Raw genomic sequence first — 545,848 nt, 5'->3', positions numbered from 1 at the left:
CTGTATCCTGCCGGGAGACGCAGACGGGGAGGTCAACAAGGATCTCAAGCCGAATGCCTGGAGTGTGGCCAGTTACCTCTGACTGCGGCCTGAGAATCCGACATAATGTACCAAATTCTGGCAGTGCTTAAGAGCATATAGAGAGACTGCTGAATAGCTAATCTGGTCCAGCACCCTGTTCTTACAACCAGATGCCTGTGGGAAGTCTGGAAGCAGGACATGACCAGAACATCACTCTGCCTGCCTGCAATTCCTAGCAACTTGTATTCAGAAGCATACGCTTCTTTGGATGCCCTGCCAGTGAAAGGTCATGGCAACATTTCTAGATTTTCTCTTCTATCTCTCACTTTTTATACAATTGTGAGTCACACGAAAGCCAAAAGAATGTAAGGAGGTGAGTTTGGGTTAACAGCATAGGGATGGCAGTGACTAACCTTTAGTCCTCCTTTTTATATCCCTGAGGACAAAAACAAAAAGAAGCCATTCAGGCAAACCAAAATTGATTGTCCACCCAAGTTAAAATGTCATGTGTTATCAGGTTTTCCATTACAGTGGTACCTAGGTTCTCAATTTTTTTAAAAAAAAATTATTCATTTTTCTTTTTCATTCATTACATACATCTCAATTTCTTAACACTCACTATATATTCCTCCCTCCCTCCCCTCCAGGGCTTCCCCCAACTTCCGCTTCTGGTCTGTTTCTCTTTTCACCCACTTTGCTATCTCCTAACAGAAAAAGTTATTAATAACATAACCAAACTTAATCCTGTTCCAAAACCAATGCGTTCTAAAACCAAGGCATGCTTTCCCATAGAAAGTAATGCAAAATAGATTAATCTGTTCCAGGCTTTTAAAAACAATCCCTAAAACAGCAATTTAACATGAATTTTACTATCTAATGAGACCATTGATCCATAAAATGAAAGCAACAGTCAATGTACTGTACTGTAAAATAAATAAGACAGTATTGTAGATGATTAAAAAAATTAAAAAATTCTTATATGCACTGACAATAGTCATTGTTTGGATGGGGGGCTTTTATCCATCAGTTAGTAGCTGAACTGGGTTCCACACAGTCACACAAACAAAGTCATAAGCCACAGTCACAAGTCAGTCCCATAAAACAAAGAACAAGTCACAGTAAAAAACAACAACCCAAAAAGCCACACAAACCAAAATGAAGAAAAAAAAATAGCAAAAACGAAAACTCCAAATATCACCTCTGTGTTGCATGGGTGCTCAGGACTCAACAGCCGACAGACTCAACAGGAAGCCTCTGATTAGCAGTGGGGGACTCAATTTACAAATGGAACACACTCAACAGGAAGTGGAACATGTTCTGCTTCCAAGGCAAAGTTCACAAACCAGAACACCTACTTCTGGGTTTGCAGCGTTCTATTTCCAAGTTGTTCATAAACTAAGCTGTTCTAAAACCAAGGTACCACTGTAGAAGCATTAATGCATCATCCTATATTGGGCAATATGTACTTGTTATATATTTATACAGAAGAAAGGATCAGCATGACTTACTTCCTGGTAATTATGCCTATGATTGCAATCTTAGTTTTATTTATAGCCCATCCTGCCCCAAGGGTTTAGAGCAGTCGGCAACTATTTCATATAAAATCAGAAGGATACAGTGATTCTGTATTCTCTTCGTCTAGCGGTTTTTTCGTCTTGCAAAGCAAGACCATTGACGGATTAGCGCTATTAGTGGCTTTTAGCGGCTTATCGGCTTATCGGATCAGCTGATAAGAGGCTTAGCGGCTTAGAAAAAGGGGGGAAAGGAAAAAAACCCCGCAGGAACTCGCAAGACATTTTCGTCTTGCAAAGCAAGCCCATAGGAGATTCGTTTTGCGAAGCACCTCCAAAATGGAAAACTCTTTCGTCTAGCGAGTTTTCCGTCTTGTGAGGCATTTGTCTTGTGGGGCACCACTGTACTAGACATAAAATCAAACACACAGAAGTTCTGACAAGTTTAATGTGGGGTGGAGGGAGGGAAATACTAGGTTTATGCATTATATGTCCTCTTCCAGAACTATCTGGCTCTCCTTCGATATTTAAACCACTCCACCAATTTCTTTCATTTATCCACAGAATGCAGTCAATATTTAGCTTAGCTTTACATAAGGTTTGTTCATGTTAATCTATTGCTCCATTTCCATTAAGCAATCAGTGGTGTGGTTCAAAGCTCGAAAGGCCATCTGTGGCATCAGTTGAGCATGTGCATGATGGCTAATTCTAGGGTGTTTGCTGTCTCTTATTCCATTCATAGCTCCATTCAATTTCAGCAGAAGCAAAAAATGACCCTGTAAATGTGTCCAACACTGTGTTAAGCTACATACTGGACTGCAGTGAGGGCAGGGATCGGGTGAGAGCTCTGTTCCCCAAAAACTCTGTAGCTCAATGTCAGAAAGCAACTCAACTTCTCCCGCATGTTAAGGTGAAACAAAGCAGCACAAAGCCATTGGGTTAATTTGTTGCACTGATGCAGGTCCTCAAATTGGGGGCTACAAAAATCTTCTTTTAAAGGCCCAGTTTCTCCTAAATTTGAATACAGCAGTTGCATTAGCTTTGCACTGAGCGACACACAAATTCTGTAGGGTAGCACAATGTCAGGATTTATTTATTTTTTACTTTGCACAAGGCAGCCAGGAGGTAGCTGGATCAGCCTAGCCACTTATTAATCTGTTACTTTGCCAGGCACAGGACACCAAAGAAAGGCAGCCCAGAAAGTTTACTAAAATGACATAATTCAACCCAAGATAAGCACATTTAAGTGTAATTGATTTTAGCAGGAGAAGATTAAGCATGGAGCTTCACTTTGGCAAAAAGTGATGTTGCATGCATGCAACACACAAAAGCCCCCCACCCCCAGTATTGCAACAAATATCAAGGGGGCCTGAAGACATCTCGGCCCCCTAGGGTTGGCACACCTGATACACATCTTTTTCTTCTTGGCTTCTTTGGGGAAGACTGTAAAGGTAGTGCTACCAGTATTGTAGATCATTAGAAAACCACCATCAAATTCCAGAAAGGCTAGCAATAAAATTCACAGCTTGCATCTGAAACACACACACACACAAAGAGACCCATTCTATCAATATTTCATTATTCGGGATTTTATAGTTCAAATATGGAAGAAATTCATATTGGCAAGCACAAGAGGTACTCCTGGGTTAGAAACCAGCCAAATTGCAGTCAAATAGGTCCAGGCGCTTTTGTGCTAGGCACTGTTAAAGTTGTTTTGGCGGAGGGAGGGGGAGAGAGCTGAAAGGAATTTGTTTTCCAGGTAACATCATTCCCTCGTATTAGAAGCTTGGCCCATGGAGCTCTCTGTGTCCCCACTCTGGTGGTTTTTCTCCATTCCACCATCACCCCACCCTGGTATTATGGTAAGTTTAGAGCAATGGTAAGAAGAAGTTAGATGAGTATCTCTGAGTGGGTGATCTGCCATAGATCAGCAAGGGCTTCTGACACCCAAGTATCTAACAACAGCAATAATAATAATAATAATAATAATAATAATAATAATAATAATAATAATAACAACAACAACAACAACAACAACAACAACAACAACATATTTATACCCCACCCATCTGGCTAGGTTTCCCCAGCCACTCTGGGCGGCTCCCAACAGAATATTAAAACCACAATAAAGCATCATACATTAAAAAACTTCCCTAAACAGAGCTGCACCCGCTGGAGTTTCTGGCTCAGTCTCAAGGGCAGCCCCACGTAGAGTGAGTTACAATAATCAAGCCTGGAGGTGACCGTCGCTTGCAGTGGCGTAGTGTGGGGGGTGCAGGGGGGGCCGGCCGCACCGGGCGCAACATCTGGGTGTTAGGGTTAGGGGGCGCAAATCCACGGGTTAGGGGGCGCAAATTACTTGCCTTGCCCCGGGTGCTGACAACCCACGCTACGCCACTGGTCGCTTGGATCACAGTGGCTAGGTCTACAGGGAGATGCCGCCAACTCTGGCTCTTGGATGTGCCAATTGTACACCTTTCCAAATCTGTTTATCTGACTTATGCAGAGAACTAAAATATATAAAAGGCAAGGTGGGCTTTGGCTCAAAACAATGATGTTTTGCACTTACAGCTAAGAGCCACATATGTCCCAAATCCAAAGCAGTTGAGGTCAAAACTTTTAAAAATAGCAGGAGACATCATCAACAGTTTATGTAAGATAGAAGCAAATAGAAATTTCAAATCTGTGGTATGACCTTCATCACCATGGGATGAGAAGTATAAAATACTACTCCATGCAAAACACAATTGGACTCAGAATTTATTTCTCCTGTGTTCTATATTTGCCAACCCTCCTGCATGCAGGTACGACCATCCAGGTTCATTTAAAGACCATAAATGAATATATATGTGGCAATTTACAAATCGAGCTCCTGAAAACATGCATTATTCATGCATCAGACGGTACTGAGTCATGCCCGGTATAAACTGGAAAACCGAAATGAGAAATAGGGCACGGAAGGAGATTTCAGACACCCAGAGTTATTTTTAAATTTAATCCTGGCCTCAGGGGTTTGCAGTCTTATTTTATGTTTTACGTCAGAGCAGAAGCATTTCACGCAGGAGTAATGGCTTCTTGCTGACTTGCTTTGAGAATTGTCCTCAGCCTGGCTTGCAGCGCTGGCATTGTAGCAAATGAACGGCAAGGGGAATGGATTCTGCTTTTTTAATGATGCTGTGCCTGCATATTATCAGGTCAGGATGGCAAATGAATTTTTATTTTGGGTGGGAGGGAGAATGGCATATGGCTCTCGGGAGTGCAGTGCAATAAGAAGAAAAATGCATTTTAGATGTATGCAACTGAACAAGAAGTTTGCAAAGCCCCTTTAGCTTGTGCAACCAAAGAAGGAGCAAGGTGGCAGGGGGACCTTTTTTAAATTTCCATTGTATTGATTTTTAATTATTAAATATTTTATTGTGCTATTACCGTATATTCCTCCAAGCGCCATTTGTAGAAGACTACAAATGTAAGAAATTAATAAATCTGATAGATATATGTATGAACCTTTGTGCAACTTTCTTTTGAAATGTCTTTACATTTTCAACTACAGTCTTGTTTTGCAAGCTAATGTGAGACCGAGTTTGAAATAACAGTATATAAAGCAATAAACAAACATCAGGAGAAGGTAGATCAATAAGGCATAAGAACAAACAGCACAAAAATACCTGTTTGAGTACACATGGTATTTTTAAAACCCCAGTAACAAATACACCTCTTGAAATCAATAACATCTGCGTGGCATTTTGCATCATCAATAAGCCATTTAGAAACCAGCAACATTTTATATATAGATATATATAAATCATCATTGAATATTGAATTGGCTGTCGGTTGATTTAAAAAAGCCTCATCCATGGATAATGTTTCCCAGAGCTTATTGTATCATTATTTGACAGTAAGTTGTCTATTTTTCTATTTAGCTACCTTTTTGAATTTAACCACTATTACAAGAAGAGAAAATCAACTCTCTCCTAAATTGTAATAATTAAAAGGCACTCAGGATTCTGTGATTTTCTTAATGTGAGCAAATATTCTTTCTTAATATCTCTGAATTTTAGGTCACCCCCAGTAATATCCATTTATTACTTTATATCTAAAGAGCTCTAGGTAGCATACATGATCCCAACACCAGCATTTTATCCTGACAACAGCCCAGTGAAGTTCGTTAGGCTTGAGAAACAGCGATTTGGCTCTAAAGCTGCAAATCTATACACAATGTACACTTGTTGAGCTTATTTCAGAGCAGGCGTGATTAGAATTGCGCTACCAGAGGGCTTTGTGGCCAAGTGGGATTTGAATCAGAGCCTTCCCACGCCTTAAATGAATTTATTGTGCCATAAGCTTTTGAGGACTCAAGCACGTTTGTCAGATGCACCACTCTGTAGGATGTTGTAGTTGCATCCTGGACTGAGCTGAGACTCTTCCAAAAGTTTTCTTCAACCTTGGGGGTTGGACTGCAACTCCCATCATCCCCAGCAAGCATGGCCAATGGTGGGATGATGGGAGTTGTAGACCAACACAATCTGGGGACCCTAGCTTGAAAAACGCTAGAGGGCCGCCAAGCCAGCATCCCTTCATACTTTTATTATTTTATACCAGGAAGTAGAACATGTTTTAAGATAAGTCGTGCCCCTTACATCTCTTTCTACATATAGCTTTCAAGAGAGGATTATAAATCAATATAATCCTTAGCCCCAATCTTGTTATCTGAATGGAAACAGAAGGCCCCTTTCCACATTTTTTAAGACCTGGCTATATTCCTACAAATTTCTTGAGTGTCTAAAAATGTATTATGGGAAGATAGGAGCATACAAAGCTGATCAATTGGGGGGTGGGGTTTGTTTCATAGTTTATGAGTGTAGGACAGTTCCTGTTATTCTACTACTGCATCCCATCCCACACAAAAAAAGATGTGCTCTGATGCAGCTGGCTCCAGCCAGAAGGACCATAAACAATCAGCAGCATTAAATGGATCTTGACTAATGTTTGAATTGCTGAGAGACTCATTTGGAGTAGCTCCATATCGTGAATATGCCAGCCGTGTGGCTAAGAAAACAGCTGACTGCCTCTGAGATTACAAAAATCTGTTTGACCCATTCTATTTTTAAAAAATCAATGTAATCCCAACCAGAGCAAAAATAAAAATCAAATTTATTTTTGTGACTTTGGCACTTCTGCAAACCCTGTACATAAAATAGTTCTTTTAAATCAGTCAGCACATATATAATACATATATAATACCTTCTCACATGACTTGGGGCAGGGGACCACCCATGAGCTACATGGGAGGGGGTCTTTAAGCCACCAAGATTGATAGTAGTGGGGAACATGCAACACTTTCCCACAAAACTTCATGTCTGTTTCAGTTATAGAAACTAGCAGGAGTCATAGAAGCTTCATTGTATGAGTCATAGAATCATAGAGTTGAAAGGGACCCTGAGGATCATCTAGTCCAACCCAGGAATATGCAGCTGGGATCGAACCTGCAACCTTGGAGTTATCAGCACCACACTCTAATGGTTAACCAACTGAGCTATCTCAGCTTTGATACTGGCTCATTCTATGTTATTAGGTCAGACTTCCTGGAAGAATTATGAAATGTCAGGCTAAGAGATTCTGATGCTCCCAGGACTGGATGAGACCCAGGTATGTCCAAAGTCCGTATTGGGGGCCTAATCCTGCCTTTGGGTCAGTTTAGCCCGGCCATCGCGGCAGTTTATTTCCTGGGGTAAAATCCTAAAAAAACCCTCAACAACTTTGGTCAGCCCTCACGGCCCTTCACGTCATCAAATCTGGCCCTCTTTGAAAAAAGTTTGGACACCACTGGTACTATGCAAATTACCGTCACCTGATGAACAAACATGCAACTATTCTTCATTTCTCTATCAAGCTTTTTTGTCTCCAGATATTATACATTTTGACAAGATAGGGGCCTGTATCCAAGCGGAAGTCTTCCAGATGGAGGAAGAACTTGTGTAAAGCCTAAATTCGTTGCATTTGAAAGTACGGGGCACAATCCTATCAGCACAGCACTTTTTAAATCCACATCGTTCTCAATTGTAGATTTAAGAATGTTTTTAAATCCCTCCTGCTGAGAATCAGTTGGACTTGAAAAAATATTTTGGCTGGACATCTTCCAAAGGTGGTGAGAAATTCAAGTCTTACTTTATAATTTGAGAAAGTGGAATATATACCAATGGCAGGGTGGGGAAACTGAATGGATTTCTAATTACACTGAGATAGAATCATAGAATTGTAGAGTTGGAAGGGACCACAAGCGCCATCTAGTCCAAGCCCTTGCAATGCACAAATCTTGCCCAACATGGGTCTCAAACTATCCCAGAAGGCATTTTTCAACCTTACAAAGAATTGGGGTCAGTGTTTGAAGCCAACAGCCACAATGCCATTCACACGTATCCCTTGTATTCCCAAAGATCTTTATAGGACTAGGAAGAACCATATTGGTCCTTTCCATCACACTGAGCTGGTAGCTTCTTTCAGTTATGGTTCCCTGTTTGAGACCCCTGATTCTTTACATCAGCATATATGGCGTACCCATTGCTTACAGAAACCATTCTCAGCAAGAATTCCTTCTCGCACTGCATCCAACCACCAAAGGAGAAGCTCCCTGATTCATCTACCCTGAGTCAACTTATAAGGATCATAAGCATTCTGAACCGTTAAGTGGTTTTTAACTAACACTTTAATAACAGCACCAGATCATGCATATGCCAACAGCATGACTCATAAAATGCCTGGGGGATGTTTAATATTTGACACGGCCCATTTAAATTCACAGCCCAGCCCAAAGCAGAGCAGAACAGAACAGACAAAATTGGTTTTGTACAGCTAATTTTGTATATCCTTTACTTATCACACCCATGAGAACGTATAGGTAGCTTTGGACGGTCACAGATCAGCTGCCTGAATAGTTTGGATCTCCTTTTCTGGAAGAATCATTTGTATAGTCTTTGTTCCAGTAATTCAGCTCTTGAGGAGAGCATAACTCATCATCCACATGCTGTACTGTAGTTCACATGGACTGTATAATAAACAAGCTATAGCTTTCCAGAAATTGCCTAACATTTCCGCTTACTAAAACATTTGATTAACCACACATGTCAGATGTCCTTCAAGGATGAAATTCCCTGGGGCAGCGATGGACAAGCAGCCCCTCATTTCAGATCAGGTGGTGTTTTTTCCAATGTTTCTGGTCAATTCACTGGTTCTACACAATGAGTAACTATTGCTATGAACCATTACATTGTTCAATCAATGCACATGCTTGAGATGCACAACTCCCTTTGGTTAAAAAACAAACCACACACCCCAAATGTTTACCTTGAACTGATACGATTGCTATTGTTTTTATATAAGTGTGGTGATTTATGCAGCATAGAAAGCAGAAAATGCATCATTCAGGAAGGTGGAGCACAAAAGATGACAGATTTGCATAGAATCATAGCATTGGAAGGGACCCTGAAGGTGATGTGCTAATTTATATGTATGGAAACATAGTGAGGACGACTGAGCTGTAAGCCTGCAAAGTCTGCTATCCAGGCACAGCTGATGAGCAACTTCAAGCCCCCTGCTCCTTCTTGTGTTTCTTTAAACTGGACTTGGACTCGCCATCCCTTCAAATAAAGAATGCCTATTGTTATGTACTGAGTTGAATAGGATTCAGAATGCAGCAGTCTGATTGGTCCTAGAACAATAGGATTCAGAATGCAGCAGTCTGATTGGCCCACAGGAGCCACCCAATCCAGCTCCAGGTGGAAGGGAATCCGCAACCTGACTGGCCTACAGGAGAATTAGCCAATCACGTGGGGCCCATTGTGTAAATAAGGTATACAAGGCAGACATTCTGGGGGAACTTCCATTCCACCTCACCACTATGAGCTGAATAAAGAGCATGAAATCCATTCTTGATTCCGAGTATATTTCACCTATAAACAGAGCAGGGGTGGCAGACTTGCCTGGTCTACTTTGTTTTTTTACTAGAACCCCAGCAGATCAGATTCCGTTCCAAGATGGCGGCGCGTTCATACGCTGCGGCTCTGTGCTCCCAATGTGCAATCTCACTGTATACACATTGTACAAGTGACAATAAAGTATTTCAATCTACCAACCAGACCATGTGCAAAGGGCATGCAGTTAGAATTTAAAACAACAGGGTGCCTCTTGTACACTGAGCGTAGGAATTTGTCTCCAGTGTCGGAACCAAACTGAGCTTACAGTTCCTTCATGCAAAAGTCCACTCCTTCTTAGCTTTCAGCAGCCTAATTTGGATCATTTTGGCTGTGTACACACAGAAATTTAGTGGGTTCAGTGCATCCCACATGTGCCTGTTTTGCATGTTGACCACGCAACATTGTCCTCATCCAAGTGGGAGTCCACACTCCACCCCCATTTATTTAGGATTTTTCCAATCCATAGATAAAGCAGAAAGTGGGGAAATCCAACATACAATCACATGCTACTGTGTACTTTGAAGTGCATTGTATAGGTGGGTTTTTCCCCATGTGTGGTGATGTTTTGCTGAGTGAGATCCACCACCACGTCCCCTACTTCTGTTGCCAACGTGCTCCTTGGTGGGCTGATGGTGAGGGCAGGAGGGACACACGCTGTTTGTTTTTTAACCAGCTGTGTCATGCATATGTGGTACATTGGGAAACGTGCACCTCCAAAATAAAATAACCTGACCACAGGCATAGGTAATCAGACACCGGTGTATACAGAGGTACGCATACCCCTAAACATTTTGTGAATCTTTGTACTTTTGTCCATTTACTGTATTTATTTTTCCCCGATTTGAACTATAAAATGGTGATTTTTTTGAGTCAAAATGAGAGTACCCCTAAACATTTTTTTAGAAAAAAAGCACTGCATGTGTACATGCCCACATGCACTGGCGGAAGAAGAGGAGGGGGAGCGCACCGCCCCGGCAGCGCGATCCTGGCAGGGTGCTGTCGTGGCTGCCCCCCTGCCCACGCTAGGCGCCACGCCCCCAGGATGCGCGCCAGACCCGGCCCTGCCTGCTCTCCGCCCCCCCCCCGGTGCCGGAGCATGAAGCTTCGCCACTGCCCGCATGGACGATGTGGAAGTACCACACGGAGGATGGCAGGGTGGTGAGGCCCCCTAGATTTAGAGGCCCGAGTTGCCCTGCCCTCGCATGAAGTCTTGGGTTTGCAATTTTGGGAGAGGGGAGACTGCCTGCTGGGGAGCGGGAGGGCTGGCGAGGCCCCCTAGATTTAGAGGCCCTAGGCTTCAGCCTACTTAGCCTATACCAGGGATCAGCAAACTTTTTCAGCAGGGGGCTGGTCCACTGTCCCTCAGACCTTGTGGGGGGCCAGACTATATTTTGGGGGGGGAAATGAACGAATTCCTATGCCCCACAAATAACCCAGAGATGCATTTTAAATAAAAGGACACATTCTACTCATGTAAAATCACGCTGATTCCCGGACCGTTGGCAGTCTGGATTTAGAAGGCGATTGGGCCGGATCTGGCCCCCGGGCCTTAGTTTGCCTACCCATGGCCTATACATAAATCCACCACTGGGTAGCAGCTACCAAACCTGGCCTATACATAAATCCAGCACTGGGTAGCAGCTACCAAACCTGTGCTTTTTAAAAAGAAAAGAACATTTCCCCAATAGAACTGAAGCACCACTAGGTGTCAGCACTTACACAAAGATATGCAAAATAAAAAAATTCCTTCCAGTAGCACCTTAAAGACCAACTAAGTTAGTTCTTGGTATGAGCTTTCGTGTGCATGCACACTTCTTCAGATACACTGCATGCACACGAAAGCTCATACCAAGAACTAACTTAGTTGGTCTTTAAGGTGCTACTGGAAGGAATTTTTTTATTTTGACTATGGCAGACCAACACGGCTACCTATCTACTACAAAGATATGCAGTAACTCAGAGCTAGGGCAGAAAAAGAAGAAACAGGAGCAGCTTAAACACTGACTGCATTCAGAAAGATCAATACTGAGGAGGTTTTGAGGAGGTATTGATAAGATTATGAATAATATGATGGCAAATAGATTAAATCAATTCATTTCTGGGGAAATACGTCAAAGATGATTAACCTGGATTTGTGAAAAGGAGAGTCTTAAGAGTAAAAATATAATTTATGAAAACCATTTTTTAAAAAATCAACCAGCCATTTTGGCATTGTTAAAAGTGGAGAAGGCAAATGACAGAAGTGGTCTCAAAGCAGTAATGAATTAAATTAAGAGATTTGTACATATAAACATCCTGCAAACAATAATTCTGCTATTATAGCACATCTGCACCGCATATTTAAAGCACTGTTACACGACTTTCACGCCCATAGCTTCTCCCAAAGAATCCTGGGGACTGTAGTTTGTTAAGGGTGCTGAGAGTTCTTAGGAAACTCTTATTTTCCTCAGCAAGCAAGAGTGGATTAACAATGAATCTCTCTTCCCAGGGAATTCTAGAAGTTGTAGCTTTTGTTGTTGTTGTTTCATTACCTACTCAGACTGTGGTGATCAGTTAAAGGGTAAAAGGGACCCCTGGCCATTAGGTCCAGTTGTGACCGACTCTGGGTTGTGGTGCTCATCTCGCTTTATTGGCCAAGGGTGCCGGCGTACAGCTTCCGGGTCATGTGGCCAGCATGACTAAGCTGCTTCTGGTGAACCAGAGCAGCGCACGGAAACGCCGTTTACCTTCCCGCCAGAGCGGTACCTATTTATCTACTTGCACTTTGACGTGCTCTCGAACTGCTAGGTTGGCAGGAACTGGGACCGAGCAACAGGAGCTTCGAACCACCAACCTTCTGATCGGCAAGTCCTAGACTCTGTGGTTTAACCCACAGCACCACCCGCGCCCCTTCGTGGTGATCAGTTAGGAGCTTTTAATTGTGGTGGAACCAAACCTTCCAATTCTGGGTAACTCAAGTTGGGCAATATATTAGGATAATTTTCGATCTGTAGTTACTGTGTTCCAGAGATTCTTCAGAAAGATTAGACAGAGGAGATGGATTTACTCATGGTTTACACAAGCCAAATTGACAACAGAGCCCAAACTGCTCCCTCACGTGTTCCTAAGGCATTGTATCAGATGCTAACTTTTCAGAAACTTTGGCTGCAATCCTAAACACCTTTGCCTCCGCTGAACACAATATGAAATATTTCTGAACAAACATGTAAAGAAGTGCATTGCACAAGGTGGTATTTTAGAGCTATTATTTCATGCGGCAGAAATAGCTCTGATTAAAATGGCTTCCCAATCTTCGCCTGCTATCTGATCAAGGCAATTTATCATTATCATCATTTTGTAATCCACCTCTCCAAAAGTCAAGGCAATTTACAATATAAAATAAAATAAAATTGCACAATTCGCTCTAAATAAACCTAACGTTTAAATAGACCTAAACAATAAGCTGGTGAAAACATCTCAGCAAAAATGTACAAGAAAATCAAGGTACCCACATAATTCAGAACAGTTTCTAGCAAAAAAATAATAATCTTGGAAATTTAATCTTGATCCCAACAAAAATTCTTAAACACCCCAATCTGATAGTGTCTAGACATCTTGAGCAGCAGGTTTTTCTGGATTAAAAGCAAGATGGTCAGCAGTAGTAGACTCATTTGTCACCCTCGCAGGCGGAAATAGGTGGAAATAGGCCAGTAGAGTCATAGGTAACAGAGACGGTTTTAGGGTAGTGTGACCAGTTTGGCTGCACTGAGCGCCACCCTGCAGGGCACGCCACAACAATGCTGTAGAACTGAGCATGAGAAGCAGGGGGTGACGAATTTTAGCGTGACACAGGGCACTGCTGAAATTTGAGAGCCCAAAGTCCACCACTGCAGGTGAGATGGTTTCTAATCACTCAGTTGGCTTTTATAGAACATGGGCGGCAGGTGGGAATGGCTGCAGTTAGGAATTAACAAAAAGGCCGTTTGTCTAGAACTGGGTGTCCCAAACTTGGTTCTCCAGCTGTTGTTGGACTACAACTCCCATCATCCCTTGCTAGCATGACCAGTGGTCAGGGATGATGGGAACTGTAGTCCAAAAGCAGCTGAAGACTAGGGCTGGGCGATAACTGGTTTTCAATATCGTGATATATCACCAGCTAAACATCACAATATATTGCTATATCACAATATCTGAAATAAAGAAGGAACTACTCCGAGGCGAACAGGACAGTGTCCTGGCAATTGCTACTACTTAAGGGTCTAAAACTGCTAAATGATGACATTATCAATCACCTCACGGTCACTTTCAGCAGCAGGCAAGCCAAAATGCATCCGGATTAAGACTTTTGGTTTGGAGCTTGGCTACCATATGGTGGTATTCTGGCTAATCCAAAGTACGGTGATAAGTCATAGTGAATACAAATAATCTGTGACTGCCAGACTGTCAGCAGGCCTACTAGGTGGCAGAAGCGGCGGCAGCTCGGTGGCGGCAGAATCAACAGGGGGTGGGGCAAAAGCAGTAGGATGAACTCGTGAGCAGGATTCGAGCTATGAGCAACAGAAGTAATTAGATTATAATATTGTGGTTATGATTTGATAGGAGATAGGGTGCAGCAGAAGGGAAAAAAGAACAACTCCATGGGAAAGGGGGTGAGAAGTCAAAAAAATAAGAGAAAAGATTAAATTGTGTTTTGACTGTACAGTGGTACCTTGGGTTACATATGCTTCAGGTTACATACGCTTCAGGTTACAGACCCCGCTAACCCAGAAATATTACCTTGGGTTAAGAACTTTGCTTCAGGATGAGAACAGAAATCATGCTCCGGCGGCGCGGTGGCAGCAGGAGGCCCCATTAGCTAAAGTGGTGCTTCAGGTTAAGAACAGTTTCAGGTTAAGAACGGACCTCCGGAACGAATTAAGTACTTAACCTGAGGTACTACTGTATATGTCAAAACTGTTGAAACTTAATAAAATATAATTTTAAAAAACAAAATAAGTAAATGTTGTTAGTTGTTTCTGTACCATGGTCCAATCAGTGTCCTCTTCAATTTACAGCAGGAACCTCCTTGTCCCCCTCAAAAGCCTATCCCAATATCTCTGGAGCCACACCCCAGGACAGATGAGTGATGCCCAAATAAAATATGCCCCTCAAAACAAAAATGTGCTGTGTGTAAGCTGGCCTGATTTCACCCAGTAATGCACTTTATGACCGAAAACTTGAGATGAATACTTCTTCTGTTTTTATTATTCTTCCCCGAACCATATAAATATCTGGTTTATTCTAGTGGTTGCTATGAAAAGAGCAAAACAGCACAATAAAATGGGGGTGGGGGTGGTTTTCCACAGGATTGCGAAGTAAACCTTGCTGCAAAAAAACATTGTGCAAAGATAAATACGTCACTGCCAACATGTGGCGACAGAACTGGCATTCTGCAGAATTGGGACACAAGGTCTGTGCTTCATATTTTAAAAGTTTGGCAGGAACACAGCAAAGAGTTGGATAAGGACTCCGGCAAGAGCCTCACAAACATAACAAGTTTAAACAGGATTCAAGCAGGCTGGTGGTTTGCATTGCATAAGCATATTTTATAACCACGAGCAGAAATTGTTTAGACTCGAGGACGACAAATAACACAGGCCTTCTGTGAAGCTGAAGATACAAACGGCGATTCATTTATACCTTGGCAAAACAATAACGTCTTAATGGTGGGCTAAAGGTAAAGGTAAAGGGACTCCTGACCGTTAGGTCCAGTCACAGACGACTCTGGGGTTGTGGCACTCATCTTGCTTTATTGGCCGAGGGAGCCGGCGTACAGCTTCCGGGTCATGTGGCCAGCATGACTAAGCCACTTCTGGTGAACCAGAGCAGCGCACGGAAACGCCGTTTACCTTCCCACCAGAGCAGTTCCTAGTTATCTACTTGCACTTTGACGTGCTTTCAAACTGCTAGGTTGGCAGGAGCAGGGACCGAGCAACGGGAGCTCACCCTGTCGCGGGGATTCGAACCACCAACCTTCTGATCAGCAAGCCCTAGGCTCTGTGGTTTAGACCACAGCGCCACCCACGTCCCGTTAACAGTGGGCTACTTATCATTAAATATGAATATAACTGGATGAGGCTTCAGAAATAGTTACATAATCACAGTGCTTAACAGGGAAGTAGCCTTTTCAGATTAATGATTTGGGAAATAAAGCCAGTGTAGCTCATTTGAAGAGAGGAAGTGGAGGTTTTCTTCAGCAAGGTCCTGTCTTCTTTAGCCGTGTTACTGAACCAGGTACACTGATAGCACAAGTCAATGATTAAAAACCTACCAGTTTAAGACTATCTTGCAATGGCTCAAGCCCCACAAAGCAAGGGAATTGGAAGATAGGCTAATGGCTTAAGAGACATGCCCCATGATCAACAAGGATGTTGTGTGATGTAATGTGCTTACAGTTTACTGTGGTCTAAACCACTGAGCCTCTTGGGCTTGCCAATCAGAAGATCAGCAGTTCGTATCCGCACGATGGGGTGAGCTCCCGTTGCTCTGTCCCAGCTCCTGCCAACCTAGCAGTTCGAAAGCACAACAGTGCAAGTAGATAAATAGGTACCACTGTGGCAGGAAGGTAAAAGGCATTTCCATGCATTCTGGCTTCCTAATAATAATAATAATTTATTATTTATACCCCACCCATCTGGATGGGTCTCCCCAGCCACCCTGGGTGGCTTCCAACAAAGTATTAAAATACAGTGGTCTGTTAAACATTAAAAGCTTCCCTAAACAGGGCTGCTTTCAGATGTCTTCTAAAAGTCTGGTATTTATTGTTCTCTTTGACATCTGGTGGGAGGGCATTCTACAGGGTGGGTGCCACTACCGAGAAGACCCTCTGCCTGGTTCCCTGTAACTTGGCTTCTTGCAGTGAGGGAACCACCAAAAGGCCCTCGGCGCTGGACCTCAGTGTCCGGGCAGAACAATGGGGGTGGAGACACTCCTTCGGGTATACTGGACCAAGGCCGTTTAGGGCTTTAAAGGTCAGCACCAACACTTTGAATTGTGCTCAGAAATGTACTGGGAGCCAATGTAGATCTTTCAAGACCAATGTTATGTGGTCTCGGTGGCTGCTCCCAGTCACCAGTCTAGCTGCCGCATTCTGGATTAGTTGTAGTTTCTGGGTCACCTTCAAAGGTAGCCCCACGTAGAGCGCACTGCAGTAGTCCAAGCGAAATTGTTGGGTGTTTGGTTGCGCCAGAAGCAGTTTAGTCATCCTGGTCACGTGAACCGGAAATCTGTCTGTGGACAAACGCTGGCTCCCTCAGCCAGAAAGTGAGATGAGCACCACAACCCCATAGTCTCCTTTGACTGGACTTAACCATCCAGGGGTCCTTTACCCATTTTTTACCTTTTATGCACCCCCAGTTTTCCTTGGTCTTTCAGGCCCAAATCCAGGTGGGGAGGATGGGAGTGCATGAGACCAGCCTTGTTGTCTTTCTCCTGTATTGCCTTAGGAAGCACCTGAGCCCTACTGTACTGCACGAGAAATCTGCCCGTGAGCTGACCCATGTCTGTAGGCTCCTTATGTAAGTTAAATGTGTTATTTCTGAGTTGTGGTTTGTGTGCGTCTGGGTATATAGGGTTAGGGGTGTGGGAGTTGTCAGAGCGTGTGAAGTTAGTGTGTGTTGGGGTGTGAGGTTGCAGGGGAGTATTGGGGTTGTGGGTGTACATGTGTCAGGGTATGGGGGCAGAGGAACGGTGTGTCAGAATGTGTGGGTCTGTTTCCTGGAGAGTGTAGAGTTGCAGGAGGTTCTGTATCAGGGGATGGGGTGGCTGGGAGTGTATGTTGGGGTGTGGGGTTGTAAGGTGGAGCAGGGGGTGTGGGGTTACACTGGGGGGAGTTGCAGAGACAGTAAGGTGTTAGAATTCCTGCTCCGTGATTGCAGTCATGGGATTTTTGTCTATCACATGATGGTGTATATTTTGACTCCACAAAGTGGGAAGTGACGGAGACGGGATGTTTGTGTTACTGTGTTCCGTGAAGTGGGACTATTGTCCTTTGTTCTTTTTCTCTTTGCTGTCTGATGCTAGAGAGAGAGGGAGCCATGTTGCAGTACTCAGTGTGTGTTTATATGTAAATAAAGTAGATTAGCCAAAATGCTGAGTTGCTGAGGTCTGTTACGCAAGCTTTGAAGACTCTGCGGATCCCTAAGTGTGCCAGTGTCTGTTGGCATCGGTCGCTGTGATGTTTGGGCTGAAGAAAGCATTTGAAGCTCCTGAACGATTGACCAGGAGGGAGGGAACATGCTAGTCGGGCATGTGTCTCTGCCAGGGTCCTACCCGAGAGTAGGACGAGCTCCTGACATAAGGGGCATGTGGGGCTGTGGCAGGCTCCCCCTCCCACAAGTTTTCTCAGATTTCCACATATGCCCATGGGCCCAAAAGGTTGGCACCTCTTCATCTAACCACTGTACCACATAGTTATAGTATTTCATAACTAAAGAAATAGGCAATGCCTCTGCAACCATTGAAATACTGGCAAAAATCATACACCAATGCTGGGTATGGACCATATTATTTGTCCTTGCTGCCATAACTTTAATGGATAATAAATTGGCAGTTTTGCCGTCCCTGCCAAGTGGATGGCACTACCTTTCAGCTTTTCTTTCTTCATCTCAGTGTCGGCCTTGTAGCATTCAACGAGGAGGAAGATGGGGACAAAATTAGAATTAACTGGCTCCATCTCTCATTGGGTTATGCCTGTCTTTGGCTCCATCTTCACCACTGCTGCAGGTTTTGCATTCGAAGAAAGAATTATAGTTTCTCTGCCCAAAACTATTTCAGTTCTAGGGACTGGGAAATGTGATGCTCATCAGTGCAAAGCAATTGCTTGTAGGAAAGAATCTGGATGTGACACAGCCAACGAGTAACAACTGCAACATGATTCTGTTGCATGTAAAATTGCTCAAGTGGTTAAAGGCTAGCTTCTCCACTTATCAAAATAACAGCTCCCTCCATGGCTCTGTTTCCGTTTCTGTAGCCTCTGACTTTATCAGCCAGTCCACTTTTTGCATGCTTAGCGTGTGGAAAGGATTATACCAATAAACCAATTAAAGGATTGGAAGTGAAGGAGCAATGCAGAATGAGCTAAATTGGTAGTTAACGGAGTAGCAGGCTTTTTATACACTGCAGGAAACATCTAGGAATAAGATTCTCTAATCTAGTACATCGGCATTATGCAAGAGAAGTGAACTAGTTTTCTCCCTTTGGTGGTGGTGGCAAATCAAACTCAGATGCACTGCAGCTTTCAGGTTCTCCATTCACACAGAGTGAGACCATCTGCAAGATGTGACCTTGTTGTAGCAGGCATGCCAAAATAAAATAATTTACTAAAGCATCCTCCTAAATGTTACAGTGTTCAGAATTCCAGACACTCTGTTCCATTCCTCCCTCGCAACAATCAACAGCATGCTCTGAACTCACTGAACTGCTTTGCAAGCCTCGCAGCTGAGGCGCTCTCTCTCTCTCTCTCTCTCTCTCTCTCTCTCTCTCTCTCACACACACACACACACACACACACATATCTTGGGGTCGTCGTCCCCCATGCCTGCTGCTGGTAATGCTGTTTTGGCTTAATCATGAACAGCATGCAGAGAACTGAAAACACTATTAGTGTACAGAATGATGCCGTAAAACAGCAGCATTGATATTTTTCTAATCAGTCTGAAAGCCTTTGGTCTGCTGTCTGGAAACTTATCAGACTAAGGGCGAATCTACACTCATGGTTTTTAACGTTAAGGAATGGTTTTGATAACGCAGATGGACACACGACGTTCTGCTTTTTATGTTCATAATGCGTTATTACCTTGTCTGTTTTATCGCTTGATTTTTAATCGATTTATGCTGCTATATCGGTGAAACACTGCTCATGTGTCCCTATGTAGTGTTTTACCTTTGTTTAGTTTTTTTACTGCATTCAAACGCCAACTCCCCTCCAATGCTATTTGAAGGGTGATGTTCCTTCTTCAGGAAGGAAGAATTAAAATGTGACACCAAGAGGGTGGAACGGAGCAACGATCAGCTGCAAGGAAAGAAATAGCATTTTGAAAAATGGTGTGGCCAGGTATTACTTTACATTTGATGGGAAGGGAAAACCAAAGTAAAAAAACATTTTGATTAACAAGTATGCCCTGTGATGTTTTAGAACGATATATCTAATATCATTCTAATACAGTGGTACCTTGGGTTACATACACTTCAGGTTACATACGCTTCAGGTTACATACTCCACTAAGCCAGAAATAGTGCTTCAGGGTAAGAACTTTGCTTCAGGATAAGAACAGAAATTGGGCTCCGGCGGCGCGGCGGGAGCAGGAGGCCCCATTAGCTAAAGTGGTGCTTCAGGTTAAGAACAGTTTCAGGTTAAGCATGGACCTCCGGAACGAATTAAGTATTTAACCTGAGGTACCAGTGTGGGGGGAAATAATGTTAAACAGTTGGTGTAGAACCAGCCTAAGTTACAAATGAGCAACCCTGACGAGAGCATTCAGTAGTCATGATGCCATTACTTTAAAACCCCTTTTCTCTGGTTGCTATCCATAGAATCTTTGACAGTGCAGACTATAAATTATTTCATAATTCAGAATGTCTTTAATGTGGCCTTTATTGGATTGCTAAATAGGAATACTTAATAATAATAAAAATTTAAAGACAGTGCAGACTCGCAGAGAAAGGACTCTGGTTATTATCTTAATGTAGTTTCAAATGGGAGGTCATATAACTTCTAACAAATGTATTTGTTTATTTTCTTGCTTGCTCATCATTAAAAATAATCACAGAGTTGGTTAGCAAAGATTAGAAATAGCCAGCATTTACTGACCATTGCCACCTGATTAAACAAGCCGATTTTATAAGACTGAGCCTGAGCAAAAGGACCAGGCTCCTGTTGTCCAATTGGATAGACTTACATGTTTCAGAGAGGGATCGGTGGTGCAGTCCTCTGTGTGTCTACATCCCCAACCTGCGGCCCTCCGGATGTTTTGGCCTATAACTCCCATGATCCCTAGCTAACAGGACCAATAGTCAGGGATGATGGGAATTGTAGTCCAAAACATCTGGAGGATCAAAGGCTGGGGGTGCCTGGTCTACATGGACGTAAACCCCACTGAATTCCGTGGGAAAGAAAGTGCATATATGAATGCAGCCACAATCCACTGAGATGTTCTCCTGTGCAAACCTCAGTAAAGGTAAAGGGACCCCTGACCATTAAGTCCAGTAATGGCCAACTCTGGGGTTGCGGCACTCATCTGGCTTTATTGGTCGAGGGAGCCGGCGTACAGCTTCCGGGTCATGTGGCCAGCATGACTAAGCCGCTTCTGGCGACCCAGAGCAGTGCACGGAAACGCTGTTTACCTTCCCACCAGAGCAGTACCTATTTATCTACTTGCACTTTGATGTGCTTTTGAACTGCTAGGTTGGCAGGAGCAGGGACCGAGCAATGGGAGCTCACCCCGTTGTGGGGATTTGAACCACCGACCTTCTGATCGGCAAGTCCTAGGCTCAGTGGTTTAACCCACAGCGCCACCCGCGTCCCTCAGTAAATGAGAGCAAACCAAGAGCATGGTTGTGTTGATGTGTGGAGAAATTTTGAGCAGTGTTATGGAGCCCAAAGGAAGGCGGTGCTTCGAACCACTGAAAGAGTATACAAAATCAGTTTAGAAGCATGGCCAAGGAAGTGAAACGCATTCTGAGAATGGAATCTGTCCGCATCTGTCGGAGATTGCTCGGGGCATTTCGGTGCTTGGAGAAAATCCACGGCAATGAAAATATGATAATAAGGTGAATTAAAGGATGGCCAAAGGCAGGGTGGGGCCCTGGTTTCAGGTGTCTCATGAGTCCTCAGATGACTTTACCACCCAAAGAAGAAATCGACATTGATCGGCACGTTTTAATCCTTTGTTGTTATTTTACATTTAAAGTTCTCAAACGTTCACAACATTAGTGCCATTCAGATGTTCTAATGCACACACACTGAATAGCCATGGAGAGGGATGTGATCATGACTGCAAGTGGTACCTCTGCTGTGCAATAAAAGCAGGACTCCCCCCCCCATCACGTGTACGAGCCTGTACAGTGCAGTGTGAAAGCACACGAGCAGGCTGCAGGTGTGCAAATTAATACCTTAGGATGGTGATCTTGCCAAAGCAATTCCGCTCCTCCCTACACTGTGCATTGTCTATTGTAATCTTCATCCGGGACAGTTATAAAAGCACTTCTACTGAGGTGTTGCAATACGTAAATTTGATTGGTGCACTTGGTGGCCTTCAGAGAAATCTGGGCGGGGAAGGGGGACCACTGGAAGCTTAGCGACAAAATCAGAAGTGGCAGATAAGCTTCCCTGAAAGACAAGGTTGCCTACTGAAGTGTAGGTGGGTTCCCACGAGGCAAGACACAGCAAGAACTTTAATTGAACAAACAGAACTAGACAACAGGGGCAAAGCAACTGCTTATATACATTTCTGAAGGCCTGGGCCACTCCCACTCCCAACGTGATTGGCTATCTAAACTTCCAAGCTGCGAATCATAACTCAGAGTTTAAGGGCCAATGGCAGAGGCTCAAATCCTGGACTGGATATCATGTATCAAATCAGAACACAGGGGCTCAGAATCCTTAGTCCAGACTCAAGCTCCGGCAAACACAGACTACAGTCATACCTCGAGTTGAATGTGCTTCGGGTTGAGCGCATTCGAGTTGCGCTCCACGGCAACCCGGAAGTAACAGAGTGCATTATTTGCGGGTTTCGCCACTCGCGCATGCGCAAACGCTCAAAATGACGTCATGTGCATGGGCGGAAACGGCGAAACTCGACCCGCACACATGCAGATGCGCCATCGCGTCTTGCGTTCCGTTTGGGATACGAACGGGGCTCCAGAACGGATCCCATTTGCATCCCGAGGTACCACTGTACTGAATACATGCCTACCACCACCAAGGGTCTCCTAAAATGCAAGGAGTTACGGGGAAGTGTTAGGTGGGCTTTAGGGTGAACTTCATGTGGAGCAATAGTTAACCCCAGAAGGCCAGGCTATGTGTAAACTCAAAACACATCCTAAACAGGTAACACTCCTTCTTAAAAGACTGATCTGATGAGTGTGTCTGGAAAAAGAGGTACCTGACCTCACCATGAACGCCTCCCTTGGTCTCTTAGAATGGCAATGGCACCCACCTGAGAGGAACCAGAAGTGAGTTCCAGGGACTTCCAGCTGTAAAAAAGCTCTGGGAAGGAGTGATTTCAGTAGAATAGTACTGACGGCTAGGACTACAGCACCCATCGCCCCTAACCATTGGCTATGCTGGCAGGGAATAACAAGAGTTATAATCTGAAACAAGAGGCATGAGGCAAGGGAAGGCTGATATACACACTTACTTGAGAGTAAGTACAATTAAACTTAGTGGGATTTACTTCTGGGTAGACGCCCAAAGGATTGTTCTGTAAGGCTGAAATTGTAAACATGCTTATTAGGGAGCCAGGCTAGTAAGACAGAGTGGAATTTACTTCCAAGTAAAAATACATTTGATTACACTGTAAGGCTGCAATACTATGCATTTCTGCTTTGGACAGTCGGACTTACTTCCAAGTAAATATGTATAGGATTGGACAGAATATAATATTAGTAGTCTATGGCAAGAGTGCCCTTACTAGCTTCTAATATATTTTCCTTCCCGTGTCTTATAAAACATATTGCATAAAGAGTTTTGCAACTGTGTGTGTTATTCAATGAACTGGAACAATCAGAGTACAGAAAATTACACCACACTTATGGCCTAAAATGTTGTTAAAAACAGGATTTTTTTATTGATGGCAGTGACAGTAAGTAAAGGAGGTCTGGGAAATCACCTAAAGAAGGTAATGATCCCAAGAATGTTTTTTAAAAAAGCAGAAAAGTTTAGTCAATTGTTGAGAGGGCAGGACTCACTCAGTTAGCAGAGAAATCTGCAAAACAAATCCTTTACAAGTGAACAACAAGAACATTACGTCCAGTAATGTGCTTCAAGGCTACACCTCCTGAGCAATGTTGCAAACGTCGTAACAATGAAATTTATTGTTTACTTTTTAGTAGGGATCTGAGAGAAAAGATGCCTTCCAGTAGAGCGTAAGTAGAGTTTATCAAACAGATTTGTCACAAGGACAAGAGGTAGAAAGAAAACATAGTGCCTAGAACTTAAGGGAAAGTAAAGTGTTGTTCAGCTATTCAAGACAGTACACGCAATCGTTTATTTTTAACTTGGTCAAATAGTACATGCTATCGTTCATTTTTTACTTGGCCCTTATGATAAAATCTCTCTTCTTGGTTATGTAACCTGTTCATATGTACGATTCTTTTTTCCTCTTTTTATTATTATTTTAAACAAAAGTGTAACCACAGAACAATACTGATGGCCCAGTGATTCACCAACCCTCCTTCTCACCTGAAATGGGAAGGTCTGGAGCAATATGAGGCCATCACTTTTCTGAAGCAAAGCAGGCCTGTGCCTAGGCTGTGCCTGGGTAAGCAACTGCCTGGGTACCACATCTCTGTCACCCAGGGTTCCCTCCAATCGTTGCTAGACTCCAACTCCCATATTCCCCAATTATTGGCCATGTTGGCTAGGGCTGATGGTAGTTGGAGTCCAGCAACATCCAGAGGGAAACACATTGGCTGCCTCTAAAATAAATTAAAGGCCAGGGAAGGAAGGAAGGAAGGAAGGAAGGAAGGAAGGAAGGAAGGAAGGAAGGAAGGAAGGAAGGAAGGAAGGAAGGAAGGAAGGAACTGCAACAGCAAAGTAATCCAAGTAACAATGGAGTCACCGCTCAAAGAGACAGCTAAAATCATGACATATATAACCAGGAAGATGGCATTGATTATAAGCAACCATGTCCTTAGAGTTTTTTTGACATCTGTCTGCCTCAAGAGACAACAGAGTGTGCCTCCGTGGGTGAGGTGACCTCCTCAGGGCACAAGCCTCAGCAGTGTGTATGAAAGTCCTGGGCTGCCCAGATGACAAGACATTCACTCACTGATGGGGTCCAAAGGAAAGCAGATATTTTTTATAACTTTGATATTATATGTTTCTGTTTTTTCTTTTCTTAGAGAGGGGGAACTCATGGAAGGATTGAGAGCTGATCTTGGGGCAAAATTTTGTTCTATTATAAGATGAGAGTGATGTTAAGATGGTGTAAATTTAAATTGGTCTGTGAGTTAAATATATTAGGTTTAAATTGGGAATGAGAACTTGTGGAACCAACTTAGGGAAAGGGGAATACAGTCGGGAGGGCAAGGAGGAAGTCCCAGAAAGAAGGTTATGAAAAGAAGGGTTTAAACTAGCCTCTCTTTTTCTTTCTTTTCTTTATCTTTCTTATTTTCTTATTCTGTTATTATTGGAAATTTTAATAAACATGATTTAAAAAAAAAACAAAGGAAAGCAGAGCAATATGTTTGGCATCAGTTCAGGAGTTGTCAGAAGGAGACATACAAGGTACCGTCTAACCATCTTAGGGATTCCACTCCAGGCTTGTGTAGGGTTTACTCCTTAGCCTCTTCTTCTCCTGAAGATATCTTGCAAGGCAGTGGATGCCCAGATGGGCAACCTTTGCAGGTTGATGTCTGTCCTCACTTCCTCTTCTGTCCTCACTTCCCTCTAAAGCATGTGCAGAAACTGCCTTCTTGACCATTGGACCCACTATTGGTCTCGTCAGCTCAATCCTCTGGAGCCTTTCTTCACTTGCAGGGGAAGTCCCTAATCAGCTACCCTTACCTGGTTTAGCTGGCTAGTAGAAGCCATTCCCAGGGTGTGGCCACTGCCGTATGCTTCTAGGAGTCACTGGTGAGAACTGAGTGCTCCCAGAAGGAGCACAACATGTTCCTCACCAAAGTTACTACCCATCCACTAACATGTGCAAGTGCTGAAACCCGGAATTAACCCATTCCAGTACTTCCAGGTTCGGCGTGGTGCACAACCCAAAATCACGCAACCCGAAGCGTCTGTAACCCGAGGTATGACTGTACTGTGAAGACAATCCTTTTTGGCCACCAAAGCAGATGATGTTATGGGTGTGGCCAAATAACAGGTATCGTATCACAGGATTAAAGTATTAACTTGGCGGTTTAGTGAAGAAAATGATTATTTTTATCATTGACATCCTCAGGATTCAGACTTTGTGCAAGTGAGCCTCCCTAGATCAAAACAGGAAAAGGTCAAAATGAGGAGTGAAGGTAGGCAGAAATATCCGTTGATGTTGTTTGTTTTATATTTCCTGTCTGGGAACAGAAAAGGAAGAAAGATCCATCATGCAGATGGAAAGAAAAATACTTGGAGCAATGAAGCTGAGGGAAGCATTAGGTCACGTGAGGAAATATCATTCCCACTCAGCCATGTGCACCTTTTGATAGGTTTCCTATGTTAATCAGGTTGGAAAAATGTGGCTTCCCACATAATGCTTAATTTGGCCCTCCATTTTTTCCCCATTTTAGAAGTAAAAGCAGCCAGTAGTAGAAATGCTCACCTACATTTTCTGTGGTGTTGTGAAAGGCTGCGGAGTAGTCACCTGACACCTGTCTAACCTTTAGCAGAACTTGCCCTGCTTGTCAAAACTGCACAGAAGCCGAAAGTGTATAAGGAGCTCTGCTTTCATCCAGAAGCAAACCTTTCTGCAGAGAAGCTGGGGTCTGCAGAGCAAGTTCCACGTTTAATTGGGTTTGTTTGCTTTTTGGCGAAACTTTTTTTTTTCATAGCTTAACTTGCAGAAGTCTGTAAATGGGCTTTGTTTGGAACTTAGCAAGCCTGCAATTTGCAGTGTTTATTTGCACTGCCCTATGTTTATTGATTTTATTGATTGTATTGATGGAGCGCCTTACCAAGATGTGATATAAAGCAAAAAAACAACAACTAGGAATACAAAAACCAGGGAGGTTCAAAAACTATGTCTTGCCATAGACTTATGGATGGCTTAGAAAGATGATCTTGCCTTCTCTCTACATTCAGATCTGTCTGGCAGCCTTTTCTCTCTTCTCCTCCTTAGGGCAAGATGGTTCTTGATTTGCCACTGGGAGGGGAGGGGCTGCCCCACCTAGAAATAATAGTGAACCTCAATAAAGAAATAATAATAATAATAATAATAATAAATTTTATTTATATCCCGCCCTCCCCAGCTGAGCCGGGCTCAGGGCGGCTAACAACAATCAAATAAACAATCAAATAATCATACATTCTAAAAATATTTCATTATAAAATTAGTTAAACAGGGGCTTTTGATTCAACTGTTGGAGAGGGGACCCAATGCAGAGCTGGAACAGATCAAATCAAAGTAGCAAGATAGTAAGTCTTAAACACACACACACAAGTGTACATATTGCATAGCGGTTGAGTGTTACGCAAAAACAATACAGTGGTACCTCGGGTTAAGTACTTAATTCGTTCCAGAGGTCCGTTCTTAACCTGAAACTGTTCTTAACCTGAAGCACCACTTTAGCTAATGGGGCCTCCTGCTGCTGCCGTGCCGCTGGAGCACGATTTCTGTTCTCATCCTGAAGCAAAGTTCTTAACCTGGAGCACTATTTCTGGGTTAGCGGGGTCTGTAAACTGAAGCGTATGTAACCCGAGGTACCACTGTACTAGATCATGTGGAACACACTGTCCTCTCTGCATCCTGGACATACAAGTCATAAGATAGAGATGAGGTCACACCTAGTCTACCATCTACCCATACAACCTTATATAGGCTCATAAAAAGTATGTGGTACTGATGCTGATGGTGTTTAATACTCACCGTTAATCAAAGGAGCCCAGGGCACATAATTCTCTGTCCCCATTTTATCCTCACAACTGCCCTATGAGACATCCCAAAAGAGATAGTGGCAGACACCATTAAACATAATAGCTGAGCAGAAATCCGAACCTGGGGTTCCCTGCTCCTAGTCTGAGCTTGGGGGAATCATACAGCTGAAAATTCCCACGTTTAGAAACAACAACAACAAACCACTTCACACACACAAAAACCCTAGCATGCCATGGGTTAAACTAAGGAAGAAGCTTCCACCTGACATTCTAGTTTTCCACACTGATGTTGGAAAACATTGAATCATGTGATCCCTCACATGCATTGTGAAGCAGCCATAATCCCCAGAGGGCTGTACCATGCGGCTGTTTTGTTTTTTTCCAAATTGTCAGATCAGCTGTAGTAACAATGCTTTTAAAACCATGGCTCTTAATGGTATGCTTAACAGCCTTGTTCCTAAACCAATGAATCCAAAATATTCAGATTTCCTGGAATATACTTGCCGTTTTTCAGAGGTTGCTTAAGAGGCTAGCCAATCTGCCAGTCGGTGATAAATGAATGGATTTACAACATAGGATTACATTTTTAAATACTTTGGGAATCAGGGTGGCTATTCAAGAACATTTCTTAAAACGTCGAGGCAGGAAGCAAAAACAAGCATGTTTTCTGCATGGGGGCGGGGGGAAATGCTTCTGTGTAGCCTTCAATCATTGATACAAAGGTTATCAAAGGTTGTTTTGAGTTTAATCCGGGCAGCCAGAAGATCACAGCAAAAACAAAAGTCTCATTTTTTATTATTATTACTTCCTTATGTAAGTGAATGGCAGAGATCCAGCTCTTCCTTTCTAATACATTCCTGAGTCAACAGTGCATCAGATGCTTTGGAGAAATTATAAGAAAAGAAATGTGCAGTCATCTTCAAAAAAAAATTATGGGAGGGAGATACTTTGCTTCTTATAGTGGGGGGGGGGGTGCAAGGAGGAGGGAACGGGACATTTTCCATAGCAGGCCAATTTATACGTTCTCTCTCTCTCTCTCTCTCTCACACACACACACACACACACACACTTTCAAAACAGGATGTTTCCCCCAGATGATCCATTCAGATACTGATTATAATGCCAAATGGCAGCAAATATATATATATATATATATATATACTGGGGTGGGGGAAGAGATGGAATCTGAGAATGATGGGAAGAATTTGGATAAAAAGGATAGAAAAGAAGAAGCAAGAACTGCTAGCGGGGAAAATCTTTGGCAGTGAATTCAGTCTCTGGAATAACAAACTTGCGAGAGTTCTACATCAACAAGATAAAAACATACTGGTTTTATTATTGTAGAGTAGAAACAGCTTAGGCACGCATCTCATCTAAGTAATTTTATTACTGAGACACTGATAACATCAGATTGTGTACCATACAGTGTGGCAGAGAGGACACGGTTTATCTCCAAAAATAAATAGAATTGTCTAGAACAAAATATGGAGCACATATGCAACAGCTTCATTTAGAAACACTCAGCAAATCTCTTGACCACATCCCTATAGTGAGGTTTCCAAATTTGAGAAACTATCATGGGTACACACTACTTCCTGCCCAAAAAAACACCCAAACCCACCCCCAGATCCTAAAAAGGGTCCCTATTTTCCAGAGACGTCCCTGATTTGGAGAAGCCATCCCGGTTTCTGATTTGATCCTGGAATGCCCCACTTTTCCTTAGGATCCCTATTTCCCTTGGAGAAACATTGGAGGGTATGGCGTTACTGTCTTAAGGTAATCCTGTATAGGGAAGGTTTTTAATGTTTAATATTTTATTATGTTTTTATATATGTTGGAGGCTGCCCAGAGTGGCTGGGGCAACCCAGTAAGATATGTGGGGTATAAATAGTAAAATTATCATTATGGAATGGGATGGCCCTATTTTCACCAGAGAAATGTTGGGAGGGTATGCACTCCCACAAACATAACCAGGCAATTTCCCCCCACCCAAACATGACCAAGCAATATGCATCCCAAAGGACAATACCCACACAAATACACTCGGACAATTCTATAGATCCAAAAGCCACACTACTAAACAGGCAACACTCTTCAGTGCTTCCCAGGTTTCCACCAGCCCAGGCACCAGAGGGATCCTTTTTTATTTCCCCTTCCCCTTCATGCTCTTAAAAGCCATCCCTAGGAATTGATCTGGGCTGCTATACAGTGGTACCTCGGGTTACAGACGCTTCAGGTTACAGAGTCCGCTAACCCAGAAATAGTACCTCGGGTTAAGAACTTTGCTTCAGGATGAGAACAGAAATCGTGTGGCTGCGGCTCGGCAGCAGCAGGAGGCCCCATTAGCTAAAGTGGTACCTCAGGTTAAGAACAGTTTCAGGTTAAGAACGGACCTCCAGAACAAATTAAGTTCTTAACTAGAGGTACCACTGTACTACGGTTACCAGACATCCCCGTTTCCGGGGACAGTCCCCAGATTTACAAATCTGTCCCCAGACAAAATTCGTACCCAGAATGTCCCCGGATTTCATTTAATGTCCCGGGATTTATATTTTAAGTGTTCTAGATACATTAGTAGGGAATGAATGTTGTGTGATTGGTTCAACGGCACAAGACACATCATATGGGGAGTTTCGGCGCAGCAAAATGGCGGGCGCCATGGCAGTGAGCAGCTCTTGAAGCCAACCAGAGCCAACTGCGCTACCAGGCTGGCTCCGGGCTGTTGAGACTGCCGCTGCCGAAGGGGAACCAGAGACGCCTGGCGTGTCAACTGGGAGAAGCGCTGACCGCCCAAATCGAGCCAGGAGCGAGAGCGCCTGGCCACGCAGCCAACTGCCCAACGGTGCTCTGGGGCCAGTAAAAACTGGAGCTGATGCAGTGAGAAGGAGAGAAGGAGAAGGGAGAGAAAGAAAGAGGAAGGAGAAAAAAGCGGGGAGCCCTGACCTTGCCGTGCCCCAGCCGCCACTGCCGCTGAGGAGGAGAGGTAGGAGAGCACCTGGACGGCAAGGAGAGGTGGCCGAGCCCAAGCCCGACCCGAGCATACTCCACGGCAGCTAGCACTCCCAGAGAGCAGGCCGGGGCCCAGAGGAAGGTAGCGCGACAGAGGAGGCCACAGAAGAGAAGATATTACTTCTTTATTTATTTAAATAATTAAAAAAAAATATTTTTCCCCTCTTTTAAAAAAAAAAGGGTCCCCGGATTCCTTGAAAAAAAATCTGGTAACCTTATGCTATACCACCTTCCTTGCTTTCCTATTGTCAAGAGTGCCTCTGAGCCTCTGTATTCTGGGGAGAAAGAGGGGAAAGCTCATTGAGTGGTTGAAACCCAGAGTTCCCCCTCCCCACCCGCACAAAAGTAAAAACAAGCAAACCAATAACAAAGCTTTAAAAACAAACACTAAAATAAATAAAAATGATCAGGATGGGCAGCAGGCCTATGAGGGAAGGGGACACAACCAAAGGAGATCTCTTGGGGTGCATGTTTGGCAATCCTGTGTCTTAAAGATAAAGAACCGTAAGAAGGGAGAAGAGGGACCTCAAAGTTTCCCAGTCAGTAGTTAGTACTGATTACCTGATTATTAATGTCACACGTTCACAAGGGTTGGGCGGACAGACGAGCCCCTCGCATATGCCAATTCCAGCCGTGTTGAGCAACTGTTTCTGTGCCACTTTGCCTGGGCCAATGCCTGGGAGGGCATTAGGTTCCAGCATCACAATATCAGTGCTGGGATTCTCATATCTGGTCCCAGGAGGTCCCGCAGCTCACAAGATCAATTTGCAAGAGTTTCTTTGGACATTAAGATGTTGCTAGCCACCCGCACAATTGCTTTGTGTTTCCAGAGGTTACATTTACGGAGGTAACATTTGAAAGGGAATTTGTTCAGATAAGAATCACCGCTTTGAGGGTTGTTTCTGTAGGTGTCCCCCCCCCCCAAAAAAAGTAAATAAATAAATAAAAGTGGGGTATATACATCTGAAACTTGCAATTTTCCCCTGTGCAACTCCTCCTCTGTAGTTGAGACTCCAGTTGCAACAGGGAATTGAGTGGCTGAAGGTGCTCTAAGGTCACACCATAAATCTAAGCACTATGATACCACTTAAACAGTCATGGCTTCCCCTGAAGAAATCTGGAAGTTGTAGTTTAAGGGTTTGGGGAGTTGTTATGAAGCCCCTATTTCTTTTCCAGAATTACAGTTCCCAGAATTCCCTGCGAAGAGAGATTGACCGTTAAACTACTCTGAGAATTTCAGCTCTGTGAGGTGAATAGAGGTCTCCTAACAACTCTCAGCACCCTTGACAAAACTACAGCTCCCAGAATTCTTTATGGGAAGCCATGACTGTTTAAAGTGGTGTTATAATGATTTAAATGTACAGTGGTACCTTGGGTTACATACACTTCAGATTACATATGCTTAGGTTACGGACTCCATTAACCAAGAAATAGTTCCTCGGGTTAAGAACTTTGCTTCAGGATGAGAACAGAAATTGTGCTCTGGCGGCGTGGCAGAGTGGTGCTTCAGGTTAACAGTTTCAGGTTAAGAACAGACCTCCGGAACGAATTAAGTACTTAACCCAAGGTACCACTGTACAGTGTGACTGTGACTTAAAACAACTATGCAGTCTACACTGTGCCAACTTGTTCTCTAATGGAATCATTTTCTCAAATATGGTCCAACAGCTGGTTTTTATGCAGAGAATAGGAACTCTTTTACAGTTTTGTAAGAGTTAATATTATATCACACATTTTTTTAAAAAAAGCTTATGTAAAAGGAAATTAGAATGCTTAAATATGCGCTCCTTGCCTGTTTTACCTGATAAAAAGCCTTGAGTGCATTTAGGTTATGCTTGAGTGCCCTGTACATTATGCAACCCTGCTTCAAAGGAAATAAACCATTTGTATGCTTTATATAACAGAGCAAAAAGCTGCAGTCTCAGTTGACAGATCTCCATAAATGAATTGTATTCTGATTGTAAAGCAAAATGGTTAGAAGTTGGAAACTGCTGTCTTTATGACATATACATACAATCTTAATTCTTCATGTAGGGCTTGGAAGAGGGGATGTTGGGGGAGTTCTCCACGGGATCCAAAGCTTCCCCATTCACTTGAGCTGACCCGGGAGAAAAACTACACCATCCAAAAGAGGGGGGGGGGGAGAAATTGCCATCCACCTCCCACTCTAGTCAGCATGAGCCTGGCAGGGGTTAGGAAGTGGTGATTCATTTACCACTGACACACACACACACCCGGCCTCCATGGGATTGCTCTGTAAATGGCATTCTGAGCTCTGTAAATGGAATTCTGGCAGCACTAACAGACTGAAGTTCGTTTTTAAAAAAGCATGAATAATACTTAATAGGACTGGGCACAGGTACGGTCCTAACGTAGTTGGAATGACCAACCAACCAGTAAACACATCTATATGCACACACTCCCCACTAGTCCAGATTTAGTTATGAACATGGATTAATTTAGGACAAGTGTGGCAACTGACATAATTCTGCAAATCTTCCTCATGATATTTCCATGTGCTAGATTTTGTTAAACATTAAAGCTGCCTCTAAGGATTGTTCTCTGTGTGCATTATCATTAGTAACGTCACAGACACTATCCAATAGGTGTTCATGATAGTCATGCAAGTACCTGTTGCAGAAGTATTTGACACACAGTGGGGGCTGATTTTGGCTCCCCCCCCCCAAGAGGACTGCTTGAACAGCAATTTACAGATAATTGTAAAATAAAACTATGATAGAGCAGGAAAGGGTGTTTTTCAACTTTCTTCTGGTTGTTTAATACTAACTGCAAAATGAGGGCCTATCAGTTAAGACAGAAAAAAATATACGATGGAGAGCAACCTATGAATCCAGGATGAATTTTGCCTGCCTTTTCCTCACTTTCTCATGGAGAGAAGTTGGTCATACATGACCATTATGGTGCAGGAGAGGACACTGGGCTTGGCTGGGTGTGTCAATCCTTGGTTCACACTATTTTTGTTCTATGGCAAGCCTAAACAGTTAAGTGTAAAAAAAAGTTTGTTTTTTGTTTTTAAGGGTTTGAAGGTATAGCTGGGGTTACCGGCAAACACAAATAACAGACAAAAATGTTTTTGATACTTGCTAAAAACAAACTTTCTGGTTGTTTAGCCATTTTTTTTTTTTCAGAAGTTTTAGAACATAAGAAAAGCCACGCTGGACGAGGTCAAGGGCCCATCAAGTCAGGGCACCATGTTCCCACAGTGGCCAATCAGATGCTCACAGGAAGCCAACTAGACAGATCTTAGTACAAAAATCATCAGTGGCTAGTATTGCTTCAAGAAGAAGAAGAGGAGGAGTTTGGATTTGATATCCCGCCTTTCACTCCCTTTAAGGAGTCTCAAAGCGGCTAACATTCTCCATTCCCTTCCTCCCCCACAACAAGCACTCTGTGAGGTGAGTGAGGCTGAGAGACTTCAGAGAAGTATGACTAGCCCAAGGTCACTCAGCAGCTGCATGTGGAGGAGCAGAGACACGAATCCGGTTCACCAGATTACAAGACTACTGCTCTTAATCACACCACCAAACTGGCTCTCCAGGCAGTGGCAATGGAACATTTTCATTGCCAGCCTCTTCCTCCACGAATCTAATGCAAATTCTGTGGCTTAGCTAAACGTTGTGCAAAAGGTACTTTCTTCTGCCAATTTCGAATCTGTCCAAATTCAGCTTCGCTGGTTGTCCCCTATTTATTTGTCCCCTAATATTGAGAGACAGAAAGAAATGTGGATGTCATCCCTTCCCGAGGACAACTCGAGCTGCCATCTCTTTTCTGGCAGAGCTCTTGTGTGTGGCAAGAGGAATCTTACAGGTTGAGCTTTTCCTGCTGCAAAACCTCTGTAAAGGAAAATACAGTAATAATAAAAAGGGGGCATCGGGTATTTCCCCCCTGCCTTTGCATAGTGTACAGCCCAGTTCCCAACCCCTGCGTCAGCGGATCATTGCGCGTGGGAATGCAAACTAGTCTTCAGGAAGTCAGCAGAAGAGGAGGAGGAGGAGGAGCGCTAAATTCCTACGACCCACCCCTTCCCTATTAGGGCCGACCATCCCGCCAGCCAGCCACGCCCCTCACCGCTGCCATCCGGCGAAGGAAAGTTATGGAACAAGCGCGAGCACGTGGCCTTGTTTTATAATTTCCTCGCCCCGCCCCTTTCCTTTGTCGCGCTCCTCGCGGCGGCCCGCCGGCCAATCGCAAGTCAGCCTTGCGCGGAAAGCCGGATGACGCTCCGTTTTATGTAAGGCCCTGGCGTCGCCCGCGACGCTTCTCGCGCTTACAGAGAAAGAGAGAGAGAAGGTTGGTGGGGTGGGGGGCGCGGAGGCGGGGCACGTTGGAGAGATGGAATCCGGACCTTAAGGTTGAGGCGGGGGGGGGGGGGGAAAGAGTGCGAGGTGAGGTTGAGGGGACTTGAAAAGAGGGCGGAGCCTCCCGCGAGCGCGCTCAACCGCCAACAACGTCCGAAAAAGCCTGTCAGAGGAAGGAGGGAGTTGAGGGCTGCGCGCGCGCGCCCGGCCTCGTCAACCGCCAGCCGGCTCCGTCGTCGGTGCTTTACCTCAGAGAAGCGGCGGCGCTCGGGGGTCGCGCGCCACACCCCCTCCGTTGAGCCGGACGTGGAGTGGAAATGGCGTCTTCGCCGGTTCCTGAGTCGGCCCCAGAGCCGGGGGGCAGCGGCACCCATTCGGAGCGGGAGCTCCTGCTCCGTCGCGGGGAGCTCCTGGCGCTGGGCAACCACCTGAAAGAGGCTCTGGAGACTTACTCTGCGGCGCTGCGCTTGGGCTCGCCCAGCTCCCGCCGCCGCCTGGGCGCGCTGGTGGACTGCCTGGTGCTGCACTACCGCCTCCGGCAGAGCGGCGAGAGAGCGGGCGACGCGCCGAGGGAAGGCGGCGGAGGCAGAGCGGCGGCGGCGGAACAGCCGCCGCAGGGGACCGCCGGCCGGGAAGACGGCTCCTCCGCGGCGGCGGCGGCGGGGCTCTTCCGCTGCCCCGGCTGCGAGGGCTTCCTCGGCGAGCCGGTGGTGGCGCCGTGCGGGCACGCCTACTGCCGCCGCTGCGTCCAAGAGCACCTCCGCGCCCGCTGCCGCCGCTGCGGGGACCCGCTGGCTGCGTCGCCCGTCGCCGTCGCCCTGGGACACCTGGCGGAGAAGTGGTTCCCGGAGGAGTGCAAGAGGGCTCGCACCTGGCGGCGCCTCGGAGAGATGCTCGTGCAAGGGCAGCTGCGGGAAGCCAGCGAAGCCGCCAGCCAGGCCCTCGAAGAGGGTAAGAGCCACGACCTCTGAAGCGGGGTGGGTGGGAAAGGGTGTGGGGTAAAAAGGGGCCTTTGACTACAATCGTGCGCTTTGGGGAGCCTGATCGAACTCGAATGTGCCCAGCGCTGGGCTCCCGACGATCGGAATCGGCCCCGTGAAGGAATCTGTGGGGATCATGCATGTAGGCATGCACAGGTGTGCACGCTTGCTTCAACCCCGAAGCTTGCCGGTTACTTGATGGCTTGCAAGCATAGAGGACATTTTTCGTAAAGAGGCCAGATGCTCCATATCGCCCTAACGCAATACTTCTGGGCGAGCTGAAGTCACGCATTCAGCCGGGAAGTGAGTGTTGCATAACCTAAGCGTGATCCAGATTCCTGTATGTGAAACAGGCCCCGGCGCACTTCAGCTGGAAACTGTAGCTAGTTTTCCAGTAAAATTGTGCACATCAGATTGCGAATTTAACATGGCCCTCAGAGGTGGCAACCTGTATGCAGGACTTTTGGAAGTTCCTAGAAAGTTGGCTTTTTGCAAGACTTTCACAAGTGAAACTCATACTGCAGATTGTCTTCCACATTTTCAGTGAGTACTTAAGGTGAACCCTGATGGTTTCTAGGGGGCATTATGTGTTTGAGGTATCATGTTGGTTATTTTGCATAATGTGGATAAAGGCTTTGTTGTGAGTGACCTGAAGAGAGCGGAGCTGTGAGTTTCCTGTTACCCTTTGTTTTGTAGGGAGGTAAAAATGCTTGTATTGTTTTTCTGATGCTCTTTCTGTAAACTTTTCCAGACTTTCCAAAAGCTGGCATTTAGAGTACAGTGGTACCTCAGGTTACATACGCTTCAGGTTACATATGCTTCAGGTTACAGACTCTGCTAAACTAGAAATAGTGCTTCAGGTTAAGAACTGTTTCAGGATAAGAACAGAAATCGTGCTCTGGCGGCGTGACGGCAGCAGGAGGCCCCATTAGCTAAAGTGGTGCTTCAGGTTAAGAACAGTTTCGGGTTAAGAAGGGACCTCCGGAATGAATTAAGTACTTAACCCGAGGTACCACTGTATAAGCAAAGAGGAATCTTTGAAGATGCATTCTATGGGATTAGCTTTGTTAGTTGATGAAGTGCTAGGGGACTGTCATTTTCTGAAAGGTAGTGAAAAAGTTTCAGCTTCTAAATTTTGGAACCCATTTTCAGAGTATATTACATAAAAATAGGAACCTTGAATAAAAACCTGTTTTTCTAAAAGAAGGGATGCAGATATGGGTGAAGAAGCACTCATTCACTTGGGCTTAGCAACTGTGTTTGGGAGGTGGTGGTCAGAAGAGGCTTGGCTGTGAAACCTGTAACACTGAGGACCAGTAATTACTCATGATGAATTCACTTTTACCAGAGGCCTATTTTCAGTCTCCTAAAGTGTTACTGAGACAATTCGCAGGAGGCAGGCTAGTTGCATAAGCAGATGGGGGCGTGGAAGGGGAAAAGGTTGTATAATGCTGGTGACATCACAGATGGGAGTGTTGAGTCTTTCACAACACTGTTTAGAAAATACTTGTATGGGGAGGTGTAGAGATATGACTAGGTTAATATTCTGGGAGCACTTCACAGGATGTTCAATATTGAGTACTACTTGTAACACTGTATGAAATAAACTAAGGAAAATTTAATTGTGTGTATGCTTTTATATCTCTGAAAGATGTTGAGTCTGGGCTTGGTGACTGTGACCTTTTGTAACTATTCTGGTTTTCTGCCTGTTCAAATCATAATAGGCGTCTAAATTCTCATTCTTTGAGAACATTATATTCCATCTTGCACTTGTGCTTCTGTGGTCCTGGTATCTTACTTTTGAGATGCAGAGCAATGACCAGCTAAAATCATTGGGCTTCCTAGTTTCTAACTTGAAAGTCTAATCCAAATATGTTAGTACTACTTTCTGATGGAAGTTTTATCATTGTTTAAAAATTGTCTAATTTGTTCAAGAGACTGTAATATTCTTCTTTTACTACACATCAGACCAAGGACATTTGCCTGAAATAAAAATGGGTATGTTGGAAGGATAGTTACAGGGAATGAAATGTTTATTTTGCTTTGAGACAGAAACTTTGCAGAGTTAGAGGTTTGCATAGTGCACCACATGTCCTTAATTTCGAGTCAGAATATGGGAGTGAACCTCAAGGCCTAGTGCAGAAGTCTTACTCTTGATGCTTTCATCCAGTAGGCTAGGCTAAATTTGGGAAGTGGCCTATTGTGCCGTATTTATATGACCTTAGATTCAGTTCCTAATCTCCAGCATGTGACTTGATCAGCAGAAGTGTCTGAGTAGTATGTGGGGCATCTGATATAATGGAGCTATAAACAGCCATAAAGAATTAGAAAGGACTTCAGCTGGACTTGTTTGAGTTGTTTTTGGTCTTGTTGTGTACTACAAGAGTGTCTCACTGTCCATTCAGATGCATATGAATACACAGGATGGGAAATGCTAGATACCAGCGTTAATTACTGTATTGCTATAGGCAAAACTAGCAACTTTTATGCTCTAGTTCAGCACGGAGTTGAATTTCTGATGTTTAGGTTCTTGGCCTGTCTAGTGCCTGAAGTTCATCGTGCTAATGTTGTAAACTTGTCTGCTTCCAGCCAGTACCTCATGAAAATGCTACTGTATGACTCAGGGGCTTCTTTTCTTTTTCCTTGTAGTCTCTTTCCCACCCTAAAACCCACCCCACCCAATATTTTCTAGAGGGTTATGGGACCCTTTGGAGCAGATTTGCGGAGCTGTTAAGGGGCAGAGAGGAAGCTGAAATCTAATCACATGAGAGGACACTTGCACAACTTTGAATATACATATAGGGCAGTATCTACAGTATGCTGCGGGTCTTAGCAATGAGCTGATCTTTTAGACTGTGTGTACCCCTCAGTTGTGCAACCTCAAAGTGGGGTTAGTTTCCTTGTTATATGATCTGTGTTGGCCCCTTTCAGTATGTGCAAACTAGCTATTAAACACTGGTGTGGCATATTAATTTTAGTAAGAATTTTTTGGAATTGAATTTGTAAGTCATAGAAAGGAAGGCATCCCAGAATTGGGGCTTAATCCTTTATGAAAATTGGATAATTCTTTTTGGAGAGTTAGGTTAGGAGTTATTTACACACATACAGGGAGCCGGGGTATAGCAATTAAATATTTTTTAATATGCCACCTTGGTGGTACGTTTGCCTCCTAGATTTAAAAATGTTATTATAACTCATTCCACAGTAATTAGAAAAAAGCATACATTAATGTAAAATAATAATCATAAAGTGTGTTTACTCAGCACCTTGCCCACATAATCAAAGAAAAGAGAAACTTGAAAGCAGTTGATCTACTTTCATAATTACATGATGTGCCTAGATGCACTTTGGGGCATGATTAAAATGTGTCATAAGATGTTTGGAAAACAGAGACCATATCCAGTCAGCGTCTAAAACTCTTGAGGTATTTCAGACTGTTGGAATTTAAGGGTTAGAAACCAAAAAGTTGACATCTTGCACAAAAGTAGTGTTGTCGTCTTGAACTGTCAAGCTCTAAGGGAGTTAAACAGGCAACTAGATGTGACAAGGTGATATCCACAATCTGTGTGGTTTCAAGTAGTTCATTTTGTTTTCACAGTGGAAGATGTGATTACAAATTCACCGATGTTGCATCTACTCTGGCCGTGCCAATATTATCATTTTAAGCTTGTAATCAGTCAATATCTTTGCTTTCACGCCTAAGTAAACTTTACTGCTGCAAGCATAGAGGCTTGAAATACAGTGCCAAAACACTAGTAGACAGAAAACACTGAATTCTGTCCTTTTTTGAGGGCTTTCTTTAATTTATTTGTCCTATATTTCCTTGCTTATCCTATAGACTAGGGTGGTTCAAGGATTTGCAGACTACCCAACTTGGGAGAAGAGTGAAGGAAGACTGGTCTTGTCTTACAAACTATGTCTATACAGATTTTAAGACCACATTGGGTCCACAAAACCAACCTAAACTTCAGTTTGGGCTTTGGACTAGCATTCAAATATTTTTATTGGTCTCTAAGCATATAAATAGTTCTTGTAGTTAGGTTAATTGCATTAGGGTATTTACTATCACCTTATTTGCAAGGGTATTTTAACATTTAGTAAGTCACAAATCTTTACTAACAAGCTTGTCCACATCAACAGCATGAAATAATGAACTACTTCTCTTCAAACTTAGAAAGCTTTTTTTTTGTGTGTGTGTGTCTGGCTTCTTGGAAAATGTTATTTTCCGTAGGTGCATATCTATTTCTAAGTCTGCACTGCATGTGTATTTTGGATTATAAAAACATAAGCAGTTTCTATTCAGCTACATGACAAAGTCATTGGTTTTTATTTTAGATCCTAGTGATTTGATACTACGGGTTTATAGAGCTGAATCCTATGCTGGCCTCCAAGAATTTAAATATGCCCTGGATGACCTGAATGCTGTTACTGCTAAAATGCCAAATTGGTCTGAGGTAAGTCTATAAAGTGTAAATGCTTAAGATAATATCCTATTAAGTAATCCACGGAGTTGACTTATTAAAGTTGATGAACTAAAGTCCATTGATTTCACTGGTCTTACTTTTAAGTATGACTGATATTGAATATCACATACAGTGTACTTGTATTATGAAAAAATACAAAAACATGATGCTAGAAATTGCAGCAGCATTTTCAAACCCAAACCCACCTTTATCCCAGGCATGCATTTGGGAACCATTTCTTATTTTTTCCCATGCATTTGCATGGTGCTAGTACTACTGTTTTGACCCACTTTGGATCAGGTTCACTACGTGGATTGAGTCTTTCAGCAGGCATAGTACTGCACACTTCTAGCAGAAGCCCTGTTCTGTTTGTAATTATGTTTTCAAGCACAATTGTGCAGAAGTTGAAAAGCTTTGTCAAGATAAAAAGGCGGGAGTGTTTAAGCTTCATTATAAGCACTTCAAGTCAAGAGTTAAATGATCCCTCCACCCCCAGTTCTGCAACTGGTTCTGCAGTTGGTTGGCTTTCTCTATGTGCACATGCACGTACATATAATTTTGCATGAAACAAGAATATAAACTGCATTCACACTGTGGATGAATAAATCAATTTTGCATGGTGCAAACAGATGCTTTTCAACAGTAGCTGTACGTATATGGTGCAGACTAAGGGCTTGTTCACTCTTACGTTTGACCCGTTGCTTTCCCTTGGGGAAACCTGCAGTTTAGTGCTGAATTGGAGCAAATGGCAATCTGGTTTTCCGTGGATTGCCATTTGTTCTGATTTATCACTAAAGAGTGGGTTTTCCAGGGGAAAGCAGCAGGGCAAATGCAAAACAGCTTGGACCTGTCCCTAGAAAGCATGGGATAAGCATTTGCTTTCTAGGTACAGGATAAACAGAAGTGTGGATGAGTGCTAAGTATGAAAGGGTGAAACAAGGTCTGAAAGAAGTGAATGGAGTGTGTTATGCCTGTATACTGTTTATTCCAATTGGTTCTATGGACTGGAGGAAGTAGTGATGGTAGAATGCATAGGATGTGCCATCCTTTTGTTTGAGTTCTCTGCTGTTATTGTGTCTCATTGCATAACATCAGGTATTACACTAACTCTTAAAACCATTAGTGCCATTGTAGGTTCTATCAGTTTCACTGAGGCTTTCTTCTATAGCAACTTGTAAGATCCCAATCAAATAATTCAGTGGCATATATAGCTACAGGAAGCAAAAGCTCTATTGTACCCAGTGGGGCTAACTTCAAAAGAAATATGCTTAGACTCAGGCTTCTAAATCTTTCTGTGATGCAAACCAAAAGATTAACATTTAAATACCTTTGAATCACTGTTTTCTTAGGTCTACTTTCGGAAAGCAAGAATACTTAATAATGCTGGGTCTAAAGATGATGCCTTACAGCTCCTTCTTCACTGCCTAGCCCTTGATGAAGAATTTATTCCAGCAAAACTAGAAGTTGAGAAGGTATTTATATATTTTAAAGCAATGCTTAATTTTTGCTTTCAGTTCTAATACTTTTCAAATGTAGTTACTTCCTGTGAAGAGGAAGTTACCAATGTTCACGTAGAAAACAAAACTTGCATTACAGTTAATTTTTCCAGAGATCTGAAGCCTGGTGAACTACTTAAAAAGCTCAGCTGGTTCACTGTAGTATGTTAAAAAGTTAGAAGACTGGGATGATTAGATTTACAAAATTCTAGTAATAGCTGGCTTATTCCTTAATATTGTCCATTACACAGATGCTGTGTGATTTGTTATCACCAGAAAGTGTGAGAAAGAGTCTGAAGGAATCTGCTATGAATTCTTCGCATGTTCGAAGTAAACCATTTATACATGGTTCTGAAATGGAAGAGTCTTGTGAAAATTTACAGCACAGTTCAGAGCCAGTAAGTAATGATTATTTTTTTCCACACATGATATTTCAAACGTTTCTATGCACAATATGTAGGTTGTGCTGTTGACTTGTTTTTTGTTTCATATTATTCTAGTTTGATGCCATATAATTTTGAAATTTCAGGGTTGATAGGGAATGTGGAAAGAAGCTAGAAAAATGTTCAACATTGTAGAGAGAATGTTATTGATATGCTAATGAAAATTATGGGAATGGTTTTTAAAATAACAATTGTGAAGCAATACTTTTTTAAAATAAAGCTTTTCCTGTATGTGCTTCTTCTCCCACAGTCAGAGTTGTTTAGCGGTGCAAGTTAAGCAAACAATGAAGCAGTTTAGAGCCAGAATTTTAAGTTTGCTTGAGTTCTGGATTCCAAACAGTTCTTTGTGTCTAGGGACTCCTGAGGTTCTATTTCAGCACAGTAGAATGTTGTGCAAGTCTGTATTTTTAGGATATTGCTTTTTATACTCCTAGGTCTGCATTCACACACGGAAGTTGTGACATGGTAAGGTTCCATCTAATGATGTGCCTAGTTTCATAAGTGAGAGTGGAAGTAGAATTTTAGAAATACAGAATGGCAGCTAATATTCAGCTAGGACCAGATATTATTAGTTCCCTGCAAATCATACTAATAATGTGAAACATTCTGAAGTAGTCCACAGAAATTTCAAGGTGGCCCTTTGCACTGGGAAATATGCCTGTTCTGGATAACAAAGGAGGGTTTATCTAAAAAATTGTGATTCTGCTGGCGGATATTGTTGCCAATTTATCTGAAATTTGATAAAGATTCCATTCCCCCCACCCATTGTTTTTTGGTAGGATTTAGAAATGCAAGAGCCTGTTGGAGGAAGCCTGCATCGTGCACAGTCTGCTCATTCTCTCCACTCAACAGAAACTAATGCCAAAGACGATGGATTAAAAAGGGTTTCTTCTGAACCTCTGCTTTCCAGCCAAGATAAAGGTGCTTTATTAAAAAGAAAGTGGTCCCTTTCAGAACAAGATGTTAAAGTTATTGAAGATGGAAGGAATAAACATAAAAAACAAGGAGGTAACTATTTAGTCGTGCATATTGATGTCTCATAAATTCAGTATTTCATGCTTTGATAATATCCTTTATTGTTTATTTAGAAACTACAAAAAGGGATGCCACCTTTCCATTCAATCATGGACCAGTTCCAGAGGATTTGATTGATGTTTCAGACTTTGAGTGTTCACTGTGTATGAGGTAATACAGTGGTTTCTTTAATCAACCTTTTTATTACCCATTTGATCATCTTTGTCTTTGATCTCTTCTCCATCTTAGGGCAGCTTTTATGTTAAGATTCTTGCTCTAAAGCTGCTGAAAATTGCTTCTGTGTGCAAATTGCTCCATGCTGTGCAAAGAGAGAAGCACAATGTTTGTGTTTTGCTACATGTGCCAGCCTTTTAGCTCCCAAACTGTGGTCCTTAGACAACCAGTGATCCATGAACTTAATTCAAGTGGTCTGTAGCATGTCTTTGGAAAACCAATAACAAAAGCAATTAAAATAATACTGCATGTAACACAGTACATTACAATTCCTACAACAAGCATTAAAATTAGTAAGTGGTCTGACAAGATAGCAATGTTCCATCAGTCCCATCAGTTAAAATGTTTGGGAACAATTGGTAAACGTATTACCAATGATAGTATTAATGTCAGTTGTGCATTTTTGGCTAGTGCCAATGAGTGAACTCTTCACTCATTCAGGTTGGTACACATGGGGAAGGCTCACAAATATTTCTCTTTGGCAGTAATGTGTTGTTTCATAGACATAAGGGAATGTCTGCAAGAGAGTTAGGGTTTAACCAAATGGCCCCTAATATTGACAGAAGTACAGTTTTGGCAACTTCTTGTCAAGCCTACAGGTTCTGTGCAATTGGTTTGCATCTGACTGCCCAAGACATGACGCCATGACATTTGCTATATTTATTTGGCACTTTTTTGCATCTTGGGGGATGCATGCATGGAACATATTGAAAGCTGCTCTTCAACACTTCTACCACACAGACATTTCATAGAGGACTGTCTTCTTGGAAGTCTAATGAACATGCATTGTCACTAATGCCAAATGTCTGCCAGGAGGAATGACAGATCTATCTTATTTCTTAATTATGCTAAGCCTACAACAGCCAAGGTGGTTACAAGATAAAAGCATCCAAATGATTGTTTTGTTCTGACTTGGCTTAATTTACTTGTTTTAATGTTTGTCACTAAAGTGACTGTAGCATGATTAACTTCTTGAAATTTTTTTCAGGCTTTTCTTTCATCCTGTGACAACACCCTGTGGCCATACTTTCTGTAAGAATTGTTTAGAACGATGTTTGGACCATTCTCCTCAGTGTCCTCTCTGTAAAGAAAGCTTAAAAGAGGTAACAATATTTACCATACACAACATTGCTGACTTCTAAAACAAGTATTTGTAATACAGAATTTATACCATTAAATAAAAACTTGGTGGAAGCTAAGTCTTTGTTCGGATGTTTTTCTGCAATGGAAATGGTTTCCAGTATTCCAGTTTCAGAAGCTTATTTTGTTCAAAGTATCATCAGTAGGAATTAGGGCTGCTAAGTTTTGCTCAAGAATAATACATTTTATTAGCCATAGAAAATGAGTGCATGTGGTAGTATATGTGATTTATATTTTTATTTGTAAACTGCCTTAACTATGATTTTATCATAGAAAGGCAACATCTAACTTGCAACACAAAAAACCCTGTACACTGATGTCAGCTGCCAGGGAGAGAAAGGCAAACAACAACAATTTTATTATTTATACCCCGCCCATCTGGCTGGGTTTCCCTAGTCACTCTGAATAGTAAAAGCACCCAGCAGAATAGTAAAAGCACAATAAAACATTAAACATTATAACTTCTCTAAACTTCCCTTTTCCTATGTCCATCAGAAGCCAGGTAGCTGATTTGAGTGTGATTTAAAAATGTATACTTCACTTTTCTTTATAAAGTTCGCCTGTCCACAATAATGAACACAAGAACAGTCTTGCTTGATCACAGCATGGTTGCCTAACCCAAATGAGTGGCAGCATATGTTCCCAGCAACAGCCAACAATTACATACAGAATGAACTGATGCTGCCTCTCTTCTTAGCCTTCCTGGAGAAATGGCATTGCCTACCTTGCAAAAGAAAAAATGGTCTCTTTTAACTGTCACTTTTGGTTGAGCTAGCTGAAGGGCAGAGCCAGAAAGTGAAACCTTAAGTGTGCATTGTGAGGTTTATGCTACAAACAGGTTGTTGCACAGGATGGCCGTATATTGGGCCAAAATTTTGATTGAGGCATAACTTTTTAATTGATTGAATTGACTAATTATCATGTTAATTAACTCTAGTAAAAGCTCTGTTGAAAGAAAATTTGAGGAGTTCTAACGTAAAAACTGTTCAAGGGAAACAAAGTAGTCAATGCAGGATTGTTGTATCACCCTGTTTTCTGCTTGATATATAGAAATTGAAGGCTAGTATAAAATAATTTGGATTAGCATCTTTGCAGTAATTAAGCTATAATGACTTAAGATTTTATTTTTACTTCTAGTATTTGGCAAGTAGACAATATAGAATTACACAGCTGCTGGAAGAACTAATAGTAAAGTATTTACCTGCTGAGCTATCAGAGAGAAGAAGAATTAATGATGAAGAAACAGCTGAATACTCCAGGTAAGTTTATAAACTGAGTTATTAACAAGTTTAGGAACAAGTAGTAAACCTTTTCAGTTGCACCTGCTTTTGAAAAGCTTTCTTCCCTCAACTATGTTTTTATTTACCTCATTTTTTGAAGTGTAGTCTCAGTCTACTTCTACTAGATCAGGGGTCTGCAACCTTTAAGACAGAAAGAGCTACTTGGACCTGTTTCCGAAGAAAAAAAAACACTGGGAGCCGCAAACATGTGCGCTGCTGCCCTCCGATCTGACAGTGGCCGGGAAGGTGACGTTGGGACGGTGCGTGACTAACACACGCACCGCCCCCATGCGACGTCACAGCCAGTACAGCGCCCGCCACAGTGGGGAGTCTCGGGGCGCACAATGCACCTCCTCCCCTCACTAGTATCTGCCCTGGAGCCACGGCAAAGGTGTAAAAGAGCCACATGCGGCTCCGGAGCCGCGGGTTGCTGACCCCTGTACTAGATGGATTTGTTACTGAATCACCTCACTGAAGAGAGCAAACAGAATAACATGAATTTGGTACAAGCAGGTACACTGACCTGTTTGACGCTTTCAAGTGCAGGTGGTTCGTCCTGCTTTTTCTTGCAACAGTTCCTCTAAAGGAGCTCAACATCATGTGTTAACCTCACAGCAATGATTCAAAAGAATCAGTGAACTTTATAGCCAGGTCGCAGTATCTCAGGCCCAAGCACTACATAATAATGGCATATTTTTTATTTTTAAATACAGATCTGTTCTAATTATGTATAGAGCAAGGACTGGGGGCTTGATTTTAAGAGCAAAAGGTATGCATAGAGCAGGGGATGTGGAGTCTCTCCCTGTCCATGGCTTACCTCTTTGTTGTCTGTCCTCTGGTGTCACAGACAGATTTGCTTCTAGTATTGGATTCTGGCTCAAGGGATGGAGAGAACATCTGGTGGGAAGGGTCCAGCACATTCTGCCCATACACTTCCCTTTCTAAATCATATTCTACCTCCTTTTTATACATGGTTGGCATATCATCACATAGATGTTATTAAAAATCTTTCTTTCCTGTTGCTTTTTGCTGTTGTTTAGAAACTTGAGGTCATTCTAAAGTAGGGTTGTGTTTTTTTTCTTCATTACTGAATTATCTTTTGTAAGCCACCTTGAGGTTTTTCACAATCAGTGGTGTCTAAATTTTATGAAATACTACTACTACTACTACTACTACTACTACTACTAATATAGTACTTCGGTTTAGAATCGCAACAGAAACAGATGAGAGAATTTTTTTATGCTAATTGAATATCCACATTCCATTTGGATGACTTAAAAGAACTTGAATTAAATTATTTACATAAGTCTTAACAGTGCTTTTTTCGGGGGGGGGGGGGGACACATATCCCCAAGCATTTTGTGAATCTTTGTACTTTCGTCCATTTACTGTATTTATTTTCCCTGACTTGAACTATGAAATGATGATTTTCTTGAGTCAAAATGATAGTACCTTTAAACATTTTTTTAGAAAAAAGCACTGAGTCTTAAGCTTTATTTCTCTTCATATTGTATACATCTTCATTCCTACTGATTTAAGGCCTTTTGCTATAGCTTAGCTTTTGTAAGAGGTTAAGGGAGTATATGTATTTCCCTGTATCAAAAGAGAACTGTTCGGGCAATGTAGGTTTTAAAAATACTATTATATATTTTTCGTATTTTGTCTTCAGCTTGACTAAGAATGTTCCAATCTTCGTTTGCACTATGGCCTATCCAACTGTGCCTTGCCCCCTCCATGTGTTTGAGCCAAGGTATCGACTGATGATTCGAAGGAGTGTGGAAACAGGGACAAAACAATTTGGGATGTGTATCAGTGACCCTAAAAATGGGTATGTATGTGTTCCACAGTTTTTAAATATATGTGTGTGTGTGTGTGTGTGTGTGTGTGTGTTTCCGAAGTGGATACTGACACAGTGCCTCTTTTTCTAGCTTTGCAGATTATGGCTGCATGCTGTACATTAGAAACCTTGACTATCTCCCAGATGGACGGTCTGTTGTTGATACAGTTGGATTAAGAAGATTCAGAGTTCTGCAAAGAGGGATGAAGGATGGCTACTACACTGCAGACATTGAGTATCTAGAAGATATAAAGGTATTGGATTTCACATTCGCTTACTGCTTAAAACAGGATTTTAATAATGCATTTTCTAAACATATACAGATATACAGATTATAGCCTACTTGTTCAAATGTAAAGCTACTTTGTATATAAAGCATGTGCATTTAGCATCCCCTTGTTAATTAGAATGGAAACTTGCAATTTACAACGCATGGTAAGAGGTTTTAATTCCACATTTTAGGTGAAGACGTGTTTTAGATTAGCGTTGCAAAAATAAAAATTAGGGAGCAGATGTCCACTTCTGCTCAAAAAACTTGCTTTTCTGCTCTACTTCCGTGTGGTTGATTCTGGCTATGGAGGAATTTTTCTCCTCGCAGCCCAACCAACTTGTAACTTTAATGTTGAAAGGAACACACATCAAATGAGACAGGTGGTCTTGCCATTTGAGTACTTTTGGATACGTGAAGAAAGGGTTATTGTCAAGCTGCCACTTTAAGCATATGTGTTGAAGGTTATAGTTTTAGGTTAGATTAAATGTGTCTTAAAACACTATTGATCTCATTCAAATATAAGAGCTTTCATCTTGAAAGTGCTGTTTAGGTGCAAGCATCCCTTGTACGCATGGAGAGTTGCTTTTGACATTGGAGCTCATGAACTTTCATGAGAACTCTGTGTTTTACCCTACACATGGAACTCTGAATATGAAAGACCTGGCTTATTTGGACAATCCTCCAGGCTATAGCTTTGAAAAATCACAGGTTCAAAAGTTCTCCATTCTTTTCTATGCACAGCTTAATATGTTGTTTTCTGGTCTGTTTTCCTGTTTGCCATTTTACCCAAACAAACATGCTATGGTTTCATCTTACTCTCCCAAATAGGGTTGCAGACCACTGTTTGATCGTAGTTTGAGAGGCATCCAGGAACCATAACTTGTTTAGATGTAATGGCTCTCATTTGGATTGATTGATTGATTGATTGATTGATTATTTAAGGCAGTAATTTCTTAAGCCCATGCATGAAGGCAGTGGGGGGGGGAGGCTTGGGCCTAGGAGCTGATACCCCAAAACATGGCTTGAATTATTGACCCAATCTAGTTTTTTGTGTGAGATGCTTTGCTGTTGATGGCAATATTTTGATGACCTACTTCAGCACTGAATTTTTCCCATTCTCTTTAAATATAGACTGAACTCAGACTTGCGATTTTTTGCTTTTTTATGCAAATTAGCTATGAAAGTCTTCACATATACAGCTTCATTGTTTTGTTTTGTGACTATACTGCACTTTCTTCATTCATAGGTTGAAGATGAAGGTGAGATGAAGAAACTTGGAGTGCTCCATAATTTTGTATATAGCCAAGCTTGCAGTTGGTTCCAAAGCTTAAGAAACAAATTTCGTAGCCAAATACTTCAGCACTTTGGTCCAATGCCAGAGAGGGAAGGAAACATACAGGTATTCAGACACCATACAGTATCTCTCTAGCAATTATTGGCATGATATGGGTTGCTTTGTTAGTAAAGGAAGCAGTAGAAAGATTGGTAGAGTAACTGATGTGGTGGTGGTAATCAGGCAAAAAAATGGACAGCAGCTAAAAGAGAGAGAAGCCAAAATGGTGCCAATTAATAAAAGCCGAGTGTGTATTTTAAATATGTGGTTGTGTCGGACAATGAAACCAGGCTTTTAAAAAGCCAGTTCTTGAATTCCTTCCTCTAGAATATTATTCTATTACACTTAAGGAACAAATCTTTCTCAACACTATTTTGAGGCTGTTCACTTTCTGTGGCAATAGGCAACACAGCTGACAAAGCTGCATGTCCCTAGTGGGATGGACAAGTGCGGTTGTCGCAGTGGCTGTCAGCACAGGCAGACTGAAGCTTTGCATTGCCGAGCGGCTTTGAGATGTCCAAGACATTTCTACTAAAACATCTGATGGATAGTGTCAACCTGTTTATACTGTAATGGTAGTGAAATTTACAGCAGGGATACACTTGCCATCTTGATCTTGTGCTGTAAGACACAGCTGCCTTAGGGCAAACACTTTCAATCACAGACAGAGAAGACAATATTTAAAACTTCAGATCGAGATTACTGCTGAAAGTTGGTTTTGTGTAAGCTAGCTAATAAAACCACCTCATTTTACGTTATCAGGAAATCTTGAATTCCTAGGACCTGGGGGTTGATAATGGAAAATGAAACAATGTATTTTGATTGATCTCTAGAACCTGCTCATTTCACACCTGTGTTGTAAGCCATTTGTTACCATTAGTACATTCTAATTTTTTGTTCCTTGTTTTTAGGAAATGGCTAATGGACCCGCATGGTGTTGGTGGCTTCTAGCTGTCCTGCCTGTGGACCCTAGATACCAGCTTTCTGTGCTGTCTATGAGATCTTTGAGAGAACGACTAATAAAAATTCAAGATATATTGATGTATTTCTCTAGAAACCAGTCCAAATGACTATCCAGATCTAACTGAAACAATACCCTATTCTAGCTGTAACTACAGCTGGAGTTCTTGCAGCATTTGCACTTTTAGTACTGGTCTGAGAACTGTATCAGAACTGCTTTCTTCCTTCCTTTATTAATCAGTTCTTCACATGGGTCCCCTCAACTTGAAGGGCACCACTAAAATTGCACACAGAAAAATTAAATCCGGAAAAAACTATGGGAAAATTCTACTGTATTTGCACTATAAACAAGTGAGAATGTATCATCCTGTGGTGTATTTCCACTGATTAGTTATGAAGCATTGGAAAGTGCAAGATTTAAAAATGTCCAAGTTTACAATATTAAGGATGCATTCAAAATCTTGCAAATCAGAACTTGCCTCTGATACAGCGCCCTGTTGCTATTTGCACAAAGTATTTAAAATGTAGTATTGAATGTTGCTATAAAAAACTTGTTTTGTGAGTGTCTTAACTATAAATATGGCACAAGTTAACTTTCTTGCATACTTTCAAAATAAAAATGATTGTATGAATTTGGAGCCATGTTAAAGAACAATTGAAAAATAGGTTGGTCAAGAAGTTATTGAAACTGTGAAGACATTACCTATAACTGTGCATTGTGAAAGACTGGATTAGATACAGATGACTACTAGATGACTCTTTGGAGTGGTTGCTTTGAGCACTAGTCTTTCCAATACATAACAAAAATATGATTCAATGCACTAAGCATACAACAGTGATTCCTAAACTTCTCTGACAAATGAGCAGATTTGAAAATACTATCAGTGACTGCTTCTCTTTGCTCCATGAGTCAGCTGCAGCTCACTCACCATACCCTTCTAGGCAACTCATGAAAGTTTGGGAACTACTGAAGCATTGCTACAAAAATTAAGGGTCTAACTAGTTTTTGAAAGTTCAAAAACATTTGGTGCAAATAGGACTTCCATGCCTTATTCATATCGCTATTACACAGCAATGCAAAGGTTAGCATTCTGCTTGCCAATAGGTACTTTTGTAGTTTTCAGTTTGTGACTGTCTGACTTGTATGTGAAATCATTTTGTAAAACTCTTGCTTTTGCTAATATTTAATTTTCAATAAACCTAAAACTTATATTTTTTTTAACTTACAACTATTATTTTTTTCTGTCTCTGTTGGGCTTTTTATATAGCACCTCTGCCCTAAAGGATAGTTATCACAAACCTGAATTGTTATATATGGATCACAGTAGTGTCTGATCCCTACAGCTTGGCTATGTTCTTATTGGCTCAACATACAAAAAAATATTTGGGGTGGGAATGAAGCAGTCTTTGGATTCTGTTGTTAGTACTTCATAATCATTAAGGACCTCTTCCTTTATGAGCCCATATCACTGTTTTGAGGCATATTTTTGATAAATACACTATCCTGAAATATTAAGGCCACATCCATACATAGCTTTCCTGCAATCTGGGAGTCTTGGAACTATTTGAGTGGCATTCAGAAGACACACTTGATGTTGATGGAATGATCTCTTGGGAGTACAGTAATCTCAGGAAATGCATGTCTCTGAAGGGGAATGGAATAGATTGGCGTCAACTTTTCTGGATAATCTGCAGTGAGCAGGTTCCAAGAACAATTGCAGTTCTTGATACAACCCCATTTGGCATCATACCTACTGTTGCAGGCAGAGATCAAAAGATAAATATGGGCTTATTCCAGCAAGCTGAGTCATGATGATGTTATGCCTCTGCTTATTGTTGGAAGAACTCGGAGACGGGTACCTGGATCAGATTTTTTCTTGTTCATATCTCGTGCAGTTATATTGTATCCTAGAATGAGATTATTTTATCCTTTTGTATTTTGTATCCTAGAATGAGATTATTTCATCCTTTCACCAATCCTAATGGGTAAAGTCCTTTATGATGGAGCAGGAGTGTATGCTCCATTTTAGAGTGCATTGAACTTCTCATCCTATAATGTTGCTCTTTATTGAGTCCTTTGCTACTGAATGAGTTACCATCAAATATTTCTAGGTGCCAACATGCTATTTAGTAGTAGGTGACATGGAACATGCCGTCAGCTGTGCTGTTTTTCGCTCCCTGTCTTGAGAGAGCAACATGGTGGCTTATACTTTAATTCAAAGCTAACGATGGAAAAAAGGTTAAATGGAACTAGGTAAGTAACACTGCCCTTCTCATGCTACCTTGCCAGCTGCTACAATGCATGCACCGTGGCTTACTCTTCTGTTGCTCTTGCTCCTGCCCCGTGCATGTGAGTGGAGAGATCATGGTAGCTGCCTCTTAGTAGCCAACAAGGCCCAATCAGACATGTGGCCTTACCTTGTTGGGTCTATTGCTCTGTAGTCTTGACTTCCTGCCCATATCCCCCAGGTGCAGCCACCCAAGCCTTTAAAAGCATGATTTAAACTTTAAGGGCCCTGGATATATGATTCTTCTGTTGAGGCTGAGCAGATTAAAAACAAGGCAGCCCTGACGTTTGAGCGGACCAAACCAGAGTCAACAGTGAACCCTGCCTCCAGGTGGGCCTATTATGTCTGCACTGTTCCCACGGACTCCAGTGACTTCAAAGTCCCTCTATCACCCTACTGGGGACAGGAAATGTCTTAGGTTTTGTTACAGGAAGAGGTTGCTACCATGAGACCTGAGATAATGCATCATTTTGACTCTCTTCAGACTTCCGGTGAATTTAGTAGCTTCTCTGCTGTTCCTGCTCCTTTGCCCAAGCAAATTCCTCCTCCTGCTCCTGCAGCTTGCTCCCATTGTTCAGTTTCAAATCAAGGGAGGCCCTACTGGGTTCTATTTCCCCTGAGCTGTTGCAGGCTGCATCACAGCCACCTCGGGTGTTGTCAGCTCAGTCTTCCCTACCTATGGCCTCCCCATCTCCAGAGTACCTCTCAGCTTGTGCACAGGGACAAGGATGGTTCAGGGGTGTGGAACATAAGGGGGTTCACAGTATAAGCTGCAAGCAATCTTCCTCGCCCTTCAGGCTTTCAGTTGGCTTCTGGGTTTTGTTAGCTTGTTTGCCAAGTCTTGGTCCCTACAGTCAATAGGACAGCAAAGGCACATCTGAACATCTCCTTGTTTGACCAAAGGCCCATCTCTTTCGCTCAGAAGCCCAACATACATAAGCGCATATTTTCTAAGCTAAGCATAGCCAAACTGGTGCATTCCAGATGTTGTGAACTGCAACTGCCATCCCTGATAAGTTGCCAGGGTGGCAGAAGCTCATGGGAGCCCTTATTGAAAACATCTGCAGGGTTCAACATTGGCTACCCTTGTTCTTCTAAGCACTCTTTTCCAAGGAAGTCATTGCTAGGTGGACAGTGTATTCATAACTCTCTAGTAGCAGGCAGATTCAAGAGAGATTTGAGAGGTGTGATACTAAACAGCTGACAACTGCTTTCCTACTTGATTTACACTACAGTGGTACCTCTGGATGCGAATGGGATCCGTTCCGGAGCCCCATTCGCAACCTGAGCAGAACGCAACCCGCGTCTGCGCATGCCACAATTTGCTGCTTCTGTGCATGCGTGTGATGTCATTTTGAGCGTCTGTGCATGCGCAAGTGGCGAAACCCGGGAGTAACCCATTCTGTTACTTCCGGATCGCTGCGGAACACAACCTGAAAAGATTTAACCCCAAGTTCTTTAACCCGAGCTATGACTGTACTGTAAGAAAAAAATACCACACTAGTGAAAGCTGCTTTTATTCCTATTTGGTAAACACTTTCCCTCCGAATACAGATTTCACAATACTATCTTGAAATAATGGCTAGCCTTTCTTTCCTCTGCAACACTGTTGCATGTTGAACAGGTTCTTAATTAGAATCTGGGTTAAGACAGTTGCTGTTATTGCTAGCTGTTCAATAGAAACTTTGAGAATTAACATTCTGTTCAGGATTACAAATCAATACAGGTAACTAGCTCTGTTTAATAAGCTATTGAGATGGATCAGTAAAAACTACTCCATAATACTGGTAGCGTTTGTGAAGTTCTACAGCTTTCAGAAAGCCAAAGATTAACCGTATGTGCTAGGAACCTGCAGGCTCATCTGTTTATGATAGAACTGGTGACTGTGTTCTTGAGTTAGAAATGGTATGCCATATTCTGACAGCTGGCAGAACGAAGAAGCGGTTTATAAATTGCATTCTCTCATCTTTTTGTCAGCCTGCTTGAGCGAGATCCATGTATTCAACATACTTGAGCGCAACTTGGCCCACACAAAGTGGTTATTCAACCCAAATATCTGAGCAGCAAACTGGGCAGCACCTTCGGGTGAAAGAATTGTGGAACAGCCAAGACCTGTTTAAAAATAAAAAGGAAAATTATAGCCTTTGTTTTGATTTTACAGCTGTCCATCTGTATATGACTGCAGGCAAATGCAGTTACCATAATTTAGCTAAACCCTGAATTTTTCAGTTATAACCAAACCCCAGAAAAGTGGGTTTGGGAGGAAGAGATTTCCAACCACCAGAGGGCACTACAACACTACTCAAACTTGTCCTGGTCCAATTCTAAAACTGCTCTGAAGAGCCATTATGTATAATTTTAACTTAAGTCAAGTTTTGAGTTGTACAGTGCATCTAGTCTAATGCAGATCTGAAGACTCTGAAAGTCCTGCTTTTCTGTTTGTCAAGGATATTTGGAGCCCTGATAGCTCTAGATATTTTAAAAATGTGCCAGAAATAATGCTTAACTGCTCAGACTAGGTATGGTTTTCAGGAAATGCACTGGGACTCTCTCTTAAAAAAGCTCTCTCTCTTGCTGTCGTCCTTTTTTCTCCTTTCCACTCCAACCACTATTCAACACAAGTCGTAAACTACACAGAATTAAGCAGATATGCCTTATCAACATGATTGGAAAAGTCTGAGCAGAGTATACACAACGATGACTAAAACTCTAAAATCTACAGTTGGGCAATATCTTTTATTAGGCCCATTTTTATATTATAAAATTCTAACTGTGGACTTTATGAAAACACAAAAATACATAGCATAGTAACAAACAAAAACAATACAGCTCTAGTTTAAAAGGCCATAGATTGCTTAATTAGCTACAGGCCTGGGAGAAGGAGGTAGTTTTTGCCTGGTGCCTAAAGATATGTAAAGAAGGCGTCAGGCGAGCCTCCCTGGAGAGAGCATTCCAAAAATAGGGAGCCACCCTAGAAAATGCACATTAACTTTGAACTAAGCCCCGATTAAGTGACAAATGTGTCTGGAGTGAACAGTTTTGATCAAAGCAACGGCATAGCTATGCTTTGACTTTGAAATATGTACTGCCTCTTTGCAAACAGCAATTTGTTTCAAGGGCAGGTAACTTACCACTGGGCAACCTCAGAGATGACCATATATCCTGAGCACCCCAGTCGGCCGAGAGTGGAGGACAGTTTACAACAGGATATGCTGTGTTTCCAGACATCACAGGTCCCAGACCATTGCTTCTTCCAGCTACTGCTACAAACACTGTAGGAATTCCATCACCTAATAATTGACACAAAAATACCTAGCATCAAATACTATGCATGCCTTCCTTTTTCCTGGAAAACTGTTTTGTTACAGGAATAGAAATAATCCCCCATGTTAGTTATAGTCAAGAGATTTGACTTAAATCAGTGCATTTAAGTCCATTGATTTCAATGGGTCTAAGCTAAGTAACAATGACTATCACTAGGTTTAAATAAAATCAGTTTTACCTTCATATTCAGCTTTGATCCTAAGTGTCTCATCTGGTCCTTTGTGAGCAGAGGTCACTCGTAATTCACAAGGAATGCCAAAGTTTCCGCAAGCCTTTTTTATTTTTTCGCAGTGGGCAAGATCTGAAGTGGATCCCATTAGCACAACCACTCTGCCTTGGCTCTGTGGTTTCAACAAAAGCTAGCAGAAAGGAAAGTCAAAGGACAATTTTAAGTACTTGCATGAGAGGCAAAGAGAATTATCTGTCTCATGAAGGCTAGCGCCAGTACCTCCACTCTTTCAGCTACCCATTCAAAGTTTCTCTTCACCATCTGCAGTGCTTCGGGAGTCACTTCTTTGAGATCGCGGTAAGACTAAAAGAAACAGGAAACAAAATACATCCCACTGGTTACAGCATCTGACTATGAAGGCAAGCCCAGTTGAGTCTTAATTCAAATGAGGTGCTAATAAACAAACCAGTTTCACATAATCACACTAATGTGTTTTATTTATCATTGGTAAATTTGAATTTAAGAAAACCATTCAAATGAATTCCATACATTTAAAAATTATTTTCATATTTATTTCACTATTAAAAAAATAAATTACTCACATGGGATTGATAATAGCATTATTTTATTAGTTACATGAGGGTTATTTGGATTTTTAAAATAACACATTATGAAAATTACATTTGAATGTGCGGAATTCATGGCATTATGATTATTTTAAGCTATACTCCCACAATCAGCAGCCAATCCTGCACACCCCCCACAGGTTGGGTCACTTTGTGCGAAGGTAAGAAGAGTTGAAATTCAAAACCTCAGTGGATTTAAAAGCTGGGGCTGGGGTTGGCATCCTATTCAGCTTGTAACAGGTGCCCGAGATAATAAGGACGTTTCTCGACAGAGCAAGAATAACGGTGCCAAACACAAAAAGCCAGCTTGCTGTTACAACACCAAGCAGAAGTTTTTCAGTCATTGCGAGAATAGAGCTTCATGGTGCCTTCACTCTCCTTTCTCCCTTTAAATACTTTTGGAAGAGAGGTGTCTAGTGCACAGTTTCAGTGGCACAGCTCTGCCCCCATGGAGGAGGCTATGTACATTCTGGCCCCATGGTGAGAACATAGCACTCTCTTTATAATGTGCCATACAGGTCAAAGCATAAGAAAGTCCCTTCACTAGACAGTGGTACCTTGGTTCTCAAACGCCTTGGTACTCAAACAATGTGGAATCCAAACACTGCAAACCCAGAAGTAAGTGTTCCTTTGAGAACTCATTTTGGAAGCTGAACATGCTCCGTAACAGTGTTATGCTTCCAATTTGAGTGCCACGCTTCCGTTTCGAGTGTTATGCTGAGGTCTGTCTGTTTTTGCTATTTATTTTGAGTTTTTGCGGCTCTTTTGTTTTTGTGACTGCGTGGAACCCAGTTCAGCTACTGATTGATTGATTGTGTGACTGCAGTACATTGTTTACTGCTTTCATTTTATGGATCAACGGTCTCGTTAGATAGTAAAATCCATGTTAAATTGCTGTTTTAAGCGTTGTTTTTAAAAGTCTAGCACGGATTAATCCATTTTGCATTACTTTCTATGGGAAAGTGTGCCTTGGTTTTGGAACGCTTTGGTTTTAGAACAGACTTCAGGAACGGATTAAGTTTGAGAACCAAGGTCTCTTAGGGCAATCCAGGCTATGAAGCTGCAAGCACAGAGTTTCTGCAGCAGTAGGGAAAGAGCAAAAGATAGCTCAGAATACTGGCTTAATAGTAAAAGTAACAAAAAACAAACAAGCCATAAGCATAGAATTACCTGCTTGTCTTTCTGCTGTTTTCTGTCTCCAGATGGCCACAATCGCCAAGAATCATTATCAATGACATCAGCAAGAACAATCTCTTTTGTAGCTACATTCACACCAAACTCAACCTAATAATATCCCAAAGGAAGGTGGGGAAAAGTTGAAGTTAGCTAATTTATTGTTGCTTTCAAATTGACACATGCTTTTAAAAGACCACTTCATTATACCTTCATGTCCACTAAAGTACAGTTCAGGGGCTGCCATGCTTTTTCAAGTATTTCAAAAATGGCTCGAGTAGACTGGGCCATAATGTCAACTTCAGTCTGTCCAATTTCAAGGCCTGCAAACTTGAACTTAACTTCAATGAGTTGCTCTTCAGACCACTGTGGATCATTGGCTGCATCATCCTGGTAAACAAACAGTGCATTTTATTTAGAACAGCTTCACATTTCCACCAGGCACCCAGTTCAAAAAGCACACCATCATTTTGTGGGGGGGGGGGGGGAGAACTGGAAATTTCTGTAACGTGTTATTGACTCAAGTACATCGTTTTTACTTGATGCATCAACAAATTAATTTTGAACAAATCCTTAATCTGTCAATACCTAACAATGAAAAGCCACCATCAAAATAATCATTCTGACTCTGACAGCAGTACAGACACATCCATCATTCATATTTATTCATTATCTTGCTCTTCCTCTCGAAAGTAGTATGTTTCTGTGGCAGACTTATAATGGGAAGTTTAGTTTTACCACAGTGGTTCCCAGTTAGCTAAGTACTGTAGCCACCCTGTTTTTCAAAAGCCAAGCCATGGACCCACTACTTTTGAAAAAGTTGATATCTCTGTGTTTTTGTTATGTGAATGGTGCCACCATGCAAAACCGGACCATGCATATTCAATGAGAGTCACATGAGCACCCCTCCTCCCCCCGAAAATCCAGGTATGTGCCACGGACCCCCTGGGTGGGCTACGGGGATCCCTGAGGTCCACACAGTGCCAGATTTACATATAAGCTAAACAAGCTATAGCTTAGGGCCCCACTCTCTTGGGGGCCCCAAAAAAATCAAAGAAAAAAAACACCTGGATGTACATTTACAAAATATAAGATAAAAAACAAATAAAATAAAACCTACATACAGCAAGTGTTTTGAATTGTGTAGGGTCCTGTGATGTGAGTAATGGGCCCTGCCTGCTAGATGGCCCCCTAAAATATCACTGGTTTGCTCATTTCTATACATAGGGTGCCTACATTCTGCATGGACTGGTTGCATGGCAACATGCACAAATGGCTTTAAATACCTATTAGGTCCATAAATTACCACATAGCATATATTCAACACAAAAAACAGTGACAATTTGTTGTTGACAAAGGGCAGCTGGACATATAAAGGGCCCCATTACCTTCAGTAGCTTAGGGCCTCATCAAACCTAAATCTGGCCCTGCACGGACCACCAATTTTACCATAAAACGGTTTTAACATATTACTGAAGTGGAATGACTTCAGTCATTCCCAAAAGTCTATCAGAATCAGTTGATGTCTGATATCCCATGACCACCATTACAGCCAAGCCATAGCTACATTACCCACCTTATAAAACATCTCAATCTTAGGTGGGTTAAAGCGGTAGCCTTCCTCGACACCAGGGTTTCTCTTCAGGAAAGAACCTGTAGCAATTCTTCTGCAAACCCATTCAATTGGGATCATTTCACAGTGAGCAGCGATGAATGCTGTGTCACTATGTTTCCTCACAAAAGCAGTTTTAATTCCTGGAAAAGGAATTAAACAACACATTAGTCCTATGACTGAAACACGCTTCTAAATCCAAGAGTGGTGGCCGGGGGGGGACGGACGACATAATCTATATGACTATAACGCAGAAAAGACATTTCAAGAGTTTGGCACAGCAATCTCGACCTCCACAAAATTGACGGGCGAAGCATACAGTAATAAGCAATGTTAGGAGACAAATACAGATATAAGAAGCAAATAGCAGCTGGGGGAGACACAACTTGGAGCAGGAAAATAAAACTTACTTTCCCCCTTTAATCTTTGTACAGTGGTACCTAGGGTTAAGTACTTAATTTGTTCCGGAGGTCTGTACTTAACCTGAAACTGTTCTAAACCTGAAGCACCACTTTAGCTAATGGGGCCTCCTGCTGCCGCCGCACCGCCAGAGCACGATTTCTGTTCTCATCCTGAAGCAAAGTTCTTAACCTGAAGCACTATTTCTGGGTTAGCGGAGTCTGCAACCTGAAGTGTATGTAACCTGAGGTACAACTGTAATGTCTGGAGTACAGTTATGGATGGTTCGAAGCCAAGGAGGTTTTATAGAGCAACAAGCCCAAGCATATTAGCTTAGAAGCCCATCCTATTGTGTGCATGAGCTTTACTTCCACATGCATAGGATTTCAGCCTCAGCATTCCATGCAAGTTAATACAAGATGTTTGGCAACCACTATGGCTCTCTGAACTCAAACCTGTTAGTTGCTGTCAAGGACCAGGTAGCAGGAGAATATTATGAATCTTTGAGAAGGAGCAGATAGTAAAGTAAATAAAGCTTTAAAGCCAGTATAGATATCAGTTGGTGGAAACTGCAGGAGGGGAGGGAACTCATGTCCTCCTTGCGAATTTCCCACAGGCATCTGGTTGGCCGTTGTGAGAACAGAATGCAAGACTAGATGGACCATTGGCCTGGTTCACCCCACTCTTATTAGGTTTTTATATTCTTTGAGGAAGAGTGGGGGGGGAAGGTTAAATGACGCAGTTTACACAGCACTCTCTTCCCAAAAGGGACACCATCACATATTCTGGGAGCACAGCATTAAGTTCAGCTTGGGAATCAGCAGCACTAATCTGGAAGAGATACAGACATTCTTGCCTCCAAAAAGGTAGGCAATGTTTAAACCAGCAAAGTTTTGATGGTTCAGGGGGGTTCACTTTGAAGCAGGAGAAAGGGCTCTAATCGAGTTAATTTTTAAACCAAAGTGCTTGCTCAATACCACCATTTCCTCACAGCACACTGGCCTGAAGCAAGTTCAAAAAGCTCATTCTAATATAATGATGCAAGTTTTATTAGAACATTTGAATAACCTATAGTTTGCAAGGGCTATTCTTTGTCCTACAGACTTTAATGTACAAAGGTTGTAATACAAGGCTACTGGCCACGACTGTAATCATGGCCCAAATTCTTCAGAATAACACACACACACAGAGAGAGAGAGAGAGAGAGAAATAAGGCATGAGGAGACTCATAACACTCACATATGCTACAGAAATTTGCCTGTGCAATGGGATCTTCGGTTTCTTTTCTCGCTCCTAAAATCTGCCCCAGAGCCTCCTTCAACCCTTCAGATATGGGGGGATACACCAGGTGGTAGGAGAAGCCTCACTGTGCTAGTGGATATTCAACTGCACTGGCATTTGGTCTCACCTGAAGTGTAGCAGCTGGGGAGTCCCTGCTTCAACTCTCACCTCAAGCCACAAACTTACTAGGTAGCTTTAAAATACTTCCCCCTCAGCCTCTGCTATCTCCCCATTAGAAATATTTGGATAATACCAGGATACCTTCTATGGCGTTTGTAAGACTTAATGTATGTGAAGTAGTTTGAACACTCAAAACGTAGTATGAATACATTTAGGGGTGTATCCGTTTTGAACAGAGAATGCGGAATGCTTTAAACTGCTTAAAATTCATTTGGTCACAAACAAAGAGCAAATACATGCTAAAGCCTACTGCCTGAACAAGCAGTGGTACTGGAGGCTATAGGCATTCCATGTAACCTACGTGTAAGGAATGAGTAGCTTTATCATTTTTACATGGGCGATTTCCCCCAGAAATGTTGGTGTTGCAATCTTGAGAATGCATCCCATGTGGTCAAAATAGTACTTAACACATACTAGATTCCATATTACCAGGTGGACAGTGTATTCATAAGTTGCAGAGCGATGTAACCTCATAGTGACTGATTATGGTTTTATTGCTTTAAATTGTTTTGCCAGTAAGTGGTTTTTCCCCAATGCAGCTCCGTAATGCCCACCACCTACCAGCCTCCTGGAGCAACTGAAACACACAGCTTGTTGTTGTATTTGAGATTGCGGCCTTCCCTTCCATGAGATCCCTTCTAGCTGCATTTCCGGCCGTTATCTGGTCTTTCGATTGAAGCAGAACACATCCTGGGAGATTTGGCAATTCATAGACTTCTTTTGTTTTCCCCTCATTTATTTTTTTGCCAAGTTTAAGTTCTGGAGGGGGATGGAAAAATACAGTTTAAATTGTTATGTTCTGAAAGCAGCTTTGCAACGCAACTAGGAAACTTAGCAACTTACAACCCTTCATCTTGGAACCCTATTGCATGTTGTTTCCCCCCCCCCCCCCGAAGTAATTTGCACTTTATTCAGTGGAACTTACTGTGAGGTAGACCTCAGTCCCTCCACAAAAGCAGATGCAAATCGGATGGCAAGGATCCCAGTTCAACTAATATGCATGCAACTTTCACTGTAAGGCTAGCTGAATTCACATTTTCGGATACACAGTATTCAAAATGATAAAAGAGACAAATATTAGAGACTATGAAAACTTCCCTGGAGCAAGATCTTGACAGAACTTGCTTATAACCGTACAACCGAACATCAGATGTAATTCGGAAGATGGCCCAGAAACTGCAAGTAGTTCAAGATATGGCTGCAAGGGTCTTAGCTGCTACTGGGTGTTACAGCCACATTGCAAGTGTGGTTTGCAAACTACACTGGTTCCCAGTTTATTTCCAGACTCGCTTCTGGAAATAAAGTTAGATATTGAGTAGGCCCTTTTGATTTCCCTGCCGTCTGACATACAGAGGATGGCTGCAGAGGAAAGGGCCTACTTGCTGATAAAACCCTCATTATAAACTGCTTTCCCTGGGGGGGGGGCTACTCTGATGTCATTTCAGCACCAGGGGCCTTTAATATTGCCAGGTTTTTAATACTTTTTAAAATCATTTGTACATTCCTTTTATTCTTACTGTTTGTTTCTATTCCTGATGCCTTCTTTTTTACTACTACTTTAACATTAGCTTTATTCCGATTTTAACTTTTAGTCCACACTGGGAACCGTCAGAAGGATGCGGTATAAATCCCTTAAACCAGGCTTCCTCAACCTCGGACCTCCAGATGTTTTTGGCCTACAACTCCCATGATCCCTAGCTAGCAGGACCAGTGGTCAGGGATGATGGGAATTGTAGTCTCAAAACATCTGGAGGGCCAAGGTTGAGGAAGCCTGCCTTAAACCAAATTATATTGTACAACAGAAACTTCATTCTTCACGTGTGGATCCTTACGTAGTCCATTAAAACTTGGCTGGCTGGAACTCAGGGCATGAGTGCCCCACACTGCAACGTTTTGTTGCAGGTCCCACGAGACACACTCTCAAATTCCAGTAATATCTATGAAAACGCCCAAGGGCATTTTAACCTGCACCTCCTGCACAGAAAGCATGCACAGGATCGCATGCATCAAAATAACTTGCATGCACTCCTTGTTTTATAGCAAATTTCAACTGCTTGCCCAGCACACACAGACTGTGAAAACAATCAGAGGCATGTGAAATCAACACAATTGCAAGTGTTGCTTCTTATGCAAAGGAACTGGGGTGGGGGTGGGGGGAGCACTGGATTATTCACCTTAGTCGTCAGTAGAGCTTTTGACAAAAAGACAAGCACAACTGAAGTGAAAACTGACTAAGCAACAAAAAACTTTTGAAACTCCCCTTTCTCAAGTAGCAGATCTGTACAGTGCCCGCAGAAGAATCTCAGGAGAAAATGTCCTCAATGGAAAAAGGAATCTGCCTATAGGTATAACGCACATTAAGGCTGTGTACCAGTTTCCTCCCGCAAGAAACTTTTGAAACAAAGCCCGGGGAGTACCGAAGACACGATTCCCCTACAATCCACATGGGGAGGTGGGATATTATTATACTACGCGGGCAGGTCGCTGGCGAGGGGCAACTGCTGGATGCAGGCGCCAGCTCTTTCCCTCCGGCGGCGCGAGCGAAGCGACTCACCTGAGCGTATGGGAGGCATCGCAGAGACCGCCTGGGACGCCTAGGAGAGAACAAAACCAAGTTAGCAACGCGCGAGGACGAGCGCAGCGCGAGGGGGAAGCGACCCGAAAAAGAAGCGCGTTCGGAGTCCCGAGGCACTTTTGGGGCTGCGTACGAGGGGGGGGGCACGGACGGCGGAAGGGGGCGGCCAAGGGGGGCGGGGCGCGGTTGCAGAAACCCGCCAATGCTTCCACCTCATTGGGAAAGGGAAGGGGTTGGGCCACCTAAAACTCTCCGCCGGGGCCACATCCTGCCTCCCAGCCCCCTTTCCTCCACCCACGGAGGGAGGGATGTTTTTAACACACACACACCCCGCTCACAACCCTTTGGTAGCGTTTCTCCAATCTGAGGCGAGCGCCCGCCGACGCCCCCTTCCCCCGCGCGAAAACCGAAGTCTCCTCCCCACCCCTTTATTCCCTCAAACCCCGTTTCCATAAGGGGGAAAAAATAACCCCTTCCGTCGCGCGCAAAGCCCAGCTCCCTCCGCCCTTCGCGGTCTCCTCAGCGCTTCAGCCAGCAGTTTACACTCTCGGAGCCACTGGGCAAAACTCGCTCTCAGAAGCGCAAGCGCACGCAGAGAGAAAGAGAGAGGGAAACAAAGTTAACTTGTGGGGAGAGAGAAAGAGCGAGCGGGAGCGAACTTGTGTCCAAAGGCAGATACAAAGTAGCCCCCCCCCGCCCCGAAGGGGTGGGGAAACCAACTCCACCACGCGGGCGCGCGGAGCAGCCCCGAGGCGGGGAATTTCGCCCCTTCGTAATGTATGCATGTAAATGAGGCGGGCGCAAGGGGTGGGCGCGGAGAGGAACTCGCGCCTCTGAGGCCGCCGCCTCCTTCTCCTCCTCCTCCGCCCCCCCCCCTCTAACCCAGGCGGCGGCGGCAGGAGGCAGCAGCGGCAATAACAGAAGCAGCTGCGCTGACAACAACACGTGTTCGGGCACCATGGAATTCGAGGAGCTGGGGATTCGGGAGGAGTGCGGCGTGTTCGGGTGCATCGCCTCCGGCCTGTGGCCCACGGAGCTGGACGTGCCCCATGTGATCACGCTGGGGCTAGTGGGGCTGCAGCACAGGTAGGGGACACGGCGGTGGGGGGGGGCAGGCGGTCTGGGGAATCGGGGGGAGGGGGGGTTGCTTGGAAGGCCTGGGCGCAGGTTGTGGGGGCTCGATGCACCCCGTTAGGGCAAGCTCCCTACAAAGGCAACTGTTGCATGCAACTGCACGGGAGAAAGTGCATTTAAACCGGTGGGATTGGGGTTTTTGGATTCCTAGGATCAGGCTGCGCCGAGAGGCAGTAAAGAAGCGCACAGCCGTGTCCCACCTCCATGCACGCGTGTGCTGAGTGGAATTGATTTCCTGGGTTTTGCCTTTGTAAATGTATGCAGGATTGCATCCTACGGCCCTCGCTTTTTGCTGCAGTTTCCTACATTTAAGTCCGGTAGTTGCAGGTAAGTGTAAAACTGCAACATTTTGCAAAACCAGGGCTGGCATCATCCAGATCCTAATTATTGTCATACTCAGAACCGTGTGAACTCCCATTATACAGTATTCTGCCACAAACTCTATTGTTTCGCCTAAGCACTTGGAACAGCTTAATTTCCTTCTTGGCTAATGCATGCTAGAGCACAAGCAGTCTTGTTTATCTCATGATGTTTTTACATATATAGATGCAGGGCAGGAACTATGCAGAATGCATCATTGTGGCTGTGAACACACCATGCATTTAAAGCCCATTGCCTCCCCCGAACATGCCTGGAAACTCAGATTTACCCCCTCACACCCTTAACAAACCACAGTCCCTAAGATTCTCAGAGCTACAAATCCTGGAGTAATTTAACAATCAACCCCTCTTTTGAGGGAACTCTGGAAATTGTAGCTCTGTGAGGGGATTGGGGGGGTCCCCACAACTCTTAGCTTCCTAGAATTCTTGGGGAAGGGAGAACCATGACTGTTTATAAAGTGGTATAGAATTTTAAATGCAGGTTGTGACTGTAGCCCAATTGCTGCTCATGGGAAATTAGAGGGCTGCGAAGAGAGATACATAAAACTGTAGCAACAGCAGCTCCAACTCTTCCATCAAGAAGTACCCATTTAATTAGGCACTGCACTTCCAATGCGCTGACCATATCTGACAATGGCTAGTAAGGTTCTGAGCACCTGAACACTGCAATCTTGTGCACATTTGCTGGGAAGCAGATCCTAGGAAAGTCAGCGGGACTTGATGTGCATAGGACTGCGCTGCACATCTCTGCTTGGGGCTTGCTTTGTCATCAAAATACTCGCTAAACATTGGCTTGTCTCATCTAGCCAAATATGACCAAACACCCTGAAAATAATAATGGCACACACCACAGTGGTAAAAATAGAACAATAGTTCATTTTGTGTATACGCTAATTTTACCCTAAAACTGGAGGTGAGCTGCATCCCTCTATTGATACGCCCTACCCCTACATATGAGGGACGTGGGTGGCGCTGTGGTCTAAACCACAGAGCCTAGGGCTTGCCGATCAGAAGGTCGGCAGTTCGAATCCCTGTGACGGGGTGAGCTCCCATTGCTTGGTCCCAGCTCCTGCCCACCTAGGAGTTCGAAAGCACATCAAGTGCAAGTAGATAAATACACACAGTGTTTCTGTGTGCTGCTCTGGTTTGCCAGAAGCGGCTTAGTCATGCTGGCCACATGACCCGGAAGCTGTCTGTGGACAAACGCCGGCTCCCTCGGCCTATAGAGCGAGATGAGCACGCAACCCTAGAGTCGTCCGTGACTGAACGGTCAGGGGTACCTTTACGCCTACATATAGCTCACACTTCCATAGCTGCCTGACCTTTCCCCCTCTCTACTGACTTGTCAGTCCTTAATATCTCTTCATACTTGTGCGTGGACCATTTAATGTGCCGTGGCACCCTGGGGTGCCTTGAATGTTGCCGTGGGCAACATTGGCCTCTGTCCCTCTTTCCTTCCCTTCCTCCTCTAATTCCCTCTTGCATCTCTGCCTCCCCAAGACTTGCACAGCTGTTTATTGCAGCTGAACTGGCTATAAGCTCTGCAGGCAAATAGTGCCTCTGGGAGGCACCTCTCTTTGGGGCAAGGGGGGGCAGCTCAGAGACCAGGGGCAGCAGCAGTAGCTGCCCAGAAGACTCCCAATGAGAGGGGAGAGGAGGCTGAGGGAACACACTATAAGGAAGGGTGTTTGAAAATGGGTGAGAGGCTGCCAGCTCTACAGGCAAGGCGTGACATAACAGGAGTGCTGCAGAAAGAATGTAATTGGTTAAGGGAGCCCTGGACTCAAAAAGGTCGAAAACCTCTGTAGTAGAGTATATGTCACCTTGACAGAGTAATGTATCCTTGGGTGCATTCACACATTACGCCAAATCATAGATTAGTACCACTTGCACAAGAAACAACACTAGCTTTGTGTGACATAGTAAGCCAGGCTTTAATTTAGCAAGAGCATGTGGACTCCTAGAGAGGAGCTCACAGACACTTTGCTCAACAGTCCTCTTTGCTGCTGTCTTGCACTAGGCCAAGGCTTAGTTTAGCATGCACACCATCCAAACAGGGACTCGTGATTATGCTCTGTTCCCCAACCACAAACTGGTTAGCGTTAGCCATGGTTCAGGAAAACAAAATAGTTTCAAACAGTGGTTAATGATCCTGGCTTGTTTCAGTTTCCTAAACCATAAATTACCTTGGCTGTAGTTCTTAGCTTGAACATTATGGTCTGGTTTAAATGATCGTTCCATGATTTTTAAAGCCAAGAACAAGTGTTGAAGCAGGCAGCCCATCCCCTTACTTTAGCACTTCATCTATGGTTTGCATTAAGCCAGAATTCCCTGTTAGCCCAACCTGGGGAATTCTGACTTAGTATCAGGAAACAGACCAGGAATACAAGCCAGGATGGTGATGCAAGTCCGAAGCAAAGCACCAAAGAGGTGCAAAAGGGCCTTATCGTTTTAGTGGGGCTTGCCCTTGGCCCCCGATGCTCATTCCAGGCTTCACAAGCAAGAAGAGGCATCTGGGGAGTGCATGAGCCCAAGGCTTGTGCTTGCAACACTAAACTGTGACTTAGTATTACGTATGAATAACCAGGCCAATACATTTACATAGTTTTAGACATGAAGACATTTCGTTTTTGGCAACAGTGATGTATTCACATGAATCAGCATTAACAATCTGAGCTGTAAAAAGAGTGTACAGGAGGTGGGCACCCCCCACTCCTGTTTTTCACCTCCCTGCTGTTAGTTGGTTCTCACTTTGACAGTGAGACAAGAACAGAGAAAAGAGCCTAGAGTGGTGGGTTGAGTTACAGTGAAACAGGATGGAACGACTCTTGCATATTACTTTTACTGTCCAAGACCCATCACTACCTGCTTGCTTCATATGTGACTTGAGCAGAGAAATGAAAGGTGATGGCCCCATTGCATCTAATTTGGCCCTTTTGAATTAAGTCAGTTGCAATTTGGAGAAAGACCTCTTAAAATCATGCTGCAAATTACCTGTTGTGTATGTTGCTGTTTCACACAAAATGGCATTGGTTCTGCCATGAATCATATGATTAAGCTGAAGATAGTGAAATGGGGAAGGGGACTTTGAAGACATCTGATTTGAGAAAGGCACATTAAAAATAATGCTTTCTTAAGTGTCCAGAAACTTTTCCATACGAGATGGCATAGGTTTCAGTCTCATGAAGTGAGTGAATAGGCCTTTCAGCCAACAACAGTGTCTGATTAGGAAACCCTTCCTAAAAACAATACAATACTTGAGGTTTGGTATGTTAGGAACCTTAGGACACCCCCACAACAATTAGTGTTTGGCTTCACCATGTACCTTATAACGGGAACAGAAGCTTTTCAGTGGGGGCACATCTTAACAGTGTTTTCTTTGGGGTAAGTCCTTCTAAAGTTTTGTGTTGAGGCCAATTTATACAAAAAATGTCACAGGTCTCAACCATGTACAGGTAATAACCGATTTATGTGCATCCAATTTATGCATGACTGTGTATGCGCTCATCATGGTTGACCTGGAAGTGGCCAGAAAAAGAGGTGGGATGGGCTTATGCACAGTCCACCATTGTGCATGGTGACCCAGAATGCAACTCCCATGCAAACAGGGAGTTGCCTGTACATTAGGATGCAACTCAACATAGTTGAGGAGTTCTTGGGGGTAGCCTAAAGCCTAAATACTAATAACATCCTTTATAGGATTCATGCTTCATGTGTTCATATACAAAAGCTGTCTGTTGCAATTCCTGAAACATACATACTTCATCTGCTATGCAAAACCACCGCAAGCTGTTGATCTATCAAATCTAGCCTTTTTGTTACTTGCAAACACGAGATAGTGTTGGTTAGTTATAAAACCTGTTACAAAACTACGCTGTCCAACAAAGAAAGAAGGCTGAGCAATATTATGAATATCTTGATCCAGTCACTTAATCCATGTTAATTAATAAAAGTTTGGGGCGGGAGGGAGACGTCATGTGAGTCCTTGACCCAGGCTGTTCTGCAACATGCCTTTTGGAACAAGCTTTGGGTTTGTTAATTTTTTTCCAACAGACGCTCCATTTTGAGAAATACTTTGGCAAGAATGGGATGTCCACAGACTATGGGAGTTTCTGAACACATTCCACTTACTCCCAATCAGAACATTTGCAAGGCTGCCTCCCAATCTGAACATCTGGCAGCCAGCATGCATGGTAACATTTTAATGGAACAGCCATGAGACTCGTTACAAGGAAAAAGGAGGGAAGTGGTGCCCTCACAGTTTGCATTAACCACTGTTGCAAAATATAAATAATTCTCAGAGGTTGGGGGTTTTTTTTGTTCTTTATGTTTTGGCCTTGTTTGCTCTCTGTCACTGTAGAGTATATAAAGAGTTACTTCATTTCAAAAGATAAGATTTCTCATGCTTTCAGAAAATGTGCTTTATCAGTTCATTTCTGGAGAATAAAAATCCTCCCCTGACCTCGCCTACATAACTTTTCAGGTCCTTAGGGAAACAGCTACAATTTTTTCCTCTGGCCTGATTTTTAGAGGGTCGTTTTTGACATTAAGGTCCAGGATTTAAGTCCCAAGCACTGCAACATTTCCTTGTGGGGGAGTTGCTCCACCCCTTTGATCCTTTTCTGAACCTTTTCCAACTCTACAATATCTGTTTTGAAGTGAGGAAACCAGAACTGTACAGAGTATTCCAAAAGCAGTCACACCATAGATTTGTATAATGGCATATGATATCAGCAGTTTTCAATTACTTTCCTAATTATCCCTAACATGGAATTTGCCTTTTTCAAAGCTGCAGCACATTTGGGTTGACATCTTCATAGAGCTGTCCCCTATGACCCCAAGGTCTCATTCCTGGTCAGTTCAGACCCCCATGAGCATATATGTGAAATAAAAGATTGCCCCAATGTGCATCACTTTAAACTTGCTTCCCTTGAATTGCGTTTTCGGTTTTACCACCTACAGAAGACTGTAGTCTGAGACCTTTGAATTACTGTAGAATGGGAAGTTTTACTAAAGGATGAAGTCTCATACCATATAATGGAAAGTGGGGTGTTGGAAGCAAATTTAGACGTGCATGGGCTTCTGACAAACTAAAGTATTTGAAATTTTAGGAATGCAAAGCACAGAGCAGTTTTGTTGTGATAGCCTGTGTAATTAACAGCAAAACCAACAGTTCACTGGCAGCTTAAAGACTACAAAACTACTGTGGCACGAGTGACTGTGTGAAGTTGAACTGGCTTTGTCAAATGTGCTTTTTTGTGTGTGTTTTCTGATCCATGAAAGGTTCTGCCAGGATTCTGTGTTAATTCCTTATTTAAACAACAGACTAGCACAATTTACTACTCTGGGGAAAAACTACAGGAGAAAGCAGGGATTTCTTCATTTTTATGATTTTTCTATGCAATTAAGTTTGTCTGGCCAATAATTTCACTGTTTATCTGGCAGCAGGTGTGTGTGTGTGTGTGTGTTTGATTTTGGATCATTGGCTACTAGCTTTTCATTGCTGTCAACCAAGAGTCGCTTTACTTCTGAGCATCTTTTACCAGCTGTGCCAAAGCTGGGACTGTTCCTGGATCAAGAGAACTTGACCACAGCAGTTCAAGCATTGGTGACCTAAAGATTTGATGAATGCAATGCAGCCTATGGGGGGCTCCCCTTGCTTCAGAGATCTGCACTCATTGCAAATCTGTTCCTGGGCCAAGTTCAGCTATTGGTATATAATTCCCCTAACAGCTTGGGACCAATTGACTGGCAGGATCGCCTTACATCATAGTTGCCCACTTAATGGTTTTGATGTGTGGACCCAGTACTGTTACAAATGCCACATAATACTTGTTCCGCACTTAATAATAAATTATTATTATTATTAGAAATCATTCTTTTAGTGTAGTAGCACCTACGTATATTCGCTGCTCCCTGGCTATTGACACCAGGGAGATAGCTTCACTGCATTCTTTTTGGCATGTTCTTTAAATGTTTTTCTTGTTTTCAACTGTTTGCTATTTGCAACGCTAATATTTCTAGTAAACTGCTTAGAGAGGTTTGCAACTTTTTTTTAAACAAACATGTTTATCTTTGGGGGGGGGGATTAAACCAACCTGTTTCACTGCAGGGACGCTGCTGTTCATCTGTGTTCTGCTGGTATCTTGCATTTCTTCCTGCTTGTAAAATCTCTCTAGAAGCATCCTTCGGCTCTTGATTACAGTATGCATGCTGTCAGACACACCTTGCGACTGGATTGTTAAGTTATCAGAAACACTTTTCTTAAACTGAATGGGTGAGGGGTCTATAAAAGGGGGGAAAGCAATTTAAGAGATTAGTGACAATTTGAATTGAAGAGATTAACTCATTTGAATCTAGCATGCATCAATAGTCAAGTCATGAGGACCAATGGAATGATGTATTTGTTAAACTTGCTAGAGGGTGAACAGTAACATTTATTTATCACAATTGTATCCTGCCATTCCTCAAAGGAGCTCGTACATGGGATACTTTTGTGAGTGAGATCTTCAAAGTGCCTGCCAGCCAGCCATAGCCCTTCAATTCCCTTCTCCTTAGTTATGTTTCTTCCCCCCACTGGCCAGAAATCTGTGGCCATGAACATGCTCAGTTCTGTTGGGGTTATGTTTGTTTGTTTTTTTAATAAAAATATATTTTCTACTTCTGCAAATTTTGGGATTTTATGTTGGTATGCCGTTGTCTTTTTGAGTTTGCTTGTTAATGAGTTAGTTGCATCATTGATGTAAATCACTGCTGCTTATGTAGCTTCATGGCTGTGTTTGCATGTAACACTAAATCATGGTTTTTCGAGCTATGTGCATAAGTGCCAATGAGTGCTATGTGCATGAGTGACAATGCAGGAATGATGTGGGCTGATTTGGATAGGGTTGCATGTGATTACAATTCAGCCTCATGAATCCATAGCTATGTTTGTCAGGTAGCTTACCTGCACGCACAATAGCATCCCTTGCAACCTGTACACACAAAAGGCAGATTTCTTTATCCATTCTTTTTTTCTATCCAGATGTTTGTTCTCTTCAGGTTTAGTGTGCACAAAGCACTTGACACAGATGAAAATGAATGCATTAGAGATGTATTCTCTTGTGAATTTGTGTCATCAATCTACCCTTCAAAATAGTGTAACAATGCAAATAAATTCTTACCATCTTGAGAGGCTTTTCTTTTGCCGCTCAGTGGGGCTGTGTCTGTGGTAACTTCTGCAGCTGTCTCTTTAAAAAGACAAGAAGTGTTCTGTGACAAAATGTTAAGAAAGATGGATCCTAATAATAAATACATAGCTAAAGTGTTAGCTCGAAGAAGACAACATGAAGCCCTAAGGAAGAAGCAGGCTGGGACATCAGTTTTTATTAGTATAATGACAAAATGAATACCATTCTTATTTATATGTAATACTGTTGGTCCAAGTTCAAAAAGTAACCAGACAGATTCTCAGTGTAAAGTGAGGTGGGTCTCTCTTCCCACAAGTTTTTTCTTAATATGCCAGTGAACTTGAGGGTCTGAATCTTTTCCATCTATGCAGAAAACCTGGAGTAGGGAAGGTGGATCTCTCACTTTGTGCTCCAGTCTGCTAATGCTGAACCACAACCATGTGCCTAAACTCCAGCTTCACTTCTTTGTAACTTTATTCTTACAAAGAATGGGCTGGTTCAGACAGACACAATACCCCTGGATAATGTAATCACAGTGAACCCAGGCACTGGAGTTAGTGCTAATCAGACTTCCAGCTTAACCCAAGATCTGAGTAAAGTGGTGAGCAAGATTAATTCAGCCTTGTATTTACCAGCTTATCTGGTAGCTACAGGCAATAAGTAATTCCATTCCATGAGTGGGTTGATTGAGAAAGAACAGATATCTGCATTTCTCTTTCCCAATTCCATTTGGTTTCCATGCTGGGTGTGGAGAAAGGGAAGCCTGTCCCTCTGATCTACTCTTCCTCTGCCAGCTGCTTAGTAAAATGATTAATGGTCTGTTTGTAGGCTATATAACCATGCTCTCATTCTTCTGTATTGGTCATTGAACTACAACTTACTGTCACCTTCCTGTAATATTAACTTGTATGAGGCATATAATATTCAAACGAACTTTTACACATTGCTGCTTTAGTTAGTTATGTCCTCGGTGTCTTCACCTAAAATTAGTTTTATCAGTTCTGCAGATATGCTTACCTGAGGGCTGGCTTCTCAAAATGCAGTCGATTTCATCATAAAACCTCATCCTCTTTCTTGCATTGCCAACCTGGTCGTTTTCTTTCTGCAACGCACGATACTCATATTTTAAGTTTTTGTACTTTGTGCGGCACTGCTTCCAGTCTCTGTCTATTCCAACCTTCATTAGCCTTCTGGCAATCTCCTCAAATATTTCTTTATTCCTTGTTGCTCCTTCAAGCATTTGCTGTATCTCCTCATCGGACCAAATATTTATCAGCGCTTTGACTTCATTGTCACACCAGTGCTTTCCTGCTCCTGTGTCATTAATCGTAATAACTCTAAAGTGATTCTGTGCTTCGTTTAAGGACATTTGATGGTCTGAAACTTCAAAATAAAACAAATAACCGATAATAGATTAATATTCAGAAACTAAAACAACCACAACTTTATTTTTCCTTTTTAAAGCAGAGGTAAAGTACCTGTGGTCCTTCAGATATTGGACTACAGCTCCCATTATCCCTAACCATTGGGGCTGATGGGAGTTGGAGTCCAACTACATTTAGAGAGCCACAGGTTCTCTACCTATTGTAACTTTCCAGTTATTCAGCAGCAATTAAGCTTTGTTAAGTTGAGCGAGACTTAAGTCTCAGGGAAGTGTGTCTAGAACTGTGGTCTTTGTGTCTCAGAAACCTCCTTCAGACGTGTAATATAATGTAACGGGGGGACGGAATCAAATGTGACTTTATAGATATATCATGATAATGACTAGAGTTGAGTGTGCTTCAGGGCAGCAACAGAATTATAAACTGCCCAGGAATCTAGAATCCTATTTGAAAAAAATTCAGGTTCTGCACTGGGAAACATGCATGTTAACACTGAATGTTGCAACAATTTTGTTTGTTACGAATGTACAATCCTGAGAACTAGGAATGTGCAGAGGCATAAGACTAGGGACCAGAATCCATGAAGGAGGGTCTTGACAGCCTGCTCCTCCCGCTGCCCCTCAACCCAGAGCAAAAGACCAGTCACTTACCTGTCCCTGTTATCTGTTTACACATTGAAAACCCAGGTGCGTCCTCTGAGGTTGTACTGATAGAATCATCATCTATTTTTAAAAAGACATTTTTTTAAAAAAAAATGAAGCATAGTTTCTGTTATTGGGCCTTTCTCATCAATCTGCATCTAGAATTGCAGTTAAAACAGCAATAATCAAAATAAAATTTGAAGCTGTGCTTCCCACACTTCTACATTAATATTCTTGAGCAGGATGAGCAGTTTCAGAAAAAAGACAGGAATGGTAAGCCTGCCTCCTTTCAATTCTCTCCATAACTTTCCCCACCTTCTTTTCAAAATGTTGACCTGAACATGCAAAGTTTGTAGGTACTATCGTATGTAGGCACAATCTGTTATTTCAAAAATAATTTATCCACCTTGCAGCCTTTGGCGAATAGCATCATAAGCTAGACAGAGGGCTGCCAAGTGGCCCAGCTGTAGGCCTGGCATCCTACAAAAGGCTGCATTGCAAAAAGCCAGTGAGGTTCCTATAACTGGGCAGAGCCACAAATAATGTCCACAACAGTTGTGTTTGAGTGGAGCTATAGCCAGGCTTAATTTGTAGCTCCATGGCAGCCTTCACTCTTCCTTTGCATCCCTTTCACTTGTAATATTAAATAATAATAATAATAATAATAATAATAATACCCTGCCCATGTGGCTTTGTTGTCTTGTAACAAAATTTCATATTTCATTTGGTAAACAGCTGCTTTCTTAAAAATCACAAAGTATTACCATTACTAATCTGGTCTGAATCTAACCTAAGAGTTTTGTGCAGCTCAATCCAATCTATGCATGCTTACTGGGAAACAACTCCTACTGGATTCAACTGGATCTCCTCTCCGTTCAGTGGACAGAGATCTGCAGCCTTAAACAGATACCTTGTCTTACCCTTTTAGAGGGTCATTATTTTCCAAATTCGCCTACATTTCTGATCTGACTATAACAAGCTCTGTTATTATGCTCTTGGTATGATACAGTGTCTGCTTGATTTCAGTATAGATGTCCAAAAGGGTTTCTGGCACATGATGTATGTTTTGTCCCTTAGGAGGAGAAATCTGTCTTTCAAGTTGAGCTACTCAAGTGTAGGATACTTCAAAGCACCAGAGTCCAATTAGTTGCCTTGGCTAAAACATTCAAAAAGCCTCTGAATGGTGTCTTGATGACTTTTTGTTTGAAGCTTCTACTGCTCAGAGTAGCTGAATATAAAAAAACAACAACACACCAGTATTTAGGGGAAGGCGAGAAAACCCACTTTTCATTCAACTCACATCTGAGTTCACATTAATCTGTCTGAATAGAAACATCTTATTTTCGTCTACTCCCAAGTACACAGGAACTGTGGAAACAACTGGGGGGTTCCTTTCATGAGCAGAGTGACACTGTTAATGTATAAAGTAGATGAAAATATTGTTTCCCTGTTAAAACTATCCCAAACAAAACGATATTGGCTGTGAGTCCTGAAAGACCTGCTCCCTGCCTTGCAGGCCTTATCCCCACCTGGCCTGGGAGGGCAGGGCAGGGCCCCGACTGACTCCAGTCACAAAAGCTGAGGCTGCTCAATGGAGTTGGGTTGGGGTTGGGAGGCTTGTTTAGAGTGTGTGTGTGTGTTGCTGTTTTTAATATTAATATGTTTCCCCTTCCGCTACTTGCCAGAATTTCAAATGCAAACGTTGCAATTTGGGACAAAACATGTAAATTGTGTAACATTTACATAAGCCTTTTAGATTGCATAACCAAATTCAGATGCTTTTGGCATATGATATATGCAGCTTCAGTTACACTGCTTCACAACTTCTGAAATCAGGACAGAGGAAGGCATGCACAGAAATAGTCACAAGTTAGACGTTACAGGGAGAAGCCAAGTTACAGGGAACCAGGCAGAAGGCCTTCTCTGTAGTGGCGCCCGCTCTGTGGAATGCCCTCCCAACAGATGTCAAAGAAATAAACAACTACAGTGGTACCTCGGGTTAAGTACTTAATTCGTTCCAGAGGTCCGTTCTTAACCTGAAACTGTTCTTAACCTGAAGCACCACTTTAGCCAATGGGGCCTCCTCCTGCTGCCGTGCCGCCAGAGCACAATTTCTGTTCTCATCCTGAAGCATGACATCTGAAGGCAGCCCTGTTTAGGAAAGTTTTTAATGACTGATGTTTTAATGTATTTTTAATCCCCTGTTGGAAGCCGCCCAGAGTGGCTGGGGAAACCCAGCCAGATGGGTGGGGTAGAAATAATAATAATAATAACAATAATAAAAATAAAAATAAAAAAATTATTATTATTATTATTATTATTATGGATTTGTTCATATAATCACCCAGGCATGGACAGTACTTTCAATTTTGTTCTAGATTGCACCATGTGTATGTAAGGTGGACATGAATGCAACTTTACAGTCCTCCATAATCCTTCCTAAAGTGGCTTGGGAAGTGTTTAAAACAGCAGTTTGTACTTGTGACGGACAGCTTGTTCGCTACGCGTTGGGTGTAATCTGGACCTGTATAAATTAAGTCTCGTGGCCACTCAGCACAGAAGCATTCAAGAACCAGGGATCCATCTATTTGGGAGCCTCAGATCTCTGCTACCTCATTTCCCACTTCATTTTGGTGCAAGGGGAGAAGAGGCCTCTGTTGTAATGTGGGAAGGGGCTTGGGGCTCTTGCCTGTGTGGAGAGATATGTGAGTTCCAAATATCTCAGTCCTCTCACAGATTTTGCTCCACGCTCTCTTCATATGGCACAGTAGAAGTGGCACTTATTTTCCCGCACTTGCACTTCCCAGGCCTTGCTGCATAATGCGCCTTCATACCACGCTCTCCAAGTCAAGACCATTAGAGATCATGTTGGCAAATATATGGTCCTGACCACCCCTTTTCTGAAAATAACTGTAGATGCAATTGTGGGCCACTTATAGGGGAGGACTGCAAAGAGGAAGAGCTTAAAATATTTCCCACCTTAGGGAAGGCTTTCTCCATGAAATGCTTTTGGTTTCAGGACCAAGCTGGTGGGAGGTATGACAGACTGCACCAGGGGAAGGCATTTGCAGAAAAGAATTGGTGAAGCCTGCTGACTCTCCTTTGCAAATCCTTCGGCCCAGCCTACATGTTTGCACTATGAATGAAGTACAGGTCTGGTAAGATTTTGTTTAGCCTTCAGTTTTAGAGCCCAGAACCGGGGGGGGGGGATGCTTGGCTTGTTCTGAAGTACTCAGTAGTTACCCTTTTTTTGAACTACTACTTATGCTTTCTTTGGGCAAAGGAATTTGTGTGCTGCTGATTTCATGCAGCTAATTTCCTCAAATGGAGTGTACATGTCCAAAACAGAGCAGGCATTTTGCAGAAAGGGAATCAGTTCACATGATACTTTATCATTTGCATTACTACTGTGTGGAATATTTCATTGCACTCATGTGATGTGATTCTGTCTTTCAACTTGCACAGATGTTGTGTTCCCTCTATGGAAGCAAGGCTGCACTGAGTCCAATGTTTCCTTCGCTGAGCTATTTTAATGTGGTATTTCACCATAGCATTTATGTGATCTGTACACATTGCTTATTGGTTGTCCCTAAAAACACCAAATTTGTCTTTACGGTCCTTTCACCCTACATCAGTTCCTGGATTTAAGGGGTCGAGAGACAATAAGTATAAATAGCAGAATGCCGTATTGTAGATCCCTAATCCAGCATGCATTTCTGTGCATGTTTGTGTGGAAGTAAAGTTGATGGCATGTACAGGCGTCCTCCCATTCATGTGCAATTGACTCGTTTGTGACTGCATATACCTGCGGTGCCAATAAATAAATAAATACCGTATTTTTTGCACCATAACACTCACTTTTTTCCTCCTAGAAAGTAAGGGGAAATGTCTGTGCGTGTTATGGAGGAAATGCCTACAGGTGGCATGCCTACGGATTTTCCTCCTCTAAAAACTACGTTCGTGTTATGGTCGGGTGCGTGTTATAGAGCGAAAAATACGGTAAGTACCAGGAAATGGGAGAGAGCTGGAGAATCCTTGTGGCTCACTAAGAGACCCTCCCCAGAGCCCAAAGAGGATTTCAGTGAAGGCAAAGGAATCTCCAAAGAGCCCTGAGAGCTACTCAGCCTCTCTATCTAGCAGTTGAAGCTCGGGATAGCACAACCACCACTGCTCATGTGACCTCCAGCTGGTCCCAGAGCTTCAACTTTGGTTCTCCACTTAAGCGGTTTTTGCCTATGTGCGTGGAGGCCCAGCACATAACTGTACAGTGGTACCTCGGGTTACGAACTTAATTTGTTCCGGAGGTCCATTCTTAACCCAAATCCGTTCTTAACCTGAGGCGCGCTTTCACTAATTGGGCCGTCCGCCGCGCCGTGAATTCCGTTCTCACCCTGGGGAAAAGTTTGCAACCTGAGGTACCACTTCTGGGTTACCAAAGTTTGTAACCCAAAGAGTTTGTAACCTGGGGTACCTCTCACTCCTTTAGTAAGTGTGCTTGGGGTTGAAGATTAAGGTGTCTTGCATGACCATATTTAAGGTCTCTCGGTCTTTATTTCCCATGGAAGTTCACTTCAGGAATTCCCTGAGGTCATGAACAAAATTGTCACAGAGAGCTAAGACTTGGAAATAGTCTTGATCATAGGTCTGAAGTCTGTGAACGCCCATTCTTTGTTCCTTTAGCCCAGGAGTGGCTCACCATTTTTGTCCCAAGGGCTGCATTTGCTCTTGATCAGTGCTCTCAGAGTCACATGGCTGAAGTGGGTATGGCCCACTGTAAACCAAGATTACTGGTTCTCACATCATGCTAAGCCAAGATTTTTTGAAACTGAAAGAAAACTCAGCAGAAATCCTCCTCCTGACGATTTGGAACGAGATTTGCTGAGGTTCATCCACATACCGCTGAACCACAGTTTAGTGTTGCATGAGAAGCACACTGAGTTATACATATAAAAAAGCTAAATGGTTAAAGCTAACTGTCTTTTAAAAGTAAAACCTCTGTACTGGAATGAGGATGGAAGAGTTTACAAATTCATGTGGCAAATGGTTGACTTACCTACGTCAATCGGCTCTTGCTTTATGTGTGTGAGCTCTGTACCTTCGGGAGTACTGTGGATGGAATCGTCATCTTCCGGGATTTCTGTGCAAATTCAAAGTAAACAATGTATTTACTAATAATTATTGGGTCCAAGATAGCATATGAGATTTCTAGGTACTTTTGTATAGCTCATTAGACATAACCTTTCCACGTGGGACTAATGCCTGCATGTGATGGGGTCCCAATATGGCCTAAGTGCGCATTTACCCTTTCAGCATCAGCATGCAGTCAGTGTGTCAGACTGGAGACCGGAAGACCTAGGGTTGTCTCCGATGTAGCCTGTCCAGTTCTCACTCATGGCTCACCTGCAGGTAGTGGACAGCACACAGGTATGGGATATATACACAGAGTTTCTAGTTTCCTTAATAGTTTGGTGTCAAGGTGGGAGGGGAGGGGGGAACTTGGCTTTGTGATGATGACATATCTGGATCCAGCAAAGAAGTGTTGGAAACTAAGATACATAAGCTAATTGCCAAATCGCACCTTAAACCCGGGTTACGGTTGTCACAACAAAATGTCTAGGTGCCATTCCCCCCCCATTATGTTTATTGTTGTTATTGTTGCTGTCATTATTTGTTTATTTTCTATGCTACTTTTAAAAACAACAACCTCAAAGCCGTTTACAACACATTAAAACATCAAATAAACAATCCAGAATAAAAAAAATTCAAGCTTCAAGGAGAATACTTCAGATCCTTCTCTAAGTGACAAATTGCTTTCCCTATATTTATGTACCTGCTTAATTTATATAGCTGCCCCATAGCAGAAGTACTCTAGGAAGCCAGGGTGGTGTAGTGGATAGAGTGTTGGACTAGGACCTGGGAGAGCAGGGTTCAAATCCCCACTCAGTCATGAAACTCACTGAGTGACCTTGGGCCAGTCGCAACATCTTAACATCATAGGGTCGTTGTAGGGATTAACTGAGGAGGGGGGTGAACCATATACTCCTTGGAGAAAAAGGTGGGATCTAAATGCCATAAATAAGCTCTTCTGCTTCCCTGATTAAGGAAGTTGGAGGAGCCAGCCCGGTGGAGATGTCTGTCACCAACTTGGTATCCAGAGATCTCCACTTGTTAGCTATTGAACCCACGTCAGTCGTGAAATGCACCTGGCTAATTTCTAACACTGTCACACAAAGGTGTTGTGCCTAAAAAGGCCTGGTTTGCATGTCATGCTGAGCCAAACCATGATTTCACTCATGGCCATGTAGCAGCAGGAGGACCAGGTGAGGAATGCAGTAGCCTCATTCTCACAGCTTTGTGCTAAGCAAAACTGATCGTCGAAATGGTTGTGTCCCCAGAATTACATTAATTTAGTAAATGGACCAGTGTGTTATTATACCTTCTCTTTCATTTCTGGGGGGAAACTGTCCACCAAATGAATTGTGAAAATCATTTTATTGACTGCCAGGGGTGTCAACTTGAATAAAATATTGGGCACCTGACATAGGACATACACATCATTTGATCACCTGACATAGGACATACACATCATTTGATCACCTGACATAGGACATACACATCATTTGAATGGCAGTGCCCATAAACCTCGGGGTGTAGTCCTCTCAATTATTTTATTGAGGGGAACCGAAGACCCCTTGGCCCCTTGGAGTTGGCTCCTATGTTGACTGCGACAGGTTGGAGTCACCATCAGAAAAAACACAGTATTCTTCCAATATTGTAGAGCTATACTCCTGCATCTTTTGATAGCACTGATGACACTGAGAATTCTCTAATAAGATAATTAATTGAAGGAAGACATTTTGGCAGCGCAATCGCAGTTATTCCAAATTGTTTGCCTCTTTCTCTATGCTGTGGGCATTTCATCACAGCGAAGTGGGTGGAATGCTGACCTTTAATGTAATTGGTTTCTGCCTGTTTGATGATGCTCCCCTTGTGATAGATAGGCTGCGATGGATCATTTTGTCAGTTACGTCAGCAGAGGCTGACCCAGCAAAGAGGTAAATGTCCAAGGCTGTGCAGAGGGGTCAGTGACTGCGTTATCTAACTCCAAGCCATGGTCTCGGGCTGTTAGATAATGCTGTCAAACATTGAGCAAGAAAAGATCACTGGCAGCCATAGCGTTTCACTAAAGGAAATGACTCAAATCCTTTTCTAAATAAGACCTTTGATAAGTAATTGCTGAATTTGGTATCTGTTTAAAAGGCATTGCTTAAATTGGTTTCTTACCTACTCACTGACAGCATGGGATTTCTGAAATTGTAGCCAAGTTTTGCTGTCATCAGTTAAAGTTCCTTCATGCAGAGCAAACAGGCAAGCCCATAGTTTTTTTTCTCTTGCATTAGAAGAGTGGGACAATTATACAGATTTATAGGTTGTTATGGTAAAGTAATTTGGCACCCTCTGCTGGTGCCAGCATGCGGCTGTTTAAGTAAACTATGTGTAGTAACTATGCTTTTTTTTTGTTTTGGAGAAGTATCTCAGAAATCTGCTGTGTGTGTAGGAAAATTTGAAATGCAACCAGGTTTTGAGGGACAGGAGACATATTGTACTCTCCAACATAAACACTCAAGGGCCTTCTGTAGCCTCTTAACTCATCTTTGGTGTTGGTCAGGCACTGACTGGCAATTATTGGTCAAATACGAACTAAAGAGATAGACTTCATAACCATAATAAACAGTAGCATTCTATTGAGTGCTCATTGCCAGCTAGGATTCATGATCTTAAGAGTAGTAAATAAAATTTAGGGTTGATATGCCTATTGCATGCATTCTGATTGTGTGCACACACATCGTCTGGTTTCTCTCTCCTCACCCCTCCCCAGGTGGCTTCAAAGTTTTACATCTCTACCGTGTGGGGAAGGGGGAGTGAGAGTGGGGATGCAAACTCAAATTGGACATGATACATAAGGCAACCTGTGACTGTCTAAAAGGTACTGTTTAGAAACATAGGAGAACATCTAATGATTTCGGCCACATTCAAAGGTAATGAAAAGCCTGTCTTACCATGATTTACTGTGACTGAGCAGTGAGAGATGCAGCCAGCCTAGTTGCTCTCATTTTGCCCTTGCCCTGACATGAGTGGGAGATACAAGGAAGCCACATTTAAAGCATGTCTTGTTTTGGCATCTGAGCCGGTGATCCTGGTGTTGCAAACAAGCCCGGATCGTAAGCCATCCGGAAACCTTGATTTAAGCCTAGTGAGCCAAACCAGGGATCCAGGTTCAGAGAGCCTAACAAGCCATGTGTAATTTCAGCCTCATGGTTTGTTCACACAGGGGATGAGCAAAGTGTTAAGCGATCAGGCTGCATGCATGAGCATGATGCTCATTAACAATAAACCAAGATAAGCCAACAAACCTGGCTTTTTGTTACAGGCAACCTTTACATGCAAAATATTGCCCTTTAGGTTATTCCTCACTTGACCTCCATGAAGTCTTTGTTTCTGCTATGGACAAAGTATCCCTATCAGGATAGCTAAGAATGAGACTCAATTTATTCTCAAGGTTGTGGGTTCGAGACCCATGTTGGGCAAAAAGATTCTTGCATTGCAGAGGGGTTGGTCTAGATGCCTCTAGTGGTCCTTTCCAGCTCTATAATTCTATGATTCTATTGGTTGGGATTTGTACAAGTCTCCTCCTTGCCCACCTTTATTGTTGGCCATTGAATAAGCTTGGGCTTGGCTCACAGTTTTAAATTGTCACCTAACATACATCCTCACATTTAACCTTCTGTTGTTGTTTAGTAGATTGCAATTGAATGCTGCTCACCTAAGTCAGTAACTTCTTCTTTTATGTCTTCCTTCACATGTGTGGTAATGGGCTCTTCCAAATCTCCATTTAGATAATTAGTTCTGTCTACTGCACTGTGGAGCACTAGACACACAAAAAGAGATAGTTATGCAAAAGCTGACATCCTACTGCAGTTATATTTTACTTGTATTTTAATCGAGGGATTCACAAACAGTATCTCTGTGTTTACCTGGGTCTTTCACTTTCCTTGTGTCTGTGAGCTGCAGATCTCCTGACATACTACTAACAGAATCTTCCGCACCTGTGTCTCCATGTAATTCTGAGTGAAACGTTACAGGTTATGACATTAGGTTGTGAAATTATTATAAGGAGTCTTACTGCAGTTATTCTAAGGAAACAGTTTTTTTTAATAAATAAAAAACAGTAAGATGCTTAGGCATTTTCTAGATGGTCCCTGCCAGCTTAATACTATGTAAAGTATAACTATTTATCTCTACTTTGGCCTCCAAGCCATTCTGATAAATAAGGTTTTGTCTCTCAGTTGAATCATATGCTCTTGCAAATGTATTACGTGGAGGTCAGGAAGCACAGAACTGTAGCTAACTATACTATAAATACTTGTGTTTTTCATTGCCTTATCAGTACATTGTAAATGTGTTTCCAGCAAATGACCTCTGGCATCTCCATTTTTAAAAAGGGAATTAAAGGTATTTAAATATTCCCAGGTGCTTCACACACTCAAACATCCTCCAGGCATAGAGTTTTTGTCAGAAAAACCAGTTGGCTGGCTGCATTCATGTCAGTGAGCCACAAGTTACTCAGGACTGGGTGGCGAGGAAATGGGGGCACAATATAGTTTGGTAGCAGTGGCCCAAGGCTCCACCCCCACGCCAATGATACCTGTGTTTCCATACAATCCACTAGAGACCATTTTAAGAGTACAAATTCTACCTTATCACCATATCATTGCACTTTCTGACATTTGGAGTTATCATAAACAGTAGTTTTGTATTTCTATTCAGATTTTGTAATGGAATATCCTCTTTATGGCACAAGGCAAACCTCATCACAGTTCACATTCCTTCTTAGATTTTGCACTTATGGTTTTGTTTGGTTGTCTTCTTTGAGCTTTTAATTATTATTTTTGATTTATTTGTACTTTGAATTAAACAGACATTTGTAAACAGACTTTTATATATAAACTTTCATATGTATATATATTTACTAGTGCAAAACTGATAAAACTAATTTTGATGGCTTAGAACTCTTACCTCTGAAATTCTTTTCTGTTTTAGTTTCTACCCATTCTACAGGCTTCTCGCTGTCATCATTGTCCGACCTGCTTGTTTTATCTGCATTGCTGTGGCCCAGAATAGCATCCAGCTCTCTGAAAAACTTCATACTTTTGCTCGTGTTGCCTGAATATTGGGCATTTTTTACACTCTTATATTCATGCTTTAGATTTTTATATTTTGTCCTGCACTGCTTCCAGTCCCTGTCGATTCCAAATTTTTGGAGTCTAGCAGCAACATGTTCAAATATTCTTTTGTTTCTCACCGTTCCCTCAAGTTGTTGCTGGATGCTTTTATCTGACCAGACACGTATTAGAGCTCTAACTTCATTAATAGTCCAATGTTTTCCTCCTTCATTTGCTACAGATGGAATGTATGGCAGGCTTCTGGTCGCATCTAGTATTGGGGTTGGGTTACCTGCATCAGGCAGAATAGGGGAGAGACTCAGATATGTGTTACCTGCATTGAGTGGGATGGGGTCAGGATAAGGTAAAATAAAGGGTGGGAGGAGAGAGAGAGAAAAAAAAAATGGTTTTGGTGACCTTTTTAATTCCTGTGCACATTTAGGCTACAGTCTTTATACCCACTTACCTGGGAGTAAGGCTCAGTGAGTTTTATTTCTGGGCACTGTTATAAAAATAAATTCAAGGTAGAAAACAAATTGATTCAGCATATAACAGGGTTTCCCAAACTTGGCTGTCCAGCTGCTGTTGGACTACAGCTCCCATCATCCCTAGCTAGCAGGACCAGTCGTTAGGTATGATGGGAACTGTAGTCCAAAAACAGCAGGACAGCAAAGTTTGGGAAACTGTCACATATAAGTTCTCTGATTTAACAAAAGCCAACATTACATACATTAACAGAGCAAAGCCGTACTGACTGCAGAAACAGAATCTGAGATAATGGCACAGACCCTCCAAGCGTCCCTATTTTCCAGGGATGTCCCTGATTTAGAGAAGCTGCCCCGGTTTCTGATTTGATCCCGGAATGTCCCGCATTTCCTTAGGATGTCCCTACTTTCACTGGAAAAATGTTGGCGGGTATGGAGTTATCCAACCTCCGAGCCATCTGAAGGTAATCCTGTATAGGGAAGTTTTATTATGTTTTTATATATGTTGGAAGCTGCCCGGAGTGCTGGGGCAACCCAATAAGATGTGTGGGATATAAATAGTAAAATTATCAATATGGGATGGGACGTCTCTATTTTCAACAGGGAAATGTTGGAGGGTATGATGGCACCAGATTATCAGTGGTGCTCTCATTCTTCTGTGGGGCTCATGGTTTTAGAACTGTGTATAATATAAAGTGTGAAAGATCAGTGCAGCTTTGAAATCAGAGGTAAAAATCAGTACCATTTTGAAAGATTCAGTGCACTACCCTAATTCAAAATGATGTCCAGTTGTATCCAAACATAGGTGAAGACCTGCTCCTTCACTTCAGGAACATAATTCAAAATTTGGTTAAGATATCTTATGAGATGTCCAAATGCATAGTGAGCAAACATCTTTCCAAAACATTTTAAGTAGAACTTAGTGCAATGCTAAGGCAATCATTCTGGCAGCAGAAGGGTATGCTGTGGAAAGTTCTCCCCTGAAATCCATTCTAGGGGTTCCTCCAACCCTATGGAACAGATTTGAGGAGTGCGTGTGTGGCATATGTGGGGAGGGAGGGGAGAAGTCTCACTGCACAAGCAGAAATTATTGTTCTAACAAGGACTTGTTAGTGGAATACCACCCACAGTACATAAGAAATAAATTTACTCCTATCGTTTGATATGCACCTGAAAGCACCATTCATAGTCTGATTCCTATCTCAGAGTTTGTTCCAAAAACGCGCTAGACTGACTTCTTCTGCTTCAGCAGAAGCCTTCTACCAGATGGCTCTTGAAAAGCCTTGGAAAAGTCAGAAATCCTTTGCAGCAGCACTCTTAAGAGGTTTTTCCCCTGAAACAATGAAAAATAGACACACACACCCCTTATGCTTGCGCACACAGAAGCACTTTCACACTCACACATAGTCCTTTCTGGTTCTCAGCTGATGAAACAGAAGAGTTTGACAATTTTATTTCATAGCCTTATATCAGTGCCCATGAACTGCATGTTGAATTGAGTTTCTACTTCTTCTGCCTTTGATGCACACAACCATGTTCTTGTTTCCAATCAAGAACCGAATTGCTGCATAAAATAAATAATTTTGTTTTCTTGTATTTTATGTAGACGTTAAAGCAAACACCACTGAAACTGTACAATAAGAAACCATCCCTGAATGCTCTAGCCTTTCCAACATATTTGTTCTGTCCCTCTGACACAATAATACTCCATTCTGAACGAGTATGAGAAACAGAGAGTTTGCTGTCTCTCGTTTGCCATCCTTTGTTACCTAGTTGAATGGGCCTGCAGTGGGACATAAAAAGTAGTGGGTTTGCAGGAGAATCTTCCTCCTCTTCCAGTGTAACTGCAACTTCACCTGGGATGGGGGGGGGGAGAGAAAAAGGAATTGTCAGACATAGGAAAGGCATCAAATACCGTATATTGTTGTATGAATTATGAGTTGCTATAGATATTTCTAATGCGAACTTCCTATTGAAGCCACAACATAGTACCTTGAATATATTAATTTCAAATGATATTTACAGCAAATCTTACCCTAACATATCACAGCATTTTAAAATGTAAAAATGAAAGAAGAAGAGGCAGAAATAAAGGGTCATTAGATAATGATAGATAGATGATAGATAGATAGATAGATAGATAGATAGATAGATGATAGATAGATAGATGATAGATAGATAGATAGATGATAGATAGATGATAGATAGATAGATAGATAGATAGATAGATAGATAGATAGATACAGTGGTGCCTCGCAAGACGAAATTAATCCGTTCCGCGAGTCTCTTCGTCTTGCGGTTTTTCCGTCTTGTGAAGCACGGCTATTAACAGCTTAGCGGCTTTAAGAAAAAGGAAACGAACTCGCAAGATGTTTCGTCTTGCGAAGCAAGCCCATAGGGAAATTCGTCTTGCGGAACGACTCAAAAAACGGAAAACTCTTTCGTCTTGCGAGGCATTCGTCTTGCGAGGTACCACTGTAGATAGATAGATATAGATAGTGTGGTTATAATCCAAAGAATCTTGAGCAGAACTTTACTCCTGAGATGGGGCCTTTCCACCTTCTTCTGTCTCCCCAGGGAATAAGGAGACCCCCTCGTATTTGTGGAAGATGTGACCGATCCACTTATCCAAGTGTTAGATCCAAGCCAGTATTTTCTACATATCAATTTGATGATGTAGGCCAAGAAAGGACAGGATCATACAATCTTCATCTAATGAAAGGCTATTTAGAATCTGTGCATTTTTATGTTGGGAAGTGATTGTAGGACTGAATCTGGAGTGGTGGTGCTATTAGTAGTAGTAGTAGTAGCAGCAGCAGCAGCAGCAGCAGCAGCAGCAGCAGCAGTGGTTGTTGTTGCTATTGTATAGTTATTTATACTCTGCCTTTTTCCCTGACCCGGACTCAAGACGGCTTACAGATAAAATAAGAACAGCTAAAACATTTTTTTAACTTTTAAAAAATATTTGTTTTTTAATATGCATGCAGTTACGGGACATTGATTTCTGTGGTACGAGAAACGCATGCAAGCAAAGCAAGTTGTATCACGTTTTAAAAGGAAATAAAAACTACAGCACAATTCATTGTTAGCCAAGACTGATACTCTTACTTCCCATGTACTGGTACTTCAGTAATTAAAAAGCTAGAAGAAAGATCTAGTCTTCTATTTTCCCCACAATATTTATGCATTACAATAAATTTATTAAATATGAAAGTAATAATTTAAATGTTCCAATATGTTCTAATCCACGTAGCATTAAACTATGGCTCAGTTTTGTGTATGAATGCAGCCCCGTGCTTATTTGGCTGCTCACTTCCTACATGCAACATGTAGGAAATTACAATGTATGAAGAGACTAAAATAGAAAGCAACCTGATGGCTGGTTTTCAAAGATAACTGGCCGTGTTCAACTAAATTGTGGTAGCAGAAGCCAAGATGACAGGAATTTCCCCTCGTTTCCCCTCCCCACTTGCACCCTGTGCTGTATGAGAAATCTTTGTGTTGACAGAATCTTAGCCTTAGCGCTATGTGGAGTACAACAACCCACTGCATTTTGATTAGACTGTGGGACTTAAAATGGGGGAGGCAACAAGCTGATTAATTGATTTAGAACAGTCACCATATCTCAGAGTAACCTAGCCCTAACAAGACTGTTGTGCCAATAAAATGGAAAGGGGTCATCCATGCAAGTTGTCCATAGCTTCTTAGAGGGTCAGTGGGAAAATATTATTTATTGTTATTATTATATATTATTGGATAAAAAGGATATATCAATAAGTTGGTGAGCATTTAATTCCTATTTATTTTCCATTAAATCTCTGTGAATATGATCTATAGTCGTAATCCTTTTAGAGAGCGGGGAGGCCAGTGTTTTCGTCATTATCATCACAAAATAATGTTTCGTACAGTGATTAAAATGTGCCTGTGAAAGCAGAACAGGAAGATGTTGGTGCTGTATTTCATGCTAGAACACACACACACACACAAAAAGAAGATAAGAGTTAGCTAGGACAGATGCTTATTGTCCATATTTATTATCGTTGTTTATGTATTTTCAGTGGACGTTGGCTTTCTTTGGGGTGGGCAATTCTTGCGTTACACATGCCCCCCTTGCAAAATGTAAGATTATTTAAAATTTGTTTTTTAAAGTCATTGTAGTGAGTTTCTCCTTTTTGCATTTAATTTAAATATGCGTTGCAGAGCATTTGGGGGGCGTTTCTGGCCCTTACTGCTATCAGTGATTGGACTTAAAAAGATAAGATAGTGCTTTAAAATACGCCCTAGCTAAAGTCTGCTGCTCAGACATCAGAATTCCAGGAGACTGAAAACACCCCGATATGCCTAAAACTGGCTATCTGTCTCTTTCTCAGTCTAAACTGCAGTCTTCTCACACAGACACCTGAATTATCTGATTATTAGTTGGGAGGGAGGTCTGCCCCCCCTAATCTTTTCCTATTCCAAACATTCAAGAGCAATTGTCTAACTATTTAGTTTCCACGGCAACGTATCTCTTGTTATTTACATAACAAAGGATGTGCCTGGCCAGACCTGGCCAGCAGGTTTGACCAACTTTAAGCATTAAACAGGAGAGGCCCATTAACCCTCTCCTGTAGAACCTCCAGTCTCTCAACTACATACAAATTTCCTTTTATATATATAATAAACATACTTTCATATTGCAGATTGTATTTGCAACGTTTGGCCTTTCCAATTTTAATTCTCTGATTTTAAGGGACAAGCAAAATATCATCATACAGGCCTCTGGAAAACATATAATATTAAGCTGCCTTGCAATGCATATTACTTACTGCTATTATTTAAAGCGTTTTAAGCCACTTTTTAGAGCTACAAGCTCCGAAATGGACATATAGAGGAGCGAGAGACATGGAACAAATATTCACAGATGAACAAGTTAATAGGAGGAGCTGTTCCGAAGACTACAGCTATTTTTATTATCACTGTGAAAAGGAAAGAGACTCTCTCTCTCTCTCTCTCTCTATATATATATATATATTATCCAAAGGAATATTCATTAACCGCTACTTCAAAAAGGGACATCATCCTTCCATCACTACAAATATGTGTCTTTCGACCTTGGCCCTTTTGTTTTCATTCCACCTGAGCATAAATGCATCTCTGCAGCATTTTAAATTCTATTACAATAGCACAGCTCGTCCCACAATTATTATTTCCCTTTGGTATGAGCTAGATAGCTGCAAAAAATGTATATGCTATTATATGAACAGTGACAGATAAATCCCAATTAAAAAGCAATAGAAGTTTGGAAGCCCTTGCTCTGAGGTTTTTGCTTTCCTTTACAGCAAAGGCCTCATGAGTCTAGCTAGCTCCAGCAGCTGGTTTAACTACCATCAGGCTTATGTATTTATAGAAAAGCTGGTGAGCAGAACCGCCCTCCCCGCCCCCCTTTCACACATACATACACACAGATAAGGAGAGAGTGCATTAAGTCAGTTTGTTCTTCCAACTGTGCCATCTGTGGTGCAAAGTGGGGATTGAACCCTAGCAGCCTCTTAATTTATTTCAGGTAAAGATAATACAGAAACGATTTTCATATTAATTTTTTTACCTTCATTGTTCTCCCTGGTGGCATTTATGATGTCATTTGCTGAACACCTGCCGTTCTCTTCCTCTGTTAACTGTGTGACAGGTTCATGTTGCAATATGGCATCCAATTCGTGGAAAAACTTCATGGTCTTTGTAGCATCTCCTGAGTTGTGGGCATATTTAACTGTCCTATATTCATATTTCAGGTTTTTATACTTTGCACGACATTGTTTCCAGTCTCTGCAGATCCCCAGCTCCTGTAGCCTTTTAGCAATGTAAATAAATATTCCTTTATTCCTTAGTGTTCCATGGAGTTGCTTTCTGATGTTTTTTTCTGACCAGACGCTTAACAAGGCTTTAACCTCCTCCTCAGTCCAGTGCCTTCCTGCTCCACTCTCCATGTTGAAAGTGACCTGGAAATGATTCACTATTTCTAGCCAAGATTTTGTTTCCTAGGAAACCAGACGGCTGGTTGTCAGTAAGCTCCACAGAGATGAAAGGATCTAGTTTTACTGGCTCAAGCTGCCTGAGGGGAGTAACTTGAGAAACTGCCAAATAAGCAGGTTCCGTATTAGAGGCAGGAAAATAAAGCAGCTCAGGCACAAATGATTACAAAGTATGTTAATAATTGGCACTCAGAATAAGCTGTTTTCTGCTTGACAAAATGCATTCTTTAACCCTTGTTGTGCGCAGTGCTTTAAAATGAAAATTGAGACTCTAAATATATGCCTCAGACTGAATTGCAATAGCTTTGGACCCTCGTGCTGTAATACTTACTAGCAAGTAAGTGCCTTTGATTTCAAAGTATGTTCAAGTCTATTAGGATCGCTGCCATAAACCTGTGATTCACAATTTGGCATGTTTATATGTACAGTGGATTGATCTAGTCTAACTGCAAATTTAGCAGTTTAAGTAAATTCTGTATCCACATGTTTAGGCATTTTGTAATTTGTAGCAAACAGAATGGTTGTAGTTTATATTTTGAAGATTTAAAGGTATGGTGGTATCTCGGGTTACATATGCTTCAGGTTACATACGCTTCAGGTTACAGACTCTGCTCACCCAGAAATAGTACCTTGGGTTAAGAACTTTGCTTCAGGATGAGAACAGAAATCGTGCTCCAGCAGCGCAGCAGCAGCAGGAGGCCCCATTAACTAAAGCGTTGCTTCAGGTTAAGAACAGTTTCAGGTTAAGAACGGACCTCCGGAACAAATTAAGTACTTAATCCGAGGTACCACTGTATTGGTAATAATTTCATGTGGGTGACATTTATTTGAGTTTACCAACAATGCACAAAAATGAGCAACCGAAAAAATAAGAACAAATTAGTCTCGGAAAAACTATATTAGACTTTTTTATTGTCCAGAAAAGTAGATTTCTCTTTTCCAAATAAAAGCTTTGGTTTTTCTCAAAAATAATAAAATAAAAATACATATTGTATTGAATTCAGACTTAGTCACACTTAGAGTTGACCCATTAAAATCAGTGGAACTTAAGCTGATCTTGACTAACCTGAGTTTCATGAATTTCCACAGACCTGCTCTAGCTATGGTTATGCCTATATCCAGCCCATAAATGTTGGTTGTATATAATTAAAACTACTCTAAACAGCTCTTCATTTTATTTTTATACATTCCTGTCACCATTGCTCCATGTAGATACAGTATTTTGCAGTTTGTTTTCTCCCACTTAATCGTCAACATGCACACGCGAGCAATTTAAAAGATGCTTCAATACCTGTAGAACCAGTTGCATGTTGCAGATACTGATTATAGGTGATATTGCAATGGTATGGTTTGTTGTTTCCAAATCTTCTCATCTGTTCCTGAGAAGGGCACGTGTATATTTTATGTCCTTGCAAATGCACAAAGGTTTCTAGGGACACACTTTGGTAATCTGGCACCCTGAGCAAGGCCAAAATTTGACGCCCCAAAATGGATCTTCTCGATTATGAATTGTCTCGATTTTGCTCCCCCTTCGCTTGGTGCCCTGTGTAGGGGAGCCGCTCACTGCCTTAGGATTCCATGCCCCCTTAAGATTCTTTGTGCTTTTGCAAACCTGGCACTGTGGGTTTGTGATGGGTGAAAGCATTTCCTGTTGGGTTGTACATAATTCTAGCAAGAGAGTGACCTGCTTCAGGCTATACCTTGAAGAGTGGAGTGATAGATGAGGACAGGAATTGTTGCCTAAATGGCCTTCTTGCAATATTTAACATGGTGTCCCTACCTGGGATGGGGGATTTGGACCGTGTTCCAGGGAACAAAACATCTTGAGTCAGCACTGGTAAAGAAGGGGATGCCTTGTTGTCAGACAGTGAAAATGTCAATGAATGTAGGCTATTATTATTATTATTATTATTATTATTTATTTATTACTTATAACCTGCCCATCTGGCTATGCCTCCCCAGCCACTCTGGGTGGCTTCCAACATGATATTAAAAACACAATAAAACACCTAACATTAAAAACTTTCCTAAACAGGGCTGCCTTCAGATGTCTTCCAAAAGTAAGATACAGGTAGTTTCCTTGACATCTGGTGGGAGGGCGTTCCACAGGGCGGGTGCCACTACCGAGAAGGCCCTCTGTTTGGTTCCCACAATTCTTTTATGGAAGCCAGGTGCTTTCAATGTTTGGTGGATTTGGCAGCCTTTATGGCCTTGGTAAATGACCAACTGACTGAGCTACAACAGGGGTGGGGAAACTTGAGTCCCGATACTGGGTGGGCTCCAGTTCCGACCGGCTGCAGCCAGTGTGACCAGTGGCCAGGGATGATAGGAGCTATAGTCTAGGGTTGCCATATTCCAAGCAGTGAAAATCTGGACAGAAATTTTATGGATAATTGGCAAAAAACAACAACATTGCCAACATGGGCTGCCATGTGTACAGATTTTACTGGACATTTTGCAGATTTTCTGCCCAGACGCCACTGCCGACTGCAGTGTTCAGGATATGTCTGGGAAATTTTCAGGCGTATGGCAACCCTACTATAGTCGTGTAACATCTGGAGGGCCACAGGTTCCCCATCACTGAGCTACAGTTTGAAGAGAGAAGATTTTTACTTTACTTTTTTTGAGAGTCCAAGGGCTGTCTAAAATGAGGGACCACTGCCTATGGTATGTTCCGCTCTCACATCTGGCAAACAGGTTTGGCAAGGTGTTCTTGTTGTCTCAAAAGCCTGCAGAACCTTCCCAGAAGGGAAGACTAGGACTACAAATGTGGGTACACCTTGGGAAGTAAAACCTTCACAGCCATGGGCATAGCCAGGAGGGGCAGCTGTACCTCCCATCAATAAAAATCAACAAAAATACATATCTAACTGAGGTTCTGCGCCCCCGCCCCAACAAAAGGCCTACCCTGCCTAACAAAACTCCTGGCTCCGCCTATGTTCACAGCCCTGCAATTCCTTTTTAGAAATGCCACCACACTTCTTCATCCTTAGAAAAGCACAATACAGTGCAGTGCAATATAGACAGGAAAGTGTATTAGTGTCAGCAGAAACAAATACAAATTAAAAACAAAACAAAAGCATATTATGTATCCGCTATCACACTGAACTTGTTTGTAAGATTTTGTGTTTCTTTCTGTCTCCACCCCAATACAGTGGTGCCCCGCAAGACGAATGCCTCGCAAGACGGAAAACTCGCTAGACGAAAGAGTTTTCCATTTTGGAGGTGCTTCGCAAAACGAATTTCCTATGGGCTTGCTTCGCAAGACGACAATGTCTTGCGAGTTCCTGCGGGGTTTTTTTCCTTCCCCCCCTTTTCTAAGCCGCTAAGCCGCTTATCAGCTGATCCGATCAGCAGATAAGCCACTAAAAGCCGCTAATAGCGCTAATCCGCTAATCCGTCAATGGGCTTGCTTCGCAAGACGAGAAAACCGCTAGACGAAGAGAATCACAGAACGGATTCTTTTCGTCTTGCGAGGCACCACTGTACTGTACTTCCTTTCTGGAACCAGAGCCTTGTACCTGGATTTGGTGGTTGATGAGGGAAGGTGAAATTCAGGAGGATGGGGTTTCTCTTGCCGTAGGATTTTTCCCCCTTTAAGGTTATCTGTTTGCATACAGATTGTGTATGGATGGTGCTGCTTTTGCTACATACGAATCCACAAATGGATAATGTGAATATATAAATGCCATTTTGGCGCCATCATCTGCTTTTGCTTTCCTCCTAGAGGCCAAGAGAGTGCTGGGATTGTGACAAGCGATGGCGAGTCAGCCCATTCATTCAAACTACACAAGGTAAACTGGGAAGCTTGTTTACTGTTTATATAGTTAAGAGAAGGTGTGGCTTTTGCATGGAGAAACTTTCCATTTAAGACTCTGAGATGTTAAAAATAATACTGAGAAGCTGAAAAACCATTCACTGCATATATACCTGAGGTAAACCTTGCAGAAGCTGCATAGCTGAACAAGGTTTTGATGTAAGTTTCTAGTATCTAAGTTATAAATTGTGTATAGCAGCACTACATGCTACTTCAGACACAACAGTTTTCCTGAAAGAGGAGCAGGGAAAGTGAGCAAAAGGTATACATCATCACATGTACCCCCCCTTTTTTTGGCAAGAGTACCATGTGTATGGAGTCACTAAACCTTTAAAAGAAATGCAGTCTAGCCAAATTATATTATACAGTATCTGTGCTCAGTGATAATGCAGGGAAGATGTGATGGATAAAGTAGGGTTGCCAACTTTCTCAGTTCTATTTTGTCCCTGCCTTAAAAATCTTCAGCTGTTTATTTTCTGCAGATCAAGCTGCTGTTAAGGACACAGCGATTGAATATGAGGTCAATGCCCCTGCCCCAGCCCCTTATGCTGGAGATCCTAGCGTGAAGCCAAGTGGTTTGAAAGTCAGTTCAGATAGACAGTGATTTGCCCTAGGCCAGGCAGTGGTTTACAAACCAAAACTATTGCTACTACACCACAATAGCATAACTTTATTTACTTATTCCAAGTGCAAAATGATCATTACATGAAAATTTGTTGTTGTTGTTACTACTACTACTACTACTACTACTACTACAGTTTATTACTTGCCTTTCATACACTTAAAACACAACATTGATATTAATATAAAACATTACACAGCATTTAAAACTGTTTACAACAACTTGAAATTACAAAAATAAGGCAGGTCCTAAAATACATATACCTCTCAAGGGTAAAAGAGGTGCCTCTTCAGTATTTGCTGGAAGCTGTGTATAGTGAAGGTGCTAGATGCAGGTAAAGGTAAAGATAAAGGTAAATGACCCCTGGACTGTTAAGTCCGGTCAAAGGCAACTATGGGGTGCAGTGCTCACCTTGCTTTTCAGGCCAAGGGAGCGGGCGTTTGTCCACAGACAGCTTTCTGGGTCATGTGGCCAGCATGATTAAACTGCTTCTGGTGCAACAGAACTGTGATGGAAACCAGAGCGCATGAAAATGCCGTTTACCTTCCTGCTGCAGCGGTACCTATTTATCTACTTGCACTGATATGCTTTCGAACTTCTAGGTTGGCAGAAGCTGGGACAGAGCAACAGGAGCTCACACCGTCACACAGATTCAAACTATCGACCTTCCGATCAGCAAGCCCAAGAGGCTCAGTGGCACAGCGCCACCTGCGTCCCAGTATTGTGCTAGATGCACCTCTGTGGAAAGGGAGTTCCACAACTTAGGGGCTACCACGGAAAATGTGTTTTTCTAGACTGCCACACCCTAAGCTTCTGAGGGTGGTGGAACAACTAAGAGGGTAACCTCCTACGATCTTAGCATCCCAGAGGGTCTGTAGGAAAGGAGGTGGTCTTGAAGACATTTGGGGCCTGAATCTTTTTAGGGCTTTAAACGTTAACATGAGCATCTCGAATTGGGCCAGGGAAAGAACTGGCAATCCATGCAGCTGTTTTCAAACAGGGCTTATACGAAATGTGAAGGGAAACTTTTTTCACGAAATGTGAAGGGAAAGTTTTTGAGTTGTCTTCAATCTGGAAGTTTGGCAACAGGAACTTGTTTGTGTTTGCACGCACATGTAGATTAATTTTAGCTTGCTAAAGTATTCTGGGCAGTATTGGAAACTGCTCTTAAGAGCATGTAATCATTTCCCATTCTTGTTTTGCAGGGGATGGGTCTGGTTAATCATGTGTTCAGCGAAGACAGTCTGAAGAAGCTGTACATTTCAAATCTTGGAATTGGCCACACAAGATACTCTACCTCCGGAGTCTCTGTCTTGGATAACTGCCAACCCTTTGTTGTGGAAACTCTGCATGGGAAGATTGCTGTAGCCCACAATGGGGAGCTGACAAATGCTGCACGACTGAGAAGAAAGGTACAAATTTCCCAACCTGTAGTTCTTTTGGTCTACAGCTCTCAAGGCCATTGGTTTAGAAGGATGGGCAGGGCCAGCTGACTCATGAGGCAGGGTGAGGTGACTGCCTCAGTGGGCAGGATCCACAGGGCAGCAGATTCTGATGTAGATCTTTATTCCCCCCCCCCCTGTTCCTGATGTAGAGCTTAACTCACCCCTTCTTCCCTAGTTGGGATGGGGGGCACCAAAAGGTCTTGGGCAGCCCTGAAGTTGGGACATGTAGTCCCACAACATCTGGAGGCCACCAGCTTGGGGGAGGCTGGCCCAGGATTCAGGATTCTAAGCACGAAGAAGCAGAACATAATAGTAAATTTGCATTTATAAGTGGCACATAACCAGGTCTTTGTTATATTTGACGGTAGGAAAATAGTCAAAACAACAGATCATTAGGATGATAAGCATAAAGGTGAACAACTGTTTTCATGATATTGAGATCATCCACAGATCCCAGGCAAGTGCCGCATTGCTAATTGTGAACACCTATCCTTCCCCTTCTGCAATGTACCAGATCCTTAGTTGTCTTTTATTTGCCCTTCAGTTGATTTCTTATCGTCTTGTAGTTCATCCTCTACCATATGCACAATTGTGATATATAAGCATAACAGTTTACAGGGATCAGCAAACTTTTTCAGCAGGGGGTCGGTCCACTGTCCCTCAGACCTTGGGGGGCGGAATGAACGAATTCCTATGCCCCACAAATAACCCAGAGATGTATTTTAAATAAAAGGACACATTCTACTCATGTAAAAACATGCTGATTCCCGGACCGTCCACGGGCTGGATTGGGAAGGCAGTTGGGCTAGATCAGGCCCCTACCCATGGTTTACAGCAATGTTTTAGAGGTACTTTTTTCCCCTTCCATGACTTGCTCATGATTACGAAGGAATGACCCAAGGATTGGCTTATTTTTCACAACTGAATACGGAATGAAACGGGGTTATGATTTTATACCATTTTATATTCCAAGGATTCTTCACAGCACTCACAGTTTAAATCCTGAAAATACGAAGAGGAAGCTGGAATACCAAAGTGACACGCAAAAATAAATGTACACCTACCTCCCATCACCTCTTTCTCTTATCTATATTATATCCCAAATTTAGTTAAAGTACCCATCTCACTGAAGAGCTGATCTCTACACTTAATGTAGTAGCTCAGTCTTCCTTCCCTTGCCAAAGGTGCAAACAGCTCCTTCCACCATGATTCCTCCTCTGAATGTATAGGATTGCTCTATTAGGCTCGAACTTTTAAGTAATGACAACTTCCTGCAAAAAAATCGCAGTGCTCAGAAGAATCCTGTTGTCAGATGTGGGGTTCTCCCTCTCTGGCATTTTCTTTCCCAGAACTACTATTCCTCAGAAGAAGGAATAACAGTTTAACCCGTTCGAATGTGTGGTGTAGATGTCCTCTTTGTGCCCTTCCCCTTTGGATACCACTTCTTTTGATTTTAGAGATCAGAAATTGGCTGATGTCACTTCTGTTTTCTAGACCATTGGTGTAGTTATGCATGTACTCATGTGTGTTTCTTCTACAGATAATACGAGAGTTGCATATACTTGATTAATGCTGCATTTTGGTCCTTTGTTTAATAGCTAATGCGCCATGGAGTGGGACTGTCTACCAGTTCTGACAGTGAATTGATCACTCAGCTGCTGGCATTCACACCCCCTTTGGAGAATGACGACACCCCAGATTGGGTAGCAAGGTAAAGCAATTGGTTTGAAGGGAAATAAGCGAAATAAGCAGCACTAAGCCAAAGGAGTACAGTGGTTATCTCTGGTTGCGAACTTAATTCGTTCCGGAAGTCCATTCTTAACCTGAAATGGTTCTTAACCTGAGGTACCACTTTAGTTAATGGGGCCTCCCGCTGCCGCCACACCGCCAGCGTGCGATTTCTGTTTTCATCCTGGGGCAAAGTTCTTAACCAGAGGTACTACTTCCGGGTTAGCGGAGTCTGTAACCCGAAGTGTTTGTAACCCGAGGTACCACTGTATATTAAAAGAGCTCTCATGTTCCAGGATAAAAAATCTGATGAATGAAACACCCACTTCATACTCGCTTCTGATGATGCATAAAGATATTATCTATGCTGTTCGTGATCCCTATGGGAACCGTCCACTCTGTATTGGCCGTCTTGTTCCAGTAGGTGATATTAGTGGAAAAGGTAAGACTTCATATTATGTTTTAATTTGTTGGGAGCCGCCCAGAGTGGCTGGGGTAATTGTTGTGGTGGTTGTTGTTTAAATCTCTAAGCTGCACCGAGTTCCTGTTAGGGAAAAAGGTGGGGTATAAATAAATATATCACTATCATCATATTTGATATGTTTATATGTGAGCTATGCTTTGAGTTAACTTCATCAATGTTCATTTTGAAACACCACTTGTACTCTTTATGCTTTTAATGTTCAACTACATAGATAAACATTGGATTTATTGGAAGAACAGTAATCCTACATGAAAAGAGGAAACATAAAGTGGAAAAAATACATAACTCAGGAGAAAATAGGGTTCTAGTTACAATGAATGCAGTCTTAAGTAACAGTGATAAAAGCCTAATACAAGTTGCTATTATATCAAATTACTAGGGTTGCCATATTTCAAAAAGTAAATGGTAGAATAGAGGAAATCATTTTGTTTCTTCTGCTTAAGTTTCTGGCTCAGTTTGCTTGTGATTGCATCATGAAATTTTATATAATATACACCTGAAATAAAATGCTAAATTCTGGGTAATAATGTTATTATTTATCCATAACACCTGAGATTTTGGGAACATATAGGCAACCAATAAATACAACAAGAATGTGTGTCTAGTTCCATAGGTACATCTTCAGAAACACTATAAAGATTAATTCTAAGCAGCTCAGTCTAGACTGAATTTTTGGGACATCTTTTGGTAGTTAGATCAGCCACTAACTTGTGTTATTATTTTGGAGCAATGTCATACTTTACATAGCAGTTGTGTTTGCTGCGGTTACATCCTGTGTTGCATCTTGCAGTAACCATGAAAAATGTGAAGGAAATATTAATTCCTAAACAGACAGTTGACATATGCTGATTAGCTATGGTTGTGTCATGCTTTCACAGACAGGCCTATTTAGGGATGCTTTTCTGCCCTTCACAATATATATATGTGCTGTAGCAAACACCAGTATAGTTTACAACAAACAGAATTACTGTTGAATGCATGACTTGAGTTTCACGGTCATATCACTCGTGGTTGGCCACCAGTCAGATAAGATGTTTTACAAGCAATGTCACCACTGGAGTAATACTTTCAGATGCTTGTATTCTATTTGACTGTTGTCGTTTGAGAAAGGTAATGAGCATTTGCAACAGATTTTTAAAGACCTAGTAACAGAGTTAAGTTGGTACACTGTTCTACTGTTGTTACTTTATTCTGCAACTCTGTATGACTTTTCCTTTGACAAAAATAAAATAAAAAAGAAGGTTTTTTTTAATGCAGTTATTACTGTTTTAAACTTTATTACAGGGAAAACCAATGCTGAAACTGAAGGATGGGTAGTTTCTTCAGAATCATGTAGCTTTTTATCTATCGGAGCAGAGTAAGTTCGTTTGTTATGTATAGCTGAGTTGGTAGAGCATGAGTCGGGGGTTGGACTAGATGACCCTCATGGTCTCTTCCCAACTCTACAGTTCTGTGATTCTGTGTTTCCTTACACATGAAGTCAAATCAGATTATTTCTGCTATTTTGTACTACAACAACTTGAAGAAAAGGTATTGTTGATCTGAAAATTAAACTTCCATTGAAGTCAACGACCCATTGCTTTGAAGGGAGCTGAATTGTACACCATCTATATTTAGAAGACAAAACACTGAAAAGTGATCTTTGACAACCAACTAACTATTAGCCAGTTAATTACTTTTCGTTTTCACGCTTTTGTATAAGTAAGTTACATTTTTTAAAAAGCACTCATCATATTTTTGTGTTCAGAGAGCCATGGAATCTCTCTCTCTTGCTCCCCAGACTTCTAAGGATAGCAACAAAATGTGTCTCTAGAATTTGGGGAGAGAAAATGACAAAAAATCTTTTGTTAATGATGTGCAGAATAATGACCAGCAGTTTGTGAGAAAAGGCAAAGGCCATTTAGATTTCACTCGGTATCTTTTCCATTTGAGGAGAAACTGCACATTACAGGAAACATGGGATTGCTGGTAAACACTGCATTCCTGACTTGAATTCTTCCCTTGATCCTTTATAATAAGTAACAACGCTTCCAAAATGACTTCCTCCACTAGTCTACAGGTGGAATGGATGCAGAAAAATGCATGACACCATGACATAACACACAATAAGTGACACATTACAACAGTGGGAAGAAAACTTGATATGGGACTCCTATCTTCTGTGTCACCCTCATATAGTAGGTAACTTCTGCCCACAAAGAGGAAAAAGGGGGAAACCAATATTTCACAAAAAGAAGCCTGTGGGTACCTGGAATTTCCCTGTTAAGGCACCTGTTTGTTGCCAGATTTTAGAAAATGGCAGACATGTGTAATTCCATTATGAACTATTAGTCTAATAAGAACTGACAATATATTTGACAAGTCTGCCATCAGGCAAGCATGAAGGTGGCAGCTATAAATAGATTATCAAAGAAGATAAAAACTGATTTAATAATGCCACTATTTTCCAAAGACATTTTGACACCTTCAGTCAGTTCACATATGACACTAAACATAAGTAGTGTTCCATAACTGAGCCTTGCTGTTGCCAGCTCCTTCCTTCTCTCTCATGTCAGCTGAATTAGTTATTTCCTGGTTTTTAACAAGCTTTACATCCAGACACCCAACTGTGGGTTGCATTTATCTTCCAAATCAGTTTCACATTGTGATCTGCAAACCTGGTTGGACGGCAGCAAGAAAACCCTCATAGGATAGTGGTTGGCTGCAACACAAAGTAAGGAAGAGGAGGGATCAAACTTGTGTGCATCCAACAACATGAAACAATGGTTTGGCACTGCATGTGAGCCAAACCAATGTCTTTCAGTTTGCACGTGTATTAGTGAACTTTTAATATTCGACTTTTGCTTGGTTAACAAAACTATTTTGTGAAACTCAGAGATTTTTTTTTTGCTCTGTGAGATCAACATTTGGAGCATTGTGATTGTTTATTTCTCTAAATCACAGTAAATGTTAGTTATAGTTACATATCTGTACAATCTGGGCTAATTAAAATTAAAATTCTTCACCAACAAAGCTGACTTTGGTGTTCTGTATACATTTTCCAGATTGATCACATTTTTTTATAGTTTTCCTAGTCAATTTCTCCTAGATAATTAGATACTGAAGGATACTATAGGCCTGCCTCTAACCTCTAGAAATCTCATTAAGTGTAATCTTATGCACATATACTCCAGAGTAAGCCCAATTAAGCTCAAATGGACAGTGTCAGTCATTTTTTTTGCAACTGGGATTTCAGGTAGTACTACTTGAAAACATTATCTTCACAGCTACAAAAGGACTGAATTTTTCAAATGAGATTTTCCAAAATCTTAGTATTAGATCACATTCTGAACTTATTTAATATGTCTGAGAAATTGTTGCACGCACAATATTATTGTGATTTTGTCAGCCACCAAGGAATGCACATGCCCCCAGGTTTTTCCAACCCAAAGGCACAGTGTCTATAATAACTAATGCTCTTACAATTGCAATGTTTCCAAGGATCAGTTTTATGAAGATTTATAATATCTAACTTTATTTTCCAGATATTACCGTGAGGTCATGCCTGGAGAGATTGTGAAGATATCCAGATATGATGTCCAGACATTGGATGTTGTGCCAAGACCTGCGGGAGATCCATCAGCATTCTGCATTTTTGAATATGTGTATTTTGCGAGGCCTGACAGCATCTTTGAAGGCAAGCTGTGAAATTTGGTTAATCAGTCGTTCTTTTAGATTGATGAAAATTATACCCACGTATTTGAATCAAGATCCACAAAAGCATTGGACATTTTTTTCCCAGCAATTGAGGGTACATTAGGAAAGTCTCACAAGATTGATTTTATGGCTATGTTTAATGTATTGTGAAATCCAGTTAGGTCTTCAGCATCTATAGGGAGCAGAGTAGGGTTACTTGGAGAGCTGTGAGCTTTCCTTACAGATTCTGTACAGGGACAGCAAAATAATCTTCATGATTTTCTGCTAGTTTAAATCGTAGTAGTAAATAAATAACGTGTTGTTTTTTTCAGTGTAGTACCAGAAGCTGTATTGTGGTACTTTGTGGGTGGGTAGCTGGGTTGAAAAGGATTTTTGGACCAATGGCCTGGTTGCCTATTTGCACGATACATTTTAAAAAAAAGATAAAATAGAGGAGACTATTTGGTTAGCTTGTGGAGCATCATAATGAGTGCAGTGTATTTCCCTTTACAATATCTATGGTCACACGCATCTCCCCCATGCTTCCTACTTTTTCTTTGAATGTTGCTTTATTTCATGGGTAGGCAAACTAAGGCCCGGGGGCCGGATCCAGCCTAATCTAATTCTAAATCCAGCCCGTGAACGGTCCGGGAATCAGCATATTTTTACATGAGTAGAATGTGCCCTTTTATTTAAAATGCATCTCTGGGTTATTTGTGGGGCCTGCCTGGTATTTTTACATGAATAGAATGTGTGCTTTTATTTAAAATGCATCTCTGGGTTATTTGTGGGGCCTGCCTGGTATTTTTACATGAGTAGAATGTGTGCTTTTATTTAAAATGCATCTCTGGGTTATTTGTGGGGCATAGGAATTCGTTCTTCTTCTTTTCCTTCAAAATACAGTCCAGCCCCCCACAAGGTCTGAGGGACAGTGGACCGGCCCCCTGCTGAAAAAGTTTGCTGACTCTTGCTTTATTTGTATTGTTTTAAAAAAATCATTTCAGTAAAAGGAAAGAAATAGTCCGTGTTCACAGAGCAAATGCTGAAGAGATTGGGTAACAGGAGTGAGCCAGCAGTAAATCACACCGAGCAAGTCAGAGTTAACTATTAGCGAAAACAGGATCTGCACAGGAGTGTCAGGCCTATTGAGCACAGCAACGGGTCTTGCCTCCATGAAGCAGTTGTTGAGACAGAAAGTCCCTGCCTCCCCACAGCTGCCAAAGTCTTAAAGTTTTTCCCAAGCAATCTGAGACTGCGCCTGCCTTAAGCTAGCTTCTCCTCTGCCCTCTTTGTGCCTCTCCTGGTTCTGGGAGACCAGGGAGGAGGGGAGCCTGTCACAGCAGGAGGGGGAGACACCCATGCCTCTTCACTAGCCAGACTCATCTCTGCCTTTTGGCCTCCCTCAGCTTCTGCCTCTGATTCTGGGTTTCTCTCTGCCACAGACTCCCCCTCCGCCAAGCCCTGTTACTTCTCCAGCTTCTGATACTTCCTCCCAGTCTTCTCCCTCTGACCACTCATTATCACCCCACTGCCACTTCCTGGGCTCTGAGCCTTCTTCCCTGCTGGCTCCTCCTATCATTCCTCTCCATCCAACCAGTCCGTGACACTGGGTTTAAACCTTTACTCTTGCCTTGGATTATAAAAGGCAGTAGGGGAAAAAATCAGTTGAAGATGCTGGAATCAAAACTGTACAGAACTAATTCAATTTTTTCCTCATTTTCCACAGGTCAAATGGTCTATTCTGTACGGAGGAGATGCGGCCAACAGCTTGCAATTGAAGCCCCAGTGGAAGCTGATTTGGTTAGCACAGTCCCAGAATCTGCAACACCAGCAGCCCTTGGTTATGCTCAAAAGGTAATGTGCCCGATTCTTCCCTTTAATCTGAAATCTCATATTTTTGTTGTAGGAATACGTTTTTTTATTAAAAAAATTAATTGACATAATACGAACTTGTACACCAAACATTTTAATGCAGATGTTTATCTTGTAGCACTAAAAGTTTCCATCTTGCCTTCCTGAGAACAGTTCAAGCCAGTTTACAAGAAAAAGATAAATACATCAAACTAATGAATTACTTTTAAAAACAACAACACAGCATTAACATAGACTATAAATACACATGCAAATAAATTTCAACAGTCAGAGAAAAATATTACCACACCCCCTCACTGCCAACCCTGTGTGAATTACTAGCTTTTTACCATTTTCCAAAGGAATTCCCCAGACACCAATGAAGTTCACGTTTTCTCCAAGAGATTGCATAAGTTTCTTTGGCTGTTGTAGTTGAACTGTTCCCACTTAGTCAACTCTTTTGTGTATAGAAAAGAAAAGGAATGTTGATGGAGAATTGATCTTAGCCACTTCACTTAATATGGTACTTTGACTTTTACACTCTCTCTTTTTTTCTAGTGTGGACTACCATACATTGAAGTACTGTGCAAAAACAGATATGTAGGAAGAACTTTTATTCAGCCAAACATGAGGCTAAGGCAGCTCGGAGTGGCCAAAAAATTTGGAGTCCTGTCAGACAACTTCAGAGGGAAGCGTGTTGTCCTTATTGACGATTCTATTGTACGAGGCAACACCATTTCACCCATAATTAAACTACTGAGGGAATCTGGAGCTAAAGAGGTAAGAAAGTATTGCTGTCGGTTTTTGAGGAAGGCCTGACTGAGGGACAAGACTGGTGCAGTTTCAGCTTTATAATAGTCTCTCAAGAGTCTTGATTGAGGTGAAGGTAGTACTCTGCTCCTCTCCTAAGAGCAAAGCCAAATTTATTGGCTCTGTTGCCAACCAATCAGACCTCACTCATCCCTTGTAGTGACTTTGAATTTTGCTGGTGCTGCCTGTTGGAATTGTGGGTGGTGAAGTGGGTATTGTTTTTGTTGGTTATTAAGATATGCATTTTGTGTTTTTATATTGTAAATCACCATGTAATCTTCGGATGAAGGGCAGTATAGAAATTACATAAATAAAGGTAATAATACAAATGGATGGCATAATTGAAACAGTGTCAATATCATAATAGCATTCCCCCCCCTTCCTCCCTAGGTGCACGTTCGTGTAGCTTCACCTCCAATAAGATTTCCTTGTTACATGGGAATAAACATTCCAACGAAAGAAGAACTCATCGCCAATAAGCCCGAATTTCATGACCTAGCCAACTACATAGGTAAAACGTTATATTTTCAATCATTGTCAATAAAGGTATACATAGAAACATGGACACTCTTTGTGTTAAACAGCTTGGGTGGTGATTACCCTCTGGCAGAAGCGAATCTACCAGTGAAACAGGGAGAGAGACAATTGTCAGCTATGCCTCACCCTTTTTAAAGCTGCAGTAGAGATTGGAAGATCCTCTGGAGCAGATTTGGGGAGGGTATAGGGTGCTTCAGAAAGATCACTGAAAACTGCCACCTTTCCTATTCTGCTGACAGATTTCCATCCGCTAGAGGACCTCACCATTGGGTACCACCTTCTTCATCTTTAGGGTGTGTACAATGGTGCAGCATTAAATAATAATATTTTTTTTTTGTGTCTTCTTTCTCCTCCTAGGAGCTGACAGTGTTGTTTATCTTTCGGTAGAAGGATTGGTATCATCTGTGCAAGAAAGCATCAAGGCGAAACAAGATAATGAAAACAACCTTAAGTCAAACAAGTTTCGGGCGGGGAAAATTGGCCATTGCATAGCATGCCTTGTTGGAAAATACCCTGTAGAGCTAGAATGGTGAATTTCCAGAGTACAGTTACCACTGAATTAAAGTTGGAACTGACAAGATGTATCACACCCAAAGGTGTGCCGTAAATTGCTACCAAGGAAGTTATCAAACCACTCATTTTAGTTAAATCTTTATTTGGGATAGTGAGGACTGTTCAAGAACTTGAAATAAAATGCAAAAATTATGCAGTATGATAAACATTAGTGCTGTAACTTGGGGTGGCAAAGTTTCTTGATTCCTTAGCTGGCCTAATCCTGCCAAGAAACTTGATCACTTCTCAGGCTTTTATTCACAGCCTTGGTTTATTACAAATGATATTCTGAAAGAAACTGTGAGCCATTAAGTCATTTCAATTTTTTTAACAGGGTTCAACCAGGGCGGGCAGGGGGGGAATGTGAAATTTGGTTTTATACACAGTGGTACCTCTGGTTGTGAATGGGATCCGCTCCGGAGGCCCGTTCACAGCATGAGCCCGTCTGCACATGCGCGAGCAGCAAAACCCGGAAGTAACCCTTTCTGGGTTGCTGCGGGACGCAACCTGAAAACATGCAACCTAAAGCAAACGTAACATGAGGTATGACTGTACATGACAAATTCTGAATTCATAGAATTCTGAATTCCATGCTTCCCTAGAAATTTTTATCTAGCTGTTTGAGTTCTGTTTAAGAATGAAGTAAGTGCCTGTATTTTTGCTTATGTAACTAAATTCATGTGTAATAACTTGCTTCCAAAGAGACTGAATATTATTTTTATACAATATGTTGCTGAGACTGGGAGACTCAGGGAAGTACTAAACCAAAATTCTCTAATACCTTGAGCCTTAACGAATTCAAACCTGAATATATATATACTGTCTTATTGTGCTTTCATTGTGCGTCAAAGGGATTTGACAGGGAAAATTAGGCTGATAACCATCCTGAGTATTATGATTTATTTTGCTAATTTTCCTCACTATGTTTTCGTTGTGAATACTTAACTGTAATCTGAGTGAATGTTTTTACTGAATGTAAGCCTTCAAAGAAGACTCAAAGCATTGAAAAATTATCATGTGGACTTATTTTGGTAGAGTATTTTAATGTATGGTAGTGTTATATATATATATAACTCTTTAATGTATATATATTAATGCTTTGTTCAGTGGGGTTTTTTTTAATGAATGAAATCTAAATAATTCTTTGGTGGTTGTAAAATGGTGACCTAAATATCTGAGTTGAATTAGAATTGGAGCTAATTCTAACCGAATTCAAAAATCACTGTTCATGCATTGAATTGACACATGAGCAGAGCCTTCTCCTGGTGTCACCTAGCCCATGGCTCCTCAGAGTGAACATGCATGTCTGTTTGGAAATCTTCGTATAGCATGAAGCCTTTGTACATTCGCACAGAAGTCTGTGCATGCAGCCTTGCCTTAACACATGAAGCCTTGACTTTTCAAGACGCTTAAGAATTTCCATGAATGCAGAGCTTTGAGCTTAGCATACTGTTGCAATGTGGCCTGTGCTATGCCAAAAAGTGACCTCCCCCCCTTTTTTTTGAGAGCAATCTCAACGTCCTGCAGGGACTTGGTTTATTCAAATACAACAGCCTTCCTAACCAGTTGTTCAGCAGAACGGATAGTTCGAAAAGGCTGCCAGGAGGCACATTAGAAGAAAGTTTATATACACAGCACACAAAGACTCATAAAATGCCACAACACTCTTCCACTTGAATCAAGAAAGGTCACAGGTCATGGGACTCCTGGCTTAATGCGGATATCGACTCCTCTGAAATTACCTTGGGGTGTCCCAGAGTGCCCAGGTCATTTGGGTCTCATATGTCTCACTTTGACACCATGCCCGTGGCAACCAGGACTTCCATGGGACTGCTGAAAGTGACCTCTTTTTACCAGTCTCCCATCGAGTAATTAGGAAAGAAACGGCATTCAAAAACTGGCAAAGAGGGGAGCTTTTTCACATCGGGAAGAGCCGGCGACCCAGTAACCTTTCTTCAGCACTTTGCTTTTCCTGGTTGCCTGCCCTTCCTGATGTGAAAAAGCCCCGAGGCTTACCTTATGGCAAAAACCCTGCACCTCACCTTTCAGAATTTTACAAAAATTAGCTCCCCTCCTTGCCAGTTTTTGAATGCAGTTTCTTTACTCATTACTCAATGGGAGAACGGTAAAAAGAGGTCACTTTTTGGCACTGCACCACCAGATGTGACCCTCTTTCCCTGTCAACTTCCTTTTTTTAATCAATGCCTGCATTTCTGAGAAGTTTCCTCTTTTGGAGTCAAATGTGGCTGTACCAGACCTGCTTGGCAAATGTCCACTTATATATATATGTTGAATTTGACAGCCACTGCCACTGACTCCTGTAACAACACATCTCACACCAGGTCCAGGCCTCCACTTACGATGCAACCAAGGGTTGCTTCCCCTCTGGTCAGTTTCAAGACAACTTGGTTCTAGGGCTAAGTTACTTAGGGTGTTTAGTATTATTTTGTCATGAAAGCAATCTCTGTTTATTTCTCTAGAACAAACACACAAACATGTTAATAGAGAACCAATGGGCAACAGCATATTTTGCAAATATTGTTTCAAACAAAGGGAGCGAAAATATAAAGGATTGAGGTACCTATGTTAGGAAGATGACTTATACCAGGTGGCTTTATTTGTCTATCTTGCAGAATCCAAGCATATCAGCCAAGAGATTTTTCACACTACCTCCTACTGAACTCTTTTTAAAAGGGATAATGCCAGGGATTGAGTCAAGCACCTTCTGCCTGCAGAAACACGTGTTCTGTCACAGAAGTATGCCCCCTTCTTTGTAAAGTTATATCTCTACTGTATTAAAGGCCTATTCTTAAAGGTTAAGGGTCTTGCTTGCTCACTTACTGCCCTTGAGAAAATAAAGGTCAGTTGTTCCCATTTTACAGATGAGAAGTTGAGGTTTACTCAAGGCTGCCATGATTTTCCCTAATAAACCTACGGCTGGGCTGTGATTTAAATGTTAACAGTACTCCTGAAGTTATGACATATTAGCTTTAAATCTAAATAATCCCTGAGAGTTTCAGGGATCATTTCTTCCTCTTCCCTGCCTCTGCCAAGATTTCTTCTGTTTGGTTGAAAAGTATTTCAAATTGTGTTGTAACAAAGAAAAATAGTAACTTGTGGAACATTAACACATACTTCCCTCACCATTGTTTAATTATGTCCAGAAAATTATACACCTCCAAATTTTATGTCTGGCAAATACTCCTTTCGGACGTAGCAATATACTTTGCAATACACTTACTTAATTTCAGTGAGGCTTAACTGAGCAAACATGTATGGGATTGCACTTCACAAGAAACGTAACTACACTCCTAAATATGCCTACTGAGAAATAAGCTCCACTGAATTCCATGGGGTTTACTCCCTGACCCTCTTAAGTTTATAGGATTGCAGTCTATACTGGTTAATCTTAAATGTACTATTGAAAACTGTTAACAAGAGACCTATTAAGCTTCTAGCCACGTGGAAAACAGCACCACCACTTCACTTTCTATATCTTTTCAAGAATGTGGAGTAAGGTGGAAATATATTAAGCGGACTAGGAAATGGGGAAACAAGGATTCAAATCCCCTCTCAAGTCATAAAGCTCCCTGCGTGATTTTGAGGATTGTTGTGAGGCTCAAATGCGGAAGTGGACAACCATGAATGCCACCTTCTGGTCCTTGGAGGAAAGGTGGAATATGAATGACAAGCATCCAACCTCTGCTTAAAAAAGGATGAAGCACAAGATCAGTGATAGGGGGTGCGGATGGAGACAGCAAAAAAGCAAAGGACTGGGGTCCCAGCAGAAGTCAGAATCCGTTCTTGATTTGTGGGTGGGGAGACAGGAGAAGAGGGCTGTCCAAGATGCATAATCCCACAGCAGAAGCGAAAGGGTGTGTTTGCTTTGACCCAAGCAGGAGAGCTAAAATTCGTAAATTTCTTCAACGAGACTGACCATCGGGGCGCTCCCTCTCTCGGTAAAAGGCAGGCTGCAAAATTTATGCTCCTTGCTGCTTCTGATGCAACGGGGAAACAGCAGGACAAACAGTTGCATAGGAAAGGCAGCAACGCCAACTCTTCCGCCCAGAGCGGTTCGCACGCTCGCAAAGAATTACTCCAGACACCACTTATTTAATCGTTTATTTATTACACCCCTTGATTAAAAAAAAACACACCAGAAGAACCCGAACTGGTGTACAAAAATATAAAGCAATAAAATATGAGAAAAATTCACAGTCGTACTTTAGAACAATGTACGAAATTAAAATGCAACAGATCAAAATTTCCTTTGCTATTTGGGTAGGCTTGTCTAAACAAAGATTTATTCCTTTTTTGCGGGCGCCGAAAAAACTGCAGCGCAGGCGCCCGCTTGATCGTAATCACACTCGAAGACACGCGCGAACCCCGCATTCCGAGCATCGCCCGGCGCACAAGGCATCCGGGTATCCTAGGGCGGGGAGGGGGCGGGGAAACGGGCGATGAGTGACGGCGTCTCGGTAAGATCGGTAGCAGCATCCGCCGCTACAACCCACGCTCTTCCTCAGAACGGTATGGCGTCACGCCCTCCCAGCCGCCAGGAAGGGGCGCGCCTTCACCCAATCAAACTGTGGCCTTCCCCCTCAACTAATCGCGAGACGCTGCCGCTGCGGAAGAATTCCAGTTCCGGCCTCGAGGACAGAAACTACCCCATCAGGGGGGAAAACCGACCAATCACGGCAGGGCCTGTTAAGTACGGGGCGGGGCAGAGTTCTTGTAGTTCGGCGACGGAGCGATTGCAATGGCTTGCGGGGGCGGGGCGGGAAAGAGGAAGGAGCAGGTGGGTGCGCGCGCAGTTGCCATAGGAACGAAAGAGCAAATCGAGGCCCGGCCGAGCCGTGTTACAGGCCGCGTAATAAACGGTTCCGCGACGGCTCCGCGTCCACTCTGCGGCTGCCATCTTGTTTATTAAGCCGGTGGTGGTGAAGGCGGCTCTTTCGTTTTCTGAGCGCTGCCGTTTCGCCGTGAGTAATAGGGAGAGGGAGCCTCCTGGAGGTCGAAGTTGTGCAGCTCCCCTCGCTCCCTTCTTGACGAGAGAGTGGGTGTGCTTTATAATCATACAATTGCGGAGTTGGAAAGGGACCACGGTGGTCATCTAAACCAACCCTCTGCAACGCGGGACTCGAACCCATAACCCTTAGGAGTAAGCGTCTCATGCTACTATTGAGCTATCTCCCATGTTTATATTCTTTTTTTTTTAAACGACCGAACAAACTTGTGACTATTATTTGATGTACGGCTGCTAAAACGTCTGGTGGTTACATGTTTTCCTGTTCTTTTCGACAGCTGCAGTTTCTTAGGAAGACACTACAGTGCAGTATTGTAAAACCTGTGAGATGGCAATGCCCACTGCTGCCGTGTACACACCCCCCTTTGAAGAATTTACCAGGAGGAAATGCATCGTTGGCCTGGAAAACTTTCCCTACCACTGACATAATAGGACTGGACCAGCTGTCTCCAAACAAGTATCCAGGTGAAAGCATTTTGCAGCAGGTGAAACTTCTGGCAGCCACACATGGAGTTTTGGGCCTTTTACCCACAGCACCTCCTTGACTGAATTAATTGTTAATTAAACCCTTCCTTGGATTAAAAATGTGTCCCAGGTTGGAATAGGTTGAGGACTATTAGTTTAGGTTTTCATTTAAAATACCCTAGATATGTAGAGAGAAATGTTTGTATATGCATTTGTGAAAATGCTTATTTCTCTCTTTTAAAATTACACTATACCTTTCATGTTTTCTCCTTACTTGGAAGACTAGATCATATTTAAAACATCTCAACTGTTCATTCAGAACGGCAAAAATGTTGGAAGTGGAATTGGGATAATCATCAGAATTGATAAACGGGTATTATGTGTATTTTGTGAAACAGACATGCCTCCACATTCTTTCAAGTTTATGAGAGTATGCTGTGTTTTACAAGTGTTTTTTTTTAAATAAAAAATATTTAATTATTATTTCCTCTTTTACAGGTATGCAGTATAAATATTGGCAATGACTCTTCACGAGATTGTTCAGACTGCAGCCAGTTTATATCCTGAGAGAAGAGCAGTATGCTTTGATGAATGCGTCAATAAGGTTCCAGTTATCTATACTTACAAAACAGTTATTAACCTAGCCACAGAACTTACCGATTTCCTGAAGAAACATTGTAATTTCACCGAACGATTTGAAATAGGCCTCTACTGCTACCCAGGAATAAATCTGCCTTCTTGGATTATAGGGTATTATTTCTATACTTTGTTAATATATAAGTATAGCATGAGTACAAAATGTTATATATGCTATACTGTATATAGAATATGTTACAGTCACCGCATTAAGCCAGCTTAGTTTTAAAAACAATTGTCTGTTTGCATTAAAGTGGGCCGGTGCACAGGATAAACTATGGTTTAAAGGTGAACGTGTAGTGGGCTGGTGCCCAGGATAAAATCTTGTACGTTTCACTTCTAATTTGTTAGTCTTTAAGGTGCGATATGACACTTCCTTGTTCTTTCATCAAGAGATTAACACAGTTGCCCCTCTAGAAATCCTATAAATGCTTACTCAGAAGAATGTCCCATTGAATTCAGTGGGACTTACTCTTAGAAAAGTGCTTACAGGATTTCACTTGAACCAAATCTCCACACCTGTTTAAGATTTGTTTTGTTCAGTAACTTAAGCCACTAGATGGAGTGATGAGCACACTGATGAACCAAACCCATTTGTCTTTAAAAATACTGGGCTTTTGTTACTTTAGGTAACTTTGCTCACCTAAAACTGCTATTAATTTGGTGGGACAGGATCCAAAAGGATGCACCCAAGGCCTTGGACATACAGTAGAATTCTGTACCCCACCCCACCCCGTTATGAACGGTTACCTCCCCTACTGCATTTGAAATTTCTCAGTTTCGATATTAGCTTGCTGGATCATATGGGTGAAGCTGCCCACAAAACACAAGATTAGAGCTTAAGTATTATTGGTATCCATGTGCAATCATTTATAAAAGTGTGAAATTGAAGCAATTGTAGATAATGAGTTGTATTGGATTAAGTGATGCTCAGAGTAGATCCATTTAGATCAATGGATTTAAGTCATGACTAACTTAAATAGGTTGGTTTCAGTGGGTTAGCTCAGAGTATGACTTAGTTGGGTGCAACCAACTTTTTATGTAAATCAGGACAGTAGTACCTTTAGGTATGGATTCCTTTGGAGAATTGTCTTTAAGTAACATGTTCTCAATTTTTTTTAGTGAAAGAAAAAGTTGCAGTTTGCTCCAATGCATGTAGGGTGGGGTGGCTGCGTGTGTAAGCACATCCCTTGTCGTGTTGGTGTGTGTGCTACACAGTTTATTGCACATACACTGGTTTTGCATGTACAGTTCCAGGCTGAATCCAGCTTTTGGGGTTGAATGCGCAGTTCCCCTCACTGTCTTTGGAACCAAAAGTACAGCTCATAAGACTTGCTTAGAGATGGAGGGAAAATAAATTGAATCCAGCCCACACTCTCCTCTTCCCTCCAGATAGCAGGCTGACATTGATATCAATATTGATTGGCAGGTAGTAATGTTCACTTTTGGATTTGAAGCATGGAATGTTAAACCAAGATGCTAGGATGATGTAACATAACTGGAGTAGTCTAGCTAGTTCGTTTTTCACTTGTCAGCAGTTGACGCTAGCTTTAAAAAAATTAATCATTGAGTAGGGTTTTTGGGAAATTCTATTTTGAAACACTGGTATATAAGAGATGGCTGAAATAATGATAGGTTATATTTATATACCTAGTTGATGTCTTGTTACTAGGTAAGCAATTCATGCAGCTCGCACGCTAATCTCACAACAAATGAAAATAGAATTATAATGTGTTTGGCATTTATGAGTCTTCTCCACATTTCCTCCTCCAAATGCTTGCACCCATTGAGTTATTTATTGATAACGGCTTTCTTTCTGCCTTTAGGTCAATTGCAAAAATCTTAGAAAATCTGACATTTGACATTTATGATGTATGCCATTCATTTTCACTTTGCCTGACAGAAAAGATCTGTGGAAATTTCCAAGCAGATTTCCTTACTCCTTTGGGGCAGGGGTTCTGTTCTGGGCCCCACACACGTCGGCAGAACCCACACAAAGCATTCTACCTCACTCCTGTTCCACCCTTTTAGTGATATTTTAGGGTAACTTCTGTGTTCAGTGCTGTGCAATCGTGTGCCAATTGGGCACATGTCAGTCGGTCGTTGCCTGTACAATAAACTAAAGCCTGTGTCATATTACGTACTTCCTATGCAAAGATGTGCACACCCTATTCACAAAGGTTATTTGTGTTCAGGGCGAAATCTAACACATGGAGCAGTTCCTGAAGGTCAAACTAGACATGAATAAATGCATGGAGGAGCTGCTAATTATGTCAGAGTTTCTTGGTTATTTAATAGTGCAGGAGGGGATTTTTATTTGGCCCATGATACATGGTGAGGGGAAGGCTTGGTGTCATTGGGAGATTCCCCCCCCCCCTTTGCTAATTGCAGCATGGGGCAGAGATCAGTTATGGAAATAAGGGCAAAACTTTGGCTCGCCATACTGTCCAGATAAAAATGATGTGTTTGTGCAATTTTTTAAACAAATACATCTGATGTATTTTTAAACATATACATCTGATGTAGCAGTAATGCATTTGGCATCACATGTAGTTGGCCCTAAAAATAATTGTTTCATTATGTTAGTAAACTCTGAATGCCATAACATCTAGCAAAAAGACTACTTTTAATGTAAACCTGTGAATATGTAGATTTTTCCGTTTGGGTTGCTGAGAATTTTTGCTAGAGTGTTTGCTAGAATTTAGAATGCTTGCTAAATTAAGTATTTTGTTTTGCTAGAATTCTCCAAGTGCCAGCTGCCTATTCCCCTATTGATCCAGATGCCCCTCCAAACTTGTCGGCATATTTTATGAAAAAGTGTAACTTCCAATATGTCCTTGTGGAGAAACACAGAGTTGATGTAAGTGCAAAAGCTTTCAACATGTTTTAATTGGGATATTAAAATGAGATTTTGAATTACACCTCACCTTTCATTTATCAAACATACAGCTTAATATTGCATGTTTTATTAGAAATAATTCTGCTGAGTTCAGTGGTATGTACTCCTAAGTAAAAATCTTTGGGATAGTGATGGCATCAACTTGGATGACTTGCAAAGAGAATAATACTATCAGTGACTACTAGTCTTAGTATACCTTGTGTTGTCAGTTGCATGCGTCTTTACACCAGTTTCTGGGAGAACTCTTTGTACAAGTAGGAAGACTTCAGTTATGCTCAGTTCCTTCTCATGGGCTTCCCATAGGCACCTGGTTGGGCACTGTGAGAACAGAATTCTGGCCTAATTGGGTCTTTGGTCTGATCCCACAAGGCGTTTAGGTTCTTATTGCAGTTGAATGCTTATTTGCTTAGTTTTAAAACCCAGTCACCATTTTTATATGTAAACTTTGCATAATACATACACATTAATTTGTACATCTGTTTAGAAAATGAAAATTTGCCTGTTCAGGATGGAAAGAGTCAACAAAATTCAAAACCTTATTAAAGTAGTATACCTGGAAGTAAATGCTATTGAACTCACTGGGCTGTAGCAAACTCCTGGTTTGTCTACTTGTTGTGGAGTAGTTCTTAGGGTGCACCCTTAGGGTTAAAATGTCTCATGCCTTTCAAGTCAGATTAGGTATCCCAAATTTCTTACTACTTTAGAAAGGTTTTTATTTGTCATAGGAGTACACTATAGAGAAAAGAACAACAGTATTTGCGCACGAGTATTATTCAATTAAAACCATTCTTTCTCTTTTTCAGAAATTCACAGTAGCACATGGGCATTTGTACTGCCATAATTCCTTTGAAATACCAAAAGTTGATTTAATTCTTTTCCAGAGGAAGGACAGTAATATTGAACATTTAAACAATAGCAATGAAAATTATGCCGTGCCAAGTGGCTTAGAGGCACGAGCCTTGGACCAGCTTGAGACAAAACCATTCAAAGACCTGCTGGATGTCAGACAGCAATGCTCCATAGCATATATTTTACATACATCTGGAACAACAGGGATCCCTAAAATTGTCAGGGTACCTCATAAATGTATACTGCCAAATATTCTTCATCTTCGGTAAGTGCTTTTTCCCAAAAAACCTTTCATAGATTTTTAAAAATAAAGGTGAGCAGCTAGACCCAGTTTATTTATTTATTTGCTTTCATTTATAGCCTGTCTTTTTCACGGGATCAAAGTCAGCGTACCTGATGACTTTCTGCCATAGCTGTCACCAAATTTTGCTTGTAGTAAATATTCAGAATTTGTATCAGAATAACACCATGTTTTTTGCCTGACTTCATTTAATTCTAGGTTTGTTTTTTAAACGAGTTTGGTGGTAGTTTGTGTGTGCTCTGATAGCATGCTTGTAATTAATATTTAACATTGTCAGGGTGGTGAAAGTTTGGCATATTTTGGACATAAAGTATACCTATACACTGAATAGAAAGTGCCACTGAGTTCAGTGGGTCTTACTGTCAGGGAATTGGCTGTGGGATTGCAGTACAAGTGACAGATGTCAAAATGTACATCTGTACAAACATAATGGCCCAGTTCACACTTAGACTAAACCACAGTTTATGTGGAAGACCCTCCATGAATTCTAATGACCTGTTGGTCTCACTCCACCACCCCCATCTCTCATAGCAAGAAGGAGAGAACTTAATTTTGCTATCAAAGAATCTCTGCTTAGCAAGTATTAACCAGGGATTTGGTTTAAAACAAGCAGTAGTTAATTGTTAAGCAAGTAAACTTCAAACCATGGATAATGAAATGGGCTTTTTTTCAGTAACCATTATAGTTTTAAGTAAAAACCCTTGGTTCATATGTAATGTTACGTCAAGATTCTTTAAAAGTGAAACAAAATACTGTAGACCTCCTCCTCCTCCTCATTGCACGGGGGTGGTGGGAGTGAATGAAGCTGATGATTTGATCAGGCTCGTGGAAACTCATCTACATGGAAACTCATCTACGCACCAAACCATAGTTAAGTGTTATGTGCAAACCTCAGCCGTTGATTTATTTGTGATGGTATGGTATACTAGAACATTGCAAGAGTAAAACTATTGCAACTTCATACGCCTTGCAACAAATGTTGAGTTTCAGATCTGATGTCTCATTTGAGTACAGATTTTCCCAGAAGAACCCTGTGTCTGCTGTTGGTTGATTTCCCAGTCCCCATCAACTTGACAAGGCTGTTAGAGAAATTTAAAATATGAGCTCCCACAGGAATATGGACCTCTTTTTTAAAAAATGAATTGTGCAGAAATTATTAGGAAGATTCCTTGTTCTTCTCTTTGTGGGCTTGTGTTTTTTACTTCCTTGATCAGCAGATGTGTTGGGGGGAAGAGACAACTGAAGATCCCAAATAATACAGGTGTATCACCCAAGCAATGCAGATACATCCTAGACTGATGTCTCTTGGGGCTGGTTCACACAATATTCATCACTTTATCCCACCAAGATTTAATACTACAAGCAGAATTCCATCACCTCTAATGCTGTGTTTTTGAAAGACGTTAGTTGGCAGTAATCAAGTGTAAAAAGCCAAAACCAAACCAAGTGATGGATGGGTGAAACATCCCCTGGAAAACGGGGAATTTTTTTGGTACAGTATTTCAGCTAGTTATTTAACTGCATCTGCAATTTGCAGAGTAAGAAGGAAATATCTATTGTTTTTGAAGATAGATAATCTTGGCATGTTGCTTTCATATTAATCACAACCTATCTTTTAAAGATGTTTCTAATTGTCTTTAAAACTTTTATCTTTCCCCTCACCAACATAATTTTTGTTTTTCAAGAGCTTTGTTGTAATTCCAGTTGATTGTTTGGATGCACTGCTTTCATAACAGAAATAATAAACCATATGTTACTTATGGGTGAATTAAGCCATTAAGCCATTTTGAGTTCTAAAAAAAAAAGCAAAAAGCACAGGCAGCCTTGAAGAAACACTTTAGTTTTTGTATTCTTTTCTTCATTTCAGTTTATTTCCTAACATGATACTCATTATTTTTCTTCCTTATCTGCTTGACCTGGTTTTTATTTTGGACCATTAAGAACATTATGGATGTAATCCAGCAATGTTAGGTGCTTTTAGGTTTCATTTATTTTTCTCCCATTGAAATCCATGGAATTTGAAATCGCTCGGCTTTGGCTGAATTGTACCCTACTGCCTTTTGTGACAGCAGCATTTTAGGATCTGCCACAATCACATAGAAAGTGGGCTGAGCTGAGGGTTTGCTGGGTGAGGAGTACAGAACACTCCCTATGGCCACAGATTTGCTTTACCTGCCCACAGTCCCTTTCCCCAGACACTTTTCCCCAAATGAGTGCTCTGATACCAGGTGTGACTATGACAAAGGGAAAAAAGCTTTGGGGTTGGGGAGTAACTACAAGGAGACAAGCTATTGGTGGGACAGGAAGAATTTGACTACAGTCACCCACCATGTCCCTTTTAAATTAACCTCATTCTGTGCTGGGTTTGTTTAATTTTACAACATTTTATTGTGCTTTGGGATTTTCCAGCAATTAAAGTAAAATCAATTGCAAACCTTCCAGTTTCATGTTGAGGTTTTTTTTAAAAAGAAGCCTAGGAAACATTCTAGGTTATAGAAAATAATTATTCAAGCTTGACAGATTTTAAACAAAGATATATCCTGTTAGAGCTCGAGAACAAGAAGACTTAAGGGAGTGAGAAAACTGGACCCACAGAATAATTGAATATTCCAGGTGAAGGAAATGAAAGTGGCTAGGGGGCAGTCGAGCATTTTCAACTTGTCATGCCCTCTTATACTGGTGGGGGGGGTTCATTGGCCTGTTTGATGCCTGCATGATTCTGTACATCTCCATTGTTAGATATGTGGGGTCTATCTGTGAAATTGCTAGTTTTGGATTCCAAAATGCATGCGATGGTTGAAGAGGTATTTGTGTGTCTTTTTTCTTTAGAGACGTATTTAAGGTCACACCAGATGATACAGTGTTTATGGCCTCTCCCCTGACATTTGATCCATCTGTAATTGAGCTGTTCATTGCTCTGGCAAGTGGGGCTTCCCTGCTTATAGTTCCTAACCTGGTTAAAATGATGCCACAGGAGTTGTCTGAGGCTCTTTTCCAGCACCACAAAGTGTCTGTATTACAGGTAAGATATGAGAAGTGCTGACCGTTTGCTCTGAATGCTGCTTCTGCACAACACTGGAATACAATGATGATCAATCAGTACAGTCATTTGGCTTCTGTGCATTTTTAAATCTCTCAATGAAAATGTGCCGTAACTGTGAAAAATGAGACCAACACGTTAACGATCATTAGGAAAAGGATGGGGGTGGGGGGAATGTGCTGTGTTTGTTTTTCCAAGTGTAGCTTCTGTCAGTGTTCCACATGAGCTTTAGACTCAGTTGACCTGCTTTTATTAAATGAGTAAAAAAAATTAAAAATAATAAAAATAATCAGCATGTTGCTTCCAAGTAAATATTTTGGATTTGAGCTATATGTGTACTTAGGATATGTGCAACCTTTGTTTACAGCTTCTTAAAATTTGGACATTGACTCATAGAATAGTCACTGAGTAATTGCAGTTTGCAGAGTTTCTGCTTAGGGTTGTCTCAGAGAGAAAAGAGACCACTTAGCCATGGCTTGTCTTCCAGCAGTGAATTAAAGCCCTATCACTCATTGTGAGCATCATGAGACAGTGTCCAGGTGTCCAAATCTTGAGAACCTAGTTTGTATGACCATAGTCTTTAACTAGCAGAACCAGTAATGGGTTCTCAGTAGCCACGCAACTGAGCCTGCTGATTTCTCTTTTCATCCAACATTAATAGTTTCCAAGCAGCACAAAGTACATAAGAAAGTTACAGTGCTGACATTCTCACTTAGAGGGGCCCTATGTCTGTTGCAGTCTAAATTCTGTCCACAGGGTTTCTAGTTGCCCGTTTCTGCTGTATATGGTAGTATAAGTAACAGAAATAGATTTTGGTGGATGGCAGATACTTATCTGGAAACTTATTTTCTATAATGCATAGGCTACACCCACACTTCTGCGCAGATTTGGAGTTCAGCGCATTAAATCAACAGTGTTGTCTGCTGATACGTCATTGCGAATCTTAGCTCTCGGTGGAGAAGCATTTCCTGGACTGAATGTGCTAAGAAGCTGGAGAGGACAGGGAAACAAAACACACGTGTTTAATATCTATGGTATTACAGAAGTTTCCTGCTGGGCCACATGCTACAAGGTTCCCGAGGAGGTTTTTAGTGCTGATCACCGGTAGGAAATGTCATTCTGTTTTGCTGCCTGCATGCACACTTTGGTTGATGAATAAATGATAAAAAGCTTAGTAGTACAAATCCTCTGTAGATGGAATGATCTTAGTGGATTTCTGTGGGTGTTTGATATGAGAGAGAGTTTCAAAGGCAGGCCTTTAACATTTGGATAAAATGACCTTAAAGAAGTAGTCACGTTTTGAATAGTACTTGTGTTGCATTTTTAATCTTAAGAAATAATTCACATGAGCTCAAGCATCTATCAGAAATGGTTGTTGGCATATTTCTTTTTCCAGAGATGCTTTCTAACATCTACATGATGTTTGGGCTGAGATGTCATCAACATGCAGATGAGACACAGTTTTGCAACACTTTCCCACCTAATCCCAGGGAGGCAGTGGAAAATCTGAACAGATGTCTGGGGGCTAGTTTGGGGTACATGACAATGAATAATTTGAAAATTGAACCAGACAAGTGTCGCGGGTTGGGGAATACGCAACTCTGACTGGGTGGTCCGGGACAGAGTTGCATTCCTCCAAGAGGGCCAAGTATTTAGTTTGGGAGTACTCCTGGATTCTTCACTTTCGATGTTATATTTTAGAACTTCTCTCCCTGTCTCCTACTCCTACATTACTTTTCCCTTTTTTCTCCTTGGTTTTAGATTTGATTCCCTTGTACCACTGGGAACCCCACTGTCTGGAACAATAGTTGAAGTCAAAGATGCTAATGGTTCTGCCGTTCTAGAAGGTGAAGGTCAAGTGTTCATAGGTGATTTTCTATCTAATATTTTTAATTACAGAGTTTACTACCTGAAGATGTGGTGAAAGCCATGAGCTTAAATGGTCCTTTAAAAGCATTAGACAAATCTATCAACAGTTGCTGGTCATGATAGCTACTTTGAACCCCCATATTCAAAGACAGTATTCTGGAGAAGAGTGGGCAGGCTGTTCCCATCATGCACTGTGCGCTGGGGATCAAACCAGAGGTACATCTAGACCAGCATTCTATTCTCACCATGGCAAATAAAACCAGTTGCCTATGGGAAGCCATAAACAGCACTCTTCCTGTAAAAAAGTTTCTGGCTTCCTGAAGGCATTCGGTTGACCAGCACTATAAACAAGATGCTGGACTAGGTGGGCTTTTCCTCTGATCCAGCAGGGCTTTTATTTTATTATTAACTGCGTTTAGAACTTCTGGGAACAACCCTGTGATTTTATTTACTGGTGACTTGAAGCTTTTGATTAACATAGATAGTGGTGCCTGGAAGCAGATCGGCATTTGTTTTAAAAATAGTCTTTTGTCTGAACTAGCATGTTATCTCCTGTTCTTGTTAGCTGGGCATAACATACTGGCACATCCAAATTAAAATGTGGTATTTTTGGTTGTCATTATCCTAAGACAACTTTTTAAAGACAGCATCAGCCAAATTTTAAATAATCAGGCAGGATGTTGCTTTTTGTATCCATTCTAGTCACCCAGTGTAAATGTTTCAGATTTTCAGTATTTTTTGAAAAACTCTACCTTCCCCCAGCTGGATGGCATATCTGTTGCTTTCTTTTTCTTTTTCTTTTTTTATCTGCTCTTTAGGCATCTTTCTGGCTCTTGATGTCTGCTTGTGGACCACTTTGGTCTGCATGATCTTTTTTTGAACAGGAGGTGAGGAACGTGTCTGCTTTCTTAATGATGAAGTAACACTACCTAAGGCCACAATGAGAGCAACTGGAGACTTTGTAAGAGTAAAGGATACCGAAATGTTATTCTTGGGGCGGAAGGACAATCAAATTAAACGTCATGGCAAGCGCCTCAGTATTGAATATGTACAGCAGGTAATGTAATAAATAACTATCAAAGTTCTTAGGTAGACTGAGAGAGTCTGGTCATGATCTTTGTCCTATCCATCTCAAGTCTGGAGTGCTGCAATGAACTCTACATAGGGCTACCCTTGAAGACTGTCCGAAATAGGCAACTGGAGCAGCAAGATTGTTGTACAAGATGGAATCGTGACATATTTCCTGGGGATCAGTTCCTTTTGATGGTCTTTCCCCAGTTCGTAATTCATGTGGACAGCAAAAGGGGGCAAGAGACTTGATTGAAAGGGTTCCCTCTAGACAATAGGGTTCCCCAGGATATGCAAGAAAATCCTGCCTTTAAAAATCTAGACCCCATTCCCATACCAACTCTGGCGGGGAATGAGGGCTGCACATGCATACTACCTTTATTCTGCCTTTGAATGTTGGTAACAGAGAGTAACATACAAACACAAACCCTCTGATAGCGATGGCATTGAAGAGGAGCAAGCAGTCTGCTTTCAGAAGGTGGTACATGGCCTTGTAGCTGGCTTCATAGATACCCCACTGAAGACTTTCTGCTTGAGCCCTGTGCTTCTTGTGTTACTAGTGGGAAGGCTGTTGTTGTCTTCTCTACTCATCCCTCTCTATTTTTTTGTACATCCGTATTTGTACTTTTCTGAAATAGTAAGGAGTATTCAGTAACTCTTATTTGATTGCTATTGATTCAATACCTTCTTTTCACGGTGTAGAATATTGTTCTACAGAAAATGCCCAATAGAAGATGCATTTGGAAGCTCTAAAATTATTCTCTCTGGTTAATAGTGGCCTAGCCTCCCCCCCCCCTCCCGGAAGATAGTTATTTCAGTCATACTGGAAAAATCAAACAATACTCACAGCCAACAGTATTTATTTACTTTCCATTCACATCATGTGATATGACTATCTCATGATTAAAATATTTGTATTCATTGCCAGCGTTGTTCTCTCCCCACCTCCCTTCCTTTCTCTGTAGCTGACAAATAGCTACCTTTCAAGCATTCTGTGTAAGTGGAATATTTATAGACTCCTACACGAATAGAAGTTCAATAAAAAGTGCTTATGCATCTCTCATTGTCTAGGTCCAGCAGTGCAATAACATCCACCAAGCTTTTCAAATTACATATTCTGCTCGTTCTTCAGCGCAGTAATTTTTATGGTCACTAAATTAGATTTGAATTATAAAATGAAGAAAGAGTTGAGGAAAATAGAAGCATCTGATTTACTTCCATTATATGTTGCTTGTAGTTGTAGTTTTCTGTAATTGTTGCTAGATTAATTAATTTATTTTTCAGATTGCGGAAGGCTACTGTCAAGCGGAAACATGTGCTGTGATATGGTATCAACTGGAAAAATTAATTCTGTTTGTTGTGCCCAAAGGCAATTTTAAAAAAGGAGACATTGTAAAGAAACTCCAGGAACGTCTTCCTAGCTATGCAGTCCCAGATGAGGTTTTGCTGATTGACACTTTACCATTCACATCACATGGTAAGATAAATTATATTTAAATAAATGTCCTTAATAATTTATATTAAGCACTCTTCCATTTTAAAAATCAGCTCAAATTGAAAGTATATTATTTAAAAACGCATGCAGGACCGATGCAGTGCAAACATAAATGCATACCAAGTTTTGAAAGTCTGAAAAAAGCACACACACAAAAAGGTCTAAACATGACAGCAACAATTACATAGAAATCTCACTTGTCAGGTCTCCTTGGGGAGTCTGTCCTATAATTGCAGTGTAACTTTGCAAGCAGTATACGTATATGTTGTATTTAAGTGTTGTGTAGAAGCCAAATGTATCAAATTCTTTAGTGAATCTCATCAAAAGCAGAACCATTCTCAGAGCTTTTATTTTCCTTTTTCTTGGAGCAACAGACATACAAGAAACAGTTTTGACACTCTCAGAACTGGTTTGCCACATAGATTGAAGGACAAGCTATATGTAAAGCTTCACTAAACACATAGAGCTAGCCTGAATTGTGATGGGTGGTTGTCTATGCATACATACACATCTCCTGCAGCCCTCCCCATCACCACCACCACCCCACTCCTCCTCCATCAAGCATGGATTGCATTAGGAAAGAAACTCCCATGGGCATTAATGTGAGGTTTTTTCCTAATGCTTATTGTCATGCTGGGAGGTGAGAGTTGAGGATTTGTTTACCAAGATCATAACTGAGGTTAGAAGACTTAAACCTCCAGCAATGCTGTGCTTCCAGTGACTTTCATTCCCCTTCCATTGCTTCTGAAATTTTATTTTAAAAATACACACAGCATGATTGCTAATGTAGGTAACATAATGTGTACTTCATCCTTGAGGTCTGTGTTGTAGTAAAATAGATGTGCATGCCTATTTGTACCTAATGAAACTTTGAGCCTTACCAAATATGTTGAAATCCTTACCTTTCATATAATTTTTTTTTTAAAAAACCCTTTTCTTTTGTACAAAGGCAAAATGGATGTGTCTGAGCTGAACAGGATTTACGGCAGCCATTTGAACTCTAGAAGATGTGACAGTAAGCTGAAGGAGAATGAATTGTGGGAGAGATTGCAGCATTTATGGAAGGTAGTGTTTTAAGCTGCATCTGTATCATAGCAATTGAGTTTCCATACATGTTAGGAATGCGGGAGAGGAATATAGTCTAAATATTTTTTGGCATGTGCAGCATATACTACAAATCCCTACATTAATTTGGTGTTTTACTACAGCTTTGCAATAATTACGGTATATGGAAACAATTATCCCTCTCCCCTACTCACCCTCCTGGAAGGCTTAAATGTTGGTAAACAACTGTAGCAAACAGATTGGCTTGCTGCCATCTAATCTATCAAAACTTTCAGAAAACCATTTCCTAAACTAAAAGAACTATATCAGTACTTGCCAACTGGATGTGTACACACAGTTTGATTATATTGTTCTGTTTCAGCAGATGCCCCTGGCTAAGTTCAGACCCCAGGCCCAGGTTGTTGGCATAAAGTGAGCACAGAGAAAGGGTCTCCTTATTTCAGTGTAAGAGAAAAGGGGCAATAATAATTGCTTCCTTTTCCTTTCGTCCCAACAAGTTTTGCCCTGTTTTATAGAAAAAAATCTGGAGTGAGCCAAGATTTCGGGTTGTATCCAATGTTATTCATACTGAAATTAATGGGCAGAACTTAATTGGATAATCAATTTTAGTTTGACTGGCCAGCTACTTTGATCATTGTTTTGTATTCTTTTTATATTGTTTTATGCTTTATTGTAGACCACCTTAATATTGCAGTATATAAAAGGCAATGTAAACACTTTTATTAAAATAAAATAAAAAGGACTTCATTCCTACATGGGCAACCTTTCAGGGGCAACGTGCCAGTACTGAACAAAACAAAACAGAAGTAGAAGTGGGCAGAACCATTGGTACAAAATGCTGCCTTCCAGCTGTGCAAAAGCCAAAGGTTTTTATGCACGCACCCACACCGCTCCATCAAGGCAAGCAAAGAGGCATTATCAAAGTCAAAAGTGTGTGTGTTACATGTTTTGCTTCTTCCTTTCACCCCCTAGGCTGTTCTGAATTTCCCAGATGAATCCGCAAGCATTTTAAAAGAGTCACGGTTTTTGCACAGTGGCGGGGATTCCTTAAGATCATTACAGTTCCTTGATGAAATTGAACATATGGTAGGCAAGCCTGTCCCTGGCCTCCTGGAAATTATTCTCAGTAGATCCATCGAAGAGGTCTACAGACATATCTTAAAAACAGTTTTCCCAAGTGAAAACCTGAAATTAAGCTGTAACAATGCTGTAAAAAGAAAGCCGAGTGAAAGCAGCAGAGAGGAGCCCAGTAAAAAGTATGTGCAGCTAAAACCTGAAAGATCCCCAGTAGTTGAATCAAATATTGCTGGATTTACTGCTGTGACCCGAGGAAACCGGTTGTTGTCTATGGGCGACCCCTTGAAGAACCACAGTAATACAGAGCAAGCAGGGGAGAGCGAAGTTTTGCCAAGTGTGCGGGATAAAACAATTGTTAGCAGCGCAAATATGGCAGAAGATGATTCTATACTAAACACTCCTGTACATGAGAATCTTGGGCAAACGGCTGAAAAGTTAATGTTGCATCTCAGATGGAAGTCAGACCTGAACAAATGTGTAGATGCATCTCCACTAGTTGTCACCGAAAAATTATCTGCCTTTGTGTATATTGGATCACATTCTCACATGATTCAAGCAATTGACCTATATTCAGGAAAAGTCAAGTGGGAGAGAAACCTTGCAGATCGCATTGAGTCGTCCGCCTGCGTATCTAGGTGCGGAAACTTTCTTGTTGTTGGTACGTATTTATTGCTTTTCTCTTTCCTTTGGCATTCTAAGCGAGGGGTGGCTAACCCTCAGCCTGCAGGTCTTACCTGCTCCCCCAAGCAATTTTGTTCCTTTTCTCCCTCAAGGCCTTAGCCAATTTGGCAGTGGCAGAAACAAAACAAGGAAAGGCATGGTGCTGGTTGATCATTTGATCAGCGGGGAGGGGGCAGTTACAAACAGATCAGGTCAGATGTCCTGTATATTTATGTACAAGGCCGTGGTGTGGCTATACCTACTTTTAGCTACACCCATCATTGGCCAAGAGTGAATAAGGTCCATGGGCCAAAAGAGTTTAGCCACTGCTCTTCTAATCAAAACTTACAGCAACTGAACAACTAGTGATTTTTTAAGACCGCTTCATAGTTCAGTAGCTGATTTAGTTCTTTTTTTATTCTAATAAATAAATGTGGGATGTTCCATGGGCTAGTAGTTTTCTCAGCGTATGAAAAGCAGTGCCCATCAATGGAGACCAGTTTATAAAGAATCCCACGGAAGTTTTGAATGGACTTCCTGTATTTGAATGAATGATAAGCATATAAGGACTTCAAAAATTCAGTATTTTTGTGGACAGTTAAATAATTCAGTGCCTATCCAAATATATCTGCTTTCTGTGGCTGTGATTATTTGCAGGATGTTATAATGGGTTGGTATATGTCCTCAGAAGGAGTGATGGAGAAACACACTGGACACTTGCGACTGAGGATGCTGTGAAAAGTTCTCCAGCTGTGGATCCTTCCACAGGAGTAGTCTTCATTGGATCTCATGACCGTCATGTATACGCTTTAGATATTTATGTAAGTAGTCATGAATGTTTGGCCAATAAGAAATAATGAAAATGCCTCCTATATCGATATAGCGCAAAGCAAGTCCCTTTGATTTTAGCGGAGCTTCTAGGTAATTTAGAATTGCAGTCTTAACGCAAGTTAGTAAAATGTAGCTCAAGCTCTGTAAGAAACTGAAAGCTACAAACCGTCAGCTGTTACGGGCTTTTAAAAATCCCAGTTCGTTAGACTTGCTTTAAATGTGGTCGGCTTATTTGCTGCTTACAACCCTAACACTGTAGCCATTTAAAGTTCTTACCACACCACTATTTCCATAATTGTTACCACTCAACAGAATCGGTATAGCATGCAACACCACCCCTTTTTAGCTGAACAGTTAGCAGTTATCTGCCTACTGCTGCTGAATGTGTCTAATGCTGTTTATGAGGTAGAACTGTGAACCCCATATTTTTGTTCTGAATAGTAATAATGAACTGGTTGCAACTTTGGGTATAATTATCATCCCAATTAAGCACAAAGATTCTGCCACAGTGGAACACATGATAACACTGTACCAGTTTGCAGAATTTTGAAACCGTGTATTGCACTTTAACATTTAGTTGAGCAATGGAATCATTAACTTGCATTTGTCTTTCTGTTATGCTGACAGAGGAAAGAGTGTGTCTGGAAATTACACTGTGAAGCTGGAGCTGTATTTTCCTCTCCTCACCTAAATCTGTTACCACATCACCTGTATATTGCTACACTTGGAGGGCTGCTGCTAGCTGTAAATCCAGTATGTAACTTTATTGCTGTTTATGGTCCAGATATAATGCAAATGGAGAATTAATAACTCAGGGTGGGGAGAGGTAATAGTAGATGCAACAGTAGCTTGGGAGACAGCGAGATGAGAGAAATAACCCAGAGGAGCCTCCATACTGTTTTGATAACGCATGTTGTGTTAGCATACACTCACCACAAGAAACACCATCACAAACAGAACTTCTTTGGGAATCAAAAAGCTACTTTTTTGTTTAATTCCATTGGCTCAGTTCAGAACCATTTCCCTTCTTGTATAGTTATGTGATTTATAAGGTGGTGACAAGTTTAACTGTGGCCAGTTTCTTCAGCAGCATATATTTCTAGTACAGGAGAACCATCCCTAATTGCTTAACTTGATTGATTGCATTGCCTTGTTTCAGTTGTATGTTCTTCCCATTTTATGGCAGAATATGTACCTTGGGGCCTGTGAAGTCGGGAAACACGTAGAGCTGTGCTAGTTCACTTGTTACTGCATTTGTCACTTATACCTCATACTGTTAGTGACATTACTTCTAATTCCAATCCATTTGGAATTTAAGTAATGAAGTCTCTTCGTTATAGGAGCAGTTACTCAGATGCTAAAGGAAAAACGTTCTCTCATTTTCCTAGTATCAGATACTTCTATGTCTTTGGCCAGCTGCGTCATTTTCCCATTAGCTGAAGCTCTAAAACAATGCATTTCACGCATGCATTTTCAGATTACGGGGAATGCAATCTGGAAGAGCTTTTGCGGAAAACCTATCTTCTCATCACCACATTGCAACAAGGACTTTGTATGTGTAGGATGTGTGGATGGAAATTTATATTGCTTTAGCCACTTTGGAGAAAAGGTAAGCATCTGTCTTTATTAACTCAATTCACTCCTTATAGCATCCATAACTGGCCCAAAGGAGCTTGTGCTATGTAAATCTGTTTTTCACAAGTTAAGAAGGAAGAAGAGTCACAATGGAGCAGAGAAAAGGTCTGTCTAGTCCAGCATCCTGTTTAACACAGGGGCCAGGCATGTCTGCTATTGCCTTCATGTCATTTTTGCTCCAAAATGCGTCACATTACTAAGGATTGGGAAGTTTTGGCCCACAAGCCAAATGTGGTCCACCAGTTACTTCCATAGAGCCCACAGCTGGTGCAGGTTATCACCACCGTTGGAGCAGGTTCAGACAAATTCCTCCTTCTGGCAGTGGAGCCCAGTAGCATTTCTAGCAGGAAGAACTTGATACAGTGGGGATCATTGGAATGCCCTTGAAAGCACAATGCAGGCTAGCTTATAGCCTGCCTGATATGCATCTCCAAAGGTCTTCTCAAGTGGGCTCCTGACTGAGGATGGAAGCCTTGGAAAGATGAGATCAGCTGGGGGACCTTGCTGGAAGCTGCTCCATACGTTTTCTTGAAATTTGATGTATGCAGTATCTTCCAGACTAGAGCTGGAAAATTCCAGGAGGTTAGTGAGACAGGACTTATCTTTGCAGAAGCCACGTGATTATTCAAAACCCACAGTGCAGTCATATACATGTCTACCCAGAGGCAAGTCCCATTGAGTTCAGTGGGGCCTTTTCCAGGTAAATCTGTATAGGATTGCACACCTGATAATGCTTTCTAGCAGTTTACTAGAGCTGATAGTGGTAACCTAACTGGATTATCATTTCAGTATCTTTCTAGTCCATAAGACTGTTCTGCTTTAATCTTTGATTTTAATACCTAAATATGTATTTATAAGCATAATTTATCTCAACATGTGCATTTTGATACTTCTTTGAGCCAAGGACTGTTATAACTTTGAGAAGTCTCTTTACATACATGTTGAGTTTGTAAGCGCCGTCTTCGCTGTTTCTAGTCAGTTCAACACTTCCATCTCACCCAAAGTCCTTGGGTCCACCTAGGATTTACTATAAGGTCAAGTCCCTAGTTCTTGGTTCCAAGACCAACTTGTTCTAGGACATCTAGAAATTTTGCCTTAGTCATATCTGGAACATGCATCTACCCAGTTTGTGTGAGTTATCCATAGCTACAGCATTTCTTCCTTGATTTTGCCGTCAAGATCACTCTGGGCATTGTGCTTAGTGGGGTGAGAGGATGACTCTACTACGATTTTATTTTATTTTTGTAGGGGGGGGGACTGGTTTTGCTATCAGCTGCAGTTCTTGGGAGTGATAGCACTTTTGAGTTTTTTAGTTGGACTCTTGTGACTTCATCTTCAAGCCCTAATTCACACATGCATGTACTTGGAGGTGCTTCACTTTAGGTTTCAGTTGAGGACTTGGCAGCTGAATATATGGAATATATGCAAATATGTATGAGGTGGTATGAAAGCTCTGTACTGCTTGAGCTGTGAATATCTTAATGAATGCATGTGGGTGAAATGAAAAAGGTGAGTCTGCTGGAATAGGCCTCAAATTGTATAATTTGTAAAGTTATTTGTGAGGAGGTACAAAGGTAGGCACTTATTTGTGGCAGCAGTTAAACATGTGGCTGACAGTAATAGAAATTTCAATAACTTATTTAATTTCTCGATATTGTCACGCAGGTATGGAAGTTTTCCAGCAATGGACCAATTTTTTCATCGCCATGTATTTCAGATTTTTCCAGCGATATATTTTTTGGATCCCATGACAACTTTACTTACTGCTGTAGTACAGAAGGTAATTTATTGTGGAAATTTGAAACAACATCAACTGTATATGCAATTCCATTTGTTTTCCATCATCATGCCTTACAAGGTGAAACACTTCTGGCAGTGGCATCCACAGATGGCAGAATATGGATCTTGAATGCCAAGACTGGCTTGGTAGAAGGTGAAGAGAAGCTTCCAGGAGAAGTGTTCTCATCTCCTGTTGTATGGGGAACAACGCTCATTGTAGGCTGTAGAAATAATTATATTTATTGCTTTGATTTATGTGGTTCTAAAACCAAATAAGGTGCCTAAAATTTCCCTTTTTGGATATTTTTAATTTTGCTTGTACAAAATAGGGCTGGGTGGTGTTAGGTTTTCAGCATCACGGTGTACCACCAGCCAAGCACTGTGATCTGACGATACACCATGATGTTGAAACAAGCCGCATTGGCCCCAGCCTGTGAGGTGTGGGGTAAAACTGCTGCAGCTCTCACCGGAGGAGCTGAGGAGCTTTCACCCCAGTGCCTCACGGGCAGGGACAATGCAACTTGTTTGCACTGCTCAGCGAGCCCAATGCCTGTGCCCTTCAACAGAGAAGTTTAAGGGAGGCACCCCACCTCTGGCTTAGGTGGGGGCTCTGTTACACTTGAGGAAGTCCAGCGAGCTACCTCTTTCTCCCAGGAGGTTGAGGCAACCCGTTCACCCCCCCAAGTGTAATGAAGCCCCAACCCCACCACTGGCTTGCTACACTTCCCCGCTGAGGGGTGGGCAGCCACACACCCCACAAGTTCAAAGGAACCATCTGCCTTTGCAGGCAGCAAGGGGGGAACAAATGTAGCTTGCTCCTCTGTCAGCAGTATGAGGGCCAGAGTGCAATGGCTGATTCACCCAGTGGTGAAACCTCTGCTGCAGCTCATTTCTCCCTCACCCGCTGGTGGCAGAGGGACCCAGCAGCGGCAGTTTCACCCGCAATATACTGCCAGGTGAAGCGGCCATTGTGGTCTGGCCCTGGGCAATGTTATCAATCAATACATTGCCCAGGCCTAGTACAAAATAGAAAACCTTGCCTTCAGTGCAAAATCATCTTAATTTAAACCCCAGCTTTACATTTACTTGTGTACTTTACATAAATCTATTTTAATAGCCATGGTCATCACTGGCTAATATATTAAAATGTACTGACCATGGCTGTGTTAGATGCCATACTATATTTTACCAGGGCACTTTAGAATGTGGAATAATTTTGATCCCCCCAAAAGGCAGCATATGATATTTAAGAAAAAGTCATTTGAAATTATGGATTTGCTATTACAAAGCATTTCGAAAACATGGCTTGAGCTTTTTATTTGAGAGCAGCATCAACCCCCAACAGTGATAGAAAAGTACTGAAAATTGCAGGAATGGATGAGCTGATAGGGTTCACTGTTTAACTTTTTATCATATATTGCAATACCGATATATGTGCGGGGATAAGTGTCCCACCAGCACAAGGATTGCTGCTTGCACAACAGGACTTCTTGCCTCTTCTTCCCCCGCACAGACACCTGCACCCTCTGTAAATCTGCTTGAGGGTTGAGGGAAGCACCAGAGGAGATTTAGGGGGAAGAGAGGGAAGCCCTGTTGCCAAACAGGAATCCTTGTGCTGGCAGGACACTTAGTGCTGCTTTGGCTCATTTCTGTAATGTGCAAATGACAAAATAGAAGTTTACATTTGTTCCAGAAAACAGGTACTGTATTTTTCGCTCTATAGGGCGCACCCGACCATAGGACGCACCTTGTCTTAGAGGGGGGAGAACAAGGAAAAAAAAATCTCCCCCTCTCTGCCCAGCGCCCCTTCAGCGAAGCGGCAGGAGGCGCTGCGCAGAGAGGGGGAGAATTTCCCCCCTCTAAAACAAGGTGTCGTTCAAGGTGCGTTCAGCTGCCTTCAGGAGGCTACCTTGGAAGCCTGGAGAGTGCGCACCGACCCCTCTCGCTCTCCAGGCTTCAGGTTCCTTTTGACCTGCTCTTTGGGGCTGGCGGGGGGAAGCCCACTGCCAGCCCCAAAGAGCAGGTCGGAGAGTAGCGGAAAGGCGCACAGCCTTCCCGTTGCTCCGCAAGCTTCTCGGGGCTGCCGGGGACCAGGGCTATGGCTTCTTTAGCCCCGCGCACGCTCTCCTGGCTGGTGAGGTGGCGCGCGGCTATGGCAATACCCCCACCTTGTGCAAAAGCCCACAGGAGCTGCGCGGCTCCTGTGGGCTTTTCTACAAGGAGGGAGAAGGGACTGACTGGCCGCGTCAGTCCCTTGTCCCTCCTGAGGAAAAGCACGCAAGAGCCGTGCAGAGCTTTTGGGGGCTTTTCCTGGCTGCCTCCCCCCCTGCATTCACTCCATAGGACGCATACACATTTCCCCTTCATTTTTGGAGGGGGAAAAGTGCGTCCTATAGAGCGAAAAATACAGTAGATGTTGAAAATCAAAGTGCTAATGTTGTGAAACAAAGCGCTCTTTCTATTACATGCTATAAGGATCATGCATAGCATACAGGACATTTTTAAAAAGGTGATATCTACCTCCATATAGGTGCTCTTAACAGTTATGGATGATTTTTTGAGTGAAGATCACAGGGAGGTATCTAATGTCATGGGAGCAGACAAGGCATGACTTTCCTTTCCTGTCTTCCTCATTGTAACTCTCCATGCCATCCTAATCTGCTTCTAAATTCTCCAAGCCCATAAAGCAGATTTTAGGGACACACCGGGGTGGGGGGATGGGGTGGGTGGATGGGGTGGGTAGGGAAAGTTCCATTTATGGCAGTACAACTCACTGTTTTCCCCCTGAATTATCACCAACAGGAACGAACTTCTTGTTAAACCTTTTCATGTATCCTTAAAAAAACAAGCAGCAATGAATAACCCATAAATGAGAACATAAATAAAAAGTACTTTCAAAGCTACATAAACACTTGTCTTTTTTTATTGAAATAGAACAAATTTTCCGTGATTAACCATTTACATTAAAATTTGACGATCAAAAACCAAAAAGAGAAATTGCACTAATATATCCCGTAGTCATAGATCATTTTACTTAGGTTTTATTGTTGGTAAAAACACATAATTAGATACCTATAGCAATTCAGGCTTTTCTTAGAAGATAAACCTGACATTTGTAACAAAAAGACAATGAATACGTACATCTTCTGATAACTTTCAGCAGATTATAATTTAATAGGAATTAAAATGACATTAGTATAAGAAACAATTGCACTTTAAAACATTTGAAAAATTAAAAAAGTACACAAAACAAAACCCCACAATTGTACATTTGTTCATAATTTTATACACCACTATATGAACAACAGAGGTTAAGCATCTGTAACCTCAGAAATAATATTTTGTTCCCAAACGTTAGTGATGCCCAACTCCTGTTGAAATCAATACAACAAAGTTTTCATAACTGGCTTAAGCCCTATTAATTTCAACAGAACTTGGATATGATTAACTTCCTGTAGCTTAAGTCTTTTGTATATAAGTTACTCCACCGCCACCAAAAGTTGAGACCATATTCTACATAGTGGTCAGAAATCAGTTTTTTAAGTGTTTTGAATAAATGTCATGTTGGTTCAGTAGAAAGGCTGTGACAGAGCTTAAGCAAAGTAACACTTCATTGGTATTTAGTGCAAAATTTTCAAGTTGACTTTTACATGAAATGAAAAGGTTGAAAATATAGGCTTCTAAAAAAGGTTTCCAAACCAATATTGTACATACCCCCAACTCTGATCCAGATACTGATTCATGAATGGAAATGGGTTTCCCCTTCCTATAAATGCAACAGAGTGCTGCTTTGGACACCCCCCTCCCCCATCAAATGACTGGGGAAATATCTGCAGGGGCAGCACACCTTGCAGTGTAACCAATACGCCGTCTGATAACCTGATCATGTGTAACGTAGTCTGAAGGGAAAGTGGGTTCCTCCCAGGTGTCCCTTACTGCCTACAGTATGCTCTGGGCTATCAATGCTGATGGTATTCCTGTTGAACACTTTAACAGCAGCAGGGGATACACAGCCTTCTGGTTTCCTTGGTTCTCTGGATCAGAGCCTCTGAATACTATTTTCGTACACTAGACCCCCTCATGCTTGAAAACACTTTGCTTCTGAAGCTTTTGAACTATTTACTTACTATACGCTCTATGCTAACAGTGTGTCTAGAATTATTTGGTAGGTCTTTCCCCCCCTTTTATCATGCAAGTAGCACCTTTCCCCCTAAAATTATTTTTCATCCCACCCAACTCTCCAGTTTTCAACCCCCACATTCACCTTTCCTGCTCTCCTATTCCCAAACATTCTTGGAAATGGATTTGAGGAAACAAAGTTGTAATTGCAGTTTATGCAATTCCAGGTTTAAGCACTATTAGATTAAGCGTGCTTTAAAAAAACATTTTCTGCCACCAGCAAGAGGCTTCTGCACCAATCAAGGCAGGCCTGTACTTTCTTTATATACAGGCTGTACTATGTGCTACTTATTCCCCATTCAGCAGGACCTCTTCCTGTTGTCAGCAGGTTACCTCTCTCTAAAATAAAGGAGGGTCACCAGTAAGTTTTGCATGAGATGGACATCCACAAACAGACTTTCCCCATCATGTCCCTGCTGGCCAGAAGGAGCCCCATCTGTGCTTGTATTACGTAGGTATTTGTGCCATGGGTTAAACAAAAAGCCTCAACATACCTGTTATATTGGTTGAAATCTTTGCTGCTTAAGTGGAAGCATATGAGCTGTTTTCAGTTCTTCTAGTAACTGGCTCTTTTATGAACTTGATTCCCACGAAATCCTAAAGGCTGCTTTTGCCTTAAACATTTGTAATAATCCTGAAATTGATGGGTTATTTAGAAACGCTTATGGTTTGAATTTAAATATGAAACCAAAAACAACACTGATAGCCCAATAACCACATGGACATCGCTTCGTATAGCAGCTACATAACTGCCAAAACCCCTTTGTGCTTGCAATTTTACAGAAACACAACTGACCTTTTGTTTCCTCTGTAGGATGCCTATTCATTAACAGCATCTGCTGCCTTTAAAAAATGTACTCTGGAGCAGAACTGCAGTTCTCAAAATGTTCCTTGGATTAATTATTGAGTTCTTCCATTATTCTGGCAAAACAAATGTGGTACTATGAGGGATCCTGTTGAATTAGCCATTAGTTAATCAAAATGCACCTTTGCCTCTTATAAACAAAAAAGGCTTAAAAAATATAACTAGTTTTAGGTGGAATAGTTAGAAGACCCCATTTGATGTAGAATCCACAAACCAGGCAAACTGAAGTTCTGTTTAAACCAGTTCATATCTACTGGAACAATCTGAATTCCATACCTTGTAGACCTATTTGGTGATCCTTGAATTTGAAGCAATTTTAAAAGTAACCATAAAAACACATCACTGTTTCCTCCACATTTTAGAGATAAAAAGATTTAAAGGGGAATAAGACTTACATGCAAATAAATTACACTTATCCCTGCAATGTTCTTTAGCCAGATTTACAATCTGAAGTCTGTTCTACGACTTCCTGTACCGAGTATCTAACAGCAACTACATATTTTTAAAACATGCCATTAACAAAAGTGCTGAAGTCATGTTCTGCCAGCGTAACATGCAGATATGCCGGCACAGATGTTGAAAATCAAAGTGCTAATTAAGTACAGAAAACAATTATTTTCCTGAGAATATGCAATCTAAGGTCCATAAGAATGAAGTCCAAACAGTCTAGTTCCTGCAGTTCAAAAATCCCCCATTTTCACAAAGCTGGAATCATGTCTCCTTTTGTTAATATTTTGGGTTCCTAATATGCAATCATTTAGGCATAGGGATAGTTACAGTACATGGCTAAGTGGGTTTTTGTATAATATTTAAATTATGTATAATTTGAAAGATTAGTGTTTGTGGTCGTCCTGCCTTCACATGTGCTTTTAATCCTATTTTTATCTGTGCCGTGCGACCAATCACTGAAAGATGGAGGTGTATAGCTTACTTCTGCACACAATGGCAGTGAAAATATTGTAATGGATTTTGCATGAGAGCTTCTGCATGGTTTGGAGAATCATTGCAGGAAAATGCATATTTGATGCCACCCTGTTTCAGCATGTTAATTATTTATATCTATTTCCAGTTAGAAGCAGCTGATAAAGGCATTTTTTGTCACAATTAAGCGTTTTAAAACAAAATACTGAATTTGTGAAAATATCTTGATGGGTTCTCATTACAGAAGAGCTAACTCCATTAATAGCTCCAAACTGAGAGACGCTACTATATTGCAAACTCTATGGTAGGACTGGGCGTATCGGTGCTTTCATCAGTCACAAGCTGAACTTAATTATTTTAAATTCATCCATAAATCATTTGCAACATTTAGAAAAGGTAATCATAGTATACTCTCTTTACTACTACTAAGGCAGGTCTTCCAGAATCCTGTAGAGATTTATAAATTTATCAGTAAATGGTATTACTTTCTCCATTCAAAAGTGGAAACAACATGAGCATTACATTCATTTTAGCAGCTTAAGTGGCTGGAATATCTGCTTTGCAGCAACATATAAAAGAAAACACAAATGGAAATCCATACCATCAGAGCCAAAATTCAGGAACATTTCGGCACTGATCCATAAAGTGATATGAACCCCTAACACATAACATCCATATGCTTTCAAGAGAGATGAAACTTGAGCTTTGTGCCTAAACCTCTATTCCATAGTCCCTAGATTTTCGATGCAAAAGATTCTAAAATGTAGGTGAAATCTGCAGTGAGCCAGGAAAAATGGGTAAAACTGTTAAAAATGTTCTTCATCCTTCAGGATATGCACTTATGTTTGTCCCAGTTGGTTCTGTCATGTGAAAATATAAATAAAGAGGAGAGAGCAATTAATAAACAACAGAAAAAGAGCAAAACCATTATCGTTTACTTAATGATTTGGGGACAGTCACTCCAGGCTTTTGCTTTCCGCTTGGCTAAGGCCAGCCAGGCAGGTTCTGTCGACACCGGATTCGCTTCTGGCGTGGAGAATCTCTTAGTGACTTCTTTAGTCAAGGGTGACGGTGGAAGAGAATCTGAGATCTCCACTGTTAATGAAGAAAAAGAAAAAGATCCATCACTGCAAAGTAAAATGGCAGAAACCTACCAGAAACACTGTCATGTGCATGTTCAGTGTGGCAGGAGAGCCATTTTAATAGGCAGGCAAGAAAGTTGGAGAGAGCAAAGATTTCACAGCAAAATTCAAATGCCTGCCCAAGATTGAACTGGAAAAAGGGAGATATACTTGAAGTGCATTCTTATTCCTTTTTAAAATAATTCATAACAGCCAGAGTTATAGGTGTTTCTGAGGAATAACCACTCCCTCCTCCATGGTGCCCTAGCTATGTGGGTTTCTTCCATTTTATAAAGTGTTCAGTGTTATCACTGGGGAAGGTAAACTGAGCCTGCCTCAATCTAGACTTTGTCTTTACTGTTGGTTAGTAAATTCTGACTCTTTAAGTGAAAACCAAGTCCTGAAAGAGGTGGATTTGCCCTGCCAGACTTTAAACTTTACTATGAATCAGCCGCATTTTGTTGGCTGAGAGAATGGCTGCTTCTTGAAAACACAGACATTTTGGACTTAGAAGGTTTTAACAATGTATTTGGGTGGCATGCATATTTGTGGTATGATAAGGTCAAAGCACATAAAGCATTAAAAAACCATATTGTCAGGAAAGCATTGTTTAATGTCTGGACAAGATATAAGTATCTACTTGAAAATAAAACTCCAAGGTGGCTGTCACCGATGGAAGCGAAGGCTCAGAAAAAGCTCAATATGGAGGCCAAATGGCCGAAATATTGGGAAATCCTAGAACAAGAGGGAGATAAATTGAAATTGCAGAGCTTTGAAAAACTAAAAAATAAAGTGTGAGATTGGCTTCATTATTATGAAATAATGGAGGCATACAATTCGGACAAGAAAATTGGTTTCCAGGTGGAAAAATCAAAACTGGAAACAGAACTGTTAGATCCTAAAGTTAGGAATTTGTCAAGAATGTATAACTTGCTGTTGAAATGGAATACTCCAGATGAAACAGTGAAATCTGTTATGATTAAATGGGCACAAGATGTTGGACATAACATTATGATGGCTGACTGGGAACAGTTATGGACCACAGATATGAAGTTTACAGCATGCAATGCCTTAAGAGAGAATATTATGAAAATGATATACAGGTGGTACATGACCCCAGTCAAGCTTGCAAAAATTTATCATTTGCCCGATAATAAATGTTGGAAATGCAAAGAAACTGAGGGTACATTCTTTCACCTTTGGTGGATGTGCCCAAGGATTAAGGCTTTCTGGGAGATGATCTATAATGAAATGAAAAAGGTATTTAAATATACCTTCCTGAAGAAACCAGAGGCCTTTCTCCTGGGCATAGTCGGCCAATTGGTGCCAAGGAAGGATAGAACTTTCTTTATGTATGCCACAACAGCAGGAATAATTCTTATTGCAAAGTACTGGAAGACACAAGATCTACCCACCCTGGAAGAATGGCAGATGAAGGTGATGGACTATATGGAACTGGCGGAAATGACTGGCAGAATCCGAGACCAGGGAGAAGAGTTGGTGGAGGAAGATTGGAAGAAATTTAAAGATTATCTACAGAAATACTGTAAAATTAATGAATGTTAGAACGATGTTGGAATGAAGCTAAGGGGTTTTTAGTAGTAATGCTACAAGGAGTATGTAAAAATGGACTGCTAACAGATGAGAATATACAGTTATTACATATTAAGACAAAGGTCTAAGATAAAAACAAAGAGGGAAAGGATTTGCTGAATTAACTTACTGAACTGGAATACAAAAAAGGGGAGGTGTGAGGAGGTCAGGGAAACAAGTGAATGAAAGACAAGACATGGAAAGATTGATTTGTTTTTAATTGTTTTTACTTTTTTGTATTTTGTATTTTCTTTCTTTTTTCTTCTTCTTTTTTTGTTCTTATTATTACTATTGTGACTTCTTTTTTTATTTTTGAAACTTTAATAAATATCTTATAAAAAAAGAAAAGAAAACCAAGTCCTTACTCGAAAAGGAAGGACTTTTGTGGCAGTTGAGAAGAAGTTCCATGTCTGTTGAGTCCTGTTTCAGGCTTCTCTTAAACTTTAGGAGGATTTGTGTAAGAAAATAAAAGATAACTGTTCAGATCTTCCTCGACTCAAGGGTAACATTAAGTCAAAGCAGAATCCAAGAATTTCAGCTTTTGGAACAATACCCGATGATCAAGCAGCCCTGCATTCAGAGCACATGCACCACCACACATATATACACTAACTAAAAAAATTGGTGCGTACCAGGGGATCAAGAGTTCCTTAAAGCAGTAGATTGCCACAAAAGCCTAAAATCGGGGAAAATAATTTTGAAACATTTCTCCATCACCTGTCCTTTGCATGGCCACAGCAATGCATAAAATTTAATTAATCTGAAGCTGCAGAAGCGGTCATCATTGGAAGCTGAATTTATAGCTGTGGACAGCATAAAGGGATTCGAACCATTCACCCTACTTTCTCATCTAAGTTTGTTGGGCACGAATTCTTTCAAAAAACATTATACTCCTAAGGAGAGGACTGCCTACCTTGCTGACATGCTATACTAATGAAAAGTTTCCTACTTATATTTGTTAATGGTTATTTTAGGGCTGGTATACTAAGTCAGTGTTGGAAACAAAATTCGTTAATTGGAGTTGGACTTATTCTCAAGGTACAGACATGACAAATCACAGGAGGACTTTTTTTGAATTGGGCAGGGACTGTGCAGGAAGGGGGAGTCGTGTATCTACCCAGGATGGAGAGAGACATTCATGATTAAATCATGCTTAAGACAAACTGTGGCAAATGTGACTTATGTTTTGATTTTGGCTAATGTTCCCCCCGAAGGTGGGAGAGAGAACCACGGGAAATGGAGACTTCATGTTACATGCCGTATATGATCAACTGTATCATTAGGAAGCAAGAACTGGGGTGGGGGGTGGATATTGTAAAAATATTTTTAAATGCTTTGGAAAATTGTTCACTGTACACTGGGACATCTCTTGAGATTGTGGAACCAAATCTTGCTCCTCAGGGAGCAGGTTTTCACCTATATTTGGATATTGTTGGCTGCCATTTTGAATTAAGATGGCAGACTGAACCTTTCAAAATTGCACTGAAATTTTTTGGTGCCTTAGAATTCCCATGCACTGCCAGATATACGGCAGTTAGTAAACAGTAAATAACACAAAACAGAATTTCCTTTTCTGAGGAACTTTACTTCCTGCACAGATTATCTCTCCGTTTCATCATCATCTCTTCAAAGACATCTGTAACCTTGAAAAACAAAACCTTTGGAAAGATACAGCATGCTTTTGGGAGAAACCATAATTAGTCTTGCATTTCTCTGACCTATTTTTTTACCAGTAGGAATTCTAAGCCCGCAGAATCTGACTCCTTTTGACTCTTTAACGTTTGAGAGATTGGTAGATTTCAAAAGCTTTTATAGCAGGGCTGAAATACCCTGTTTCCTCGCTGCACCCACTGAATGAGCTTTACATCCAAATACTCCAACATACGTTAGTTTTCAAACAATATTCTGAGCTTCGGGGGGTAATAAGTATATAATTCTAAGGATGCAAGTAGGGTGAGGCAGGTGGCTGGAAGAGAGGGGAGCGGAGAGAGGCACTGGTACTGGGTGACATCAGACGCCCTGCCTTCTCCCCATGTAAAAACAGCGCTGCCTCCAAGAGGCTGTTGTTTCTGAGAGGCATTTTCATCAGGACTAGGTCCCAAGGAGCCTGCTGGCCATCAGTCCGCATGGCTGTAACTCTTCAGTGCACTCCCCAAACCAGCCCCCATTGCATTGGTGCTGGAAAAGTGGCAATCTAAGACCAGCCTGCCAGGGATATGTGTGTGTGTGTGTGTGTGTGTGCGCGCGCTGTCAGCAAGGAAACACTAAAAGGGATTGGCTATTTGGGTTGTGTCTTTGGGACGTGGGTGGCGCTGTGGGTTAAACCACAGAGCCTAGGACTTGCCGATCAGAAGGTCGGCAGTTCGAATCCCCGCGACGGGGTGAGCTCCCGTTGCTCAGTCCCTGCTCCTGCCAACCTAGCAGTTTGAAAGCACATCAAAGTGCAAATAGATAAATAGGTACCGCTCCGGTGGGAAGGTAAACGGCGTGGGTGGGTGTGGGTGTGTGCTGTCAGCGAGGAAACAGCAAAAGGGATTGGCTATTTGGGTTGTGTCTTTGGGGTGTGATGAGGGCTCACCCCCTTTTATTGTTTTCTCAGGCACGTTTGCCCTTCTTGTCTTGGTTTTTTTTGTGTGTGTAGCATTTTATTTATAGCATGTACACCGAACAGACTCAAAACCTGACAAGTCATCAATGCAGCAAAAATGCAGAAATATTCACATTAACAATTCATCCACCCATCTTTACTCTGCATAAGCTGTGGCAACAAAAGGAGATACCAGGTTTCAGTTAAGCAGTCCCAACTTTCTGCATGTGGAAGCAATTTCTGCTCTTCCTCACAGAGGAAACTGAAGACGCACACACAAATTAATGATACAAGGAGCAATCTGCATGAGAAATCAGGTTTCCATGTCTGGATTGCTCCTACCTCAGGTGCAAGGAGTCGATGTGGAATGAGGGTGTGTGTGAGAACGCCATACATTCAGCTTGTGGAGTAGTCCGTTCTCTCCTTGATTTAGAGTTCCCTGGAAAAAACCGCAACCCTCCCAGATCTATCTCCCTTTTGGAAAGAACACAGAATCCCTCCTTCCTAACTTTTGCCACCCATCTTGAAACAGGAGCTAATTGGTTTCCCACAACGTTATTATCCTGAGAAAAGTTCTAAGCATTATAAGTTGTTGATATCAAAACCAACAGCCATGGTATCAGTTTTTAATGCCAGAGCTCAACCCTAGAATAGATGAGGGAAAGGCAGAAGAAAAGTGCTTCTTTTATCTCCTCCACAAAAATAAATGGTTTCCAAAGCTATGGCTCTATCATGTGAACAAGGCTTGCAATAGTAAATAATATGGTGTACATAAAATTTTACTCCCCCTTGCCACCCTTGTGTGTTACCCTACCATGAAATAAAATTCATTGCCCCTCTTGTTTCTAGCAGCTAATCAGCCTGCAGGTTTTAAAGGCACAGTTTAAGAGTCACACAAAAGAAGCAGTAATTAGGCAGTATAATCTAGGAATTTAATGGTTTCGGTGCGCTAGAGGGAACAACGTATTTATTATACTAGTGCATTATTCATTAGTATAACAGCTTTCTCAGCCATCTGCCAGCATTATATCCAGCCACGTACCTATCAAAGGCCATATTTTCAAGAGGAATTTGCTAATTCCAAAAGGAGAAAGGCAGAATTTCCCTTTTTTTCCAAACCACGAGCAGTATGCAGCCTATTCAAACCAAGCTGTAAAATCTGAATTCATCCAGTTTGTCGATAAATGGGTATTCAGCTCCACGGGCGTTGAGTAGAAATGGCAAGAAAACTAAGCACAATATTCATCCAACCTCCAGCTAGTCAAACACCGAGGCCAAAACTCCCACTAAGGCATATATTAGTAATTGGAGGTTAAGCTGAGTATGGTAAGATTTGCCTCCAGGTGACAAGATGAGAAAATGTGTGTGAATCAGAACAGGAGTTCTTCCAGGCTGTTGGTAACGTGCAACGTATGAGTAATCTAGGCATGCTAGTAATGAATAAATGGGTTTTTTTTGTGAGCTAGTTAGCTACGAGCACCCTCAGTGCTCAGGTCAGGTCAGCAAAGTTATGGAACTTGCTCCATTTGAAAGTGTTTGTTTTCTGAAGCACCAAGCCTCAAAAGCCCATGACACCATGCTGAAAAACAAGCCAGAAAATAAAATTTTCTCTTCAAATATAGTATGGGGGAGTGAAGGACATAGCATGAGTCAACAGGGGAGCCATTCAGAGACCACAAAAACGTCAAGGTTGTCAATAACGTCAATAGCTGTGACAAAAAAACAACATACCTGTCACAGATGTAGGAAGAGTGTTGGATTTTTTAAGCTGTTCTCTGCGTTCAAACCTTGAGAGGGGAGTCTCAGCTTTCTTCTCTGCCTGGGCTGTGGGTCTAGGCAATGTACTAGTTCTGCTGCTGCTGCTGCTTTTAGTATCTGTCTGATTGCTGATACTGGCCTAGCGCAAAGAACAACAACAAAAACCACATTACAATGGTACCTCGGGTTACATACGCTTCAGGTTACGTACGCTTCAGGTTACAGACTCCGCTAACCCAGAAATAGTACCTCGGGTTAAGAACTTTGCTTCACGATGAGAAGCAATGATGATGGCGCGGCAGCAGCAGGAGGCCCCATTAGCTAAAGTGGTGCCTCAGGTTAAGAACAGTTTCAGGTTAAGAACGGACCTCCGGAACGAATTAAGTACTTAACCTGAGGTACCACTGTACAATTTTAATATTTCATTATAACATATTTACAGTGCAATCTTATACACTTGTAGCCCCACTGAGTTCAGACTACCACATAAGTGGGTTATAAGACTGCAGCTTTGGTAGTTTGGATTTGATATCCCGCTTTATCACTACCCAAAGGAGTCTCAAAGCGGCTAACATTCTGCTTTCCCTTCCTCCCCCACAACAAACACTCTGTGAGGTGAGTGAGGCTGAGAGACTTCAGAGAAGTGTGACTAGCCCAAGGTCACCCAGCAGCTGCAGGTGGAAGAGCGGGGAATCGGACCTGGTTCACCAGATTACGGGTCCACCGCTCTTAACCACTATACCACACTGGCTCTCATAGATTACCACTGGTAATCATAGAATTGCAGCCTAGATGAATTAGCACTCACCTAGGAATAAGCCCCAGACCAGGGGTACACAACCTAAGGCCCAGGGGCAGGATGCGGCCCAATCACCTCAATCCGGCCCGCCAACGGTCCGGGAATCAGCATGCTTTTACATGAGTAGAATGTGTCCTTTTATTTAAAATGCATCTCTGGGTTATTTGTGGGGCATAGGAATTCATTCAATTTTCCCCAAAAATATCGTCCGGCCCACTACATGGTCTAAGGGACGGTGGACCGGCCCACAGCTGAAAATGGTTGCTGACCCCTGCCCCAGACTGACAAGCAAATGAACCCATAATGCGACAATCTCATTTCCTCCAATTTTCTCATTTGTCCAATTGTATGTTTTGTTCTCCATGTTTCCACATTAGTTTGTGTGTTTTTTTCTTTCTTTTTTTAAAAAAAAACCTCATGAAAATTCATCAGCCTTCTAGTGTGAATTTCTCCTAAAATACATACTTTTGCAAGGCAGTTTCATGTTATATAGAAATGTATGCTATATGCACCCCCCAAAATGTATATAATTTCACTAATATGCATTCCCCAAGCATACTTAATCCCCAATAGGATGCATTTCTGTCCACATCACATGGCATTGCCAAATTCATAGAAGTGGCAAATTTCAAAAAGTGAAAACAAAGTCGGCTTGCCTTGCCAGGTGTACCAAATTGAATTGTTCCCTCATATCTCTGCTTCTGAGTAAACAGCATAGATTGCATTGCTATTTACATGCTTCATTGCGGCATTCACATGGTTAGTGTCAGACTATGACCTGGGAGACCAGGGTTCAAACTCAGCCATGAAGCTCACTGAGCGACCTTGAGCCAATCGCTGCCTCTCAGTCCAACCTATTTCACAGGGCTGTTGTGGAAATTAAATGAGGAAGGGGAGAACTATGTATGACACCTTGAGGTGGTAAGGCAGCAGACAAGATAAAAGAATGCAAGCCACCAGAATGACCACAAAAAGCTGAAAACTGCAGCAGAGCAAACCAAGCACAGACACAAACTTCCTCTGTCCTCACATGCTTGGCTTTCAGGGTTGCAAGAGACAGTTGCATGTTCCCTAAGGTATGGGAGGGACGCGGGTGGTGCTGTGGGTTAAACCACAGAGCGTAGGACTTGCTGATCAGAAGGTTGGTGGTTCGAATCCCCGCGACAGGGTGAGCTCCTGTTGCTCGGTCCCTGCTCCTGCCAACCTAGCAGTTCAAAAGCACGTCAAAGTGCAAGTAGATAAATAGGTACCGCTCCGGCGGGAAGGTAAATGGCGTTTCCGTACACTGCTCTGGTTCGCCAGAAGCGGCTTAGTCATGCTTGCCACAAGACCCGGAAGCTGTATGCCGGCTCCATCGGCCAATAAAGCGAGATGAGCGCTGCAACCCCAGAGTCAGTCACGACTGGACCTAATGATCAGGGGTCCCTTTACCTTTACCTTTAAGGTATGGGAAGTGCTGCGGCTCCACTTCCCTCCTAACTGTCCAGAGTTCCTTTCGGTTTGGCTGCACTCTACATTTGTACTGACCCCAGATTACCATATTTTTCCATGTGTAAGACGACCCCTATTTTGGGGAACTCCAAATAAAGAAAATGCCTGACCAACGCTGCCAATCGCACGCATCGCCAGCAACAGCTGTCAATCATCCGCCCAATTGCAGCAGCAGCCCTTGACGCAGCCAACAATCACCCGCCCAATCACCGCTGACACTTTCCTGCTCGTGGCTGGAACCTATCGCACTTCCCCCCTCTGCACTACCTGTGTATAAGACAAACTCCCATTCTTAAAATTCTTACAGAATAAAAAATACATTGTCTTTGTACACGGGAAATTACAGAATTTACCAGCGGGCTGTGTCACATGTGGAATGGATGGAGGGAGGGAGGGAGGGATGAGAGGCGTGAGAACTGCAGCGGGAAAAGGGAAAGGTTTGAGGTTTCCAGGATGTGATAACACAAAAGGTTCTCTGGAGATAATTTCACTTATGGACAGAAGGAGCTGTGTGCTGTTGTTGGGGAGGCCTGCAGTGAGGTGTGAACAGCAGACTTCAGCATGAACCCTTGGCTTCTTTGGGAACAGTTGGCCAGCAAAGTTGGAAGGGGGGGGGCAAGCAGCCAAGTTCTGCTTGAGAGAAGGTGCTAATAACACAAATCCACATGCTGTCCGTGGGAGAGGGTGCACGTACATAAGATGGAAAAAATCGGGGGAAGGAAGGCTTGCAATTTTTTGCCGGCTCCCATTTAGCGTTGAAGTCACAAATGGTTGCTTACCAACAGGAAACGGCTATCTGCTCTCTATATGTGGACATACTGCTCTTATTCTTTTACCATCTCCTCAATGAGTATCGTGCAATATGGAAAAGGTTGCATTTCTCTCTCCAAACCACAAAACAGGCTTAGAAATGAGGACTCCAAGATTCTTCTGGTCTCTCAACAGTCCAGTTCTACTACGAATGAAGAATGGTCATGACCACGACAAAACCACGTATTTCCTCACTGTCTTTACTAGCCAAAGCTTAAATAATTTCTAAAATCTGAAGGCAGCTAGGGAGAGAAAAAAATCAAAATACTTCACCTGCAGATTTATGTACTTACATTTTCTTTAGCAAGTTTCTCAGCTTGCTTTGCCTCCCTGGCTTGTCTCCTTTCCTCTCTGGTCGCCTGCTGCTCTCGAAAGCCCTTCTGCTTTTGCAGAGCCAACGTGATCCAGAGCGGCTGTGCGGTTTCAACTTTTTCAATCAGCTTGGAGCCGTCTATGGAATGTCTGCTCTGAAGAACTGGCCTTTCTAGAAGAACACAATGCACAAGGGTTTCAATTTGTATGACAGAGACAGAGATGCATACAAGATATCCAAGAGGAATATGTCGCCCAGTATTCACTAAGTATGGCTTAGTGTGGCACAGCGGTCACAGCATTGGACTAGCACTGGGCAGACCAAGGTTCAAATTCCCACTGCTGTAACATTTCTTTTTAGGGGAGTCAATAACTTCCTAATGATCCCTAGCGTGGAATTCACCTTTCCCCCTGCCGAACACAGGGTCAATATTTTCGTTGTGCTATTTGCCATGACCCCAAAATCCCTTTCCTAGCAAGTCACTGTGCCAGCTCAGACCCCATCAGCGTATCCACCACTAAGTAGCTGATACAGCTCAGTCAGTAAAGCATGAGACACTTAAATATCAAGGTCCTGGGTTCAAGCCCAACACTGGGCAAAATATTCCTGTACTGCAGGGGGGTGGACCGGATGACCCTCAGGGTCCCTTCCATCTCTACAATTTTATGATCCCACAATTCTATGATCTATTATCTTTTTTTAAAAGTAGTAAACAGATGATCTCACAGATTAGCTCTCCTCTCTCACCTTCAACATTTGCTGTTAGCCAAATCAGGTTTGGCTCCAACTGAGCCTTTCATCCCTTTCTCCTTCATTGTGAGCTTAGCTCCACACTTCTAGAAAACATTTAGGTGAGACTTCAGCAGCGCCAACTTTTTCAACAATTTTGTTAACAAGATCTTTGCATCCTTAGATCTCGGTGCAAGCTGTCCTAGAAATGTCAAAACTTGTTTTATCTGTAACCATCTATTGAGCACTAACACCTCTGTCTATTTCTAGAAAGCGTGGGGGTTCAATTTTGGAGTTATTTGACATGCTATTTTGGGATATTTGGGCAAACTTTCAAGCTTGCAAATAGCCATGCTGCAGAAAAGGAAGTTTAGAAGTCCCGCACAAGACGGATGCCCAAAAGGGCTACATCCTCATGGAGCAATCTCTGGAATCAGACAGAACTCCACCACTGCCATTCATTTCAATGGAACACAAGCCAAAGGATTAATGCACAGATCTACCCCTCCTGTTGAAGTGAATGGGGAAGGCTTGCATGCACAGGAGCTCTGTATGGGGACACTACATTTGGATGCAGGGATTTACTGCAATAACATGACTTGCCAAAAATGTAGATGTAGGAAAATGTGGAGGAGTCCTTATTGGGATATACCGTATTTTTTGCTCTATAAGACTCACTTTTCCTCTCATAAAACATAAGGGGAATTGTGTGTGCATCTTATGGAGTGAATGCAGGCTGCGCAGCTATCGCTGAAGCCAGAACAGCAAGAGGGATCGTTGCACAGCGATCCCTCTTGCTGTTCTGGCTTCTGGGATCCATAATATTTTTTTTCTTGTTTTCCTCCTCCAAAAACTAGGTGCGTCTTATGGTCAGGTGCATCTTATAGAGCGAAAAATGCAGTAAGTTTACTGGGATGCATTTACACACACATGAACATCTCTAGATTACTCAGATTAATTAGTTGCTTCTATTGTCAAGCACTGTGTTTCCTGCAATGTGACATGATACAAAAAACTTTCCCCACTATGTGTAATCTAATTTTATGCAATGAAAATAATCACTTTATGCGTCAGTCTTTAAAGAGACGTGTGAAATCACCCCTGGTGTGCGCATAATAAAACTTTGATGGAATCCAGTAATGAACCTATAAAAACCACCACCGAGGAAATTATACAATACTATTTAAGGCTGACATTTTGGATATTGATCTCCCTTGCTCATCACAGAGCTGTATTTAGGGGCTGCATTTCTTTGCCTACCTTTTTTCAACGGCTCTGGCTTCTTCTCTGTTCTCTCTCTCCATGGCATGGTGATGGATGGGAAAAAGGACCTCTTCTCCCTAGACTCCTCCTCTTCCCCCTTGCTTGCCTCGTGGGCTTGTGAAAGCAGAGAGCTCCCTTTAGCTTCCGTTTTCCTCCAGGTGGTGTCAGGCTCCATTTTAGCCACCCTTTGCCCTGTGGATTCGGTTAAGTGAGACCTGCGCATTTTTGAGAGAGGGGATGATGGCGGAGTTTGGCTGGTGGGCTTGGGAGCCAACGCAGGTTTTTGCAGGAGTGGTGATTTGCAGATGGGTTTCTCTTGACTAGGTGCAGACATGTGACTGCTAGCTGGGAGAGATACCGGTGCGGCTGTCGTATAATTCTGATTAATATTAGCTGAGGAGTTCTTCACAGAATTCACCATGGCATCCTTTCTCTCTTGGCTTGGGGATTTGTTCTCTTTTAAAAACATATTATTTGCATCTTTCTCATTGTCAGGCGTAACCAGCGGGGTGGGCACCCCGTCAAAACTGTCTCCTGCGCTGTACCTTTTCTTCTTCTTCTGCTCAGCTTGCTGATCATAGTGAAAGCGCAAGGAGTAGTTGGTCCTCCTTAATTTCACCCCAAATGGGGACACATTTTCTTCTCCATTTGGGGAAGCACTGTCCAGTTTCCTTGTACCAACCTTCTGCTGTGTTTCCATAGCAGCTGCTGCACTTTCCGACTGGGCAACTTCCTTACTTAGGGAATGCGAGACGCCTGGAACAAGGAAAGATGGGAGATCTTTGGCAAATTTACAACCCTCGGTGTTGCCTGCCACTTCGCGATGTATTTCAGTATTTCCTGTAGGTGTTCCAAGATTATTCCCTGCAGCTGACAGTGCCTCGGTATGAACTGTCTCTTGGGTTGAATGGACCGTGGCTGGACCCAACTGCTTGGCTGGGGTTTCTGCTTCAAGGCCAACTTTACTCTCGGCGCTTGCATTAGCCGAAAACTTCTGCCAGGCAGGAGTTATAGAAAACTTTGCACTTGCAGATAAGGTCTTGCGCAAATTACCATGTGAAGCGTTTTGTCCTTTGGGTGTCCAATCATCGCTATGCCTACTGAGGCTTCCTTTGTCTCTCTCATTGCGCTGGCCATTTTCTGCACTTTTTAAGATTTTTGACCTAATAGAAGCCCACTCAGCTGGGATGGTTTGGTTGCCCAATGGCTCTTGGGCATATTTCATTTTACTATTCCTACGCTTCGCATCTGGTGACGTATTCCGTGCGTCCATCGTTTTTCTCTCTTCTGTTAAGCCAAGGAGAGATTTGCAAGCCGTATCTTTTATCTGATTGAGGTTGACCGCAGTTCCACAGAGCTGCGCTCCGGTGACCAAAATTGCTGTGTGGGGGACGCACAAAGAAGTCGGGGGACCGTGAGAACCTTTGCTGGATTTAGGAGTTGTCAATTCTTTTGCAGCTGAAGGAGTTGGTGCCTCTTTGACAGGCGTAACTGGGCTCAGATTTACTTTCGGAAATATAATTTGCTTTTCTCCAGAGGATACTTGGAAGGTAAATCCCCTGGGCATAGTTTGCCTCGCATCAACTTCCTGCCATCGGAGCTCCTCGCCTAAGATTCTTTCCTGCTCTTGAGCTTCAATGTCCCTTTTCTGGTGGTGCCTTAGAGTTTCTTCTTCCTTCTGCTCTTTGTCTGGCTGCTTTAATGTTTGCTGGCTAGCTTCTTTAAGTGGAAGATCTTTCTCAGGGCTTTCCAAATGTTGCTCTCCCAAATGAATATTTTTGTCCAGTTGCAACGGGAAGGATTTGTCTTGTTCTTTTGGCTTTTCCAGTAGACTTTGTCCTTCTAAACTAGGGGATTTCTGTTCTTCCAGCTTTTGCCCTCCTTCCCTCTCTATCAACTCTTCCCGTTGCATCTTCTTCTCAGGCCATGGCTGTGGTTCACATCGTCTGTCTTCTGCTGCTGATCTAACTGGTTTATCCAGTTCTTGCTGATCTTGTTTGTCCTTATTCATTTTCTCCTTTAGATTCTGTGGTAGTTCTTCTGGTCTCTTTTGCTTTTCCAGCTTTATGGCACTCCCCTTCCTTTCCAACCTTTCTTCACCTTCTAGATTCCTTTTTTCCTCTAGATTTTTTTGTCTCAGGTCTATTTGCCTTTTTTGCACTTGAAGTACTTCCTGTTTCAGTTCATCCTGCTTTTCAGCCTCATTCATTTGCTCTTTCAGTCCTTGTGCTCTCTGTCCTAAATTCTGATGCCCTTGTTTTTCTTCCTGCCATTTTTGCGTCCCCTGTTCTTGCCTGTCTTTCCACCCTTGCTGAAAGAGCTTTTTATGTTGTTGCTTTGCCTCTAATTCTCTGTGTCCCTTTTCTTCTACTTCTTCTTGATCCTTCTGTTCCTGCCATTTTTGCTCTTCCAGTTCTTGATGTCTTTGCTCTTCCTCTTGCCTTTGCCTTTCAATCGCCAGTTCTTGCCACTTTTGCTCTTCCAGCTGCCTTTGCACCTCCATTTCTCGGTGTCTTTGCTCTTCCAGCTGCCTTTGTGCCTTCAGTTCCTGATGCCTTTGCTCTTCCAGTTGCCTTTGTGCCTTCAGTTCCTGATGCCTTTGCTCTTCCAGTTGCCTTTGTGCCTTCAGTTCCTGATGCCTTTGCTCTTCCAGTTGCCTTTGAGCCTCCAGTTCCTGATGCCTTTGTTCTTCTAGTTGCCTTTGCGCCTCCAGTTCCTGATGCCTTTGCTCTTCCAGTTGCCTTTGTACCTTCAGTTCCTGATGCCTTTGCTCTTCCAGTTGCCTTTGCGCCTCCAGTTCCTGATGCCTTTGCTCTTCCAGTTGCCTTTGCTCTTCCAGTTGCCTTTGCGCCTCCAGTTCCTGATGCCTTTGCTCTTCCAGTTGCCTTTGCGCCTCCAGTTCCTGATGCCTTTGCTCTTCCAGTTGCCTTTGCGCCTCCAGTTCCTGATGCCTTTGCTCTTCCAGTTGCCTTTGCGCCTCCAGTTCCTGATGCCTTTGCTCTTCCAGTTGCCTTTGCGCCTCCAGTTCCTGATGTCTTTGCTCTTCCAGTTGCCTTTGCTTTTGTTCCTTTAGTTCATGCTGCTTTCCTTTTTCCTGTTGCATTTGTTCCCCTGGTTCCTGAAGGCCCTCTTCATTCCTTCTCTGCTCCTCCAGTCCTTTGTGCCTCTGCATCTGAAATTCTTGATGCCTCCGTTTTTCAAGACTTTTCTTCCCCTCTCGATCCTTTCTCTCCTCCATCTTCAAAAGCTGCTCTTCTTCCTGAAGCTTCTGTTTCTTCCCTTCCTTTTCCCTTTGGCATTCTTGAAGTCTTTTGTGTTCCGTGTGGCTTTTTGACTCTGCTTCAGCCATTTCTACTTTCTTCTCAGTCTCCAAGTTTCTCCAGCAATGTTCTAGCTTTCTTTTGCCCTCTTTCTGTTCTTGGCTTTCCCTATGTTGGATAGGCTTATCTGCAACATGGTAGCCATCATGTTTGGAGAGCTTATCTTCATACAATTGTGGTTCTAGGATTTCTTGTTCAACCTCTGCCACTGCCACACTTTGCATCTCCTAGTGTCAGGAAACAGAAACAGTTTAATTTAACATTTTTTTTTTATGCATCCTATGCTGTGTGGAGCAACAGGGTAATAATTAATTAGTGTTTTAAGTCAATAACCCTGGAGTTCATAATGAACCGCCTTACATTTTAGTTCTTTTTGCTATAAATAAATGCATACACATACGTTTGGTCACAACACTGCGCCATAAATTATGGCTAAGTTAACCAGTCTGTGCACACAGTTCAAGTTACTCACTTTGCTCCTCCTCTCCTCCAGCAAGAAAACAAACCATGAAGCATCTGGTTTAGCATTATTTTTCAACCAGTGCTTGTGGTTCTTTTCTCTCAAACATACAATCTGAAGCCAAGCTTTGTTCTTAGCTTCCCAATCGTAGTTTGTTGGAGAGAAACAAATAATGCCAAGCCAGATGTTTCATGGTCATTTTCCCCCACCGGAAGAAGGGAAGAGAAAATGGAAGAACTTAAGCTGTATTCACTAGCACACAACTTGTGGACAAATGTCTTGCCCATAGTTTATGGCTAAGCATGAAAACGCAGCCACTGGATCATCAAAATACTTTGCCATTCACTAGGAATCACATTCTGGAACAGAAAGGCAAGATCATAGCAGCCTCAGGACATGGATCTACAAAATCCCTTCACCCTGGTGCAACTCTCCTATTTTAATCCCGTACACCAGGTATGTTCAACAGGTCAATCGCGAAGGTGTTCTAGGTCGTCTGTTGAATGTTCTAGGTCGACCCCCCCCAAAAGCTCAAGAACTCTTGATCTCCCCAATCCCAAAAAAGCTCAAAACTGTAGGTCCTCCTTTCAAAAAATAATAATAAAAAAGCTCAGTTTTTTTATACTGGGAGTAGATGGCAGTCTCTGGGGAGTTGGACATGCCTGCCCTACACCAATGGAGGAACTGACTCTAAAGTCACCAAAAACAAAACAAAACACATTACCACCATTTTCAATAAACGTTGAAAGAAAAGTGCATGCTGTAAGAATAAATCTCCGCCTTTCATCATTACAGCCAACGAAGGCATAGACATTAACAAAACATATGCTGGAAAACAGGAAATTTCGTCCTTCACAGAGCTTACCCTACTTTCTCAACGATTTCCTTTGCTTTCAAGCCTCTTATTTTCTTTACATACCATTATTTTCTAAGTAAATAAAACAAATACTTGGCAAACAGAGTAGGAAAAACAATACAGCAGTCAATTTATGGTCATTTACAGTATTTGAAGAATGACTGATCTTGCAGCCATTCCCAACTGATTTGAATCTTGCATTTTTTATACGTCTCAGTGCAGTAAACTTTTGTGAAAAAGGCACAAATAAGTAGACATAGCTCATGTGAGCAGCAATGTAACTGAGGGGCAAAGTGCATGGCAAGAAGGTATGATTGCTTGCTATACTTAAAAGCCGGAGGCCAGGACAATCAACACAACCATTTTTATGTTGTTTTTGTTTAACTAAATGACTGTTCTTGGGACTCTTCTGATTCTGGTTCAATTTACATTTCAATGGTTGTCCACCATGCAAGAGAATTCCCAAGAGCATCCCACAATTCCCACAAAGCATATTTATTGGGGGGGGGGGTTGCCCCTACAACCACTCCTCAAACATGACTGTGGGGGTTGATTTGCCAGAGGGACTTGTTTGAAAGATACCCATTCTTGAAAATATGTATTTGTGATTCAGGATCACAAGTATTCCACCATTCAGTTTCCACTCATCTGAGAAATTTTCACATTACAGCTGATGGCAAGATCTTGTGTCTAAAGACTGGAATGAACAATGTACTTCTCTTAAATAGAAGCATGAGAATAAAACAGCAGCCTTGCTAGAATGCACAAAAACATTAGGCAGGCAGATGCTCCTGGGAAACTCACAAGCAAAATATGGGGATCATCTCAGTGGTTTGCCTCCAGCATTTAGTAATTAAGAGCATGCTGCCTCTGAACAAGGTGACATGATTCTAACTTTATAGATAACAGCTGGCGAAATTGTCCTTTATAATTATCCACCTTTTAAAAAGCAAAGAAAATGTGTCGAGTTCTTTTTTAAGGAACATAATCAGTTAATGCCGGTGTATAAATAGCTGTTCACCTGGTCACCTGTAAGAAACAGGTTACCATGTAAAGATGGTTTACTAAAATTAACACTCCACCCCTCGCTGGTTTTAGATATCCACTGGCGCACATACATACAGGTATGTGGGCATACAGGCTATTAAGATAATTATTAGGCTACTAATGTTTATGGACTTATTTCCATGATTCAATCAGTACTCGTCATAGTGTCTGGTGGCAATGAACGCCCTAAGCCGATTACATGTTGTCTGATGGTTAAGCAAGAACATAAATACTGGACAAAGAGTGAGCAGATAAGATTCAAACATTATACACAGCTCTTAGTAGATCTGTTTGTCTCACAATCAATGACTAAAACGTTCATCTAAGTTATGTCTGTATCTGTGACTATACAGAAAGCAGATAAATTTCAATACCTGTGATAACCTTCTGTGCTTTTTGGAAACCCTCTGATTCTTTGGCTTAACAGAGAGTTTGTGCTTTGCTGCACTGTTGTCCAGGCGGGCAATTGCCAGGGGAATTGCATCGAGGTTGACCGTTTCAATTGTGCCAGAAGGTGAGTGATGCCTTTTCGGCCGCGATGATGATTTGACCGGTGTAACCTGTTAAATCGTCGCAAGTGGAAATGAACTTGATTTAAACAGTTGAATCGACAGGTTTAAAAGGATTAGCAGATTTAAAACAAAACAAACCCTGAATTGAACAGTGGCTCCGTTAATGAACTCAGAGCAAAATCCAGAAGTTTCCTTTTGTGGAAACACAGCTTCTCATAGGGGCACCCTCATTTTTCCAGTCAAATGGAAGAACCGCCTCCTCTTCTATTATGTAGCCAAGACACTCAAGCACCATGCAATCCCTATGCAAACCACCAGGTCCTGATGTTTCTAGACGCAGGGCAAGAGATCTGGTCTGCCCCCAATGGGTATCAATGCTCACTGCCACACAGCTTAGTCCAACCTCTCCCTTTGATCACTCAAGTACTCTGTTAGCAGCAGCTAATATGGACTGGGAATTAGCACTGGGACAGAATCCACTTCATCAGTACAGCCTCACAAGAGAAAGGTTGACTGGATATATCCCAGTCCCCTTGCCAGCAAGGGTTCACCATTTTGTGTCACTTCCTCAGTGGTCATACAAGAACCAAGGGAGCATTGGGGAAGGTGAATTAGGGGCAAGACTAGGCTTGGTAAGTCCTTCAATTATCTGCAAGCCCAGGAGAGCTGCCCTACACGGCTCCTCTGTTTGCCAACACAGCAAATGTAAGGTATTTCAAGTTGTAGACAAGTTTCACAGTTCACACAAGGCTGTGTATAAATAATGCTTTTAAAAGTTGTAGGTCATCCTAGGAATTGGTGTTATGTACTGAAGTTCTCAAAAGGACGCGGGTGGCGCTGTGGGCTAAAGCCTCAACGCCTAGGGCTTGCCGATCGAAAGGTCGGCGGTTCGAATCCCCGCGGCGGGGTGCGCTCCCGCTGTTCGGTCCCAGCGCCTGCCCACCTAGCAGTTCGAAAGCACCCCCGGGTGCAAGTAGATAAATAGGTACCGCTTACCAGCGGGAAGGTAAACGGCATTCCGTGTGCGGCTCTGGCTCGCCAGAGCAGCGATGTCACGCTGGCCACGTGACCCGGAAGTGTCCCCGGACAGCGCTGGCCCCCGGCCAATAAATGTGAGATGGGCGCACAAACCCCACAGTCTGTCAAGACTGGCCCGTTCGGGCAGGGGTACCTTTACCTTTACCTTACTGAAGTTCTCACCCTGGGCCAGCAGGGGGATACTGTAGATAGTTTTCACTCAGGTCCACATATGCAAATAAGGGATTGAAAGTGATGTTCAGTGATTGGCTAGTTACAGAAAATGGTTACTGTTGTGTTCTAGTGGAGCTCTATATAAGCAGGCTGGCTGAACCCTTCAGTTCAGTTCTGTTCTGGCCTGTGAATAAACAAGAGCTGTTTGAAGAATCGCTGTGTCGTCTGATATGTTCACCCACAACTTAACATTACCCATGCTTCTGTTTATTGAGCCAGGACTATAGTAAGCCTCCATTCAGAGTTGTGGCTCAGTAATATATTCTAAAAAGGGACGCGGGTGGCGCTGTGGGCTAAAGCCTCAGCGCCTAGGGCTTGCCGATCGAAAGGTCGGCGGTTCGAATCCCCGCGGCGGGGTGCGCTCCCGCTGCTCGGTCCCAGCGCCTGCCCACCTAGCAGTTCGAAAGCACCCCCGGGGGCAAGTAAATAGGTACCGCTTACCAGTGGGAAGGTAAACGGCGTTCCGTGTGCGGCTCTGGCTCGCCAGAGCAGCGTTGTCACGCTGGCCACGTGACCCGGAAGTGTCTGCGGACAGCGCTGGCCCCCGGCCAATAGATGTGAGATGGGCGCACAAACCCCAGAGTCTGTCAAGACTGGCCCGTTCGGGCAGGGGTACCTTTACCTTTACCTTTACCTTAATATATTCTAAGCTTTGGATGTATGAGACCCAGTTCGAACCTCTAGCACCTCTCCTTAAAAGAAGTCACCCACTCTACCGCTCCATAGGACCTTATCAAGCAATGCTATACTCACATTATACCAAGATCAAATCCTGCTACACCACAGTATGCGAGCATCACTGAGATTTCCTACCAGCTTATACTTCATGACATTTTGCCAGTATGGTGAAGGTTCTGTCAAATCCCATAGCTCCTCAACCAGCGGATCTACAGTAGAAGATTGCACCCTTAAAAGACCCACTCGCAGAACACACAAGATCCCTTGGTCTGGGTCAATATGCAGTAGTTTCCCATTTCCTTACAAACCTGTGGCTTCCATTCTGATTCAGTAACAAGTTCCCTGGCACAGAGGTCTGAAATTTAAAAATTCAGGAAGGGACGCTCCTTGACTTATCACTAATTACTCTACCGAGACTAAGCAAATATTAAGTGGCAGCCCTACACAAAATTTAAGAGGCTTTTTAATCTAATATTTATTTGCCCTTGTTTAATAAGCTCGTTAGATGCCTTGTAGAAATCAGCCAAAATGTCATAAATGTTAATAGGCTCATAATCAGCAATGGCAGCATTAAGTACAGAAATATGAAGAGTGTAGCCCTTTCCATATTCTAGGTATTCTGGGCTTTGTAAAGCTCTACTGAATCATGTGACATGTTTATTTTGTCACCCACAGCCAAATATGTGTTTGTTTCTTTGGTTAGCTTCATATACCACCTGCTGATGCTTGGATCTCACTTTCCTTCTTAAGAGTTGCCAGATTCAGCCCCTGCAAAAACCTGAGCCTTTAAGTGTTGTATGGAAGGTAGAATTTCATCAGGTACAGATTTCCCCATCACAGTGATGTAGTGAGAGGAGAATCCACACCTGGCAGAATCATTTTACTCCTATGTCCTCTTAAGACACCCTGGTCACATCTGCACCATACATTTAAAGCACGTGGCTTTCCTCAAGAATAATTGGAACTGTAGTTCGTTAAGGGTGCTGGGAATTGTAACTCTCTGAAGAGCGAACCACAGTTCCCAGGATTCTTGGGTGGGGTGGGGGGTAGGGCAGGACTGTGCGCTTTAAATGTATGGTGTGGATGTGACTCCTGTCTCTGGATTCCCTGCTCTTTATATCCTCTACATTCTGGGACTTCTTTCCAATCAGCAGGTTCCCTTCCTGCCCATGTAGTTCCTCCTGCCCATACTATTCTGCTGCCTTTGGTAGAGTATACATACAAAGGATGTGATCACATAGCCAGTGGCAGTGGCAGTGGCGTAGCGTGGGTTGCCAGTGCTCGGGACAGCACAGGGCTGGCAGAAAATGGCATGCACATTCAACTGCCTAATGGCATCCGTGTCACCCAGGAGATCACAGCCACGGGGAGTTGTTATGTTGTAAGGAGAGATCACCTCCTGGTCCATGTGGAGAAGCTGCTTTCAATGAAGCCCATTGACAGAAATGCACAGTTATATGGGTACTGAAATTTTGCACCCCTAACAGTTTTGCACACATGGCAACTGCTATGCTACTGGCTACTAGTATGGCCAAAATATCTTGGGGAGGCCAGGAGCCTCTTCCATAGTAACCACCTTCCTAAGGAAGCATAACCGGCTTGAACACTACAGTAGTACCTTGGTTTGCATATATTTTGGATTACAAACACGTCAAACCCAGAAGTGTGTGTCCCAGTTTGCAACCTTTTTTTAGATTATAACCCATTTTGGGGGGATTATGAACAAATTTTTTTTGGAGGCCCCAAACTGCTTTTTTTGGAGGCCTCAAACTGCTAGGTTGGCAGGAGCAGGGACTGAGCAACGGGAGCTCACCCCGTTGCGGGGATTCGAACTGCCTACCTTCTGATTGGCAAGTCCTAGGCTCTGTGGTTTAACCCACAGCGCCACCCGCGTCCCTCAAATAACAATTGAGGCATGCAAGTGGAACTGTCCCACAACCCGTTTCCAGCCGCATCGGATTCCAGCAGATGGGAAACGATGTTGGAAAAGAGATTGAGGGAAGCTTAAAATATAAGCAGGGGAAAGGCTGAGCATCATCTTCAAACTGAGCCTCCTACTGCCTGCTTACTGCTATGACTAGCACAGATTCGGCTTCATGACACGGATCTACCATCGTCACATGTTTGAGTCCCATATTCACATTTTATGGCTTGGGGGTACATGCTTAGAAATTTCCAGTTGTACTTTTAAAATTGTAACATAGAAATGTAAGAGCGCCTCCAGACTATTGGTATTTTGAAGGGGTGATTCATGCATAAACTGGAATGCTGGGTTTGTGCAATTAAACCGGCTTAAAGGGCTCTATTGCCCTAGTGCAGGGGTCTGCAACCTTTAAGACAAAAAGAGCCACTTGGACCCGTTTCCGAAGGAGAAAAAAAAACCGGGAGCCGCAAAACTCGTCATTATAAAAATAACTTTTTTGTCACTTTTATTATTTCTTCGTTTGACCCCTCAGAATTACTCCTCCTCATAGAAATAAACGTTATATTAACAAGTTCCCTTTTTGTGTGTGTGTGTGTTCTTCACTCCCCTTCAAAACAGTGACCAGCGTACATGCCCCTTACAATGTAGCGGGCGGGAAGGTGAGTGGGGAGTGTCGGGGCGCACAATGCACCTCCTCCCCTTGCTAGTATCCGCCCCGGAGCCGCAGCAAAGGTGTAAAAGAGCCACATGCGGCTCCGGAGCCGCGGGTTGCAGACCCCTGCCCTAGTGCAACAAATCCACTTTTAAAAAGAAAGGGACTGTTTGCAGTTTGGAAAAGGACAGGAAAAAGGATGTGCAAATGACTAACAGGAAGACTTATAAACACAATGCAAGCAAATCTGAACGAATGCTCAATGAAGACCAGGTATAATATAACAGCCATGTAAGCAGACCAGAACAAATGCTCAATATATAGGTCCTATTGTGGAACCTTAAATGTAATAGCTATAGAGGTCCTTGAAACAAATGCATGACTATTACCTTATCTTCCACTTCCTGCCTTGTTCCTCGCAAACTTGCTGGGCTTAATGAATCGGGTGTGCCACCGGACTGGAAAAATAAGATTATGTTTGCCAAATATCACAACTATGGATTACCATTACAGAACTGGTCGAAATATCTTAATGATCCCCCTCCATCTCCTCAGACTCCTCTGTTCAACAGAGGGACCCTCTAGTTAGCTTCACTGCTCTCAGAATTTTGGTCTGGGAGAGGATGTTAGAAAAAAATATTTTAAATAGTGTTGCATTCTGCCCTGGGGACATATGGTGCCATGGGAACTGAGGGCAGATCCACAATTTATACAGCACACATTGTTGCCTGCTTACAAGTGCCATGCCAGTGCGTTCAGTGGAAAACACATGCAAGATTTCATACTCATGCCTTTAAAAACCTGTGTACGCTTATCTGATAGAAAAATAGTTCACACACATGTACAGGAGTTGGTTAAGACTGTTATTCTAGATTCCTTTGGGAGGTGGGGTGTGACAGAAATGAAATTAATAGTAATAGTAATAGCAGCAGCAATAATAATAATAATAATAATAATAATAATAATAATAATAATAATAGCTGTGCTTGCAATATAAAATATGGAGCTGCCTTGGAGCATTCAATTCTAGTTTACATTGACCTTCAAAGCAATAAAGCCTCAGTGAATGTACTTATTTTTTAGAGTTTCTTTTTCTTACAGACAGCAGCACAACAAAGATCCACCTAGAAGAAATTTTATTTATGTACTTGACAATTTCAAAGTCTGTTCCTCTGAGCTAAAGATGATGCACACTTTCACGTCCCCTTAAGAGAGACTTGTGCAATGCACAACACCCAGTGTCGAGACAAGCCTTCGGAATATGCTCTATATATCCTTGAATAAAGGTCTCCATTTCCCAGCTGCCCTAAGAGACAGGGTTCTATCGCTTACAATTCATGTGTGTCCCTGAAAGCCTGCAAAGCAAACAATTTATCTCTTAAGTTCAAGGTTGTTGACACTTGTGGTTTTATAAATAAGTCTCCACATTGCATGCTTTTAACTCCCTGAATGCTGAAATTGGTGGGGACTGTATTTTCTTTGTTTTTTCCACGAATTAAAATGTGTATATTGGGAACAATTTGCACTAAAATGCTGGTGAATTTTCAGGATTAGGGTTGTTGTTTTTTAAAAAAAGTAAATGTGCAAAGTGATGTGGAAATGTAGAGAACTGAAAATTGGAAACACAAGAGAAACTGAAATTGACAGATTTCCCCACGCCTAGGATGAGCTCGCATTGTGGTCTGAGGAATATTGCTTGGATACGTTCTGCTTCCTCTGGCACCCAGGGAGTGGCATCCATCATTTTTTCCTGATACTTGGTAAGGAGACGAGCACAGAAGGACATTTGAGCCCTCCTCAAATTGATTCCTACACTAACTGCCAGAGAAAGGTGTCCTGTTCCCAGGGGCTGGTGCTGTCAGGCTCCAAAATGACTGGGTCTGTGCTGGGTGAGAGAGAATCACACATGACTCCTAGTGCTGAGATACCAAGGAGTGCAATTTGCAAGGACCGAAGCACAAGACTGCAGCTTGCTCACCTCACCCGAAATGCTGTGAATAGGTGAGAGGTGCCCGCTCATGCGGGCTATAGTGGAAGCAATGCCAACATTATCACCAGCACTTAGCTGAAACGTATAATAGGGTTGGAAGGTCATGGACAAGTCTTGACCTTAACATGCACACAGTATGGGATAACGCACAGTTATGAAGCAAATATAAATGCCGATTCACAAAACTAATCATGGGTAATGAAATGTGAAAACATATGTACCGTATTTTTCGCTATATAAGACGTACTTCGCCCCCTCCAAAAATTAAGGGGAAATGTGTGTGCGTCTTATGGAGTGAATGCAGGCTCCATGGCTTCAGCAATAGCAACGCGAAGCCTCTGAAGCACAGCGGGAGCGCTCCTGCCACGCTCCGGAAGCTTCGCGTTGATTTCGCTGAAGCCTGGAGAGCGAGAGGGGTAGGTGCGCACCGACCCCTCTCACTCTCCAGGCTTCGGGTTGCTTTTGCTGAAGCCTGGAGAGCAAGAGGGATCAGTGCGCACTGATCCCTCTTGCTCTCCTGGCTTCGCTTCGCTGGAGAGGCGCTGTGCAGCTTTCCCTCTCTGCGCAAGCCCCCTTCAGCGAAGCGGGAGGAGAAATGGAAGGGGCTCCGTTTCTCCTGCCACTTCGCTGAAGGGGCGCTGTGCAGAGAGGGAGAGAATTTTTTTTCTTGTTCTCCCTCTCTAAAACTAGGTGCGTCCTATGGTCGGATGCGTCCTATAGAGTGAAAAATACGGTACATTTCTCTATATAGATACTGTCTTCCATTGTCTGTTGTGTTGTTGTTTTTTACATCAGGAAAGTGACTCTAGACTGGACCAACATGTAAGGTTCTCAGATCAAGCATCATGACTTGCATGAGCATTGAACTTGTGAACATACCTGTATGTCATGTGTGCAGCATTCAACAGCCACATTGCATCATGTTTGATGATTCTGCAGCTTCTTGAAAGTAGTCCCTCCAAACTCCATCCCCAACACGCACCCAGTGTGAGAAAGTACAAACTCACCACCGCCAGCAGAAGGCAACTGCTTTTGACATTTCCCCAAAGCAAGGTATCAAGGACTTACTTTGTTATTGCTCTCTGGAAGGACCATGTCCTGCTGTGCAGCCGTCTCCATGGGGCTACTGAGTAACACATCTGCTTCCAAACTAGCGTTTGCTTCCCCAACTGTCTTCACTGAAACAGTCACTTGTGAAGGTTGGCCAAATTTAATATTCTTGGCCAACTGTTGCTGGGGGGAAAAACAACAACACCCTGCATATTAGAAAGGAAAAACATAGCTGTTCATACCCTCTCCTACACAGTTCATTCCTCTCCAACAGTGATGGGGCCCATAATATTCAGCATTATCAGATGAAAGAGAAGGCAGTTAATTTTAGTAAGTGTATTAGAACAACAGATCACAGGCTACACTTAACACATCTTGATTTGTGTCAATACTCCCATCTTTTATGTTTTTTTTTTGTTTTTTTTTTATAATAATTTTTATTACATTTTTCCAAATTACAGATGAGAAAAAACAGAATAAAAGAAAAGAAAAGAAAAAAGAACAAAAAATCACACCCATTTCAATAACTTATTTCAAATTTCCATTGGACTTCCCCACATCTCCCGCATAATGCATTCTTGATAATAAAGTCATCAGCAAATTATACCCTTATTTCGTGTGTTTCTTTATATTTTCAATTGCAATTTAAGTTTAAATCTCTTATTCTCCATTTACTCTAAAGATATAACATAATGTCCTTTTTACCCATTTAAACTTTGATTCTTTCATGAGTGTTATCAATTTCATAGATAATTAAATTTCATTGCTGGGGCTAACGTTCCAAATCATACGGCGTCTTATGTTTCATACAACTTGTAATACTTTTGCAAATAGTCTTTGAATTTTTTCCAATCCTCCTCCATTGCCTCTTCTCCCAGGTCCCGGATTCTTGCAGTCATCTCAGCCAGTTCCATGTAGTTCATCAGTTGCGTCTGCCACTCCTCCAGTGTGGGCAAATCTTGGGTCTTCCAATACTTGGCGATATGAATTCTTGCTGCAGTTGTAGCATACATAAAAAAAGTTCTATCCTTTTTTAACACCTTCTGGCCGACAATGCCCAGAAGGAAGGCCTCTGGTTTCTTGGGAAAGGTGTACTTAAACACCTTCTTTAACTCATTATAGATCATTTCCCAAAAGGCCTTCAATCTTGGGCACGTCCACCAGAGGTGAAAGAATGTCCCTTCAGCCTCCTTACATTTCCAACATTTATTATCAGACAAATGGTATATCTTAGCGAGTTTGACTGGGGTCATGTACCACCTGTATACCATTTTCATAATGTTTTCTTTCAAGGCATTACATGCCGTAAACTTCATACCGGTGGTCCATAACTTTTCCCAGTCTTCTAACATGATATTGTAACCAATGTCTTGAGCCCATTTTATCATGGCTGATTTAACTGTTTCATCCTGAGTGTTCCATTTAAGCAGCAAGTTGTACATTCTCGATATTACCTTGGTCTTTGGTTCTAGCAACTCTGTCTCAAGTTTCGATTTTTCCACCTGGAATCCTATTTTTTTGTCTTGCTTAAAAACCTCATTAATTTGGGCATAATGTAGCCAATTTTGCACCTTATCCTTTAATTTTTCAAAGCTCTGCAGCCTCCAATTACCTCCAATGTTTTCTATTATTTCCCAATATTTCGGCCAATATGCCTCCATATTGGATGTTTTCCGAGCTTTGGCCTCTATTGGTGAAATCCACCTCGGAGTTTTGCTTTCCAATAAGTCTTTGTATTTTTTCCAGACCATAAATATTGCTTTTCTGACAATATGGTTTTTAAACATTCCATGTATTTTCCCCTTGTCATACCACAAATACGCATGCCAACCTAACGAATTGTTAAAGCCTTCCAGATCTAGGACATCAGTGTTTTCCAATAAAATCCAATCTTTCATCCAGCAGAAGGCCGCAGCTTCATAGTATAACCTTAAGTCCGGCAGGGCAAACCCCCCTCTCTCCTTTGCATCAGTTAATATTTTAAACTTTATTCGGGGCTTTTTGCCCTGCCAGACAAATTTAGAAATATCCTTCTGCCACTTTCCAAAACAATCCACTCTGTCCACGATCTGCAAAGCCTGAAACAAAAACAACATTTTTGGCAAAACGTTCATTTTTATAGCTGCAATTCGGCCTAACAAGGATAGTTTCAATCTTGACCAGATTTCTAGATCTTTTTTAACTTCTGACCAACATTTTTCATAATTGTCTTTAAATAAATTCAAGTTCTTGGAGGACAGATTGACCCCCAGGTATTTCACTTTTTTAACAATGTTTAGTTCTGTTTCCCTCTGAAACCCCTCTGTTTCAGTGACCGTCAAGTTTTTCCCTAACACCTTAGTTTTTTGTTTATTCAGCTTAAAACCCGCCACCCGACCAAATTTCTGAATCAATTCCAAAACTCTTTTTGTGCTAGATTCTGGCTCCTGTAATGTTAAAACTAAGTCATCTGCAAATGCTTTCAGTTTATATTGTTTCGCTCCGACCCGTATTCCTTGTACCTGCCGATCCTCCCTTATCATATTCAGCAAAACCTCCAGGACTGAAATAAACAACAGAGGGGATAGGGGGCACCCCTGGCGTGTTCCTTTTTCAATATGAAGTTCTTCTGTCACCACATTGTTCACTATCAACTTAGCTTTTTGTTCAGAATAGATTGCCTCTATTCCATTCTCAAACCCCCTTCCCACTCCCATCCCTTCCAAGTTTTTCTTCATAAATTTCCAAGAAATGTTGTCAAAGGCCTTCTCCGCGTCAATAAAGATTAACACCGCTTTGGTGTTAATATTTGTTTGTAAAAGTTCCAAAATATCGATAATGTTCCTGGTATTATCATACAAATGTCTACCTGGGAGAAAGCCTGCTTGGTCCTTATGGATTACTTCATTTAATACTTTTTTAAATCTGTTAGCCAAAACATCCGCAAATATTTTGTAATCCACATTTAGGAGTGAGATGGGGCGATAGTTCTTGAGTTGAGTCTTTTCAGTTTCCACTTTAGGTATCAATGTGATGAATGCTTCTTTCCACGTATCTGGTGCCCTCCCTTCCCCCATAATCTGGTTACAAACCTCCATTAATGGTTGTATCAAATAGTCCTTTAAAGTCCTGTAGTATTTGGAGGTAAGTCCATCGGGGCCCGGAGATTTGCCTAGTTGCATATTCTGAATGGCATCCTCAATTTCCTGTTGTGTTATTTTACAATTCAAGATTGATCTCTTCTCTTGAGATAATTTTGGTAGGCCATTATCTTTCAAGAATTGTTCTATCTCAGTTGTCTCCTCGGGTTCTTGTGTGTACAATTTTTTAAAATATTTCTGGAAACACTTTCTAATTTCTCCCGGTTTCTGAAAGTTTTTCCCTTCAACTTCTAAGTTGGTGACATAGTTTAATTTTTGTCTCTTTTTCAACTGCCAAGCGAGCAGTTTCCCACATTTGTTCGCAGATTCAAAAGATCTTTGTTTCATTTGTTTGATTTTCCATTCCACTTCTTGGTTAATCAATTTCGCATATTGTGACTGGTGAAATTTGATTTCTCTTAAAGTCTCTTTTGATTTTGGATTCACTCTTAATTTTTTCTCTCCGTCACTTATCTTCTCCAATATCTTATCTTTTTTACTATTCCAAAGTTTTTTCTTGATTGTATTCTGTTGTATCAGAAACCCTCTCATAACAGCTTTACTTGCGTCCCAGATAATCCTTTTTTCCACCGAGGTATTCAAGTTAATTTCAAAATAGTCCTTTAAAGTTTTTTGGGCCTTCTTTACGATCTCTTGATCTCTTAACAGGTTGTCATTCATTTTCCATCTGAAGGAATCGGCAGTAGTAAATCTCATTTCCATTTTCAAAGCGTTATGGTCGGAGCAAGTCTTTGGGCAGATTTCTATTTTTGTAGTCTTAGGTGCCAGCCCTCTAGTTGCCCAAATTTGGTCGATTCTTGTCCATGACAGGTGGGCCTCAGAAAAAAAGGTTCCTTCTTTACCTAGGGGGTTTCTCGTCCTCCATAAATCAATTAGGTCCATATTGTCAGTTAGTTCAAAGAAAGTTTTTGGTAGTCTTCCGTCTTTAGTCAAATTCTGATTCTGTGACTTATCCATCAAAGTAGAGACGACCCCATTCATATCTCCCATCATAATGATGTTGGAGTAGTCCAGATAGTCCAGTAATGTCTCATGCAGCTTCTTATAAAATTCTGATTTCCCCTCGTTTGGTGCATAGATTCCTAATATCAAAACTTTTTCTCCTTGAGTCAGAATTTCAATAGCCAGGATTCTTCCTTGTTCATCTTTAAACAAAAATTTTGGTGATAAATTCTCTTTGGCGTAAATCACCACGCCTCTCTTCTTAACTCTATCTGATGAAATAAATTCTTGGCCTAATCTTTTATTTGTTAACACCTTCCTGTGTAACCTGGTCACATGAGTTTCTTGCAAGCAAATTATGTCCAAATTCTCTTTCTTTAATATATGGAAAATCCTTTTGCGTTTTTCTGGGGAATTCGCGCCATTAATGTTCCAACTATATAGCTGCAGAGACATCCTGTATCAATCTGTTGTTACTCTTGTTGGGTGTCTTCTTTTTTGTCCAAATCCGAGGGTGGTGGCTCTTTTCCTAGCTCTGGTGGTGGCCAAATAGCTACCGCTCCTTTCTGCAAGTCTTCTCCGTAGTCGTGTAGGAACTTCTGGCTATCCTCTTTCGTTTTGATTTTTATCTTCTTTCCTTTGTATTTGAACGAAAGGCCTTGTGGAAACTCCCACCTGTAAGGTATTCCGTTGCCTCTCAAAAGTCCAGTTAAGTCAGTGTAGTTAGATCTTAGATCCAGTAATTGTTTAGGTATGTCCTTGTAGATTTGTGCTCTTCTGTCCTGGATCTCAAGTGCTTTATTGAAATGTAGGTCGAGTAGCTTGTCTCTCTCCTGCTTAGTCCTTAAGATAATCAAACAGTCTCTAGGTCTGTCCTTCCCAGCAGCCCTTCCCAATCTAAATGCAGTTGTTATTTTAAAGTCTGTATCTTCGTTTATACCCCAGAATTTAGAGAATTCTTCTGTCAAAAAGCCAATCAAGTCCTCTTTCTCGATCTCTGGGATAGAGCGTAATCTCAAATTATTTTCCCTGTTTCGCAGTTCCACCAAAGACAGATAGGCCTGCTGGTCAGTAATATGTTTATGGAGTGGCCTTACCTCTCCTTTCAGTTCCTCCACTTCTTTAGTTACTGCTTCTACTTTCTCATTCGCAGCCTCGGCCAATTTTCGATTTTCAGATACAACGTCCTTTAGGTTTCCAATATCTTGTGAATGCTTAGCCACCTGTTCAGAAAGTTTGTTAATTGAAGATGTGGCTAAGTCAATTTTTGCAGTTTGATCATCCACTTTTTTGTTCAAAATTGCAAATTGTTGTAGCATTTCCTCTAGAAGAATGTTGGATCCCCCAGCTGCCATATCTTCACTTGTTAATTGTTCTGATTCTTCAGCTGGGGTTGTTGGTAATGGTACAGCCTGTAATACCGCAGGGACTGAAGATCTACGGCCCTGGGAAACCAAAGTTGTTTGTACCAATTTGCCTTTCCCTGCTTTCGACGCAGCTCTTGTTTTTGGTTTACCACTCATTCCACACTCATTCCACACCTGTCTTTGGATTCAAGGTCAAGCTGTCAAAAGTTCCATGGGAAAGACAGGCCTCAGAGTGAGTCACCAGACCACAGAGAGACAAAACAAAGTCAGTTCTCAGGAAATTGTAAATCCCGAACTCCACTAGAGGGAGTATTGTTCAATTCATGAAAGAAGAAACAAAGTTTCAGTCGCCATTAAAGTTCCTACAGTTAGTTAAATTAATAAATGTCTTTAGAGAAGAACTTTTCCTTCTTGCAGAGCCCTCTCAATTTTGCCACAATAGTTTCTTAAAAGGTGCAAAATACAGTTGCTTAATTGTATCCACCGGTAGTGCCTCTAAGTATCTGTTTAAACTTTGTAAGTGTATCCGCAACACAACTTTTTGCCCGCTGCAAGTCCGGGACTAGGGATTTTCAAGTCTTTAAAGTTTTGAAAGTTTTAGCGGAGAAGAAACCCCAAGTAAAATAGACACAGTCACAGAAAAATAAAGATAACTTGCCTTTCCCTTCAATTTCCGAACTTCTCCAGACGTATGCTATCTCTCATTAAAAACCCTTTTGTACTGCTTCCAGCTTGTCAGTTTCTTTGCCTTTGATCATTAAGCACCTCCGGGAGACGGACTTCCTTTTTCTCGTCTCCCGCTTTCAGCCGAATTCACGAATTTGTAATCCAAATCTCATATAAATCCTACTCACGAGTAGTTACTTTGTAATCCAATGTAAAGGAAGAAAGGTCGGCGCTCATCGGTAACAGCCGCGCGGCTTCACTCCCGCAGAAAGAGCGATGAATCCACAGCACCGCTTCCCCTCCGCGCTTCCGGAGCCCCTTACGGGGTCCCTTCTTCGTTTTGGGGGTCGCTCTCGGTGCCCGCCGGATCCCACGGCCACGAGCTCGCTCTGCCCGTGGTTTAACTTAATGGGTCGTCGCTTCGCCGTAGCGAACAACCCTTTTCTGCGGAGCCCCTCTTTGCTGCGCAAAGAGGACCGCCATTACACGTTTCGTGCCGCCTCCCATCTTTTATGTTGACCAATTCCCAATGGCTGGAACCAGTTGTCTGTTTTTAACCATAGAGCATCATATTTCTCCACAGAAGTGGCCCCTGTTCTTCGGAGTCTAGGTTTCCACAAAATCCAAATGCCTCCAGGTTTCAGATTTAAAACCAGACAATCTTCATGAGGGTGCAGTACTGAAGAAACTCTACTCAATGGACAAAGGAGTCATGGCGTCCTCTCTCTCCAGCTCCGAGAGAGGAAACAGGAACAAGTAAGAGCAAAAGTACAGTACAACAGTACATACAGCGGAAGAAATAAGACTGTCTTCCGTTCCTACACTCTTCCTAGACAGGCATGTGATTTACACCAATTTCATCTGCAGCATCGGAGGTGTGAAATACTAACACTTAGCACATCTTGATTTGTGCCAATACTTCCATCTTTTATGCCAACCAATTCCCAATGGCTGGAACCAGTTGTTTGTTTTTAAACATAGAGCATCCTATTTCTTCACAAAAGTAGCTCCTGTTCTTCTGAATCTAGGTTTCCACAAAATCCAAATGCCTCCAGGTTTCAGATTTAAAACTAGACAATCTTCACGAGGGTGCTGTACTGAAGAAACCCTACTCAATGGCCCTAAAACTGTTAATAATCAAGCTCCCAACAATAGTGGTAAGGGAGAAACAAGGCCCTACCCCACAAATAATTTATTGGTAAAAATTGGTTCTGACTGCATCTATGCTTCTAAGATTCCATTCCACAACAAAAAAGTGATAAATAGGCAGCCCTAAACACAAAGTATTGTAAGTCAAGAACCTTAGGTGACAGTTTACAGGCAGCAGAATGGGAGACACACTAATGTTGCCATCAAAAACTCACCTAAATGTGAAATTCAAAGTGGATTTGAGGGAATCTGGGGAGTTTAGAATCTTAAGATGATATCTGCTGGTTCAAACCAAAGGTCCATCTACTTCAGTATTCTGCTTTCACCATGTCCAACAAGATACTTACTGGAAACCTGCACCCATGTCAAATGAATGCTTGGGGACTTGCTTAGAGGGGGTTCTGGAGTTTGCTAAAAACAAACGTCCGAGCAAATTTGGTGGCCCCTGCTTCAGCGGAAAATCTGGATGTGTTTCAGAAAGATTCATAAAATTTCTCAGGAGATTTTGCACAGGTCACAGAAAGACAGATCTGACCTATGGAGTCGAATTCATGGCTAGTGCTCTTTCGCAGGTCCCATTAATTTTAGTGGAATTTGTGCAGGTGAACTTTCAAGCAGAATAATCAGCTAAAGAAAAAGAAGATGCATTCCGATTTTCTACCCCAGGAACCATTTTATCTTTGTATCTCTCACTCATCCTAAAGCAGCAAAATATGGATGTCATAAGAAAGCTACATGCTGGAAATGTATTTCCTTGTTCCTTCATAATTACTTTTTATTATTGGGTTGGTGTTTTTAAAATGTATCCCTGTTTTCCTTTAGGGAGTGGGTGGGGGTGAGGAGAGGTGATAATTTGTATCTTAAGAGCACTATCATTTAAGAAATAGAAAACGATGAGAAAACCTTCCCCCTTCTTATAATAGCGGCAGTCATTTTATAGCACAATTGCCGCTAGACCAAATATGTGGCAGACAAAGGAGTGAAGCTCCTGAAGGGGGAAATATACTCTCAAGCTCTGGAAATGCTCCATCATCAATAAAAATCATTACGGCTTGGGAAACAACTACTAAAAAAACCAAATTTATTAAATTAATTAATATATTATTTACATTCAGCTGCTTTTAATAAATTGAAGTCAGCCCTATTACCTTCTTACTCCCTGGTAAGTTTGTATACTTCTGGGAGTCACAAAATCATAGAACTGTAGAGGTGGAAGGTACCCCGACGGTCATCTAGTCCAACCCCCTGCAATGCAGAAATCTTGTCCACAGCCAGTCCTGGGTGGGCTTGAAACACCAACCTTCTGATTAACAGCCAGACACACTGACCTATCATGGAGAGTAAAGGGCCAGTGTGTGTGTCCCCGCCCCCATGAATCATAATGGCCAGATCCCCAAATTTATTTCTTATAAAAATAAAGCTACTATCTTTTGTAGAACCTGAGATATGAGGCAAAATGTGCAGGCAATTCTCTCTCTCTCCCACTTTTGTAAGAAAATAGCCTGCTCTCCCACTTCACTTCGCTCCTACCCTGGAATTTTTTTCTGTGGTTGCACTTGCTGAGGGTAAACTCCATTGAACATTAGGAGACTTTTTCCTCAGTAAACATAGGATTGCACTGAAAATATTTTCCCCGATGAAAAGCAAGATAAAGTTGTGGAGCTCCCTTTCACAGGCATGGCAAAACCAGCTATGAAGGTTGTCTCAAACTCAAGAAGTGTATCCGTGGTTATTGGGTTATGCACCCATCAGTTCAGGGTTGAAAGAAGCATAATGAAAAGCTGGAATAAAAATAATCAGATTCAACCAATACAGGGTGCTCACTATACTTCGGGTATTATACAAGTAGGGCCCTTGCTTAGCAATCTTTAGTTATATCCTAAAGTTATACTCCTTGTTATCAACCTTTAGTTATATCCTGCCCCCACCCCAACACCAGCTCTCCTTTCCTTTTTTCCTTATTGGCTATACTGTTCAGAAGTGTTCTATTTAATTCTTCCCTTGCTGCTTTAAAAGCCCTAAAAGGCCTCAGCCCAGTATACCTGAAGGAGCATCTCCACCCCTATTGTTCAGCCCGGACACTGAGGTCCTCCTCCGAGGGTCTTCTGCTCGTTCCCTCACTGCAAGAAGCGAAGTTACAGGGAACGAGGCAGAGGGCCTTCCTGGTAGTGGCACCCACCCTATAGAATGGCCTCCCTTCAGATGTCAAGGAGCTTAAGAACTATATAACTTTTAGAAGACATCTGAAGGCTGGGGAAACCGGCTAGATGGGGCAAGGTATAAATAATAAAATTATTATTAGACCTAGTAAAGTCTTTAGAACTGAATAATACTTTACACAGAAACGAAGAAAGATAGCGTGTGAGTGGCCTGCAAAGTCTTATTTCCTTACTTCTGCTATAAATAATGTGTGGATTAGTGGATTCCAGAGTAGGAATGACTGCTGGAAGGAGCGAAGAAAGACGAAATGCCACAGTACACCTGCATCAGCACAAGCAAACGCCTGCATCTGCCACGACTGCAACAAAACTTGTCTCTCCCATATCAGTCTCTACAGCCACAGCAAGCACTGTAACTTAATGATGGAGTGCTTCCAAGTGCTTGAGAATATATTTTCCCCTCAGGAGCTTCACTCCTTTTTCTGCCACATATTTGGCCTAGCAGCAATTGTGCTATAAAATGACTTAAGGCCAGTGCTTTTTTTCCTTTAAAAATGTTTAGGGGTACTCTCATTTTGACTCAAGACTCAAGAAAACCACCAATTTATAGTTCAAATCTGGAAAAATAAACACAGTAAATAGACAAAAGTACGAAGATTCACAAAATGTTTAGGGGGTATGCGTCACCCCCCCCCGAAAAAAGCACTACCCAAGACATGCCAACCAGTGAATTATACCTACAGACAGATCTGTAAGCATCAACTGACACTTGCAACTCACTGCCTCACTGTCACTGACCAAAATGTTCAGCTACCCTCCCTTGCCCGCCCCACCCCTCTTTGAAGAAAGGTAGCACTTAATTGGCACCAAAGAGCTGAATAATTGGACATACATTTCATGTGAAAAGTAAACTCTTTAAAAGGTATTTGGAACAGGCAAATGGAAAATTTAGCATTTCTTTCTTGAAATAGCTGGATGAATCATACTCAGCTAGCAGAGAGGAGACTGTTAATTATTTTTATTTTTTAAATTACAGGGAAATTTACCACAAGATTTTGTCTCTCTGCCTGTCATCTAATGTGTGAAAAATCTACAGGAAACGCACGTTCAAAGAAAAGGATACATGCTGATTTTATATATATAAATAAATATGAGATTGTCAAATCCAGACAGACGTTTTCAAAATAGAGGTATTTTTTCCAACAGGGGAGAGATAAAATATATTAAAGAAGATAGATATGTACTGTATATGAAACAGAACTATGACTCATTTGCTGTGTGGCTTTGGTCAAGGTTTCATATTGTATCTCAGAAGAAACAAATAAACCATTGAAATTAAGCTCAGAAAAATCAGAAGACTCAATTAAAAAAAAACTTTTTAGATAAAGCAGTAGAATGCTGCAAAAGCAATGCACAAAAATCAACACTACCATGAGCAAGAAATTTATTTGAATAGCATTTTAGATTTTATCTTACTCATGGGCTCTAGATTCTGTATTTAATCACCATTCAGCCCCACTATTTAACCCCGCCAGAGAAGTATTTTTTGTGAAAGTGTGTGGGGTGAGGGGGGCAAGCGCCATCTTCAAATATCTCAAGGGCTGTCACATGGAAGAGGGAACAAGCTTGTTTTCTCCTGCTCTGGAGGGAAAGACTCAAACCAATGGATTCACATTACAAGAACAGAGATTCCAACTAAACCTCAGGAAGAACTTTCTGACAGTATGAGCTGTTTGACAGTGGACTCCTTCGGAAGGTGGTGGACTTTCCTTCCTTGGAGGTTTTTAAGCAGAGGTTGGATGGCCACCTGTCATGGATGCTTTAGTTGAGATTCCTGCATTACAGGGGTTTGGTCTACAATTCTGTGTCATCTGCTGGCTGGAACATCCACAACACAGTGATCCTGACCGCTTCAACATGCATGCACCCAATCTGTACTCCAGATTACTGAGTTCAATCCATGTGCTGGCTTTCAAATTCACCACACAAATGTCTGTGCATGTGTGCAGCGTAACGTGGGAACAGCTCCAACTTTCCCAAAGGATGGGGAAATCCGCAAGGGAACTAGCTGTTGTTGACGGCACCTGAGAGAATGCAGCCCAGTTTCCATACCAAAGGAAACATTTAGGCACCCAAGGGCACAGACTCTGCTAGAGATTTCACATAATTCTTCTGTCGTATTTCACATAATGCAGCCCGGGCATCAAGGCACTGATGTTCAAATGGACATCAAATTGCTTGTGCTTATGAATAACTATTATCTTGCTGCCTCATTATTACACTCTGAGGCTCATATGTATCCATTAACCATGCCTTTGTTCTCTTCCACCGATTCCTTAAATTCCGGCTCATAAAAGAGGCTCATTTAACCCCCTGTCTCTTACTCTTCCTTCATCCTTCTAACCTTTGGAGCATCAAGCCTGCAACATTTCTACCTGCAGTTTCCTTCTTGCTGTTCCTTCATAACTTTCAGACTATGAGCCTTTGGGAGATCCATTTGTCATCTTTTATATCTACAACACTATTTTACCCATCCTATGACTGTTCCGACAGGCTGACCTGCACCTCTAAATAAAGATGCCTTCTTATAGCATGGCTATTGTGCTGTTTCCCCATCCACAAGCTGCTGCAAATATTGATAAAGGCTTATGAATGAAGCTACAGTGGTGCCCCGCAAGACGAATGCCTCGCAAGACGGAAAACTCGCTAGACGAAAGAGTTTTCCGTTTTGGAGGTGCTTCGCAAAACGAATTTCCTATGGGCTTGCTTCGCAAGACGACAATGTCTTGCGAGTTCCTGCGGGTTTTTTTTCCTTCCCCCCCCTTTTTCTAAGCCGCTAAGCCGCTTATCAGCTGATCCGATCAGCAGATAAGCCGCTAAAAGCCGCTAATCCTTCAATGGGCTTGCTTCGCAAGACGAAAAAACTGCTAGACGAAGAGAATCACAGAACGGATTCTTTTCATCTTGCGAGGCACCACTGTACTCATAGAAATGTTATGTGTCAAAGGAAGCTGTGTGTGTTCATCTACAATGCACTGGTGGGGGGGACTTTTCATAATCAGCAAGTGTTTGAAGTGAAATAACAAAATGCCTCTATGCATGGTATTTTTATTTGATTTTATCATGTATTTTGTTCTGACTGACATATATTAGCAATAAGGACCTTGCTGGTGGGACCTACAGTTGTCTTAATATTTGCATTAAGCCAAGCTCTTGGGGGAACTTTCTTCTATGAGGTCCTATTAAATGTTCTCATTGATAAATTCCTGTCAGTTCTCTTTCAATATCACATGAGAACCAGAAACGAAGCATTAAACCTGCATGTTCTCAATCAGTGTTTCCCAACCTCGTTCCAACCGTGGCTCCCTTCTGACCTGGTTTCCTTCCTGTGGCCCTATCCACCAGCAGAACAGACTTTTGCGGGCGTATCTCCTTCTCACTGCAAACCCTGCAGAGCATATCAGGGAGGAGTTTTCTACTTTCAGGGAGATTTTCACATTCAGATACAGACACAAACCTACAGCCCAGGGACAGCTTTTCCATTTGCTTGTGCTGATTTTTATCAAGTTTTTCTTAGTTAACTGACAGATTGTGACTGGATGGAACTCATCACCACCCATGCATTGGGACTTGACAGATGCGTGACAAGCCTTTTTACTGCTTGCCTTGGGCTGCCAACAGGTGGTTTCAAAGACATATACCTTAAATCAGGAAGGTTAATCAATCTTCTTCTAAAAAAGTAAAATAAAAAGTTTTCCTGTCTTCCTATCTCCCCAACTGATCCTTTGTCCTCTGGAGATGGGAGTGCATTTTAAAGCTCTCATGGGCGTTGGGTTTATATTTTGTCATTACATCAGATAACTGTTAATTATTCAGTCCTGATTTGATCGAGATTTAACTTCCAATTCAGTTTAGTGGGTTCTAAGTTGTGAAGACCTCACATAGCACAAACAGTATTTGAACATGTGGTCAGTGCTTCACCTAATTTTATGTGTGGCCTTCATGCTGCCGTAGGGTTATGGAGAACGCTGCCAGAAACTGTAAACTGCAAATACACACACTTAGAATGAACCTACTTTCCTAACAGCGTGACATTTTGCATAGCAATAGGGTCAGCAGAAGGAAGGAAAGATGATGAAACAAGAAAAATTAAAAGAGTTTGAACTGCAACACCTGTAGTCATGTCGCTTTCTAATTCTTACCTGAAGGGTTTTGACTTTGCCTAGGATGTTTTCTTGTGACATTGCTTGAAGAGACTCTTCACTCTCTGTTCGCCCATCAGGTATAAAAATACTCTCATGGGAAAAGGCCCGTGTTCCCATACTATGATTGGAAGACCTGAAGCACAACACATAGAGGATTTTATTTTGTAAAAGCATCTCTGCCATTTTTCATTTCACTGCTTCCCCAAATTAATGTATGTATGTATTTAAAACCATGTCCTAACTGGTTTTGAAGGTTCATGGGGGGAGGTAAAATATTTAATTTGCATTCTATTCACAACTTTTCTTCCACAGCTTACATTTTCCACAAGTACCATTTGGTGAATATGAAAAAGGCCAATGAGCATGATATATGTCTGTAGTATACAAATCATGGCACAAAAAATATGAGGAATTACCGGTACTACATACTAGTTTTTAGGCACATGTGATGGTACCTTACTAGGTCATACTCAGAGCAGACCCACTGAAATTGATGAATATCAGTTAGTTATGACTTTAGTTTCAAATACAGAGACTAATAAATAAACTCAGGTCAATTCTGAATTTGTTTTGTCCAAGTCTATCAGTGAGGCATTTTCTTGAATTAAAAAGTTTTAATTTGGACTTTGATCACTCAAAAATCATTCCATATGCCATTGTATACTCATTCTAATATCAGTTTATGGACAGTTAATATGGTCCAATGCATCTACACTCACAATGTCTGTGCTGGCAGTGGAATTGTTCAATCCACTGACATTGAAGAAGAGTTTGGATTTGATATCCCGCTTTATCACTACCTGAAGGAGTCTCAAAGCAGCTAACATTCTCCTTTCCCTTCCTCCCCCACAACAAACACTCTGTGAGGTGAGTGGGGCTGAGAGACTTCAAAGAAGTGTGACTAGCCCAAGGTCACCCAGCAGCTGCATGTGGAGGAGCGGGGAAGCGAACCCGGTTCACCAGATTACGAGTCCACTGCTCTTAACCACTACACCACACTCATGGCAGCTGAGCAGACACATGGTTGCTCAAAGCAAGCAGAGCCCTGCCCATCAGCTGACAGTGGCTCCGCTTATTCCCAAAGAGACTGTATATAGGATGTATGAATCAGCCATATGTTATCCTGCACGACTAGTCACACATTAATCCACATGAGTGGTAAAATATATATAATCAAGGGCAATTTACCATTTGTATTTTGAATGCTTGATTTCCTTGAAATGAAATTATGAAGCAAAACAGAGCAAAAGTCAATGGGAATGAAGATTTCAAAGGCTTTCCAATTCCCAGTTATAGGAGAGATGAAAATTTCTTCTTGCTGTTATATAATTACGATATGAAAAGCTTTTGTCTTTGAAAACTTAGTAAACCATTAATAAGAGCCTTTGGAACAAATGCAAATTGACTGAATCATTTCCCCCAAAAAAATATAAATCAAAGCAGAAGCAAGGCATTATATATAATATAAAATGCATTTAGTTGTACCAGACAGAGGCCACGTCCGCAGAGTTAAGAACTCTCTTGAGCTGGACTTGGCTAGTAAGCTTTAAAATAGTTCAGTACATCATGCTATCACAATTTTTGAGAGCTACAAGAAGCACTGGACACCTTCATAAGGCTTGGCAGTTTCTGCTTGAGACACTAAATAAATGTTTACTGCTGAAGTCTACCAGTCATTGAGCATAATCAAGCAAATGCAAAACATGTTGATGTCTTACTTATTTCAGCAGGGGAGGTTTAAGCTCTTGCCTGGTTTTGCCACTAGAATCAACAAGCCTTAAAAGTGCTCAAAACTTCACTAGGATCATACCCAGTGTTGAGAATAACTCAGAGTTGCAGAGAATTCAAGACACAAGGGAATAAAATGCTATGTGTCAATAAAGACAACACAATGTACCGTATTTTTCGCTTTATAAGATGCACCAGACCACAAGACGCACCTAGTTTTTGGAGGAGGAAAACAAGAAAAAAAATATTCTGAATCCCAGAAGCCAGAACAGCAAGAGGGATTGCTGTGCAGCGAAAGCAGCGATCCCTCTTGCTGTTCTGGCTTCTGGGATAGCTGCGCAGCCTGCATTCGCTCCATAAGATGCATGGACATTTCCCCTTACTTTTTAGGAAGGAAAAAGTGAGCTTTATGGAGGAAAAATACGGTATTTTAGTACATATTGCACTATACATGCATGTAGAAGAGGACTTCATTTTAGAAACCTTATCTTCATCTAAAGAATCTCAGTTTGAAAACAGATGGGATAATAATTTAGACATAATTTATTAATATCGTATCAGATTCCAGAGGGGATAGCCATGACAGTCTGTTGCAGCAAGAACAACAAAGAATATTGCGGCACCTTAAAGAGTAACTAGTTTTTTAAGGCATAAACTTTCATCCTACCTCCCCCCCACCCCCCACCCCAAAAAGCTGTGTGTGGAGAATTGCCTGACAGTGCCAGAACTTTCTTTGAAGTTTTCTCCAGTTCTTCAAACAGCTAAACAGTCAATCCGTTCTTTGGCTTAAAAGCGGCTTGCCTTTTCGGCTGCCTTTCTTGCAGCGGTGGAGATGTCAAAGAAAATCCTGGTTGTGTGTGCAGTTCCACAAGTGACTTATCTGGATCACAAATTCCAATTATAGACTTCATAGTGGCGCTTCCTGATCTATTTGTAAAGAAAACACATCAACATCTGACCTACTGCCTGCAACCCTAGTACACTGATCTAGTGTGCAAGTATTACATAAAAGTAAGGAGCACTATTAGAAGCCAGAAGTACAGTTATAACATAGGAAAATTCACTTTATCGGTTTAATTAGAGATCTGTGGCGCCATTCCAGCAGGTAACTCTGGTGGCAGCAGTGCCTAATGAGTTTTTAAACTACATGGGGTAATGTCTGGAGAGTATTATGTCTCTGAACAACCAATGATACTATACACAGGTGGCCAATGTTATAAATATTTGTTTTAAAATGTGTAACCCACCGGTTTTTATAAAATAACACTCAAAACTATTAATAAAATACAGAAAACAAAACAAAAACTGCTCAAATAAAAAACCAAAAAAACTCAACATGAAACGGGGAAAGAACTTTTTGAGCCCAGTGGTTTGTTTGTGTCCAGTTAAGAGAAGATGACAATTCAAAAAATAAATAAATCATTTGCTCTTCTACACATTTAATTCTCCAGTACATTCTAGATACATTCCATCTTTAATCTTTCAACAATTCTATGAATGTGTCCTTTCCTCTTATGATACTTTATGGCTATATCCGCTACATATCCTGGCGGGTATTTCTATATGTGGGTATGTTTATGGTTCACCCACAGTGACAGGAATATATTTCCAAGAATAGCGATTTATCTATATTGCGTCCTTGCTGTGCTCCTGCACAATTCTAAGACCATTATCATCTTTTGGAAACCTCAAGCTGCCACATATTTTTAGGAGTGTAGAAACCTGCCTCCCACTCCCTTATTGAGGCATTCGCAAATAGCAACAAGAAAATGAAAAAGAATGAGAGTAACATTCTGCAGTGTGCTCGCACCCATATGCCTTCTTGTTTTTACCCCCTCCAGACAAAATAACTCCAAAATAATATCACTTTTCGGGTGCCAAATTATTGGGGTTTGGGGTTTTTTTTAAAAGAAAAATCCTAGCAATGAATAAAGCATTGCTTGGAGCAAGGTCCTACTGTGCACCGAACAATCCTTTTACTAAAATGGCATGATGATACTATGACAACAGTTGCCATGATACATGTGAGTGACTCTTCAGATACTTGCGATCACTGCATCCAAGGCTGAGCTCACATTGGTGTTTTTATCAGAAATTTGACTGTGAATTACAGTGGTGGAATGGCCGCTTGCCTCTGTCTGTGGGCTGAAGACAGTTGCAGTTCAGCCTGTGTCGTGACAACAAACGTCCACCCAAGATCAGAGCAACCAGGGGAGAAGAAGAAGAGTTTGGATTTGATATCCCGCTTTATCACTACCCTAAGGAGTCTCAAAGCGGCTAACATTCTCCTTTCCCTTCCTCCCCCACAACAAACACTCTGTGAGGTGAGTGGGGCTGAGAGACTTCACAGAAGTGTGACTAGCCCAAGGTCACCCAACAGATGCATGTGGAGGAGCAGAGATGCGAACCCAGTTCACCCGATTACGAGTCTACCGCTCTTAACCACTACACCACACTGGGAGGACGTCATTTCCTCCTCCTATGAACCCCAATGATTTCTGAGAGCTCACCCACAATTCTAGCCAATCGCGGGTGAGCTTGGGGGTGTGGCTTGGTGAGTGGACTGAGTGCAACCCTTGCTCTCTGGCTTCACTCTTGTCTGCTCTCTGGACATAAAAGTAAGCTGCGTCCTGGCATTTCTCTCAGTTAGAGCTTGGAGGGTCCAATTCGAGTGGTGGATAGGGCTTAGGGTTGGATCCTTGAGTCTGGCTAGATGGCACAGTTGGAATCCTGACAGTCCAGTGAATCAAGGTATCCCATTGAAAGCATCCACAGTAGAGGCGCTTCTGTTCACATGCCCAGAAGGGGCCTGACAGGCCATAGCTCCACCTAGGTGATCTCAGGCAGGGTCACCCTGATTTGGTGTGTTCCATAGGGTGATCCGTTATGCCTTAGTTAACCATGACAAGATAATCAACCAGCAGTTGGGTTGGTTGATTCACGATACACACCCAATGCTTGCACCAAAACTTGTGAAACTGTTACAGTTTTGGCTTGTTTAAATCCTGTGTTTATTGCAGTCTGGGGCTCACCAGCTATGGCTCCGCTGTGCCTTGGGCCTGCAATGCACATCAGAACTGAAACATGCACTATCTGCAAGAGGCTTAACTACCATGAGAACGATGCAATGCAAGATGCTAAAGGGAAGAAGTAAGCACTCCAAGAAATAAACACCAAAATGTATTCTCAATCATGTTAAGCGGCACCTGTAATTTCACCATTTTCTATGCTTGTAGTATTTGAGTTACGCGTTTGCTGGTTCCTTCATTGACTACCTTGGCCTAACTGGTGAATCACTTCCCAGCATCAGTGATCAAGAGAGCAGCTGGAGATTGTTTATTGCAGCTTCAACCTTTACAAACATACTGTGGGATGAGGAATAGTTTATGCAACCCAATTTCACAGTTGGAAATATCCTTCCTTATGCAAAATCTTATGTTATAATAAAAAAGGCTGTAACTTTTTAATGATATCATACATTCTGCATCAGCGCCTTCCAGAAATGCTAGCTTTGAGAAAATAAGATACTTGCCTGCAGAAAAAAATGTGTTTATAATCTCTTTTGTATTTTCAGAGGCAAGATTGGAGTCAGCTCATATCTGGATTATTGCAGATATGTCCAACCCCTCTGAGATATAACTGATTAGTGCCAGGGTGGAGAACATCTTCCAGATGTTGTTGGACTCCAGTTTCTATCGTCCTTGATCATTATGGCTGGGGCTGATGGAAGTAGAGTCCGATAACATCAGGGAGGGCCACAGACTCCTCCCCATTGGATTAGAGTGTTAGACTTGGACTGCATAGATCTGAATGTGAATCCCCTCTCAGCCATGAGCCTCATTTGGTGGTCAAGTGTCAAGTTCTTCTCCCTAACCTATCTCACAAGATGGCTGGGAGCATAAAGAGAGATATGTTTCAGACATGCTGCACTCAGAAAAGCAGAATACAATGGTGACAAATAATTAAAAGCACCTGAGTGCTTTTGAGAAGAAAGGCAAGAAAGGGGAAATGTGCAGCTCCAGATAAATAGCATGTACAGTATTAGGCTTAATATTATACTTAGATGTAAGGACAAAAGCAATTTGTTAAATATTTCTTTAACAAATTTAAAGAATTTAAATTTAAATTTAGATTATTAGTTTTGAATTCACAGACGCAACGGGCTTTGTATGGCTCCCAGTCAACATGGTGGATGTATTAAGCTGAGAGTTCCCACAAGCAGATTTGGCCGCCAGTCACTTCAAAGTTAAGCATCAAGTACCCTTGCTTTTAATAATAATAAAAAATGAATGTCTAAATTTACATGCCTAAATCCTCTGTAACTAAGAGATCTGAAACAAACATTCCTCAGTATGGAAACCACTGAATTAATTCCAATTCAGACCCCAGATCCTCCAAAGTTTGGGCCTGCTCAGTTAAGCCACTTTCTCTGCCTTCTCAACCTACTTCTTTACACCATCTGAATTTATTTGATATTGGTGGTATCAGGAACCAGAAGGGCTCTGTTAGACCCAATGTTGCAGGAACCCTTGGAAGCCCACTTCCCATTACTTTTGACACCACACTAGGAATGACCTGGAAAGTTCAGGTTCCTAGTACTTAAACATTGCTAAACTGGTGCTCTGTCCACCACCGCTGACCCTGTGGACAAATAAGAAAGTGAAGTGGGCTGTGGCAGAGAATAGGGGGGAGAAAATCGATTCAGTTTGCTTTGAAACCCAAATCAAATTGACACTTTCCTAAACAATATGAGAACAGAAACTCAGGCATCCTTTGAAATTCACACTTATCCGGATTTTGCAATGCAGTTATCCAACTAAATGCTGACAAGAATGCATATATTGGGGGGAAATGTGCATTTAAATGAATGTATCAGTGAAAATGTCATTAAAAAATGCATTGTATTAGGCTTACATTGCTTGCAATAATGTCTACATTAGCCCAAACGACATACTAAAATGTGTTTATGGGGGGTGGGGGTTCACGCTAAAATGTTGAATAATTTTCATGAGGACTTTTCAAATAAAATAAATCACAAATTGCTGCAGAAATGTTGAGAATTGCATTTAAGATTGGAAAAAAATGGAACCCAAGAGAATAAAAATGTACAGATCCATCCATCTCTAATGGAGGAAGGTGGCAACAGAAGAAGCCTATTTTGCTGCACATCTGAGGTGCAAAGGAGCTGAGATTCAGAATGAGTTTGAAAACAGAATGATTTTCTTCCCATTTCAGGGATGGGATTAAATTGTTCTACCTGAGCTCATTTCAAATTGAGCAAGAGTAAGGGGAGAAACTCACCCATCATTACTTACAATTTCTTTCCTCATGCAAGTTCTGAACATTTATGTATTTATTTAAGACAGTGTATAAATGTCTAAATGGTTTCATGCCTGCTGTGAGTGTAGGGGGAGAGGAGCTGTCTCCAAGTTTATCTTTTGTAAAACACCTATATAGCTATAGGGCTGCCAGTTAATTTTGTAGTAATATTTTAACAAACACCTTATAATATTCAGTGTTTAGCATACAGGGATGCAAAAACTGCAATCCCTTGGGAGTCATCAAATTACAGAAGCACTTACTCCAAAAGAACTGCACTGAAGTTATAGCTGACAAAATGCAAAACGGCCGTGCTTGATTCAAATAAGAATTCTCAGTATAGCTACCATTTTTCTTCCAGGCAGGCTCAGGACAAAAGGTGCAGCAGCAGTGGCAAAATGCATAAGTTTCATTACCTCAGACCACTGTTTGTCTCTTCATCAGAAGACAGTCCATTGCAGACATTTCCAAAGGAACTGCTTGGCTTCAGCTTGGTGTCCTCTTGGTCTGGAGTCGCCTCCCGTTTTTTCCTCCTACCAAAAAACTTCTTAAAAGGCTGGAATTTGCTTGCTTTTTTCTTGTCTGCAGAGAACAAGACAAATGCACACAGGAGCTTATCAACACTGCACCTCTGAGCACCCTTGGGTGAGCGGAAAGGCAGTTATAGTTAAGCACTTGCCAAGGAAGAATGAGGCCAAAGAGCAGTCAAAAGTCTAAGCAAACGTTGTGCTTGGAATTTAAATGTGTGCCTTCCACTTAACGCCGAGAAAGGTGCTGTATATCAAAAACAAGACTGGAGGCATTAAAAACTGAAGGCCCTGCACTGCAAAAGCAAAATGGAAAGCATTAAAATATCTGGCTTCAAGTTTTAAAGATTCACACTTGGGTGTCAGGACCAGACTAATATTTAGAAGGCGGAAAAGCAGGATTATATGCACCAACCAGTATGCTGCAACACTGTGGGGTTTGACAGTAGAATTATTATTTTTGTTGCTGAAGGAATATTACCTGCAACAGATACTAAGCATCAGAGTATGGAAGGGGGAGTTGCAACTAATTTATTATTTAAATTTCCAGAGGGGTAGCCATATTAGTCTCTTGCAGCAAAAGCAAGAAAAGTATTGTGGCATCTTAGTAGGCTAGTGCGTTAGGTTTTGTCAACTAAAGGCCATTTCATCCTGAGTTGCAGGTGCATATATACATTGGGGGAAGGGGTAAACAGCAAGGTCAGAAGGAAATTAAATTCAGAAAAGTACAGGCTGTGACCGTAACCTTATTAACAATGGCCTATCACAGAAAAACAGTAATTAGAACACAGACATCCTGGCATTGGTAAGACAATTTACACCTGTGGTTTGATAAAAATCCATTGTGTGGATTCACAGACAGCATTGCGTCTGCCGAAATGGAATGCAGTCCGTGAAAGCTTAGGCCATGATAAATTTGTCAGTCTGGAAGCTGCCACAAGGCTCATTGTTCTTAATATTTAAATAGTGATATCAGTCAGTATCACACAGTTGGCTTGGCTAATGACAAGGTGGGGCAAAGATGGAAGGACTGGGCAAATATGTTGATTCAAGTATTGCTTGTTTGAGTCAAAGCTATTCCTCAGGTTTGCTTATGGGCACCTGGGAGGTAGCTTCCTCTTATCCCAAGGCAACTGCTGCCTCTCTGTGTTTATGAGCCATGATACCATTTACGCTGTAATGGCATTTTGGTAAATAAAGAACCACTCCCTAGTTAGAGAGTTGTACATTTAACTCAATTTAGACACCGGTGAGCCTAAGTTAGGGCTTGACAACTGTAGCAGCCCAGGATCTCAATTATGTCTCGGAGCACATATAAGACTGAGTCATTGGTTAAGTGCAGATGCTCAAACAAATCACATTGTTAACGTGGGAAAGTTTCCCTGCTTAAATGTGTGCAAAAGTGCAGGGATACTATGGCGAGCCTTGTAGTACACGACAGTATTCTGTAGCTGGCGTTGTTGCTTCAACCCTAATGGTTGATTAGCTCTGCACTGCTGCAGCTTTTGGTTGTTGCTTCCTGCTTTGTCTTGATGGAAGCCAATGGTTTAATCAATACCTTATCACGGTAATAAAGGTAATTCATACTGATAAAGGCATTGTTTCCAAAAGGTTAATAAAGCATCCCCCACTTCCTCTTTTTGGGAGTTCTTTTAGGAAAGAGGGAAAGGGTTAGAAAGAAGATTGTGTTGCTATTAAACAGAGAAACTATTATATGTAATTACACACACAAACAAACACAAACACACCAATCACCCAACACACAGAGATGGCAATTTCAGAGTTTCTTACTCTGCGGTTTCATACATAAGTAACAACGAACTTTCTATTACAGTGCAGCAATCTGATCATCATGCAGTTAAACTGTGGACCCCTTTTGGGCTGGAGGAAGATTCCAGCCTCAAGCTTCCTCACCCCATTTCCCCGTTTCTGTCCAGTATTTCCTAGAAATGAACAGTCATTTTCTTAATATTAAAAAAGTGAGTCTAAATTTTATTTACAAATTAAAATGCATACTTAACAGCACACATCATACTTTTCAATACTTTGAAAACTCAGGAAAACTGTGAAGGAATAAATACTACAAAACACGTAAACAACACCTGAAATAGAAACTATACATTTAAAATCTGAATATGAAGAAAAAGCAGGAAGGACAAACATTTCTTTAAGATCTAGCAATGAGACTCCATAATAGCTTGGAAGAATCCCATTCTTACTCTGTAACACCTGCTGTAGATGGCCATACAGAAGACCAATTTAGTAACCAGGTGGTTAATGTAGGGAAGCCTTATCATTGGATTAGACCCTTGACTTTTACCACATACAGTGGTGCCTCAGTTTTTGAATGTCTCCATTGACGTATGTTTCAGTTTTCAAATGCCATAAAACTCAGAAAGAAATGCTTCCGTTTTCGAACACGCTTCGGAAGTCAAACGGCTTCCGCTGAGTGCATATGTTTTTTTTCAATTTTCAATATATTTTTCTCAGTTTTCTCTATTAAATTTGCAGACCGCCCTTTGTGCCTCAGTTTTGAAAAGTTTTGGAACTTGAACGGTCTTCCAGAATGGATTACGTTCGAAAACCAAGGTACCACTTTATTAGAATACATGGCTACATAACTATCACACTATGGTTTCACTAATACTGACAAATGAGCAAATGTGTGGGTCTATGTTTCAGTGACGTCTTTATCACGTTTCCAGGTCATTTCCAGGTTCGGTGTGATGCGGTCACACACATATTGAAAAAGCGTTGGCTTGGGGGGGGGGTTGCCTGTATATTCTTTTAAAAAACTTGCTATTTTAGTTCTGTAATTCAAAAAAAGAAAAAAAAAAGAATAGCCCTACCAAAGAGAGAGGGAGAGAACGCTTTATCCATAGCTGTCAACTTTTCCCTTTTCTTGCAAGGAATCCTATTCGGAATAAGGGAATTTCCCTTAAAAAAAGGGGGAAGTTGACAGCTATGCTTTATCCCATACCAATAAATTTATGCAATCTTTGTCTTGCTGGAGATAACTATTAAAGAAGCTGTCAATTTTGCATGGTGTGCTTGAAACCACTTTGTTAAGCCGGTTGTCGCTAATGGCCTGCCAAACAGGAGCTGAAGAGAATAACTCCACGGCTTTGCCAAATTTCTAATCAGATGCAGATGTGCAGTAACATTTACATCACTTGCTAGAGCATTGAAGACCGTACCACACCTTGCTATATTACTACTTGATAAAGGGTTATTTGAATTTGCCTATAAAATTCCCTCCCAAAAAAGCACTAGCAATGATAGCAGCTACAAGTGATAGACTGAGGAGAAGAATCTGGAAAACACTGCTGCCCAGGATGATGATAATGATTGTTGTTGTTGTTGTTGTTGTTGTTGTTGTTGTTGTTGTTATTATTATTATTATTATTATTATTATTATTATTATTATTATTTGCCCACCAGGATCACAACTTTGCAAGAAAACAGAGCCATGAGCTATGCAGTACCACAGCACAACAGCAGCAGATGGTATTCCGGATCTGTTCTTGCGTGGGCAACATAATCTGCCTATAAATCTCATCTTATTATTGTGAGCTGCTTCGAGAAACACTATGTTATACAAATATTGTAAACAAACACGGCAACAGCCTATATTTCAATTTCTTAAGCCAGTCATTTTCATTTTGCAAAGATCAAATAAATGCGATGGCAAGCACACCTGGGAAGTATTGGGGTGCCAGAGTTTTGTGGGTGCAAAATTCAGGGTACTTCTGTGTTCAGCCCAGTTTAATCAAACCTTGATTTATTCTAACTTTTACTAAATCCAAGAATTATGGGTGCCCTTGCACCTTCAAAACTCTGCCACCCCAAAACGTAACTGGTGCACTTGTGTTAAACCATATTAACTGTCAGACATAAAAATCTTTGTTTAATTAAATTCAAGAAGGAAATGGAAATAGCATGAAACTAGATATAGTATTTTTCCATTTTTCTGTCTGACCCATAATCCCATTACTAAGCAATATCACAAAATAAAGCATCTGATCTCGCAACAGATTGCAATTCCTGTGCCTCTAATACTGCATTACTCAAACACCAGGGACAAATTAATGAGAACATTACAGCTAAAATCACATTACCCTTCAAAATGACTGGCAATATTTTTTAAACCCCCCCCCCCATATAAATACATTTTTAAATACGAAATGAATTTAGAAGATTCTAAGAAGGTTCACATGTAACTTAAACCATGGATTAGGAACCCAATCACTGCATTTTTCCATCTATAAGGCGCCCCACATATTTGCGGCAATAACCAATAGCCAGCCAACTCTCAGCACCATCCGTGTATAAGACGCCCCCTAATTTTTGACATTCTTTTTTAGGGAAAAAAACCTAGTCTTATACATGGAAAAATACGGTATTAACTGGCTTTTTGTTCTCCCTCTTCCCTCTCCTCTGGCGTAACCAAAAGGAGAAGCTTCTGCTTATATTTTAGATTAGGGGCCTTTGGCGTCTTTCAGAGAGTCTGTTACTCACATTTGCTTTGGGAAATGTGCAGGCTTTTGGCTCGTTTGTGGGGCGTTCCGAGGGTCGCCAGTTTTTCAAATGGGTATGTTGTGGCGATGATAACAGTTCCTTACATTTCCAATGTGTCCCTGGGCCCCAAAAAGGTTGGGGGACCCCTGTTCTACCACCCTATAAGCCTCAGCTGTGTGCCACACCCATGCCTTCAGAGAGAGATACTGTCCCCAGGAATACATCGCTTCTAAAAAATATATTTCCTGTAGAGATAACTTACCCAATGTCACCTCACAAGACCTAAAGACCAGAGAGCTGCAAAAAATTTCAGTGGTTCCCTCTCTAAGAATGAGGGGATGTCAGAAGAGGCTCAAAGTTGTCTAGGTGATATGTGGCTGAAATTCTATAAGCGCACTCAAGTATTGACCAGAAAACAGGAAAAGTACCCTAGCTGTTTAATCTTCCCTATTTTGTGGATGTTACTATTGCTTCTGAAAATTATACAGATCCCTAGTGCAATTTGTTCTAGTAAACCTAATACCAACCAACACATACAATAGGAAAATAAATGGCTCACCAAGATTAAAACTGACTAACCTGAAACAATATTTGATTTATATAATTTTTACTATGTGCTTTCCACTCTCAAGCTAAGTGAATAAAAGCTCGGGGTCAAGGCCGACTTTCTATAGCCACTGAAGAACACAGGATAAAAATAATTCAATGCAAATCAAAGAGGCCTTTAGAAGCAAATTCCATGACCTAAGGCTCCTGTCCTTCACATTTGACAAGCACGTTCCAGTATTTTATGCAGTGTTCAATAAGCAACATGTTTTATCAGTGCTTGCCATAAGAACTATAATATCTCCCCAATATATTCCTGCATTTTCAATAACAAGTTCTGCCGCACTGCCTTTTCCTCTGTCCCCATTACCTTTCACTGCCATATTTCACACCCACTCTTAGCCCTACTGTTGTCAAAAGGGAAAGGAAGAGCAAGAAATGGGTATGTGTGGGTGGTTGGGGATACAGAATTAACTCCTCTCTCTCATTCCTATATTCGCACATTTCTTTTAAATTGTCAGTCTTTCATATTTTTGCCTCATGACAACATTTGAGGAAATAATATAGCATCCTTAAAAACAACCAGTTGATTAAGCTCAGTTTTAATAATTTCATAATTTAATGATGAAAAACCATTTAATAAATGAATAAATGTATCAACCCATTACTTGAAGTAAACACTTCTCTGCACATATTGCTGGGTCATGGTTTATCAAACTATGGCTTATTTGATCGTCTGAACCCAGCAAGCTAACTTTGGCTTGTTTGTTGCCAACAAAAAACAATTTGAAGCTATTGTTTGTTATTGACCTACGAACCTTGATTTGTTTTATCTACAGCTTGGTGTTATGTGTGAATCCCAGATGCTTACCACTGAATCCCAGATGCTTATCAAGCAACAAATGCATAAGCAGCTGCAAAACAAGCTATCGTTAGTCTGACCATCAATGGGACCACTTGTGGTTAACCCATAGTTTTTTTAATAGATATGGCTTGGCTATATGTACAAGGCCTTTTCTCCTTCTGGAGGGGAGGTGTTGTGAGCGGGAGACGATTCCTGCACCACGCAGGGGGCATTCTGCCCCCTGCCCCACTCACATGTCTGGCGCGCCACACCCCCGACTGAGCACCCAACCGGGGGGGGGCTTGGTGGGGGCGTGGTTTGCTGCTCAAATGCAGCTGCGCCAGCCATCCTGCCCATTCATTCACCTTTTGCCTCGAGTCACCCACCCGCCACTCCCTGTTAGGCTTAGCTCTTCTCATGACCTTGCTATGGACCTATGGTTGGTCTCCCAGGTTGCCCAGGGGGCCTGGTAGGAATTTTTTCCAACTGGCAAATTGGCACCGGCCTTTTGGTTTTTTCCCCCTACCTCGTAGCAATTGTCACAACTTTCTTGGTATTTGGCGGTTAGGCATTGGAATGTGTTGTTGGTGTGTGGAAGGGCAAAGTGTGGCCATCGCCTACCCTTTCAATTTTGGGTATTCCGTTAAAGGAATCCGGCGGCCGTGGATCCTGTCCGATGCCTGTGTGGCGGGGGGCCATGGCACGACCCTCGGTGACATCAGGGGAGAGCTTATAGTTGTATTAGCATCAACAGGCTCCCCCTGCTGGTGGTTAACCCCTCTGCAGACTCACCCCTCTCCGAGTGGGTGGACTCAAATTTTTCGTGGTCCAATGCCTAAGCCAATACCTTCTCACATGCTGTAATCAATAAAGTTGTGGCCTTTTCTTGCCCATTAACCTTATACACTGTGTCCACGTGTCTTTATTCCCCCAAGCGGGGATCGGGTCCTCGAATCACAATCAGACTGCCTGTGTGTTTTATAAATGCAAAAAAAATGTTTAGTGTTGGGTAATCAAAAGTCACAGCAAATGTTTGGCTAAGTTTGATGGGAGTGGCATACCCAGAGCTGATCTAGGATAAGACGAAAACATGGTGCTGACATTAGAAAATCACTTCCCTACAGGCAGTGTAGGCTTGCGTGTTGCTTTTATGGACAGTAAATTAACTGTAGATTGTCTCCTTATGCATGATCCAACCTCCTAGTTTACTCTACCCACCCTCTGCACCCTCATCCCTTGGCTCAGACAAGGTGCAGCAGCCTTCAGCAGCACAGTCTAGCCAGAGAGCCGTGTAAAACATTAATAAAACAGCTGAATTTTCTCTGCTTATGTGTGGGAGTGTTCCAGCAGACAATATAACTGGGAGCCGGCATAGATTTTTCCTGCAGCAGTCACATGCCAGGCTGGTTCGCAATAAGTGAAAAATCCAGTTTTCAATGGCATCCATTTGCAACCATTTGTTTATGCAAACATTTCTGATATGCCAGCACTGAATACCAAAGATTTGTAGAGGCAGATGTAATTCTACAGCTATGAACATCTATCTTAATTGTAAATCTCTGGAAAGAGAGAGTGAATGTTAACATTTATCGCAAGCAAAAATTCCATATACAATAAAATTATAATTTTAACTGCCCTTGTTTTTCTAGCTATCAAACAACATCAGATTACTGTCAAAGAGGTTGCCAGATTTCCCACGGCATGCTGGGAAAATCCCTTTATGTTCTGAATGGCTGCATTTTCCCTCATCTCTCTTTGTACACGCAAAGCTTTTTTTTTAAAAAAAAAAAAAAACCAAGAAGCTATGTAAGCAAAAGCATTCAATAGGAAAACCTACTGAATTTAGAAATAGATTCGCACAGTCATTTATTCAAAGGCAACGTTACTACAGTACTTACAGCTTAACTATGAAATATTAACTTAAGAATGGTAAAGTTGGAACTGTAATCATTTTGGTATAGATACTCTGAAACAACTTTGGTTAATATTTGGTTAATAAACGTTTATTGTTGCTTTATTTTTTATGTAATAGTTGCATGTCATAGGCTTTTATTTAAACAAAGATATAGCTCAATGACACAAATAAAACAGCTTAGAGATGAAAATGAATAAAAATAAAAACTATGTTAAAAAATTAATAATGGTAAAGCAGGGCTCTTATTTTTCACGATAGTCCTACTTATTGAAAAATTGGTAAAATATCTACAGTGACATCTCGGTTTTCGAATGCCTCAGTTTTCGAACGTTTCAGAACTCAAATGCTGAAAACTCGGAAGTGTCTCAGTTTGTGAATGTTTCAGAACTCGAATGGACTTCCAGAACACATTATGTTCAAAAACTGAGGTACCGCTGCATTGTGAGCAATGTTTATATGTGAAGGGAGAACTAGCACACTGCATAATTCCATGGAGTCCCCTATTAACGGAGCTGGGCAATCATAGGTCGTGGGCAAGTTTTGCTCACTGCAACGATGTTCATGGTGCACTGTTAAATTTCCCCCCATAGGAACAGGTTACAGTCATGAGTATGTAAAGGGGTGTGCTTGGAACTATTGCTATTATAGGAGCTCACTTTGTTTCCTACCTGTGGTAACCTAATATTCTAGGAAGAAGTCTCACATGCCCCCCAGCCATGCCTCCAAATGCTCTCCCATTTACTTCGGCTCCTCATAGAACTCAATATAGGCCTTTGAAATCAATCAGTCACTATATCAGTGGTGGCAGCTGCCTACTGCGGCTGGTGGGGTGAAAGGCAGGAGCAGGTAGGACCAGGGGTCACAACAGCCATTTTTGTCTGTTTCTTGTCATAGTTCTTTGCCTTTGCTTTAAACCAAAGCAAACGCAACATGCCCAGTCTTTCTGCTGCTTCCTGAGCAGTCTCAAAAAAGGTATTTTGGCTCAGCTCCCTTGTCTCAGAATTGCAGAATTCTGGTTGACAAGAGCCCTGAATAAATTGTGGTTGGCCCAGGGGCACCAAGAAATATTTTGAAGTGCTTGCAGGAGATTGGCTGAGGGCATAGGTTTAGATTCTAAAATAAACCACTTGATGCATTCACTGTGTCCCTGTCGGCTAGGTATTGGCCAATCTGAAGGAAAGAAGGCCACTTGGTGGGTCTGAATATTCTCCCTGAATATTTTAAGATCTCTTCCTCTGAAGAGTTATGGAGGCAGGGTTAGGTCATGGCGACTGAATTTCATGCTCTTTATTCAGCTCATAGTGGTGAGGAGGAATGGAAGTTCCCCCAGAATGTGTCTGCTTTATATACATTATTTACACAATGGGCCACATGTGATTGGCTAATTCCGGGATTCTCCTGTAGGCCAATCGTATTGCGGATTCACTTCCATCTGGAGTGGATTGGGTGGCTCCTGAGGACCAATCAGACTGCTGCATTCTGAATCCTATTGTTCTAGGACCAATCAGACTCTGCATTTTGGATCCTATTCAACTCAGTACATAACAGCAATGCAGGCTCCAAGAAGGAAGACAGGCAGAGAATGCATAATTACAATGTGGGAGAGGGTGAAAGGAAGAGTTGGTCTCAAGTTCTGAGCTTAAAGGGCGGGGCAGATCTTGATAATATGCTGCTCTGTGCGAGGTCATTTGATGCCCTCCCTCCAGCCCAAATGGCACTGGCTTAAGCCAGGGTTTGGGAAGGAGGAATGAGGCTGTGGCAGCATCTTAGAGCCCTCTTCTAGGACCCTGTCTGAGCCCCCATGTCTCCTTCTCAAAGTTGGGTAAGTGGACTTTGGGAAGGTGCCCTCCTTGAATGAGTGCCCAGTGCAGCCACGCTGCTTGTACTGCCCTAAATCCACCTCTATAAAGGGGAACTGTGGGGTTGGGGGAGGCTGCTGTTGCTGTTCCTTTTGCTTTTATGAGCCAACCACCCATTTGCCCACCCAGTGGCATAGCGTGGGGGGTGCAGGGGGGGCCGGCCGCACCGGGCGCAACTTCTGGGGGTTAGGGTTAGGGGGCGCAAATTACTTGCCTTGCCCCGGGTGCTGACAACCCACGCTACGCCACTGTGCCCACCTTGTGTATGAAAGGAGAATATAGGGGGCTTTTGTGTGTGTTTTTAAAGCAAACAATGTCTTGCCTATTTAAAAAAAAACAAGCGACCAGGAGTGTTGCACAAAAACTACACAGAATGCAAAAAGAAAAGAAGCTTGTTCTTAAAAGATTCATTACAGTTTAATGTGTTTCGTCTTGTTCAGGAAATATCCTACAAAGAATTTTTAAAAAATGGAAAGTCAGTCACAGACCACAGACATAAGACAGTTGTATACAGTATTATTTAAAATGCTCAAAACACTGGAAAGATAAGTGTTTTGAAAAGGAAAGAAATTCTAGCCAGCATTTAAAAACTGTATGTTAATAGGAAAGCATTTCAAAACTCTCAATTACAGCGCAAAAGTCAGTACTTCTCATGGTGCGGGATAGAAAACAGCTATTTCATGGACGCTGAAAGTTTGAGATATTTGTTGCACTAAGTTTTGAAATGGTAACTTATTAAAGTTTACTTAATGTTTTTTTAGATGTGGACACACCTAGCTTTGCTCCAGCCTCTCCTCTAACCCATTATGAGCTGCCCAAGGGCAGAGGCGATGGGGAGGCGATGGAGAGGCAGAGGGATGCTCCCTTGCAGCTGGGGCAGCTGTCGTTCAGGATAAGCACCGACTCAGCCTCCTCCCTGAGCTCTGGAGCTGGCCAGGAAAATAGGGACATTCCGGGATCAAATCAGAAGCAAGGATGGCTTTCATCATTCTGGGACTGTCCCTGGAAAAATCAAGACACTTCCAGGGCGTGAAATGCGTACTCCATCTATATCAGTGGCTATCGAAAGCAGTCAGACATAAATCAAAACCTGCAATCACACCATCTCCACTTACGTTTGGAGAATTTGGGATACTTCACAGCAGCTAGTACTGTAATGAGTCATTCATATACCTTAAAAGCGGAAAGGAAGCCGGCGTCGCTGCCTATAGTGCCTCAAAAGAACTTTCTTTAGCTACCGTACAAAGAAGAGAGCTTTAAGGACGTTCACCCGCTTGACAAATGTGAATCTTTTCCTTTGTATTCCGCTAACACCCAGTACTCCCACACACACTGACAAAGCAAACGCTTCTTTATTATTCAGGTCTGCGGTGCAAGAAGCCAAATGATCATTTAATTTACAGTTCTGAAGAAGAGAATAGTTAAGTACTCCAACGCGTTCAGATGTCTTTGAGAAAAAAAGGAAAGAAAAAAATATCTCTCTCCCTGGGCAGCATTCCTGAAGATTGTGGGCACAAGTTGCCTGCTATTAATGGGCAGTTGATATCAGAGGCCCTATTGTATTGCTCGCTTGTATCAAGTGTGCCATGGAAACAAGTAGGCCTCAAAACACATTAACCTGGGAGGATGTGAAGTGAAGACAGACTTTGACTCGGTGCTAACATAGCATGGAATGAACTAGCAGGCAGATCAGATTTGCTTCGCTTGCCAGGCGAATGGGAGTGGCTTTGGACGTTACTGAACGGGAAGTTGAGTGGGTGTGTGTGTTATGTATTGAATTGAATAGGATCCAAAATGCAGCAGTCTGATTGGTCCTAGAACAATAGGATCCAGAATGCAGCAGTCTGATTGGTCCACAGGAGCCACCCAATCCAGCTCCAGGTGGAAGTGAATCCGCAACCTGATTGGCCTACAGGAGAATCCCGGAATTAGCCAATCACGTGGGGCCCATTGTGTAAATAATGTCTATAAAGCAGACATTCCGGGGGAAATTCCATTCCTCCTCACCACTATGAGCTGAATAAAGAGCATGAAATCCACTCTCGACTCCGAGTATATTTCAGGGCATAAGGGGGCTGGCACCATACATGCAGAAGTTGCACAGTTCAGTCCCCAACATCTGCAGGCAAAATATACTCAGGTCTGGGTTGGCAACCAACAAATATTTTGCCTGGCTACTGGCATTTTTGCTTCTTTGTATCAGGCATTGTGGCGTGGGGATGTCTCCTGATTCATCTAAATCTGCCAGGCTCCAATCTCCAAATCACCAAAAGCCAACAGGCGCCAGTCTCTGACCTGCAAAAACTCGCCTCCAGTTCCAACTACTGAATATATATAAATGATAATGACAACAGTAACAATACGTTCATCTAGAACAGGCATGGGGAACTGGATTCCCAGGTGGTGGGCTGAATCCAGACCTCTCCTAGCCCCTGCAGCCCACTGTATTTTAGGGAGGAGGGTGCACCCACCTGTCAGCCACATATAAGAGTGCAGCACCCAAAATGGCCGTTGCAATCTTGCTCAAAAAAGTGGGATGTCCCATTTTCTCCCAGGACACTTGGCGGGTATGAAAACATGGGGAAAATGACGCACACCACCTTGAGCTTCTTAGAGGGAAAAGGTGAGGCAGGAATATAAATAAAGAAAAATAAGATGCACACAGTCACGAAATTAAAAGACGCCTGCTTCCTGGGAGAAAAGCAATGACAAACCTAGACAGCATCCTAAAAAGCAGAGACATCACCTTGCCGACAAAGGCCCGTATAGTTAAAGCTATGGTTTTCCCAGTAGTGATGTATGGAAGTGAGAGCTGGACCACAAAGAAGGCTGACCGCCGAAGAATTGATGCTTTTGAATTATGGTGCTGGAGGAGACTCTTGAGAGTCCCATGAGCTGCAAGAAGGTCAGACCTCTCCATTCTTAAGGAAATCAGCCCTGAGTGCTCACTGGAAGGACAGATCCTGAAGCTGAGGCTCCAATACTTTGGCCACCTCATGAGAAGAGAAGACTCCCTGGAAAAGACCCTGATGTTGGGAAAGATGGAGGGCACAAGGAGAAGGGGACGACAGAGGACGAGATGGTTGGACAGTGTTCTCGAAGCTACCAGCATGAGTTTGACCAAACTGCGGGAGGCAGTGGAAGACAGGAGTGCCTGGAATGCTCTGGTCCATGGGGTCACAAACAGTCAGACATGAACAAATGACTAAACAACAACAACAAGATGCACACTTGCTACTGCCATCAGCAGGCACAGCCAAACACTTCTGTCTCCCTGGCTGGGGAAGCAAGCTGTGTTGGAGGCAGGCAGACAGGGCAAAGCACTGCCCCAGCTACCTCCTCAGAGGCTCTAGCTGTGCAACATTTTAATTTTTAAAATTTCTAACCCCAGGGCGAGCATAGTAGTGAGCTATGTCAAACAGACCACAGTTGGGAGGGGGGTTCACAAAGCCAATGAGAGCACCGGTGTAGCAAGGATTGCAAGCCAAGCACCCTCACAGCCTGGCCCCTTACTGTTCTCACTGGCCCTGCAAGCCCAAAATGCCTAATAAATACTGTATAAGCAAACAAGAAAGCAAACCAAGAAGGCTGCACCAAGGGCTCATCCGGATTTGGCCAGCAGCATTTCTTGTCACATGCAGGAAGGAGAATTTGTCCTTCTCCCCTCCCAAGCAGACGAAACTTGTCCCCTTTGACCATCGAGGGAAATGAACATTATTCAAAAATGAAATAAAAAACAGACCCATCCAAATGCAGACATCACTTCTGGGAGTACTTCAGGCTACATTGAAAGCTGCCCTGCCTCTGAGCAGTTTTTCTGTCATAAAAGAAAAAAGCGCAGAGGCCGGGGAGAGTCAAGAAAAGCCCTAGGTATTTGTGTGCTAGGCTTGTCCATTGTTACATTCTGTGTGCTTTCTCGAGAACACCAAAACCTACAAAACACATTGGTTGGGCTAGTGGGAAGACTGCTTAGGGTTTTTGTATCTGTTTTATTTATATCATTTGCTTAAAAAAAATTATACCGCTTAATAAAAAAATCTATAAGCTGCTTCCATAAAAGCAACAAGAACGCAACAACATTAAATAAAGGTTTCCTAAAAACTAGAATAGAACGAAACAATATATATCACAATTAAAAGCGGTCAGCGTACAGAACAAGATTCCTTGGTTTGATGCTCCTGGCAAAAACAAAACAAAAAAGCAACATTTTTATCATCCTCGGAATGTGGCAAAAAAGTCATTTAATTCCATGAGTGCTCAATATTTCAGTTTAACACACACACCCAGAGCATTGTGTCCAGTCTGGACATAGAAGAATCATGCTGAAAAAAACAGAGCCTGTCTAGAAGAGGGTGACCAGAATGGTGAGGATCTGGAAACCTATGAGGAAAGGTTGAAGGAGACATGTTTGCTCGGCAGGGAGAAGAGAATCATAGAATTGTTGAGTTGGGAGGGATGCTAAGGGTCATCTAATTCAACCCTCTGCAATGCAGGACTCTCAATGTGTGGCCCCCCACCCAATTTGAAACCACGCTTAGCATTGCAAATGTGCTAGACCAAGGGTTGTCACACCGAAAATAGAGCAGATTTATCTTCTCTTGCTCCAGAGGACACAACTTGAACCAATGGATGGAAATTGTAGGGAAACAGATTTCATCTAAACAGTAAGACACACTTCCTAACAGCAGGAGACAGCTTTGCAAAAAGGGTTGGCTCTCCTTCACATGAAGTATTTAATCAGAGACTGACAGCCATCTGCCAGGGATTCTGAAATCGTATCCTGCACTGTAGAAGCTGCACTTAGTACCTAGGGTGGATTAAATGGGGCTCCAAGATACCTTCCAACTCTATGATTCTGTGAAAACTCATTGTGGAATATATTGCATGGTTTCATTCGATAGGATCTGAATTAAATCAATTACCTCCTCTGCTGGTGATTTTTCAGGTATGTAAAAAATAATAATATTGCAATCAATGCTTTGCCAAGAGATGCTACCGCATTAGGTTTGTGTATCAGCATGTTCATCTGTTAAGAAATGCTGCCTTCCTTTGCTATGTCTCTTAGGCGATAATCACTTACCCGGGAGTAAACCTCATTGAACTCAGTGGGATTTGTAGTGTTCAAGATTATTGGTTAGTAAATTTTACTGTTAAAAAATGATAGTACCCAACAATTATAAAGGAGTCTACTAACACATGATTACTTGCAGAAGTCAAAGGCATATCAAGACTTCTCAGTTTGTTGCAGTATAATGGGTATGAAAGAACTGCCACCAATTTGGTAATCTAGTATCAGCACAGACAAAAAAATTTGTAGCCAACTGCGCAGTCCCAAATCCATCGGGTATACCATTAAATTCCTTTCCCAATCCTGCAGCATTCAGGATCGAAAACATGGAAATGGAAATTAAACTATTTGTTATCTACCAGTTGCAAATCTGAATGCCAGTCAAAACAGGTTCCTAAATTCTACAACCACAGTTGATAATAACAGAAGTTACCAGCAAAAAAACAAACAGCAGCATAATGGGAAACAAATTGATCCTATTACTGCTGCAGCTGAATCAGAGTCTAATTTGCACACATGCTTATGAAAAAGCGTTGTGAGCGTGGCATGAAAAGCAACAGCATCCTCAGGTTAGCAGATATGAAACACAGCAAGTTATACATTCATCAATCATCTTGCAAGAGAAATCAAACCTAAGCTACAAATCACCAGCATTATAGCAACATGCTATTTTTTAAAAAGCAGCACGCTTCTGAATCAGAGATCACTGTGTGCTTCATAATTCACAAGAAAGGCATTTTACTTACAAGGTTTCTTAAGCAAATTGATCATTTTGAACGGCAGGTGAGAGGCAGAAGCAGAGAGCCTTTCCTGCTTTGATCCCCTTCAAAGGAAAAACTGAAACTATGAGATCACGGATGGAAAAAATTATCCCAAAATTGGTTAAAGAATATTTAAAAGCAAATGAAGTTTGTGTGGGCACAGCCTGGTGGTTCAAGTTGAAAATACATGGGCTATATTTGGATTTCAGAAAAAAAGAAACGCCCACAGATGTCTTTGGAAAGTAAAGAAGCCTCTAGCAGGAATTGTTCCTACTCAGTAAAAGTCAGCAAGGCAGGGCTCAAATTATATAACAGAAGGAAATGGGGGGGGGGAAACCTTAACAAAATGCACAAGCCCCAACTTCAAACCTCCTCCCCAGTTTAATCAAGTCATGACAACTCTTGTTGTTGTTGTTTAGTCGTTTAGTCGTGTCCGACTCTTCGTGACCCCATGGACCAGAGCACGCCAGGCACTTCTGTCCTCCACTGACAACTCCACTGACAACTCTATGGACTTCTAAAAAAACAGTAGCTTAAGGGACCACCAGAAAAAGATTGGGTTGGAGATCTTTTGCCTCCTCACTAATTCAAGCACTACAGAAAGATTTAGCATAGGAATAATGAGCTTGGGCCCCACAGCTACCTCAAATATTGTAAAATATATCCCATTGACTTGCGTGATGACTTAGCCTCACCACATCAGAGTGAAAACTTATGTGCCTTAGATGGGCTGATTGCATAGGCTGGAACTAAACTGTTAAGGAACAGAAAGAAGGTGGCTGCTGAAAATAGAAGCCCAGTTTTGTGGTACCTTTTCCTCAAGAATGTATAGTACTATTTACCTCATATCTTGACATCAGCCAGTGGCATGGAGCAGGAACAGAGGGAGATTCAGCAAAATGATATCAAGACATGAGGTAAATTGGAGAAAGGTGGACTTAACATGCCAGCACTTGGAGCTGAGCTTGAGAATGAACTGGTGACTAATATAGTAGATTCAAAACTGACTTAATAGCTGCCATCCAGCTGGTCCAAGCCAATGATCATGAAGCAGTATATATTCTGCTAATGACAGTTTTTGATCATTCCTCTGAGGCAGTCCCTACATACAGCACTGAGGACCGTGGTGAGGCCATTTCTGTCCCGGTGGGATTGCAGTTAGCACATTAGCCTCAGCTAGTAAGAAGTACCTGGGAGCCTCAGAGGCCATTTGTCTCTTCAAAGAAAACGGCAGATCTAAGTTACGACGTCTGATATTTCAGGGAGAGCATCGCCCAGCCCACAGCAAGCTCAACATCACCTCCAAGTCCAGATGAGTCACTCCTCACCACACCCCCGTCTTATCTTGATTGGGTTAGTTACTGACCACAGCCCTATTCAAGTATTAGGGCTGATTAGGGAATGTCAACATGAGCAGGAGCTGGGGATACACATCGACTCCATCCCTCAAAGCCCTCATGTGAACGAGCCTCTACTCCTGACTTCCCCATATTGAGTGGGAAGCTCTGAAGAGGCGCCAAAGGCTTTTCAACTGCACACCCTGAGAAGCCTCCACACACAATCATGAACTCTGCCTTATCAGGGCTCCTGAGAACCACACAGATCTTTAGCCTCCTTCTGACCCCACCGGAAGTGGAGTATACAGGGTCCAGTATACAGCGATATTGGGGTGGCGGCATCATCAGAATGCATGCCTCCCATGGCCTCTCTTCCTGTTTACTTCCCCTACTCAGGCTGGGCTAGAATTTCAGGACTGCTACAGCTTCAGCCAAGTTTGATGAAATGGTTAAATAGAGCAGGGTTCCATCGGCTTAACACTTTGCCCCTAAATCCCTGGAAAACATTACTTGACATACTAATATAGATAGACTTATTAAAATAGCAGGAGCATCTACTGCCCATCAACGCCCATTAAAAAGCTTACATAATTAGCTGCCAAGCTATACAAAAGCCTAGAGAAAAAGATGGCCAAGTCTTCACAATAGAGCATGTCTGCGCTCTCTGACAATGTGTAATTAAGGGCAGTTTCCTTGTCCATTCTCTAGCTGTGTCTTTTATATAGGAATAGGGGGAAAGTAACAACTCTTAGCATGACCTTTGGGGAAATGCATTAGCAGCACTGACACCAATTTCACATTTTATTTCAATTGCCTGCTTCAAGGCGAGCAATAGCCTCTGGGCCTGCTAAGAGCTTCTTTAACTAAAATCTAGATATAAATCTTTCATGGTCACTTTATCAGGGCTTATGAAGCTGTTTTCTTCTCTTCTTTCAAATATGCATTATGCTCAACCTTAGACAATGGGGTAAGAGAGTTTGAATTGATGCCAGAGTTAGACCTTGAACTCAAGACAACGTGCCGGTTCAGCAAATACACACCCTGGTGAGGGGGGGGGAGAGAAGTGAGCTCCAGATGCCTGTCAGCGCAGATGAATGTTAACAAAATGTAAATCAACCAAAATTAGCAAAGGGTTGCAAAAATTGCCCTATTAGAAACAATGCATCACGACACCCAACAGTTACACGAAGGGCTGAATGTGTTGTCTGTGAAAAGAACAGTGGTACCTCGGGTTACAAACACCTCAGGTTACAAATGCTTTGGGTTACAAACTCCACTAACCCGGAAGTAGTACCTTGGGTTGAGAACTTTGCCTCAGGATGAGAATGGAAATCGTGCGCCGGTGGCATGGTGGCCCCATTAGCGAAAGCGCGCCTCAGGTTAAGAACAGTTTCGGGTTAAGAACAGACCTCCGGAACGAATTAAGTCTGTAACCCAAGGTACCACTGTAGTAGGACTGGTTCCAGTGAGAGCACACCGCCCATGTTCTCCTAAAATCTTTAATCCACCTCTCCTATTGCTTTCTCAAGTACCACAAGAGCAGTAGGGAAGATCGACTGGGGATTGCAAGTTCTAGAGCCGTGGTTCGCAACGTGGCACACACCCCACGGGAGGCAATTCAAGAATGAATTATTAACACTGTTGAGTTATGAGAATGAGTTATTAAGCCTTTTAGGCTTCCTCCACGTGAATAGGAGTTCACTTTTTGAGTAATAAGAATTATATGTCACGAGGGCAGGGCATCAGGATTTTAGAGATGCTTAGGTGGGGCATGGCCAAAAAAAGGTTGGGAACCACTGTTCTAGAACTTCATTTGGTGGGCCACACATTTATGGACTTCAGCCCGTCCCACACATTTGTGCTAGCGATGGGAAATAGCAAAGGATTATTATGTTTAATCATAAGATAGTTATTTATTCATTTAGGTATCAAATTGAAATTTTATCAATAGGTTATTATTACAGCTGGGCGACTTTTCAATTTATTGTCTGAAACTGGTATGACGTACAGATCGCAATACAGGTTGCAGACTTTTTGAGCTGGCAATATACATCGCTGCTCCCCAACCACTGCCAGCACAGCACATTTTACTCCCAATCTCTTTCCTCCAGAGTGATCCAGCTCCCAGGGCCTTCTGGCGGTTCACTCACTGTGAGAAGTGAGGTTACAGGGAACCAGGCAGAGGGCCTTCTCAGTAGTTGTGGAACGCCCTCCCGTCAGATGTCACAGAAAAAACAACTATCTGACTTTTAGAAAACATCTGATGGTAGCCCTGCTCAGGGACGTTTTTAATGTTTGATGTCGTATTGTGTTTTAATTTGTTGGAAGCCACCCAGAGTGGCTGGGGAAACCCAGTCAGATGGGCGGCATATAAATAAATTATTATTATTATTATTATTATTATTATTATTAGGTGGCTCATTCATAAGTCAGGAGGAACCTGCGCAATCATTTAAACAGTATTCCAGCAGTTCCCATGCAATTATGGTAACTTCATAAGGACTCCACACTGATAATTGAAGGTGTTTGTCTGAGCTTGCTAGTGGAGAGAGCAGTCTCTGCTGCTAATGCACATCCTTGCATTTCAGCAATGACATAACTCTTAAGTATTCATATTTTACTCAAAAGGAGACCTGCTGGCACCTTGCCTTTCTTGTCTAATTAAAGTTGGAGATCCTTTAAGCTCCTTCCAGTATTGTTTTTTCCTCATACGTATCTGCTGACAGGTAAATTCCACTGCCACTTTTCATGGATTGGGTGGTTAAAAAAACATTCATGCACAGCCAGAGAGATAAAAACTGCAAACTGAAAGAAGTGTAAAACACCGTTGTAAGGGGTGGGAGAAAGGCAATGAATTTAGTGAGGTCACACAGCACGCTTCAACACACAATGAAATTATTCTCTTCAGCTGAATAATTTCATGTCAGTACACTGCACCAATAGTCACAGCAAAAACAAACAAAACCCACGCTATTTGCAATTATAAAGAGACAGAACCATCACAATGCTATCTGCAACCATTAGTTCTCTTTATGCTTCCACTTTCTCCAGTTCCAACCCAACTATTGGGCCCATGGAACATCTGCCCCAAGCACAGCTTGTGACCCAGTGACCAACGGACAAGTACTGATTGCCCCTGTACTACCCTATGACCTCTTAGAAGTGTAGATATGAGGGAACTTATAATAAAGACCAGTGAAAAAATAACCAGGTTCAGTCTTTTATTCTGTCTCCAGTTATGGAGTCAGCTTTGGGGAAAGTTATGAGGACAAAATCTCATATAACATTTTCCTGTGCGAAAAGGCTAAAGTGATTGGGCCTTGTCAGTTGGGTGAGGGGATTGTCTCAGGGGAGACTTGACAAAATGTTTATAAATTAATGCATGGGGAAAACAGAGAGGAAGCTTTTCTCCCCCTCTCAAAAAAACTAGAATTTGGAGCAGCCTTACCCCTCACAGAGCTACAATTCTCAGCATCCGGGACACAGCTAAAGCAGTTTGCAAAATTCTTCAGGTGGGGAATGTGCTTTGAATGTGCTTTAAATATATGATGTGTACGCAGCCACAATCAAATGTATGGCTTTCTCCACTATGAGATGAAGTGATGCCTTCAAAGGAGAATTAGACCCATTCACGTTGAATAGACCCATCAGTGAGGAACAGTTGAGAGAATTGGGTATGTTTAGCCTGGAAAAGTGGAGACTGAGAGGAGATAGCCACCTTTGAATATCAAAAGGGCTGTCGAATGGAGGATGGAGCTCTGCTCTGGAGGCTAGGACCTGAACGAATGGCTTCAAGGTACAAGGAAGAAGATTCTGACTACATGTCAGGAAGAACTTTGACAGTAAGAGCTGCCTGACAGTGGAATGGACTCCCTTGAGAGGCTGTGGACTCTCCTCCTTTGGAAGTTTTTGAGCAGAGGTAGGGTGGCCATGTCATGTTGGATGGTCACCTGTCATGTATGATTTAGTCGAGATTCCTGCATTGCAGGGGGTGGAGTAGATAGGCCCTTGGGGTCCCTTCCAACTATACAATTCTACGAAAGCCACTGAACATCAGTTGCTAGGGAACAACAATGGAAGAGGGCAACTGCCTTTAGGCTTGCTTGTGAGTTTCCTGGAAGCATCTGTCACTGTGGAAGCAGAATGGTGGGTTAGAATTACTAGACAAACTTTCAGCCTCTCAGCAGGAGTCTTACATCCCTTCTTATATTCTTATCCATTTAAAAAAAGCTAATCTCGTGCAAGCATTTCATGTTTTCAGATTGGGACTGCTTCTGGAATACTGGAATATTTAGCTGTCTGTCAATTCGGGTCCCCTCCTGCATCAGTATGATTTCCATCCTATGACCTTGGGCTATAGTACCATTGGCTGTTGACCTGGCACAAATCCTTTAAGAGGCTGCTTCTCTTCTCCAACTCCTTGTATGAAGCGAGTGTAAGCAGGGCATCAATAATTCACAACTAGTGCCTTATTTCCACATCAGCAACAATAATATGTCTCTGTCTTAAGTGTGCGTTTCTTGTCTCCCCTCTTTCTTAGGTAGTGAGGCTGATTTCTTTGGAGAGGTTGTGTTCCCCTTCAGGGCAGAGGAAGAAAGCCTAAAGAAAAAGGAACGACTCCTTACACATACCCCACCCTAAGTTGCTTTCTGGCCTCAGTGCAAGCTGAACCACGTACCAAGTTCTGAAATAGCTGCTGTAGCTGTTGCAAACTCTTAAGTGTAGGCTGCCGAAATCCAACAAATTATGAGCTTATATTGCAAGTATATCTGTTCAGGATTTCAATGGGAACACTTCCATGTTTAGCGCTATGGGAGAGAGAGCAAAACTCAGACTAAAATAGCAGCAATGGGGTACTTTTTAGCAAGAGTATGTCTCTTGATGCATGAGGGCGCAAAGTTTTGAGTGACGTGGAATGCTTCATTCAGTATGTGTTAGCCTCAAAGCTTTTTAAAACACTTGCATTGCTTGACTTTTTTATAGCTTATTCTCTGGGGTAAACGTGGAAATAGCTGCCTTTGCTCTGCATTCCTGGTTGGGGTCATCCTATCCCATTAACAGGAAGTGTTGTTCGACTCTGGCTGCCCAAATGACTGGTAGTATTAATGTCACATTGAAAAGCCCATGGCTTGTAAGTAATACCCTAAATGGGTTTATGCAACAAAAATAGTCCATTGCCCTCATAATTTCAGTTCTAAATATCTACTGTGTGACCCTTAGCACTCGACTACCTGATTTAAGAGTTTCAAGGCCTTACGTGACATCAGGGTACATAAACCAGTTGCAGCCTTCAGCTTTTGTCTTCTTGGGGTGTTAGAAAATAGGAAGGTATCTTATTTAGCTCAATACAGTCATACCTCGGTTTTTGAACAGCTTAGTTCTCGAACGTTTTGGCTCCCGAAAGCCGCAAACCTGGAAGTGAGTGTTCTGGTTTGCAAACTATTTTTGGAAGCCGGATGTCCGATGGGGCTTCCGGGGCTTCCAATAGGCTGCAGGAGTTTCCTGCAGCCAATCAGAAGCTGTGCTTTGGTTTCCAAACATTTTGGAAGTCGAACGGACTTCTGGAACAGATTCCGTTACACTTCTGAGGTACAACTCAGTAGGGTATGCACCAGATTGTGCTGAATCTCCATGCAAATTGGGATTGAACGCTCCTGCTCACATTGTGATTGGGGGAGGGAAGTATCATTTCCTCCTCCTCACCCCTTCCCCTCCCAATTATGTGTGTTGAATTAGGGTTTTAAAAAATCCCAATTAAACACTAGCCCCACCCACAGATTGATCTGGGACAGAATCTGGGTTGGATTTACCTGGGTTGGCCCAGGTCAAGTAAGGGCTGCTCAAGGCCCCCAGACTGGGCTGCCAGATTGGGTTGGGAAGGGCTGTAAAGGGGTAAAGGGGACCCCTGACCATTAGGTCCAGTCGTGACTGACTCTGGGGTTCCAGCGCTGATCTCGCTTTATTGGCTGAGGGAGCCAGCATTTGTCCACAGACAGCTTCCAGGTCATGAGGCTAGCATGACTAAGCCGCTTCTGGAGAACCAGAGCAGCGCACGGAAACACTGTTTACCTTCCCGCCGGAGCGCTACCTATTTATCTACTTGCACTTTGATGTGCTTTCAAACTGCTAGGTTAGCAGGAACAGGGACCGAGCAACGGGAGCTCACCCTGTCACGGGGATTCAAACTGCTGACCTTCTGATTGGCAAGTCCTAGGCTCTGTGGTTTAACCCACAGCGCCACCCGCGTCGCTTTGGGGACACAGCCCTATTATCTACGCCGACTGGTAGCAGCACTAGCTAATTTCAGGCAGGATTCCTTCTCAGGCTTACTTGGAGTTGCGACAGATTGTGAGTGGGACCTTTGGCATGTAAAACAAAAGCTCTTCTGTGTCTATGGTGACATTAGACTAGGTTCAGCCACTGGTTACAGGCAACATTTGCAGCTGTAGGAACCTGGGGTCTCTCTCTGCTGTGCAGATTTTGCCCCCCCCCCCTTAATGTTTCGGTTGGTTGACATCTGTCTATCTCAGGAGACAATGGAGGAGTGCGCCTTTGGGGGGTGAAGTCAAAAGGCTGGAAGGTTACATAGTGCTGGTGTTTTCCCAAGCAATTTCCAAAAGAAAATATGCACCACAAAATCAATTAAAATAACACGGATGTGAACCTCCAAAAGGGCTAACCAATTCTCAAATTCTGTCTCTTTAATTTGCATCCCAAAGCAAAAGTTTAGGGTTTTGTTTTTCTCCAATACCTGCAGCATTGCTATCCAGTCCCCCAGACTGAACATTGTGTTCTGTATCTCTTTCATCTGTAGCCATGGTTTTGCTAAATGCTACTGAAACAAAATTACAGCATGACAAAGTTTACATTGATTAATCGTGGAATTCAGGTTTAACACCATTAGAGTGCAGGCTCGTTTCAGCATTGTCTGATTAACAATGAAATGAACCATACCTTAGCTGGGTTCCCCCCACCCCAGAAAGGCAATGTGTAAGAAACAATGGCTCCAACTTATTTTAATTACTTTTCCTTTTTCACACAACACGGGAATGGAGATTACCTTTCATAAACAATGATGAGAGTTGTAGTTTTTCTCGTTTATACCGTCATCAGGCAAAACAAATGAGCTTGGGCATGATAAGGTTTGAACTGCATAATTGTTTTTTTCATTACAACTAGTTTATGCCAGCTGCTCACCTCCCCAGGAGCCACGGGGAAGGGAGGGAAACAAAAAAACACCATGCTCTGAAATCTTGACGTTAAAAAAAAATGCCACATCAAAAGCCAGCATTAGGAAACCCTGCCTTGGAGGAAACAAGGGAGGAGGAAGGCACTCCTGTGAACTGTGTAAAATCTAGGACAGGCATCCCCAAACTTGGCCCTCCAGATGTTTTGAGACTACAACTCCTATCACCCCCAGCTAACAGGACCAGTGGTCAGGGATGATGGGAATTGTAGTCCCAAAAACATTTGGAGGGCCGAGTTTGGGGATGCCTGGTCTAGGAGGTGGGGAGTATGGGCAGGTGGGGGAGAAAAGGTAGAAGAGAGAAGGATGAAGGAAAAGGGATGAGAAAGTGATTTGAAAGACAATGTGGTAGGGACAAGGGGGAAATATGGGAGACGGGCAGAAGAAGGAAGGAACTGAGAATTAAAGAGGACACAAGGAAGGAAATGATGATTGCAAAGAGAAACGAAGGGTGTGGGATGGGGGCAAACAGTGGGAAAGAGAAAATGCTGAAAGAACTACTGAGAAAAGGAATGAGTAAGAATGGGAAAGCAAGAAGGAAGAGGAAGGAAAGTGAAAGGAGGAGTGAAAGTGAAAGACAGGGTTGTTGTTTTTCTTCTCTAGCTCAAACTCTCCAAAGTTAAGGGTCTAGAGCTGGGGGCACTTAAAACTACAAGCTGGAACCTGAAGCATAGCAGTTACCTGCTCTGGGGACAAGTCAAAAGGGCAAGGCTCCCATTTATGCCAAGTCTGGCCAATCCAGAGAATTATTGCAGAGATAACTGTTGCAGACCCCATTCCCTTTTACCCCTGCAGAGAGTGGTAGGGAGTGAACAAAACAGATCACAAAGGGTGTGCTGGATAAAATAGGACTTTAAATTTATTCCCCGCCACCCAACTAGTCTGGAGGAAAAATGGTGACAAGGACATTCATGGATCAAAAAGGAAAAGATGACTGTGAAGGAAACATAGAAAATAGATAGCTTTAATAAAGCAGAACTAAATGTAGGCTTTTCGTATTTTGCACCAGACAAAGGAATTAAGACAGAGCAGAAAGTATGCCAGTGTGTGTCTCTGTGTGTGTCTGAAACTATTACCAAAGAGGAAATGGAATAGCAGACTTTAGAGGCTTGAACAGACTAAAGAGGGTGTGTGTGTGTGTGTGTGTGTGAGAGAGAGAGAGAGAGAGAGAGAGAGAGAGAGAGAGAGAAGAAAGAGAGCAACAGTAGATAGGTCATCAAAAAGTGAATCCTTAGCCTGAAACAACATACCAAATAATTAATGGCAACAATGGGTTTCAGCACTATAGCAACATGCAATAATTCAACAGACAACTGAAAAATAAAAATTATTCAGTGTGCTGTTTCATATCGTGCTGCAGCCAATGAAGGATTCTTAAAAAACCCAGAATTATCTGCATGATGACATGAAATAAGTATGGTGGTAAAGTAGATTTATAACTCTGGCAATCCGGAGTAAACAGGATATGTTTATCCACTTGGCTCCAAATATTAAGAACTGTAGGTGATTGGGAATCAGCATATATTTGAAGGAATGCAGTAACGCCAACACAACTTGCATACTGATTCAACATGCTCGCAAAGAATTTCCTTCCACCTACAGCAGGCATCTTCTAGTATGCATGGCTTCCAGTCAGAGAAAAGCACAAGTTATTTCAGCTGCAAACATAAGTTAATGAAGGAATGGTTTTCCTTGGCGCACTGGGAGGCAGTAGCGCTGTCAGGGTAGCACTTTGGGGTAGAAGCCCAGGACTCTACTCAACACAATGAGTAGGAGAGCTGGCTTACCACACTTTACCAACTGAGTAAAATGATAAACATTACCATCTAAACAACTAAGTTGAGAGTCTAAAAGCTGCCTAACTGTACCACTGGTATGTCTGTGTGTGAGAGAAAGGGAGAATAAATGTCACTTAGGGAAAACTAAAGGGATCAATATCAGTTACTTTATAATATACAAAGGGCCAAAATTAGTCTTCTGCAAAATGTTTTGCTTATATTTCTAAAACTTTACTTGCATTGCAAAACCCACAGAGTTCAATAGCGCGCACACACACACACACACACACACACACACACACACTCTACCAACAGAGTTTAGGAGTGCACCTTTGTACTATTTGTAGGGAACATGCATCTGCCAATGTCACAGGCCATAATATTTTTTTTTTTTTATAAAATTTTTATTAGTTTTACAAAAGTTTTTATAACAAACAAACATAAAAGAAAAACAAACAAACAAACAAATATAATTTCAAAATATCCTTTCATAGACTTCTTTCCTCGGACTTCCCCATACCTCCCCTTTCTGCATCCTCATGTCCAAATTTTATAGCAACTTATAAATGTTCTTTCCCATCCTAATTCATCATAGTCCTTTCTTAATCTGATCTTATTTACTCTGGTTTCTCTTCAGATCGTATAAATCTTTCGCCTGTCACAGGCCATAATAGTGCCTTCAAGTTAGGAATTCAGTTCGTGAGAGAAAGAGCAGTATAGACCAAATGTATCACTTCTCACAGTCCCTGCATGATTCCCCAGCCCCTTTCCAGTTCTCCAACCACAGTAATAGTTGGGAGCTTACTCTCTCGAAATCACGTTTAACTAGCCACAAAATTAGCTGAAGTAAGCTCCCTTTCCACTGCCATATATATGCTGGCTCTTTGATCATCCCTGAAAGTTTATCTGCTTTAGTATAGAGTACCTAAAAAAGGTAAAGGTAAAGGACCCCTGACAGTTAAGTCCAGTCGCAGACGACTCTGGGGTTGCGGCGCTCATCTCACTGGTGAGCTCCCGTTGCTCGGTCCCTGCTCCTGCCAACCTAGCAGTTCAAAAGCACGTCAAAGTGCAAGTAGATAAATACCTCCAGCGGAAAGGTAAAGGGTGTTTCCGTGCACTGCTTTGGTTCGCCAGAAGCGGCTTAGTCATGCTGGCCACATGACCCGGAAGCTGTATGCCAGCTCTCTCGGCCAATAAAGCGAGATGAGCGCCGCAACCCCAGAGTCGGTCACGACTGGACCTAATGGTCAGGGGTCCCTTTACCTTTACCTAAAAAAGGTAAAGGCAAAGGACCCCTGACAGTTAAATCCAGTCACAGACGACTCTGGGGTTGCAGCGCTCATCTCGCTTTACAGGCCAAGGGAGCCGGCATTTGTCCACAGACAGTTTTTCCGGGTCATGTGGCCAGTATGACTAAGCCGCTTCTGTCGCAATGGAACACTGAAACCAGAGCAGTGCATGGAAATGCCATTTACCTTCCCGCTGGAGCAGTACCTATTTATCTACTTGCACTACTTGGGTGTGCTTTCGAACTGCTAGGTTCTCAGAAGCTGGGACCGAGCAATGGGAGCTCACCCCATCGCGGGGATACTCCCATAGAGTACCTACCTGGAGTTAAACAAGTAGCATTGCCTTTTTGTTTACCATTGCCCAGTGATTTCAGCCTGCAGCCAGCTTTGTAGTGTCTGTAGCTACAGCTTTCACTGCTCTCCACAGCAAAGTTTGAGCACTTTTTGGTAAATATACACAAAGTGCATGATTGCTGGATTCTTCATACAGCACTGTCAGGAGGTACCCAAACCTACATTCATAGAATAATAATAATAGCTTAGCTATCAAAATATCTTTATTTACAATGTATTCCTTACCTTCCCAAAGTTTAATCTTCTTATATACGGGTCTACTCAGGCTTTTCCAAAGTATCAAAACTTTTCATGCACTTCTTCGGTATGCCAATTAATGCTCTTCTTTCCAGCTGTTTAGGAGAAAAAAGTGATAGTGTTTTAGTTTAGGAAGACAGTTCTCTCAGCTGTGTACCTACTATTATATATATATTTACATTGCTAATGTTAAAACACAATCCATAAGTCATCTCATCATCTAACATGATCAAACAAGCCATGACTTGTTTCTCCAAAGCGTGTCTTGTCTGCCATAATGACAAACCACAGTGACAAACCAACCAGAAAACAAACTCAGGTTAATTTGCTGGACTAGGTTCAGGTGTTCAAAAAAAACACACCCCTAATCAAACCATAGTTCAGCATAGTATGTGAACCAGGTCAATGGAGATTTAATTCAACAAAATACAGTGGTACCTCGGGTTACATACGCTTCAGGTTACATACGCTTCAGGTTACAGACTCCACTAACCCAGAAATAGTGCTTCAGGTTAAGAACTTTGCTTCAGGATAAGAACAGAAATCGTGCTCTGGCGGCGCAGCAGCAGCAGGAGGCCCCATTAGCTAAAGTGGTGCTTCAGGTTAAGAACAATTTCAGGTTAAGAACGGACCTCCGGAATGAATTAAGTATTTAACCTGAGGTACCACTGTACAATCTTGCTAAACGGATCATGGCCTCCCAAAAGAATTCTGAGAATTATAGTTTGGTGAGAGTATTTAATACAAATTCCTGGACTTCTCATAGGAACACAGAAAGCTGCCTCATACTGAGTCAAGACGACGTTCTTGACATTGATCAGAGGCAGCTCTCTTGAGGTTTCATACAGGGGACATTTCCAGTCCTACCTAGAGAAGCCAGAGATTGGACCTTCTGCATGCAAAGAAGTGCTTTACCTCTGAGCTACAACCCTCCTGCAAACTTCAATGAACTAAGCTGCCAGGGTTCCTTAAAGCAAGGGGACTATTGTTTTAATTACTGGAGTACATTGCATAAATATGCCTGAAGTGTTGGCTTCTATATGATGCACAGATAGCAATTATTTTTTAGTACAAATTAAACAGCCACTAAATGTGAAGGCTGAAAACTCAAACCTCAGCCTACTATGTTGGGACAATGTCCCTGTTTCCCAGTGTCTCTTTCCCTGACACCGATCGCAAAAGCGCTATTCTAACTTTTCTGGCGGAGGTGTCAAGAGTACAGCACTCTGGCAACAAAAAACCTGTTGTAACTGAGAGACGATGATTCAATTATTTCTCATGCTTCCCTCCAGAGGTAGTGACCCTTTTTGGAGCCTGTCATCACAGGCTATCACGTTTCTTTCTATTCTTTTAACCCTGAAGCTTAAACGACTTCTAGTTAGCCAGTTGCCAACCAAAGACAATGCAAGACACCGGAGCCTCATCCAATTCTGGGTGGTTGGGAGTTTCTCTAAATCATTAGGCTATTTCCACATGACTTGGGGCCAAGTACAAGATACATAAGTTACATGTCTACATAGTATTTAGGACTATTTAAGCCATGCCTGTTTCTTCACGAAAACCAGTCACCAAGTTCCCCCAATCTGCATCAGGACTGCAGTACCGGGGGGGTGGGGTGGGAAAGCTTTCAACCCTTCCCTCTGTGCTCTTTTTCCACCTAAAATGGTCCCTGTTATGTACTGAGCTGAATCCTAAAACAATAGGGTCCAGAATGCAGCAGGAGCAACCCAATCCAGCTCTAGGTGGAAGTGAATCAGTGGCCTGATTGGCGTGCAGGAGCAGCCAATCAGGCTCCTGGATGAAGTGAATCAGTAACCTGATTGGCCTGCAGGAGCAGCCAATCAGGCTTCTGGAGGAGGTTAATCTGCAACCTGATTGTAGCAGCCCGGAATTAGCCAATCACGCGGGGCCCATTGTGTAAATAATGTATATATAGCGAGACGTTTTGGGGGAAGTTTCATTCATTGCTACTATGAGCTGAATAAAGAGCATGACAATCACACTCGACTCTGAGTATATTTCAGTCCCTGCGGCAAACAGCAACTTGTGAGAGATGTTCAACAGCAAAACAACACATCAGAAAACTTAACCCACCATGCTGTGCTTCCCTTTCAGATTGTATCCCTCACCAACTGCTTTGTCTTTGGAACATGACCTGCCCAGTCCCCATGCGGACTATTTAAATTCCCCACCAATGTAAAATGCAGTTTGGCCCTTAGAAAGCTGGCATCTCTACTCGCGTGGTCCGAGACACCTTGCAAATATCTGAAAATGAAGCTGGTTGGTCACTGAAGCAGCAGGTCTCTTCCTATCTTCTAAGGAGGCCACAAAGTGCACCTCAGCACAGTAAAAGCCCTTCCGCATCAGTCAAAAAAAGCTGGGGAACTTGTCCAGAATATCCCAATTACTAGAAGAGCCCGAAAGGGAAACATTTCCCTTAGCTATACAGTCAGGACTCGGGACATTAGTTTTACCTCATAAATAGGAGAAGCAAGCAAAAAAAAAAAAAAAAGTGTACAGGGGATGGAAATGTTGGGCCATGGAAGTTCTGTTGCCACTTCACACACTTGAATTAACGTGGTGTGGGGAGGGAATTCCCTATAGCATGCCAGGAAAGTGCTTCATCTGGAGAACGCAAGCTTTATTTATTAAAGTGTGTGTGTGTGTGTTATATATACTAGCTAAAAGGATCCCTTGATGTTTCATAAACCTGAACTGCCTCTGCAGTTAGAGAGAGTGGGGACCTTGTAAATTAATCACTCCTGACTTGCGCCAGTAAGGCTTCTTTCCTTAACAGGTAAGAAACAAAAGCTCTTCACACATTTAACTGTTTCTACTTCCTCCTGTGGTGAAAAGTGGTCCACCGACATGCGGTTATCGCATCAGCAAAAAGGACTCAAAGGCAACACTGCAATATACCCTCCCAGGAGGGTAAAAACTAAGTGGGCCAATATATAGGGTATAGAGAGGTCTCGCTAATTGCTATTACTAGTTCAGGAGCCAAAGCAGCATGCAACTAGGGGCCCTTGCAAGCCCCCACCCCCCGACACTATGCTTTAATGTTAAATAAATAAATAAATAAATAAATCTAGTCCTGCTAGTGTTATGTACTGAAGTTCTCACCCTGGGCCAGCAGGGGGATACTGTAGATAGTTCAGGTCCACATATGCAAATAAGGGATTCAAAAGTGACGTTCAGTGATTGGATAGTTACAGAAAGTTGTTACAGTTACGTTGTACTGAAGCTCTATATAAGCAGGCTGGCTGAACCCTTCAGTTCAGTTCTGTTCTGACCTGTGAATAAACAAGAGCTGTTTGGAGAATCGCTGTGTTGTCTGATATGTTCAACCCAAAACTTAACACTGGCGACGAAGGTGGGATCGATGGACATCAGAGCACAGCCAGACGCAGCCACCCTCTGAGATGAGCTGAATCACGGAGCTGAAACACTGAGCGAAATCATGGAGCAGAACCAATTCAGAGCTGACCATTCTGGCTAGAGCACGGTGTTCCATTCAACGAAAGTTATGCAGCTAAATGTGCAGGTATCCTTCTGTACTATTTCTGTGAGATTAGCCAGTCTGGCTGCTCTCACCTTCAAGTGCTTTTAGCCAATGAGTGGGGTTGTTTGGACATGAGGTGCAAGGAATCCCTGGGATCTGAAAGAGCTGCTATTTTCCTCTCCCCTTTAGTGCACTTTTCTTGCTTCTGCCTTATTTTCTAGTCCTTGGAATCTCAAGGACCTACTAGATTGCCCTTTCTTTCCACAAAGCAACCAGGATGCATTGTTCCTATGGTTGGTTTGTCTGAGGTCAAGTTCAACTCCCTAGAAGTTGTTTTCTGTAAATATTACTACTACACAGTAAGTGTGAGTGGAGGTTAAAAAAAATCCCCCCTCCAAATAAAAATGCAAAGTACAAAATGTGAAAACTTTGCAAAGAGGCTTAGGCATGTCTCCTCAAATTAAGAATTCACTATATAGCTAACTTGCAGTACAGTATGATGGTATAAATCATATACCCAGAGGTATTCTTTTCTTCTTTTTAGTTTAATAGGCCTTGCACCCAGGTAGGTACAAGACTGCAAACTTGGCTTTAGTTTTATGGTACCTTATATATTGTGATCCTTTCTGGGGGAAGGGAGGCACCATTTAGGAACTTCACCGGCAGCACCTTTAAGTGGCCTTGACTGATGTTTAGAAATATTTACATGCAGATTACTTCAAGCACCGACTCCAATACAGTGGTACCTTGGGTTACATACGCTTCAGGTTACATATGCTTCAGGTTACAGACTCCACTAACCCAGAAATAGTGCTTCAGGTTAAGAACTTTGCTTCAGGTTGAGAACAGAAATCGTGCTCTGGCGGCACAGCGGCAGCAGGAGGCCCCATTAGCTAAAGTGGTGCTTCAGGTTAAGAACAGTTTCAGGTTAAGAATGGACCTCCGGAACGAATTAAGTACTTAACTCGAGGTACCGCTGTACTAAGGTTTAGCAGTTCAACAGAACGTTTCACAAAGGCAGTTCATCTTGTGGTAAGCTGATATTTAGCTTTGTATTCGGAGTCTCAAAAGAGAGTGGTTGCAGTTCCAGAATAGCCTACAAGACTCTCACTCAGGCATGCGAAATAACCCCATGAGGAAAGTGAATAGGATAAAGGAGCAAAGCTTAACAAAATCCAATACAGCCCAGACCTAAATACGTAGTGTGAATGCAACTTCATTGAAATGAATAAGGCTTGCTTCCTTTAGCATTTAGGAAAGAGGTATGTGACCTTCCTTTGCCAAAATTGTGTTGCTGTGAGGTTGCTTATGTACACCAAGCCTAAACTTGATCAAAAATTAGCTAATTGGAGTGGTGAATCAAGGGAACTTTAATCAATATGGAAAAGAGGTATATGCAGAATATCCACTAGTTTTGTTTTATAAGTTTTCGTTTTATAAGAGAGTGGGAGGGAATAGGGTAGAGGCAATGTTACAAATGGCACACACAGGCTTTTTTTTAACAAAAACAAAACATAAAAATTAAAAGATGTATACTTAATCACTATTCATATTATCTCACTTTCTTCTTTCTCATTACGGCCCAAGTACTCCAAATGACTGGAAACATAGGTAAAATAGAGATATGACAGTATGTACCACAAAAAATTTATTGATCTATCTTATAACCTTCAACTCATTTAAAAAACACAAACTGTTTCCAGTCATAGGTGACAACACCTGACTCTGAGTCCCTTTAGCCCACCTGCCTGGTAAATCAAACACAGCTTCTCATGTTGACATTCCGGCATTCCATATTGGCAGCAAATAATTTGTAACATTTCTATAGTGCCTGTTGTAAATCAGTTTTACAAAGGAGTTCTGTGGGCCTTATGAAGTAGTAATTCAACATAAATCATTAAAGAGAGCCAGGCAAATGGCCTATTCTTTCCTTTTATAACCAGAGGAGCATGACAGAAATACTCTCCGCACTGAGTAATTGGAAGAAAAAACCTTTTGGTAGGTAGTGCTCTAGACCACTGGTCCGTGGCAGGCACACATTCATCCTTGTGTTATAGCAGATGGAAGATGCTTTGCAGCATATTCCTAATTTCAGTCTTGTCAGCCCATGATCCATTACAGCACAGAGTTGCTAAAGTCTACTGTGTTGTGGAGTCTCTCTCTCTCTCTCTCTCTTTCTCTCCAGAGAACAAACTGTGATCCGTAGCACAGTAATTAAACATGCCGTTTGCCTGGTCTGACCTTCACAAAGTATTGCAATAAAGTCATTCACCCAGGGACAATAATTTGATTAAGCTGATGGAGTAACGGATTCATCACTACCATTGGCAGAAAGGTGAATGAGTATATGATCACATAGTCGGGCTTACAGGACAGTTCTGCAAAGTTTTCTGATCAATTGTTGATGGAGGTTGCTCTGCAGTAATGCTACATACTTATCCTAAAATAGTTATTGTATTTTATTTACACACAGAAAAAGCTCTATCCTACAGATTAAAGAATCTGTTTTGTTTCAGTTTATATAGATAAATCAGAAGTGTGGATCAAAGACTAAACAGGGTCAGGGGAAAATCCAAAGAGTTGCTTGGACTCATAGAAGAAGCTTCCACTTGACCAGAGTAATTTTTGCTATTCTTTCTTTGAACAATGCGGGCAAATATAAGATAAAACACTGCTTTTTAACCTTCCCTTAATTTCCAAAGAAGTTTGCCATGTAATAAAGATGACAGCTATTCAAGAAAACCAACTCTAACCCCACCCCAAGCTTCATTAGTTCTTTGGCCAGTGAATGGGGATAGTAACACGGGGAGAAAAAGATTGTAATACGGAGACTTCTAGAGAAGGAATTCTCCAACCCTCATTTTTCTACATGGATACCACTACTATGGAGAAAAAGGCCTAATTGACACATCTATGTAGTACTCTGGTAGGAAAACAGTCGTGAGTTGAAACAACGGTAAAACTTATTATGAAGTATGATCCAACCACTGTTAAGCATCTTTGCATTTCCAAGAAGAGAGATTTCAAGTGCGCACTTACTGCTTAACTTGGTTAGATCATTTCTCTTGCGTGTTTTGTCATCCACAGTCTATGTGTGTTGAATCAACAGGCACTGAGGTCAGTGGTAACTATGAAAGCTTGTATCGTACGTAAACAGAAGTTGGGCAGGACTTCAAAATGACTGATGGATTGCAACTGGCAAGCTGGTTACAGCACCTTGATAGATGTTCCTGCTTGCCTGGCAACAACACACATACTTTTTTTTTTTAACACCAAAGATGTTTGTATTTTCCCAGACTTTTAAATATATGAATGAATGTTTCGTATGCTATTTATATGTTGTATTTTTATTTTATCTTGTTTTTGTAAACTACCCTTGAAGGTATACTTTAAGGCACTATAGATAATAATAAAAAATCCACACCACTTTGAAAACCTTTGGAAGTATCCTAGGTACCTTACCCTATAATTCAACTGGGGGGGGGGCAAAAGAAAATCAACATTCATCCTTTTTGCTATTCAGGGCTGTGTCTTTCTTGACCCAATAGATCTGGATGCAGACAGAGCCAAGCAGATGATAAACATCTCTGCCATCCGTAGCTTTTCAATTTGCATATCCGTTTTCCTCATGAACCATCAGTTATTCCAAAGAGAGGGAAGGAGGCAGAAGTAAAAGGCCATTGAATATTTTTTACAGCCTTGTAAAGCAAGCCATTTTTCATTTTAATTATATGAGGAACTCATTAACGCTGTCTACGGCTCAGATGATTTAGTGGGTATGAACTGGACGTGTTTCCGCATGGTCTGAAATCTAAATGTTAACTGGAGAAACGCATGTATTTATTTCTAGACAATTGCTATTTGACAACTCCTGGCCTGCAAAAATCAATATGTCTGGTATTAAAAACAACGCTTACTGGGGTGTTTTCAGGCACAAGCATTAAAAGTTGTTATATGAAACTGATGCATCCCCCCAAAAAAAACAGTTCAAGCAACAGACTGGGAGAGATTGGCGAGTTTAGGAGCTGTTTCGGCATAATGTAAGTTGAACAGCAGTTGCAGTATGGTTTTTGCACGTCAAGGCCCTGCACCCCCTCCTCTGATGAATAAAACACGTGGAAGCAAGTATTTTAGGTTAATGGGCTAATAAAGGCCACAGCTTTATTGGTTACAGAATGTGAGTGGTATTGGCTTTAGGCACTGGACCCGAACCAACTATATCGGAATCCCGCCTGTCATGCAGGAAGTCTAACAAGGGTTAACCACCAGTAGGGGGAGCCCTGTTGATGTACATCAACTCGGAGCTCCCCCCCCACCCAGGGTCACCTGACAGGTCGTCCCAGGGCCCTAGCCTCCACCCGGGCTTCCAAAAGGAACCACGACCCCCGGATCCCTCTAACACAGCAGTTCACAACCTGTGGGTCCCCAGATGTTGTTGGACCACAACTCCCATCATCCCTGAGCTCTGACCTTGCTAGCTAGGGGTGATGGGAGTTGTCGTCCAACAACATCTGGGGACCCTCAGGTTGAGAAAGGCTGCTTTAACGGAATACCCTTAAAGAGGATGGGTAGGTGATGGCCACAACCTCCCCTCCCATAAACCAAGATTTCCCAGTGCCTAACTGCCAAACCTTACAAAGTTGTGACAATTTGCTATGAGGTAGGCGAAAATCAAGTGGCTGGTGTCAATCTGCCAAGTGGGAAAATTCCTACCAGGCCCCTTCAACAGGCGACCAACCAAAGTCCATAGCAAGGTCAAGGTGACGAATGCAAGAAGGGTAGGAGGGTGGGAGATCCATGGAAGCCGGGAGCAGGCAGAAGAGCTCCCGGCAAACCACGCCCCCCCCCCCAGCCAGCCGGATTGGCTGGTGGTTGTGAAGCAGACTAGGAGTCCCCTGTGACGTGGGGGACACGCTGAGGGTGGGAAAGTGTGAGGCCTGCATGCAAACCCTGCCCCTTTCTGAAGAGGAGCAGCTTTGTCATTCAATTTGTAAAAAAAATGACAGTAGCTCTGCTTAGCAGGTGGGAGTCAACCTGCACTCTGGTGGATCATTGGTAGAGTTTGTTAACTGGCTTTAAACAGCTATGATCGTGTATACAAATAGGATGAGAAAACAGATTATTCCACACAGAAAGAATATTAACTGAAGAAAACAAGGCTCATTTTAATGTTTCAATATTGTATTTTAATCTTGTTTTTAAGTTGTATTCATTCAACTTGTTTTTATTATTGCTTGTTAGCCACCCTGGCCTTGGCTGGGGAGGGCGGGGTATAAATAAAATTAATTATTATTATTTATTATTATTGTTATTTCTTGGAAATAATTGTGGCTTTTATGCCCTGCCGTTTTCAACACCCTGCAGGAGGATTCCATCCAGTGTGGTTATGCACTTTCTGCCTACCAATGTGTATTTTTATATAGGTAGATGCATTCTTTTGACAGGAAAAAAACGAGCCAACCAAGAAATGCCTGAAGCACGAAGAACAGCCCTATGCAGATGATTAACATCTGGGTACAACACATAGGAGGAGTGAGAGCATAACTTGCTTACTAGGAAGCAAGACCTGTTTTGCTCAGGTGTTTTTATTTCTGGGTAACGTTTAGTATTGGGAACTGCAAAAATACTTTTTATGACCAGAGAAAACCTAACCTGAAAAATAAACAATAAATGAATATACACTGAGACGGAAAAGCTAACTGAAATTAAATAGGAAGCTCATCAGATGAAGAAATTTTCCATTGTAATCTAACTCTAGCCCACACAGCGTAACCTAGATTTCAACTGACTATTCCCACCCCAATAAGTGCAGTATTCAGAATATGATTAAAAGAATAACTGAGTAAGAGAAAGTAAACATGACATTTTGGTGCCTGGCATCTACCAGGGAGAAGTGAAGTTTTAATATTAAAGTGAATTCACCTGAGCAGATGAAAAAAATTATTGCATTCCGCGTACATTTCTTTATCTATCACTGCTACTGTTTGCATTAAGAACCGACGGTGTGCTGTGCATCACTGGTTTTTATGGATCAAAATTAAGTGCTTGCAGCATCTCATACAGTTGTAGAAAGAATAAAGATACCTTTAGTGCACTCTGGTTATGACACATAATTTCGTTTTGGACAGCACGCTATTGATTTCCATTTTTACGCAATGCAATGAACCTCTATTTGAAGGCTGCCAAATTTATCAACAACTGATCTGCAACACAACAAAAATAGAATCATCACTGCCTTGGAGAGTGGCAGCCTGGGTCATCATCCTGTACACCGTTTGTCTGATAAAACCCATTTGTTGCCGTTTAAGACACAGGTGGATAACCTGTGGCTTGTACATAGTCCTTAGCCATTCTAGGTGTGGCCTACCCAGCCCTGAGATGTCCTACTCACCTTTGCCCACTGCCCAGTGGAGCAGCACAGAGACAGCCATTTTGAATGCAACAACAACAACTTTACTATTTGTACCCTGCCGGTCTCACTGGGTTGCCCCAGGCACTCTGGGTGGCTTCCAATAGAATATAAAAACACTTTCCATCTGTGTTCCAGATCACAAGCAATTATTTCTCAGGAGCAGCTATGTAACTGACTATTTCAAAGTATTAAAAGTATCAACAAGATTTTTTAAAATGTGTTGGTTCATGCAATTTTATCTCAAATGCATCCAATATTCGGTACTTGCAACGAATTTTCCACTATTCATGAAATCACTTTGGTCCACCCATGAAATCCTGAAATGGTGCTTGTCAATTCCAAATGTCACAGTGCAAGGCAGTCAAGGAAGACAGTTTAATAACATACAACGAAACATAAAATCTACCCTTTTGGATGAGCAGATCCTCAACATTTATATTTTCCAGACCATGACAACAGGGAAGTGGTGAGGGAAGCAACTGCTGAAATGTTTAGGTGTGTTCCTATTTTCCTGAAAAACTATCTTCATTTTTGTTACTGCAGTCATCTTATTCTGTTGAATAATAATAGTCATTAAAAAAATATACATTCTGGCAACATCAAATTCTGTCCCTTCTCAGTGGGGCATTAATTTATGCAGCCAGTTGATTTTGTCCCAGATGGGAATTCCACTGTCAGTTGCACATGCCTACAGCAAAAATTGTTGTTACGTTCTGATCTCCAATGAACTCCAGTGAAAACGTTGCTGAATGTTTTGTTTATTGCTTACTACCCTAAAGGGAGGACCAACAGTCTAGGGCAGAGCTACCCATTAGATGTAGCTCTGATGTGTGTGTGTGTGTGTGTGTGTGTGTGTGTGTGTGTGTGTAGAATTGATATTCTGGCAGGAAAACATTCTCAAGTGGCATTTAAAAACCCAGTATTGTTTGTGTGTGTGTACGTACATGCATGGTACAAAATGGCCATTGCTATCTTGATCCACAAGCTCAGAAAAACTGGCAGAGCTAAAGGTTATGAGAGGAAAAATGGAGTGCCTAACCTCAAGTTTCCCTTGTAACTACAGTGGTACCTCAGGTTAAGTACTTACAGTGGTGCCCCGCAAGACGAATGCCTCGCAAGACGAAAAACTCGCTAGACGAAAGGGTTTTCCGTTTTTGCGTTGCTTCGCTAGACGAATTTCCTTATGGGCTTGCTTCGCAAGACGAAAATGTCTTGCGCTTTTTTTTTAAAGCCGCTTGAAGAGGCGCAGTTGCGACGGACCGTGCTTCGCAAGACGAAAAACATCGCAAGACGAAAAGACTCGCGGAACAAATTCTTTTCGTCTTGCGAGGCACCACTGTAATTCGTTCCGGAGGTCCGTTCTTAACCTGAAACTGTTCTTAACCTGAAGCACCACTTTAGCTAATGGGGCCTCCTGCTGCCGCCACACCGCCAAAGCACGATTTCTGTTCTCATCCTGAAGCAAAGTACTTAACCCGAGGTACTATTTCTGGGTTAGCGGAGTCTGTAACCTGAAGCGGATGTAACCCGAGGTACCACTGTATAATGCAAAGCCAGATGTAACCTTCTCTGCTTACTGATGAGTAGGAAACAATAAACAGTGTTACTAAGGAACTAATGAGGAGTACCCAGTGCTGCCCGGGAATTTGTAGAAACCAAAAAATACTGTGATCTTTAAGTGGATAGCGCAATTTGCGAGTCTGGACCTGTCACCCCCCCAAACTGGGCAAAGCCATGCCAAAGTAACATTTTGGTCCACCATGTTGATTCAAAATTACACCTGCCACACAAACTTTGACAGAGACCTGCATCCCACCTTGGGAAGCATCATGCAGAGTTTGACAACAATCTCTCGAGATGCAGCACAGAACTTATGCCAGAAAACAAAGTAATACCAAAGTGATGTTTGGGTGCACCATCTGGATTCAAAAAAGCAACCAACATCCAAACAGTGTCAGAGTCTGCCACCCTTGCCTTGGGAGCTCTCATGTCAACTTCTACAATGCAGGAACCTTTTGTCCAATGTGGGGCTCAAACACACAACCCTAGATTAAGAGTCTCATGCTCTAGAGGCAGCCAAACCTATAGAGAACGGACAGACAGGTGTATGGACAAAATCCTTTCTAACATACATGACTAAGTACAACAGGTTTTCTCTCCTTTCGCTTCCTTCTTGATCTGCTTTCTAGCTTAAGGTGTGCTTAAAGATATAGCCAGATCCCGACAGCAGGTGTGTTGCTTAATTGCTTCCTCCTCTGCTGATTCTCCATCACAAAGTTCCCTCTATAGTTTTCAAGGTTTTTATTCCTCTCCATGCTGCAAAACCCAAAGCGATGGTCTGTGGCAGAATCAGCAGAGTTGGCAGGGGTTAAACACTCCTTTCTCCTGCCAACCAGACCACCTGTGTGTTTCCTACTTCATGTTAACTTTCTTCTTTTCTTTTAGTAGATTTGGGAACACATGGTTGGTAAGATAACATTTCAACCTGTCACACAAAGATTTAAACTAATTTAGGGCTATTGACTTCAATACAATGACGTACTTCAGTCTGTGGATTGCAGATTAGGTTGTAAGAGAGAGATATCTCTTCTTGCAGTCTAAAGGTTGCTGCTTTAAAAAAAATAATATTCATGAGTATTCTGTGCTCTTGTTAAGACCACACACCTATTTTATATGCTTCACCCATGCTTGGGAGTAAGGTATTCTGCATGAGTTTCCCATGAGAACTTGGTGTTAAAATGGGATCCACTATGAACATTACTACAGGTGTGAATAAAGATTGGTACATTATTTATTAAATTCAAACCAGGTGAATTATAAACAAAATCCATTTTCCTAGAACACCCAGTGACTACAGCTGAATCACTATTTGCAAGTTATCAGATTGTACCTGTCAGCACTTGTCAAATACCTTTCCTGACAGCAGAAATCAAGACTGTGTCATAAGAAAAAAATTCATTACAAGGTGAGGTGCCAATCCTCTGGATTCATTGCGGGGGTGGTAGTTTAAATAAAGGCTCTGTTCTTGGTTGGTCCAAACATTGAGAAAATGGTGGTGAAGGGAGAGAAGACTGGGGCAGCAAATCCATTTTTGGGGCGGGAAATTTCTACTGGCCCTTAGACAGGCTTTGCATGTGCTCTGCTGCCATGCCTTTGCTGCTGTGGGTATGGAACCACTGTAAATCAGTTTTAATGTATTGTAAACATTGGGTTTTAATGTAATTGTGTTTTGATATTCTTGTTGCACACTGCCCTGGCGTATATTTCTTAAATGGAGGGCAGTATATAAATGAGTTAAATAAATAATAGCAATTAATGTTAAGCACATAAAAATAACATGGTTCTGCTTCCCAGGAATCTCAGCTTTCACTTTTTAAAGGACAAGTTAACTCAGGGTTCCTACATGCCATAGCTATTGTTTTCCCTCCATTACCCCAACATACGAGATCTGAATCAGGAATTTAGAATTGGTTTGATCCAGCTACATATTCTGACCAATGCATTTTTGTTCTGTGAAGCTTGTGTCATTTCAATGTGTGTGTGTGTATATATTTTCTCCCACATAATTCTGAATTTAGAAAATTATAATGGTGGTTTCTTACAGATTAAAAATAGCCTTTTCGCTAATAATAGTACAGATCTAACTTACAGTTGTACCTTGCAAGACGAATGCCTCGCAAGACGAAAAACGCGCAAGACGAAAGAGTTTTCTGTTTTTTGAGTCGTTCCGTAAGACAAATTTCCCTATGGGCTTGCTTCGCAAGACAAAACGTCTTGTGAGTTCTTGCGAGTTTGTTTCTTTTCTTAAAGCCGCTAATAGCCGCTAAGCCGCTAATAGCCGTGCTTCGCAAGACAAAAAAACTGCAAGACGAAGAGACTCGCGGAACGGATTAATTTCGTCTTGCGAGGCACCACTGTAGTTGTAAGATGAGCCATATGAAAGAGCGCCAGCCAAAAATTGCATCTTTCCTTAGGTCTTTTTAAAGTTCATTTCGGATGACAGAATTGCAGTATGTTATTGAAGTATATGTCCTTCCTTAAATGAACAATTTTTTAAAACAAAAAAAACAAAACCCTGCAGTGAAGACTTCAGTGAATGTTTGCAACTAGCAAGAGACAAGAAGGCAGCATTAGTTTCCCTATCTCCCATGAGACTGGGTGAAAATCCTAACAAAGGAGTGGTACCCATGTGCTGAGTCAGGCAGTTAGCTCCTGCTTTGTATCACATACCGACCAACAGCATCTCTTTCATCCCCTGTGGAATGATGCAAAGGGCTAAACCAACCAGTGCAGCTTCACTGTCACATCTGAGTGCCTATGGAAAGGACTACCAATGAGGGAATGTACACAAATACCTGAGGGTAGCACATGAAAATGAGCACTCACCCCTTCCTTTGTGGGCACCCTTTGCGGGACCGCACACAGCACCTCTGGCCACGTGGGGCCCACCAGCTGGTTGGGCTGGCCCGCCTCCCTGTGCTAGTCATTGGGGGTTCCCACCAAACCCCAGTTAACCTATCAGCCCCTCTGGGAGGCGTGGCCAGTTGCATAAATAGGAGGCGGAGCCAGCAGCAAATCAGGGTAACACATGAAAATGCTGATGGAGATTGGTTAAAGGAAAATGACTAGGGATATCTTGTAGCAAGTTCTCCCCCCCCCATGAAGGACTAAATGGGTTTTCTTGCGCCCCAACAAAACAAAACAAGGCTGCAGTCACATGCTTTCCTGGGAGGAAACCCAAATGAACTCAGTGACACATACTTCTGAGTAGACCTGCACAGGAACATGGAAATCTAAAAGTTTGGAATAGACTTGGAGAAGCATTGTGGCCAGGCTTGAGTCTTCTCAAAATGCAGGCAACTCCAGAAAATACATAAATGATAAATGCTGTACCTAAAAACAAAAAAGGCTAGGTACACATGAGCAGCTTGAATTGCAGTGAGGTAATTTCCCACCACCACCAAATCTCCCACCTGCCTTCACTGAAGTTGCAGTGGGTAATTGAATTAAATTGCCAGTCCACTGTGGAGTGGTGAAAAACTCAACAGATATCGAGGTGGAAAAAGCTGCAGCAAAGGGCAGTCAAAGTAACACTTTCCCTAGGAGAAAAAGGCTAAAACGCATTTGACTTTTTTAGTTGGGTATGACATGAGTAAGTTAAGGACATGAACAAGGTTTGCATTTTAACCTGTATTTTAAATTGCCCCCCCCCCCCCATTATGTTTTTACTGTAATTTTACTGGTGTTAGCCGCCCTGAGCCCACCTTTGGCCAGGGCAGGTGGGGTATAAATAAAATGTATTATTATTATAAAATTATGCACCTTGCACAGAAACAAAGAACTTGTTTCACATAATAACAACCACTCCGGACACCCAGTGAGGTTAATGGCCTGTAGATTTAAGACAGAAAACACTTCTTAACACAACACATAACTAATTTACAAAATTTATAGATTACTTCTGAAGAGAATTAGGACAAATTAATGGAGATAGCCAAAACCAGCACACATTTTCTGAGGCAATATGCTATTCAATGCCAGTTTCTGGGGCCAATCGTGGATATTCTGTGTTCTCCTGCCTTGCACTAGCTGTCTGCCAGTTTGAACTGATGAGGCTAAAATGGAATTACACCCCCCCCCAATGTATGCGACACTGAAGGGCAGGATACAAATGGGGGGCAGATAAAGAGCTCTAGGCAGGAACCGGGCTTTATAGTTTTGCATAGTGTCAGGGAACTGACATCGGAGCCAGAGGCGGAGGGAAGGCTCTCAAGTGATGCTGGAGAGGGACCCAGCAGGGAGAGAGGCAGCTCAGCTGGGGAAGGAAATCAGCGCAACACCAGGGAGAAAGGGGGGCAGATGGGGGAATCGGCGAGAGGGCTCCAGGACTCTTCACCGGACACCAGCGGGGAGAGCACGGGTCCTCCGCTACCCACACCCTCCCTGCGCAGAAGACTTCCGCGCAGGGAGAGTAGGAGGAGACTTGGAGTCAAACAACTTTTATGCTGGAAAAGGTTTAAGAAACGCTCACTGACGGATTCTGCTAGCGACTGAGGCAGCCACGAAGTGAGGGGCTGTCCAGACAGGAAAGGTTTAACAAGCCAACTTAGCCAGGAGTGGCGGTAACTTATGCACGAGCAGCCCATATTCACTACACATAGCAAATGAAAAACAGGAAACGTTCCCACCTCATGGCACTTGGAGCACTGTGAAATTACAACCAGCCCCTGCCCTTTATGCTCCAAAACTTCAGCTTGCAAAAACAATGTTAGGACGAGACTGCATGGCAGAGCTTTGTAATATTACAGAAAAGAAAGGTCAAATAAATGCCAGTGCGCAGAATGACTGGGGGTGGAGAGAGGATTTTGAAACAGGCTAGAAAAGCAAAATGGGAAGCTGAGACCGTTGTGTACACACATTCAAAACACATTCTGTCTCTCAAAGAAATTCGGGCACTATAGTTTGCCCCATACAGAGTTACAGTTAACAGTGACCTTTAACAAACTACAGGGACCAGAATTCTTCGAATGAAAGTATGTGTTTTGAATGTGCTTTAAAGGTATCACTGTGTACACAACCTATGACAACAAATGAAGTGTTGCCCACAGATAAGATTTTGAGGTAAAATGTGTCTCTGGCTAAATACAAATGACCATATACCAAGCAGACATTTAATACAGTATACATGCTGCCACTTGGTTACCTAGAGCTCATCCTGTGATTTCTTCCCTTTGTCTCATGATTTATAGGCACGTGTCCAAGAGGTTTTGCTTATGTCCCGTCGCTTTCCCTGACAGAAAAGTGGGGTTTTTTATTTTATTTTAGTTATTATTAAAAATCTATGCCGCCCTTCATTCAAGAATCACATGGAGGTTTACAATATGAAAACATAAAAATACACAACATAGTACCAAACATAAACAATACCACCACCGCAGTCAGGTGTGGTGAATTTTTCAACTTTCAATTTCCAAGTTCCAAAAAAATTAGGGGTGTGCTGGGAATTCAAAATATATTTTGGTTATGCAGTAACCACCCCGAGACCTGTGGGTATAGAGTGGTATACAAATTTAATAAATAATAATAATCCTGGGAACTGTAGTGTGTGAAGGGTGCTGGAAATTGTAGCTCCGTTCCCCCAATATTCTTTGGAGCAAATAATGTCCCTTTAATGTATATGTATGGTGTCTACAGAGTCCTAGACAACCGCTCCTTTCAGGTGGGAATCATGCACGTACTAAAATAGTCAGCTTCTGCAATAATAGCAGACTGAAAGGTCTTGCACAACAACTTCCCCCAAAGACTGGACTTTTGGCAATAAAGTGATGGCAAAATGTGCTGGGAGCGTGAGGGGGATAACACCTGAAAACCCGCTGTTTGCTGCTGAATCGGAACAAATGTCAGTCCTCAGAAAACTCAACTGACATTTCCTCCAATTCAGCAGTAAATAGGTTCTGCTGGGGAAAGCGAAGATACAAAAGAAAAAAGCCTCTCAAACCTGTGCCTGGAAATCACAGGACAAACAGGTGTGTGGATGTCTGTTTTGTCCTGGCAAGTATTGTTTGTGCTACTTGGTTATTTAGGATATCCTCCCCAACACAAAAACCTGATTCCAGGGCACTTCACAACAATACAGCAAACACAGGGCTATGCAGGGTTCTGCAAGCCTAGAAGGAAAAGCAGAATGGGTTAAACTGCTGCTCTTTTGTTAAAGCGATTATTAATTTAAGCCTCATACTCGCTTGTTACTGCAGCAAACCTCAACACCTTGTGGTTGGAATCTACCATTTTGGAAGAGGAACTTACTTTGAAGAAACTTCCCCCGCAACAACTTGGGACCTAGAAACCTCTCTCCTTGTATTAGCCTGCTTAGTTCCTTAGACTGGGGGACAGACGGACCCTTTCTCATTGTTGCACCACAAGGGAGTGGTATATGAGACGGGGTACAAGCACACCCCTCAAGAAGGCCCTGACTATAGAATCACCCTCCCTCTGGAAGTATGACTGACATTTCAGCACCAGGTTAAATCCTGTTATGTTTGCCCAGGCATTAGTCTGCTGCTGCAATTTGCATGCTGCAATTTTTTAATTTTATTTTTTTACATTTAATTCATATTATGACTTGCTCTTTTTGTTTGTGTTGCTGTTTTAAACCACAGTGCAACCTGGGATGAGCTGATGAAGGCTGGCTTAAAAACTGCCCTTAATAAATAAAAAGCGAAGGACTTGCTATGACATGGATAGGAAAGCCCATCCCGCCCCCGCCCCCAGGACATGAAAGTCCACTTCCACATTTGGCACCTGTATGGCTCTAATTAATCTGTTCAGTTCTGTCAAATTACCTGGGCAGTCAGCCAGGTGTGGCCTAGCTAAAGAGGTCTCCTTGCAATACCAATCTGTGAAGAGAGAGAAGGACATTCCAGTAGGAGATGAAGAACAGCATTAGAATTTATTCCATTTGTAGGAACATTGGGGGAGGGTCACATTGATCAAAATGAGTGTTTTTAAAAATGCAATTTTCGATACATCATTGAGTCACTCTTCATGTCATCAGTAAAGGAAGGACTTCCACATTTTCATTGCCAGTTGAGCTTACATTTCCGAGGTGTCGCTCAGCACCATTCTAGAAGCCGTGTGTATGTAAAATACAGCTTCCAGTTTCCTCTATGAGCCAAGAATACACCTCAGATTTCTTTTTGATAAAATAACTCGAATTTGCGGAGGCACACTCAGCGATGTCCTTGTCTTCTCCCACTTAGGACTCCCTTGAGGTGGCAATAGTGGTCAAAAAGCAGGGATGAAGTTTTAAAATAAACAGTGTGACTGAATGGCCACCAGTTGAAACTGACCATATTATTATGAACTTCCTGCCCAGATGTTTTTCAGCCCCCGAACTGCATAATGTATAGCCGCAAAATATGACTGACAAAACTAGTCCTCCTGCTCTTCAGAGAGCAAAATTTCTGGCCTGCTCCTGGGGCCTTTTCTCAAAGTAGTCAACAACCATGCTAAAGTGAGCTTGTTTTCTCCCATAGAATGATGGTGGTGGTAGGAGCCTCCAAGCGCTCAGGGAAACAGCTCTTCAATCTGCTCAGTTGTCACATATGAAACAAGTGGTTTTCTTTGATTTGTCTGAAGGCTGGGGACTTGAGCTGCTTTGGAATGATAATAGACTACTATTTCAGTTCTACAAAGAATGGGAAGTGCCATTCACGACAGATAATTAATCGTATCACATATTTGCAGGCACACACTCATGGATTTGGAAAAGGGAAAGCAAAATAACTAGTAAATCTGCCTCATGTTAAGTCAGACAATCATTGGTCCAGCTAGCCTGTCTGTTCCGACAGGCAGTAGCTATCCAAGGTTGGAGGCTGGAGCAATTTCCAGCAACCGTATAAGATCTTTTAAACTGGAGATTAGAACTATGCCATGCAAAACTCCAGCTCAGGTTAATAATATTACTGACTGGACAACTATGTAGATATAGCTAGTAGGCCTGCTTTGGTGACAAAAATCTGACTACCGACACCAGATGATCATGACAGAAGTGTGGCCTGATTCTGTTTGTTAAACCTTGGGAGCCAGACCCATTACAATACAGGCTTCTCTTTATAATAGGTCCTTATCCTGCAGCAGAATGAAAGTCAATTCATTGCGGCTACTTCACTTTTCTGTGAACTCTTTCTTGTGGAAACATCATGTTAAGTGGCATGCAGGTCACTTGCCTCAAGCAGAAATGTCAATTTTGCCCACCATAACTAGTCCTTTATGCTTTTGGTCCAGAGGTAGCTAAGCAACTAACGCTCTCAGCCCCGCCATGAAATAAGAACCAACAAGACATTCTCAATGGTAGTTCTGTAATCGTGAAACTCACTTATTGGGAAGATTCGCCAACTCCCTTTTCTCATGGCTTTTTGAGGTTTCCTTGAGAGACCTTCATGTTTTGGAAGGCTTTTTAACCATTTAAATTTATTGGATTCCTATTTTTTTAATTTTATTGCTTGTTATATTTAGTTTAATTGCATTTCCGTAAGTTTAATACTATAAGCCATGTTTTGATTTGAAAAGCAGAGTACAAGTACCCAAATTTCCTTGCTTTATTACAAGGAAAGTAATCGAGGCCATCATCCTTGATATCACAGAAAACAATTTTGCGACATGCGTTTTTTTAGGTGTCACAAATGTGTTTTAAATGCTTGTAACAAATATAAGAACATAATTTGCCTACCACCCACAGTTTTTGAGATACAAGCATACTATATTACCACATGGGTGGCAGCCCTTGTTGCATTGCTCCGTAAGCCATGTTTTAATGTGTGTTTGTAACTAGCTGGAACATGTCTATACTTGCTATATTAAAGTTGTGAGACACATATGTATGCTGAAATATTCAGATGTTGCATGATTAGTTATCCATTAGGTTTCATCCAGTGCTCTAGTACTTAGCAGGTGTGTTGTGTTGCTGTTATCAAGAACCAAACTATTTCATTTGCACCACAGTTCCTCCATATAGGACTTGGATGGTTCTTGAACAGTGGTACCTTGGGTTACAGATGCTTCAAGTTACGTGTTTTCGGGTTGCGCACTGTGCCGAACCTGGAAGTACTGGAACGGGTTACTTCTGGGTTTGGGCGCATGTGCAGAAGTCCTAAATCACACTTTGCGCATGCACAGACATGGCACTGAGGGTTGTGAGCGCTGCAGGTTGTGAACGTTCGCAACCCGAGGTTCCACTGTACTTCTAGAATGCCACAGTTATTCACTCAGTTAGTTTCTGCTATGTGCTCGGAGAATTAACATTAAATCTCAGAAATCAAGTTTCACTTCACTTGTGCGTAAGGAATACAAATTTTACTTCGGTATTCAGATCAAGACCATGGGCCTCACATATTTCTTGTAAAACATACATAACCCTGCTGACAGCCTGGCTAAAAGATGAATCTCGCAGTTTGCTGTACTCATGGTCTGGAGAGACCACATCACAGACTGTTATTTCTGCTTGACTCAACTTGAAAGCAGTGATGCTTCACATAGGCAACAAATACCCTTCTGCTCCACTAACTTACGCCATCCATATGAAGGAATTGCATGACAGCATGTGATGTCTTCTAGAATGCATTCAGTATAATAGCTATAATAACAATGCTTGGCACATCTGCAATGATCTGAAAGTAATTGCACTCCTCCTCAGTTTACAACTGGGATACGTGAAATGCACAAGATACTATTGTTTTAGTTGTGAGTGGGACAGTCAAGCCTGAACTAGTATCAGAATACTTTCAAATTGCTGCGGGACATAAGTAAAATATAAAAGTGAAATACAGATGCAAAACAACATCAGCAAAAATTTAGGTGTGTTCATAATTTAATAAAAACTCCTACTCCCAGATATTTTTTGCCTCACTTACTTAATAATAAATTCTTCAGCATAACCGTGGTGGGCAGAAGACAAAATCTGAAGCCATTTCCAAGTTCAGCACCCTATTTTGTGTAAGACAAACAATACCTCTTGCACGTCACAAAGATTTTGTGAGGGTTTTTTTTTTTTGTCACACCGTGTTTGATTCTACTTCTTAACACACAAGGCCTCAGAACCAGTGATTTCATTTACCTATTATGGCCAATATCCTTTGATAGATCTATGGATTTGACTGACACTAAGCCATAGATGTGGTAGAGTATTCCATACATTAAGAATATATTTCTTGGGTTCTCTCCCAAGCTTACAGTAAATCATCTTTAGTGGATAAACCCAATTGCTGCTATTATGAGAAAAATCCCTCGCTCTATCCATTGTCTTGACACAGTCATGTTTTTCTTTTTTTAAAAAAAATAAACGTCTATTATGTCCTCTCTGTCATTGTGGCAGCGTCTCTTCTCCCTGTTCAACCTTCAAAAGGTTTTGCTTCCACTCAAAAGAGGGAAGGAAATGTCCTTGTAAAAGAATCAGCCGCTACTGTCTGGAGAAGCTGAGCGAAAAGAATGCCCTCGCTCCACCCACAGGAGCAGAGCAGCTGTAGCTGCAAAGGATGACAAAGGATAAGTGAGAGTCGGACCTTGAAATCTACCTGAGCACTGGGATGACATCAAATAAGTCTCTTCTTCCCTTTCAGTGCTGAAATTCACACATGGCTCTGCTTTCTCAGAAATGACTTTAGAGTTCAACTGTGGCTACCAGGAGTTTCACATGCATACCTTGTTAAGTGATCTACCCTAGTTACTTCTGATCATTTCTTAGTCTGTGTACACATCACACATTTAAAGTATGCGCTCTCCCCTCCCCAACTATCCTAAGAACTATAGTCCACAGCTCACAGAGCTACAATTCCCAGCACTGTTAATAAACTACAATTGCCAGGATTCTTTGGGATACGGGGGAGGAAGTGAAGGACCGAGCATCAAGGACGCTGCAAGAGTCAAACGACAGCAGGAAAAGGATTTTTTTATTTTGTGAAGCAATTACTTGGACACAAAGGCACAGACCAGCTCATGCTCGGAGTCTGGCCCCGAATTCTAAGCGAGCCAGCTTTTTATACATTTGCAGAATACAATACCACCTGATTTCTTGTAAACCACCTGATTTCTGGGAAATCGAAAGTTATAATAAGTTCCTATTACCATGTAAGGTCTTGCCTCCCTCTTTCCTGCCATGGCCCACTACGCCATGGCCATGTGCATTCCTGAGTTTGCTTATCTCTTCACAACCTTGAATAATAAACATTTGAGCCTGTTCCATCAATGCCAGCCTTGTTCTCCTGAGGATCTCTCCTCTCTAAGAAAGGCCTTTGGGGGGTTTGCTATGGCCCTACAGAATGTGCTTTAAGGTTGGGTACCCACCATACATTTAAACACCTTTCTAAGTTCATTATCAAACTGTTTCAGCTGTTTCTAGAAAACAAGCTTTATCATGATGTAAGGAGAACTGAATTGACTGTTGCCCCTAACCAAATAAGATAGATAGCACTGTTTAGAAGACATCTGAAGGCAGCCCTGTTTAGGGAAGTTTTTAATGTTTGATGTTTTATCGTGTTTTCAATATTCTGTTGGGAGCCCCCAGAGTGGCTGGGGAAACCCAGCCAGACGGGCGGGGTATAAATAATTAAATTATTATTATTATTATTATTATTATTATTATTATTATTATTATTATTATTAAAGGCCTCTGCAGTTATCCAGAATATCGTACAAAACAATTACATATCTTGAACTTCACTTGCAGCACACACCCCAGAAAGGATGGCAAGCAGTGACTTAGATTAGCCGTTTGCAAACTTTCTACCACCATCAAGCACTTTCTTATGTTTAGTCAAAATCACATATTTCCTTGTGATTTGAACCTTTTGCCGGAGCAACAGAAAATAAATTAGCTCCGTTATCTTTTGAGCCCTTCAAATGTTTCTGGATGGCTGTCATACAGTTTCTTAATCATCTCTTTGCTAGGCTAAACATACCTGGATGGTTGAGTCTAAAGGGTAGCACTTGGGAACAGGGCCAAGGACGTTCTGTTCTTTGTAGCTATTTAGGGGCTTCCCAAGTATTTGGCCTTTTGAGGTTTGAGGATATCCAGTGCAAATGTCATATTTGTTATATTACATTTGCTTTATCCTTACGTTGACTTTTTAATGCTATATTTGTATTTTGTTTATCTGTTTGACATCTGATGTCAAAATGCGATCAAACAACTACACTACTTTCCAAAGACATCTGAAGGCAGCCCAGAATTGGGAAGTTTTTAATATTGGACGTTTGCTGTGTTTTTATGATGTTGAAAGCCACCACCTAGTCAGATGGGTGAGGTAAGAACAATAATAATTCAATAATAATAAATTACACCAAGAGAACCTCAGTTATGGGGCACAAAAAGTACCATTAATACTCAAATGATCCTCAAAACAAAATACTCTTCAATGACAACTGCTGGAGTAAATGGCTTGCTACAACCTGCTGGGCATCAACCCCACAGTGTGCATTTGATAACATAGTTTTAGATCCCCTACAGTAAGGATGGAGCAGCTTTGTGGTTTGGTTGGGCAGATTTTTATCTCCCTCCACCCCACACACCAACTTTGACAGGTGGGCAGGACTACCTAACTGTCAATCATCTGGCAGTATCATTATGCCAGATGATTTGGCCACCTGTCCAAAGTTGGACCACGGAGGTGATAGCGAACAAGCAAGACTGACCTTTTTTTCCTGCAGGGTTCAGGTGTGTGAGAGCTCTCTATGGGAACTCATGACCTCAGGTATAGGGCATGTGGGTGTGGCTTTTGAATAACAACCTCAGTGTACTACAGTTCCCCTGCTCTTGCTCAGCTGGTTAGATATTTTAAGTTTTAGGAATTTCTGTTGTTGCCAAAGCTTATTATTTGACGTTACCATGTCTTCTTGCTGAATCTTACCATATGAGACTTTTAAAAATAGTCTAAATAAATATATCAAACTTGAGAAGCATCAAGAACTACAGTAAACAAGAATACTGCTAATTTGCATTACTCGGTTGCATGTTGACAGGATTTGATCACCATCTGCATTGCAATCGCACACTGTTCTCTTCTCTCATCTCTTATATTCATTTCCCCTTTGTCCTTTGGCTCACCCCACTCACTGCACCATTAAAATGTGCTACATAAAATCAACACAACCTTTAAAAATCCACCCTAGCTGTGAAATGCCATAATCAACCCACGGCCCAGACCTATGTGTGGGAGACCTGCTACTCTGGAAGCTGATTTTCAAACACATATGATATTCCCTTGTAGTTTCAAATTTTCCAAAAGAGATACTGGTACTGAGGAAAGTATTTTTTTTCTTTTCAAAAGAGATACAGAACAGTTATTTATACAATCAAAGAATGTTTACATCTCCTCTAAGCAATGGTGAAGAAATGTTGATTACAACCATTAATGTGGGGGCATAGTAAATCTGACCTTGCCACAAAACAAGAAACTTCATTTCTTGGGGAGAATTGACATAACTCAGCAGAAACATTGTGAAGTATTGTCAAGAGTTACTATAGTACTTTCTAATCTGAATGATCCCCAACTGCCTGTGTGTGTGGTTTATAGTCAGAGCATCTTTTCATCCATTTTTATTTCACCCCCCCCCCCCATGGTAAACCTTGCAGAAATCTGATCAGCACTCTTCAATTGCTCTATTCTTTTTCATGCATTTACTACTACAGTGGTACCTCTGGATGCGAATGGGATCTGTTCCAGAGCCCCGTTCGTATCCTGAGTAGAATGCAACCCATGACTGCGTGGGTCGCAATTCGCCGCTTCCGCGCATGACATCATTTTGAGCGTCTGTGCATGCCTGAGCGGCGAAACCCAGAAGTAACGCGTTCTGTTACTTCCAGGTCGCCGCAGAGAGTAACCTGAAAACGTTCAACCTGAAGCATATTTATCCCGAGGTATGACTGTATATGAGGTTTCTGGGTGCCAGACTTCTGTAATCCCTAGATTCACCAAGTGTTACAATTTAATCTAGATTTGGTCTGTTAAACTATTCCCTAATCCCTGGATCCAGATTAAGCCAAAATAGCTTTCTGTGTTGAGGTGAGCACCTGAGTGATAGGCCATTAAGAGAACAAAGGCACAAAAGGCTCCTGTGAAATAGAAAATGGGTGCCCCCCCCAACAGATAAAGTCAGAGTTTAGGAGTACAGTGGTCCCTCGGGTTACAAACACCTCGGGTTACAGACTCCACTAACTCGGAAGTAGTTCCTTGGGTTAAGAACTTTACCTCAGGATGAGAACGGAAATTGCGTGGCAGTGGGAGGCCCCATTAGCTAAAGTGGTACCTCAGGTTAAGAACAGTTTCAGGTTAAGAACGGAACGCCAGAACGAATTAAGTTCATAACCAGAGGTACCACTGTAATGTGAGCTGGATGCAAAATGCTACGGGCTGGAAAGGCAGAGTCAGAGCAGAATGTTTGCTTTCCGCTTGAATCCAAGGCTGTGGTTATGGGAGAAGCAAGCCCTTTTGGGATGTTAATGCTTTGAACCTCTCAATCATAGGCTCAGGTTGTATTTATGTGTAACTAAACCATACAACTGGTTTATGTGTAACTAAACCATACAACTAGTGCTGGAGGAGACTCTTGAGAGTCCCATGGGCTGCAAGAAGATCAAACCTCTCCATTCTGAAGGAAGTCAGCCCTGAGTGCTCACTGGAAGGACAGATTGTGAAGCTGAGGCTCCAATACTTTGGCCATCTCATGAGAAGAGAAGACTCCCTGGAAAAGACCCTGATGTTGGGAAAGATGGAGGGCACAAGGAGAGGGGGACGACAGAGGACCAGATGGTTGGACAGTGTTCTCGAAGCTACCAGCATGAGTTTGACCAAACTGGGGGAGGCAGTGGAAGACAGGAGTGCCTGGCGTGCTCTGGTCCATGGGGTCACGAAGAGTCGGACACGACTAAACGACTAAACAACAACAACAAATCATACAACATAAAGGCACCACAGTCTCTGCTATGCCTCATTCCAAAAGGAAACACGAAGCCTGGGTAAACGCCTAGAAACCTTGGCATCTTGCACCGTTCAGAGACTGGGGTGGCAGGCAACAATATATATTTAATCAGCACGCGAAGGAAAAACAAATTGCTACAGTGAAATGAAGCAGTCCTTTTACTTGGTGAAAAAGCTGAGTGTGCCTTTTGCTAGGTTATTATTTATATCATTTGCAAACATAACCCCAAAAAAGACAGTTTCCTGCTCTGAGGAGCTTACAGTGTACTTTGATGAAGGAAATGGAAGAAAGGGGGAGGGAAGGTTGACATTTGGAGTGAAAGTGAGCAAAATGGGCAGACACAAGATCTTCTCATTTGGGAGATAAATATCTACTTCTATTCTAGTAGAAGTATTAACTAAACTGCATTAATCCACTGCCAGAATATAGGGCAACAGTTCCTGTTTGCTGAGGCGGTGATTGTACAGGAAACATTAAATGGGCTGCTATTTTGCACTATGGGAATACAAAAATTGCCAGGCATGCTACTGACTAGGCAGCCTTTTGACAAGTTGATGGGGGGGGGGGGAGGGTCATTGGAAAGACATAGTTGCAGAACTGTATCTAAATTTGCCCCCAACGGAGTCGAATTGCCAAATGGTAGCTCCATTTGCAAAGACAGAACGCGCTTTCTATATAGGATGTGTTGGCCTCTATATTGCGACATCTCAAATCAAGCAATTCTACAGCAATTACCCCCTTGTTTGGCAACAATTTCAACTGCTTCAATTTGAGCCCTCTTTGTGATTATGTTATTAATCATAAATATCTTGATGCTGCATCTTAAGAGAAATTTAATAGAATTTGTTATCACAGATAAAAGAATTGGTACACTCTCTCGTACAGTCGTACCTCAGAAATCTAACAGAATCCGTTCCAGAAATCCATTCAACTTCCGAAATATTCCGAAACAAAGCGCAGCTTCTGATAGGCTGCGGGACAGTTGAAACACTCACTTCTGGTTTTTGATCGTTCGGGAGCCAGAACATTCGACTCCCAAGACGTTCAGGAGCCGAGGTATGACTGTACTCTTTAGTCCTAGTGCTCTTCTTAGCTAACACCCGCTCTTACAAAACAAAACAAAAATTGCAAAGGAAATAATAATGCTGCCAAAAGTGGAGTGATCTCCCTGAAATCCTCTGGCTATTCAATCCCTGGAAGTGGTGGAAGTGCTGCTCTGTGGGCAGATAGGGGAGTGTGGCAGTGGAACAAGATGCCCAGCACCAGACACTTGGAATACTTAAGGATTCAGTGGATGGAAGTCTTTGCTGGCCAAATTTGAGTTTGCTGCAAATGGGACAGGATAGTAAAGTTAAAGGTAAAGGACCCTTTGACGGTTAAGTCCAATCAAAGGGGACTATGGGGTTGCAGTGCTCACCTCGCTTTTCAGGCCAAGGGAGCTGGCATTTGTCCCGGGTCATATGGCCAGCATGACTAAACTGCTTCTGGCACAACGGAACACTGTGATGGAAACCAGAGCACACGGAAATGCCATTTACCTTCCCGCTGCAGCAGTACCTATTCATCTACTTGCACTGGTGTGCTTTTGAACTGCTAGGCTGGCAGGAGCTGGGACAAAGCAACAGGAGCTCACCCTGTCGCGGGGATTTGAACCACCAACCTTCTGATCAGCAAGCCCAAGAGGCTCAGTCGTTTAGACCACAGCGCTACCTGCGTCCAAAGGACAGGATCGTACATCTACACATACTCCTCACCCCTATTACTGACTCCAGTGGGAGGGAGCAAGGTAAATAATCACTCTTCCTGCCAACCTGTTTCTGCATTCCCATCCCCTACCCCCTCTAAGATGGGGGTGGATTGGATGGTGCAAATTTACTCCCAGCAATCTGGGGATGGAGCTTGCAGCCAAAGGATTCCCAGTCATAGGACGGTAGAGATGGTTTTCCATTATATGCTATGAACAACAGCTATTAAATAGAACACATGTCCAAAAAAAAAGAGAGAGAGAGCACCAGTCCTTTACATTACCTTTGCAAACTTTGCAATGTACAGACTGAGCTCAAAAATATATTTTGTTAATTGATTGTTAGGCTTCAAAATCTGCTAGGGCAACTAGAGATGTAAATTTAATATATTGCTTACAGGCATCTGTATATAAATGGCTTCTTCTCTAGCAAAAACATTTCCTATCTATTTGCTTAAGACTCGAATTATGAACATCAAAAACACAGATTGCTTGGAGCTTTCGAACTATTCTTGTTGCAATGTAATAACAGCTGCCACAATCCATGTAGCATTTATAGCGTGGTTGACCAACTGCAGTTCTTGTAATTATGGTCAAGCACCAAGATTTAAAGAAAATTAATCCTGAGGAACACAAACACTGCAATCAGTTAACACTATCACCATTGTTTTCCATTTTTAAATATAGAGACAGAAGAACCACTACATACAATTTATAGGAGACAAACAAAATTCCTCCTTATGATGGACCATGGGCGTAGCCAAGGGGGGGCAGAGGGGCAGCTCCCACCCCAAATCAATAAAAATCAATACAAACTTGAGGTTCTAACCCCCCCCCAACAAAAACCTAGCCTACGCCCATGTGCTGGACCATTTCATTTGTTCATTTCCAGTGTGGCACTATGTCACCATACATTACTTTTTATTACTATTTGCAAAGTGGGAGGTGTTCAAACTGCCCAAGTCACCATGTCAGCAAGGTGGCCAACTGATCAGGTATTTTGCTTTTATGTAGGTAAAAGGAAACACAATGCGGGTGGCGCTGTGGTCTAAACCACCAAGCCTCTTGGGCTTGCCGATCAGAAAGTTGGTGGTTTGAATCTGCACGATGGGGTGCAGCTCCTGTTGCTTTGTCCCAGCTCTTGCCAATCTAGCAGTTTAAAAGTGCCCATGTTGTTGTTGTTTAGTCGTTTAGTCGTGTCCGACTCCTCGTGACCCCATGGACCAGGGCACGCCAGGCACTCCTGTCTTCCACTGCCTCCCGCAGTTTGGTCAGACTCATGTTTGTAGCTTCGAGAATACTGTCCAACCATCTCGTCCTCTGTCGTCCCCTTCTCCTTGTGCCCTCCATCTTTCCCAACATCAGGGTCTTTTCCAGGGAGTCTTCTCTTCTCATGAGGTGACCAAAGTATTGGAGCCTCAGCTTCAGGATCTGTCCTTCCAGTGAGCACTCAGGGCTGATTTCCTTAAGAATGGAGAGGTTTGATCTTCTTGCAGTCCATGGGACTCTCAAGAGTCTCCTCCAGCACCATAATTCAAAAGCATCAATTCTTCGGTGATCAGCCTTCTTGATGGTCCAGCTCTCACTTCCATACATCACTACTGGGAAAACCATAGTTTTAACTGTACGGACCTTTGTTGGCAAGGTGATGTCTCTGCTTTTTAAGATGCTGTCTAGGTTTGCTATCACCTTTCTCCCAAGAAAGTGCCCATGTAAGTAGATAAATAGGTACCACTGTGGCGGTAACATAAACACTGTTTCTGTGTGCTCTGGCACCCATCACGTGTTCTGTGTGCCAGAAGCGGTTTAGTCATGCTGGCCACATGACCTGGAGAGCTGCCTCCCTCAGTCTGAAATCAGAGATAAGCACCACACTCCATAGTTGAAGTTGAATGGACATAACCATCCAGGGGTCCTTTACCTTTATACCTTAGAACAGGTACAGGGAACCTTAAGTCATCCAGATTTTCCAGAGATACAGTGATGGCATCTTTATCATCTAGATTCATAGGGAGGAGGCGTATAAGGAACTCCACTAAAACTTTCATTTCACCACCAGTCTCAATTTCCAGATATTATTCTGTCACTACACAACGCATATATAAGCACTACCTTATACTGAACACTGCTACACATACATACATAAATACTAATCACTTCCTCCCAGAACACACTATGAAATCCTTTGTTTTCAGCCAAACCCTATGATATAACAGCATCTGTTCCAACTCGTTGGAGATTCCGTTTCAGGATTTACACATTTTACTCCCAGCTAGAATCATTCCAGCACATTATCAGTGATCTACAGTCCATCCTGCATGGTAAAATCTTCCCCTAACTGGCCTTGGGTGGTTGACTTGAAGGCCCAGTGAAGCAGCCAGGCTTGATCAAACTTTTGCTCTGAGCCAAGCAGAAAACAGGGATGGGTCATGCATTGCTTGGATGCTGACAAGGAAGACTTCCACATCCACCTACATCAGCCTTTCTCCACCTTGGGTCCCCAGGTATTGTTGAACCACAATTCCCATCATCCCTAGCCAGCAAGGCCAGAGTTCAGGGATGATGGGAGTTGTAGTCCAACAATATCTGGGGACCCAAGATTGAGAAACACTGACCTAGATGCTTACAAAGGCATTTTACGTATGTATCACACTGTTTATGTAGCAGTTATGACATGTGAACAAACTATAATGAGGTCATTAATCAATTTGTGCAAAATTCATTGCATGTGAAGAATGGGAGAGAGAAAGTGGGAGACATGAAAGAGAACAATCTGACACAATGGTCTTCAATAAACACAACTGGTGCTAAGGCGCTGCGGCAAAACCCTCTAAACAACAGACTACAGACTGGTCTGCTTTTTCCCTCGAAGCCTCACCTCTGACTGACCAGAAAAGGTTCAAGAGTTGCTCCTGCCTGAAGATCAGAGATTAACCATCACCCTTTGCTGGAAGAATCAAGTTAGACTGCAATAATCCAACACTGGTGGACAATTATATGCTTTTGTGGTTGGCAACCTTGGGAACATTTGCTTTGCATTGTATGGTAGCCTTGTAGGCATTTCCTGTAAGCCTGAAAATTGACTTTCACTTTTTTCTGTTTTGTTGTCTAGAGTTCTAAGTACACACCATTGCCCTGACACGTCTTCATGTTTACAGGCCTGCCCTTGCTTACGAACAGCCCCCTTACTTATGACTCGCCAGCAACAACAGGCCTCCTAACAGACACATAAGCACAGGGATCAGACCTGCAAGAAAGCCCGTCCCGTATTCACCATGGCGACACGATCACAGGTCAAAGCAACACCAGCCACAACAGTGGAGGCTCAATCACCAGGCTATCTTCCAATATGGCATCTGATATCATCTGCCAGAAATGCCCTTCTGCATTCTACACAGGGCAAGCAGGTTCCATCTCTACAGAAAATAATAAATTGACATTGATCTAGGAGCGGATGAATCAGCCTGTTTCTGGCCCATATGATTCTTGCAGGAGTTTATTTGTAAGTTTGTTCTGTCTAATTTCTTCTCTAAATATGCAGATTTTTTTAAATTTTAAAAAATGGATATAAAATCTTAAAATAGCTATTTTTGAATGCATTCATTCATAAAACATTCACATGCATTTTCTCTCTCACCCACCCACCCACCAAAAACTGCATCATAAAATTTGAAAATTGGTGAAATGAAATCTGAAGGAAGCTGTTCCAATCTACACATTATTCTGGAATGTGTTGATCAGGTCAGTTTGCATCAGTATTTGGGGGGAAAGGGGGGGGTATTCTAGCAAACCTGTCAAAATCTGTCATTAGGAAAGGCAATATTCAGAAATGCCACTGAATATTTACGGACCTGCAAGTGCCTGTTCTTGAACAAAGGAACTTCAAGGGAAACTCTACTGAGTTACAAGATCAAGAAATTCAGTTCTTTCACCTGAATCAAGCTAATGGTGTGTGTGTGTGTTTAAATTTCACTATAAGTGTTAAATTAGTTTACCAATGGCAGATTGTCTATGTTGTCATCAACACTGAACAGTCATTGCAATGATCTTACATACATTTAAACTAGAATGTAATTGTCAGTCAGCATTTTTTTGCATATCACTTCCCTCTGATCTTGCTGCTTAGAATTTTTCCACCTCTGCAATCATGTGTATATTTATATCTTCCACAATAGTGTCTTGTCTGTATCTCTTTCCCCACCCCTCGTGTGTGTGTGTGTGTGTGTGTGTGTGTACACACCGTGGAAAAGACCCATTCTTGTATTGCTACTCTCCAAACCCCTCACATAAGAGGCACATGAAGAAGGGCCTCAGGTGATTATTGCAGGGTCTGAGTCAATTCATATGGGAAGAGGTATTGTGATCCTGAGCTGTTGAAGACTTTACAGTCAAAACCAGCAATTTCAATTGGGTCCAGAACTAATCAGCAAAATGGTGCCACCCACCCCTGACTCAGGACAGCTGCTCCAGAAGGATATCATGGATGATGGTATCAAAAGCCGCCGATAGGTTGAGGAGAATTAACAAGGACACATCTCCCCTGTCTCTCAACAGAGGTCATCATACAAGCCAAAACAATTTCTATGCCAAAACCCTGATTGAAATGGATCTAGAAAAATGAGTTTCCTCCAAGAGCACCTGGATCTGGTCCAAGACTGCCCCTCAAAAACCTCCCCCCAAAAAGAGACACTGGCAACTGGCCACTAATTACATAGATTTTCCGAATCCAGGGAGGATTTATTGAGGAGGGGGTTTTACTACTGCCTCCTTCAAGCAGGCAGGGGCCTCACCCTCTCACAAGAAGACATTCATCTCCACCCTGGCCCAGCCAGCTGTCCCCTCCCTGCTCGTTTATCAGCCAAGAGGGGCAAGGGTCCAGAGCGCAAGTAGCTGCCCTGACTGATCCAAGCACCTTGTCCATGTACTTGAGTCTTATTAGCTGAAACTTATCCAACATAGCATTGGTTGGCCTCTGTCTTGGGAGACAATGGAGGACTGTGCCTTTGGGGGTGAAGTCAAACTGTTGGAAGGTTACAACGCTTGCTCTACATAACAGAACTAAACAGTGTTCTGGACCCATATAAATATAGTGTTCTGGACCCATATAAATAGTGTTCTGGACCCATATATATTTAGATAGAGAGCATGCACACACACACAACTTAGAATAAGACTTCATGCATCTGACTTAGTGGATTCCAATCCAGGGAACTTTATGCCATGTGCAAATCTTTAAGCTACCACAGAACTCTGTTTTTGAAAAGGGCTGACAAACCAGAGAGAAATTTTGAAAGGAACTGGATAATTCCAAGCAGATATTTACCTGGATTATCAAAGACAACTGGAGAGTGTTTATAAAAGAATTCGTGGAATATTAACATTTTCTGTTTTAGCACAGTGTCAAAACCACTGTACAAAAACTGCATGTATACCTTTTTAGATTCTTGGACTCCAGGGCAAATGCCATCTAGGCAGGAAACATGGAAGAGCCTGCTATTTAAAGGGGGAAAAAACCTCAAGAATGCCCTTAGACATGTTTTGAGACAAAAATGTACAAACCCAGAGACTGAGGCTGCCATGTTGGTCGAACAAACAAATGTCTCAAACTACTCATTTAAATGTAATAGCCAAAAGTGATATCCATGCATTGTTTACTTATTTGTTCTAAAGATTTGATGCCGATATCTATGAGGCTACTTGTACAATAAGAGTCAGTGGGCATATACAACGAAAGAACTCGAAACACAACTAACAGAAGAAACGCTACGCCCTTGAGCACCTGGGAAAAATGTATGAACAGCTACATATAATTAACTTAAGGGAAACATTAGGGGTCCATAAGTTCAAAATTTCCATTTTTATTTCCCCCCAAAGTGCTGACTGAGGGACTATCTCAACAACTAGCATTCAGAAACTATTCCCCTCAGGGTTGTCATCCTGAGTCAGCCCTGCCTACGCTGGGAACTCTTCCACAGTAGTTGCTGTGGATTATCATCATCACCCATTGTCTGGAATTGCTCCTCAACCCTGCCCTGTTTTGGAATGCAGACTGGCCTGACATCTCTTGAATTCCCCTGCTCAGATTGGCTCAGCCTTTTAAAAATAAGCAGGAAGAGGCTATTGCATGGGTAGGCAAACTAAGGCCCGGGGGCCGGATCTGGTCCAACTGCCTTCTAAATCTGGCCCATGGATGGTCAGTGTGTTTTTACATTAGTAGAATGTGTCCTTTTATTTAAAATGCATCTACGGGTTATTTGTGGGGCATAGGAATCCGTTCATATTTTTTTTCAAAACAAGGTCTGAGGGACAGTGGACCAGCCCCTTGCTGAAAAAATTTGCTGACCCCTGGGCTATTGGGAGGCTGGTCAACAGCTTGCATTGTGAGCTCCTTGGCTGTGACTCTTCTTGTGACTGCATCCTTAAACTGGCCTGCTTTGAGCCTGTCTGTTGAAAGTTGCTCTGTAACCAAACTGTTAGCAGCCAAGTTAATTTGCTGCACCATTACCAACGGGGCAAGAAAGTGCAATCCCATACAGGTCTACTCAGCAGCAAGCCCCACCGAGGTCAATGGGACTTGCCTCCAGCTAATCCATTGCAGAAATATGAAAATTAACATGTCTGTCATCAAGGAACACCACACTTCCATCAGAGTAAGAGGTTATGTGTACTTCTCAAGCGGAGAAACAGGGGGCGGAGGGAGAGAGAGATGGGAATTATATTAATATCCCTGGGTTATGAAGATCGAACTAGAACGAGAAAATATGTTAACAGTATGACACTCTTCAAAATTACCTTCTGAAAAGACTAATCAGAAATTTCAGTACTGTTTTGGTCACACTTCTTAACTATTTCCCATGGAATACCTTGAATATCAAAAAAATGATATGCCACTCTTCAGTAAAAACTCTTAGGGCAGCTTATAGCAAAATAATTAAACACCATAATGCATAGTACATTACAAAAATAAAACCACAGAAGCAGCAATTAAGACAAACTTGGGAAAAATCAACAGAATGAATAAAAACATACAGTGGTACCTCAGGTTAAGAACTTGATTTATTCCGGAGGTCTGTTCTTAACATGAAACTGTTCTTAACCTGAGGTACCACTTTAGCTAATAGGGCCTCCCACCGCTGCTGCACCACCACCGTGTGATTTCTGTTCTCATCCTGAAGCAAAGTTCTTAACCCGAGGTACTATTTCTGGGTTGGTCTGTAACCTGAAGCGTCTAATCTGAAGCATCTGTAACCCGAGGTACCACTGTACTAAAAGCTAACTGTGTTGGCCTGGTTTGCACAGCAAGGCTACACTAAACTGCGGCTTACTGAGAACATGCAAACATGTTATTGGAGAGACACTTGCAGGCATTTTCTCTCCACCCCCCCCGCCCCAGTCTTTTTCATTCTAATAACACACTGAGCTAAGCCAAGGTTCAGCTTCGTGTGTCATCCAAACTTGGGCTTCCTTGCTGGCTACAGCTTGTGGTCAATGATGAGAGCGCTTAACCATGAGCCCAGATTCAGATGACATACTAAACCAAACTTTGACTTAGTTCAGCACGGTGCAAGAGTAAAAAAGACCAGAGAAGAGAAATGCTCCCTTTCAAGCCACTTCTCTCTCAGCCTCCGTTTCTTTTCCCAAATGAGAGAATAAGAGAGCTTTCATAAGGCGCAATAACTAAAGAAATCAAAATCAATTACACGGTAAACACTAGAAATCACCCTTCTTTCATAAACTAATGCCCATACTGCTGTAGCCTTTGCTGTCTCCACTGAGGTGACCTTATAGAGCTGTAATGACACGTTTGAATAATAGCCCTATTTTGTAAATCAGCAGAATCAGGGACATCAGACCTGCATTGAGAAACCTGAACTCTCGGGCTGTCTTTTCTTCCCTTTTAAAATGCCAAGTTGAATGTACACAATCAAGACTGCTCTGACTGCTGGGTAAAGAAAAGGGAGCGGAAAGTTTAGAGCAAATAGCCAGTTCTCACAGTGAAGGGAAATCAACGGTGTGATTCCCTGAAGGATCTGCTTTAGGAAGTCTGGGGAGGGCAGTGGTGTAGCCAAGCAAAGTGTGAGGTAGCCAAGTGAACAGTGAGGTAGCTCTTCACCATCACGGATGGAGAAAATGCAATCAAACTGTGAAGAACTCTCCTCCTCCAGCCACCAAAAAAATTCTTACATCTTGGTGAATCAACATCTAAACAGAACAAGAGATTCGCACAGCTGTCCATGGAGGCGCAGGTCAATTCTGTGTCCAGGGTGGCTATCTACCAGCTCCTTCTGGTACGCAGGCTGAGACCCTACCTGCCCGCAGACTGTCTCACCAGAGTGGTGCATGCTCTAGTTATCTCCCACTTGGACTACTGCAATGCGCTCTATGTGGGGCTACCTTTGAAGGTGACCTGGAAACTACAACTAATCCAGAATGCGGCAGCTAGACTGGTGACTGGGGGCAGCTGCCGAGAACATATAACACTGGTCCAGGAAAGACCTACATTTGCTCCCAGTACATTTTCAAGCACAATTCAAAGTGTTGGTGCTGACCTTTAAAGCCCTAAAAAGCCTCGGCCCAGTATACCTGAAAGAGCGTCTCCATCCACATCGTTCAGCCTTGACGCTGAGGTCCAGCACCGAGGGCCTTCTGGCAGTTCCCTCGCTGCGAGAAGTGAGGTTACAGGGAACCAGGCAGAGGGCCTTCTCAGTAATGGCGTCCACTCTGACCTCCTATCAGATGTCAAGGAAATAAACAACTACCTGACTTTTAGAAAACGTCTGAAGGCAGTCCTGTTTAGGGAAGTTTATTTATGTTCGATGTTTTATCGTGTTTTTAATATTCTGCTGGGAGCCGCTCAGAGTGGCTGGGGAGACCCGGTCAGATGGATCGGGTATAAGTAATAAATATGTTGTTGTTGTTGTTGTTGTTGTTGTTGTTGGAGGTATGTTCAGCCTGCAACCTTAAGCCAACTTACTTGGGAGAAAGTCTCACTGAACTCAGTGAGAATGACTTCCATGTATCCAAGTATGAGATTTGCACTGTGAAGTGTAAAGTGATTCAGATAAACCCCTAACCTCACATGCATTGACTGTATCTAACCTGGCAGTGACTAACTAGGAAAAATATATTGGGGTTATGGTGGATCCTGCAGTGAAAAAGCCAATCCGATGTATGGGTGTGGTGTTTGCAAAAAACGCAAATTTTAGGATTAACATAAAGGAATTGAAAACTACAAGTAGTTTAATGCACAAGATAGCCAGTAATTTAATGCAGATCTATCAATATATGCCAGTCTGCATTTGGAATACTGGGTACAGTTTTAGCCATTCCATATCGAAAAAGGGTATATTGTAGAGCTAGATGATGCAACACCAATAGGAGGGACCTTATGGGCAAAATAAATGGCAGCCATCACCTGGCAACCCAGGAGTGCCAATCCCCTGCTCACCTCAATTCCTCTAAAAACAATGCTACATAATTGCTTACCATTGCTCAGAGGCCTGGTGGTGCAGCGGTGGCTCATCACAGTAATACTGGAGGGGAGGTTTGGCAAGATGGGTGTGTTCCATTATGGCTCAACACCAGCAATACCAGTTCTTCCTAAGTAAATGCTGGAGGAGGCCACCATCGCCACAGGTGGAAGTATGATGGCAGATTAAAGGGATCTTGAGTCTGCTCTTGCATTCCCTGAGCTACAAGTATTCATTTCTTAATGATTTTCTGCAGTCTGTTTATTCCCCCCCTACCAAAAAGCTGAGTAACACCTAGTGAAATATACAGCCCTTTTCGCTTTTTTTGCAGCAATGTGAATGCTATTCTTACAGCGCAACAATACTTTTTATTAGGACAAGCAAAAATGTCACATTTAAGTGAACATTTTTGATAGCTCTAATAAACTTTCCTGTGACATTTAGGTGTGTGTGTGTTTTTTAGGATTTACACTCTACTTAGCTTGTCTACTGTGTTCCTGAATAATTATTGCAAATTGGATTTATTGTATAAAGATTCTGCTTCTGTTCTGGTATCAACCCCCTAAAACACACAGACATTACCGATATCATCACACAGCTACTTCTTTTGAGAAGGGAGACAAATGAAAAATGGGCTTTAGAGTACTCCTTGTACTCTGGGCATGCTTCCCTTCTGTCTACTACTAACCTCTTCCCCTCCCCCAGCATCTCAATTTCAGCCACACTATTGTTAACCATATTAAAATTTCAACATGTACGGTTGTGGCTTCTAGTTTTCCTTTAACCCTCTTGGGCAGATGAGCGCAAAAAAATGGAATATTTCTTAAATCCCGAAGACCGCTTGCACAGTTCTTAAGAAAACCATGAATTTGCAAAGGATTCCAACCTTGATCACCTGCTTCTTTGAAACAGCAGCATTTGTGCAATTCAGACTTTCCAGTTGTCTGGAGAAAAGAAGTAGTGAGAGTAAGGGCAATCCTAAAACCAATTTACCAGGGAGTAAATTTACTCACTGAGCTCAGTGGGATGTGCTCCTGGTGTAAACATGTTTAGGATTGTCCCCTTATGGTCTGTCAGGGTTTTTCTGCAAAAAAATTATTATTATTATGAATGAAAAGCCTTGACGGAAAACAGACGTCTCATTCCGGATAGTGTCACCTTTAGGGCACTTGATCGAGTTATTGGGTGGGTGGTGGGTTCGCAGGAAACGAAACCTTCCGTCTTTCAACCATAATAACTAGCAGATTTCACAGCTCATTAAAATATGGTGACGGGAGTTCCATGATAAATGGCCTTAGAGAAGGTTAGACAAAGCAATGCAGCTCTGGAGCTTTGTGGGAGATGTAGCAAGCAAACAAAAGTCATCTCTTTCTCTCTTGCCTCCGGGAAAATTAATGCAAGAATCAGAGAAAACACTAACCCAAGGGATTAAAATAAAAAATGGGAAGAAATTCAAAAGTCAGTGCACACTGAAATCTATAGGGTATGAAAGTACTGCCAAAGCAACCCTTGCCAACATGCATAGCTCTGCTTTTATTTAATCCTTTTAGGAGAGCTGCCAATGTGTACGTTCATCACAGATGCCTTTCATTGATGCTCAAGAAATACCGTTTTCAGAAAGCAGACACATCCTTTAGGTTGACTGGCAGCCTGCACAGCCAGCCTTCCACGCAAACACAGACCCACACAAGGAAATAGCAGCCTGCAGTCTAACAATAGACAGGCGCGGAGTCCCCCCGCAAAAAACCAAGAATGGATTTGGGGGGTTAACGGAACAAGAGGTGCGAACGCCTGATAGCGACAAGGTCAGGGAAGCGCAAAGCAGACGGCGGGATTCAAACCCACGCCTCGGCGGCTTCTGAACAATGCTTTTATGCGTAAATACGCGCAAGAGATGAGAAAGAAGGCAAAAGGGGGGAGGGATGCGAATGCCCTACCTGGATTTGGCGACGAGAAATTGGGTCGGGCTTTCCCATCTGCGGTCTGGCCAGCCAGCAGCAGCAGCAGCCGCCCAGCCTCGTCCCTTAAGCCGCCTCCATTGCTGCCCGCGCTGCTGCCACACCATGGCAAGGCGAGCCAATGCGATCACATGCTCGCTCTCTCCCTGCAACCTCCAGTTGAGAAGGGAGGGAACAGGCTCCGCGGAGGTCGAGGCGCGATCGCTCGCTCGCTTCCCCCCCTTTCTAAACCAGGCTTCTCTCTCTCCGGCCCCACCCTTAAGCCTCGCCTAATAACAGATCAAGGGGGCTGCTTGAGCGTTGGTCGATTCCCGCGTGTGATCCACCTTCGTGGAACCGCAATGCTTGTTCCAGGGAGTCCCCAAAAATGGAGGTAGGGCTTTCTGAAATAAGGGGCATCGTTAAATTGCTGTGGATCAGGTGCTTCCTCAAATACCCCTTAAAATAAGCTGGCATTTAATCTCATTAGGCTACCTGCATATTGCTATATGGACATACCGTACCCATGTCGACTGGTGTGTGCTCTCTAGCCCCATTGTCTGCATGGAGAGTTTAAAGTCTAGTTGGGAAAGTGGGCTTAAAACACCTGAATGACACAAAACTGGCTCACCTGTGGACCTCCAGGTGTTGTTAGATTACAGCTCCCATCCCTGGCCCTTGAATACACTGGCTGCAGCTGATGAGAGTTAACTAGATAGAACTGGCTACAGACTCATTAGGTTGGCATTGCCTTTTTATTTTAACAATTTTATGACTGACATTAGAAGTACACCATGGAGAAACTGATTTGTAAAAATGTTGCATGGAAAAAATACAAGAGAGAGACATTACACATACTTCTGTAAATCAAGAAAATCTTTAATAAAAATACAAAAAAAAAATGGTGAAAGAAACCTGGTGTATTGATCACTAGACTTAATCATAGATTTTGAGCTATTTCTAGTCAGCTGAACTACAGGTTGAGTTGCAAAGTCAAAACAGTGCCTCTCAGTTTTGCCTATACTGATTCAGACTTCCTACCCACAGAGAATACCTTCCAGATCAGTTCATCTGCCACAGAACTGGTACACACTGCAGAAAAACTGGAGGAGCATCATAGAATCATAGAATCATAGAGTTGGAAGAGACCACAAGGGCCATCGAGTCCAACCCCCTGCCAAGCAGGAAACACCATCAGAGCACTCCTGACATATGGTTGTCAAGCCTCTGCTTAAAGACCTCCAAAGTAGGAGACTCCACCACACTCCACATAGATAGGGGTTTTGTAATGACACAACAGTACAGTATGCACAGTGCATTTGTTGTGTAGTTTCCACACCGAGGTATGAAAGTGCACACTGAAGGCAGTTTCGATGTTTTTCTGCACGTCCTCAACATGTGCATGCAGAAGGTCCCATGTACAATGTCCAGGTATGTCTGGGAAGGACCACTGCCAGTCAGTGAGCTAGAGGAACCTATAGGGCAGCTTCCATGCTCCTATCACATTAAGCCAAACTGCAGTTTATACTGGGATAACACAGAGTTTCTTTGCTCCACCCCAGTCCGTAAACAAACATGTATTTTTACTCCTGCACAGTGGTGAGTTAAGCCAAGATTTGCCTTAGCATGTCTCCTGAAGCTGGGCTTGTGGTTAAGCTCTCTTAGTGTGCTAATCATACACTGCATACCTTGGCTACAACGTTTGGTTAGTGTGGAGAGGAGACTGCTTAACCAGGAGCCCATGTTCTGATGACATCTTAAGCCAAACCTTGGCTAAGCTTTAATACTGCACAGGAGTTTTAAAAAACCAGGGGAAAACAAAATTCTGTTTTTGATAAGGCATAATTTAGCTTACCGTGACATGCAAAACATGCCTGTATAGGTATGTCCCTAGACGGATTGTTGCATAAACTTACACACAGAGAATAGGGAAGTTTTTGTTCAAAGTACAGTGACATTTTTGCATGGGCCAGGAGAATTGTTTTTTAATTTATCCACAATGTAGTGCTTAATATTCATGTCTAATATTTTTCTAAAAATAAGCAAAATGGTTCATCCATTAGGAGGCTACCTTGAGCTCTCCACACTTCTTTAAAACCAGAGACACATTTTAGATGCTTTTATTTTCATTGCTTACAGCAGACATTATTATTATCCTGTCCTTATTTTGTACGATAACATCATATCTTCAAAGTAGTTTTTAAAAGCAGAATGGCAGAAACCACCATTTCACTCCTTCACGACTGCGGTGTTTCACATAAAAAAGGCAGTATATGGAATAAAAAGCTGTTTTTCAGCAGCGAAATTCACAACGGCCCATTTCAAATGCAACAGGAAACGTGCAGCAGCCATGTCGAACACCGGGGCTCATGTGTTTTCCCTCACCTCTCTCCATTTTCATGGTTATGATGAGGTTTCTTTAAACTCTGGGATCCAGTCTGAGTCTAGTTTGTTTGAACTAATTGAAGAGTTTTAAAACCAGTTACATCCAAAGTTGGGTTACATGCTTCCAACCTCATTTGTTAAAGGGGAACACATGAACCTGAGGCTTAATAGGCTTATGCATCTTGCAGGAAACCATGGTTTCCTATTACATTTGAACTGGTCAAATATCTTATTCATGATTTATTCAGTTTTATAATACACACACATATATATATTAAAAACTACAATATCTTCCCAAGGGATTTCTTCTTTTTTTGTAGTTTTGAACCTAAGTCACTTGTCAGCTGAGTTTTCATCAAGTACTGATGCTGATTTGAAAAGTCAAAGGAAATGTTCAAAAAGATCACATTTCATGGCATATTAAGAACATGTCCACAATTTGTGTGTGTGTTCTCTGTTACCACTTTCACTGTGAATGATGTGAAGGTATGAAAACGTACCATACTAATGAACTGTCAATACCTTAAAAACAATATACGGTCATCCTTAAATTTAACACAGTATTTCTGCTGAGACTATTATTCCAGTTAATATATATTTTATTTATTAAAACAATATGCTTTCACAGTTTTATTAAAAGCAACCTAGACACAGCCAACTTCAGGATTTGGGGCTTCCGTTTTTGTCGTATGTCATATTCCTTTTCTGTTCTTCATAGCAGTTTCTATAATGGAAACTGGAAAATATGTGCTTTTGAAGAAAAGTTTTAAATCAATCTGCAATTATGTTTGGAAAACTGAAGTTCCTTCACATTAGACAGTATATTATTACTGTGTATTATACCATTAAGTACATATGTTACAGCAAAAGTATGTTAAACAAGATTAATATACTGGAAAGAGACAATTCAGATATACCCTTAAATCCAGAATTCTATTCACACTGAAACACAAACAGATCAGCTTTGCATATTATGGAAGTCCCATAATTAAGATTTTTTTCTTTAAAATGAAACAAAACTAGAAAAAATGAACCGAGTTGTGGGCAGAGGTAGCTCTGTGCTTAATGTATGCTTCTATGCTCTGAAAATGTTAGTGGACAGAGATGATACACAGTTGACTGTTAAAGCTGACTGTTAAGAAACATATTCCAGAACCTGCTAATATAATATGACATTATTGTGACAATAACTTCAAGTTTATCAGTCTTTTTGCAATAAGAGTCTTACTTCACTTACCTAATAGTTTTTCTAAACTAACCTGCCTTATTTTACGCCATTAAAAGCTGGAGCTCAGCTGTGGCAACTCCTCAAACTTTATCACTGAACTTTAAAAAAAGAAAGAAGAGTGTTGACAGATCCAAGATAAGCATATATATTGCATTATTACTAACATGATAACTTAATGCAAGCAATTGTAATTGTTTTTAATAAGAGCAAAATTCAAGTGATTTTCAAAATACAGGCTCAGCTCTGAAGAGTGATAAAGAAGTATATGAATCCTTGATCTGCTATTTTTGTTAGGTTTATAGACAATGCTAGGTTAAATTGAACATTATTTAAGACTTACAGGTTATATAAAATTAGTGGGGTGTAAACAAAAGAGCAAATAAATGGTAGCCTAAAAGGCTCTTCACTTGGTTTTGTAGTAAACAGCTTGCATTTGAAAATGAGATTTAAATTCACACACTTTGGTCGTAACCTAAAGACAAAGCTCATCCATATATTTAAGAAATATTGTGTGATAAAAGAATGTTCCAAGGGTTGATCACACATTATAAACATTCATTTTTCTCAAGGTTTTAAATGATTTAACAATGTTTAGGAGGTAGAGTTCATGCCAGTGTTGACAACGAGTCCAAACATGTTAAAACTTCTATTACTGCTCTTCTTTTAAAGTAACTGATTAATCCTTGAAGCCCACACCTCTGAGAAGGAAAAGATTACAGTTATTATATTACATTGGCACTATACTGTCCGTTTAAGACCTGATGACTTAATATTATTTTCTGCGGAATCTGTTTCTCAGTACTTCAAGTCAGACTTCACTATAATAAAAACTATTAATAATATGCACTGGTATAATTTTAGTTACACTAGCTACCCAAAAGCTCTCCCCCCCCATTACACTCACATGGAGGGGCCACAGAGCAAAGGTTTACTGTTGTCAATCTGTAACTTACTCTTGGAAAAATGCTAACTGCAGACCTGTTCTGACATTTCATTTTACGTTTCATATTATGAAAACTAATAACATGTCAAAAAAGTAAATACCCAATCTATTCAATGGCATACTTGTCTGCTTGTTCTGTTACCACTGTAGCTGTTCTTTCTGGAGAATGTGAAGTTTTAAAAGTTGAACTAAGCGGGGATGAGGCACGTAGCGAAGTGGTAGAGAGACCATGTCGACGCATCTCTTGAATGGCACGCTCCCTGTTAAGTAAAAATAAGAAATTGTAAGCGTATCTCCATGCATTTTGCCACATTGGAAGCAGGTTGGAGCAATACAGACAGCCTTTTGATCCAGTGGAATGTGTCAATTAACGAAGGGAAGATTTTTGCTTATTCTCCCTTCCCTTGCAGCTTCTAGCACTCCCAAAAAATTGCTCTAGAGATTTCTCCTGCTTCCTCCCCGCTTCCTCCATTAGTGGATAAAATAATAATAATAATAGTAATAATAGTAATAATAGTAATAATAGTAATAGTAATAATAATAATAATAATAATAATAATAATAATAATAATAATTTATTTCTACCCCGCCCATCTGGCTGGGTTTCCCCAGCCACTCTGGGCGGCTTCCAACTGAATATTAAAAACAATACAGCATCAAACGTTAAAAACAGGGCCGCCTTCAGTTGTCTTTTAAAAGTATACTTGTGTTGGAAAAACAGCATTAGGAGAACTTATTGGATTCCACTCATAATTCTGTAATCAGATTTTGAGTCAGCTGTAATATTAAATATTTTCTGCAGAATCGTATACATAGTACTTTTATATTTCTTCTCTTAAAAACATAGGATTTGTGACACTGGGCACTTTTATAAAGCAAATTCACTTACCTTTCAAATCGTTCTGTTGTCAGCTGCCTTTTCACAATATCATAATCAGCCTGCAGCTGTGCAAGTTTATTTCGAGTTATTGAAACTTCCCTATTAACGCTCGTTCTAAAAATATTGCAAACAAAGAAAGTTCTTAACAATTGCACAGTTACAGATGGCATCTTATAGGAACTTTAAAAATAGCGGCAACAAGGCAGATAAACAAGGAGCAAGAAACAACAACAAAAACCCATATACGCAGACATACAAATGTGTACACACAAATGCAAACACACACAATGAAGATATTTCTCAACTGCAAGTTTGTAACTATTATTGGGGAAGATTCTTATCAAGGTCAGTCCAGTTAAAGTATTATGCTTGGAGGCAGAGTCAGCTCAATATGGAACTTAAGACCAGCTCACAACAATTGCTCATGCTGCTAATTCCTTCCATATCTTTTGAGATTTCAAGTGTGAGGAATCAGGATGTGAATCAGAAACCCAGGGCTACATGGGACTGCACTGAGTACCCCAAACATCTAGAGCAGGGGTGTCCAACTTCCAAGAGACTGTGATTTACTCCCACTATAAAAAAACTGACAGTGAGATCAAACCCATCAAAGTTGTTGAGCATTTGTTGTGGGAGAATGAGCCACAGTTGTTGAGCTTTTTTGGGGGGTACTGGGGTTCCAGGGACACCCCGTGATCGACCTGTTGGACACCCCTGATCTAGAGGGAATTTAGCACTCATGTTCGCATGAATCAGTCTCTAAAGCAGTTTCACTAGTTCCATTAATTCACCATGGCTGAAGTCAACATCTGACCCTATGAATGGATGTGCAGTGAGACAGTACTACAAAATCACTGTTAAAAGAACATATGATGCTACCCTTAATTCCAAGTAAATGCCATTATCTTTGGGCGCAAGTCTTGGAGGACCGAGGGCTGAGACAAAAATAATTAAGACTTAATTATTCCATCTGCATAGTTTCCAGCAACTAAGTTATATAGTTTGTGCAGAATGGTGCTAGAAATTTAGGATTTTATCAGGTGAAAATGGTTTTTTAGATATACAGCTAGGTTTCTCATGAGGCCAGATATCTTTGCATGAAGTTATAAACAGTAGCTTTAAAATGTTGTAAGAATAGTTCTGAACTTTACAAACATACAATTTACTCTCCGAGAGTGTTAACTTGTCCTTAAGTAGCTGTATTTCTGAATCTTTCTCATGGGTTATCAAATGATTCTGAAAATCTTTGTCTCTACTGGTAGACAAGAGTGTTTCCAAGTTCTGTATTGTAAGCCGCTCACTGGACAATTGTTTTTTTAACAGTTCTGTTTCTGCTCTTGCATCTTCACATTCTGATATTACCTAGAACATAAAAACAATTCATTCTAATTAAGCGTTTCAGGTTAAATATTAAAGGTCTTATTCATAGGCATCCTTTCATATAGGCAAATTTTATGCAGATGCTTAACTTTATGTTCCTTCAACAGGTTTAGGTAGTAGTGGCCTTGTTTGCATGTCACATTAAATCAAATTACAGCTTACCAAGACCAAACAAAAGTGTTGGCTCCCCATTACACCTGCTTTCTTCCTCTTTGGGCTAAGCTAAGGTTTGGCTTAACATGCTGTCCAAACCCTTAATTGAAATATGTAGCCAAGACTTGTTCTTTGCTTCAGATCTTGCTTAATGGGAAGACACCTTAACCAGTAATGCAGCCAGTATCTGAATATTTAACCATGGTTAAGTATAAACCAGAATGCATCACCATGGTTTGAAGCGGGATTGAATTTACTCTGATTAAACACTACAACTGGTCCGTCTTTCACTTTTAACTTATCTTAAGATTCAAGCCAATATTTCTTAATTCGAGGAAGTTCACATAAAAGAAGACTCGTGTCCTTGCCTCTGTGAAATGTTGGCAGGTCCTCCTAAACACTGTGGGATATGATGTAGGGCACTGCAGGGGAAGGCGTAATTGCTCATTTGGTCTTGGATCTGAGCTAAGTGAACACATGGAAGTTCGTGGAATGTTTCCCACTTCCTCCTCCCCATAGTAGCCGCCCATGCCCATTGCTCAAGAGCTCTTCCTCCACTCTCTGAAAAGGGATTTCAAGGGCCACAGCTTGCTGCAGGGGAGTGGAGGGGAAACTTGCCTTACTTGCACTTTCTCAAGTGAACGATCTTAGGGTTCAAATCCTTGGGTTTACATTTTAGTGTCACATTTGACCAGTGGTACCTCTGGATGCGAATGGGATCCGTTCTGGAGCCCCGCTCACATCCTGAAGCGAACGTAACACGCAACTGCACGTCTGTGTGGGTCGCGTTTCGCTGCTTCTGCACCTGTGCGTGACATCATTTTGAGCGTCTGCGCATGCGGCGAAACCCGGAAGTAACATGCTCCGTTACTTCCGGGTCGCCGTGGAGCGCAACTCAAAAATATTCTTCCCGAAGCTACTTCAACCTGAGGTATGACTGTATTGAACTTATTTAGATGTGTTGTGCTAAGAGCTAAGTTCTTCCTCTTACCCTCTCAAACTCCATAGATTTGGATGTTAACTGACGTGAGAGACTTTCTTTGCTGGACTCTAGCTTGGCACACAGATCTCTAACAGAAACCACATCAACAGAGATGGAAGACTTTTCTTCTTTTTCACGTTTGAGACTCTCCTCTAGTTTGGCCATACTTTTTGCCATTGAAGAGATCTGTGATTCATAAGCTTGGTGGGCAATGATATGCTAAGTGAAAGACAAATGCAACTCTATTATTACATGCAGGCATGCGACAGTCCGTCTCACCGCACACTAACCAAAATTCAAGCTCTCTTGATTACTGAGTTAATATAAAGAAAACAACCCCCACCAACTTGTTTCCCCCCTCCAAAATACACTTATAATCATTTATAAGCCCTAACGTGCAAGAACAGAAATAGCTCTGAAATTAGTGTTCCCATGAGCTGAAACAAATTATTAATTAACACACCTTGTCCTCTGCAGAAATCTCCAATTAATGCAAAGGCGTATGATTAAGAAAGCACATTAGGAAAAGGGACTAGGTAATAAAGTTCAGCTAGTGTCAGTAATTACCTCCTGAATTTCTTTTTCCAGTAGTTCCGCTCTCTCTCTAAGATGCCGTCTCTCAGTATCAACAGAAAGGAGTTCCAGCCGTACAGAGCTGCTTTGCCCCTCAGCTTGATGGGCCTTTACTTCCCAGCTTTCAGCTTGGCTATAGAGCATCTGGAACTTTTCCAACAGCTCCTTGTTTTCTCTTTCCTAGTTCAAAGCAGAAATATATACCATTGAGCAATGAATCACTGTATCAAATGCTTTCTACCCACAAGAAATCATCACACTGCTTCACTACACATGGTAGAAGAGTTTGACCCTGAACTTGTGCTCTTCTCCATATTTTACTTGCACCCCAACTCCCACTTCTCTCCTTCCTCTTAAATAAATCATATTTTTTTACATCCTCATCTTTGTGTACAGTGAGGCTGAGTCCTTGAGTTAGAACCTCAAAGCATTTAAAGCGGATGTTGCTTTTACAAGTTGATACAAATTCTGATGATTACACATAAGAAGGGTGTCATATTTTATGCTTTGTCTGTTGTATAAATTTTCAAGGACTAAGGGGGCGGGAATGGTCTTTTGCTATGATCCAAATGTATGCACACATAAAACCTGTAGCTCCAGCATGTGTATAAGTTTTTAAAGCATTTTGGAAGTTTGGTGTAAATAGATCTTTAAAGCAGAACACACAGAAACCCCAAACTCTTTCTCACTCTAACTGAACATAAAAAGCTATCTGCTGATTCAAAATGTGAGATACAAAAGATTCCCTTTCAGTAGAACTCATGTTGCTCAGAGGTCTCTGGGATATATCCTTTGTCTTTGCTGTTTAAGGAAGTTTTTAAGGATGGATGTTTTATCGCTTTTTAAATTATTATTAATATTCTGTTGGGAGCCACCCAGAGTGGTAGTGGAAACATAGCCAAATGGGCAGGGTAATAATAATAATAATAATAATAATAATAATAATAATAATAATAATAATTTGCTACAAGTAACAAATTGCATGCAGTAGGAATCTGTAAGTTTGAGATATTCTGAATAAGATTTTGATTTTTAAATCATTTTAAGTACCTTTCACAAACATAATTTTAAAAACAATGCTGTGCTACGTTACACGACAGGCTTTTCATGGACTATGTTAATTGCAATCACACTGAACCCATGCAGTCTGTTACTGGCTTCAATTTAACAACCCGAGAGTGGGCATGACTCCAGCCCTTTGCACGGGGCTTGAAAGCTAGGGCTCCAATACTCAGTACAGTGGAACCTCTATTTGCGACCATAATCCATTCTGGAGGTCAGTCCAGAGGTTGAAACGGGTCGCTGGGAGAGGCGCTGTTGTGCGCGGGCGGTGATTGCCCGCTTCTGTGCATGTGCGTGAACAGCGGCAAACCCGCCAGTTACTTCCGGGTTTGCCGTGGTCGCGGTTTGGAACGACAGTAAGAAGAGGCGGTGGTAAGTAGAGGTTCGACTGTAGTGTGCATGTCAGCTGCTGAAAGAAAGCAGGAAGTCCCTAGCTACAAAACCTAATATCCTGCTGTATTGCCTGCCTAGTCAGGTCTTGAGATGCAGCTTCTAAATGCAAAAGCTCTACCCGGGTTGCAACTTCTGTTGTAGCCAATAAAAGACGCTGCAGTGAGTGCTTGGTTGGTGTGTATGTATGTGTGGTGTCCACAACAGTTGCTCTGGTTTGCAAGTGTGCTGATGGGCCCAAAAAGATTAGAGACCCCTAGTTTAGCATTATGTTTGAATGCAGGCATTGTGCTGGCAGTACAACTGTTAGGCTATATCAAACAGTATTAATATCAAAATCTGTACCTGAAGCCAAATTGTCACTTTTGGAATGTATAAGCTGAATGTTTATTGCATGTTTAGTTTTAATAGTTTCCAGCTGTCTCCACCTCTGCAGCACTCCGCTTGTGGGTTGATGCTAGGCCATGCCTGATCTTAACTTTTAAAACATGATACACTTACTTAATAAAATATTCATGGGAACTTCCAAATGCACTTCCTCACCTTTGAGACCATTAAACTTTCAAACCTGGAGACTTCTGTTATGTAATTATGAACTCTAATTTTCATTTCTTCTTTATCACGCAATGCTGCTTCCAGTTCAGATGAGATTGCCTATTTAGATGATAAACCATTACAAATAATATTACATGCAAATAAAAGAAGGCTAGCTCTCATTTGGTAACCCTGTGCCTGAGCTGTACCAGACTTCAGGCTTCAGGTGTATATGTACTTCTGCATAGAAAAGAAATTCCCTATACATAAGAGATCAGGGAAACACTAGTTTTCTATGTTTTGAATTTAAATAAAGGAGCATTCTATCATGCAAGTTCCCCCATCTGCAGTCTGAAATGAAAAAAGCTCAGACAAAAATTAACTACCCTAAAGGGAGAACTTCCCCAATAATGGCTAGATTCTAACTTAATGTTGTTTGAACAATCACTTGATGGCTATTTTAAAATCTTACACTTTTTACGGCTAAATGTAATCCGAAGAAAACATGTAAAGAAATACAGTTCCAGGGTAGAAAATCTGGACAGATGGCATTCCAAGTGGATAGCATCACATTTAAGCAAGGTTTGGGGCAGTTCCTACGTACATGGCATTAGTATACAGATGTCTACATCATGTTAATCCTCCAGGTGTATGCACCAGTGATCTAGTTTAAATATGATGTTGGTTGGTTGCACATAATCTATAACTGTTTTATACATATCTAGTGTCACGTTTAAATCAGCACCCCCTAAAGTAAAAAAATATAGATTGAATGTAATGCTGCCACTCTTAACAAACACACCAGTTAAAATTATCCAAGAGCTACAAATCACATAAAATGTAATTTCAGGTACCCAAACATTATTTAAAGCAATTGTGATATGTATTATTATGAACTATTGTACCTGATTTTCTCTGGCCATTGTGGATAGATCATCCTGTAATCTTCTGTTCTCTTTCAAGGCCATTTCTTTCACCCTGCTGACTTCACCAAGCTCAGAATGTGCTGCCTCGATCTGGCGACGGACACTGGCTAGTTCTCGGTCTTTACCGCTTAAGGCATCCTTTAATTGGCTAGCAAATGGGGGATTTGGAAAACCTTAAACAGAATTTATCTTTTTGCATTATATAAATCTACGTAACAACTACATTCCAGTAACTAAGATGAATCATCTCAAGTGTTTTTAACTTTGCGTTAGATAGTAATGATAACATTATTGTACAATTCCATCTTTGCAGTTTCTTTATTAGCAACTTGATCGCCAAGCATTATGTCTGAAATTCTGGCACAGCACTATGATTGGTAACATGGGCCACATAATAATAATAATTTGTACCACCAAGTTATAGTTTGTTTTAACCATCTAGTAAGCCAAGGGACGCGGGTGGCGCTGTGGGTTAAAGCCTCAGCGCCTAGGGCTTGCCGATCGAAAGGTCAGCGGTTCGAATCCCCGCGGCGGGGTGCGCTCCCGCTGCTCGGTCCCAGCGCCTGCCAACCTAGCAGTTCGAAAGCACCCCCGGGTGCAAGTAGATAAATAGGTACCGCTTACCAGCGGGAAGGTAAACGGCGTTCCGTGTGCTGCGCTGGCTCGCCAGATGCAGCTTGTCACGCTGGCCACGTGACCCGGAAGTGTCTCCGGACAGCGCTGGCCCCCGGCCTATAGATGTGAGATGGGCGCACAAACCCCAGAGTCTGTCAAGACTGGCCCGTTCGGGCAGGGGTACCTTTACCTTTACCTTTAAGCCAAGACTTGGCCCAGATGTTCAAACTGCAGTTTGCTTTGCATAATATTAGTTTGCTGTTCTTCTGCTTACCCTGCAAATACTCAGTTGCTATACTGAATTCCTTTGTAGCATTTGAGTATTGGCAAGGCACCATCAATTATTATCATTGGTTGGCTGTGGACAAGATCAGGGAACATTACATTTTCCTCCTTGGAAATATTTTGGCATGCTCCTGAGCAAAAAAACAGCCCTCCACCGATTCTTATGTAAGGTGCACAGAATTCCACCTTAAAGTACATCTGTAAGTGCCGAATTAGGATAATTGTAATTGCCTTAGGTTTCCCCCCTCCCCCAAATGGCCATATTTTAGCCTTCTTCAGAGGAACCATCTTCTTCATGTGCAAAGGTTTAATTATAAGTATATTAGCTTATTAAAATACTTTGATTGCTATAAGATGAAATTTCAGAGTCAAAAGTAATAATTTTCATTACTATTACTTACTCTAAGGACGATTCTAACTGAGTAAGAGTTTGTCGCAAATTGAGGATAGTTTTTTCCTATAGAAAGAAACATGATGGCAAAGATTATTGGTTTTACGTAATTCACATCAACCGCACTAATAGGTATGATCAACAAGTGAAATACAGATGTAACAAATATACAGCATAATACAGTACTGTTACCAGTCATTCCCTAGCAGTCTCTTGTAGTTTAATATTTAAGAGTAGCTGAAGCTAAAAAAATTGGGTACCTTCAGCTTACTAATGGCCAATGATATTCAATATTCATTTGCATTTATTTATTTATTTTCCTTTGGACTCCATTTTTCTTTTGGCCATCACTACTTATGGTCTGAAGGGACTGAAAGTGTGAGGTTACTGATATACCACATACCTTCCCAGGAAAAAAATGTGGCCTCTTGTAACCATCCTAAGTTCATAGTTTCTTTTCACAATGCTGACAACACATGATTCTGACAGTAAGGCACAGAGAAACTGGAGAGCAGAGGTGGAAAAACTGTTGCACAACCTCTCCCCTTTTCACATTTACTTCAAAGTGCTTTTCCTTTCCCCTACTCTCTCTTGCCTAAAATGAAAGCAGCAAGGGAGCATATGGGGCATGTGTCAGCATTTCTGCTCCTACTGCTTCATGCCAGCAGTCAGAAAGCTGGGGGAGAAGGGAGGAAAGAAATACGCGGAGAAGGTAAAGCTGAAAGGATCTCGGCAGCAGTTTCATTTTATAATTTTTATTACTAAATACTCATCTATTAATTCAAGCTTCTTTGTATGCATTAGATTGTGATCTCTTCAGAAGTACTTATAGGGCTGCTGTTTTTGGTGACTGCTGAAACTTAAGACTATACACAATTTTTTCCCATACTCATTTTTTTTAATCTTTAATGTACAGTTTGATTTTTTTATTATGTTTTAAGGAAGCTATTGACAGTTACTAATTTTCTTCAGTTCATAATTCTTTTGTTGTCTTTTATCAGTATGCACCATTCAAGACTTACAAGTCCTGACCTGGATCAAAAGTCAGGTAAGCAGAGTACAATAGTAGTACAATAGGCCCCCTCCTCCCAACTCCAGCCCAAGTGTCCCCCTGATGTGTCTATTTCATGCCCCGTGTACATACCTTATTGGCTAAATTGTCATCTAGATAAGCAACTCTTTCTGTCTTTTCATCTATACTTTCCTGGAGGCTGTCTTTTTCCTTAGCCAAGACATTAATTGTACTTCTGAGCACACTGATGGTCTCATCCTGTGCATGGTGCTTATTACTGAATTTACCTGCAAATAAATAAATACTGCTTGAATTATGAAGAGCAGGGGCTCCCAAAATGTGGTCTGCAGACTACATTCAGGGGGGCTTCAGCATGTCTGTGGATTTGTGGTTTAAGATGGGAAACAGTATGTTCATTGCAATGAAAAGTCACATTTATTTCAATTGTATTTTAATTGCTTCTTTTATATCTTATTTTGTATTTTATTGTACTACAATAGGAATCTATGGAATACAATAAAATTTAATTTATGAGAAATAAAAGCAGCAATAAAATGCAGTGGAAAAACCATACAGCATGTAGAACAGCACATTACAATTGATACAAAAGGCAGAAAAATTATTAAGCAGTTAGCACAGACTCTTAGCAATTTTCAAGCAGTCCATGGGGGGAAAGGTTTAGGGATTTATTGATCTAGAGCTTAAAGGTGACACCTAATGTTGTGTGAGCAGACATTCACTCATGTAATGAAACTTCTCCTTCCCCCTGCTGCCTTATCTCTGACCCCTCACCCAACAATATCTGTTCTGGAGAGTTAGGGAATCACCTGATGTAGTATTCTGGGACACCCAAAGGGCTACACCGGTGTGTGGGTGTGTGTAAGGCAGAGTCTGGCTGTGCAAGTGGAAATGCACAACTTGGCATCATCAGACAACTTACATTTATCTTTGAGGTACCTTTCTGCTCAGTTTGTGGCACCTTGTTCTAGACTTTAATGATTGGCAAATCTTTACTGCTAAGTTATTGTCAATGGAAGTGAAGGAAGAATGCTGGGCAAATTCACCCCACTACAAACGCCTGCCAACAAAGGTCTTTTAAAGCTACAGTGGTACCTCGCAAGACGAATGTCTCGCAAGACAAAAAACTCGCTAGACGAAAGGTTTTTCCGTTTTCGATTTGCCTCGCAAGACGAATTTCACCTATGGGCTTGCTTCGCAAGACGAAAACGTCTCGCGACTTTGTTTCCTTTGTCTAAAAACAACGACATGTTTTGTTTATAAAGTTAATTTATTTTCCCTTCAATTTTTGAACTGCTCTTTACAGTATGTGTGACTTTAAAGAGCAGTTAATAAACTGTTGTTGTACCAAATTTGGCTTTGTTTGGACTTTTTTTGACCATAGGAACGCATTAATTGATTTTCAATGCATTCCTATGGGGTTTTGTGATTCGCAAGACGAAAAATTCGCTAGACGACAAAACTTGCGGAACGAATTAATTTCGTCTTGCGGGGCACCACTGTAGTCCCTTGCTCTTTGATGGCTTTGAAAAACTAGAACCCTGCCAGAGGGTATATGCAATAAGTGGGATTCTCCGCAATGTCTTCCGCCACCCTCTGAGTTATGAAAAACAGCATGGGAGTTATTTGCATGAACAAGAAATAACAGGGAAACGTTCTTGCTTGCAGTCCTCTGGTTCCCCTCTCAATATCTTTCTCAGCTCCTTCTCACATTCTCCTCCCTCTGTTTCTTCATTGCCAAATGAGGAATGGCTGAGAAGGATGGGAAAAGCACAAGAGGACCCCTTCTTTCACGCCCATGTTTCTTTCCCTACTTCTAAATTTAGGGGTGAGGAATCTCCATTTCTTGGGCCAATGTTGGCATACCAGGGTGTGCAATTGGGCCTATGAGGCCATTTCCCCCAAACCATGCCCACCAGTCAATAAGGTGACATCACTGGGTGACAGCAGCTAATAGGCAGGGTTCAATTCTGCATTGGCTGCAGCACCTGCCAATTCCCCATAGGGGTAAATCCCATTCAGACCCCTGCAGAGAGCAGAATTAAATCTCTGCTCATTAGCTGAGTGCTTCTTCTTCCATATGTTCTCTGTGGGGAAGGCATTGGCAAAGAAGTCACCTGATGTCAGATGACTGACAGGCTGGCAATCGCATCCACCTGTCAAAGTTAGCCTGTGGGATGTGGGGAGATAAAGACTTGGCCCAGTGGTTCAAATAGGTTTGCTGCTTCTGCTCTAATCACTGTTAGCAATTCAACACTAGAAAAGTGGGAAGCAATAATGGGGGACCAAATTCAATCCTACATTTGACAGTTGTTGACCGCTTGAGAAGAGGAAAGGCAGATGCCGCCAATGTTCTGTGCCAAGAGTTAAACTAGTCTCAATCTCTTGACTTTTCAGATTAAGTAGTTAAGCCGTAAATTATTCACTCTAAGAAATAAAACAGCATTCACCTGTTTTTTCTTCTAGCAATAATATTTCTTCTTGCGCCAAATGAAGTTCATCATCTTTAAGAGCCAACTGATGCTGCACTTCATCTAAAGACTTTTGTATCTGTTCATTTAGTAGTCTGCAGAATTGATATCCATTTTGGAGGGAGGGGGGAAACAGGTGCAGGTTTTTAAATGTAAATAAGTTAGAATATGATAAGCACAACCTGAAAACACTGCAAAGCACAGAATTATGCAGCAAAGGGAACGACACTTTCCAATGAGCTTACAAAAACAGCAATTAGCAGCTGTACCTTTTAAAGCTTTTAAAAAATAGCCTCAGAAAACTAAAACCATGCATCAGGATATATCAGCTAGAAATGCAGAGACACTGAACATTATACTTTTAAGGAATCCAATCTTTTATCTCCTGAAATTGGGGCACTGACACAATTTGGGGCTTAATTCGAACCAAAGCACAGCCGAAGCCTCTTGCTTAATGAAATAACTGGACTGAACCCTAGGATGTGTTAAGTAATACTAAATTGTCTTCAAGCATATTCAGTGTTCCTTTCCATCATTACTAAGCAACTGGAATGTCCACATATTATTTTGAATTTAGGAACACAGCTTCCAATATGACTTTCAGGCAATTATGGAGCCTGCATCTCTATTTAAGGCCTGACAATTGATGCAAATATTTCCTGTAAAATGACATAAATTAATAGATTTGAGCAAGGCACCAATAAGATACTAAATAAATGGCTGAACTTACTGAAGGGAATTTATTTCTGTTTTAAATTGTGAAGCATCTTCAGACAACTGAGACAGCTGATGAGACTTAATATTTGATTCATCTTCTAAGCAGACTATTTTGTTTTTTAACATTGAAATAGTAGTTACTTGATCAAGATGTTCAGTCTCCAACTGCAGCATAAAACAACACACAAATATTATTTTCTGAATCTGCTAAGAGCAGCATTTTTCTTGAGAAAAAAAATTAAGTATTTAAAAAGCTAAGCAAAATCCTAATAAAGACCAGTTCACTCAAATTCAATAAAAACTGCAAAACTACAGCTGTAATCTTAAGCTCCTTAGAATCATAGTGTTGGAAGGGACCGCAAGGGTAACCTAGTTCAACCCCCTTCAGCGCAGAAATCACAGCTAAAAGATCCCTGACAATGTGGCCATCCAACCTCTGATTAAAAACCTCTAATGAAAGAGAGTCCATCACCCTCTAAGGTAAACTGTTTTAGTTTTTTAGTTTTGGCCCAGTTCTCCAATCTGTTAAGGTAATCTTGAAACCTGATTCAATCTTCTAAGGTATAGACTACCCCTCCCAGTTTGGTGCCATCTGCAAATTTGATAAGCACCCCCTCATTAGTGAACTCCACCAAAATATTTTAGTTGTTAAGGCGCAATGTACTGGCAGTAAAGCTCACAATAATGGAGCTGCCATCAGGAATATGAAAAGGAATTGCTAAAAGTTTACACGATGTCTATTGCAAACCTAGTCTTGCAAATGATTGTGAGAAGTAAACGGAGAAAAGCCATAGTCTCAATCATAATTTGAATAGTCAACACACAAACAATGACTTTCCATCACTACGCATTAATAAATTCTGATGCCAACATGTATTTAAATCACTTACTCTGTGAACAGTGTTTTCCAAGTCTGATATTTCCTGTTCTAACTTTGATTTTTCATCCTGATGGACCTTATGAAACAAAGAAAAACAACTCATCAGAGGGCATTGTTTAATTGTCTGATTAACCTTTGAGCATCTGATCGTCTAGGGAGCATGGGAATTAGGAGACATAAAGAAAACTGCACCTACTCTCTATGCCTTTAGAACACTGAACTTGGCTAATATATGTGCTATGTGGAAAGGTGAGGCAGGAAGAACAGACACAGAAGGCAGGGCACATGGGTTTATGTCAGGGCTGGAGTCAAAAATCATGCCAGCAAGCAAGAAGCAGAGTTTATCAGAGAAGTTAACTCCTTTTTCAAAGAAATGGTATACAACTCAGCAACACTTCCCAGCAATTCCTGCCCTGATAGTGCAGCTGCCAGGACTGAATGTCCCCACCTTCAACCTCCTCTAAAGCTCCTCCTCTGCTGGATGTTTCCCAAGCAGCCTCAAACTGCACCTAGGCATCTCTAATCTCTGCTCCACTCTATGCATCATTCTGTGTGTCATTGGAGACAAGGGGGCTCTTTTCTCCAAAAGGGGGGGGGACATCCTTTTCAAGCTGCTGCTGCTTTTGACTGGCTCCACCCTGCCTCCATTTGTTTCCTGCAGGTTCGACTGATAAAGAATTCCTGGGGAGCAGAGTCTGGGTGTCAGTTGTTGAAGCCTCTCCTCTGCTCCTGATGACTCTGCTGCTGGTTCCATAGCAGCTCACATGGATACTCACGCAATGTTAATATTAACAACAATAGAAGCAGCACTTTTTTCCCCTTAAAAAATGTTTAGGGGTACTCTCATTTTGACTCAAGAAAATCACCATTTTATAGTTCAAGTTGGGAGAAATAAATACAGTAAATGGACAAAAGTACAAAGATTCACAAAATGTTTAGGGGTATGCGTACCCCTGCATCCCCCCAGAAAAAAGCACTGCATATATGGGTCCAGAACACTATATATATATGGGTCCAGAACACTAGAAGTATTATGTGCAAGATAGCAGCTTATTGACTTCATCTGTAGCATGGTTCCCCCCCAAAAAAAACCTGACGCTCTAAATTATTATTATTAAAATGTATATACCACCCTTTATCACAAGATCCCAAGGCAGTTCACAAGATAAAAATGTGCCTTAGAAATTTTTGAATGGCTTTGGCTGAAATCAGTGAATTGACTGCCCTGCTTAATTGCACCAGCCATGGGGAGTAGCAACTTTTGTGAGGTAACAAAGTAGTACAAAGTTATCGCAAGCTCGGAACATTACAAAAAAGCATTATTTGTAAAATGATGACCTTTAACTTCTCTCTTAGTCCTTCTTTCTCTGCCACCACTCTTCTGAAATCGGACATTGCAATGTTCCGCTCCTCTTCTGCGTAACTTTGTGTCATAAAAGAAGTTTTTGTTTCTCTCCGTAGACGGTTTAACTCATCCTGAGACTTAAAAAGGAAAAAAAACAACACGTTTTTTAAGTGTATCAATAAAATGAATATATACATGCAAGCTATCGGATCATGCATGGAGGAAAGAAAGGCGTAAGATGGTGGGTGAAAGAAAAAAGATGGAGAGCAAATAAAACGCTGCCAAGTATATGAGGAATTTGGCCCAGCATTGACTTGTACCATGCCACCTCCCCAACCAGAGGCCATTCTTACCCAGTTCAATGATAGCTATGCATCTGGTGCAGGTTAAGACATTGTCTCAACAGCATAAATCTATTACCTGTCCTTTAATCTGCATTCATTCCTCTTTCTGTTACTTCCATGTCTAAGCCTGGCTCTGCAGCAATTGCTGCATCCTATTCTCACAGCGGTGAACCAGATGCATGTGGGAAACCTGCAAGCAGGACCTGAGGACAAGAGCACTCTCCCCTCCTGCAGTTTCCAAGACGTATTCAGAAGCCTACTGCCTCTGACTATGGAGGCAGAACCTAGCCATCCTGGTTAGTAGCCACTAATAGCCTTATCCACCATGATTTTGTCTAATTCTCTTTTGAAGAGTATTTCTATGATTATATGTTGCTTCCTTCTTGCTCCTGAAAATCTCGGCTCCATTATACATGTTATGTCCTGACAGTCAGTGGCCCCACCTATTAATTTGGACTTACCCGTTCATAAAGAATGCTTAGCTTGTCTCTTTCTGCAGTTAAGAGTTTAACATTAGATTGAATTTCTATCATGTGCTTTTCAAATCTTTCTAGCATAGACTGTAGCTCATCTCTTTCTCGGGTGACCAATCTTAGATCACCATTCTGTCAAAAAAAGGGGGGGAATTACACATTAAAAACTATATTACTAGTTACCTGGCACAGATACTGTACTGTTACTGACAGGTGCTACTGATGTAAATAATCAGCGCTGAAATCCTGGGTTAAATTACTTAAATTATACTGAAGTAATTAAGACAGATATGTCTGATGACAGGATTATACCTCAAACTATGGCTGAGTTCAGACGATCATTCCAGGCTTCAGAAACAGCTTAGCATTATAAGAGTGGGTCTATCTGAGCCCTGGGCATGAGGAACATATGCATTTTAGGCTGTAGTCCTATGCATGTTTAATTAAGGAAAAGAATCTTACTGAATTAAGTGGAATGTACTTCTGAGTAAATATACACAGGGTATTATAATACTACTGAATAGTAATATCATCATACTGTACTGCCTCATATTTAACCCTAACGCTCCAATTTTTGGACAATATCAAATTGCTATTAAACAGATACCTTTAAAGACCCAGCAGGAAGTAAAATTGATTTGATTTAAAAATAACTTGTTTAACATAAAAATACACTGTATTGACACTACGTTTCAAAAACACAGCTCAAGCACCAAATCTACTGAGATACAATGTTTACTTAAATTCTTCATTGGGCTATCTGGAAGCCATGAAAGATACAGCAGAAGAGAAAGTAAAACAAAAACAAGCAAACAAACAAACAAAATGCTTAGGTGAAATATTGCACTCATAGTAAATAATATAAGATATATCCCCAGTGGCCTAATAGGGACTTTCAAAAAGGCAAATCAGAAAGCATTGTCACAAATTTGCACTATAAGTATAAACATGCTCCAAGCTGGATTTACACCTGATGGCAAAGTTCATTCCTGAAGTCCAACTGCACAGAGACACTTTGCAATGTTTGGGAGCTATTTGCTTTGTTTTTGCAAACAGATGAATGTAGAGGGGGGAAATTATTACAAAGCAGGGTAAGGTAAAGGTAAAGGGACCCCTGACCATTAGGTCCAGTCGTGACCAACTCTGGGGTTGCGGCGCTCATCTCGCTTTATTGGCCAAGGGAGCCGGCGTACAGCTTCCGGGTCATGTGGCCAGCATGACTAAGCCGCTTCTGGCGAACCAAAGCAGCGCATGGTAACGCCGTTTACTTTCCCGCCGGAGCGGTACCTATTTATCTACTTGCACTGTGATGTGCTTTCAAACTGCTAGGTTGGCAGGAGCTGGGACCAAACAACGGGAGCTCACCCCGTCGCGGGGATTCGAACCGCTGACCTTCTGATTGGCAAGTCCTAGGCTCTGTGGTTTAACCCACAGTGCCACCCGCGTCCCTATTCCAGGACTTCTGAAGTGGTCTAAACAGGGGAAAAACAGCATTTCAAATATGCAATTTTCTATACCATTTTCTGGGAATAGAATGGATCCCAGTTAATGAAGGTGTTCGACAGTTTCTCTTTTCCATTCACATTGGTAAACTAGACAGATAGCTTTGTAATGCAAACTTTTTTTAAAAATTGAAAAACAGGAGTCAAGGGGGGAAATGAAACACAAACAGTTAAGGGACCCCATGTTCTCTGAAGAATACATTGAATATGAAGTGGTTCAGGTTTGCTAAAAAGTTTTACAAATATTTTGAAAAGCTGCTGGGGTCTGCAGCAAATCCACTGGCATACAAGTATTAAACCTTGCACTTCTATTGGAAAACATTGTTTTCCCTTACTAAAACAGTATGAATTCAGTCAGCCAGTCTGACTACTTGAGAAATGCCTCCTCCTTACTACTGGCAGTCACATCTGAGTAGTACAGCAGTTGTAAACTGGGGCACCATATGAAAAAGGTTACTAGGCATTATAATGTATTTAACAAAAAAAATTATTACCTTTTCTGGTGACTTGCGTAATGGGCTAGATCTTTGTTTAATTATCTTTTGGAGACACTCTAGCTCACGCTTATAGTAGTCCCTGTCTTCTTCTATAGTTTTTACAAATGCATCCAGACGAGAAGGTGATTTGTCCCCAAGTGCTATACCGCCTTCTAATCTCATTTTCTCTAGTTCTACAACAAGCTCCCGATCTGCACGAGAAAATAACCAGCAAGCATGAATGAAGTTAGCATATACCAGAGGTGGTCAATTTAAAGAAAACCAGCACATGGTTGAAGATATACAACGAAGATGCTAGAAGAAGCAAAGTCAGACAGAACTGCATTCATCCATCCTCAAGAAAATATGGACTAAAGGAGGAAGAATGTATTTTAAAAATTACTATCTTAAGAGGCAGTCCAAACTTTTAAGAGTGGATAATACCAAGGAAACAGGTTTTACCCTATATGAGGAAGAAAGGAAAAGAAAAATTGGGCTCACCAGGCAAATTCTGGTTCAAAAAATGTGTAGGTAACTCACTAGCGAAGTAAGTTGTATATGTTAAAAGTTCTGCTATCTTCAGTGTATTTCCCCCAGCATTTGAATACAAGCTATCACAGTGGTCCCCAACCTTTCTGAACAATTCTCATAGGCACTACAACAGAATGGCTGCAGTGGTGGTGAGCCTAGCACAAGACACCCATTTCACAGAAGGCAAACTGTTTCCTGCCTCTCCCCACCCCTAACTTTGTCACTCCGTTCCTCTAGGCCCCTTCCCCGCACTGCTACTTCCTTCATCACCATCGAGCCCCCCACCGAGGATAAGGCTGAGAGGGAACAAACGAACAGCAAAAGTAAAAGGGAGCAGAGGCAAAAGTAAAATCCCAAAGAAAAGCAAAACTTCAGAACAATAGAAAAGAGTACTCCATAAGGCACATTGCCTTCCACGACATCACTTGTGGATATCCCGGCTTTTGCCCTGCCTGTCCCCCCCCCCCCCCCCGTTCGGTTGGAGTCTGCAGGAAGACTTCCAATTGGGCCACATTGTTGCTGTGGCAGCAAAGGGGTGGATAGGGGCCTGAGCAACTCTCAAGTAGTGAGCTGTCGGTGACCCAGGTAACATCTTGGTAGATGCTTGGTAGGTGCAGGTACTATGCTGTGGATTGTCTTGGGTACAACATGATCCACCAGATCTCTTAAAATACATACCTATTATTTCAAGGTTTTCAAGTTTTTTGGCCAGTCTATGGTTCTCTAGTTGAACCTGGTTTAACAACACTTCAAGATTTTGTTTTTCATCAGTTTTTCCATAGAGTTCTTCGGTCAGCCTGTCTTTTTCTCGCCGATATGTAGATAACTCCTAAAGTCAAATTACACATTTTCAAAATAGGATAGTACAGTAAATATAGTGTTTGTAAAACAATATTTCATTGACATAGGTATTTCTACTTATACATGATGCTTAAATCTAAATTCTAGTCATCTTCCAGACAAGTTGTAATAGCAAAATGTGGCATAATGAAAGAATGTCTCCAGTAATGGGAAAGTGCAAACAATGTACTTTTAAAATTCCAGGTTTGGGAAAAGCAGAGAATTGCTTTCTCAAAATCTACTTGTTTCCTGTTGAAATCATGTGACTTAACATGCTTAACTGACTGGATTGTGCAAACTCTCTTTAATATAAGTGTGGCTTTCAAGACACAGTAGTTAGTTTTTTGTTCTGTTTGCAGCAGAGTTTAATCTAATCTGAAAACAAGAATACTGTTCTACCAAAACATGTCCAATAAAGGATATCACTTATTTTCTCTTTTCTTCTCTAGAACTTGTGCATTATCAGCTGTTTGTCAAGAAGTAGAAAAGCAGCACAGCTATCAAAATACTGCTGCTACTAATGCTTTCCTTTCTTGTTTTGTTAAACAGATGTCTTTAGCATACACATTATATTCAGCCTAAATATCCAAGTATTAAAAATGCATTGAGTTAAATAAACTTATTCCACTTTAAAATTGTTACTTACTGACTTAAGCTTCGCTATTGTCTCTTCACGATCTTGGATTTCACTGTATGTTTTTTTAATCTCTTCCTATAAATCATAAATGATAAAATGTTTATAAACGTGAAGGGTCTTTATAAATATGCCACCATATTACACAGATGCACTTCTTTTACACAGAAGTAAAAAAAAAAAAAATCTTTTCATATTTTTAAGGTCATGTTTCTGTTTAAACATAAAATATATCAAGTAAGTCCACATGGTATCTAATATCTATTATATCTATAACTTTCATTCACATAACTTACAGAAAAAGAGCAGGGATGTACAAAACTGTCTGCAAAATGTTATGTAGATTTATGTGCATCATCAATGAGCTAATGTAGCAGAGTACATACAAGGCCAAGCTACAAAGTTAGTAAATTGAAATCTAGTCTACATCTGAGCTCTGTAGATGGCCTCAAGCAAGCTGCTCCCTCTCAGCCTCAGGCTCTATCTGTAATATAGGAGAATCTGACCCACCTTACATGCCTGCTGTATGGTTTACAACAAAACAATACATGTTAAATGCATCAAATGCTTGAAAATGTTATATAAATGCTATTTGTATTATTCCTATAAACTGTAGCAAAAAAACTTTGCAGTTGAACTACCATCATCTGCGGGTATAGGGTGGTTAAATAAATAAATAAATAAATAATAAAAATTCTATTTACTTGTCAGATGGGAATACAAGGAGCAGAGAAACCCAGAAATTACTGTAAATAGCACATATTTTGAAGCCTCTATGGGGCAAAGGGACCTGGAGTGCAGCAGAAAATTTAATGGAACTGGGGAGCAGTTGAATAACATCGGAGGTGTCTGGTGGCTACAGGGATATCAAATGACTAGGAAAAGATCTATGTGAGCAAATCTACAGAAAGGTCTCCAGATCCCATCTGCAGAATAAGGGAACCCAGCAGACTAAAGAGAAGTTCTCTAGCAAATGTGCAGCATGTCCACAGTGTAACAGCTGTCCTTAGTAGGAAAGAAAATACCAAAACGCTCATCTGACATCCCAAAGGCCCTTTTGGAGGTTAAACTAATCCTTCTTATAGGATATGGTTACTCAGTTCTACAGTTCCTTGGCCAACTACAAAACAGACCTCATTCCATTATAATGTACACAGGGGCCTGTTACAAGCATTGCAAATACAACAAAATATCAAAATCCATACATTAAAGCAAGGATATGGAAGTTATGGCTCTCCAGATGTTGCTGGTCTGCAAATCCTCTTCTGCACTACACTTTATGAAATTTAAAATACAAGGGCAAATGCGTGCACTTTTAAAAGCAGATGCAACTCCTGAAACCTTTCATTGGGAGTTGAGACATTTTCTTGATGTTCTACCAAGTTACAAAATTCCCTTACCTTAGCCTGTCCAATTTCTTTATCTGCAGTCTCAAGCACAATTTCTTTGTGCCTTTCCAACTGTTGTGCCAACTGATCTATTTCACTCAATTCTTGGCACAGTTCTTCGTTTTTATTGCTTAAATGAGCCACTTCACTAGTGACATTTTGCTTACTGTCCAGAAGATCTTGTATGCGCATTTCAAGCTCTTTGTTTGTTTGCTGCAGAAATTCAATCTGAAACACATCCACAACATACAAAATGTTTCAAGTTAATAAAACAGTAGAAGCACAACTACAGGCAAACAAAAGATAGAAATTAGTTCTCAAATAACTTTCCATTATTAGCTGTAGTACTTTATGTTCTTAGAACGTAAGAAACATTTGAGATCTGTGGATATTTTAATTAGCTGAATAGCCAAGTCATGAATTTGGTTCCCAAACATTTGGAGGAAACAGCCTCCAAAAATTTTCAGCCATATTATCATTGCTAAGTTAATCGGCTGGAACACAATGACCACAAAAGGAATAAACTAACTTATGAGTAGGTGTAGGATACAGCCAGTAAAATGGGACGTGACATCTCTGATCACAGTTATGGAGTCAATTCAGGTGGTTTTGGAGTTGCAGCACTTCACTAAAGCTTTATCGGGAGCTGAGGAATCTTACAAAGGTTTCTAAGTGAAAGAGGCTCAAACATGTTACCTGCAAATTTAAGTGAGCAATAATTTTTTCATTACTTCTGCTTCTGGCTTCCAAAGATATGACATCATGAGAGCGACCGCCATCCAGTGCCAGGCCTAAACGCTCAATCTCACTGTCTCGCAGCTCAACCTTTGGAGACAAAATCATTATTCTTTTAAAATGATTTAGTGTTGCTGCTGTAAATGCCTGGCCAGAACTTCTCCACTTAATACATAAGGATATGGGACTGTTCTAGGGTTGCGATGATTTCCAATGAAAACACTCATCATACCAGAAATTATCCTCAACACCAGTCTGTTGTATGGACCATTTGTGAATGTGTTACCAGAGAGGCTGTGATAGCATGCAGGAAGGGTCCTCCTCAAGTGTTCTAGGGGCCTGTCAAGTTCATCAAAGCCACACATGCCAACACAACAGAGGTAAAGTGCAATGAGATTCAGAATAAATTTCTTTGGAAAGGAAACTGAATATTAATAGGAATCTCTTCTTAGAAAACTGCCTTGGGGTTTGTTGTGGAACTGGTGATGCTCATGCACAACGTTTTATCATTGTAATCACCAAAATGCCAGCTAGGATTCCCCCACAATTAACTGGGATTTCCTTTTACAGGCAAACCTCGGTGGTTGAACGTAATCCATTCCAGAAACCCATTCAGCTTCCAAAATGTTCGACAACCAGGGTGCGGCTTCTGATTGGTTGCAGGAGCTTCCTGTAATCAAGCGGAAGCCGTGTTGGACGTTCGGCTTCTGAAAAATGTTTGAAAACCGGAGCATTTACTTCTCAGTTTTTGGCATTCAGGAGCCAAAACGTTCCAAAACAGGGGGATTGGGGAGCTGAGATTTGACTGTACCACAAAAATTCTCAGATAACCCATTGTACATGTGCGGTCACTGCTGGTGTGGATGCTCGCTATCACATTTTCTTGTAGATGATTTGTCACACATTTTGGTGGGTGGTTTCTAATACCACACACCTACCTACTTCTGTTTGCTCCTCACTTGATACAAGTGTGACAGTTTCCACCAACTGTCTTATTCTGGAGGAGTGTCCAAATTTCGACTAGCCAGTTAGGAGGAGTTGTTCTCTCGAGATATCTACACAGTACAAGTAGGGTATTAACTCAGAAACTGTTATCATAGTAAATACACCAGGCACTTTTGTGCAAGTCCTCAGTATTGATTTTTTTAAAAAAACAAAAATTAAATGCAAATCGATACTGCCCAGTTTCTCCCTCATCCCATCTGTAAAGAAAGCACATGCCTCAATTTTGTATTTTGTCAAATATGGTAACTTGGGCTAGTAACATTTTCTCTCCTATGTTTCCTGTTTTATGTTGTTTTGTTTTATTAAAGGAATACATGCACATAGTTACAAAAATATTGTGTGCATGCCCAGAACAGAAAAAGGCAATGGAAGGGAAGGGAGGAACAACTGAGAAGGATACAAACTCCTCTGTATAAATTCTGTCAAGCTCTACCCACTGGGATAGACGGATAATATAATATAATATAATATAATATAATATAATATAATATAATATAATATAATATAATATAATATAATATAATATAATATAATATAATATAATATAATATAATATAATATAATATAATATAATATAATATAATATAATATAACATAACATAACATATAACATAACATAACATAACATAACATAACATAACATAACATAACATAACATAACATAACATAACATTACCGGTGAATAGCCAGGACAGGAAAAAAATAGGAGTTTGGTGAAAGCTAATGTGCCAAAACTATTAACAGAAAAATTGGACCAATCTCTTTGCGATATAGGGACCCCAACTGAAACCACTCGTATACAGAGTCAGAATCCTGACCCATCTAGCTCAGGATAGTTTACACTGACTGCAGCTCTCTAGCATTTCAGACAGGGATTGCAGATTGAGTCCGAGATGCTCTGCATGCAAAGCATGAGCTGTACCACTGAGCTACATTCCCCACTGTGTCAGTAGAATGAATACGGAAGTAGCTATGCCAAAGCAAGCCACTACTGGCTTTTAACCAGAACATTAACAAAATGCTGACAGTTCCTGGGGGAAATGCTGATCTTAAGATCCCTTCTTCAGCAAAGAGAAACTGTAGACTATACTGAAAAGTTAAGAAGCAAAACACACAACCCTTAAAATATTAGTTTACCTGTTTGCTGTAATTTTTCACCTCACGTTCCGCTATCTCTAGCTTTTCTTGCAAGTCCGACACTTCTAACTGCAGTTCATGAATTCTGAAATATATTTTATCTGAATTTGAGTTTCATTCAGGAATTCTACATTAATAAAATATTTTCCGCAGACAACTCTCATTATTACCTGTTCTACAGTCACTCAAAATCTCAAGTCATTCAATAGATTGCATACATTTAGAAGCAGCAAAAGTAAAAGTAATTAATACAACGTGTTTTACATTAATACCCCCCTCAAATAGGCATAGTACTAAGAAAAATATACTGAACTTTTTAACCTTACGTTGTTAAAACATTGAAACCTAACATTGCTAATCCCTTGTTTTATGATCACAGTGAAGATGTCCAAAGGAAGGCCAAAGTGCAATACATAAACTGTTCTGGTTTTTAAAAATGTATAATGAATGCCATAGTAACTTTTGATTTCTTGTCATTTTGACAATCGGAAACATAAACGGCGATTAAAGAACTAAGTAATTCTTCCCAAACATTTTCTCCCACAGAAGTGGGAGGGGAAGGGTTAGAGACTAATTCTCATTCATGGAAGACTGGAGGGAGATGTCAGGATGGCATTACTAGTATGTCAAGATTTTAAAAGACCATTAATCACCTGTTGTCAGCCACTTGAAGAAGATCTGCAATATATGGGTCATCTGGCTGAGGAATTGGATAAGCACCGATTCCTGAGGGAGGGACTGGCTGGTCTATCTGCATACGCTGACGCCTAAATGGAATATTTCTTTTCCTACCACCTACAAAGATAAATGCATATTGCTAAGAATTAAACAGCCCCAAGAGTTCTTCTTTATATTGAAGAACCAAAGAAATTCCTTTGTTACTGGAATAATACTTTTAAGCAGTAGCTAATTATATGAGTGGCAAAGAATACATTTAACAAAATGTTCATTAAATGAAGCTTAAATGAAATCTACATGCTATATAGACATAAAACTACATTAAAGCTCTCAAAGACTAAGAGCATGCATCAATTTCATTATATTACTGTGTTTGCAAGTGTAAAATAGTGTAAATCTGTCCTTTGTTGATTTCAATGGGAAATAACAGTGCAATCATAACCATGACTGCTCAGACATCTAATTCAACAGTAAATGCATATAACTAACAGTAAGTGGGGTTAGGATTATTGCCTAAAATCAAGTAAATTCTATAATTCCTATGTATGTATCCTAAACCCCATTGTACTCAGTGGTACTGAATAAACATGCTTGTGATTGGGCTGTGAGTCTCCATCCAACACTTTTAGTGTGGCTATAAAAGTAAAAGTCTAGATTTTGCATATAATGCCCTAAGAATAAAGACGGTAATATCTCAGCCTGAGAGCACAGAGGCAAATCTTTACTAAGTGCTCATAGAGCTCTGAGAGATTATGTTATATCCACAACATGTGTCATAATATGGCAATTTCTTGTAGGCACCAGTGGCCATTGGTCACATTGGCCATCACCTTGTGGGCTTCCCCAACAATTTTAATTAGGGAAGGGATAGATACGTGAAACTGACTTCTACCCCAAAGAAAGTAAGTAATGTCTATTTATTTTCCTAGAAAGTATGCCTTGATTTACTTTATAAAATAAAATAGTGGTTTTAATCTGTTAACAAAATAAATACAATGCACAGTCAAAATTATTAAAATCAGTTTAATAAAATAGAGCAAAATAATGAAAAAACAAATCATCATAAAAACAAGGAGACAGTTATTTAATCTGCAGAAAATTCTCAGTGAAATAAAGTTATAGCAGCTCATCTAAAGCTTAAAATAGGGGGAGAAAACCAAACCTCTCTAAAGGGAGTTTGATAACTGAGGTTCTGCAGCAATTATTAGTGCAGAATCTGCATCCATGGCTTGTGGTGAATTTTTCCCCCATATTGACATTTGCTAAAGTCCCACTAAAACCAAATGTACTAAAGTACCAAAACAGGGTGCAAAAGTGCAGCCTAGTAAGAGAAGAGGTAGCATGATGAGCACATAATCTGATAGTGTACCTGGTGTCTGAACCACTGCTTGCAGATTTTTTTCTTGGAGTTGCTGGATCTTGTCAGTCTTGGCTTTGTTCTCTTTCTCTAACAATCTAATTTTATGTATATACTGGTTATTCAAAAATTTCATATCTGCATTCTCATGTTCAACTTTCCTCAGTGTAGTTTTCAAACCTTTAAGGAAGAAAAAAAATTCAACAGTATTCTTCCTTTTTATTCTACCTGCATACTACGAATAAAAAACAGCTCAACATTTTTTCTTCTATCTCCAGGTGCTAATACGCACATGTGCTGCAAGTCTCAGTTTGCCTCAACATGTTTTTAGTTGCTTGTCTCTTTTAAAAACATGATGACAACAACCACTTCCTAAACAATCATCTCAAGGTGATTTACACATGAGATAATTAAAAACAATTAAAACCACAAAAACAACAGATCCATTTAAAGCAAGACTAAAACCCTAACAAGTAGAGATATTCATGGTATTCCTGCATTGCAGGGGGTTGGACTAGATGACCCTTTGGGTCCCCTCTAACTCTACAATTCTATGGTAAAGACCCATCACAGTGTGCGTGTTTGCAATCACTGCAATAGAGCTACTTAACTGTAGTTTAAAATGATGTGGCCAAACATACACATTTGTGCACTTCAAACTTAGACCAGTTTTGGGGATCGTATTCAAGTATTATTGTTTATTATTATTATTTATTCAATTTATATACCACCTTTTATCAGAAGATCCCAGGGCGGTGTACAACATTAAGAAGACATTTTACAATGAAATATTGCTTGAAGCAGCCTTAAGAATCAGTTAAACTATTTCTCATTTCCCTGACTCTTAGTATCATAGCTTCTCAAGGAGAACACTGGCATGCTGTGGTTTGAAACTTTATGTATTTATTTATAAAAATATTTATATACCGCTGTGTCATAGATGTATCATAGCAGTTCACCACAAAATAAAAATGTAAAACCAATAAAATCATTAAAAGTTAAAAACAAGCAAAAAGAAATTTAGAACATCAGTAGACCACTGTGGCCAGCATAGGCCTAGCAGAACAAAAAAGTTTTCAATGGACATTTAAAAGTTGGCACAGAAGGTGCCCGAATCTCTATTGGTAGGGTGTTCCACAGGACTAGGCTGATGACACTAAAGCAGGCTTCCTCAAACTTGGCCCTCCAGATGTTTTGAGACTACAATTCCCACCATCCCTGATCACTGGTCCTGCTAGCTAGGGATCATGTAGGCCAAAAACATCTGGAGGGCCGAGTTTGAGGAAGCCTGCACTAAAGGCTAGATTTCACCTACTTGGGGACCAACCAAAGAAGTTCCTGCAGATGATCTCAGTGATCAAGCTGGTATATAAGGATTCAGGTGATCCCTGAAGTGTCCTGGATTCGTTGTTTAGGGCTTTGTAAATCAATAAAAGAACCTTGCACCTGGCTTGGGAGCAGGTGGGCAGCCAGTGCAGCTGTTTTAACAATGGTGTCACTCCCACCAGTGATCTGGCCACGCATTCTGCACCAGCTGGAGCTTCTGAATCAGACCCAAGGACAGCCCCACATATAGTGCATTACAGTAGCTTCGAGATTACCAATGGACTACAGTGGTCAGGCTATCCCTGTCCAGGAATGGATGAGGTTAGCGAACCAGATGAAACTAGCAGAAGGTACAACCAGCCACAGAGGACAACAGGGCCCCTAGTGACAAAGATGCATTTGGGAGTGCCCCCAGACTATGCACTTGCTCCTTCAGAGGGAGATTCCCAAAGAGCTTCCATCTTCCCAGGATTCAGACAGTTTATTGGCCCTTATCCAGTCCACCACTGCATCAAGAAACATAGTCTTTGGGTGGCATTCAATGCTGCCGTTCTGCTTTTGATGTAATGGAGAGATCCATAAAGATAAAAGGTAAGGTGATTTTTGCAGATTCCATCTTCCTGCTGCCTCACCAGTGCAAGTACTTCCAAAACTCACCACAAAGGGTAGAGTGCTACCACCGAACTTATTAGAGGCAAGACTTGTGGGATCAATGGCAACCACAAGTTTTGGTTAACTAACAATGAGAGTCGAAATTTGTTGACCCCCCCCCCTTTCTGAGAGACAAATAATCAGTTAGGTTTTCAATATTACCTTTGACCTGCTTTTCCAATTGTTCTTTCAGTTTCAGAATTTCTAAATGTAGTTCATTGTTTTCACGGGTGAGCCTAGCATTTTCTTCTCGATAAGGTTCTAGAACAACGTCAAAGTTGCTGTATTCTTTTTCAAGTTTTCCAGCAGATAGCTTAGAACTCCGGAGGCTCTCAGTTGTATGAACAAGGTCACTGATATAGAAGGAAAACAAATGTCCAGGCTTGAGAGATGAATCCTATAATGGCCAAAACTAGTATTTTGTATAAATACCCTGCTCCAGTCACCCTCTAGGCCAGAATAGAGGCAGATTTTGGCTTGGTGTACTAGCCAACCAGATTTAAAATAGAACATTTCATCTACTTCCCTATGTCTATGCAAGTATGCATGGACTACAATCTTAGCCTTCCTTAAATGGCCAAGTTTTCATTAAAATCAAAAGGGGATTTACTTGCACACAGATTAAAGGAGGAGGAGGCAAGCAGGCAGCATTTCTAAGATTAATGTGCAACATTTGGTTGGCAGAATTTACCCCGACTTTGTGGCTGCATATACAAGACATCCCATTTATGCATGAAAACAAACATTTGGTTTTTTCCAGGATGAATGCTGCTTACAGGAACAGCATTCACACCATTCTTTAAGCTGATTAATTTGTTCAAATTAAACCCTACTTTTATTGGCTAGGGCATTTAATATTGTACACCAGGGTTCCCTTATGTCACAGGAATGTTCCTGTTACAGATTTTTCTATGCACTGCACTCAGACCTCTGTTCTAAAACAGTTGCTTATTGCAGCTAATTTTAGGCATGCTTTTAAAAGCCAATTATGATACATTCTAGTGAAATTTGAAACTGATGTCTCTAGATTGTGTACAGTGAGGTTACAAAAGATTACTTTAAATTGCATTTCAGTATTAACATAGGATATTTGCTTTGACAAAGCCATCTCAATGCATTTCACAGAAGACTAACTTTCACCACCAGTGTAATGCAGTCAAACAGCAAATATCAATCCAATAGCACCTATGAGTACATTTTGCTATTCCCTTTTGTTTTGATACCTAAAAAGCTTTTCCACCAAAGGCAAACTTTCCACTCCTAATGGTTGTCGATAACCCAGCTGATCCAACCGCTTCCTTAGATTAACGAACTTTCGTTCTGCAGCTGTGCTCATTGTGAAGATATTTTTGAACTGTCTTTTGTGAAAAAATGGGATCTGCAAATAATTTAAGCACATGTTAGCTTACACCATTACAACATGAACATGCAAGACCAAACTCCTTGCTTTCTGGCACTTGGTCATGACCTGATACAAGTTAGCATGGTATTCTGGCAGCTGAGGCATTACTTTTTACCAGGAAGAGGGTGAAATAGAAGAGTATGGAGGCAAACTGGAGCGTCCCTGAAATATCAGATTAGAAACCAACAACTGATTAGAGTTCATAAATAAGATGTAGCCAGGGCATCACATGAGGTGCAACCAGTCAACCACACGCTAGTGACTTCTACACAAAAGGAGTTGAAGAATAAGAACTGTGCATGGGGTTTCATTTTGCGATGCCAAAACTGGGGGACCCCCTGCCTCTTGCCTTCCATTCTACATCATAGTTGCAGCATCCCCCAAGGCTCTGCGCCCAGTGCAACAAAACCAGTTGCATCGGGGGCCAGCTACTGTCTCTCAGATTGACCTACCTCATAGGGCTGTTGTGAGGATAAAGTCAGGGAGCACAGATATCACGTATGCCAGCCTGAACTCCGTGGAACATGTATAAGTGAGAGAGAGAGATCTCTATACACAACAGAATCATAGAGTTGGAAGGGATCCCAGGGGTCATCTAGTCCAACCCTGTGCAATGCAAGGAATGGCAACTAAAGCATACATGACAGATCACACACACCTCTGCGTACAACAGTGGGGTGTGTGCTGTTGTTTTTTGAGAGCAACTGTTCTACAGCAAGGATTTCTAGGAGAAATATAGATATATGGACGGGTCAAGAAGCAAGCAGAAGAGCAATGACGTGGGAGAGAGGCGAGGCTGCGGTGAGCAGCTGCAGAGACATAGGGATCGCAGTGAAGGGAGCAAAGGGGAGGGAGGTGCGACTGGGCGGGAGGCTCAACCCAAGGGGGGCGGCGAAGAGGGGACTAAACATGAAGCAGCGATTGTGGGACGGGGGGAGGAGGGTCTGGCCAGAGCCGCAAGACAAGGAACCCGAAGCGGTCGCTCTGTGATTGCGGAGAACGAGGGCGCCGGCGCTTTCCCAAGGCAGCCTCGTCCTCAAGGCCCCAGGAAGCGTCACTGCAGCTGAAAGGGCTGCTCCCTTCGCGGTGACGTCACCGCCCGCCGTCGCCATGGAAACGGGCCCTAGGTGGAGGCCTCTCTAATAAATCTCGGCCTCTCCGCCGAGTGCCGTTAAACCCGCGGCCTGGCTCTTCCCCCACCGCTCGCCCTCGGGGAGCCCCTCCTGGGTCTCGGGCTACTCTACCTTCGCTTCTTTCTCCCCCGCCTCTCCACACAAAAATTCCTCCCAGGAAGTTGGAGCGGCGGTGTGGGCCGAGGCGGCCGTTTGAAAATGGCGCGCGAAGCGTCCGCCGCCGCTCCTCTTCCGCCCGGCGTCGCCCCCAGCAACGGCCTCTCCGAGCGCGAGCGCGCTCTGGGGAAACTTTTAACGGACGAGCCGGGGCTCCGCCGCGCGCTGGCGCAGCGGCCTCTGGCGGCTGAGGCTGGGAGGGCAGGTTTGGAGAGCCTTTTGAAGGGTCACTCGCCCGGCCAGGATGCGCTCTGGAAACTAGAACCTAATTCTCTCATTCTGCTTAAACGGAATAAATAGTAATCTGCACTGGATTGTTAATGCCAGCATCCCAGAACAGCAAAAGCATTAAGGAAAAAACTGAGACTGTGTACTTAAATGCTAAAAATGCAATCAAAACTATTTTCACTGGAGCATCACTTATTTTATCTGTACGACTTACATATTGTGTATTCTCCCCCCCCCCATTGTTAGCCACCTGACTGCTGCAAGCAGGGATCTAAATATTGTTTCAGTATCTCGTTCAAAATTCCTTTTAGCAATCCATTTCTTCTGCAATCCAGGTGTACAACCATAAGGACAGAAGTTCTTCCCAAGCTTAGCCTGTTTGAATCTGTTTTTCTGCCTTTTTCTCCAGCTATTTTGCTGTTTTCTTCATCAGTGTGATAAACTGAGCCAATTTAAAGTTTTAGTTGTTAGAATCAAAGAGTTAGCTCAGTGTTTCCAAGGAACCTTCAACTAAAGTATGCATGTAAAAAGTAAAAACACATAACTTAAATATAGTATCTGGATCCCTCAGTTGACTGGCAATTTTTCCTTTTGTGTAATGCATGTCATAAGATAGGGAAATAAATACAAGGAACTCCTTTGTAAACATTATTTTTATATTGGATCAGAAGAATTTCAACCATAAAGTCATGTAAATAGATTCTTGAAAGCATGCGTGCAAGTTCCATCCATATATTAATACATTTTGATGCAGAAACCCCTTCAGCCTTGTACAATAATTTTAATACTTTAACATAATTACTGGAAGCTACAGGAAAGCCAAAGAGTTGAGTATCTAATGTACTATAAATTATACAAGGCTAATACATCAACATGGAAAATAAAACAAGCCAGACTGTGTTACATGTGAAAAAGTATGCTTTAACACTGTTTCTATACAGTAAGTAAGCAACATTTCTCCTCAGGCCATCAATTGATGGGCATAAAGATAATTAAGGACATTCCTCAAAATTCCATCTCACAAAGTAACAAGTCTTCGGTGCTAAAAGATTCTTCCCAGCAAATTCATTAGTTTATCTTGCTTTAACCCTTGGCAGATATTAGTGAGATTGTGCAATGCTGGAGAAGTAGTCTAAAATGTCTTGGATAGTGAACTCCATAGTAATTCCAGATCCAGGATAACAGCGTGCTATTAAGCCCTCAAAATGCTTGTACTGGCGTATGAACTCATCTTGCATAGAATGCCACACCACCTACCAAAAAAAGAAGAAAAGCAGAATTTCAGTAATGTAAATATTATCCATGGTTACTAATCCGTATCACCAAAGGCCTGTCCTGCTGACTGACTTCGCTGTTGAGGACAGCTCTGCACCTTCCAAGGAAATTTGTGTGTGGAGCCGTTTCCAACATTTAGCTCTATGGTTAGGTATCTCGGCACTGTCTCTTCTGCCATCTCCCTTTTCCTAGGACCTAGGAGGACAGTAGGGACGCGGGTGGCGCTGTGGGTAAAACTACAGTGCCTAGGACTTGCTGATCGTATGGTCGGCGGTTTGAATCCCCGCGGCGGGGTGAGCTCCCGTCTTTCGGTCCCAGCTCCTGCCCACCTAGCAGTTCGAAAGCACCCATAAGTGCAAGTAGATAAATAGGTACCGCTTTATAGCGGGAAGGTAAATGGCGTTTCCGTGTGCTGCGCTGGTGCAGGCTCGCCAGAGCAGCGATGTCACACTGGCCATGTGACCCGGAAGTGTCTGCAGACAGTGCTGGCTCCCGGCCTCTAGAGTGAGATGAGCACACAACCCTAGAGTCTGTCAAGACTGGCCCGTATGGGCAGGGGTACCTTTACCTTTTTTAGGAGGACAGTGGAGTTGCTGTTGCTATGGAGAGGCAAGGCAAGACAGATGGGTAAGAGTCAATTCCTTGCACACATCCATCAAAAGCAGCAGGATTAACCTTCTCCCTGCTCAGCTTTTGCCAGGATATTTACTTGTATATGCCTTCCCATGCAACAACCAGGAAACAGGAAAGCCCACCGACACCATCACAATCCTAGCCAGTAATTTGATCAGGAGTCTGTTTACAATTGTACCAATAAGAAAGCAGCATCCTAAAAGCTTCTTTACTTCAGAGTATAGGTGGAGGTTCAATCAGCTCTTCAATACATCCCCCCCCCCCCCACATTTACAACACTACCAAGTGAAAGAGAAAACAAGGCTAGAATGTTTCTCTTTGGCATGCAAGCTTCCTATGTAGAAAGGGACACTGAAGTATTCCATCATGTGAGCCTCAGCAAGTGACATAGCCCAAACACAGCCTTCCTTCCTTCCTTCCTTCCTTCCTTCCTTCCTTCCTTCCTTCTTCTACGTCAATGTGGACTTTCTGTTGTTGCTTTTATTGCTGTTAGGTGCCTTGGTCATTTCCCCCCTCCCCACCTCCCGCAAATGGAAATGTGGGAAATAAATGCAGCAGTCATATATGTTAACCTGGTTATTGTGTTTTCCCTGTGGCCTGTAAGGCTGAATGCGCACTGCACTTCCTCAAATGTTCTCTTCCTCCCCGCTTCACCCTTTATCTGGATGCAGTTCTATGATCTACATCCTTTTACTGCGAGACATTTTCTACCTCAAACGTGTGATGTTCTACCTTAAACAAGAGACAAACCAAGGAAAGCAAAAACATTTACACAGCATTAACTAGGTTTATACACACTCTTAATACCTATTATATTACCTGAAGTAGGTTTTCCTCTTCACACAAGTGTTTATCCACCTTCTTATAAAGGTTGTCCAACCCCTTTTTCACTTCCTTGCCGGGATACTCCTTTATAACTTTTCTTAGCTCCTGTTTATTGAACGCCAGCTGGTAGCTCACTTCCTCTTCTCTCACACCTTGCGCCACACGAGCTTCAACGCCCTCAAAGAAGTGCTGATGCAAAGTATTCAAATATATTAAAATCCACAAACAAAATGGTGCTCAGCCTTAAACACCTGGCATTAAAGCGTGGCTTCTACACATTTGAACTATTGTCATTGGAAAGCAGTTTTTCCTGTTTATTTCCGAAGTATGAAACTGACCGGATTTCTCTTACTTGCTATTGTAAGAGACATCAGGTGCCACCTAGATCAGCAAAGTGCAACTCATCACACACAAAGCTTTACATTCTATGCCTGTGCCCCATTGATATATGCCTATATTGTTATTTCTGCTCGTACACATTGGTTAAGCTGGACTTCTCTCTAGGGCCACTGAATCATCAATTGGTCTTGCAGGAAGGATTCCAGGAGAGGGAGGGTCATAGGCAATGACCATCTGTCCAGTTGGACTTCACCACCACAGCAGCTGTACTATGGGAATCATCCCAGTGGCTTTGCATATGTTGTTGATATTGCTTAAGAATGTGCACGTGAGTGCTTAAATGAAGTTTCATATTTTTTTAATAAGCTACCTTTGAAGGATATGCATCCTGAAACATGGGATATAAAAAAATGTAATAAATAAAGCCTTTCATATTTTATTTCAGCCCATTTTCAACAATAATTTAGTTAGATAAGATGCTGACTATCAACAGTACCCCATTTCACAATGTGGATATTTATCAGATCAAATCACCACATATGTTGCTCGTTCTACTCTTGATGATTAAAAACTGAGATGAACAATCTACAAGCTTGCCTCTCCATAACTTTTTGAGATGCATAGCGATTCCCCATGTCATAATATGCCATTCCTGTTCCATCTCTTCTTCGGTATTTCATTGCATGAGAGTTAGGTGAAAAACAGAGCTTCTGCAGCCTTTGTGAAACCTATTTTTGTTAGGGGTTTTAGTATGTACTCTATTCTTCCATCATCATATGCTATACAGTGGTACCTCGAGTTACAGATGCTTCAGGTTACAGACTCTACTTTGGAAACTGGCCACTGCTTTGCTAAATATAGCCTTTCCTTTTAAAACAATTTTTGGAAGACAATTACAGTGGTACCTCGGGTTACAAACGCTTCAGGTTACAGATGTTTCAGGTTACAAACTCCACTAACCCAGAAATAGTACCTCGGGTTAAGAACTTTGCTTCAGGATGAGAACAGAAATTGTGTGGTGGTGGTGCGGCAGCAGCGGGAGGCCCCATAAGCAAAAGTGATACCTCAGGTTAAGAACAATTTCAGGTTAAGAACGGACCTCCAGAACGAATTAAGCTCTTAACCCGAGGTATTACTGCATAATATTACAGGGTGAATGCTAAACTTATGAATAAGAACAGGTATAAATAGGTCTTCCATACTAATTAACAATTGGAGTGTGCATCTGGGGCTGCAGAAGTCTGCTTCTGACAGCCTTCTAAATTTATTATTTGTTTTTTAACCCCCAGAATTGAAGTTATAGAAGGACATGTCTTACATTTAATTTCTCAAGTGGCTGTCCCAAAGAGTAGATGACGTAGGACTGCAGATGATCTGTATATTTTTGTTTAGCTTCCTTTTTCTCTGCCTCCAAACATGAGATTTTCAACCGAGAAAGAGTTGCAAAGATATGGTGAAAATTCTCCATCATGACCACATCCCGCGGTGTCTTTTGGCTTTCATTTGCTACTTTCTCCACTAAAAAAACCCCAAACCAAATGACACACATGATCACACCAACAGCAAAGACGGCAAAGAATCAACACATACCTCTCAACACATAAGCATAATCCCTCAGCATGTAATTCCTGAACAGCATATATTTAGTTTCAGGGAGGAAGGTAATATCCATGTGATTTTAAAACCAGACAGTAGGATTTCTGGGGTGGAAATAAGATAACCTGCTCTAAAAAGAATCCTGAGGTGGTTGTGTTGATAATATACAAACACAAAAGGGACTCTCCTGTCAAGTAAAGCACTTTTAAATGCTACATAGTTCAATGAAAGAGTTATGCACTTACTTATATGTCTTAAATTCTGCTACGTTGTGCCTTAATTTTTTTCTGTTTGATGACATACCATAAATACAATTATACAACTCCATGTGGAAAACAGCTGTCAATGTTTCTATTACTAAAAAGGCAAGATAATGGCCTAATTTGTATGTCACATGAAGACAAACCATGCCTTAGCATGAAAATGCAGGCTTCCAGAGAGGACACAGCTGTTTGGCTCATCCCTAGTTATTCTGCTGCTGCTGCGCTGAGTATTGTCATCTGTATCTAGATTTGTGGCTTATCTCTCGCTAGACAAACCATGAGTTACAACCCAGGTTGGTCCTATGGTTTACAGCTTATGGTTTATCCAAGGGAGTTGAATCATGAGCCTAGATTTGATAACAAACCATGGCTCAGCTCAATGCAACACAGAAGCAGAACAACCAGGAAGCAGTAAGTAGCTGTGTTTGCTTTTCCTGGACTCTGTGTGTTTGAGTCAAACAATAATTCACCTTAGCGTGATGTGTGAACCAGGCCAATATACTGAATGCAATGCTTCCGTATTCATTTTTAAACCATGTTATAAATAGCTGGCATATGAGGGCAAATAGGGGTTAAGTAACAGTGACTGACAGTGCAATCAAAGGTAAATTCCACTGAGTTCTAGTGGACCTTAACCCATTTCATCAACAGGATAACACTATGAGATACAACAGAAAAAGGACTTTCTGATTATGAGGCAGATTCTCACCATTAGTGAAAACTCCCCTAATAAGTTTTAGGTAGGCTTTATCCAGGTCTCCTCTACGTTCAGCATTTCTGAAAATAGATTCAGCTAAGGCTGCAAACTCTTCAAATTCAGCAACAAAGGGGAGAATTCCAACTTTACTCTTCTTGGATATCTTTACATCTTCCATCTGTTTGATTTGGTTACTCTGAAGAGGGAAAACAAAGATCGCAGACCATAAGTTGTCGTTTTAAACTGAGGAAGGGAAAGAGGTGAGGCGAAGGCAAATGGATCCAAACTGCACCCATCCAGGAGGCAGGACATGCGCCATTGTTCCTCCACCCCAGCCAAACAGATAGGTTTAACTAGAAGGCATCACATAAGAAACTGAGTTAAAGGTCAATGCATGGGAGAGACCCACTGAGTCATAGGACCTCTATGTATTCCACATATAGACAAAATAGATTCACACCCCACATGCTCCTTATGGTGATCCCGATCATCCTACCCCACCTTGTTCTGCAGGGCAGGGATTTCAAGTTATTGTGTGTATATAGGTAGGAATCTATGCACATCCACTGCCATCTGATACGGCCAATTCACTGAGGCAAGGGGAGCAATCCTAGTGCCTCACCAAATGTGAAGTTCTACCTGGTTTGGCGAATGTGCGCATTGGCCCAAAGAACCTAATTATGAAAGCCGCTGAAAACTTACAATGCACTTGTCAAAGTTCCTTTTGACGGTCACTAAAACGTTTCCAAGTGTTGTGCTGAGGAAGGACGTTGGATCCACGTTCTGGGCTGTCCATACGTGGTGACTCATTTTCACCAGCATATAAAGGGAATTAAAGCTATCAATCTTGTCCCCAAGAGCAATGAGGTGATTCAGTTCTGGCTCAACGCAGCGAAATATTTTTATCATCATCTGCCGGATCATGTGATTCCTGTAAAATACGGTGTGGACATTAGGCAAGTGCAGTACTTACTGAATAATTAGTTTTAGAAATCTAGGTGAACAATTAGTTCCCAGATCCACTGGTACAAAGTACAAAAGGGGAAAGGGGCTTTGTTTCATTATAATGAGACACTGCCATGGTCTGAAATAATTCAGCTTTTTAGAAGCTTTACCTGTCATGATTCTAGAACCTAGGAAAATACATTATTTTGTTTTTGTTTAATATTCAACATACTCTGAAGACATTGACTGCAGACCACCAGTATTGTGTGCCCTTGATAAAGTTCCTCCATCCACCTCTTCTGCATCACTCTGAAAAAAGAAGGGATGGTTTAGAAGGAGATCGCTCCTTGTAGCAACTCAAGTTTTTGAGTCCACAATATTTAAAACAGAGTCGTACCATGGGTGTTCCAGGAATGCTAAGATGCTGTTGAAGTTTGAAGAATTTACTAATGAAGTCTTGTTCTGCCAGACACAAGGGTTCCAGTTCACTTAGGACTTGTTCAAAAATCTACAAAACAATAAAAACCCATACATTTAGCATACAAATGACTGCCACTCTTGATGGGCCACAATCAAGAAGCACCATATCTATTTCCTTTGAAGGTGCATTCACATACGGCTCTTGTCTGTGCGGTTAAAAAGCTTCTCGGGGTTCGGCTTCATGCAGGTAGCATCCACACCAATGAACAAATGCCTAAGCTACTGTTTAACAATAATAAGATCTTGGTATCCTTCATGCCATGGTTGAGCCTCCCTTAGTCGGCCTTATGCCAGAGCGTGCATGTCAAGTGCAGGCACAGCCAGCCACACAACACATACATATACACACAATTATTGCACATATTTAAAGTCCTTATTTCACCAAGGTTTGCCAATTGCCCACTCCACCATGTTTATTGCCTACCACACTGTTCTGGGAGGACCCCAAACCTCCCAAGCCAGTGTGGTGTAGTGGTTAAGAGCGGTAGACTCATAATCTGGTGAACCGGGTTTGATTCCCCGCTCCTCCACATGCAGCTGCTGAGTGACCTTGGGCTAGTCACACTTCTGAAGTCTCTCAGCCCCACTCACCTCACAGAGTGTTTGTTGTGGGGGAGGAAGGGAAAGGAGATTGTTAACCACTTTGAGACTCCTTGGGGTAGTGATAAAGCGGGATATCAAATCCAAACTCCTCCACTTCTTTTTCTCTGGAGTAGGCTTTCAAGGGGCACATGGGGTAACAGGCAAAAACTACTCCCCACTTCTGTTATTGAAGGCATCTGCTGGATCAAAAGCCCATTTGCAAGCAGAGGGGTGCAAATGGAGTTGGCCTTACAAGAAAAGGTCTTCCATACGCAGCCTCACAAAACCAGCACCTCTAGCTTACTGTAGTTCCCTTCTCTCCTTCACATCACAGGAACTGTTGCAGTGTAGCCGTACTTTCCCATACTAGAAAAGTAGCAGACAAGCACCAAGGGATGCATGATTAAGCTCCTTCTCATGCCAGTTTCTAAAAGAAGCAAGACTGGCATGAGGAGGAGCTGCAGCATGGGCTCCTCCCGAGCCACCCAGGACTCTGACCCTACCTTTGCGGCGGGCTCCAGAGGTCCTCGTGCAACATATGTAACACAAGAGTGAAGGCCACAATTACACCTAGTGTGAAATGAGCATTATTTAAGCGCAGTTATAACATGCAGCACCAGCCAATGTGCTTACATTTTTACCTTATCAAACTTTGTTCTATCTGCCACATCGAGGTCAGATGCAGACATGTTCCCCATATCCAGCAAAGAGGAGGACTGAGACCTGCGATTTCCTGAACTCTGAACTGAGAGTTTGTTTAGGCTAGAAGTGGAACCTGTCAGCTTCCCAGAACTTCCATGAAGACCTAAGGTGATAATGAAAGCCATGTGAGGAACTGTCCTATATGGAATAATGTGTCACAATACAAATAAGCATTGTCTATTCAAGATTAGCATTCTCCCGTCATTCTAGAGACTGCCAGTACTTCTCCTACATGACAAGCGGACTGTTGTGCTCACGCGTTTCTTCACCTAGAGGTGAAACCACATGGTTCAGGAACAGACATGTAGTGACAGACATGTGGGCTCAGCAAATACAAGGACTACTGTAGTGCTAATAGCATTCCAGAAAAGAGCACAGATAAGGGTGGATAGACAGAACCAGGTGATCACAGGGGATAAGGGGCGTCTTCTAGAAGCAAAGCAGAACAAAGGCAAGAAATTACTATTTTCTTAACAAGAAAATAGTAGCAAACACCTGCTTGAAAGATAAGGAAACCCTTTATCCTCTCGAGGCCTCTTTCAGTAAAATTATTTCAACTGCAGGCTGCCCTTACAGATAAACTCTGCCAATGAATATGACATTTCGTTCAAGAAGTGTTGTGACTTTTTATCTTTGACTGTGCACAAATATTCTGTGGTTTTCCACTTCAGTTGAAAACTGAAAAGCAGTTGTGGTTTATGCAACCGTGGGAAAAAGCCACCATTGTGCTTTTTTTGTGAGAAAATGTAACAGCAAAAGATTCTGGCTTGAATTGTTTGTAAATTGTTTTTTTCTACTTTGCTCTCTCCTGCTTCACTCTATCATTGGCTATATCTGGCTACAATGCAAAACCATAATTTTGTGACAGAAGATTGAACTTAGGTGAGCCTCGGCATTGAACTATTTTCCTGCTCTTCTGTGTTAGATTAACTGCACATTAAAATGCAGTTAATCTTGGTTAGTTAAAACAAGAAACCTTCATAAATTAGGTTTTGAGCTTGGTTTGATTAATGTTCACTATGGTACGTGGAAACAAACTGAGTTCAAACCCTAGTCAAGTTCAAACCTAACCATAATCACTAACCATAGTTAAGATTAATCAAACTTAAGTTTTGGGTTGGGCAAGGTGCAGTTTCTCTAAAATGGAAGTTTCAAAACTCTCACTGCTGCAGCAGACAAGAGAGAGAATACACTAAGGCTCATCTTGATTCATTATCGTACCCAGGATTCAAAGTAGTGCAAGAGGCTACGATCACCCTCTGAATGAGGAGAAATGTCTTCCATTTGTGTAAAGGCAATGTTAGATCCAAGCCAAGTCTAAACATATGGCTGGTTCCAAGAAACTACCTGCTGCATGATGGCACCTTAAATATTCATCCTGCAGAACCTCGAGCATCGTGAAGAGCTGGTCACTGTAGCCTCCAGCCACGTGTGTTGCAATGACTGTTGCCACAAGCCTGCAACCAGCCATGTGTATGGCGATTCCCTCTGCATGAGCACTGCATGGTGGAGGTTACACATGACGGCACCCATGGGTAACCACCACACTATAAAGCTTAGGACTAGAGAATTTGGTCATCCCTGCTCTAAGCATTTGAAACAGATGTTAAGTGGATATAAGGGGAGAGTCAGATCACTGAAGGCTGGGGGCATCTATTTTTAAAAAACACCAGATACAAAAGGCTATGCAAGTTCACGCAGCCACAGTTTGAATTGTAGCATAGACAAGCTCTTAGTGGAAACATGATGAGACACTCATGACTGCCATTTGCACAAAAATGAAAGAGAATGTGCTTCCCACATGGCAAGCATTATGTGGTGCAGAAGAATCTCATGGCAATATTATTCCTCCGGTAGCACTATCTGTAATCCCGAATAGGCCTGTAATCGTCAGGGCAGATGAGCAGGAACTCCCCATAGGCTAAATCAGAGCTCCATTGTGAAATTTCCATGGGGGTGTTTATCTTGCCTCAAAAAAGCATCTGGGGCAGACATGGCCTGAGTTTAAAAACAAATTGCAAAATACGTTGCTATTGTATTTTGCCTATAAATGAGTATCACACTGGAGATCTCTTATAGCGGGGGGCGGGGAAGAGAGACCTTCAACCCATAGGCTTAATTAGGCCTGATATGGGACCCTATGTGGCCTCCAAGACTGGTTCTCCAAAATCTGCCCCAAACCTGATGTCATATATGACATCAGGTGAGGGGCAAGCAGAAACACAACAGGAAGCTTATAGGGCAGTCCCTATTGTGCATTGGCAAGGGAGGCTTCCTGTCACTGCCAATCAGCTGATGGCTGGCGAGAGCAAGCCAGTTGGGATTGGCTACAAAATGGGAGTTCCCCCAGAGCTGAGCAGGTCCCATTCATCCTGCCATATTTGTCCAGCGAGAGATAGGTGAGAAAAGGATCTGTCTCAACCCTGTCTTACAGGGGTCCATTATCAGGTTTTGCTCCTTTTTTATGATTGCTGTAGCACCCACAAATTTGTGCAAAAACGTTGCATCTAACAGAATTCTGGTATTAATAGGTTTTTGCCATGACAATTACGTTTTACACAGACATGAATGCACTGGCAATAACCATTTAAAGCGCTCATCATACTCACTCTCCGTTTCCTGTTTGACAGCACTTTCTTTTCGAGGCAGTGTAGCTGGGATGGATTAGGTTGCAAGCATCAAAGACAAAGACAAGTTAAAAATGCATTTTGCACAAACCATGCACGAGATGCAAGTTAAGCACTAGCTGGAAAGAAACATGCAGATAACTATGAGAAGCAAGTAACTACAAGTTGCAAACAAACATAGCTGGGGAGGTACCCATCTAGATTTTTTAACTATGCCGGAAAATGTAGATTACGTTTCGGTAGCACACTGAAGACTTTCCAGTTTGTGTGTGTGTGTGTGTGTGTGTGTGTGTGTGTAAACTCGACTGTGCAGGGGGTCTCCATTTTGCCATGCTATGGCAGATGGAATACTTGGCATTCATAAGATATGACACAAATGAGAGGGCAGATGCTGAAGACATTTGGGTGGTCCAGAGAGGCTGTAGTATGTGAATTGGAGACACATGTCCCAGGATCCCTTAGAGACATCACAGGGGATTCTGCCATCATTTTGTTAGCAGTGGCTGCCCAAGATCCAGTAGTTCTGCCCCAGCATCCTCTGAAACACGGCAAGGGGTGTTTAAGGCAGCTCTTAATGATGCATTATTTCCTCTTGGTCACCTTCTAAGGAAGGCCAAGTGTCACTTTAAGCCACTGCTTTAATGCTTGCATGGTCTTGACAATGGGAGACCTCAACTTCTATGTACAGAGCTGCACCGCTGCACATGCACAGAAAAGCCTAAACTAACGCTCACTGTCCATAGATAAGCAATCCTCCGTTGTAGAAAAAGCAACTTCTACAATCTGATGATGGCTGGGGCATAGAAGTTGCATTGTACAAAGTCAAACCATTGGTCTTTCTAGCTCAGTATTGTCTATGCTGAAAGGCAGAAGATCTCCAGATGTCTCCTACAGAAGTCTTCCCCAGCCCTACCTAGAGATGTTCTGGACTCAACCTGCAACCATTTGCACACAAAGGTATGGCGCTTCCCCAAGACTGTGAGACATTATCAAAATTTCAGTCTCCTGTATATCTGGTAAGCCTGGAGTATTGTCTCATTACTGGCAACTTAATGCTTTTTAATGCCATAACCATCGTTTCCGTGTGGCATATTGAGTACACTGAATGCCTTCCAAGCTTTAAATGCAATTCACAATGAAAGAGTTTAGTGTTTCACTTCAAACATACATTCCTTCCTACCATGCCACCTTGAGGGCTGTGGAGGCGGAAGGACTTAGGCAAGGCAATATTTCTGCAAGCAAACTATGTTTCCTATGGGTTCACAACAGCTGTTATTAACACTGCCACCCTGTTTTTACAGTAACAACGTACACCTGTCCACATAGAAACCTGGTAGGATTTATGTACTTTTGGAGAGGACAAAACTGTCAGGCCGCAAACACAAAACCACAGGACACAAGGTTACTTATTGCTGAATGTGACCTGGAGGTTGAATTCCAATCTAGTAGCAACAACTGGAGAGACAGGTTGCATACACAGAAGATTTGATGTGCAATGTTCACAGTAAATACAACACTACATGTAAAATAATGGCTTGTTAAGAGCCATGAGATCTTGGCTGCAACAGTCAGTTCAATATCTCTTCACACAATGAGCCTCTATGGTAGACTGAGGTACAGCAATAGGCTTGGTTACCTTCCTCACAAGGTGAAAGGGTGTAACCTAGCTAAGTCTGGCAGGGCAGCCTACTCTATGACATTAATCCCTTCATGCATTAATTAGACTTAATCATGTTGGTTATGAGGCTTGTTATCCCACACAAAGTGCCTAAAATTTCCCAAACCCTGTACATATATTAACAAATAAGATATTCTGTGAGCCTATGGGCATGGGCTAATGCAGAAAAGAATGGGGAAGAAAGAGGAAAGCATGTGAACATGATTTGCAGCTGCTAGGTCACTGTCGCAGGGCCTTTGCATATGTATGTGTGGAAATAATATCTATTTATTGTGGTCCTCCCTCAGTGTTTTCAAATTTACACGTTCACCAAGAACATTTGGGGGTGGGGTAGATAAATAAAGAATAAACAAAATGAGAAGAGGCACAAAAAATAGAAGGCTAGCTCCCAAACACTAGAAATTATTCCTGTCTACTCTCTGGCATTTGGAAATTTCACCAAACACTGTTCATATATGTCTGTGCTTGAGCTCAACTTAGCAGCCTTAAGGGCTAGCAGTGTGCCTTAAAAAAAGAGAGGACAAGCTAAAATTCCCAGGATGCTAAATTATGCACCCGATATTAATTGGGGCAGTATGATTGCATATTTACAGAGTACACAGAGCCCTGGCTATCAGAGACACCGCACTGGGGGACAGGGCGGCCTACATTATTGAAAATGCAGGAGGTCACTGTATGGAAAGAGAGATTTTAAAAAAGTCAATCTGGGAAGGTGCAACACCCCATACATTGAAGATAATGGCTTATCATGGGCCATTATCTAGAAAGGGTCCCTTTAGGGTCCCTTTATCTAAAAAGGCCATTATCTAAAAAGGGTCCCTTTATAGCTTACGTAATCATGCCCTGCATTTCTGATGTTCAGACTGCAAGTGCCGCTTCTTATGTAGCCAAAATGGAACCTTCCATCCCGAGAGAGAGAGAGAGATCAGTAGGCTTGGGGAAACACTGAGGTTTGTGAATGTACAAACTATCTTTTAGGGGCTGGGGAACACCCCCAAACAACCCAGTGAGTACTAAGTGTACAAAATAGCCATGGAATGCTGCCTGTTGGAGGAGAAAGATTGAAAACTGGAACAGAGAGAATGGATGAGGATGGAGTGTTTGGAATCCTGAACAGGATTTTGCTGTAAGCTCCACTTGGCTCCATGAAAATCCTTACAGGGTTTACTATCAATTGCTTGCAGTTTTCTTTTGATTTAAATCGTATTCTATTCCGAAAGGTACAAGTTACTTTACACAATTTATTTCCAGTTCTGTCTTTTAAAAGAAAAGGATGCAGAGTTTCCCTTGGCAAGATACATTCAAGTTAGCATCACTTAAAGGTAAAGGTAAAGGTACCCCTGACCATTAGGTCCAGTCGCGGACGACTCAGGGGTTGCGGTGTTCATCTTGCTCTATAGGCCAAGGGAGTTGGTGTTTGTCTGCAGACAGCTTTCGGGTCATGTGGCCAGCATGACTAAGCAGCTTCTGGCGAACCAGAGCAGAGCATGGAAACACTGTTTACCTTCCCACCAGAGCGGTACCTATTTATGTACTTGCACTTTGACGTGCTTTCGAACTGCTAGGTGGGCAGGAGCAGGGACCGAGAAACGGGAGCTCACCCCCTCGTGGGGATTCGAACCGCCGACCTTCTGATCGGCAAGCCCTAGGCTCTGTGGTTTAGACCACAGCACCACCCACATCCCTTAACATCACTTAGGGAAGACTATAACCAAATAAATGTCTTAGATTCCACTATAAGCCTTTACGTACCGTGTTCTCCTCAGGACAGAAATTCCAACATGTCCAACTCCCTGCTGCCGTAAGTGAAACTTAGAAAAGCCCTCATGATCCATTCCAAATATTTATGCTCATGAATATTTACTATTAACTAAGACCTCTGAACATAACCCCAGCACCATCAATATGAGCTTTCATACAGAAGACTCACTGGATGACATCTTCAGAAATATCAAACAGCACTAAGCAGAGCCAAACAGACTTGCTGCTGGTCCCCTTGCCACTTGTCAGGCACAACACCACTAGAATTTTAGTCTCCACAATTTGCACATCAAATTTAAATGGTGACACCTGCACCCCTTACTTGAAACTTCTTAAAACACTTTTGCGGTTGCTGCTAAAATATCTGCTGTCAGTCGCAAAAGTAGAAACCTCCTTCAGCTCATTCTGACACAAAACTGAAAAAGGGAGCACCTGTTATATACTTACCAAACTTCTTCCCTTCCTTCGTTGCCCCTGTCATTTTAATCTTGGCAACTTCAAAGAAATCCTTTATTTCCCTGTCATACAACCGTGATAAGTAGTCCATATAGTTCTTAAAGAAAAATGAACACACATTTAGTGGCTTCTCAGGAAGAGAAATATATGGCACATCACTTCAAAAGACGTAAATTTGGAATGCACAACATGTGCCGGGTGTGATGTCATGCACGATGCGTGCCAGGCTCCCTCAGTCTTGGAGGCAACCTGGTGCCTCTGTGAGGGGTTTACATTCCTGGATGCCACACGTGTAAGTGAAATTGTGTATACTGGGAACACCATCTAAAAAGTCTCTAAACCCCCATTCGACCTCTGGAAACCCTTAAAAACCACTTTTAAAAACCAACACCTACCAGACTCCCTCCAAACCTCCTTTCTCAAGCTCCATCTCTCCACAGACCTCAAAAGGTTGATGCAAAGGCTCGTGGGATTGCACCTGCAAACGTTCCCGGGATTTTGAGCTGCTTTTTTGTGTGCCATTTTTGCCCTTTCCATGCCATTTCTGGGTTTGAACTGAATTCTTTATTTATTTCACGGCGCTGCGCATGCACGGGTTGCAAACGAGTGGAGAGTTGCCTGGATATGCAAGTTATCTCTACAGACGAAGAAACTGAAAATGCAACTCTGAGCACCAGAGGAAGCCGGCAGCATAAGGCAAATTGTGTTGCACTTTTATCTTGAGACTCATAATCTCAATAAATCAAAAGGAATAAATTTAGACTGAATAGGACACAATAGTGGTGGAAAGGAGATTTCCTATTATTCAAGAGCTAATAGTCCCTAGACTGCTGCATCATCATCTCACACTGCAAACTAATTTAGAAGAAGAAAAGACTGTTTGATTACATCCCATACTATATTTCACTTTGAGCCACTCACCGTTGTTAGCCCTTCATATTTTCCATAATCTGTGTTCTTTAACCACTCCATAAGTTTGGCATAGCGCAACAAGTCTCTGTGAAAGGGATGGTGGTTCGGTAGGGTCAACTCAATGGAGTGCTGAGCAAGAGTGGAACTTTGGTCATGGCCCTTGGCAGAGGAAAGCAACAGAAGAAAGTTGTATGAACACGACAGTAGAATCGCAAACCTGGACACCCTGGGAATTTGCCAGTTTGTCAGATAAAAGATCTGCCTTGCCATTTAGCAGGTATGCTTTTGCAGCTGTTCTGTGTTCCTTTCAGTACTTTGAAAGAAAGAAAACAGACATAAAAAACCCCACAAAATATTCAAAGAACAAAATAAATGCTGAGCTACAGATTATGTGTTAGAAATCACAATGCATTCTCATCAGGACTTGCGTTTTCCATTTGAAATTTCAATATTGCTCTCATTAACCTTGTAGTGACAGCTAAGATATTGTCCCACCAGATTCCAAAATCATTTCTATAGAGTGAAACAAAGCCCAATTTGTTAGATTTTGGTTGAATTTCTTCAATATTATTTTACACAGTAAAACAATATAAATTTGATGGTATGCTTTAAAAATGCAACTCCGGACAAGATGTTAAATACAAAAGTGCCAGTTAATAGACATCGTTCACAGACATGTAAGCCATTCTGTCACCCATTCATTCATCATCACTCCATAATAAGCCCGAGATAGAGGCAGTATCTCAATTTCCCTGTTAGACACAATTTAACAAAGCTTATCAAAGCTGGTTTCACTCCCTTTTGTTCTCTTATGTTAACAAAATGCTAAATATGATCAGCCCCAACTTTCACATGTATACTTCACAGGTACCAGGAAAACCAGGTATCATATATACTAATTGCAAACTCATTCTCTTAATGTGGATCCTTACATATGCCAAATGGCATTATCCACACACAAGAGGGGGATATCAGCAGGCGTGGGGGAACCCCAAGGTTCCAGAAGTACTCAAATCTTTGGAAAAAATCGTGCCAGAGGCTGGGGGTGGGGGATGGGAAAAGACTCAAAACAGCCCAAAGAAGACTGACCGTGGTCAGTGGGCATGGAATACTGACTGACTGCAGAGGTTGGGAGGGTGGTTAGGGGAGAGAAAGCCTTGGGGAAGAGGGAAGATTGTGGCATATCCTTAAAAAGGCATGGCTGGCAGGCAATTTTAAGCAGGAGCACTCCAAACTGCAATATTTTGCAGCAGGTCCTGCTTGTTCTCTACTGGGGACAATAATGTGATATTCAGGAATGACTTCACTACAATTTAATTTCTAGTAGTGAATTGTGATCGTCATATGAAGAGTGGTATAAAAATTTAATAAATAACAGAAAGTAAATAAAACCAGCAGTTTCCATTCGCCTTCCCTGCTACCACCCACCCACCTGTGCAAATCACGTTGACACAGCTCTAACCCAGTCTATGTTGATTCAACATCTTTGTGCCTAAGTTGTGCATCTTTTACAAAGCGCATTTTACAATACGTAGGAAGCTTTGGTGTCGAGGTAATCCTCAGAAGGACTTGTTTCCTCAAGTCACAGAAGCCATATTTTCTATTTTGCAGAGGCAACACTGCAGGACATACATTAGGCTTAGCAAGCTTTTTAAAAGACGACTCAGTAAAATTAAAACAGGTTGATTCAAACTCTCTGTACTCACAGGAACTGAAAGATAGTAGGACCTGTTAATGAGACCCTTCTCCAGCTCTATAAACTATGTGGAGATAAAATGCAGGGATGTAAACACTGTATTGAATAGAGATGCCCACACAACCCATTCCTAACATTAAGCTGTGCATGTGACAACTTAAAAGCTTCAAAAACAAAGGTGGTACAGAAGTTAGACCAAATATTAATTTGTAAGTGCCATACAAAGAAAATATATAAACATCTCAATCTGGATAAAAGTTTGGTCTCTTAACAGTGACCAATTCCCCGGGGAAGCTTAGCTCACAAGGAAGGCACTGTATTCCTCCCACAATAGGCAGAAATCAAAAATATATTGGCTCTAAAAACATGCCCCATTTTTGCATATTGTAACTAAAATCCAAAAACAGGCCTATCCCAGCCTCCACTCATTCTTTTGTAAAGCCATCTAAGCTCCTGGCCATCTCCATCTCCTAGCAGTGAAGACATGGAAAAGCAATGCTCATATCCTATTTCTTGCACTGCAGAGAACCAAGTAGCATCAGTTCACCAGAATATTTGTGCACTGGAGCCGTAGTACTGAGATGCCAGTGTTTAGTTAATTTTCCACATAAAGGGTATACATACCCTCCAACATTTCTCCAATGAAGATAGGGACATCCTATTCCATCATCATCATCTTACTATCTATACCCCGGCCCATCTAACTGGGTTGGCCCAGCCACTCTGGACGGCTTGCAACACATATAAAAACACACTAAAACATTAAACATTTAAAAAACTTCCCTCCACAGAGCTGCCTCCAGATGGCTCGGAGGTCGGATAACTCCATACCCTCCAACATTTCTCCAATGAAAATAGGGACATCCTAAGAAAAAGCGGGACATTCTGGAATCAAATCAGAAACCAGGACGGCTTCTGTAAATCTGAGGTTGTCCCTGGAAAATAGAGACACTTGGAGGGTCTGGGATATAGCCAATGGCTGGCTCATTGCACTAAATTTTCTTTGCCACTGATCATTAAGGGAGCAAAGTGATGCAAAGCAGTCAGATGGCTTAAGGGAAGCCTTCAGTGAAATACAGAATTTACTGAAGTCTCTGAAAACTGAATCGAGCATTCATCTTCAAAAAATTTACAGTTTGGAAAAGAGTCAAGGTACCTGCTGAACAAATACGTTGTTGAGATGGCTGGCCAGTCTCCGCGCAAACTGCTCTCGCAAATCGCTAAACCGCTGCTGCTGCTGCTTCACAGCATGGAGCATCTCATGCCCTATAAATCAGAAGAGGAAACCGAAACAAATTACTGCTTCAGTAAGGGAAGTTTCGGAAAGGAGAAAAGGACTGGGGGGAACCAGAAGACCTCAGCTGCAGAAAGACAATGGTAAGGGGAGAGGGGGGTCCTAATTAGAAAAACACTTACCTGGCTGAAGAGTTACACTCATACACTGTAAGAGTGCATCTGCCGCATTAGTGCAGGCCTCAATGCCCCGGGAAGATGAGAGATCTCCTTCCTGGAGGGCTTTGATGTGACCTTTTGCCAAATCCATATGGTTCTGCAAGAACAAACGTTTACACTGGGAGGGCAAGCGCCAAACTTTAAAGCCTTATTTATCTTTCACAGGCTACAGAAAAGAGCTCAGATTATTATTTTGCATATTCCATACAAGCACCGCTAGCCTAATTTCCACCCACCATAATAGCCTTGGGCATGGATTTGCATGATAGTGTTTTTATCAATTTCCACCACTGCTGCTAACTGAACTCCCCACACAGATCGCTAAGTTGACTTAAGCACACAAATACATTGGAACCAAAAGTAAATTGCACCGAGACAGAAAGCCCATTTCGCCAGGTGAAGTGCCCGTCGCAGGCAATGGAAGTGCAAGAGGTGGCACTCTGTTTGCCTTAGCATGACTTGAGAAGCAGGCCTACGGGAGCTGCCATTGAAGTAGAGCTATGGGTTCAATATAGTACACTGGTCATGATCTTTAAAACTAAACGGCTTGAGACTAGGTTACCAGTAGGGCGATCTTATCCCACATGCATTTTAAGATCTTTGAAGAGACCCTGTCCTATGTTCTGCCAGCATCTGAAATGCTTTCAATAGGAACACAAGAAAGAGCCAGGTGGCTTCATAGTTCCTTCCATAGTTCCTTTGCATGCTATCCCTATGCAAAGAAGTGAAGGTCTTCCTGAGCCTTTAGCCTGGCTGAGGCCATTTTAACTGGGCTCCTGGTTGTTTTTTTAAAACCTATCAGCCGCTAGTTTAAAACTAACAAATCAATTTTTAATCTGTTTGTAGAGTTTTAAATCTGTTGTTACTTTTATTACACACACACACTTTTGCGGTTATCTTTTTTTGTGCGCTTCATTGCAAAAAAGGCAGAGAAGAAATTTAATAAATAAATATGGGGAATAGTCAAAAAGTGTACTGGGCATGCCAAAGTCCCTGGATGCACTTAAAGTAGCTCACTGAGCCTAAAGCTATGCAGCTGAACAGCTAAACGTGTTTTATCGGCATTAAATATAATGGCAGTGTGACAACTACTTTTTAATCTATTGTAATTCACTCAAATTTCGGTTTCGGTTGACTGTGTCTTTGAACAAATAAATATGTAAGTATGTCACATGCTTACAACAAGGAACTCTATCTCTGAAAGTAATTTCAGGTTGTTAGTGTTGCTAAGATGAATTAGATGGTTGCTTTCCGAAATCTGGTCCATTTGTTCTTTCACGCTCTGCAGCATTTCCTCATAACTGCTCAGCTTCACTTCAATTTGGTCCACCTCCTTCAGCGCCTCATCCAGCAGCTTCATCAAGATGTTCACTTGTTTCTCAGAGGCCATGATCGAGTGGATGTTTGCCTGCAAAAGAAATAATATCCATTACCCATCTTCCATCGTATTTCAAGAGTTGGTAGTCACTAAACACAGCTGATTAAAAAAACAACCATAATAACTCTCTCAGAATTATTACACCAGCATTCATGTGCACCAACCTGGAGCCCTCTAGAAGTAAGTAAGTAAGTAAGTAAGTAAGCAATGCTATTACTAAGTCCATCTGACTGGGCAGCCCCAGCCACTCTGGGCTGCTTCCAACAAATATAAAAGCAACCGTTATCATCCCTGAACATTGGCCATGCTGGCTAGAGCTGATGGGAGTGCAAGTCTAAAATACCTAAAGGGCATTAAGTTGAGGACGGCTGCCACAAACCCTGGTAAGTAACAATGGTAGAAGAAACTTTGGCCCACAGCCCTAATTAGGCCCACCAGGCTTCCGTATTTGGCCTCCTGGCTGTTTTGTCCAAGCCATTCATCACCTGATGTGAGGCATGGACAGGTAAAGGTGTAGATTCAAGCAGCCCCAAATTCAAGGCATGGCTGCAAAGGAGGAATACTGGTGGTCCCTCCAAATGTTGCTGGGCTACAGCTCCCATCGTTCCTGATTACTGGTTATGCTGGAGTCCAGAACATCTGCAGAGGACCACAATGGCTGGCCTGAGCCTAAGTCCAAACCAAAGCGTATTCTGCATAAGCTGAGAACCTTTCCATTATCTCTTGCTAAGCACACTGCCATATTTCAAAATAAATCATTACCCCATCGAGCACTTGCAGTTCTCTGGACAACTTATCTGCAAAGGCCTCTGCATTGGAGATGGCATATTCACAGCCTTCCATCATTATTTCAATGTCCTGCTCTTCTCTTGCATTTAACTCTTGGTATTCATCCACCACCTCTTCATCTCCTCCAGCCACATTCTGATTCTCACCGCTTGGAACCGATTCTTGAGAGAGCAGAAAAAGATTGCGTTCATGAAAAATGGATACAAGGCTACCGTCTTAACCTAGGTGATCAAAATCTTTTTGAATGACTGACAAGACCACAATGCCAAAGAAAGTGGAAGAGAGCTGTCCATACAATATAAGCATCATGAGTTTTCTTCAAATGGTAAGTTAGGAAACACTATTATTTACCAAGTCCTTTTCAATATAAAAAAGAGGCTAGTGTCATTTAATGTTTGACATTCTGCTCTAATTCGTTCAGGCTCCCTTTGATATAGAATGTGATGACTGGAATTTATTGAATGGTGACGGCTTTGACTACATTGAAGACCTACTCCTGGAACCTTACCTGGGTAGGTAATTTTTGCCCCTGTCAGGATCTTACCTAGGTTTTAAGGCGGCATAGGCAAACTCAGCCCTCCAAATGTTTTGGGACTACAACTCCCATCATCCCTAGTTAACAGGACCAGTGGTCAGGGATTATGGGAGTTGTAGTCCCAAAACATTTGGAGGGCCGAGTTTACCTATGCCTGTTTTAAGGCAGCAGACAAGCAAACCTTTGCTATGGCAAACAAAAACTGACTCTTTTCCAGTGTCCATCTCTATTACTTCTGCCTCACCTTTAAGAAGTCACATAAAAACATTTTATCTTTGGAGTACTAAGGTTTGATCTCTTTCCCCTTACCTGCCATTTTCTGCCCTTGCTTTTTAAATGGGTGCTTGCTTACAAAAATAAAAGTACTGATTCTCCCTCCATAGTCAGCTGAATGCAATCTATGACCTCTGTCCAATACAGTTCAATTTCAGCACAGCATTACCAGGTAATTAAATAACTAACATTGTTTGCATTGCATTGTGAAACAATACTTTCATGACATTTCTTCACATTTGGAGATGTTTCAGCTGCTCCTTGCAGCATTAAGGCTTCAAAGAGTTATAAAATTAAAAACTCTTGAATAGTATTTCCACCTGCATTTTCAGTACATTCCTGAGTGACCTGAAGAATGTGTTTTGCTTAACAAGATGGGTCATAGGCAATTTAAAAAAGCAAAAAGCAACTGAATTAGTCACACAGAAGAAGAAAAACAGAAAGAAAAGGTGTTACGCACCTTCTGCGACTTTAGGTAGTTCTGGAGAATTAGAAAGGATTTGAAAAGCAGAGGAAAGGAAGCAAAGAATATTAGCTAAGCAGTGAACGGACACAGAATTTTTCAGAAACGGCAATAAATCATCAGAGAGTCAAAGCTTTGAAATTTAAGTAGACTACAAAGCAGATTTCTTCATATACATGCAACATCTGGTAGACCACGTGATTTCTTATTAAGCTTTTAAACATACAAGCATGCAGGCTGTGTAATTAACAGTTACCTTAATACTCTAAACTTGTATTCAGTTGCTTTTCTCAGAATGGACAGGTTAGACCTGCCAAGCAGGACACATTAAAATTGATCTGATAACAATTTAAACTTAGCTTGAGCAACTAATAAGTTACATAGGCTCTTCAAGTGTGATGTACAGGAGTCCAAAAGCCCAAGACTGCAGAATGTCCCTGGCAAAATATGCCTCAATCCTACATTCACCAAGCTAATTAATTTCAAAAGAACTTCCAGGAAAGTGAACCATGTCCTAATTTAGGTCAAAGACATATGAAGCCAATAAAAGCCTTAGTTACTGTTAGTATATGCATGAATGAGGGCAATACAAACAACGTGATTTTCTACTACTTTTAAAGTATGATGAAATTAATATTTTAACTAGAATACAGCATTATGAAAGACTCAACTAAAGTTTTTACCTTCTAGAAGCTGAGAACTAACATTTATGAAGTCGATCTTCTTTCTAATATACCGCTGATTGAGTTTCCAAATGCATGAAATGAAAGTGTTCTTTTCTGCTATACTGCTAGCAACCCATTTGTACACTTTTTCAAAATGCAGGTCAAACTCGGGACTTTCCTGAAAAACAGGGACAAAACAGATGGGGGAAAAGTCATAATAGTACATTCCCAACATGTTTTAGATTCCAAGGGCAGATCTAAGTATTTAACACACATTCAAATGTGCATGGATTCTCCTAAAGAATCCTGTGAACTGTAATTATGTGAACTACAATTCCCAGCATTATTTTGAGAAAATGAGGTGCTTTAAAGGTGCGTTGAATATGCTTTAAAAGCATGGTGTGGATCTATAAAAAACTTCAGCAGGCAGAAGCATTCCATCAGGTATATTCATGGGATGCTCCCACTAACGGAAGCAGAGGTGGGGACTTTCATCACTATAAAATTCCCTCTTGAAAATCTGCTGTAGAGGGCAGGGAAGCCTCTGGAGCAGCATGAGAGGTGGTGCAGGGGGCAAAGGGGAAAGAGAGATAAGTAAAAAATGCAACCCATCCTGTGCTCCAACAGGAGCCTCTGCAGGATCCAAAAGCCCTTCTGTTTGCAGAGGGCTGTTTAGGATCCAAGCCAATGCATTTTCAAACAACACAATGTTCTTTGGGCTGCTTTACAGTACAACAGTAGCATGTCAGATGCTCACACGCAACACAAAAACAACATGATCCTAACTCAAAAAGAAATGAAGGCTTACTACTTCTGTAGGAAACTAATAAAAATGCTTTTGAATTTGTAGATAGTGGTTTATAAGCATGTCAGTATCCAGAATAAAGGTCCAAAGCGATGCTTGGTTTGATTTTAAAAGTCTATAGCAGAGAAAATTCTTGTGCAGTGCATGAAAGAAACAGAAAACCATCCCTCTGCACATTGCACCTTCTCTCCAAAGGAAATTCTCTTCTACAGAAGTCAGATGTTCAAGCTGCTTCTTTATACACTTACTCAAAAGTAAGTCTGAGCCTCCAAAGAGTTGCTCGTAAGTGTGCATATGAGGGCAATCTTGGTTTCCAAGTCCACTGAAGTTAGCAACATGCCAAAGGCATGGCAATATGTCACAAATGAAAGTTGCATTTACTGCCCATGCAGAGTGAAGATTTCAAGCCTTTATAATGAAGACATACTTTGATGGCATCCTTGGCATCAACGACAGCAAGATCTCGAAGCACCCACGCAGTCTGCCTCTTGTAGAAATCTCCCTTGTCAGATTTTTTCACCTTTACCACGTTTACCTGCACCGGGCGTTCGGTTGTCACTGTGGAGTACAATAAATAGCTGATCACTACAAGACCCAAGCACCAATGTAAGATGGACAATGGCCATTTTCCCACAGCCGCAAGTAAGAAATCCTAAAGTAGATATCCTGCCCCCACATTTACTTTATATGAAAATGCAAACCTAAGAGATATTCAGAACGCAGAAGGCAGCCAGGCCCTCTCAAATGTGGAAGCAGACATAGCCAGCAGCTGCTAAGCAGGAAGGAAACATTTTGCTGTTTGCAGATATTAAAAGCAATTACCATATTTACTCAAGTCTAATGTGCCATGAAATCTAATGCACACCCTATTTTCGCAATGTAATTTGGTCAAAAAGTGAGCATTAGATTCAAGTAAACACGGTATAAAAATCAGTGTAAGCCACTGATCTCATGCAGATGGCCCCTTAGGAAGCCTCTTTATGGCAAACAGGACTCAAAACATTGCAGCACCTAAAATGTTAGTGCTGGTGCACAGAACACTTTATATCTTCTTTTTCAGAGGAACATACATGTTAGTCCAATGCAACAAAACACAAGAAGTCTTGTGGCACCCCAGAGACTCACAAATTTATTGTAGCATAAGCTTTCAGGGACTCAAACATACTTGATCATCCCGGGTATAGGGTGGTATATAAATTCAATAAATGATAATAATAAATAATAATAATTGATCAAATGCATGAAGTGAAATCTGAGTTGACAGCTATATAAAGTAGAAAATGGCGAAGTGTGGGTTGAATGGAAATGAGATACAAAATCACAGTCAGGATCCTTTGAATTTACATGTATGTGAAACAAACACATCTTTTACAGTAGCAGGTTGATGACAATTTACTCAGCACTGCTAATATTATTGTATTAGCACTTGTATTGTGGCAGGGAGCCATTCACAAGACAGTGTTGGCACATAGATCCTGGCATTGGTAAGCTAATTAACATTTGTAGCATCCTTTGCTACCCCTCCGTAGGATAAGTCAAGGCTAAGTGAGACTTAGGAATCCCAAGTCCGCTGCAAAATAACCAGACAGCTGACAATGTTTTCCAGCTGAGAACACCAAACTGCTTGCCTGACATGCTTGACAAGAATCTCTTCTACAGTAGGGAGTTCCCTTTAGACATAACCTATCAATTGAAGTTAAGTGCTGAAATGCTATACTTAAATCATAGAAACACCTTTTGGAGGAAATATAGGTGAAATTGTACAATTTGATAGTAAATACTGTATCAGCTTTTAGCAATGAGCTTAATTAGGAGTTAGAAAAAATGTTTGCCCATACCTGTGGCACACAAAAAGCAGTTTCTCTTCTTTTTTCCTGCTTTGCAAACATTAACAATACTTAGTAAACGTTCATCATTTGGAGTGAAAATATCCCTCTGTAAGGCATGCTTGATTGCAGTCATTTTCTCTGAGCTGTAAGATATAGGCAATAATAATAACATTTAAGTACTTTTCTGAATAGATTAACTCAGCCACCACCTACTGGACCCAGGAACTGAGGGTGTCTGGCACCCGCAAACTCATACCAATATAATAGGAGAACAGTGTATTTGATCCTGTGCATTGGTTGATGCAGGACTTTGAAGTGGGGTAGGGACGTGGCTACAATCAACTTACAAACAAAACTACATTTTAGCTTGTGCACGAACATCCTTAACAGGCCAAGTGTAGCACTGTATGCTGGGCTCACAAACACACAAGTGTATGTTGAAAACATTTTTCTTTAAAATCAGATAAGCTGCCTGTGGTAGAAATCGCATCCCAACTCACTTGGAAGAGCAACCATTAATGAGTCAACAGCTGCAGAATCACAAGTGAACATTCGCTACACCTAAACAAAAAACAGGCTGAGCAAGATTTAAGTGTTTAAAATACCAAAGTAGCTGAAGACAACATGCTGCTTCCACTAGCTTAACTACACAAATGACAAATTTAAAAAGTCAAACAATTGTGGTACAGTGGTGCCTCGCAAGACGAAATTAATTCGTTCTGCAAGTTTTGTCGCCTTGCAATTGTTTTCGTCTTGCGAAGCACGGTGTCGGAAAAGTTTTCGGAAAGCTTCAAAAATCACCAAAGTCTTCAGAAACCTCAAAAAAGGCTACCACACCGCGTGCTATGAGTTGCTCCTCGAAGTCAAGTCGCAACTGCACCTCGGGTATTAACGGTTTTAAGAAAAAGGAAACAAACTTGCAAGACGTTTCTGTCTTGCGAAGCAAGCCCATAGGGAAAATCGTCTTGCGAAGCAACTCAAAAAACCAAAAACCCTTTCGTCTAGCGAGTTTTCCGTCTTGCGAGGTATTCGTCTTGCGAAGTACCACTGTACGTTTCAGCTGCAAGCATTTGTGGACTTGACAATACTTTGAAACAAACAGTACAGATTATCACTTAACTACAGTGTTTCTCAAACTTGTGTTTCCAGCTGTTGTTGGACTACAACCCCCATCACCCCTAGCTAGCAGGACCTGTGATCAGGGATGATGGGAATTGTAGTCAACAACAGCTGGAGACCCAAGTTTGAGGAACACAGAAAGAGGTTCTAAAGTGCCATCCTAAAGTGCAATAAAACTTAAAATGTTGTATTATTTTTTTTAAAGTGCAATAATAGTGCCATCCTATACACATCCAGGGACGTGGGTGGCGCTGTGGGTTAAACGACAGAGCCTAGGACTTGCCAATCAGAAGGTTGGCGGTTCGAATCCCTGTGACGGGGTGAGCTCCCGTTGCTCGGTCCCTGCTCTTGCCTACCTAGCAGTTCGAAAGCACATCAAAGTGCAAGTAGATAAATAGGTAAATGGCGTTTCCGTGCGCTGCTCTGGTTTGCCAGAAGCGGCTTAGTCATGCTGGCCACATGACCCGGAAGCTGTACGCCGGCTCCCTCGGCCTATAAAGCGAGATGAGCGCTGCAACTCCAGAGTCGGCCACGACTGGACCTAATGGTCAGGGGTCCCTTTACCTTTATACACATCCACTCAGAATAGGACTTACTACCAAGTAAGCACATGAAGAATTATGGCACCCTAAAGCTCTGGGAAAGGGACTCTTCCAGGTAAGTCATTTAACTACCCACATAGAGTTTGGCCTAACTCAAGATGCCCCTCTGAGGGGACTGACCCTGAATGGCATTAAGGCAACAGAAGCTCACTCAGTTTGCTCACAGCTGACCAACCATGATTTATATTCCCATTTAAAAAATAAAATAAGCTTCTTGTTCAATTTCAGTTTATAATTCTTGCCTGCTCATTAGGGTTTGGTGGGGAAGGGATAGGGTCGACACGTGTCCTGCATACCATATTACTGTATCATTCCGTATTTCTGTCAAATGCTATGACCGGTATTGATATATAGTTTTATCCTGGGCAGCCAAGCACAAACAGGTTTACAAATTCATGTGCAAGTGGCGCACGTGTGACAGATTCCAGAGGGACCATTCCGTGAGGCTGCAAGTGATCTGTTATGTCATTGCTTTGAAGCCTACCAGAGAAGAATGGCAGATGAAGTTGATGGACTATGCTGAGATGGCTAAAATGACGGGAAGAATCAGAAATCAGGAAGTCCAAAATTTTAGTAAGGAATGGGGGGAAATTATATCTTATCTTAAAGACCATTGTAAACAGTTAAAATAATTAGTAGGATTGAAATATCACTTGTAGATTAAGGGTGAATTCTGGACACAATGGAGATGGAAAAGATTTGGATCATAATAAAAGATACGGGAGGAAATGGTTGATAATAATAGGACCCACAAAGGGGAGGATGGAAGTTTCTTGGAATCTTGTGGGGTTTTTTTTTAATGCTTTACTGAGCTTAAAAAGAAGTAACAAAAAAGGGTTATCCAAAAGAAAGAAAAGAAAATGGTAATATTTGTTACATCACATCACAATAGGTTCTTCTTGAGCTTCTAGCAACTTCCCGCCACCCCATCAAGTATCTACCACTTAGTCTATGTCAGCCGTCAGCAAACTTTTTCAGCAGGGGGCTGGTCCACTGTCCCTCAGACCTTGTGGAGGGCTGGACTATATTTTTTGGGGGGGAAATGAACAAATTCCTATACCTCACAAATAACCCAGAGATGCGTTTTAAATAAAAGGGTACGTTCTACTCATGTAAAAACACTGGGCAGGCCCCACAAATAACCCAGAGATGCATTTTAAATAAAAGGAAACATTCTACTCTGGTTTCCGAACTGTCCACGGGCCGGATCCGGCCCCCAGGCCTTAGTTTGCCTACCCATGGTCTAGGTAAAGGTAAAGGGACCCCTGACCATTAGGTCCCATCATGGCCGACTCTGGGGTTGCGCTGCCCATCTCGCTTTATTGGCCGAGGGAGCCTGCATACAGCTTCCGGGTCATGTGGCCAGTATGACTAAGCCGCTTCTGGCAAACCAGAGCAGCGCACGGAAACGCCGTTTACCTTCCCGCCGGAGCAGTACCTATTTATCTACTTGCACTTTGATGTGCTTTCGAACTGCTAGGTTGGCAGGAGCAGGGACCGAGCAACGGGAGCTCACCCTGTTGCGGGGATTCAAACCACCGACCTTCTGATCAGCAAGTCCTGGGCTCTGTGGTTTAACCCACAGCGCCACCCGCATCCCTACCTAAGTGATAGACTAAGTCCTTGGAATCTTGTTTTTAACGATTTATGTTTATCTCTGTGAAATTTTAATTTGAAAAACCAAATAAATAATTTTAATTTTTTTTAAAAAAAGGATTGCTTTGAAGCCACTTCAGCACCAGTCCAAACAAACAAACAAACAAACCTCGCCCCTCAACCGCCCCTCCCTCCCCCGTATTTTGCCAAAACAAAGGTGGTCGCACTAGGATGGGGCCGCCTGGAGAGGGAAGTCAAGGCAGGCGAGGGCGGCTTCCCGGTGAGGGACTTGGACTTGGAACCCCCTTCCGAAGAAGAGGGGCGCTTCGACAGCAGGCCTATTGGGGGGGGGTGAGTAAAGGGCGTGAGAGGAAGGGGCCACGGCGAGCAGCACCGGAGGGGCGGGTGGGGGGACCTGCCCGTGGAGCCCCCACGACCACCCTATATGCGCCGCCATGCAGAGAGACCCCTCTTACCCCGCAGCCTGGGCTGGGGAGAGAAGCCCTTTCCCGAAGCTGCTCCTCTAAAGCCGCCGGCCGCTGTCAGGCTCCGAGGAAACGCCGCTGCCGCCTCCCTCCCTCCCCACTCGCCTTTCCCACTCCTGTCACCGAAAAGAACCGGAAGTACACGGAGTAAGGACCGTAACACGTGACGGAGGAGCGTCCTCCGCCGCCGCCGAGATCAGTGGGGAGTGTGATAACCATAAATGTAGAAAAATAAAGAGTGACACGGGGGGGGGTACCATTCTGAGCAGCTGTATTTCCTTTTCTTCCTCCTTTCAGTGTTCCAGGACTTGCGCGCTGATGATAACTTCGAATGAAAGCAGGCTTAGAAAAAGAGCAAATTCAATGATATTTGGAATCCATTCTTACAAATGCTGTAACAGGTTGAGATCTCGTGAAGTACAGTAACAACTTTGTAAAGTATACAGTTTTTGGTTTTTTTCCTCTCCCCCCTTTATTTTCCCTTCTACATGGGTTATGTTTGTTTTTCTCTTTTTCCCTCTTTTATTTACGTTTTACCATGTTTAGTGCACATATAATTAGGTACTTTTGCGGGGGGATATATAACAAGCGTACACACAAGAAGAAACTAAGTGACTGAATACAGTATATGCTATACTTGAAAGCAAAAAGAAAAGAAAAAGGCATTTGCCCCGGGATTGTTTGGGGATCCCAATCGCACTTAGAACAAAAGGCTAACCCCCCCCCCCCAATTTACGTAGATAACTCAGTCAGAGCATGGTGCTGATCATGGCAAGACTGCAGGCTCGATTCCTGTACAGGACAACTACATACCTCCTGCATTGCAGGGGGTTGGTTTTCAGGGTCTCTTCCAACGCTACAATTCTATGGTGGAGATTTTAATAGACAGCTGTCATGGGTGGGTGGGTGGGTGTGGATTTTGACATAGCTTCCAATGCAAGTCCCGGAAACTGTCCATGCACATAATTGCATGGGTTATTCTATACTTTTCTATCTCTGTGAGAGTGAAAGATGCAAACAGGAGGCGCGGGACCAAAAAAGGGTGGAGATGGGCGTTGATTGGGGCAAGAGGGCGGGGCTATTTAGCCTTCTCTTTCCTTCGCTCCTCCCACCGCGGGCAAAGGGGCGTGGCGACAGCCCATGGCATAAAGGACTCCGGATATTTGTTGGAGTAAATTCATTGCGTGCTACTTAGTCCAGAGCACCTGTGTACCTAGGTCTCCATGCGCTCCTCCTGAGGGCAGGCGGTTAAAGGCTTCTCAGTACTGGGTGGATGCAGTGATGGTGGCGAAGAAAAAAAATAATAGGATGGTGGTCCCGCCAATGCTGACCTAGACAAGGTCGACTGTGGTTTGCATTCAGTCAGATTTATTCCGTGTTTTCCGCCATTTGCACTTTCACTGACTTAGCTCTTCAGAAAATCAAGCAGCTTAATAAACTGATCACTGCCGACCTCCAGCAAGCAATCAGCTTTCAAAAATATGCCACCCTCCAGCCAGGACAGTAGTCATGCAGGAGTATTCATTGCAGGACCAGTTTTCTTCAGTGGAGAGAACACGGGAGACTTACTGCATCTTTTGTAATAATCTATTTATTTACAAATGCAGCAGGCTGGGTAGGTATTACGGGTGTACAGAACCAAGCACACAGTTTCAGTCACTGAAGCATCAGACCCTTCAAATTTGAAACCAGCTGTCCAGTCAAACCAAACTAGGAAATCCTTCTGTGTACCCCACCATTCTGCAAATATGCTTGATTTACAGCAGGGTGGTCCGACGTGTGGCCGGAGGGCTGCATGCGGCCCTCATGGCCGTTTTTGGTGGCCCTCAGCAACATCTGATGTTCCCCCAGCCTTCACACTGCCTTTCCAAAGCTGGTAAGCAAGGTGCTGGACTTTGGGAAAGAGGTTTGGGGGCTCTGACAAGGCCCTAGAGTCCTCTCACCTCCATCACAATACCTAGTTAATGCTTTCCCAGCTTTGGGAAGGAGGCAAGTGTAGTAATGTCCTTTCTTAACAATGCCACTTCAACAATCTCCCACAAACTGTGTGTGTGATTCTTACTTTATAATTGAAGTACTGGAAACTAACCCTTACTTCTGTCTTTTCTTCCCTCCTCTTGTTTTGTCTCGGCACAAAATTTAGGGCCAGTTTAGATTTTCTGGCAGCCCTGATGTAAGCATCTTGGAAATGTGTGATGACCTCAGCGTTTCACGCAAGTCAAACCCCAGATCTGCCATTGAGTCAGATAATCACTGCAGTGCAGTGGTTAGAGCATCAGACCACAGCTGAAGAAATCCAGGTTCAAATCCCCCACTGGTGACTTTGAACCAGTCATCCTATCACAGGGTTGTGAAGATGAAAGGGGGGGGGGGGTTGGAAACCATGTGCGATGCCTTAAACTCCCTGGAGGAAAGGTGGGATAGAAATGTAATAGACAAATCCCTTCTCCCTGAGGAGTGGCTGGTTTGCGCTAATGCAAAGGTGCCATTTGTGTGAAATGGCTTCTCCAAAATCAGGGTTGTAAAGGGGTGCTACAAGAACTATGCATCACAAGGACGTTCCAGTTAATGCAAGTGGCATCTCTGCAAACCAAAGCTCTATTGAAGTGGTCAGAAGCAAGTGTAAGCTGGCTCATAATTATTATTATTTTTTTGGGGGGGGGGTTGTATTTTAAAGTACAGGCCATTCATGTTTGTTGATCCTGAATCAAACCAATTAAAAAGATAATGCTTTAAAAATTCCATAGTTGTAATGACTTAAGAATTCCTGAGCTATTGTGCCCCGAGAATGTGAATGAGGTATCATAAAGGTTTAAATCAGCTCCCTTTCACAACAGAGTGTGCAGCAATGCATATATGATAGCCACATTCATAGCAGTGGTATTTTAAGTATACACTGTATTTTCATTTGAATCCAGTTACACATATAAAGAAGAGCCAAGCAAGAGCAAAAATAGTTGAACGTAACAAATATGTAGTTACAGTACATATCAGTTCCAAGGATACCAAACAAGTCTGTTGAAAGTATCAATTATTTGTTCATTTCTTAAGAAAGAATGGCAGGGAGTATTTACAGTTCGATTTTTGTTGTTTCATTAGAGTGTTACTAAAGGAACTTCCTCCTGCAGCCACCAGTGCTTCCATATGTGTGTTAAGTATAAAACTGATAGCAATATGTATCTGCTGCAGGCTGTTTTCACATGTAAAACTTAAAAGTTACGTTTTGCTTTTTAAATAAAGTAAGCTGCCATCTATCAAGTTAGACCACTGAGTCTATGTAGCTCAGTATCACCCCACATTCACATTCCCACCCCACAAAGCACATTCAAGACACATTTAAAGTAAATGGCTTCCGTCCAAAGAATACTGGAAACTGTAGTTTTCCTTTAACAGACATGCAATTCCCAGTACTCTTCTCAAACTACAGTTCCCATGATTCTTTGGGGAAGCTATGTGCTTTAAACATGTATAATCATTATATAAATCCAGACTTATACCCACTGCTCATGACTAGTTGCAATCCAAATGGAACGGCATGATTCCCAGCGCATGCTGTGCAACTCTTCCGATTCTTTACTCATTTTTGTTGTGGTCAAAGCGCACACAACTTGTGACCTGCAGAGCTGAACATTGGTCATTAGCTCTGTTTCGAGTCTGAGAAGTGCAGGACAAGCCACATTGTTTGTTCTCTTTATAGGCAGCAAGAACCTGTTCCATCTTGGCTTGGTGGGCACAAATTGCGTAAGCGGGTGGCGCTGTGGGTTAAACCACAGAGCCTAGGGCTTGCCAATCAGAAGGTCGGCGGTTCAAATCCCCGCGACAGGGTGAGCTCCCATTGCTCGGTCCCTGCTCCTGCCAACCTAACAGCTCAAAAGCACGTCAAAGTGCAAGTAGATACAGTGGTGCCCCGCAAGACGAAATTAATTCGTTCCACAAGTTTTGTCGTCTAACGAATTTTTCGTCTTGCGAATCACGAAATCCCATAGGAATGCATTGAAAATCAATTAATGCGTTCCTATGGTCAAAAAAAGTCCAAACAAAGCCAAATTTGGTACAACAACAGTTTATTAACTGCTCTTTAAAGTCACACATACTGTAAAGAGCAGTTCAAAAATTGAAGGGAAAATAAATTAACTTTATAAGCAAAACATGTCTTTGTTTTTAGACAAAGGAAACAAAGTCGCGAGACGTTTTCGTCTTGCGAAGCAAGCCCATAGGTGAAATTCGTCTTGCGAGGCAAATCGAAAACGGAAAAACCTTTCGTCTAGCGAGTTTTTTGTCTTGCGAGGCATTCGTCTTGCGAGGTACCACTGTAAATAAGTACCACTCCGGCGGGAAGGTAAACGGCGTTTTCGTGCACTGCTCCGGTTTGCCAGAAGCAGCTTAGTCATGTTGGCCACATGACCCAGAAGCTTTATGCCGGCTCCCTCGGCCAGTAAAGCGAGATGAGCGCCGCAACCCCAGAGTCGGTCACGACTGGATCTGACGGTCAGGGGTCCCTTTACCTTTATTGAAGGAATGTGCATATTTGTTTGCTTTGTGTTCTAAGGCTACTAAAGATCAGAGGTGGCAGAAATGGAAAACCATCTTACAAAAATGCATAAAACAACTTGTCCTTGCCGCTCCTGCCCACTGCGGTTTATTGCATGCACAGTAACAAAGGAACGGGAGACAATTCCTTGCCCCCTAAAGCACCAACACATGCCAGACTACAGTTCCCAGGTTTCTTTGGGAGAAGCCAGGCCAGTTAGACCGGTATAAAACTAACATACAGTTTTGTGTAGCTGTAGCTATATTGCAATCTTATACATGTCTATTCAGAGGAAACACCATGGAGTCCAATGGGGTTCGTGATTACAGGAACGCAGCCTGAATATGTGTTTCAATTTGGTGAAATAAGTGGTTGGAAATAGATATTTAAGCACATACATATATTGTCAAGACTCTCTCTTTGAGATGAACAATTCATATAAAAAATTGCAACCATTTATGAAAAATCGAAACCCTGACAGTACGGAATTGAACTATTTAAAAACCTTATTTTGAAACTGTATCCAAATCCGGAGAGAGTGATAATAGTCAGACAGGCAGAGGGCACAGAGACAGACACAAAAGGTTGGATGCATAGAAGCAGATTCTCATAAGTACTAAGCAGTCATCCCCATTGTTAGATGACCAGAGTGAACCATCATTTATGTAGGTAAAATCAAAGTTGACTATCTTCAAGTCCTTCTGGAGGTACATCTCGTTCAATTTATTTAATGTCCGCGCAAAGGCATATTTAGATGCACAGCTATAAGCTTCCCAACTATAGACTTTCTTGAAATGCATATCAAACCACGGATTATCCTGAAAAGAAAGAAATAAAAAGAGAAAAATTATTACTTGTACGACAGTGTCTAAATCCTTATTGCACTGCACTCAATCACCTTGTAGCTTGGGCATGTTATTGTGGATTAAAAAAACATTTATTGATCCGAGATAGATTTTGGAAATATTTCCCAAACTCTTGAGTGGTTCTAATTTGTACAACTTGTGCCAGTTCTTTTTGTTGCTGTTGTTGGGGGTGGGGAGGGAATCCTTCCACCAGTTAGCAGAAATTTTGGTGAAATAGAAATATTTGAATAGTTATGTTTGTTGCTATTAAAAATTAATATTTCTGAAATTTTGAAATGGTGTATGTCATGGGTAGGCAAACTAAGGCCCAGGGGCCAGATCTGGCCCAATCGCCTTCTAAATCTGGCCCACGGACGGTGTGGGAATCAGCGTGTTTTTACATGAGTAGAATGTGTGCTTTTATTTAAAATGCATCTCTGGGTTATTTGTGGGGCATAGGAATTCATTCATCCCCCCCAAAAAAATATAGTCTGGCCCCCCACAAGGTCTGAGGGACAGTGGACCGACCCCCTGCTGAAAAAGTTTGCTGACCCCTGGTGTATGTCATTGAAATAGAATCAGATGGGAGTGAGAGTACTTTCCCCTCTCTGTCTCTCTTTCTCTCTCTTTGACAAATCAGGCCTAAGTCTTAAAGCAGTGGCTTACAATCAATGTGCCGTGGCACCCTGGGGTGCCTTGAATGATGGTCAGGGGTGGCGGGGGTAGCTCTGCCCTTTGTCCCTCTTTCCTTCCCTTCCTCCTATGATGCCCTCTCACATCTCTGCCTCCCAAAGGGTTGTGCAGCTGTTTGTTGCAGCAGCCCTGGCTACAAGCTCCCCAGGCAAATTGTGCCTCTGGGGATTGTGCCATTGGGATGCTTCCCAGGCCCCTGTGGGGCAGTGTGAGAATGAACCTCTCTTTGGGGCAGAAAGGCAGCTCAGAGACCAGGGGCGGCAGCTGCGGCTGCTCAGACGACTCCCAAAGAGAGGGGAGAGGAGCCTGAGAGAACACTCCACAAAGGTGGGTATTTGAAAAAGGGTGAGAGGCTGCCAGCTCTGCAGGCAAGGGGTGACATAACTGGGCTCCTGAGCCCCACAGGGGTGTTGCAGAAAGACTGTAGTTGTTAAGGCAGCCGTGGACTCAAAAAGGTTGAAAACCTCTGCCTTAAAGTATTTAAAGTTCAGTTAGGCCAAGAGGTTTAGAACTCAGAGGTGAAAGGAGGCAGGGCATAGATTTGAGAGACATGGGGTGGAAACCCTGGCGAGAAAATAAATTGCCAACTTTTATTTCTAACTTCATTTTGCTCAATAAATTAGCCAATTAAAAGCAACAACGCAAGTTGCATGTGAATTCCTGCCTTTCTAGATGTTGTTTAATTTCCTATTACTGAGGATAGTTCTTCTTCATTCAAAATGTTTTTATTCAATTAACAAAAAGTTTGGTTTAATATGTTGCATAAATGAATTTCCATAGTAATTTGAGCTCCAAGATGGTGGCAGTGCTGAAACTGACCATAAGATAATGTACTATATCAATACTGCTTAAATAAGACTGTAATTTCCACACATTTTGGAGCTTGAGAGAACATGGAAAGCCTTTAAACTCAAATGGTTCTTTTTGTTGCTGCTGCTAATTGGATAAGGTTCATAGAACTGAAAGGGACTGCTTAGTGGTTTTGGCAAGCAAAGCTTTATGTGGAGCAATCATAGTATGGATATGCTACAAAATATTCAGCCTGAAATCTCATGATGCAATTTTAACAAAATAACTTCTTGTGTTAGCATTTCATTCCAAAGATTACATCACAAACTGCAGTACAAAGATGCCTTATAATAAAACACAGTCCTTACAGTATCAGCTTCTTTCCCATCAATCATCTCCAAATCATCAAGAAACCATTTTTCAGATATTTCATAATTCTCATCAAGGCCTATCCTAAAGTGTTTCACCATAGTTATTTGTACTTCTTCACCTTTTGTTACTGAAAGACAAAAAAAAAAAAAAAGTTTGCACAGATGATACATTTCTGCACTTATCTGAAAATTAATTCTCTGTTATTTTTAGAAACACTATATGATTTCAATTAATGAATAGGACCCAACAGTGTCTGAAATTTGTTAAGTTTGGATAACTTAACAGGCATATTTTATCTTGTTCAGTAAGCATCCTTATTTGGAAGCAAGTTCCAAATGGAACTTACAAGTACTGTAAATGTGACTAAGATTGCCACCTCAATATACAAACACTTCAATGGCACCGAAACATCCTGTACAGGCTGGCTAATGGACATACAATGTTATTGATATATTAATATAAGATTGTGAGGGTAAAGTTCACACTGCCTCCAGTGTTTGTGCATTTGTCCACTCTTAGATTCTCTCACACTGATGTTGCATTCATGTTGCATCCACTAATTTACCTAAATCTGGCTGCTGCTTCAAAGCCAGCCATTTCACCTCTTTACATGCTACTATATTAATATTATTATTAATAATATTTTTATTATTTATACCGCACCCATCTGGCTGGGTTTCTCCAGCCACTCAGGGTGGCTCCCAAAAGCACAATAAAACATCAAACATAAAAAACTTCCCTAAAGTTTGTGGGGGAAAGGGTTAGGAAATAGGTGCTTGCAGGAAGAAGCCCATATGGGAAAACACAGTGCCTATCACTGCCATGTTTGATATCCTGAGAAAGATGCTCCCCACCCCAGACCCAGACCATTTTCTCTTCATCTCTATACTGCTCAGGTTGCTCATCCTCCCTCTTCGCTTTACCAGGAAGCAAACAGCTCCATTTTTCTTTCACACACACCCCAGATTGCTACCTCCTCTAACCAACTGTCTCAAGGCCAGGACTATGGTATTTTGCTTGGAGTACAGTATCTGCAAAGCCTAGGATACATATGCAAGTGCTTCACTTTGCACACTTGGGACTTCCAAGCTTTGCTTAGTTTCGGTGGAGTTGTCCAGGGTGCTGAATGATGGAAGATGCCATATGCCCAATGAAGACCTGGAAATGGAGTGTGTTTGTTGTGGTTTACCCCACACATTGACTCAGCCTTCTGACAAATGTATAAAGAATGATGTATGCATATACACTTTGTAACTGATGCACTTTGTGTGATTTGCATGATGCAACATGCGTGCGTGTATGTTTAAAAGCCCAACTCTTAATAGACTTTATAAATATATAAAAGTGCTATGAATATCCACAGGTAATCCTCAGCATACTTACTTTGAAGTTAATCCTATTAATTCCAGTGCGGTTTATTTCTGAGTACAGCTAGATCTGTCACTTTGAACCATGATCCTGAATGCATTGACTGAAACCTAAGAGCTATTTTAAATGCATACAAAGGGCAGGCCCCATGGATTTATTTATTTTTGAAATTTCCTGTTCAGAAGAGCAGACTTCTACACCATATCACAAACTGCTTTTGGAAAATGTTCACTTACAAAAGTTTTTTGCCATGTGTCATGAAAGACTGCTGCCTGAGACGCACCATTACAAATCCCTTTGTTTGTATGCTGCTTTGGAAACTGGCCACTGCCTTGCAAAATATAGCCTTTCCTTTTAAAACAATTTTTGGAAGACAATTACAGTGGTACCTCGGGTTACAGACGCTTCAGGTTACAGACGCTTCAGGTTACAGACTCCACTAACCCAGAAATAGTATCTCAGGTTAAGAACTTTGCTTCAGGATGAGAACAGAAATCGCACGGTGGCAGCGCAGCAGCAGCAGGAGGCCCCATTAGCTAAAGTGGTGCCTCAGGTTAAGAACAGTTTCAGGTTAAGAATGGACCTCCAGAACAAATTAAGTTCTTAACCCGAGGTACCACTGTACATAGTTTTTCTTTGCACAACCCAGTTGTCAAGCAAATTGATTGGAACCAAGTTGCCTTTTAAGTTAATAGGAATGTGGGTGCATTGGCAGACCTCAGTGTCTCAAATTTCAGTGGCACCTTGTGCAGTGCCAAAATTTGGTGCCCACCGCCTCTCGCCTTCCATTGGACGTAAGATTGGTGGTGCCTGCTGTGGCACCCCAGAAGCTCTGTGCCTGGTGAGACTCCACCAGTTGTGCTCCCCTAGATCTGCCTCTTGTGACTGTCAGGGTGAAGCTCTGGGTAAAGCAAAGTGAGGACTGTGAATATCAAAATGAATTTCAGAGGCAGCAGTAGGTTCTGAAACTCTGAAATGACTTAGTGATTCTTGGTTTGAATCTATGTTACTGAATCTATGTTAATTTTTGCCCAGCAGTGAAGCAAACAACCACTGGATTTCAAGTGAGAAAAATGCAGATACTGAAGGATGTTGTTTTGAGGGAGGTTTTGCAGATGGCACCTGCAAAAGGGCAGCTTGAAGGAGGCTAGCAAGAGCAAATGTGTCTTCTAGGAAAATAATCTCTCATGACCCGGGATTTCATATCTATACAGATAAGGAAGCAAGTTTTGCCCCAGATGCATTCAGTCCTCCTCAAATCCATTAATTCACCACCCATTCTGATTCTCTACTTTAACGTTCACTAAATCTGAGGTGGTGGCCTTTGAAGGTGTCCCGGCTTTTTCTTTCCTAATATTCTGGGCAAAAACAATTTCATCACCCCCCTTTTGTACAGTCCTATTGATTACAAAAATGTTGCTCCCCCACTATTTCAGAAGAAAACTCGTCCCTCTGCATTCTCTTGAGGTCTTGCATTTGGAAATATTTAGCAGCATGAAACAATGCAGCCAGCAGATCTTCATATTAGGGGCATACCTCACCCCCAACATGGGTGATAATAGAGCACATTGACCATACATTTAGGTGATAAATATATTATAAGCAGAAGATGATCAAGGGTATTAAAGTCTTTGAATTCATTGGAAAAAAATATTTGAAAGTATCCTGACTACAAAATTATTTGCTTCATGTTACAGGTGCTTATATTATCATATTGGGAAGAAAAGAGGACAATCTTTCCCTAGGGTTTTGTAGGAAATTTTACACACATACAAACTTCTGATTAGCATCTCTGTTAAACTACCAAAATAGCTCTATTGGCAATGATTTGTGGTGATAAATTATTGCATTGCAAAAACACCTAGTATCAAGGCTCAAAGCAGTGCAACAAATATCTAAACAATTTGTAGTTGTACTTACATAAGAAGGAAAAACTAACAAATCCTCTACAACGGCTACCAGAACTACAATGCAAACAAAACCCACAAACTTACAATATCTTCTAGCTTCACACATTTCTCAATTACTGGAAGACATAGGGAACCCGTAAACACGGTTATGAGTTGGGCCAACTTGAAGCATGCAGGGAGATGGCAACAAACAATTAAGATAAGTCAATCCTGAGCACATTGGCTTGAAAATGAACGCAGTAAGAATTACATCTAATGGGAAATAGGCTTAGTACTGCAGATTGCAAAGGAAGATGCCATTTCGCTGGTACACTATTAAATGCAGTCTGCCTACAGCTGACACAGTGAGATGTAAATAAGCATTTACAAACAAACTCAAGCTATCAGCTAAAAACCCCTATTTAGGAGTAGGCCCCATTAAAATAAGTACAACTGAATTCCGAGTAACCATGCATTAGAATTTACTGTAAAACTAGATTCTTTTTCTTGGACTTGTGGGAAGCACCAGCCTCTTAACTCTAAACACATTCAAAGTCCAATCCCCGTCACATTTGCTTTGAAGAAAATTTCACTGATTTCCTAATTCCAAGCAGATGTGCTTAAGACTGCTGCCTTACTTGGAAATAAATACCATTAATCAGAATACATCAGATTTATTGGAAATGGCATGAAATTGCAGCCAGGAGATCCCCTGTCAAATATGAATATTTAACATTTGTGTTGGGGTTTTTGCAAAGCATCCCATACACATTATATCAGAAACGTCCGTTATATTACCTTTCTGCTGCAGTAGACTGAGGCTGAGAGAACTGTGGCCACATTAGTTCATGACTAAGGAGAGCTTTGAATCAGAAATTTCTGGCTCACACTCTTAGTCCCTACACCAGGTTGGATAGCTGTAGCCTGGACCTTGTTAGGCCCTTCCCTATTTACCTGAAGCGCAGAGGTAGAAGCGATCCTTGCCCGAACACTCAACTTCAATGAACTCATACAACCTTTGCCCAAGGGATTTGAACAGCTTCTTGTTGAGGTCCTCTTTCACCAATGATGACATTGCCTTGGCTTTGATCACGAGCGACCCAGGCAGATGTTTTGTTTCCACACCTCTTCTCCTTCTCCCTTCTAGAGTCCCTCCAGGAGTTAGGACCTGAGTTCAGTGTCACACGGCAATCAGGCCACAGCTCCCAGCTTGTTGGCCAGAAGACCAGCGGCCCCATTCAGAGTCCTGCCCAGCAAAAGAGGTTCCTCTTGTCTGACATAGTTTGCTGATGTGAAGAGAGATTGTCTTCTGTGGGTCTCAGCAGCCCCCTGACTCTCACAGGGCAGAGGCATCTTTAATACCAGAGCAGCGAGGAAGCCCCATTCGCACTAACTCATTTTGATTCCATTATCCCAGTCAGTTAACAGCTGCCTGGAGGTATTGATTGAGATGATCTTCCATTAAGGATATTACCACTGGCGAAAGAAGAGACAGGAGTAGGAGCTACATCTCCTCGCCCGCCCTCATCTGCAGTGCCGCTGCTGCTCCCGAACACTTAACTTTTGCCACAAGTCTACGTGCATCGCTTCAGAAATGAAGGGAAGCCAGACAGTTCTTGCTCCGAAACCACCTGCCAGTTCAGAAAGGGCTTCAGCACTAAATCCAGATCTTCACTCCCAGGACACCAGAAAAAAAACATCCACCATCCGGGTTATAGTAATTCTGGAAAGCTGGTTTTTCTCATGTAACCCTTTCCATGCCAGAGTTTTGTTCCAATGCTATACAAACGTTGCAAAACACTTCGTTTATGAAAGATTTTGTTCGCCCATCCCAAAGCTAATCCCTTCCACAAATATTTTTGAAATCATTCAATTCTGTGTAGTCTTAATGACTTCCACCTGCTTCATTTCTCTCTAGGTCAGTAGTTCCCAGCCCCTTTTTTTGCCATGCCCCACCTAAGCATCTCTAAAATCCTGATCCGCCCCCCCATAACATATAATTCTAATTATTCAAAAAGTGAACTCCTGTTCATGTGGAGGAAGCCTAAAAGGCCATTAACTTGGTCTAAACAAGCTTCCAAATTGCCCCCTTAAAAATCAAATTGCCCCCCTTGTGGGGCGCGTGCTTCATGTTGCGAACCATGGTTCTAAGCCAGAGGTTAGCAACCAAAGGCCCATGGGCCAAAAGCAGCCCATGAGGGTCACTTAACCGGCCCATAAGCCGCTCCCAAACCAAGCCATCCGCTTGGCAAGTTCCTACGTGCTGCGCTAAACCGGCACAGTGCGGGGACTCTCTTCCGCAGCTCCGGAAATTGCTTCTGTGCATGCCCAGATACTGGAAATCGCGTCTGTGCATGTCCGTGGTGCTGGAAATCGCCTCTGCACATGCCCAGATGCCAAAAATTGCGCCTGAGCAGAAGCGATTTTCGGCATTTGGGCATGTGCAGAAGCGATTTCTGGCACCACGGACATGCGCAGACATGATTTCTGGCGTTGTGCTATGCTGGTCCGGCCCACGGAGGATCTCTGTGGGAGTGATCCAGGCCATGCTCAGTAAGCCTTGCTGACCCCTGCTCTAAGCTCTATACTTTGCCTGATGGGTTCAACACATCTCCTGTTTTTCAGAGGGATTAGCCCCATTTTGGGGGGGGGGTGTGCTCAAAAAGTGCTAGACTGGCAAGCTACCCTCAGCTGACAACCTGAGAGGAAAGAGCATCTGTAAACACTATTGATTTTAAATAATATCTTTAATTCATCTCCTTGCTCATTAGCAGAATTGCTTTCTCTTTTCTAACTCCCCCACTCCTCCAGGGAGGCTATTAACAGCACATTTAAGCCATTTTCACAAATGATATTTAAATCAGTTTTGCATTTTCTCTGCTGCATGGAGTATTTACTAGGTAGAATGTGCCTTCCGTTTAAAATGATCACTCACCCGCTTTCTATGTTACACAAATAGAACAATTGGAGTAAGGCGTAAGTACCATTGCACTCATGTTCAAACAGACAAAACTAATGAAACATCAACGTGATGACCCATTTTATTTTGAAAATCTGCTTCAGGAGGAAGTCACTGAGAGGGGGGAAGCATTAGTGGGGAGGGGGTGCCAAAACCTTCCTCACCTGACAAATCAATTATCGCCTAAAGTGGCTTTTCAAGCCAAAGGGATTTGGGCGGTGATGTGGGTTAAACCACAGAGCCTAGGGCTTGCCAATCAGAAGGTCGGCGGTTCAAATCCCTGCGACTGGGTGAGCTCCCGTTGCTCGGTCCCTGCTCCTGCCAACCTAGCAGTTGGAAAGCACATCAAAGTGCAAGTAGATAAATAGGTACCACTCTGGCGGGAAGGTAAACGGCATTTCTGTGCGCTGCTTTGGTTCGTCAGAGGTGGCTTAGTCATGCTGGCCACATGACCCAGAAGCTGTATGCCTGCTCCCTCGGCCAATAAAGCAAGATGAGTGCTGCAACCCCAGAGTCGGTCATGACTGGACCTATTTATAGCCTTTGGGCTGCCATTTCATGCATCATGTGTAGTCTGGCCCTCAGCTGGTCTTACTTCTGATGACCACCTCAGCATTGTATCTGAATTATGCTTCTTCTCCCTACACTTTTATATCACCCTCAAAGACACCTGTGAATAAACATGAGTACTTTACTACTGAACTGCAAGCAACCATGTGTGAAAGGTGCATTTTCACGGCAGTTTCCTGAATGCTCGGTATAGAATTTTATAAAGAATTCGTGTTTGAGGATGCCTTGGAGCATGGAAGGTAGATTGAGAGTATTTTGGTAAAAAAATTGTAAGAGAGGGACACAACTGTGACCTCAATGTGGGTTTCTCCTATAGACTTCCAAGAGGACTTGGATAATGCCTTCCTAAAGCAGATTATCAAAGGTTCAAAAAAGAAGAGAGAGATATAGCAGTCATGGGAGACTTCAGCTACCCTGATATTGTATCTGCTAGAATCCAAACTCTGCCAAGAATGCAAAGTCCAATAAATGACTCTCTCTTCTTTTTGGCGATCACTCATAGCAGAGTAAGATTGTCTGCCATAAACACGGTTTTAAAAGTGAGTCTGTAAATAACTGTGGAGGCCAATTCTGGATCCACACATCCTTCTACAGTGGGGACATAGGTTTCCAGGCAGGAGTTGATCATACTGAGGGTTTGCCAGGCGTGTCTTCCTCTTAGCACATTTCTCCCTTTCGTCCTGAGACTGAGGGTCTTTAAAACCCATGACACCTCTGGTAAAGGCTGTTCTCCAATTGGAATGCTTGCAGACCAGTGTTTCCCAGCTGTCAGTGTTTATACTACTTTTTTAAAGATATGCCTTGAGAGAGTCTTTGAACCTCTTTTGTTGACCACCAGCATTACGCAGACCATTTTTACGTTTGGAATAGAGTAGATGCTTTGGAAGATTATCATCGCTGCCTTGCTGACAATGTCATTTCTCAGAAGGTGGAAGAAGCAACAAGGGGGGTCATCTCTCTTAAAGGTAAAGGTAAAGGGACCCCTGACCGTTAGGTCCAGTCGCAGACGACTCTGGGGTTGCGGTGCTCATCTTGCTTTACTGGCCGAGGGAGCCGGCGTACAACTTCTGGGTCATGTAGCCAGCATGACTAAGCCGCTTCTGGCGAACCAGAGCAGTGCACGGAAACGCTGTTTACCTTCCCGCCGGAGCAATACCTATTTATCTACTTGCACTTTGACATGCTTTCGAACTGCTAGGTTGGCAGGAGCAGGGACCGAGCAACGGGAGCTCACCCCGTGGCAGGGATTCGAACCGCTGACCTTCTGATTGGCAAGTCCTAGGCTCTGACCTGGCCTAACAGAGTCACCTGGCGGCAGGCAGAAGTTCAACTGGTGCAGCTTCTCCTCGCACTCAAATGCGGTGTAAGGGGAAGCCCCTCCACCTGTTGAAGTTCTGCCACGCGCAGCTGTTCTAAGACACAGAACCTGGCGAGAGGAAGGAAGGGGAACACCGGTTGTTGTAAAGATTCCTTCCCTCTCCGCGTTGCGCGAGGTTTCCGCGCCCCAGGGCGTGTTCGCGTTCCCTCCCGTGCGCCCAGGGCGAAAAACATGCCCAAGGCTTCCCTGTCGCGCCTTCGTGTTGCCACAGGAATGAGCCCGAGGCTGCTCCACCCCACCAAGTGTTGGAGACGGAGCCATGGCCGCCTCGCAGCCAGAGGCAAACCCTCTCTCCCCTGATGGGGATCGCTCTCCCGCGCCCGCCTCCTTTGCGCTTCCTTGCCAGGGAGAGGCGCCGGGACGTCGACGGTTCCGCCGAGCAGCCGCCGCCGCCGCCCATCTCTGCGGGCTGCTGCTGTACAGGAAAAGGTAACTCGCCCTCGGCCGGCTCCACTCCGTCTCCCCTTAAGACCCGCATGCTGAGGAGGCGGGAGGCCAGTTGTTTCAGCGCCTTGGCCAATGGGGTGGATGGTTGTGCACTCTGTGCATGCCCTGGGACTACTGCACATACATACGCGCGCTGCCTGCTGGTCGCCGCCTTTCTTTCCGCCCCATGGCTAAAAAGAGGCATTTGCACAACTCCTTTAATAAACAAGTTAGGTCAGAAGATCTAGAACTCCTGACTCGTTGATTTAGAGCTAGATTTCAGAGAGCTGACTGTCTGGAATGGCTGTGGAAAACTCCCCACGCCCCAAATTATTAAATAAACACACAGATCCCATACATTTACTTGGAAGCAAGCCTCACTAGGTTCAGTGGGACTTTGAGAGTCAGCAAAGTGCGTTTAGGGGAGCATCTTTACGCTGCCACCATGTTAAGGCATTTTTCTGAGTAGGTATGGATTGCATTGTGAATAAACCCAGGAAGTAAGAAATAAGTCATAGAGTTGGAGGGAATCCTGAGGGTCATCCAGTCCAACCCCATCCGTTCCATCACCTGTTGATGGACACTCATATAGCAGCTATCTCTGGGATGGCTGCTGTTGGGTTGAGTGAAAGGAGGCATATCTGAACCCAGAAAGTAGATAATAAATTGCATTCAAATACCTTTGCAAGCTAACAAGACCTATCCCCCGCAACAGCATACAAATTGATATGCTTAATTTGACCCATCAACACACACACACAAACAAAACAAACACACACAACCTGTCACACCCAGCACCCTCCAGACGCTCACAGCACCAGCAGAATAAAATATCTGTCTACATAATGCTGACACAAAAAGCTTTGCACATGTAACTGGGAAACACTGGCCTGCGAGCACTCCAGTTGGAGAACAGCCTTTACCAAAGGTGTCATGGGCTTTGAAGACACTCGAACTCAGGACGCAAGGGAGAAACGTGCTAAGAGGAAGGCACGCTTGGCAAATCTACACTGTGATCAACTTCCATCCGGAAACTGACGCCCCCACTGTGGAAGGACGTGTGGATCCAGAATTGGCCTCCACAGTCCCATACGGACTCATTGTTAAAACCGTGTTTATGGAAGACAGTCCTACTCGGCTATGAGTGATCGCCAAAGAAGAAGAAGACAAGAATGCAATTTCACTGTCTTCCCCTTTCCACCCCTCTTTCCCCATGTCTCTTTTCCGATAACTTCATATTTCCTATAACAATAATGTCTTACCTTGAATATGACTTTTTTGTTTGACTAATTCAATGACTTAAAAGCAGAGACTCTGTAGGTTCTGTTATTACCCAAGAAAATCTTAATAAAAGCATTTAAAAATACAGGTTTCAGGATGTGCTTTTTGTTTGTTTGTTTGCGTTCCCATTATCTTGAGCTCTCACCTCGGTAACTTGGAACAATGTACCTCGGCTTGAATGTCATGTGTATTGCTGCCTGCAGAAGTTTGTTTCCTACCATATTAATTAGTCTCTAATTAGTGAAATTCTATGCTTGTTTAACTCAAAAGAAGATCCTGCTGAGTTCACCAATGCTTATTCTAAAGCAAGTGTACAGAGGAATGCAGTCTGATTGCTCTTTTAAATAATATTCAGGGATGCTTCCCTTACCCCAGCCTTCCGCTTCTCCTTGTTTCTACAACTGGTAGTTCTTCCTAGGGAATTGCAGCCTGGATGTCAAAGGAGTCCTTATGGGACCCCAAAACAGTGTGAAGCTTGCATGCTACTGCTTTCTTACTACTACACGCTGGCTGTGCATTGACACTGGTTCATCAGTGCTTTGCTTCATATGAAACTACAGAGGTACCTTGGCTGTCAAGCTTAATCCGTTCCGGGAGTCCATTTGACTCCTGGAACCATTCGAAAACCAAGGCGCTGCTTCCAATTGGCTGCAAGAATTTCCTGCACTTAATCGAAAGCTGCGTAAGCTGCGTTAGACATTCGACTTCCAAAAAATGTTCGCAAACCAGAACACTCAACTTGCGGGTTTGCGGCATTCGGGAGCCAATTTGTTTGGGAGACAAGCTGTTCGACAACCAAGGTACCACTCTACTGTCAAAGTTTGTTTGTTTGTTTAATGTACAAATTACTGAGATGCAAGAATAATGAACAAGTGTTTCACACACTGCCTTTCTTGCTGAATAAGATGGACTAACAAAATGCCAGTTGAAAATAATCTGTTAAATTGAAAGTTTTAAAAGTTTGAACACTCTGTAGACTGAAATAAGCTCAATAGTTGGTTTTAGTTAGAAGAATTCGGTATTTACAGAGCTGACAGTAAAACATACTTGTTCTGGCAATTTTACCAATATGAAAGGAGGGTGAAGCCTCTTGCCAGTAGGGAAGGGTAACAACAAGCAAGAATGTACAGTTATAATTTTTTTTGTTTATTTAACCAAATTTATATAATGCTTGATTGTTAGAAACCTCTAAGCAGTTACAAAAATTCACAATGAAACATTAAAATTACTGATTAAATACAGGTGTTTCAGAATATTCAAAAGATGATTCAATTGTATGTTTTTTCTCTATGGTTTAAATAACTTCCTTATAATTTACCAAGTTAGCAAAGGAGCCCTGTATCTTTGTATCTGCCTTATTTAAGTATTGCTTTATCTTCATCTTATTATAGCTGTTGTATGTACCATTTATTTATCTTGAATAACACTGGGAAATTTTTGCTGCTCTCAATAATTATAAACTTTTTTAAAAGAAAAGAAAAGTATACTGACATGCAAACCACAATGTCTTTTGAGAAAGGGCTAGATAAGAATAAAAATAGATAAATATTGTGTAAGCTCTTTACTCCAGAGTAGCCAATGCCACATTTTTTTTATTTTTTGTGTGTGTGCAGATATATTGACAGGAGTCAGGCAGTGCAATGGGCAACATTTTACCTGGAGAGGCAGATGAACTTCAAAAGTGACTACTTGTTCAATGTCAGTGATTATTCTAAAAAAACATTTGTGAGTATTATTTTTTTTAAGTTTCATGGGTCCTTAAATCTCTAAAAGCCTGGTTGCTGTGTCTCTTGCCTGCTAGCCATAATCAGTCTGCCATCCTTTTATAATATGAGGATAGTAATACTGTCCTGTGCTTCAATATTCTTGTAAGGAGTACTTAGATCATATAGATATGTTAATTGCTTGGAAAACTTGAAATGTCTTCTGTTTATCTGATGCTGTTATTACTGGGGCAATTCAGAGCTGATTATGGAATACAGTGGTACCTCGGGTTAAGTACTTCTTTCGTTCCGGAGGTCCAAACCTAACCTGAAACTGTTCTTAACCTGAAGCACCACTTTAGCTAATGGGGCCTCCTGCTGCTGCCGCACCGCCAGAGCACGATTTCTGTTCTTATCCTGAAGCAAAATTCTTAACCTGAAGCACTATTTCTGGGTTAGCGGAGTCTGTAACCTGAAGCGTATGTAAGCCGAGGTACCACTGTACAATCTGGGGTGCAATGGGCCACATTTTATACCCATACAAGTTTATTTCTATATGAAAAATTCTGTTAGATTTAAATAATGTTCAAATAAAATTATTCCTACATTGTGTGTAGTTGGGGAAGGGGGTGGAAATACAATGAACTGCAGTGCCCTGTTTCGGGAAGTTTTTAATGTTTGAAGTTTTATTCTGTTTTTAGTGTTCTGTTGGGAGCCGCCCAGAGTGGCTGGGGAAACCCAGCCTAATGGGTGGGGTTTTATTATTATTACTACAATGTGTTTTCACTTTAAATAGCTTGAAGTTACCAAGCGCATCTCTAGGTTTAAAGTCAGCATGACTCATTACCCTGAATGTTGGATACGTACCCAGAAAAACTGGATTTCCAATCTAGCTTCTGCCATTGACTGACCCAAGTGGCAGATCATGAACTCAGCCTTATTTCCCTACCTGCAAAGTGGAAGTAATGGTGCCAAGTGCTATTTAGGGGATCGTTTCTCAGTTGTAAGCATTTGTGCAGAACATAATATTTTGTAATGTCATGCCCATTGCCTATTGCTGGCTGGCATACCCCATCCAAAGCACTTATTTTTCTGGCAGAGCAAATCAAATGATTTTACACTATTAATATAGCACTTTTATAATGAACATTAACAGATGAGGTGTAATTCTGTTAACATTTTTGGTTTTTTTAAAAAAAGTGGAAAATGTTGCTTTTGATGAGAAAAATTTATTCAGAAAATTTCTATCCTTCTCTTAAGTCCAAAGAGTTACAGATTTGCTCTAATTTGATATTATTGACATCAGGACTAAGTTCATTACTGGGAGAAGTTACTGGGAGAAGTTAAGGACTGGGAGAAGTTAAGGACATCAAGTTTTTATTTTATTTGGGAACAGAGTGGGAATATTTGGGAATAATGTAGGGCGAAACCTAAAATTGGATGTGTTTCTAGTAAACAATGAGTTGGACCCAGAGAGCCCATGACATGAGCAAAAAGAACTTCCAGCTCCATTTGTAACAGCATAAGTGTTATGTTTTTAGTCCTTGTTAAAACCTGTTTTTATTTACTTGGGCTTTGCAATTCACTTGCGCCTCCTCCATTCTAGTTACTGTATATGCTACTATGATATTAATCTGTTATTTATTGTTATTTTATGTGTATGCTTTATTTTTATTTAACTTCTATGCTGTTCTATAGTCAAAATAAATCTTTAAGTGATTTATATATTTTTTTTATTAAAAACATTTTACGCAACGCAATTAAACCAAAATAAGGTACAAAAGCAACCCCATAAAAGCAAGTTGTAAATATCCAACTACATCAAAATGCAACATAATTCGTATTTATCAACAAATAATAATAGATATTACTGAAAGGCCCTAACATGTAATACAACCAGGCCCACTGAAGAACAATCCAATAAGGGAGCAAAAATATATATTAAAAATGACTCATTTCTACCCCACCACTCACCTGGAACAATACAAACATTGTTTCCTCATTTTTCACCTAAGGAGACTTGAGTCTTTCCCTACTTGTGGAGAGTTGAGCACATCTGCCAAGCACACCTGAGACTCACCTTAGACTCACAGGGAGCACCCCTGTCACGCTAACAAAAACAAAACAAATCTCTCTTAAAGAGCAAGAATGCTCCAAGAACAATAGTTTTTTTAAAAAAACACGATCCCATAGGCTGAAACTGGATGGTGCTTTCAGGATCTCCAAGGGGTCTAGGCTAATTGTGGGATCATGTTTGCTACAGATAGAGCAATATTGCTCTCAAAAGTGTTTCACAAATCTTTCACAGCAGGCTTTAGTTCTAGGTATGCTTGTTTGGGTACGATCATTGTTAAATTCAGTGGGTTTTACTTCTAAGAAATGCAGAGGTCTATTATATATGTGGAATACGTTCTTGAAGAATTATGTCTCTAAAGTATGTTGTAACCCATTTTTAGAAAACAGTCAAACCAATACAAATATAGAGTTGAAAGAGATACCCATGACTGCAATGAATGCCTTTATACTGTGTGTATAAGTAACTAGGGAATAGCTAGGCTATAGTCAATGAAAAGGCTATTGGATAATGTGTACATTTTCTTTGTGTAGCCAAAGAAAGGTTCTGAAAAGCTTAAGCGTCTGTTACATATTTGTCCAAACCAAAGAAGGCAGGAAGACATTCTAAAGGTGAGCGAGAAGAAATACTATGTACTGTTATCATACGCTAATATTGATCTAAGTCGTTTCTGTGGTATTATTTTAATTGCACGTTATTTTGCGATATTTTAGTTGAATGACAGGCTGAAAATGCAAATAATAAATGAATAAATAAAATATTTGAAGCATTAATATGGAAAGGCATGTGCTCAATTTATCATCTTATATTTGTAAGTAATTATTGCTTTTGTGTAAATATTTAGCCACAGTACTGCATTTTGTTTACTTCCCCCCCTTTTTAAAAAAGTTCTTTCTCATTTTGTCCCCAAATCCCCAAATAGGTAGCTGACGTTTTAACAAAAGTTCTGTCAATGTTAAAAGAACAAAGAGTTCCCCCACCCAATAGCAGCTGATAACACATACATACATCCTGGCAGTGGTAAACCAATTACAGGATCAGGAGTTGGTTAAGTAGTTGCAATCTGACAACCATTTTGTAAATTAAAGATAATAATTGGTACCTTGATTCTCAAACTTAATCTGTTATGGGAGTCTGTTCAACTCCAGAAATGATTCGAAAACCAAGGCACAGCTTCTGATTGGCTGCAGGAGCTTCCTGCACTCAATTGGAAGCCGCATCAGACATTTGCCTTCCGAAAAACATTCGCAAACTGGAACACTCACGTCTGGCTCTGCAGCATTCAGGAGCCGATTTGTATGGAAGCCAAGCCATTCAGGAACAAAGGTACCACTGTATAGCCAGTGGGATCAAAATCTTTGTTGTTGTTGTTGTTTAGTCGTTTAGTCGTGTCCGACTCTTTGTGACCCCATGGACCAGAGCACACCAGGCACTCCTGTCTTCCACTGCCTCCCCCAGTTTGGTCAAATTCATGCTGGTAGCTTTGAGAACACTGTCCAACCATCTCGTCCTCAGTCGTCCCCTTCTCCTTGTGCCCTCCATCTTTCCCAACATCAGGATCTTTTCCAGGGAGTCTTCTCTTCTCATGAGGTGGCCAAAATATTGGAGCCTCAGCTTCAGGATCTGTCCTTCCAGTGAGCACTCGGGGCTAATTTCCTTCAGAATGGAGAGGTTTGATCTTCTTGCAGTCCATGGGACTCTCAAGAGTCTCCTCCAGCACCAGAATTCAAAAGCATCAATTCTTCGGCGATCAGCCTTCTTTATGGTCCATCTCTCACTTCCATACATCACTACTGGGAAAACCATAGCTTTAACTATACGGACCTTTGTTGGCAAGGTGATGTCTCTATCAAAATCTTACATCTACATAAATGTGCTTAGGAATGCAGACCTAAAATCAGCATCCTGCAGGACCAGCTTCCAAAGTAGTATGTCATGACAGAGAACCACTTTGGCCACATACTTATGTTAGAGACACTAGAAAACATAGTCCTCTTGAGAAAGGTAAGAGATAGACTTTAGTCAAAAGCAGCCTTTAGTTATTTCTGTTTCTAACAGAGAGTCTCCAGTGTTTGTCTAATATAGATTAGTGATAAAAAACAGGGTTCAAATTTAATGTGTGGTGGGCGTCTTTCTCCTCTCCATCCTCTAAGGGGGTATGTGGGGAAGTTATAGTTTTTGCTCTTCCTCCATAAGCAAGCTGCACAATCACCTGTCACATACTAACGTATAAAGAAACGTTTTGTTAGCTATCTGTAAAATAAACAGGCTTTTAGAGCTCATAGATTTTTTTTTGTTTAAGTGTTTCAATATAAAAAGCTTTTTTGTAAACGCAAATCTCATTGCAAGGCATCTGACAAATATTGACAAAAGTTTCTACCTCTTAAAGTTGCGTAACAAAGTGTTGCTTTGTTTATTAAGGAAGCAATCAGCAACCTAAGATGTCTTTTTGCATCAGATCCTATGCCAGATATGTATTTCTTTGACTCATTAAACATGTTTTATATAAATAGTTGGGCGTACCTTTATCGGTAATAACAAAACAAACCATACATTAACTGATAGTTGCTAATGCAGTTATTTAGATTTTTTTCTAAAATTGTATAATAATAATAATAATAATAATAATAATAATAATAATAATAATAATAATAATTTGTTATTTATACCCCACCCATCTGAGGGACGTGGGTGGTGCTGTGGGTTAAACCACAGAGCCTAGGACTTGCCGATCAGAAGGTCGGCAGTTCGAATCCCTGCCACGGGGTGAGCTCCCATTTCTCGGTGCCTGCTCCTGCCAACCTAGCAGTTTGAAAGCACGTGAAAGTGCAAGTAGATAAATAGGTACCGCTCCGGTGGGAAGGTAAATGGCATTTCCGTGTGCTGCTCTAGTTCGCCAGAAGCAGCTTTGTCATGCTGGCCACATGACCTGGAAGCTATACGCCGGCTCCCTCGGCCAATAAAGCAAGATGAGCGCCGCAACCCCAGAGTCACTCACAACTGGACCTAATGGTCAGGGGTCCTTTTACCTTTACCCCACCCATCTGGCTGGGTTTCCCCAGCCACTCTTGTAAACCAATTGCCCACTGCCACTTCCTTTCCACCCAGGCAGGGCCAGCACAAGACAGTTTGGCACATGAGGCAAACCACAAAGAGCCATGGCCCCACCAGGGTAGAAGGGGGTGGGGAATGAAGCTCTTCATTAGGAACAGGGTGTGTGGGGAGTGAAGATCTACATGGGATGTGTTCCTTGGAGGCTAGATCTGCTGCCCCAGTTGCCCCACCTTGCCTCATGGGAGGGCCAGCCCTGCTCCCAGGTCCAGGAGGCAAGCAGAAGGGAGAAGAGGGATAGAATGGCTTGCAACCAGAACAGGGAAGGTTGCCACCCTTTGAGTAATTAGTTGCAAGGCTGGACAGATTTTAACCTTGGTTTCTGCCTGGTTGTACCGTCACGTGAAAGACAAAAATCCCATGACTGCAAACATGGAGCAGGAATTCTAACAGTTAGATGCATACTAAGCGATCTTTTTTTGCTTATCACATTGTGATATTCCTTGAAAGAAGGAAATGTGAGTCCTACCATACCCCACAAATTATTAAGCAATCTCCGGAGTTCAGAAATGATATTTTAAACAGAGCATAGGGGATGATACTAATGGCTTTACTACATGACCCAACACCAGCTTCTTACATCTTTCCAATAACAATCTTGTAGCACAGAGTTGGAGATAATGTTATAAACTATAGTTAAGGGGAAGTGTATTGAAAAGGTGTTAGTAGCCTATGGTCAATAGAAAAAGGAGATGTGAAAAACAAGTATATTTAGCCAGGCAGACTGAGGTGGTGGTGGGGGACATGGACAGCTGTTTTGGCACATGAAAGTAGAATCTCAGTGAATTGGAGACTGTGTTATTGAAAAGATTTTGGCAGGCAGGAATAAATGAGCAACAACATAGGTTTTAATGATAACAGGATCACTGTACATACGACTGGTCCTTGCCACATTAAAACCAGTGGTTTTGGTGTGCTGTGCAATTAAGGATTTGACAGCTCAGTATCTTCTGGGGGACAAATCTGGAACTTCAGCTCATTTAAATTTGATGTGTTTGCATATTCTATAATTCTGCCTCAGCGTTCCCTCTGTCAATGGAAGTACCCGATATTCCTTTATTCTACATAAATGCTGTGAGGATAAATAGTGTGATTCAAAGACAAAAGAGAATACCACCATTTGGGACAGTAGTGTGGGCAGATAGGATCTTTAACAGCTGTATAAAAGGTAAAGGGACTCCTGACCATTAGGTCCAGTCGTGACCGACTCTGGGGTTGCGGCGCTCATCTCGCTTTATTGGCCGAGGGAGCCAGCGTATACCTTCCAAAATTCCCTATTAGGGAAGTTAAAAATGGTTTATTTACAAACTCTCCAAAGCTCAGATTCAGGTGCTTTTCCATACAGCATTCAGAAAAAGTTGCACAGGCAATAAAACTTGGCTTAGTTACAGTGGTGGAAGTTTGTAAATGATTGTTCTAGGAATTCAAGAGTGGCTTGTAGACTGGGGAAGAATAATAGGCTTGATTACCTAGTTTCTCCCAAGCTGGGTGGGAGTAAGCTAGCTAAGCCTGGCAAGACAGCTTACTCTATGGTGTTAACCCCTTCATGTAGTAAGTAGACTTAAAACTGGTTAGCATGCATATCTTTGGTATGATAAAATAAAGACCCATAGTGGCTTTAAGAATCACATAATTAGGAAGTCACTTTACAATGTGTGGATTAGGTATCAGGATCTTTTGGTAAGAAAAACACCCAAATGGATTTCTCCAATGGAAGCACAGGCACAAAAAAAGCTAAACATGGAAAATAAGTGGCTGAGATATTCAGATTTATTGGTAGAAGATGACGAGGGATTTAAGTTAAAATCATTTGAACAAATTAAAGACAAAGTAAATTGGCTTCAATATTACCAAATTAATGAACAAGCTGGGTGGGAGTGAGCTAGCTAAGCCTGGCAAGACAGCTTACTCTATGGTGTTAACCCCTTCATGTAGTAAGTAGACTTAAGCATGTTGGTTATATGAGGCTGGTTATCCCATAAATTGAACCACGGTCTTAATGACAGAAAGCTTCTAGTGTTGCATGCGTAGCACACAGTTTATCCAGCAGCGTCTACAAGCCCAGCTTTTAAGTATAAAATATTCTCTTCTTCCAGATACAAGCATGTTTGAAGACAAACAGAGCCTTTCAGTGTTTGCCTAGTGAAACACAACTCCAACTGTGCCAAGCTTTCATCTACCAAGAGTAAGTAAGAAGCCTGGGCGCTACCTGTGTATTGAGGATGGGATCCATTCCATAGGCTTCCTTCAGAAAGCTGGGTCAGAAGGTGAACATTTTTCAACAAGGCTGAAATCCTTTTGATTAAATATTTATCATACTTCAGAAATGCCCTGCCCTGTTAAAATAAAATATTGACAAGTGGAAGCTACATAATTCTTCTCTGGTATTCTATGATTTCAACAAGGAGCCTTCTAATGGAGAGCTTCTGGACCTTTGGTGACTAAGACAAAAAAAAGCAAAACCCAATTTAGTTAATAGGAACTGCTGCTCTCACAGAGTAATTTACAAAGCTGCATTAAAATTGCACGCTTTACAGCCCTTACTGTGTAAAATATGAATCATGCTTTTTAATTCTCGCCACACTTAATTGAACAAGGGAAATAATAATCCTCATTTTATACACAGAAAAATGCTGGGGTGAAGACAGATGTTACTTAAGGATACAAGCCATGGCAGGCTCTGCACCTGTGCTGTGAGCCTAGTTTTGTAATTTGCATGATAAACATGCATATCCATGGCACAAATCGCTGATCAGTCTTGTCACTCGTATTCAGATAGTCTGCCTTCTCTAAAAAAAGAAAAGCTCATTCCATATATGTTTATCTGTTCATCACTCATTTATTTTTAAAAGAAATATGCATTATTTGAAAAGTCTTGCAAACCTGCAAACACTACCAAATAAGTTCTCTCCAGAGATGTATCTTTTTAATTCATTCTGCACCGCACTGCGTAACTGTAAAGGTAAAGGGACCCCTGACCATTAGGTCCAGTCATGACTGACTCTGGGGTTGCGGCGCTCATCTCGCTTTATTGGCCGAGGGAGCCGGCATACAGCTTCCGGGTCATGAGGCCAGCATGACTAAGCCGCTTCTGGCGAACCAGAGCAGCACATGGAAATGCCATTTACCTTCCCGCCAGAGTGGTACCTATTTATCTACTTGCACTTTGATATGCTTTCGAACTGCTAGCTTGGCAGGAGCAGGGACCGAGCAACGGGAGCTCACCCCGTCATGGGGATTCGAACCACCGACCTTCTGATCAGCAAGTCCTAGGCTCTGTGGTTTAATCCACAGTGCCACCTGCGTCCCGCTACGTAACTGTACAGGTTTAAATAAAATTGTTTACAAAGCAGTAAAACTGCCTCTGCCATTCTTGCAGCCGTGCCTTTGTAAACAAGACTCAGCAACTAGAAGTGACTTGTATAAATTCACATATCCAGGAAATTTCAGGGGTGCTATTTTAAGCCATTTCCTAAACTGCATAAATGGGTTACTAATTATTTCCAGGATTCAGTCAGGAACAAGGAGGGTCAGTCAGAAAGAGAGGATGGGACTTGTTAAAATTTCTGAATTCTCCATTTCCATTACCTACCAAGCATATGGGAAGAGGGTCTGGGAACACTTTATCAGGTTCTAGAGTGACTCAGGCCGAACTGAAAGTCCATTACAGTGAAGGAAAAAACTAAGACTGAATTATGCTTGAGGATTTTTATGTACAGTTAATAGCAACTCTGAGCTAATGTACTGGAAAAAGCAAAGATCACCAGTGTCAAAGGAATGATTCTTCAACGTCAACTTCATTGGAATGGTCATGTTGTTTGAATGCCTGATTATCATCTTCCAAAGCAACTACTCTATTCCCAACTTAAGAATGGAAAGCTAAAAGGTTGGTGGATAACAAAGAGGTTTAAAGACTCTCTCAAAGCAAATCTTTAAAAATGCAGTATAAGCACAGATAATTGGGAAACATTGCGAGCACTCCAGTTGGAGAATAGCCTCTACCAAGGTTATCATGAACTTTGAAGAGGCACAAACTCAGGACCCAAGGGAGAAACGTGCTAAGAGGAAGGCACGTTTGGCAAATCCTCACCATGATCAACTCCCGCCTGGAAACCTATGTCCCCACTGTGGAAGGATGTGTGGATCCAGAATAGGCCTATACAGTCACTTACAGACACACTGTTAAGACCATGTTCATGGAAGACAATCTTACTTGGATATGAACAATTGCCAAAGAAAGAAAGAATAGTAACTCTGAATTCTGAACAGTGAGTTGCCGATGCAGAACTGTGTTACAAATTTGTCCTGAGGCCAGAGCAATTTTATATGAGCACTGCCTGTTGATTTTAGTTCTTAACCAATATAGTCACTACAACCACCAGTAATAGATGCTGGTGTTGTGGGAGCAGCACTATGGATAGTGTCAGTGAGGTTTATGCAGGCTTCCAAGGGTCTGTAAGTGGCCCTATAAGTGATCAGATTGATACACACACACATAGTCTCCAGCCTGAAAATGTCCCACAGCAATATACTTCTTCATTTGGCTGATATAAAAATGCCTACCAACAGAAGTCTTATTAAAATCAATGATATACTAACAGTAAGTGGTCATTGGATTGCTTCATTAGTGAGAAGGCTAATATTTTTTATTCTTTTACTTGCACTCTAAGATGGTTCTGTGGTTAGGAAGATCCACTCATAGGATAATAAATATTTCTTTAAATGATATTCACGCCTTAATGAAGGTTTTCGTTTCGGTCACCAAACTACTAATAGCTGCACACACATCCCTTTATTTTACCTGCAGTAATTTCTGTTGATGTTGTTATATTTTCAAAACAGGTATGAAGCCGGGACAGTCATTATCCGTCAAGGACACGTAGCAATGGAATGCTATTTAGTGTTGTCTGGCAAACTGAAAATCGTTATAGATGATGCTACGATTTTAACCCCGGAAACATTATATGAAATTGAAGAGGGAAATTTTATAGGGGTAACTACTGCCGTCTATGTATTGTCAAACAATTTGTGGGAAATGCTGCTTTTCAGTGTAGAGATATGAAAGAGAAGCTCTTCAGTGATATTTTCTTTTTCTGATAATTCTAATTACATGTTTTAAATAACAAGTAACGTCTCTACTCATGTGTTTTTGAGATGTTTTCTCAGTTGGGTGTCGGAGGTATTGTTTGTAGCTACTTCTATATTCTAATATACTGTAATTCTGGTAGTAAACTCTTGCACATACTGCTGTGCGATCCTATATGAAGATAAACTTGAAACTCTTTTTATTCCCCAAAGGAAACCTGCCTGCTGACTAATACAAGACGCCCTGCTTCAGTTATATGTAAATCTGATTCAGAACTTGCTGTGATTGACAAGGAGGTATGTACACAAATCACCCCCCTCAAATGGCACATGCATTTATTTTGGCTTACAGTGAAACGAACTGATTTTTCCTGTAAAAGGCTTTAAATAAACTTCATAATATGGTCTACAGTGGTACCTCTGGTTACAGACGCTTCAGGTTAGACACCGCTAACCCAGAAATAGTACCTCAGGTTAAGAACTTTGCTTCAGGATGAGAACAGAAATCATGCAGCAGCGGCACAGTGGAAGCATTAGCTAAAGTGGTACCTAAGGGTAAGAACAGTTTCAGGTTAAGAACGGACCTCCAGAACGAATTAAGTTCTTAACCTGAGGTACTACTGTATTAAAGTTGCCAGGGATGAGTCTAATACCAGACAAACTAGCAAGATATGACATCCCAAAACTAGATAAAGAAGAATACAGTGGTGCCTCGCAAGACGAAATTAATCCGTTCCGCGAGTCTCTTCGTCTTGCGGTTTTTTCGTCTTGCGAAGCACGGCTATTAGCGGCTTAGCGGCTATTAACGGCTTAGCGGCTTTAAGAAAAAGGAAACAAACTCGCAAGAACTCGCAAGACGTTTCGTCTTGCGAAGCAAGCTCATAGGGAAATTCGTCTTGCGGAACGACTCAAAAAACGGGAAACTCTTTCGTCTTGCGTGTTTTTCGTCTTGCAAGGCATTCGTCTTGCGAGGTACCACTGTATATAAACAGTTGTCCCTACAAGGATTGAGCCAGTCAGGATGCAGGCAGAAGGAACAAAGTGGGATTATTGTACTTCTTTTGGCCTGTCCATCACTGCAAGTGATTTGCTTGAAAAATGGTTCTAGACAGGTGAATAGCCGCATGCAGAGCTCCACTTCTTGTTTGGCAGGCACAGCCCCAATCAGAATATGAGACGTTCCTCTCATTTTGTGTTCAAAGAGGTGGCTTAATGGTTGTCACAAGTGTCACCCCTTCAATACCCTATCAGCATACAGATAGCCATCTTCTGTTGTTGCTGTTCTAGAGCAGTCCTTACTAGGAGCAAATCCATTGTTAAATTGTTCCAGTTATGAATATTTGTTTCCATCATATGCCATAGCAAGGTTTCAAATAGCTATGGGCAGGGCAGCCTTGCATTCTCAGGACAGTGGATATAAATAGAATAATCAGACATAAATATGGGGGTGAACAAAAGAAAAATACATAATTGGCACAGGAGCAGCTATCATTAGCAGAAAATGCAGGTCAGCTAACATCACATAGATTCAAACGATAATCGTGCACATGAGGATAAACGCAGTTCAGTCTTGCCTTAGCACCGGCTATCAAAATGCCACCTTATTTTCAGTTGCAAATAAGTTCTCTTTTGCAGAGTTGACCTGTGCTGATGGTTCTTCAACAGCTGGTGGAGAAATGTATTTTAAACTGATTGAGTTATAGGCCAAGAAAACAATTTTAACCTTTGTGGCATATACAAGAGCCTCAGATTAAATGGGAACCAAATCAAATTAAACAGGACTTCCTTCAAAGTAAAGATGCATAGGATGACACTATAGAAATTCTCTTCAGCATGTTGTCACCCATCATCTGCTTATGATACTGTACTGAAGAAAACCATATGATCTAATCTGTATTGGCAGGTGAATTACCATTTGTCATATGAAGAACTCTAATGTGGAAATTCTTGCTTGTTTTTACAAGAGCAGTTTTTTTACTGCTGGGTCTTGGGCACATTATACACTCAGTTTCATGAGCAAAATAGGTGAGAAATCTTGACGATATGAACGGCTTACTCAAGCTAGGTATTTAAGTCATGAATCTGTGATTTTTGGGTATTGATATCTTATGTAGAAGCACCTGCCATTCTCTTCATCTACACCCCCCCCACCGCATTGTACTCTTCATTTTTCTGGTGAAGGAGGAATGAGTAGTATTAATTGTATTAGGACGTAACAGGGTAACATGCCTTTAATAGCTGCCATATAAAGTTATGAATATTATGTTCAGGTTGCAATCCTGTGCACACTGTCCATAGCGCAAGCTTCACTGGACTTTGGGACTGCCTTCTGAATGGACATTCATAAGATTTTAAAGCAGTAACAGGGATAGGAAAAGGGACAGAATTATCAGGTTCGATTTTTTTTTAAGGGGCACAGGGAATGCTGCAGAATTTTTTCCAATCATGAAAGAATGTACAGTATAACTCAATGCTGCTTAACCATATCTATGCCAGCTACTCGTTCCTACTGAATACCTGTTCCTACTGCATACCCGCGCCAGCAGGGGGCGTGGTTGGCCTCCTTCGTCACTGTCCTGGCTGACGTGCCCTCGTCCATTGGGCCAGCCAATAGGGTTGGCTCGTGGGCGGGGTTGAGCCACATTCAAGTGGACGTGGCAGCCTCGTGTCTTCACTCTGCTTCCCGGTACCTCCAGATCACCTGCTCGCCCGCCCTTAGCTGATAATGATCATAATTCTTCCTTTTGACCTTGCTATGGACCTTGGTTGGTTGCCTTGGTTGACCAGGGAGCCTGGTAGGAATTTTTATCCATTTGGCAAATTGGCACCAGTCTCTTGGTTTTTCGCCTCCTTCGGTGCAAATCGTCACAACTTTTCAGGTCTTGGTGGTTAGGCATTGGAATATCTGTCGTGTGTTGGAGGGCAGGTCGTGGCCATCACCTACCCCTCCCCTTGTTGGGTATTCCGTTAAAGGAATCTGGAGGTCATGGATCCTGCCCTGTCGGTGGCTAGGGCCATGGCATGACCCCCGGTGACATCAGGGGAAGCTTCCAGTTGTATTTGCATCAACAAGCTCCTCCCACTGGGTGCTAACCTTCAAATGACTCCCCGCTGCGCAGGGTGGGTTCATATGTTGATTGTTGATCTAATTCCTATGCCAATACCTCTCACATGCTGTAATCAATAAAGTTGTGGCCTTATTTAGCTCATTAACCTAAAATAAACATGTCTTGTGTCTTATTTATCCCAAGTGTGTGGAAGGTCCTCGACTCACAGCACATTGCTGCGTGAGTAATAGAGTATTATGCACATTTATTGCATTATCTTCGATTACTCCTATGTACACAAGGTAATGTCAAATTTTCCAAATAAGGAGATCAGTGCCAGCTTTTCCACATCCTTTTCACTTAAGTATCAGCAATGTGCCATATACCCACAAATTCCAGTTGCTTGAAGTGAAAAACAGAAATGAGAATTGCCTTTTCCAAATATTTTAAGAATGAGAACTTGCTTGATTTTCCTGGCTTATTAAGTTCTGGGAAGAAGAAAAAATGCATTAACAATGAATATTGCAATCTTGCGCCTTACCTTCAGGCCCGATAAACATAATGAATACAATATAATGAATATATCCAAATAAATAAGGATTAAGCTGCACCTCACTTTGAAATTGCTGGTAATCTGGAAAGGATATACTAATCATTAGTATTTTAACTTTTAAACTGTCATGCACCTGTAAAAAAAAAAGTCTATTAAGAGTCCTGTTTTGTTTTTAAAAATGAGAGAAGGGTAAAACGTATTTTATTAAATGAACTTTGTGAGAGATATAGTTCATGATGGTAGCAATGCAAGTGTTAAAGCAGAAATTCTCATTTTAGCAAAAAAGGTGTAAGAGGTCTGATGCAAAGTCTGTAGCAGAGGAATGGCTCAGAAGAATGCTACTGGAATTTTGTGTTCATCGGTAGAATCCTCCAAGCATGTTACACATCCATCCTTAAATTTTAGTGGAACTTGTGTGGTATTCGCTTCTAATCACCACTTAGAAACAAATTGAGACGGTCCAGCAGCAACAGTAGATGAAGGGTTATGTGCACTACATGTTCTTTATTTATTGCATTATGAAATATATCTCCATCGAATAATTAGATTTTAGCAGGTTATCTTCTTCCGAGAAAGGGAGAGTGTTTGCCAGTCACCTATAGGAACGTTTAGCTCCACTAACCTTTATGTATTATTAATATTTTAGACTCAGCAGTGCCTTCATTCCTCTTGTTTTATATTGCAAGAGACTGAAGCTTAAACTCTATAGGAATATGCCTACTTAGGGGAATTGAATAATGGAATAAAGAAATAAAAAGGTACTTTAAAAGCCTTCTAAACTCCTGGGGCTGGGGGGAAGGAGGAGGCCTTTATAAATGTTTTCACTTCACAACTGCAAGTAGTGCAAATGAACAGCACAGAAACAAAATTCATGGGCTTTCTAAAGGAAGTTGACGGTATTACCCAAGATGATTTACTATCCTGGCACTTAGGTGTAGATTAGAGCTACTCTGTTCATCAAAATTACAGCCTAAGCCTGACCTAGAGGGAACACTTTTTAAAACAGAAACATATTTATCATTTAGACAGAACAACCCTTTGGCATTTTACAACCCCCTCAATGTCTGAATTTCAGGAATTCATTTCTATTCCACACAAGAAGACCACCGGGCTCCTCCAGACGATCTATTAATTCAGTGTTCATCTTAACTCGCTTCCACAAAGCTTACGCGACAGGGAGACTATCTCTGGTCTTGAGCATTTGTTCTGATTTGTTTACAAGGTGGTTATACAACAATGAGCAGTCATCTTGCATCCAACATAATTTGCTTGCAAGGTGTTCCTGTTAATCATTTGTTCATTCCAGCACTTTTCCCATCACTTTCCTAACTGGAAAAAGTCTGGGGGAAATTTTGTTTTGATTTTTGAAGTGGGTTTGTTGCACTAGGGTAACTTGTGATTCGAGGACCCGATCCCCGCTTGGGGAATAAAGACACGTGGACACAGAATGTAAGGTTAATGGGTAAGGTAAAGGCCACAACTGGACACAGAATGTAAGGTTAATGGGTAAGGTAAAGGCAACAACTTTATTGATTACAGCATGTGAGAAGGTATTGGCTTAGGCATTGGACCACGGAACATTAGACTCCACCCACTCGTAGAGGGGTGAGTCTGAGGAGGGGTTAACCACCAGTATGGGAAGCCTGTTGATGCTAATCCAACTATAGGCTCTCTTCCTGATGTCACCGAGGGTCGTGCCATGGCCCCCCGCCACACGGGTATCGGACAGGATCCACAACCACTGGATTCCTTTAGCGGAATACCGAAAATTGTCGGGGAAGGCGATGACCACACCTTGCCCCCCCAAACACCAAGAACACATTCCAATGCCCAACCGACAAATACCACGAAAGTTGTGACGGTTGCTATGAGGTAGGCGAAAAAACACAAGAGGCCGGGCCAATTTAGCCAATTGGAAAAGACTCCTACCAGGCCCCCTGGTTAAACAGGGCGACCAACCAGAGGTCCATAGCAAAGTCTAAGGAACAGAGAGAAAATGTTTGTGCAATGGTGGGGACGGCTGGTGCGGCTGCGCTTGAGCAGCAAGCCCCGCCCCCGCCAAGCTTCCCTATTGGGTGCCCAACCGGGGAGGGGCATGGCACCAGCCCTGGAGTTGAAGCAAGGGGCAGAGTGCCCCCTGTATGACGCAGGAATCATCTCCCGCTCTCAAACCCTCCCCTCCTGGGAGGAGGAAAGGCTAAAGCACTTTAGTTGTTTTAATTGCATGCACCTAAAGTTGCATTTCCTGACAACCTAGCAGTTCGAAAGCACGTCAAAGTGCAAGCAGATAAATAGGTACCACTCAGGCGGGAATGCAAACGGCCTTTCCGTGTGCTGCTCTGGTTCACCAGAAGCGGCTTTGTCATGCTGGCCACATGACCCGGAAGCTGTCTGCGGACAAACGCCTGCTCCCTTGGCCAATAAAGCAAGATGAGTGCCGCAACCCCAGAGTCGGTCACGACTGGACCTAATGGTCAGGGGTCCCTTTACCTTAAAGTTGCATTATGCACTTGAGCCTCTCCCACAAATTAGTGGATTGTCTATTAACAATTTAATATTGCTTTGTAATATATTATTACTGTAAAATAAATAACTATCTTTGAAAAGCATGGATACTTTGTAGGTGTGGGGCAGGCCCAGTCTTCAAGTCACTATCTTACTGATAAAGCACCTTAACACTTGGCTTGAAAATATCATTCCTGTGTAGTGTTTTATTTCTAAAAAGGCATGGGACAGAAGTCTGCTTGGAAACCATATTTACGTGCCTGGAAACCCTGGTCAATAGTCACAGCTGTCTGAGGGGTGGCTTTGACTTTTCTGTGGTACAAAATAATAATACTACTCTGTTTCACATGTTCAAAACACTGGCTGAGACCTGGCTTTGAAACAGATTCTGGGGCTGAGCTCTGACCAGCCCTGCTTCAAAGTAAGCCTTGCGTAAGTAGTTCATGTCGTGCCATGCTGACAGTTAAGATGAGGAAGAGCTATCTTATAATTAGACTGGATTGACATTAAGTTGATGTATGTTTTATAGAGGTCTATTAATCAGAGCTTGATGGATCCCGGAAGTTTATTCTTCAAAACATTTGGATGGAGAGTTGTTTAGAGACACTTAACTAAAATTGTTTACTAATGTTTTATGATTCATCTCATAAAATCCCTGTCCCGTGGACTTGGAAAGCCTTCTGTATTTAAAAGATAAATGGTAAAAGCTGGATTTATCATGTCTTCTTTTCACTATGAATCGGATCAAATCATCCAGCATAGTGCTCCGTGCATTCATGCAGCTCTCAATAGGTTACACTGGGCCACCTCTCAGTTTAATTACCTTGCAGGGTTATTCTGGAGATAAAATGAGCAGCTGGAAAGAACCAGAAAAGCCAGCTGAGCTCAAATGGAGGATGTACGGAATCACAGAAACATGATTAACAGAATAAATGAATTAGTTTTGCTTCTTTCTCGTTATTCTAAAACCCCAATCAGGTTGAATACTGGCCTTCTCCAGCTCTTTCTCTCATGCCACTAAAAAACCTCCCTCTCTTGAATTTTGATGTTTAGAAGATGCGACAACAAATTGCCCATAGTGACCCTACCGCCGCCAAACTTTGCATACCCACAAAAAGACCTATATCGTTGATTTGACACATTAGCCCTAATAGCAGCCGGATTCCAAATAGCTTGATTCAGTGAAAGTGGGACAGACAGTTCATCGTGTCGTAAAACTGATTTAGGGCTTTGCCACTGGAAACTATAGACTGGGTAAATCACAATTAAATGCAGTCCTTTTGTTTTGTTCTTTTAAAAGTTGCTTGCACATGGAAAAACAGATGTCATAAAGGGCATCTTCTTCAACATGTTAAGAGTTTTGTGTGTAAAATATGAGAGGAGCACTAAAACTAGCAACCTCACACTTGCAGGTCTGAAGTGATACAGTCCGGGAATAGTTTTACATTGTTTTCTATAATGGGATTTAAACATGATTGCTCATAGGGAAATGATGTAACAAAAAGATTAGTTTACATACGCAATGTCTTACATAACTTTTGATGCTTTATTCCTATAGCACTTTCCTTTGTGAAAATATCAGTTCATGTTCTGATTTGAGTTGCCAACACATTCAGCATAAACCACCAGGAATGGAAGCCGTGTGAGTTTAATATAATTAAATGAGAGTTATACAACACTTAAGCCGAATTTGTATTAAATTGTGATCTGCATTCTAAAAATTACCTTGCAAGCTGATAAACATCTTCCTGTGGTTAACTACAAGTTACAAATTGTGAATCGGCAATATAATTTTATGATTGTTACTGAGGAAAGATACTTCCAAGAGATGAAAATGAGCTTTCAGGGAAAACAAAGAGTTGGATTTTCTTCCCTTCAGTCTCTAATCCCATTCTGGTTTGGATCCAACATGCACTTAAATGTACTGGAAATGAAAGCTGGTGGTTTCTCTCTTGCACGCGGGTACATTTAGGGTCCATTAGCACATATTGTTCATATATTCCTGTAATGATTTCCATGCAGAAGCGCTGTGTGCGAATGGCAGCGGCGAAGAAACACTATGCTAGTAAGCCTAAGGCTGCAATCCTGCACCTACTTTCTAGGGAGTAAGGCTCATCAAACTCAAATGGATAGAGAGATAGGATTGAACTCTGGGAGCAGAAATTAAATGGAACAAAAACTTCTGGGAACATCTGTGTCACGTTGAGCTGCCTGCATCCACACCATTCACACAGTGCGTTTGCACAGGAATTCCCCCCCCCCCCGTGGCATGAGCTGTGGAAACAGATAAGGTAACATAGCCACTACAGTGGTACCTCAGGTTAAGAACTTAATTCGTTCTGGAGGTCCATTCTTAACCTGAAACTGTTCTTAACCTGAGGTACAACTTTAGATAATGGGCCCTCCCGCTGCCACCACCGTACGATTTCTGTTCTCATCCTGAAGCAAAGTTCTTAACCTGAGGTACTATTTCTGGGTTAGCGGAGTCTGTAACCTGAAGCGTCTGTAACCCGAGGTACCACTGTATTCATGTCAAGTTTTCTGAGAAAATAAATGCCAGGATAGGGCCAGGAGAGCCATGACTTTGAAAACTGCACCCTGTCAGATCTGTTTCTCTGTTGGGCACTAGGATGCCTGTTGTTGTTTAGTCGTTTAGTCGTGTCCGCCTCTTCGTGACCCCATGGACCAGAGCATGTGAGGCACTCCTGTCTTCCACGGCCTCCCACTCATGTTTGTAGCTTCGAGAACACTATCCAACCATCTCATCCTCTGTCCCCTTCTCCTTGTGCCCTCCATCTTTCCCAACATCAGGGTCTTTTCCAGGGAGTCTTCTCTTCTCATGAGGTGGCCAATGTATTGGAGCCTCAGCTTCAGGATCTGTCCTTCCAGTGAGCACTCAGGGCTGATTTCCTTCAGAATGGATAGGTTTGATCTTCTTGCAGTCCATGGGACTCTCAAGAGTCTCCTCCAGCACCATAATTCAAAAGCATCAATTCTTCGGCGATCAGCCTTCTTTATTGTCCAGCTCTCCCTTCAAAGTGGGATTTGGTCCAGCTCTCACTGCAAAGTGGGATTTTGTGCCTCCTGGTGCCAAAGGAAGGAAGTACCAGCCAAAAGGAAATTGTCTGCTCTCCATCTCTTATAGAGTGTCGGTTTGTTTCCTGCCTTCTCTCTAAGCAGAATTTTTTTTCATATTTGATGCGGCCTCTTTCTTCTAGCCTCTTCCTCTGTCTACAGCTGTGCCTGCAATGCTTAAAGGGAGGGGGTGTTTATGAAATTTTCACCCCACTCCCCGACTTCGCCGTTTCCTCTCATCTTTTTTATGTGTCAATTGCTCCCTCAGTAACAGCCTCCTCTTGAGTACTCTCGGTTTAGGGGCAGCCCATTGTGCTTGTCTGTATTTTGTCCTTCCCTTTTTTTACATTTATCTGCTATGTTCCACCCCAAACGTGCCAGTTTGTCATTGTCCTTTCACCTTGGCCTCCTGCTTCCTTAACTTTTGTCTTCTGTGTCGTTTCTCAGCTGTTGATTGTGAGACGTTATGCCAAAAGCTTTGAAAAATATATATTTCTCATTGTGGCCGTTTGCCCATTTTTGGGGGGATACGTTTATATTGGGGGAGAGAAAGGGTTAATAGGTTGACCAATAAGAAAGCCCAGAGGCAGAACCTTCCTGATTTTAAGGCTCAGCCCAGAGGTTTTGACAGTGAGTTCGGTTGGTTCTTTTGGGAGGGGAGATAAAGGAATCATAGTACATTAGAGACGGACAAGACTGAGAGGAAATAGAGTGACATCGTTTCAAATATATGTGTTTGAAATAAACTTTAATCTTCATTGTTAACTCTACCTAAGACTCAGTTCTTCACTGGGGAGCCGTGGGGTTTTTCCCACACTCGTGCCCTCTTCTTCAGAGGCATGCATGCTTAGAGAGCTGGCTGCTATCTTGGCAAGGCATGGTGGTGCAAGCTGCTAAAATATGATGGCTCGGAATACACCGCTCTGGCCACCATTTTGAGCATGCAGTGAGTGGCAGGAACACTGCGCAAGGCCCTGTCAGATCCACAGTGGTGGTGGCAGCAGACAGGAAGACCGCATGAGGCCCAAACGGCGTGGCTTGGGTGTGGTGGGCAGGGGTTCTGGACTCTTAGCACCTGTCCTGGCTCTCACTGGAGGATGAAGAACTCGGACCCGGCGTATGGTATCTATCCAAAACTTTCATGCTTAAATCGACATAGTAACTAGGGTTAGAAGGCACAACAGGTGCTATGCACGGCTGTGCAAGCTAAGATGTTGATCCAGCTAGTGACATTCTCATTGGTACCCATAGTATGGGAATGGCTGGTTAGCTTGTCAGGGTGCGAGCGGCTGTTGTGGCCTCTTGCAGAGAACTCCCACCCCCCAGGGAGCAATGCCTGGGGACCAGCGGCTAGCAGACTGGGGAATTCCCAGGCTGGCCACTGGGGATTGGCAGGTTTTTCTGCCAGCTGAGTGATTTGAATTCCAGCTGGGCTGAGTGGATGGGATTTGAGGAGTGCATAAAGGCCAGCTGCCCCTGACCCCAGAGACCTCAAGTATATGTTTGTTTATGTGATAGTCTTAAAAGGTAAAGGGATCCCTGACCATTAGGTCCAGTCGTGACCAACTCTGGGGTTGTGGCACTCATCTCGCTTTATTGGCCGAGGGAGCTGGCGTACGGCTTCTGGGTCATGTGGCCAGCATGACTAAGCCGCTTCTGGCGAACCAGAGCAGCGCATGGAAATGCCATTTACCTTCCCACCAGAGCTGTACCTATTTATCTACTTGCACTTTGACATGCTTTCAAACTGCTAGGTTGGCAGGAGCAGGGACCGAGCAACGGGAGCTCACCCTGTCACAGGGATTTGAACCGCCGACCTTCTGATCGGCAAGTCCTAAGCTCTGTGATTTAACCCACAACGCCACCTGCGTCCCTTGGGGCAGTCTTACATTTCTTTAAAAACAAAATTACTTGTTTTTTAGCATTACAGTGGTACCTCTGGTTACATACGCTTCAGGTTACAGACTCCGCTAACCCAGAAATAGTGCTTCAGGTTAAGAACTTTGCTTCAGAATGAGAACAGAAATTGTGCTCCGGCGGCGCGGCAGCGGCAGGAGGCCCCATTAGCTAAAGTGGTGCTTCAGGTTAAGAACAGTTTCAGTACAGACCTCCGGAACGAATTAAGTACTTAACCCGAGGTACTACTGTATATTGAATCTTCTGATAATGGCTGGAGGAATTAGAACTGCATTTAACAGAAATTTACTCTGATAGGAGTATGCGGGGGGTGGGGACTGTGTGCAGCAGAAACAAACAAAAAGGCGAGAGAGCAGTATTCAGCAATTCCATGCCCTAGAAAGTGAGAGGCTCCTCTAATGTGTGTTAAGTGTTTGTTTCTCAGAGGAAACAAGAGTTATCAGGTCAGGAAGGTGAAAAAGACTTCTGGAAAAAGATCACCCCTTCCAACACTGCTTACGTCAAAATGAACATTTAAAGAAGTGGAATATTAATACTTATAGAATTTCTTCATGCATTTTTAATGACTCCTAGCTTTTGTAGCTGAAGCTGTAGTGAATGAAGGTACAAGAGGTTGAGTCATCACATTGGTAGCTGGTGCCAACTTCCAGGCATTAACTTTAATTATTTATGGGTTTTTTGCTGATAGAAGTTATGGCACATTTTAGAAAGCGAAGATTCTGCCTTGCTCAAGCAAAGGCCTATCACCTGGCTCAGTGGATGAGGTTAACAGAGGGAGAAATGCCGCCTTCACTTTTGCCATCAAATCAGAGCTGCTCGTTTGTATCTTTGCCCTTTTTGGTCTGGTCCATAATCAGTAACTAGTAATAATGTTTCCTAATGTATTAATCGTTATTAAAGGATTGAGAGCGATCCACAATATTCTCCTTCCACCTTTCTGCCATGCAGAAACCCCCCCTTCCCTTTCCCATATTATCCATGATGTAATGTTGCACATGCTCCGTGGCAAATGCTAAGCTTCTTCTGAGCCCGGGGGTCAGGATGGCATGCACCCAGGCTGGCACAGCCAGTGCAGGTGGTTTGTGGCGGTAGAGGCAGCATGGCCAGGGCGCTCGCTCTGCCTGCCTTTCTCCCTCCTTCCCCCAGCTGCTGCCAAGTGCATGCATCTCCTTTGCCACCTGCCGCTAACCAGGTGCACTTGTCAGCACTCTGGCTGCAATCGCAGTATTTTGGGGGCTGGCCCCCAAGGGACCCGCTGTCCCTGCTGCAGGAAGGCGCCATCTCCCCTGGCTCTCCCGACTGCCCGCTTCTGCTTAGCTGTTGGGTGCCAAACCACACGGAAGAAAGGAACAAGCAAGCGGGGGAAGGAGGGACTGGCATTGGGGGCATGCGCAGGATGGAACAAATATTTATGGGGCTGGACCCCCAGAGGAAAATTATGGCAGGGGGCCAAGCTTACCCAGCCCCATACAAGTTGGTGCACCTGTTGCTAAGAAACCCTGGATTCAAATTTTGATTTAATGTTAACCATTTTTGTTGTTTAGTCGTTCAGTCGTGTCTGACTCTTCGTGACCCCATGGACCAGAGCACGCCAGGCCCTCCTGTCTTCCACTGCCTCCCGCAGTTTGGTCAAACTCATGTTCGTAGCTTCGAGGACACTGTCCAACCATCTCATCCTCTATCGTCCCCTTCTCCTTGTGCCCTCCATCTTTCCCAACATCAGGGTCTTTTCCAGGGAGTCTTCTCTTCTCATGAGGTGGCCAAAGTATTGGAGCCTCAGCTTCAGGACATGTCCTTCCAGTGAGGGCTGATTTCCTTCAGAATGGATAGGTTTGATCTTCTTGCAGTCCATGGGATTCTCAAGAGTTTCCTCCAGCACCATAATTCAAAAGCATCACTTCTTCGGCGATCAGCCTTCTTTATGGTCCAGCTGTCACTTCCATACATCACTACTGGAAAACCATATGTTAACCATAGTTTGCATTTAACCTGCTGCAGATACAGTGGTACCTCTAGTTACGAACTTAATTTGTTCCAGAGGTCCGTTCTTAACCCGAAACTGTTCTTAACTAGAGGCATGCTTTTGCTAATGGCGCCTCTTGCTGCAGCTGCGCTGCGGGCACACAATTTCTGTTCTTATCCTGGGGCAAAGTTCTCAACTCGAGGTAACTCTTCCAGGTTAGCGGAGTTTGTAACCTGAAGTGTTTATAGCCTGAGGCATTTGTAACTCGAGGTACCACTGTACAGTGCTACTCCATAGATAATGCATAAAAGGGAAGCAAGTTTGAATTCACACAGGGGAGGTGGAAGGGAAGGGGTGTACAATTTGTGGGATCCACGTTGAACAGATTGAGACGTGTTATATCTTTACCCTGTTACTATGGAGGCTCAAATTGCCTAACAACAAAAGATGTTAACAAACAAAACGAAACAAAACATCACCCTGACACAACCAAGTTCATTGTTATCAAAATACGGAAACAAAGCCATGGTAAATTATTTTATTACACTGATTTAAATTTTTTGTTGCCTGCCCTTTGTTGTAACAACAATCTCACAGTGGATGCATTAGATAACTTTAAAGTACAGTGGTACCTCGGGTTAAGTACTTAATTCATTCCGGAGGTCCGTTCTTAACCTGAAACTGTTCTTAACCTGAAGCACCACTTTAGCTAATGGGGCCTCCCGCTACCGCCACACGATTTCTGTTCTCATCCTGAAGCAAAGTTCTTAACCTGAGGTACTATTTCTGGGTTAGCGGAGTCTGTAACCTGAAGCATATGTAACCTGAAGCGTATGTAACCCGAGGTACCACTGAAATACATATAAGACGAAACGCAAGAAAGAAAATATTATTCACAATATTGACTGCCAGTAAAATAACGAGCAAACAGCATTAAACCCCAACAAACGCCTGAGTAAACAAGCATGTCTTTTTGGCGGCTGCTGAAAATTTGGTGCCAATTCTATTTCAGAGGAGGAGGAGTTTCCTATTAGGGCACCACCACCAAGTAGGTCCTGCCTTGGGCAGCTACGTAACAAGCTTCAGATATCTGGCGCCCCTTGAAGAGTGTCTCCCACAGGCAGGTCTATGTGGGAGAAAGTTTTCCATCAAGTATCTAGGTCCCAAGTTGTATAGGTTTTCTACTAGTCAAGATAGATAGATAGATAGATAGATAGATAGATAGATAGATAGATAGATGATAGATAGATAGATAGATGATAGATAGAGATATAGATATATTTGTTGCAGGTATATGACACAATTAAGGTTACTTCCTTAAATATAATTTTTGTTCTTCGTTTAACAGGATTTTAAATGTATTCTTGCCAACTTACGATGTGAGCAACACCGCACAACTTGTCTCTTTTTAAGGTAACTTACTTTTTTACCTCAAAAAACCAGTGCTTTAGATTATGACTGTAACCCTGTGATTAATAACGTGTGTAGCCCATGCTTGGCAGTTGGCTAGATGACTGCTGCCTGAAAGTGAAGGAGAAAAACAACAACTCTCTTGCACATTAAAGTATATTCTTCTGAGATGTTTAATATTTCATATATAGCTGGGTTATTTTTGCTTCAAGACTTAGGGTCCATAATTAATGTATGCCTGTTAAGGTGTACAGCTTGTCAAATATTCTTAAATCTTAACGGCAGTCAACCAACACTGACAGATGCAAAATGAAATAATTCAACTCTTAGATTACTTTTTATTTCTACTTAAGGTATTAGGAGGCAGGAATCATAAGGGAGCGATACTTTCATTGGAACAACTTGTTTAAACTGCAAACGCAAAAAAAGGTTTTAAAACTTTGCAAAGCTCATTAAAACACAGTTTGAAACCTTAATCTGGTTTTCTCATTTTCAGTATATGCTGTCATCTTATTTATCTTATGTTTCTGATTTTATAGGACACACCAGTGTTTTAAGTTATCCTAGCAATGTGCTTTTGTGATGATATTGCCCAGTAGATGGTGCTGGGCACATTCAAATAAAATACTATTTGGACAGAAAGGGGAAAGACACAGTTTAGGAGCCAAGATGTGAAAAAAGGGAGAATGTGTGTAGCATCTTCAATAGAAGATAGAAATGAGTGATCAGCTAGTATGCAAATCTTTCATGAAGTTGACTGTAAATAATAAATTGAGATTCCTAATTTTTCCTTGAAAAAATAAAAAGAGGAAAATTAGGTCAGTGGCGTAGCGTGGGGGGTGCAGGGGGGGCTGGCCGCACCGGGCACAACACCTGGGGGTTAGGGTTAGGGGCGCAAATCCACGGGTTAGGGGGTGCAAATTACTTGCCTTGCCCCGGGTGCTGACAACCCACGCTACGCCACTGAATTAGGTACAGTGGTACCTTGGTTCTTGAGCTTAATCCGTTCTGGGAGTCCATTTGACTTCCGAAACCATTCGAAAACCAAGGCGCTTCCAAGCGGAAGCCGCGTCGGATGTTCGGCTTTCAAAAATGTTCACAAACCAGAACACTTACTTCTGGGTTTGCAGCGTTTGGGAGCCTATTTGTTCGACAGCTAAGCTGTTCGAGAACCAAGGTACCACTGTATTCAGATAATTTTTCTCCTCCACAGTTATTTAAACACCAACGCAGAGCAATGAAGCTTATTCCTATCAGGAGGGCCTGAGGACTACACGTAAGACAAAGAGCACTTTAGATCAGCAAAAATAAGTTTTCCCCCCTCCCTCCCCATGAATATTAGAAAGATAAGTTCTGCCACAAGCACAGGATGACAAACTAAAGGCTAAGGTTCTATCCTAGACAGACTTTTCAAGAGCATTAGTGAGCTCACTGAAACTTATTTCCAAGTAGATGTGGTTAAAATTGGGCTATAAGGCTGAAATGTAACCAGAATTAACTGAGACCATTCACCTCTCAATGTTCCTGTTTTTGTTGGCACGACAGCATAAAAACACTGTTGTTTCCCTTTACGGTGCTACAGAATTCAATACTGTATTTGTATCATTTCCCTACTGTTGTTTATTTATTGTTATATCAATTTACATCTTTAACAGAGATGCCAGTGCAGTTTAAACCTCAGAGACAGCCTACCGAATAACAATAGTCTGCTCTCTATCCAGCATTGGGTTAAGCCTAAGCTTTTTAAAGGCGCTTCAGGCCACAGCTATTGCCTGAGAATTCAACAGCAGTGCTGGGTCTAGAACAGGGGTCTGCAACCTTTAAGACAAAAAGAGCCACTTGGACCCGTTTCCGAAAAAACAACAACAACTGGGAGCCGCAAAAACATTGCAACATTTAAAACAAATATAACACTGCATATATTGTTTCTGGCCTTAATGCTATATATACAGGATCGTGCAGTCAGCTGTCAATCTCAAGAAAAAAGGACAAATTAATAGCTAATTAAAATATTTAATTTACAACCAGGTAACCAGGTTAATGGGACTTTTGCTCCTGAACCTCAGTGCTCAGTGTCTGCACATCAGGGCTGTAAGACGTCACCTTCATTTTCACACAGGCTTGCAAGCTGTCATCTGTGAGGCGTGATCGGTGTTTGTTTTTAATATAGTTCATGTTGGAGAAGACCTGATCACATACATATGTGGAAGAGACCACAAGAGCCATCGAGTCCAACCCCCTGCCAAGCAGGAAACACCATCAGAGCACTCCTGACATATCTCTGCTTAAAGACCTCCAAAGAAGGAGACTCCACCACACTCCTTGGCAGCAATTCACCAAACTTTCACCAAACTTTCCCCTGCTTAAGTTTAAAAAGGGGCTTCAAGCAACTAAAAAGGGGCTTCAGGCAACTAACTCCACGTGGAATTCCATGCGACCGCGACTGCATAATCAATGCCACAAAGTGCCAAAGAAAATTAACCAGGGCCCCAGTGAACCATAAATCATAATCAGTGCCTGATGTAAATAATAATTAATAATGAGGGCCCAATGTCATCCTCGTCATTATAAAAATAATCCCTCTCTTCGCGCCGCCCAGCCTCCCAAGAAGAAAACCCCACTTCAAACGGTCACAAAGCACAAATTCCACGCGACCGCGACTTGCTATGCCCAATAATCAATGCCCCAAAATGCCATAGAAAATTAATCAGGGCCCCAGTGTACCATAAATCATAATCAGTGCCTGATGTAAATAATAATTAATAATGAGGCATTGGTCATTATAAAAATACCGTATTTTTCGCCCCATATGACGTTCCGTCCCATAGGACGCACCTAGTTTTTTTGGGGGGGAAATAAAGGGGAAAAAATTTCCCTTTATTTCCCCCCCAAAAGCAGGTCGGGGAAACCGAACCAGGTCGAGGAACAGCGGGATGGCGGCGCTGCGCCTCCCTGCTGTCCCCCGAGCTTGTGAGGCTGGCCGATGTCTGCCCCGCGCGAGGGGCGCTCTTCCCGGCAAGGCTCCCCATGCTGCGGATGTCTGCCTGGCGAGGGGGGCGCTTTGCTTTAGGGCGCCCTGCCCGCCGGGCGGCAGGCTGCTCACCTCCGCCCCTCGCCTCCTCCCCTCGCCTCCTCCCCTCGCCACCGCCCCGGAGCCGCAGCAAAGGCTTTAAAGAGCCGCATGCGGCTCTGGAGCCGCAGGTTGCCGACCCCCGGTCTAGAAACACTCCCAAGTTACAAACCAACTCCTTAGCAAAGTGTGTGGTCTCCTCAACAACAGTCATTTTCCCAGCCTTAAAGGCCACCAAGTTTGCTACTATCAAGTAGTTGTATTTTGTGTATTTCAGCTATAGAACAGATACTTCATTAACAGTTCTAAGATATGTTCTGGTTTTTTCCTCTGCAGAAACCTCCCACTGTTTTCTACATGGCCACCAGGAAAAATAGACCACCTTGTCCATTGCTGTCTATGGAAATTTTACAGGTTGTCAAAAATAATAACTCTGCCTCTGCAAAAAAAAGTATAACGAATAGCAAATTTGCTACAGTTATCTGTAGATTTTTCTGTAACTGGGCTCATCCATTTTCCTGTGTCTCAAATGTTCAGTTTCCATGAGTTATTCGATTTGTGTGTGAGTGATCTTACAAGTTTTGTGAAGTTAAAATACATAAGTGGTTCTACAGCAGTTACTTTTTATAAGCTTATCTGCTCATTTAGAGCAAAATCTTATCTTCTTTATCATCTGTTTGGGCTTGAGTTCAGACTGAGTATAGCACAAAACCAAAAATAAGAAGCACAAAAGCCTCTCAAATTAAGGGTGCATTTAAATCAGACCTGTATGTATCTGAGTCGGACTTTAATCTGAATCACGGGCATCCAAAATGTATACGTATTAAATCGATGCCATTTCATTTCTTTCACTTTATGCAGGGCTGGTACAACTGTTGTAGCTGACACCCTGAACTCTTACTTTCTGGTTATTGTGAAATCAGTAAGTATCTTAAAATAAGCTAACACAATAGCAATGCCATATTGGGTGGGAGGCTACTGAAACCATGAAATTTATATTGGCCACATTGAAAATGATATGTACGTTTTTGTAATACCAAAAGCCACTTTTTGTGGCTTCAGAAAGTTAGGATATCCATATAACAATTCCAAGGGATTAGCTGTATTTGTTCTTGTAGCAAAACCACACCCAAAAAGGTTGTGTTGCACTTTAGATACCAGGTTCTGCGTTCATTGTCATAGGATACGCAAACAAACCCTATTTTTTTGCTTTTCCAAACCGATTTAAACGTGTGTGCCATTCTTTTCCATTTACGTACTGTGGTACCTCGGGTTAAGTACTTAATTCGTTCTGGAGGTCCATACTTAACCTGAAACTGTTCTTAACCTGAAGCACCACCTAAGCTAATGGGGCCTCCTGCTGCCGCCGCGCCGCCAGAGCACGATATCTGTTCTCATCCTGAAGCAAAGTTCTTAACCTGAAGCACTATTTCTGGGTTAACGGAGTCTGTAACCTGAAGTGTATGTAACCTGAAGCGTATGTAACCCGAGGTACCACTGTATTTAACTTTGGATAATGCCCAGTTTGTAGTTTAGCTAATGAAGCGAAATAATGGTTAAAGTTAAGGAAATAATATCATAGTTAATGTAATACAATAAAATACAAAAAAAAAATCTCTATTCTTGTAGGGTCGTTGCACGGAGGCAGCAAAGCTGGATCCAGAGACAATTAGCACTTGGGATGGTGATTGTTCTAATCTTCTTAATCAAATTTTGCCCAAAGTAATTCAAAAGAGAAGATAGATTTCACTAAGTTCCTTACATAGCATAAGCACATTCTGCATTAGACAACTTTTAGTATACTCTGGGCATATTTTAAGTACATCATGTAAAGAGTAACAGGTTCCATTAATTTGGAAACAACAAATCGAGCAATTGATGACAATAAAAACAAGTGTAAGGTGTGATGGGATGATGAGCTGCTTGTGCGTAAAATCGTAGTCCCTCAGAGTTTGCTCAAGTCCACAAACCTCTGTCTGTGACGGAGCGCTTCAAACATGGCTCCTTTAGTCACTGGCAGATTCCGACAGTGGCTGCTTTCGGAATCGCTTCCAACATAAAAGCTCCTTAATGGAAACACGTCTTCTGGACTCACGGCGTGACAGTTTCCGGCGAGGAGTGGGTGTCCCTATGGGAGGTCCAGAAACCTCCCCACTGTTCTCGCTGGACGTGTCCCTGAGCCATCCCTCCTGCTCGCTTTCCCTCAGAGACCCACCTCTCCCCCTGCTGGTTCCTGCTTCAGCTGCTGAGTCTCTCCCAACCTCCGTGAGCCCTTCCACCACCTGTCCTTCCGATGGCAGTTCCCTGACATCCACCTCCCCTCCAGGGCCCCCTTCACCCCCTCCCGTTCCCTCTCCTCTGGGCGGTGAGGAGGTAAAACCCCCGAAAAGAATCCCCTTCATCTTCAGACGTCTCGAACATTTCCCTCCATCGGTTGCAGTTCCGTGTCTCTGAATCCTCCTCCTCCTCGGAGTCTATTCCTCCTTCCAACTCCGATTCTGTGAACCCCTCCAACTCCTCTTCCTCGTCGGTGGTGCCAAAGTATTCCCTCTGGAACCTCGCTACAGGCTGAGGTTTCCGTGGGAACCTTTGATGGAAAGTTTCTATTAAGACCTCGTCATTGACATCCTCTGCCATGACCCAGGCGTTTTCTGACTCCGGTTCCCCTTCCCACATTACCAAATACTCCACTTGATCTCCCTTCCGCCTGGAGTCGATGATCTCCGCCACATGGCTGCTGTGTTCCCTTTCCTCCATTGCTGGTCCCCGTGTGAACCTCCCTTCTCGGTCCCCTTTATACGGTGACAGTAACGACCTGTGGAAAACTGGGTGCAGTTTCATGTGGTTCGGTAACCGGAGTCTGAAAGCCACGGGGTTGACCTGTTGCATGACTTCAAAGGGGCCCAATCTTTTGGGTCTTAACTTCTTACAACCCCCTTTGAACGGTAACCCTTGGGTTGACAGCCACACCTGATCCCCCACCCTAATGGTTTCACCTTCCCTTCGGTTTTTGTCTGCCTGCCTCTTATACTCCTCCTTGGCCCTTTCTAAGTTGAGTTGGAGCTGACGATGGATCGCTTCCATTTCTTCTACAAACTGTTCGGCAGCCAGGACGCTCCATCTCTCCCCTCCCCCCCCCCGGGAAAGCCCTGGGATGACACCCGTAATTAGCCAAAAAGGGGCTCATCCCTGTGGACACGTTCTCCGCATTGTTGTAGGCAAACTCCGCCAACGCCAGCTTCTCCACCCAATCATTCTCTCTGTCATTGACATAACACCTCAGGTATTGCTGGAGGATACCATTGACTCTTTCCGCCTGCCCGTTGGTTTCAGGATGCCGGGCAGTCGAAAAATTGACCTCTACATGCAGTAAGCTCATGAGCTTCCTCCAGAACCTGGACGTAAATTGTTTCCCTCGGTCTGAAACCACCCTCAAGGGGGCGCCATGCAACCTAAAAACATGTTCTACAAACAATTTAGCTGTTTCTTCTGCCGTGACTGCATGTGAGCAGGCTATAAAGTGGCCCATTTTGGTTAACAGGTCTACCACAACCATGATGGCTGTTTTCCCTCTGGACTTCGGCCGATCAGTTATAAAATCTATTGACACTGCCTCCCATGGTCTTTCAGGTGTGGGTAGTGGTTCTAATAACCCCGCCGGCGCCCGCCTCTCCCCTTTGGCTCGCTGGCATTGGTCACACCCTCTCACATACTCCCGTACATCTTCCCTGACCTAGGGCCACCAAAATTCCCTGGTGACCAACCACATGGTTTTGTGTTGCCCAAAATGCCCCGCTGTGGGGCTATCATGCAACTGCTTGAGTACTCTCCCCCTCAATTCTCCTTCAGGTATATACAGTGCCCCCTTGTAATACAATGTCCCGTTTCTCTCCTCAAAACCTCCGGGCTTGTCTCCCTCCCTCCTGAGACCCCTGAGTTTGTCCTGGGCATATTCATCATTCTCCGTTCCCTCCACCAGTTCTCTTTGCCCCACCAATGTCGCCCCACACACCCAACGGTCCTCAGGAATGACATGTCTCTCTTCAGGTGCTCCCTCCCCCTCCAAATATTCAGGTTTGCGTGAGAGAGCGTCCGCCCTAATGTTCTCTGGGCCTGGCACGTAACAAATCTCAAAGTTAAATTTGGAGAACTCCTGGGCCCATCTCACTTGCCGTTGGTTGAGCACTCGTGCCGTTCTCCAATACTCTAGGTTCTTGTGGTCAGTGCACACTTGCACCTTATGTTGTGCGCCAATTAGCAGGTGCCTCCATCTCCGGAACGCTTCATGAATAGCGAGTAGTTCTCGGTCATACACCGTGTAGTTCCTCTCGGATTTGTTCAGCTTTCGCGAAAAAAAGGCACACGGTCTCCACTCTGACTCCTCCTTCCCCGGCTGCAGAAGCACCGCCCCGATCGCTCTGTCTGATGCGTCCGTTTCCACTCTCATTGGTTTTTGTAAATCCACATGCAGGAGCTGTTCTTCAGAGGCGAAGGCCCTTTTTAGTTCCTCGAATGCTCGCTCTGCCTCCTCAGTCCAAACGAATTTCTTCTTACTGCTGAGACAGTCCGTAATGGGAGCCGTCAGGTGGGCAAAGTTTCGGATGAACTTACGATAGAAGTTCCCAAACCCTAGGAATCTCTGCACATCCTTCTTTGTTTTGGGTGTTTTCCATTCCAGCACCGCCTGGACCTTGCCTGGATCCATGGCCAATCCCTTGTCTGACAGGCGGTACCCCAGGAATTCCACCTCCTTGGTATGAAACTGACACTTCTCCAGTTTCACCCACAGCTGGTTCGCTTGCAGCCTGCCCAACACTTCTCTGACGTCTCTCACATGCTGCTCCTCATTCTCTGATTACACCAACACGTCATCTAAGAAGGCCACGCAATTCTTGTAAAGCAACGGCCCCAGGACGTGGTTCATAAACGATTGGAAGCACGCCGAGCCTGCTTGTAGGCCGAAGGGCATAACGAGATATTCAAATGCCCCCAATGGAGTGAACATGGTGGTTTTCCATTCATCCCCCTTCCTTATTCGTATCAGGTTGTACGCCCCCCTTAGGTCCAGCTTTGTAAAAATCTTTCCCTTCCGCACCCTGGTCAAAATGTCATCAATCCTGGGCATAGGGAAGGCCACTGGTTCTGACACGGCATTCAAGGCCCTGAAGTCCACGACCAGCCTCGGCTTGTCCGTGTTTTTTTTGTCCACAAAAAACACTGGGCTGCCTCCCACCGCTCTGGACTCTCTGATGAAACCTCTCTTCAGATTTTTGTCAATGAACTCCCTTAGTTCCAACATCTCCCTGTCTGACATGGCATACAGCTTGCCTACTGGGAGCTGTGCCCCAGGGAGTAAATTGATTTGACAGTCAAAGGGTCTATGCGGGGGTAGTTGGTCAGCTTCCCTTTCGCTGAAGACGTTGCGAAGATCTGCGTATTGTCGTGGCACCTTCCCCTTCTCCGTTACTTCGGTCCCTGCTAGCGTGGCTCGGGCCCCTGCCGAAGCTTTTCCCTCTTTGCAGTGTTCTAGGCAGTGTGCTGACCCAAAGGAAACCACTCTCTGATGCCAGCCCACTAGCGGATCATGTAACGCTAGCCAGCTCATCCCCAAAATAATGGGAGCTCCTCCCAAGGTGGCCACATTAAACGCTATCAGTTCGGTGTGTCTTGCCACCTTCATTATCATTGGGACGGTCTGCAGGCTGACTTCTCCTCCCAACAGCTCCCTACCATCGATCGTGGTCACCTGCAGGGGGTTGCTTAAAGGGATCGTCTGTATCTGGTGTTCAGCTGCAAACTCTTTGCTCATGAAATTGCAGGAGCTGCCTGAGTCCAACAGCGCCTTTATCTTTAGAGGGTGTCCATTTGGCAGCTCTAGCGACACCTCTATCACTAGAGCTGGTTTAGGAGGTTCCGGCGTGGGCACTTTCACTGCTCTTTGGCCTGGCTGCTGTGCCCCGACGGTGGCAGCCAGGCGTTGGCTTTTACTTGCTCCGGTACTTCTTCCTCTCTTCCCCCAACAGCTCCCACCATCCCTTGCCATTCCTTCCTCTGGGGGCAGACTCTGGCAAAGTGACCTGGCTGTTGGCAGAGATAGCATTTCCTGGCGCCTTTCCCCTCCTTCTTTCCCCCCTCACTGGGCTTTGAAACTGTGTGTGCGCGCGCTGTTCCGATTTCCATTGGCTCTGCCGGCGGGAAAGTTGGCTCTGGAATCTCTGGAATGCGGAACTCCTTCCAACGTTCCCCCTTCCCTTCCCGCCTCTCCAAGGCTCTCGCCTCCTGGCGCGCTCCTATGGTCAGCGCAGATTTGGTCAGCTGGTCCATAGAATCCGCCCTGGGACCCCGGGAAAGTTCGTCTTTCACAGCCGAAGCAAGACCTTCTTCAAATAGCATTTGAATGGGTTCCGCCGATAGGTCCCACCCCAATCTGTGGATCAACATGGTGAACTCAGTCCAGTACTCACGGACAGATCGGCTCCCCTGTTTGCAAGCCATTAACTGTCTGCGCACCACTCCCTGCTCAATATCGCTGGAAAACATGAGATCCATTGCACGAAAGAACTTCATGGTGTCCTTTAGGACGTCATTATTCGCTGCCATCAGGGGCCTAACCCAGTCCCTCGCCCCCCTTTCAAGATGCCCAATCACGAAAGCTACTTGCGATTCCTCGTCAGGGAAGTCATCAAACTGCAGATCGAGGGCATATTGCATCTCTGTCCGAAAGGCATGATAGTCCTTGGGCTCCCCCCCAAACTTCTGCACCAGTTCTGGTACCTTTCTGGCGAGCGGGGTGGCTTTCCCCTTTTTGTCTGCATCCTGAGCCCTCCTCTCCTCGAGCCTCGCCGTCTGCAGCGCTAGCTGGACCTCCAACACCCGGTACCTTTCTTCCAGGCTTGGACCCGCTCCAGCTCCTGCTTCTCCGGTTCCGGCTGGGTTGCTCATGATGCCTTCTCCTGCACAAGCTGCTTTCAGAGACTGTCGGAATGCTGTGATGGGATGATGAGCTGCTTGTGCGTAAAATCGTAGTCCCTCAGAGTTTGCTCAAGTCCACAAACCTCTGTCTGTGACGGAGCGCCTCAAACATGGCTCCTTTAGTCACTGGCAGATTCCGACAGTGGTTGCTTTCGGAATCGCTTCCAACATAAAAGCTCCTTAACGGAAACACGTCTTCTGGACTCGCGGCATGACAGTTTCCGGCGAGGAGTGGGTCTCCCTATGGGAGGTCCAGAAACCTCCCCACTGTTCTCGCTGGAAGTATCCCTGAGCCATCCCTCCTGCTCACTTTCCCTCAGAGACCCACCTCTCCCCCTGCTGGTTCCTGCTTCCGCTGCTGAGTCTCTCCCAACCTCCGTGAGCCCTTCCACCACCTGTTCCTCCGATGGCAGTTCCCTGACAGTAAGGATTCAGAGCTGACTGGCTAATTGCAAGATTGCAGCTTCTAATTTGCTAGTAGCAACCTGTCAGAATGTCTCTACCACTTGGTGACCACTCTTACATTGTGTGCCACAAAATAGAAGCCAGATTTGTGTTTGTGTGAAATGAAGAAGTAAACACATACCATTATGGCACATTCTTTTATCTTAGTCTCTGGCATGTCCCTTCTTTAGCACCTACCAAAGCCTCTCTTTTGTTCTTCAAAGAAAGCTTACAATGATAGCCGACAATCCTCATTTTGTGAACATGGAGCTTGGCTAGCTTCTCCAGCATGCAGAAATATATACTACAGTCGTACCTCGGAAGTCAAACGCCTTACAACTCAAAAGTTTTGGCTCCTGAATGCCACAAATCTGGAAATGAGTGTTCCAGTTTTCGAACGTTCTTTGGAACCTGAACGTCCAACATTGGTTCCTCAGGTTCCGATTGGCTGCAGGAGCTTCCTGCAGCCAATCGGAAGCCATGCCTTGGTTTCCGAACGTTTTGGAAGTCGAAAGTACTTCCGGAATGGATTCTGTTCGACTTCTGAAGTACGACTGTACTAACTTTTTCTAGGACTTTCATACGTATGGATTTCTGTAATCACAGTGTCATGCATCCCCTTAGGTAACAAGGACACCATCCATTTAAGGCACATTTAAAGCACATGGCTTCCTCCAAAGAATCATGGGAACAGTAGTTAACCCTAACAGAGATACGATTCCCAGCACCTATAACAAACCACACTTTCCAGGATTCATTGAGGGAAGCCATGTCCTTTAAATGTATGGCGTATATATGTGACCTTGCTGTCAAATCAGAATTATTTCCTAGTATGGGAATGACTGGTTGATAGATGCAGAGGAGATAAATGTTTGTTGTACCAGTCTCTGAGCTCGTTTTAGTGTATTTACTGAAGATAAGCAGGAGTTTTTCTTATAAACTGTATTTTAGTCTGAAACCACAAACAAATTACTATAATAACTAATCAAATTCATGCACACAGACATGAGAATAGCCATTGCGAATGATGATTTGGAGGCCAGAGTCCCCTATTAAAGAAGCCAGTTCTACACGCATTGCCCTAATTGGCACGGTAATGCAACCTGAATGAGCCAACTCTGTTTCCTGCTTGATTTTATTTTGTCTTTTTAATTAAAGCATAATTAAGACAAGTTCTGCAAACATCAAACTGAACCCTGCACACTGCAATTCGCAAGCAATAATTTAGTGTCATGTTTTCTTTTTTTAAAAAAATAAGGAAAAGAAAGGCCAGTTGGTCACATGATCTGTGGCAATGATGCTGGAGCCTGGATGTGTCATAAGCATTGTGTATTCTGATACGTAGGGTGATGGTTCCAAAAATACGTATATTTTAAAGCATTCTGAAAACTAAAATGTTTTTAAAAGCTATTCTTTTTATTATGATTTGCTGCATCTTTATGGACATCTCAGCTCCACTGAGAATGACACATAGATATACATCTGAAAAACAAAGGCCACAGGTAGGACAATGAAGTCACTTTATTTCCTTTAAGTTTGTGTGCATATGCATATGGGTGCTTTGGGGGCATGGAATTCCATTATTTGGACCCACATCTGTGAAACAAGCCCTATACAGTGGTACCTCGGGTTAAGAACTTAATTCGTTCCGGAGGTCCTTTCTTAACCTGAAACCGTTCTTAACCTGAAGCACCACTTTAGCTAATGGGGCCTCCTGCCGCACCACCGCCGCGCGATTTCTGTTCTCATCCTGAAGCAAAGTTCTTAACCCGGGGTACTATTTCTGGGTTAACGGAGTCTGTAACCTGAAGCATATGTAACCCGAGGTACCACTGTACTGCATTCCTACCAATCATGTACCAGTGATTGTGGAGTGGGGCTTCTGAAGACAGCCTATGTGAGAAGTCAAGATAATATAATATAAGAGAAAGCACTCCTTTAAATGTCCTGGACTTGGGCACAATCTGTTTCATTTAAAGTTGATCACCAATACTTTGCATTGTTCTTAGAAAAAGACTGAAAGTCAATAAAGATTGACATACATACATACACACACATAGTCGTACCTTGGATCCCGAACGCCTTGCGAGTCGAATGTTTTGGTTGCCAAACGCCGCACACCCGGAAGTGAATGTTCCAGTTTGTGAACGTTCTTTGGAACCCAAACATCCAATGGGGCTTCTGTGGCTTCCGATTGGCTGCCAGAGCTTCCTGCAGCCAATCGGAAGCCGTGCTTTGGTTTCTGAACGTTTTGGAAGTCGAACGGATTTCTGGAACAGATTCCATTCGACTTCTGAGGTTGAACCAGTGAATATATTCTAACAGTAATATATTCTGACAGCAGTCTGGAAGCAGTATTTTGCACTAAGCTGGGCAGGCATCTTGATTGAACTCTGAAAATACAGCTGCCCCTTAGAGCCACGGCAATTTCCAGAGATTTTAATTGTATGTTCTGGACATTAGTCACCCATTAACAGCGCAAACATTTGGACAATAAGCATGCTGGTTTTCTTTTATTTTTCCACGTTCTCTTCCCCAACCTCCATGCGACCAGTAAAGGCAGAATCAATTCTACAAAATAAGTATATAAACATACCTAAGCTGTGTTTTACAGGACGCACAATTTAGGTTTCCTTGCATTCAATTTGGATTTGTTTTGCACAGAATTAATTTTTTAAGACAGAGAACACAAATTATAAATTTGACTTGCTTACAGCTGCATTTATCTTCCTCCCTGGAAAACTGATACAGCTTTATTACTCTCTTTTATCCCAAAGGCATTTCCTCTCTCTTAATTACAGCAAATAAAACAAATTAACACAAATTTTCCCCTAGTGTATTCAGTTATGCTCTAGTTAACTTTTCTGCTTCTCCCTCAGTCCAGTCAAAGCAAAGCCCTTGGTGGTTAACCTTTCTTAACTTGACATTTCCACCGTTAAGAGTAAATTGCTAGCCCATTGCGACATTTACCACATTTTTCTTTTCACAACAGGTAGCTTCATTAGCTCCCCGTTTCCTAAAGATTAGGAATCTTGAACAAAGTGATATTTTTGTGAGTATCTGAGTGGCGCAAACCTTGTTGAGATGGAAACAGCATGTGTATTTGAAAAATTGCTCCAATTGGCCAAGCCTGAAGAAAAAGGCTACAGGACAAACTAGAAAATGTGCTTAGAAAATTAGTTCCATGATAGTCACCTGAGGACTTTGTGAAGTGTGCATTTTTATTTTTGAAGGTAACAGCCCTCCAGATCTTGGGCTGAAGGTTTGTTGCAAACTTTAATGCAGTTCTTGGCACAAATTCTTCTGAAATACATGGAATGGCCATTCTTTTCATGCTAATCTGCTCAACATGGAAAACCAAAATGGAGCAATTGTCATTCTTAGTGGCTGACAGGAGCCTGAATTCTGAAGTGTACCAGAGGTGGGGAATTGGAGCTACCTGCCTGGCCAGAACCAGAACTTGCCTAACCTACCCTTTGCCCGCCTGTCAGTTACAGGATGTCATATGACATTATTCAAAGCTCAGACTGTGTCTGCAAAGCTGCAATTTTTCTTTAGCAACTCCAGCCACAGAGATGAATAAAGCTCCTTTGTGTTCCCAGCTTGAATTCAAGTTGGGGTTTCAAAATAATCAATGGGAGTCCACTTAAGAGTGTGCACTGCCAATCTTCATTTGCAGTTGCAGGCTGAATTGAAGCTGTAGCTGCAAGGGAAGCTTCTTCCTTGGAGCTTTCCCACATCTGACACCACGTTATCTCAGGTGTGAGAATGGTGGGTGTGGCTTGCCCAAAGCAGCCCGTTGGGCCAACTTCCAAGCCAAGGCCTCGTGGGCCTAATTATCCCATGGGCCAGAGGCTCCCCACCACTGTTCTGTAGGGGTTGGCTGGGGGAATTTGGCTGGCACAACTGCAATAGATTGACATGTGAAAGAAAGTAAATTGTTTTCAGCATAAACACATCAGTCTTAAAGTGTATATTTGCCATTACAGGGATTGACTGAAATAATGGACAAATTCTGTGACCTTCAGCTCAGTTTGGTAAGAAATTATTTTGAACAATGAAGGAAAAACATGTTCCCCTGTCTCTCCCCAACCCCATATGCTTTATTTAGGCTTTTAAACCTTTTTAATATTAGGACTGCAAAGCAGTTGTCTCATCCTCAGATTGGGGGGAAAAAGCTCTCTCTATGCAAAAAGTTTTAATCCAGTTCCTACAAGTGGAACACCATGAATTACAAATTACATACAAATGAAATAAACAGTACCTGATGTCCCTTTTCTGTTTTAAATGCTGCTTTCCAAAGTAAACTTGATTCTGGAACCCCAGTGGGGATAAATGTGGTTGAAGGAGGGATGTTTTCAGGAAAAAGCAGGAGGTGGGGGAATAGTTAAGCATTTTCTTGTCGTTCCTCTAATGGCAAATCATCTTCCCTCCCACTATGACAAATTGTGTGGATAAAGTATTGTCAGACTTACATTGCATACAGCTGCTGTATGATATGTATCAATGTGTACAGGGATCAATGTGTACTTTGCTGATTGACAGGGCGTTGTTATTTTTATTTTAGTTATGTTGAGGGGTTGAGGCCCCAGCCTACAATTTCCTACTTTGATTTTATTTATTTTATTTTATTTATTCAACACTTTACCAGAAGTGGCTCTTGTAGGAATTTGTGAAGCAAACCCGGCGTTGGACATTTATATATTGCTTGATGAATAAGCTTTTCTGAAATACTCAAAGGGGAAAAGGCAGCCTGCCTTGGTTTAGTGGCATTCAGAGAACATTTCTAGATGTCCATAATAACACTCAAATGGTGAAATGCAAACAAGGACATTTGACATTTAAGTTATGAATAACAAAACTAGCATCGGAGTAGTGCTTCTGCGTACACATCTGCCAATCTACAAGTGAGGGAAGGATGTGGGCAGAACTATAGCAATTTATATTGGGCGGTTGAACCTACACTTTCTCACTTCCTTCTCAGAGTAGCCTTTTGGCAAAACCAGTAGCCGATCATAAATATATGCCTTAGAAAGGTTTCTTTGTCTGCTCCATGTCACATCATTTCTTGTTAGCTCACAGCAGAAGTCCAGTTTCTTCCTGAATTAAATTATTTTTGTAGCAGGCGGCAGTATTTGTTCTAAAAATGATCGTCTGTCCCTTATTCCTTATCGCTTTGTTTTGTACTTCTCGGTTATAAAGAATTCCCATTGTGTTTTACATTTGACTGATCAAACATTTGTCATTTTTCAAAATAAAATCTATACACTGCACACCGTGTAACTGCTCCCCCAGAGTCTCATAAATTTTAAAAAACTAATGACGAGCAAGCAATGTACTGAAGAATAATATAGAAAGGGGTACTGTCTCGAGACTATAATCTTAAGTGTCACAGTTGTGCCTTTCCTTATCCACTTAAAAGCTGTGCAGTACATTCAAATAAAGCAGAACATACCAAAGCTTTCAGCCCAAACCTCAGTTGTGTGCATTTCCTAATGGAATATTTTTTTAGCCATGCTGCAGAGTAACTATACTTTGAACCCTAGCCAATGCATCACAACTACACATGGTGAAATGTCTTACTCTTATATAGTCTTCTGCAAGTGGGAAGACAAAACCCTTTTGAAAAGAAAAGCTGAAAGTTGCATACCACCCAAAACTCTTGAGTGGCATGAAATTGCAAGGTGGGTTCCAAAGACAAGTAACTTTTCTAGGAACCTGAGCCCAAGGCAGCCCAATTATTTGTATGGTTTCGGAAGAAGTGTGAAGTTCATTCTGAATTCTGCATTGCTTTCCCTGCTTTCACAGATCAGCGAAGGAGCAGAGTGCATATTAATTCCCAAAAGACTTTTTCTTGAGGAAGCACCCCTTAAATCCAGGCAGATAGCTCTAGAGATGGCAAACAGCTGCCCCACAAAGAGTATGATCCAGGAGAGCTACATTATACAACAACTATGGAGCACCTACAAGTTGCAACTTGTTAAACAACACCTGGAAAGGTGTGCTAGGCTACCTTCAACAAATAATAGTGGCTAATTGGCATATTTAGTGGGCAGCCCTAAGTTTTCTGGATTGCTAAGAAAATTTGTTATTATATTTCAGCTCTGCTTAAATTAATGATCAAAGCATTTCACACGGCATCTGAATAAAAACACATGAAATCTAATAAAAATCAGCATTTAGACAAAATGTCACAGCTATAACTAACAGTTTTGCCTATACAGTGGTACCTCTGGTTACGTACTTAATTTATTCTGGAGGTCCATTCTTAACCTGAAATTGTTCTTAACCTGAAGCACCACTTTAGCTAGTGGGGCCTCCTGCTGCTGCCGCGCTGTCGGAGCACGATTTCTGTTCTCATCCTGAAGCAAACTTCTTAACCAGAGGTACTATTTCTGGGTTAGCGGAGTCTGTAACCTGAAATGTATGTAACCTGAAGCGTCTGTAACCCGAGGTACCACTGTACTCTATTCCCAGTACAATGGCCTGGCTATGGCCTGCTGATTATGAAAGACAACAGAGCCTAGCAGGGGAATTCTTGCTTCTCTTAGCATAGTTTTACCAGTTTAGAGACAACAATTGGTTGATGCAGGATCACAAGTGTATATTTACAGTACAAATGTTGATTTTATATTGATTTAACTTCCATGGCACCCCTGAAAGTATCCTGTAACTATACCTTGGTCAGGGTTTTGAGAATAATTTTGGGGGATAATTTATTCATTATGCATAATGTCATGCATGGGTACTAGCCAATAGGGAAGCAGGTGGCGCTATGGTTTAAACCACCGAGCCTCTTGGGCTTGCCAGTTGGAAGGTGATGTGCTCCCATTGCTCTGTCCCAGCTCTTGCCAACCTAGGAGTTTGAAAGCATACCAGCGTAAGTAGATAAATAGGTACTGCTGCAGCAGGAAGGTAAACGGTGTTTCCATGCACTCTGGCTTCTGTCATGGTGTCCCACTGCACCAGAAGCGGTTTGGTCATGCTGGCCACATGACCTGGAAAGCTGTCTGTGGACAAATGCCGGCTCCCTTGGCCTGAAAGCAGAGATGAGCACGGCACCCTAGAGTCAAATTCGACTGGACTTAACCATCCAAGGGTCCTTTACCTTTTACCTTTACCTTTTACTAGCCAAAGGGACCCCTGACCATTAGGTCCAGTCATGGTCGACTCTGGGGTTGTGGCGCTCATCTCGCTTTACTGGCTGAGGGAGCCAGCGTACAGCTTCCGAATCATGTGGCCAGCATGACTGAGCCACTTCTGGCGAACCAGAGCAGCGCACGGAAACGCCGTTTACCTTCCCGCCGGAGTGGTACCTATTTACCTACTTGCACCTTGACGTGCTTTCAAACTGCTAGGTTGGCAGGAGCAGGGACTGAGCAATGGGAGCTCACCCTGTCGCGGGGATTCGAACCGCTGACCTTCTGATCGGCAAGCCCTAGGCTGTGTGGTTTAACCCACAGTGCCACCCGCGTCCCCTATAATATAATATACTTATGCATAAATACAGTGTAAGTCACTTTGAGATCCTTCGGTGACAAGCAACTAACAAGTTTAATTAATAATGAAACTGTAATATATACTGTAGCCTTTCTTTTGCAGAAACTCTTTAATTTGTTGATTACTTGAGTGACATTTTGCTGGCCTTTCCCATGAAATGTGAAGATTTTAGTGCCTGTTTCCCTTGTGCAGGGTTATTGAATTTCCTCCAGAAAGAAAGCCCAGAAGTCCTGGGTCTGGGATTATTATTATTCCAAGGCTCCCCAACTCAGACCTGGAGTTTGTTGTTCTTTGACTCATAGTGTTGTGGCCCATACTAAATGGTTGTGAATCTGTTTCCGTAATGTATAATGCTTCCGGGAGGCATCCTCCAGTGCCCAATTATCTCCCATCTGGAGAAGCAGTATTCATGATTTCCCTTCCATTTCTATCTCTCCTAAAATAGCAATTTGATAAAAAATATCAATATAATAATTTTAAAGGCCCCCAATAACCCCCTTTAGATATTGTCACTCCAGCTAATAGATAATCTGTCGTATGTTAAAAACAGATGCTTGATTTCCGCTGAGGTTATCAAGTATGCTTCATAATTTCTGACAAAATGAGAAAAGGATCAGTTGCCAAATGTGGCACAAATGACTTTAGGGGGGGGGAATACTGCAATCAATTAAAACTTTTGTGTGCAGTTATTGCTTAAAAATTGGAGAAAATCAGGATCCGCTCTAGATATATATCTCCTTAAACTACATGCAAAGTAACAGAAGGGAAGAGCAAGTGTAGTGATGAAATTTTATCTTTTATCAAGTATGTTGCTGAACTGGAATGGATCTAGAGAAAAATGCTAGTTGGGAGACAGAAATGCTGAAGAACTTGGGTTGTGTTTCCACTCACCTTGAATTTACTTTGGTTCTTCTTTTATCAGCATGATTTGGGTGGGTGGAGGATAGTCCTCTCTAGACTCCTCCAATGATTTCAGAATTGAAGGGAAAGGGTGACTTGCATCCAGAGCTCTTCACCTCAACCCTGTAGAATGGCTTGAAGGGGCATCAGGTAAACCTCCTCAATGGCTAGTTCCTCTCACCTTTTAAAAAGAGTGTGTCAAGGCATCCGAAAGCTGTCCAGTCTTTTGCAGGACGTATGGGACTGCTGGAACTTTGAACGGCAGCCCCACCACCAAGGCAGCATTGCCAACATCACCAGCTTCTCCCACTCCACTGACTCTATTAGAAACAGCTTCCTCGGGTTTTGGTACAGGATACTCAGGGCATCCTTTATTCCATGGGTAGGCAAACTAAGGCCCAGGGGCTGGATCTGGCCCAATCGCCTTCTAAATCCAGCCCGCAGACGGTGTGGGAATCAGTGTGTTTTCACATCAGTAGAATGTGTTCTTTTATTTAAAATGCATCTCTGGATTATTTGTGGGGCCTGCCTGGTGTTTTCACATGAGTAGAATGTGTGCATTTATTTAAAATGCATCTATGGGTTATTTGTGGGGCATAGGAATTCGTTCATATTTTTTTTCAAAATTTAGTCCGGCCCCCCACAAGGTCTAAGGGACAGTGGACCGGCCCCCTGCTGAAAAGGTTTGCTGACCCCTGCTTTATTCCCTCCTGTTCATTTACAGTTGTTGTGCAACTGTGTGTTTGCACGATTCAGGAAAGATGTTGGCTGTACCCAACTTGTAAAAACATAGTGAGAGTCCTGCTGGATTGGCTCAAAAATCCATCATTTTGTTTCCAACAGTGGCCAGTCAGATGCCTCTGGGAAGCAAAAAACAACAACAACGTTTCCTATAATTTATCCCCCAGCATCTGCTATTAAGAGATTCCATTTGGTAATTGTGACTAATAGTGACTGATAAATCTGCCCCTGTGAAGTTTCTTAGACTTTTTAAAACAAGAATTTGACTAAGAGAAACTAATACTGGGATCAACAAAGTTCCTCTAAACATCATAAAGTAATTCCAGCATAGAACTAATCTGAATTTTGAAATAAGAAAAAACTCACAATGGGGAGAAAATCTACTTAAAATGTACCTTTACAGTAGATACAACAGGAATCAATAGAAAGTGAGGCTGCTACTAAACTGCAGGCTACCTTGTCTTTAAAAAATAAGAAAATTAAAAGCCAGTGGGAGAATAGTTCTTGAAATGACCTAGAGATGAATCTGAAATTCATATTACTGTTGTGACTGGAGGGCTGTTTTCCTCCATCTGTCCCCCACAGAGAGTAACTCCAACTAAATAACAAAATGAAGAATTGACTTGCTTGGTCCAAAATGCAGACATGGCGGAGTATTTAGACAGAAATCAATTTTAATCCCAGGACTTAAAGCTGATCAATATAGGAGGGTAGCTTATTAATATAGGAGAACACAGGAGGCTCTTCTGTTTGCTAACAGTTCTTTAGATCCTGTCAAGCTGCCATCTTGGCTGTGAGTTCTGGAGGACCTGCTCCCTACCTTGGAGGTCTTTTCCCACCTGGCCAGGGAGGGTGGGGCCCTGACTGACTCCAGCTACAAAAGCCGAGGCTTCTGAAGAAGCCAGAGGCCATTTTGGGCTGTCTCTTAGTGCAAACCCAGGTCAATGAGCCTGAACTTCCACAGCCACCGCCCACCATTGGCAGGAGTGGCAGCAACTGCAGCAGATATGTTATAGGCTTCGTGATTTTTTTTTGCCGTATTAAATATGCTGTTTTAAACGTGAATTTTATAGTTGACTGCAAGGTTTTCTCCTGAAATATTTAAGATATTTTTTGTTAACTTTGCTGCATTAAATGTGCATTTTTGTTAACTTTGCTGCATTAGATGTGCATTCTGTAACTGACCTCTTTTGTCATGTTTTGTTTTGAAATAACAGAGATAATATTTTAGTTTCCTGTTAGTTATGTTGCTTTGAATGTATGCTTTATAATTTGACTTTCTTCAGTAATGTTTCATTCTGTATTGTTTTATTTGATGTTTTAATGTGTTGTAAACTGCTCTGAGATCTTTTTTCTTAAAACTGTAAAGCAGTATAAAAATAAAATGAATAATAATAATATACCTAATTTGTAACCCACCAGGCCAAATGCAACCTTCAAGCCATGTGTACTAGTCCTCTAAAATCTTGACAATTTCCCTCTATCGCCTCTGCTTTCCATCTCAGACAGGTACCAAAAGCAGAAAGTTTACCTAAGTCCCTTGTAAATGTGGGGCTATGAGCTATGGAGCATCACAAGTTGTGCAGATCTAGATCCTACCAATGCTTCATCCAAAGTTCCTGTCTAGAAAGGTTATTACCCCCTAATCTCTCTGCATTTAATGCTCACTTGAAAAACAACAATTCAATGTGCAACATTTCCCTAGCAGGAAAAGAAAGGTAGCCTGGACCCAGAAGAAGTCAGCATAGTAAAGGTTTTTTGTTGGTTGTATTGTACTTTATTCTTACAACAACCCTGTGAGAAATGGTTGGCTAAGACAGTGATGAGCCCAAGGTAACCCAGTGAACCTTATAGCTGAGGTAGGTTTTAAATTCTGGTTTCCCTATTCACAGTCTAATGCTATATTAAACTACATCAGACTGGCAGAGAATGGGAGAAAAGTTGCATCAGTATGTGCCAGGATGGGAAAACAAAAACCAAGAAAGGCATGAAATCAGATAAGGAACATCCAAGATCCACAAAATGCACAGGAATGTTGCTTACCAGTTGAATCAGGACTCCACTTTCACTGCAAAAATGATGGCAATGTTCATGCCTAATTTCAGTACCTTATTTTTTGTAAACAAAAAAAACCACAAACAAAATCACCACCACACACAAATGATGTAGATTTCTCTAGCTCATCCCCACACACCTGGGATTCTGAATGTCTACCTAGCAGGTTAAAGCCCTGCACATATGCTTAAAAATTAAGCATGGAGCTCCTCAATAAAGGAGATTTCACCAGCCTTAGCAATTCTCTTAGCCTTCCCCCAGGAAGCTTGGATCTTTGAGACCTGCGGTCCCCAAGTAAGTGAACAATAAGCATGAAATTACTCTGTGAAGTCCACATTCTCTCTTCTGATTAATTATGATTAGGTCAACTTGCAAAAAAGGCAAGTAGTAGCCAAAAGTAATAAGCAAAGGCACTAACAATTTGAATGTGCCACCTTACTGTCATGTAGTCCGCAAAACACTCCATAATTGGTAACGATAAGAAAAACAGCATACCAAACACCAAGCTTCTGACACACAGAGAATGTACTTTCCTACAGACTCATTACAAGAATTTGACAGGAACTTCACAGCTTTTTGGAACAAAGTGCAGTTGAGCATTTTTGGTTAACCCACAAAGTGCCCATCAAGAGGTAGTGATTGTATATAACACACCTCAGTGGGAGCTGTCTTGAGGAAAGATGGTAATGTAGACATAGCAGGGAAATTTTACTGTCATCACAAGCTGTAAACACAGCCAAGCTTTCTCCCATCCCTTATTTTAAAACTACAGTGGTCTGTGATTGATTGGGTGGAGAGAAATTGGGAGCTGGAGGGTTGTTCTTCACCCATCCTCTCCCATTATCAAGGGCAGAATTAGGAGTCTATTTATTAATTACATTTATATACCATCATTAACTTCCAAGGAGCTCAAGGTGGTTTGTATGGTTCTCCTCATTTCATGCTCACAACCCTCTGAGGTAGGTTAGGCTAGGAGATGGTGGTTGGTCCAAGGTCACCCAGGTCATTGCTGAGTGGGGATTCAAACCCTGGTCTCCCAAATCATAGGCCAACACTCTAACCATTGCACCACGCTGGCTCTAGAACCTGAGAGGGTCTGCCAAGACATTTGGTTGCCTGAAGCAGAACAGCAAAAGCGCAGCCCTGATTTAGTCAAGATGTTTAGCACCAATAGCTACCCAGGTTATTCTGGTAACTGAGGGGCAAAATAAGTGTGCCCCTCTCCCTCACAGTACAAATAACAAATAAAATAAAAATGAAGTAGCTAAGAGTTTGTGTCCCATTAAACTTTAATTAGTTTAATGCTTATCAAATGTCCAGTGCGCTTCCGATGCGACAATGTCCCATTACAGCAGAGCTTTTCGCACAGCGGCTCAAGAAGGGCTGGAGAGTCAGCATCTTTTCTTTTTTTTTTTTTTTTAATACATTTTTATTGAAGTTATACACGGAAAACAGACATATATGAAAATACAGAGAGAAAATTACAAAAGAAAAAAGAAAGAAAAAAGAAAAACCACACATCCGAAAAAAGAAAAACACACAATCTGAACTTCCCTCCATCCTTTTGATAAGTATCAAATATCTCCTTCCATTACGTATTTGATTTTCAATCTATAGTCTTAAATTCACTCGCTGGTCGTATTGTTCTAACCCCGTCAATTCACTTTAAGCATTTATTCCAATATATTTCCAAAATTTACTCCAATTTTTCAGAAATTTCTGTTCATCCTGGTCTCTTATTTTACCTGTTAGTTTGTCAAGCTCAGCATAGTTTACCATTCTAATCTGCCAGTCCTTTATGTTGGGGATGGATTCCACTTTCCAATATTGTGCCAACATAATTCTCGCTGCTGTGGTGGCGTAGAGGAATATCGTCCTATCTTCCTTTTTAATTTCTTTATCCATCATTCCCAACAGGAAGGCTTCAGGCCTCTTGGGAAAGGTATACTTAAATATTTTTTTAAGTTCATTATAAATTAATTCCCAAAAGCCTTTCACCTTTTTACATGTCCACCATAAATGATATAGGTCACCCTCCACCTCGCCACATTTCCAGCATCTCTTATCCTTTAATCTATACATTTTGGCCAATTTCACAGGGGTGTGGTACCATCTATATAGCATCTTCCAGATATTTTCTCTCAATGCCATACATGCTGTAAACTTTATGTTACAATTCCAAACTTCTATCCACCTTTCAAAATCAATATTATAACCAAAGTCAATTGCCCATTTAATCATTGCCTCCTTCACCTCCTCATCTTTGGTGTACCACTCTAGTAATATATCATAAATTCTGGACAGGGTTTTATTATTGCCTTCTATTACTTCTATATTAAATTTTGATTTTTTATCATCAAAACCCGCCTTCCTCTTATCCTCTTTTAACAAATCATTCACCTGGTGGTATTGCAGCCAACCAGTGAATAATTTTTTTATTTCTTCATAAGGTCTGAGTTTAGGCCCTTGGTCAGTTTTTCTTAACATTTCTTCATAGGTGGCGTTTATCTCCTCCATATTTATTTTCTTAATCGTTAAGGCCTCTATTGGTGAAATCCACCATGGGGTTTTTCTTTCAAGGAGGTTTTTGTTCCTTTCCCATGCTTGATATAATGGTCCCCTAAAAATATGGTCTAAGAAACTCTTGTGAACTTTCACTTTCCCATACCAAAGGTACGAATGCCATCCGTACCAATTATTAAAGCCTTCCAGGTCCAGTAGCTCTTTATTCTCCAGTTTTATCCAATCTTTTACCCAATATATACAAGCCGCTTCATAGTATAAGCTTAGGTCCGGGAGAGAAAAACCCCCTCTTTCTTTTTTGTCTATCAAAATTTTCATTTTTATCCGTGGCCTTTTCCCCTGCCAAATATACTTTGCCAAGGCTCTCTGCCACTCTTTACATTGTTTTAGACCTTTAAGTATGGGGATGGTTTGGAATAAAAATAACATTCTAGGCAGAATGTTCATTTTAACAACAGCTATCCTCCCCAAAAAGGAGAGTTTCATCCTCCCCCAAATTTCCATGTCTTTCTTTATACTCCTCCAGGTGGCATCGTAATTATCCTTGTATAGATTTATGTTCTTGGCTGTAACCCAGATCCCAAGATATTTCACTTTCTTAGCTACCGCAATTTTGGTCTTTCTTTCTAGATCTATCACTTCTTCCTTTGTTACATTTTTAACTAACATTTTGGTTTTGTTTTTATTTACCTTAAGTCCTGCCACGGCTCCAAATTCATCAATTTTTTGTAAAGCTTCTTTTACGCTGTTTTTTGGATCTTCTAAGGTTAGTACGATGTCATCTGCAAAGGCCTTGATTTTGTATTCCCTCTTTCCTACCCTGACTCCTGTGACTTCTGTTGCCCCCCTCAGTCTCTCGTTTAATATTTCTAATACTATTATAAACAATAGAGGGGACAGGGGGCAGCCTTGTCTAGTTCCTTTATATATACTAAAATATTCTGTTGTGGTGTTGTTTATTACCAATTTTGCCTTCTGTTCCTTATATATAGCTTCTATGCCTTTTCTAAATTTCTCTCCCATTCCCATCATTTCCAAACTTTTCTTCAAGAAATCCCACGAGATGTTATCAAACGCTTTCTCAGCATCTATGAATACCAAGGCCGCTTGTCTATCTATGCTCATATCCAAATATTCAATAATGTCTATCAAGTTCCTTACATTGTCCCTTAATTGTCTCCCTGGGAGGAAGCCCGTTTGATCTTTATGTATTCTGTTGTTCAAAACCTTTTTTAGTCTTTCTGCCATTATATCTGCAAATAGCTTATAATCATTATTTAGTAGTGAAATTGGCCTATAGTTTTTCGCTTCCAAAGTATCTGCCTCTTTTTTGGGAATCAAAGTAATATATGCTTCCTTCCAGGTATTCGGGATCCTTCCTTCCTTTAATATATTATTCATCACTTCACCTAACACTGGAGATATTTGGTTACTTAGTGTTTTATAATATTTGGCTGAGAGCCCATCTGGGCCTGGCACTTTCCCATTTTTCATCTTTTTAATAGCCTTCTTTATCTCTTCTTGGGTAATTTCCTGGTCTAATATCTCTTTTTCTTCTTTTGGGATTTGTTTTAAATGATGTTCTTGCAAAAACTGCTCTATTTCTTGTTTTGTTTCATTTCCTCTTTTATATAAGTCCTTATAATATTTTTGAAATATCTTCCTTATTTCTTTTGGCTCTTCCACAATCCTTTCTCCTTCCCTTATCTTACTAATCGTGTTTTGTTTTCTTCTTTCTCTTATTTGCCACGCCAAATATTTGCCTATCTTGTTTGCGGATTCAAATGTCCTCTGGTTCATCATTTTAATTTTCCATTCTACCTCTTGATCAATTATTGTAGAAAGTTTAGTTTGTAATATCTTTATATTCTGTTTTGCAATCTCCTCACTGGGGTTGATGGTTAATTTTTTTTCATTTTCCATAATCTGTGTTAGCATCTTTTCAGTAAAGGAATCTTGGAGCAAGCGGTTTGGAACTCAAATAAAAGGTTTATTTACACAAAACAAAAAACCCTGGTGAAGAATCACACATTTCAGCAAACACGCCCCAAAAGAAAAAGGAAGTGGGAAAAGGGGGCAAACACACGAGTGAGTTGACTATTTATACAAACTCACATTCCTGGAAGCCTAACAACCTCCAGCTGCTCAGTGATTAGAGCGTCCTGATTAGAGCTTCTTAACCCTTTAATACCAACAGTTTGCTGCCCACAACCAGTGGCCAGTCATCACATGGTGATAGGACAAGTCATGAGTCTGAGAAGAAAGGAAGGAACATGCTTCCACCTGCAAGCTTATAATGCTTTCGGAAGCTACCTTCTGGTGAGTGGGAATTACGAGAGCTTTTCGAAGTGTGTGGACCCCTTTCCCTATAATTCTGGAGCTACTTCTAAGAAGAAGGTGAAAAGACACTCCTCCACCTCTCATCTCCCAAGTTATCTTTGTCTGTGGTGGCAGTTTTAGTCATAGTGGGCAAGCTTTGCCTCCACAACAACTTTTTCTCTAGGTTCTATGCTTTTCACTATAGTAATGAACGGCAAGTCACTCTATTCTATGTAAAAGAAACATATTCACATTGAAGCCAACCTTACCCCCTGTCCCTGGTGATCTCAGTCATCTAAAAAAACTAAGCTTGCTCCTATTTTTGGAGCTCCATCCTGAGATTGATTTCTTGGTCATGCTATACAGTGGGATCAGATGTCAGCAAGTGTATATAAACCAAAGCAGCTCTATGGCTAAAGCAAGCGTAAGCCAATGTGTTGCCCTCCAGATGTTGGACTCAAAAGCCTCAACAGCTGCAGTCAGCATGGCCAGTAGTCACAGATGATGAGAGTTGTATCCATTAAAGTCTGGAATGTACCAATATGGACTAAAGCATAATGTTGTTAAATTCTACTTTCTATTTTGGACTGTCCCTTGTCTTCTTCATAAAGGATCATTAGACTGGCGGTTTACCTAAATGTGGAAATGGTCAGCAAAACACATGGCAGCTTTGTGCAGAGTCATCTACAAGTTTTACCATACAGGGCAAAGCTTTACAGACTGTAGATGTGGTCTGTAAAACCACCTCATACAACAGTTCTGTAAAGACTGATTTCATAAGCATCTGGTGATTGAGCATTTCCACCCCCAACAGGGTAAGTAGGGAAATAAATCTCTTGCAACTACTGTGGCTGTTTTCTTGTACACTTAGTCCTCTTTAACCATGCCTAAATTAGCAACTCCCCTTCCACATTTGGGGGAAAGACATGCTGCTAAGGTAAGCAAAGTCATTTCCCCCTAGTTTTCCCTGCATGAACAACATTATTTAGCAACCATACAATCCCTAACTGGCCTAGAATCTGTCAACAGGACAACACTAACAAACACGTTACACAGCGAAGCCATGCTTCATTTTTTATTTCATGGAACCATTGTTTTGAATGCAACAGTCTCTGGGACACGAATGACTGCAGAATTGTAGTAAACTTGGGTCACTGTATAGCTGGAGTCTGTATTTATGGATGAGTAGAGAAAACTTTCCACATAGCTGTATTCTCAGTGAGTTGGTTGTATTTAGAACTAGTTGAAAACAATCAAAGTGAAAAGTTAGTTATGGGTCACTTTAATCCCATTGATATCTTCGGAACTAAGTGAGACCAAGTTAGTCTGAATCTAACTCACCATTATTATTTCCTGCTTTTGTTTACGTCTCTTTTTATTTTACCTTAGTAATGGCCCTTAAAGGCTGAAGTTTGCTTTCCCCGAGTGATACATCTACATGGTAATGCGGCAGAAATAACAAGCTGACATTTCCTAAGTTTTCATATAGTGAATCTCCTAGAAAGTTACAAGTCCCACTTAACTGGACTGGCTCGAGGGCACAGTAGTGCTTACATTCACTTACACAGGAGAGCTTTTTAGTGGATTGTGCCCAGAGAAAATAAAGAGCCAAGGTATAGACCAGAAAAGTGCTCAAGTTCAAATTTTCTTTGCAATGAATCAGTAACGTGTCCTTACTCATGGATAATTTTGTCTTTTAAAAAAGCAAAAAAGTTACTACCAAAAGCTATTCCTGCAGCCACATTTTAACATAATGAAAAATGCATGATGATAGAGTGGGCAAAATCAGACCCACCCACCCCATATTCTCTAGATCTGAAAAAGAGATTCAGTTTTTATTCATAGCTCTTGAGAACTAGGACAGTAAGAAAAGTCACACTGAAACTACAGTAATGTTACTCTCAAGATAAAAAAATGCCATGGAAGATTTTATAATAATGTAGAACAAAATTATTATTTTTCCACTGAGCCTTACAAACAGCTTCTTGCAGAGCAAACTTAATTCCTTTTTTTACTGTGTTTCTCCAAATGGTAAAAAAACAACTCTCGAGATTTGTAAATAGATACATGGTCCAGAAGAAAAACTATTGAAGGAGGAACATTCATCCTTTGACTATGTGATAACAAGATTATCTCACTGGTGGTGTTGGATTTGTCTATCTATCTATCATCTATCTATCTATCTATCTATCTATCTATCTATCATCTATCTATCTATCTATCTATCTATCATCATCATCTATCATCTATCATCTATCTATCATCTATCTATCTATCATCTATCTATCTCTCTCTCTCTCTCTCTCTCTCTCTCTCTCTCTATCTATCTCTATCTATCTATCTATCTATCTATCTATCTATCATCTATCTATGCCTTGGGCTGAAAGCTCCAGATGATGCAGAATGTGGCAGCTATATTGCTGATGGGGGGAACAAGGCTGACAACATGTGACACCATTCTGAAAACATCTGCACTGTTGCCCATCTGTTACCAAGTCAGGTTTAAAGTCCTTGTAGCAATTTACAGAGCTCTGAACAATTTAGGACCAGGGTACCACAGAGGCTACCTAAACCCTTATATCCCAGCTCGATCACTGACATCATAAGCGGCATTGTTAGTTGCACCCCAGTTGGTGAGACTCGTTTGACAGCAGTAAGAAACCAACCCTTTATTTAGTGTTATTGACATAGTCCCAGGCCAGGCATCCCACACAAAGTGAGAAAGGCTCAGTTCAGTAGACCTCTAAAGGATCTCTGCATTTGCTCAAACTTGACAACCTGTAATGCTGCTGAGGTTCCATTGTGCACATGCTGGTTTTTTGTCTGTCTGTCTGTCTTTCTGTCTGTCTGTCTGTCAATCTATCGATCTATCATTGAGACGTAACAGAGGCATTTCCTGAAAATTCAGGTGAAGAAATACGGTAATAAACTTTGATCTAATGTTGTTGCTTGTTTTGGTATCTTTTGCCTACATAAAGTGGAGAGGGAGGGAGGTGGCAAAGAGTGTACATGAATGAGAATAATTTAGTTTCAATATGCCTTTTTTTTTTTGCCAAACAAGTCAAGTATCAAAAAGCAGAGGCTGCTTATCTCTGGAGGCTGGACTAGAGTTCCAAGTTATCTTTTTACCATCGTATTGTGATTGCAATAACAGCATAATGTCTAAAATTGGAAGCACATTAGCAGAAGGAAAGTTACCAAAACCATTCTGAAATATAAAACAAAATTATTATTGTTTCTTTTAACATTCCAGAACTCATTCTTAAAGCTTATAAAGGGTCATGGTGTGACAATTATCCATGCTTTCAAAAATCGTTTTCTGCAAGCAAAATTGCAGTGTAAATATATATGGAATTGTGTATAATTTGTAAATGAGTGTTGTGGGCATAGTTTGTGGGCTTTACGATGAGAGATAATAACATCTTCCCACTTTTTCTTTTACAAAACTCGCATTGGCATCCACATTTCTTCTCATTGTTTCAAGTAACATAATTCCTTTTATTTCAAATGTACCAGCCGGAAAGGTCAGTTGCCAAACTCTTTTCAGTGGTCTGATCACAACGAAACACAGCACATTTTAATCCCATGAGTGTCAGTTTTTAATGCACTTTTTTTTTGACACAGCTAAGTTAGAATATTGAAGATGTGTGTGATACATACTGCAATACATAAAAATTCACTACTCTAAGGTAAACAACTGAGGTTTTATAACATGCCATTCAATAGCCTGAAAGCATGAGAAAGTATATGGCAACTTAACCTTTGACTTTTGAGATCAGGAAAATCATTTTTTTGTCATATCATTTTTGTAACATAGGCGATAAATGAATAATTAGGTCACTCTTTGTGCCCAGATAAACACCACGAAAGCTTTAGAATGTGCATCTATTCAGCAGGCACAGAACCCAAACCTCCATATGACCGAAGCAGGGGACTTTACATCTCCTGTAGCCTTTAGCTCAGTATTATGAAAATTGCAGACATTGGCAATAGTGATATGTTCAACATTTTTAAAATGACAAATCTGGGAAAGCCACTTCCACGATAAACAAGGAGGTGGGGTTGCGGGCGGCAGGCGGTTAGGCATTGGTAGGGGTATTGTCCTATTGTTATGCAAATGAAGGGGGAAGGAGCGCCATCACCTTCCCCCAAGCAAGGGTAGTCCGATAAAGGATTCTGGGGGCGTGGCCTTGTCCTAAGCCTAAGGAGATGTCGTCCCACGGCACACCCCCAGGCAGTGATGCCCGGGGGAGGTCCTAGTTGACGTGCCTCAGCAGGACTCCTCCCTCTGGTGATTAACCCTTCCGGCCTCTAGCCGGTTAGTAGTTAGGACCAATGCCTAAGCCAATGCCGCTCAATTCCTGTAATCAATAAAGTTGTGGCCAAATTTGACCCATTAACCTGAATTCTTGTGTCCTGTGTCTTTATTTCATCGGGGGGAGGCGGGAACTCGCCACGCAATTAAAACTGATAGCTTTGCAGAATACAAATATTAAGGTGAAGTCTTCAGTTCCTTTGTTATCACAACAGGGCTCTAATCTTTCCAAGCCATTACATGTGTCTGAAATGCATTCCATGGTTCTGTAAAGTGTAGAAACATTTTGGGATTGGTTCATGACGGTGAAATGGCGTGATATAGAAGACAGCATGCTAGATCTGGACTGAAGTTCAAATCCTCATTCTGCCATAATGATCTATGCTGCGCATTGGGAAAATCACTCCGTCTTTCTAACCTACTTCACAGAGTTGCTTCAAGGGCAATGAATGATATTCTAACTTCAGCCCTTTGGGCTTCTTCTGATTCTGCGTCTTGCCCCAAATAGAATTTTAGCGACTTCTTCATATTGGGAGATATGTTGGGTGGGGTCAAAGTGAATGGCAGATGAAGAGGAATTGCGGTATAGAGAATGAAGACAAATGAAATGAGAGAGAGAGAGAGAATGATGGCATAGATAAAGAAGATAGCTGTGAAAAAAGCTTGTCAGATATGTCTAGTTATGGTTGTAAAACTTATTCTTTATTTTGTTCTCGTATCCTTTTCTATAAATAAATCTGTTTAATGCTCCTAAATTAAAGTGGTCTGGGAGGATTCAGAAAAAGCAGGTCTCATCTCAAGTATCTTGTACTGATATACAAAATTAAACATATACAGGGAGAGTCCTATTGCTCTCAGCAAATGTTGGTAGCTAGTTGCTGAAAGGACTGTTAAGGGGAGTCTTAACTCAATGGACCAAGTGACCTAGCAATATTCAGCGATAAGGGGCTTGTTAGGGTGCTCCTAGGATGTTGCAATACCATCTGATACATTTTGCATCTCCCTGCACCCTGCATTTTGAAAATCAGAAAATCCATTTTATTTTTTCCAATATCACTAAGGGGATTAAGTTAAATTATTCTGGTTTGAGGTTTTTTTGTATTTAATACACTGGTTCTAAATACATTTTATTGGGAAATCAGTTCTATTAAAATCAGCAGGACTCATTTGGGGGTAAATATGAGAAATGAGAGGTTAAACATTTCTTGTCAATTCCAATAAGTGCCCCTCCCCTGTCTTCTGATTATGGATAAAGGGTAAACAATTTTTGCTACTAGTAATACTGGGGTACATTCCGCTATACTTTCTTAATGGGCTGCACAACAGCAATTTATGAAACTACATTGCTGTCAGTGAAGAATGCACACGTACACTATGGTACATCAAGCTTACAAATAATGAACTACGTCTGTGCAGATTCTGATATAACCAGACAGAGCATAATTGTTTGTTTTTCCTCTTCAGAGCACAGTTCACTGCTCCTCTGGATGCATCATGCGTAAGGAAGGAAACAATGGCCTTAGAAGAAGGCCCATTAGCTATATTTGTTTTATTTGTCTTACACTCCAGTCCTAAACACACAGACGACATTTATACCTTCACAATTTTGTTTCTGTCTGGCGGATCTGATGCACGCATTGAGGGTACACATTCCTAGCCTGTGGGCAGTCTCCATTGATTTTCTAATGGTCCACACAGAGATGCTACAAATGGAACAGAAAACAGCAAGTTCAACACAAGTGGTATATTCTACCACCTGAACTTTTCTGCAGCTCCAGCGATTCCACTGGTGTTTTCACAGAACTTCCTAGTGAAATCCGATGCCCTTAATCTGCTTTCAGCTTGGATTTAGAGGCAAAGACCACTTATAGAAAATTTCTAAGATTCTATCATCAAGAGGATAATATCCTCTTCCTACTTAACAGAGATGACTCATTACTTTATGTTGCAATTTCTATCTTTTGAAGGGGTACTTTTATTCTAGTCTTTCTTTTTTAGACCTAGCTCTGGGTTGAAGTGCACTTTTCAAAAAGCTTCTAAATTAGCCCTCTGCACCAAGGACTGTCCGCCCCACTTATGAATCTTGCACAAGAAAAACTGACAACACTCTTGAAAATTTGAACTGATTTACTGTGCGTGCACAGGCTTGTTAATATTTCTGCTAGAAGTCCACAGAATACCTCTGCTAAAAGTCTGCTGAAATGATCAAGGGGAGGTTGAGTAAGGAGTTAATAGAAGTTAATAAAATTATGTGTGACATATAGAAAGTATATGAAGCTTTTCTCCCTCCCTCTCTCACAGACATGTGATGGGGGTGAATGTTGGAAGATTCAAAACAGTGCATAGTTAACTATGGAGGCAACAATGGCCACAACTTGTTGTTGTTGTTTAGTCGTTTGGTCGTGTGCGACTCTTCGTGACCCCATGGACCAGAGCACGCCAGGGACTCCTGTCTTCCACTGCCTCCCGCAGTTTGGTCCAACTCATGCTGGTAGCTTCGAGAACACTGTCCACCCATCTCGTCCTCTGTCGTCCCCTTCTCCTTGTGCCCTCCATCTATCCCAACATCAGGGTCTTTTCCAGGGAGTCTTCTCTTCTCATGAGGTAGTATTGGAGCCTCAGCTTCATGATCTGTCCTTCCAGTGAGCACTCAGGGCTGATTTCCTTAAGAATGGAGAGGTTTGATCTTCTTGCAGTCCATGGGACTCTCAAGAGTCTCCTCCAGCACCATAATTCAAAAGCATCAATTCTTCGGCAATCAGCCTTCTTTATGGTCCAGCTCTCACTACTGGGAAAACCATAGCTTTAACTTTATGGACCACCAACTTAGATGGCTTTAAAAAGAAATTAGACAAATTCAAGGAAGAAAAGGCTGTGTTGGAGGTGGCATTGCTTCTGAATAACAGTTGCCGGAAACCACAGGAGGTGATAACGCATTTATGCACAGGTCCTACTTACAGGCATCTGTGAAAAGGGTCCTGGATTAGATGGGCCATTGGGCTGGTCCAACAGGTTCTTCTTATATTCTTATGAGTTTTGATAAACAGAAACCACCCATATCTTTCCAGCTGAAAGGCAATATAGTAACTACTTTGATTTCTATGCTGATCAGATGTTCCTAGAAATCTTATTAGCATGGGGGCATTAATAGGTTGGCCTTCTGGTTCCTCCACTCAGACTCTATGTGGCTTACTGGACATTTTGCTGTTTGCCAGTACCAATGTTTGCAATCTAAATGCAAGGGATATATATATATATATATATATATATATATATATATACACACACACACACACACACACACACACACACACTGGGTTTACTGTTTATGCAGTGGAACTTCCTCTCCCCACGGATCTGCTCCAGAGGTTTTTGGAAACCCCCAGAAGATATCCCTGCCCTCTCTCTGGTGTGTAAAACAATGTAAGAATGCAACTTGAAAATGTGTGCATAGCCTTTGTTTCTAAAATGAAAATGTGTGCATAGCCTTTGTTTCTAAAGGTCTCACTGCAGTCCAGACCACACAAAAACTGCAGTTGAAACATAAAGCAATGGACATCTTTATTCCTTACAACAATGCGTGATACCATTCCAATGCATTTTGAGCGTGACAAGCTCCCTGTCTGTAAAAACAATTTAATGTGCTCACTGGTGTTCTGACAACTCAAAGGTCACTTGATACATTGCCCCAAGGAATAGACTTTGCACATTTTGTGAACTTCTACTATTTTTAATTTTTTGTTTGTACAAGGTCAGATCATACAAAATAACCCCAGCTACTTCAGATATGAAAGTGTAAAAATTTCCTTCCTGGGGGAGACCAGGCTTCAGCTATTCTACTATAGTATAGTGAATGTACTAACAGCAACCAGCCAGATCCTTCTGGAAGACCTGGAAGATAGTGAGCTCCCCAAGTTTGTCATAGTGCTTATGATTATGGGCATAGATTTTATTTTTTTTCTGATAACATTTATAAGCCACAATGTGGTTTTTGCGGCTAATAGTTCAGCTAGGCCCACTGGCAGAATCCTGGCTCTTAACAGTAGCAGCAGATAGCCAAGAGGTGGGGAGCAGGCTGTGGGGAGACCACAGGAAAGAAGGGTCTCTCATCTGATACAATTATCCTTCAGGCTAGCAGTTCTTATGCTTTCTTTTCCATGCACTGCTTGACAATTACTGGGAATGGACAACTTATTAAGCTTCTGTTTGTTCATCAGGTCAGAGCACAGATATATAACTCAAGCTGCAATAACCATAGCCTTGCCTTTCTAATGCAATGAATGTGCCTTTCTTGGAAAGCAAAGTTTTTGTAAAGTCAAGTGCAATGTTTGTCAGTTTTAGGCTCAGGTCATGTTCAGCAAAGTTACCTTTTATTTGGTTTTTTTTTTTAAGGGAAAAAGTGACATACTACACCAATGCTGTATGATGAAAATAATAGGCTCTAGATCAGAGACTTGTTAGCCTATTTGACGATCTGGCCCTGGTCAAAAACAGCCTCAGTCTCAATAGTAAGAAAAAGTAAATCAAGTGCAAGGCCCAGTTCACAGGTCTTCTATTCTTCCACAGTGTTTAGTGGGCCACCTGGATGGAGCTCACGGATCGCAGGGTGAGAATCTCTGTTATAGTCTTTGAGAAGCACGCAACTAGCTCAGAGCCCATTTAAAGCCTGAAAGCAGTTAATCTAATCACACTATTTCCCACCCACCCCCAAGGCACACCCCAAATTGCTCTAAGGACAACAAGTATCAAAAACGGGGGTTGATCCTGGTAAACAGGGACCACGGTAGCATCTGCTGACATCTACACAGAGAAGCTGCTTAGGCAGTTTACATCTATGACACTACTTTCATTGTCGCATCAGACGACCCCATATATTTCACTGCAGCCCTCATGATAATCAGATACTGTCTCTGTATTTTCCATCTGTTTGCAGTTCTTTCAAGACTACTAGAAAGGGCCTAGCCTCTTCAGCAGTGAAAAAAAAAAGATTTTTATTAAATTATAAAACAAGCAAAAAAAGACACAGCAAATACAATTAGGGGATACACATTAAAGAACAATTCTTTTCACTGTCACATTACAGAGCCACACATCTAATATTAACAGTTACACAAGATCAGGAGAGGAGCACAAATTTTATAAATCACAGTTATGAGGTCCACATTTCATGCATTGGAACAGGCAGATAACTTTGCAGATCTTTTGCAGTAGCCTAAGTGATAAATCCCCAGCAACTGGCATAGAAATATCCCAGGTCTTCAGATCCTTTTAAGACTTTTATATTGTGTCAGGGAACTGCCATTGGCTCAGGGGCGAGAGGGGAAAAGCCGGATGGATTACAGAGAGCCCCCAAAGATCATGGGAAGCAGCACCTCCTCAGTGGATGAAAGTAACCACGCGTCCAGCGGAGAGCAGCTGCAGGGCTCGGGGGAGGCGAGGCGGTGCCAGGGCACCTTGCCTAAGCAAACCGGGGAGGAGAGAGGTCCTCTGTTACCCACGCCTTCCTTGTGCAGTAGGCTTCCGCGCAGAGAGGGGAGGCGCAGACTGGGAGTCAAGAAACTACTCTGCTGGGGAAGGTTTAAGGACCACCCACTCTCAGATTCTGCCAGTGAATGAGCGAGCCATGGAAGAGTGGCGCTCTGCATGGTGAAGGTTTTTTTGGCACCAATAACAAGGCTTTACAGCCGACCAGGGAGGCATTTGCCTGATTGCTCTCGAGCAACCCCCTGATACCATTACATATTGTGTGTTATTTTCTCAGATATTGCCAAATTCCAGACCTTTTTATACCATAAAGACAACTGTAAATCATGCCATGTCTTCCATTTTTCAGCAATGGAAATTTGAGCAGCTGTCAATACCAACATTACTATTTCCTTTGAATGAATATTTGCTGCCTGATCATTCGGAATGTTTACCAGTGGTAACTGCAAGGTCATTTGAACAGTGGTCCTAGTAATTTTAGGAATATATGTCACTGAATTCTTTTGACAGTTTTGGCTCTATAGAATTACCACTCTAAGATGATGGGATTTATATTATTGCCACATGTGGTCCCACATTCAGCTGGAAGACAAAACTGCTGTGATAAACCAATAGCTTATTTACATCTCTTGCAAATGAAAGCCCAGACACCTGTCCGTAACTTCACTCGTTTCCCTAGAAGTAAAATGTTTTTCTTAAACTCTCTGCCAGTTCTCTGAACATTAAGATTTTACTAAGCAGTGTGGATCTGCCTATGCAATAAAGATTATATGTATACCAAAGAATATATTTTTTAAAATCAAATTATTGCAACAATTCGATTTAGCCAACGCAACAGCAGAAGCAGTATTAATAGCAACAGCTTAATGCTAAAATAAACTAACTACTAGGGAAGACAGAAATGTACAATGGTAACATATCCTTTATGAAGCATCGAGTGGGCAAGCATTGCTACTAGTTGATGGAAGTCCTTTGATGCGAGTGATGAAGAGAAATGCGCAGAGATAAAGCTAGAGGGGAAAACACAAGAGGGAAATCTTCTGATTTCAACTATCTGATTAGGGAGGACAAAAAAGTGCCTGACTTACATGCGTTGTCTGATGAGGAGATCTTACAGCCCTGCTTTTTACATTGAGCTTGGTTTCTAGGATAAAGAAATGTACGTCAAACTTTGTCTCCTTTTATAAGAGTGTTAGTTCTATTATAAATTCCCCTCAATTTATGCTGCAATTCATATGCCAGAATGGTCACATTAACTGCAGTAGAATTATTCTGGGTAAACTCACAGACATCATTTTTGGGGGCTTGCACAACAATAGTCTGAAATAAGTGGCTTGAAGTTCATGACATATCACTTTATTAATATTCCATAAATGTCTTCAGGTGAAATCCTGACCCCCATTATAGTCAATCAGATTTTTTATGACTGCAGACAGACTCCCCCCCCCCCATCTTTTTAACATGCTGCAGTGAATACTATCCAAATTCTTAGCAACATTTTGTTAAAAATGAAGTGCTAAGTGGTTTTCCCCTGGCCCAACAATTTGTAGAGCATTTTTTCCTTGACATATTCAGTAGCACCCACATAAAAGCATAATGATGTGCTGAAAATATGCAATCTTTCAAAAACTTTTTGAGTACTCTCTCCTGTTCTCATTCCCCCCTTGTGCCCCCATCATTGTGCCCCCCTTTTAGTGCCATTTCCCCCCTCTGCTAGAAAAGGTCATGACATTTCAAGGTGTGCACTTCCTCAAGAACCATGCCGAAGCCTGAACCCTTGAAGTAATGAGTTGTGTCTGCTCTGTCAATGAAATTCTGCCACAGGCTGTATTTGTTATAAAGCAGAACTAAGACCAGGACGCATCTGCCCACTGCCTATGACAGTTTGTGGTTACTAGAATTCTGAAAATTATTGCAAAGCATTTTGCAAAGGGCAGAAAAACATGATTAGCCACCTGCTCTTGTCATTCTTGAAACCTCTGTGTGGTTTTCAACCTTCACATACGTGAAACAAAATAATTCAGGCTTTATAAAGCCTTATTCCTTATTTGTCTATCTAGAAAACAGCACATGCGTTGTTCTTTATCATAATAACAGCATGTGTTGGTTCTTTATACCTTTTAGGACATCTTTAACAACACAGCTTTTTCTGCAAGGAAGGCTAGGGTTTATTTATGTACATAATTTGGTGCAGGGCGTGTGTCTGGTAGAACAATCCAAAACCTCTTTGCATTGGGCTGGGGCAGAGGTGGGCTTTGCAGAGGTGTCCCCTTCCAGGCTCTCACCAGCCTCCTGCTGAAGAACTCCTGCCTGGTGGCAGGCAGTGAAAATCCACAAAGAAGAAGAAGAAGAGTTTGGATTTGATATCCCGCTTTATCACTACCCGAAGGAGTCTCAAAGTGGCTAACATTCTCCTTTCCCTTCCTCCCCCACAACAAACACTCTGTGAAGTGAGTGGGGCTGAGAGACTTCAAAGAAGTGTGACTGGCCCAAGGTCACCCAGCAGCTGCATGTGGAGGAGCGAGGAAGCGAACCCGGTTCACCAGATTATGAGTCCACCGCTCTTAAGCACTACACCACACTAACCAACATGGGTGTGTGTGGACAGGTGCGCTAATTAAGGTATTTCTAGGGTAGCAACTTTGGGGGACAGTTGTTAGCTTGAGACAGGCACATAAAAAGGTCATGCTATAGAGTAACAGGCTTGGGAAAGTATCAGTGGCTACATTGTGCTTTTATTAGAGGGCAGTGTAAAAGGTTTGCAGCTGCCCCTTGTATGCTTTTTCAAAAAGTTAATTTGGTTAATTGTGAAGCTGAGAGTGCATTCTCATAGTTCTAATAAGTGCATGCTGAAACATGGTAGACCTCTACAGATTTAGCGTTCTGAGGGCATGGTACCTCGTGGATTAAAATCTCAGTGACAGGAACGTAACTGATGCTTGTGTTTGTGGGCTGTGCAATGGAATGAGACCAAACCTAAAGTCATTGCATTGAGTTTAGGATGGCAAAATTCAAAGGATACCCAGGTTTGGCTGGGCAATAGTTGGTCAGGTATAATGAAGTGACTTGGCTCCCCCATCAGTGCCTTTCAGAAGAATAAAATGAGAATTTGTTATGAGTTCCCCTCTTTCCAATACTGTGACCCCAGAGGAACTGCAGAGCTGAGTGTAGGTTTATCCTTGTTGAGAATCCCAATATATTATTGTATCTCCCACTAAATTTAAATATGCAACATCATTTGCTATTATTGTCACTTTACAAAGCAAATAAATCATTTTGTTCCACAATCTGCCTGTAAATTGAATTAATAAAGAGCATTGCAGGAAGAGGAAATGTAGCATTCCATGATATAAATAGGGTGGAAAAGGCTCATGGTCTGTGGCTGATTGTTCAGGCTGCCCATTTCTGAATATTTCCATTTTAAAAATAATAATTAAATAATTAAATATTTTCATGAATTACAAGAGAATGTGCAATGTCTCTTTTTGTTGTTGTTCAGATGATAAAGTCTTTTTGTTACGTTCACTGTAAGACAATATGGTATTCAGAGGTAGTGGGAGAGAGTAGAGGGGAGAAGGTATTTCTGTTTTTAAAAAGCAAAATGGAGGCATATGGAAGTGCGGGTGGGGGACATGGGGTCAGCTTGAGTAGAGACAAGCAGTAGAGCAGGAAACCCCTTTTTCATTTTTAAAATAAAAACCATTAAGACTTCCTCTATTAAGTCCTGATACAGCACAGCACTTAGAACCAAGAACTATGATCTGCAAATTACTGGGAGGCAAGGCAGCTCAGCAGAATAGCACACGTAGAAGCTCCCTACCAGGTTCAATCCCTGGCATATCTTGTTAAAAGTATCAGGTAGCAAACAATGTGAAGGAACTTTGGTGGTGCTCCCAAAGAGCTGCTGCCAGTCAGGCTATATAGGACAAAGTGAGATGGGCAGGAGTCTGATCTGGAAGAAGAAGAAGAAGAAGAAGAAGAAGAAGAAGAAGAAGAAGAGTAGTAGTAGTAGTAGTAGTAGTTTGGACTTGATCCCCTTAAGGAGTCTCAAAGCGGCTAACATTCTCCTTACCCTTCCTCCCCCACAACAAACACTCTGTGAGGTGAGTGAGGCTGAGAGACTTCAGAGAAGTGTGACTGGCCCAAGGTCACCCAGCAGCTGCATGTGGAGGAGCGGGGAAGTGAACCTGGTTCACCAGATGACGAGTCCCCCGTTCCTAACCACTACACCACGCTGGCGTCCTTTGTTCCTGCTAGATCTGCAGGTGACCACAGCACACTGAGTTCTTAAGGGTATGAGTCTGGCAGTTCCTGATTGAAACTGGACCTAAGAATTGACCAGATATATTCTGAGTTGGCTAAAAAGAAAAGGAAGAAGCTAAACTGCAACAAGAAAGACAACTTCAGAGAAGACCTTTAGAAACATTTACTGGGAAGAAGTATTAGATGTGTGCCCAGAAGAAAGGTGCAAATGCTGGTGTGATTCCAGTGCTGGTTTCAGTAGGATGAACACATGGGGCAATTTGTTCAGCAAGTGTCAGGCCAGAGCATGATATTTACATTGACTCCTGCCCATGCTATGACTTTCACACATAGGTAAGTCTAGCAAAATAAACTTTACACATGGTTTTACTTTTACCTTTGTTGGTAAATTGCCTCGAGAGTTGAGTAAACAAGTAATGATGAATTGTGATACATATGCCTGAACAAAACAGCCCTAGTGAATTATGTGTTTGCTGCATAGCATTTTAATAAGTCTCCTCTAATTTTCTCGTGATCCACTTTTTCTTCCTGTGGGTTATTAAAGTGCTTTTCGTTTCAGTTATTCTATAATGATTCCTAATGCATTAAGACATTTCACTGTTATATGGAAAGTGATCAAGGTCAAGAAAAAAAAGGACTATTAAATCTGTTCTTATTCAGTTTTGTATAAAAATATGTAAATGTATGAAAAGGGTATTAATTAACATACGGGTGGATGTAAAAGAAAATGTGTATATCCTCATCATATTCACAGGGGACTTCAGCTGAGAAACTAGTTAACTTTTCACCATAAATTAGACTAGCAGGTAAACATTAATATTGTTGAAAGCCTTATGATGTTGCTGTGATGTTGCAAAATCTTTGTCAAGGTGGCATTATGTTGACAGCTGATCTTCGTCTATTATAGCAGTATTTGGCACATATCCTATTATGGTAAACCAGAGACCGTGGAGAGTGCAAGTCAGGCAAGTGGTGTGAGGCAGGAGAGGGCAGCCAGGAAACAGGCAGGGTTTGTTCAAGATTAGATCTTCTGAAAACAAGGAAATAGGTCTTCAGGACCCTGGACAGAGCCCAGGAAACAAACAATTTGTTCCAACCAGGTCAGCCTCAACTGAGTCTTTTTGTGCTCCCTGAACTTGATGTCACCTCTTAGGTTTTGTCTCCCTGATGAGGAATACAAAGACTTAAGAAGGCAGCCCTCTGACCTAGAGCTTAGCACTCAAGCACTCTGCAAGCTCATGCTGCCGGCACTCATGCCCTAAATCAGTGGTTTGCAGGGCTGTTGGAGACAAGTATTCTGGCCCTGCAAAGGAACCAGGTTGTGGAGCTGCAGCCTTGGGAGATCCAGGTGCAAGGAACTTTGGCATTTTAGTCTTGGTGCTCCTGGTGTGGGAGATGGTCTTCAGCATTTCAGGCTTGGGGAGTCTCTGGTTCAGTAGTCAAAGAAAACCACGTTTTAAAAGTACATAGATGACCCTTGGGGTCCCTTTCCAACTCTACTATTCTATGACCTGAAGGCAGCCCTATATAGGGAATTTTTTTTAATGTTGGATGTCTTACTGTGATGTTTCCATTTGCTGGAAGCCGCCTAGATTGGCTGGGGCAACCCAGCCAGATGGGCTGCATATGAATAAACTATTACAGTGGTACCTCAGGTTAAGTACTTAATTCGTTGTGGAGGTCTGTTCTTAACCTGAAACTGTTCTTAACCTGAAGCACCACTTTAGCTAATGGGGCCTCCTGCTGCCGCTGTGCCGCCGGAGCACGATTTCTGTTCTCCTCCTGAAGCAAAGTTCTTAACTTGAGGTACTATTTCTGGGTTAGTGGAGTCTGTAACCTGAAGCGTATGTAACCCGAGGTACCACTGTACTATTTTTATATGCCTGTTGTCTTATTTGCCTGGTCCCATCACCTCCTGGCAAATAGAAGGGGAAGAAATGGAGGCAGTGAGAGATTTTACTTTCTTGGGCTCCATGATCACTGCAGATGGCGACAGCAGTCACAAAATTAACGCCTGCTTCTTGGGAGAAAGGCGATGGCAAACCAAGACAGCATCTTAAAAAGCAGAGACATCACCTTGCCAACAAAGGTCCGTATAGTTAAAGCTATGGTTTTCCCAGTAGTGATGTATGGAAGTGAGAGCTGGACCATAAAGAAGGCTGATCGCCGAAGAATGGATGCTTTTGAATTATGGTGCTGGAGGAGACTCTTGAGAGTCCCATGGACTGCAAGAAGATCAAACCTCTCCATTCTGAAGGAAATCAGCCCTGAGTGCTCACTGGAAGGACAGTTTGTGAAGCTGAAGCTCCAATACTTTGGCCATCTCATGAGAAGAGAAGACTCACTGGAAAAGACCCTGATGTTGGGAAAGATTGAGGGCACAAGGAGAAGGGGACGACAGAGGATGAGATGGTTGGACAGTGTTGTCGAAGCTACCAGCATGAGTTTGACCAAACTGCGGGAGGCAGTGGAAGACAGGAGTGCCTGGCGTGCTCTGGTCCATGGGGTCACGAAGAGTCGGACACGACTAAACAAGGAACACATTACTACTATTCCTTGTAATAGTCGTGGACGCCCCTCTGCTCCCTGAGGCGTCTGAGGTCGAAGTGGCTCCCACGCCCTGGGGGTGAGAACCTCCGCCCCCCCCCGGGCTTTCCGACGCCCCTCACGAGCCACCTCTTGCCACGTGCTGGAAGTCACTTACTCCCCGCCGTCGCCTCCCGCGCGCGGCAGAGGATCCCAACTCCTCGGAGTCTCGCGCGGAAAGGGCGGGAAGGAGAGGCTGAGGAGGGCGGGGTCACGTGGTCGCCGTGAGTCAGGCTCCTGCCTGCCTGCTTGGCTTCCTCATGTCCGGGAGATTTAAAAGCCCGGGCTCCTCTGACTGGGAGCAGAGCGGCGGGGAAAGCGCGCGCGCGCCAACTCGGGGGGAAGAACGCCGCGCGCGCCAAAAGCGGGGACGGAAGCCATGCAAAGGGGAAGCGCCGGCTGGCGGCGGCAAGAGCAGCCTGCGCCGCCTGCGGCCGACGGCGGTAGCAGCAGCAGCAGCAGCAGCAGCAGCAGCACCTGCCGCCGCTCCAACCCCAGGAAGCTGCGGTCTGGCCCGGGAACCGCCTGGGCTTTGCTCCTCTTTCTCCTCGCCTTTGGGGCGAGCGCGTGCAAAGGTAAGGGCTCCGTTTCAGAGCAACGTCTCTGCAGTATCAGCACAGCATTTCTTTATGTTGGTTCAACTTCCCTGTAGATTCAGCTCTTACTGGGTTTAATATTGATATTAAATGCCTTTACCTTTATTACTAAAGTCGTCAATCAATGCAATTTCAGCCAGGTAAGTTCTTGTAATTACACTGTGAACATATTTCGAGCTAGTTATCTCCAAAACAAAGATGCATAAAAAGAGAGACAAACCTCTGTTTTTAAAGGGCCACCGTGCACGCACACGACGGAAATCCCGCGCTGTTAGAAAAGCAAATCTTTTCAGCCCTTTGCAAAGAAGCAAAGCGACCCGCGCTTCTTTCTGGACTCTGCATTTCGTTGATGCAGGCTAGGCAGGCGGACGCCAACAGGTAGCAGCTCTTCCCTGGTCCACTGAGCTGCTAGCAGACAGCTGCAGATCTTTGGTCAGAGAGAAGAATGGAGGATTATGGTCCAGTTTGCTCTATATATGCCGTGCCCGAAAATGTCTTGCCTTTGTGCCTGATGAGGAATTATGTGAAACTCAAAAGCTGATGTCCTCTCAGACAGCCTAATACCATCCTACCCACCACAACAGTTTTATCAGTTTTGTCATTTCTTGTAATGGTATGTAGGTATGTTTGTAATGTATTGCATTTTGGCTTATACGAGACTCCAAGGCGTATTATATGGAATTGTCCCATAAGGTGGTAGGTCAGATTTCCGCAGTCAATTTATTATAAAAATGAGGTAGAGCCGATTTTAAAATCCTGTCCTGTAGTAGAAGTAAACCAGCAATAGCATTTTAGTACAGGTCGTTGTTCCCACTTTCAGAGTAAATTCTGCGGCACATAACTGAAAGTCACCTGCGTCTACTGTAGATTAGTTAAGATCACAGTAAATGATATGTGTAGCATTTTTCTGTTCAGTGCCTGCCTGAGCATCAGCACTTTGCTGGATTTTAAACTAATGTGGGAGATAAATTTTGTAGGAAAAGTAGGATAAAAAAAACAAGTGTCCTTTTCTATTCACAATCCATTCTGTGGTTTAGACTCTCCCCTCCCTTGTTAAGCATGGATGGAAAATGTCCACTCTTTAATCATCCTGATTGCATGTAGGATGGGCATGTTAAAGGGTGATATAAACGACCCTGAATGAACATCTTAATAATAAAGTAGCTGTCAGTTTAATTTCAACTTCAAAGTTCAGAGGAATTTGTGCAGAGTATAGTTAGCAATCGTTTCTTCTATTCTAGTCCATTAGATTTACCAAAAGAAAAAGAAAAGGTATGGGGAAATGAACAAGAAGTTAATCCTGAACAAAGCTATTTATTTTATTCCCTTGACTTGAATATAATACACAGATGTAGTTTGCATCTGTAAAATAAAAGCGTGAAATGCAGAACAGAATAACCTTCATTACCTGCTGTGTATTTCCAGAGTCACCTTACTTATAATTTTGAAATCTTCATAAATATGGCAAAGAAGAAAAACATAGTAATCTAATAGTAATTTACACACTGCTATGCATAGTATAATTAATTGTGGGCAAATAAAAATGTAAAGGAATGTTTTATTTCTGTCCTTTGTTTTCACATTACACACTGCAAAGACTGAAAGCAGCTAAAAAGTCAGAATAGACAATCTCTTTCCAAATATTAAATATGATTCTGCCCCCTCCAGTTCTTATTATCTGCCAGTGAAGATCGCTTGCCACATGAATTGGTAGTAGATATATTTCTGTAATAGCAATAAAAGTGCAGGCCACTGAAGGCAACAATTACAATTTTCATATGCTCTGAAATTTTCACTAAAAAAGCTTTCCTTGTGGACAAACATTTAATTTTGGGGGTGCCCACCTGTTTTTACATCGTCTCAGAAAATGGAGATTTGGAACATGCCTTTGTTGGGACAATGTCTTGTTCCAACAGGAATTTTGTATAGCAGCTTATTCATTTCTAACCAATCTGCCTAAGGAAGTATTTTTTGTTTTCCTGAGCAGGCTTAACGTTCCATTTTTTTTAACTGAACAAAAAGAAAAAACCCTTGTTCAATACAAAGTCTCCCTGTCATTTTATGTGGAATTTAACAGGGTGCTAAATAGAATTAGTGACAACTTGAAATAATAATACTTTTACAGTTTCAGAAAATTTCCTTGCTTTTTTTTAAAAAAAATAAACAACTCTTTTCTGTGTGAAGCCCTCCTTTTATGTGAGAGACATCATTAATATCTTTCATTTTTGTTCTTTCCGTAGCTTGAAATATTTATTTCTGAAAATGTACTTGTTTAACATATTTGCAAATTGTCTTGGTTTTGTGAGTTACATTGAAATGGTCATTGGCTACAAATAAACAAAAACCAGACCAATTGATACAGTACAGAACTTTATATTCAGTGCCTAATTGTTTGTGGTGCTGTTAAGTGGTGAATCGTAACATCATTCTCTTGTTTGTGACATTCATTAGTTTTCACTCAAATGCTCACACATAAAAGCCAGAGAACCCCATATTGATGTTGGCAATAGAGTGTGCCTCCAGGGGTGAAGTCAAACCATGTTGCTTTTGCTCTGTTAGCGGCTCTGAAGCGACCTCTCCAGGGCACAAGCCTGGGCAGTGTGTATGGAGGTCCTGGGCTGCCCATACAACAAGACCCCCCTCTTGACCTCACTGATGTGGTCCAAAGGAAAGCAGAACAATATGTTTGGCACTAGCTTGGCAGCAGGAGTTGCTAGAAGGAGGTGTACAAGTCACTATCCTTAGGGACTCCACTCTGGATTTGTGTAGGGTTTACTCCTTAGCTGCTTCTTCTACTGAAGACATCCAACAAGGCAGCAGAGGTTTCAGATCAGAGTTTTCCTTCTCCTAAATGGGCTACCTTCCCACGTTTACAAGCCCCACCTGCCCCTTTACAGCATATGCAAAAACCATCTTCTTGAATGTTGGACCCACTATTGGTCTCATTCACTCAATCCACTGGAACTTGTCTTCACATGCAGGGGAAGTCCCTAACTTACCAAGGGTTTGAGACCTATTGGCTTGCCCTCTCCTGGTTTAGATGGCCACTCAAAGTTGTTCCTGGGGTGTGGCCATTTTTGCATGCTGACAGCTTCTAGGAGCCACAGGTGAGAGCTGAATTCAGGTTGGGGACCAAAGGTGGACAAACTACCCCAGAAGGAGCATGATGTGTCCCCCACCAGAGGTACTACCCCTCCCTTAACACCCCAGAGAACCCGCATTATAAATAATATTATGAACAGGCAATTAATTCTAATTTCCAGGTGCACCGATGGCACCCCATGTTCTACAAGGAGAACCAGATTTGCAGTTATCAAATGAGGTACAGTGAAATATCTTCTGTACTGTTTGTTTAGTTTTTTATTTTAGAAAAGGCATTTATTTTTATCATCATTATTATTAGCACACCTGCTGTAGTTTCTTAAGAACAATATATGTTATCTTTATTTGAAAGGAGCAATCTGCTTTCCAATACAAGAATGGCATGGTAAGGCTGTCGGCAATGCGAGATAGTGTGCGCATCACACTTCCACGGTGCAGACTGAAGGAGCACAAGTGACACTTTAGAACAGCTGTGGCTGAATATTGCCAGTAAAAGAGCTTGTATCCTGACGAGATTTAACAAGAACAGAACAACTAATGTTCATGCTGTCAGGAATTAGGCTCTTAGCTCTTTTCAGGCTTAAACCTTTACTCTGGTTAGATTTTGTTGTTGGTGTTGCACTTAAGATGGGTCTTAAGATTAGCGTCAAAAGTTCTGTTCTCTGATCTGTCAGATAAGATCTGGCTAGTGTCTCTCAAGGACGGACTTCTCATGTGTATTACACAGGACTTGGTGTTGCCAAATGCTCCTAATCTTACGCTAAAATGCTTGAGTGAGCTCTGAGTTGCTGTTTCGTGAAGGCTTGTCACAACGTTGGGTGCAAACTCCTCTTTAGGAAGAGGTGTCCAGTTGTCTGGCTTTCGGAGGGGTGGTGGTGGTGGTGGTAAGCCTTCATTCTCTGTCAACTTAATATTAAAAATGATGGGACCTCACATAAAATTCAACATGTTACTTTACTATTTTGCTTCTTTTTCAATCCTATGCTATGTTTGCTCTCTTGTCTATATTTACAGATAGATGATGTGTGCTCTACTTACCTGGTCAGGGATACTCCATCTCAGGTCAGTCCAGTTTAATAATAATAATACAAATATGCTAAATTTGTCAAAGTAGGTGCTATTGCTTCATTTATCACATACCTCATATTCTTCTCTCTCTCCCCCCCCCCTTAGTCCTCTAATACATTGGAAGAACTTTGCTATATGATTCTGGAACTTCTACACAAAGTTCAGGTAAATCCACTTAACATTTTATTTCCGAAACATGGCTGCCAGCATATTTTGTACAGTGTAGGGCATTGCAATTGTGCAGTTCAGTGTATACTAAATACTGATACAATTCTCAGCATTGTGGCTCTCTGGCAGCAAGTGCTTCAGGGCTCTTTGCAGAAAACTAGGTTTACTTACACGGTAGCAAAACTGCTCTTTGATGTCTGAGAAGTAGTACAGATGCAAAGCTATGTGTTGCTGTTTCTCTAGAAAGTCTAATAGAACAGAATGTGTGCCAGCTGGCGGTTTGGAGTCCGCTTATTACTAATCAATACTGTTAACATTTTGCAGTTGGGAATTGGTGTGTACTTTCAGCTCAATAATTCCTTGGTTGCTTAAAAACAGAACAAACCCTTAGTGTAAAGATGGGCCACTTTACCTTCATATGACTCATAGACTAATCTTGTGTCTCCCCTCTCTTTCAACGTTTTTTGAGATGCTGGTGCCCTTGGTGTGCAATTTAGAATTTTATCTCAGTTACCACGTTCTATAAACAAGGTTTCTGGTGCTAGTGGGCTATATAGGGCAGCTACAAAGATAAGCTAGTGTGTGTGGACCGTATCAAGAGAGAGATATCAGAATCCAGAGGGTGTTAGCTGGATAAGATAAGATTTCTAGGGACGTCTTTAGTGCCCTGTATAGCTTGTTCTCCCCAGGACAAAATATTACCCTGAGGTAAGATGTATTCTACAATTATCCTTGGAATATTTTCATGATATAATTCTACTTCACATTGTAGTTTTTGTTATTATAATGGTAGAACTTTCTGAGAAAGTGTGCCATTCCCCGCAACTATTGCATTCTGTAAGAAACTGAAACCAAAACCAATAAGGAGAGTATGAAATGCACAGAAATATTGGCAATGTATTAGGTGGAGTATTGTGTTTCAGTAATTATTCGTTCTTGATTGTGGTTTCACGGCCCAAATTATCTTGCAGAATTATCTAAAGCCATTGCCTGTCTCTGTAATGCAGTTGTCGCATTCCATGTAGACTCAGACTTCTGAACCAATTGCAGTGAACAGCCAGATGACAGTTCTGGGCAAAAATATTGATTCCGTATGGTTTCTGTGGAGTATAGCTACTGTGGAGAAGAAATGAATATAAAATACTTAAAATCTTAAACAGTTAATGGTGCAATCCTATGCATGTTAACTCAGAAGCAAATCCCAGAAGTAAATTTAATGGAGCTGAGTAATCTCAAATAAAAGTGCCTAGGATTGCAGACCCAATCAACAATTCCTAAGATACCAAAAATGATAAGTACTGTACCATGCTATTTTGTTTTCCCCAAAAGTCCACTCCTTGGTTGTTGAAAGTCTTTGCCAATTATTTCCACAGGAGTCAGATGAAAAGGACAACACCAAAAGAGTAAGCTCCTTGTTTTTTAAAAATGTTTCTTTTATTGTGTGTTAACTGTCTCAAAAATCATTACATTATTAATCTGTTTCAAAGTAAAATCCACTTTTAATTTCTTTGAACAGTTCTTATTCCATTATTCTAAGACCCATGACACAGGCAACTCAGACAATCTGGTAAGTTGAACTGCCCATTCCCCTGTGAGTAAAGACAACATGATATTATCATTATCATTGGGGCTTCAGTTGATTCCGCCTGATATTGAATTCCTAATCTGTAAAAAGTTTTTAAAACCAAGAACCAATCTTGCTTATAGCCTAGTTACAACATATGAAAGCTAAATGTGAATGCCAGAGGTTCTAAATTTAGTAAAACTTGTATAATTAAAAAAAGGAAAGAAATGGATGCCGAGTGACAGACATATATGGAACTGACTAAAGACATATCTGAGGTAATCATAATCCAAACATTTTAAAGTTAAAGCCGAGTTAAAGCTAAATAGTCTTCTAATACAAATTAATGTTTTTATTCTAAAACGCAATAAAGCTAATACTAGTTCCTTTATTAAGGATTCCAACTACAAAAAAGATAGTGTGAATTCTAAAATAATTTTTTCTTCAGAAAGAACAGTTTATAATATTTCTTTTTGGGGGTTTTATCATAAACAAACAAACAAGAAATATCCTATATGCAAACATAATGGAATAAAATTTTACATAAGGTCTTTATTTTAAAGTTCTACCAAAACACCAGTCACATACACACACAATCTGTCCTGTGTTTTACATTAAAGTTTGTATCTGTTTACTTACTGTTCATTTTGTAACATAATCAGTGTTCTATGTTTATTGCCACTGTTGTCTGATTCCTTCATACCAATAGACAATATAATGGATTTCTTGTTCCAGCATATTACTAAAATGTTATAAATATAGAAATATTTTGTAGCAAAAAGTGACAAAGCTGTCATGAATTTGCAATTTCTTTGGGGTTTATATCTTGGCAGCTACTTTGTGTCTTAATAATTCAATGTTGCAGTCCCATAGAAGTTGTACATTTTATTATGTTAAGCTTACCACCAAGCTTATACACCAATGGAAATTCGCATACATTTTAAAACATACATTAAATAAGCTGGGCTTTTGATTTCTCACAGTATTTGAGTTAATAACCCCACACAAATCTTTTGATAAAAGTAATATTAGAACCACACCTAACTCATTACGAAATCACAGAATAAAAAGATGTATTTTATCTATAGCTTTGAGCCTCATGGGTGCAGAATAGACCATTATGCAATTAATATATTTAGCGAATAATGGTTATATATCTGCTGCATGAAATGTTTTGCATTTTTTAAACAAGAATATAAATGTAATATTTTTGAGAAACATTATGTGCAGTGCTGTTCAGTTATGCCCTGACCACTAACAGATGTTGCATGTATATTGGGAGCACTTGCGGAGCGGCTTATTCTGATTTGGGATTCAGGTTTGTAGGGCAACAAAAATTTAGGCTTGAGGTTTCCTGGGGGAAGTGAGGAAAGCAGTAGAGCAGAATGTACCTAGACTGAGGTTGAATCCTATACACCTTTACCTGGGAGTGTCCCATTTAACTCAGTGTGGCTTACAGACTTGTTTAGGAATGCACTGTAAGGAATGAAGAAGAGCAGGAGGTAAGGAAGCCCAGAATTGCTTCAACTGTGGCCAGCAACTGCTGCTTTTTAGCAGTATTATTATAATGATTATTTATTGAATTTATATACCTCCCTATACATGCAGGTCTCAGGGCGGTTCACAGAATAAAATCAAAACAGAAAACCGCAAAATGCATAATCAAAATAAAAACAACAACAATTCCATCAACATCTACCTTGGCTGTGTGCCTTCAGACTAACTTAGCATATTGAAATTGAGTTGCCATTTAAGTATTTTGGCCTCACTGAAGCTTCAGCTTTTCTTTTAAATATTGTACCTTGTGTTGTGGAGGGCTACTGGAAGGGGGCATATAGACTGTGGGGTTCTGTGTAGGATAAAGGGACACTACTCCTTGATTAATAAGGCAAGTTCTTCTTTGTGACCAAGACGAAGAATTATGTATGAAATGCTATTAAACAGATATGCTAGTGCAATGATTTCTGCATGCATAATATAAATTCCCCTCTCCTCTCTTCTCCCTATGTGCTCTCTGTGCCCTCCCCAAAGCCTTGTGGTTACATGCAGAACATATTTAGGTAGTATGTGTACATGCAGGTGAGAGAAGAGGGTGGGAAAGTTCCTTTGCAGAGCCAAATGTTCTTGCACTACAAGATCTGTTCAGTTGGGTGCTGCTTGGATTTATGAGTTCTTCCTGGGTTTGCAAACTTTTCCTGTCTGGATATCTAGGAACTTGGCATTATCCTGAGATTGTTCACCTAGCAAGAAACCATAGGGAGCTTTATCTAATGTCTGTGGTGTTAGATGGCTCATGGCAACAAGCAGAGGCAGCTCATCCCATTTCACTGCCTGAGGTGAAACAGGAAAGTGCACACACTGCACACCACCCTCTTTGCTGCCCTTGCCAAAGCCTCGCTTACTGGGGTCACAGAGCTTCTGGTGAGATCTCATGAGAGCCCCACAAGTAGTCACGGAAGCCTTTGGAGGTACCTGTGTGATCTTGTAGGGTTCTTGTGAGATCTTGCCAGAATGGAGAATCCATTGTAGCTGCTTCTCCGGAGGCAAGAAGGTGTGTGTCCATGGATTCCGCTACCTGAGGCCCTGACAACAAACACTCAGCTATCATTTGCTTTTGCAAGCAGTGCATCTTGCATACCCATGTCAAGCTTGCAACAAACACAGCAATGGTGCTTGTTGACGCTAGTTATTTCCTCATCAAAGAAGCTTATGCAGGAAATTGCAACATCAGAAACAGCTATGGAAATGTCTAAAAGTATTGTCCCATCAAACGTCTTCCATCTTTTGCTTTGTGTGCTCTGTTTTTGAGTCAGTGCTGCAGTGAAGGGTTTTGTTTGTTTGTGTTTATACATCCTGGATTTCATTGTCTTTCATGTGCCTGTATTCATATCCTCTCAGTCGTCTGTCCTGCATCCTTTGCTGCAACTTGTTCCACAACTGCATGGGAGGAGACTGAAGAGATACAAAGCAGACGTATGTAATGATCCATTTTTCTTTCTAAAACATGCTGTTTGTTATTCTGTATCATTATACCGTCTTTCAAGATTGACTGATACAGTCTTTGTGCTTTCTTTAAAGCACAGCATTATTCTGCATGTTTCCTCTTCAGAAGAGTTACGTGTATGTTGCTATATGTCATTTTAGAAAGTTACATAAACCGGAAAAATCTAATAATTGACCATTTTATACATCTAAACAACTGTATTATCTTTCCTTTTGAATGGTTGGATTTGAGGTTGTGCTATGCTGGTTGAAATTAAGGATTGTAATAATGTCGTTCAAAGGGCTAGTCCTATGTGGGGACAGCATCTTATAGGATCAGGCTTAATATCCTAGTACCAAGGCTGCACAGAACAATATTAGTGCTCTTCAGCCTGTCCTGTGACCTGATCTTTGACCCTGGTAATAACAGCAAAAGTGGCACTGTTGAACCTTGATTTATCCTTGCTAGTATTTTATTAAAGCCACGGGCAGTGGGGGAGGCAAGGGCTAGCAGAAGTGAACTAACAGTGATCAGTCAGAACAGTGATCATCTTACTTGCCTGAATATGTGATTTCAGGCCACTCTGCCTATCATAGCCACCTGTAGGAAGCACAGACCTTGGTACAAATTTTAGTTTTGTCAGTATCCATTTTAATTTCTTGCACTAATTAGATGTCTCTGCCACAGCTTTGAATAGGTACTAGATTTCCTTGGAGCAAAATGCAAATTTGTTAGATGACTCACAGTCTCATAGGGTCCACTGGGAACAATCAATTCCACGCTATAGGGCATTGGACTGGGTAGATTCTTTTCTTTTCTTTTCAAGGCCACTGGTTTCATCTAGCATATGTTTTTTTACTTGGAAAAGCAACTAAAGAATAGATCTGCCAGTAAGTTGTGAAATATCCTTTCTGAGATACTCAGCTCTATTACTTTGGACAGAAAAGTCCAGTAATTGAAAATCCAAATTTATTTCATTCTTAAAAGCAGAGCTGCCAGGATAAGTAAACGTAAAGGGACCCCTGACCATTAGGTCCAGTCGTGGCCGACTCTGGGGTTGCGGTGCTCATCTCACTTTATTGGCCAAGGGAGCCGACGTACAGCTTCCAGGTCATGTGGCCAGCATGACTAAGCCGCTTCTGGCGAACCAGAGCAGCGCACAGAAATGCTGTTTACCTTCCTGCTGGAGTGGTACCTATTTATCTACTTGCACTTTGATATGCTTTTGAACTGCTAGGTTGGCAGGAGCAGGGACCGAGCAACGGGAGCTCACCCTGTCGCGGGGATTCGAACTGCTGACCTTCTGATCGGCAAGTCCTAGGCTCTGTGGTTTAACCCACAGCACCACCCATGTCCCTTGCTGCCAGGATAGCTGCTTTTAAATTAAGAGAATTTAAACTATGAATCACATCACCAGGAAAAAAAGAGAGATTTAAATTTGTTTTTGTAATGCATGCATTTTTGGAATAAGAGTGCCTTCTAGTTGCTGGCTATAACAGCCTCACCAAGTCACCAAGTTTGAATCTTCAAGAGCCAGCTAGTTTCCTGAGGTGTGATACCATAAAAAACACTGGGTGGAATATTGCCACTTTCTATCCGTTTTTAAGATGCTACTCATTTAATTAAACTTCAGATGTATATGAATAGCTACTCCCTTCTTCCTCTCCTTTCAGAGCTTCAAATTCAGTCAGTTCTAATCCCATGAGGTACTGAAAAAACAACTAAAATAAGAACTATCCAACTCTACAATTTGATGATTCTATTTTGTCGCTTGCCTTTAAGAGGAGAAATCAGAGCAAATGATTTTGTATGTGACCTACTAATAAATATTTCAGAACTCCTTTTACCATGTTATAAAGGAAAATGATGCAAACAGCCAATACATACTTAACACTATCACGGCCTGAGGTTATCAGATTTTGATTGGAAGCAGTTAACTAGAAGGCAAAGAGGAAAGCAATCTGCTTAGCACAAATGCTAAAACTGTGAAGAGAACACTGTGTCTAGCTGATAAAAAGTTGTATAATGGAATCAAGGCAGGCTGCTAGCATGCATTAACAATTTAATAGAAAATACCTGCAGTGCCCTTTGAGGAAATAGCAAGACATACAAGATGTATTTGAAATTATTTTATTAATTAAAAGAGCGAGCCATTTTTTAAGGAATGACTTGCAAGACTGAAAAGGAGTCCTGCTTGTGCCCTTTAGATAATCATATTTGCAATTTATGTGTTGAATTCAATATTTGTAGAAGCGTCTTTAATCTAACAGGGGCCTCTGCTCATAGAACATGCAATTTTTGCCAATTCTCTTTCCCCCTGCTGCCCCCCCCCGTACCTTCAACATGCTTCTGGAGAGCCCACCAATCCTTAAGAGCAGATTTTGGGTGGGGGAGCACAGAATATTGCAGGGGAAGAGAGTGTTGGCAAAAATCACTTTCTTTCTTCTTCATGTAGAGCAGTGGTTGCCAATTGGTGCTCCGTGGACCCTAGGGGTCTACGTAACCCACCCAGGGGGTCCTTGGCACCATTCACATAATAAAAACTACTAGGGGCCTGCACTACTTAGCTAATTGGGAAACCAGTGAGAATCAAAAACCCTTCCAGAAATGGAATGGCACACTGAATATCTGAATTTCACATTTTATTTGGCATATGCTCCTAACTTTTAAAAAGTCATTCAGTTTCCTTGCTACAGCTTTTGCAGGTATACTGATTAACTGCACTGCCTAACATCTGAGAATATTGTACCTAATATAACAGAGTGCTGGTGTGGATGCTTTGCTATACAGATCACTTGCCTCTTATGCAAGGGTTGTCTTCTGGGAATAGCACATAAAGCCGGAATTACAGATAGTAAAACAAAAACCTTGGAATAGCCCCCGCACAAAAAAATAATACCTTCCAGAGCTGGCAATCAAACATGTCTTATCTGCTCTCCTAAGCAAGGCAAAGAGCTTTTAATATTAATATTAATAGCTATTCTTCCTGCATACCTCTTTTTCTGGAATTATTTTCCTCCTTATAGACTGAGAAAAAGCTAAATTGTATGTGAATATTTCTTTTTTGCTCATTCATTAAATAATTAAGAAGATTTATGTATATTTTTTTATTATACCGAGTCACAGTAATAGAAAGAAGCTTGTCACTGTTTCTCATTCCAATTTCAGACAAACAAAGTGTAGTTTTCCACAAATCTATGTATTTGTTGAAGTAACTGACAGCTTCTTTTGTTTGCCTATTTTAATTCCTCTTTCTAAATCGTCACCAAAAGTAGGCTGGACTCTTCACCCAACCCTGCCACTAGCCATAGCACAAATCCTAGAGATATGCAATCATTATAAATTTATATTATATTATTTATTAATTTTTAAATAAGAAAATTCCCAATATTTCATGCTGTTTATGACCACTTGTGTTGCAGTATAAATTGTTGTTACATTGCGACTCATGTGTTGTTTTGAAATCTATTCTCTTTTCAGGAAGAACTTCGAATACCTGGAGGAATTCAAAGTAGGGGCTACTTTATCTTCCGGGTGTGTATTTTTTGTTTGTAATATGCTGGTGATTTTGAAACAAACAAATTCAAGCATTTTAGAATCCACTTTAAATTTGTTTAAATTTTTGTTCACCTTTACATCTGTCCTTTAGGTGAACTAGAAACTAAGAGACGTATGGTGAATACGGTGGAACTTAGAATATTTTAACTGGGATTTATATATTGTAATGTTTGAAGTATAAATTTGGTATTATTGATTATGAAAAGTATTTTAATTTCCTTTTTTTCTTTTGTCTCTTTTCTTTTCTAGTCTACATGTTAGAAAATACGTAGACAAATGTGTTTACAGCGCTATGTATTGATTTTTGTTTCTATTTCTTTTTTCTTTTTATTTTCTTGTAATATTTAATAAAAACTAATAAAAATAAATAAATAAAATTGTTTAAATTTTTGAATCGATTTTAGTGGGCTACTCAGTTAAAATTCTTTTTAAAGTATTCAACAAGACACTATTTATCTGACATTATTTCTTTTCCAGCCACGCAATGGAAGGAGATCTGCTACATTTCGTTAAAATGGTATAAACCTTAATTTTTCACTCAGAACAGACTTTGAGCATTCATTCTATCTGTACAGAAAATAGTCTAAATTCCACATTTTAAAAAGCAAGCAATAGAGTTGTAGTGCCAGGAAAAGTTGTAAATGAAAATTATACTATTCTACTGAATGAAAGTGTCAATAAACAAGTAGATAAGGGTTAATCAATCAATATATACACCAAATGTTTAAGAATTTTTGCCATGAAACAAAAATGAGACACTGAAATAAGCATTGTTGTGTCATCAAAAACAGAATATATAGCATGGGCTAAGTCGCAGGCATGGCCAGACTTGGCCCTCCATGTGTTTTGGGACTACAGTTCCCATCATCCCTGACCACTGGTCCTGTTAGCTAGGGACGGCGGGAGTTGTGGTCCCAAAACATCTGGAGGGCCAAGTTTGGCCATGCCCGGTTAAGATATAGAACTGGCCCTACACATCCCACATGGCCTAGGCAGAATTCATATGGCCAGGTCAGTATGCAGTTTGGTTATTTGTTTGTTTGTTTTATTAGCCCACCTTTCACCTTAAGATCCAACAGCATGTTATATTACAGTTTCCAGCATAGCATTATGCTAGCAATAATATCTGCATTATTGCTGTGATGACTTCTTAGAATCAGGCTACCAAAATTTAAATTTAATAGTGACTTGCCCCCCTTTTTAAAAAAAAATTACAGAGCAGATTGTTTTAAGTCCAGCCCCTGCCCACCTGAGTGCAATGTTGAATGCATTTAATGTATTCTGGGGACTGAGATCACGTGGATCAAATGCCATGAAGTCTCTGTATCCTCGGGGCTTTTGGTTCTCACAGATCCACCTGGCTTCAACAGCTTGTTTGACATTGGTCATACAGTGTTGGAGGGAAGAGGGATTTGCTGCCTTCATCTCCACTTGATTGCAAAGCTGGAACCCCCATGCTCTACCCACAGATAGAACCAGCCAATGGGAGAGAGACAAGTGACGCACCTGGCCATAGTTCTCCTGGGCTGTTCTGGGCAAGACATGATTATTGGGTGGGATGTGTCTGTGATGGCAAGGGATCTCTTAAGACATTTCAGGAGTCTAAACAAGTTCAAAAATGAAACTTCCATCCCCTGACACTGCCAGTCTATATATGTCCTTTGCCAGGATTGTAACAATTTTTAAAGTCACTACCCATTATATAATTGAACATTTTTATCTTTTCCAGGATTCTTTAGCCTCGCACCTAAAATCATCACAGGATTGCAGACAAGATGGGCATTCTTTATATGTAAAATGCTCTCTCTCTCTTTCTTTTTAGATACTTCATCCACTATGTACATTTCTTATAATTAAAAAAATGCAGTGTAACCCTATGCATGTTGACTAACAAGTAAGTTTCGGTGTGTTTAATGGAGCTTACTCTCAAATAAGTCAGCATAGGATTGCAGCCTAAGGTGCAGTTGTTTCTTTCCGAAGTATCTTAAAATAATTCTGTTTCCTCATCTCATGTTCTTTGCAACTATGTGTGTAATAAAACTGAAAATAAAATACTGTTGGTGTTAAGATTGTTGCATGCAAAATACCTCGACCATAGCAGTATTGCTACACGTGGTGTGTTCCTTCTCACCACCTTTTGTTGTAAATAAAGACACTCTGTAGAGAGTTGTTTTTAATGAGAATTTTCCAGTTTTTAATGTCATACTTTCAAGGTTTGGGTCTTATGGTTTGCAATTATGGTTAAGTGCTTTTGTTATATAAACCAGCATGCTAATATCTAACATGAAATCAAATGGGCCCTTCTTGCATACTGTGATATTTCTGCTAGTGGAGCAACAGAGCAGTGGAACTATAGTCAATGAAATTTAGCAGTGGGTAAAACTTTCAAAGAGGAGAACGGGTGCCATGCATTAGAATCACATTTAGAAAGCACATCTAACAATAGCCAGTTATTCAGCTAACTGGATCCATTATTTCCAGAGGGATTTACCGTAGTTTACTGTAGCAAAAACAAGAGCCCTGTGGCCCCTTAAAGATATATTAAGTAAGCCCTTTGTCATTGTGCAGAGCTTATTTTGTGTTAGGAGTCACCTGAGGGTTAGGCTTGGGGGCTGGGATTAGTGTTAATGACATAGCTGTTGAATAAGGTAAAGGTAAAGGTACCCCTGCCCGTACAGGCCAGTCTTGCCAGACTCTAGGGTTGTGCGCTCATCTCACTCTATAGGCCGGGAGCCAGCGCTGTCCGCAGACACTTCCTGGTCACGTGGCCAGCGTGACAAGCTGCATCTGGCGAGCCAGTGCAGCACACAGAACGCCGTTTACCTTCCTGCTGGTAAGCGGTACCTATTTATCTACTTGCACCCAGAGGTGCTTTCGAACTGCTAGGTTGGCAGGCGCTGGGACCGAGCAGCGGGAGCGCACCCCGCCGCGGGGATTCGAACCGCCGACCGTGCGATCGGCAAGCCCTAGGCGCTGAGGTTTTACCCACAGCGCCACCTGCGTCCCCTAGCTGTTGAATACATGAAGTTAAAATAAGTGCCTCTGTTCATGTGTTCTGGGTATCTCTCCTACCACCAAGTAACCACAATATACCACCATACATCAGGGCATTGGGAAATAGTTTTGCCAGCTGACAAGCCAATCCAAGCATGGCTGGATTATATCATTAAAAATCAAGCAGAATCTTCGCTTCAAATTGTGCCCACCATGTATATAAAAAAAGCTGGCGATACCAGTTTGCAGAATGAACGCACCTTTAACAATTACGCATTTTTACATTTTTTGTATGTATATATATTTTTATATCTACACCTACCTACCTCCTTTTTCGCTTCTCTTCTTTCTAATGTTAAGCCTACAGTGCCAGCGTTGACTGATTTATTGGCCAAAATGTTGATGGCTGTTGAAAGAGCAGGCATCCTTGTTTTGTAGCGCCAAACAATTGTGTCCCATGACAGTCTTATGTCATTAACCTGAACTTGATCAATGGATGGGGAATAAATAGTCGAGAGCGCACTGATAAATTTAGGGCTGTCCTACCTACCACCTCTTTTGTGTAAACTTATCACTGAGACTCACCGCTACAAAAGAAGATGGAGCTCTCACAATGGCAGTTGGCATCTCATAGTTGGCTCCTCCCACACGTTCTCCACAGTAAGTTGTGTTCTGAAGCAGTTGCCTGGTCATTCTATCTGCCCGGCTTGCCAACTAGGCGCAGGCCTGGCCTCATATTTCACTGGCACTCCAGGGCCAGGTGGCAAGGGATCACTTTTGCTGCACACAAGCAAGACAACATGCAGGTCAGAAAGATAGAATGTAATCCACTGTCATAGCAGTTCACTATGGGCAGTTCCATAGTTTAACTATGCACACTATATGAAGAACTTTCTTGTATCTGTCTTGAATCTTCCAACATGCAGCTTCATTGCATTCGCGTCTCCGCTCCTCCACATGCAGCTGCTGGGTGACCTTGGGCCAGTCACACTTCTTTGAAGTCTCTCAGCCCCACTCACCTCACAGAGAGCGTTTGTTGTGGGGGAGGAAGGGAAAGGAGAATGTTAGCCGCATTGAGACTCCTTCAGGTAGTGATAAAGCGGGATATCAAATCCAAACTACTACTACTACTACTACTACTCTTCTTCTTCTTCTTCTTCTTCTTCTTCTTCTTCTTCTTCCTCTTCTTCTTCTTCTTCTTCTTCTTCTTCTTCTTCTTCTTCTAGTGTTGCAAGAGAGGGAGAAAACTTTTTCTCTAGCTACTTGCACCATGCTGTGGAAAGTTTTAATATACTTGTATCGGGTCACCTCTTACCTTTTCTCTAAACTAAAAAGTCCAAAATGTTTCAACCTCTTGGGGAGTTGCTTCATCCCCTTTATCATTTTGGTTGCCCTTTCTGAAACCTTTTCCAACGCCAATTTATTCCATGTGCCGTCTCACCACAAACTTGTGTAATGCCGTTTGTGATATTGGCAGCCTATCAGTTTAAAAAGTATGTCTAAACTGTATAGCACTTTGCCCCTTTAAATGTTTAAATGGTGTTTCAGCTTTTGTGCATCCCTTTAATACAAATAAGGAACGCAGGTGGTGCTGTAGTCTAAACCACAGAGCCTAGGGCTTGCTGATTAGAAGGTTGGCGGTTCGAATCCCCACGACAGGGTTGCTCGATCCTTGCTCCTGCCAACCTAGCAGTTCAAAAGCATGTCAAGTGCAAGTAGATAAATGGTACTGCTCCGGTGGGAAGGTAAAACGGCGTTTCCGTGTGCTGCTCTGGTTCGCCAGAAGCGGCTTAGTCATGTTGGCCACATGACCCAGAAGCTGTCTCTGATCAAATGCCAGCTCCCTTGGCCAATAAAGCAAGATGAGCGCCGCAACCCCAAGGCTATCCGCAACTGAACTTAACGGTCAGGGGTCCCTTTACCTTTAAGACAAATGTGTGATAGTATTTATGTACATATGCAGCATAATTGCCAGGGATTTGGTGAATTTATAATTGAAGATTGCAGACAGGAATAAAAGTATGTGTGTATTTCAGATTCCTTAGCACTTTTGGGTGCAGCTCTGTGTGCATGGGAAAGAAATCAGTGAAGGCTCTTCACTCTCCCCACCAGGTCCTTGGTGTCTATAACATCAGCTGGCATGAATACAAAACAGGTTTAAAAAGGGGTTGCATACCTCCATGTATGCTTTAATCTTAGGAGAGCGAACGTATACCAGCCCCACTCCAGCAAATTCCCGTTGAAGGGGATTTATGCCACTGGTTTCAATAGGATGTTCTCACAATTAACATCAGCTAGATTGGGGCTATCAAACTGATATAGGATTCAATATCGTATGGATTTTTCAGATTGAGGTCTTAACAACTGACCTTGTGTCCTGGATTTTCCAGGCTCTCTCTTAAAGTATTAGGTGTTTCTTGGAGTCAAATATACAGTGGTACCTTGGTTCTCAAATGTAATCCGTTCCGGAAGTCCGTTCGACTTCTGAAACGTTTGAAAACCAAGGCGTGGCTTCCAATTGGCGCAGGTGCCCCACAAACAATAGTCGATAGCTGCATCGGACGTTTGGCTTCTGAAAAAAGTTCGAAAACCAGAACACTTACTTCTGGGTTTTTGGTGTTTGGGAGCTGAAATGTTCAAGTACCAAGGCGTTTGAGAACACAATGTTCCACTGTAGTTTGGTTTATCTTCTTCCTATAGCTTTTCATAATATGTCTTTCACCCAACTAATCAAAGCTCCAGAATGTTCCACCTTGGTCCTGAGCATTGGCTTTCCAGAACCTTGCTGCATTTTCAGCTCAGCCCAATTATAGAATTATAGCCATTTAACCTATTCCTGCCCAGCTCTACAAGCAGGACACAGAATGCTGATTGCTATAGGTGGGGGTAGAAAAACGGAGATGGAATGGAGTATCCTGGAAGAGGATATGGTTCACTGACTGGAACCCTGAACAGGAGCCCTTCACATGCAACCTTTTGTTGTATTTATAATTATCCAGGCCACACTATTTCATTTTATAACACTGCCATTGTGTCACCTAGTTGCTCTTCCACATACTTTACATGTACTACATGTTTAGTTGAAGATTCTGTGATAGTTTCTAAATCCTTTGGGATGTAAGTATTTCATCTTTAAAGCCTGTCTCAGCTTGAGTAATAGGAAACCATATCTCATCTCAAAGTAATCCAATTTCAGCATTCAGGAGAAGATTCATAAATCCTTATTAGAAGAGACAAAAGACAGGCTATTGCCTTTGCCTCTGATTTAATTTATCTTCTGTCTCAACAACATATTTTGAAACCCAACTAGAGGAATAATCTGCAATCTGCCAAGGATTCCGAATAAGTGTGAGATGCACTGCATAAAGCACTCCTGCTAATAGTAACACTTTCCAATCTCTTGCTACGCAAATAATATTTCTCCAAAGGGATATCTTGACTGAAAGTGAGAGTACTACAAAATGAGAAGTTCGTGGATTACAGCTAGTATCCACAGTTGTTTTTTTGTGAAACTATGGAAAATAAACTTTAAGGACCTGGTCTTCTATTCCTCAGGCCTAGGAATGCAGTGGTCTATTCAGGAATAAGGAAGCAGATAACTGAATTCCAAGTCTCCCACCTGATGGGTCCCAGGCACTTACTTGGGGTTTAGTTTCTTTGGAATGAGGGAAGAAGGGACTGCGGTGTCTTTAGGATATATGGTTTAGTTACACATATATACAACCCAAGTCGAAGATGGAGGGGCTCGCAGCATTAACACTCCGAAAGGGTCTTGTTTCTCCCATAGTCACAGCCTTGGAGTCAAATATAAAATCAGGCAGAGCTCTCACACTCTGACTTCTGCCTACACCAGGGGTCTGCAACCTTTAAGACAAAAAGAGCCACTTGGACCCGTTTCCGAAGGGGGAAAAAACTGGGAGCCGCAAAACCGGGAAGGTGACGTCGGGATGGTGCGTGACTGACGCACGCACCGCCCCCATGCAACGTCACAGCCAGTACAGCGCCCGCCACAGTGGGGAGTGTCAGGGCGCACAATGCACCTCCTCCCCGCGCCCGGAGCCACGGCAAAGGTGTAAAAGAGCCACATGCGGCTCCGGAGCCGCGGGTTGCAGACCCCTGGCCTACACCCTGCTTCCAGCTCTCTCACACAACACTGGCCCTAGCTTTTGTCTACTAACTACCAGCCAGGTGAGAGGGGGCCCCACCCATTTGCCCTCTGGCACAGAACTTCTTTTGTTGTAAGGGTCTTTAACTCACAAAGAAACTTTTCCATTAGAAGAAGAAGAGTTTGGATTTGATATCCCGCTTTATCACTACCCGAAGGAGTCTCAAAGCGGCTAACAATCTCCTTTCCCTTCCTCCCCCACAACAAACACTCTGTGAGGTGAGTGGGGCTGAGAGACTTCAGAGAAGTGTGACTGGCCCAAGGCCACCCAGCCGCTGCATGTGGAGGAGTGGAGACGCGAACCCAGTTCACCAGATTACGAGACTACTGCTCTTAACCACTGCACCACACTGGCTCTTGCTGGAACCAGAACCCCAGGGATAGAAGGCACTCGAGACTCTTAAGCTCAGGGTTGTGAGTTCAAGCCCCACATTGGGCAAAAGATTCCTGCATTGAGGGGTTGGAATGCATGACCCTCATGGTCCCTTCGAACTCTAGGATTTCTGTGATCACGTGGTCATACGGATTAACTCCCCAAACTCACAACACTGTAACAATAAGCACTGGTGCCAGTCAAACCTGTTTGGAGACTGTTTGGAGTCAAACCTCTTCGAGAGGATATATTTTTCCCACTTGCTGCCCTGGAATGAGTTCTTGGCCCAGCCCACCTCATCCCTTTCCCCCCTACTACAAATCAAATTTCTGCCCCAAGCCTTTATATGGGGGCATCCTCTTCAAGACTAGCTGACCTAATCCATCAAGGTTGGAAGCAAACAAAAAAACAAAACAAAAACAAACCCCATCCAAGGTTGGCAGCAAAAATCCCACACCTCTCTGTTCATTCTCACAATCTCCTGAGTATATCATGCACCCAAACAGAGGGAGGGAGCTATCCTGGCCCTCAAAACTCACAAGACCATGGGCGACCTCATGTCCTGCAACTTCTCCTCCTGCAATTTTTCTTTCACAGATGGAATATGAAGTGGGGGGGGGGGACTACAGTGGTACCTCAGGTTACAGACGCTTCAGGTTACAGACTCTGCTTACCCAGAAATAGTACCTCGGGTTAAGAACTTTGCTTCAGGATGAGAACAGAAATCGCGTGGCAGCAGCGGGAGGCCCCATTAGCTAAAGTGGCACCTCAGGTTAAGAACAGCTTTAGGTTAAGAACAGACCTCCGGAACAAATTACCGTATTTTTCGCTCTATAACACGCACCCGACCATAACACGCACGTAGTTTTTAGAGGAGGAAAATCCGTAGGCATGCCACCCGTAGTCATTTCCTCCATAACACGCACAGACATTTCCCCTTACTTTCTAGGAGGAAAAAAGTGAGTGTTATGGTGCAAAAAATACGGTAAGTTCTTAACCAGAGGTACCACTGTATCATCATCCACTCCTCACCTCCAGCCTGCAGTTTACTCTTCTCTGGGGCACTTTCTTCCTTCTCTGGCCTGACTCCCTCCAATTTTGGGGGCTTCAGCTTTCTGTGTCTTCCACACTGGCAGGCTCCTGGACAATCAACCTCTCTTCTTCTTCTGGTACTGGCTGCAACTCTTTACAGTCCAAGTTTTTCAGCTGATGATTCTGTCCGTGGATCTCTTCAGCTACCCCTGCAGCCTGAGTATACTGCAGCTGGTCTTCAGGGTCAATCTTTACCTCTTGTAGTGGCTGATCAGGCAGGGCCCTCGGCTCCTCACATGGAGTCTCCCTTTTCTCTCCAAAGGAGCTTTTTAGCTGCCCCATTTGCTCCTGGGTGTTCCTGGTACATAGCTTTTCCTCTTCCAGACTCTTAAATTGCTGTTTCTGCTGCTCCATTTGCTGCTCGAGTATCAACCTAAGCTGTTCCTTAGCCCATCCTTCAAGGTGGCTGTGATGAGGAAGAAGGGGCAGAATTCTGATAGTACTTCTTTAGATTCAAGCCAGATTACTGTATATTGGTGATATTTTGCATTCCTTTTGCAAAAGGATCCAAACGAAGATACAGAATGGAATGACATACTAAGAGATTTTGGTATACTGCCTCCAAAAGAAGAGGTTAAAGATGAAGTTGAAGAAATGGTGTTACGTTTACAGAAAGAAGCAGAAGGTAAGTGTAGTTGTGAAAAGTATTGCCAATTATTAAAATTAAGACCCATCATTTCAGCATTGTACCAGGCGGCATAATACAATAGAGAAGTAAAGCTGTCCCTGCCTTGCAGAATATAAAGGTTGATCTACACATTAAGAAAAGGCATATAGTTCAGCCTTCCTGAGATTGTGTTATTTGAGAGGACAGATAGCAGATCTATTGTTCACCAAGACATTGTTCAAGTAATGGAAAGCTAATATGCAGTGGGAAAGATTCTATTCTAACCTAGACGTTTCCTGATTGTCCAACTTTCTACAAGCAGTGAGTTTTAAACAAACAGCCTTTACTACAATTCAAACTCGCTGCTTTCTGTCCTAACCACTGGAAGGAAAATAAATTTGCTCCTTCATCTATATGATCCTGAACCTGCATTTTAAAGCAGCTGTGGTGCAGAAGAATAGCCAGATACACTTTTTCTGAATGTGTATATAAACAGCCATCATTAGCATATATCTGGAAATTGCCTCTATTGAAAGCTCCTTGCACAATAGCCATAAACTAGAATACTGTAAGCATGGAAGTTTCCCATTCAGGTTCCTCTGTCAGATACTCCTTTTGGAAACAGATTCAAAATTTGTTTAATCCCAGAAATTTAATCCCAGAAATATGCGTGTTCTTCATCCCCCCCATTCTTCTTTTAGTGAAGCCATATGAAAAAATGAACCTGAAACAACTCAAAGAAGCTGAAGATGAATTTGATGAGGAAGATAGAAAAGCAGTTGAAATGTATAGGTATGCCAAGCTACATACTAATAACCAATCTCAAAGCCACTACTGAGTAAGAATATTCTAAACTGGAGATTAAGTATAGAAAAAGGACACACGTCTTATCCATATAACCCCCCAATCCCCTTTCTAAAACACCACTGCATAATTTAACTTATTTAGTTTCCCAGGGGGACTGTAATCCATGAAAGCTTCTGCTACAATAAATTTCTTAAAGATATCACAAGTGTCTTTGTTGCTTTAACTATCTGAAATCCATTTACTACAGGATAAATAAATTTTATTTCTAACGTTGATAGAATTTCTTTTTCATGAGCCAGTAGTGCCACCTAGTGATTACCATATCCAAAATTCCTGCATACTGTATTCACTACTCAAAGTTGGCATATTGCTCAAATTATTTTTCTGCCCTCTTGTTATTCCTATTTCATAACCTTGTCCACACTTATGTGGACAGGCTGCATGTGTATTTGAATAAACCGTTCCCCACATCTAACAATGCTCCTTTCTCCAAACCTGTAAGGAGCAGGAGTGATCATAGCCTGCCCACCCACTGCCAAACTTTCTCCCTGGTGTCTATTAATAATCATATGAAAAGTTATTACTTCACATGACTTTTGTTAAATTAGGAAACGACGTTTAGAAGAACTGCAAAAAGGAAAAAGATTTGGAGAACTCAGAGAAATTTCTGGAGAACAGTATGTGAAAGAAGTTACAAATGCACAAAAAGGTGTCTGTGTTGTCATCCATTTATACAGATCAAGGTAACAGTGTGGATTTCAAAAAGGGTGCTTTAAAATTTGGCAGAATAAAACTATATACATATAAAGTTAACTCTGGGTTATGGCTTGAATAGGCACCCGTTCTAAATAATTTCTGACTGGTTTTCTTGAGGCAAATATCTGTACCAGATTTCTTCTAGATCTGCAGTTTAGGAACATCAATGAAAACCCCCTATGTTCATATGCTACCAGCAATTGCAATGTCCTGTCATACTAGCAAATGGGGGTTCCCTTGATAGGTAGGTCTAGCGCAGAAAGGACTGTGGGCTAGTTCACACATGGCCTAAGCCCTAAGCCAATGCTCCTCAGCCTTGGGTCTCTAGATGAACTTGGACTACAACTCCTACCATCCCCCAGGCAGCTTCACTAGCGGTCAGAGATGATGCGAGTTGTAATCCATCACCTTATGGGGATCCAGGGTTGAAGAACTCAGGCCTAGGCTATACACATGAAAGGAGGTAGAGCCATATTTTCAAAACTTCCCTACTCTGCTGCCTTCCAGATGTTTGGGACAACCTCAGTAAGCCACAGCCAGCACATGGGTCACAGGTTGCCATCCTCAGCAATAGACTCTTTGTGCATTTTGCAGGGCTGCAGTCTGGGATATATATATATGTACCTATTGTGGGGTGCTAGGAACCTCTACATAGTATGGGGATGCATCCTAGAATGAGCGTGAATACAAATGGCGTGTTGGCTTTTGTTCTGGGGCAAGGAAATACAGAACAGCTTTATATGCATAGGATGATAGCTATGGGAACATGTCATGGGTATCAGTCTCGTGCTAATGGGCTAGTGCAATGGGCTTAGAAATGTACTCAGTAAAGGGCTCAGAAATATTGGGTGCAATATGCTGAACTGAGCAGGGAAACAACTGGAGTGAAACTCAGCCATACAGTTGAACCCAAAGTAGCATACTGCCCTTCTGATGTGAAAACATGAGTGTGAATTTAGGGGAATGGTTGATAGCGGTTTGGTGTGTGTGTGTGTGTGTGTGTGTGTTTTAATCTAGCATTTCCTTATTTGTGCCAGAGCTTAACCATCAAACACATTTGCTCTTTTGGATTTTTAAAGCATTCCGTTGTGTGTGTTAATTAATCAACACCTCAGTCTACTGGCCACAAAGTTTCCAGAAACCAAGTTTGTGAAAGCCATTGCAAACAGCTGTATTGAAAATTACCATGACAGTTGCTTACCTACGTTGTTTGTGTATGAAAATGGAGAGATAAAGGGCAAGTTCATTGGAATCAGAGAATGTGGAGGAACAAATCTTACAGTAGAAGGTAATGCTCAAAACACTTCAGCAAACTAGAGGCCAGTAGACAAAGATTTGGCTGGTTAGTGCAAATTTATGTGAACTGCAGCCTTCTTTATCTTTGCAGTTCTTTGCCATATTAATGACTCCTTTCCACCCATTCTTTATCCAAGTTTTACCTCTCTCAAGCTCTTCCTTCCCATCCTTAACCCTTCTCTCATATTGTTCTGTACCATTGCTTGTTTCAATCCCTATTTCCAAATCCTCTTCCTTTCCTGTTTATCTAGACCTCCTGATCTGCCTGGTCCTCCTTAAGATCTATGAGCTCAACCAAACACCAGTGGCAGCTCTTTGGATTACAGCTACTGAGCCAATGGCCACTAGAGACTCTTCTGGCTGCTCTGTCTCCCAGTGATGGGCATAATAGCTGAGAGATTGCCCCCAATGCTGCCACTGAATTGCTTAATGTATTGCAAATGCAATATAAATTTTACAGTAAAATGTTGCAGCAGTTCATAAAAGAACATGTGAAGTGTGAAATGCTTCAATGTGGAATAACCAAGATAACTATTCACTGAATACTGTAACTTTACCGAAAAGCTTTGGCCTAAGTTCGCAACTAAAGGCAATAATTGTTTACTTAAAGACATGTATTCAATAGCTTGTTAGAAAAGACCTCGAATGGGCTGCCTTGCTATTTTTTTAGTGAAGATAACTTTAAGGTATGTGTAGGCAATTCAGGGCTAGTAATTTCTGTATACTTATTTACAAGGCTGGTTTTTAAATTACTCTAATAGTGTTGTGCTATCCAGTGTAAAATAATAACTCCCTCCCACTATATTTTAGCTAACCATTAAGTTCTATCTGTGAATACTATGTACATGAGTTGTATCATGAAAGTAAAAATTTCATGTAGCAGCCCCTGGATTGGATGTAAGTAAAAAGGCAAACAGGTGCAGACTGAGGTTGGTTGGGGTTTGCCCCATTGATCCAAACATACTGGATCATAATACTGGGATATAAATGATTTACTGCTAAATATATTGCTACTTCAGTTTGTCTCAACAGACTTTGTTATTTCAGAACTTGAGTGGAAACTGGCAGAGGTTGGTGCTCTAAAAACCGACTTGGAAGAAAACCCCAAGAAGGAAGTTGTGGATATGATGACATCTTCACTTAGAAATGCCTCCATAAAAAATGATGTTTAGACAAACATTAACAGGACATGTAAAGACACAAACACCGCTTGAGCAGAAGAACACTTGAAGAATCACCTGGCATTTCCGCGTTTACGTTTGGCTGGATTACTGCTTAAATCAACACTGCTTAGGAATAAGAATAAGTAAATAAAAACGGCACAAATGCAACCCACTTGCTGTATTCACACTCAGAACTTATTTTCTGCTCCATTCCAGAGCTCTGTGTGTACTCAGATATTAGCCCAACTATCTGCCAAGGGGGCTTATTTCCTAAAAAGTGTGTTCAATATTGCAGCCGTCACTCATTTGTTCATAAATCATCTTTCCAGTGAGAGATTTGTGGCTCTCACTGTCACACAAAGGACAAATGAATCAAGGTACTGTAAAAGTATTGTAAAAATCAGATACTGGCCTTTAAAAGCTCTGATATCCACCTGAAAATAGAATTTGGTTTCTAATTATAATACTGGTATTCATGAAATAAACTTGGATACTATGGTTCTTCCAACCTCCTTATCAAGCAAAAATGTGCTTTTACTCTCTCAGATGCTGGCTCCTAATCAAATCATTCTTTAGCTTGTGGGCCAAGCCAGAAAATGAGAGAATATGAGAAGGTAGAACTCAGAACCTCTACTATGGGTCTGGAAAGTCCCAACCCTGAAAGCATGTACAGAACACATGTAGGAGCACCAGGTCACTAGTGTTGGGAATTATTGTTTATAGGTTTGTAAAAAGCGGAACTGGACTCATCAGAGGGAAATAGATTCAAAAGATAACTGCCTGTATCCTTGGCCATGCCATAGTGAGCACCCAAAACCATGTGGGAATGTATTGTGCAGACACACAGTTTGGTTAGAGTTGACCCATTGAAATCAATGGGTATTAAATCCACTGATTTAAATGGATCTACTCTTATGAGGACCTGGGACGCGGGTGGCGCCTGGGACGCGGGTGGCGCCTGGGACGCGGGTGGCGCTGTGGGTAAAAGCCTCAGCGCCTAGGGCTTGCCGATCGAAAGGTCGGCGGTTCGAATCCCCGCGGCGGGGTGCGCTCCCGCTGCTCGGTCCCAGCGCCTGCCAACCTAGCAGTTCGAAAGCACCCCCGGGTGCAAGTAGATAAATAGGTACCGCTTACCAGCGGGAAGGTAAACGGCGTTCCGTGTGCAGCTCTGGCTCGCCAGATGCAGCTTTGTCACGCTGGCCACGTGACCCGGAAGTGTCTCCGGACAGCGCTGGCCCCCGGCCTCTTGAGTGAGATGGGCGCACAAACCCCAGAGTCTGTCAAGACTGGCCCGTTCGGGCAGGGGTACCTTTACCTTTACCTTTACTCTTATGATGTAGCTGGATATCAGCCAGTATTTTTAGTGCTGGGCATTGTACAAAGAAATAGAAATAGCACAGGCCTGCCTGCTGGCTTACATTCTAAGTCATATCTTGTTAATACATGCAGGGCTGCGAGACTCATTCAGATTAAATCAAGTTTAAGAAGCAACAGAACATATTGTCTGAGAAAATAGTCTCAAGGTATTGAAAAAAAGATTGGCCGAGTATTTATAGTGCCTTTGTTCTTTGTTAATTTTTGAAATTTGCTAATACATGAGAAGGGTGAAGTGAGTTTCACAACCACACCAACAGCAGTTATACCAGTAGTTGTTCAAAAACACTCATAGTTATTTCTCCTGAGAACTGGATTATTAAAAATATTAATAAAAAATATTAGCTGATCCAGAGATCAGTAATTAACCCCAAATTCTGAAAGCTTGTGTTGTACATGCACTGTTCTGTTAGCACCTTAGAGGTTTGTGTATACCCTATTCATTCCTAGCTAGATAAAACACATGCAGGAGAATGATGAAGCAGTATACTTTGTGGTGTGTGTGTTTAATAGGGATCATTTGGCAAAGAGAGATTGTGGGGCACCTTCTCTGCACAACAGTTGTGAGCTTTGCATTCCTTAGCAGCAGCTTACTGATTCCTACTATAACTGATCTCCCCAGAGCAGACAAACACCAACTCAAAAATCTGAATTTATTAAAAACAATAATTTCTTGCTTAATGAACATTTACACATCTATTTATTTATGCATTAAAATATATCTCTGCCGTATATTCTCAAGTAAGAGAATTTGCCTGCATCAGCTTCAGTCAAGTAGTTTGCTACAGCACAGCACATAATTAACCTTTAAATAGAATGGTTTCATAGTGTAGGTGATGAATGAAATAAAAGGCGAAGTCATTTGTGAGTTGCACACTCACAAAAACTGCAGAAAACTGAGCACAGTTTCAAGCTTTTATTCAGGAGTAACCTCTTTTTAAGAATGAAGCAGTGACGACTAAAAATATTGATGGAGGTGTGTGAAGACTGCAGAAAGAGCTGAGAAGAATCTTAATAGCTGTTACTCATAGTCACAGGAAGGCACTTCATACTGAACCATTACCTAAGTATATAGGCCTACATTTGCACTTGTTCATCTGCTGTTACCCTTACTCTTCCCCCTTTTACTCGCAAACCACTTGGGGAAAGCAATCCTGCCTCACTACAAACACAGGTATGAGTATTGTCAGGGAACTGCCATCGGCTCAGAGGCGAGAAATAGAAGGGCAGCTGTGTTACAGGGAGCCTCCGAAAATCTTGCAAAGCAGTTCCTCCTCCGGAGATGAGGAAAGCCCCACCTCCAGTGGAGAAGAGGTGCAAGGACCAGAGGATGCTAGTGAGAGCCTAAACACCACTCCTGAGCAAGCTGGAGAGGAGGGAAGCACGCCCTTGCCATCGCCCATCCTGCGCAGTAGTCTGGGGCACAGGGAGGGGCGGAAACGGTTGGGGGTAACAAAACTTTTATGTTGGGGGAGGTACAAAAAAAGACCACCCCCAAATAAAGCCTGTAAAACACAGGTCGGAGTCCTGCCTGCTTACTCTCGAGCAACTGCAACAGCACCTGACAAGTATTCTGAAATGAATATGACAATAGAGATTACTACAAGATAATTTTTAAATGAATGAATAGTTTGAGGAGCATTGGTGCGGCAGTGTGCCTCGCTTTGGAAAAACAGGCAGGCATGTCCCAGATCAGTTTCTGGGATGGATTATAGCTCAGTGAACTCCATGTAAACGTGCCACCCATCTTTCTTTTTAAAGAGGAAGTGGATTTCATGAGCATCCTTCTGTTTCATTTCTTAATGTGGCATGTTCTGCTGTGAATGAAGCTCTACACACTATGGCATGATGTGATTGAAACAAGCCTAAATGAAGAATGACACATGAAACAAAAAGATTTGATGACTGGGTGGTTCATTGAGTGGTAAGGCATCCAGGCAAGGGCACTAAGAGACCAATTTAACTGAACGTTTACACTGCTGACTAGCAATTTGCACCTACAGGAACTCTGTTTGAGGGGCCCTGTCCCACTCTATTTGTCCAAAACCCTGCATCTTCTTGGCAAAGTAATATTGCATGAAGAATGCACTCATTTCCACAAGAGCTAAAGCCCTACAGACCCTCTCAGGTGTGAAGAGCTGTAGGGTTAGATAGTTCTGCTGCCCTCGGGAATTCAAGGTGACTGCATGATGGCCTGGGAGATGCCATTCTCTGTGGCGGCCCCTAAGTTGTGGGATTCCCTCCCACAGCATTAAGCATACAGTGCTGATAGCATGCTGCTTTACCCTGGCCTTTGACACCTGAGATCTGTGTTATCAGCAACCACTCTATTCCTGAGACTGTAGCTCGTTTTCAGAATGTTTAATATTGAATTTAAAATGTTGTAACCTGCCCTGGGACCTGCTGGTGAAGAGCAGATAATAAATATAATAATATTAATAAATGGCAACTTTTTCTGGAAAACATCTTGGAGCATACCAACAGTTTATTTAATTCAATTTTTTGTGCTACTCTATACAATAATGAAAGTAGCAAAACAATCTTGTACACGCCTATCCAAAAGTAAGTCTTATTTAATTCAACAGGGCCTATTCCCAGCAGAGTATGATTACACTGTGAAGGAGAAAAGTTTGTCATTAAAAAGCATGATTTTTTTTTCTTTTCCGAGTCAGTTCGTTGAGAATATTATGGTATTCTATCTTCTTCTGTGTGCTCTTGGCTTCCAGTCACATGTGTCCTTTGCATCTGGCCTTTCTATTGCACAACACATGGAGTTATTAGTATATTTAAAATATGAGGGTTTGTCAAGATTAAATGGCCTTGATATGGCTTTCTTCCCCTGGATAAGTTTGAAAATGTGTCCCTAGATCAAGTACAACCACCAGTTCTTTTCCCCTTGTGCAAATTGTATTTACACATATTAAGTGTTTGTCTCAGCAGGTGATAAGAACTAACAATACTATTATTCAATACTTTGCTTCCCTCGTGAAATCAAAATGAAATGTTTTCTCAAGCAGCTCCCAGAACAGTGAACACACCCCCTAATTGCAACAGCAGAATAACCCAGTTAATATTGCCTTTTGAAATTCCATATTTCCCTTTGTCCAACAATTGTTTATAAAATTATTCCTATTCCACCATTTTGGATATAGCCTACACAAGGAGGCTCACCATATCATAAAAAGGAACTAATAGAACCAAAAATAATAAAGGCAACAATAAATAAACAGGCCAGTTAAAACAATTATTAAGTTACATATGGAATTCTCACTGTACCTGTCTGCTGCAGCTTTGGGTCTATAAAGGAATCTGTGGGTATCCTTAAAGTCACTTCCCATAGATGACCAAAGTACTTAACATGGTGTTTTAATTCTATGCATATTTTAGCCCATTGCTACCCTACATCTTTGAGGGACGCAGGTGGCGCTGTGGGTTAAACCACTGAGCCTAGGGCTTGCCGATCAGAAGGTTGGCGGGTCGAATCCCTGCGACGGGGTGAGCACGTCAAAGTTCAAGTAGATAAATAGGTACCACTACAGCGGGAAGGTAAATGGTGTTTCCGTGCACTGCTCTGGTTCACCAGAAGCAGCTTAGTCATGTTGGCTACATGACCCGGAAGCTGTACACCGGCTCCCTCGGCCAGTAAAGCGAGATGAGCGCCGCAACTCCAGAGTCATTCGTGACTGGAGCTAACAGTCAGGGGTACCTTTACCTTTACCTTACTGAATTCTTACTTGAGTTGAAATCAATTTCTTCCCATCCCAGATTAAACCTTCTGGTTTAATTAAAAAGCTACAGTAGTTATGTATATGTTGGTCTTTACACTACTTTTTGTAAACTTTTAACGGCAAAGCTTTTCTACAAAAGGGCATGCTCTTTCTTGGCGTTTGTTTATACAGCTTACATATCCAACCAATTCTATGTGAAACTAAAACTGTTTTACGGCTCACCTAGTAAGTTGCTTGGCAACCTCCATTACAAAACTTATATAGATAAGATAAATGGCATACACTGGGCATTAATTACCTCCAGTCATGTGTACAGTAGTATTAACACATTCTACAAGGGCTAAATTGTTACCAGTGATATATTTACAAGACCTAATGCTTGAACAAGGTATGTCAACTGTGCTTTATTTCTCTGCTGATCTTTCACATAAAGGGAAGAAAATTTCAATTAAAAAACAAAATTCTAGAGCAGTGCCATCTGTTGTGTGTACAGTCAAAGGAACAGCATTTCAATCATCATTCATAATAAAAATATAGAGGGGATCTAAAGCTGTTTCATAATTACTTTAAAGAACTTACTGTGAATACATGGTGTTCAAGTTCAGTAGTGAACCATGGCAACCACAGTAATAGACATGAATTGCATTAGATTTCAATATTAACCATGCTTGTAGCTTAACCATAAGCTCTAAACCAATGTGTTGCCCTCCAGATGTTGGGGATTTCAACTTTCATCAGCCCCAGCCACCACAGCCAATAGCTAGGGATGATGGGAATTGTAATCCAAAACAATTGGATAACACTACATTGCCTCCCCCTCCCCTTATGCACTGCGAGGGTGTTGTGACTGCACCGTTCCTGCTCTTCCAGGAAACTCAGTGGTAGATGTTGGATGTTACATTTGCAGAGGAGAATAACATATACCTGTAGATCTAATGCATCCACACCAGGGTGGTCCAGCATGCGGCCCACAAGGCCTTTTTGGTGGCCCTCAGCAACATTTGATGTCCCCACCCCCCCGCCCTGTATTCCCAAAGCTGGGTAAATGAGGTGCTGGGCTTAGGGAAGGAGGCTTCGAGTCTTCCCTCCTCCTTCCCAAAGCCTAGGTAGCCGTTTTCAAACTTTGGGAAGACAGCGTGAGAGCTGGGACATCAAATTTTGGCCTTGCTTCCCCAGCATGACAAGGAAGTGTGTGGCCTGCAGGTTATGTGTCAAAGTATTATTGCAGCCCACTTGGTATGAAAAGTTGGGCTGCCCCGATGTACACTCTGAAGATCCCAACTTTGCAGTGTACAGATTGAAGGATAGTCAAACTTGCATGTACTGGCCGCTATACAAATACTATATCTAATAAGGGGATGGTGGGTATGGAGGAAGAGTGGTATGCTAGCATGGTTTCTGTTTGTTACAGCATGTAAAATACTGGCACATGTAATGTAGCTGTATAGTGTTATGCATATTAGTATACTTTTAGAATTCAGCATGCCTGCATATATTTTTGCTGCTACATTTCCTTAGCAAGGCTCTTTCACCCTAAATGGTTGGACCAGGAAGAAGTGCAACAAGAAAAGTTTTCAGTCGTGCTCACTGCATTTCTGCCAGATTACTCTGCCTACCAAATTTCTGACAGCTATTACAGCTCCTGTCATCCCTGCTGCTCCCAGATGTTGATGAGAGTTGGAAGAGAGTTGGAAGTTCAGAGGGACAGATAGTCCCCTTACCGTCTGTAATGGAAGCTTTCAGAACCAGGCTTCACATCTGAGCAGTGGATTGTATCGAGACATCTCCAAGAATCATAGAACTGTAGAGCTGGAAGGACTCCAAGGATCATCTAGTCCAGCCCCCGGCAAATGTAGGAATATCAGCTAAAGCATCCATGACAGATGGCCATCCAACCTCTGCTTAAAAACCTCCAAGGAAGGGGAGTCCACCACCTCCCTTGGGAGTCAGTTCCAAGGTGGAACAGATTACTGTCTGAAAGTCCTTCCAGATGTTTAGCTGGAATCTCCTTTTTTGTAACTTGAATCCATTGAAATGCCATCTTCCTCTTTGTCCAAAAACTCGAGGCAGTCTTGTATTGATTGACCTTTTTGCCTCACCTGAATTTTTTATTTTGAAAAACCCTCATTCTTTGCGTCAGCTTCTGAAACACTGAACTTTTAAATCTGCTTGGGTCCTCGGCGGAGCTGTGGTGCTTGCTTTTGTTTTTAAAATAACGACACTGGGCAACATATACGCAGTTCACAGAGCTTCTGACTGCTGCAAACATGCTACTTGCAGAAGAGCAGGCGTTTACTCAGGAGGAGGCCGGACTGACTTGCAAAGGGACTTGCGCCCATGCTGCTTCCACACTGCAGGTTAAGGGGGAGCTTTTACGTGGCCCCTTCAGTAAAATAAGGTGGCGGAAGCCCCCAAGTCCCCATCCCTATCCCTCAGCGCCGTCTCTGCGCCAGCAACGACGTAAGAAGCTTCCACTTTGGGAGAAGGCAGAGGATCCTCCTCCAATCCCGCCCATAGTCCCAAATCCTCCCTCGCTGCTCCCCTCCTACAAGGTAATCTGAGGTCACGGAAGCACAGCGAGAACGCCTTGTCCTCTTCCGGCGCATGCGCAACACATCCCTTTCCTCTCCCCCGCCCCGCCACCTCCCGAAGGTTTCCGTGGCGCATGCGCAGCGAAGCCGCGGCCCCGCTCCCTGACGAAGAAGGGGGAATCACCGTCGACTCCCCATCTATGCGCGCGGTAGTAATGCGCATGCTTAGTACTGACCAGGGAAGCACAGGGGCCTGGGCCGGCTCAGGCTCTTGGCAAGCCGATATACCGCTGCAGCTTGTTTGGTGTCCCTTACCACCGGCGCACGCGCAGTACGGCCAAGGCTCCTCCGGGCTCGGCGGCTGATTCCGCGGCTTGTTTTGCCGGTAAGCGCGAGGGCGGCGCATGCGCGGTGCTGGAGGGAGACCTTAGGGCCTGGCGGGTTGTGGCTGCTTACTTGAGAAGCGGGGGCGAGCGATCCGTGTCGCGGCGGTGGGCTGAAGAAGAAGAGGAGCGCGAAGGGAGGCGGCAGGCTGGCGGGGAAGCTCGGTAAGGAGGATACGCCAGCGAGCCGCGGCCGCCGGCCTTGAGGGGACCTCGCGGAGTCCTGCTGGCGAGTGGGCTGAGGTAAACTTTGACAGGCGGCGGGCGCGACGGCGGGTTGGGTCGCTGGCGCAGGTCTATGATCTCAGTGTCTCTGCCCCCCCGTCTCCCGACCCCGCCGACAGTTGAGGGCTTCGCGTGACCCGCTGCCGGGGACGATTCAGGCCCTCAGGGGTTGGCCGGGAATTGAGGAACAGCTTGAGGGGCCGCTGCCTCTATCTTCCTCCGACCCCCACCCCCGAACTCGGGCACCGTGGCGAGGCGGAGACGGGGCAGCTCCGGTGTTTCATAACCGAGGCGGGAGGGGGCTGTGAGGGGCCTTGGCTGCGCCCATCCCGCTCTCCGGGTTGCGCCCGGCGTCTCCGGTTTATGAAGGGCGCTCCAGGAGGGGCGCCGGTTTGGGGTATCCCTTATACGAACGGCGCCCTTTTGGTCCTGTCAGAAAGCTGCCCTTCCCCGCCCTGCGAGCCCGGAGCGCGAAGAGGCATTTTCCTTTTTCTCTTTTCCTCCTACAGCGGCCCTGAACCTTATTTGAATACTGATGATGCAGGCGGGGAGGGGTTTCCTCGCCTCTCTGGAGCCGAATCTAGGGCATTAGATCAAGCTGGAGCGCCCACGTACTTTCGTTTATTTTGCCGAGATCAGGACCCTGCCCCCTTTCTTTAGAGCAAAGGGGAGAATGTTGATGTGTCAAGCCCGCTTCAAAGGTGTCAGCTGGTTTCATTTGGTAGTCGGGAATGCAATCTGACTTTTTGGTGTCGTTGGTTTCTTAGCTCAGTTTCTACTAAAATATTATACTTCGAAAAGATCTAATGTAGCAGAAAGTGGAAAGTCAGCACGTAATGATTTCTTAATGCGCTTCTTTTTGTTAAGTAACATGAAAGAAAGGCTGCAAGCCTAAGCATACCGCTGGTAAATCTTGTTTAACTCTGCAAGATTTCCAAGTAACCATGCTGATGATGGTGCCGATGTATTGTGCGCTTGCTTGCAGACAAGGTTTTGTTCTGGTTGGTAGCACTTGTAGCACTCCTTGAGTGAAGGACACCATAAGTGACAGGACACATTGTTAGATTGTAGCAATGTGTGTAACTCCATACATGGCATTGTATAAGTAATCCTACTTGCTTTCTGTGCGCACATAATGGGTTATTTATTTATTTTTTTGTAACCTTGGTTCTTTGAGTGGAGTAGATGTGCTGGAATAAATAGTTCTCTAGTATCTACTTAGGAAGAATAGATTGCAGCTTAAATAAACCTTCAAGTTGACCATTCAATCTAGAGTGAGTGAAAATTGCTTGTCACACTCTCAGCTCAAATGGCCTTTGCTGCACAGTTTCTTGGGTTGGCAACACTTTTTATAGACCATAAATTGCTCACATTGCTGCTTTATAGAACGCAGTGCTTGTGTTTATTATACCTATGCCCCATTTTTATATCAGAAAGCTCATGTACTTCCCACAAGCCTTCTGTATAGGTACAGATCATGTCTACACACTAGTTTCAGCAATGTTAAACCAGTGTTCCATTACCTGCCAAAGGCTGTTTCAGTATCCTATCATTTAAGACAAGAATAGTTTAGCTATCTTCATAAAAAAGAAGGGATTCACACAAATAAAAAATTGCATGGTCTGTTTCCTTGCCACCATGTTCTCCTGGAATGTTGTTGTTAAAAGAATTGAAACACCAGAATGATGTCTTACTTTGTGGTATGATGCTGAAGTGCCATGCCAACTTTGTAACCACTCCCAAATAAATAAATAATAATACAGTAACAGTTATTTATTTATTTAATGTGTACACCACCCTATACTTGGAGATTTCAGGGCGGTTCACAACGTTATGTTACTAGCTAAAAAGTTATAGTTGTGCAGTCCTTCCTTACACATTAAATCAGACTTGCAATGATAACTGCAAAATTGCAAATAGACTTAGATTGTTACCTCTAGGTGAATGGGATAGAGTTGTCCATGCACCTATTTATACAGCTCTGTACTGTATATATAATACAGTATATGCAGGTTGCTCATCTGACTTTCTTACAGACTTAAAGAGTTACAGAGAAACCTTTAAAATATAGACATGTTGTATATAGGACTGCAGTTATCTCTTTTACCTTTTCATACTTGGTCTGGAAGGAATACCTTCCTGTTCAGCATTGCCTTCAGTGGAGGAAGCCAGAAGGGCTGGTGCCTAGGCTGTGTTGTGATAAGAAGCACAACCTGCTTTCTCTTCTTCCCTGTTTGGTGCATGCCCACATCAGAGCTTGATAAAATGATAGTGCAGTGCAGGTTGACAAAGTAGGCAGGAGAATTGCAGGCATAGTAGAACCTCAGTGAACACTTGGATCATTTATGCACAAAATGCATTATCACTGGCCTGTGACAGCTTTGTATTTAAATAAAAGCCACAGGGATGCATGTACTTTATTCTGGACTGCTGTTAACAGAGGGTTTTTCTGTTTTCTGATTTTTTTAATCAGCTGTCCAAAAAAACACAGATCTATATAACCAAAATAAGTTTATATGACTTCAGTCCTAAACTAGGTAAAGGTAAAGGGACCCCTGACCATTAGGTCCAGAGTGGCTGACTGTGGGGTTGCGGCACTCATCTCGCTTTATTGGCCGAGGGAGCCGGCGTACAGCTTCCGGGTCATGTGGCCAGCATGACTAAGCTGCTTCTGGTGAACCAGAGCAGCGCACGGAAACACCGTTTACCTTCCCGCCGGAGCGGTACCTATTTATCTACTTGCACTTTGATGTGCTTTCAAACTGCTAGGTTGGCAGTTAGGCAATCCTAAACTACCTAGCAGTAAATCCTATTGGATTCAGTGAGGCTTACATCTAAATCATCGGGGTTAGGAGTGCCTCAATTATGAAACATAAAATCTTCTGTAATGGAAATAAGCATTCTTTTGATACTACTTATTGCCTGAAATAGAATAGTTTGATGGAGGCAAATCAGTCAATACCAGTGACGGTATATCCTACCTATCTCAATCTTGAATGGGTTAGACGTTTGTAGGGCTTTTCCAGGAAATAGTTTGAATTTTTTAAAGAAAGATCTAACCAAATGAAGGTGAGTAGGACAGAACTTGTAATATCTTGATGATTTCTGAACTGAGGTGGTTAGTTTCAGGACACCCCCACCCCCCAGATCTTTAAAGATTAGTATTAAATGCATGCTGGTGAGATGAGGATTAGTGACGTGGCCTCACTTTTCATGTTTTGAAATGTAAGGAACAAAATATGGATTTGCGTTGTTATTTCTGTGGGTCTAGAAGTAGTTTCAGTTCTTCATTTGTTATCCCTTGTGCTTATGTCATTTCCCATTCGTATAGTACACACAGTCCTTTTAGTCTCTGATCAAATCTACTTAATTATAGGAAATTTGCCACTTCCTGTTTCTATTATTATTATTATTATTATTAATATTAACAAAATGTAACAGTGGTATTCCCCATTTCTAAAGGACAGAAATGTTTGATATACAGTGGTGCCCCGCAAGACGAATGCCTCACAAGACGAAAAACTCGCTAGACGAAAGGGTTTTTCGGTTTTGCGTTGCTTCGCTAGACGAATTTCCCTATGGGCTTGCTTCGCAAGACGAAAACGTCTTGTGCTTTTTTCTTAAAGCTGCTTGAAGAGGCGCAGTTGCGACGGACTGTGCTTCGCAAGACAAAAAACATCACAAGACGAAAAGACTCGCGGAATGAATTATTTTCGTCTTGCGAGGCACCACTGTAGCCCATTTCATATGGAAATATAACATACGCATGAGAAACATAGGTTTGCAATTGGGTAAAGACATATGCAGGGTCCTAAAACATAATTGATTTATTATATTGCCATTTGATTGCAATTTTTAAAAAATCAGTTGAAAACTAATAATAATAATAATAATTTATTATTTATACCCCATCCATCTGGCTGGGCCTCCCCAGCCACTCTGGGCGGCTTCCAAAAAAAATATTAAAATACTGTAATACATCAAACATTAAAAGCTTCCCTAAACAGAACAAATCGTTCTGGGAGAGCCTATTAAAGCAGTTTGAATTATGAAAGTAGATTTTAAGAATTATTTCCTCCAATTTCATCAATTTGGATAATTAGGCCTGGTCCTAGTTTATCTCAAATATTACTGTATGTGCAAATAATTGTCATACTAGTGACATCTCAGTGGTTAACATTGCAGTTAGATCCCTTATTGTAAACTCTGTTTCAGACAATTAGCCTCAGTTAAATATTTTCTTAAAAGGTCATTCTTAGTACGACTTTGAAGGTGTTTTAAGTTTTTTTTTATCTTTAAAGCACAATAAAAACATACTGAGTGCCAGACCTTTCAGTATGATAAAGACCTAACACTTTATCTAGAATATAAGGGCTATCAATATTTTTATACTGTTAGCCTTAGAGGTCCAGTAGTGCAGAAGTTCATTGAGTATTATATGTGTATCATTGCTAACTAGGGTTCCTTGCTTACAAGGTTTTGCAAAATCATTTCAAGCTCTGATCAAAATGGACTCCAATTAGTACTTTTTCTTATACAAGTGATTAATAGAATGCTGTATTTCTAAAAATGCTTATTAATGCAGCATTTGTCAAAAATGTGTGAGAGAATAAGATTGTGGCTCTGTTGTTAAAAGTTGAATTGTAAATGAGTAGGGGTTTTTTTAGTGAACATTGCAGGTCCTTGTTGTAGTGAAAGATGTTTGATATTCCAATGGATCAGATACTACAATTGATTGTGCTGTTCATTTTTAAAAAATATATTTTGAGTGGTGTACTTTTTATCGTTTGATTTGGTGATGTCTTTTGGCTAAGCAATAAAAGACATGACAGGCCAAGACCCAGAACTAGATATCAACAATTTCATTTCATGATGATTAAGCCAGTATTGCAATATGAGGAGCTCTAATGATTTCTAACTTTGATGATCAAGAACCATTGTTTATTTTCAGTCTAGTTCAATTAATAATACCACTAGGTTTTGCGTTTCTCACCTTAGAGGGCTAACTTCTGAATATATTTGCTGTTTCATTAGCAACTATATAGAAATAAAGTTTAGCTCCTGCAGGACTGTAGCACTTGGAAAAGCTGTAAATTCTTCATCCGTAAGCTGTTAAAGCTGTGGAAGTTGAGAGTATATCGCACTGAAGTGTCATAAGTTTGAGTAGATTGTATCCAACCAAGTCCTTTTCAGAGTAGACCTATAAAAATTACTGGGGCTATGTTAGTCATGTTCATTCATTTCTGTGGATGTATTCTGAGTAGGGCAGGGGTCTGCAACCCGCGGCTCCGGAGCCGCATGCGGCTCTTTTACATCTTTGCTGCGGCTCCGGGGCGGATACTAGCGAGGGGAGGAGGCACATTGTGCGCCCCGACACTCCTCACTGTGGCGGGCGCTGTACTGGCTGTGACGTTGCATGGGGGCGGTGCGTGCGTTAGTCACGCACCGTCCCGACGTCACCTTCCCGCCCGCTGTCAGATCGTGGCTCCGGAGATATATTTGTTTTAAATGTCGCAATGGTTTTGCGGCTCCCAGTTGTTGTTTTTTCTTCGGAAACGGGTCCAAGTGGCTCTTTTTGTCTTAAAGGTTGCAGACCCCTGGAGTAGGGCTAACACTAGATATAACCCTATGTAAAGGAGCTGTAGTGCAAAGCACATGCAAAAGACTCCAGTCAAATAACTGGCAATCTTTAGCACTGCATATTCAGACCTGCATCATGCTCTGTAGAATTGTGGGAATAAAGTTTTGATACCAGTTATTTCGGTATATTTGATACCAGTTATTTCAGTATATTTGATACCAGGGATGCGGGTGGCGCTGTGGGTTAAACCACAGAGCCTAGGACTTGCTGATCAGAAGGTTGGCGGTTTGAATCCCCGCGATGGGATGAGCTCCCATTGCTCGGTCCCTGCTCCTGCTAACCTAGCAGTTCAAAAGCACGTCAAAGTGCAAGTAGATAAATAGGTACTGCTTCGGTGGGAAGGTAAACAGCGTTTCCATGTGCTGCTCTGGTTCGCCAGAAGTGGCCTAGTAATGCTGGCCACATGACCCGGAAGCTGTACGCCGGCTCCCTTGGCCAATAAAGCGAGATGAGCGCCGCAACCCCAGAGTCGGTCATGACTGGACCTAATGGTCAGGGGTCCCTTTACCTTTACAGTTACGCAGTGCGGTGCAGATTGAATTAAAAAGATACACCTTTGGAGAGAACTTATTTGGTAGTGTTTGCAGGTTTGCAAGACTTTTCAAATAATGTATATTTCTTTTTAAAATAAATGATTGATGAAAAGAGAAACATATATGGTCAGGGGTCCCTTTACCTTTACCTATTGCTGGTGCAAATAAGCCTTTTCAGGGACTGTTTGAAACAAGAGGGAGGGGGGGGGAACCTGGTTTTTCCACTAACTTTGTTACTGTTGTCAAATATAGTAATAGTAATCTTTCAGGTTACCATAGTTCATTAATTTATAATTAGTTTTATCGTCTGCATTTTCTCCAAGGAGCATGAAATTTTTAAGTTTGTCACATTGCTTATTTGTTAGTATTCAAATGTTTAATAAATGCTATCTTTAAAAATTAACTACTAGTAAGTAGTAAGGAAAAATTAATAAGATGCAAACATTCATTAGAGAGCATTTGAATCTTAGGGCAACAAAATAAGATATTTTTAAACATGAATGTGGTGTATTACATCTATGCCAATCCCACTAATGCTGTTATTTTGCTTACTTTAGAATGGCGGGTAGTGGGAACATGTAGAAGATCATTGTAGCATTCCTGTAGCATTCTGCCTACCAACTTGTCCCATTCTACATTTTTCTGTAGCGGGTTGTTGAATAATATAATAAATCCAAAGTGCTCACAAAACAAGTTACAAATTCAGTTTGAAATTAAAGTAAAGGTTTTTAAACATTGCTAGTTTTGAAGAACTGGAGTACTACTTTATTCATATTCTTGGCAAGGTATCACTTACATTATAAGGATATTTGTTATATTATGTTATAGAAAATAATTTTGTTGTAGATTTTAAGAAATATATATTTAGTTTAAAAAGTTATACATTGTTTCATTACATTTCCAATAATTCTGTAGATCAGACATTGGCCTGGTTCACATGGGTGGCATGGCAGCTGGTGCCCCCTGGTTCACATCTAGCTTTCTCACCAACCAGAGGATAATGAGGTAACCTTCTGTATTGTGTTGTTATGATAGGTCTGGTGCAAGGCAAGGCATAAACTGTGCTATAGAGCAGAGCTGTATTGCTTCAGCAAATGTCAATCTGAAATTTGACCCTATGTAGAAATAGCAGCTGCATCCCTGTTGCTAGTCCCACCCTCACTTTTCATGTTAAAGACTCTAGCCTGCTCCATCAGTAAGCAGTAAGCCCACAACTTATGTAGGGGTTATGTTCTGGGGATTGCACCTAAATCCAAAATCATGTACAATCAAAACACATTGGGTTCAGTGGTGGATGGGATTCCCAAAGTCATTTCCTCTGAAACTTCACCCTCTTTTAATTTTTTGTTGTGCATGTAAAGCTGAATGCACACAAGTTGAATGCATGTATGTTCAGCTCACTGCAGTACATCTTCCAGCTGCAATGACACTGATACTGTATGCTTATCTGATGGAAGTGCTTTCTGGGGCTGCTCTTGTGTTCAGTCTCAAACAAGTAGGGGAATCCAACTGACGTCTTGTGCCTCTGAAAATGGACCTGTGTTAAGAGCATAGTTGTAAGGCTTTCAGGATTTCCACATCTGGGGAAGCATTTTATTAACAATCTGTTTTATGGTTGCGTAGGATATCCTGTTTAATTTGGATTTCATTTAGCATGAGGCTCAGAGCCAAAGAACTTCACAACAGTTTTGTGCAGTTTGGGACACTGTGGCCTGGTATATGTGTTATGCAGTAGTTCCCCAAGCTGCATGGCAAATAGAGTTTTGACACTGAGGAATACTTTTCAAAAATAATTCATAACATGGCATAAGGGTTTGCAGTTCAAAACAAAATAAAAAATCAGAATCCCACTGAGCCCAAAGGAGCTCTTTGTAATCTGGCCATTGTTTGTTATTAACTGAGAGACTGGCAACACAGTACATTCACTTAGAAGTTCAGTAAGGGTTATTCCCAGGTGAGGGTGCATAGGAGTTCCACTATATGAAAGACAGTTTTTAACTCAATTTTGTGTGTGTGTGTGTGTGATCGTTGTTGTTTTAAAAAAATGAGTATGCTTCTTAATAAAGATCTGTTTTGCAATTTGCAAAATCTAGAGTGTCTTTGCTAGAAGTCTTACTATAAAGGAAACCCCAAGAGAGGGTACTATTCGAAAATGTTAGAGGGGGAATTTGACTACAAAAAAAGAATGGTTGTATATTTCAGTCTGTTTGAACTTCTTTGTACTTCTTGAACTTGAGAGACACACTGTGTGCTTTATGGATTCCACATAAATGTAACAGAATTTTATGTTCTTGTTAGAGGTGTTGATGCTAGATGCCAACTCTGTTCATAGGGGTCAGGAATGTCACCTTATGCATGACCTTGGAAGAAAGCATGGTTTGTTTCATTATTAGGTTATTAGGCATAAACGGAAACGTAATCCATATATGATATTACTATGATATTTAAAGTAGTACATCCTGGCAAAACTCAAGGTGCTACCTGAAAAATCTGTTATTTGCAGCAAAAGTTATCACCATATACTGAAAAATCTAAGGGGTCTTTCTTGGTATCAGAATGGATGAAGACGCTGAGGGTAGCTGTTATAACCAAGCTGACTGGTCTAATACATAGGCAAGAAGGAATAACAACTTGGTGCTTTATGATTATGTAAGTTGTCATCTGGTATTTACAATGAACTATATTTGAGTATTTTATATTTTTACATTTAAAAAATACTAAGTTCTCTTCAGTGGGTATCTTTGAATGGTCGCTGTTCTTATGTCAGCTTTTATTAGAGCCATTCAGCTTGGCTAAATCAACTTTGTCAGGTCTATTAGAATGCTATTTAGTTGCTCATTTTATGTAGACTATCAGACTGAAATTATTGGCTACTATTGTTTGTTTTGTTTAGTCATTCTAGCTTAAGTTGTCAGTGTATTCATAAGCATCAAAAATATTCTAATGACTCCTTGTATTTTATTTCTATGACTTAAAAATTGTTTTAAAAATAAATATCTAAACTGTTTAATGTGTGACCTCAATACAAGCTATGCGAACAAACCAGATTTGCAAACAAGTGCTCTAAAGTTACCAGCACTCACAAACAAAAATACTGGTTTTACTCCCTATGCATTCTTGTATCAGTTTTTGAGGTCAACAGAAAAAAATAAGTCAATGGTTGTAAAACTCCCCCTTTTGGTTGTCTAGAAGTGGTTCTTATGTGTCACAGGTGACTATAAGCATAGTATAAATGCATAAAGTAAAAGTATTGGGCAAAATTTAACATTAGATGAGTAGGGATGGATGGAACAGTCATAATCCAGTTCATGTCCCTTGAACACGAGGAGTCTAGTAAGTCTGTTCCTTTGAATGGCCATGCAGATTTATTTGGCTCTTTTTTTTCTTTAAAAAAACCAGTTACAGCTGTTTAGAGCAGCTAGAAAGTGTGGTGCTTGCTACACTCATTGATAAGATATGAGTAAAAAGCTCCTGGAAGAGGCAGCACATTATGATGTGCCACCATTTCCTGGGTGATTCTACAGCACAAAGATGGTTACCTGCCTTGCAGTAATGAGTGCATAAAACATAATTTATTTCTGAAGACTCAAGCACCAAAAAAACCATGTTCTGAAACCCACAAGTATAAAGAGGTAAACTGTATAGTGCATGATGGCCAACCAAATTATGGTTTTTACTCTTATCATTTGCTTGATAACTAAAACTTGCTCTAATTTTTTGTGTCTTGCCTGGTGTTATGTAGTGGCCATATCTCCTTAAAAGTATTACCTTACCCACATGGCGTTTACAGGTGCACATGTACCTGCAGAGAATTTCCCTGGCACGCACAGGCCCCCTCCCCAGGATATATGCCATCCTTTAAAGTTCCCTCATTATTAAAATTTGGTTGCACTAGAGATCATTTCATTCTTTATTTCATCTATTATACTGAGAAATGGAAAGAACCATCTATATTATATGTGTACCTGTTCAAGGAGGGGGTGTTGGGGGGAAGTTTGATATGAATTTGTTAAAAAAGTGTGGAGAAACAGGTTTGCAATGGAATCCCAGAAGGTTAGTGAAACATTTTAGTATCATTATATCTTTATTACCTGAATATCACCAAGCAATGAGCTATGTTATAAGTTTCACATAAGAGGCGAGGGAGGGAAGAAGAGAGAAAGCTATTCCTAATAAGAAACATGGCATAAGCCTCTTCTGTATTGTATGTATCTGTAATATGACTTTCTCAAGAAAACTCAGGAAGCTGCTTGAAGACGGTTAGTTTGTGCAGTGAAGAATATCTGTCTTACATATCTGTATTTTGTCCTATACCAGCAGCATAATTTCCCTCTGCTCTGCATAAGTCATATGCTGTCTTTTCTTTAACATCATCTAGTCTATTCATGTTTGCTTTTAATTTCAGAAGTCTTTCTAAGCGGTTTTTAAAGGTTCTATTCCCCCCCTGTCCCTGGTTATAAGCATAGGTCGGGATTCAAAGAACTGTGAAAATAGCTTCATGTGCCCAGAATGGTTTTGGATTTGTTTCCCAAACAGCAGCCATGTCTCCCCCTTAAAGCCTAATGGTAAACCACATTTGAAACTGGGGAGAATTAAAAGGGAGCTTTCTGCTCAAAATGGGGAGGGAAACTTAAAATTCCCACTAGGTTAGCACAACCCCTAGAATAGCTGTTTGGGTGTCTGGCATAATAATAAAAAGTCTATGCATTGTGAGAGTGAAACACAGTTTTAAAGGCTACCAGTACTGGATGCAATACTTGCGTCATTTATTATCCCCCACCCCGGACTTGTGTAATGTTTGGCAGAATATTCATATTCTCAAAAGTTTAAAAACACAAGCTTCATGTTACAACGTCCGCAGTCTAGATTTCAAAAGACTTCTTTGCACATTTTGGTGGATACTCTGCCCAAAAGGAGGGGGAAAAAACTATTCAAATGGGAGATAAGGGTTTAACCACCTTAACAGGAAAAGTAGGTCAATAGGACACTAGGCTATTAGGCCAGAAAGACACAAGCAGGTTCTCTGAGTCATGCTTCACTTTGCTTTTCCTCCCCACTCCTTCTGGCAGATTGCTTTTCTTTGTATTTAGTTCTTGCTCTTTTTAGTTACTTTTAAAGACAAGTAATAATTGTTTGTGTAGCTCTACTGGCAAGAGGATATATTAATCTTCTAAAAGAAAGTTCCATGTTCTCTCAGTATGATTTGCTTCTTGGAAATGATCTAAAAATACCAGTTAGGAGGGAGGGAGTTCTACAACTGAAGAAGCTTTTCCAGAACTCCTTGCAGCTGATAGGGGAAGAGAATGGAATGGCCAGAACAAGGGCAGTATTTCCTGCTTGGAAATAGACAGTGAGTGGGATGGAGGAGGAGAATTGAATGTAGAGATATTTTCCCCAGTTCCCAAGATATTGTACTGTTTTGCATTTTGAGAGCAGCAAAATGTTGAAACCTCTGGAGTAATGTATTAGTCTGTATGTCTGATGGATTTTCTTTTGCATCCTGCCCATTCTGGAGAACCAATGTGTTAACGTAATGTTGGGGTTTAGAACAGAAGATGCATATGGCATGTCTACATTCTTTTGGGCAACAGGAACAAAATAAGCCTGTGCTAGCTGGCCTGTGCTGTGCAGATACTGTACCAATATTGCGGTTGCGGTCACTGACAGTGTGAAGTTAACAAATACTGGTTAAGCACTGTGCCGATTGCATGAGTACACCAGCAGGCACCCAATAGTTTATTTCTTTATTTAAATATTTATAAACTTCAATTTCATAGATAATATAAAGCAGCATACAAAATAAAGACAATGCTACAGTAAGAACAGTTAAATCATGGATAGCATATCAGTAAGAACTGACTGGTAAAGAAAATCACATTGCAATTACTTATTTGAACACACTTTTTGAAATTTATTTATTTAAATATTATTAAGCTGCACTTTCATAGAAAGTATAACATATATAATATTAATGATGCATTATAGTATTAAGCTGCATGCTGAATTTGTGCTACTGCAGACATAGTCTAACACAGGCTTCCTCAAACTTGGACCTCCAGATGTTTTGAGACTACAATTCCCATCATCCCTGACCACTGATCCTGCTAGCTAGGGATCATGGGAGTTGTAGGCCAAAAACATCTGGAGGACCGAGTTTGAGGAAGCCTGGTCTATCATGTGCAAATGTTCCAACATTAGTTGATCATTTTTGTAGGGAATTTCTTGGCAGAGATCTGTGCTTTGTAAATAGATGTAGCAATATAAAACTATGAGGCAGTTGGAGGTATGAATAAACAAAGAAACAGATTTGGGAACATTGGTGGAATAAAGAAGAAAGAATTCAGATATAAGTAAAATAATAGTAACAATTATGATACAACACCTCCAGAGCTATGGGTGGAATCCAAAGATTGTAAGATTGGACAATGTTCTTGCACAACCAATCATTAGATTTACAGTACATTGTCCCTGCTGTGTCTCTGAATAGCTTCTCTGGGCGGGGAGGGGAAATTGCCCAAAACTTGCTCAGCATATTTGAAATTAAGGAAGCAATACTTTACATGGTTATCTGGGAGTAAATCCCTTTGAATTTAATAGGGTTTGCTTCAGAATAAACATACAGAATTACTTTGTAACTCACATAGAATCATAGAACTGTATATGGCTAGTAATGGAATTCATGTAGTTGACAGCTCTGGTCAGAGAAGATTAAAGTGTAGCTGCTCAATGACTTTTCTTTTATCACAGATGAATGTCTGTTTTCTTACATCAAGCTACTACAGTGTACATATTTGTACACTGTGTATATATTTCTGTTCCTGTACTTAAAATAAAAAGTGGCTACTTATTACATGAAAAAATAATTAGGTCCACAATCCTAATACTGTTATCTTTCTTTTTCTCTTTAACAGTACTGAATTAAGATATTAATGATCTTCTGCGGAGAATACATTTTGAAGGCTCTTCCCAAGTTGCTCCTTCTGGAACCTGTCATTTAGAACATTGCCATTTATCATCCAGAAAAGTATAAACGGTAAAAACCCACTGGATTATATTCAGATAATTAGGGCACAGAACCAAAAAGCACAGGCATATATATTGGTAGCAATCCAAAGAACTACGCTCGTCATTTTAAGGGCTTTGTCATTGCCAGACAACATGACAATTTGCTTTTGACAGTGCTCTCAGTTTCAAATATGGTTTGCCATGTGGAGTTGGGGCAGGGAGCTGATGTCCAAGAGACACAATCCCAAAGCTCTTTGGGCACATGGAACTAGTTGCATGGTTCTTTGGATTCTGCCTATTGTTCCTTTTGGTGGCAGTAGGGAATTTTATTCAGGAAAAGTAAGAGAGTGACGTTACATTTCTTTCTTTATCTATTCTCCTACAGTGCAGACGTACAAATGTCTACCACAAGACTAAAGTGTGATATGTTATGTTCTTTACCATAAGCACCCATAAAATGAGCTCCATTGCAGACAGGTATGCTTTATTTGAGTTTTGTAAATTATTTTTTATTTGTGCATTATTAATGGTTGCACATGGTTTAAAAGAGAATTTTAAAGAAGGCCGTTGAAGTTACAGTATCTCTTTATAACAGGAGAGGTGAACCTGCAGCTGTCAAGCTGCTTTAGGTGGACTGCCAATCACCAGGTGTCTCCTCTCCCTCTTGTGCAACCCCATTGCTAGCAAGTCATTGCATGAAAATGCTCAGCAAGCAGGAAGGAGCACTAAGACCTCCTAGCAATGTCACTGCACCAGAGGATAAACAGGTGCCTTTGAAAAGTAAGGAGGTGAGGCAGTGAGGCTTTCCTTTCCTCCTCGCCCAGCACCACCACAGTAGAGAGGAGTTACATCTCTACTGGTTGTTGAAAAAGTGTGTGGGGGGGGGAGAGAGAGAGATTGAGAGCACCTATCTGTATGTGCCTGACTGTGTGGCTGCCTGCTTGTCTGGATGTATGCAGTATGTGTGTGCATGCATGTAAATGTACATTGATCTCAGCCTCTCTTGGCATGCAGCCCTTGGAGCAGTGGTTATCAGTGTAATCCTTAGACCAAAAAGGTTATCTACCCCTCCTTTAGAACATAACAGACTTCATTAGCTGTTTGTTATGAATGACTTGATTTAATGGTAATGCGGAATTGCAAAGATCCAATAAGGGCGTTTCAATATTTCTTCCTAAATTGTATCTGTGGGTACAGTAGAAAAGGTAATATTCACAAAATTTATTTTACTTCACATCGAAACCAATCTTATAAATACCCATTTTTTAAAGATCGATATAATTAGTAATGTTGCAGACTGAAAATACTTATCAATATAAGGCTGTTCTTAACATTGTGGCTGCCCCCTGAGACTTGTTTTTTTCTTGTAGAGATGATGGTAGCATTTTTGATGGTCTCGTGGAAGAAGATGACAAGGATAAAGCGAAGAGGTATGTTTTTTGAGGTAGCTAGCACCAACCATTTCCCCTCTGGTTAGGATGTATATAAACTGTGCATTGAAATGGGACTTTACGTATAGGGCAGTTTGCACACAATGCTAAACCATGGTTCAGTATTATAAAGATGAGCCTCAGCAAGCCTAGGTAAAGCCAACTTCAAACCATGGAGTTTCCCCTCCCTGATTTGCATAGAATGCAAAGGTCCTTTGAAACTGAATGTAAAATTCTCCTGGCTGCACAGGAGAGAGTATTGGGGAGTGAATTGGAGAGCATGTGAGACTAATGCTTTGTTTGGACTTGCTGAGGCTTGACTAAGTAAATAGTTTAGAACAGGGAAAGAGAACCTGTGACCTTCCAGCTGTTATTGAACTTAATCTCTCATCAGCCTCAGCCAGCATTGCTCGTGATGATTGGTGATGAGAACTGTAGTTCAATGACATCTGGAGGGCCACTTCTGGTTTCGTATTACATCTGGACCAGTGCATAGATTGCACAGATTATATCAGGAAGCCTGGGAAAAGCCCTATATCCAGTGGTCTAAAGTATGCACAATGCCCTTAGTCCTTGCATACATTGCCTGGCATGTGGTCAGCTGTCTTATCTGACAATGCTGATAGCATACTTGGGGAAGGGGGAAGAGAAGGGAGGACGGATTCAAAGCATCTCTTTTCTCCCCACCCACCCTCTTAACAAGTGACCAAGTGGATTAATTAAAGTTTGTTCAAGGGAAGACACCAACACATAGTAGTCCCTTGCTGAGTGCAAGGATCACTGCATGGGGATCTTGGGTTTTTTTGGCTTAGAGACAATATTAAAATATTGCAATAAAATATTAACTATTTATGTACTGCAAAGATATAAGACTCTTCAATTTTGAATTTTTAGTTTTTCTTTTAATTTTATCAGGCACCCAAATATGTCCAAGTGTCTTGACTGGCAATTGACCTCTTGAAAAGCTACTGTAATATGCTTAAGACAAAAGCTTAGATTCAAACAACAGTAAAACTTGTTTCACAGGCTAAGGACTTGGGGCTCCCCCCCCCACTTTTTCTTTTAGCAGTAGCCTATCAAGGCTGCATAACTATTGAAAGAATCATAGGTATCTGAAGAAGTGTGCATGCACACGAAAGCTCATACCAAGAACTAACTTAGTTGGTCTTTAAGGTGCTACTGGAAGGAATTTTTTTATTGAAAGTGGAGGAAGAGTGGTGGAGTTTAAAAAAATTCCACTGGGCATGCTCAAGCACTTGTTTTTGCCAAAAGTAGTTATTTGGATTCCACCCAAAAGATGTTTAAAGATATTTAAACACAACGCTAATGTTTCCATGTATAGGGCTCCAAAATGGAATACTAATGTTGCAGTTCTACCCTTGCTAACTTGGGAGTAAGTTCCATTGAATTTAATAGAACGTCTGAGTTGGCATGATTAGAATTGTGCTGAAAGTATTTCTATGGCTAGTTTTGCCAAATGTTTCCTCCTCCTTACATTTGAAATGAGCATATTTTATTGACCATTGTAACTTACAGTACATTCTGTTGTATCCACTGCTTCCAGGGCTTCCATTCCCTCTTCTCCCCTTGCCTGCCCCCAACCTTCCAGGTATTCAGGAGCTGGAGGGGATGGGAGAGGAAAGGGAAATTCTGTTATGCAGATGGAAGCCCCTTGTGCTGACAGAACTGTAGCATTGGACACAGCCTCCTAACCCCTAAGAAATTGCATAAAACTTTCCCCCTGGAATTTTCATAATTGTGTGTGTCTGCTTTTTTTTAAGGGTGTCAAGAAACAAGTCTGAAAAGAAACGCAGAGATCAGTTTAATGTACTCATCAAAGAACTGGGATCCATGCTTCCGGGCAATGCTCGGAAGATGGACAAATCTACTGTACTGCAGAAGAGCATTGATTTCTTACAGAAGCACAAAGGTAATTTGGGAATGTCACAAGAAATTTGTGCAACAAATTTTGTTGAATTCTTGATACTTAAGTATATATGAGTATATATGAGTTGGAATGGTCCATAAATCACAGGTAGTTTTAGTCTGTCTACCTGGTGGTATTGGTGCTATATTTACTGGGACAGGGTGGTGGCAAGCTTGAAGGGAGCCCTGGATTGGTGGTGCCAGCAACCTGGTAAGGGTGTGTGTGCACATGTGAGCCACTGCCAACCCAGAACTCTCCTAGCTTTCCCCTGACCTATCTCTGTCCTGTTGAATGCAGCACTATGACTAGTAGTGTGCTGCTGTCTGCTCTTCCCATCATACAGTTCTGGTGATAAGTAAATGCTTCTTTTCTCAACCGTTTTACCTACCTATCTGCATCTTGGTACATTAAGGTAGAATGTTGCAATGAATACAGTTCTCTCACTTACTCTCTATCTTTTTTGTTTTTGTAATAGGCATGTTTAATGACAGGGTTGTTGTGTCTAATGAATGATAGTTTCCAATGGGATGGGGAAAATAACCTGTGGCGCTGTTCCCCTCCCCCTTTTGTTCAAGTTGGCATCCAAAGTTGGGTGTGTGCATTACAAGTGTGTGCATAATTTTCCTTTCCTTTTGCAGAGATCACTGCCCAATCAGATGCCAGTGAAATCCGACAGGACTGGAAACCCACATTCCTTAGTAATGAAGAATTCACTCAGTTAATGTTAGAGGTAACTAAATTATTTTCATTGTAAAATGTGTGCGTATTCTGTCATTGTAAGTATTGCTTTGTGATGTTGTGCGGTATATTTTCAGCTTTGTATTGTAATTAAAATGCACTTTCCCCAATATTCAGTTAAAATATGTGCAAAACAGATTCAAAAGATGCATGTGGAGAATGCTGCTGCCAGGGGGTTATTAGGGGACCAGTTACTTAACATATTCTGTACCTTTGAAACTTAATTTACCCTCTGTTTTGAAACCCAGTTTGATGATGCCTTTGACCTTTAATTCCTTAATGGTTTGGGTCCAAAGTAAATTGAGCACTACTTACCTCCATGTAATACTGCTTATCTGTTTAGAAACTTAGAAGGCTCTTTGCTCTCCATCCCACCATTATCTGTAGCTTTAGTCATGTTGGGTCGTATGTGGAGCCAGGCCTTCTCTACAGTGGCACTTAAACTTTGACACCACACTGGGAGACATGCTTAGTCTGTTCTCTTCCCACCTTCTGAAAGACGGTGAAGACCATTGTTGTCCATTGGGCATTTTATAGCAATGAGTTTAGTGCCTTGGTTTTGTGCTCCTGCTGTTTTGTGTTCAATTGATTGGAAACAATTTGTATCAAATTTGCAATTGGTATTTTAATGTTTTCTTTTGTATTTTAAGTTTTGTGAGCCTTTTGGCTGAGGAGCAACATAACGGTGTACTTAGCATAATGTGCATTTCCCCAGGTTTGAGAGCGCAACCCATGAATTGATTGTCAGATAGTGTTCAGTTCCACTGTTCAGGGTGCTAGTGCAGGGAGGTTTAAGATTTTGAGATCAATTAAGAAGTTAGTCCTGGCTCTTTTTTGTATGTTAATCAAATTGTACAGTGCCCTGTTTGTCTCCTTTTAACTGTCTCTTCTGTTTAATTTCAGGCTCTTGACGGTTTTTTCTTAGCAATCATGACAGATGGAAGTATAATATATGTATCAGAAAGTGTAACCCCCTTACTTGAACACTTGCCAGTAAGTAAGAGTTGCTTACAGGAAGATATCAGATTTATTTGGTCACTGGATGGACACTTTACCATTTGCCATTCTAGATTCTGGAGCTCAAATAGTATAATATCTTTTTAAAGACTTCATCTTTTCTTCCATTAAAGCAGCCTTAGTCCTGTTTCATGTATAAGGCACTTCAGTGGGTGAATCAGGAGCATCAGACATTTTTCTCTGCTCATATACACACAGCCATCACAGTGTACCACAGTGTGCACATTCATTGACCCCTGATGTAAGTGGTATATGAAAACAATACACATGTGCCTGTGCACGGTCTTCCTTCCATATAGCCTATTTCTCGCTTATCAAAGGGTATAAGCATTTTGTTTTTATCTTGCCCTTAAAAAATTATTTTTATTTTTGCACTAAGAAATGGAGACAAATACAGTTGAGTCTACCCTTGTGTAGATTTGGTTTATAATAGTTGCAGACTTCGTTTCCTCTAAGGAGGAAAGGGATTTGAACAATCCTGCACATTGAGGTTTTTACCCACAATTGCTGTGCATATGGTAAAACTTTTCCTTTTGTCCAAACTGTTGGAATGCAACAGATAATTTTGCTGATTTTACTATTGCTGGTTTTCTGCTTGAATTTGATGAGAGGCTTGTATATATATTGTAAAAGCATTCATTTAAAGTGGGATCCATAACTGATCTCTGCTCATGTCTTGTGCAAACAGACAGAACTGCTTTTCTGCCCACACAAGACATCTCTGGATTGCACACAAAATCGAGTAGGATCAGCATCAGAATATTGCAGGGTGTCCTCACTTTCTAACAGGATTGCTTCTCTTCAGGGTTTCTGCCAGCTAATTACACCCCTTTCCCAGATACTGTAAGTTGTTTAACAACAACAACAACAAGACTTTATTTGCGTAGCCGACAGGCCATAGCATCAAAGGACAAACACCGACAAAAATACATTTTACAAATATAATTATCATAAAATCTTATGACCTATTAAAACCCTAGGTAGAAGCTGGATTATTATTCATCAATGACCCTCTGTCCCATGGGTGGCGGCCTTTTCTCTGGTAGATTGTTCCAGGTCGGTTAAGTAAATAGACCAGCCAAATTGAAAGATTATAAATATAAATATAACCTCGGAGGGATGGTCAGGACAGGGAGAAAGATAATAATAACCAGATGCAGATAAATTAATAATCTCAGTACTTAAAACTTGCCAGAGGTAATAAAATGATAATAATAAAACACAATAATACTGTAAGTTGTAGTAAGCTTAAGTAGGGTATTCCCCCCCCCCAGTTTTCCACCTTTTGCAATAGATTCTCAATATCCTGTGGCTGCTTAGAATGCTCAGTCCTCATTCAAAGGTTGCTTCCTTAGGTTAAAACATATACTTCATTACTGCAATGTACCTCGAGTCTCAAAGGACAGGGGAGTGTCTTTTATACTTTGGATAGGATTATAGCAACGTTTGTTCACTGCATCTGAAATTAGGGCAATCCAGCTTTTTATTGTTGTAAAAATATTTGGAAATGATGTACTTAATCAGGATTATGTGTTACAAGCAGCATAATATTTTTCTCCCTGACAGCTGTGTTAGTTACTTTGTATTCAAAAGTGACATTTCACAAGATTACATTTTTATTTCATTTCTCTCTCTCTTTTAGTCTGACCTTGTGGATCAGAGTATATTTAATTTTGTCCCAGAGGGGGAGCATTCAGAGGTTTATAAAATACTGTCTACTCATCTGTTGGAAAGTGATTCGTTGACCCCAGAATATTTAAAATGTAAGTTGCACTGTTGAACTATCTCTCGGAAGAAAATCCTGAACACTTCAACATGTTAAAATACAGTGAAAATATAATCACTGATTTATTCTGTTAAACTAAGAGTTTCCTGAAATCTTTTTCACATACCAGGAATATGAAAAGGCTAACACTATTATTATATTTATATTTATATTTATATTTATGTTTATATTTATATTTATATTTGCAGGAGGTAAGGAACCAAGAATTGTTTCAACTGTGGCCAACAACTGCTGTATTTTAGCAGTATTATTATTATAATTATTTATTGAATTTATGTACCGCCCTATACTCAGAGGTCTCAGGGCGGTTCACCGAATAAAATAAAAATATAAAACTGCAAAATACATAATCAAAATAAAAACAACAACCCAATAACCTCCCCCCCCCCAAAAAAGCCACATTTTAAAAGGGCACAGGATCCTGACAACATTTAAAGTGAGACAATTAACAAACCTGGACAAGAACCACTTGCTGGAAAACCATGGTCACAGAAATTTCTGTCAATATATAAAATGTAAAAGATTATATTCTAAATGTGTAGGATCTTAGATTCAAACCTAGTTGAAAAATATTGTGGTAGCAGGGCAAGAAAAGACTGGATGCACTGAAGAACTACTCCCATGTAAGGAATGTAAGATGGCACATTGTTAAGGCTATGTTTAAGGTAGCTTCTTCCATTGTTTTGCACATTTTACTCAAGAATATCAGCTTGCAATGTTTTGATGTTCATTTTGATATTCCATTTTGTGTGTTTTGTTCTTCTAGCAAAAAACCAACTAGAGTTCTGTTGCCATATGCTCCGAGGGACAATAGACCCCAAAGAGCCACCTACATATGAATATGTAAAATTTATAGGAAACTTCAAGTCTTTGAGTAACAGTAAGTATTTTTTAAAAGTGTTTTAGATTACAACTAACTTGTGAAACGTTACAAGAAATAGGAAAAATAATGCACCTCTTTTTTTAAGGAAACAGGCACTGGATTACATTTAAATGAGGATAGTGTAAATTTACAGCATGTCTATTGACAGAAACTAGGGAAGTGTAGAAACTTGTAGTGCAGACACCCCCAAACTCGGCCCAGCTGTTTTGGGACTACAATTCCCATCATCCCTGACCACTGGTCCTGTTATCTAGGGATGATGGGAATTGTAGTCCCAAAATAGCTGGAGGACCGAGTTTGGGGATGCCTGTTCTAGTGAGTCTTGAATCCCAAGCCTTGGAGAGATTCTTGGCTGCTTTGGGCAAAGTGTGATCTGCATGTGACACCCAAGTCAAAGCAGAATTCCCCAAGTGCCTAATGGCACCTCATTGATTCAGATGCTTTAAAAAGCTGCAAACAAGTGTCTGCAGAAAGTGAAACTATTGTCTCTAAGCTCGCCATATAAGGAAGACAGCAGGGGGGGGGGAGGAGAGGGGCTAATTGATGCCTGTATTTTAAGGAAGACTCTCGGACCAGGATGGAGGGAAAGCTTGTTCAGAACTGTCAGTTTTTAATCAGAGGAATTATTTTGTTAGCACTGTTCAATCCCAGTGTTTGAGGGAAGGGATGTTGCTGAATAATATAATATACACTTTCTCTGTGCGTTCTGTTAGAGTTCGGAGGTGTCCTTCCCTTTCCTGCTTTTTTCCTATTGTCCAACTTACATCTTTAGCGCTTTCATTCTCTTTGATTACTCGTGCTTTTCAATTTATTTCCAGTTATTGTTAGTAGTCCCTCATTTTGTTTTGATTTTATTTGCTGCTATTTCAAGGGTTTTTGTTCTGTTTAGCAGAGTGCAGCGTTATGCCCCTTCCCCTTATAGTTCAGGGGCTGAGGACTTTGCTTCTGTGTGACTGTATGTAGTTGTTTTTTTAAAAAAATCACTTTGATCTGAAGGAAGGGCAGAATATAAAAACTCTGAGATGAAACAGGTTGAGTGAAACAGGTTGAGTGATTTTTACTTTCTTTTTACATCAGCTTAGGCAGTATTTATGTTATTAAATGAAATATTTTAAGAATGTAGTTTTAATTTTTTTCTCCCAGGTGATTTTTTTAAACACTTTGTTTCATAGGATCATTAATTATATGTTTGATTTTATAAGTCATTCTTAGAAATAGTAGTAATTTTCTTCTCTTCCTCCTGTCCTTAGTGTCTAACTCTGCGCATAATGGTTATGAAGGAACCATTCAGCGATCACATAGGCCTTCCTATGAAGACAGAGTTTGTTTTGTAGCTACGGTCAGGTTAGCTACACCTCAGTTTATCAAGGTATGTTAAGATTGTCATCTCCTCAAAATCTATGATATTTGCTTTTCTTTTGTATTTTTCTTAATCAAAACATTTATTGTTTAATGAGCAATCATTTAAGTAACCATACTCCAATCCAGGAAGGGCAATCTGCTCCAGGATGCAGGTGTTCTTGTATGAATTGCCTCCTAGATTGGGTCCTGTGCTGTTAAAAACAAGGTCTATAGCCAGCTTCTGTAACTGTACTGCACATATGTTGGATCAGGCTCAAGCATGCATCCCCAGAGGATGATTTGGGCTGTTAGTTAACAACCTGTCTGCAGTACTAGGAAGACTCAGTCAAGTTCTCCTCATTGCCGTAGCTGACGTTCAGTGCCTTTCCTACAGAAATTTTGAAACGTGTCCTTCTGTGGTGCAAATTTAGATTTGCTGAAGGCTTCATTATAAAGAACTTCCTCTTTTAGGAATGCTATATACCATGTGAATTGCTAGTAAAAAAAAGAAATAGCACAACTGACTTCCGTATCAATTCCCAGATGTCAAAAAGAAGTAGGGGAGTTCTGAGGATGATGGTTCCTCTGGTGGTTACTTGCACAGAATGCTGAACTTGCCATTCTCACACTGGTAAAATAAGCATAGTACGGGTTGGTCTGTAGTGGCAAGTTGCTTGAATTACTCCTCTTCCAAGCAGCAGTGAAACAGCAAAATAAGAAATATTTTGCATGTTACATTCGCGTCGAATTATATGTATGTTTGGAAGTCTGGATTTCATGAGAGTTTTTACATTAGAGTAGAGCAGTTCTGAGAGACTTACGTTTTTTTATTTTTTAGGAAATGAGCACTGTTGAAGAACCCAATGAAGAGTTCACCTCTAGACATAGCTTAGAATGGAAGTTCCTTTTCTTGGATCACAGGTGCCATTTCTTACAATGTAGTACTAAGCGGTAGCACTCTGTTACCGTTAGTGGTCACTAATCCTCATTGGCTGTTTATAGCAAGAAATGAATTTTACTTTTTACTGAATACGTTTTTATGTAATTATAAGCACAATTTTCTGTTTAAAAACTGTGACTGATTTTTTTCTATTCTGAGAAATAAAATAACGACTCTTATGTCATTATCCAGGGCACCGCCAATAATAGGTTATTTGCCATTTGAAGTGTTGGGGACATCAGGCTATGATTATTATCATGTTGATGACCTAGAAAACCTGGCAAAATGTCATGAACACTGTAAGTAAATGTCAAAATTTTATGTAAACCATACTAATATAGAATTGGTAACTTTTTGATGTATACAAACTAGTTACAGTGGTACCTCTGTTCCCGAATATCTCTATTGACGAACGTTTCAGAACCCAAACACCGAAAACCTGGAAGTAAATGCTTCTGTTTTTGAACGTGCCTCAGAAGTTGAACAGCTTCCGCTGCATGTTTTTCCGTTTTCTCAGTGCAATTTACAAACTGTACTTTGCGCCTTGGTTTTCAAACATTTCGAAAATCGAACAGTCTTCCGGAATGGATTACGTTCAAGAACCGAAGTACCACTGTATCTATATTTGAAAATCTTTTAACTAGGGCTGAAATACTTGTAAAATTATGTTCTAAAAAAGTTTTTAATCACAAAATAGTGCTTAAACAAAAATAGCACTTAAGCACAATTTAAATAATTGCTTAATAATAATAATAAATTGCACATTCAGAATTATAACTTCCCTGTTTACTGGGCTAGGTTTTGCCTACTAGTGTGGCTGGAACATTGCGCTATCTGAAGTGTGGAAAATTAATTTCAGTTGTGCATGTAACTAATAGATAAGAATAATGATTGGTGACATCAGGAGCTACCATTCTGGAAGCAATCATAGTAGTTCTCGGGTTTCTTTCCATTTTCTCCTTGTATAATATTTTCCACAGCTTTTAAAAATATTTTTCTTTTTCTTTCTTTCTTTTTTGTATTTGGGATATTAGAATCAAATGAAGAAAATTTTGTGGTGGTTTAAATAAATGATGTAAACTGTTTAAATGCACATTCTGTAAGTGGCATTTTCTGAAGCAGAACCTTATTTTTACATTGTTTTTAGTAATGCAGTATGGAAAAGGGAAATCCTGCTATTACAGATTCCTCACAAAGGGTCAACAGTGGATTTGGTTGCAGACTCATTACTATATCACTTACCATCAGTGGAATTCTAGGCCAGAGTTCATCGTATGTACACACACGGTAGTAAGGTAATAGAATTCTGCATAATTTTTATTACAGTTTTTTGCAACCGATTTTTCAGCTATATTTTAGTACTTCTCCCAGCTGACTAAGAAGTCATCAGAGTCTTCTGAGTTAGTCACACGTAAAAGCATATTAATGCATTAATGCATCCATGTTATTTTTCAAATGCATTTAAATAACGTATATAAAATGTTTGCTACCATTCTGTTAAGATGAACGGACATACTAATATCCTGAAATGTTGGATTATTTGTCGGTAGTTATGCAGAGGTTCGAGCAGAAAGGCGGCGTGAACTTGGTATTGAAGAGTCTCTACCAGAAACAGCTGCAGATAAAGTAAGTTTTACACCACCATCTTATATTGGTTCTGTTCATTGCTATAGCTTTTAAAAAATAATACTTTAAAAATTGGCTTGTAGGGTTTGCAGTGCCTGCACTTCAGCAGGTGTTAATAATCCACCCACCCAGAGCTATTCATTCTTTCATGTAAATTACCTAGTGATAAGGTGTTCAAAACTTCTTTTGCACAGTTTGGTTTGGATTTTTTGTTGTGTTTTTGGGTTGTCAGAGTTGTGAAAGAGAAGCAAACACTGATCATAGGGAGAAGTAAGATGGAAAGACGGACTGTTAATATGGCAAACAGAGCAGGGATAAGTTAAGGGAAGGTGAAGCACATGTATAAGAAATTTGCTTTCATTGTGAAAGCCCCATGTTTGAATATTTGGTGAGATACAGTTAGTTTCTGCTAATTATATTGCTAATTATTTTGTGTGTGATGCACCAGCCAAAGCATTTTTATTGTTTTAGAGTCAAGACTCTGGTTCTGAGAATCATATAAGCACAGTAAGCCTCAAAGAAGCTTTGGAGAGATTTGATCACAGCCCTACACCTTCTTCTGCCTCCAGGAGTTCAAGGAAATCTTCTCACACTGCAGTTTCAGACCCTTCTTGTGAGTGCACAAAATCAAAACTATTCTATAGAAGGTTATTGACTTTGGGGCCTTGTGACTTTAAAATGAATGTTATTCATGATAATTGTAGCCTGATGATATTATTAGTTCTACAGAGAGAGTTGTTAATCTGGTGTAGAATAAATCTCAATTTTTACGTAACCAATTGGAATAAAGGCTGTTTTGAATATGCAGTGCTATAATTTTATTGTGATGAACTATTCACTTGCCTAAGTATATCTGGGCAAACTCAGAATGGTGATGATGAATAAAAGTATCCCTCTTCAATTTTATATTTGCTGGGACATCAGCAACGCCAACGAAGATGACAATGGATACTAGCACTCCTCCAAGGCAAAATTTATCCACTCTTGAAAAGTCTGCACAAAGGAGGGCATCGCTTGGTAATCAGGTAATTCTTTAGAAAATAGCAACTCATATTTATCCGTTAAGACTTGTGAACATTAGATTTTTTTCCGCTTAAAATACAAACAACACAATAAATAAATGCTTTCAGTTAGTCACCTAGTTTGGAAACATCCTTTTTAAAGCTTTGAGTTGACTGCTTGAGAATGTCACTATCCTGAATGTGTCCACCATGTGCGCAGTTCTACGCTCAAGCAGTCAACTGAGAGCTTTTCATTAAGTGTCATCTGGCTTTTTAAAAATAATGGAGAGTTTTGCTATGAATCTGAATAGAAATCAGCTTTCAAATAGTGTGGGATCCAGTAATGCTCCTGCATGAGCAGAAGAGTCTTCCCCTTCATCTCCAGTTTACCCCCAAAATCTGCTCCAGAGGTTAGGTATTATGGATTGTATTCAGTAATGCACCAGTGTCATTCCACTGTATCAACAGAACATCCATTTCCTCTGATCCTTGTGTGCCCCACAAATATGCTTCAGAAGGTCCCCCATCCCTCCGGAACTGATTTTAAGGGTACAAGAGGGCTCTAAAGGCGAAGAGTAAACTCTGCTGCATACACAGAACTCTCTTGTGTCATCAGAGCTGCAGCTTTGGATACGTCCTCTATGTGTTTGTAAAATTTGTGTCTTTTTAAAGTACTGCTGTGTTTCATGCCTTTTGTATAAAACGTAAGCATTAGCTCAGCGGATGCTTTTGGAAACGTTTATGAAGGCTACTTGTTCCACAAAAACAAAAGAGGAAGGTACACTGGAACAGAGAATAACTCTGAGGCTTCTGCTGTAGATTGCTAATCTTTGTCTACCTATTTGGGGTGTATAACACTTGCATTTGGCTTTTTATATGTGTGCATGTTCATGTGGGCAAATCAAAGTTTAAAAATGGAAATCCGCAAGTGATGTAAGGTGGTCCAAACTCTTTCTAGCTATCCCGTTTCTTCTCAGGTAGTTAGGGAAGAAAGGAAGATTACATTTGGGCATGTCATTTTAAAACCTCCTCCACCATTCTATCTGCCTCCAAAATACATATTTGATTTGATAATTATGGTATGTATATTTCTTTTTAAATCCTAGTCTTTAAATTCACAATCTATTGGACAACCTTTAGCGCAGCCAATGATGTCCCAGCCTGCATCTTTACAGATTCAGCAAGGCATGTCTCAGGTACTAATTAAATCTGAATGTGTATTAAAGCAAGTAATTTGTATTAAAGCAAGTAATTACATTTTAATCCTTTAATGGATCGTTGTTTGATCTAGAATTCAGTTCTTGAATTTGGGTGTGTTGGAAGTAATGTCCCCTGCTATTAACAGGTCCCATTGCCTGACTTTTGGTTCAGCAGGTCCTGTTTTCTCTTTGTCTAAGATTTCTCTAAATTGGTCAGCATCCTCAGTACTTTTTTAAAAAAGTCTTCTTTGTCAGAAATGTCAATTTATGACTTTAAGCTAAATACAGATAATTACTTCCATACTCACAGGGTTGATAGAATTTTTTGTAGTGGTTAATTACTTTTCCTATGGTATGTTTGCTACTGATTCAAATCTTTCTTGCGTTTTTCTTAAATGTTGCTTTGTAGCCTATGCTTCAGTTTTCTGCTCAGTTAGGAGCTATGCAGCACTTAAAGGACCAATTGGAGCAAAGAACACGAATGATAGAAGCAAACATTCATCGGCAACAAGAAGAACTGCGTAAGATTCAGGAACAACTCCAAATGGTCCATGGGCAAGGACTTCAGGTTGGTTAAAGCTGATCAGATACTGACATAGCTAGTGATTCTACACTTAAAATCTCAATCTCTCTCCCTCTCCCTCTCTCTCTCTCTCTCTCTCTCTCTCTCTGTCTCTGTGTGTATTTGTATGTGTGATGTACAGATTAAAACTGATGTTTTGCATGCTGGAATAAAAAATTATTGATAAAAGACTCCTTCATTATAATAAAAAGTTGTCTAGTAGCACCTTGTAGACCAACTAAGTTTGTTCTGGTATAAGCTTTCGTGTGTGTGCACTCTTCAGATACCATTATAACTTCATTATTAAGTTATTAATTCAGGAGATTTGTACTTTGCATTTCGACTGAAGTTCTTAACGGAGCTTACAACATTAAGAAAATACAATGAGTATATTTTGATTAGTTGGTTCTATAGATAAAATATTTCCTGAAAAAGCATATCTTTAATGTTATAAAACTTAATTTGATCAACCATTTCACTGGAACCCTAGATGTTCATATCAGTTACTAATAAGGGCCATGTGATATAACTGCAAGTTCTGCCACTCGTAAAATAAAATACAAATACAGGTTACAGTAGTTTAGTTGTAGGTAGGGTTTCCCCCTTTACCAGCTTAACAGTATAATCTTATGCATGGTTACTCAGAAATAAGACTTGCTGAATTCAATTTTATTACTCCCAGTTAAGTGAGTATAGAGTTCAGTCTAAGCCTCATATGACCATTAGAACACTATTATTAGACAAAATGATAGTGTATATAATTTTCACCTCTAAGATAGGGGATTAATTGACCTTTAAACAAACAATGGTTTATGTGTTCTGAATGCTCACTAGTATTTTAAGCACTGGCATGTATTCTTTTTCTTCTGAAAGATGTTCTTGCAGCAATCAACTCCTGGATTAAACTTTGGTTCTGTTCAGCTGACTCCTGGAAACCCATCAAATATTCAGCAGATTACACCAATAAATATGCAAGGTCAAGTTGTTCAAACTAATCAAATCCAAGGTGGCATGAACACTGGGCATATTGGTGCTCAACACATGATACAGCAACAGCCTTTGCAAAGTACTACCCAACAGGTAATGCCACACTTGAAGATAATATTTAGTTATGTGCCATTGTTTCTTAAATGCAGCCTTTGTATCTTTATGTTGCTATGAGAGAGTGCTTCTTTAGTAGATGTTATTTATTCTTCAAGCACTCACTTCTACTAGCCTAGCCTTTGAGGGTAGGGAAGGGCTTAGAGTCAGGAAAGTGTGACTCATATGTCAAAGCCAACTTTAGGAAGTATATTGGCGGATTGAGTGGGTTGTTGCAAAAAAACACACCTGTCCCACACTTTGTTTAATATAAGAAAGAAGCAAGACGTGACTGGGCTAGGAAGCTAGACCGTGACAATCCAGGAAGCTGGAGAGTTCAGATTATTGGTGGATCAATTTTTTGGCCATTCAGAAGTGAACAATTTGTCATTGCACAAAGGAAGATAGGAAGGAAATGAATGTTCAAGGGCAAACAGAATTTGCGGAGCTGTTGCCATGGTGCAAGGATTACCGTATTTTTCGCTCTATAACACGCACCTGACCATAACACGCACATCGTTTTTAGAGGAGGAAAACAAGGGAAAAAATATTCTGAACGAAACAGTGGATGTATCATTTTTGTGCTTCATGCTGTGGCCACAGACATGTGATCTGATGGTGAATTTGGGCTGACCCAATGCAAAGATCCTGAGGATCCATGTGGATCCATGCTTTGTAACCACGTTTTTGCACCATTGCAGCCCCAGACAACAGTGGGTGCGTGATTTGGGGGGGGGGCAGGCTGTAGCCATGGACATGCTATGTTCTCTGGTGGTGAATTTGGGGGTGACCCAATGCAAAGATCCTGAGGATCCATGCTTTTTAACCACATTTTTGCACCGTTGCAGCCCCAGGCAACAGTGGGTGCATGATTTGGGGGGGCAGGCTGCAGCCATGGACATGCTATGTTCTCTGGTGGTGAATTTGGGGGTGACACAATGCAAAGATCCATGTGGATCCATGCTTTTTAACCACATTTTTGCACCATTGCAGCCCCAGGCAACAGTGGGTGCATGATTTTTGGGGGGCAGGCTGTAGCCATGGACATGCTATGTGCTCTGATGGTGAATTTGGGGTGACCCAGTGCAAAAATCCTTAGGATCCATGTGGATCCATGCTTTTTAACCACATTTTAAGTGGGGAGGGAAGGAAAAACACAGAAGGGCTAAGAATGCAGGAGTGGGGTATAACGGGAGGGAGGAAAGGAAGGCAAAAGTTTCCCCCACGCACCCACCCAAGCCAGCCAGCTCTCTCTCTCTCTCTCTCTCTCTCTCTCTCTCTCCCACCTGCATGTTTTCAGCAGCACCGGAGCACAGAGAGGAAGGAGCGGAGCACAGAGAGGAAGGAGCGACAGTCTGCTTTTCCCCTCTGCTTGCCTGGAGGGGAGGGGCTTTCCCTGCTCTTTGTTCCATTTGAGCAAACACAGTAACGAAACAGAGGAGGGTGGGCAGTAAGACCCTGAGGCAGAATGCAGGAAAGCAGCAACTTCCTGTCTCACGGAGCTCCCTTCTCCCTGAAGCGCGGTTTGATTTTTGCCTTATTTTTCGGCTCCAGGGACCACACATTCGCTGCATAACACGCACAGACATTTCCCCTTCCTTTTTAGGAGAAAAAATCTGCGTGTTATAGAGCGAAAAATACGGTAATAGACAAGTCAACATTTCCTTTTGTTGTGCATAGTGCCATCTAGTGGGTGTAAAAATAAGTTGCATCAGGAGGAAGAAATGTCTCTCCCTAGCCCCTATTTTTTCTCTTTTTGGGAAGCTGTTTCTGCCTCTATAGACAGCAATTCAGGAAGATATTTCAGCTGTGACAACCAAAATATCAGTAGACCTGATTTTTCAGAAATGGCTGAAGCATTAATTACTTAACTGGAAAACAAACCCATCTACTCTATTAATCATGGCCTTTAAACAAATTCTAATTGGAACTGTTCCTTGTCTAAAGTGTGTTCAGTTGTAAATTCCAATCAACTTTGTCAATGGTAAGCTTCCCTAGCATAATAATTAGGCCGAAACAAAGTGAAGCACATAACTGACAGCTCACATCCTGATTTTGATAATTGTGGGCTATCTTTTTCACTTCAAACCACGCATTTAAGATTCCTTTGTCTTGTCTGTGCATGCACATCTGTGTATGCCTACCCATTTGACTTCCTGATTGGCTGCCTGCCTGTGTTTAAGAGACAGCGGCTGTTGGGTGGCACGGGCACACACTTTGACCACACCCACCACTGGCATCTACTGGCACAACCAGTGCCGCCCTTGGGCTGAAAAGGGTTTGGCATGCCTGCTTTAAAAAGAAGACAAATGGGATGATTTCAAAATACCCCATGCATTGCAATTACTACATTGAAAGGAAGGCCATTCAGTCATTACATACTGTAAGATGTATCTTTTGTGAAATTTCAAACTACCTAGAATATCATTAAATTATTTTTAAAAACATATTCTCCATTTAAAAAAAGGAAAACGTCTTCCACTTTAACATTGGTACCTTTAGTTTCCAGTCAGGATTGTGAATCATTACAGCCTGAGGGGAGAGAGTGGATGATTTCTAGCTCTCTCGTTGCATCCTTTGAACAAACTCAAACCCTCTTTCCCAGAAAGAATTCCTTATGGTGACCCCTTACTCCTTAATAAAAACTTCCTTTGGCTGGTAAGGAGGTAAGGAGATATTTGAGCAGGGTGTCATTTCACCTTTTTCTGACCCCTGCACCTTCACAGGCCACAGCTCATTTATGGTCAGTGATTTCAAATACAAGGCTTGTGTTTTCTAGAGAGCTAATATAATATATATAACACACCACTACAAAATGCCCCCCCAAATAGATGACATACAGTTAGCAGAACCATTAAAAAAAAACAACGGGCTGCTCAATCTGTAGTTTCTTGCAGTTTGGTGGGGTTGCCTTAATTCTGTTCCGTCATACTAAATAATCACATTGACAACCTATTTTCTTTGTGCAGCATAATCAACAAAATATTCTCAGTGGGCACAGTCAGCAGACTTCTCTTTCTACGCCATCTCAGAGCACACTGTCAGCCCCCTTGTATAACACTATGGTGATTTCCCAGCCGGCTACAGGGAACATGGTCCAGATCCCTTCTAATTTGCCACCAAGTAATAACCAGAATGCTGCTATTACCACATTTACCCAAGACAGACAAATCAGGTAAGTGTTAAGAGAGACAAGTGAGGCTTGCTACAAAATGCCTCTGTGTAGAATGCTCCTGTTCAGTCTTCCAGCCAGCCATGCCTGCCTTCAGGCTACTCCACACTTGATGTGTCGCCCATAAAGCTGTTAAGCAAATAAAATTAGTCTGGGCACTGATGGAGAGAGGATGCTGGACTAGAGGGACTCTTGGGTTGCTGTTAGGTCTTAAATGAGATTGAAAGTACAAAAAGCACCCATCAAGCTAATTTGTGGGGTGTTGGTTAAGACTACCTGAGACAGACAACAGATCTTTCTTTTCTTTCACAGATTTCCGCAGGGACAGCAGCTTGTAACAAAGTTAGTCACTGCCCCTGTAGCTTGCGGAGCAGTTATGGTACCAAGTACTATGTTTATGGGACAGGTGGTGACTGCTTATCCCACTTTTGCTGCACAACAGCAGCAGCCACAGACGTTATCAATAACACAGCAGCAGCAGGAGCAGCAGCAGCAGCAGCAACAACAACAACAACAGCAGCAGCAGCAACAGCAGCAGCAGCAACAGCAACAGCAGCAGCAGCAGCAGCAGCAACAACAACAACAGCAGCAGCAGCAGCAGCAGCAGCAGCAGCAGCTCACTGCAGTTCAGCAATCTGCTCAAACTCCACTGTCCCAGCACCCACAACAGTTCTTGCAGGTAAAGCAACATGTTCATTCATACGTTTGACGAGCTGGCCGTATAGGACAATGCAACTTAATGAACCTATACTGAAAGGTGTTCTTCTGTAGATAGTTGATGCTATACATGTTGGGCTTTTGGAAAACACATAATTCCCTGCAGCAGTGCAGGGAAGGTGATATTAATTGAAAAAAATGCCAGCCTCTGTCCTAGAAAATGTGGGTTTTTAAGTCAGGCCTGAAAGTGTGTGTGTGTGTGTGTGTGTGTCCTGAATTCAGGTAAGGGTAGGGGAGAAGAGGAAATAGGTGCATTGCACTCAAAAAAGTTTTCCCACATGGCTTGCTTCAAAAAAGGGAATCAAATGGAAATGCCTCCTTTGAAAGTCCTTCTTCAAACTTCCTATGCATCATTTATGGTAAGAGCTGTTTGTTTGGAAGGCTATATTTACTTCATAGCTTGTGCCAGGTATACAAGAGAACTTTATGTCTGCATACCAGATGGTCTTGGTTGGCAAGAGCCAAGGAGAAGTTTGTCTGTCTGTCTGTCTGTCTGTCTATCTGTCTGTCTATCTGTCTGTCTATCTATCTATCTATCTATCTATCAATCAATCTAATGTCTCATCTACCTATGGGATGAGGAATCAAAAAGAAAAGGCACAAATAATGTTTTAGTGAAAAAACAATAGTATTGTCTTTCAGCTGAGGGAGGGTAGATTTTAAAACCAGTTTGTGGCATGGTCTGGATGTCAGCTGTTTTAAGTGCCAATGGTAGGAATGGGAAGCCAATGGTCACATTTGCACAAAACAATAAATCAGATTATTTTTCTGTTTGCCTGTCTTTAAATTTGTCTGTGTGTGTGTGTTAAAAGCAGTCTGTATTGAGTGATGGAAATCAAGGACGTTGAGAGGGAATAAGTGGGAAATAGGACCAAACTGCTTATATGTTCACCGTTCTTTTTCTCTGTGGACAGAAGAATGTCATCATAAGAACAGTAAAGACCCCTGTCAAATAACACAGTACAGCCGTACCTTGGTTTTCAAACAGCTTAGTTCTCAAACGTTTTGGCTCCTGAATGCCGCAAACCCGGAAGTGAGTGTTCTGGTTTGCAAATGTTCTTTTGGAACCTGAACTTCCAACGTGGGTTCCGCAACTTCTGATTGGCTGCAGGAGCTTCCTGCAGCCAATTGGAAGCCGCTCCTTGGTTTCTGAACATTTTGGAAGTCGAACGGACTTCTGGAACAGATTCCGTTTGACTTCCGAGGTACGACTGTACAGTATACCAGTTACTCTCATGAAATAGGTGCCTTAACTCTTTTATTTGTGTATTTAGACCTCCAGGTTGCTTCATGGAAATCAGTCAACTCAGCTTATTCTCTCTGCTGCTTTTCCACTACAACAAAGCACTTTTACCCAGTCACACCACCAGCAGCATCAGTCGCAACAGCAGCAGCAGCAGCACCAACAGCAACAAATTTCACGACACAGAACTGACAGCATGACAGAGGTTTCCAAAATTCAGCCGCGGTAGCATGGAGGCTCTTGCTTCCAGGAGCAATGCAGAGGGGTTGCTGCTCCGTTAACAGTTGCCCTGGTGTTAGAGAAAGAAGCCTACAGACTTTGTGAAGTACAGTATTGAATATTCTTCTAACCGCTTGGAATGTGTGTGCTGAGGAAAACAAAGCAAAATGCTGTTGGAGGTATATTAGGTATAAATCTGCAAAAAAGATGACGGGGACAGGGACATGGCTACCTTTGAGAGGAACCTAGTTACTCTGGTTTCTGTGTTTTGTTTTTCCTTCAAAGGGATGCACTGCCATCAGTTAACTTGTCCAGATCAAGTCTCAAAATGTTCAGTGGACTAAATAGGGCACTTAAATATCTTGATGTTTTTAGCAATTTTCTCAGATTAAGTGTTACAATGGACATGCTGTCATGACAGCAGTTGGGTTTTGTTTTTTAAAAAAATTGTTTGCCTGCAATTATGCTCCAAAAGGAAGTTAATTTTTTCACATTTTGGGACAGTAAATATTTTCAAAATATTGTGTGGAATCAGTCTTCATTGTACAGATACTGTAAAATACTATGTATATGTCTGGATAAAAGGTGAGAGAGCAGAATATTTTATATGATGCATGAAACTGTTTTGAATATGTTTCCCCCCTACATTTTCACACAATGCTCAGATTACTATTTTCATCCGTTTATACTTGTTTGTCTTCTACATCATGCTCCATCATTTATTCTCACCTGTAATGTGGGCACAAGTCTTCTGTTTGTGCTTTATGTGTGATTGTCGGAGTTAGTTCAATGAGGTAATATAGTGTGCTGGTTTGTGGAAGTTTTGCAGTTAAATTATTGATGAAACTCTTTGAACTTGTGGGGGGTTCAAGGCATTAAGATTCATATATATCTTTTGTCATTTCATGAATACTCAAATTTTTTTCTTTGGGAAAAAAATAGGAATTTGCACTGCTCTATTGTGGATGGTTTGGAATTTTACTCCCCCAAAGCTATCTTTTGATATAATACATAGTTGGAAATATTTATGTAAAAAAAATAAGGTTTAAAAATATGAAAGTAATTTTCAAGAATGTCTCAAATATAGGAGTAATTTGCACAGAAAAATATATTTGAATTTAATAATTGTAGGCACTTTTTAACCTCTGTGGTGAGAAATACAACTTCTCAGAATTTGTTGGAATCTTTTTATTCTTCTTTGAACATTTTGACCTTCATTTAATCAGAAATGATTCAGGGTCATTTGAAAAAACAAAAACAAAAAACCCCATAGTGCCTTGATTTTGATTCAGGTGATAGTGTTAAACATCTCTAATTACATTATCTGGAATTTGTGACCATTTTTGAAGTCTTAGTACATTGTTAACAAAGCATCCTTCATAGCTGTTTCTCCACTGTATTTGTGTGTGTATATATATATATATATATAGAGAGAGAGAGAGAGAGAGAGAATAATACAAATTGGGGTATGAAGTTCTGAATTTTTGGCACATCCTTTTTTAACCATTAACCATGGGATATACACCATGTAATGACTTACTTTTGAAGTATTCATTTACCACAAAATTAAGTTCTTTTAAATGATAGCAAAACAGAATTGCATAGTAATCAAGTATAATCACTTTGTAAGGTGGCTCAAATTCAAATTTACTGAAATTTAATGGGAAAAGAGATAAAAGATAATGAGGTCCACAGCTTCCAAAAGGGATATTGATGCACTAAGACTTCAGATGGCAAGTTCTCTTAATAAAGTTAATAAAAAGATTCAACTGAAATTCTGTACAGTTTTAAAAGTAAACACTGAGTAGATTTTATGGTACTAGGCTTAAAATCCACATCTGCAGAGCAAAATGTGTTTTTAATACAAAGATAGATTGGTTAGTTCAAAGAAGAAGAATCTGATTGTGATGAAGGAATATCAGAGTCGAGAAAGATGGAGTATTATAGAGGAGCTTTATTAATGTAACCAAAGTATGGCGAGATGCTAAGAATGTAATGCTGGGTTAGCAAAGCCAACACCATAGTAGCAAATGATAGCAGAATTTTATCTTTGAGACTAACTCTTAAAGAGTCGTTTTCATTGCCATAGTCTTGCATGATCCTCCCGTGACACGCCACAATCAATAGTCTAACAGTAGAACCATAATAACAGGAGTCAAAGTTTTAAGAAATAAAGAACCAAAGAATTGGACTAGTTTCTGTTCCCTCTTGGAAGCGACTGGAAACCAGTAGGTCACTTGTCTAGGAAATCTCCTAGCTATATTCTTTAAAGGGACTTTATGGCATTCCCTAAACTAGTCTCAAAGAAATGCACATTGTGGGAAAGTAGTCGCATTAACTTAATTGCAGATAGCTTTTGTCTTGCCATACCAATGCTGCTTGTAATTCCAAATTAGGCTGTGTTGGTCAAAGGTCCATGCTTTAATGGCATTGTTTTAGTGAATAGGCATCTTGGGCTTTAAGCTATTTACAACAGAAACAACAATAATAGTACTGAATGAGAAAATCAGGGGAGCTTTCATTGTGCTCACAGGACAGGACAGCAAGGCTTTTGTATATGGAGTTACTGGGAGTGCAGAGCATAACCACTGGACTTTTTTATTTGATACCAACCTCCTTTTGACTGTTCCTTGGGGGGAATTGCCGCTTGTGGTAGACGTGAGGTTTCTGTAATGAGACTTCTGGGAGGTTGCTGTGAAAGTTAGATAGCGGAGAAACGGCGAGAAACTAGAAAACGATGGCTAAAGTTTTAAGAAACAGGACTTAATGACCACACCTTGGGCAGTCTTAACTGAAAGAGGCCAGAAACAAAAACCTTGAGGGGAAGGATTTCTTTCAGCTGTGATGCTTTTTCTCTGGTGTTGCTGGTTACTCAGAAATGTTCGATATCATTTCCCACTTACCGTATTTTTTGCTCTATAAGATTCACTTTTTCCCTCCTATAAAGTAAGGGGAAATGTGTGTGCGTCTTATGGAGTGAATGCAGACTGTGCAGCTGTCCCAGAAGCCAGAACAGCAAGAGGGATTGCTGCTTTCACTGCACGGCGATCCCTCTTGCTGTTCTGGCTTCTGAGATTCAGAATATTTTTTTTCTTGTTTTCCTCCTCCAAAAACTAGGTGCGTCTTGTGGTCTGGTGCGTCTTATAGAGCGAAAGATATGGTAAATAACGGGGAGATGGCTTGTGCTAATGCTGCTTTCTCATGGCTGGTCTTAGCCCAGGAGTTGCTGCCGGACTGAGTGCTTTGCCATCTTGAATTCAATGTGGCCAAATGTCTGTTTGGGAAGAAAGGGTGGGTGGGCATGGGGACTGGTAAGTGAATGTTCTAATGAAATAGCGCTAACACAACCACACCGTAACCGGCACTTAAGTATGACAGAGTGCTGCTGAAAAAGAGAAAATGCAGTTTAGGGTTGCTTACATTGGGGGAGGGGGCGAGGGAAGACGATTTAAAAATGGGTCTCTAGAGGGAATTGTATAAATATTTTTATATTATATTTAATATATATACTATATTTGTACACATATTAAAAGATTATAGTCAGAGCTCTCCATATGCCTTCCATTACTTTTACCTAGAAGTTTACTGGCTGGGGCTGGGGCTCCAGTGTATCACAAAACTTCTGCAGGCTGCTTGCCTGCTGCCAACTGACAACAAAAATGACCCAACAACCAGATTAGCAAGTACAAAGCTGTTGGTCATCCTAATTCAGTTAGATGCTTAAGGCCATATATGATCAGTAAACCCCTGGGGGTTCCCAATAGGAAGGGTAACAACAGTTTTGAGCAAGGGGAGGAATGTTGTCACTGGCCTTTGCACTGTTCTGGCCAAGAGAGCAGCCCCAAAGCGTGTATATGTTGTTGGACCTTTAAAGACCGGCAAGTCAAATCTGTTTGTTTGTTTCTCTGAAGTGCCATGCTCTTATCCTCTCCAAGGTGGGTCGCCCTTGTTTCATACTTGAGTATCCTATTGAATGAGGGTAGAAAGATGTGTGCAGATGAAAGCACTTTATTGAGGGGGGTGGGGGGCCTCATTCGGAATACAGTTTATTATTTTTAGGCAATGGAACTGTTCACAATGGGGGGGGGGGAGTGTCCAAAGGAATCGGAATGTAGACTATTGTCAAAAAGAGGCATTGCTGGAAAATGTTTCTCAATATGGGGATCCTTTGAGACTCTGAACACAAGCTTATGCAGGCATCTGATACTGGATGGTTTTGTGGGAAACGGATAAATCTACACACTTAAGCTCTTTGAAGAGCTTTTTTTTAAAAAAAATGTTGCACAATTGTCGGAGAGATATCAACAGGAGGCTTGTTAGAGCCTTTAAAATGATTCTAAGTGGTCCTTAGGATTAAAATGTGTAGAGGGTTTACAGATGTGGCCTTCAGTAGACTGCTTCAGTCACAATTATAGAATAGTTTGTATTTTTAGAGAGAACAGGTTTTTTTGTGTGTGGGTTTTATTTTTTTAACGTTATGGTGTCATGTGCTGTCTGCATGTGTGTCAAATGCATAAATCGTCTCCATTGGAAATTTCTTGCTGAAACGTTGTATGTGGTGGGAAGAGCGGCTTGGCAGGAGCAGCTTGAACTTCAAAGGGAGGAAAAGTTTTTATTTTTCTTTCCTTTCTCCCCCTTACCAGTAAAAAGCGTTGGAGACATTTTTTTATGAACCGAAGTATATAGAGATGTCTGAAAATGAATGTTGATTGGCTCATAAATAAATGAGGCAAGCGTCGAAATAAGATTTTTTAAAATTTAATTTGGTTGTTTATGAAACTGGGTAGTTTATTTGTCAATATATATTTTTTTAACACTACATTCCTCTGTCTTTTAATAAACAAGTACTTTACAGTCAGTGTTGCTATGCTTCATGCTTTTTCATCTGCATGGGTGTTGCCAGCAGCATGATAGGCTATATTGCTTAAAGATATTGTATCTACCAGTAATACACACAAGCAAAACAAAACACTGTGTATGAACAAAATACTGTGTTGCCTGATCTACAGATCCCAGCTCTGACCGAGAGGTGCTGCACTAGTAGACAATCAAAATCGAGGGAAGACTTTGGGAGGGGGGAGGGATGTTCTTAAAGATACAGCTGCTTTGAAAGTGTTTTTTATTCTTAAAAGGAGTATTTATTTTTAAAATTGTCTAATTGGATACTTTTCAGTGTTGATTTCACATTGTCTTGGTTTTGCATTAAAAGAAAATGGCATTAGATTTGTATATGTAGAACAACCTGTGCAATTTTCATGATCTAACTTCAGGAAAATGTAGATATGGTTCCCTAGTGTTCATGTGACCATTACCAAGTGTCAGTTTTTAACTGAATAAATATAACATTTGAAATTTCTGCTTCTTTTAGCCTTAAGGTCCTGGTTTGAATTCATTTTTGTCTTGGCTGCTGCTTTGTTGGTATTGTTCCATCTGGCACTACATTCCCTCAGTAACGGTAGCTCCAAATAAGGGCCGATGTCAGGAGTGGGGTACAAGAGGCATCAAATACCATGGGTTTGGTGATTCTGTACCTTCAGTGAATCTACACTGGTCCTGCCAGCCTCTTTGAACTAGTAGATGGTGGGGAATCTTTTACCCGCAAGATGTTGCAGAACTACAACTCCCATCAGCAACAGCAAGCATGGCCAATGTCCAAGGATAGTGGGAGTTGTAGTCAAGCAATACATGGAGGGCCAAATATTCAACACCCCTTGGACTAGAACAGAGCAGCTCCAGTTCAGTCTGCCTAGCACTCAAGGTACTTCTAGGCAGCGTTTTCTAATTTAAGCCTCTTCCAGTATATCCAGATATGCTCATGGAAGTGTTTTAGAATGCCCACAATCTTCTGTAGCTACCCTCAATCTTCATTTAGGAAGAAACAAAATAGTTCCTAAAGAGGAAGTTGCTTCTCAATGTTCTGGGCATTTAAAAAATCCTGTGCAGGGGATGCATTTCAAACAAACTAAATGAAGTATGTTTTGATAATACAGTGGTACCTTGGGTTACATACGCTTCAGGTTACAGACTCCGTTAACCCAGAAATAATACCTTGGGTTAAGAACTTTGCTTCGGGATGAGTACAGAAATCGCGCGGCGGCGCAGCAGCAGGAGGCCCCATTAGCTAAAGTGGTACCTCAGGTTAAGAACAGTTTCAGGTTAAGAACGGATCTCCGGAACAAATTAAGTACGTAACCAGAGGTACCACTGTATAAACAAATGGCTTTCAAACTTCCTCCTTTTGTGGAATCTTTTCCACAATCACACTGGCGTCCTTTTTGCACATGTCTCCCAACAACCCCGTCCTCCCAGGTGTTTGAACTCCAGAGGTACATTCTAGGATGCCATTGTTTTAGTTCAGACCAAGAGGCATCTCATTGACACTCCATGAAAAGTTAAAATGCATGCCTCTGAATACATCAAATGTGCCACTGGCTGAACATTGCAGGTAAAAATCAGCAAAGCAAAGGATGCCTGTCTGCCATCACTCAAATAAATGGAATGGCAGGTTAAACCTTTGATCTAGCAGCCTCTCATGTTGAAAACTAGCAACGGTGGCTACATTGGAAATTGCAGCTAAGTCTTTGTCCTAGGTCAGGTGTAGGGAGACTGTGGTCCTCTGGGTGTTGCTGTCATCCCAGCTGGGACTTTTATGAGTTGGAATCCATCATCACCTGGAGGGTGCAGCAATTTCAAAGTTCACACAACAGAATAATTGTTTCAGACATCAATTCTGTCCTTGAAGCGTTTATTCAGGATCAGCAGCTGAACTTCTAGTCTGAGAGAGGTACTTCCCTCTTAAGACCGAGAGGTGCCCACACTAGCCGCTCCTTGAGAGCTGCCAGGAATGTGTCACTGAACTAGGACACACCTCAAGAGAATGCTGCCACTAGACTGAAAAAGGTCAACATCCATGGAATAGAGAGCAGACAGCTATTCTTAAAATTTAGGTGCTTTTGGCCCGTGGGCTAAATTTCTGTACTGCTTTGGAGAACCATAGGAATAGAAACAAGAATAATCAAGTCACCTTTATACAGTTTATTGTTTCAAGTAATCTTTCCATCCTGATAAAATATTACTTACAGTAATTCTTAAGTCTTTGGCTATTTCATCTGGTCTTCTAGCTAGCTGATGTAAAACGTGTGCTTGAACCTCTCTCATTTCAGGGCTAAGACTACCTCTGGATGATGCTTTCTTTCCTAATTATGCAATAGTTTCCTCATACTTCATATGTAAGCACAAGTTTACTATTCCAGACATGATGCTTATATATGAAGTATGGAGAACTACTGCACTTACTCAGTACCCAGAGATAGTTATATTGTCTTCAGAGCAGTCTGTCAAAGACACAGTATTAGACGACTGAAACTCCTCAAACCGATCTGCTTAAGAATCATTACAGAAATGACTGAATGATTTAAACACAGTAGCAACCACAAGGAATCACAGAAATATTTGTCCAAACTAGACACTGAATGTAGCCAAAATGCTTGTCTGTAGGATAAAAGTGCCCCCCCCAAACCAAGTAGAAATACTACACAATAACTTCCTCTGAATTAAGCTAAGCAGTCAAAGCAACTACATTTCTAAAACAGAAGACACCTAAATTTATTCATGTTCTCCCTGTTTACCTTTTTAATTTCTAAAAGAAAAACAATCAACACTTTAGTAAGTAATTTAATCTGAAAAAGCAGTGAATATTTAGTATAAATACAAAAAAAAGACGAATTTTATTTGGTTACTATCTGGCTAGATTGTGTACTTGAATACATTTGAATTCTGAATCAGCATACTTGATACCAAAACATTCTGATTTTTCTACAATTCAGTTACAAACTGAATTCACAAATCCTTGAGGAAGCGAGTTAGTCCTAAGTGCAGATTTCAGATTTCCTGGTATTCATTATTGATTGTGGAACGGTGTACTTGGGCTGCAAGATCGGAGGCAAAAGGTTCTCCGCAATACTTTGTACTAGACACTTGGTAAGGCATAACTGCAAGCCAAAGGCAGCAGCAATTCGTCCAGAATGGGGATCTTTCAGCAATGGCTAGTGGTGATCCGCAGATGAAGTAGCAAACCTCATAAAATTTCAGAAGGTGGATCTCAGCTTACCTGAGTCAGCTACAGTAAGCAAACATATTTGTGTCCCAAATATATAGACTATGCATGTACTCCAGCACAGATTGTGTCCACAAAGTATACCAAATTAAATGTTACTATAAAAGTTACCGCATCCCATCTTCAGTGCTTGTTTTACTAATAGCTGTACACTATATACAGGAATACAAGGGTAGGTTTGTTGCTCCTAATTCTTGCTCTTTCAAGGAAAGCGGGAAATCTCTTGTTAAAAACCAGCATCTGGGCTTATAAATAGTGCAGAAAATGCAAATGCTAAGAAAACAATGCCTCCTATGATTGTCACTGTAAGAGAGAGAGAGAGAGAGAGAGAGAGAGAGAGAGAGAGAGAGAAGATGGTGATTAGATCAGAAGGACAAAGTTCACTCTGTATCTAATGGCTCTCTTTCATCCCATAAACAACTTACAGCACCCATTTGCCTTAAAGCACTGATGTACCCATTAAGCTGTTCCCAGCTCTTGCAGAATTGTGACAAGTTCTTCTCTTTCACTGCCCTCAGCCAAGGTACGCCACATGGCCCCTGTACTGCACACACAATTCAGGCATGTTCACACTCAAGAAGTCACAAGCATGTTTGTACGCAGACCAGCACACTTGCTCACAATTGGAAGTACCCATGATGTGGTTCACATGAAGCATGTTCTTAAAGACAAGCCTTTGGGCTCACACCAGAGAGCAAAACCAGCAGACAGGAGAAATTGATTTCTGACAGTGCAACTTTTCATTTTCTTGAAAAGTGAACATACTTTTTTCTAGCGGGCAGTAAACATGACAAAGAGGTAGGGCAGCTGATGTCCTAACATCAAGGTGGAACTGGTGGAAAGTGCCTCACACAGCCTGTGAGCTTCTAGAGAATGGGAAATTTGGCCCTACCCAACTCAGTTTGGATTTTATAGCCTTGTTTTAGAGATTAAACCGATGGCAACTTAATAAAAGTATTATTGTATGGCTAATGTTATGTGGCTCTATCTCCCTGTAGCTGCCACTCTGTACTTGCATAATGGAAACTGCCACTATTTTGTGAGGAGACATTTAACACAAACTTCTTAAATGGGAGAGGGCCACCCATAATATATTTGAAGTGGCTGCTGGTGTAAACTTATTAAAATCTGTAACACCATTCAAGTAACAAGTTTTATTTTATATATTTTTTTAAAAAAGAGAGGGCGCAGGCACTAAAATTATAGTTATCAGCAGCATGCAGGTTGCATATTCCCCTCTGGTGCCTATGAGCACAAAGATGTAGATGGCTGTCTTGAGTGTTCATGCAGGAAAACACAGTTGTTTTGATGCAGCCCTCTAGCCCAAATGTAAGTTGAACATAGTAACTCATTACACGCATTCAACACATCCCTCTCACTACTTTCAGCCCCTAATTACTCCAAGTTTGAAATTCTACTCGCTTTGTCTTAGTTTGCAATTATTAGGCAAATCAGCTTCCAATCAAGGGCTTACTTACCAGTCCGAACAGATATTTTTTGTGCTATCATTCTTCCTCCAATCACCGCTAGGCCAGTACATAAACTATGGCCAACTGTTCCACCTACTGCCACACCATAGGGATCCTGTACAAATACACATGGTCAACTTTCAATGCAGTTTTTATTGGAGGTATTTATGCATTCAAAGGGCTTGATCAGACAAAGCCACATTAAGAGAAGATTGTCAACCACTTCAAAAGTTGGGGTTAATGACCAGGGTGATTTTATTGGGCAGCTGTTTCCTGGGATAAAAGCAAAAAAGTGTGGCCATTTCCAGTTACTGCCGATACAACACTCACCCCCTCATTAAATGAGAATTGTTTTTTCCCAACTCATTTAAATACCCACTTCTGTTTAAAGGATAGAATCATGATAATGCTTAAGCAGTGGTGGCTCACCCCCAGTTTAGGGGCCTGATACAACACCTAGGCAATTCTTTTCTTTTCTGGTCCCATGAGCTCCTACCAATTTGGGTGGTGGAAGCAAAAAGAAAAAGAAAAAAGGTAGCCACAGTGTTAGCCTTCCTCCTCAGCTGATTTGCACAGATCAGCAGAGGAGGGGAGCTGTGTGCCTTTGTGTGTCCCACGAGAGAGAGGATGAACCTGTACAGGGTGTCCAGGCCAACTTTGAGCTACATCCATGACTGGAATGTGGCATATATAATGACTGTTTCAGAGGCTACTGTCTAAAATCAATCTCGGATTATTTAGCCTTTGGACAAACTTTCGACCCCATGCTACTTTATAATGCCTGAAAATATAAATACAGATACACTAATATGTGTGCCGGCACCTAAGGCAGCAATCCAATACCTGCTTACCCAGGAGGAAGTCTCACCAACTCAAGGGGACTTGCTTCCAAATAAGCAGCCCAAAGAGCTCACTTTGTCTAGCATTTAGTATATGCCAAAGGACGTTGCCAAAAGTATACCTCTGGAGGAGATGTGCATCCTGCTCTAAATCTAAATCCCCTGGCCCAATACTACAGGAGGAAAAGGGGTGTGTGTAGAAAGAGAGCAGGCAGACTCAAGTACACCAGCCATCTGCAGCAGCAAAGGAAGAAAGTCTATATGCACACACACAGCCTGCCCCTTGCATATAGAATACTTCTATCACACATAGGCTCCCTGACTGGGCACATCCTCCTTTGATTCTAGAGGCCTCACCTGAGATGCAATAATGGCTACAGGATGCAATGGGTATTTGCCTAAGTACCCCTTCTCCTCTGGTTGAGTGAAGAGAAGCAGCACAGAGAACAAATTCCACTGGCAAACCTTCATCATTTTGCTCCTTCTCTATAAGCCATGTGCTACTGCTGCAACTCCTGAATGAGTTTACTGGGCAGCAGTGCACACTTTGAACAGTTTAAGGGATGCTTTCTCTTGAGCAAATTCATGTAGCCACAATATGAAGCGAGACATTTTCACCTGTTCCGTCACTACCAGGTTCTGCTCCCCACTGCCCTTCTAAATGTATTTTATTTAGTAAGCTTAGCAGTTTCACCCCACTAAAAACAAGTTCTTGAAGACAGCCTCCCCCAACCTGGTGCCAAACCAATGGATTCAAGTTACAAGAAAGGAGATTCCAACTAAACTTCAGGAAGAACTTTCTGGCAATAAGAGCTGTTGGGGGGGCCCCATCTGTCATGGATGCTTTTATTGAGATTCCTGCATTGCAGAGGGTTGGACTAGATGACCCCTCGGATCCCTTCCAACTCTACAATACTATGGTTCTATTATTGGTTCTTGAGAATGTTGCTCTTTGATTAGATACATCTTATGCATTTCACTCACCTCTCTTGCTGCAAGAACTATTGTGGTTAACTGAGAGCGGTCGCCCCATTCGGCTAAGAACGTTAAAGTAAAAGCTTGCACAAAAATTGGAGAGATAAAGTGCAGCCATTTTCTTTGAGGTATAGCAGGGCCTGTTCCTGTTTCCACATCTCCAGGTCCATTTAATAGTTTTGTTCTCTGGAGCTAGAAGCAAAATGTGGCTATTAGAAAAGAATAGGAACTAACTCGCTCCTATGTATAAGTGCCACACATACATCAATTATCAGAACACTAACAAATTTTACATATAACTCAGATGGCAGCATTTATCACAAAGACTTAGTCAATTCAGTTCACCCAGAATCTATTGGGAAGGCCTAGTGACTAATATATATTAGCAATTTGGGTGAATAAATATTAACACTTAAGTCAGAACCAGTATAGTTCTCCTATGACCATTCTGATATGGTAATCTGAGTTTAAAACGAGAGCTAAAGCAGAATGCCAAATCTATTTCGTACTGGCGATTTCAGAAATGATTAATAAACCACAACAATTCTGATAATGTTTACTGTTTGAAGTTCTGCACTTATATACCAACAATACAAATAATAATGAAAATATCCTGAAATGGGGAGACGTTATCTAAACAACTTAACAAAACTTCTGGCTCTTAGAATACAAAAACTGTATTGAAACCAAGCCAGAAGCAACCATTGAAGGACTGTACAATATATAGCACAATAACCTACTAATAGGTTCTCACCACCAAAACTAAGAACATACAACCTACAGAGGTTAGTAGAACAATCTCAGTTAAAACATCTTCTACACTTCAATTTCTTTCTTACTGAAATTTGTATCCAGGAGTTTTTCTTCTCTTGCTCTTGCAGCACAACTGTTTTAGTCAACTGTTAAACATACTGCAGGAGGCAGAGGATATTTTGCTACATCATGCAAGAGCTATATATCTGGTGTATCAATTCCATTTGGGAACAGGTGTAGCTAAATATCTGGCTACTTTCCCTAGACTTCCTGATTTCACAAAGACACTCTGCAGGGTATACACATGCTCTGTATACTTTAACTTACTTCTTCATCCTTCTTTTTGAGTTCTGCTTGAACTTCCTCCAGCTCTTCCTGACCCTCATCTGCACCCATCTTCAAGCCTTCCCGGAGCATTCGGATGCCGAAAATTGCAAAGAGTGCTGTCGACACGTAGTAGGTGTATACTCTGGGGATTACTGTGGTGGCATAGCCAAATAAAACTAGGAGTGGAAAAACAAAAACATTTCAAGCTACCTGTGAAGTTGACCTTGCTCATTCTGTAAACCTAATTCAGGTTGCAAGCTGGTTAACAGAAAATTAGAATCTCTACTAATTCAGGGAGCTCTTAATTTATTTGGTCAGATGTATACCTCATTCCCAAAAAGGAGCCCAGGGCAGCTAGCATCAAAAGATACAACATACTGCACCATTAAAACTACAATCAATTTTCCCATTCTAGGGCAATTCATGAAACTCTTCCAGAATACACCTTCCTTTAGGTCTAACTTGCCATCTTTCTGCCAGATTTGATGCAAAGCATAAGGCATGAACCACTGCCTAGCAAGGCTTTCTTCATGTTCACAATCTATTTTTCAACCCATTAATATAAGAAGTTGCCTTGGTGAATTTGATTAAATGTCTTATGTGAGTGGTTGTAGCAGATCTCTAATTCCTTGGCCAGAAATATTTCCCATCCTTGCTACCCAAGACACTTTAACTCACACAATCACTGACAGTAACGTTGGCATGATTTTAGTTAAATAGAACACATTAGCAAAAACACAATGGGATGGATTCATGTCCCCCGTTCCACAAATGAAAGGATTCCTTCCATTCATGAGAGTCAGTCAGATCCGGGGGAAGCTCCCATTTTGCAAACTGGATACAGACAGAGGGGTCCCCCCCCCCAGATCCCACCAGCCCCACTTCAGTTCCTATTGCCGCATGTCATGCTGTTCTGGAGATTCCTCCAATTCTCTGGAGCACATTTTTGGAGGCAGCAGAGGAAGGGGAAATTCTTTTTAGGACAGAAGACATAAAAGCAAGGCCTGGCTGTCTTCTCCACATACATGTGTCACTGTTTGCAGCTTTCCTACATATGTTCCAGGACAGAGAAGCTACAGCACCCACCTGATAAACATGTCATCAACCCCAGGGCAAGCATAGCCCCAGCGAGCACTGTTAAGCGGTTGTAACGCATTGCCATGATGGCTGCAATGAAGAAAGTTTTGTCGCCAAGTTCAGAGACAATGATAACCGATATCGCAGCCACAAATGCATGGATAAATCCCAGGTTAGTCTTATCCCCGGAGTCTTCACTAACAGAATGGATGGGAGCCACTGGAGTAGGTCCTTTCTGGGGAGGAAAGAAAAAAGTTTTATTTCTCTCATCCAAATCCATCTATTCTATATTTTTCCTTATTGCACTACCTGCGGCCAGGAATTTAACTAAACTTGCATTGGGTTAAACCGGGGACAGAAACCTGCACGTAAGCCACACCCCAAATAACCTTGGGTGTGCTAACTGATTAAGAAATCAAATTATTTATTTGATTTCTTAGCTACACTTCACCATAAAGTCCCAGGGCACAATAAGTGCAGTGGTTTGAAGGGTTGTTGTTGCTGTTGTTTTCAAAAAGCAGGTCAATATACTTAAATTTTTTCCCAAAGACTGGGAAACCTGGCTTATCGGAATTTCTGATCCCAAGGACAGTCTCTAAGAGCATTCACTCAATGTTGTTTTAAAAACTCTTCAGAACTTTTCAGATATTTGCATGATTATCACAGAGAAGCCAGTGCACCTGAGGACAGTGGGGGAAGGATTTGCCTGCATGCTCTTGGCCTCAATTTAATCCATCACATGTTAGGGTGAATGCCTGTACATTTTACTTCAATACGTTTTCATATCTTGCTACTTGCTGCAAACGATGTCTTCTATTAACTAATTTATGCCATTCAGCTGCTTAATCATGATTTTTTTGGGTACATATGATACTAAGGAATGATTTTTCAGAAACAAACAAGGGGGGAAAGAGTTGAAGTTAATAACGATACTAGTGTTCAAATCTTCAGCTGCCCATGTTTCCCAATATTCTGGCAAATGATTCATGTAAACTCTGCAATTTTGCTATTCAAGTACAGTGCATGATTAGCCTGTCATATATGGATACCCCCTTCATGGATCACTGCCTTGCCGTGGCGAAGGGGCTTGAAGAACTCAGGGAAGCTATGAACTACGCCGAGCAGGGCACACAAGATGAACAGGTCATAGTGGAGAGTTTTGACCAAACGTGATCCACCTGGAGTAGGAATCGGCAAGCCACTCCAGTATCCCTGCCAAGAAAACTCCATGGACAAAGACAACAGGCATATAAAAGTTATGACACTGGAAGATGAGCCCCTCAGGTCGGAAGGTGTCCAACATGCTACTGGGGAAGAGCGGAGGACAAGTGCAAGTAGATCCAGAGCTGATGAAGCGGCTGGGCCAAAGCCGAAAGGACGCTCAGTTGTGGATATGCATGGAAGCGAAAGGAAAGTCCAATGCTGTAAAGAAAAATATTGCATAGGAACCTGGAATGTAAGAACCATGAACCTGGGTAAGTTGGATGTGGTCAAAAATGAGATGGCAAGAATAAATATTGACATCCTGGGCATCAGTGAGCTAAAATGGACGGGAATGGGCGAATTCAGTTCAGATGACTACCATATCTACTACTGTGGGCAAGAAACCCGTAAGAGAAATGGAGTGGCCCTCATAGTCAACAAAAGAGTGGCGAAAGCTGTACTGGGATGCAGTCTCAAAAATGATAGAATGATCTCGATACGAATCCAAGGCAGACCTTTTAACATCACAGTAATCCAAGTTTATGCACCAACTACTGGTGCTGAAGAAACTGAAATTGACCAGTTCTATGAAGACTTACAAAACCTTATCGAAGTGACACCAAAGAAGAATGTTCTGCTCATTATAGGGGATTGGAATGCTAAAGTAGGGAATCAAGAGATAAAAGGAACAACTGGCAAGTTTGGCCTTGGAGATCAAAACGAAGCAGGGCAAAGGCTAATAGAGTTCTGTCAAGAGAACAAGCTGGTCATCACAAACACGCTTTTCCAACAACACAAGAGACGACTCTACACATGGACATCCCCAGATGGGCAACATCGAAATCAGATTGATTATATTCTCTGCAGCCAAAGATGGAGAAGCTCTATACAGTCAGCAAAAACAAGACCTGGAGCTGACTGTGGCTCAGATCATCAGCTCCTTATAGCAAAATTCAAGCTTAAACTGAAGAAAGTAGGAAAAACCACTGGACAGGTAAGATACAATCTAAACCAAATCCCTTATGAATACACAGTGGAAGTGAGGAACAGGTTTAAGGATTTAGATTTGCTGGACAGAGTGCCTGAAGAACTATGGATGGAGGCTCGCAACATTATACAGGAGGCAGCAACTAAAACCATCCCAATGAAAAAGAAATGCAAGAAAGCAAAGTGGCTGTCCAACGAGGCCTTACAAATAGCGGAGGAGAGAAGGCAAGCAAAATGCGAGGGAGATAGTGAAAGATACAGGAAATTGAATGCAGATTTCCAAAGAACAGCAAGGAGAGACAAGAAGGCCTTCTTAAACGAGCAATGCAAAGAAATAGAGGAAAGCAACAGAATGGGAAGAACCAGAGATCTGTTCAAGAAAATTGGAAATATGAAAGGAACATTTCGTACAAAGATTACCATAATAAAGGACAAAAGTGGTAAAGATCTAACTGAAGCAGAAGACATCAAGAAGAGGTGACAAGAATACACAGAGGAATTATACCAGAAAGATATGGATGTCTCATACACCCCAGATAGTGTGGTTGCTGACCTTGAGCCAGACATCCTGGAGAGTGAAGTCAAATGGGCCTTAGAAAGCACTGCAAATAACAAGGCCAGTGGAAGTGATGGTATTCCAGCTGAACTGTTTAAAATTTTAAAAGATGATGCTGTTAAGGTGCTACACTCAATATGCCAGCAAGTTTGGAAAACTCAGCAGTGGCCAGAGGATTGGAGAAGATCAGTCTACATTCCAATCCCAAAGAAAGGCAGTGCCAAAGAATGCTCCAACTACCGCACAATTTCACTCATTTCACATGCTAGCAAGGTTATGCTTAAAATTCTACAAGGAAGGCTCAAGCAGTATGTGGACCGAGAACTCCCAGAAGTGCAAGCTGGATTTAGAAGAGGCAGAGGAACCAGAGACCAAATTGCAAACATGCGCTGGATTATGGAGAAAGCCAGAGAGTTCCAGAAAGACATCTACTTCTGCTTCATTGACTATGCAAAAGCCTTTGACTGTGTTGACCACAGCAAACTATGGCAAGTTCTTAAAGAAATGGGAGTGCCTGATCACCTCATCTGTCTCCTGCGAAATCTCTATGTGGGACAAGAAGCTACAGTTAGAACTGGATATGGAACAACTGATTGGTTCCAAATTGGGAAAGGAGTACGGCAAGGCTGTATATTGTCTCCCTGCTTATTTAACTTATATGCAGAATTCATCATGCGAAAGGCTGGGCTGGATGAATCCCAAGCCGGAATTAAGATTGCCGGAAGAAATATCAACAACCTCAGATATGCAGATGACACAACCTTGATGGCAGAAAGTGAAGAGGAATTAAAGAACCTTTTAATGAGGGTGAAAGAGGAGAGCGCAAAATATGGTCTGAAGCTCAACATCAAAAAAACGAAGATCATGGCCACTGGGCCCATCACCTCCTGGCAAATAGATGGGGAAGAAATGGAGGCAGTGAGAGATTTTACTTTCTTGGGCTCCATGATCAGTGCAGATGGTGACAGCAGTCACGAAATTAAAAGACGCCTGCTCCGTGGGAGAAAGGCGATGGCAAGCCTAGACAACATCTTAAAAAGCAGAGACATCACCTTGCCAACAAAGGTCCGTATAGTAAAAGCCATGGTTTTCCCAGTAGTGATGTATGGAAGTGAGAGCTGGACCATAAAGAAGGCTGATCGCCGAAGAATTGATGCTTTTGAATTATGGTGCTGGAGGAGACTCTTGAGAGTCCCATGGACTGCAAGAAGATCAAACCTCTCCATTCTGAAGGAAATCAGCCCTGAGTGCTCACTGGAAGGACAGATCGTGAAGCTGAGGCTCCAATACTTTGGCCACCTCATGAGAAGAGAGGACTCCCTGGAAAAGACCCTGATGTTGGGAAAGATGGAGGGCACAAGGAGAAGGGGACGACAGAGAATGAGATGGTTGGATGGTGTTCTTGAAGCTACTAGCATGAGTTTGATCAAACTGCGGGAGGCAGTGGAGGACAGAAGTGCCTGGCGTGCTCTGGTCCATGGGGTCACGAAGAGTCGGACACGACTAAACGACTAAACAACAACATATGGATACAGATACAAGACTTCTCAAAGTATATGCGCTTATCAGTAATTAAAATAATTCATTCTGCTGCACAACAAGGCATTTTGAAGCCTTCTCTATACAGTGGGGTAGGAGAGCTGGGGTAGAAAAAAAAATCACACCTGGAAACCTAGGAGGCTTAGTTTGGTCAGAATCAAGTATACATTTCCAGAGTTAATGCTAAATACATTACTTCTGGTAAATGAGCCCCCAAAAGCCACTAGAGACAGCTGTGAAAATTTGTGTCCTGGGCTTTTTAGACTTGTCTACCCATGTATTATCTGAAACCTAAGGGGCACTTTGGTTGCCAGATGTGAAATATACTGGCATTATTTTCAGCTCTCATACTCCACTACTAAAATGCCTCTTCCTTAGGGTAGGGCTACTTGAGACTGTCAACAAACTTGAACCTGAGAATGAAATGTTTCATGATTATATACTGATGTCAATTACACCAGCTGAGAGATGAGTTGCAGAGCTACCATTTTGTACCAGAAGAATAGCCACCCCCCCCCCCTGAATGCAGTAATTTCTTCAGGGGAAAATTTGAAAGTTAACAATGTGTTGGTTTTAACTTTTTATGAATTTGAATAGTTAACAGAATTGTAAAGAAAAACATTTATTATGTTCTTCTTGACAACAGACTGCAGTTGAAGAGATGCCCCTGTATTGGTAAACTAGATTTTACATACATTAGAACACACTACTGTACTAATGTTTCACATCCCTGCTTACCAGTTTGCTGATTTGTCGTATTTGCATGCCAACTTTCCTCCAGATAGCCTGGAATGGCAGATATGGGGTCACCTCATTTTAGCCTCTGGTGTAGTTCAGGCAAACACTTTAGTGCCCAAAGTTCTTCAGTGATCTTCAGGATTAAATGAAAACATAGCCAGGTCTTCCTAATTGAACTGCAACATTCTTAATTGCATCAGACTTGATGATCCCTTAAGTCAGGCATGGCCAAACATGGCCCTCCAGCTGTTTTGGGACTACAACTCCCATCATCCCTAGCTAACAGGACGTGGTCAGGGGTGATGGGAATTGTAGTCCCAAAACAGCTGGAGGGCCAAGTTTGGCCATGCCTGACTTAAGTGATGTCAAAGCGTACTCCTGCTACAATTATCAACACATTGATACTACTATGGCAACAATCACAGTTACCCAAGAGTTTTAAATGATGCCATTTAAGTGGCTGGAATGTGACATCAAGTTAACACATATGTGAGAAAGAGAAGTAAAGACCATATATAGCTAAATCTATTGTAGACAACAACAGATCAGAACAGTGTTGTCCAGTAGACATTGTGTTGCATTACAAGACAACTGTTCATTTATGGACTAATTTTGGGTGAAAAACTTAAGAGCACTTCACACCACTTTTTGTATCCTGCTTCACATACGTAAGTACACAAAGACCACTTCAAATTTGACCTCAAGACTTCCAACCACTTCAGCATATTTTCTGTGCCCTGGCATTCCTGTTAATATTTAATGTTTTAATCACTCAGTTATAATTTATCATTGCAAGCTACCTGAAGTAGCTCTATATTTTGCACTTCAGACTTTGAGTCATCTATACTCAGCTGATCACATATTTGTGGTATTTTACCCTAAGCTGCCATCTCTCCCCCTTATTACAAAGCTTAGGTTCCAGTCACCCTGGAGAGATTTCTGTTTACGTCTATGCCAAACTCATCCCACGTGTAACTTTTCAACCACTTCAGCAACCCCAGATGTGCCATACTTTATGAATTACTATACCATACTTCATTGTAACCTTCTGAATCACCCATATTATGTCTGATAAAGCGGGTACTTGGAGTGTACAGACAGGTGTGGAAAGTGGCATTCCTTTAAGGTCAGGAGATTCTGAAACAACATCCTTATCATATATTACAAGGAAAAATTTCAAATTCCACTGAAGGTAAGATCAAGACAGTGGCCCCATACACTCTGAATCTAACAGATCTATCAAGGCCAAATCCTATCCTACTGCTCAAACTCAGAAGCACTATCCGTCTGAAATGCAGAGAACTCAAGGTAAAATTTAAGTTGCCTAGATTTCAATCTTAATATGCATGAAGTTTTAAACTGTAAAGCTCTCTTTTCTTTTCTTTAAAAAATAAAAATAAAGATCAGGTAGCATGTAGAAAATGTTTCACCCTGCCAGCCCTTTGTCACTGATGACACAACCATCAAAGAAAGGTGAAAATCAGGAGTAACACGGAAAACTGGATCTGTAGATAAAGATAATACTTATGGCTTGCTTGGACTCAGTAGCTGTATTTTCCAAAAAGATGTGTCGTGTTGAAGCTGTATTACAGGGGCATGAAAGCTTTAAGTCACATACAGTGTGGAGCTATAGAATCTGAGCTTCTTTTTATGAGTCATTTTTGCATTGCTCCTGAGTCATTTTTGAATTGCTCAAGCAATTTTAACTTCTAAATTACTGGTTTCTCTTAAGTACACTATTCTCACCTTATTAAATTAAAGGGTTAATTTTAGCCTGAGGGAATTTACCTGTACTGTGCTTGACTAATTACTAATCCCTTGATTAAAGTGAACACAATAAATGACATTTTCTATTTTACAACAAGAAGTTTTAATTGTGCCACAAGAGCTATTGAATGGCTACAGCACTATATGGGAATTGTGACAGGGTTCCTAACACAGTGCCAGTTAGAAACTGGGACAGAAAAGCTAGGAGCCAAATGGCTTCTGGGACCTGGGTTGTAGTTGCCAAAACACAATGTCTAGTTGCCACTGGGGGGCAGTGGTCAGCAACACTTTTTACTTATTATTTTGATAAGCATGAATTAATACACAATTCACATAATTGATACATTGTTAATATCACTTTTTTAGCAGAAATTGTTAATACAAAAGAAATTAGTGTTTATAATAAAAATATTGGTACCATACTTCAGTTTTCAACACACTCTTTATTGTTAAACTCATATTGTCTACCCTTAACATATCCTTTGAGGCTTCAAAGCACATGCATTTCAGTAATCCTTGAGTGTCAGCCAGGTGCAAAAAATGGCACCCAGACTTTTTAAAGTGCTCGCAAATAGAGAATCTTTAGGCGCAAAATGCACCTTGCACCCTAATTTCAAACCCTGCCCTCAACCTACCAATGAACTGATATTCTAATAAAAAGCACAAGCAATCGTTATGACATCCCCTGCAAGCAGAACCAACTAGACATGTTCAGGAATTTATTAATCAATTGTCGACAGAAAAAAATGGAGAAGGAATGTTTTATGTTAACAGAATTTGAACTGTTACCATTACCACTCTGTGACAAAAAGTTCACCAAAACCTCTCCACCCCTGAAGGCTGCCAAGAAGTCACAGTGGTCTGAGACAATGAGGCAGGCTTCTCATCTTGATTGTGCAGCTTGGCAACACTTTAGTCTCCAGGATGCCAAACTGTGATAAACAAAAACAATGCATTTAGCTCACTCCTTCAACTGAACCTGCACCAATATTTGTATGGCTTGCTTCACACTTTAGTCTGCAATTGTTTTTGCTGCGGCTACCCTGGCTGTTTGTGGCAGCTCATGCACAAAGTGTCAACAGAGACAGACTTGAAAATACTCATGCTGTAAGAGCCATAAATGCACCTCTGGTATGAAAGAAACACTGTTTCTGATAGAATGCACTAACATACCAGTGGCATGTATAAAGTGCAAAGTGGCCCTAAGTACCCTGTGTATTATACATTATTTAAAATGAATAACTTAAAGGTAAAGGTAAAGGTACCCCTGCCCGAACGGGCCAGTCTTGACAGACTCTGGGGTTTGTGCGCCCATCTCACATCTATAGGCCGGGGGCCAGCGCTGTCCGGAGACACTTCCGGGTCACGTGGCCAGCGTGACAAAGCTGCATCTGGCGAGCCAGCGCAGCACACGGAACGCCGTTTACCTTCCCGCTGGTAAGCGGTACCTATTTATCTACTTGCCCCCGGGGGTGCTTTCGAACTGCTAGGTTGGCAGGCGCTGGGACCGAGCAGTGGGAGCGCATATTCTGAAGGATCTCAATGAATGATCCAAGCAAGCATCTTGAAGACCAACAACAAATACAGTACACATGGCAGATCTTTGAATTTTCCTCATTAATGCAAGGGAGAAGTTGCCTGAGGCTTCCTCTTTGACCTGGAGAACAAGACACCACATTTTAAGTCTCTGAGCTGAACAAGCCTCAAGGCAAGCAATACCCATTGTCTCAGCAGAACCTCTATTAAGTAGAGATGCCTGCTTTATCCCTGGTCTATGCAAGAGATTCACTAGGAGGATCTGTGATTTAACCATAGATTAAAAGCATATGTTATCGGGAACAGTGAGGCCATAGCGTATTATGATTTTATGGTTATAAGAATAGGATGGTACCTACACCAGGCCATACCATACAGTACCCTACTTCTTTAAACAGTCATGGCTTCCCCCAAATAATTCTGGGACCTGCAGTTTGTTAAAGAGTGCTGACAGTTGCCTCACACACCTACAGTTCACAGTGAATCAGAATTCTTCTACGCAGAGAACATAGGCTCAGGAGGTAAGTGCCTGTCATTTCAAATTATCCAGAACCACAGAAGTGGGAAGAGCTCAGAAAAGGACCTGAATTTGCTTCTATATGCCAGTGTGTGCTGCTGCTACTATAAGACCAAGATCGCACAAAGTAGGGAACTCTGTTGCCCATAGTCAACAGCATTAAGTTGAACTTGCTGCAAGTACAGCAGGGTGCAGAATCTTCGGTCCTCCAGGTGTTGCTGAATGACAATTGCCATTGTATCTGACCACTGCCCATTCTGGGTGGGGCTGAAGGGAGCTGATGTTCAACAAAATCTGAAAGGTCACATATTCTCAATCTTTGAAATACAGAGCAGTTTTGTGCCCTTAAGGAATATTTATGTTAGAAATATCTGGCTGCCATGGTTTCCACATCAAGCAGGAATACTGTGGAACCAGAACAGCAGCATTTGCTAGAAGTAGAGACATTCTCAAATTATAAAAAAGAGAGAAACATGAGTGTTAACTACATAAAAGCCAGAGGGAACAGAGAAAGGCAGTGTAGACCCTCTCCAACTTCTTATATGACAATGGAGATTTTCAGGAGAGGTTCAAAGTCAGCTCTCCTCACCCCCATGCCAAGGTAAAATGGAAAAACTGCCTGTCTCTTTGTGTGACTTCTTCAGGGCAGCAAGCCTCCTAGCAAACAAAGTGGCCAGGCAAGGCTCCTGTGTTGTAGATCACTGCATAATAAGCAGAAGTGCTGCAGCAGAAGATTTCCACCATCATCAGAAAACCTGCCTCCTGGAGAAAAGTTTTAGCATTTTGAATTTCTACTTCCCACCCAGTTTTAAAAGTCACAGCAGCCTTTCCAGGGAGAGGAGTAGCAAAGGACTGAAATGGTAGGGCATTGAATGAGACAACCTCTTTGAAATTTCCTCGCATTGGAATAGCTAAAGTAGGGTGGAGTCACAGAAAACTTCCAGGCAAATTATTCTCCCCCCCCTCCCAATTCTAGTGCAGCACTTCACTATTAATCACTTGCTCCCTACTTAACCACCCTGTTAAGGTCAGAGTGGTAAAATGAAGTCTTCAGTGCAAAAATCAATTTGTGGGGAGGAAAAGTGGGTGGTTCTAATGCACATTAGTGACTGCCAAATAGCAAGTCTCACACTTCTAATACTTTTAACAGTCACACACTGCTAGTTTTCAGTAATGTAATCAGAAATAAAATCTGACCATTTAACACCTGCTGTTCCCATTTGTGGCCATGCTCCTTTTGTGAACAAAGATATGCAGGTTACATAATTGAGAAAATTCTATGGACAAATGCAACATATGTTCCATTCTCTGTTGAACCATTGCACCCCAACCATGATTTTATGGGTAGATATAGGACTCCTACGCAAGTCTAAGCCACAGCACCTTTTTCTTCAAGACTGATTCTTGCTCCCACCTCCCCTGACAACACTCTGGGAACACAGTCCACTTTTTCTTCTCGGAACTAAATTTCAAAATTATGGCTATAATGTGATACAACTATGAAATCTTATGCTGGTACTCTGTACCTGATTGTATCCCTATGGCTTTCAATAAAAGTCATTTTAACCATCTCCCAGCCCCATGGATGTATTATCTAACTTTATGAACAATTCTCTCAGCACAGATGTGGTGGGGAACTTTGGCCGTCCAGATGTTGCCGAACTGCAACTCCCATCAGCTGTAGCAAGATTGGCCAGGGGTGATGGGAGCTATAGTTCAACAACATCTGGAGGGCCAAAGGTCCCTTTTTGTGGCAGTTTGTGGCACAAACTTTCACGTACAGGCCCAAGTTAATCAAGTGCATGAAGTGCTACCCTTAGCTGGGGAAGGGGGGGGGAGCTCAAAAGTTTATAAAACGTTTGGGTGGAAAGCTATTGCGGTTTTATACATGCACCTGCTGGCAGACCCATAGGCCTGGGGAGGGAATAAGAGGAGCAAAACAGCCGGGTGGAAAGACCACGAAATCCTCGAGTAAATTCATGATGGGAAGGAATAACACTACCTGCACCTAATGAAGTGAAGTCCACCAAGCCTTCCCGCCCATCCCCCTTGCAGCTGCTGCCAGCACGCGTTCACTGAGAAACTCCCCAACAAACACGTGTTCGAAACTAAGGTTGGCTTCTCCCGTCAGGATCTCTTCCTCCTCCCCATTCCCTCCCCCACAGGCACGAGAGCCACGTCAGGGCTCTGCCAAGGAGCGGAGAGCGCCCTCCGTTTACGCGCCCCGAAGAACGTCTCGTGTGAGTGCGCGCACACGTGTATTTTTTGGGGGGGTGGAGGGGGAGATGCGGTCGGAGGATGCTCTGAAGAGCCGGGGCCAGCCTCGCTCCAGGCCCCCGAGCCGCCCGCTCCCCTTCGAGCCTACCCCCGGCGCCCCTCACCTCGGCCTTGGCCAGCTCCGGCCCTTGCACCGCCGGCTGCTGAGGCGGCGGCGGCTTCTGCTGCTCCTGCTGAGGCGGCGGCGGCGGCTCCCCCCGGTCCTGGCCATTCTCCGGCTCCGAGGCGGCGAAGGGTGCGGCGAGGAGCAGCAGCAGCAGGAGCCGCGCGGGGCCCGCCATTCCCGGCGCCGAGTCCTCTCCCGCTAACAGGAAGAAGCGCGGCGGCGGCGGCAGCGAGAGCGGAGGCGGCGCTTCCCCGCCGCCATAGCCGCTTCCTTCTCCGCGACCCCTCAACCAAACAACGCCGAAGCTGTTCCCTCCGCCACGCCAACGAAGCCTCAGAGGCGGGGCCCGCCCCCTTGCTCCGCATCCGCTTCTCTGATTGGTGGCGCCGGAACCAGCACGTTCGAATCATCCCCGCTTTGCAAAGAGCGAGAGAGAGCTGCGCTCGAAGGGGGCGGGGCTGGGGAGAGCGAGAGAGCGAACCTACCTAACCCTACCTGGGTCACGTGGCGCTTTCCCCTCCGACCCGCTCCCTCCCTCTGGGGCCGCGCGACTCCTCAAGAATTCTGGTAGTTTAAGTGGGTGGGAAATAAAGACCCAGGCGTGCAATGTAAATTGTGCACCTTATGATGCATGAGATCATGGCCACTGGTCCCATCACCTCCTGGCAAATAGAAGGGCAAGAAATGGAGGCAGTGAGAGATTTTACTTGGGCTCCATGGTGGGAGTTCTGGGATGCTTGTCAACATCTGCATTCAGTTGCCCTGATCTTGTGAAGGAGATCTGCATCTTGTTTGGCAAATAAGAGAAACAGATATTTATGGCAAACTATGGACATAAATGCACCTCTGCATAAGGACCCTGTCTATTAGCACCACACTCTTTTGCATGGAATGCACATTTTGAGGTGCTTTCAAATATGCATGCAAACAGATGCATGCTAACAGTTTATTTCTTCCTCTTGGGTTGGGGCATTGTTGAGGGCTTTTTGTTGGAGAGGGTTACTGGTGGACTCGTCATGTGCGGATGCCTCATCATTGTCTTCCAAAGCAACTACTCTATTCCCAACTTAAAAATGGAAAGTGTAATGCTGGTGGTCAACAAAAGAGGTTTAAAGACTGTCTCAAGGCAAATCTTTAAAAATGTAGTATAAACACTGACAACTGGGAAACACTGGCCTGCGGGTGCTCCAGTTGGAGAACAGCCTTTACCAAAGGTGTCAAGGGCTTTGAAGACACTCAAACTCAGGACACAAGGGAGAAACGTGCTAAGAGGAAGGCACACTTGGAAAATCCACACCGTGATCAATTCCCGCCCAGAAACCAATGTCCCCACTATGGAAGGAACGTGTGGATCCAGAATTGGCCTCCACAGTCACTTACTGACTCATTGTTAAAACTGTGTTTATGGAAGACAATCTTACTTGGCTATGAGTGATCGCCAAAGAGAAAGAGATCTGGAAATTGTTCAGTTTGGTTGTGTACTTTTTGAAGTTTTGTTTTATTACATATAACTGCTTTTATGTTTGCAGTTATGTGTTTGTTTTTAATATGTTGTAAGCCACCTTGAGCAGTTTAAACTGTGGAAAGGTAGCATACAAATAAAATGATTGATTGATTCATAACTAGAACTGAATTATATTGCCAGTGAGACTTACCTCATGGTAAACACAGGTTGGTTGGGCTGCAAATTCTCCTTGGTTACTACTTGTAAGCAGCTACACAATCCATCTGCAAATGTTACTGTTTTTAAACATTGTGCTTAAATTGTGTACTTGTTCTTTTAATTGACTTATTACTTAGTTGCTATTGCTTTATACTACTTTAATTTTGTGTGTTTGTGTACAAGCCAACCAGAGAGCCCATGTTATGGGGTGACAGTAAATCCATCAGTAATACTCTACCTACTCTAAAGTAGCCCCACTGACATCACTGTCTGTTCATTATTGTGATGAAGTATGCAGTTCAATGAGTGCAGTCTCAGCAGCTCGGACATTCCAGCTATGCAGCGCAAAGTGCTATGTTGACATAAACTTAGTTACTTGAGCAACTTCCCTGAGTTTATTCTGGAGACATAGAGTCTGAGTGACACACTGGATTGTTCACTTACCGCTGCAATACATTTCTGACCAGAAAGGTGGGTGGAGGATCCTTAATTTGTCGATGTCTCGTCATACATCTTTTCCTGCCAACATTAGCCAAACAACTTGACAGAATCAGTAATTTTTTTCTGTTTACAAGACTGTTGATTTACACCCAGAAACACTGCCAGGGATAAATAGCCTTGAAGCAAAGCCAGGTGTCCTTTTAGGAACGCAGCCCAGTTCTTGTTACTGGAAGTGCCAAATGTAAATGAGGATTAAATAAAAACAAAGCTGGATTATTTTAAAAAAGTTATTGCATAGCAGCAGCAACAACAAAACCCCCAACTGTTACTGTTGTTCTATTATGAAGGTTACACCACCTTAGACATTTGAGTTTGAAAAATAAAGAACACTTGGAAGCCATCTTGTTTTACTGTGGTACTTACATAGAATTCAATAACTGGTTAACCTGAAAATCTTTTGGCTCAATCCTGCAGCAGTGTCCACATCATAACTGGGTGATGAGCTCATTTGACTCAACTGCATGGTATCAGATGAGCCTATGAGATGGCATAGATTACAACCTGCTTATCACTAAAATATTTAATATAACAAAATAAATGGCTTAACCAAACTGTACCACATCCATCAACTAAAAATTCCAGAGCATTGGTCTTCAACTGGTCATTATCACCACTCTCCATTATTCTAGGAGAGGGAAAGGAAAGGAACAAAGTAGAGTTACTAGGTGTTTTGAGATGAGATTGGAGAACTTTGGGAATTTTTTTGGGACAAATTTAAGGTATCCACTTGAAATAATAAAATACTGTATTTGAAATGGTTCTGGAATATGTGGAAAGGGCGTCAGTTATTCTAGAGGCCTTAAGGCTCTAGCCCAGGATCCTCATCAGGTGCTCAACCCTTTTAACAGCAAAATCCTTGGCATGTATGCTCAGAAGTTCTGTTGAGTTCATTGGGAGTTACAACCTTAGGGCACAACCCTATGGACATTTATTCAAGCAGAAACAGAGAACCCATGGCCGCCTATGGTGGGTCAGGCTGATGGGAATGGTGGTTCAGCATCTGGAAGGCCACAAGTTCTCCAGTCTTGTATCCGGTGCTTTTTGTGTGTGACAAAAAGGGTACCTACACCTTTCCCTCCCCCTGCCCTGCTCATGGCAGCCATTTTGTTCTGGCACCCAACACACTTTATATAGAGTGTACAGTGGTACCTCGGGTTAAGAACTTAATTCGTTCTGGAGGTCTGTTCTTAACCTGAAACTGTTCTTAACCTGAAGCACCACTTTAGCTAATGGGGCCTCCTGCTGCCGCTGTGCGATTTCTGTTCTCATCCTGAGGTAAAGTTCTTAACCTGAGGTACTATTTCTGGGTTAGCGGAGTCTGTAACCTGAAGCGGAGTATGTAACCCGAGGTACCACTGTACTGTCACCTCGTTTGCTTTTTTAAATCAAAAAAGTACTTCCTGTACTGTAGATTAAGTATCTTTGTCCTGGGAGGCAGTTCCAAACACAGAATTTGCACACAAGACCGTAGTTCTCTCTTTCAACAAGATTCTCACGCTTCTGTCTGCAAGTGCAGTATATTATTATTAATATTAATTAAATTTATAGAAATTCTGTGGGCCTAATAAAATAGCAAGAATGCCAAGGAGTGGGGTAGAAGCCCACACCCATCAGGACTGCTAGCTTCAAAAGGCAGGGCTTCAGTGGCCTGTGTAACACTTTGCTCTTCCTCATATGTAACAAACCAAGATTGAATTGTGCAATTATATGCAAATTTTTGTATAAGTAATGCTGCTCCATGTTGCAGCATCCAGCTTTTCTTAACAGCACTTTCTTTTCCCCACCAGAATTGGCTCACAGCCTTCTGGGTACTCTCTGTATATATGTGGGGTTTTTTTAATTAAAAAAATTACTTCATTAAGTACTTTTCTCTGCCATGTTATTCTATTGTGGTTGAAGAAAATAAGCAGGACAGTATTAATTTGCTTCTTTCAAAGCAGACCAGTCGTTCAGGTTTTTATTAAATATGTAAATATTACATTGGGTATTCTACATACAACAGATGGATAAAATAGTACAAAATATACACCATCAATTTTAAATAGTTTTATAAAAACGTAAGTCATTGCTGTACCAGACAAAATTTGATCCTAAGTACAGTCTGTGAGAACCAAATGTCATTCCCTAGCTTTCTTGGGCTTGTTACACTATGAAGAAAATCTTTAAGCCTTTGCTCCCATGCACTCATATGAAAATAAATAATAAAATAGACGATACTACAGTAGTACTATATGTTCAACTACCCTGGTGTGAAAGACATTAACAGGGTTAATCAACATCACATCTTCCAACAGAGTGTGTGTGTGTGTGTGTGTGTGTGTGTGAGAGAGAGAGAGAGAGAGAGAGAGAGAGAGAGAGATGGGTAGAGTACATGTTGTTCAGATTAACAGTACTTAGGACAGCACTTATGGGACACCTGGGTTTCCAAAAGCATTTTTTCAAAACCATTACCAGGGGTTTCCAGACCCTTGTGCAAGGAGACCCACTTCACTGTGAGCTGAAAAAGACAAACAGTGTAGCTGGAGTGAGGTAGAGGACATGAACTGAGCTACCCAGAACCATATTTTGTTTGGTTGGAGGAAATACGTATGTGAGGCTATTGGGAAGGCTTATTTTATGAAATGTCAATGCAGTTATGTAGCTTCTCAAGCATTAACAGGTTGCTGAAAGCATAAGATATTCTCCCCCACCGGCTTCCTTTTTTTAAAAAAAATCAGAATTTCTAATCCTTACATTCTTAGGAAATAACTGTGCATGGCCATGGGCCTGCAATGATCTTCAGGCGCTGTAACTTGCAAAGTTACATTGGGGCAGGAAGCCTGACCCCGAAAACTGTTGCATCACATGGCTGTGGTCTCCTTTGTTTTGGATCGAAACCATGACGTGCAACTACATTTTCTATATTTGCATTGTTCTGAACACCCATGCGCTTATCTAGAATGGTTCATACAATGAAAGTCTCCATTTAAACATAGGCGTTTGTGAGAAACACGACAATGTTATTCTCTGTACTACTGGGAGCAGTTCTCGCATACAATTTTCTTATAAAGGAATGACAGCAACAGAGTTATTTAATTTTCCAGGTTGTGCCTTGCCTTCAAGCTTTATAGAATAAGAAGCTGCAGTTGAGATTTCTGCTTCTAAATATTCAAACTCTGATTTCAAAATGAAAAGTAGTATAATTTTCAAGTGTAGAAATAAGAACAGCCAATTTACACATGCATGGTAATTGTTCCAAGTAACTATTAGCAATGTGGTTCAAAAGAGTCCATTCACATACGCAACGGCTATTAAAATGATTTTTCATCATTTTGTTATTCAAATGATGTGCATGAATATGTGAATCGGACTGAAGGTGCAGCTGTTTCTTTCAGTTCTGCATGCTGCACAGAACGAATGCAGAAAAATAAATACATGTTCAATAGTACCGTCTTCACTCTTACTATGTAAATAATTCCTTCTCATTAAGGCCATATGTAACAAATATGGCTTCAGGTTTGAGCATTTGGTGGGGGAGATGGACACACGCAGAATCTCTTTGTTCACAGTATTATCTTAGCATACTCAGAAGTAAGTTCTGCTGTGTTCAATGGGCTTACCTGAAAGTATGCCACTTTGAACTCAATGATACTTCCTTTTGAGTATTCATAAACCGGTTGTTTCCATATACCACAGCAGTTCATTCTAAAAACTAAGTGGTAAAAGGATTTCAGACCGATCTGCATCAATTCAGTTTTAGTCAAATCCTCTGCTTATAACAGCCTCTTGACACCTAGAAAAAGATTTCCATTCCCACAAGTTAAGATGAACAGCCTAAAAAAGAAAGGGTACATAGGCTTTCCGACACTTTGGATACTGTTTGAAGTTGCTCAGGTAATATTCATGGCACAAAACGGCACTCACTGCCTGGCTGAAGAACACATAAGTCACAACAAGCCACCACGTTAAATTGTTAAACCCAAACATGACAGCCATTGACAGGTATATTAGAAGTTCGGCAAAGTAATGCGGACAGGACACAAACTCAAACCAGTCGCCGAAAGGAATACTGTGGTCCAAATTTAGTACTTTCCCTGAAATAGCAAAAAGTAAACAGGTGTTAGTCTTGTCTAGCTGAGGAATAATGTTGAAATACATCCCATTTTCACCAGCACTGATCTAATTTGTGGGTATTAGTGTTGTGGGGAAAGCAACAATACTTGCAAGATTATGGATGTGCAAGGTACTGTAACGTTTTTTACCTGGAGGAGCAAAAGCTAGACTAGAACCAACAGCAAAATATCTTACCTGATTTATTTTTTCTAAGATTAGCTAGAATCACATGACATCTATGTTGATGAACAGAGGCCCAAATGAACATCAGGACTCCAAGGACATGGTACCAGCAGACAGTCAGTCGGTGATCTTTCCCTGAATTATGCAGAAAGAGGGTATGTTTAGATGCTAAAAGAATCAGAATCTATATTTCTTCTAGCAGCTAGCTCAGGCGGTTCTCCCAACTGCATGTCTCGTCTTGGACGACACTCTTAACGCCACGTTCAAGATACAGAGGAGTATCAAATTCTTCCCTACAGTCCTTATTCTAAAGATCTGGCATACTGTCATGCTTATCGTTTCTATGATACCCCCAACTAAAAAAAGAGGCAAAAATTAAGTAGTGTTTGAGCTAGGAGGGCTGGCAAATCAACACATAAAGCAGGAATGGGGAACCTGTGGACCTCCAGATATTTCCACCAGGTTCAGTCATCATGGCCAATGGTCAGACATGATGGAAACTGTAGTCCAACTGGTTCCCCAACCCTGACTTAAAGGAACATTGCACAGAAGTGAAATAAATTCTTAAATTATGGCATATTTCTGTAGATCTGATAACTAATGGGGGAATTTTTCATAAAAGCAAATGAATTTAATAAAGCAACAACTTATAGACACTTACAGCAAATTTAATATGGTGTACTTCTGTGATTCATCAACAGGAACTAGTTTAAAATCCCAGCTCTGCAGTATGTACTAGGCCAGAACTCACACAGACAACAGAAATCTCTCTGTCCCTGCCTGCTCCCGATTCTTGTTTGATTTAATCCCCCCCCCCCAAAAAAAAAGAGCTAAAGGCATTTTACCTTGGTCTACAATAAGGGAAACAAATATTTATAAAAACACTTATGGCATAAATTCGCACAAAACTACATGCAAGTATGTGCCACAGAGTTCTACTTCAGTAACTATTTCAATCCAGTCTGCAAAAACTAAAAGCTCACATACTGATTTGTGAACAGAAGCTGGCCCTAGTAAATGCATTCTTTATTATCCTTGTGATTATGTTTGACCTGTGGCTTCCTACATTGAACAGGTCTCTGCATTGCTAGCATTTGAGAACTAAAAGAAATGGACACCTCAAATTTTATGGTGAAAAAATACTTATCTCTAATCCAGACCTATATTAAAAAAAACCTGAATAAAAATATTTTGGGGGTAGTTTTTCAATGGCAAGCTACATCCCACTGTATCTCAGAGTAAGATGTCGCCAAACCAGATCAAGGATGTGATGTTGGGAGTAGTCTGCTACTCTGGATTGGTTTTCGTTTGAAAAAAGGGGCTTTTTAAAATCCTTATAAGTTGATAGCTTTCTATACTCTTACGTTCCATTTTGCTGTGTGTTTACCAGGCTTCAGCCTAATCTACTCCCATGGAAAACAAAGAAGCATTATATAAGATGCTGCTGCTAAATAAGATACTTACCTTCCTGGACATTGGTTGGCACTTGACATAACAAAGTTAAGCCCAGCAGAACATAGTAACAGAGTCCAAAGCAGTACTGTACAATATGGATGACACCTCCTGAGAACACACTGATGTGAAGACACTCTTTTAGCCGTCTACAGCTGTTTAACCAGACAAAGAGGCAAACCAGGAAAACAGACAAGGATTCACCACCTAGAAATCCAACACAGGTTGCTCTTTTCACCAGACATGTCAGATTCTCATTAAAAGGCAGGCGAACAGCAGGATCAAAAGAGAAAGTAAATGCTTGCAAAAACAATAACTCAGACACATTGCATTATGTTTGCATGCATAACTCCAAGAACTTAGCAATATCGGTAGAACCATTATTGCATCGGGCACTTTCAAAACTGTTCATTTACTTTATGAATAATCTGAGTCATCTCATCAGGGCAGCGAATAATGTATTTCATCATAATTGCAAAACATCCACCTACTATGAGATTCAAGGCTGCTCATCTGAATGATCTAAGTGGTGAATTCCTTGTGTGTGAAAAGCTATTGTGTCTGATACAAGGTAGTAGTTTGGATTTGATATCCTGCTTTATCACTACCCTAAGGAGTCTCAAAGCTGCTAACAATCTCCTTTCCCTTCCTCCCCCACAACAAACACTCTGTGAGGTGAGTGAGGCTGAGAGACTTCAAAGAAGTGTGATTAGCCCAAGGTCACCCAGCAGCTGCATGTGGAGGAGTGGGGAAGCGAACCCGGTTCACCAGATTATGACTCCACCACTCTTAACCACTACACCATGCTGGCTCTCAGGGTTCCACCCTAGCCATTTCTCAGACATGCAAGGAGTTTCTCTTTTACATGAAGGAGGATTCAAACAAAAAAATGCTCCACCTGCGTTCTCAAGTGGTACACTTCCAGGAGAACCCAAACCTTGAAATGTGTGCTTAAGGGAAACTTGCATCTCTAAATAATAGGGGGAAGTAAAGGAAGTCATTCTACTGCCAGTGGTGCAACTGTGAATATATGTTAAAAAATTGTAACGTGCACTGACATACATGGGGCATGGGTGGCATTGTGGGTTTAAACCAAAGAGCCTAGGACTTGCTGATCAGAAGGTCTGCAGTTCGAATCCCTGCAACAGGGTGAGCTCCCGTTGCTCGGTCCCTGCTCCTGCCAACCTAGCAGTTGGAAAGCACGTCAAAGTGCAAGTAGATAAATAGGTACCGCTCTGGTGGGAAGGTAAATGGCGTTTCCGTGCACTGCTCTGGTTCGCCAGAAGTGGCTTAGTCATGCTGGCCACATGACATGGAAGCTGTATGCCGGCTCCCTCAGCCAATAAAGCAAGATGAGCGCCGCAACCCCAGAGTTGGCCATGAATGGACCTAATGGTCAGGGGTCCCTTTACCTTTTACTGATATACATGTTATGGGGAAATAGTTTTGAGTTTTAAAACACTGTTTAAGTGGAGCAGATAGAGCCCTGAGGAAAGGAGAACACAGGGGGTTTATTTTTCCATGACAAGCAACAGTTCATATGATTCTCGGGTGTCTCAGGATGTTTTGAAACAGAAAGAGTTTTGGCCGCCCTATATGATTACCTCTGTTGGGAGGGAGCCTGGGGAACTGTGACCCTGTTAATTCTCCTCAACCTCTGGGTGGCTTTCGATACCACCGACTATGAAGCAACTGCCTCTCCCCATATGAACTGATCTGGACCCTGCAATCATCAACTGAGGCCCTTCCTTCATGTGCCACCTGCCTCCACGAAGGTCTGGAGGGTGGCAACGCGAGAAAGGGCCTGTTTTGCAATGGCTCCCTGCTTGTGGAATGTTCTCCCCAGGGAAGCTCGTCAGCACCTTCATTTCATATCTTTAGGAACCAGCCAAAAATGTTTCTCTATAACCAGGCCTTTGGCTGATTAAATATTCTATGGCCTTTGAAATATGTGTGTGTGTGCTACTGCTTTTTTAAAAATTATTTTAATGTAGTTTGCGTTCTCATTTTGTCTTTTTAGGTTGTGAACCGCCCTGCGATCTTTGGATACAGTGGTACCTCGGGTTACAGACGCTTCAGGTTACGGATTCCGCTAACCCAGAAATAGTACCTCGGGTTAAGAACTTTGCTTCAGGATGAGAATAGAAATCGCGTGGCATGGCAGCAACGGGAGGCCCCATTAGCTAAAGTGGTGTCTCAGGTTAAGAACAGCTTCAGGTTAAGAATGGACCTCCAGAACGAATTAAGTTCTTAACCCAAGGTACCACTGTATACAAATTTAATAAATAAATAAAATTCTCAGGAGACGACACACCTCCATCTTGGTCCTGCGATACTCCAAGAATGCTGAGGAAGTCCTGAAGCCAAATAGGAAAGGGCCTTGACAGAAGGTGGCTTTGGAGAAGCAACAGCAGCACGGAACCGTTCCAGATCACCGACACAACATAGAAGTGGTAGAACCACCTGTAGAAGGAAGCACTGACAGTTTACTGTTTTATTCCCTACAACCACATTCCCTATATTCTAACCTTCTGTTGCCTTTCCTTCATTTGCCATGGCCGACTCACAAAAATATTTCCCCCAACACTCTCTTCCTTCCTTCCTTCACTGAACTGCCAAGGTAATATGTTCATTACCATCTCAAGTTGCAACTTTCAAAACACCTTTTTTGTCATGTTTTTTGGCTTTGCCCATTTACCAATAGGAAGCCACGCACCCACCCACCCTAGAATTAGTGTCTTAGTTCATGGCTTAATTTCAGAGAGAATGAGATTGGCAAGACCATATACTAAATTGAACGACTATTTCTAGAACAGCAGCAGATTCAAAACAAGTACTTTTAAGTTCGCCCACATTGCTTGGAATGATGTCTTGGGTATCCCCCCCCCCCCATTTATTTTGCCTGAAGTAGAAATTACAATTCCGATTTTGTTCAGCTTTTCTAAAACATACTGCATGGGCTGCGACCATATGCATCTTACTCAGGAACAGGGTGGATAAAAATAAATGATTTCAAAACTATTATTATTATTATTATTATTATTATTAAAATGGATTTTTTAAAATTTAAATTGGATATTTAAAATAAAATACTTTTGGAGGAAAAATCTTTCTAAAGATATATTTCTATTTAAGTTACATTATAGTCCAAAAGCTATTCATCAGGAAATAAGGATTTGGTTAAAGTTTTTCATGCGTGCTAAAACTCAGATTAAGGTATTTTTAAAAAAAAATGTTTAAGCACATCAGTTAACAAACACGGATGCATATGCTATAATGTTATTGTTTTAGTTAAATAAATTGTTTAAATTGTTATTAAGTAAATGATTACTTTTCTCCTTCCAATAAAGTACAGCAGAAAAGTTGTCCAAATATAAACAGTTAACTCATTAAACCCCACCATCATTTAATAATTATCTGTCTATGTATCTCTAATAGTATAACCAAATCAGAAATTTTTGATATAACTGTAAAAACTACTCTGAAAATTTATTATTCCAAAAACGAAACCTTCATCTGGTTGTAAACATTAAGATTATACCGGAAGAAAAATGAGTCTTTCGGTTAAAAAAAAAGATTTAAATCAAGTCTTACTAACTAGTGCTTTATTATATATATATATATTTCCATTTTTTTTATTGATTTTCCAAAATTTTTAAACAAACAAACAAACATACATCTTAACTGTACTTAATCCAATCTTAGTAACATTGTTAAGTGACTTCCTCACTGACTATTGGTTTAAATCGATTTGATGTAAATCAAATCCACCCTGCTCCGGCATTGCAAGGGGACCGGACCAGACGGCCCTCGGGTTCCCTTTCCAGCTCTACAATGCCATGAGTCTCACCAGGCACTCTGCACATGCCCAGGAACATTGCATTCATAGGGTCGCTTCGGTCACCTCTTGGGCACGTCGAAGACCTGCAGCTGGGGCGGGCGCGGCTGACAGCCGCTCTTGGTCTTGCCGTAGCGGAGGAGATCCTGGAAGACCGCCGCCAGGCTGAGCGAGGGGCGCCCGGGAGGGGGCTTCAGCCCAGGCAGCCGCAGAGCCAGCAGGGCCGCGAGGAAACTGGCGGCCAGAACCAGCCACAGCTCAGCCATCGCTCCAGCAACTGCGCAGCCGCAAAAGCCAACCAGCCCTCTTAATTGTTTTAAAAAACCCTCACACTTCCTGAAACCCGTCACATGATGCGAGTTTTTGTTTTTTTTAAAGGACGGACACCAATCAGCTATTGTCCCTCCGCCAGCCAATAGACATGAGGGGTGTCCGTCACCTCAAAGACTACACAACTGCCAAATCATCCATTGGGCCCGCCTCTAAAAGCTTTACATTCGCTATTTGTTTCGCCATTCGGTTTGTAATTGGCGTTTCTATTTGTCACTTACAGCGCGTAAGGTTCCGGCCGTTCAGCTCATAGAGATAAGTAAAAGTGAAGAGTGACGTAAGCTGTTTCCCGTATTTTGAGGGTTTGTGCGCTCAATGAGAGCAGGATGTTCTGTCTTCACTACTGTCTGCTTATTTTTTTACAAAATTTCAACCCGAGGAAGGAAAAAACAACCAACAACTTACAAAGAGAGCCGGGAAGGTGCCCTCTATCCTTATTTTATTTATTTAACCAGACCTAACCTCTTACCTGGTTTACAAGAAGTATCAACATTATAAATAAAATCAACGTTTAAAATCAGCATCAACTAACAAGAGATTGAAATGTGTTGGAGTTTCTGGATAGCCGCCCAGAGTAGCTGGGGAATCCCAGCCAGATGGGCGGGTATAAATATATTATTATTATTATTATTATTACTACTACTACTGCTGCTACTACTACTACTATTATTAGGCTTGCCCAGAGGAAAACGATTTCAGCAGCTGCCAGAAAGAATACAGGGAAGGCACCTGCTAGTGTTAATAGGCAGGGAGTTTGAAAGTGTAGGTGGCACCACGCTAAAGCAAACAAACGAAAACAAACTATTTTTTTTAAAGCGTAGAACAAGTATTGTGTGCCAGTTCCACAGACTGAAGTGGTCAAGCAGACTATTCTCCAATCCTACTTTCTGTACTCTGCCCTATAGGTATGACCTATGGGGTAAGGCACGTGATCCCACATGTTAAATGGATTCCAAGCCACTAAAAGATTTTATGTACCAATAGTAACCTTGAACCTGGCCCCATAACAAATTTTCAGCCAGTGGCAGATCTCTTGAGTACAGGTGTCCTATGCTGAATGGTCTCAGCCACTGTGATTCTGCATCAGCTGCAGCTTCCAGATCAAGTGCAAGGGAAAGCCCCACATGAAGTGCATTGCAATAATCTACCCTTCAAAACCCCTACCCATGTTTCTTTACGTTTTGCCAGATTGCAACCTGCGCTTTAAGTCTTTGTTTTGTAAGGGATGTGTTTGGAAAACTCAGTATTCCTGAGAAGATGGAATATTCTGATCCGCCAGCATTCAATAAGTGGTTCCTGTGCATCTCACATTGTTTTAAATGAGCCCACTTTCTTTCAGCCTCAAAAGGGAAGTGCTAATAAGTGATAACATTGCATGTGGTATAGACACCTTTTCCTGGGACAGTCCTTGCGGCTGAGATGAATGGTGCTCATATTGTTGTTGTTTAGTCGTTTAGTCGTGTCCGACTCTTCGTGACCCCATGGACCAGAACACACCAGGCACTTCTGTCTTCCACTGCCTCCCGCAGTTTGGTCAAACTCATGCTGGTAGTTTCGCGAACACTGTCCAACCATCTCGTCCTCTGTCGTCCTCTTCTCCTTGTGCCCTCCATCTTTCCCAACATCAGGGTGCTATAATGTACGCTAAAAACAAGTCTTGTACTGTTGTATGGTGATGCATACACCTTATGCCTCACCACTAGATGGTACCAAATCCCTGTCTTTGAATTTTAAAAGGAAGCTAGTATCTCATAGAATTTGAGAAATAATTTATTGGTATCTGTTTTCTGGAGTCTAGTTGCTGTGGACTTTAATTTGATCAGATGATTGGTAAAAGCAGTCCTTTGATGGGGCTCATCCATACTTCCTTTTGTTTCTAGGCACAAGTCTGGGCTTTAAAGCTCCGTGTCTGAACGGTTTTATTTTTGGTCCCAGCGCTTTCCCCAGGAAAACCTGTTGAATCAGAGCAAACAGCAGGTGGGTTTTCCATGGATTGCTGTCTGCTCCAATTTAGTGGTAAAACACATGTTTTCACAGGGAAAGCACTAGGACAAAAAGAAAAGAAAAACCTTGTGTGGACATGGAGCTTGAAATGCACGGTGCAAAAGGAAGTTTAGCTGAACTTGTGCATTGATTCATCATTAAACACCATAAAATGTACTGTTGGCTAAATATTGTTTTAAAACCTTTACTAGAAACTTTATAGTAGCACAGTCCTCTGAAATACTCTGGCTGGGACCCAAAGAGCCAGTTTGAGCATGACCAATGCAATTTTTAAACTATTTCCCCTGTAAACAAGAGATGTCCAGCCATTTGACAAACTGCTTTTGAAACTCTTTTCAATGTCAAATGTGTTTTGCTGTGTGTGGCATTGAAGGAGGGAGACTGCTGCTCAATATGGAAGCCCCCATAGCAACCTTTGCCAACCAGGCGCTTTCCAGGTGTCTTGGACTACAATTCACATCTGCCTAACAACACAACAACTACCACAACCATTTATTTATTATATCATGCCCATCTGACTGGGTTGCCCCAAGCACTCTGGGAGGCTTTCAGTAAACCACAGTAAAGCATCAAACATTAAAAACTTCCCTAAACAGGGCTGTTTTCAAATGTCTTCTAAAAGTCAGATACAGTGGTGCCTCGCAAGACGAAAAGAATCCGTTCTGCGAGTCTCTTCATCTTGTGGTTTTTTCGTCATGCGAAGCAAGCCCATTAGCAGATTAGCGGATTAGCGCTATTAGCGGCTTAGCGGGCTTAGCAGATCAGCTGATAAGCGGTTTAGCGGCTTAGCGGATCAGCTGTTAAGCGGCTTAGCGGATCAGCTGTTAAGCGGCTTAGCGGATCAGCTGTTAAGCGGCTTAGAGGCTTAGGATCAGCTGATAAGCGGCTTAGCGGCTTGGGAAAAAGGGGGGGGAGGAAAAAACCCCCGCAGGAACTCGCAAGACATTTTCGTCTTGCGAAGCAAGCCCATAGGAAATTCGTTTTGCGAAGCACCTCCAAAACGGAAAACCGTTTCGTCTAGCGGGTTTTCCGTCTTGCGAGGCATTCGTCTTGCGGGGCACCACTGTAGTTGTTTATTTCCTTGACCTCTGATGGGAGGGCGTTCCACAGGGCAGGCTCCACTACCAAGAAGCCCCTCTGCCTGGTTCCCTGTAACCTCACTTCTCGCAGTGATGGAACCGCCAGAAGGCCCTCGGAGCTGGACCTCAGTGTCCGGGTGAATGATGGGGGTGGAGAGGCTCCTTCTCGTATACAGAACTGAAATTCTGTGAGGGAAGAAAAACTAAGTTGCTCTTCTCCCAATATTTAGTTTAATCATTTCTTAAATTTTTCTTGTAGTTGCTGTAGAAGGAAAACCAGTGTTGACTGAAACCTGTGTTGTTATCAGTAGGTCAGTGGATTGGGAATTTATTTTTTACAACAAGCTTTAAATTATGCAGATTACAGAGGGCAACTATCTCCCCTTCCCATTACTAATAGCAGTGGAGGTGGAAGGAAGTTAATTGCAGAAACCTCAAGGGGAGATAGCATTAGCCTCTTGCCCCCAAGCAACCTAGCCAATGCAATTCCTTCCCCCGCTGTTGCAATAAATCTTGACTGCCTTAAAGTTCATATCCAGAATAAAACATAGAGTGATCCAATCATGGGTCTCATTCCCACCATCAGTTCTAGCTTGGACCACAGTTTGAGTCCTTTGGTACTTTACAAATTAACATTGCATCCTAAATTTATGCAGAGAATCTTTAGTGGAAAAGGGAATTAAATTCTAGCTTGTGGCTTCTTTCCTTGCAGTGCTAGCAGAGACTAAGGATCAAATTAGACATGGTGTTAAAAACTTGCAGGTTTTAAAAAATGCAAATTGCATGGAGGTATAGGATGACAAATGGGATCAGAGCAGGCATGGAGTTAAATTCCCTCTCAGTGCCTTCTCTGATCTTATTAATTATAATCCCACCCACCTGATGCAATTCCTATTTTTTAAAAACTCCCTGCATGTTAGATACTAAGATGTATTCAGCAGCCTACGTCCTTGTTGTGGCAAGTAGCTAGTTTTGCCCTTAGAGTGTCAGGTTGAGTTGTAGTGGGACAAATCCAGTCCTGTTTTTGCAGTGACCCTTTGGCAAGTCTATAAGTTACTTCTCCCTCCCTACATACACACATTTTTACACATATACACCAGTGCATTTGGATCTCCCAAGCACAATTACAAAGGTGTTTAAAGATATATGTATATACACAAATTTGTGTGACCACACGTTTATGTATTTACTGTCAGAAACACTCCTTTAACTCTCATGTGAAAGTTGGAGCAGCCATAAGGAGGAGATGTTTAGCTTTGGGATTCAGAGCACAACTTGTTTTATACAGGGAGAAGTGCTGCTCCATTGTGCTGTTATTCTGCTATCAAAATCCACTGACAATACTGACAGAACATTTAGCGGCAACAATCTAACTCTTTGATCCCTCCTACGTACTTTAAAATTCTGTCTAGAAAGGAGAAGTCTCTGATAAGGGCAGCAGTTCATATACAGAACTGTAAACCTTGTGAACTTATCAGCTAGATGCATATGATCCTGCTAATCTTTTTGTGAAATACGGAGAGGCACCAAAAATGTCACTTTCTCCACAAGATGTTGCAATCACTTGCAAAGTCCTTAATTGCATAACCCCCCTTGTCCCCTCTCTGCATATCAAAATGCTCAGTTTTAGCAGCGACAAAAAACTGGATTATGGATCTTTCCCAGTGCTGTTTTTCTAGGAAAAAAGGTACCGGAATGCACCATGAACACTCCCCTTGTTCTCTTATAATGGCAATAGCACTCACCTGAGAGGTGCCGGAACTGAGTTCTGGTGAGTTCTGATGAAAGAAAGCCCCTATCTTCCAAATATTTTCCTCCAGTTATTGCAGTAAATACTCAGGTTGTCATTCATACATGACATGGATCTAGACATCTTCCACCAAACACTATCTTCTGTTGTATGAGTATCTTATTTTCTCAGCACCAAATGAACTTTTTCTTGCTGGGAGCTTATCAACGGGATTCCTTTTTCTTTGTGTGACCTCTGCCCTGGACACTCAAAAATGACAGTATCTGGTCTTCACAGAATATACAGGGGGAGGAGTGCTAAGGAACTTGCTGCTAAGAAGGTGGCTTGCTTCAAGTTGATACCTTTGTTGCTGTTTGTGTTTGACAAAGAGAAAAAAAGAGCAAGTACCTTTCCTTTCAGAGGGACGCGAGTGGCGCTGTGGGTTAAACCACAGAGCCTAGGACTTGCCGATCAGAAGGTTGGCGGTTCGAATCCCCACGACAGGGGAAGCTCTTGTTGCTCGGTCCCTGCTCTTGCCAACCTAGCAGTTCGAAAGCACGTCAAAGTGCAAGTAGATAAATAGGTACCACTCCGGCAGGAAGGTAAATGGCATTTCCGTGCACTGCTCTGGTTCGCCAGAAGTGACTTAGTCATGCTGGTCACATGACCTGGAAGCTGTACACTGGCTCCCTTGGCCAATAAAGCGAGATGAGCGCCGCAACCCCAGAGTCGGCCACGACTGGACCTAATGGTCAGGGGTCCCTTTACCTTTACCTTTTTACCTTTCCTTCCCCGAAACTGCATTTCCTAGAAATGTGAATGAACAGCTTTGCCCAGTTTGTTTCTACTGTCAAACACTTAAGAGCCACACTAGATGTAACATGTGGAAGATCTATGATTATATTTCCTGGAAAATTTCCTGTAGTTAAAAGCTGGTGAGAGGCAAGTAAGAGGGATAAATGATAGAGGTATATGAAATTATGCAGAAACTGGATGGGGAGAATCTCCCTTCCTTTCTTCCTCTCTCATAATATTAGAACTCAGAGTCACCCAATCAAGCTGAATGTAGTGCCTGTCTTTTTACCCATCTCCTTCAGCAACTACCGTATTTTTCGCACCATAGGACGCACCGGACAATAGGATGCACTTTGTTTTAGAGGGGGGAGAACAAGAAAAAAAATTCTTCCCCTCTCTGCCCAGCGCCCCTTCAGTGAAGCGGCAGGAGGCGCTGCACAGAGAGGGGGAGAACTTTCCCCCTCTTGTTTTCCCGCTCTAAAACAAGGTGCCACTCTAAAACAGGCTACCTTGGAAGCCTGGAGAGTGAGAAGGGTCGGTGTGCACTGACCCCTCTCGCTCTCCAGGCTTCAGGTTCCTTTCGACCTGCTCTTTGGGGCTGGTGGGGGGAAGCCCACCACCAGCCCAAAAGAGCAGGTCAGGGAGCAGCGGAAAGGCGCAGCGGAGAGGCTCCTGCCATAGCCACGCATCACCTCTCCAGCCGGGAGAGGGTCGCGGGGCTATGGCGTCTTCACTCCATAGGACGCACACACATTTCCCCTTCATTTTTGAAGGGGAAATAGTGCGTCCTATAGAGCGAAAAATACGGCAATAGCAACTCTGAGAGGTACTTCAAGACAGAGGAAAGTGTGTGGGATATAAATAATAAATGGGCAGGATAGTAATAATGATGATGATGATGATGATAATTTGTGTGTGTGTAAGAATGATTTAATCTTCATGCACACTAACTTGAAGCCTATTCACACCTTCCCTTTATGCCCTGGGAAAAGGGAGACGGGGTGGTGCTGTGGTCTGAGCCCCTTGGGCTTGCTGATCAGAAGGTCGGCAGTTCGAATCCATGTGACAGGGTGAGCTCCCGTTGCTCTGTCCCAGCTTCTGCCAACCTAGCAGTTTGAAAGCACACCAGTGCGAGTAGATAAATAGGTACCACTGCAGCGGGAAGGTAAATGGCATTTTGTACACTCTGGCTTCCGTCTTGGTGTTCCATTGCACCAGAAGCAGTTTAGTCATGCTGGCCACATGACCCAGAAGGCTGTCTGTGGACAAACACCGGCTCCCTCGGCATGAAAGTGAGATGAGTGCCCCAACCCCATAGTCGCCTTTGTCTGGACTTAACCGTCTAGGGATCCTTTACCGTTACCCTTCAGTGGGGTGTGTGTGTGATGAGACTTGCCATGTGGAAACAGCTGTATGGATGCAAGCTCTTCCATGCAGTTTTGAAGCCCAAGATGGGTCACTGACTTCTTCATTTAGTGTGGTTTTTGAGTTCACGAATGCCAAAAAATGAAAAAAGGGATAGCTTTTATTGTGGAGTGGCAATACACCAGTGCTACGTAGAAGTTAGCTCTCAAAGTCATTTGCAGTAGATGAGCAAGAATTCCCTATTCCCCAAAATTGAACAATAGCAGCTGCAAGATTACTCCACTTTCCCCCCTAAACTCTACTACTGACGTGAAGAAATCTTGGTATGTAGCCAGGTATGGATTTTTGTGTTGCGGGCTTGGTTCAGTCCTGATGCTCAGAACAAATTCCTGGGCTCTGTCTTCTCTAATTCTAACTCTAATCTTAGGTTTTTGCACAAAGCCAATGCAGATTCCACAAGCTTTGGTAGAAGGCTTGAACAGTGGCAGAACATCTGGTTTGGATGCAGGAGGTTCTAGGTTTAATCCGCAGCATTTCCTGGTACAGCTGTGGAACACCTCTAGAGAGCTGCTCCCAGTAGGCATTACTGAGTTAGATGGATCAGTTGGTGTGACTCAGTATGAAACAGCTTCCTGCATTTCTGTGTTCCCAAGCCTGAAGTCTCAACACCACCACAGTATACCTCAGATCCTGGAAATATTAACAGCAGAAGATGGATTGTGCCCTAAGTTTGAACTTCCCTGTGACAGCGGACTGGCCAACATTAGATGGTCAGTGGTCCAGTGGCCTGACTCAGCATGGTCACTCTTATGTTCTTCGTCCTTTGGCTATATGGGTGGGGTAAATGCTCCTCATCCACCTCTAGCCTCTGTCCTGATCCCATGAACTTTTGTTCTCCCACTGCTTCCTTTGTGGCTGATCAGCAGATAGGAGGTTTGCACTGCAAGTAGTCCTTCCCTTCCTGGCATGGGCCGAATGTTTTCAACCTCTGTCTGCCAAGTACTTGCTTAGGAGTTTATTTTTGTAGTAGCAGGGTAGGCCCCCCCATCTTTCTTATTATTATGCTTTTTATATATATATATAAATCCCCATGTGTTTCCTCTCATGAAATGGCTTTGTAAATATTCATTGCAAATGTGTGTTGTTGTTGTTTTTGGATGGGGGTTAATATGATTTTCAATAAATATTTGCTAACAGTTGTCCTTACTAACCCTTGCAGATATCCATTCCAGGCAACAGGAAATAAACCAGCTAGACTGCAGCAGTTCTCAACCTGTGGGTCCCCAGATGTTGTTGAACTACAACTCCCATCATCCCTGAGCTCTGGCCTTGAGAAACGCTGAGCTAGAGGCTTGCAACTGGCTTTGAGGGGTTGAGTAATATTCTTTTGTAATAAGACAGCTATTTTGAGATCTTGTACAGAATGTCCTTGAAGAAGAAGAGTTTGGATTTGATATCCTGCTTTATCACTACCCCAAGGAGTCTCAAAGCAGCTAACAATCTCCTTTCCCTTCCTCCCCCACAACAAACACTCTGTGAGGTGAGTGGGGATGAGAGACTTCAGAGAAGTGTGACCCAGCAGCTGTATGTGGAGGAGCGGGGAAGCAAACCCAGTTCACCAGATTACGAGTCCACTGCTCTTAACCACTACACTACACTGGAAGATTGAAGTGTTCTCCTACTGGTTTCTCTGTCTTGTGATTCTGTCTTGTCACCTCAAAGTAGAATCATAGAATCATAGAATCATAGAGTTGGAATAGACCACAAGGGCCATCGAGTCCAACCCCCTGCCAAGCAGGAAACACCATCAGAGCACTCCTGACATATGGTTGTCAAGCCTCTGCTTAAAGACCTCCAAAGTAGGAGACTCCACCACACTCCTTGGCAGCAAATTCCACTGTCGAACAGCTCTTACTGTCAGGAAGTTCTTCCTAATGTTTAGGTGGAATCTTCTTTCTTGTAGTTTGGATCCATTGCTCCGTGTCCGCTTCTCTGGAGCAGCAGAAAACAACCTTTCTCCCTCCTCTATGTGACATCCTTTTATATATTTGAACATGGCTATCATATCACCCCTTAACCTCCTCTTCTCCAGGCTAAACATGCCCAGCTCCCTTAACCGTTCCTCATAAGGCATCGTTTCCAGGCCTTTGGCCATTTTGGTTGCCCTCCTCTGGACACGTTCCAGTTTGTCAGTGTCGTTCTTGAACTGTGGTGCCCAGAACTGGACACAGTACTCCAGGTGAGGTCCGACCAGAGCAGAATACAGTGGTACTATTACTTCCCTTGATCTAGATGCTATACTCCTATTGATGCAGCCTAGAATTGCATTGGCTTTTTTAGCTGCCGCGTCACACTGCTGGCTCATGTCAAGTTTGTGGTCAACCAAGACTCCTAGATCCTTTTCACATGTACTGCTCTCAAGCCAGGTGTCCCCCATCTTGTATTTGTGCCTCTCATTTTTTTTGCCCAAGTGCAATACTTTACATTTCTCCCTGTTAAAGTTCATCTTGTTTGTTTTGGCCCAGTACTCTAATCTGTCAAGGTCGTTTTGAAGTGTGATCCTGTCCTCTGGGGTGTTAGCCACCCCTCCCAGTTTGGTGTCATCTGCAAATTTGATCAGGATGCCCTTGAGTCCATCATCCAAGCCGTTGATAAAGATGTTGAATAAGACCGGGCCCAAGACAGAACCCTGTGGCACCTCACTAGTCACTCTTCTCCAGGATGAAGAGGAACCATTGATGAGCACCCTTTGGGTTCGGTCAGTCAGCCAGTTACAAATCCACTGAGTGGTAGCATAGTCAAGACCGCATTTTACCAGCTTCTTTACAAGAATATCATGGGGCACCTTGTCGAATGCCTTGCTGAAATCAAGGTAGGCTACATCCACTGCGTTCCCATCATCTACCAGGCTTGTAATTCTGTCAAACAACGAGATCAGGTTAGTCTGACATGACTTATGACTATTGGTGATCAGAGCATTCCTTTCTAGGTGCTCACAGACTGTTTGCTTAATGATCTACTCCAGAATCTTCCCTGGTATTGATGTCAGACTGACTGGGTGATAATTATCTGGGTCCTCTCTTTTCCCCTTTTTGAAAATAGGGACAACATTTGCCCTCCTCCAGTCTGCCGGGACTTCACCTGTTCTCCAGGAATTCTCAAAGATGACTGCCAGTGGTTCTGAGATCACATTTGCCAGTTCTTTTAATACTCTTGGATGCAGTTCATCTGGCCCTGGAGACTTGAATACATCTAAACTAGCCAAGTATTCTTGTACTATCTCCTTAGTTATTCTGGGCTGTGTTTCCTCTGCTGAATTTTTACAAAATTGTCTTATTACAAAAGAATTTCAGACTGGAAAGAGAAGGTATTGAATTGCAACTCATTACGAAACTTAAAACCATGGAGAGACCTGGTCTGAATAGAGACATTGGATTCTTATCTCATTATACATGATAAAGCTATTTTTAGCCATCTCACCACTTGCTTTTCCCTGTAAGACCTATTGCAGCTGTCAACAGATTTACCACACCTATCAGCCAATCACCCATTCCCAGCTCCCATCTGAGTAATACCCCTCCCCACCCTCTCACTATATATAAGGGTCTGGTGACTTCTGTTTCAGTGTATCTGAAGAAGTGAGCATGCACACAAAAGCTCATACCAATAACAAACTTAGTTGGTTTCTAAGGTGCTACTGGAAGGAATTTTTTAGCTGAAACCTGGAGGTTTCAATCCATGGCTTGAACTTTCTTGCATCCAAAGACATTTTTTTTTGTTTTTTTTTTGAATGATATTTATTAAAATTTCAGAAACAAAAAATTACATAGTTAAAAATAAAAGACAAGGGAAAATATAGAGAAAAGCATACAAAATACAAAATATAGATTTTTTTTTTGAAAAAACACTTAAAAACAGATTAATCCTTCCGTATCTTACATTTCATTTCCTTGCTTCCCTGACCTCCTCTCACCTCCCTTTTTTGTATTCCAGTTCAATTGGTTAATTCAGCAATTCCTTTCCCTCTTTGTTTTTGTCTTAGTCCTTTAACTTAATATTTTATAGCTTTAGATTCTCACCTATTAACCGGCCATTTTTTCATACACCTTTATGACATTGCTGCTAGAACCACTTAATTTCATTCTAACATCATTCTAACATTCATTAATTTTACAATATTTCTGTAAATAGTCTTTAAATTTCTTCCAATCTTCTTCCACCGACTCTTCTCCCTGGTCTCGGATTCTGCCAGTCATTTCCGCCAGTTCCATATAGTCCATCACCTTCATCTGCCATTCTTCCAGGGTGGGTAGATCTTGTGTCTTCCAATACTTTGCAATGAGAATTTTTGCTGCTGTTGTGGCATACATAAAGAAAATTCTATCCTTCTTTAGCACCAATTGGCCGACAATGCCCAAGAGGAAGGCCTCTGGTTTCTTCAGGAAGGTATATTTAAATACCTTTTTCATTTCATTATATATCATCTCCCAGAAAGCTTTAATCCTTGGGCACGTCCACTAAAGGTGAAAGAATGTACCTTCAGTTTCTTTGCATTTCCAACATTTATTACCGGGCAAATGATAAATTTTTGCAAGCTTGACTGGGGTCATGTACCACCTGTATATCATTTTCATAATATTCTCTCTTAAGGCATTGCATGCCGTAAACTTCATACCTGTGGTCCATAACTGTTCCCAGTCAGCATCATTATGTTATGTCCAACATCTTGTGCCCATTTAATCATAGCAGTTTTCACCATTTCATCCTGTGTATTCCATTTCAACAGCAAGTTATACATCTTTGACAAAATCTTAGTTTTGGGTTCTAACAGTTCTGTTTCTAATTTTGATTTTTCCACCTGGAAGCCAATTTTCTTGTCCAAATTGTATGCCTCCATTATCTGATAATAATGAAGCCAGTCTCGCACTTTGTTTTTTAACTTCTCAAAACTCTGCAATTTCAGTCTATCTCCCTCTTGTTCCAAAATTTCCCAATATTTCGGCCATTTGACCTCCATATTGAGCTTTTTCTGAGCCTTCGCTTCCATCGGTGACAGCCACCTTGGAGACTCAAGGTCAGTCCCACGATAAGAGTTTGTTATGAAGTGGAAAATTCCCCTGGCCCAGTTGTTATTGTAACAATCTCAAACTTCCTCTAGGGGAACACAGTAACAGGCAACAGTTGTTACTTTAAAATAAATGCCCTTTTTCTTTTAATCCCCCAACTCACAAAATAGACGACAGTTTTAATTTCAGTTATTTTCCAGTTACTTTGAAACCAGGGGAAGCCAGCCAGAAATATTGTATCTCACTTGTATCAGACTTGCGGAGTTAGCTGTCAAAAAGTACTTTCACCAACAGCGCATTTCACAGTACGGCATTCTATTTTTCACTGGCAGTCCGTTCCCAGGTTTAAGCGGTGGATTCTTAGCTTCCCTTTCTCTCTTTTTACAGGAAATTACAGTTCAGACCTTTCCACCCCTCCTCTCCTGCAGTCAAGGGGGGAAATCGCTTGTTTTAGATGTTAGAATTATAGTCTTTTTCAAGCGTCTTTCAAGACTTTAGCTTACAAGTTCATTGCTTTCCTCTATTTACAAAGAACAGAAGGCAGACTTCCTGTTTATGCCTCTCCGCTTCGGTATCCAATTACTTCTTTTTTTCCTCCTTTATTTCCCAAATTAACCTACTCACGGATCGTTGTTTTGTAGCCAAATTGTCACAGGAAAAAGATAGCGCTCTCCGGTAACGGCTGTGCGGCTTCACTCCACGGAAGAAGCAATTGACTCACAGCACCGCGCCGCTTCCCCGCTTCACTCCGGAACCCGTAGTCGGGCTCCTTTGCAAGTTGGGGGGGCGCAAAAGGTGCCCGCCGAGTCCCACAGTCACAGGCTTCACCCGCCTGTGATTTTTGAAGGGTCCCCGCTTTGCCGTAGCAGTGCAGACCCGATTCCCGCAGAGCCGGTCCCCTCCGAGTCAGAGGGAATCCACTATTTACCGATGGCGCCACCCCAGAAGTCCCAAAGACATTTGTTACATCAGGACAGGAAAGGGTGTGATTTTCCCAAACATCCTGGCGGGCCAATCTCTAAATTCTAATTACACTTATGGAGCAGAGTTTCCCTACCCCTGACTTAGCTGAAAGTGCTTTTCCTTGTGCAGATAGGGGCACTCAATTTTGGCATGTCTCCTCTCCCTCCTGCTGTGACCCTCTGTGCATTATCCCATTATATTATCAAGGATCCTACGAGCTTCAGGAGCATCTTAGGTGGGTAGGTGGGAGACAGGGGGCTTAAATGGGTTGAGGGAGAGCTGCAAAAACTGCATGTCCCAACTAACAGGAGTGGAAAGCACTTTCTACAAAGCCAAAAACACAGCGTGTCCTTTTGGTCACACTGTCGCAAAGATAAATTCAAAATCTTGCTGAAAGAAAAAGATAAATTTGGGGAATGGCCTCTTTTATACTTCATAGACACACAATGAAATACTATTCCCATTGTTTATTCCTGGCATCAGCACTGATTTAGCAATGATACGGATCAAATTGTGGCAAGTTTAGTATTCATAGGAGCTTTGCTTGAGCCCTGTGTTTATTGTAAACCACATTTTTAGCTTTATGAATTTTAAAGCTAGAAAAATAAAACATTCTGGAAAGCAAGGCTGACTTGTGGTTGGACAGTGATCCTGGGAACACATGATCGCTAGACCGTATACCGGTAGTTTAGATGTTTCAAGGAACTCTAGCACTGCTGCCAATTTTGGTTGCGCACAGCTGGGATATTAAAGCATCTTCTTAGATAGTATTTATTAATCGGTATGCACTCAAAACAAAGACTGGGTGTTTCGATAAAGACCTTTAATATGGGATTGGTGTTGCTGGTGCATGTTGGGTTTTTCACAGCATACACTGCAGTCACTGGCATTCAAATGCTAACCTATATCCTCCAGCCCCATTTAAGGGCTTGTCCACTGGGAAAAACTACTTTTTAGCACTCAGTTGGAGCAAACAACAATTCGGCTTTCCTCTGGATTGCTGTTTGCTTCGATTTAGCACTAAAGAGCAGGTTTCCCTTGGGAAAAATGTGGGGCAAGGGGGAAACTACTCGGACCTATGCCAACAAAGTGCAAGCCAAGCAGAAAACTGGCCAGTGACCCATTCTCAATGTACGAATGATCCGTTCGCAATATTAAGCCCCTGCCTGGAAGCACATTCCATCTATTTTAAATCTTCAGAGTTCAGAGTAACACAAAAACTTAGACATTATTGTATTTAATCAGTGTGTATTTTGGATGAGCAAAAGACAGGTGCAGTGTAGTGTGTGTGTGTGTGTGTGTGTGTGTGTGTGTGTGAGAGAGAGAGAGAGAGAGAGAGATAATTTGATGTCTAGATTCAAAAGGGTATTGAGGGGCATGTAAGTAGTGGATCTCCTGCCAACCTAGGAGTTTGAAAGCACCTGTTAGTTGGGACATGCAAGTAGATAAATAGGTACCGCTCTGGTGGGAAGGTAAACAGCATTTCCGTGCGCTGCTCTGGTTCACCAGAAGCAGCTTAGTCATGCTGGCCACATGACCTGGAAGCTGTACGCTGGCTCCCTCAGCCTATAGAGCAAGATGAGCACCGCAACCCCAGAGTCGGCCACGACTGGACCTAATGGTCAGGGGTCCCTTTACCTTTACATTAAGTAGTGGATAGCTCCAGTTTGTAGTCTATGTGTGGCTACATATAACTGTACATTTAAAGCATGTCCCCCTAAGAATCCTGGGAAATGTAGTTACAGAGCTCAGCACCTTTAACAAACTACAGTTCCCAAGAACCCCTGGGGAAAATAATCTGCTTTCAGTGTGCTTTCAACATATGCTGTGTGTGTGCAGCCTTAGGCATTAATACCCTTTTGCTTTACAAAATAATCTTCAAGCCCCAAGGGCTGCTTCCTCCCTCTTAGACCTAGCCCCTTCTCAAAACCTCTGTATCTACCATTCTGGCTAGCGTACCGCAAAGCTGGAACAGAATCCGTTAATAAATGGCAAGACAAACTATGACATAACCAGGCAGCTGGTTAAAGACCACTGTTGCCCTTTTCTCTCCTCCTTTTCTCCTTAAAACAAGGTGTGCCATAACGTTTGAGTTTCCCCTGCCACGTAACTGCTTTTGTGAGGTGTCCTCGCAGTAGGAGGATGAAATGGCGCTGCTCCCTGATGCGTCAATTTGTTCAGTGGCACGAACAATTAGAGCTGACAGCTGTATGAAGTGAGGTGAGGCTCAGTAGCGGCCTTGATTTATCCTCAGCCACCATCGAGGTCAATTGTGCGTGCTGAGACGCCTTTTGATCTCATTCAGCAGCGCTCATATTTCTTGCTCCGAAGAGACCGACCCGTTCAGTAAAACACTTGACTGAATTAAGTGCATAGCGGCGGGTACCGATTTGGTCTGTGCGTGTGCAGATCTATGTGCTATTTCATGCAAGGATAGGCTAGTGAGCAGCTTGTGCCATGGCATGCAGGGCAAAGGGGGCGAAAGGATTGAATGGTGGAGGGCAGTTGACTTTCAGTGCATCCATGATTTTATTAACCCAATGGATTTGTGCTTTGGCACACCTACCGAAAAGATCACAGTGCAATTCTTTGCATGTTTGTTCTGAAGTACGCAGGACTGGCTGCTGGGGTGGGGCGCTACTACAGAGCCCCATTTCCTACTCTCTCATCCCCATAATTTTTATTAAATTTTCTGTTTTACATTTTAGAATATTCACTTAAACAACCTTAAAATATCAATGACTTCCATCCTTCTCTTTCCATGGTTCATTTTGCATAACATAAATCCCTGCATATTTTACATAAACTAAACCATTCAGTATTCTATTATTACAGCATTCTATTATGTGTGTGTGTATGAAATTTGCAAATTCCAGGGTGGGGTTCAGGGGGTGAACATGGAGTAAGGCTTGCTCCCAAGAGGTGGAGTTTAGGGCAGTTTGACTGGTTCCACCCACACTGGGTGTCAAGCCTAGTGGGTACTGCAGGGCATCACAACTGCAAATGTAGTGAACTGAGCAGAATGCAAAGTGAGAGGTGGGGGCGCCAAATCTTGACCTTGCACAGGGCGTTGCTGAAAATTGAAAGACCAGAATCTGCCCTTAAACCCAGGCATTGTGTTATTTGTTGTACAGTGCCACCCTTCTGATATATACAAAAGAAGGCAGGCAGGCAGGTCCCAGCTGAGGGAAGATTAACCTCCACTTGAATAACACACTAACTCGTTCTCAAATCTTCCAGGATTTCTACATTCCCCCCCACCCATTTTTTAAATTGATTTTCACAAAATTAAAAAACACACTAACAAATAAACAAACAAACCTAAATCATAACCTTATTAAAACTAATTTTCTTAACATTGTTAAGTGACTTCCTCGTATCCCCCTAGTTGGATTTCAGTGCTTATCATTTTAACGGTTTTCCAAATCTTATAATTTTAACTTCATCACTTAACATCACTCTTTCTTCCCAATTCAGCATTAAACATAAAAATTCATCACATTGCTTATTTAAGTCCTAAGCCTAACTGGTAATTGCAAGCTTTTTCCAATTAATTTAACATATTTAACTAGATAATCATTAAATTTCGTCCATTCCTCCTTGTACTCCTCCTCATTCTGGTTGCGGATTCTCCCTGTCAGTTCGGCTAGCTCTGAAAAGTCCATCATCTTCATCTGCCATTCTTCCACAGTTGGTAGTTCTTGCGTTTTCCATTTCTTAGCTAGTAAAATTCGAGCAGCAGTTGTGGCAGTTGTGGCATACATTTTTCTACATTCTACATTACATACATTCTACATTTTTACGGCGATCTGTGTGAATCCTTAAGTGCTTCTAGTGCTGTAATGTTATCATGTACACCTAATAAATGTGTCTAAGAGCTGCTACTGTGAAAGGCTGGGATTTAGGACTTATGAAATCATATCCCAGGAGGTAACCCAATAAATTCAGCATAGTTAGGCAGCCTAATAGAAGCAAATGCCATATACAGGAGAGACAACCAAGTTTTTCAGCATCTTCAGATACATTTCAACATAGAAAATGCTCGCATGAAAATCTTCAAAAACTATTTTGTCATTATAGATCTGGAGATACTATATTGATCATCACAGTCACATGTGAAGCAGAGGTGTTTTTTGTTTGATCACACCGACTTTCCATTAACAAGCCGACGCTGACAGAAAAAAAGCAACGGAACCTTTGAGATTTCGGTGAAATGTCATAACAAAGCTAAGGCTTAACAGGTTTCTGAAGGGATTGATTTTCAGGAAGGAAGTGGTTATTTTCAGAAACTTCAAGCTAATGACATGAATACCATTTCTCCTGAGTGATAAGGTTGATAGATCTATGCCATTTGTAGGTAGCCTAATCCTTTTGCTCCAGACTTGTGCCCTTAATATAGAGACAGCGAATCTATGCAGTTAGGCTGGTTCCGGTGTAATTTAGGATCTGCTCATGACATGCTATGTGCAGTGGCGTAGCGTGGGGGGTGCAGGGGGTGCCGGCGGCACCGGGCGCAACACCTGGGGGTTAGGGTTAGGGGGTGCAAATCCACGGGTTAGGGGGCGCAAATTACTTGCCTTGCCCCGGGTGCTGACAACCCACGCTACGCCACTGGCTATGTGACTACTTCGTTCTGGTGTATGCAAAATCTACACTGGGATTGGGGAATAAATGAGTCGTTTTGGTCCTTACACTTTTGCCCTCGCCAGATCCACAACCCCCAGGTGTAGGTAGTATGGAATGGTTCATAAAGACCTATGTAGAGAAATTAGAGAGCATGGTAAAATCAGTTTTGCTTTTCTCATTGAAGGAAAATTCATTTGAATATTCTTGCCATTACCCCATCCTCTCCTATTGATTTGCTATTATTGTGCTTGCCATCAGTCTTCCCTTCTGGTGTTTCCCTTGCTGTCAACATTTAAAATGAAGGACCCTTGAGGTCAGGAACCTGTTTGCTTTGCACTGTTCTTTAAAACCCCATGAACACATCTGACACCATATTGCACATCCGCATTTATCCTTTTGCCCATATTGGGAATGAAAGGAAGAAACAATTGCATTTTATTTTTATTTTTTTAAATATTTTTTATTGAAATTTTCAGTTACACAAAAAACAACAAATAACAGAAAACAAAAGGTGACCAACAAACAAAAATGAAAATAAACACTCTTAGCAACCATTGTTGAGTATTGTCCTCTTATTTACACTGCGTTGAAACACGCCACAACTTCCTTCCTATCCTGTTACGGTTTTCTTATATACTTCTTCTCCTGCAGTTTCTATATCCATTATTTGCATGTTGCAAGGTTTATGTTAGACCTACTGTAGTTTTTAATTTGTTACAGTTACTTTCAATATATGTCGCAAATTTACTCCATTCTTCAATAAACTTTGTTTCTTTTTGGTGTTTAATTTTATGTGTCATTCTTGCTAATTCTGCGTATTCGAATAATTTTACTTGCCAATCCATAATCGTGGGTGTCTCTGTTGATTTCCATTTTTGAGCTATCAATATCCTAGCTGCTGTCGTCGCATACTAGAATAAACTCTGGTCTTCTTTTTTTAATTTCATCACCAATTATTCCTAAGAGGAATGCCTCTGGTTATTTTTAAAAAGGTATATCTATTTTTTTTAAAAAAATCATTATATATAAGCTCCCAAAATTTTTTCGTTTTGTCGCACCCTCACCACTTATGGTTAAAGTCCCCCTCCTTCTGCTTACATCTCCAACATACTTTATTTCCACTTTTATACATTTTGTCCAATTTTACTGGTGTGATGTACCATCGGTACATCATTTTCTCCAAATTTTCCCTTAATGTGACACATACCGTAAATTTCATTCTTCTATTCCATAACCTCACCCACTTGTCATACTCTATGTTATAACCAAAGTCTATTGCCCATTTTATCATTACCTCCTTTATCAATTTGTCTTTTGTGTCCCATTCTAACAAAAAATTATACATCTTGGCTACAATTTCTATCTGATATCTAGATTTTTTCTCATTCATCCCCAATTTTTTGTCTTCATTCCAAAGTGCATTTATCTGATGGTATTGTATCCAACCTGTCAGTCTATCTTTCAGTTCCTCATATGTTTTGATCTTCCCACTTTTTTTCTGTTTTGACCAATATGTCTTCATATGTTAGTCTTTTCCCTTCCATGTTCAATTTTTTTATTGTTAAGATATCTGTCAGGGACAACCACCAGGGAGTGTTCTTTTCTAAAAGTCTCTTATTTTTTTCCCAGACTTCATACAGTGCTCCTCTGAAGATATGATTAGAAAATCCTTTGTGAACCTTTCCTTTGTTGAGCCACAGGTAAGCATGCCAGCCATATCTATTATTAAAACCTTCTAAATCCAACAGGTCCAAATTCTCTAAAGTAATCCATTCTTTAAGCCAACACAGGCAGGATGCCTCATAATATAATCTTAGATTTGGCACAGAGAAACAATTGCATTTTAAACAGCCTTTCACTTTGCTTTCTAAGAAAAATAGCTTTTTCAAACACACCCCTCCTCCTCCATTGTATCTATTTTTAATAATAATAATAATAAATTGTAATAAGTGAGGGAAAATCAAGACCAAGACTCTAATCCTGGACAACCCTCAGCTGCTTAACTCCCACTGAAGCAAACAAGGAGCAGAAATGCAGTCAAAAGTCTGCAGTAAAAATGTCAGTGAAGATTCAAGTATTAGAGTGGCACAGTGCATTATGGGGCTATCAGACCCTCCAAGTGTCCCTATTTTCCAGGGACAGTCCTGGATTTACAGAAGCTGTACTGGTTTCTGATTTGATCCTGGAATGTCCCGCTTTTCCTTAGGACGTTCTTATTTTCATCAGAGAAAAGTTGGAGGGTATGGAGTTATGCAACCCCCGAGACAAGGAGATAAGTAACTATACAACTTTTAAAAGACATTTAAAGGCAGCCCTGTATAGGAAAGGTTTTTTTAAAAAATGTGTAATGTTTTATTCTGTTTTTATATATGTTGGAAGCCTCCCAGAGTGGCTGGGGCAAGCCAGTGAGATAGCAGGATATAAAACAACAACAACAACAACAACAACAACAACAACAACAACAACAACAGAATAAGATAGCCCTATTTTCATCAGAGAAATGTTGGAGGATTTGGGAGATGCACAAGATGATGAGATCAAAACATGAGGTAACTTTTGCCACAAGTTGCGGAAGAGGAGAGGAAGAATTCAGCATCAGGGTGGGGGTATTTTCAGTGGCAATGCCACATTTTATCATAACATATACTTCCCCCCTTAATAATACAAGTGTTCCAACTCCTTATCGCTTAAACAAATGTCCATGGTGAAACAGCAACCATTATGGGCCTCGGTTATAAATCACTGCAGCAAGTACATTGTTAAGGACATTACTGGATTACAGATCTCTTTAACTGTAGTTGTTTGACCTTCTTATGCGTTTTGATATGTTTGTAACTGATTGCCAGAAGGTTCTCATTAGAGAGGAGAAATCAGCAATAAAAAAACATGATTTTGCCATCTCCAGACACTTCTTAAAGGTCAGGAGGCCAAATAAACAACTTCCTGCAGCTGTGGCTACATCTGGCACACGACCCACTGCAGAGAGCGTGCTCTGGGAAGATAAACATATCTGCTTGTATCTCCTTGGTCTTCCTATACATTTGGATAAGGCCAAAAGATTGAACTTGACCCTATAGTTTCACCAGTAATTAACTGGGGGGAGGGTGTCTGTCAGGATGTAAATGAATAAAAAGTTTACTCTGGACACCTGGGACTAAAGGTTCACTTCCCATGATCTTCTTGTATCCGCCTGTGGGTTTTAGATGTTCCACAGGACATAGTGCTGCTACCAATTCCTGGTTTTGCGAAGATATCAGCCTGGAAAATGGCCTCATAATTTTGAGTAAGAGTTGAGGAAATGTAAATGTCCTGAGCTGTATGGTACAGACCAAAGGTGTGGGGAGGACTGGGAGCTAAATGTGATGTGGGTGACGCTGTGGCCTAAGCCACCGAGCCTCTTGGGCTTGCTGATCAGAAGGTTGGCGGTTCGAATCCCCACAATGGGGTAAGCTCCCGTTGCTCTGTCCCAGCTTCTGCCAACCTAGCAGTTTGAAAGCACACCAGTGCAAGTAGATAAATAGATACCACTGTGGTGGGAAGGTAAATGGCGTTTCCGTGTGATCTGGTTTCCATCACGGTGTTCCATAGCACCAGAAGTGGTTTCATCAATGCTGGCCACATGACCTGGGAAGCTGTCTGTGGACAAGCACCTGCTCCCTTGGCCTGAAAGCAAGATGAGTGCCGCAACCCCATAGTCGCCTTTGACTGGACTTAACCATCCAGGGGTCCTTTACCTTTTACCTTTACCTCTCTGTCTGGCTCACAGGACTCCCCCAGAAACACACCTTCTCCCCCAGACCATTAATGCTTGGTTGAATAGGTCCTTAAACTCTGATAATGCTTGGATGCAGGACAGACAGGGATGTGTCAGTGTGCGTAGAAAGAAACCGACTATATAAAGGTAAAATTAGCATTCACTGCTCCGTCCACTTCTGCTTCTGGCTGTGTCCATCACTAGCACACAGGGGTGCCAACTTGAATAAATAAAATATTGGGAGGTCCGGGTAAGTCCCACCCAACATAATCGATCACATGACATGGCACAAACACACCATTTGAATGGCAATGCCCATTAAATTGTGTGTGTGTGTCCCAGCCCCTTCAAATATTTTATTGGAGGGGGGTGGGCGAAGGGACCTCAGCCCCTAGGGGTTGGCTCCTATACTGGCACATGAGTCCCAGAAAGTTGCCTAGAAAGGAATGTGGCCCTCAGAGGAGGAGGAGTTTGGATTTGATATCCCGCTTTATCACTACTCGAAGGAGTCTCAAAGCAGCTAACAATCTCCTTTCCCTTCCTCCCCCACAACAAACACTCTGTGAGGTGAGTGAGGCTGAGAGACTTCAGAGAAGTGTGACTAGCCCAAGGTCACCCACAGCTGCATGTGGAAGAGCGGGGAAGCGAACCCGGTTCACCAGATTACGAGTCCACCGCTCTTAACCACTACACCACACTGGCTCAGACTGAAAAAGGTGATAGAAATGGAAGGGATAACTTACTTGGAAGCAGAGAGCACACATAATTTAAGTCCCCACGGGTGGTTCACTCAAGATCATTGAACATATGTTTAAAAAAGTCGCCTTTGACTGGACTTAATTAAAGAGAGCTTTGTCTATGGAGCTGTGGAAAAGCATGAGACTCTTAATCTCAGTGTTGTGGGTTTGAGTTCCATCTTAGGCAAAATATTTCTGCATTGCAGGGGTTTGAAATAAATGTGCTCCCTTCCAACTCTGCAATGCTATGATTCGAAGAAAGGCTCGTCCATCTGTGAGATTGTTAAAGCAATTCTAGAGAGACTGGAGGATCTGTAGAGTAACTAACATTTCTCAAGCGCATAGGGTGAGCGATTTGTCATGCATCTGGAGGGCTTGGCAGGGCTAAACTACATGAGGAGATCAAGTGGCTAAAGCCACTCTGTGATGCTATGACTCAAATTAAGTAATTATCCTTTTTTTTCATGTGTGGTATTAGTGAGCAAGTCTGACCATGCGAAATAATTGCACTGGTAGTGAGCATAGTAATTTTTTTTGATGATGATGCCAATTTAAATTCTGTTTCCTAGCCAATGAGCTCTGGAAGATGTACTTGGTAGGATGTTTATACTCTGGTGTTTTTTAATTAAATTGCTGACTGAACACTTGGTAAGATCACCAAAAGTTTTGTATTTCCTGATTAGCATCTAAAAAACCTGGAAGGGAATCAAGGATGCCTGGAGGTTGCCACCAGGAAAGACTGAAAGAGCCCACCAGTGGCTGATAAGCCTTAAGGGTGATAAATCACAATCCCTACATCTGATTGAGGATTGCATCTGATCAGTTGAGTTATCTTTAAGAAAAGAGGAACTGCTATGTTGGGTCTGGCAACTGTAAATGCTAATGTGGCTTTATAGCTATGGGAAGTGATTTTGTTACCAAAAAGAGAGAAAGAAATAAAATCTCTTATGGACTGATGCTAGAAGAAAGGTTTGCTGCTAAGTGCTCAGGTATTAGCTGTTAGGAGGAATTTTCAAACTTGCTATATCTTTCTTGGTGAAGTTTGGCACGACTTGTGGATCACTTCGCTGTGTTGCCCTGTAGATTTACCAAGTCAGAATATGTTCATCCACAGCCCCCGAGTAAGGCAGTCTGCATATTAAACCTTTAATGTGTTGTTGCTGTTGTGTAGTCGTTTAGTTGTGTCCGACTCTTTGTGACCCCATGGACCAGAGCACGCCAGGTACTCCTGTCTTCCTCTGCCTCCCGCAGTTTGATCAAACTCATGCTGGTAGCTTCAAGAACACTGTCCAACCATCTTGTCCTCTGTCATACCCTTCTCCTTGTGCCCTCCATCTTTCCCAACATCAGGGTCTTTTCCAGGGAGTCTTCTCTTCTCATGAGGTGGCCAAAGTATTAGAGACTCAGCTTCAGGATCTGTCCTTCCAGTGAGCACTCAGGGCTGATTTCCTTAAGAATGGAGAGGTTTGATCTTCTTGCAGTCCATGGGACTCTCAAGAGTCTCCTCCAGCACCATAATTCAAAACCTTTAATGTAGTGGTGTGGATATGTTTTAAGCCCAAGGGATACATTCCATTCTGGGCAGCCTCCCAAGGGCCACATTGTGGCTGGGGCCAGAGGCAACAGTGGCTGGATCAGCAAGTGTAAATTTCACCTTTGTACAGTGGGCTAGTTGCGTACCCAGATGCAGCAACCCTTTCCCTGGGAGCCAGGCCATTAAGGGTGACATGACGAGACAAGACAACATTCTTTGGGATTAAAATTGGCCACAACTTTAATGAACTCAGAAATAGGTGAACCTTGTCTATATGGGGGAACAGAAAACTGCCTGTTTCCCCATTGTCCTTACGAATATTTCTCCACTTCCGATGCACAGACACTCTTGGAAGCAGGAAGGTTATCTGCCTGAAACCTTGGGAGTGTTGCTTGCCAGTTCTGTGGTTAACCCCAAAATAGCTATTAGGGTAAATTAGGAAGAAGTGGCTGTGGAAGGGGTTGAAAATATCTACTCATCATCCAATAGTTTGCCACTGAATGTCATGATTCTTATAAGGAATAACCAAAGATTATCTAACAGTGTTGCTGTTTCCAGCATTTTATTATCTTTTCATGAAGGTCTGACTAATGGATACTCATTTATTTTCTACAAATGGCCCCTTTGGAGGTAAACAGCAGCTGTGGTGTATTTTGGGCAGGAAAATGGCATGGGGGAGGAGAGAGTTAATCTCCTTGCCATGCAATGTAGTCCTGATCTGGAGCAGGGCTGTGAGTTGTTGTTGTTGTTGTTTAGGTGCCAAGCATACTTTTTGTAGTGACCCTTAAAATTGTTTACGGAGATGGAAATTGTTCCTTTCTCAGAAACAAGATGCTGTGAAGGAAAGCAATTACTCAGCATTCTGATTCCATGTACAGTGGTACCTTGGGTTAAGTACTTAATTCGTTCTGGAGGTCCGTTCTTAACCTGAAACTGTTCTTAACCTGAAGCACCACTTTAGCCAATGGGGCCTCCTGATGCTGCTGCACCACTGGAGCGCGATTTCTGGAGTAAACCCCTTGGAACTCAATAGGGCTTGAGTTTTGCTTGGGCTTTGAGATTTGCTTTTGGCCATACTAGTCATCTGCTCACCCCAGAAAATAGGATCACCCCCCCCTTTGCCTTGAAGACTTTGGCTTGCTTGCTTCAGCTTCCAGATAACTACATACAGTGGTACCTTGGGTTAAGTACTTAATTCGTTCCGGAGGTCTGTTCTTAACCTGAAACTGTTCTTAACCTGAAGCACCACTTTATCTAATGAGGCCTCCCACTACCGCCACACAATTTCTGTTCTCATCCTGAAGCAAAGTTATTAAGCCGAGGTACTATATCTGGGTTAGCAGAGTCTGTTACCTGAAGCGGATGTAACCCGAGGTACCATTGTATATGTTCCTGGGTGTGCAACAAGAAGCTGTAGGTGTGTTAGGCAGAGCCAGTAAGGTGCAATGGATAGTGGGTTGGATTGAGGAGAACCCAAGTTCAGGTCCTTGTTTACTTGCATGCTGTCAGCCTTAAACAATCTCACAGCAATATATCAGGGGGGGGGGGAATGAGTTCATGCATATTGCCACGATCAACTCTGAAGATGCTTGGGATGTATATCTTGGTGGTTGGAAAACTTGTTGTGGTAGGCATTCTCATTCTTTCTGCATCCTAGAAGTCTTCACAATATCAAAAGATGTGAGTGTAAATAAACAGTGTCCTGATTTCTGGTCCCAGAATAATGGAGTTTTGCATAATGGAAGGCCAGCTCTAGTGTGAACAAGAGCAGTTGGAAATGGAGGTTACACCATATGGCAGGAAGCCATTTATCTGGCTTTGTTGCTGGTGGGAGTGAAAACTTGACAGGACAATGCTATCTGCAGGGCTCACAGACAGCCAGTTCCTGCTCATCTCCCTCGTGTGAGGACTTTCATTGATCTTACCGTGACAACTAACGTGGATAAGGTGAACAAGCTTTGTTCCTTTAATTATAAAGGTTCAGTAATTGGCTGTCCTGGTCAGATCTGTTTCACTGCAGACTGGAAGCCAGGGGATTTCATGGTATAATAACGAAATGCAGAAAAACCACCAGTGTCAAATTAAAAGAGAGCAAACAACTTTGTGTGTGTTCTGCTAGATGCCCCCTTTCTGTAATCTCCATTCAAAGCAAGGTGTTTGAGTGAATTTTCTGAAGATGTTTAAGCATGAGACATAGCCAGCCTTCCCAAACATTCAGCTCACTTTGAAACATCTTTCTCTTCAGCCCCACTGAGATGATCAACAGCATTTACTTCCATGTAAGAATGATTAAGATTGCACACATAATCTTTGCAGTGTAAGCAATGTTGACAGTGATCTTCACTCCCACCACCCTGGTGTGATAAATGCTGTTGCCTATTTGTTGTGGGAAATCCACATGTCCCACAGAACTTCTTGAGGGTACGTTCATATGTGGTGGACTTGTAAAAGGGTAAAAGAGTATTGGGAAATAATTCATAACGAATTGAAAAAAATGTTTAAAAGTACTTTCCCCAAAAAAACCAGAGTCCTTTTTGTTGGGGATAACTCAGATGGAAATTCCCAGGTGTCAAAAAAGGTTATTTATGTATGCCACTACTGCGGCCTGTGTTCTGTTAGCCCCCAATGGAAAACGAGTGAAGTCCCAATGAAAGAAGAAATGGCAACTTAAACTGATGGAATATGTGCAGCTTGCTGACCTAACATATAGAATAAGAGAACAAGAAGAACATATGTTTAAAGAAGATTGGAAAATGTCTATTGAATATATGGGGGGAAATTGTGTGCACTTGAAAACGCAGGCAGCATTAAGATAAATTCAACCGTGTAAACAAGTTTTGATTGATGTAATAATGGAATACTGAATGGTTTAGTCAATATAAAATATGCAGGGATTTATGTTATGCAAAATGAACCATGGAAAGAGAAGGAGGGGAGTCACTGACATTTTAAGGTTGTTTAAATGAGTGTTCTAAATTGTAAAACAGAAAATTTAATAATAATTCTACACACACAAAAAAAATAACTTCTGTTGTGGTGCTCTTGCATTTCGCCCAGGACCCTTAACTGTCATACAGAGAAATTGCCCTTCCCACACCAGCTACCATAGTTGCTGCAACTGTAAATGATGTCTGGAATGAGGTTGCTTGCCGCTACTGCAGAGCTTTCCAAACCTTTCATGTTGGAGACACACTTTATAGACGTGCATCATTTCACAACACAGTTATTCAGTTTTACTAGCAACCTGGAGGTTAAACTAACTAGCTTATGAAATTACCATCAATATATCAAGGTCCCAGTTATGGAAGGAAGGATCTGCTGGTTTTTGTTTTTAAAAATCCTCTTTCGATGTCTCCAAGTTCTAGTACAGTGGTACCTCGGGTTAAGAACTTAATTCATTCTGGAGGTCCGTTCTTAACCTGAAACTGTTCTTAACCTGAAGCACCACTTTAGCTAATGGGGCCTCCCGCTGCCGCCACGCCACCACTGCACGATTTCTGTTCTCATCCTGAAGCAAAGTTCTTAACCCAAGGTACTATTTCTGGGTTAGCGGAGTCTGTAACCTGAAGCATCTGTAACCTGAAGCGTATGTAACCCGAGGTACCACTGTATATGTTCCTGGGTGTGCAACAAGAAGCTGTAGGTGTGTTAGGCAGAATCAGTATGGTGCAATGGATAGTGGGTTGGATCGGCCTGCATGCTGTCAGCCTTAAACAATCTCACAGCAATATGATCGGGGGGGGGGGATGAGTTCATGCATATTGCCACAATCAACTCTGAAGATGCTTGGGATGTATATCTTGGTGGTTTGAAAGCTTCTTGTTGTGGTAGGCATTCTCATTCTTTCTGCATCTTAGAAGTCTTCACAATATCAAAAGATGTGAGTGTAAATAAACAGTGTCCTGATTTCTGGTCCCAGAATAATGGAGTTTTGCATAATGTTCTTAACCCGAGGTACTATTTCTGGGTTAGCGGAGTCTGTAACCTGAAGCGTCTGTAACCTGAAGCGTCTGTAACCCGAGGTACCACTGTATTATGAAAGAGGAAGATCAACTTATCCTAATTCACTTTCTCCACATTTTGAATCCTGTAGTTTTATACACTTTGATCATATAAGATATGCATCTTATATCTGGTTTACTTTCATCACAGTTAAGATATGATTTGCATTATTCTGAATTCATTCTTCCTGGTGACATCCAAGAATGATTTTAATGAGAAATTAAGGCAGTTATTGGCTTCCTGGTCCCACTCTGAGTTGCCATTGCTGTTTTAACAGGATAATTAATTTAAAAAGCTCACAATGGGTTCAGCTCTTTTTCCCTTAAGAACTGACATGATTAATTAAAGAAAAGTGTATCTGAAGTGATGAGATATTTGCAGCATATTTTATTGTATTTTTATTACAACTCCATGCGCTTTGGGGTGAGGGAATCTATTGTTTTATGTTATCACAGAATTCAATAGGAATTCCCCAAAGAAATGTGTAATTGGTTGAAAACATTTTTCATGGTATGCAAAGAAATAACTGTAGATGGGATAAGATTACGGGGTTAGGAGGAAACAATAAAAAGTTCAAATATTGTACCGGGCATGATTGGGTGGAATAATACCAGTTTTTCATTTCCTTTAAAAGTGTTCTTTTCATATCATTATTTCAGGCTTCATATTTCTGCCAGACCTTGTAGTGTTGGTAAATGGTTTCCATGTATCATGTTACTATAAATTAGACATCTCACACTGAAAATTAACTTATAAAATGAAGTTGTTATACGTATTTATAACATTTATACCCCAGCTTTCTCTGAGGGTGGCATACATGATTACCCCCATTTGATCCCTACAGCAACCCTGTGAGGTACATTAGGCTGAGAAAGAGCCATGCTGACTCTTTCATACTCTCGCCAGAGTGGTGCATGCTCTGGTTATCTCCCGCTTGGACTACTGCAATGTGCTCTACGTGGAGCTACTTTTGAAGGTGACCCAGAAACTACAATTAATCCAGAATGCGGCAGTTAGACTGGTGACTGGGAGCGGCCACCGAGATCATATAACACCGGTAGTGTAGGTTATGAAAGACCTACACGGGCTCCCAGTACACTTCCGAGGACAATTCTATTCAAAGTGTTGGTGCTGACCTTTAAAGCCCTAAACGGCCTCGGCCAAGTATACCTGAAGGAGCGCCTACACCCATATTATTCAGCTTGGACACTGAGGTCCAGCTCCAAGGGCCTTCTGGCGGTTCCCTCGCTGCAAGAAGTGAGGTTACAGGAACCAGGCAGAGGGTCTTCTTGGTAGTGGCACGCACCCTGTGGAACGCCCACCCATCAGATGTCAAGGAATAAACAACTACCTGACTTTTGAAGACATCTGAAGGCAGCCCTGTTTAGGGAAGTTTTTAATGTTTTATCGTGTTCTTAGTAATCTGTTGGGAGCCGCCCAGAGTGGCTTGGGAAACCCAGCCAGATGGGCAAGGTATAAATTAAAAAAATAAAATACTGTTTCGATCCCTGGCATCTCCAGGCAGGGCTGGTAGAGATCCCAGCATGAAACCCTGGAGAGCCACTGCCATGGAGGCTGCATCTACACAACTATTTAAAAAACGCCATAAAAAGGCTTTGAAAAAAACCATTGTAAAGCTCACAATGGAAAATTTCAGAGTTCTAATTTCAGCTCTACAGAGCCTCCTGGTGTCACAGTGTTATAACGCATTTATAACATTTTATTTTTACTAATGTAGCTGAGTCCCGAGTGTAGATTGAGCTAGAAAGTCAATGGCCAATAAGGCAACATCCTATGTTCCTATGATACAAACCATCTTGTACCAACCTGCTGGTTTTGAACTTTTACCACGGACACAGCCTTCTTGTAACATCAAAGAAGGACCTGTCAACTAGAGGCAAGTCTGCATGTGATCTGTGGCCATTTGAATCTACTTTTAAAGGCTTCAAAACTCTGAGTAGAATCGTACGGTTATTGTTGCTGAAAGCAAAACTCCCTCTGACCTCGTTAAATCATGGCTTTTCCCTTTTTGGTGTAAATCATCTGAAAAAGATCCTCCTTTTTTCCAAGATAGAAACAAAAATATCTTATTAGACCTTTAGTGCTGAACCTGTTTTCCCCTGGCCCCATTATAAAAGAAAGAAGGAGGTCAAAGGTCAGTTGTAAGCAACAGCTTCTTTAAAGTATGTTTTCTTTTAGGAAAGTGGAGTTTTGACTTGATCTCTAAGTTTCGTTTTGTTCATTGGCCCCTGAAGTGGCTTTAGTTTCAGGGTCAAAGGAGGTCTCCCTTGGAGAGAGCCATCAAAATAAGATAGGAAAATGATCAACAGTGCAGCATGTTTTGAAAGCCAGATGACAAAAGGAAACCAGATGACAATGGCCATTACAGGATCCACCCTCAATTTGTGTAAAAGTGTGACTGAGGTAAAATATTTTAACTACAACAACAACAGCAGCAGCAGGAACAGAAACTACTTTCATTGGATAGACTGAAGGACTTCACCTGTAATACTATCTTCTTCTCCCTCTGTTTGTGTAACTAACCATGTCCATATGAGCAAACATCCTGTGTGATACACCCCTTTTAGGCTAGCCCTCATTAAGATTTTCTCTTCTGTTGAATTACACAGGTTTAATGCTAATTGATTCCACCTTAGTTTTTACCAGGGCTTTTTTCCCCAGCTGCAACTCACTGGAACTGTGTTCTCCAGTGGGCGCCATTGCCATTGCAAGAGAACATGAGAGGCGTTCGTGGTGAGTTCCGGCATCATTTTTTCTAGAAAAATAGCACTGGCTTCTGTCGTCTTTTCTGAATCGTGTCCTTTCTGCTGGAAAAAGGCAGATACATATTTTGGTACTGTCTGTCCTTAGGCCTACCATTTAATGTTCTGTTCTGTCTGGATGTTCAAAATGCTTGCACATGCATAGAGGCACTGTTGTTCATGAATATTTCACATATTCCAGGACCCAGCCTGGTATTGAAAACAGATCCAAGGGCTAAATTCTGGGGAACCCTGGCACAGATCACGTCTTCCTTGCAATGTCCTTTCCCCTGCATGCGCTCTCCCTCTCTCTCTCTCTGCAAAAGTTTCTACAATAAACTACCTTAAAATTAGTTCTTTCCCTCTAGGCAGGTCACAGTATCTTCAAATGGTGAGGGCTGCTGGGCTGCACAGCTGGATGAAATTCTGCCCCGAGCATTGCACATTATTCTTGGGGATGTCTTAAAAACAGCATCCCAAAATGCTGCCATCTAGTGGCTCAGGAAAAGTGGGGAAAGTTTAGCTAGCCTGAGTCTCAATGCACAAGAAAGACACGCTTGTTCGTTGGGGACAAACATCTAAACAGGAACCATTCTTTGCAGGAACAGAACTTCCATATAATTGATTTAATTGTTGAGTCCTACAGAGGTTTCTGCTGAGTTTCTTGGTCGTTTAATCCAGGTGAGAAATTTATCAGGGTCTGCTTTTTTTGCTTTTAAAAATAGTTATAAAAGCCAATCACAAACAAACAATCACACCCTAGGCCAACCCCAACCTCTCTCACCACCAAAGAAACACAAGCGAATACTAAAGAGAACCTGGACAAGCGACACTGACACAAAACCCCACACATACATCAAGTAGAATAGAAACATTGCCACCCCACCCCACCCACCACCTCTTTCCCCCTTTTCTTCCTAATGTAACATTAATGTCTCAACAAATGAAACTGATCTGTAGAAAATGTAACTTGAAAAAAACAGACATCGCACATACTTTTGTAAACCAAGAAATCTTTAATAAAAAACATGATTTTAAAAAACAAACTCACTAAAGCTTCAAATGAGAAAGAAGTAATAAATAAATGAAATACAGTGGTACCTCAGGTTACATATGCTTCAGGTTACAGACTCAGCTAACCCAGAATTGGTACCTCGGGTTAAGAACTTTGCTTCAGGATGAGAACAGAAATCGTGCTCCGTCAGCGCGGCAGCATCAGGAGGCCCCATTAGCTAAAGTGGTGCTTCAGGTTAAGAACAGTTTCAGGTTAAGAACAGACCTCCGGAACGAATTAAGTACTTAACCTGAGGTACCACTGTAATTATAAACAACAGATCTGCAATGGAGAAAAAATGTGTTGGTCCATTTTGGGAAACTCAGGGAAGCGTCGTCATGAGCAGGAAGACATTTCGGAAGCAACATTCATAACTGTTGGCTCAGCTAGCATCCAGCTTTGTTTCTGACACGCAACACACAATCTGCCAAACAGAGTGCTGTGTCTCTTGTCAATAAGCAGTGTCTTATCCTAAACTTATCCTAAACTGTTTACCTAAGAAATAGAAATCATCATATACCAGCCAAAGTTAAAAGCTACCGTATACTCAGTCAGAATATGCGTCCAGTTAACCCAGCCTTGTGCACTCTGTGGTAGTCAACACGGTGCCCTCCAACCTGAACCGCCAACAACTCCAGCCATCATGACCAGGGATGATTAGAGTTGGAGTCCAACGACAACATCACATTTGCTTTCCCTGGTCTCCATTGACTGGTAGTGGCTCTTGGGTGTGTGGGTGTGTGTTTTATTGATTTATTGTGCTCAGGGCAACAGTGTTTTATAATCTACTTTAATCATGCAAAACCTAAATTCCCCACTATGCACTTCACTCCCTCCTACAAAATTTTGACAGCCTGGAGGCAACCTAAAACTGACAACTTTTGCTATCTTACAAACCTGATCGAAATCTCGGTCTCTTTCCCTCCATCTTGAAGAATGTGGCAATACAGTCAAATTAAACGAGGGGTGGGGAGAATCATGTGTGCCACCACCTTGAGCTCTTGGGAGAAAAATGTGGCATATGCCAAGCTTCGAATATATTGTGCCCTTACACCCGCTTACATCCTTTACTTGAATATTCTGTAAAACAAGAACAAAAATGGGCCAATCGTGTGTAGGAGGGCTGCTGATATAGAATCATAGCTGTCAACCATTCCCTTTTCTTGTGAGGAATCCTATTCGGAATAAGGGAATTTCGCTTAAGAAAAGGGAAACGTTGACAGCTATGCGTAGAATGGCAGCCTGGGATTCCCACATGGGAAGGGAAAACAGGGTGGGAAATGAATCGTGACCTTTGTTTTTCATTTACTTTCTATTTTGAGATCTGTAGATGCAGCCAAGATAACTGATCCAAAATAGCAGACCCTTTTAATCTGGATTACATTTTCTTTTTTGTTTACACCTAGCAATTTTTAAAGCGTGAATAAATTGTGCCTGGAATGTATTAGAAATGTTTGGGATCATGACATCCTCAGGTGCTTAACTGGGAACAATAATTTTGAAAGGCCAGTGGAAAAAGATCTATATATATTTTGCCATTTGCATCTATATATTATTTTCTCATACATATATAGTACATGTATAGTGCAATCCTATACTTGCCTACTCAAAAGTAAGCCCCACCAATGGGACTTACTCCCAGGTAAGTGTTCATAGGATTGCAGCATTACTGACCTTTTTAAACTATTAAGTACCCTTAATTCTACCTGATGTCACTGAAAATTATAGGCACATTTTACTCTTGATCATGAAAACATTTGCATTTTACACCCAGATATACACATACCTTGATACAGCAAATTCAACAAATGTTGTGACTGGAGGGTTGGAGTTGAAAGCCTGTCCTTGACTCTGTTTCTTCCCTTTAATGTTCTGACTTTTGTTGGTGGTTTACTACAGGAAGTAATAGCCTAATCAGACTATAAAAGCAGCCAGAAGGAGACGGTGATTTCAGCCGCAGACTGTAGCCGATAAAGTCCTTTGCCTCACTCGACGTGAGAGATAAAAAGGCGGCATTTTCTTCCTCATTATTCAACCACTCCTGAAAAGTGTTTGCCTCCACTTTCTTCTTCTCCTTCGCTCTGCTGAAGTTACATAAACAGTGTAAAGTGTCGTGACAAGATGGGGGATGCTGTCAAGGACAACCTATAACTAGAACATTTCCACACCTCAGTCCTAAAAAGGGGAGGGTGTGTGTCCTTTATGCAACTGATCTGTCTTTATAAATCAGAGGATCAAGTCAGTTTCACCTGTCATGAGGGCAGGACTGCAGACACGAAAACAACAGAGGATGTGTTGATGTTTTCCATTGCTAGGAAGACACTCTGCTTCATGTCTAATGTTGTCTCTGTGGCAGCTCCACTAGAGCAAAGGAGGCACTGCCCCAGTTCCCCACCAATATCAGTCTGCACTTAACCAGCCACACCTCCTTACCTTACAAGCAGTCCAGGTGGTGGCAGTGGCAGTCAGCTTCCTCTTCCTCAACGATGCCCCATTGTAGAACTTAGCAGAGAGGAAGATGGGGTCCAAACCAGAATGAGATTGGCTCTGTGTGTCATTGGCTTTTGGATCTACCTGTTGCAGATTATTAATATTGCACAGTTTGAAGCAACTGGAAGCATATGAATGGACTCCTTTGGGAAGAAATCGTTGCCCAGGCCCATAAAAGTATTATTCAAACTTTTACCGGCTGAGCTCTTCAAAATAAAACAGAACACAGTAAACAATGCATCCAAAACATCCATACAATGTCTTGTGCTGTTCAGCACAGGCTTGGCTTCTTAGAAAATATGAAATAATCCAAACAGACCTAGAAATAGAGGTCTGTCTCTCCCCACAACCTGCTTTCCAACCTCAGTTGGCCTTCGGTTGTTTACTCTCCCTTCCGGAGAGCTTCCTTTGCATCCTTACTCCACGGAGTTTGGGAGACAAAGACTCAAAGGCAACTCTTCAAAATGGAATTTTGCAACTCAATACCTTCATCACATGATCAAAGGTTCGCTCTCAGCACAGAGTAGAAAACAATCGACAGTAATTCATTAACCCAGGATCCCTTAGAAAACTGGTTGGGGGCAGGGAAATCCACAGTGTTAGCAATACACATTGAGCCATTCCCCCCCTTTTAAACCTTCATTAATACACATACATTTCCCATTTCTCTGTCAATTAAATCAATATTCCTACTGCTGATCTCCCTGGCTCCTGCCCTGCCAGTCTGAAGAGGCACCAGCCACTCCCCTGTAGCAGATAAGACTATAAATGGCCCCAATGGCTAACAGACTATATCCTCCCTCCACTGTGAGAGACAATATGCCTCTGTATAACAGTTGGTGGGAATCAGAAGAGGGGACAGGGCTGTTTCTCTCAGGTCTTGCTTATGGGCGTCCCAAAGGCATCTGCTTGGCTACTGTGAGAACTGGAGGTTGACCGAATCCCTAGGGGTTCCCATAGGTCCTTCCATACTGAATTAGCATACATGCATGATGTCGATGACTAGATGTCATGAACTGGCAAGACGACGGGGAGGAATAAGGGGAGGAAGAGGATGCCAGCGAGGGGAGTTGCCGGGACTGGGACACACCGAGGCAAGCAGGGGGTGGAGAAGGAAGTACTCGCAGGGTGATGGAGGATGGCGAGGGAATGGGGGGTCAGTGCACAGGACCCAGATCAGCAGGACCCATCACCAGAGACAGAGGGGGCCCCTGTCTCCATGAACATGATGGCCTCTAAGGTATAGGGAACAGCAGAAGGCATGCTCTAGGAGGCTGAGGCAGGCAAGGGCCACAGTCCAGCTCCCTGGTTGGGGCTCGCTAGCTCTGGAAGGAGGTGTGTGATTCCTTAGCTGGAGTAGACTTAGAACAGGTGAGGGTCACATGACCCATTAAGCCCAGATGCTGCAATCAGCATGCAGAAGGGAAGCAGAGCTGAGGTGCCCTGTCTGCTCAACTGCCCATGTTGATGGACATGGACTTGGTTGTTCCTAGATCTCTACAAGACTGTGCTTTGGGTTTTACTCTGGACTGACTGCCGGACTTGGCTACTGGAATTGATCTTGGAATGCGTTTCCTGAACTTTGGACTTTTCTTGTGTAGATTGACTTTGGGTTTGGCATAGTGACTTGCTGCCAGGTAGGCTAGGGCTTCAGAACACTATTCTTTGCCTACTCTTTAAGAAAGGTTGGCTGCTGCAAGTCTTAAGTTTCAGCTCATTTTACTCTCGCGCTGTTACGATAATAAATACGTGATTACAACATGGTGTACCTGGAGAACATCAACTTGTTAAGTGACTAAGAAGGCTGTGTGAAATCTTTGTTTCCTTCTTTAGCTTGGGAACAGATATGGGCTGTAGTCTTTGGATGGAGGAAATATTGGCTCTGTCTCGCTGAAAACATGAACTCCTTAAGGATGCAAGAACCCTTTCTAATTATGGAAGCCAGAAGCTGAGAGTCTGTGTTAAGTGGAAACGAGCATCTCAGACTTGGCACAAGTGATATGATTCAAAAGATACATGATGAACTTTGTTGTTTAAATGGGGCTGGGGGAGTAAGGGGGCAGGAGGGGGAGACGGGAGGAGAGAACGTTTGAGGAATGTTGCACTGAGTAAATATAGGGAGACATTTTGAAGTAAATAATAATAATAATAATAATAATAATAATAATAATAATAATAATAATACCTTGCCCATCTGGCTGGGTGTTCCCCAGTCACTCTTTAAAAACAAAATTTGGACGTAGAAAGGGGAATAGAAAGTGACAATATATCCACTCCCCCCAAAAACACCACAACATATTGTCTGCGACCCACAGGGGGAAAACATCAAGATTGTGCCAGTTAGATGAGAATGTGAACATTTACAAACTGCAGTAAATCCTAGTGTGGACAAGCCCCCAATTTATTTGGATTTATCCCATCCATTTCTATGCCCAAGCCTTGATTCATGACATCCACAGTCTCACCCACATCTGATGGAAAAGAGAGAGAGAGAGAGAGAGAAAGGAAAGGAGAAGTAAGGTAAAGGTAAAGGAACCCCTGACCATTAGGTCCAGTCGTGACTGACTCTGGGCTTGCGGCGCTCATCTCGCTTTATTGGCCGAGGGAGCCGGAGTACAGCTTCCAGGTCATGTGGCCAGCATGACTAAGTTGCTTCTGGCGAACCAGAGCAGCGCACGGAAACACCGGTTACCTTCCTGCCGGAGTGGTACCTATTTATCTACTTGCACTGCATGCTTTTGAACTTCTAGGTTGGCAGGAGCAGGGACTGAGCAATGGGAGCTCACCTCATCACAGGGATTCAAACCGCCAACCTTCTGATTGGCAAGTCCTAGGCTCTGTGGTTTAACCCACAGCACCACCCGTGGCGGAGAAGTACTAGGTGACAAAGGGAGAAGAGAAGCTGACAAGAAGCATCTGAAAAGATACCCGAATAAGAAAATTAATTATTATAGCTGTTAATTAACTGATTGCATCAAGTGCCTTTATGGGTAATAAATCCTCCTACATATAACACCAAAGGGAATTGAGGATTAATGTCTTGTGAACTGCTGAAGAAATTGTTACAAGTAGTTTACTATTGCTGTCATAATTTCCAATGGAAGGCATTTCATTTTCCGGTGTATCTCCCCTGATCCAAT

The 545,848-nt window shown here is 41.9% G+C and overlaps 15 protein-coding genes and 3 long non-coding RNA genes across 62 annotated transcripts; 10 read left to right on the top strand and 8 right to left on the bottom strand.

Moving 5' to 3' along the window:
- The first annotated feature begins 34,681 nt into the window (after nt 1-34,681).
- On the top strand, nt 34,682-51,274 carry LONRF1 (LON peptidase N-terminal domain and ring finger 1). The gene is made up of 12 exons (XM_082238143.1): nt 34,682-35,545; nt 39,910-40,028; nt 41,387-41,509; nt 41,785-41,931; nt 42,756-42,984; nt 43,065-43,161; nt 44,213-44,327; nt 45,502-45,623; nt 47,314-47,472; nt 47,573-47,735; nt 48,999-49,151; nt 49,997-51,274. The coding sequence occupies exons 1-12, from the start codon at nt 34,912-34,914 to the stop codon at nt 50,153-50,155; spliced, it is 2,220 nt and encodes a 739-aa protein (XP_082094269.1). The 5' UTR covers nt 34,682-34,911; the 3' UTR covers nt 50,156-51,274.
- A 2,560-nt stretch (nt 51,275-53,834) lies between these two features.
- Nucleotides 53,835-63,826, bottom strand: LOC309540881 (multifunctional protein ADE2). Its single transcript, XM_082238258.1, has 9 exons — nt 63,652-63,826; nt 61,659-61,856; nt 59,202-59,380; nt 57,836-58,015; nt 57,623-57,736; nt 56,106-56,189; nt 55,836-56,016; nt 55,465-55,623; nt 53,835-54,445 (listed from the first exon to the last, which is right to left on the bottom strand). The coding sequence occupies exons 1-9, from the start codon at nt 63,668-63,670 to the stop codon at nt 54,279-54,281; spliced, it is 1,281 nt and encodes a 426-aa protein (XP_082094384.1). The 5' UTR covers nt 63,671-63,826; the 3' UTR covers nt 53,835-54,278.
- Nucleotides 63,827-64,385: 559 nt separating this feature from the next.
- PPAT (phosphoribosyl pyrophosphate amidotransferase) lies at nt 64,386-109,497 on the top strand. Its single transcript, XM_082238212.1, has 11 exons — nt 64,386-64,758; nt 94,825-94,891; nt 96,742-96,948; nt 98,580-98,692; nt 99,006-99,151; nt 100,478-100,550; nt 102,718-102,869; nt 104,595-104,722; nt 105,278-105,499; nt 105,920-106,040; nt 106,424-109,497. The coding sequence occupies exons 1-11, from the start codon at nt 64,631-64,633 to the stop codon at nt 106,597-106,599; spliced, it is 1,533 nt and encodes a 510-aa protein (XP_082094338.1). The 5' UTR covers nt 64,386-64,630; the 3' UTR covers nt 106,600-109,497.
- On the bottom strand, nt 70,405-94,247 carry LOC309540852 (uncharacterized protein). 2 transcript variants are annotated; one of them, XM_082238174.1, is made up of 10 exons: nt 90,674-94,247; nt 86,856-86,942; nt 84,456-84,893; nt 83,414-83,503; nt 83,203-83,307; nt 79,432-79,515; nt 74,388-74,459; nt 73,373-73,732; nt 72,350-72,415; nt 70,405-71,472 (listed from the first exon to the last, which is right to left on the bottom strand). In XM_082238174.1, exons 1-10 carry the CDS (start codon nt 91,050-91,052, stop codon nt 71,219-71,221), a joined length of 1,935 nt encoding a protein of 644 aa, XP_082094300.1. In that variant the 5' UTR covers nt 91,053-94,247; the 3' UTR covers nt 70,405-71,218. The 2 variants fall into 2 exon arrangements, with proteins under 2 accessions (XP_082094300.1, XP_082094299.1); XM_082238173.1 differs by having other exon boundaries at nt 71,028-71,472; nt 84,456-84,935; nt 90,674-92,999.
- Nucleotides 109,498-111,356: 1,859 nt separating the features above from the next.
- AASDH (aminoadipate-semialdehyde dehydrogenase) lies at nt 111,357-142,003 on the top strand. Of its 10 annotated transcripts, XM_082238093.1 has the most exons (17): nt 111,435-111,779; nt 111,923-112,109; nt 112,608-112,859; nt 115,485-115,605; nt 116,448-116,758; nt 119,624-119,816; nt 120,697-120,938; nt 121,596-121,702; nt 122,588-122,760; nt 124,056-124,248; nt 125,216-125,331; nt 126,304-127,066; nt 127,726-127,889; nt 128,527-128,652; nt 129,377-129,508; nt 131,200-131,314; nt 141,031-142,003. In XM_082238093.1, exons 3-17 carry the CDS (start codon nt 112,630-112,632, stop codon nt 141,132-141,134), a joined length of 3,090 nt encoding a protein of 1,029 aa, XP_082094219.1. In that variant the 5' UTR covers nt 111,435-111,779; nt 111,923-112,109; nt 112,608-112,629; the 3' UTR covers nt 141,135-142,003. The 10 variants fall into 10 exon arrangements, 9 of the variants coding, with proteins under 9 accessions (XP_082094217.1, XP_082094219.1, XP_082094220.1 ...); XM_082238091.1 differs by lacking the exons at nt 111,435-111,779; nt 141,031-142,003 and adding an exon at nt 111,357-111,416 and having other exon boundaries at nt 131,200-132,389; XM_082238094.1 differs by lacking the exon at nt 141,031-142,003 and having other exon boundaries at nt 131,252-131,576.
- On the bottom strand, nt 134,203-252,258 carry CRACD (capping protein inhibiting regulator of actin dynamics). Of its 4 annotated transcripts, none has more exons than XM_082238011.1 (11): nt 251,975-252,258; nt 212,425-212,531; nt 184,574-184,739; nt 177,108-177,243; nt 163,501-163,665; nt 160,832-160,900; nt 155,800-155,985; nt 149,740-153,289; nt 147,731-147,921; nt 144,311-144,476; nt 134,203-138,373 (listed from the first exon to the last, which is right to left on the bottom strand). In XM_082238011.1, exons 4-11 carry the CDS (start codon nt 177,225-177,227, stop codon nt 138,213-138,215), a joined length of 4,608 nt encoding a protein of 1,535 aa, XP_082094137.1. In that variant the 5' UTR covers nt 177,228-177,243; nt 184,574-184,739; nt 212,425-212,531; nt 251,975-252,258; the 3' UTR covers nt 134,203-138,212. The 4 variants fall into 4 exon arrangements, with proteins under 4 accessions (XP_082094137.1, XP_082094138.1, XP_082094139.1 ...); XM_082238012.1 differs by lacking the exon at nt 251,975-252,258 and adding an exon at nt 251,051-251,113; XM_082238013.1 differs by lacking the exon at nt 251,975-252,258 and adding an exon at nt 250,924-250,942.
- A 2,679-nt stretch (nt 252,259-254,937) lies between these two features.
- On the bottom strand, nt 254,938-287,005 carry CEP135 (centrosomal protein 135). Of its 5 annotated transcripts, none has more exons than XM_082238075.1 (27): nt 286,868-287,005; nt 285,445-285,599; nt 284,384-284,574; nt 282,257-282,424; nt 280,863-281,004; nt 280,210-280,294; nt 278,029-278,157; nt 277,345-277,560; nt 275,957-276,022; nt 275,149-275,299; nt 273,958-274,151; nt 271,950-272,093; nt 271,138-271,281; nt 269,810-269,875; nt 268,933-269,084; nt 268,182-268,297; nt 265,846-266,000; nt 264,712-264,767; nt 263,390-263,558; nt 262,494-262,604; nt 260,493-260,678; nt 259,935-260,144; nt 258,570-258,772; nt 257,420-257,524; nt 256,653-256,790; nt 255,597-255,685; nt 254,938-255,095 (listed from the first exon to the last, which is right to left on the bottom strand). In XM_082238075.1, the coding sequence occupies exons 2-26, from the start codon at nt 285,555-285,557 to the stop codon at nt 255,637-255,639; spliced, it is 3,459 nt and encodes a 1,152-aa protein (XP_082094201.1). In that variant the 5' UTR covers nt 285,558-285,599; nt 286,868-287,005; the 3' UTR covers nt 254,938-255,095; nt 255,597-255,636. The 5 variants fall into 5 exon arrangements, with proteins under 5 accessions (XP_082094201.1, XP_082094199.1, XP_082094198.1 ...); XM_082238073.1 differs by having other exon boundaries at nt 255,619-255,685; XM_082238072.1 differs by having other exon boundaries at nt 254,938-255,685.
- LOC309540943 lies at nt 264,814-275,142 on the top strand. The gene is made up of 4 exons (XR_014223554.1): nt 264,814-265,413; nt 265,703-265,749; nt 271,615-271,784; nt 274,132-275,142. It is a non-coding gene; the product is annotated as an uncharacterized lncRNA (long non-coding RNA).
- Nucleotides 287,006-287,775: 770 nt separating the features above from the next.
- Nucleotides 287,776-316,749, bottom strand: EXOC1 (exocyst complex component 1). 6 transcript variants are annotated; one of them, XM_082238105.1, is made up of 21 exons: nt 316,590-316,749; nt 312,806-312,939; nt 311,395-311,525; nt 310,181-310,340; nt 309,495-309,515; nt 308,200-308,387; nt 307,240-307,467; nt 306,024-306,156; nt 305,764-305,873; nt 304,618-304,671; nt 302,921-303,070; nt 301,991-302,096; nt 298,087-298,131; nt 295,417-295,580; nt 294,111-294,221; nt 293,946-294,022; nt 293,471-293,699; nt 292,781-292,964; nt 291,531-291,730; nt 289,868-290,062; nt 287,776-288,393 (listed from the first exon to the last, which is right to left on the bottom strand). In XM_082238105.1, exons 2-21 carry the CDS (start codon nt 312,927-312,929, stop codon nt 288,241-288,243), a joined length of 2,763 nt encoding a protein of 920 aa, XP_082094231.1. In that variant the 5' UTR covers nt 312,930-312,939; nt 316,590-316,749; the 3' UTR covers nt 287,776-288,240. The 6 variants fall into 6 exon arrangements, with proteins under 6 accessions (XP_082094231.1, XP_082094233.1, XP_082094234.1 ...); XM_082238107.1 differs by lacking the exon at nt 298,087-298,131; XM_082238108.1 differs by lacking the exon at nt 304,618-304,671.
- Nucleotides 316,750-321,100: 4,351 nt separating this feature from the next.
- On the bottom strand, nt 321,101-437,835 carry EXOC1L (exocyst complex component 1 like; the record flags this gene model as incomplete). 13 transcript variants are annotated; one of them, XM_082238316.1, is made up of 4 exons in its annotated part: nt 321,101-321,947; nt 323,825-323,955; nt 397,554-397,609; nt 437,696-437,768. In XM_082238316.1, 2 exons carry the CDS (start codon nt 323,924-323,926, stop codon nt 321,678-321,680), a joined length of 372 nt encoding a protein of 123 aa, XP_082094442.1. In that variant the 3' UTR covers nt 321,101-321,677. The 13 variants fall into 13 exon arrangements, 4 of the variants coding, with proteins under 4 accessions (XP_082094442.1, XP_082094443.1, XP_082094444.1 ...); XM_082238317.1 differs by lacking the exon at nt 437,696-437,768 and adding an exon at nt 403,433-403,502; XM_082238318.1 differs by lacking the exon at nt 437,696-437,768 and adding an exon at nt 398,583-398,988.
- LOC309541078 (cyclic nucleotide-binding domain-containing protein 2-like) lies at nt 332,252-365,114 on the top strand (the record flags this gene model as incomplete). The annotated part of the gene is made up of 10 exons (XM_082238487.1): nt 332,252-332,421; nt 335,313-335,424; nt 338,010-338,087; nt 342,684-342,772; nt 345,430-345,580; nt 345,886-345,969; nt 360,081-360,145; nt 363,549-363,626; nt 364,074-364,134; nt 364,842-365,114. 10 exons carry the CDS (start codon nt 332,252-332,254, stop codon nt 364,953-364,955), a joined length of 1,002 nt encoding a protein of 333 aa, XP_082094613.1. The 3' UTR covers nt 364,956-365,114.
- Nucleotides 371,820-377,499, top strand: LOC309540959. Its single transcript, XR_014223578.1, has 4 exons — nt 371,820-372,130; nt 373,621-373,680; nt 374,618-374,665; nt 376,437-377,499. It is a non-coding gene; the product is annotated as an uncharacterized lncRNA (long non-coding RNA).
- Nucleotides 403,547-418,536, top strand: NMU (neuromedin U). 4 transcript variants are annotated; one of them, XM_082238303.1, is made up of 10 exons: nt 403,575-403,889; nt 407,174-407,232; nt 408,027-408,074; nt 408,186-408,245; nt 409,622-409,651; nt 409,765-409,815; nt 412,711-412,785; nt 416,276-416,329; nt 416,831-416,870; nt 418,083-418,536. In XM_082238303.1, the coding sequence occupies exons 1-9, from the start codon at nt 403,694-403,696 to the stop codon at nt 416,864-416,866; spliced, it is 609 nt and encodes a 202-aa protein (XP_082094429.1). In that variant the 5' UTR covers nt 403,575-403,693; the 3' UTR covers nt 416,867-416,870; nt 418,083-418,536. The 4 variants fall into 4 exon arrangements, with proteins under 4 accessions (XP_082094428.1, XP_082094427.1, XP_082094430.1 ...); XM_082238304.1 differs by lacking the exon at nt 409,765-409,815 and having other exon boundaries at nt 403,568-403,889; XM_082238301.1 differs by lacking the exons at nt 416,276-416,329; nt 416,831-416,870; nt 418,083-418,536 and having other exon boundaries at nt 403,555-403,889; nt 412,711-413,973.
- Nucleotides 420,037-429,778, top strand: PDCL2 (phosducin like 2). The gene is made up of 6 exons (XM_082238284.1): nt 420,037-420,153; nt 425,482-425,602; nt 426,286-426,376; nt 427,000-427,134; nt 428,227-428,435; nt 429,491-429,778. The coding sequence occupies exons 1-6, from the start codon at nt 420,148-420,150 to the stop codon at nt 429,613-429,615; spliced, it is 687 nt and encodes a 228-aa protein (XP_082094410.1). The 5' UTR covers nt 420,037-420,147; the 3' UTR covers nt 429,616-429,778.
- Nucleotides 437,486-477,263, top strand: CLOCK (clock circadian regulator). 8 transcript variants are annotated; one of them, XM_082238112.1, is made up of 24 exons: nt 437,698-437,865; nt 444,937-445,026; nt 446,525-446,670; nt 450,933-451,054; nt 451,412-451,503; nt 452,397-452,456; nt 454,238-454,386; nt 455,022-455,113; nt 456,025-456,114; nt 457,781-457,901; nt 458,691-458,804; nt 460,058-460,176; nt 460,987-461,069; nt 461,281-461,387; nt 462,236-462,383; nt 462,639-462,714; nt 463,186-463,327; nt 463,639-463,739; nt 464,822-464,911; nt 465,324-465,482; nt 466,350-466,556; nt 469,526-469,731; nt 470,041-470,407; nt 471,720-477,263. In XM_082238112.1, the coding sequence occupies exons 5-24, from the start codon at nt 451,457-451,459 to the stop codon at nt 471,915-471,917; spliced, it is 2,676 nt and encodes an 891-aa protein (XP_082094238.1). In that variant the 5' UTR covers nt 437,698-437,865; nt 444,937-445,026; nt 446,525-446,670; nt 450,933-451,054; nt 451,412-451,456; the 3' UTR covers nt 471,918-477,263. The 8 variants fall into 8 exon arrangements, 7 of the variants coding, with proteins under 7 accessions (XP_082094242.1, XP_082094240.1, XP_082094243.1 ...); XM_082238114.1 differs by lacking the exons at nt 437,698-437,865; nt 444,937-445,026 and adding an exon at nt 437,488-437,624; XM_082238115.1 differs by lacking the exon at nt 444,937-445,026 and having other exon boundaries at nt 437,686-437,787.
- Nucleotides 477,264-478,927: 1,664 nt separating this feature from the next.
- TMEM165 (transmembrane protein 165) lies at nt 478,928-497,011 on the bottom strand. Its single transcript, XM_082238278.1, has 6 exons — nt 496,688-497,011; nt 485,473-485,698; nt 484,387-484,562; nt 483,316-483,498; nt 481,502-481,607; nt 478,928-480,326 (listed from the first exon to the last, which is right to left on the bottom strand). The coding sequence occupies exons 1-6, from the start codon at nt 496,862-496,864 to the stop codon at nt 480,250-480,252; spliced, it is 945 nt and encodes a 314-aa protein (XP_082094404.1). The 5' UTR covers nt 496,865-497,011; the 3' UTR covers nt 478,928-480,249.
- Nucleotides 497,012-497,412: 401 nt separating this feature from the next.
- Nucleotides 497,413-501,298, top strand: LOC309540944. The gene is made up of 2 exons (XR_014223555.1): nt 497,413-501,172; nt 501,208-501,298. It is a non-coding gene; the product is annotated as an uncharacterized lncRNA (long non-coding RNA).
- Nucleotides 501,299-501,562: 264 nt separating this feature from the next.
- Nucleotides 501,563-508,720, bottom strand: SRD5A3 (steroid 5 alpha-reductase 3). Its single transcript, XM_082238282.1, has 5 exons — nt 508,485-508,720; nt 506,895-507,043; nt 504,593-504,787; nt 503,141-503,263; nt 501,563-502,926 (listed from the first exon to the last, which is right to left on the bottom strand). Exons 1-5 carry the CDS (start codon nt 508,682-508,684, stop codon nt 502,667-502,669), a joined length of 927 nt encoding a protein of 308 aa, XP_082094408.1. The 5' UTR covers nt 508,685-508,720; the 3' UTR covers nt 501,563-502,666.
- Nucleotides 508,721-545,848: the final 37,128 nt, after the last annotated feature.

This window comes from Podarcis vaucheri, assembly GCF_965113315.1.
Source record: "Podarcis vaucheri genome assembly, chromosome: 9".
Classification (NCBI taxonomy): domain Eukaryota; kingdom Metazoa; phylum Chordata; class Lepidosauria; order Squamata; family Lacertidae; genus Podarcis; species Podarcis vaucheri.
The sequence above is the reverse complement of the archived record's forward strand: the minus strand, read 5'-3'. Positions and strand labels throughout refer to the sequence as shown.

Excerpts from the sequence above, each read along its gene's own strand:
- TMEM165 (XM_082238278.1), bottom strand. The coding sequence starts at position 496,864 with ATGGCGGGCCCCGCGCGGCTCCTGCTGCTGCTGCTCCTCGCCGCACCC. Across the intron at positions 485,699-496,687 it reads CGGAGCTGGCCAAGGCCGAG|AAAGGACCTACTCCAGTGGC; the intron begins GTGAGGGGCGCC and ends TTTCCTCCCCAG. Across the intron at positions 484,563-485,472 it reads GTTGATGACATGTTTATCAG|TTTTATTTGGCTATGCCACC; the intron begins GTGGGTGCTGTA and ends TTCCACTCCTAG.
- SRD5A3 (XM_082238282.1), bottom strand. The coding sequence starts at position 508,684 with ATGGCTGAGCTGTGGCTGGTTCTGGCCGCCAGTTTCCTCGCGGCCCTG. Across the intron at positions 507,044-508,484 it reads GTCTTCGACGTGCCCAAGAG|GTGGTTCTACCACTTCTATG; the intron begins GTGACCGAAGCG and ends TTCCTTCTACAG. Across the intron at positions 504,788-506,894 it reads ATCGCAGGACCAAGATGGAG|GTGGTGAATCCTTGTCTGTT; the intron begins GTGTGTCGTCTC and ends TTGGATTTCTAG.
- LOC309540852 (XM_082238173.1), bottom strand. The coding sequence starts at position 91,052 with ATGGAGAGTGGAGCAGGAAGGCACTGGACTGAGGAGGAGGTTAAAGCC. Across the intron at positions 84,936-86,855 it reads CTGCAGGCCCATTCAACTAG|GTAACACATATCTGAGTCTC; the intron begins GTAACAAAGGAT and ends CACTCAATGCAG. Across the intron at positions 74,460-79,431 it reads GCAAGAGCCGATTGACGTAG|ATGATGATTCTATCAGTACA; the intron begins GTAAGTCAACCA and ends TTTTAAAAATAG.
- PPAT (XM_082238212.1), top strand. The coding sequence starts at position 64,631 with ATGGAATTCGAGGAGCTGGGGATTCGGGAGGAGTGCGGCGTGTTCGGG. Across the intron at positions 98,693-99,005 it reads ACCCCAGATTGGGTAGCAAG|GATAAAAAATCTGATGAATG; the intron begins GTAAAGCAATTG and ends CTCATGTTCCAG. Across the intron at positions 106,041-106,423 it reads TGACCTAGCCAACTACATAG|GAGCTGACAGTGTTGTTTAT; the intron begins GTAAAACGTTAT and ends TTCTCCTCCTAG.
- AASDH (XM_082238091.1), top strand. The coding sequence starts at position 112,630 with ATGACTCTTCACGAGATTGTTCAGACTGCAGCCAGTTTATATCCTGAG. Across the intron at positions 120,939-121,595 it reads GTTTTTAGTGCTGATCACCG|ATTTGATTCCCTTGTACCAC; the intron begins GTAGGAAATGTC and ends CCTTGGTTTTAG. Across the intron at positions 124,249-125,215 it reads TTTACCATTCACATCACATG|GCAAAATGGATGTGTCTGAG; the intron begins GTAAGATAAATT and ends TTTTGTACAAAG.
- CLOCK (XM_082238116.1), top strand. The coding sequence starts at position 451,457 with ATGTTCTTTACCATAAGCACCCATAAAATGAGCTCCATTGCAGACAG. Across the intron at positions 452,457-454,237 it reads GACAAGGATAAAGCGAAGAG|GGTGTCAAGAAACAAGTCTG; the intron begins GTATGTTTTTTG and ends CTTTTTTTTAAG. Across the intron at positions 465,483-466,349 it reads TCCATGGGCAAGGACTTCAG|ATGTTCTTGCAGCAATCAAC; the intron begins GTTGGTTAAAGC and ends TTCTTCTGAAAG.
- NMU (XM_082238301.1), top strand. The coding sequence starts at position 403,694 with ATGCAAAGGGGAAGCGCCGGCTGGCGGCGGCAAGAGCAGCCTGCGCCG. Across the intron at positions 407,233-408,026 it reads ATTTGCAGTTATCAAATGAG|ATAGATGATGTGTGCTCTAC; the intron begins GTACAGTGAAAT and ends CTATATTTACAG. Across the intron at positions 408,246-409,621 it reads AACTTCTACACAAAGTTCAG|GAGTCAGATGAAAAGGACAA; the intron begins GTAAATCCACTT and ends TTATTTCCACAG.
- EXOC1 (XM_082238105.1), bottom strand. The coding sequence starts at position 312,929 with ATGACTGCAATCAAGCATGCCTTACAGAGGGATATTTTCACTCCAAAT. Across the intron at positions 305,874-306,023 it reads GAGTGTAACTCTTCAGCCAG|GGCATGAGATGCTCCATGCT; the intron begins GTAAGTGTTTTT and ends TCTGATTTATAG. Across the intron at positions 290,063-291,530 it reads AGCCACTTGAGAAATTAAAT|CACTTCTTTGAGGGCGTTGA; the intron begins GTAAGACATGTC and ends ACTTTGCATCAG.
- CRACD (XM_082238010.1), bottom strand. The coding sequence starts at position 200,205 with ATGATCAATTTGCTTAAGAAACCTT. Across the intron at positions 163,666-177,107 it reads GCAAAGTCAAAACCCTTCAG|CAACAGTTGGCCAAGAATAT; the intron begins GTAAGAATTAGA and ends TTTTCCCCCCAG. Across the intron at positions 160,901-163,500 it reads TTCCAGAGAGCAATAACAAA|TCCGGTGGCACACCCGATTC; the intron begins GTAAGTCCTTGA and ends TTATTTTTCCAG.
- LONRF1 (XM_082238143.1), top strand. The coding sequence starts at position 34,912 with ATGGCGTCTTCGCCGGTTCCTGAGTCGGCCCCAGAGCCGGGGGGCAGC. Across the intron at positions 41,932-42,755 it reads TACAGCACAGTTCAGAGCCA|GATTTAGAAATGCAAGAGCC; the intron begins GTAAGTAATGAT and ends GTTTTTTGGTAG. Across the intron at positions 47,736-48,998 it reads AGTATCTAGAAGATATAAAG|GTTGAAGATGAAGGTGAGAT; the intron begins GTATTGGATTTC and ends CTTCATTCATAG.
- PDCL2 (XM_082238284.1), top strand. Across the intron at positions 427,135-428,226 it reads ATCCATTTATACAGATCAAG|CATTCCGTTGTGTGTGTTAA; the intron begins GTAACAGTGTGG and ends GGATTTTTAAAG. Across the intron at positions 428,436-429,490 it reads AACAAATCTTACAGTAGAAG|AACTTGAGTGGAAACTGGCA; the intron begins GTAATGCTCAAA and ends TTGTTATTTCAG.
- CEP135 (XM_082238072.1), bottom strand. The coding sequence starts at position 285,557 with ATGAGCACAGCTGCAGAACGAAAGTTCGTTAATCTAAGGAAGCGGTTG. Across the intron at positions 274,152-275,148 it reads TGAAAACCTTGAAATAATAG|ATCGGGAGCTTGTTGTAGAA; the intron begins GTATGTATTTTA and ends TTTCTCGTGCAG. Across the intron at positions 262,605-263,389 it reads CAATGGCCAGAGAAAATCAG|GCAATCTCATCTGAACTGGA; the intron begins GTACAATAGTTC and ends TCATCTAAATAG.
- LOC309540881 (XM_082238258.1), bottom strand. Across the intron at positions 59,381-61,658 it reads TCAGTTGCTCCAGGAGGCTG|GAATTAAAACTGCTTTTGTG; the intron begins GTAGGTGGTGGG and ends TTCCTTTTCCAG. Across the intron at positions 56,190-57,622 it reads AACAGCAGAAAGACAAGCAG|TCTTACCGCGATCTCAAAGA; the intron begins GTAATTCTATGC and ends TGTTTCTTTTAG.